At 43.6% G+C, this 513,729-nt stretch overlaps 2 protein-coding genes, 1 long non-coding RNA gene and 2 pseudogenes across 4 annotated transcripts; 2 read left to right on the top strand and 3 right to left on the bottom strand.

The window, feature by feature from the left end:
- Positions 1–26,872: 26,872 nt before the first annotated feature.
- On the top strand, positions 26,873–26,990 carry LOC133365687 (5S ribosomal RNA; annotated as a pseudogene).
- An 18,764-nt stretch (positions 26,991–45,754) lies between these two features.
- On the bottom strand, positions 45,755–73,377 carry EXOG (exo/endonuclease G). Of its 2 annotated transcripts, none has more exons than XM_061587002.1 (6): positions 73,219–73,377; positions 67,523–67,672; positions 65,216–65,355; positions 64,567–64,643; positions 62,844–62,958; positions 45,755–46,910 (listed from the first exon to the last, which is right to left on the bottom strand). In XM_061587002.1, exons 2-6 carry the CDS (start codon positions 67,665–67,667, stop codon positions 46,449–46,451), a joined length of 939 nt encoding a protein of 312 aa, XP_061442986.1. In that variant the 5' UTR covers positions 67,668–67,672; positions 73,219–73,377; the 3' UTR covers positions 45,755–46,448. The 2 variants fall into 2 exon arrangements, with proteins under 2 accessions (XP_061442986.1, XP_061442985.1); XM_061587001.1 differs by lacking the exon at positions 73,219–73,377 and adding an exon at positions 72,829–73,164.
- Positions 73,378–89,434: 16,057 nt separating this feature from the next.
- Positions 89,435–264,809, bottom strand: ACVR2B (activin A receptor type 2B). The gene is made up of 11 exons (XM_061585955.1): positions 263,707–264,809; positions 141,978–142,185; positions 131,944–132,053; positions 125,661–125,812; positions 124,079–124,222; positions 116,066–116,209; positions 114,005–114,153; positions 100,040–100,154; positions 96,018–96,156; positions 92,823–92,953; positions 89,435–91,020 (listed from the first exon to the last, which is right to left on the bottom strand). The coding sequence occupies exons 1-11, from the start codon at positions 263,756–263,758 to the stop codon at positions 90,826–90,828; spliced, it is 1,539 nt and encodes a 512-aa protein (XP_061441939.1). The 5' UTR covers positions 263,759–264,809; the 3' UTR covers positions 89,435–90,825.
- On the bottom strand, positions 95,553–95,672 carry LOC133365681 (5S ribosomal RNA; annotated as a pseudogene).
- LOC133365659 (uncharacterized) lies at positions 210,268–239,136 on the top strand. The gene is made up of 4 exons (XR_009758279.1): positions 210,268–210,348; positions 233,158–233,213; positions 238,255–238,357; positions 238,917–239,136. It is a non-coding gene; the product is annotated as an uncharacterized LOC133365659 (long non-coding RNA).
- Positions 264,810–513,729: the final 248,920 nt, after the last annotated feature.

Below are 513,729 nucleotides of genomic sequence, written 5' to 3'. Positions count from 1 at the left end.
ATATAGCTTCTGTATCCCTCAGGTGCATTTCATTTTAAATGTCTGAGAGAATAAAAATGTCTGAACCTGGCATGTGTCGGCACTAGACAAAGTGCCCTCTGAAGGGATTCCATGGCTGGGATGCCACTGACGAAAAAGCTCCCTCTCTTGTTGGCCCCGGCTTGACTTCTGTTGATGGTGCTACACTGAGAACAGCCTCTGTGGACAGCCTTTACTCCTGTGCAGGCTGATCAGGCTAAGGCATATCAAATCTTCATTTGACAAATGCTGTCTAAGAGGATTTCCCTTTCTCTCCCACACACAGGAAAGAATGCCTTTCCAGGATGGTACTATCTCCTACAACTTATAATCTAAAAGCAAATTTTTCCCCCTTCATACATGCAAATAGATGCCAATTTAACCAATTATGATATTTGATGGATCAACTTAAATTCCTTTCATTGAACAGGAGCCCAAGCAGTTTCATATGGGTGGAATCAAATTTGCAAAGCATGCTTATTCTTATCTGAAAATTTGTGGAGATGGAGCAGGAGAGGGACAGGCGGGGTTTTCTTCTTTCTGGTACTGCTGTAAAAATGATTTCAATCAAGCACACACAGTGTTAGAAGCAACTCATCAACGTGTACAATGCTTCATATGCCAAAGACCCAATAAATCACGTCCTTCAGACATCACTTTTAAAACATAGAGTTATCGGATGTTGTGGGGTTTTTTTGGTGCTCTGATTTTGGCAAAGGAGAGGTCTTCCTGATTCTTCTCTTAATTTGCAACCCAATAAGAAAGGGCATTTCAAATGTCACCTCTTGGCTGATCTGCTTGACTGGCTTGTTAGGTTGAGGGTTCTGTCAATACGAATATTTAATGTGATGGGTGTGCCATCTCTCATCTTCAACCACAAATCCACTGACATATCTCAGGCCACCTAAATGAAGCTCACAGACCACTGGTGGTCCATGGGCCACAATTTGGGAATCCCTGAACTGGGCAATGCTGAATTAATTAACATCTGGTTTTGATGTATAAAGCCTGAGACCAGGATACCTGAAAGATTGTCTCACCCCTTATATACCCAGTCAATCACTGCACTCTGCACGTGAGGGCCTCCTGCAGATACCATCTCATCAGGAGGTCCATTCCTCACGACATAGGAAGCAGACCTTTAGTGTTGTGGCACCTATACTTTGGAATTCCCTCCCCTCAAATACTAGATAGGTTACATCTCTGTTATCTTTTCGGTGTCCATTGAAGACCTTCCTTATTCAACAAGCCTTTCAAGTAGAGACCTTTATCCCAGTCTGCATCTGTACTGGAGGTTTTTTTTAGACATTTTGTTTTTAAGGTGTTTTCAAGTTGTTAAGATGTTTTGTTTTTTAAGTTGTTTTTATTGCTTTATCACTTGTTTGCCACCCTGGGCTCCTTTTGGGAGGAAAGGTGGGATACAAATTTAATAAATAATAATCAATAAATAAACATCTGCAACGGGAAAAGAGACCATTTTCTCTGTTCACACCCAAACAGGGTTGAACTTCTTGATGAATTGTGGTTCAGCAGTTTCAACCTGGAGCCTCCATCTGGGTAGGCTGGGACCAGCGGCCACTTGCCTTCTCCCACCCAGAACTGCAGTATCCTCCAGTTGCTGTGGTACCTGAATGTTGCTTTCCTTTCTCTTCTCATCCCCTTTCCCCTTTTGTACTATGTCTGTTATTCTAAACCATTTTTAAAGCTATGAACCACCTTGATTGCATTGGCAGAAAGATGGAAAAGAAATGTAAGTAAACAAACTCTGGAAGATTTTGGTCTAGGGATGAGTGGCTTGCCCAAGGCTGGCCAGGTCATGGAAGAGACAAGACTCAACTTGGGCAATTCTTGATTCACAGAGCAGCTTCATGGCCAGGAGAGTACAACAGGCACACACACACACGCACCCCTCCTCCTCACCCTTCACCAGCCTAGTGTTCGATCTGTTTGAAACCATCTCCCTATTTTCAGGCTGTCAAATTAACATTTGCATCAAGTTAATTTTCACACGAGTCACTGCTAAATGATTCAGTCTCTATTTAAACAGCCTCAAAATGGAACTGACCTTTCTGTTCAGCTGCAGGCACAGGTAGGGATTTTAAAGTGGGGGGGGGAGAGCTATTTAGACACAGAGGATGAAGATCAAACAGCTTAGGTAGCCAGCATGTAGCACACACATGGAGAATTGCATTCCCAGCCCCCCCCTCATTTGATCCCTCCCAATCCACTTGCTACCTTTGCAAAAGAATTCCTAAAAGCATTTTAGGCAAACACAGTGGCAGGCTTCAAAATAGAAAACTATGCCCCAGACAAGTTCCAGCATGAACACACATACACACACACGCACAAAGAAAAATAAAACCGATGAAACTGGTATAAAAATGACAAAATCTGTTCAGAAATCATAATTTAGTGCTCTTTATTATTATTTTTTGTCTTTTGGTGCTGCTGCCGTTATTGGAGAAGGGGCTTTGGAAACAGATAATATTGCCAGGTTTTCTGAAATACTGAGAGCCAGAAGCTTACTGGTGTTGTTTCTTCAAAACAAGACAGAAAGAGCAAGAGGGAAGGAGAACACTGCTGAAATGACAAGTCGCTGCAACAATAGTAGAACAGAAAAGCACATCATAATTAAATCTCGATGGAGGAGAAAAGCACCTGAGTTCATTCTAATCTGGAGATTGTAATGTGGTACATTCATATTATTTTTCCCAATAGAAATCAATGGCACCTAATCACTTAGGTAGGAGAAAATAGAGCGATGCCCCTGTGGCTGCTAGACAGGATTGCAGGGGGGAGGACAGGCGGGGGCTACACCAGTTTCGTCCTGTTAAAAATCAACCCTGCTCCAGTCTTCAGAGCTCCACACTGGGTTCTGGGTTCCCATCATGCTGGAGGAACATGGGCGGCTGGCTTTTCTTATTTATATAATATGGCATCAATGTATTTGTGTACCAGCAGCTCGTACTTGCCATTGTTTGGGAATTAGGAGCAAAGGAAGCTGCCTTATACTGAGCCAGACTTTTGGTCCATCTAGCTCAGTATTGCCTACACTGATTGGCAGCAGCTCTCCAGGATTTCAGGCAGGAAAGTCCAGTCCTACTTGGAGATGCCAGGGCAGGTCCTTCTGCATGCAAAGCAAATGCTCTACATCTGAGCTATGGCCCTCCTCTGCAAATTCTAAGAAACCAAAAAATCCGTGCAGTTTTGAAATCAGTGGTTAAAATCAGTGCAGTTTTGAATTGTTCAGTCTTGGTTCACAATAGTGTCCAATTGTATCCAAGCATGGATGAAAACCTCCTTGATCTCAGGAACCATCGTGCAAAATTTGGTTACGATAGCTTAAAAGATGTTCAAATGCACAGCAAACACAGAAACAACTTTCCAAAAAATATAGTGGATTAATTAATAATTACATTTTAATCCTGACTTTCCTCCAAGCAGCTCAGGGCAATGACTTTGTCCTCACTCCCTGCTTTATCCATACAACAACCCTGTTAAGGATGTTAGACTGAGAGAGGGAGAGAGAGAGAATGACTGACCTAAGGATACCAGTTAGGCTTCATGGCTGAGTGGGAAGTTGAATTCAGGTTCTCCCTGCTCCTAGTCTAGCACTCTAACCACTATACCGCACTGCCTCTCAAAAGTCTACTTTTGCAAAATGTACATATATAAAAGTAAAACAATTAAGTTTAGGCAAACATGTGAATGTCCAATATGCTATTATTTTTGAGAATGTGTTCACCAGTCCACTAATTACCATCTCAAGATGTCCTAGTTCTGAATTCTTTATAGTGAAATCCCTTCTCTCTCCCCCCCCCCCATCTTTTCTTTATAGGAAAGAAATCCAACTTCTGGTCTAGAGGTGTCCTTCAAGGGCAATCCTAATGTAATCCCCAGGAATATGTGTGTGTCTGTCTGTGTGTGCATGCTTATGTCACTACAACTGCATAAAAGAGATGAAACAAGACCCATGGGGGTTGGACATAAATGTGCAGAATTGGCAAGCGCTCCAGACTGGTTAAAAAAACCTGATACTTGTGCACGGTGAGTCTCTGTCCTCAGAGGGTATTGGGGGCCAAGCAGAACTCAAAGAGACAATGCCAGCCATTTCCTTTTTGTGGGTAAAAAACCTGAAATGCTGCAACAGTAACTGCTGTAAACAGACGACATGCTCAGGTAGTGCACATGAGCTCCAGCTCTGTGGTTCCCACTCACAATTTCCCAGATGTTGTTTTAAATATTTATTTATTATTTGATTTATATCCTGCCCTTCCTCCCAGCAGGAGCCCAGGGTAGCAAACAAAAGTGCTAAAAACACATCAAAAGATCCTAAAAACAGACCTTAAAATACATTAAAACAAAACTACTTTAAAAACATTTTTTTAAAAAAACTTTAAAAACATATTTTAAAAAGAGTTTAAAAATATTGGTTTTTTAATATATATATATATTAAAAGCAATTCCAATACAGACGCAGACTGGGATAGGTCTCAACTTAAAAGGCTTGTTGAAAAAGTCTTCAAAAGGTGTTGAAAAGATAACAGAGATGGAGCCTGCCTAATATTCCACAGGGGATTCCACAGAGTAGGTGCCGCTACACTAAAGGTTCATTGCCTATGTTGTGCTGAACTGACCTCCTGATAAGATGGTATCTGCAGGAGGCCCTCACCTGCAGAGCACAATGTCAGCTGAGTATATAAGGGATAAGACGGTATTTCAGGTATCCTGGTCCCAAGCTGTATAGGGTTTTGTACACCAAAACTAGAACCTTAAACTTGGCCCAGTAGCAAATGGACAGCCAGTGCAATTCTTTCAGCAGGGGGTGACATGTTGGCAATACCCTGCCCCAGTGAGCAGTCTCATCACCGCATTTTGCACCAGTTGCAGCTTCCGGACTAACCTCAAGGGCAGCCCCACATAGAGCACATTACAGTAATCCATCCTGGAGATTACCAGTGCGTGGACAACAGTGGTCAGGCTAGCCCGGTCCAGAAATGGCCGCAGCTGTCTTACCAGCCGAAGCTGGTAAAAGACACTTCTAGCCATGGAGGTCGCCTGGGCCTCTAGCGACAAAGATGGATCTAGGAGCACCCCCAGACTATGAACCTGCTCTTTCAGAGGAAGTATGACCCCATCCAAAGCAGGCAACTGACCAAATATCTGAACTCGGGAAGCACCATCCCACAGTGCCTCCGTCTTGCTAGGATTCAGAGCCTGTTTATTGGCCCTCATCCAGCCCACCACCAAGTCCAGGCAGTAGTCAAGAGCTTGCATAGCCTCTCCCGATAGGGATGTTACGGAGAAATAGAGTTGGGTATTGTCAGCATACTGCTGACACCTCACCCCACATGGCTGCTCCCAAAGACTTCATATAGATGTTAAACAGCATGGGGGACAAGATTGTACCCTGCGGCACCCCACAGCACAACTGCCAGGGGGCCGAAAGACAATCACCCAATGTTATTCTCTGAAAACAACCTTGGAGATAGGATCGGAAACACTGTAAAACAGTGCCTCCAATACCCATCTTACCAAGTCGGCCCAGAAGGATACCATGGTCAATGGTATCAAAAGCTGCTGAGAGATCAAGTAAGAATAACAGGGTCGCACTCCCCCTGTCCTTCTTCCGCTAAAGGTCATCCATTGGGGCGACCAAGGCCAATTCAGTCCCATAACCAGGCCTGAACCCAGACTGGGATGGGTCAAGATAATCTGTTTCATCCAAGAGTACTTGCTGCACCACAACCTTCTCAATCACCTTCCCTAAAAAGGGGGTATTTGCAACCGGTCAGTAGTTGTCACAAACCAATGGGTCCGGGGCGGGCTTTTTCAGGAGTGGTCGGATCACCACCTCTTTCAAGGCAGCTGGAACCACTCCCTCCCACAATGATGCATTGACCACACCCTGGATCAACTCAGTCAACCCCCCTTGGCAAGCTTTAATAAGCCAAGAAGGGCAAGGGTCAAGAGGACACTGTGCTGGACGCATCATCGCAAGCACCTTGTCCACGTCATCAGGCCGCATCAACTGAAACTGTTCCCAAGAAGTTGCAGCAGACGTTGCACTGGAGATCTCATTGGGGACTACAGTAGATGTGGATGGGGCATCAAGACTGCTACGGAGACGAGCAACTTTACCCTCAAAGTGCCTTGTAAACAATTCACAGTGGGCCTCCAAAGGGTCTAAAACTCCATTTCCTGGAGTTGATGTCAACAGATCCCTGACAATACAAAAAAGCTCCACCGGATGGCTACTTGAGGATGTGATGGAGGCAGAGAAGTGGGCCTTCTTCGCCGCCCTCACCCCCACACAGTAGGCACGGTTATGATGTTTTATTCGTGCCCAATCAGCCTCACAGCATGTCTTTTGCCACTTGTGCTCTAGCCGTTGTCCAGCCTGTTTCATTGCCCTTAGCTCACTGGTGTACCAAGGTGCAAACAGGGCTCCACAATGCCAGAGAGGGCGCTCGGGGGCAACTGTGTCAAGAGCCCGATGCTTCTCACTGTTCCATAGCATGACAAGCACTTCAACAGGGTCACCTGCTCTATCTACTGGGAACTCCTCCAGGGCATTCAGGAATCCTGTGGATTCCATTAGGCTCCAGGGGCGGACCATCGTAGTTGTCCACCACCCCTGCAGGGAAGGATCAGAGCCATAAGTATAAACTTCACCAGGAAGTGGTCTGACCATGACAATGGGGTGACATCCACCCCCCATCTCCAGACCACCCCTTTCTCCATCTGGAGCAAAAACCAAGTCAAGGGTGTGCCCTGCCCTATGTGTTGGGTCAGTGCCAACTTGAGACAGCCCCATGGTTGTCATGGAGGCCATGAAGTCCCGAGCCGGAACACTAGAGGCAGCCTCCGCATGGACATTGAAATCACCCAGGACTATCGTTCTGGGTTCCTCCAATGCCACAGCCGAGACAGCCTCCACCAGCTCAGTCAGAGAAGCTGCTGGGCAGCAGTGTGGACGGTACACCAGCAGCAACCCTAGTTTATTGTCTCCTCAGCCCGACACCAGGTGCAGGCCCTCACAGCCAGCTCCAAGACAGAGTGGTTTCCTGGTGACAGAGATGGAAGTTCTGTAGACCACAGCAACTCCTCCCCACCCATCCCTGCAGCCTGTGCTGGTGTTGCACCGAGTATCCAGATGGGCAAAGCTGGGTCAGATCAGCTCCTCCCAGTCCCAGGTCACCCACCCAGGTCTCGGTAATGAACACCAAATCAGCACCTTCATCCACACTCAAACCATAGATGACAGTGGTCTTATTGTGTACCAATCTGGTGTTAAACAATAACACACACAGGCCAGTGGGCACAGCAGATGAGCAACGAGGAACCCATCCATGAGAGGAGTGGCAGCAAGGAACAAGGCACAGATAGCCTTGCCCTCATCTTCTGTGGTAATTCACCACATCCCCATGGCTATATTTCCCTCTACCCGTGATCACTGAAATTGGGGTGACATCACCTATTTTCCTCCATACTAAGACTCCTTCTAACACCTATTATGGACCCAACACAAGCCCACCAACAAAACCTGCCAGAGCCAATTATCCCAGTAGGCCTCTGCAAGGATTGGGAACAGTCACACCCATTCAAACTTCTTCACACAGGGCCCATCTACCTCCCCTCCTGTCACACACCCAGGGAGGGCCAGCCTTCTGCCAGTTACAGACTCTCACTCTGAAGACATCCGGTGACTTTCTCCTATCATTCAGTTCATTGCACAGGCTCTCACCCTGTGCAGGAACTACACACGCACCGCACGCCCTCCCCACCACCAATCTCCTCTAGATTGGTTTAACACAGCCTTTCCCAACCAGTGTGCCTCCAGATGTTGTTGGATCACAACTCCCATCTTTCCTGACCATTGGCAATGCTGGCTGAGGCTGATGGGAGTTGTGATCCAACAACATCTGGAGGCACACTGGTTGGGAATGGCTGGTTTAACAGAAAACAAATTAAAAAGAAAAAGAAAGAAAAGTTAATAGAAAGGGGGTAGCACCCTTGCCCTCGGGACTCCCCAAGGGGTAAGCCCCTTTGGTGTTGCCCCTTCAGTGGCAACCCTGCCGCCCAAGGGTAGCTGGGCTTTTACGACTCCTGCTCCAGCCAGCAGCTGATGCAAGAGGCTGCAAGATTGACTGCAGCCTCTCTCTTGAGCAAGGGTCAGGCAGGGGGGTCCCAGTCCTTGCAGCAGTTACCAGGGACTTCAGCTGTCAAGGAACAGCAACCCAAAGGAGCGAGCAGCAGCACCCAGATGCTCAGATACTCACTCCCAGGGCAGGTCTTCTTCAGTCCCCCACTGCTGCAGCTGTTCCCGTTGTTATTTGTGTGCTCCAAATCCCACCTATATTTATGAGAGGCGGTAGGAGCAAACAAACAAGAGCCAAAGGGTAAGAGCCTAATGGAGACTTTGGAACAAATGTACATCTCTCCTTTTCCTTGTGAGATCTATGGGAGGACTGAGGAAGGGTCTGACTTTCCATCCTGCTGAAGGTCAGTCAGAAGAACATCACAGGCATGTTTAGTCCAGTATCCGGTTTCTTCCAATGGCCAGCCAGATGCCTATGGGAAGCCCACAAGCAGGACATGAGGACAACATTGCTCTCCTGGTATTGCTCCCCAGTGACAGTGACTGATATTCAGAAGCATGCCACCTATAAGCTGGTAGGTAATATTTAGCTAGTCATGACTAGTCGCCACTGGGAGCCTTATTCCCCATGAATGACTAATCCCCCTTGAAAAAGTTGGTGGCCATTTCCAACTTTCTTAGTTGGTGGCTGTCGGAGTAACCCTTCTCCCTCTTCCCAGCCCAGGCTAGAGACAGATTTCACTTTATAGACTTTCCATCTTCTGTTGGCCTTTGAAAACATGAGGCCTCAGTGTTGATTATGTTGAACTAGTAAAAAGAGCCCGTCATTAGGCTGATTGTGGAGGAAGGAGGAGGACTGTGGCACCCTGGATCTCCCCATGGGATCTGTGTCAGGAAGAGCCAAGCCTTTCAGTATCAGGGAGGGTTTCATCACAGCCATGTCCTTAAGTACAGTGCGTTTCTTTTCCCCATAGAAATGAATGGGAGTTATACAATTACAAAGAAGAAAGTAAATGGTGGCACCTGGGGACTGCATTGTGATATGGTGTCTGGGGTCTCGGGAGCAACTGTGGCCTCTCAACTGTGACCCAGGTTGCAGGGTCTGTGCTCATAGAACTGAATGGGGAACCTGGAGAACTGAATATTCTCCTGACGCTCCACACCTTCCTCCTGGATTCAAGTTCACTATCATGTTAGAATGTGATTAATGTGTGCAGATTTCTGATGAAATGAATATTACATACACACACACTCTCATACTTTAAAACTAGGGTTGCCAGGTTCTTGGCCTGAGACTGATCCTGTATGTTTAGGAGAAGAGAAAGTCAGCCAAGTGCAGGTGTTCTTGCAACCCTGTAATGGGAAAAGCCACAAGGTAAAATTCTCCCTTCCCCCTGCGCAGCTTTTAAAGATACGGAAGACTTAAAACACAAATTTTGCAATCTAATTTTATGTCATAACAAAAATAGGTCATCCTTCCAGTTTAGGGTGAGAGCCAGTGTGGTGTAGTGGTTAGAGTGTTGGACTACGACCTGGGAGACTGGTTTGAATCCCCACATAGCCATGAAGCTCACTGGGTGACCTTGGGCCAGTCACTGCCTCTCAGCCTCAGAGAAAGTCAATGGTAAACCACCTCTAAATACCGCTTACCATGAACACTCTATTCATAGGATCGCCTTAAGTCGGAATTGACTTGAAGGCAGTCCATTTCCATTTTTCCAGTTTAGGGAGCTGGGTATGATTTTTTTTTCCTCTCCCAAATTTCAGCTCCACTTCATCACTGTAGCCTTTCAAACCCAGCATCTTAACATTCTACTATTTCACTGATGCAGGGAAATACAATCTCTCAACCCCCACCCCACCCCACCCCACCCCACCCCACCCAAACTTGGCTCATTCAATTATCTAACTGGGAACCATGTTCTTTAAAAGAAAAAGAAAGAAAACAAAGTCTTGTGGGGGGTATTTAAAAGTAATCCTGTTTCCCTGGAAAGCTGTTAATGGGGCTATCTCAGCTTTTCAAACAGCACAGCTGTTAAAAATCCATCTGGGGGAACAGACTCTTAATGCAAGGTAATGAAAGGAAAGGTGATGAATTTCCTTTCCTAATCCCTTGTTTGTTGCCTTAATTGTTTAATGCACTCCAATGGCCAGCAACTCATCACCACCTATCTCCTTCCTTTTGATAGGCAGATCTAGCAAAACTTACAGAGGGGGCACTTGGGAGAAGTTTTCAGTGCAATCCTATGCATGTTTACTCAACAGTAAGAGCTGTTGAGTTCAATGGAGCTTACTCTCTGGTAGGTGAGTAAAGGAATGCAGCCTTTCCAGTCTCCCAGTGTATAATTTGGCATAATATAGCGCTGTGGGGAATATAAACTTGGGTGTATCATATATAGTGTTGTTGTTGTTATGTGCCTCCAAGTCGACTACGACTTATGGCGACCCTATGAATCAGAGACCTCCAAGAGCATCTGTCACGAACCACCCTGTTCAGATCTTGTAAGTTCAGGTCTGTGGCTTCCTTTATGGAATCAATCCATCTCTTGTTTGGCCTTCCTCTTTTTCTTCTTCCTTCTGTTTTTCCAAGCATTATTATCTTTTCTAGTGAATCATGCCTTCTCATTATGTGTCCAAAGTATGAGAACCTCAGTTTCATCATTTTAGCTTCTAGTGATAGTTCTGGTTTAATTTGTTCTAACACCCCATTATTTGTGTTCTTCGCAGTCTATGGTATATAGTGGTGAGGGGCTATTAAAAGCCATCTGGAGTCTACTTCCACTGTCAGAGGCAGTATGCTTCTGAATACCAGTTGCTGGAAACCGCAGGAGAGAAGAGTACTGTTGAACTCAGGTCCTACTTGCGGGCTTCCCATAGTCATCTGGTTGGCCTCTGTGAGATCAGGATGTTGGACTAGATGGGCCATTGACCTAATCTAGCAGGCTCTTCTTATGTTGTTATTTTGCAGATTTGGTGAGGGATTCTTCTTATATTTTTATCATATGCTTTTATTTAAAAATCTGTATCCCCAAAACAAGCCCTCTAATGACTTACCAAAATAATAATTATTATTAAAAAATAGGGCACAGCTATTCCAAAGCTTTGAATTCTCATTCATTTCAATTGGAGAATTAAACATGTGCATAAAATGCCCTCCAGAATAAATCAATTGGACTTCAAACTGGATCATGCCCATAGTATAAAAGCAAGGATGCAAACTCAGCTCATATAGAATGATTACTTAAAATCACACCATTGTTGCAACATGAGTGAAAGTAGTCCAGATTGCCTAATCTTTGTGCCATAAAGGCTTGCCTACGGAAGATTGTTTTATAAAATGAATGCAGATCAATTATTTAAATTGCGATTTGTGTTTTTAAAAGGGCCAGAATTTGAAATTGGTCTGACTACACGTGGAAACTCACACAGAATCAAGGAAGGCCAAAGGGATAGAATTTGTGGAAATGGCTGTTTTTCCATATTTAAAAAAAACAGTGAAAATATAGGATCAAAGGTTACAAATTCTTTAGGCACAAGATACTGGTGTCACAAATTTAAAATTAAACTCTCCTTTGCAACACTGTCATAGCAACAGATAGTTATATATTATTGATAGCACAGTGACTATTTCTATATTTAAGACATTATGCAAACTCTTAATGTTCAAGCTGCTTGTAAAGGTTTTTAGAGAGGATGTGTGAAATGGAAATGAGGGGGATTCTGTTGGGAAATTCTTTTTTCATAGGTCAGAGCTACAGCTTTCTGATTTTGGAATGCTGCTAATTAACACCCTGCTCATTTAAATTACACCCCCCTCACAGGTGTTTTCATACATTTATGCAACACTCTGTCACATTGCATCAGAGGTTTTGTAGCTGTAAGGATTCAAAATACGAGTTCTTCATGCATATTTTGCTCACAGTGGCAAATAATTACAAATATGCAACTCAGGTTCAGTTAATGCAACAGAGCATTCTGGCAAGTTTGTCTGTCTTAGCAGAACCCCACATTTTTGTTCTATAAATTCTGTTATAAATGGGATTTGACAGCAATGCCAGCTTTTGACAGCATGCTGCATGGCCCCAACAGGGAGGGATGAATGAGAGAAAGAAAAGTGATTGTCTTTTGTTTATAGTGTTATACTAGGGCTGGGTAGTCTTGGTCCCAGGCTATGGTCTGAAGTAGGGTTGCCAGGTCCATGGCCTGAGACTGATCCTGTATCTTTAGGAGAAGAGAAGGTCAGCCAAGTGCAGGTGTTCTTGCAACTCTGTAATGGGAAAAACCACAAGGTGGAATTCTCCCTTCCCCCTCCACAACTTTTAAAGATACAGAAGACTTCCTGGAGGCCGGGCCTGGCAACCAAGAGGTCTTCTGTATCTTTAAAAGTTGTGCAGGGCAAAGGGAGAGTTCTACCTTGTGTTTTTTCCCATTACAGAGTTGTAAGAACACCTGCACTTGGCAGACTTTCTCTTCTCCTAAAGATACAGGATCAGTCTCAGGCCAAGACCCTGGCAACCCTAGTCTGAAGGCAGATGAGGCCAGCATCCTGCTGAAGCTAAGCAGGGTCAGGTCTGGTCAGTGTCTGGATGGGAGACCGCCTGGGAACCATATGTAAGCCGCCATGGGTTTCTATCATGAAAAGAAACGCGGGGTATAAATGTAATAAATAATAAAATAAATACTGACTGTTCATTAGCTTTGTGCCATGACCTTGACACTCAGCATTGGACCCAAAAGGTGTGGTGCCAGTGCTGTTGACCAAGGAGGCACACGGCACAAGTCCCACCACTGAGCCTGATTCCAACAACTAGGGATTTTCTCACCCTGGACCCTCAAAGACTGCAGCTTCGCAAGGCTGTTTCCATTGAGGATCCTTACCTCCAAGAGTCTTGCACTCCACCAAGCCAGCTTGCCGATGGAGGCAGTGCTTGGTGTGAGATCCTAGAGATGTGACAAGAGTGGTAAGCTCCAAGTCAGAGGGGTGCCCTTTAAGGCTCTTCACTCCACAGCAAGAGGGGTATTAGTCAGGGAGAGGAAGTCTCATTAATTGGCGACCACTCGTGGCCGAGTAAGATTGTCTTCCAGGGTAAGGTCTTTAACAGTGGGTCCGTAAGTGACTGTGGAGGCCAATTCTGGATCCACACAGCCTCCCACAGTGAGGACATAACAAACCATCCATTCCCGGGCTCTGTCTGTGGTCCTGAAAGCTAGGCCTCTGGCGGCTCATGTTTTTTGGTGGGGATTCCTGATTCTTTCTGATACCTGTCTGCCTGTTTCCTGATTGATTGCTCACTCCCTCCATCCTAGGCTGCTGGCCAAGTCTGCGTCTTTTTTACTCTGCCGTAGGCTCTGCTTCACCAGGACTGGACACCTGGAATGGATTGCTAAGCAGCTGCGTAGGATTGCTCTCCCTTCTTGCCATCTTAGCAAAAGAGCTGGGGCAAGCAGTAGTCTGGGGCAAGTGCTTAGGCTCTGGGACAGTTGACATAAAAGAGTTAAATTGAATGCACCTATATTTTCCAGCACATGCAGGTTCTAAATGAATGTTTCAGAGAACAGCAATACTCTTTAAAACTCATATACAGGGCAGTGTAGTGTTTTCACAATGGGCACAGGGCCAGTTTCCAGATCCAGCATGTTCTTCCTCTCTTCCAGCCTCACCCTCTGTGCTGCTTAACAAATCTTGATTGAATTAGGTAAGCATTTCGTACCAGACACACAAACATGCGGCTAGCCCCATTTCCTCTGCTTTCTGGTAATCCGATTACAGCTGGATAATTAATGTCTTCCGGTTCCCCTTCCTCTTCTGAGTGGGTTGAGCTTCAGGCATATCCTGGTTTGCATAATGGATGCTGGTTCCTCTTAGAGAGTTTGTAGCTGTATCAAGGGCTTGTTAGCGACACCTCTATTGTGATGTCATGTGTCTCTGTGCATATGCATACATGCATGCACATAGTTATTTGTGCGTAGATTCAGCCTTATGGCATCCCCCACCTTCTTTATTAAATCGATCCAAAGATCAACTCATAATGCTAAAGGGGGGAAAAGGACCATGTATCACCAAGCTGGCTTTATGTGTTTCAGATCCGGAAGCTGCAACTACTGCGGAATGCAGGGGCACCAGACTGCTCACAGGAGCAGGCATCTGGCAATGCGTTACTCCACTGCTGAGAGAGCTGCACTGGTTACCAATTTGCTACTGGGCTAGGTTCAAGGTTCTTGTGTCAATTCACCAAGCCCCAAACAATTTGGACCCAAAGTGCCTTAGGGCTGCCTAATTCTTTATACTCTACCTCAGAAGACCTTTTGGAGCCCGGGCCTGGCAACCAAGAGGTCTTTTGTATCTTTAAAAGTTGTGCAGGGGGAAGGGAGAATTCCACCTTGTGGTTTTTCCCATTACAGGGTTGCAAGAACACCTGCACTTGGCTGACTTTCTCTTCTCCTAAAGATACAGGATCAGTCTCAGGCCCTGAACCTGACAATCCTATTCACCAACCTGGTGCCTTCCAGATGTTTTGGACTATAACTCCCACCAGCCGCTGGCAGCTGACTGGGCCTGGTGGGAGTAGTAGTCCAAAATATCTGGAGGGCACATGGTTGGCAAAGACTGCTCTGTTTTGTCTGCTGCACTCATTTATTCTGCAAAGACTTGTCCTGAATTGTTTTAAAAGCAAAGCAAGTGCTTGTTCTTTAGGTTAAAGATAAGCTTGAAAAACACAAACATTCATGAATCTGCAGCCAAAGTGAGACCCTCTGGCATATGAAATGGCAGACTGTGTGCGCACTATATACATCTTTAATGCTCATGCCCTTGAGGGTGCCTGCGCATTAGAGACAAGATGTACCCGCCCATTCAGATATTTTCATTCTAGAGGACCCTGGGGAGGAAACAGAACCCGGAAGAATGACACTTCTCACAGTTTGCACTCACACAAAATTTTAGATGACTTCCCAAAAGACAAAGACTGGGAGAAAAAGAGGAGTGATTTATCTGGGATTCGATCCAGAAAGTAGGACTGTCTCTAGTAAATGGGGATGATGAGTGGAGTGGAGCATCAGTGCAGACAACACACACACACACACACACACAAGTAGTTCATCCCCTCCTTTTTTACTATGGCTAGGGATGGAAGGCTCTATCAATTTTTATTCTCTCAGTTTCTGTTTTTCCAATATTAAATTCAGTTGTTCACATTTCTGCAGCAATTTGCGACTTTTTAAAAAATAAAAGATCCTCATGAATATTCTTCAGCCCTTTAGTGCAAATTTTTCTCTGAACAAACACATTTTTGTATGCAGTTTTGACTAATGTACACATTTTGCAAGCTATTTTTCCTAAGACCGGGGCTTTTTTTTTTTTGTGACTCATCATTACAGAGTATGGGCATTTTTTTTTTTGGTTGCCCATGGCAACCATTGGGTGCTGGCACCCATAGCACTTTTATCAAGGTATGAATACCGGTACCTCATTTATTTACCAAAAAAAGCACTGTCTAAGATAATGCATTTTTGTATGGTTTTTTCATTAATATATTTATTTTAATGACCATTTCCCCCTCCTATAGGCATTTTTGTAAACATTAGTTGCATTGCAAAATTTGGATAAGTGCAAATTTTGTACAATAGCTGTCTTTTGGTTCTCATGCGAATTTGAGATTTGGCTTTAAATGCAACCAGGACTGGATTCCTCCCCCTCCCCTAACTATGGCAAGTGCGTGTGTGATCCAATGGCAAATGCTGCTAATTGTGCAGCTGGGTTGAGTAGCTCCATGGTTACCTGTCCTTTTGGCAGCAATATATATACTTTCCATCCTCCCACCTCTTGGGCAGGTGGTTCCCTGCCCGTGTTGCCTTTTTTAAAAATGTCCATCCTTAATCCCTCCTTTGTTAAGCATGCCAGCAATAAACCTGAACTATTGTGCCTCTTAACATGCTCCAGGGAGAGCTATAATCTGCAGGCTTTTTGCAAGGCTTTTCTCAGCCTTTGCAGACCGTATGTTTTCAGATGTGATTAAGGGGAGGAACATGGCCTTCCTTTCTGCTCAGTTGTGTTTTACTGCTGCGTACCAAGGCAGGGTGTGTGGAGAAGGGAATCTCTCCAGGAAACAATTTAATCAATTTTGTTTATTTAATATGCAATAATAAAGCGCATTATTGTGAAGGCTGAATAGCAAGACCCTGAAACAGCTGAGTCAAGTTGCTGATAGGACTTTACTTAGGCTGAAGTGGATGGCTGGGCAGGTTTCGTGAGCCTGGAGGTGAAGACTTTTTCAACAGCTCCAGTGAGGTTGCCAGTTATTAACCAATGGACATGCTTGCAACAAGTTTAGAAAGAGTACCAGGTTCTTCTTTGGATGCACACCTTAATGTGGTGAGGGGGGTTGAGAGTGTTGAAGAAGCTAAGAGCAATGCCATCAGGAATCTAGACCAAGAGGCTAGACTCCTAGCAGGAGCACCCAAGGCAGAATGGTCAAAGCTGAAACACCAGATTAAGATGCATCCAAACTCAGAGGAAGGCAATGGTAAACACCTCTGAATACCTCTTACCGCAAAAACCCTATGAACAGAGTATCCAAAATGCAACACGAGATAGTGTTGGAAGATGATACCCCCAAGTCAGAAGGCACTCACCGAGCTACTGGGGAAGAACAAAGGACAAGTACGAGTAGCGCTGTGACTAATGACGCAGCTGGGTCACAGCCGAAAGGAAGCCCAGAGGCTGATGCGCACAGATGCGAAAGGAGAGTCCGGAGTTGTATGACGCACACAATAGGAACATGGAATGTGAGAAGCATGAACCAGGGAAAGTTAGAAATTGTCAAGCAAGAAATGGAAAGCATTAATATTACAATACTTGGTGTGAGCAAACTAAAATGGATGGGAATGGGACATTTCCAATCAGGCAACTACAAAATATTTTATGCAGGAAATGAGAAATTAAGAAGAAATGGGGTTGCTTTAATAGTGAGAAGTGATGTAGCAAGAGCAATTAGGAGCTACAATGCAAGGTCTGAGTGAGTGATATCAATGAGATTAAATGGAAACCTATCAACATAACCATCATCCAAGTCTATGCTCCGACAGCAAATGCAGAAGAAGAGGAATTGGAGAGATTTTACGCAGAAGTACAGGAAGAAATTGATCACACACCAAAACAAGATGTGCTGATAATCATGGGGGATTGGAATGCAAAAGTAGGGAACAGAGAAGAATTAGGAATTGTGGGGAAATGGGGCCTAGGAGACAGAAACGAAGCAGGAGACAGACTTATTGAATTCTGTGAAGCCAATAATTTGTTTCTTGCAAACACATTTTATGAACAACCGAAAAGATGACTGTACACATGGACATCACCAAACGGTCAATATAGGAATCACATTGATTATATAATTGGTAGCAGAAGATGGAGAAGTTCCATACTTTCTGCAAAAACAAGACCAGGAGCAGACTGTGGTACAGATAACGAACTGGTCGTATCGAAAATCAGAGTAAAGCTTAAAGAAGAACAACAAAGCAATCATAATGCCAAAATACAATTTAAACATCCCAGAAGCATATAAAGATCAAATAAGGAACAGGTTTGAGGCTTTAAACTTAGTTGACAGAGAACCAGAAGAACTATGGAATGAAGTCAGAGACGTTATCAGAGAAGAATGCAAAAAGACAATACCTCTAGTTAAAAAGAGAGAAAGACCTCAATGGATGACTGAAGAAACTCTTCAAATGGTTAAAGAGAGAAGGAAAGCAAAAGCAAAAGGAGATAGAAACACAGTCAGAACCCTAAATGCAACAATACAGCGACTAGTATGTAGGGACAAAGAGAACTATTATAATAGTTACGGTATAGAAATAGAAGAGGACAACAAAAAGGGTAGAACAAGAGCCCTATTCCAAAAGATTAGAGAAATGAAAGGAAAATTTAAACCAAGAGTAGGGATGTTGAATAATCAACAGGGGAACACACTGACTGACCGAGATGAAATAAAAGGAAGATGGAAGCAATACACTGAAGAACTCTACAAAAGAGATGCCAGGATGACAGATTTTTTCACGGAGGAACCATATGATGAAGAACCAGAAATTTTAGAATGCAAGGTGAAAGCTGCTCTTAAAATACTTGGAAGAAACAAATCACCAGGAATAGATGGCATACCAACAGAGTTGCTACAAGCTGCTGAGACTGAATCAGTCCAAATGTTGACAAAAATCTGTCAAGAAATATGGAAAACTAAACAATGGCCTACAGACTGGAAGAGTTCCATATACATCCCAATTCCAAAGAAAGGGGATCCCAGGGAATGCAGTAATTATCGAACTATTGCCTTAATATCCCATGCAAGTAAAGTAATGCTCAAGATTCTACAACAAAGGCTCTTGCCATATATGGAGCGAGAAATGCCAGATGTCCAAGCTGGGTTTAGAAAGGGAAGAGGTACCAGAGATCGTATCGCAAACATACGTTGGATAATGGAAAGGACCAAGGAATTTCAGAAGAAAATCACCCTGTGCTTTATAGATTACAGCAAAGCCTTTGACTATGTAGATCATGAAAAACTATGGAATGCTTTAAAAGAAATGGGGGTGCCACACCATCTGATTTTCCTGATGCACAACCTATACTTTGGACAAGAGGCTACTGTAAGGACAGAATATGGAGAAACCGATTTGTTCCCCGTCGGAAAGGGTGTGAGACAGGGGTGTATTTTATCACCCTATTTATTTAATCTATAAGCAAACCATATCATACAGAAAGCAGGATTGGACCAAGATGAAGGAGGTGTGAAAATTGAAGGGAGAAATATCAATAATTTAAGATATGCAGACGATACCATACTACTAGCAGAAACCAGTAATTATTTGAAATGAATGCTGGTGAAAGTTCAAGAGGAAAGCACAAAAGCAGGACTACAGTTGAACATCAAAAAGACTAAAGTAATGACAACAGAAGATTTATGCAACTTTACAGTTGACAATGAGGATGTTGAACTTGTCAATACCTTGGCACAATCATTAACCAAAATAGAGACAATAGTCAAGAAATCAGAAGAAGGCTAGGATTGGGGGGGGGGCAGCTATGAGAGAACTAGAAAAGGTCCTCAAATGTAAAGATGTATCACTGAACACTAAAATCAGGATCATTCAGACCATGGTATTTCCGATCTCTTATGGATGTGAAAGTTGGACAGTGAAAAAAGCGGATAAGAGAAAAAGCAACTCATTTGAAATGTGGTGTTGGAGAAGAGCTTTGCGCATACCATGGACTGCAAAAAAGACCAAAAATTGGGTGTTAGAACAAATTAAACCAGAACTATCACTAGAAGCTAAAATGATGAAACTGAGGTTATCATACTTTGGACACATCATGAGAAGACAGGATTCACTGGACAAGACAATAATGCTTGGAAAAACAGAACAGAGTAGAAAAAGAGGAAGGCCAAACAAGAGATGGATTGATTCCATGAAGGAAGCCACAGACCTGAACTTACAGGATCTGAACAGGGTGGTTCATGACAGATGCTCTTGGAGGTTACTGATTCATAGGGTCGCCATAAGTCGTAGTCAACTTGGAGGCACATAACAACACAACCAGGTTCACAGTTCCCCTAAAGTGACTCGATTAATAATCCTTGATTTTTGCCAGACCCCCTCTCCACGAGACCAAGTTTGTTGATTACATGTACTGGAGGTTGGGCCCTAAGGGCAGTTTAGGGATTCTTCTTGTGTACCGCCCACCCCGCTGCGCAGCAGAATCCCTGACCGAGGTGCTGGAGGTTATCTCGGCTGTGCGGGTTCTCTCCCCCAACCTTTTGGTTCTGGGGGATTTTAACCTGCATGCCGAGACGGATCTCATAGGAGCCCCTCAGGACTTCATGGAAACCATGACTTCCTGGGAACTGCACCTTAGTAATTGTGGGCCCACCCATGTAGCTGGTCATGCTCTCGACCTTGTATTTGTCTCTGGAGGGGGTGGTAGTGCTCTGAAAATGGGAGCTACTTCTTCGAACCCTGTGTCATGGTCAGATCACTATCTGGTGAAAATGGACCTCTTATTGCCACACACCCTCCGCAGGGGACAGGGACCAATTCGGATGGTCCGCCCCAGACGCCTGATGGAGCCAATTGGATTCCTGAATGCGCTGGGAGATTTGGAGCTGTCTGAAGGCCGCCCGGTCGAAACCTTGGTGACAGAGTGGAATAGGGAGCTCACCGGGGCAATAGACCGGGTGGCTCCGAAACGTCCTCTCCCCCTGAATAGAACTCAGACCGCACCATGGTATACACCACGGTTGCGGGGTTTGAGGCAGGAGGTGAGACGGCTAGAACGCCGGTGGTGGAAGTCTCGCTCCGAGGACGATCGGACACTGGTTAGAGCAGCAATAGCAGCCTACCAAGTGGCAACAAAGGCAGCAAAGAAGGGCTTCTTTGCTGCCTCTATTGCATCCGCAGAATGTTGTCCCAGGAGGTTGTTCCAAGTGGTCCGAAGCCTGGTCGGTCCAGCTGCCCAGAAACCCATGGAGCACTCTAAAGCCTCCTGTGACGCATTTGCAAAACATTTTGCTGATAAAATTGATCACCTGAAGAGTGTAATTCCGCATGCCGTGGACACAGGAAGCGGGCCAGAGGCGATCAGTTGCGATCCGGTCCGATGGGATCGGTTTCAGCCTCTTCCCTCTGAGGAAGTGGACAAGGTGCTCTCTACTGTGAGACCGACCACTTGTTTGTTTGACCCTTGCCCCACGTGGCTCATTGTGGGCTGCAAAGAGAGACTGAGCGAAGGGATCATGGCGGTGGTAAATGCTTCCTTGGAAGAGGGTGCATTGCCATCCGCCCTCAAGGAGGCGGTAATAAAGCCCATCTTGAAAAAACCCTCCTTGGATCCCCAAGATTTAAACAACTTTCGCCCAGTCTCCAATTTACCATTCTTGGGCAAGGTGATCGAACGTGTGGTGGCCAAACAGCTACAGACACACTTGGAGGAAACAGATTACTTAGATCCATTCCAATCGGGCTTCAGGACTGGATATGGAACTGAAACAGCCTTGGTCGCTCTGGTGGATGATTTAAGGAGGGCGTTGGATAGGGGAGAACACTCCTTCCTCGTCCTCCTGGATCTCTCAGCGGCTTTTGATACCGTTGACCACGGTATCCTCCTGGATCGCCTGGAGGGAATGGGAATTGGGGGCACTGTTTTACGGTGGTTCCGTTCCTATCTCTCTGACAGGCACCAGAAGGTGGCATTGGAAGAGGAGGTTTTAGACCCTTGGCCTCTCAATTGTGGTGTGCCACAGGGTTCTATCCTCTCTCCCATGCTGTTTAACATCTATGTAAAGCCGCTGGGAGCTATCATCAGGAGATTTGGGTTGCAGTGTCACCAATATGCGGATGACACTCAGCTCTATCTCTCATTTAAGTTCTCACCGGAGTTGGCTGTGGAGACTATTTCCAAGTGCCTGGAGTCTGTAAGTGAATGGATGGGAGGAAACAGGCTGAAACTGAACCCTGACAAGACCGAGGTACTGCTTGTGGGAGATAAGAGAAGGATAGGAGATATTGACCTGACGCTGAACGTGGTTAGATTGTCCCTGAAGGACCAGGTTCGCAGCCTCAGGGTCATTCTTGACTCCCAGCTGTCCATGGAGGCTCAGGTGTCAGCGGTGAGCCGCGCAGCTTGGTATCAATTACGTCTGATACAGAGGCTGCGACCCTACCTTCCGGTCCATCTGTTCCCACGGGTGGTGCATGCCCTGGTCTCCTCTCGCTTAGACTACTGTAATGCGCTCTACGTGGGGCTACCCTTGAAGACGGTCCGGAAATTACAACTGGTACAGAATGCGGCGGCACGGTTGATTAAAAACAGCGGCCGCCGGGATCATATCACCCCAGTGCTGGAAGATCTGCACTGGCTACCAGTTGTGTACCGAGCCCAAGTCAAGGTGTTGGTGTTAACCTTTAAAGCCCTATACGGTGTCGGTCCAGTTTATCTAAAGGAGCGCCTCCAGCATCACCAAATATGCTGCCTGACGAGATCTGCCTCACAAGACCTTCTCTCGGTCCCACCAGTTAAGACAGCTAGGCTGGTGCGGACCAGAGAGAGGGCATTCTCAGTTGTGGCCCCCACCCTCTGGAACTCTCTGCCATACGACCTTCGCCATGCCCCCGCCCTGGTAGGTTTCCGCCAAGGATTGAAAACTTGGTTGTTTCAGTGGGCATACAAGTCTCCTAGATAATTTTAGTTTACAGTGTATAGATGTAGGCTGGTGGATTATAATTGTTTTATATGTTAAAACTGTATTATACGTTGTATTTTTAATTATGTACGCCGCCTAGAGTGGCCGTTCATTCGGCCAGATAGGCGGCCTAAAAATAAAATTTTATTATTATTATTATTATTATTATTATTATACATAGAATGGGATTCTAGCCACAGCTGGTCAGTTAAGAGAGCCTTCATTATGAAAGGTCCCTTAGCAAGTCATTAAAATCAGCCTGAACAATTGGTTGTGATGTGCCTTCAAGTAGATTACAACTTATGGTGACCCTATGAATTGGTGACCTCCAAGAGCATCTGTCATGAACCACCCTGTTCATGTCTGTGGCTTCCTTTAACGAAGCCTGAACAACAGACAGATTATTTGTTTGCTTGTTTATTTATTTATTTGACTGGCTAGTCGCTTGTTACCCAAAGGTCTCAAAATGACTTACAGCACATTTTTAAACATAAACATGAATACATTATACCATTAACAGAATTCACACTATATATGTGTGTGTGTGGGTATTAAAGAACACCTTCTTCTGAGGATATCCTCCACATCTTATTGATTGCAACATCCACCAAGCCTCCATTCTGTCCAAAGAAAACCTCCCCCACCATAATGAGGTGTTAAAGTACAAGAACAATTGATTCAATTTGTGGTAGATTTCCATCCAGCATCTCCTAACTATCACCAAGCAATCAGGGAGAGCTATCTATTGCTAGCAAATTCTGAAGGTCTTGCTGGAGCCATCAACAAGCCTCCTGTTGTAGTATTTTGCCAGCCTCCTAATCTATGCAGACTGTTAGTGAGGGCTGTGCTTAAACCACCTATCAGCAATCCTGGGTCTCATCCTTGTCACTCCAAACTCTGTAACCCCATGGAGACAGCTACCTTCAAAAGCACTAGGACAGGCAGGACATATTACATCAAACAGAACATCACCTGCAGGTCCTGCAATATAATTTATGTCATTGAATGCAAAAGACTAGGATGTCATATCCAAAAAATAGGAAAAACTACAACTGACCTATGCACACCCTTCAGAAACCACAAGTCAGCAATCTTGACAAAAAAAGCGGAGCAACCAGTTGCCAAAAATTTCAGCACTGAGGGCCACAGTGTGTGGGACTTTTCTATAACAGCTATAGAGGTGCCAACAGATCCAGCAGCACTGACTGAGAGAGAGAACTTTTGGATATACTGTCTGGACATATTGGCATGACATGGCCTGAACCTGGAGGACACTACCAGCATCACTCAGCTTCTGCAAATGAAGCCCCTCTGAGCATTCCATCCTCAAAGCTCTCTAACTGCCACCTTGGTAACAGCATTTGTATGTTAGCAGCTGATGAAGGCAGAAGCTGAAACATTTTGGTAGAACAATAAAAACCTATGTATTGTCACTAGAAGCCAAAATGATGAAACTGAGGTTATCATACTTTGGACACATCATGAGAAGACATGATTTACTAGAAAAGACAATCATGCTGGGAAAAACAGAAGGGAGTAGAAAAAGAGGAAGGCCAAACAAGAGATGGATTGATTCCATAAAGAAAGCCACAGACCTGAACTTACAAGATCTGAACAGGGTGGTTCATGACAGATGCTCTTGGAGGTCACTGATTCATAGGGTCACCATAAGTCATAATCGACTTGAAGGCACATAACAACAACACATTTTTAATCACAATTACGTATGTGCGTCTTCATACACACATCTACATATGAAAAACTATGTCTGCCTTGGAGGTTGCAGCCTCCAAGAGGTCTTCTGTATCTTTAAAAGTTGTGCAGAGAGAAGGGAGAATCCCACCTTGTGGTTTTTCCCATTACACTGTTGCAAGAACACCTGCACTTGGCTGAATTTTCTCTTCTCTTAAAGATACAGAATCAGGCCCTGAGCCTGGCAACCCTACCAGGCCCCATAAAGACCTCACATACAAGGTGGCTGTGAAGTCTGAGCCACTTGTCTCATTGAATAGCCACACTGCCTCCTTGCCGGACCCGGAACCTGACCCCAGGCTCACCTTATCTGCCTGTGGCCCCGTTGGGCCTCACTAACTATTCCATTATTCTCAGCTGTCCCTGAGATATAATTTTGTTGTTTTTTTAAAAGTGTGTGTGTGGGGGGAGTTCAGCACAAAAATGCCAGCTTAGGATCAATTCCCTGAATCATTGCAGAGTTGTTTCTTTTGAAATAATACCAAGAGAGAAGACTTCATGTATCCAGTCGAGGGTGGGTTTATTTTGAGAAGGGGTAAGAGTCAAATTGGGAAGGGGGGATGTGCATGCGCTCTGAGAGGGGAGTTCCTCATGTGACGTTCCTCAGGGAGCTGTAAATCCAAGCTCCACTCCAGGAAGTGCTTCATTCTCTCCCAAAACCTAATTTGAACTAGAATGAGGCAGGCATTACTAATGTGCACAGTAACTCAAATTGATTAGCTGCTATTAGAGAGAGTTGTCTGGTGGCTGCTGTTTTTCTCTTTCTTTGAGAGCAAGAGCACCTGGCACAGAGGTATATTTATCTCCAAAGGGAAAGGAATCCTCAAGGATGTCAGTCAAGTTTAAAACTATGTTACCATTATGGCAGCGGTCTAAAGTTATAAGGATGTATGTCAGTGGAATTGCCGTGTCCCATTTTCCTTACTCTCTCCCCCCTGAACTCCAGCAGCACTGGGGCAGGAATCTAAACCTCAAATCCTTGCTGTCGTGGGTTCTAAGACTGTGCTTTTCATTTCCTGATTGAAGTCTTCATCATGTTTTGCCATGGAATCATGTTTGCCACAAGTTCCCACCTTTGGCTGCTGTAGGCACCCAAAAAGAGACACTCCCTCTGTAAACACGGGTTCCAGACATGGGCAAGTGCAAGGCCTGCAAATGTGCTTCGAGGCATGCATTTCATATTTATTGGAAGGGGCCTTATACTGAGTCAGACTGCTGGTACACCTTGCTTTGTATTCCAGTGGCAGGCAGAAACTCTCTGGGATTGCAGGCAGACATTGTTCCCATCCCCTATGACTTGATTCTCTCTCTCTTTCTCTCTCAATTAAATAAAAAACCTGGAAATGCCAAGGATTGAACCCGGGACAGTCTGCATGCACTTTACAACTGGACTTTGCCACCTCCTACACATTTACGGCAGCAAAACAATTGTGTAGCCTCCACAAACACTGCAATATCTAATGAAGGTTTTAACTCTTAACAGCCCATTCAAAGGTGAACAGATAGGGATGGCAGGTTGTACAATCCCTCTGAGATCTCTGCAAGCCTATTGGCAACATGTAGCATTAGGGAAATTTCCCAGAGGCACTTTGCGGACTTCCTAAATTTTGCCTAACACACACACACTCACACACACACTAAAATCAAAGTTGGAGGTTTTTCAGATGAAACATAAGAATGTGCAAAGAGCCCTGCTGGATAAAACTAAAGGCCCATCCAGTCCAGAATTGTTTCCCACAGTGCCTTACTGCTGGAATTTCAAGGAAAGCCAAAAGAAAAGGGGGACTGATTAAGACAGATTCGTTTTTTCAGAGGGATTTCACAAAAACCTTGTTGTGCAAGTCATGGCAGGATAGCACATTTTTCCTGCAGTGTGCATGCTCTGTCGGGTGGGGTTTGATCGGAGGGGGAGTTGTCATAGTTGACCTATTGGTCCCATTCCAGTGATAAATAGCGACAGAGGGCTAGACAGATTGATGGAGGATACAGCCGTCGATGGGTACAAGCCATGAAGGCTACACATGCAGGTTCCAGGTTGAGAGGTGGCATACGGCTCAGGTACAGTTGCTGGAGGCAGCAACAGCAGGAGAGATAGCAGTTGCCTTCATTCTCTGTTTGCGGGCTTCCCAGATGCATTTGGCTGCCCCCTGTGGAAGAGGATGCTGCATTAGATAGGCCTTTGTTTTGATCCAGCAGAGCGCTCTCTTGTACTCATATTTCAAAAAGCATGAAAAGTAACACCTAAAAATGTATGCCCCACAACCTCAGTCACTTTCATAAGACCCAGGCAGTTGATGCTGAGAGATGCTGGCCATGGCAATCATGAAATTAATAACAGTTGAAGGTACGTGATTGTTGTAAATAGTTTGAGGCGGAAATGTTTGTTCAGTGGAGCAGAATTCCGGTACAGGAAGGTAATGGAACCAGCCAGTCAACCTGCCTGATCCCCCTGGGGTTTCCCCGGGCTACTAACAGCCTCTCCTCTTTAGTCTCACTCTTCAGATGCATCCATCTGGAGCAAAATGCCATATGAGATCTGACCAGCATCTGCCTGTCTGCTTCCCCCTTTGTCTGCTTAGAGTTAAGCAAGTTGAATCAGTTTCACTCTTACAGGTACAGCAAGACCTTTCCAAAGTTCTAAGCAGTGCTAGGGATTTATAAAAGATGTTCAGGAGGCATAGATTATTTCGCCACTTTATATTGGTCACTGGACCAAGACCATCGGTACAGGCCTTTAAGAAACTGTGTATTTATACCCATATATATAAGAAATGACTACAGCCAAACTACCCTGAATATGCCCAATCTCGTCTGATCTTAGAAACTAAGCAGGGTCAGGCCTGGTTAGTGCTTGGATGGGAGACCACCTGGAATACTGGGTGCCATAAGCTTAGAGGAAGGCAATGGTAAACCACCTCTGATTGATTACCTTTTACGATGAAAACCCTATGAATTTATCCAAAGAAGATTCATAGGGTCGCCATAAGTTGTAATCGACATGAAGACATATAACAACAACAAGTATAAGAAATGAAACAATTAAAAATACAATTAAAAATCATACAGCATCTAACACAGCACATCGCGATTGCTACAAAAGGCAGAAAAACCATTAAGTGGTCTGAGAACACCCTCAGGCATTTTCAGCTGATCTGTGTGGGGAAAGGTTTGGGAACTACAGCTCTAACCACTACACTACACTGTCTCATCTACATCACATCAGTTCACATATCATTTAGCAGAGCTCATCAGGTGAGCCTGGCCCATCTCAGTTGCCTTTCCCCCTTGCTTCATGTCACTAATGGCAGACAGGGAAACTGATTACACAATGGGCAGATTCATGCAATGAATTGTAGTAAACAATACAGTCTGGAATGCCAACCCCCACAGTGCATACAATGGCTGGACCAATCCTACAAGCTCATCTAGGATGCATAGTGGCATGTTATAGCCATTATAAAAGGCTGGGCTTCACACAGCAGATAGAAACATGTGGCGTGCTATTTAGGTATAGTGGCTTGTCACGAAGACCGAGATATATTCTCTGCAATTCAGTAGGTTGTTTGTGGTGGCATGGAGGAAACCAGCACATCTGTGTACCAGCTTTCTTTGTGCAGATGTATTCTTTTTAAAAAGTAGGAGTCTGTTCAAATAGGTACAGTGGAATTGGTTCTTTGCACACCCCAGGTGAAACCTAAGCAAAAATCATGAGCCAGTTATAAACACTCGAGACTTCAGACTTGCTCTTTTTAAAAACTGCAAGATGGGACAAATATAACAATGTGATGGAATGGAAAACTAGGTAAGAATTGACCTCACCATGGCAATGATAAATGAAAGCCTGGAACAATCCATGCCCTTCAGAAATTGTCCTAGTTCAGAGCCAGCAGAAGCTCTTTTCTTGCCTCTTCAACTTTCAAAGGTCCCCACGAGCATAGCAACCAAATAAGCGTGTCCTCCATGCTGTCATTCTGAAGCAGGGCTGGGGAACCTCTGGCACTCCAGATGTTCTTGGGCTCCCAATTCCCATCAGCCACAGCCAGCATGGCCAATGGTTAGGGATGATGGAAGTTGTAGACCAACAACACCTGGAGAGTCAAAGGATCCTCTGCTCTAAAGCAAAGAGGAAACCAGGCATAGTGTTGGTACTAGGAGATTCCAGAGCTGACATCACTCTGGATGTCACACAGTCCTCAGGTGAGCTCCAGTGTGTCTGTTCCATTGAGGAGGTGGTTCCTTTATTCCTGGTTCCACCCCTCCCTTGGTTCCCTGAGTCCAAGCCCAGCTGATGTCATTGAATATTCATACTTGGAACGTGTGGCCTTGGTTCCCTAGTAAAAGGTGGCAGGTCCAAAGTAATCTTAAAAGTTGAAAGTAGATGTGGCCTTATTTATTTATTCGATTTGTATGCTGCTTTTCCACACAAAAGTGCCCAAAGTGGCTCACAACACAAAAGAAAAAAATGCATATCAATATAACATCACAATAACAGTCCAATATCTGTTCAAACACAATATAACAATCCAAAGAAAGAATTCAGGACATTCCTTCAGGAAATGCATCTCCCCTTGGAGGAGAAAGGTAGACTGTGTAAAGAATGACTAGGGCAAGTCTATGCTAGTGGGTCATCTAAGAAGTCCAAGGGGGGTGTCTGTACTATTCCACAAGAAAACCCCTTTCTCAGGGGTTTCTTGTGGAACAATACACCTACCCCCTTGGATTTCTTAGATGACCCACTAGCATAGACTTCCCCAAGCCAGTTCTGCATGTGGTAGCGGACCAGGACGACCGGTATCTCATTCACACTGTAAAAGCACAGGTGGAATTGCATGCCCTGGTGAACATCTACAGACCCAATGCAGATGCCCCAGTGGGCAAAGACACCAAGAAGCATCCCTGAAAGCTGTGGTTCCATGCTGCCCTTGATCTTGTCCAACCATGATTTACCTTGCTGATCCACCCCCCAGCCCAGTCCATGAAAACAACAGGACATGAGTTGTACAAGTTCAGTTCATTTTTATTCATTTATTGTATACATTTTGATTTAGTTTCGAAAAGATACAAAAACTCATAACATAATAACCTCACAAATAAACCCCAGCCCTTGATATCACATGTAAACTGTAACATCAAGGCCATTGCTCACTCTGGTGCTCCTTTATCAGTCTCATTCCAAAAGCCGTAGAAAGGCTGCGGATAGCTCTAGGCCCAACGGGTGCCACTTAGTATACTGTAGAAAACTATACCATGTGGCAGAACACTCTAAGGCAGAGCACATTCCTGGTGGTGCTTGGATGTTAACTTTCCATGAGCAGCTGGTCGGCCACTGTGAGAACTGGATGCTGGATTAGATCCAGCAGATTATTCTGTGCACCCAGGATTTTTGGTTGTGTTGTGCCCTCTGTAGGCCTTCTATGATGAGATCTTCTGGATGGAAAAGAAGAAAAGTGATACTTCAGGGAAGGGAAACGATTGCAGCACTACATCACACTGCAACCAAGCACAAACTGCACCCTATCCTGTTGGCTACTATAGAATGCCTTTCAAACCTGATTTCAGTGGGGGCAGGGGAGCAGGGAGGAGACCATGTGGACACCAGAGGATGCCTCTGTGGGCACATGTGTGCCTATGGGTGGCACACTGGCACCTCCTAATCTAAGTATTGAATCACACTGATGTGATCACACTGAGCTAGGCTTTCACTTCCAAAGCATTGAGGGAAATCGTGGTGGTACCTTCTCTGCAGCCGTCCATATGGCGGAAGACCGCAGGTGATGTTGCCTTTATACGTTTTTCTCTGTAGTCTACATTCACTGATGATGAATCTATGGGAAAGGACAGAAGGAAATCAAAATGAGTATCTCCCTCTTCTTCAAACAAGATACCTCCCAAATCTCCTGGAATCAGAGACCTGCCTCCTCCGTACCCAGTTCCCACTGGCCTCCCAATAATTCCCCTTTGCACAAGACATTTTCCTCATCTGAGCTACTAGAGCCACTCATTCTATCCCATGGTCCTCGGCCCTCTCAAAGATGATGGGTTTTTTTGTTCTCCTTTTCGGAGGCCAGGGGATGGATTCTGTAGTGCCTGCAGCATTTTTGTAACAAGTTGAATATGCTTTTCAATCTAAGACAGAATAGGAAGAATGTAAGAAACTGGGGTTATCAAGTCTTCATGCACTGAATCTGAGGCACCTGACGCATCCAATCTTGACATTCATTTACTGTCACAAGCCTCTTGTGGAGAGCGCAGCAAGGAGTTAGGCCCTCTGAGGGCATCTTGTCAAAAGACCAAAACCTGGAGCTGTCCTCTTTGTACTCAAGCCATTTCACTTGAAGCATTTAAACTGGCTCTGAGCATCATCCTTTGGGAATATTGCAGCCATAACCAGAGAGGGATAGCCCCAAGTCTTCACAGATGGGGAGAGAACCAGATTAAGAAACTACAAAGAAATCCTGCTTACATTTTCAAAGATCCTTTCTCCTCTCTCCATCTCCGTCCCTATCGCCTTACTCCCCACAAAGAGTTGAACTCACCAAAGTTCCCAGGTAAGCCATCCAGCTGGGGGACATGTCACAATGGAGGATATTTCAACCTTACTTTACCAGCCTTGCTCAACAATGGGCATTGTTCCTCTTTATATTAGTTTTTATAGCTTTCAATGTAGTCAGCCATTTTAATATTAATTTTTAAAAAATTCTATACCACCCTACATTCAGTGGATTCCACTGCAGTGTCCAGTCATAAGAATACAATATAAATCCTTTCCACCTCCAACCATTCACTGCAGATGTTACAAAAATCTTCCACTGATGGATTGCATGCTGGTATTATTTATTTAGTACATTTCTATCCCACCTTTCCTCCCAAAAGGAGCCCAGAGCAGCAAACACCAAATGATAAAACACTAAAAACATCTTTTGAAACATCTGCAAATAGTAGGGCTGTGCACTGGATGCAGCCAGGGCCGAAGCCAAATTGGACCTATCTGGAGGATTTGGGGCATCGGCCGATTCAGATTCAGAAAACAACAATCACTACAGATCGGACTGGGAGACCCAGAGTGACCAGGGCTGTCGGGGGGGGCGCATGAGGCAGGTAGAAGAGGCAGCAATCAGAGGGGATAATCAGTGAAAAGGCCAAGACCAAGAAGGTAGCCCTCCCTGATCCAGCTCTCCTTCCTGCCTGAGCGTTGCCCCAGGAAGCAGGGCTGGAGTTGGCAAGGGAGGAGGGAGAGGGAAGGGGAGAAAGGAGGAGTGGGGGGAAGGACAGCGGGGGAGGGGAAAGGCAGGTCTGATCATTTGCATGCTTATTGAACTACTAAACAAATTATGAGACCACTGACAGAAAAAAGTCCAAAAGGGGTCTAGATTTTTTTCATTTTACCCTTGATTTTCTCTGAGCGTTTTGTGTATCACCATGAAAACTTAAGGGGTTGTTAAGCAAGCGTTTCTGAGTTTGGGATTATAAGTTATGTATGGTTTTGTTTTGAAATAAGTTTATGGGAAGTAACAGAATGGCATGGGGGATATTTTCAATTTAACATTGCGGAATGCGAAAAATCCATGCTGGCCATAGTATACAGCCACTCTTGTGGCTGATAATACACAGTATTTTTACCACAGGGGCTGATGACACATCCCCTTGTCCCTGTGTCTGCTCAGGCTCTGAAACTCATAAGCCATGAGGTTCCTTGTGCAAACTCTACAGTTCTGACAGCTAAGTGGCAAGGCTGGCGCCAAAGGGCAGCTAGGTCGGGCCCTGGCTGAGGGCCCTGCAGCGCACAGGGCCCCCTGAAGGGCCCTCCATTAGGGTGGGGGAGTAGCACTCCCCTTCCACAATCTGTGGCAGGCTGCTGTGAATCGCAGGGAGGGAGCTTTCAGGCTGCCCACCTGTTTGCTTGCTCCACCTACCTCTCTCTCCTGTCTTCTGAGGCTGTGTGCACAGGGTTGCGATCAACCAAGATGGTGGCGGAGGCTTTTGTAAGGGGCTGATGCTCCTATCGCCATCTTGGCTGATGGCAGGTATGTGTGCATGTGTGCGCCTGGCATATTGACCATGCATGCCATCAACCAAGATGGTGGCAGTGACATCAGCCCCTTCGAGAAGCCTCCGCTGCCTTCTTGGTTGATGGCAGCCCTGTGCATGCAGCACGTGCAGCAACAGGAGACAAGAGAGAGGTAGGTGAACCAGGCCGGAGCAGCATGCCTGGCGCTGGCCCTGCTAAGTGGCCTGATATGAGCCCTAAGAAGTTAAAAAAGATGATATCTGCATTTGGCATACTTGTATCTCAAAACTTGTTAGATCAGGGCCAAAAGAGAGATTAGATAGAGTTATTTTTCTCTGTATTTTTTTTTAAAACAAAAATCTTAACAGGCTAACAATCTGAATCAGGGGTAGCCAATGTGATGCCCTCCATGTGTTGTTGGATTACCACTGGCAGCATCCCTGCCCATGCTGTCTGGGGCTGATGGGAGTTGTAGTCCAACAACATTGGGGGGGCACCACATTGGCTACCACTGGGCTGAACTGATGGAGGGGCAGAGGAGTTACTTAACCCTTTCCCCTTCCAGCAATTGTCCTCTCAACATGGACATTGTCATGCTGTTCCTATAAGCCTAGGAAGCTGCCTTGTACTGAGTTGGAGCATTGGTCCATCTAGCTCAGTACTGTCTACACTGACTAGCAGCAGAGGCTGTCCAGGGTTTCAGGCAGGAGCTTCTCCCAGCCCTACCCGGAAATGCCAGGAATTGAACTCGTGACCTTCTGCATGCAAGGCAGATGCTCTGAGCTAGTCTTTCCTCGAGCTATAGCCTTTTCTTTGTACAGAAGCAAAGATATGGAGATCTGAAATCTTTTCCTTCATGGATGGAAATGTATGCTTTTGAGTGGACAACCACTCAATCCAAGAAGGAAAAGGGTCAAGCAAGATTCTCCTACACACAAAAAACCTTGTACTTTCATTTTTGATTAAAGCGTCCAAAGCTGCTTTTCAGTTTAAAAAGAAAAAAGATTGTCACAAGCAATCTTGCTCTTCATTGCAGCAAATTTCTTGCTCCTGTTTAACAGTTTTCTGCTCCTCCTTGCTTTCAAAAAGAAATCCTTTGCAATCCAGTTCCTTCTCTTGGATTTGGTTGCAATAGCACAAATGCTGCTTCCAAAATATTTGAGCGTTTAGATTTCCCTTGCTGTGCTCCTTGCCTTGTCGGTCTCCAAGTAAAGACTGACGTTGTGCACTTAGATTACTTGAATGAAAAGCATGTCTAGCTTGACACAATTATTTTGAAACGATGATTGTTCAACAACTGCTAATTTTGCCCTCACCAGGTGGGAAAGCACCATGATGTAGCGCTTTGAAGAGTACCATGGGAGTGCTCCGCAGTGCTGTACGTTGTTTCCCTAAACAGGAGAACAAGAAGACCTACATTATGTCTTATTCGACTGCTTTGACCTAATCCATCCAAGTGGACCCTCAAGGTATTTTTAGGCAAAACCTTAAATCATTGTTCAGTACATCGTTGCAACTTAATGCGAACACCAGGTATCCCATTAATTATGGCAGTAGACTGCTATTAGGAAATGGCACCGCTAGAATGATGTGTAGGTGGGGTTGATTAGACAGACCTGAATCAAAGGAAGGTACATTTCCTCCATCCCCACTGATTACAACTCTTTTGTAGTGTGGTGAGGAAAGCTTTTCCTGTGCACTTACAGGAGGAGCCAATTCAAAAATAGCATGGGGAAAGATTGCTGCTTATCTCCCCAGCAGAGTCAAATCCCCTGCTTTCTCATATGTGTCTGTGTGTACACATATATTTGCGCGCACACATCCTCATGTACACTGTTGGCCCTGGGCTCCTGCTGGGAGGAAGGGCGGGATATAAATCTAATAAATAAAATAATAATAAATAATAACACACTCATTGCTAGGCAACACGCACTGCCACAGCAAGAATGATTAGATCCAGACCAGGCAACATGTTTAAATACAGCAGAACAGCTGGTGATTCTGTTAGCTATGTGATGCCTAAATGAAGTCTCCAAGTTCATCTGCTTAGGTTGGCCACTGCTGGAAACAGGAAGCTGGATCAGATGGACATTTTTCCTGATGTCGCAGGGCTGCTCTTATGCCCTTAGCAATTGAGAGCTGGGGTAACATAGTTGGTGTAACGTAGTTGCAAAAGTTGAAGCTGCACTTCAGGAACTCCGCAGTTTGAATTTCACCTCTGCTTGGAACTCACTTAGTGGTCTTAGCAAAGCCGCTCTCTTTTTCTCAGCCTGTCCCCCTAAACTGCAAAATGAGGGGAAATAATACAGACTTATAGGACTGTGGTAAGGTATGTGAAGGCGCATTGAACCCTTGAAAGTGCGACACAAATGTTTATTATTATTATTATTACCACAAAGGGGACCTTGCAACAGCGTTGTGGTGTGTGGGGAAAACTTCAGAGATCTCTCTTGTCAGGCAGGAGGGTGCCTAGAGTGTGACTAGGGGCAGAGGGAGACTTGAGCAAATGGGCAGGCAGGTGGCTGACCCCCAGCTGGCTTTTCCGCTCTGGTGGGTGGCCACATGGTAAGGCCAGCTCTGTTCCCCTCCAACTGCAAGCAGTCAGATCGGCTGCCTGCACCCTCATAGCTATTTGCAATATGGGATCTTTCTTAGCCTCTGGCCACCCGTGAGGGGGCTTCCTCTGCCTCCACTCCAGCTGTGAGGGGAGGGGGTCTCTTGTTCCTTGTGCTGACCTTTTAGAGGGAGAGGGTAGGAGGGAAGGACCTACTGGGCAGCTGCTGAAGCCTGGCGAAACCATGAGCAAGAGGATGGCAGATAGGTAAATGCATGAAGATTTCACTTCATGTTGACGACAGGCCTCTTTTCCCACAGCCACGCTTCATCAGTCTCAAGGCAAAAATAGTATTGAAGTCATAAAGGGACGAGGTGTAACGAGTTGTGTATGTAAATACCACTCCTAAACAGAGCTGGGGTGGGTGGGTAACCCAGTGACGAAACGTTTGTTCAACCCAAGCACTCTGCCCACTCTGTGTATGGGGGTGTCTGCAAGGTCTCTGACAAGGCTCCAAGCAAACAAAGATCGGTTGCTGGGAATACAAGTGGGAAGGTGCTTTGCCCTCAGTTCCTACTCTCAGGCTTCCCAGAGGCACCTGGTTGGCCACTGTGGAAAACAGAAAGCTGGTCTAGGTGGGCCTTTAGTTCTGATCCAGCAGAGCTCTTCTTGTGTTCTTAAAGGCAGAGGAAATGAATGGTCTTGCTTATCACAAATTCCCTCTGTGTGTGCTTCCAGATGACCTGCTGTTTGAGCATTCATCCTAGTTAGTTTGCAGGGAGATTAGACAACGTTGGCTGTTTATGAACATTCTCTTGGATTTGCTGGCGAGGAAGCTAGACGATGTGACGTCAAACCAAGTGTTAACCCACAGTGCATTTCCCTTTCACTTTCCTTATTGCAAAAAGTCCAACCTTTTAGGGAAGTTGGTTTGTTGCACAAGAGTTCCAAATCTGCTTTAATTACACAACCTGAGTTTGCCGGTAGGTGATTGAATCCCAGTGGAAAATAGTGACAGTCTGGAAGTGCCTGAAGCGTCCAAATGAAAGCAACCAAGGTTGGAAGCCCAGCCAAGTCCATTAGTGTTGCATCTGGAGCCAGGGTAGTAGTGGTTATACAGAGAAGCGCAGAGGAGTCATCCTCCAGGAGGCGGAACACAGAAAAGAGATGATGATGCTGTAACCAAAGAAGCATGGCACATTTCTTCATTCCTGTATTCCACTGCATAACACCCAGCACAAAGGACTCCAGTGGAGGACTCCAGCTGTCACTGTTACAATAGGCAAAGGACTCAATTGGGATTTTAAAAATATGAAAATGAAAGTAATTGTGTGTGTGCAGGGAGAGATTTAACAAAACAAAGATGCACATTGTCTCTTACAGGCAAGCCTCTGGGTATTCCCGTCTGAATAGTGCGGCTGCAGAAATGTGGAATTCCGTACCCAGCACAGAATTAGACAGATGGTGAATTTCAAGATTCCTTGAAGAAAGAAAAAAGAAACTAACTATACAAACCATCCCTTTGTTTATATCTCTAGAGATTACTTTGAAAACATGCAATGAGTCTGCGATGAAAAATCAGAAAGCAAAACAGACTTTTCAACAGTGCTGAGGGCAGGTGGCTGAGGAGGAACTAACAGCCCAACACATTTCCTTGTGTATCGTGCTTTCACTGTTCAAAAGCATTTCCCATACCCATCTCATTGCAGTCCTGACAACAATCCTGTAAGATAGGCAGGCCAGTGTCATTACTCCCATTTCACAGATGCAAGCCTAAAACCACCTAGTGAGCTCATGGCAGAAGCAGGATTTGAATCCAGGATTTCCTGGTTTGTAACTGTCTCCCAGTCACCCTAACTTTCAGTTAATCACTTGGCCTTCCTGTCTTCTTATCCTAATCTCTATTATTGTGTCTCTTCACTCTCAAAGTATTGTTCTCCTAGAAAAAAATGTTCCAACTCTTAAAAAAAACCATTGAAAATCATCTTGCAAACTGAAATATGAAGATATATGCAAATGTGACTGATTTAATATTTTAAAACAAACAAATGCAAACGAATGTAACACCCCTTCTTAAATTTCCACGCTGACTTCCCGTCTCCTCCTACACTCTGCACCAAATTTCTTATCCTGACCTTTAAAGTTCTCTATGTCCTTGTCACATTCTTATGCTTCTGCCCTTGTTTCCCATCACATGACTGCACATGACCTTCCCTTCTCCAACTTTACTGCAATCTGGGTCCCAGATACCTAAAAGACCATCTCTTCTTATATGAGCCTGCCCAATTACTAGGATCGACTAGGGAGGCCGTACTTTGCGTCCCGTCAGTAACTGAGGCAAAGCTGGCTGGGACTCAGGAGAGCACCTTCACCTACAGGCTAGAGCTCCCCTTCTGCTGCCGGATAAAACCTTTCATTCTTCAGCAAGCTTTTGGCCTGTCGAGTTGAAAATATCCGGGATATCACCTGGAAAATTAAATCTCTTTTGTGTTCTGCTGCTGCCTGCTGTACTTCTCTCCTCACCCGGATTTTTCTATTGCTTTTTGGTTTTATTGGTATTATATGTATTTATTGCTTTCATGTGCCTAAAAGCACAAGACATATATACCAGCCATGAGGATCCTCTGGTCCATTGGCCTAATTAGGCCTGGCAGGGTCCTAATTTGGCCCACACGGCTGTTTTCATAGAATCACAGAATAGTAGAGTTGGAAGGGGCCTATAATGCCATGGAGTCCATCCCACTGCTCAATGCAGGAATCCAACTTAAAGCATCCCCAGCAGGTGGCTGTCCAGCTGCCTCTTGAAGGCCTCCAGTGTTGGAGAGACCACCACCTCCCTAGGTCATTGGTTCCATTGTTGTGCTGCTCTAACAGGAAGTTTTTTCTGATGTTCAGCTGAAATCTGGCTTCCTGCAACTTGAGCCCATTATTCTGTGTCCTGCAATCTGGGGGGGATGGAGAAGAGATCCTAGCCCTTCTCTCTGACAACCTTTCAAGTACGTGAAGAGTGCTATCATATATCCCCTCAGTCTTCTCATGTCTAAACATGCCCAGTTCTTTCAATCTCTCCCCATAGGGCTTTGTTTCCAGTCCCCTGATCATCCTTGTTCCAGTTTGTCTGCATCCTTCTTAAAGTGTGGTGTCCAGAACTGGACACAGTACTCAAGATGAGGCCTAACCAGTGTCAAATAGAGGGGAACTAGTACTTCATGTGATCTGGAAACCAAACTTCTGTTAAAGCGGCCTAAAATAGCATTTGCCTTTTTTGCAGCCACATCACACTGCTGACTGATATTCAAACAAAAACAAAGCTTTCTTAAGCCCAGCCCTCCTGCCCTACACCTGACATACACACCTGTTAGGGTGTGGGGAAGACAAAGACCCAGCTCCTTGCTGAAACTAGAGTTTGCAGGCATTGCCAATGAGCTGATTGGTGACATTTGCAAAGCCCTCTTCCTTTCTTTGCCCTCACAGTTGGATTTCAAACTGTACAAGCAAAGGAAAACTCTTAACCTGACATCATGGTGACACCACGTGATTGACAAGTGGGTAACCCCACCCATCTGTCAAAATAGCCCACGAGGGTTGCAGGAGGTCAGGATCCAGTCCACTAGCTGGATTCAGTTTCCCATCCCTACTTTACATGAATACTCAGGAGTTAACCCCATTGAGTTCAGAGGTGCTCTCTCTCAGGTAAGCGGACAAAGGATTTCAACTGTAATGTCATACAATTAGCTGCCTTGTACATTTTCTTTTAACCACAAAGGCAGGATATAAACATTTTAATAAATACTCTCAGCCACCCTAAGGACCTGCTCTCTTTAATGACTCCACCCGTCTCTCTTGATGCCCCTTACGTCCAATGTGGTACCAACTCTTTCCCCTGCCCATCAAATTTCTCCTCAAAACCCCAACTGTTCCAATCAATGACCACATTGTCACTACAAATTTAAACAAAACAAAACAGATACTATCTTTCAGAACACATTTCTCACCATCAGCTGAGAAACTAGAGCTTAGTACTAAAATATTTTGCTGTTTGACACAGTGGCATTACTTTCATGCAGGTTACATTCTACTGCGAGGAAGCAGGGACTAAAAAACTATGAGGTATTTGTATAACCCTGTACTGCTCTGCTGCTCTATGAAATTCATGTGAAGGCAACAGGGGAGAATTTGGTTGGTCATAATAAAGGGGCTTTGGAATGTTTAAAAATAAAAGTGGTAGCTTAACCCTTAGCCAAGCATGCTACCTCTTTCTCTGCTTAGCTTGTTAGGCGAGGTTCTTTTCTTAGAAAAGCGTCATTATTCGGCATTCAGAGGGTTGGCACATAGCACCCTGGAAGATGACATCATCGTCCCTGCTGTGAAGTAAATGGGGACACTCCATCCTGCTCCACTACACCACAGCTGTGGATGGGCTATTCAGAAGTGTAGGATTTGCATAGCTGAATGACGTCAGGGATCAATGGAGATTGGTGGCTCTGATGTCAGTGGGCAGTGAATCCACTCCAGGTTGCAGTCCCAACGTTCAATGAGCTGTCCAAGGTGCTGAATGGTGCTGGGGTGTGTTTATTTATGTATTTATTATTTTATTATTTTATTTGTTTCCTGCCCTTCCTCCCAGCAGGAGCCCAGGGCAGCAAACAAAGCGCTAAAAACACTTTAAAACATCATAAAAACAGATCTTAAAATACATTAAAACAAAACAGCGGTAAAAACATTTAAAAAAACAACTTTAAAAAGGGGTTAAAAACAATATTAAAAAACATATTAAGCAATTCTAACACAGACGCAGACTGGGATAGGTCTCAACCTAAAAGGCTTGTTGAAAGAGGAAAGTCTTCAAAAGATAGCAGAGATGGCGCCTGCCTAATATTCAAAGGGAGGGAATTCCACAAGGTAGGTGCTGCCACACTAAAGGTCCGTCTCCTATATTGTGCAGAACGAACCTCCTGATAAGATGGTATCTGCAGGAGGCCCTCACCTGCAGAGCGCAGTGATCGACTGGGTATATAAGGGGTAAGACGGTCTTTCAGATATCCTGGTCCCGAGCTGTATAGGGCTTTGTACACCGAAACTAGAACCTTGAACTTGGAAACAAGTGTTTGAGGAAACACTGAACATGTCATGTTGTGCTTTGATTAGCATTACTGGGATATACGGGGAAAGATATCAACAGCTGACATGCATTTAAGGTTGTATAGGGCTGCTCAGTGCAAGACGAGAAGGCTATTTGCCTTCATGTCCTACCTTTGGGATTTTCAGATGCATGTGGTTGGCCACTGTGAGCAGTAGTGTAGTGGCGAATTCAGAAGTCCAGGGTCCCTTCAAAATAGTCACAGCCATGCTCTCTTGTAACCACACCCCCTCCTGAGATTATACAACCTTCCAAGATGATAGAATAATCTGGCAAGGCATGAATACTGCTTTCTGCTTCTCTATCACTGTCACTGTTCGACTGCCCTTTCTCACTGCGAGAGATATTGCTTGAATTACTGAATTCAGTGTCTACACATTATCTCATGCTGTTACCAGACTGCTCATATGATGTGGATGGGATGCTATCATCAGGAATCATAATCTCTTCTTCTGCAGTTACAGAATTCTCACTCTCCACAACTTGGCTTTTTGAAGTAGGAAGCAATAGCGACTCCTTTCACTCTGACTGGTTCCAATCAGCAGGAAACAACAAGGAAGCAAGTTAGAAGACTCTTCTCAGTAGCTAACAGACTCCCTTTCATGCTGATTAGCTCATAGCACACTGGAGACATAGGGACACTGCTGGTATATAGCTCTCAAAAAAGTAAGGAGTCTGAGACCCTGGATGACTACACCTCTAATTGTGAGAAAAATAGATGGACACTTTGAATTGACTCAACAAAGCTCTTCTTAGGGAGTTTGGCCCATAAATACCTAGAAAAATTAGTTATGCAGGCTAATTATTGCAATTCTTGAATGTCCTCTAAAGACTTAGTTTGAGCTTCATGTGAAATGTCTGACCAATGTAGAAAAAAATGGCAAAGTCTTTTTCTAACCTTTACAGCCTAAAAAGTAGTACATTAATGAGACGTACAGGCCCTGAATGGGTACCTTGACAAAGAAGTACTGCCTGGCATACACTTATCAGAAAGTTGAGGTATTAGACATGTCAGGAGTACTTTTTCCTGATGGTTATTTTTATTTATTTATTTTATTTCATTTCATTTATAAACCGCCCGTAGCTAATAGCTCTCTGGGCGGTGTACAAGGTTAAAATACAGTATTACAATAAAATCAATAACAAATAGCAGCAAGATTTTAAAACTAGAACATTAAACATGAAACATGAAACGTTAACATTAACAGTAACATTAAACATTAAAATGCCTGGGAGCATAGCCAGGTCTTAACCTGGCGCCTAAAAGAAAGTACCGTAGGCGCCAGGCGTATCTCCTCTGGTAAGCTGTTCCACAATTCGGGGGCCACTACAGAAAAGGCCCTGGATCTAGTAATAATCCTCCGGGCATCTTGATGATTTGGTACCCGGAGGAGGGCCTTAGATACTGAACGAAGTGGACGGGTAGGTTCATAGCGGGAGAGGCGTTCCACAAGATATTGCAGTCCCACACCGTGTAAGGCTTTATAGGTCAAAACCAACACCTTGAATCTGGCTCGGAAACAAATAGGTATTTCCTGCTCTTATATGCAGCTGCCAGTGGCTTCCTATCCAAGGGACTGATCAGGTCCACACCTGCTTAGATTCAACAATGCTGCTGTCATCAGGTGCTACCAGATTATTCATCGGGCCTAAAATGGTATCCTTGTTTTTTTTTAAAAAAAAATGGGAAAGTGCTAAATGCAGAGCCACTATAATTATAATCTGACAGGCATTTCCGTGGCATGCATCAAATCACCCATCCAGGACCTTTGGCTGAAAATCTCTTCCTATCTGTCACTTTACAAGTATTTTCTTTCCCGAAGACTACATTTATTGCTTCATCTGTTTTTTTTGTAATGAAAGGTATTTTGGTTTAACACTAATGACAATTAATTAACTGCCTTTTAATGTAGCAAAAAGGATTTAAAGTTCTCTCCTTGTTGGAAGCTTAGACTCCAGAAGATCAGCCGTGTGATTATGATGTTAAGGAACACTGGCATGATAGACGTGGAAAATCACGTTGCAACCATCATTTAATTATTAGAGCTGATTAAGCACCTCTCTCATGACAAAATTTTCTGCCCATGGAAAACTAGAATGTTAATGAGAAGAGTTCTACCTTTCAATGTGAGGGAAGTTCTTTACACGGGAGGGCATTCAGGCATGAAGTCCTGCACCTGCATTTTTCTGAATGTGAAGATGAGCCATAAAGGACTACATCATCTTTCTTGGAAAAGGGTGAACTCATGCACTCCTTCCTGAGGTCTCCAACCTACTAGTAACAGTGACCTCCAAAAGGAGGAAGAAATGCCTCTGTAGTGTATCTTCTTCCCCATGGCAATGCTGTGATGGGGAGGAAAACCCCCCCCACACTTCTCTGCTGAATGGCAGAAGAGCAGGGGAGAAAGCTGTATGTCTTCCTGTGAGTGTGTGTGCATGCTGAATGCCTACCTGCATTGCAAGTATGGAGAAATGCCCACTTTAGCAACACTCACTTTCACTTTGCTTATGCAACCCGTGGAGGGTTGGCCAATAGTGAATGCACCCCTTGGGCCAAAAAATGTTAGCCACTCCCGTTCCAGTAGAAGCAGTGCCGTTCTATCATGTTTGCTTGTTGGAGATGATATTTCTCAAGGAAACCCAAGTCCTTTATCATTGGAGAGCAAAGTATGTGCTGTGGTTATACATTATTATTATGAACAATACAGGGAAGTGTTATTATTTCTGTGACTTCGGGTCTTTGAAGTTTAATTGTGAAACATTTTCTGTAAATATAAGGCAGTCCCAGCAACCTTTGTTACTTTAAATGAAATGTTCCAGTTTTGAACAGTCTAGCTAGCCTCCTAATGTATCAGGATGAGATGGATGAACTGTATTTTAAGGAAGAAATATTACGCTCTAGTAGTCATGGAACAGCACCATGTTTGACCCTTACTTCTCCTCCTCCTAATTTGAAGTCCCATTTTAGAAAAATCCTTTTTAATTCTCTGTTGCAGTTTTCTGTGAAATGAGGATTACTATTGCATCCTACTTCTGTAAAGTTTCTAATTATATTATATTTTTGTAAGCCATCATGCATGGGGATGGGGCATGGCAGCAGGATGGCAGGCAAGCCAAGGGCAGGAGTGAGGAAAGCAAGGATGGCTGGCAGGGGACATGCAAGTAGGGTGGCGGGTGAGCAGGGCAGTGGCCAAAGGGAGCGAGCGGGGGACAGGCTGGCATGACAATGCAGCAGGCAGGTAAGTGGTTGAGGAAGGAATGCGGTGGCAGCAGCAGCAGCAGCCTAGGCAGATGGGAGGCCAGTAAGCTGCCTAAACAGGGCGTTGGTGGTGAATGCCTGGGGGGTATTTGGAAGATGCCTGGGGGGTGGGGCAGGTTTTGAAGTTACCTGGGTATGAGTATGTTTGGGAGTCCCTGTGAATATGTTGCAGGTGTCTGGTGTGTGTGGTTGGGAGTCTATGTGTGTTTGGAAGCCCCTGGCTCTGTTTGTGTGTTGGCTACCCCGGCTCTGTGTTTGTGAGCCCATGTATGTGTTTGGGGGTCCTGGGGGGGTTGGGAGCAGGGCTGTGGTGTTGGTACGCCAAACCTTCAACTCCGACTCCGCTATTTTTCTACTGTCTGACTCCAACTCCACCCAAAACTGCTTCCAACTCCACAGCCCTGGAAAGGGCTGTAAATGTCTTTTTAAATTGGAAGCTCTCGTAGGAGCATTTTTATCGCTGCCTGAATATGTGCTGATCTTGGCATCACAGCATTTGTCTTCACCTGGGTCCTGTGTCATACATTGACACACAAAATGTTTTCCATCTTGAGTTATGGTGAAATGCTCAACTACAGCTGACTTCATGGGAAGCTTCTTTGACATTTTGAATTTATATTTTAAAAAAATTGTCAATCAAAATTTATTTTGAAGTCGGAGTTGGTACATTTCTACCGACTCCGAATCCACCCAAAATTGCTTCCGACTCCGACTCCACAGCCCTGGTTGGGAGTCCCTTTATGTTTGTCTCTGTGTATGTGGGAGTCCCTGGGGGGGTGGCCCCTAATATTCATATATTTAACATATACTACTTATTGTACAATTCTGGCTATGTCAAAATGTAGTTTCTTGTGGAATACTTGGGCACTCTCTCTTAATATACTAGACAGGGGGGAAATGAATACAAAGATAATTTAGACCTGAAATGTAGGATTTGTAACTGGGTTATATGACCAAATAGTGCTGGCATGTTGGTCAACTGATAGCCAACTATCTGATCACAGTCAAATACTGTTAAAGAAGTCTAGAATCCCACTGTGCTGCAGGCAGCTCACCATTTTTTATTCCACGATGGTGTCATTTGTTAGCAAGGGCGGTAGTGAGGGCAGCTTGCCCTCTCGCCCTATCACAACCTAGCAACATAGGAACACATCTCTTACTGGCAACTTGAAATTACAGCAGGTTATGTCCAAACAGGGACAGAAACAAAGCAGTCATCGGTGGCAAAGGGCACTGCCTGCAACAGCCCAGAATTCTATCTTGCTTGTTGCAGGAATCAGGGAGTAGGACCCTGTCCATGTTTACTGGCTGTCTGTTCTCTAAAATGTCTGCAAGCAATTAGACTTGAATCTCAGCAGCTGAAAGAACCGGAGATACTGGCTGAAGTTAAACACACAATGTTTAAGAAGGTTTTCCTGAGGTGTAGCCCAGTCATTTATGAAATATTAACTGCATATCTGTAGGAATGGACACCTCCACCACCACCATCTGGCCAAGGCAACAACATACTTCAAAGTAACGGTTTAACACATTGTCATTTCTTCATTTGAGCCAGGGCTCAGCCTCCAGAGCCTCTTTTAAATGGCAGCCTTGGAAAATATGAAATAATGATCAAGAAGAGCAGGCCTTTGGGCATGTGCAGTGTGTGCAGGAAGGCAGCACAAGGATGTGCATTTAGGGGTAGGGCAATCGCTCAGTGATAGAGCATCTGTTTTGTATGCAGAAGGTTCCAGGTTCAATCCTAGGCATCTCCAGGCAGGGCTGAGAGAAAACCCTGCCTGAAACTCTGGAGAAGCCACTGCTGGTCAGTCTAGACCAGCCTTTCCCAACTAGTGGGCCATCAGATGTTGTTGGACCACAATTCCCATCTTTCCTGACCATTGGCAATGCTGGCTGAGGCTGATGGGAGCTGTGGTCCAATAACATCTGGTGGCCCACTAGTTGGGAAAGGCTGGTCTAGACAGTACTGAGCTAGATGGACCAATGGTCCAACTCAGTATAAGGCAATTTTCTACGTTCCCATTGTTTTTAGGGTTTGTAAAAAAAGGTTTTAATTGTTTTTAGACTTTGCATTATTTGCATTTTATCTTATTTTATTCTGTTGTACGTTGCTATGATGGCCTCAGCAAAGAAGCGGTTTATAAATTTGTAAAATGAATAAAGTTACTGCTGTGAGTGAGGCGTTAAGGCATGGAGAGCAAAAGCAAATACCATTTTTTTTGTTCTATTTACATTAACGATTAAAAAAATACTGATTTTTACATGGAAAAATTTGACTGGCCAATCACCCAAATCATTTTTGACTTTAAATGCCCAACCTTACTACCAAATCATTTTTTTTTAAAAAGGGAGAAATACTGGGGGGGGGGGTTGTATAAAAACATATTTCAGTGATGAATAGGGTTTCAAAAACTTCTTATTGAAAAGTCCACGGCTGTGACTCAAGGGAAGCAGAGGGATCGAGCTGAACACATCCTTTCACCTTTTTCCAAACTGCAGCCTCTCCCTGCCTCCAGATTTGTTTTACAACCTTCTCAAAGTTTAAATAGCAACACAATGTGGCACTGGTTTGTGGGTTGTAAGGAAGAAAGCCTCTCTCTGAAACTGTATGGAAAGAGAATCACTGCGACAGGGCCTCAGACCTAAACTGAAGCTGATCCTACAAATACTGAAGAATAAAACCAGAGTCAAAACTTAAAATCCTCAGGGAAATGTTTATTAAAAACTCACCTGGAAAAAACCCACAAACAGGTTCTCAAAACATCTCCATATGCAAATAGCCACTTTCAGTGAATTTGTTCTCAAGTAATGAATGTGAACAAAAATTAAAATACTGGTAAGTTGGGACGTTAATGGGCTTTTCTAGTGATGTGCTCACAGTGGTAGGAAGAGGCTTTGCTTGAAGAACCAAGACATTTCTACAAGGGTTCAAGTTGAATGACAACAAAGAGAATGCACCCAGATGTCTTTAAAAAATCAGCTGGAGATATAAAACAATGCCACTTCTAAAGCATCATGTTAGAAAAGGAAAGTTAGATTAAAGCAAGTTCTACTTATATTCTCAGAGTGATCGTATTATATTCCTATCATCTGATGACTGATTCAGAAAAGGGCACAAACAAGTCATTTTAAGTCCCACTGCCAACTTGTACCACAGGGGGTGTTTTAATTTCTTACAGCAAAGTAAGAGGAGCACAATTAATGGAAAGACTTGTTCAGGTTTTCTTAACAGTAGCAGTCTATGAATAGCAGTTCCTTAGGGAAAAAACGCATACACTAAGGCTACAATCCACTACATGTGTACTCAGAAGTAAGCTCCATTGAGTTCAATGGGACTTACTACCTTGTGTGTTTTGGATTGCAACTTTAATTGCTTGCTTTTGAAATATTAGCCAGCTCTTCCTTCTCTACCTTCTGTTGACTTTTGTATTGCTAATTCCTCTGCCTTTTTTTGGTAAACCTTTAAGAGATAGTCATTGGGCTTAATTCCTTTTTCCTGTAACTCGGACATGATCTTTCCCAACCTTTCCAATGTCCTTGCGCTCTGCAGCTTTCGAGTGGTGATGTACAAAGTGAACTCCTCCAAGTCAATCAGCTTACAAGTATCAACCTCGCAAATATTTCTAACATCTTTAGCTTTATTCACTTGTGGGAAGAAAACAAGGCCTGACGTTCTCTCCAGGTCTTCAATACTAACTTGGAATTCCAGCAACTGGTGGTCAAAGCTGATAGGGTCGTTGGGTACCATGAAGGCCCCAAGCACCAAAGGATCTGTGGATGTTTCACTTCGCCTGGCAAGAATCACTTTGTAAAGATGCGAAGGTACAGCTACATCATCTTTTCCAATTACCTATCAGCAGAGCAGAGAGATTATATCATTCTAACTCATCTGAAAGTAGGCCATAATCCTCCCACATCTAAAACTAACATTTCTTACATAATGGGCAACTGCCAAGTGAATTAAAAGGCACACCATACTAAAGACTCCTTTACCCCAGTATCAAACCAGTTGTAACTCTCTCATATAAAGCTGCCAAAATAGACTCAAGCTAATAATTGACAATGTTCCAATTCACAAAATAAACAAAACACGGTAAAAGAAAGATGTGATGACTATCTTTATGGTTTAAAAAACATAAAGTCCATTGCATTTGTAAATGGTACACTAGTACAATCAATGTAATCGATTGATATTACAGGAATAGTACATAGGAACATATGTGAAATGGACTCAAACTATGACATATACAAAGTAGGCTCATATTGTAGCCAAAAAACCACTAACAAAACCAAAAATATAAACTTCCTAATGAAGCCAAATCTAAGAAGACTGTATTATAGAGTTGTTGATTAGATCTCTCTACAGTTTGACTGAGACAAGAATAGATTTTGCAGAAAAGTTGTAAGAGTCATAAATTCTCTATCAAGGTATGTCTACCCTACCCACAATCTGGTTAAAGAGCTGAGCCCCTGCCCTCTTCCATGAAATCCTGAAATCTGATTTGCAATCTCGATTACACATCACAAGAGAGACGTGCAACAAAATGTTGCGGTGTGAAGTTCTTTCTGGTCAGGGTCATCACCTTTTCCAGGATATTCCATTCCCTTTCCCTCTTCCCCATTTCCTCATTCCACCGTCCCCTGGCAACTGTCAGTCAGGATTCTGCAGTTACTGACCATGCTCATTCTACACTGGACTGTTTGGGGGGGGGGGTCTTCCCTCAGATATTTTTTTTATTTCTGCAAAGAGTTCCTTAAGGTTGCCAATACTAACCCCTTGTGCATGGATGGAGTTGTTTGGGCTACAAAAATCAGCTCTCAGAGAATGAGTTCGCTATTAGTATATGTTCTTTTTTTAAAAAACAGACAATTCTCAGGTAGGTTTAAGGGAGCCATGACAATTAAACCAGTTTAAAACTCGCTTATATCAGTACTGTAGAGCTTGGTGAAAATATTTTATCAAGGCAGCTTACCAAACGCTGCATAAATCAACAATGATGTTTGGCTTTTGCCCAAACACTGTTTGAAATGCTGATTGCAAAAATTCCCTCTTGTACTTTATACAACTGAATTACCATTAAATTGATCAAAACTAAGAGGTGCTAAAAGTACTGTGATTGCAGCAAAAGGAAATATTGCCCAAAGACAGATTAATTTCATGACACACACACACACACACAAGGTTGTTTTCCAGATAAGTTATAGCAGATTAGTTAAAAACAAAAATGTTTTAATATTGGTACATCAAAGACTTAGGACCAACACACAAAACTTCATGTGCCATATATTATAGTCACATATATGGTAACAAGTTTTTACCCCATTTATGGAACTTCTTTCTTCACAGTCACTACATGAAGAAGAGCACGTATTTCTACTTTTCTTTGAAAGCCACCATGAAAGCCTTTTCCGCTAAAAATGCTTTAAACAAACACATAAAAACACACTGGGGTATGTATGCACATATTTGAGGGGAGATACAGGCCTGAACATATGTGGTTTCTGCTTTAAAAACCTGCCTCCATGTGGCTGGGGCTCCATGTTGAAAGTATGAGCTACGTATATTTGCACATAGGCATATAGGATGATATATACAAGCGTTGCTGTGGGGTTATATTCCCTTCCTCCCAAGAAGAACCTTGGCAATGGAGGATCAGCCTCAAACTGATCTTCCTCCTCTACTCGTCTTCCATTCCATTCTATGTTGCAAGTCTTGAGACACACACAGAGCTGTGTAGATATACTATAGTAGCTTTCTTGTTCTGTTCAATGTTGCAGAGTGTTCCTTCTGCACAACTGGTAATCTTTGACTTCCATGGACCAGGAGAGAGAATTGGGTAGTCCCTGCATGCACAGAGCTCCAACATCTCCACATGTCCATCAGAGCCTCTGGAGTGGCACAAAGGACTGGTTAAGGACTGGGTACTTTTATATGATCAGCCATGGTGTGGTGTATTTATAAAGGGAGGTAGCAGCATCTTGCCCAGAAGTAGAGAAGCTACCAATCAACTGACAAATACAGAAAGAACAAGAGTCTTACTCCCACGACATGAACTGCATTGCAACAGACTTTTATGATTATAGTGCATTCTTGAGACAGGTAATGTACATTGTTCCACATGATTGCTCAGCCCAAGCAAGCTGAAAATATATCTACATGTTAGTAAGCTATGTCTATATAAATTTAAAAGTACTGTCTTCATTCTGAGCAATTCAAGCATGGGACTCTGGATATTTGATGCCCGAGTGCCACCTAGCGGCTTTTCCACTGTAACTGCACCATTCACAGCTTGCACATCAATTTCCATAATTTAGATCCGACACACTTGCTGCTTGTCTGAGACAGACAGAGAGTATGTGCCCTTATGGTAAGTGAACAGAAAACATTGGAAGACTATTCATGCACGCATGTCTTCTTTGATTTGTGATCATCTATTCATATACAAAGATGATGGAAGAGTCACCATTTGCTGCTGCTGCAGCAGCAGCGACACATTCTGGTTAGAGAACAGCAGTGGCCTTATTATAGAATCAATGACTTGCTGCAAGTTAAAAGCCAACATGAATTATAGGTTGAAGCCTAATGACGGGTAAGTTTGCAAAGCAAATAATTAATATGGAAAACAGCACTGGGCCTGCTTATCACCACCACTTACTGGTAGCATACCAGGAACAATGTTTAAGTGTACAGTAATTGCTTCTCTATGTTTCGTACTGCTGCAGGTATCTGGGCCTCATCACTTTTGAATCATCTGATAATGTGTTTCAGCTAGAATAGTGGTGGAAATTTCCAACTTTACAAGACAAATACCAAAATATTCATAAGATTTCAGCCTCAAGTCCCATATATTTCAACAGAATTGAGGCAGTGACTATAAAGGATAGAGGGTAGGGCTGACAACCAAGTAAATAATTTTAGCTGAATAATCATCTGCCGTTGAACCTATTAATTGACCACATTGAGATGAATCTGCATATTACCCAAACTTCAACTTATGTGAAATACTAAAAGTAAAATAATTCTTAATGCAGTAGAACCTCACTATAACGTAGGGGGTCAGGGGACAAAGGACGCGCCCGCATTATAGGGATTCCACATTATAACAAAATCCACATTCTGTAAACAGTATTTTACTTGGGGACACTGTCAGACCCACAGTATATCCGTATCTGTGGTTCAGTGAGCTGCGTTATAGCAAGGAACTACTGTATTAAATAAACAAAGCTTCTACTAATTGTTAGAAGGAAATATCATCTTTAACATCTTATTGTAGCATAATTCTCCAGAACTAAAATAGTCTTTAAAAAGCTAGTCTCTTCAATTTGTAGCCCTATGAATTAAAAAGGTACCTCTGATTAATCAACTACAGCTTTTGTGGATTAATTTGCCAATTAAATGTTATAATCCTACTAATTTTTCATTTTTTATACTGTTACCAATATCTCTGGGAATTTATGACCAAAAAAGAGAGAAAAACCTAAACAAATGAATGTTGACTTGCATGATGTATTCCAGTTACATAATGTGGGTTTTATGACACAAAACTGGCATAATTTTTTCCATACAGAGAATACACACACCTCTCTAAAAGAAGTTCACTAATATGAAAATCCAGATGGGTGAAAAAAGGCTAGTGGTGCCAACACTTCTAGAAAGTCACAGAGAAGCCTACCACTTGGAACTTAGAAGGAAAATACATTCACACCTAGTATATCCCACACATGAAACATGACAGAAATAGTTTGCCTGCAAATTGCCTTCAGATCAAGTGCTCTTTCAGCAATAGTGCATACTGTTACAATATAACCCTTCTTCAAATCTACAAGAAAAGGTGATCTAAAGAGACAAATAGAGAAACACACCATAAAACAAGAAGATACTTGCTTTGTTGCCAACATAAACAGGGAGAGCGTTAAGAAGAAATTTATCAAGGCCGTAGTGAGTCAGTGCCCTCTAGTGAGTGGACAATGCAATGCCGCAACGGTAAATAAAATTAGTGGAGTTCACTGGGCTTTTGTCACAGTGAGCCTTGCCTCAGAGATGGCAGTTACCTAAGATTTCTGCAGGATTCGGTCAATAGAAATCAAATTATATCAAGACTTAGCTGCCAGCACTTGTTACCCAGCCCTGCACACTTCTTGCATCAGAGACAATGTTGTCAAATGCATTAAAACAGCATCCACAGAAATTCTCCGAGTGCCCCAGTCACCCTTTCCTTCCCAAGCATGCTTCAAAAGCCTTAAGGACTTGATAGAACTCTGTAGGCTCAGAAGAATAACTTTATCCCATCTCATCCTCAAACTACGTTGCTCAGCTCCAGGGAAGCCTGTGCCATAAGAACTGCCATGCCAAATCAGACTACAGAGCCATCTAGTCAAGTGCTCTGCCTCTAATGGCAGCTGGCCAGGTGATTCAGGGAAGCTCACAAGAGTGATGCAGAGAGCAATCCCCTGTACGCCTATCCCCCTATGAATAATCTAATCCTTTTTTAAAGCTGCTGGTGTTAGGGGCCAGCAAAACATTCTGTGGCAGTGATGACTACTATACATATGGACATCCTGCTCCACTGGTCTGCCCTGAATCGAATTCTAGTCAAGTTCATTGGATGATCTTAGAATTCTAGTCTTTTTAGAAGCATGCAAATCAGAGGAATTATCGTAATTTTCAAAGTGAACTATAGAATCACCAAAGCATCCTCCCTGATACTCATTTTTAGCAGCTGTTTAGGACCAGAAATAACGAGGGGATTTAAAAATTCATTTAGCTGAAATATTCTTGTGCAGTGATTTGTAGACATGCTATCTTTCTTGCTTCAGATTAAGCCTATGGCTTCCTTCAGCTCAGCATCTCCAAGAAAATGTTTGGTTTGCCCAAGCTGTTACTTGAGCGATGATAGTGACCTATAGGTAACGTTATTCCAACTGATATCAGGCCTACCTCATTCACTTGAGCCTTATAATTTATTTATTTAATTACATTTTTAAACCGCCCTATAGCAACAAGCTCTCAGGGCGGTGTACAAAAGATAAAAACAGGTTAAAACACAAATAAACATGAAAACAATACAGTATAAAAATATATATAAACAAAATTAAGACAAATTAAAGTAGAATTTAAAATGCCTGGGCAAAGAGGTAGGTCTTTACCTGGCGCCGAAAAGATAACGAAGGAGCCAGGCGTATCTCGTCAGGGAGGGCGTTCCATAACTCGGGGGCCACCACCGAGAAGGCCCTAGCTCTAGTTATTACTCTCCGGGCCTCCATACGTGTTGGAACCCGGAGAAGGGCCTTCAATGTCAGGCGCAGTGAACGGGCTGGTACATAGCGGGAGAGGTGTTCCACCAGGTATTGCAGTCCAATGCCGTTAAGGGCTTTATAGGTAAGAACCAACACTTTGAATCTGGCCCGGAAACATATTGGTAGCCAGTGCAGCTGGGCCAGGACAGGAGTTATATGATCATATTTTTTAGTCCCAGTAAGAACTCTGGCCGCAGCATTCTGCACTAGCTGAAGTTTCCGAACCGTCTTCAGAGGTAACCCTATGTAGAGTGCATTACAGTAGTCCAATCTAGAGGTTACCAGAGCATGGATAACTGTGGCAAGGTTCTCCCTGTCCAGATAGGGTCGTAGTTGGGCTACCAGCCGAAGCTGGTAGAACGCATTCCGTGCCACCGAGGCTACCTGAGCCTCCAGTGACAGGAGCGGATCTAATAAGACCCCCAAACTACGGACTTGCTCCTTTAGGGGGAGTGTAACCCCATCTAGGGCAGGTCGGACATCAACCATCTGGGCAGAGAGCTCCCCCACCAACAGCATCTCAGTCTTATAAGCATCCGTTACAGAAGGGAACCAACATCAGGACTGTGCAGAATTTGTTCATTAGATTTATTTTTCAGGTTACAATTGTCTTAAACCATATGAGGTGTCTACCAAAGCAACACCCATTACTCTGATGCTATTGGGTGCTTTTTGCAGTTTTGGTCCTGTAAACACTCACCCACAGCTCTTCTGTCTGAGAAGGCTCCATCAGAAGAATTTTTCAAGGAGCTTTGAGTTAAAATCCAAGGTGCTTCTACATTCTGCTTGATGTAATCTCAACATTTACTCCTGCTTTGGTCATATGTATTGAAATATGGAAACCAAGAAAGCCGATGAAAAATAGGGCATCTGTCTTGACCTGGATATGAGATATCCTTTTGTGTCCCCCTAAAATGTGTGGACAGTACCACTAAGTAGCAACCAATTTTTTGTTTCCTTGCCTTCATTGTTTAGGGGTAATTTTCCTTGAAATTAATGAGAAAATTGTAAAATATTCTTAGATTTTAATATTTATACTGATTTTTTATTTCTCCTTCATTGTTATTCTTTGGAAAGATGCTTATCACTCCAATCTTATGTGCTAAATAGAGAAGATGCTGTATGTCTATCATACTCACTTGTTTCCAGGTTGTTAATTTTTAAAAAATTAAAAAAATATATTTTTAAAAAAGAGTGCATGTGTATGATTACGGGTTGTAACTTTTAAGTCATATACTTATTTATTCACTCACAATGCTATAAAAGCTAGTAGTAATACAGGATTTTTAAAGAAGTTCCCCCCCCAAATGTTCAGGATATTTGCAGAGAAATACCTGCAAATTCTTGGAAACTCTTTATTTTGCAAATTTATATTAAGTTCTGTTGAAAAACCCTCAATGCAAGAGTTGAGGGTTCATTAAAAACAACTGTTTCTCAAAACTGGGAAGAAGGACATTGTCCCCCAAGTTGGAGAAGCTCCATTTTCCCCCCACATGTGCTATTTACCGACAGAGCATTCCATACTTACAGGAAGCCAGTGTAATTTACGACAACCTAAATTAAGCCAGAGTAAGTTACCTCTATTCCAAACTCCTTTTGAGTCAGCCCCTGAATCTGGCAAAGGGAAGGCAAGCCTTTAAAATAGAGGGTTGCTAGCTCATGTGACTGAGCTGACAGGCTCTGCCCCTGCAACACCTCTGGAATGCCCCTTTCAACCCCACCTCGTCCCGGTGGATCTTGGTTTTAGGAACCAATTACCTAGAGAGGTAGTGGGCTCTCCGACACTGGAGGCATTCAAGAGGCAGCTGGACAGCCATCTGTCGGGAATGCTTTGATTTGGATTCCTGCATTGAGCAGGGGGTTGGAGTCGATGGCCTTATAGGCCCCTTCCAACTCTACTATTCTATGATTCTAAGTCCAAACCAGGAAGCCATTTTTGGTGGCAAACACTTTCGCATACAGTTTGAGCTGGTATTTCTACTCAGAAGTAAGTCTCACTTAGTTCAATAGGGCTTTACTCCCAAGAAAACGTGTATAGGATTGCTGCCTAAAATGGTTTCTCACAGCAGCACTGTATTTATTCCTGTTTGCTAAAGAATTCTTACCTTTGCTAAACATCTTTTTAAAGTCTTAATTCATCTGGTCATTTTTGTTGGTTAAATTAAACATGGTTAGGTTAAAAAGAAAATATGCATGGCTGTCCATATAAACACTTCAGTAATGAAATCCTCTCAAATAAGAGGTTTTCACTGAAATACCAAGCATATATGAGGTGGAGGGAATCCAGATTGTGGGAATTGTAGGTGACGAAGCCCTAAATCATGCATTTCATATGAGTTCAATTTGAGTGGAGCGTAGGAGGAAAAATGATTGCAGAAAGACACATTTAGAAGCAAAAATCTGCTAGCAGACAAAAGTCACTAAACTGATGTTCTCTGGAGAGCAGCAGTATATAAAGTAAGATGCTGTCATTTTGATTTGCTCTGTACAAAGATGGAAAACCTGCTCCTGCCTCTCCAGTGACACAGAACAGATTCTTCTTCTTGTCATTCTCTTTTACATTTCCAGAACATACATTTATATTCTGCGAATGTATCTCTCAAATACCAAGTGTGGTCATCAATCTACATTTGCAACAAATGCCTTCATCAAGGCAGACAAACTGATGGCATAGGCCTTGGGATACACCAGTTCAGCCAACAGACAGAACATCAGCATACATGGAGTTTCCCTGGTAATAAACAGTAACACAGCCTTCGCAAGGATCAATCCATGAGCAATACTTTGGGGTTTCCCCATTTCCTCAAGAGATCTAAAAATAACCACATATCCCTAGGAATAAAACAAAAAAAATTCATCCAAAGTCATTAATTTAATAGTTAACTTTTAACAACGCATAGCCACTGGCTGACAACACTTTAAGTGAGCTTGAAGAAGATGTGATTATAAACCAGAATTAAGTGTATTTTCAAGTCCTGCACAAATAGTAAAATTTATTGGATGTTAAATCAGTCTCATGGGAATCTCAAGTTTCTTTCATTTTATTTTTTAGGGCAGCTCTCTAGTCCTTATGGCTGTGAAGACAGGCTTGAAAGTGTGTAGGTGAATTTGAATGAAATATCTGAAGGGAGAGGAGAGGGTCAAAGCATGGGACTTTTGACACTGCAGACCTCCTCGACCTTCCTCATGACTAGCTAACAAGTTAAACTATGCAAGATTTTAAAAAAAATTAAAATAAAGCATGTTTTAATCTAATCTTTCCAGAATCCACTACACTACTTACATCATTATTTGCATCATTACAGCGTGTCACAGAACTTCACTTTTCTAGATGCATAATTTTGATTTATTAAGCAGACAGTAACCACAACTGTTAAAAACCCACAGCCTGATTTCTAATGTCTACTGCCTGCAAAGAAGGCAAGCAATGCGCTGCTTATTTCTATGCTCAGTTCTTACTGTTTGCTGCCCACAAATTGCCACTACTCCTCTCTCAAAAGACATAACTCAAATTTTGCTACTTAGGCTAGTGTTGTTGTGTTGAACTTTATTGCTCAAAGCCAAAGGCCGTCGCAATGACATACAAAAATGTACAGATACAAAAGTCGAACACCAATATAAAATATACATATATCAATCGTCAATAAAATGGATCAGCCAGGTTAAAATTTTACTATCTTACAGTAAAAAGGGAGGTTAAACAATCCTGTTTAGGGTGAAAAGTACACATATAAGATCTTAAAGGGGCAGAACCAGCCAGATGGAGCCAAGTCTAAAACCCGGTCAAGCCTACTTATATAAATTTAACCAGAAACGGGGGCCATTGCCAAAGACTCTGCTACCTTTTGATGCTTAGCTCTAATTTTTGCTGCAGCAAAGGCAAAATTTGCCACTTGTCGGGTTACAAAAATGTCCGTGCCTGCTAAAAGAACGCAAACTTGTTCTAAAATCGATCTATTCTTAGTCAGATGGCTGATGGGGGAAAAAAACTTCTCCCTAAGGGTTTTATAGAGGGGACAACTCAACAAATAGTGGGCGATGTCCTCCACGTCGCCTGAGTTACATATACAGCAACGTTGGTGGATCAGGATGTTTCCATATCTCCCTTCAAGGAGGGCGGTTGCCATTGTTTGGAAACGTATGGCAGTGAAAGCTCTTCTTAGCCAAGGGGGCTCTAAAAAGGAAAAGTAAGGTTCCCTGATAAAGGAGGTTTTAAACATGGGGAACCAATGAGAGAAGGCCGTCTGTGTGGAGGCGTGAATATCCCATCTTTTGGAATATAGAAATATTCTATCCTTCAGCAGCAGTTTGGCTCGTATGGAAACTTGGGCAGGCAGGGACTCTAGACTTATCCCGTATGGGGCAAGGGTGGATTTAGTCTTATTTAACCAATTATTTTGGCAAGGGGTTTGTGACTGTTCAAGGAAGCATTTTTTTGGCAACCGGGTGTCATTCATAGAGACTAGTCTTAACCAATAGGAGGCAAGGGCTACATGGACAAAGTCTTCTATAGGATAAAGGCCTGGCTCTGACCTCAAAAAGGGAACAGTTGTTCCCTTCGGTGTTGCCAGCACCATACGGATGAAGGCGTTTTGAATTTTCTCTAGCGGCTTCATGTTAACGTGGCCCCAGATCTCTGCACCATAGAGGAGCATAGGTATAATTTTCCTTTGAAACACCTCCAGTGCAGGCGGGACCAGAGAGCCTCCTTTGAATTTAAAGAAGCGCATAAGCAGTTGGATGGCTTGGGAGGTCTTCAATTTGGCTGATTCCACATGAGCTTTCCATGAGAGGGAGGAGGCGAAAGTGAGACCCAAGTATCGAAAAATACGTTGCTGTTGTATAGGTTTTTCATTTATTTTCCAGGTATGGCACTTAGTTTTCCTACCAAACACTACAACTTTAGTTTTAGAATAGTTTATTGTTAGCAGTTCCTTCGAACAGAAGGCACCAAGGCTTCTTAGGAGCCTCCTCATACCAATTTGCGTAAGAGATATCAAAGCTATGTCATCGGCGTAAAGCAACACCGAAGGAGTAGAATCTAAAATTGAAGGGGGAAAAAAGGAAGGGCCCGAGAGTTCATCAACAATGTTGTTAATATAAAAATTAAAAAGAAAAGGGGCCAAAAGACAACCTTGTCGGACTCCTCTCTTTGTTGGAACAACGTCTGATAGGAGGCCATTGGCACCTAACCTAACCTTAAGGAGCGTATTAGTGTGGAGTATTTGTAGAAGGCAAAATAGGTGTCGATCGATGTTTGTGACAGCCAATTTCTGCCAAAGCCTCTCCCTATCAATGAGGTCAAAGGCAGCTGAAAAATCCACAAATGTGACAAATAATTCTTTTCTCCTATGATGAGAATATTTCTGAATTAGGTGGAGCAGTGTGAAACAATGGTCCAGAGTTGACTTGCCCTTAATAATAAATCCTGCCCGTTCTTCCGCAATAACCATATTTTCATCTGCCCAAGATAGCAGTTTCCCCAGCAAGTATTTGGCATACAACTTTGCAGCGACATCTATAAGGCTAATTGGTCTAAAGTTTTTCGGGTCAGACTTAGAACCCCTTTTATGAATTGGAATCACTATACTGACCGCCCATCCCTTCGGAACTGTGCCACTGTAGTTGATAAAAGTGAACAACTTAGCTAGGACCGGGGCCCACCAATCAAGGTTGGCTTTAAATAGTTCCGCCGGTATCATATCCTCTCCCGGTGCTTTTTTAGAGGGGGTCAGAAAGCGTAATTCTTGAGGGTCTACAGGCTCCCACTCTTTGCATGCCTGTAGTCAGGGGTAATAGATTAAATTGAGTGTCTCTAATGGGGGAAACCTTGCCCCAGAAAATAGGTCCGCAAAATAAGAGCACCATTTGGTCGAGGGGATTTGATTTTCTATACAAAAATATTCCCCTCTGAACCCTCTCGAGATCAGGTCCCAGAAATTTGCTGAGTTGGAATCCATTAAGGCTAGGGCCAATTCCTTCCATTGTTGACAGATGAAATTTGCTTTTTTTTTACGTAAAAGGTTTTTATAGGCCCTGCGTAGAGATATATACAAACTAAAATTTTCTGTTGAATCTTCCCTACTTAGGGCTCTTATGGAACAAGCAAGATCCTTTTTGGCATTAGCACGTTGACTATCAAACCACCCATGTTGCCTTCGGGCAGGAGGGTGGGAAGTAGTCAGTATGGGCCTTAAGTCTTGAGTTAGGGTCTTATAACTGTTGAGGGGGTCAGCCTCTGCTAAAAGTAGGTCTCTACGCATAAGAGTGGCCGGGGGGTTTAAGTAAGAGTTCAGGTCATCTTGCAGCCTCGCATTCCATCTAATCCTTCTTGTGCCAGACAGAGACAGGTTTTCCGGGGGGATAGCACTGGAAAATTGAAAAGTCGATGTAATGGACAGAAGCAGATAGATTGGCATACTTTCAGATCTAACCAATACAGTAAAAGCCTCTAGATAGGGCATTAGGGCAGGGGAGAGGATCATAAAATCGATCACACTCATTCCTCTGGGTCCATAATACGTATAAAGGTCCAAAGACGGGTTAGTAGGGGATCCATTACAGATAATAAGGTGGTATTTGTAAAGCAGGGTAAAAAGCGCACAACCCACCACAGTTATTGCTGGGTCTCTCGAACACCTAGGAGGGCAAAAGGACAGGTCATCCCTTGATAGGCCCAGTTTGTCCCCTATAACGAAGTTGTTCACACCTAATCTGGCATTGAAATCCCCAGCCAAAAGTATTAGGGGATCTGCCACTTCCTGGAATATATAATATAAGACCTGATCTAAGTCTGTCCAGACTGGTGAATCGCTTTGCCTACTTTTCGGATTAGGGACATGGATGTTAATGAGGATTATTTTCACATTCGAGGGCCAAACAAATTGGGTGACCAGCATGTTGTTGATGGGCTGGAAAGGGACTTGTGTAATGGTTAGATTTAAATCTGCAGAAATTAGTGTAGCAAGGCTACCAAGCGGTCTGCCAGCTTTTACTGAGTTTAACGCCAGGAGGAAAACTGAGGCAAACCCTGTGAGGGAGGGGAAAGCCGGGGAAGTGACCCAAGTTTCTTGAAGACACAGAATATGAAATTGAGAACAAAATTCTCTGAAAGTATTTTCTAGTTTACTAAGCCAACCCGCCACATTCCACGAGATCACCTTGAGAGGGAACTGCTTTGAAGACGATCGGAGAGTGGACAGTCACAAATATGGGTTTGTAGTCGAGGTGTCCGGGGACGAAGTCGAGTTTTGGTCGACGTTAAGAAGACTAATTATCTCACATGAAGATGCTGGTCTGCTGACACTGGAGTTAGAGAAAGTCAAGAAAGGGGCTGGAGGCACAGGTGGACATTTTGAGGGGCAGGCTAACTCTGAATTCTCCAAGAATCTTAAATCCATCCAGGAGGGAGTAGTGTATGTATTTAGATACTCCCTGCCAGTCGGGGGCAGAGAGGCAGTAGGGTCAGCATGTGAAGGGAGATGATCTGGTATGGATTGTGGCTCCGAAGGAGGCACCTGAGACAAATTACTAGGTGGGGGAAACAGACCCTTCTCACCTGACTCCAAGTGAGATTCTGTGTGTACAGAATGCGGCGGCACGCTTGATAAAGCGGAGCCGTCGCCAGGATCATGTCCCCCAGTGTTGGTAGATCTACACTGGTTGCCAGTTGTTTACTGGGCCCAATTCAAGGTGTTCGTACTAACCTTTAAAACCCTATACGGTTTCGGCCCAGTTTACCTGAAGGAACGCCTCCAATATCACCAAGTATGCCGCCAAACAAGATCAGCCTCACAAAACCTTCTCTCAGTCCCACCGGTGAAAACAGCTAGGCTAGTGCGGACCAGAGAGAGGGCATTCTCGATCGTGGCCCCCACCCTCTGGAACTCACTCCCTTTTGACCTCCGACATGCCTCCTCTCTGATGGCTTTTCGTCGAGCCCTAAAGACCTGGCTATTCAGGCAGGCCTATGGGATATCTGGGGCGGACTAGTTTCTATACTGTATTAATTGAAAGATGGTTTTAGATGAATTGATGTTGATGTTGTGATTTGTTGACTGTATATTGTTTTATATTGTATTTTATATTGTTGTACGTCGCCCAGAGTGTCCGTTAATTCAGACAGATGGGCGACTAACAAATAAAATTTTATTATTATTATTTATTTGTGATGGAACCTCCGTGTGCCTCAACCTGTACTGTAAACAATAAGCGAGGGTCTGTAACCTCACAATGATGTCCCGTTGGTTGGGGGGCGGGAGGGAGCTAAAATTCTTAAAAAGATCCCTCTCTTCTTCTATAAAGAAACTCGAAGAGTCGTCCTGTTGTCCCACCAGCGCGTCGCACTCTGCGTTAAGCTGTATAAATGAGTTTGGGGGTGAGCACTCCATGGCATTTTCTCCTAGTACGTGGAGTAGAGGAGTGGACCCAAGTTGCAGGGCCCGAAATGAAGAATCGACATCAGTCCCTTTAGGAGGTTGTGAAAATGATGTATCTCCCGCTTGGGGGGGGGGGGGCTAACCCACAAAGTCTTGATGTCGGGAGAAGAACCTTTTTCCATTAAGGAGTGGGGTTCATGGTCCCCATCGTGAACAGTACATGGGGATTGTATGAACTTCGATGTTAGAATTAGTGAATGGAGTTCCACATCATCTTTAAAATGCCTTTGGAGGAATATACCCTGAGCGCGCATTATACGTGTGTTTGAGTGTAAAGGTGAGTAGAACCCTGGAGGGCGGATAGTTATTATAAAGATATTCAACTTTACCAACATCCGCCACCGTTATCTGCCTCATAGACATTGCATGTAAGAGGTCGATGATATGAAGTTTACGACTAAGTTGTGATTCTCGAGACTTGAGCCTGGGACAGTTAAGCAGAACGATTTTGTTCCGGCTGTATTTTAAATTCCAGTGCTTCTCTTTGTTTTCATGATGGGAAAACGTAAGACAGACCGGGGCAATCTTAGGTAAGTGAGGCGGTGTTGCTGACACCACCGGAGTCAAAGGCTCATCATGAAGGTTGTTAATTGGAGTTCTCGGTCGATCTAGGGGGAGAGAAGAGTTCTTTTGGGGTTACTTGGCTTTTAATTGGGCTTCCAGTATTTTGAACAGTTTGAAGAAGTTCATTTTCTTAGTCCTCGGCCGCCTAAAGTTCGTAACATTTTTGGATTTTTTTCCAGCTATGGCGGTTTTGAGCTTGGGGCAGTGGGGCAGAACCCCCGACTAGCCTGTTTGGCATTAGAGTGGAATAGATTAGTACTAGATGGTGGAGGTGAGAATCGAATATGTAGTTTCTTGAATTTCTCCATGAGAGTTGTAAGAGTATTACACTCATTTATAAAGTTTTTATTGCCTAAGATGTCTCTCGAGAGGGTTGTCAGGAACGAATCCATCTGGTGGAAATTCCAAAAGTGAGTAGCAAGATGAATATTATCCAATAACTCTTGATCTGAGGACTTGTGCGGCGAGGAGAAGGGCGGGGAGCAAAGTGGGCTCGTGGTTCTATTATGAGCCCCGCTGTAATTTGCGTCCCTGGAGGCGATGCCCTTCTGCACCTCTGTCAGAACTTTGGCCTGCTCAAATTCCTGGGCCAGTTTGTATGCGGGAAAGAATGATGTGTCTGCCGAAAGAATCCGTTTCGTATCGAGAGACCAGTCTAAATTCGTCCTTTTGGATTTTTTCTTGCTCCCATTAAAGAAGGAGGTGATCTTTGGCTGTTTATTTATCCCCAAGGGCGATGTTGTTTCCTGGTTTGAGACAGGACCCAGGTCTTTAAGCATTTTCCTCGTGAGCACCATTTCATCTGGTGTCTGACTTTAAGGGAACGAGACCAGGAAACTGAAAAGATCCAGCAGATTAAAGGCTAAATAACATTTCAGGGTAAGAGGTAATTCCTTATCCGAGGTGCCAAATGCCAAGTGGAGCCAAGAGTGATTTGTAATAGTTCAAGGACGGCATTCAGTAGCAGCCTTTCCTCTCACCTCGAGACAGAGGCTGGAGCCGAAACAGAGATTAGAAGTTGATACAGAAACGGGCTTGTCGGCGTCACAAAATTAACCTTTGGTATGAGGACTTCCACTTTCTTGTAATTTGGGGAGTTAATGAAGGGTCTTGGGGTAGCAGATAAGTTGCTTATGGTGTAGACGCTGAGAAACCAACAGCAAACAAACCGAATGGGGCGGCCATCTTTTCCCCCTCTCCGCTGCTTAGGCTACTGAACATACCCCATGCACGCAACCACTTATTTCCTTCAACAGCTGAGGCCACAAAGCAAAGTAAAAGCACTCCTCCTTCAACAGTATGACAGTAAGCCCTCCAATCATGCAACTTTACCACCTGTGGCTATTTGCCCACCTCATGCACGCAGTTCCAAGTCTCATTCAGTACAACTCCAAAGAGAACCTGCATGGCAGAAAGCTCCCAACAAAATCAAGAAGGGGCTTCTTTCAATTATATGGTTAGGTTCACAGGATGCAAATGCTTACCTGATAAACAACCTTTTTCCTCCCATCATCGTCCACTTGAGATAATGTCAAAGGTCCAGAAACAATCCAGACGTCTTCAAATCTTTCAGTCAGTTCCCGGCAATACATTTCTATTCTGAAACCACGCCAGAACAGTTTGAATGAATAAATAAAAGAACTAGTTGGGGGGAGGATTCCAACTTATACCTGGAACAAAGGAGGGCAACTGGGCATTTTAGGAAGGGTGAGGAGATAACGTTTTCCAAGCTGTATATATTAAGGTAAGCATAATGGGAAAATGTAAGCATTAATCTTCAGTTTATTGCTATGCACAGCTTTAGTGCAGCAACTTTATCATAAGAACATAAGAGCCTGCTGGATCAGGCCAGTGGCCCATCTAGTCCAGCATCCTGTTCTCACAGTGGCCAATCAGGTCTCAGGCATGCTTTCTTCAATTAATGTTGTATTATTGCTCACCCTCAGTAGCTAAAAGCCACATCATTTTCATATATTTGCAAGTGAGTCTTCATGTATATCTGCCTTTGCTTGTCAAGTTTCTGAGAACCCCGAGCCACAAATCATAGGCCAATTGTTTTTTCTCTCCACCGAATCTTGTTGCATTTAAATACTATTTCATTTTTATACATTATGAGGGACAAAATAAAACGTTTTCTTAGAATAAAATGTTGCTTGAATATGTCAGAAACGTAATTTTAAAAACTGAATCATCACAAGCTGAAGAAAAGGTTATGGGATGCACTACTTGTGTACAAGAACTCCAGATCACATTTTTAAGGGGATCATTATGGGATTACAGCCTTATGAAGCAATCCTGAAATACTAATTTTCCCAGTATGATTATTCTCAAATGCTGCATCAAGCACATGAAAATAAGACTTGAAAAAGCACGCTGCAGCATCAGGTAAGTTCAAACAGATTACCTGTGAACAGACAATCACTGAGTAATTCATTCAAAATTGGACCCTCCATTTTACATCTGCTATTTCATTGATTGCTTCATGCTTATTGTTTGGTTTGCATCTTGGGGAAGCTATTAGCAGAGATTCTTTGTTTACAACCTGCTGAGCCAATGAAAAAGCCAACATTTTGTTTGCATCTTTTGAATTTGAAGAGATAGCACTTTGTTTGCATCCTGATGATTAGTAGAAACAGTGCATGTTTCCATCATGCAGTGAGTAGAGGTCAGAGTGTATTCGTTTACAGTGGTAGACACAAGACCATTCATGGACTCACCCACATTAGTAGCTACCAAATTAACAGAAGCCATTATCATACTGCTTTCCCTGCTTGAAGCAAGTTAATTCTATTTCTGTGCCAGTGTGTGTCTAATTAATTGAATTTCATTCCATTTCATTGGATTTGTAGGCATTAAATAGTTGTGCACTGTCAGCCTTCAGGAACAGAAATATTATAAATATCAATAAATAAATATGTGAACCCTGGACTAAGGCTTAACATGCCTGTCACTTGCCCTGGGCAACCTTTCTTTGCATAAACATACTGTAGGAGCTTTTTGGCTACATCACCAGAATACCAATAGTACGTTGCTCTCTCTTTCCCACAGAAAGCTATGCTCATATTTTCCTTGTTTATTTCTTCTCCTTTGCTTTTGGTCCTTCTATTGTTTAAAAAAATTCTCTCCAGGTTAGCCAAACATGAATGAAAAATGTTTAAATATGACTACTCTGAATTTTACATTGAACTTAATCTAGCAACAACGTACCTATTCCAGAATCCAGCATTATTCTCATAGTTCTGAGGAACAATGTTGGACAAATAAAATGTTTCTGCCATGGCTTTCTGTAAGAAAAAAGAATTGTAAACTGAATTTTTGGATGGATGCCTAGGCCTACTTGAACACTGAGAATTAGACAGAATAAAGCAGTCAAATATTAATGTTCAGCATTTTCAGCAATAACCACCAAGAAGAAGATGCTAGTATATTTATGCATAGAACAATGCCCCACCATCATCCAAGTATATAATGTATTACATTTCAAGGCTAGAGTCTTCACATTTAGCCTGCTTTTTAATATTACTTACTTCCTTCATTATGGGCTAGAGCAGCCTTCCCCAAACTGGTGCTCTCCAGATGTTTTGGAGTACACTGTTCATATTGGCTAGGGCTAATGGAAGTTGTAATCCAAAATGTCTGTTGGGCACCAAGCAAGGGAAGGTTGGGCTAGCAAGATTTTCCAATTCTGAGAGAATTCATAGTTCTGTCATAGATTTAGGAATTATGTATTCTATTCCAGTCTCATGTCTGAACCACTACCTAGTTCTACTGAAAACATCATATGCAAATTGTTTTTAATATTCTTTCCCCTCCCCTTCAAAGAAATAAGGAGCCAAACATTAAGTAGCAGTCCTACTGGTGAGTATTTGTTATCCCCTGCTGGGGCCATATGGCCTCGTGACCAGCCACTGCCGATGTAGTCTTCATTCATGGCACTGAACATTGAAGGGATGCTAGGATCTGGCCTAAATTTGCAATGTTGTCTGTCTGCGTTGCCTGAGGAGCAAAAACAAAAAGTCATTTGATAACCTTTCCATAAAAAAGAAAACTATACTGAATGCAACTTACAAAACTGCAGAATACATACAGAACCTGGGGCATATTCTAGGGTACATATGCCATTCACATGGAGAATTGGCCAGGATTGTTGATCCCCATAATTATCCTGTGTGAGCTGAGAGTGTGTATCCAAGATTCCCATGCAACTCTCCATTGCAAGGAAAAATCAGTAGGTAAGCTGTCTTTCATGGAAGATTGGCCTTCATTGCTGATGTGTCTCATTGGGAAACCTGATAAGCTTCAGATGATGCCCAGGGTTCCCTAGAATAGACTTCAGGGCAGGGGGTGGATTTAATAGTTCATCTCAAGCCTCTCAAAATATTTAGACGTCTCAAGGTTTAAAGTATAAATGTACCACCATGCACATACGGCTGGTTACCATTCCATAGCTGGTTGCATTTCAGAATCACACTAGGCTATTGCTGATGCAATAATAATAATAATAATAATAATAATAATAATAATAATAATAATAATAATAATAATAATAATAATAATAATAATTTAATTTGTGGGTCGCCTATCTGGCCAATGGCCACTCTAGGCGACATACAATTTAACAACAATACATTACATCATAATAAAATACATCATAAAATACAATATAACAATAAAACAATAAAACAGTTCCAGTACAGAGTAGTAGGCTATTGGTCATAAAAATTTAACCCTCCCCGTAAGTCCCAAAGGCCTGTCTGAAGAGCCAGGTCTTCAAAGCTTGGCGGAATACATTCAGGGAAGGGGCATGTCGAAGGTCATACGTGTACTGTGCATATGTTTACTGCCTCATATTTTAAGAAATTGGGATTTACAGACTGATCCTAAGGCCTGCTCTGTATGGGCTTCTATGGCACTGCAGTGATGTAGCAGATGTAGCAGTGATGTAGCAGAACACCCAGGTAGCTCCACCAGTAGCAACTACAGATGATGCTGTTACATAGTGCAGGTGAAGTAGTGCAAGGCCATGCACAAGTCAAATGTGGGCAGAAGACATGGCAGGAAGCAGTGGTATGAAGTGCATGATACCCACACCAACACAATCTATCCTCCCTTTTCTGTGTGGTACAGTTTCAGAATCACGTAAGATATTAATAAAACACTAGGAGTTTCAGATGCCAACATCCATAGTATAAACAACTCCCTCAGAAACCAGGACACTCAAGGTACAATGCTATGTTTTAGGGCTAAAGTACATATTATTTGCAAATGTGTTTTAAGTGTAGCCCCAAAATCCCTGTTTTTTTCTTTTTCAAAGAAAAAATTAAAAGCTGCTTTGGTAAGGGATGGTTGAGAGTGAAGAAGCAGTGGGAGGTAAAGTAAGTTACTTACCTCTCTGCTGCTTCTCTGCTTTCAATAACCCCAATCCAGAGCCTACTTTTCAATTTAAAAAGGCTACACTTAGACACATGTAACATGCAATCTACCATTCACCATGATGCCATCAGCCATTGTTACACTGCCCCACAAAGGGACAAGGACCTAGAAAGGACAGGAAGCACATCAAAATAAAAGGCCTCACTGACTTAACAGTAGGATGACACTGTCCATATAAATGATAAATACTAACAGAAAGAAGGGGTTACTTGTATTGACATCCATAGGCATCCACTAAAACTATCCTATGCCTCCTGTACTAATATGGGGCCTCACCCACAGGTGAAAATAAGATTTCTGGACTAGCAAGAAACATCTTCATGCTTACAGGATCTCTAAATTTTGGCTGGGCTTGGTAGCCAACCAGTGCTTCTAGAAGGCAGCGAGGTTCAGCTTTCTCATATCTTGATCGATGGAGGCAATGTATATGTTTCCTGGTCGCCTCTGCCAACTGTATTTGTGGAATCCTGTGCTTTTTACAAGATTTAGACTCTTGTCTATTAAAAGTTTGAGTATGTGGGTAACATAATTTACCTGCCTGACAGAACAGGTTTACTCGTATGCACATTTATTCAGAAGTAAGTTCCACTATGCTCAAGGAGGCTTAGTCTCAGATGGAGTTTACACTCTTTGATGTATGTCTATTACTCATGCACAGCCAGTGAAGTGCCGCTAGCTCACAAGGGAATTAATTAAAGCAATGAACAAATGCACACAAGAGTTCACTTACCTAAAGTCTTGTGTTTGGAAATATGTTCAATCACCCATCTAGGTACTCGTTTTGCCTGATCATAAGATAATGCATGATTGGTGTAATATCTGATCTGTGTTCCAGCTGCAGGAAATCCATACTTTTCCAACACAGACTCTGTCATGAGTTCTAAGAGAGACACAAAGAGATCACCACCCAGAAAAGTCATCAAGACATCATCCAACCACAGAGAATTTGAAAGAGAGGTTGAGGTGAACCTACTTCACTTTTCATACAACATACAGTCTTTTTCACTTTTCAAACATGGGATGTTTTTAAATCCTGTTGTGTGATAAGTGGTGTGGGTTAACTGTGTAGTGTAACCTTTTGCCCACCACTTCAGATTGATTTTTATTATAACAGTTATACAGATATACTTAAAGCCATCATAAAATGAAAAATATGCCATTGCTAGCAATTTACTACTGATGTGATACAGCCAGACAGAACCACTTTCTCAATACAGCACTGATTGATTTCCATTGTATTCAAGGAGAAAAGAGGCGGATGTTATTTTTAATTCAATTTATATTTAACAATTCATGAACAAACCACGGGGTGTTGTTCGATTTTTGTGCAGAGGTAAAAGATTTTGTTTGCCTTTTTTTTAAAAAAAAAGTACTACAACTGTGGAAACAAAGGCAAACAAATGTTAAAAGTAACTTATTTCAACACCAGTTGTTACAGAGAAGGCAATACATAAAAGAAACCCGTATTTTTTCCTCTTGTGCACAGTTATCTCCGAGCAGGTTGTAAAATGTAACTAGCATAACTGTCAAGGGCCCAAAATGTCATATTAATGAAAGGTAAATTTCTACAATGTTTTTTCCTTTAGAAATTGCTAACAGCGTTCTATTGTATGGTCTAGAAGCATCTGTAGCTGCAGCACTGCTGAAGGTGGACCTGATCATCAGCTTGATGGAGACTATCAGGAGCCCCATTTAACAGTGGAATCCAAATAAAATGAGTATCTTTTTTTTAAAAAAAATTAACTGTTGAAGAGGAGTTTGAGGAAATGTTAACATTTTATTTACGACAACTGGCCACTTTAGGAAACGGGACGCTGAGCTAAACGAACCTTCGGCCAGATCCTCTTTGGGCAATGGCCATGATTCAGTGACAGCGTACAAGCTTTGCACGAAAAAGGTCCCAGGCAGGGCTGGGAATGTTCCCTGCCTGAAACCTTGGAGAACCACTGCCAGTTGCTGGTGCAACCGCATTTGGAGTACTGTGTACAGTTCTGGTCGCCTTGCCTCAAAAATATAGTGTAGAGTTGGAAAAGGCAAAAAAGGGTAACCAAAATGATCAAGGGTATGAAGTGACTCCTCTATGAGAACAGGCTACAAAATTTGGGGCTTTTCAGTTTAGAGAAAAGGCAAGTAAGAGGGGACACGATAGTGATGTATAAAATTTTGCATGGCATTGAAAAAGTGGACAGAGAAAAGTTTTTCTCTCTCACAACACTAGAACTCGTGGACATCTAAGGAAGCTGAATGTTGGAAGATTCAGGACAAGCAAAAGAAAAATACTTCTTCATGCAGAGCATGAGCATTGTTAAACTACGGCATCCACTACCACTGGAGGCAGTAATGACCGCCAACTTGGATGGTTTTAAAAGAGGATGAGACAAATACATGGAAGATAAGGCTATTAATAGCTACTAGCCATGATGGCTATGCTCTGCCTTCATGGCTGGAGGCAGTATGCTTCTGAATACAAGTTGCTGGAAACTGCAGGAGGGAAGAGTGCTCTTGCGCTCAGGTCCTGCTTGTGGGCTTCCCATACGCATCTGGTTGGCGACTGTGAGACTAGATGGGTTACTGGCCTGATGCAGCAGGCTCTTATGTTCTTACTGTAGGCAATGCTGATCTAGATGGAGCAATGGTCTGGTTCAGTGCATCTTCCTATGTACTTATTTAAATTACATCTGCATTCGATCAATAATATAGACACCATGAATTCTAACCTACAGCTCTGTTAGCTGGACAGTTTGGATAAGCCAGAAAAGGTGGGAGATAACCCTGGTACATCTGGAGAAAGCTCCACTGGCATAGATCTTGGTGGATCAAAGACATTTCCACCAGCAGTTATATCCCAAATGGGACATTCAGGGGGCGGTCTTGGACCCAAAGCCTTTTCGTTCCAGGAAGAGCCCCCAAGGTTGGGCTAATCAACCACACCAACCTGGAGTTAGGGCAGTTAACACCTCCACTAAATGGTTTCAAAGCAACAAAGATCTATCAGTAACAACTCCCTCACTTTGTTTTGTGGCTCATACCAACAGACAGGGTTCCAGATGCAGCAAGGGCTCCAACTTGGATCTCCCCCTCTACTTAGGACTGCTCTGCCCAGGTGCTCAAAGCTTTTTATATACATTGTTTGGATCATTCTTACCAGAGCTTGGAAAAGTTACTTTTTTGAACTACAACTCCCACCAGCCCAATCCAGTGGCCATGCTGGCTGGGGCTGATGGGAGTTGTAGTTTAAAAAAGTAACTTTTCCAAGCTCTGATTCTTACAACCATCTTGCAAGACAGGCCAGTATTATCATCACATAATGCTGAGGGGGTGTGTGTGCTGAGGCCAATCGATAGCAGTGGACTGCCTAAGGCTCTCTAGCAAGATCATGGCAAGATTTGAACAGGTGCCTAGTTCATTTGTTTGCAGTGTGAATTTATTCCAAATCAAGTCCCATTCAAAGACTTATTTCCAAGTAAGTATACATAGGATTGCAACCTTAGCTATTATACTACACTACTACTAAAAGAAATCGCCAAGTTTAATTACAAAGGAAGAGCTGCTTGCATTTCATTGCTCAAAGGCCCCACTGTATCCTCCTTTTTGGCAATGTGCAATTGGCCACCTGTGAGAGAGTGTGGCATAGTGGTTAAATTGTTTGACTATGACGTGGTAGACCAGGGTTCAAATCCCCACACAGCCATGAAACTCACTGGGTGACCTTGGGCCAGTCACTGCCTCTCAGCCTCATGAAAACCCTATAAGTCGGAATCAACTTGAAGGCAGTACATTTACATTTTTTAATTGGCCACCCTAGGTACTCCATCTTTCACAAACAGATTGGAGTCCTTTCTCCACCTTCCATCCCCAATTACCCTCCAGGGTAACTTACCAACATTACCAACAAATGAGAAGAAAGAAGACACAAATTCACACAAAATGTATTGGTTACCTTTAACCAGGGTTTGCTACTTAGCTTCCAACCCCACTGCAAATTCTGCTTTCAAGCTAACCATAGTTAGTGTTAACCTTTGTGCGTAATTAATGCTATATCATACTGAAAAGGGAAGGGAAAATTCAAGAGAATTTATTATTTTTGTTTATTTATATGCCGCCTTTCAGGTGGACCTTGTGAAGCTGTTTGCACAAGATTATTACGACAAAAAGCACCAATATTTTAAAGTTACAACAAAATGGAAAAGACACTTGTTTGTTTAGAAGAAACTGTTGTACTTCATGCAGGAAAGTGGTGGTCAGAGCATGCGTGTCTATGGGATGCCCTTCATCTTTTACTCATGGTTAAAAGATTGGGAAGTACTACCTTTGCACTGGGCTACTGAGGAACCTACAAGCAACATACCATTTTTGTTCTTTTAGAACACAAAACGCATAAGGGAGAGGGCCTTCTCAGTGGTGGCCCCCAAATTATGGAACAATCTTTTTGACGAGGTGCGCCTGGTGCCATCACTGTTATCTTTTCGGCGCCAGGTCAAGACTTTCCTCTTCTCCCAGGCATTTTAGCATGTGTTTTTAAATTGTTTTAAATGTTTAAATTGTGTTTTAAATTGTTTTTAAAAGATGTGTTTTAAATGTGTGTATTTGTTTTTAATGTTTTTAGGTACTGTAAACCACCCAGAGAGCTTCAGCTATGGGGCGGTATATAAATACAATAAATAAATAAATAAATAAAATAGATGCAAGTTTCAAAATAATGATTCTCTCCATCAATCAGCTGTCTGAGGGAAGAACTGTGTGGCAGGAGCTGCCAAGTTCTCCTGGCCCGGATATTGTCTGCTCTGATGGGGAGGGGGGAAGTGCTTCAGGAGAGGGACTGCTCTTTACCAAGGGCAAGAGAGCCACAACTACCTTTAACAATTATAATTCTTCCTTTTTCCTCTTCCTTCCTATTCTTTTTTCCTCTTGTATCAAATCTTTTTAGATTGGTAGCCTGAGGGCAGGGACTGTCTTAAAACTGATTTTTGTAAGCCACCCTTTTTGGCTAAAGGGCAGGATGTAAATGCTGGAAATAAAATCACAAATAATACTATGATGGCCATAGATGGACACAACACTGCTGAGATTTCACCATTTGATTAACATTTGTTTCCACGAGCTTTTGGAGGCTATGCTTAAACTGTTTTTCAGCCTCGAGTCTGTTTTGTCTTATAGCGCTGATTTTTGGTGGTTTTATTACAGACATCTTACTGTTATTTTAATTGTGTTCCGTGGCTTTTAATGATATGATTTATTCATTTTTATGTAAACCACGTTAAGGTCACTTGGTGGCAAAAAGCGGCATAGAAACCCATTCAATTAAAAAAAATAAGTGGAAATATGAAGCATCTCATTTTAAGGGGGAAAACAGGTGGCCTGTATACCAGCTCAGTCTGTTGTCCAGGTCTTAAGTGTGGATGGGCAACTAAGCACTCTGTGGGACTCTGTGTGTGTATATGGCTATATTTTTTACTCACAGTGCTTTTGTGGTAAAAAGAAAACACCAAGGTGCCAGTAGTATAGTACTACAGCTATAAAAAGGTGCCAGTACTCCACACCAATACTGTCATAAAAAAAAGCCATGTTATGCCAGTTGTGAGGAGATGCCGAGAGGACAGCAAATGGGCATGTAGAAGTAAAAGGTTTCCAGCTGCCGCGCACAGTGTGCATGTATGCACATATATGAATTCTTTGTTTCATTTGTGATATTATGCTTGAATGGACATTTGACTGTTATTGTAATGTTATACTGATGAGCATTTTTTCTTTTGTATTGTGAGCCGCGCTGACGTTATTTGTACGGAAAAGCAGCATACTAATTCAAAAAGTAATTATAATAACAATAACCCTTCAACTAGAAGCCTCCTCTCTGTCAGCCTTTCAAAACAGATGGCTGCCCTCTGTAAAGTGGGGCAAACGGCCCTTCTAGGGAAGCCCCCTTTCCCCCTCACACGCTCAACGTCGCCCTCAGCCTACCCCCACGCCAGCTCCTGTGGCTGAAAAGTTGCGTTCCCGCCTAGTTCGGCCACTACGCCTGCGCAATCGCTTCCTTACCCTCCCGAGACGGCGGCGTCGGCGGCTGTTTTTCCAAGGGCGGGGGGGCGGCGCTCCTTCGGGACCTGGGTGGGAGATGAGGCTCCCTGAGGAGCTTCATGGCGGCCAAACTGGAGAGTGCAGCTCCCAGGGCCGCCCCGCACGCAAAGCCGCCAAAGAAGCGGCTCCGGGCGAAGCGGGCGCCTGATGACTCCGCCATAATAACCCGTCTGAAAGAGAGGCGAGGGAGGCGGGAAAACAAACCCTTCCCCTCCTCCGCCTTCTCTGGCAGTCTTGCAGAGCCTCGTCACTTCGCTCCGCCTTCTGAAGGGAAGATAAAGCGCGCCAAACGAGTCCCGCTCTGCCGGCTGAAGGCCGTTTTGCGCTAGAAATGCACATCTTTGTACCCACCGTCTCCAGCCGTTTCACACTCTGGACTCGCCTTTAATCCGAAATTGCCACTTCGGAACCTCTTTTATTTTTCCTCTACGCGCCCATTTGTTGTCCTCTTTTCTCTCTGTGGGTATCTTCTCACGAGTGGCGTTAAAAATGCGTTTTACAACAACCATTCCCTCTCCACCCCTTGCCTCCAAGAGGTCTTCTGTATCTTTAAAAGTTGTGCAGGGAGAAGGGAGAATTCCACTTTGTGGTTTTTCCCATTACAGTGTTGCAAGAACACCTGCACTTGGCTGCCTTTCTCTTCTCCTAAAGATACAGGATCAGTCTCAGGCCCTGAACCTGGCAACCCTAAATGGGCAGGTTAGTTGAATCTGTCATTATTTCAATAATTCCTGTGTGCATACAGAGGGAATATGAATTATAATAAATAAAGGGGGTCCATAAAAGAAAAGCAACAGCATTAACCAGGGCCTTTTTAAGGGGGGCATAGAGGGCAATTGCCCCAGGCTTCACATATGAGAGCGGCCCTCACACATAGGGTTACCAACCGTACTCTTAAGAGTACATGTGCTCTTTTTGAGATGGTGCAACAGGCAGCATACTCTTACTTTTCACTTATCAAAGCCAAATGTACTCTTTTTGAAATGACAAAATGATGGTAACCCTACTTACATATGGAGGTGCCACATGAACATTGGCATTACTGCATTGTTGCCAACTCTTTTCTTTCATAAGAAAAGACAACCATAAACCTAATGGAAAAAATCACAAAACAAACTACTGATGGTAGTGTCCTTTTGTCATGACAGCAGAAGCAAGATGGTTGCAACCACAGGCAGGGCTAACAGTAGCAACTCAGCCCAACTATAGCCAGGCTTTAAAAAAAAATTATATTTACATCTTGCCCTTTTCCCTCCTAGGAACCCAAGGCAGCTTACATGATCCTCCTCCTTCTCTCCATTTTATCCTCACAGTAGCCTGTGAGGTAAGCTAGGCTGAGAGTCAGTGACTAGCCCAAAGGCACCTAGTGAGCTTCATTGCTAAGCAGGGACTAAAACCTGGGTTTCCCAAGTCCAATAATCTAACCACTACACCACGCTGATCCCACAAACACTACAGGCCCAGGGTCCTCAATGCAGAGGCTAAAGGCACCAGTGTTTTCACAGAGACCTACCAGAGTGACCTACCAGAGGAATGCCACAGATTTATGTCATAAGCTTCAGGCTTTTTCAAGACAACTTAAGAAAAAATCCACTCTTGAAGAAGTAATGAAATTTGTGAAAATAAACTCAGTTTTTAAAACATTTTTAGAGCACTATGGATTCTTTTAACTTTGCTAATTTCCGTAGCTAATGGGGAACGTACCTTCTCAAAGTTAAAATTGATAAAAACATATCTGCATTCAACAATGGTGCAAGACAGACTTGTTAGAATTACTACAATGTCAACAGAACATGAAATAGCTGGAAAACTAGATCTAAAAGAACCAATGACTGAATTTTCAAAACTAAAGCAAGAAAAGTCATGTTTCAAGAGCACAGAATGTTTTTGATTTGGAGTATTTTGTAATTACAGGTTAAAGTTCATTGAAGAGTTTTCTTAGTTTCATCAGTATTGGATGTGGTGGCAATGGCAGTTAAAGCAGAATAGCGTGATTTTGGATTTGTAATAATAAATAATAAAATTATTAATAATAATAATAAATAATTTTGGATTTGTAATAAAAATTGTCATTAACACTTAATGCATTTTATTTAACATCAGACTGAAATATCTCGCTGTTGTATACAAATCTATTCTGAAAATGTTGTGTCTGTTTCATCTGATCTCAGAAACATTGGTTGGAGAGATGGATGGACAAACCAAATAATTATGCCTCTATTTAAATAAGTATGCTTAAAAAACAAACTGAATACAGTAGGGCCCCACTCATATGGTGGGTTATGTTCTGGACCCCCGCTGTAAAGCGGAACTCATTGAATAGAATGGTGCACGATGCCCGAAAACCACCGTAAAAGTGGAACAAGCACCGTATGAGTGGGGCTTTAGTCTAATTGCGTCTAATTAAGATTGCTGCATTAGCGAATTGCCATAAAGCGAATCGCCATAAAGCAGGGCCCTACTGTATAGGCGCAAAATGCTTCCCAGTTTATCAGAAACCTCAGTCTACATCTGCCCTTGGGGTTTGGGGGTGCCTATTGCATGGTTCACCTAGGGTGCCAGTTGCTGGCAGGTAGTCTAGGGCTGCCCCTGCCAAAGGATATAAAATTGCCCAGCAAATCTGGCAGGTCTGTAAGAGATCACTCAGTGGTGTGTGAGCTTGCTATAAAAAAACTAACAGGACTATCCCCAAACCCCTCTGCCAATTGCCTGTTTCCCCTGGAAAGCCTCCAAGAAGCTCAAGGTGGCATTCAGGATCCGCCCCTCTCTCTTTGATCCTCACAACAAGCAGGTGAAGCAAGCAAAGGTGAGAGCAAGTGACAGGCCCAAGATGACCCCCCCCCTTGTGCTTTAGGGCTGAGCAGGAACTTTGTCCCTGCTCTGACTCTGGCCCTCCAACAAGGGCACCACACTGGCTCCAAAAAGGGAATTTTCAATTCCCTCACCAAACCTCCAGCCTTTCTTCCGAACAGTGAAGTTGGGTATATATGGGCCATCAGTGGAGGTATGAAGGGTGCTGCCCCACCAACCTCAGTCCGCCCTTGGCCAGCCCCCACCTGCCTGCCATTTTACTTACATGTTCCACCAGTCCAGGGCGTGGCCCTGCCTGTCAGCTTCCTCAGTGTCAGTGTTGCCCTTGTAGAACTCAGCAGGGAGGACAATGGAGACAAAACTAGGATTAGTTGGCTGTCTTGTCATTAGCCCTGGATCCGCCTACTGTTTTGGGCTGCCTGAATTCCACCCCCCAGTCTTGATGGGCATCAGCTTCCACTATATACTGAAGTTATCCCCTTTTAATTTCACAACAGCCTTGTGAGTTAGGTGAGGTTGAGAGCATATGAGAAGCCCAAAGTTACTCAAGAAGTTTTATAGCAAGCAGGGATTTGAACAGAGGTCTCTCCAGTCTAACCCTGGGTAGCCAATATGTTGCCTTCTAGCTGTTTTGGACTAAAACTTCCATCATCACCTACCATTGGCTATGATGGTTGGGGGGGCTTATGGGACCTGTAGTCAAAATATTTGGATTACATGTTGGCTATTCCTACTCTAACCAGTACATCAGCCTACCCATCCTTTGCTCTGTTTCCATGTGTTTTTTTCCTAAGAAACACAAGGTGTGTGGTGGATCTTTGCAGCCCCATTTTAAGTCTAATTGCTTGCAACCTATTGGCAATAATAAACACTGCAAAGATCAGGAAGAGGAGGGCTTTAACAGTTGTTTAAGGAAATTTGCATTACATTAGCAAGTGTATAATGGCATAAGTTTTGTGGTCCAGAGTCAACTCTATCAGATCCATGAAGTGTTAGCTGACCGGTATAAACAATATTTACATACTGACCAATAACAAAAAGTCTTCAGGGCTCTTTATGGTAGGAATTAAAAACAAAAAGTATACAAATAAAACATAACATCTAAAACAATAAAAACAGCAACAGAATAAAATCAAAGTAAAACTAGTGCCAGGGAATAAAATAAACAGGTTTCAACCTGGGGCTGAAATGGCCACAATATAGGTTCCAGGCAAGCCTTTCTAGGGAGGCCATTCGACAACAGGGGTCTCACTATTGAAAACTGCATGGGTGAAGAGAGAGAGAAAATTGAATTTATTATTATTTATTTATTATTTGATTTATATCCTGCCTGTCCTCCCAGTAGGAGCCCAGGGCAGCAAACAAAAGCACTAAAAACACTTTAAAAATCATAAAAAGAGCCTAAAATGCATTAAAACAAAACATGTTTAAAAACATTTTTAAAAGCTTTAAAAAACATCTTTAAACAAAAAGGTTTAAAACATATTTTTTAAAAAAGAAAGCTAAAAAACCTATTAAAAAGCAATTCCAACACAGATGCAGACTGGGATAAGGTCTCAGCTTAAAAGGCTTGATGAAAAATGCTGGGGGCAATGCAAAAAGTAGTTTGTGACAATTTAATTAAAGTGTAAATATATGCAGTAACAATCACCTGCCGACTAAGGATAACATACCATGCATCTGATGAAATGAACTGCAAGTCATGGTGGGTTATGCCATTCATTATACACTTGTTAGTCTTTAAGGTCCATAAGCCTCTTAGTCTGTTTCAGAAAAAACAACAAATGCAGCTACTCTTCTTGAAAACAGACTAACGCAGCACCCTTCTGGATATTGTTGTTATGGCAAAGTTTGAGAATATATGGTCTAGCACAGCAGTTTTCAAACTGTTGTTCAGGGAATTATGGGGTTCTTTGGGGGACATCACACATTTCCCATGAAGAGATTAGAAAGGTAGATTAAAATATCTGAAAGACTTAGCTTAAAACTCCTGATCTTCCCATGCAATCCAAATTGGGTGTGTTCTTAGGCAACAGTCAGCTGATGCCAGCAGTCATGAGGCCCACTCTGCATGAACAGAATGTGTATACTGTAGAATGTTTAAGAATTGGTGCCAGACTTCGCTTCTTTCCCTTCTCTCCTCATCCTCTTTTCCTTTTGTGCTGTTGTCTTTTAGATGGGGGGGGGACCTGGCACCTACAGGTGCCATGGTGTTCACAAAGTCTTAATTGGCACCTCTGGGTAGAGGCCCACACCTGAGCTTCCATTTTTTTTAAAAAAAGGAAGTCTCTAGCCCTTCTATAAAGAAAGTTAGGAAGCAAAATGTGCACTTACCCTTCCAAGCAATTTCTGTGAAATGAGCCAGTTTGGCCACTCCCGTCTGTCAGCGTCTTTAGTCATTAAATGAAATCAGTGCTGTGGGTTGTTTGGACACCAGGCAATAGAAATCTCTGGGGTCCTAAAAACCTATTTCCCCCTCCCTTTTAGTGCACTTTTCCTGCTTCTGTCTTACTTTCTAACAGTTCTTGGAATCTCCGTATTTTCCCTTCTTTTTTTCCTACCAACTAGAGCAGACTGCAGTACAGATCATGAACTGGTAGTACTGAAAATCAGAGTAAAGTTAAAGAAGAACAAAGTAATCATAATGCCAAAATACAATTTAAATAACATCCCAGAAGAATATAAAGATCAAATAAGAAACAGATTTGAGGCTTTAAACTTAGTTGATAAGAGAGCCAGAAGAACTATGGAGTGAAGTCAGAGACATTATCAGGAAAGAATGCAAAAAGACAATACCTCTAGTTAAAAAGAGAGAAAGACCTCAATGAATGACTGAAGAAACTTAAAATAGTTAGAGAGACGGAAAGCAAAAGGAGATAGAAACACGGTCAGAACCCTAAATGCAACAATACAGCGACTAGTAAGTAGGGACAAAGAGAACTATTACTATAGTTATTGTATAGAAATAGAAGAGGACAACAAAAAGGGTAGAACAAGAGCCCTATTCCAAAAGGTTAGAGAATTTAAAGGGAAATTTAAACCAAGAGTAGGGATGTTGAATAATCAACAGGGGAACACACTGACTGACTGAGGTGAAATAAAAGGAAGATGGAAGCAATACACTGAAGAACTCTATAAAAGAGATGCCAGGATGACAGATTAATTCACAGAGGAACAGTATGATGAAGAACCTCCCAGAGGTCTTCTGTATCTTTAAAAGTTGTGCAGGGGGAAGGGAGAATTCCACCTTGTGGTTTTTCCCATTACAGTGTTGCAAGAACATCTGCACTTGGCTGACTTTTTCTCCTAAAGATACAGGATCAGTCTCAGGCCATGAACCTGGCAACCCTAGGCTGGATGCTAAGCAAAGCATAGGGTGAGCGTAAAGTTGGCATGATGTTAAAGCTACAGAGTCTACAGTTGTAATAGCTTAAGAGAGTCCTGGAGGAGACTTATAAACTCAGTGGGATCCGCTTCTGTTATATTGCAACCTTAACCCCACTTACCTGGGAGTAAGCCCCATTGACTGACTTCTGAGTAGTCATGGTTAGAATTGCTAACAGTCATGGCACATCCCCTGATCTAAAAGATACAGAAGTTGCCCCTACACATCACAACAGAGACAGATTATTTGTAATTTATTGTTTATTTTAATATACAAAAAAGATAAATTTGAAATAGTTCTTTCTAGGTTTCTTCCTCCTATAATGTTGGAGCGGAGCTGCTTCACAGGGCAAAAATACTACATTCATACTGGCTTATTCGGACACCCTGAACTTAGCGGAAGCGGCAATACCCAAACTTGGCAGATCTAATTTCAAACATGAGACTCATTTCTAAAATACCACAGTAAAAAGGAACAAAGATCCATTGCAAATTTATGGATAATGATACAATGTTTCAAAACATTTTCATTTCATAACTGCATACAGTGGATGTCTTCTTTAGGCCATCTTACATATGTATATCTATATTTATATATATATAATATATATAAAAAAATCAGCACAATCCAAAAGGGGGTTACAGCAATGAGCTCAACTCTCTGTATACTTTTTTTTAAAGTGGATACTTTAGTATACATTTTGTTAACTCAGTAGTACAAGCTATCTCTGGTCTACTTTTTTATGCTACAAGAGTGAAATATAACCTACAACATTTACATTTCACATATCTTGGTATACAAACAGTACATTGGAATTTGAGCCAGGATCAATAGTCATTTAAATTATTTTCACCATCTGGTAGAGCTTTCTGCATTTATCAATTTCCTAAACTAGTTAATTCTCATTTCTGAAGTTTGCCAAGAATTCAGAATGGAAATCTTGCAGGAACAGGTTACTGCAAACTCCTGTTTAGACCTTCTATGTACAAGTAACACAGCTTAATAAGACAGCTATTCATCATAAAACTGATACACACATCTCACTATGCTACACTAGTTTTAGGACTTTATTTCCTTGAATAAAGCATACCATTTAGAAGTAGCTGATAAAATGAACAATGATTTTAAAAAATGACAAAATGACTATTTTCTTTTGTGTCTGTTCCCCCCACCCCCGAATTTTGTTCTATCCAGTGAAGTTTACTATGAGCATCTAATGGTATAAACAATGCAGAAAGCTCTTTCCACAAGAACCGACAAACTGTACTTAGGTCAACTTTACAGTAGGAAATTCACCAAACGTAAGGACAAAATGTGACAAATATTCACAGGTGAAAGATTGTAGGCTTCAGTTCCGAATCTATTCAAATGGTGGTAGATTGGCAAGATGAATGCCCTGTCGTTGTGCAAATGTAAAGCACAGGACTGGAGACCGAGAAGCACATTTTTAAATCCGCAGTAACCACCTTTTTGAGGTATCAAGCATCATTAACTAATTTGATTATGACTAACTTCATAGGAGGCTTTGGAGACAGGTATTAAATTCCCCCTCCCCCTGTAACCACTAAATGTTTCACACATATGGGACAGTGATAGTTTTAAAAGGAACTGAGGGTGGGGAAACTGATCTCCATCCTGCCACAAATTTATTTTTTGATAGGAAGATATTGGTAAAACAGTGTATATTATTTTGTTGTTATCAGTGACCAGGAATAAAAGTTATAGGACTGAACAGATTTCTTTATTTTTAAACGTAACCCTCCCCGCCCCCAAGAAAACCAAGATTAGTGAAATAATGCTATAGATTTCCATTCCAGAGAAACTCTTAATTGCTGCATATAGGGTTAAGGGGAAGATTAGGCTGTGTTAAGGGCTCAGTAAGGATAGCCCTGTTCTCTGTTCAAGTCGTACACCTTTGGAAATTATCCTCTATGTGCAGGGTTGTGTTAACCCTTGGCACCTATTTGCCATGTTTGATAACCAGGAAATCTCTCCCAATAAAACACTGAAAACAGTAGAACTCAAGGAAAGGAAGCACTTTTTCATAATGCCTTCTAGCTGTACATACATCCAACACAATTAGAGCTTGACAAAAAAAAAAGCCCTTTTGGTTTAACGGGGGAGGAACCACAAGCTTTTTTTTTAAAGTAAGCTTCAGTGTTTTACAGATCAATTTCCATTTCTCTCTCTGAATAAACTATATATAATTTATATAACCCTCTTGTGTAGCATGGTTCCTTATCTGTGTATGTTATAATCTTGCAGTATGAAGAAGAATCCAGAAAGCAACACTGTTTTAATGTGAAGTTTGAGGTAACTGGTTCTTGAAATACATGGATCACAGATTGCATCCAGAAATAACAATTGGGTAATGAAAAGCAGTTTCTCTTTCCCCACCCTACAACATCTGGATGGGGAAAAAAGTTTAAAAGCTAAGAATTTACAGCAGTTGCTTTGCATGAAAATAAATGAAGGCACAAATAGCAGTGGACTTCAGGCCTAAAAGAATTTCATCTGTTATTATTTATGATTAAAGGGCATTGAACACTGTCCAAATCAGGTTTGCTTGTTTTAAGAAAAAAGTGTAAGAAACAGATCATATTGACCGGAAGGTTTTTAGAAAATGCACTGGGAACCTTTTTTTTTTTTTTAATGATAGATCAATGGAAACTGAAGCTGACTATCAAGTGATGGGCCTATGACCCACTGTTAAAGTCTGGCAGCAGCCTGAGCTGTAAAAGCTGAGCAGCAGCCTGCTGTAAAAGTGTACAAGGAAACTTCTGAAAAAACTGAGAGAATGCATTCACAATTTGTGTTTTAGAAGATGACTGTTGTTAAAGCTCTTTGCTGAGCAGCAGGAGGCCTTCAAGGGGTCAGTTGTCAATAGTCAAAATGGCACATGAAATTCATTTTACATCATGGTAACAGGTGACAGGAAAACTACGTATCACCTCTCCTTGCTTGCCCTTCAACTATCAGATGGAAAAGGTCCATGCGACTAACCTTGCTGTGTGCAGGCTCTTCATTAGCACACTCCTGGCCAGGCACTGGATTGCACTATGGAAGAGCCCAAGATATTGAGAAAGGGCATGCAATTCATCCTGGAATTCCAGGCTTATGGAGAAGTTTCTTGATTTAAGCATGCAAGCCTAAATCAACAATTTCAGCTATTCATAGTCATGAAATCACTGCCCTTGCGGTGAAAAAAAAACAGTGGTATTCTATCACAGGCATGTTGTCTAAGTACACCAAGGCCCACCGAATCTCTTGATTGGAAGCAGCCAGTGTGCTTGAATGCTCTCTTGTCTTTTTTACAGATTTTCCTTCCTTCTCTTTTTAGTGTCAACCATGTTGGAGCATGTCAGTTAATGCTAACCATGGTTAGCATTAACCAGGGTTTGCCAATAAGCTTCAAGCCCTGGTTGCAATTCCGTTTTCAAGCTAACCATTGTTAGTGTTAACAGAACACTGTTCAGTACTAAAACGGGGACGATGGAATTTGTGCAGGAGAGAGGAAGCATGAGTGTCTGTGGGATGCCCTTGATCTCTCACCTATGATTAATAGATTGGAACATATTGCCTTTGCACTAGGCTGCTGAGGAACCTAAAGGTACCATACCATTTTAGAACTTTTAAAGTTGTCTTCAGTTCACCTCACGTTTACATGGGAAACTTGCCAGTGTCCCATTGCTATTGTCAAAAATGAAATAGAAAGGTTCATTACATTGCCCATTAGATTTTTAGTTAAGGAAAGCAAAAGTCTAACATTTGTAACTCAGAGAAATTAGTCAGTGCATTTCAGAAAGAGGGAAAGGGCTATCAGGAACCTATTACCAATGCAATGCTGACAGAACATCTCTTCACAGATCATATTGTCAATACAGCGTACATAATCACTATAAATGAAACTGTTGCCATGTCATGGGACAGAAATCTGGTTTGCTGTGGTCTTCATAAATGCTTAACTGGTAAGGCTACACAGCTTATCACAAAACACACCCAAATATGTGTTTTCCATAAGGAATATGTAAGGTGAAAAAGTTGTGGTGGCGGTGGTTGTAGAATCTTGAGGTCATGCAAAACAGTTAGAAGCGTTTTTTGCTTTTTTTGCAAAAGGGATTATATACAAGACAAATACACACTGCAGTCTCCCAAGTACATTCATGAATTCAGACCACTTTTTAAAAACTTCAGTATAAATTTAAATCTGGCTTCTTTTTCGCTGTGATTACACAGACTTTTTGTTCTGATTCTCTTTCCTTGCAGAAACATTGGGTGATACGCAACATAAGTCATACTCAGAGTACATAATTGAAATCAATGGACTTAAAAGAATTAATTTCAGTGGGTCTACTTTAACATTGGATATCCTCCACCATACTTTGCAAAAATAATTTGTGGTATAAAATCTTTTCTTCAAATGAATTGGACTTTTCATTCTTAAGATGCATTTGTGTGTGTGTTCAAAATGTCATTTCCCCTCTATTTATATAGATAACATTTTAAAATAAACAGCATTTTAAGAGATAATCAATATGTAGAATTGATAGTACTGGTTTTTTCTTTCTTAACTTTATAAATGTTTGATAGACAGATGATATGTCTGTTATTAGTATGCTACCAAAGCTTCACGTGGCTGCATGGGGATGTTGTCTTATTGTTTTGTTTTTAAAGTATAATAATTTGCTTTGTTTTCAGTATTGTTGTAAGTCACCTGGAGACCTTTGGGTGGCAAACAACCAATAAATTTAATAAATAATAAGAGGACAAGACTGCAACATCATTCTGATCATGCATCACATATTGCATGAGCATCCTTTGTAAAATATGAATTTTTCACTTTTATTAATGAAAGAAAATGCAAAGTACCAGGAAATATATATGACTATTCATGTTTTGGGTATTCATTGACAGTAACCACCCCAATCTTAAAGTCTATGCATATATGGACTGCCTTCAAGTCGATTTCGACTTATTGTGACCCTATGAATAGGTTTTTCATGGTAAGCGATATTTAGAGGGGGTTTACCATTGCCTCCCTCTGAGGCTGAGAGGCAGTGACTGGCCCAAGGTCACCCAGTGAGCTTCATGGTTGTGTGGGGATTCGAACCCTGGTCTCCCAGGTCGTAGACCAACACCTTAAGCTCTACACCGCACTGGCTCTCCTATGCATATATACAAGAAGTAAATCCTATACCTCCAGTTTTCCATGATCTAATGCACACAGGAGCTTTAGTGCGCAAATGGCAGTGATGTTCTCATTGTACTCCACATCAGCAGAGGCTTCCCATGGTCATAGGGGAATGCACTTAAGGTTTCCTGACACTGAAAACAACAGGATAGCTCCTGCACACATGAAGTTCCATCAGGTCCACATCAAAGCGGCAAGAGATTTCTATCCATAACCATCACTGTACACAAGCAACACGTTCTTTTCAGTGGGGCGTTTGTGTGGCAGGAACAGCTGATGAAGCCATGTTGAACTTATTCCCACAAGTAAATCTTGTATGTTTTATTTTAGATGTTTACGATATATTCTGATCAAGTATGGGCCGAATCTGCTGCAACATTCTCGGTTTAAGGAAGGATTATTATAAAGCAGAATTTTTAGGTTTTGTTTTATACCTCCCACTTTTTTTATTTAAAAAAGCCCTACTTATGTGTCTTTAACAGCATCCCAACAGGCAGGTGAAGTTTTTCCTGATATCGCAATAAACGGGAACAAGGCTAGTTTAGAAAAAACAACTGGCAATCCTAACTTAGTCCTTCTTTAACATGGAAGCTTATAGGCTTGGATCTAGAGTAACACAAGCACAGGTCCACTCATCCAGCAAGGCTTTCCCACCTTGCTCTTCTCCTGCAGTCTCCTCGTGCCCCCTCAAAGTTGGGGCTCCTCCAGAATGCAGGAGATGCAGCATAGGGGAAGGTAGCAATGGAAATCAAAGACCTCACTCGTACAAGTGGAGGTGTCCTCTACTTCTACAAGGGGCTTCCTTGATCCCAGCCACAGCTCCATTTCAATGAATTCAGGCATTCAATGCCAAATGCATGAGGGGGATCGTAGGCCTGTGCTGTTTGGTCCCACTCCATTGCCCTCCATGCATTGCAGTGAGGTGTACAGCATGGAGCACTGCTGTGGTTACTTTAATGTACTGAGGGGTGATGATGTAATATTAGCGATGCAAAGATCTAGATTAAGGGTACAGTCCTGCACAATTCATATGAGGGACTTTGATATTGATTTTTGAAGAATGAAGGCTGCAGCCAAACTAATTTTATCCCTACAGGATTTCCCTCTGCAAAACATGATTTTATATTTACCCATAAACCTAACAAAATCAAAACAGTGAAACATCTATGGGAAATAGGAAGATACAGGAGACTGAATTAAGATCCAGTCTGCAATCCTATACCTACTTACCAGGGAGTAAGCCCCATTGAACTAAAAAAGGACTTACTTCTCAACAGAGATGTATAGCACTGCACCCTAACAGTAGTCAACATTTCAGGAAGTATTTTAGAACTACCACAAAGGGTTTGATTTAATGTTGGCAGTAGGCTTAAACTTAAACCAAATCATATCTGGGAAGAATTTACTCTCATGCATAGCTTCGCCTGTGCTGAACTACTTTACTGCTACATCAAGAAGCCATTTCATATCACATATACAGAATCAATTTATTTTATTTATTAATTATTTGATTTATATCCTGCCCTTCCTCCCAGCAGGAGCCCAGGGCGGCAAACAAAAGCACTAAAAACTTTAAAACATCATAAAAACATCAGTTGGGAGCCAGGAAGACTTAAAAGTACTGCTGGGGATCATGTGAACTCTTTCAAAGTGAAGGAAAGCTGTGATTATCCAACTGAGAAAGCCGAATCAGATTAACTTTAAAATTTGCTGCAAGTTCATAAAACATACGTATCAGACACAAAAGATATGCAAGCGAGGCAACAGATGTGCCAGAAACAAAGGACATGGAGAGGAAATTTGCTAGCAAGAGGCGTATTTACATCTGACCACAAAGCTTTGCTCAACCAGCCAATGACAAAATGATCTGTAAAGGAACTACAAGCAAGGAGAGATGCCATCAATAGGTATGAAACAGTTAATTTTGGTCAAAAGATTGTGTGTCCCAGTGCCCTGCAGAAAAACAAGTTTAATGCAATCAAGAGTGGTGGGCGTGGATGTGTGTCTCCCCTCTCATAAAAGGATGGTTGAAGACGCTGTCTAGTAAGCTATAAAACTCATATGGCACTTTAAACGAATACTTCAAAGCTTCTTAGAGAAACCAGGATTTTGTGTGTTTGTTTCTAAAGACAAGAAAAGCAACTGCTGTAACAAACCTGTTTTTGCCATTACATAAATAATGCTGCAAGGAAATAAAAAGGATATCCAAAGTAGCACAGTTATTACAATAATTAAAAGACAGGACATCTTTCTCCACCATTAACAACCTGGATTGTTAAATCTCACATTTAAGAAGATACATAGGCTCAAGGTTTATTTCACTTCATCTTCCCCAAAGCTTTGTTGTTCCTCTCTACAACACCAATCACAAAGATAAAGTTACTTTGGGTCTTTACACAAAGTGTTGTGTAGCCTAGATCAAGCCTGTATACCTTGTGACCTACCAAGCCAAATTCTGCCCACCAGCCAAATGTGTGGGTCTACCAAATGCTCGGCTCCATCTCCCAAGCCCTGCCTTCTTTGGGACTGCAAAAAGGAAAGGGTCATTAAAACACTCTGCAAGCTGAAATATATGCTGGGTCACAAATTGTGCAGATCTGTCTTAGTTTCACTCCACACAGCGAAACAAACTTAGGATGTGCCTGCTAGGTCAGTCTCTAGCACATTCTGTGTTCTCCATTCATCTAATCATCCTCTACAGAGTGAATCCAAAGTCAAGTTTGTGCATAAAATAAGTGCAGTTAAATTCAATATGGAAACACAGTGAAAAGAGCGAGGGAAGGTGTTTGCCTGAAAAAGTTACATGCACTTTAACCTCTCATATTTCAGCCAATAAAATGATTATCTATGTTTAACCATTAGAATGCAAAGTTAGGCTCCAACATGATAGTCATTATGAATTATGGATGAGCCCCACCTAAAGATCAAGGAAGATGCCTGCATCTGTCACATACAAACATTTATTTGAAAAATTAAATAGGCTCATATTCCTCAATCCTGAATGCATCCTTAAACATAAACGATTGAACTGGTTTCAATGGAGTTTACTTCCAAGAAACTAGAACTCATAATTGATGTGAAAGATGCACGATAGTGTTACTTGCTGTAAAGCTGCTCTGGATGTTCAAAAGAAGTAGCTGGAGAAGAAGTGCAAGTAGCTGAGGCTTCCTTGCCTCGCTCTTCTGGATTTCATCTTGTTCCCCCCAAGGCAGGGGTGGAATGCATCTCCCTCCCTCACCTTTGGATAGGATCCAGAAACATGGAAAGAGAGAGAAACTTGCTGTTGTTCAAGCAAGGTCAAAAGCAACTCTCTATTATCTTTACAAGGGAGGGGAAGGCCAGTTCTTTGGGGAACATCTGCTTCAACATATCCTCCAGCAATACCCTGTTTTCCTTCCAATATCCTGTTTATTAGAAAATACCCACACTGAGATTCTAGGCTACTACAACCACACCTTTCTTTTTTAGTAGTTCAACTACAGTTAGTTAAGCTGGCATGGCAGGAATGGGCTAGGAATTATAGCCCGTATGCACATACTGAATGACCATTTTCATACTGTTAACTGGGTATCGTTCAGTCAATCAAGTGGCTGATTATGAGTATAAACGAATGAACTTTATTTTGTAGATTGATGTTGTATCCGGAGGAATAGTTAAAATTTCATGAAAAAATCCCCGATGCACTGATCTTTTAGTAAAACAGCTTGTGATCCCCACTGCCTCCCCAAAAGGAAAAGAATGGAAACAGCCTTCACAAAGAACAGTGAATAATGCCCAGAAACCTTACATAGGCAGTTATTCTAAAACTGTTTACATATATTTACAATGGTGCTTTATAAAAAAAAAAAAACACACACAAAACGAAAAATGGTAGCACTTCCTAAAAGATTTTGGAACTTTTTTTCTTCTTTCCCCCCCCTTTTTTAAAAACTCCTTTGTCATAAAAGCCAACTTACATTAAAATATACGTACTACAAGACAACACAACTAACAAAATATATAATAAAACTCATACAAGTAGAAAATTCTGAGGTATTTCTGGTTTGAGGTGATCTGTGGTCGTGAAGTTTTTTCAAAACATTTTTTTTTAGTTTAAACCTCGGAAGCCACGTAATGTGTATGTGTGTTCTAATTTTTTCTTTAAAAAAATCATTGCATGTTTTGCAAGTTAAAAAAATATTTAAATGTTGAATCAGCAGCATTAGGAACATTCACTGATTAGAGCGAGTTTATGGCATAATATAATCAACTGTATTTAAAATATGCACCACTGTTAAGATGAAAGAGTTGGGTGACAAAAGTTCAGAGAATGACGAATCAAGAAGAAACGGTTGCCTCCTGATGTGCCCTGACCTAGAAGTGAGGTCCTATTGAAACAGTGGGACTTACTTCCAAGCGACATATACCAAATCGTTTAGGATCGGATGGAAAAAATACAAATGGTTGACTACACTACACACATCTGAGCTACAAACACAAATAACATGGAAACCCACATTTCAAATTGGCTTAAAGTGCCATCGCTTCCATTAAAGACCTCTGGGAAATGTTCTGTATTGGTCTAAGTACAGGCCACACTTTCTCCTCTATCTGGCTTGTATTAAGCCTATCTGCCCTCATAAGTAGAGAAGCCATGATTTAAGATGAGACCTTGGGAACAACACAGAATTTCAGTGTACTTTAGTAGTTTTAAAAAGATCACCCACCTTTCTCAACCAGTGGTGCTCTTTGCCTGGTGAGTTATTCACGGTGACACAAGTCTAGGGGATGCACATGTTTTTAGATTGTAAAACACTGGATGGTGGGGGAGATTTAAGGTATATTCCTTCCAAAGAGATCTCACTTCAAGGGTGATGCCTATGTTCAGGGGCAGCTTATATTTGGATCAATATGGTAGCTGTCTGAAGAGACTGATGCTTAAAAAAAAAAAGACTCCCCTCCATCCTGCAATTCCATTGGGGATAGTCATAGCAGCCAATAAGGTTTGAAACTGGTTGAAATCTGTCACACAGATATGCCCTAAGACAGCCTTTCCCAACTAGTGGGCCACCAGATGTTGTTGGACCACAACTCCCATCAGCCTCAGCCAGCATTGCCAATGGTCAGGAAAGATGGGAATTGTGGTCCAACAACATCTGGTGGCCCACTAGTTGGGAAAGGCTGCCCTAAGACAAGAGTGAACAACATGGTTTCTTCCAGATGTTGCCCCATCCTCCCTGACCACTGGTGATGCTGGCTGGGGCTGATGGGAACTGCAGTTCAACAACATCTGGAGGGCACGGCCTGCTCTAAGAACATTTCCTAGGAAATATGGGCATCTCAGGATCTAATGGATGAAATCCAGAACCCTTAAAATCAATAGAATTTCACAAGTGATGATCCTTGAACACATTTACTTGGAAGTAAGTCCGACTGTTCTTACTGGGATTTATAAGGAAGTATGCTTCCGATCACCAGAGGGAACTGCCTTCTGTATTATATGCTAAGAACTAGTTGCATGCATTAATAGCCTTTTTGTTTCTGTTTTAGCTTAGGCATTGTGTTTCCTTTCATATTTTTATTATAGTTTTAGAAAACTGAATTTTAGAATTTGAAGACTGCTCTTCAAATTGTGGGAAGTTTGGGCTTTGCAGTAATTCAGTCCCAAGATTTCATTCTCTGAACTTGATAAAATATGAGGGTTTTCTTTTTAACACTACTGAAGCCTGAGATATTAAAGAACCCAATTCTACCAGTGATTCACTGTGACCCAACTTTCTCTCTGTTCCGCAGCAGTTTAAGAATACTTTGCCTCAAAACTTGCCCCGTTCTCTCATTAACTGTTTACCTGAGAAGTAGCTCCATAGCAGATGTTTCTCCAAATGCTGCAAAAGTCCAACGTCTCTTTCTCCCAAGCCCCAAAACTAAACTTTTCCCTTTCAATTCTATTACCAGAGTTAACATTCTCTTCTCAGTTGCTTCCCCCCTCCCCCCCCATTACGGCAACACCCGTTAAACCCGTAAAAGACACGTCTGCTTTTTTTTCTTTTTAAGCTCACTGTCTAAAATAGAAAACAGAAAAGGAAAAGTTGGGGGGGAAGTCTGTTTTGAGGTGTAATCTTATGTAACAGTCTTAAGTTTGCAGCATGTCTTGCAGATGGGTGGGTTGTTTTCTTGATATCACTGATGCTCTGTGTAAAAAGACAAACGAACAAAAGAGAAAACCCAGAAAACAAGATCCAAACAAAAGGGGAAACAAAGCCGAGTCCGTTGAGGTCTTGAGGTACCTGCACCATATCTGCATTCATTAGTCGGCACCCGAATGCTTGCAGAGATGTCCTCTTTTTGTTAATACAGTAGAGCAATGTGCTGGTAAAATTGATCCAATCAAAATAATAACAACAACATCAACAATAATAATAACAATAATAACAACAATAAAAATCAAGATTAAAATAGCAGCTGCATTCATGTGTGTGTGTGTGTGTGCGCGTGTGCATGTGTGTGTTGGATTGTGGTTTTAACTTCTTTCTTTTTAAAAATCCACTGAGTCTGGAAAGACCAAAAAAGAAAAAAAAAAGTGAACCAGGATTTAGATACTTGACTCTTTGGGCAGCAAGTCTATGTTGGTGACAGAAGTCACAATGGAAACGAGGCAGTCCGAGGTAGTGCCATTGACCGATTTGCGTATCTGAGAAATTCGCTCCTCCACGCAACCTGCTGACAGGCGTGCCTCTGCATCGTGGTCCCAGCATTCTTCTATTGTGACACAAAGCTGTGCCAAACCCTAGATACAGAGGGATACAACAGGGGTGTTTAGCTCACAGGACACCAGGAGCGGGGTTGGACACAGGATTAAACATGGTACCCAGTTCCCTTCCAGCCGTTGCTGCCCCGTCCCTTGCTTCCCAAGCTGGGATAAGAGTTGGCAATGATCTCTTGGCCAGGAGAGGCTGGTCACTAGGGCAAGGTGGGGCACAGCCCCACCATTAGTTTTTTCCACAACCTGAAATCCAGTGCTAGACCATAGCACTCCAGTGTTCTGTAGTGTCATATTCATATGTTTCCTATCATTCAGAGACTCCCTAAAGTCTTCTCTCTCTCTCTCTCTCTCTCTCTCTCGATATACACAGAACTGAAAAATCACAGGTATATCTAGGTGTTTGATGCTGGCTCTAACTAGACGGTATCTGTTTTTTCTCTTCAGCCTTAAATATCTGATGTGTGTGTCTGAGAACTGCTTAAATGTCCACTGTATCTTTGCAAGGCAGGAGGATTGGAAGAAAACCAGAATAAATTGAGTCTGCCTCGAGTGACCTGCCTGGCTCTACCTCCTCATAGTTGCCATGTTCACTGCTGCACCACTCCAGGAGTTACCAGGCACCACAGCGCTTGGCGTTTATGAACGGCAAACTAAATCATATCTTTATATTGTACATTTATTTATTAATCAACTAACATTTCTAACCTGCTTTATATTAAAGAAAAATCTCTGAACAGTGTTCATTATCAGGTGCTTTCTTCTTTTACACCTAACTGGAGAACCCAAGATTACCTGCTAAATCTCCCTTTCTTTTCTTCACTCATGCTTTCACTGCATTCCCAACAGCTACTCAGAATCACTGCAAATTAAGGCACTACTAAAGGGTGTAGTGATGGGGGGGAATGATGGCATTGCCCCCCCAAATGAATTTTTCTTTCAGTCCCCAAATTTCTAGCATTAAAACAACTTAAAACTTCAGTTGAGCTTTTACAGTTTAGGCATCCAAAGAGAGGAGCACAGCAAAGTTACCAAGGGAATGCAAACACAGTGTTGTATTCTGTTAATTCTAAATCTGAGTTGAGAAGTTTGTCTTGAGCAAGGCCCAGTAGTTGAGGGGAGGAGCTATGAGGAGAGGGAAAAGGAGCAGGAAGGATTAGGCCAAAAATGGGACTGGATGTGATCAATAAAGTTTTCCACAAGAATCCACACTATCTTTGTCTTATGGATAATAGGGGGTAGATACCAAACACAGCAAATATAAGAGGAGAACAGTTCCTCTGCAAGTTTGCAGAGAAATCACGTCACATCAGACTTTATTAACAGTTCAGATCATGACAATAGGATGACTTGCATGATATACATTTACTTCCTAGTCACTGTTATTTAGTTTACACAACTATTTTACATGTCGAAAATATTGCATTTAAAATCGGTTTGGTTTTTTTGTAAACTTCACAAGTCATAGTTCCTAATTAAAATGCGTAAATGGGGGTGTCATTACCTATTAAAATGTTTTTGCCCAGAAACCTCTTTTATAGTGACCAATGCCCCAACCCTTCTCCCCCCCATTTTTGTTTCTGTGCCCCCAATGAAAATGGTCTCGCTATACGCCTGACACTACTACTGCTGCTGCTGCTGCTGCTACTACTACTACTAATAATAATAATAGCAACAGCAACAAATTTTAATCTATAGAGTTTTTTTTAATGCTGCCAGTTCTTTTCTGCAAAATTGACTTGAAGAGGGCATCTGCTTTTACTATATTGCACTTCTGAGCATAGTTGTTGGAGAAGGAAGTTAAAAAGTATTAAAGAGAGGGGACATACAGGATGTTTAAGCCAATGATCCTTGAATGCAGGGCGCATCTTCTTGTGAACCACCACCTCCTGTAGGTCCTCGAGGGACGGATGCTGTCCTATCTCTTCTTCAAAAGGCAGCATGTACTCATCTACTGGACCTGAGTGGAACAGGGAGGATAACATCACTAAACAGTGGAACTCCAAGGAACAGGCAGACAGGTAACTCTAATTTTGTATGATCTATGTCTCAACAGCAGCACAAGAAAGTGACAAACCTCACACTTCACACAGAATCAACACTGCACATTGAAAAGTCATTTATTTTCTCTTTAAGCTGGTTGTGATAACGCACCCAAGAACTGCATAAGAGGTGGTAAATGGATGGACCAATCTATTTCCTCTAGTGACATTATTGCATGTGTTCATTCATAACTGTTCCATCCTGTTTCAACACTATCTATCTATCTATCTATCTATCTATCTATCTATCTATCTATCTATCTATCTATCTATCTATCTATCTATCTATCTATCTATCTATCTGTCTGTCTGTCTGTCTGTCTGTCTGTCTGTCTGTCTGTCTGTCTGTCTGTCTGTCTGTCTGTCTATAACCTGCACAAAAATATCGCCCCCCACACTTAAATACGTATTTTTGAATATATTTTCTTTCAAGTTATATCTAACATACTTCCTCTCAGAATGTGCATGCTTAAGCCACAAAAATGTGTCATTACATTTAGAAAAAATGCAAAATCCAGTGAATAGCTGCATTCCAAACTGCACAATAGTTGAGGGATGTGGATCAGCTCAGTTCATGTCAGAATTTGCAAAGCCCAACATCTCAGGCATCCTGAATAAGAGGTACTTGCAATAAATCTCAGATTCCTACGTCCCATCACTCAAAGCTTAAATCTTGCTTTTCTACATTCGCGGATCATATTCCAAAACAGGCATGGTAACTTGACATTTTCATACACTTCACTTACAAAGGGCCTATCATACATTCTCTAACCATTTCTATTTACCCACGACATGAGATCAGATACTTTCACTTCCATTTTGTCCAAAGAGGGAACTGTGGTTAAGGTTAACTATCATTTAGTGCAGCCTTCCCCAACTTGCTGCCTTCCAGATGTTGTTGAACTCCAGTACCCATCAGCCCCATCCAGCATGGTCAGGGATGACAGGACAACATCAGGAGTACACCAGGCTGGGAAAGGTTGATTTAGGGAAGCAAGTCTGGATCATTAACTATGGTTTGAAGCTGGCTTGGCTCCCCAAACCATAGTTTTTCCACAATTTGTCTGGGTTTAGCAGAAAATGAAAAGGAAAGCTTTCAGTCTTCTCATTGCCTCATTGGAAGAGAGGAGAGGAGAGAAGTGTGCAATGCAAGCCTGAGATTCAGCCAGGCTCATTCCCAAAGCAGTAAGCCAGATGTGAGGAACCTGTGGCCCTTCAGATGTTGCTGAACTACAACTCCCATCATCCCTGGCCATTGGCCATGCTTGCTGGGGCCAATGGGAGTTGTAGTTCAGCAACATCTGGAAGACCAAATGTTCTCCACACCTGCACTTAACTATGGATGTCATGTACAAATGCAGCCACTGGCTCAAAAGGGTTGGGAGAAGGCACTTTTCTTCCTTCAGCACAGAACAAACTGTTCCTTTACTTATTTATTTAGATTCAGGTCTTATTTTTCAGCCATCAGGCACTCAAAGTGTCTTACAGCAAGTAATTAAAACATAGGTACAGTGCAATAAAATACAATTGAACATATTAAAAATTAAACCAACCATTCAATCCTAATATCATTTCTTAAAATTAACATGGCATAATAGATAGTATTTGAGTAAAATGGGTCAATGAACTTAGAAGGCTCAAAAAAGGTATGTCTGAACTAGTGCTTTCCGCCTGGTTAAAGAAATATTGTCAATTAATCATACAGGCTTTAGGTAATTAATCACCGAATCAATCTATTCATAAGAAATGCCTGCTGGACCAGGCCAGTGGCTCATCTTGTTCAGTATCCTGTTCTTACCATGACCATTCAGATGCCCATGGGAAGCCCACAAGCAGGACCTGAGCGCAACAGCACTCTCCCCTCCTGCGGCTTCCAGCAACTGGTATGCAGAAGCATACTACCTCCGATAGTGGAGGTAGAGCATAGCTGTCAGGGTTAATAGCCGCTGATAGCCTTATCCTCCATGAATTTCTCTAATCATTTGAAGCCATCCAAGTTGGTGGCCTCTTTGCATATCAGTAAAAACAATATTTTTAATTCAAGTTTCAAGTTTAGTACTATTGGCCCCTGGCGATAACAAAAAGAGGAGTGAAAGTTCACAAGGATAAGGCTTTTGATGAAGGAGAGGGAGAAAAAAACCACACTGTGAACTTACAACTACACTATCTGAACTAAAAACCAAGAGTAAAACAACAAACAAAAATGGACTGATGAAATATCTATTCTTCAAAAGACCCAGCAATTTACTTATCATCTCAGGTTGCTAGTGGTCCTTAAATTGACCAGAGTTTAGCTCTAGTAAGTTCTAAAACTATGTCTGTGCAGCAGGCACAGAACGTGTGCAGCTATGTATGGCTGCAGAGAAAGTGAAGAACAATTACTTATTATCTCAGGTTTGTTATATGCCTTCAAGTCGATTGCAACTTATGGCAACCCTATGAATCTTTTTTTGGATATATTCATAGAGTTTTCATGGTAAGAGGTATTCAGAGGTGATTTAGCATTGCCTTCCTCTAAGCTTAAGGCACCTGGTATTCCCAGGCAGGTCTCCCATCCAAGTACTAAGCAGGCCTGATCCTGCTTAGCTTCCAAGATCAGACAAGATCAGGCGTGTTCAAGGTAGTATGGCTGTAGGCATCTCAGATTTCTAGTGGTCCTTATACTGACCTTTTGCACTTGGCAGTGCAAAATTTGGATAGTTCTACCTCTTTGGCTCTCAACAAGAGTGCAATCTTGCCCCTCAACGTAAGAGGTCCTGTATAATCCTATTATATTATAAAGTACACAACCCTATGCAGATTGCTTTGTCTGCCATCTGACTAAACATACATATGGGAATTCTCTCAATGAACTTAGATAAGTAAAGGCCCTATTTTACTAACAACATTTCAACTGGACAAGGACATACCCAACATTTCTTAGAAACCAGACAGTGGAATTTATCCTGAAGCTGTATACACAACAGAGATCTTGATACTCACCATCAGCCGCTCTGCACCTGGAGACCAACTCCCACAATACTAGCCCCATTGCATACATGTCTATTCTTAGGAAGGCGTCTCTCTGGAAGTTTATTGCTCCCTCTAGCACCTCAGGAGCCATGTATCTTCTTGTTCCCACCTAAGTCAGAAAAAGGAATCTGTCACTGAGACCAAAAGGTTGCAAATACAGAACCCCAACTTTAGAAATGATGAGTTATCCCTTTATTGTGTATACTACAGGTCCCGATGCCACGAGGCATCCTCTGTCATATTGTGAAACAATCTGGATAGCTTGTTGTTTTCATTCGTCTTGTTTTGTGGGAAGATGGACTGTAGTTCTCCTTCAAGAGGGCAGGCTCTCTATGCTCTCCCCCTAGACATACCTACAAGGTCTATTGACAGATTTTAAGTTATCACAAGCTGTAATCCCATCTGAGCTATGTGTCCTTCTCTTTGTAAGTTCTGTTTTTGTGTTAACTATCAAGTCTCATGTGTTTTCCTTTTGTATTTAGGAGCTGTAATGTTTTGTTGTTAAGAATAAAATTTGGGGGGAAATGATGAGGGTTTTTTTTCTCCCTAATGATAGAAGCCACTGTTTATATATAAAGAAAAGTTTCATGTTTATACAGGGGCTTTCAACCTGAATGCGATTATGATCATGAATGTGTCCGTACAAGGAGTTCAAGAGAGAAACTCACACTGTGCGTGTTTGCGTGTGGTTATCAAGACAGAGCTAGAAGATGAAGCAGTTCTCTCCATCTATAGATCAAAAGCCAAAAACAGTTGAAGAATCACCCTGCAAAGTAGAGTAGCCAAGCCATTTGGTTGGGAGGAAGCAACAAGCCATAGGAGGAGATGGGCATGGTGTGTGGCTACGAATATAAAATGTTTATACTCTATAATCATTTTTGTTTATAGAATAAAAACACAATGTTTATGTTTGTATACCACCTTGAGCTCCTTGGAGGGAAGACGGAATATAAATGTAATGAATAAATATGAAAGCCAGCATGGTGTAGAGGTCAGAGTGTTGGAGTGGGACCTGGGAGACCAGGGTTCAAATCCCCACTTGGCTATAAAGCTCACTGGGTGGCTTTAGGCCAGTCACTGTCTCTCAGCCTAACTTACCGCACAGGGCTGTTGACAGCGTAAAATCTTGAGGGGGACACTCATGTTTGCACACCTCCTTGAGCTCCTTGGAGGAAAAATGGAATATCAAAAGTAATAAATAAAATAAATAAATAGCAGGGAAATAGTAGGATGGGGAGAGAAATTTAGTTCAGTTTGCATTTTAATATGCAATACCCTAATTCAAACTTCCTGAAACAATAGGCAAACTGAGATGCCATTAGTCTTTGAAATTCGCACTTCTCTGAATTTTGCGATGCAACTCTCCAACCAAATGGAAATGGACTGCCTTCAAGTCGATTCCGACTTACGGCGACCCTATGAATAGGGTGTTCATGGTAAGTGGTATTCAGAGGGGGTTTACCATTGCCTTCCTCTGAGGCTGAGAGACAGGGACTGGCCCAAGGTCACCCAGTGAGCTTTATAGCCAAGTGGGGATTTGAACCCAGTCCACAATAATGTGGACCAAAAAATATCTTTTAGGGGAAAGTGTGCATAAAAAATCATATTTTAGTGAAAATAACAAAAAATTCATTATATTAGGAGTGACTGCTTGCTGAAATGTGTATATTAGGGGAAACTGCATACAAAAACTTCCTGTAACTTGAACCCACTATTCCATGTCCTGCATTCTGGGATGACCGAGAAGACTTTAATAATAACAATAAACGCAAACTTATGTGGAAATGTGGAGAACTGAATTTCAGATTTTAAAAAAATGAGAATCAGAGAAAAACCCAAATGGACAGATTCATCCACTCCTAGGAAATAGCCAGAGGAAAGTTTGGGAGAATTCCTGATGTGTGAGAGAGGGGAATAATTTGGCCACTGAGGACATTCCTGAAGAGAGCTGAGCTGGCGCTTTCTCTCAGGAGGAGGAGCTGGTGATGGTGAAGCTGATACTGGGTGAGTGCCCTCCCCCCTCCTTCTCTTGAGGTCAGAATAATAATCCTCTGAGACCCTTCTCCGTGTGCCCTCTCTGAAGGAGGTGCCTTTTCCCAACACGGGAATAGACCTTTTCAGTGGTGGCTCCTTTCTGTGGAATGCTCTCCCCAGGGAAACACGCCTGGCACCCTCATTCTGTGTTTTTAGGCACCAGACAAAAATATCTTTATTTACCAGCCTTTGGCCCTTAATTTGAAGAGCAATCAGGTTGACTATGGCCTGTTTTGTGCTCATACTCTTAGTGGGTTGGGCTGGATCTATCTTTTAATATAATCATCATCATCATAGAATCATATAATAGTAGAGTTGGAAGGGGCCTATAAGGCCATGGAGTCCAACCCTCTGCTCAGTGCAGGAATCCAAGCTGAAGCATCCCCGACAGGTGGCTGTCCATCTGCCTCTTGAATTCCTCTAGTGCTGGAGAGCCCACCACCTCCCTAGGTCATTGGTTCCATAGTCATACTGCTCTACCAGTTAGGAATTTTTTTCCTGATGTTCAGCCGAAATCTGGCTTCCTGTAACTTGAGCCCATCATTCCATATCCTGCACTCTAGGATGACTGAGAAGAGATCCTGGCCCTCCTCTGTGTGACAAGCTTTCAAATGACATCATTCTCCTTAGGGAGAACCTTCACAAAGTCAAGACAGATTCCAGACACACAGCTCCAAGTTGCACTATAGCACTGCCCAATTTTGCTATCAAGAGACTGACCTGTAAATGCAAGAAACGAAAGGAAAATGGCTGGTAATAGTGTGGTAGTTACACTAGATCAGCCTTTCCCAACCAGTGTGCCTCCAGATGTTGTTGGACCACAATTCCCATCTTTCCTGACCATTGGCAATGCTAGCTGAGGCTGATGGGAGTTGTGGTCCAACAACAACTGGAGGCACACTAGTTGGGAAAGGCTGCACAAGATCAACTAACAGCTGAGCTATCCCATCAGAAGAATCATGACATGCAGTTCTGGCTGGGCTGTACCATTTCAGACTGCTCAGGGAATGGCCTGAAGGCACATAATGCTGGGGAACTGCTGAAGCTGAGCAAGTCTGATCACGTAAAATGTCTGGGTGAGAATCTGCCTGAGGACCATACATAAGCTGCTCCAAGTTCTTTAAAGGAAAGGCAGGCCCTACATGTATTGAATTAACGTTCTCTTTGTGTGGTGGTGGAAATCCTGTGTGTAGAAAACAAGCCTGCCAGCTTCTAATTTGGGAGCATTAAAGTGTGAAGCTTCCTAGCTGTTATTTTGATTGGTACAATCCACCAAGAGGTCTAACACCTGCAGCAGAATGAGGTGGCAGAGTGGTGGATTTCCCTACACCAGGCTGCATGCAGAGAATGTCATTTTTGAATGTTCCACCACATAAAAGAAATAAATACTTGATGCAAGCAAAAAACCCCAAAACCTCTAACACATCTCAGACAAAGGTTCCAGGGTAACCCTCTCACTGCTATGGTAGTATTCTACTCACAGGGAGTTAGATTCTTAAATATATTATATAATTTCATGTGTATATATGTTATACAGACATATACACACACATAACATAATATTACATATATTTGGAAGCATTCAAATGTTTGAAGCTCTAACGGTAGACTAAAGCAGCACAAGTCCATTTTGCCACTTAAGATTTCTGTTACCTCATTTGGCTGCATGCATTTCTCAGGGCAGTGGAATATTGCCTAACTCTGCTGATATCGTACATTAGTTCCAAGAATGACAACGTGATGACATGTAAATGTAGGTGGGAGTTTTTTGTAGCCGAACCATAGTAAATGTAACAATAAAAATATACCCATTTCTCTGAGAATTACATCTGCTCCCCAAAGTAGTACAGTTTCTTAACCTGAGGAAATGCCACCCCCGCTTGTTGTCATATGCTCTGAGGAATGATTGCCAAGTGGAGTAGCACAAGCTCACTCTTTTGCTACGCTCCAGGCGTTACCTGCCCGTGAGTGTCTCCTGGGGGTTTCCCAGGTTCAAACCGCACAGCCAGTCCAAAGTCTGCAAGCACGGCTGTCAAGTCATTCTTCAGCAATACATTTTTGCTCTTGAAGTCCCTGCAAAAAATTAAAATGGGGGTGGCGGTTAGAGGAGTGTTTCACATAGCACAGACACCACCAGTCTGAAATAATTGGCACTGGGTCCAGTCCTGATTCATCCACAGTCAATGGGAATTTTGCTATTGATGTCAGCACAAGGTGGATTTGAACCCTTTTTTTTAAATCACAGGTGAGATTAGCAAACAAAACAAGGCCGACTTAGAGACCTACGTGACAAATTCCTGAAATCTCTTATTATGTCATGCCATTTAGACTCTTCGGCCAAGCCTTTCCTACAAAGCTTAGTTCGGTATTGGAAGGCTAGCTGTAGGCCTGGTTCCCTTTAGAGAGGGTTTACCTTGGGTGCACTCTCATCCTTATCTAACCCCATAAGTAAAGGCCCTGCCCATTAAGTCATTCCGGAACTTTCTAACATTTTCAGCGCAAGGTGGGGGGAGAAGAAGAAGGGATGAGGGTGAAATAGAATTAAATTGCAGACCTTAGGCAGCAGATGGCAAGCCTGTGTGTGCTCAGCATTATAATTCTCCTACCATCAGTTCAATTCACTGTGGTAACGCCGCCAGCCAGATCGTGGGACAACCACAGGGCCGTGTGATATAATTAATGAGGGCAGATACAATTGTTTTCTGAAATGTCCTGTCAGAATATGTTACGAAGAGAGACACCACAGCAGTGTGTGTGTGTGTGTGTGTGTGTTTGAGAGAGAGAGAGAGAGAGAGAGAGAGAGAGGGAGGGAGGGAGGGAGGGAGGGAGGGAGGGAGGGAGAGAGAGAGAGAGAGAGAGAGAGAGAGAGAGAGCAATGGGGTAGGGGAGAGTTCAGTGAGTTCCCAGGGTATAGAATGCCCTGAAGGAGAAAGCATCGTCACAAATCTCTATTCTTCTGAGAGAGAAAGATTTTCCTTACATCCTGAGTTGGGGGTATGTTAAAACTGGCACCACAGATTGGAACTGCTCAGTTGGAAGGCTGGGACAGAAAAGATATGGCCGAGTCTCTGCTCAGCATTTAAACTGTTGGGTAATATTTTGCCAGAATAATATTATATTTTACTTATAAGAGGTGCAGCCATCCAGCTGTTGTTGGGTTGCAACTCCCATCAGCCCCAGCTAGCATGGCCAATGTCAGGGGTGACAGGAGTCACGTTCCAGCATCCCATTGCTTACCCTCTGACTTATATCTGTTGGGTCATGTGATTTAGGGTTAGGATTTACAAGTATCCTTATAAGTCAAATATATCCTTGAGCTATTGTCAGCTGCTGGTCAACATATTACAGTGCCTGTAACTTTAGGTATGTGAAGCATTGAGGAGGACAATGCCAACCAATTCTCTGATGTCTCTATTAAGCATGCTTGAGGAATTTGATCTTCATGAACTGAACTGACCTGCACTGGACTATATGTGTGGATTGGGACTTAGTTATCTACCAGCTTCTGCACTTCCTGAACATTTCTCATTTAACTTCCTAACTGGACTTCATGGCCTCCATGACAACCATGGGGCTGTCTCAAATTGTTACTGGCCCGACACATGTATCAGGACATACTCTTGATCTGATCTTCGCCACTGGTCATGGAGATGGTGATCTGAAGGTGGGGTATTTTTCATCTACTCCATTGTCATGGACAGATCATCGCTTGCTGAGTTTTAGACTCACGACAGCCCTTTCCCTCTGCAGAGGTAGGGGACCTATTAAGTTGGTCCGCTCCCGGAGGCTTATGGATCCTGGAGCTTTCCAGAGGGCTCTGGGAGTTTTTCCGGCTGATAGCACTGGTGCTCCTGTCGAGGCCATGGTTGATCTGTGGAATACGGAGATGACCCGGGCCATCGACATGATCGCTCCCGCGCGCCCCCTTCAGTGCCGAACTCATACAGCACCGTGGTATACCCTGGAGCTGAGAGTGATGAAGCAAGAGAGAAGGAGGCTAGAGTGCAGGTGGAGACGAACTCCTGATGGATGTAATCATTCCTTGGTAAGTGCTTCCAGTAAGTTGTACATAAAAGCGGTTAGGGCGGCAAAAAAGTCTTATTTTGCTACCACCATTAGATCATCCCTTTGCCGCCCAGCGGAGCTTTTTAGGGTGGTACGAGGGCTTCTATATTCTGGCTCTCATGATACTAAGGAAACATCGGAAGCCCACTGCAACGAATTTGCGGAGCACTTCCAGGACAAGATTGCATGTATCCGTCGGGACTTAGACTCTGATGTTATGACAGATGAATCCATTGAAGTGTCCAGAGCGCGGCCTTGTCCTTTATTATTGGATGAATTTCAGTTGGTGCAGCTCGAGGAAGTGGACAAGGTGCTTGGAATGGTGCGGGCGACCACGTCTGCTCTGGACCCTTGCCCATCTTGGCTAGTGAAGACTGGCAGGGCTGTAACCGCCGGCTGGGCCAGGGAGGTAATAAATGCCTCCTTCAGAGAGGGAGAAGTCCCTAGTAGTATCAAGGAGGCAATAATAAGACCTCTTTTAAAGAAACCTTCTTTGGACCCAGATGTTTTGAACAACTACAGACCGGTGGCGAATGTCCCTTTTTTGGGCAAGGTTCTGGAGCGGGTGGTTGCTGGCCAGCTCCAGGCGCTCTTGGATGAAACCGATTATCTGGATCCGTTTCAATCCGGTTTTAGGTCCGGTTTTGGCACTGAAACAGCCTTGGTCGCCCTGTATGATGACCTTTGTCGGGAGAGGGACAGGGGGAGTGTGACTTTGTTGATTCTCCTTGATCTCTCAGCGGCGTTTGATACCATCGACCATGGTATCCTTCTGGGGAGGCTCGCGGAGCTGGGAGTTGGGGGCACTGTTTGGCAGTGGCTCTGCTCCTACTTAGCGGATCGTCGCCAGAAGGTAGTGCTTGGGGAACATTGCTCAACACCCTGGACTCTCCATTGTGGAGTCCCTCAGGGGTCGGTTTTGTCCCCCATGCTTTTTAACATCTACATGCAGCCTCTGGGTGCGGTCATCAGGAGTTTTGGAGTGCGATTGTAACGCCAATCTTCAAAAAGTGATCCAGAGGGGATCCCGGAAATTACAGGCCAGTTAGCTTAACTTCTGTCCCTGGAAAACTGGTAGAAAGTATTATTAAAGCTAGATTAACTAAGCACATAGAAGAACAAGCCTTGCTGAAGCAGAGCCAGCATGGCTTCTGCAAGGGAAAGTCCTGTCTCAGTAACCTATTAGAATTCTTTGAGAGTGTCAGCAAGCATATAGATAGAGGTGATCCAGTGGACATAGTGTACTTAGACTTTCAAAAAGCGTTTGACAAAGGTACCTCACCAAAGGCTTCTGAGGAAGCTTAGCAGTCATGGAATAAGAGGAGAGGTCCTCTTGTGGATAAGGAACTGGTTAAGAAGCAGAAAGCAGAGAGTAGGAATAAATGGACAGTTCTCCCAATGGAGGGCTGTAGAAAGTGGAGTCCCTCAAGGATCGGTATTGGGACCTGTACTTTTCAACTTGTTCATTAATGACCTAGAATTAGGAGTGAGCAGTGAGGTGGCCAAGTTTGCTGACGACACTAAATTGTTCAGGGTTGTTAAAACAAAAAGGGATTGCCAAGAGCTCCAAAAATACCTCTCCAAACTGAGTGAATGGGCGGAAAAATGGCAAATGCAATTCAATATAAACAAGTGTAAAATTATGCATATTGGAGCCAAAAATCTTAATTTCACATATACGCTCATGGGGTCTGAACTGGCGGTGACCGACCAGGAGAGAGACCTCGGGGTTGTAGTGGACAGCACGATGAAAATGTCGACCCAGTGTGCGGCAGCTGTGAAAAAGGCAAATTCCATGCTAGCAATAATTAGGAAAGGTATTGAAAATAAAACAGCCGATATCATAATGCCGTTGTATAAATCTATGGTGCGGCCGCATTTGGAATACTGTGTACAGTTCTGGTCGCCTCATCTCAAAAAGGATATTATAGAGTTGGAAAAGGTTCAGAAGAGGGCAACCAGAATGATCAAGGGGATGGAGCGACTCCCTTACGAGGAAAGGTTGCAGCATTTGGGGCTTTTTAGTTTAGAGAAAAGGCGGGTCAGAGGAGACATGATAGAAGTGTATAAAATTATGCATGGCATTGAGAAAGTGGATAGAGAAAAGTTCTTCTCCCTCTCTCATAATACTAGAACTCGTGGACATTCAAAGAAGCTGAATGTTGGAAGATTCAGGACAGACAAAAGGAAGTACTTCTTTACTCAGCGCATAGTTAAACTATGGAATTTGCTCCCACAAGATGCAGTAATGGCCACCAGCTTGGATGGCTTTAAAAGAAGATTAGACAAATGCATGGAGGACAGGGCTATCAATGGCTACCAGCCATGATGGCTGTGCTCTGCCACCCTAGTCAGAGGCAGCATGCTTCTGAAAACCAGTTGCCGGAAGCCTCAGGAGGGGAGAGTGTTCTTGCACTCGGGTCCTGCTTGCGGGCTTCCCCCAGGCACCTGGTTGGCCACTGTGAGAACAGGATGCTGGACTAGATGGGCCACTGGCCTGATCCAACAGGCTCTTCTTATGTTCTTATGTTGCCATCAGTACGCTGATGACACACAGCTCTACTTCTCCTTTTCACCTTCCACAGGTGAGACTGTTGATGTGCTGAACCGTTGCCTGACCGCGATAATGGACTGGATGAGAGCTAATAAACTGAAACTCAATCCAGACAAGACTGAGACACTGTTGGTGAGCTCTTTCCCTGCTCAGATGGTGGATGCTTATCCTGTTCTAGATGGGGTTACACTCCCCTTGAAGGAACAGGTTCGTAGTTTGGGGATCCTTTTTGACCCTTCCTTGTCGCTCGAGGCTCAAGTGGCCTCGGTGGCACGGAATGCATTTTACCATCTGCGCTTAGTAGCCCAACTACGCCCCTATCTGGACAGTGATGATCTCGCCTCGGTTGTTCACGCTCTGGTAACTTCTAGACTGGATTACTGTAACGCACTCTACGTAGGGCTGCCCTTGAAGACTGTTCGGAAACTTCAGCTAGTGCAAAATGCGGCAGCCAGGCTGTTGACAAGGACCAATCGGTCTGCGCATATAACACCTGTCCTGGCTCGCTTGCACTGGCTACCTATTTGTTTCCGAGCTAGATTCAAGGTGCTGGTGTTGACCTATAAAGCCTTACACGGTGTGGGACCGCAATACCTTGTGGAACGCCTCTCCCGCTATGAACCTACCCGTTCACTTCGTTCAGTATCTAAGGCCCTCCTCCGGGTACCAACTCACCAGGATGCCCGGAGGACTGTTACTAGATCTAGGGCCTTTTCTGTGGTGGCCCCCGAATTATGGAACAGCTTACCGGAGGAAATACGCCTGGCGCCTACGGTTCTTTCTTTTAGGCGCCAGGTTAAGACCTGGCTATACTCCCAGGCATTTTAATGTTTAATGCTTTATGTTTAATGTTTTTAGTTTAATGTGTCCCTTTGTTACTGATTTTATTCTATATTGTATTTTAATCTCGTTTTGTACACCGCCCAGAGAGCTATTAGCTATGGGCAGTCTAGAAATGAAAATAAATAAATAAAAATAAATAAATAAATAGAGCAATACGACAATTGAACCAATCACCTAGGGAGGTGGTGGGCTCTCCAATACTGGAGGCATTAAAGAGGCAGCTGGACAGTCACCTGTCAGGTATGCTTTAACTTGGATTCCTGCATTGAGCAGGGGATTGGACTCGATGGCCTTATAAGCCCCTTCCAACTCTACTATTCTATGATTTAATTTATTTGTATAAGACATTTATATACCATTTAATCATTAGCATTTCTAAGCAGTCTACATAAAAATAAACTATATAGAGAATGGAAATGTACTGCTTTCAAGTCGATCCCAACTTAGGGCAACCCTATGAATAAGGTTTTCATGGTAAGCAGTATTTAGAGGTGGTTTACCCATTGCCTTCCTCTGAGGCTGAGAGGCAGTGATTGGCCCAAGGTCACCCAGTGAGCTTCATGGCTATGTGGGGATTCGAACCCTGGTCTCCCAGGTTGTAGTCCAATACTCTATGCACTACACCACTAAAACAATGAAAATTCATCATAAAACCCAAACCCTACTTCAAAATGCCTGCTGACGTAAGAAAGTCTTTGTCATGCACATGAAGTTCAGAAAGGAGGGTGCCTATCTAATCTCCGTAAGGAGGGAATTCCACAGGCTGGGGCCCACAACACTGAATGTACAGCTTCTAGTACTCAACAACCATGGGGAACCACCAACAGAGATGCCCCCAAAGATCTTGGTAATGGGGCTGCTTGCCCAGTGTGTAATTCACAGTGAGACAAGTCCAGAGGTTGCACATATTTTTCAATTGTAAAAAGCATTGGATGGTGCTGGAGATTAGTGGTATATTCCTTCCAAAGAGATCTCGTTTTAGGGGTGATGCCTATATTTGGGGGTAGCTTATATTTGGTCCAATATGGTAGCTGTCTGAAGGCACTGATGCTTTTTTAAAAAAAAAAAATAAGACTCATCCCACCCCACATTTCCATTGTGGATAGCCATAGCAGCCAATAAGGTTTGAAACTGGTTGAAATCTGTCATACAGATATGCCCTAAGACAAGAGTGTACAACATGTTTTTTCCCCAGATGTTGTCCCATCCTCCCTGACCATTGGTGATGCTGGCTGGGGTTGATGGGGTTGATGTAGTTCAGCAACATCTGGAGGGCCACTCCCTGCTCTAAGAACATTTCCTAGGAAATGTAGGTGTTTCAGGATCTAATGGATGAAATCTGGAACCTTTAAAATCGATAGAATTTCACTAGTGCTGATCCTCGAACACATTTACTTGGAAGTAAGTCCTACTGAACTCAGTTGGGCTTATAAGGAAGTATGCTTCAGATCACACACACAGATATAAGGGATCAGGTGGCCCTTCATATCCTGGACCCAAGTTGTTAAGGGCCTTGTAAATGAATACAAGAGCATTGGATCTTTTCTCAAAAACACACACATAAAATGTGTATTTTCAGAGAAAGTGTGTTTTAAAATACACATTTAAAGTAGCATTTTCATGCATTTTTTTTAAAATGCAGAAATGGCACAGGATGGACTTATGGGTGAACACATAAACAAGGGACACGGACTGGAACTAGACGGCTTTGCCCATCCCTGGTAACCATTTGATGTAAGACACAAAAATTCCCAGCAAGTAGGAAAGATCCCTGCCTGAAAGCCTGAGCAGCAATTGCCAATGTAGCCAATATTGAAGTAAGTGGACCAGTGGTCTGACTTCGGCTGAATACACACAGTATGTTTAAAGCACACGCCCACTGCAAAAAGAAAAAAAAAATTCTAGGATCTGTAGTTTACCCGACAGAGCTACAATTCCCAGCACCTTTCTTGGGGGGGGGGGGGAATATGCTTTAAAGGTATGGTGTGTATGCAGCCCAAGTGTTCGGCAGCTTCCCGTGTTCCTAGAACTGTACTTGAAGCATGTCAACATCTATATAATATATGAAAAGCTATGAATGAGACAAGAGTTAAATGCATGGTAGAATAAGACATCTGGCCTAGCCGGATGGGTCTGCTAGAATTTGTTCTGGGTAACCCTGACAGTCTCCAGAAAACATGATGCCAGAATGAACTTTTTAAGAGATTGCTAATTGTAAAAAGAAGCCACTCAATTTTGGTCAGGGGCAATAGAGAGAGGGGGGTAGCTCCAGCGTACCCCAGTAGTGAATGAAAGAAGGGGGGGCAGTTGTTTATGAAAACTGAAACCATTTCTTGCTTGTGATTCATTCTTAAGTGTCTGCAATTAAGTACCATTAGGGGGCAGTGTAACACCGGAAAAGGTAAGACAATAGTTTTCAGACTTTCTTCCCTCAAGGAACCCTTTCTGCATGGACATCATCCCTGTGCATCTGCCATGGAAACCCTGCATGCTGCAAAGAATTTCTGGAGCACATTCCAGGGCACACATGCATGGACAAGTGCATGCACACACAAAAGTTGGGCCTCACCATCGACCTCATCAGGTGACGGTGCACCCTAGAAAGCACCCAATGCTCCCTTCAGTTGTGGTCTTCATGGGAAAGCTGACAATGATATGGAAGCTGTCTTTCTGTACGGAAGCTCCTCTGGCATTACAGATATTCTGATTAAGTTTCTGCAGATTCCCTGGAACACACCGGGAAAGCCGCTGAGCTAAGACAATGCCAGAGGGCGTAGTGGTGCTCTCTATTTCCAGGGAGGGAGTCATGTTAGTCTGCTGCAGCAATATCAACAGAAGGACTTGTGGCTCTCAAACACTTACCAACTTTATTATAGCGTAAGTTTCCATGGGCCGGAATCAATGTCAGGCCCTGAGACTGAATGTGGCCCCTCCAAGCCTCTGTATCAGGCCCCCAGGCCACACCCTTCACTGACCCTGCTTCACACCCTGAGTATTTTTGCCTGGCTGGACTGTGTCCTTGTACTCTGATAACAGAGGAAGGATAGAGAAGGTATGCAGAAACCAGCCTATTGTCCAAAGATGTAGATTAGTTGCTCTGCCCACTTTTGCCTGTGGCACCCCTCAGTAGTGTCACATGGCCCTCACAAGGCTTCCCAGAAGGGAATGTGGCCCCTGGGTTGAAAAAAATTCCCCATCCCTCATCTACATGATCTGACGAAGGAGACTCTAGGCCACGGAAGCTTATGCACTAATAAAATGTGTTAGTCTTGACTTCCAGGTCAATCCTATGCAAATCCAATTCTGTGGGACTTACTCCTAGTTAAATGTGTACAGAACTGCAGTCCTAATGGAGGCACCACGAGACTTTTCACAAATGTAGCCAGGGCTGTGGAGTCGGAAGCAATTTTGGGTGGAGTCGGAGTCAATAGAAATGTATCGACTCCGACTTCAAAATAAAAACTTTCATAGGAATTTAGGAAAGTTTTCTTGTTCAGAAATTTTAATCAAAAATATATTTTATGTTCTATCGATCTAGCCTGATGATTCACGAGGTGGTTATGAAATGCCTTGTGCTACCATTTTACTACAGTAAATTTGTTATTACTAGTTAATATACATTTGCCATTTATGAAGGAGTTGGAGTTGGACAGTAGAAAAATAGAGGAGTCGGAGTCAAAGGTTTGGCGTACCGACTCCACAGCCCTGAATGTAGCACAGGATTCTAAAACAGCCATTTTAGTCTACCTTTAATGTTGGGTTTTATTATAAGCCTGCAAGCTGGGTGTGTGTGGGGGGGGCTTACTGTGTTCAGGCTATTCCTACTTATGGTCACCCCGCTTCAACATCTGCCAAATGTACTGCAAACCTTGATTAGTATTGTGTAAGGTGTGACTCTTTTAGGGTCTTTAGCCCTATACATTCTCCAGGTAAAAGCAACAATCCTAGGATATAGCTCGAGAACATTTGGGGAATCATAGAATAGGGAAGTTGGAAAGGGCCTATGGGGTCACTGAGTCCAACCGCTTGCTCAGTGCAGGAATCCAACTTAAAACATACCCGACAGATGGCTGTCCACCTGCCTCTTGAATGCCTCCAGGAAGATTTAACCAAAACTGATGGGGAGAGAAGGGTACCTATGAGGCACAAGTAGCTATCATGGTGCTCACTAGATGTTTCTGGACTAGAACTCCCATCAACCATTAATGCTGGCTTTGCTGGCTGGGGCCAATGGAAGTTGTAGCCCAAAAAACATATGTAGGTCAACTGCTTCCCCATCCTTGATGAAACTGGAGCATCTCAATGCTCTGGTTCAATTCAGTTAATTTTGCAGCATAACATCATTCTGAATGAATGAAAGAATGCAGGGTTAGGAGAACTGTGATCCCTCTAATGTTGTTGGACTAAACTCCTATCATCCTTCAACACTGGCCATACTGGTTGCAGCTGACAGGAGTTATTGTCCCACAACATTGGAGGGCACTGTACTGACTACCCATGCTTTAAGGCCTTTTATTATTGTGTTTTAATTCATAATCTGAAGTAATATAGGACAGCCAGGGTGGTGTAGCAAATAGAGTCCTGGTCTTGGACTAGGAGGCCTGGGGTCAAAGCCATGCTCAGCCATGATGCTCTTCGGTTGGAGGAGGGGCAGCTCTCTGCTAACCCACCTCACAGGCTACTGTGAGGATAAAATAAGATAACTCCATATATGCTATTTTTCCTTTTAATTATTTCTTTATTGTTAAAAACAAAACGAAGCACGTCAGTAACATTTCCAGCTCAACCTCTAACCTTCATTTACCCTTTACCTCCCCCATCCCTCACACAGGATTGACTGATAAAAAAAAATCTGGTACAATCTCCAACGTGGTATTATGTTACATCTTATGTATTTACTTCAACTGCCTTTCATAAGTTTCCTTAGGTAAATAATAACACAATTATGCCATTTCATATGCTATTCTGAGCTCCTTGCAGGAAGGAGATACAACGTGATCAAAAAGTACATGTATATTCCAAATCCTCACCATGAACCCCTCTCTCTCCCCCCCCGCCTTCTTTTTCCTCTCTTGTCCATTATATTACGGCATTATTTCACTGTTCTTGGATAGTACAGCAAGCTAGTTCACACTTATGCAAGTAAAATGAAACCATTCTGGGCATACTGCATAGGTGGAGGTGATAGGGAGGAACTCTGGAAAAGCCCATTTGAATCCTCTCAAGGGCAGAGCTTGGAAAAGTTACTTTTTTGAACTACAACTCCCATCAGCCCCAGCCAGCATGGCCACTGGATTGGGCAGATGGGAGTTGTAGTTCAAAAAAAGTAACGTTTCCAAGCTCTGTTTAGAGGAGGTGATAGGGAGGAACTCTGGAAAAGCCCATTTGAATCCTCTCAATGCTGCTCAAAAGCTGAGGGCCAAACACTTAATACATCAGGGGTCTTAGGAACATTCAGAGGCTGCCGATCCCACTGTTTTAATCATTTTATTTTTAGGGATTTCATATGTGTTATTTTAATGTCGATGGTTTTATGTTTAAATGTATGGTATTTTAAATTTTGCATGGTCATTGTGATGGCCTATGGTCTGGCAATAAACTTGATTGATCTGAATCCTCTCAAGGGCAGAGCTTGGAAAAGTTACTTTTTTGAACTACAACTCCCATCAGCCCCAGCCAGCATGGCCACTGGATTGGGCTGATGGGAGTTGTAGTTCAAAAAAGTAACTTTTCCAAGCTCTGGTCACACTTCTGTTTGTAAAGCAGGCCACAGCTTGATGGATAGGAATGGCTCTCTTTCTCCCTCTTTGCTCACCCCCTCACACACTTCCTTTCCTTGCTTCAGTACTGAGACCAAATATCCGGAGTGGCTCCTCCCCACACAAACAAGCTAATAAAACTTAAGGGAAGCATCTTACTTGCGCTGACAGTGTATAATGAGGGCATGCTTTTTATATAAGGCACCACACAACTCTGTCATGATGCCTGAAGTTAATAATAAGAAACAAAAATTAGGTCCTACATTTGCTGAGCAATGAGTGAGGCAGGGGAAGGACTTGAATCCGGGCCTCCTTGAATCCAAGGACAACTATCTAGTCACAGCACTACAATGACTCATTTATTACATCTACAGCTTAAAATTGGGTTGTGTGTGCGCTAGATGGCAACACATTTTCTTCCCATTGCTTCGCCTCTTAGAATGTCTTCCATTATTGCAGTGTATGAAGCAGGCACTAGAGTATAGCTGATATTACTTGGCCCTGAGGAGAAGGACATGGTAGGCAAATTAGTATAAATCAGCCTTCCCAAACCAGCTGTTTTGGAGGGCACCAATTCGGGGTGGCCGTGCCAGCTGGTGCTGATTTGAGTTGTATTCCAAAACAACCGGAGGGCCCTGTTGAGGAAGACTGATCTGAACCTTCAGCTTTAACAACAACAAAAAACCCTCCCAATTTGTGGGGTCCTTGTTTGTACATATCTAGAGGGCTTTACATTTTAGTTTAATGTATATGCTGATTTTCCAATGGAATGTGCCCCAAACAGCTCATGGCCAACACCAACTGATTATAAAAATATATCGCATTTGAGAAACGCAAATACACATACAATTTATTACAAAACGTATCCACAAATTCAAAGACAAAACCAATATATATAGCATGAATTCAATATTACTGTGAAACAATTTAGACTTGGTATGCAACAAGTATAAATCAAATCCAAAACGAGCAGAATAGGACACACACACAAACAAAAGCGAACCCATCCCTTACTGGTAAGATTGGTCTTACTGGGGGCCCGTCGAGATAAGCGTTTTATTGTGGATATACTCTGCAACATGTTATTGACACAGTAATAGTGCATTAGTGGTAGATGTATTCTGCTTTATTAGTTATTCTCCCATGCTTCCCCAGTGCTACCACATTATTGCTATCGGGGGGGGTTATAGAGTAACAAAAGTGGGATAACATACACACACACACTGGACTATAGCTCACTGGTAAAGCATCTACTTTGCATGCAGAGGTCCAAGGTTCAATCCCCAGCACCTCAGGACTATGAGAGAGCTCTGTCTGAAATCCTGGGGAAACGCTGCCCATCAGTGTAGACAATACTGACCTAGATGGACCAATGGTCCAAAATTCAGTATAAAGCACCTTCCTTTGTTCCTATATGCCTGGTATGAAAAGTTATGGGATGTTAGCACCTGTGGCCTTCCAGATGTTGTTGGACTACAACTGCCGTCATCCCGGACCACTGGAGATGCTGGGCTGGGACTGATGGGACTTGGGAGTCTAGTAACATCTGGAGGGCTACAGATGTTTCCCATCACTGCTTTACATGGATAGATCAACCATGGGATCAGCACCAGTCCAGTAAAGGTACAAGACCAAGGGGAGAGGCTCAGCGAGCTACCCTATGGAATCAGAATTGGGGTGCTTTGTAGGCCATTTAGCAGAGTATTCATCAGCCTTGGGTCCCCAGATGTTGTCGGACTACAACTCCCATCAATCCCAGCCAGCTTAGCCAGTGGCCAAGGATGATGGGAGTTGTAGTCCAACAACATCTGGGGACCCAAGGCTGAAGAACAGAGAGGATTCTAGCCCATTTCCTGCTCAATGCAGACAACCCAAGGCTTCCCCAACAAATAGCCTTCTGCTTGAAGACCTTGAGTGTAGCAGAGCTCCCTCTTGCAGGTAATTAACTGCATTATCAAACAGCTCTTATTATTCAGAAGTTTCTCCTAATGTTCAACCAAAGTCTACCCTCCTGTAACTTAAGCCTATCAGATCTGGGGAAGCAGGGTGGGGGGAATCTTTGCCCTATTCCATGTGACAGCTCTTCAGGTATTATTCTGCCATGTTCCCATCCGTTGCAGGCTTCTCTTCCCCAGTCCAAACATATAATCTCTCTCTCTCTCTCTCTCTCTCCTCTGAATACTTAGTGGCTCTCCCAGCACAGGGTAAGACTATCCCAACTGTATGGGGAACTCTCATGTTGCTTATGTATCCTTTGGCCCGAAAGGAACTATCTAAAGGAATTAAGACATTCTTTAGTCCAGAAAGGGTATTGCACAAAAACTGCAGGATTTTTCTTTTATTAAAAAAAAATAGGGCTAGTTCTGACAAAACGTTTTGCGTGCAGAGGTGGACTCCTGAAACAATTCCCCTTGCTTTATGTATATAAAACATCGTTTGTTAGAAGTTATCATCCATTCAAATGATCCTGTGGAATGATCTATCCAGAAATCCAAGATCCACCTCATGGGAGATCTGCTCATGGGATCACAATGACTACCTTACTGGATCAGTCCAAAGTCTACCTAGGGAGCATAGCATGTAGCCCTCATGGCCAATAACCTGACAGAGCTATTCTCCTAATAACTCCCATGGATGCAAAGTGGTATGTTTTGAGCTGGGGTTGTTGTGCAGTCACCCACAAATTAAAAAAAGGCCCATACCTGTGTGCTATAGCGGGTTTGTGTCCTTCTCCTTTACACCAAGGGACATCTTCATGCAGGTAGGAGAGTCCGCGAGCCATTGTTTCTGCCACATGACAGAGTTCATTCCAACTGATGATGTTCCCCTTCAGGTAGTCGGTCAGACAGCCCTGGAGGAAATACAACATGATGTATCAAGCTTTCTCCAAAGGACTTTACTGTAGCTAGTTAGTTATAAAGCACATTAAATTTATAATAGGCGCTATTCAGACAAAGTTAAGCACTTTAAGGCTGCAATCCAATGCACACTTATCTCGGGATAAGCATCACTTAACACAGTGGGAATTGCATCCGTGTCAAACATGTATATGATAGGGATGCACGTAGCATTCATTTCAAGGGGGGGATTAAGAATATGCTTAAATCTTCCCCACTGGGGCCTTAAAGGTGCTTAACTTTTGACTGAATGGTGCCTAGTTTATTGTGTATCGACAGTACAGTACTGTACAGTACAGTAACACTAGAATCAAATAGCCTAAAAAAAGGCATGCCTTCAAATTGTAGCTCCATCACTTAAAATTTGCTCTCATCAATTAATCAGCTAACGTTTTAGTTGATTACTCTACCAATAAAAGCTTTTGTCACTATTTAGAACACTGGGCTGCAACTCTGAAAATAAGTTGCCTGCTCAACTCCCATTTAATCCCATAGAATTTGGGCAGACTGAATGCAGGATTGCAGCCTTGGTTTTCATCTGGTAGGATGCGACTGAATTGGTTACCCCACCAAGGACAGAGAAGAAAGAATGAAGGACAGATCAACATAAGCAAAAGTAACAAAGGCAGAAGTTTTATGTAAAGTAAGAATTTTAAAAGTAGCCTCATGAGATACGCTGGAGTTAAATGTGATTCTGGGGTGCAGAAAGACTGAAGGCAACTAAGCCCAGAGAGGATCTTAAAACTGGAACATACATTACAATGAGAACTTCCAAATTTATTTTGCAAAAATTAGATTGTAATTTGTCTGAATTGTTGTAATTTGCATAATTCTGACATAAATCTTCTTGCATAAATCTTCAGACTGTCAGTGGGAAGGATTCAAGTATATACCGGAAATTTAGGTTTGCACAATTAAAACAGATTAAAGCACTTTGTTGCCCTAGTGCAACAAATCTACTTTTTTTAAAAAAAAACCAGACGTCTTGTGGTTCAGAGAGTAAGAAGAGGAAAGCACTGAAACGTGTGAGATAAATGAATGATTAACCGGAAGATATATAACCACTGTGTAAGCAAGAAATCAGGATGAATGTTCATTGTCGTATACCCTCCCCACAAACAAATCAGAACAAATGCTCAATAAAACCAGACATAGTCTAACCTCCACATAAGTTTTCTTCAAGCAAATCAGGATGAATGCACAATAAGCAGATCATCCGGAAGAGCTCTTACCACCGTTGTTCTTTTACAACAGTTTGGAATAGTAATTAATACAGAAAATGAATGCTTGGAGCACCAAGTGTGGGAACCAGAAGCTATGCAGGGGATGGACATCTGGATCAGCGCTCGAAAAGACTCTACTGATTCCCAGCTCTTCAGGAAGCAACTTGACAGGTTTCTCAAACTTTAGATCATAACCCAAGTAGAAGAAACTCACTTTGTTCACGGGACACAGGAAATTCACAAAACACAGGAAATTCACAAAATTCACAAAACACACAAAAGTAACCTTAATTGTGGCATATAATGGTAAAAACTGATGATTATGTATAAGAACTGTAAATGAGCTCTGCTATGGATCCCATATACAGTTTTGTGGCCGATGAATACATACTAAGCGCCATCCTATACAGGAAAGTCTTCGTGTGAATGATGGAACTAGGTGAAGGATCTGTCACCACACTCTTTCCACATTGTTTATCCCATCTTCTGCCTCTCCCCCCCCCCACTCCCCAGGACAAATGAGCTTTTCCTGCCTTAGCTCTTGGCTTCCCCCACAAAGGAAGACAGGTCTGGGGAAGAGAGCCAATTTGCTTCAGGTCTTCCTGCAGTTTTCAAGATGACAGCAGAGTCACACGTCTGTTACCTTGTCATGGAAAGCTGTGATCAGCCACAGTTCTGCCTCCAAGTTTGTTCCTCGCTTCTCTGCTGCGATAAACTGCAAAAGGTTTTCATGCTTCATGCCTGGGGTGCTGAAAATCTCCCTCTCACTCTGCCAGGATTGTTTATCCTAATGGGGAGGGGAGGGAAAGAGATAAATGTTGGGGGGGGAGAAATAGGAAGTCCCATAACAGGTACATTCATGGTGCTATCCAGTTCCAATTCCTAATGTCCTGGGAATTAAAGTTTAGTATGCTACTGAGAATTCCCTGCTAGAGATCTTTAATGCTCTCCCAAATTCATCACACCTATCCACAGCCTCAAAGAGAAAGGAGGATATCTAAGGAAGTGTAAAGGAAGAGGAAAGTCATTAACAAATAAAGCTTAGCTAAAGGTTTTCAAAAGAAGCACAGAAAAGGACAAAGGCTATACAGACATTAACCAGATTTAAACCTTTTGTGTGTAATCTTAACAGTTACACTTTTCTAATCTGGATTAGGATAAAATATCCAACTAGTTAGACAGAGCTGGCCTGGAACAGATTACATTAAAATCTTATTTAAATGCTCTATGGCAAACAAACTATGGAGGGTTAAAGAGTAAGGCACAGTGTCGAAAAGATTCTTCAGGAAATAACTAAACACAGACTTAAAATTGGTTCAACAATTGTTTCTTCTGTCATCGGGAACTCTGGGCATATTAGTTCTGTATGAAGAAAGGAGTAGGGTTCTCCAACAGAGAATTCTCAGCATCTTCAGTAAACCCCAGCTCCCAGAATTCTTTGGGGAATGCCACAATGATTAAACTGGTGGAAAACCAAGTATAGATATGCTTGCAGCCATCTTTCAGATGTATATATGCTTCTTTGTTCCATAATTCTTGACATAAGAACTCTCAAACAACAGGATGAAAATTCTACACCAAGATAATTAGCAGGCATAGACAATCTGCGTGCATACTCTTAAATTTCCTTCCACACTTCTCCCCTTATTAATCTGTTTTTGTTCTCCAATAAGAGATGGGCAAAAACTGCATGGACTCCTTCAGTATCACTGAACTGGCACTGGTTCACATAATCAAATCCTGGTTTAGGGTTGTATTTAATGCTGTGCAGAGTTCCACCTGTGCACTGGGACTTCCCCTTCCACTCCTCTCCTCATGCCCCAGATGCTCCTCCAATCCTCTGGAGCAGATTTTGAGGGTGCATGGTGGACTGCAGGGGAGAGGAGGGGGAGGTTCTGTTGCACAAGTGGAAGTTTGTTGCGTGACTGGTATGAAATGCTGGCTAGCAACCCTTAATCATCTAGGATGCACACAAGTCTGTGCACCCATATGAAGCCCCTTTGCACATGAGGCGAAACAAACTAGTAAGTCACAGTTAACCATAGTTTCCTATTACATGCAAACTTAGACTATGATTAATGGCTTCTATACAAGCCAGGATTTGTAAGAGAACTTTAAACCATAGCTTCATAGACTCTCGTTTGGAAACAGTTAATCACAGTTTCCTGGTTTGCACATAATGGCAAGCTAAGGTCAACTGCAGGTTTCTGGTTTGTCTCCCTTAGAAGGGAGGAGTGAAGGGACACCAATGACTCAGCACCAAATATTTCCCACTAACGGCTCCTCAGAGTGCAAAAATAGTGCATGGTTATATCCAATTTTCTGCACGTATTTTTTATAAACAGAAAAAAGGCCAAGAATAAGCCTTAAGGAAATATCACGGTGAAGCAACTAAGGAAACAAGTTAATTATGCAGAAAGTCCTGTTCTTAGATAAATGTCAGTGATCTTCTAGGCATAGATAGCCTATTCTAAATTGCTATTTGTTTTCAGCCCTAGCCAAAAAGTTTCAAGACATAAAATATTAGGAAAAAATGTTTCAGTGTCTCCTTAAGTTTCATTAAACTAGAGCCACCTCTATGAATCTTTTCGGCGCCAGGTGAAAACCTTTTTATATTCCCAGGCATTTTAATGTGTACTATTAATATTTATAGTTGTATTTTGCTGCTATTTTGATTATTTTTGTTTGATTCTATTGTATTATTGTATTTATATATTCTCTGATTGTTTTATTATTATGTACACCGCCCAGAGAGCCCTCGGGCTTAGGGCGGTATATAAATTAAATTAAATAAATAAAATAAATAAATAAATGACTGATAATCACATAATACTTGCTTGGCTCAGCTTTTATAATGTACCCAGGTGATGGGATCACTGTGGGCTAAACTAGATGAGATGTCATTTGTGCAATTAACAATTGAGTGAATGGCTTCAGAAAAGTTAATAGCAGGCACAGGAGCCCCAATTAGGATTACGGTCCCTGCATCTGCTGTTTGCATTGGAAGAAAAACTCCCATGGGCACAAATGCACACAGCAGGCGTGGGCCCCCAATCCAGAATGGGACCACGCTGGGAGCAAAAGGGTTTCCCCGCTGCCACCCCCTCCAACCCCACCCCATCAGCAACAGTCCCTATCTGAATTGGGGAGGGGGCCATTTGTTATTTACTTTTTAAAAACCCACTCACCCAATTGCTTATTGAATGAATCAAATCTCATCTAGTTTGCCTCTGTCATGAGAAAAGTCCTTTCAGCAAATACTTCGCGTACTGCAAAGCAGACTCTTTCATACCATTACAAAAAACAAAACAAAACCTAACATTTGAACTAAAGCTAAAGTGCCTTGTAGATGTCAATATGTGATTATCAGCCCGGCTCACGCTGTGGGTGGTGGTGGTTGCTCATGAGATAAATGCAGTGGGAGCTAAAATTCCAAACGTCGGCCACTTTCTCACTGCCTACAACAGAAAGTCATCCCATTCGGGCGCAGGACAGCCCCTGATGCCAAGGACACCCTTCCTTATATGCTCCTTAGCGATTTCTGACTGATTTAAATCTATGGAGCTCAATCAGCATGGTGTGCTTTAAGGGGGTACAGACACTGATTGCGTAATAAAATCCCTCACCAGCAAAGTCTCAAGCAAAGGGCTCCTCAAGCCACGTCCTCCAAATATGAACAGCAAGAGAGTCTTGCCAGAGTCATTATTTATTTGTTCATTAAAAGTATTAGCTTATGAGAGACAGAGAGAGTACATACATTGCGTGCTGTTTCTTGTTTCTTCTTATATTTCCCAGTTGGGAACACTTTATGGCGTTCCGCTGATGCGGCGGCTTTCAATCAGGGGAAATTCCTTGTTTTAAAGCCGATTTTGCCGTTTTGCGACGTTTTCACGTCATTTTCCCGTGACGCGGCCCATTATAGTCTATGGGGCCCCACTTTATGGCAATTTCCGCTTTACGGCGGGGGCCTGGTCCCTAACCCGCCGTATTAGTGGGGCCCTCCTGTAATCAACTAACTTGTGCTAGAGGAAGCCAGCACAATGATTCCCATTAGCAGAATGGGACTTTCTCCCACTCTCTCCCCCACCCTCGGGCCCAAGCAACCCTGGGATAACCCCTAGAACAGCACACTGGGAGAGGAGAGGGGAGATGATTCCATCAGGCAAGCAGAAATGCTCGCGCTGACTGAACAATCTCCTTAGTGCTACGTTGCATGCGACCCATGGGGTTGTAAATGATGCTTGTCCTACTCAGAAAAGTCCTATTGAAGTCAATGGACTTATTTATTATTTATTTATTTTATTCAGCTTATATCCCGCCCGACTAGCAAACAGCTCTCTGGGCGGCAAACATAGAAACATATACAATAATAAAATTACAAGATCAATATAACAAATATAAAAGTACATCATCTAAAATACCAATTACAACATTTACATAAATAACTTAGATTAAAATGCCTCAGAGAAGAGAAAGGTTTTAACCTGGCGCCGAAAAGATAATAGTGTCGGCGCCAGGCGTACCTCCTCGGGGAGACTATTCCACAATTCGGGGGCCACCACTGAGAAGGCCCTAGATCTTGTTACTACCCTCCGGGCCTCCCTATGGGTCGGGACCCGGAGGAGGGCCTTCGTAGTAGACCGTAGTGTACGAGCCGGTTCATAACGGGAGAGGCGTTCCTGCAGGTATCGTGGTCCCACGCCGTATAAGGCTTTATAGGTTAATACCAACACTTTGAATCTGGCCCGGTAGCATATTGGAAGCCAGTGCAGGCGAGCCAGAACAGGTGTTATATGCTCAGACCGCTTAGTTCTTCTTAGCAGTCTGGCCGCCGTATTTTGCACTAGCTGTAGCTTCCGAACCGTCTTCAGAGGTAGCCCTACGTAGAGCGCATTGCAGTAGTCCAAACGTGAGGTTACCAGAGCATGAACCACTGATGTAAGGTCCTCCTTACTCAGATAGGGACGTAGCCGGGCTACCAACCGAAGTTGGTAAAACGCATTCCGTGCCACCGAGGCTACATGGGCCTCGAGTGATAGGGAAGAGTCTAAAACGACTCCCAAACTATGAACCTGATCCTTTAGGGGGAGTGTAACCCCGTCCAGGACAGGGTATGTATCCACCATCTGACCAGAGAAACCATCCACCAGCAGCATCTCAGTCTTATCCGGATTGAGTCTCAGTTTGTTAGTTCTCATCCAGTCCATTGTCGCGTCCAGACAATGGTTCAGCACATCGACCGCCTCACCTGAAGAAGATGAAAAGGAGAAGTAGAGCTGCGTGTCATCAGCGTACTGATGACAACGCACTCCAAAACTCCGGATGACTGCACCCAACGGCTTCATATAGATATTAAAGAGCATGGGAGACAAGACCGAACCCTGCGGGACCCCATATTGGAGAACCCACGGGGTCGAGCAATTTTCCCCAAGTATTATCTTCTGGAGACGGCCCGCCAAGTAGGAGCGGAACCACTGCAAAGCAGTGCCTCCAACACCCAACTCCGCAAGTCTCTCCAGAAGGATACCATGGTCAATGGTATCAAAAGCCGCTGAGAGATCAAGGAGAATCAACAGAGTTACACTCCCTCTGTCTCTCTCCTGATATAGGTCATCACACAGGGCGACCAAGGCCGTCTCAGTGCCAAAACCAGGTCTGAAACCCGACTGAAATGGATCTAGATAATTGGTTTCATCCAATAGCGCCTGGAGCTGGTCAGCAACCACTCATTCCAAGACCTTGCCCAAGAAGGGAACATTTGCCACTGGTCTATAGTTGTTAAAGTCCTCTGGGTCCAAGGAAGTTTTTCTCAGGAGTGGTCTCACCGCCGCTTCTTTCAGACAGCCAGGGACCACTCCCTCTCGTAAAGAGGCATTTATCACTTCCTTGGCCCAGCCAGCTGTTCCATCCTTGCTAGTTTTTATAAGCCAAGAGGGGCAAGGATCAAGTACCGAAGTGGTTGCACGTACCTGTCCAAGTACCTTGTCCACGTCCTCGAACTGAACCGACTGAAACTCATCCAACAAAACATGACTAGACTGTGTTCCAGACACCTCATTAGGACTAACTGTCATAAAATGGGAATCGAGGTCCCGACGAATGCATAAGATCTTATGCTGGAAGTGCTTAGCAAACTCATTACAGCGGGCTACCGATGTATCTACCATGTCCTGTGGGCCAGGGTGGAGTAGCCCTCGGACAACTCTAAAAAGCTCCGCTGGGCGGGAGAGAGATGACTTAATAGTGGTGGCGAAATGTTTCTTCGCCGCCCTCACCGCACCTACATACCGCTTGGTAGAAGCACAAACCAGCGCATAATTGCATTCGTCGGGAGTTCGTCTCCAACTCCGCTCAAGCCGTCTCCTATCTTGCTTCATCGCTCTTAGCTCCGGAGTATACCAAGGAGCTGTATGAGCTCTACAAAGGAGAGGGCGCGCAGGAGCGATCGTGTCCACTGCCCGGGTCATCTCTGCATTCCACAGATTAGCCAGGGCTTCGACAGGAGCGCCAGTCCTATCAGCCGGAAAATCCCCCAGAGCCCTTTGAAAAGCATCAGGATTCATTAGTCTCCGGGGGCGGACCATTTTAATAGGTCCCCCACCCTTGCAGAAGGAAAAGGCCACTGAAAGTCTAAACTTCAGCAAGCAGTGATCTGACCATGACAAAGGGAGAGATGTAAGACTCCCCACATCCAGATTACTATCCCCATGTCCAGTAGTAAAAACAAGGTCGAGAGTATGCCCCGATGTATGTGTTGGGCCACTAACACGTTGAGACAGCCCCATGGTTGTCATGGCGTCCATGAAGTCCTGAGCCGCCCCAGACAAAGAAGCCTCGGCATGGATGTTGACATCCCCCAGTACTAATAGTCTGGGGGATCTCAACAATAACTCCGAGACCACTTCCGTCAGCTCAGTTAGGGAAGCCATTGGGCAGCAAGGTGGGCGGTACACCAAAAGAATTCCCAGACTTGACTAACATCTTCATTCATTTCAATGGGTTTACTGCTCTGAGTAAAACATAGTTAGAGACAACCCATGTTATTTTATATATAGTCATTCAGGGCACTGTTCTTCCACCTTGGGTCCCCAGATGTTGTCGGACTACAACTCCCATCAACCCCAGCCAGCTTAGCCAATGGCCAAGGACGATGGGAGTTGCAGTCTGGGGACCCAAGGTTGAAGAACAGTCACTTAGGCCTATGGCCAATGCTAGTCCTACTCAGAGCAGGCCCAGTGAAGTTAATGACCATGAGTAACTTAGGCCAATTCATTCCAGCGGGTCTACTTTGAGTAGGACCAGCACTGGCTGCAACCCACAGATTCTGCTTTTTACATCTGCTTAAAACAGTGTGGTGTAGTGGTTAAAGTGTTGGACTACGACCTGGGAGACCAGGGTTCGAATCCCCACACAGCCATGAAGCTCACTGGGTGACCTTGGGCCACTATCTGCCTCTCAGTCTCATGAAAAGCCTCTTCATAGCGTCGCCATAAGTCGGAATTGACTTGAAGGCAGTACATTTACATTTTTAAAAACTTTATAAACCAGTAACTTGCTTCTGGCACCAGCTGTTTTCTCTTAAGAGTATTCAATCAACATCTTCCATCTTTATCCCAAAACTGACATATTTCGATTTTTGTTCTCTAAAGCTAATGTAATGGGTCAATTTGGCTATAGGGTCAAATTCCCACAATTTCTCCACCCATGGGCTGACCAATCTCCACATTTTGTGCTAAAAGAATTCTGGCTGTAGACAGCAAGTAAGAGGCTATCTCCCTATATTCTGGTCTCGCTCACCCCGTCCACATGACTCAACAAAAAGGACACTGGATGTAGGGGAATTTCTGAGTGGTATTTCCCCAACTGTGGAATGTTCTCCCCAGAGTGATGTGCCTAGAACCATCATTATCAACCTTTAGGCACCAGGTGAAGACATTCCAATTCACCCAGGCATTTCACTCTCAAGTGGTCTTCATCTTTTAGTAGGGTGGGGTAGGATGTGTCTTTTATATGTTATTGCAGGATGACCGCTTTTAGTTAATAATGTTATCTTATCTTTTAATGTATTTTACATTTGGTATTGTATGCCTTTTAAAAATGGTAAGTCGCGCTGAGACAAATCTTTTTGCAGTAAGCAACACATAAATAAATGAAGTAATAAAGTAATATCCCAAGATCTTTTGAATTTGACTTCCCCCCCCCCAATACTTGCATACTCTGCCTCTCAACTGTAATTTCCTGAGTTGGCTTACAAATAAAGGAATTCAGCAGCATATTTGGACAACTAAACCAACGTCATAGCCTGGGGCTTATGGTAGCTCAGCTGTGTAGCTATAAGCAATAGTTTAGACTGGGGTGGAGAGCCTGTGGTCCTTCCAACTTCCCCGGCCATTGGCCCAGCTGGCTGGGGTTGATGGGAGCTGGAGTCCAATACCATCTGGAGGACCACAGGTTCCCTATCCTTGGCTTTACATCTGAAATCGTCTAAATGGTTCTTGGATGGCACCAATGTTGCTGACCCTACAGTGCATGCTCAATTAAAAATGGGGCTACTGTTAAAAAATAGTTGCTGACCAGAGATCAGGAATATATTTGTGCTCCACACAGCAGTCGGGAAGCCATTATTTTTGAACAGCAGATAAAGTCCTGCACTCACCTGTATGGGGAAGATTTTCACTGCTACATAGTCATTCATCAGCTGAGCCTTCCAGACACAGCCAAAGCGGCCCCTTGCCTTGATCTCCAGCAACTGCAAGGGTTTAAGTCCAACCAATGGAGAAGGGGGGGGTGGACCCGGGTCCTAGGAACAAGATGTGGATGTTAATATACACAAGTTGGAGTTGAGAACTTTGTATCCGGCCCCTACCTAGGCCAGGTTGGCAGTGAGCTGCTGCTGGTGATCTGGCAGATGCCTCTCCCAGGATAAGGTTGGAGAGTGCACCCCATTTTCACTTCAAACTGAGAGAAGCATCTGTTAGATCCTTCAGCCTGGAGGGCCAGACTCTTCCCCCGGCAAAACTGCTTGTTGGCCATGGTGGCATCACTGTTGGCGAGGTACTCCCCCTTCCCAGGAAGTTTGCTTAGGATTCACCTGCCTTTCCTGTTCTCCTGACTGTTGAAATTGGCCAGTGCTGTTTCACTGGTTGCCATCCCTTATATCTGCTACTTAACATCAAGGGTCACTTCACACATTATAGAGAAGCAAATCCAGGTTGCCACAGAGTGTAGATGGGGAAGCTGCAGCCAATCTCACCTCCCTTGTGTGGACATAAATGCAAATACCTGCTTGTTGCAAGTATATTTTACATTTTTAGCTCTAGACCTAAAAAATAGACGCTGTGTTAGGTGCCTCAAGGCTCCCAAGCCTAAGGAGGTACTAATGCAAGGCTTCACCTTGATAATTTAAAAAAAATGTGTTTGAAAATGAAGAAAATGTGTTGCTCTCAATGGCTTTAATGCTATTGTACCCATCTGTACAATGTCAATGCTAAAGACAACTTTTATCAACTGTCATTGTTTACCACAAAGTCTGATGCTGGAAAGACTAAAAAGAAAAGAAAGGGAAGAAATATTTTTTCTCCTGAATTTCAATTAAAGTGGCTTTAATCACATATTATTCTAACTAAAAGCATTATTTCAAAAGGAAAAATCAGGCTAATGCACTTCTCTAAAAACACGCTTTCAAGTGGGAATTCAGCAAATTTAAACAACATTTTTTCTAACATTCACAGAAGTTTTAAATAGTAATATTTTGTACGAAGTGCTCAAGGGTTTTTTTGCTTTGACATTTTCTTTCGGCCATACTTCAACTTTATTTCACCCCTTTATGTTTGCAGGGGAATATAAGGGACCATTTTAAAATAGCAGAACAAACTGGGTAGAAAGCTCCATTTAATTAAATTATTTATTATTATTTAAAGTATTTCTATCCTGCCCTTCTACCCTAAAATAGGGGACTCAGGCCAGCTCACAATAAAATCATATACAGTAAAACACACACACACACACACACACAAAATTAAATGAAGGGGTAATTTCCCCCTGCTGCTCAACAGGTAGACTGCCTCTATATACAGTGGTTTCACTTAGCCATTATGGCTAACAGCTGTAGGTAGACTTCTCGTCAATGAATCTGTCCAGTTCTCTCTTTTTAAATCCTGGTTGCAGAAGCTGCAAATGTTTTGCAATCTAAAACTAAAATTAGTTCCTCCAATACCCCTTCCTTGCCTCCTGCATACCTCACTGATGTCGACGTGCCCGTAGGGAGGCTTGCGATGACGGTACATCCAGAAGGCCAGGAGGATGGCGATGGAGAGGGCAATGATTGGAAGCAGAGAGTAAACCAGAATGTTGAGCAGCGAAGGGGTTGGTGGCGGCGGCTCATATACCACTGGGGAAAAAAAAGAGAGAGTAGCAACATTAAGAATTCATGAGAGTGATAAGAATTGTCTTGATGCTTGAGATGACATGGCCATTTACTCCAATGTTCTGTCCACATGGCATGATGGAGAATGAGATAGCGGTTCCTTGCCATCCATCCCCAGCATCTGCCAAGCAAAGCAGAATTCCATCATGTTGATTGATCAGACTAGGCACAATAGTAGTCAACTTGTTTAGCCATTCAGCTAAGGGGTGGCAAATCTTTTAGCCTATAAAGGGCTACTTACATGGGAAAAGCCAATTAGGGACCATAGCTGATGGGGATGGAGCCACATCCAAAAATGGGTAACGCTTGTAGCACTGCAGAACTATATAGCACCCTCTCTCTGTCTGTGCCATTTTCTGTCTTTCTCTCTATGCTACCATCTGCTTTGCATGCAAAAGGTCTCAGGTTCAATCCCTGGCAATTCCAGGCAGGGCTAGGAGAGTCTGAAACCTTAAAGAACCACTGCCAGACAGTCTAGACCACTGCTCTTCACTCTTGGGTCCCCAGATGTTAATGCACTACAACCTCCAACATCCCCTGGCCATTGACCATGCTGTCTTGAGGATGAAGGAAGTTGTAATCCAACAACAACTGGGGATCCAAGGTTGAAGACCAGTGGTCTAGACAATACTGACCTAGATGGACTACAAGTCTGACTCAGCATAAGGCAGCTTCCTATGTTTCCATGAAATTAGGCTGAGGGCCACACGTGACCCTTAGGCCATAGGCCCACCACTCCAGCATTAAGGGCTGTACACTGCGAGCATACTACAGATGGAAGGACAGCAGCTAGTATTAATATTTAACTGATATGTCATTAATAAATTGTGCAATATGTTTGTGGGACAGGTGGCAAACCACAGGCAGCAAACAAGCACTCATGCTTTAATTTGAAAACTGTAAAACCCAAACTTTTCAAGTCATGAAACTGAGGGTTAGGGGGAGGCAGAACTGAAAGCCAAATGATGGTGGATTATTTTCTATTTGCTCCAATTTGCTCAGTAATCTACACATACCACCAAAACCATGAGGACAAGAATTTGTGTTTTAAAATGAAACCTCGTAGCCTCAAGATTCTTATAGCACCCTACAGGCTATAGGGAATAGTATGTGGGTCATGATGCCGAAACCCCTGATTTCTGGATGTAACCCTAAGCATACAAAAAATGTTCCATCATCCCTTCCAGTCACAACACACCATCAGCTCACTTACAAGTAAGTTAGCAATGACAACAGAAGGACATAAGAGCCCTGCTGGATTAAGCCAGTGACCCATCTATAACTGTCAATTAACTACGGCTGGTCCTGGTGTACAAAGTCCAAAAGATCATCTCATCCCTTACATAACCATCTGCCTCCTGCAGATACAACCTCATCAGGAGGTCTGTTTCACAGGATGTAGGAATCAGGCCTTTAGTGTGGCAGCATCTACCCTTTAAAATGCCTACCAGTTATGTATCAGACAGCTGCTGTCTCTATGATCTTTTTGGCACTTGTCATTTATTTATTTATTTATTTATTTATTTATTATTTGATTTATATCCCGCCCTTCCTCCCAGCAGGAGCCCAGGGTGGCAAACAGAAGGACTAAAAACACTTTAAAACATCATAAAAACAGAGCTTAAAATACATTAAAACAAAACGTTAAAAACAAAAAAAGCTTTAAAAACATCTTTTAAAAAAGGGTTAAAAACATTATTTTAAAAAATGCATATTAACAAGCAATTCTAATACAGACGCAGACTGGGACAGGTCTCAACTTAAATGGCTTATTCAAGGAGGAAAGTCTTCAAAAGGCGCCGAAAAGACAGCAGAGGTGGCGCCTGCCTAATATTCAAAGGGAGGGAACTCCACAGGGTAGGTGCCGCCACACTAAAGGTCCGTTTCCTATATTGTGCAGAACGAACCTCCTGATAAGATGGTATCTGCAGGAGGCCCTCAACTGCAGAGCAGAGTGATCAGCTGGATATATAAGGAGTAAGACGGTCTTTCAGGTATCTTGGTCCCGAGCTGTATAGGGCTTTGTACACCAAAACTAGAACTTTGAACTTGGCCCAGTAGCAAATGGGCAGCTAGTGTAATTCTTTCAGCAGCAGGGTGACATGTTGGCGATACTCTGCTCCAGGGAGCAGTCTCGCTGCCACATTACCGCATTACAGTAATCCAGCCTGGAGGTTACCAGTGCATGGACAACAGTGGTCAGGCTATTCTGGTCCAGAAACGGCTGCTGCTGTCTCACCAGTCAAAGCTGGTAAAAGGCACTCCTAGCCACTGAGGTCACCTGGGCCTCTAGCAACAAAGATGGATCCAGGAGCACCCCCAGACTACAGACCTGCTCTTTCAGAGGCAGTGTGACCCCATCCAAAGCAGGCAATTGACCAATTATCCGAACTCGGAAACCACCAACCCACAGTGCCTCCATCTTGCTAGAATTCAGACTCAGTTTATTGGCCCTCATCCAACCCACCACAGAGTCCAGGCAGCGGTCCAGGGCTTGCACGGCCTCTCTTGATTCAGATGTTATGGAGAAATAGAGCTGGATATCATCAGCATACTGCTGACACCTCGTCCCAAAGCTCCTGATGACTGCTCCCAAGGGCTTCATATAGATGTTAAACAGCATGGGGGACAGTCACCCAATGCTATTCTCTGAGAGCGACCCTGGAGATAGGATCAGAACCACTGTAAAACAGTGCTTCCAATGCCCATCTCACCAAGTCAGCCTAGGATACCATGGTCAATGGTATCAAAAGCCGCTGAGAGATCAAGTAAGAATAACAGGGTCGCACTCTCCCTGTCCTTCTCCCGATAAAGGTCATCCATCAGGGTGACCAAGGCCGATTCAGTCCCATAACCAGGCCTGAACTATTTCATCCAAGAATACTTGCAATTGCTGTGCCACAACCCTCTCAATCACCTTCCCTAAAAAGGGGGTATTTGCAACCAGTCGATAATTGTCACAAACCAATGGGTCCAGGGTGGGCTTTTTCAGGAGCGGTCAGATCACCGCCTCTTTCAAGGCAGCTGGAACCACTCCCTCCCACAATGATGCATTGACCACACCCTGGATCAACTCAGTCAAACCCCCTTGGCAAGCTTTAATAAGCCAAGAAGGGCAAGGGTCGAGAGGACACTGTGCTGGACGCATCATCGCAAGCACCTTGTCCACGTCATCAGGCCGCATCAACTGAAACCGTTCCCAAGAAGTTGCAGCAGACATTGCACTAGAGACCTCATTGGGGACTACAGTAGATGTGGATGGGGCATCAAGACTGCTACGGAGGCGAGCAACTTTACCCTCAAAGTGCCAGAGCTTGGAAAAGTTACTTTTTTGAACTACAGCTCCCATCAGCCCCAGCTAGCATGGCCACTGGATTGGGCTGATGGGAGTTGTAGTTCAAAAAAGTAACTTTTCCAAGCTCTGAAAGTGCCTTGCAAACAATTCACAGTGGGCCTCCAAAGGGTCTAAAACTCCATTTCCTGGAGTTGATGTCAACAGACCCCTGACAACACGGAAAAGCTCCACCGGACGGCTACTTGAGGATGCGATGGAGGCAGAGGAGTGGGCCTTCTTCGCCGCCCTCACCGCCACACAGTAGGCACTGTTATGATGTTTTGCTCGTGCCCGATCAGCTTCACAGCATGTCTTTTTGAAGACCTTTTAAGTGGAAATTTTTATGTCTGTCTCGATATTGGACTTGAAATATATATTATGTTATATCATGCATCATATCATATCATATCATATCATATTGATGCTTTTATTGTTAAACAGCTCTGGGATGTTTTATGGGAAGATATTTATTCTATAAATAAATAGCTTTCAACCTTTTCAGACCAGGGGTTACTTTTTTAAAAAATGTACAGTATTTTTTTTTACAGAAAAAAGATAACAAAATGAAACGGATAAAGTTCTTCCCTCCCTCCACCCCATCCTTCGACAATCACGTTATCAGATTTCTCCCCTGTTCCTCTGTCCCCACTAAATAGCACAACACATCAACACGACAAAGCTTTGTAAAATAAAGGGCTCCTCTCCACAGTTGCATATGGGATGCTGGAGGTTGCGTATTCTGTTCCTGATAATTTACATAAAGAAGAAAACCATACCATGTTTCAATCAGGGATTCTTTTTTAAAAAATCATGGTGGTAGTCCTGCAGGTGCAACCCACCTACGGTCAGGCTGTGACCCACTTGCTCATTGTCTAAGGGTAAAAACACACTTACTGTTGTGCCTGTTCCAGTGTGTCTCCACTTCTTTTCTCAAAATGAGGGCACATGATGCTAGACAAACCCCAGCCCTTTTTACTCTAAAACTCTGGTTAGATCAGCTTGAGTGCCTTTTTGAAAAATTCAGCTTCAGGCAGATGTCACATCTGATTGGTAGATCAACCTGTTTGTCTTCCAGGTGTGGCCAACAGAAACACTTTGCTGCAGGCTCAGGCAGAGACAGTGACTGGCTCAACACTTTGCTGTGGGTGGTCCTGAAAGCAGCAGTGGGGAAGGGAGATGTGGACAGCAGAGGACAGTCCCTTCAAAACACAGCCAGAAAAAACATTCTTGCTGCTTTTGAAGTGACTAGTGTGTCCACAGCCTAAGTTCCCTCTTTGTTATAGCTTCCCCCCCCCCCGATCCACTCATCCAAAATATACGTAGACCTTGCTTCGAGCCCTGCTGCCTTCTTTGACTGACTGGTCCTAGCCTCCCAGGAACCCTGAGCAAGGAACCAAAGGGAAGCTTCTAGGGAGCTGGCCAATAACTGGTCTAGCTTCATGTTCCTTTACATCCCTTGCCTTGCTCACTTCACACTGCTGTGCCTGGATTTGGGCTTAAAACAGGAAGGGTTGCCTGAAACCCCGGAGAACCCCTGCCAAACAGTATGGCTAGATAGATCAATGTGTCTGATTTGACCTAAGGTAGATCCAGACCTTGGAAAAGTTACTTTTTTAAACTGCAACTCCCATCAGTCCCAGCCAGCATGGCCACTGGATTGGGCTGATGGGAGTTGCAGTTCAAAAAAGTAACTTTTCCAAGCTCTGATCCCTCTGTTTCGTAAGCATCCAGAGGCTGCAGCGACTTATCTTCCCCCATATATTATCTTCTCTTTGTTTATTTTAATCTTTACCTTTATTTATTTATTTATTTTAATGATTCCATAAAGGAAGCGAAAGACCTGAACATACAAGATCTGAACAGGGTGGTTCACGACAGATGCTGTCGGAGGTCGCTGATTCATTGGGTCGCCATAAGTAGTAGTCGACTTGAAGGCACATAACAACAACAAGAACTTATTTTAAATAAATAAATAAACAAACAAATAATTATCTTGTTGAGGACCAATCTTGCAAAAAAAAAAACAAAACACCACTGGACATGACCCAGTGCTCAACAGCCTGCCAGGCTTCCTCATCTTTATCCAAAGAAAAACCCAACTTTATTATGTCCATGGTTCACTCTGCCTATGTTCTTGCTGGGATCCTGTAACAGAATTCTAGCAGACAGGAAGGAATGCCTTGACTTACAAGAAGGGACCTGTGCTTAAGCTTTGGGAACATAAAAGGCAAAGAAACAATGAGAATTACATATCCCAACAGTGGCCAGAGGGGGAATGCAACCAATTCACCAAAGTGTTGGTGAACTGGATATTACCTTTTACACTCTTTGCCTCCTTACTAATGCCAAAAGCCCAGATAGCCCCCCCACCCCGCCATGTCAGTTGCCATTTGGATAAGAGCTAATTGAGATATTTAGCTCAATCTGCATAAACCAGACTATGTTATTCTCCTCCCACAAACATTCTGTCGGCAGCAATCCATCCCAAGTGTTCTAGGAGAGCAAGGAATTTATTTCCTTTGCTTGTGGACGAAGAAGCTGTCATGCAACTCATTCACTCTGAAGGCTGGAAAGCAACTAAACTACACTCTGTAAAAACCTAACTTTAAAGAACTTCTCAGCTTCATTGTATAAAATGCCATTGCTCTAATTCGTTTCCTTCTATGTTCTATTACCGAGCCACAAATTCAAGGTTAGCAGAAGCCTACTGAAGTCGACTTCCAATACAAAGAGTTTTGTTCTTGCCAAACAAAAGCCTCACCTTCTGGGCCAGAAACTTCAGGTAAATGAGTGAACTTTTCATTGCAGTAGTTTCCCTCGCAGCAGCAGAAAAACACTTGTGGACTCTCTTCAGTGGCTACACATTCCTGCCTGTATATCAAGACAACACAAAAGGAAATATAGATGAAAGTCAGTGAATTCTAATACTGTCCTCAAAAGAGAGGCAGCTTCACTGTACAAGTGAATTGCCTTTCCGTATTTAATGCCGGCTTTCTATCTCACTGATCTACGCTACCTTTTGTTACAGAGAGATACTAGAGGCAGAAAGATCCCCATGTGAGATCTCAAGAGCCCTTTAAGCACACAGGAACTTTACAGGGGCAAATTATTGACAGTAAAGGTGTAGCTCTAATATACTACTAACTTTAGCTCTAATATTCTTGGGTTTCAAGAACACATGCCCAGTTTCCTTCTTGTATTTTAAAGAAAAGCAGTATAGCAAAGAACTTTTCCGACACCCCATAGAGTCACTGCAGAAATGTAGCTATTGCTAGTCGGGCGGTTTATAAGCTTAATAAATAAATAAATAAATAAATAAAAATATTATAAGCTGAAAAGGCCATGGCTAAACAAGCTGAAATTGTCAAATGTCCCCCACATTTTTCCTCAGGTGTGTGCAGTGGGGTAGGGGATGGCCACGGCTGGTGGACGCACATAACTCCTCCTTCCATGAAGCTATGTTTCATTTTGCGCTCAGGTCCTGCTTGTGAGGTTCCCACAGGCATCTGGTTGGCCACTGTGAGATCAGGATGCTGAACTAGATGAGCCGCTGGCCTGATCCAGCAGGGCAATTCTTGTGTTCTTATGAGCTGTGTAGAGCAATTTCCAAAGTGAGATACTAGAAGCAATAGTTTGTGGATTATTTTTATGTATGGCAGCAATTGTCAGAGGAAGCCTTGTTGGCACAAGCTACATAACTTCAAATTTGAGGCAGATTACACCAAAACCCTCTGTAAATGGGTGCAAAATTAGTGTCAGCACAGTGTTGCTGCAATTAAACTGGGGGTTACTACCCTTCTCTGGTTCAGATTAGTGCACTTCAAAGGATGTTTGTGGAAGATACTCCTATGAATCAGACACCACTATCTGCTGCAGGCAGAGCCAACAATGTCCCTCTGGCCCAAAATTTGGAAAGTTCATTTTAAACAGGAACTGAACTTCAAATACAACATGCCCCCAAAAGGAACTAACCCCAGTTCTCATTTGTCTCTTTACAAAGCGAACTAGTTTGATTCACAATCAGTTCACACTTGAAATTCATCCAAATGATCCTCAGCAAAAAAACAAAAAAACAGTATTCAAAATCTTACAAGCTGCTGTGCTGAAGTATACAATATGCTTAAGAAGACTAAGAAAACATCAAAGCACACACAGCAGAATGTGAATGGTTTGTTTTCTTTTCCCCAGCAACTGTGATCTTTAAGCTTAAAGGCTCAGCTGGTGGGAATTAAAAAAAAATTAGAGAATGAGCCTGAAAATAAACTAAAAATTCTTCAAAGTTCTACCACAAACCAAACTTAATTCATGTTTTTTTTACCTACCCTTATGGGAATTACTTTCAGGTGCAGTTCAGGGATTTGTTTTACTAATTCAGTGAGCTTTGTTAAACTGAACTGATTCATTCCAAGCACTGCTAAGGCCTGCCATATTTATATGTTTGTCTTAGAGTCTTCTCCCATCATGCCCCCCCTTTTAGCATTTGTTATTAACATGACTGTGGTGTGTGCAATACTGCCATCTTTGGCAAACATGCACACTATACCCATTCATGTCATTTTGTAGCTTGTGTTGTCTTCTCATGGAAGGACTATGTCCCATTTAATATCTCCTCCCATACTCAGAAGCATTAACTATAAATTTCTCATGCAAAGTGTCAGCACAGACATGACAAAGTATGTTTTAAAATCAGTGGGTTTTTTTACATTAACCAAATGAATCAAGATGCCTTACAGATTTAAGTAATATTTCCATATTCCTTTGATTTTGCTTAAGTAAGATAAATTTGCATTTGGATACTATGGACTTAAAAGGGTGTTTGCTATTCTCCAGGGAGAAAATGCATGCTCTGCTAAATCTCCTAGTCAAGACATTACGTGGGTGAGTGGATTGTTCCCCACCGCACATCTGAAATTTGTTATTTTGCCAAGATCTGACTCCAATGAAATATATTGCATCAACCCAATGGTGTTTTGCAATGTTTCTCTCATCTCATACACAGAAAATGCATGGCACGTAACGTTTCTGGGGACAATCCTGTGAAGGAAACCCAACACAAAATCTTTGTCGTACTGTGAAGACTACTGCATTACCTATTCTCACATAACCTTCCCCTGCACATGAGTTCTGTGGAGCAAAATTTAGATGACAAATCAGATTTCCTAACCAGTTATTATAAGCATCTTGGCATCAGTTTCAAACTGGAAAACAATTATGAGAATATAAATCTAGTCCAAAAGAATGACAAACACTTCAAACTATGGAACCCATGTTATATTAAGGATATCCCCTACCCAAGGCTGTCTTTTGAAACCAATGAGAGTTTGAAAAGCAGTTTCTAAAATGGCTTGAAGACCAGATGCTCCAAGAAGAAAAGTCAGCAGCCCCACTGAGCATGCCCAAGCCCACTGGATATACCTAAAGTAGATCATCATCATCATCTCCTCTATAGTGTGAAAGTCACTGAGGTGTAGTGGCCAGAGTGCTGGACTATGACCTGGGAGACCAGGGTTCAAATCTCCACTCAGCCATGAAGCTCACTGGGTGACCTTGGGTCAGCCACTGTCTCTTAGCCTAACCTATCTCACAATACACCATCTTAAACTCTTTGGAGGAAAGGTGGAGTATTAATGTAATAACAAGACATAACTATAGTGTCATCAGTGTACATGATGTTTATACAGTAACATAGCAAAAGAGGCAAATTTCTGACCAAGGAGCTAAATGTTCCACATTTCAGCAGCGGAAGAAAAAACTGAAAAGGTGTGAATAATGTGGAATGAATGCAAGCAAATGTAGATTCATACACTTAAGAGTCAGTTATGGTGGTGGTGGCGGTGGTGGTTTTAGTGTTTTAGCAATCCTTCTACCCTACTCCACTAATATCATCATCAACAACCCTAACCTTGATCTGTGGAAATCCTTGCAAGTGCAGGAAACAGAGCGTCCATGGCTCTGGAATAGCCTGCCACTTGTTGATCAACCAGGCCCCCTCTTTGACACCTTTTCATCACCATTTGAAAACTTCTCTTTTCCAATAGGTTTCTAATGTTTAAATTTTACTACTGATGAGTTTTTGTACTGCAATTTAGGTGGCTGCTCTTGTTGGGAAAATTCTTTATATACAAACAATAAGCAAAATATATTATTTTATAAAGCCATAAAGGTTTATAACATTTTAATAGTTTAGTTTAACATTTAATAAGTTTAGTAGCCAGTCAGAACCCTTTTCTTCTTGGAGCTGTCTTCCTTCACTGTTTTGGTTTATATGAAACAGCTAGAACTCTAAACAATTATGATAACACTGAATAGACACTGAACATCTCTGTACTCTCCAAGACGGAAGAAGGATTGCATTAGCTGGAGTGCTAGCTCACTATGAAAATGTACTTTTATGTGAAGTACTAAACATTGCCAAATTCACCAGAACATGATGCAGAAAGTACAGTACCTATGCAATGCCTATGCAATACCTGTGCAAATGCCTGTGTAATACTGTAATGCCTATGTCATACTGATGTGTAACCTCCTGATTGGTGGATGTTACAGTCTTTGTCCTGAAATCTATAAAAACCCCAGGCAACCAGTGGCATGTTGCAGTTCCCCACTCACTCAGAGGGAGACTGACCAAGCAAACGCTTGTCATCCAATAAAGATCTACCTTTCTGCTGCAAGCCTGTGTTCTTTGATTGTACTCAAGGACCCCCAGTCCAACGAACTACAAAATTCCCCGTCACTCTTTATCGCACAATGTTTTAATGTGTTTGCTTGTTTATTGTATTTCCTATACCTGTGAATCTGCCCCCAGAGCTTTGTGAGAAGAGCAGGATGCAAATAATGAAAGGGATGGACTGGTTGATAGCACTCTTGGTAAGTGCTCAGAAAAGTTACACAGGTGAATTGTCTCTGCTTTTTCTTTTTTGGAATCCTGTAAGAGAGCCTTGCAAATAAATCTACCAAAGCTACCAGCCAGCTTTTTTATTTTTTATTTTACTAGTCTGCCCATACCTATTTATTTTAGATACTCTGGCACTATCAACAAAGTAATGGGGGGTGGTAAAACTCCTTTGTTCTATCTCCTGGACATCTTTATTCTCCACCGTCAACTAATGAATAGGCTATTCACAAGCCAGCTGCAAGATAGGCCAATGATCCACATATTACAAAATAGACCAAGGCAGACCAGAGGGAAAGGGCCGTAGCACAGTGGTAAAGCATCTGCCTTGCATGCCAAAGGTCTCAAGTTTAATCCCTGACATTTCCAGGTAGGGCTGGGAAAGACTCCTGCCTGAAGCCATGGAGAACTGCTGCCAGCCAGTGGAGACAGCATGGAGCTAGATACACCAATGGCCTGACTCAGTAAAGGCAGCTTCCTATATTCCAAAGTGGCCTGACTAAGACCAGCTTACTTACTAGCTCAGATCAAATTCTGGATCAGGATTGTCCTAATTTGGACTATTAACTGGAATGCTACATAAACTATCTCCATTTGTCTGTGGTTGCTTCTGATGTTTATAGACTAACCCCTTCAAGAAAGCAAAATTACTTTATGATGTTTCCATGACCACATCTGGTCTTATGTGGCAGTCCGATCCAGCTTCCCTTGATCAGGATAGCAGAGAATGATTTTATTATAACTGCTTGTTGTGTGATGCTATCAAACAATGAGCTGCAGCTTATCATGCAGAGACTTCGAGTTCATTAATAAGTTATACCCACAGATTCATTTGCACAAATAATTGCTCACACTCATGGTCGATGCCTCACCCAGGAATTGCAGGGGTCCCACAAACTCAGCATCGACGTAAAGGGAGAATGAAAACAAACAACAGAGAAATGGGAGCTGTATACCAACTTAATCTATGTACACCATTCCCCCTGCCGGACCTATTAAAAAGTTTTTTTCCTTGTGTAATTTGTTTCTTTCAATTACTTCCAAAGAGGATCGAGTCAACTGCTACTATTTATATTTGCGGGTGGGCTGTAGCACAGTGGCAGAGCATCTGCCTTGAATGCAGAAGGCCCCAGGATCAAACTCTGGCTTCTCCAGGTAGTGCTCCTGTCGGAAGCGTTGGAGAGCTGCCACCAGTCAGTGTAGATAATGCTGAGCTAGATGGACCAATGGTCTGATACTGTATAAGGCAGCTTCCTAGGAACAGTTTTTGCTCTTTTAGTTATAACCCTTCTCTTTCATTTCAATTATTGTTTATTGTTATGGTTACAAATTCATCGTAATACAATACTGGCACAAGGTGCTTTTCAAAACTATTCAGTCTTTTGACAGTAAGCAAATATTGAGTAACCAAGGGACAAGATATCATGTACATGTACGTGTGAACAAGTGCAATGGGAAGGTAAAATGGAAACAGCAGCACTAAAAGCAGGCCCACCATCACCCTGGCTAAGTGTGTTTTTCTTCTCCAGTGGACAACTCTGAATGACTAAGTTTTCCTTCTTGGCAGCACACGGCTCTTGGAAGAACACGCCGCTCTCCACGAAATGGTACAGGACATTTTTTTGAGTGTGCCAGGAATTATTGAGCATTTACTGTGTGAAAACACCCAGAAGCTCCTTCTCCAGCTGGATTCCACAAACACAAGGAAAAGCAGATATTTAATGCTTGCTCTTATGTACACATTCCAAACCGAAGTAGTGGAATTCTTTAACAGAAAAGATGGGATTTACCAGGCCTGTGATTGTGTATAACATGTGTTATTGTTGATCAGATGGAACGTTCTTTTCCTCTACTATCCCACCAACCCCACCTTCGGGTATTCTGAGAACTTTTCACTGGCTCTCAAGCATGGGATACTTTGATTGAAGCATGCAAGCGCAGGTAATCTTATTTCAGTTACTTTAGTGTAAGCAGGGTGTAATATCTATGGCAGACCCATTCCTTGATCCAAACCAGGGTGGTCTGAACAAGGAAGGTACTCTGAAATAAACCTCTACATTTAACAATCATAGTCTTAGTCCAGGTTCTTGTTTCTAAGAGTTTTAGGCCTCTGGAGACACAAGGGTCCCCAGAGCAGCAAGATTAGCCCTCTTCAGCCATATGCTTCATCGCATAATGTAAAGGAACAGCAAACACTAACTGAAGGAAGGGCAGAAGCCAGAAAATAGGAAATGATATCATCAAAGGGAAGGAGTTTGGATCATTTATAAGAGGGGTGAGGAAGTTGAGGTCCTTCAAATGCTGCTTTGAATACAACTCCCATCACCCCTGTTCATTGGCCATGCTGGCTAGGGCTGATGGAAATTAGAGTCCAACACACCTGGAGGGCTGCAGATTCCTCACCCTTTCCATGGGATTCCTTTTAGAGGATGGTATGCCATGCAGAAATGGTAGAAGCTGTTGCTCTACCAGGATAAAATTCACAAGTCACAGCAATCCATAAATTAAAGGGAACAAAGAAAGACACAGCACAAACTTTGAACTGGACGGGGGAGGGAATAATGGCAGGAAGGGGAAAGAAAGGACTTTACACAGGCAAGAAGACGAGGAGAGCTGTGCCGCCACCACGCCCTACAAGACTGGATGGAGGAAGGGTTGGGTGGGAAAAGGTTAATGAGCCATAAGCAGCAGGAGTGGGAATGTCAACTGCAGAAATGCGGTTTCTGTAGGAGCAAGAAGAGAAAAAAAACTCCGAGAGGGAGAGCGTGTACCATGGCTGATTTGCTAACGGCAGAACAGCAATTTAGAAGACCATGCAAGGCAAAGAAATGACAAGGAAAGTAAACTAAATTAGGAAGATTTAAAAAAGGATGCACAGAAGGACTGGGGGTTGAGAACGACATCATCAGCTAACAGAAGTAATATAGAAATAGGAAATAAAAGAACTGCAGAAAAAAAGTAGCCAACCCCCCCTCCCCTTAAAACCTAGGGAGTTAAGAGAAACTGCAGGAACACTGTATCTGTACAGAGTCACAGCATTGGTCCATCTAGCTCAGTGTTGTCTGCACTGACTGGCAGAAGCTCTCCAAGGTTTCAAGCTGGCTTTTTCTCCTAGCCCTCCCTGGAAATGCCGGGGATTGAACTTGGGGCCTTCTGCATGCAAGACAGATGCTCCACCATTGAGCCATGGTCCTTCCCCAGATGTTATCAGGAACAGATTGAGGCTGCAACTCTAAACACACTTATCTAGGAATAAGTCCCATTGAAGTATATGTGGCTTACTTCTGAGTAGACATATATAGGATTGCACTTTATGGCTGGGATGTTATATGTGTGTGTGAAGGGGGAAGACTATGAATGGAATTGTCAAATTGCAGTTGATGTTATAAGGTTGCCATGCATTAATTCTATGAATTCTATGTTTCAGCAGCTCTGTTCATCATCAATAGGCAGATTTTAGTCCTTTGGACATTTGCCTGTATTATACATTTAAATCAGGATTGATGGGATATTTTTATAGTTAATGTCAGCTGGCAATTGTTTTTGTTCAGTTATTTTTTATTATTTGTTTTACTCTTTCTTCCTGCTTTGTTATAGTCACAAGCAAAAAAAAAAGGTTAAAAAAAAGAATTAGCCCATATTTTTTGTAGAAGGCAGAATTTTTATTCAAACGCATTTCCACTGATTCTACCATCACTGTTGCAGCCACCTTTTTAAAAGGCCAAATTGCTGTGGAGGATGGAAGTGGATTTAAATGGCATCAGACATTTGTGAACTGCTTTTTAGTTCTATATTTAATCATTGAAAACAATTGAAAGAATTCTATGGCTGCTTTCAGTCGCTTGACCGCCTCTCTACTCATGGTGCCCCATTGACATGGTGGATAAATCTCAACTGTCCATAATTCGAAAAGTGAAAAGGTGTCAGATATAATTTAGTAGCTAATGTTAGGCATATTAGCAAACTAGCAAATATTCAGCCCTGCAATTTAAATAGACTGCGTACACATGACATTTTATTTTAGAGTCAATAGTGATTGAGTATTTGTGTTTTCTACCTAGTACACACACTAGGTACGCAGTCTAGATCTATTGCATATTTGTTTGCTCCTGGAAGCACTTCTTCAGAAACTGGCTTCACTCTGAAAATAAAAACTCATTACAGCTTGATTCTGCATTAGCACACAGTATGTCCATTTGAAAACAAATGAAAACACATACAGGCAGTCCCAGTAACGCACACACATTGGTGTATCTACACTAAGGAAGGGATCCGTTAGCCAGTTCCAGTTCCAAAGCATTCCGTTGACCTAACAGGCTGGTATTGATTTGAGTTCGTTCTTTGTCCATAAGCCGCTGCTTTTACCGATCAGGTTCTTTTAGCCTCGGGAAAAATTATTGATATCAATATTGTTATTTCAAAAGGAAATATTGATATATTAATATCAATATTTTAGACACAGGGTTTAAAAAAAAAATCCGTTCCTGAAAATAGCTTCAGTAAATCACTAAATAAAAATCCGATCTGCAAAGATAGGGAATAAGCAAACTGATAGAAAATTCAGTACCAAATCTGAATTTGGCAAAGTTCTAGTACATCCCGAATCTACACCCATCTAACTATGTTGTGGGTTGGCATATTGCCAAGACTGCAACCACCACTTTCTTCTTCGTTCACCTGGGGCGCATGCAGGGAGGAAAAAGCATGGATAACCTAATCTAGAGGAGGGTTTTCAAACATGTATCAAGTAATCACACCCATCCTTGTGGACAGCAGGACCTAGAATCAATCTAGATTGAAAGCAGCATGTTGAGGTCACTTCTGGATTGAGGATAAACTCCATTTGTACTCTACAAGCAGGTTAGTGTGCATGCAGCCATAGCCACCAACAGTCCATATGAATTGCAACTGCTCATTGGAAAGAAAACAGAGTAAATACTTGTACTTCTCCATCAACAGAGAAGGGGGAAATTGTGTCTTCCCCCCAAAGAGAGCCCAACGTCAGAGTTCAGCCCTGACCTTAACCTGGAACCTGATGTCTCCTTAAACAGCAGCAGACTTCCCTGCAGATATCCCCACTGCTAGGGACCCTGAAGAACTGTTGGATCGTGATATCACTGCCCCAGAACAGGGGATCATCACACTAGCTGCCTGGATTCCTGGGGAGGCTCTCAGATCCTTTCCCATCTTCCCCGGGGCACAGCAGCAGAGATTTCAAGGTGGCTAGGAGCTTCAGGACTGTCACTAATGTGTCCGCTTGCTGCACTTGAGACTACTTGGGAGAAGAAAGAAAAGCACATGGAAGCACCTCCCTGGATCAGGGCCTGCATCTGGGGCAAGTAGCCTCCAGGCCTCTCTATTTGGCCTCAGAATTCTCTCCCCAGGCCACTTCCCTCTTCCCAAAGCCACAGAATCATAGAATAGTACAGTGGGAAGGGGCCTATAAGGCCATCAAGTCCAACCCCCTGCGCAATGCAGGAATCCAAATCAAAGCATTCCCAACAGATGGCTGTCCCAGCTGCCTCTTGGCCTCACTGGCCCTGCTTGTTTGTTTGTTTTGCTGGGATGTGGCGTTGAGGTCTGACAATGCCTTTTGCTTATCAGGATGGAGGACTGAGAGGGGCACATGAGTGTGCATAGAAACTAGTCTACTGAACACTGGCAAAATTTACATTTGTTGCCCTACCCACTTTTGCCTCTGGCCCTGCCCAGCATGTGGCTCCCCAAAGATTGCCTAGAAGGGAATGTGGCCCTTGGGATGGAGATTCCAGCACCTATATAAAGCTCCCAGCCTGAGCTACTTCATGGATAAAGCTCCAAGCTCCCTCAACTGGGGAATCAGATACCCAAGTAAGAAGAAGCGAAACGTGCGCTGCTCCCTGGTTCTGCCTGTTCCCCGTTACCTGTCATAGCAATTGAAGTCGTCAAGCCAGCACCCTTTCTTCACCAGTTCGATGGAGCCAGAGTTGTTTCTCCAGGAAGCATAGCAATGGAGGCGCTTGTCCTTCTCCCCTTCACAGCGCTCCACCCCGCTCTGGTTAGTCTTTTCCAGTTCCCAGTTGGCATTGTAATAGATGCATTCCCTGGTCTCTGCTTCTCCATGGCCTGGGCCTGGAAGAAGAATCAAAATGGGAGCCTGTTAATGACAACACCCAATATGTACTTCTGTTTCTCTACATGCTTGGCAGGGGAACTTCCAAGAAAGTGTAAGGACACTTGTGTTTACCCACTGATTGCAAGATAGCTCTCTCTCTCACCCATGAAGCAAAATCTTCTCCTACAACATGGAAGATGTATTTTTTAGGGAGGAAAAAGAAAGAAAGAAAATCTTGAGAGAAGTAAGTGAACCCAAGTAGTTCTGGCTTGGGCAGCCTCCATCTTTTATACCCCTGAACATATGATGTTATGATGAGACAGCAGGTACAGCTACTACTGAGAAAAGATAGACAGCTAACATAGCAACCAAGACACTAAACTTGCAATCCTAATCCCACTTACTTTAGAGTAAACCCCATTGCATAGGAGTTACTTGTGAGTAGACATGGTTAGGATTACGCCATAACTTGTATAAGTCCCCAGTTTGAAGCTCACCTCTGCCATGGTCCTAGGCAAGCCATCTCCATCACTATTCAGAGAAAATGCAATGACCTAAACCCTGGTGGCTTAGATCCAGGACCAACTCTCTGCACTGGTTCACACGTCAAAACAAACCATAGTTTCTCATGATGGGGGCAAGTTACAAAGAGCCTCCAGCTTGTGTGCTTCCCCCTCTTCCTCCAGGGTAGCCATGAGGATGAGTTGGGAAGCTTCCACTTCTGTTTTTGATTAACCACAGCTTGTTGTTTAACCCAAACCCAATTAACTGTAGTTAGTCTTAACTATGGTTTGTTTGAATTATGTTGAATTATGACGCTGGCTTATTCCAAACAAACCACAATGATTAGATGATGAAGAAGAAGATGATGAAACTAGAAAAGCAATTGGAATTGCTTTTTAATATATTTTTAAACCTTCTTTATTCCAATTATTTGGAAATCCTTGCACTGACGGAAAGAGCTACTTCATTCAGACCATGGTATTCCCGATCTCTATGTATGGATGTGAAAGTTGGACAGTGAAAAAAGAGGATAAGAGAAAAATCAACTCATTTGAACTGTGGTGTTGAAGGAGAGCTTTGTGCATACCAGGGACTGTGAAAATGACTAATAATTGGGTGTTAGAACAAATTAAACCAGAACTGTCACTAGAAGCTAAAATGATGAAACTGAGGTTATCATACTTTGGACGCATACTGAGAAGACATGATTAATTAGAAAAGACAATAATGCTGGGAAATACAAAAGGGAGTAGAAAAAGAGGAAGGCCAAACAAGAGATGGATTGATTCCATAAAGGAAGCCACAGACCTGAACTTACAAGATCTGAATGGGGTGGTTCATGACAGATGCTCTTGGAGGTCGCTGATTCATAGGGTCATCATATGTCGTGGTTGACTTGGAGGCACATAACAACAACAACATTAAGTAAAACTAATGTTTACTTTGCATTTCAAACCGCAGGCTTGGATTCACAGAATTATTCACATTCATGGAACATGCCTTTCCTTCCTGCACTTTTCCTCTGCAGCCTCCTGTGTCCCACCCCAAAATTCTGCTCTTGGAGGTTGGGGATATGGTACAGGACACTGCAGAAGGGATGCAGATAGGGGGAGTTGGCAGGAATCACACACAAACACCCTTACAGGAACAGAGGAGCCACTTATCCCTTGTCTCCTTAGAGCGGTGTTTCTCAAACTCTGCCCTATGGAACTCTGGGGTTCCAAGAAACAGCCCAAGGGGTTAAACCAGAACTGTCTCTAGAAACTAAAATGATGAAACTGAGGTTATCATACTTTGGACAAATCATGAGAAAACATGATTCACTAGAAAATACAATAATGCTGGGAAAAACAGAAGGGAGTAGAAAAAGAGGAAGGCCAAACAAGAGATGGATTGATTCCATAAAGGAAGCCACAGACCTGAACTTACAAGATCTGAACAGGGTGGTCCATGACAGATGCTCTTGGAGGTCACTGATTCATAGGGTCGCCATAAGTCGTAATCGACTTGAAGGCACATAACAGCAACAATGTATTTTCTTGAAGAAAAAGAAACTCTCAAAAAAGGGTTCAGGGCCATCAAGGGTCTCCAACAATCACTTTGTGACTTCAAACTCTAAGCTTCCACAAGTAAGTGCTGTGGCAAGTTTTGCCGTCCTTAGCAAAACTCCTTCCCCTCCTCCCTTTTCAGCTTAAGTCAATTAAAGATAAGGAAATTATTCAAAAGGAATAAGGCCTTCATTACACTTCATTTCTCAATCTGCTAATAAAATGCAGCCCTTGAAATACAGAGAATTATGTTTTTAAGAAGACACATTACAGCTAGCTCACAGTGGTGGGAGGATAAAGTCAAGATTTTATTCCTTTGAACAATCTCAAGGTTTTTATGGAGGAAAGAGCTTGTTTCTTTTTACAAAGAACTTAAACAAAGAAACACTACATACACAATTTCTGATACTCATTCGTTGAACCTAGCTTAAGTGAAGGAAGAGGCAACATCAAATAGGATTGCAGGGAGGCTTCCATGTGACATTCTGAGGCCCACTGCCGTGATTTTGGACTGCAATGATTTTGGACTCGAAATTCTCATATTTCAGTCTCCATTCTGCTATGAAACTCACTGGGCAGCCTTTGGAAGACCTCTTTCAGCCCCACCTACCTCGCCATCATGTTCTGAGGATCAGAGGTAAACGTATAAAAGTGGCCATCATCAAATGGACAACAGCAAAGGCTGCAAAAGATACTGAGGTCAAATTAATGCAAACTTCTGCTTGAGTTATTTAAAGTGATAAAGCAGGATTTTATGGCTAAGCAAAGGGGGTTGCAATTTATGGTAACAGGTGCATGTGAGAACAAGATGATGGACAGAGGGGCTACGGGTAGGAAGAATGTATACAGGCCATTCCCCTAATGACAGCACTACTAAGCTTTTTACATTTGCAATTTTTGCTCCACTGCAGTGAAGACTCAACAGTGACTTGCTCCCAGCCTTTTTGTAAGAGGCTGAAGCTGCCAATTCCATATTTGAAGGACTCTTAATTCTCAGATTTGCTAGCCCGGTATGAACATCTCCTTCTGTATACGTAGGTATCTCTGTTGGAGCTACTAACCTCTTATAGCAGGTATAGGGAACCTGTGGCCCTCCAGATGTTGCTGAACTACAACTCCCATCATCCCTGGCCATTGGCCATGTTTGCTAAGGCTGATGGGAGTTGGAGTTCAGCAATATTTGGAGGGCCAAAGGTTCCCCACACCTGTCTTACAGCAATAATTCTCAAACTACGAGCCAGGACAGGTTAGTAAGCTACAAGGAATAAAAGCCAATTAATAAATAATTATAAGCACCTGGTAATCCAAATGCTGCCATCCACAGGCACTGTGAATTCCCCACATCTCTGCCTGATGCTGTGTTCTGGATTTTGCTGCAGGCAGGTGCTTCTGCTGCTTATCGGCATTGGGTGCAACATTTGCTCACTCACAATGTATAGATACATTAGAATAAACTGGCTTCAAAGGAGGCTGCACACTGTATCCTGGCATGAGTCACTGTGATAGTTTTACGTCCTTTAAATTACACATATCCCAAGATCAGTGTTTCATGGATAAACATAAGGGATGGGCAACTGTTACTCTAACATGCACTAACAGTAACCCTTTTCAGCAGTGCCTCAACTCTCAGATGTCTGTGAAACATACTCCCTTATACGATGTGAGCAGAAATACTCCAGTTCAGAATACAGTACCCCTCAAGAGATTTATCTTAGAAGATGTTCAAAATCTGCTCTAAAATGTGCTGAGTCTACCAAGATTGACACCCTCCCACCAAGAGCTTTCCTATTGATTCTCCTTGACATTTTCAAATACCGCAATTCCAGATTCAATTCACTGGTATTTGGTTTTTTTTGGGGGGGGGGGGGGAAGGAAGAGACAATGAGTGTAATGTATATAAGCAGATGGGAAGATGCTGCAGTCCAGAAGGTCAGGCACTGGGCAAACCATATCCCTAAGAACTAAACTGTGTTTGTTTTCCCTTCTTGCACCCTCTTCCACCTGAATAATCAAAGCTCAAAAACTGGTAGTTGTCTTGGCAGGGTGAAGCAGGGAAGGGAAATAACACTGGACAACGTATCTCTGGGCTGCCAAGACAGATTGTGTAAAACATTCTTATAAAGTCTTCCATACATCATCAAGATCCAAATATTCCAGAGATACCACGGAAGAAAACTGTTTGGGCCATGCATACACCACATATTTAAAGCACATTTAAGGCACATCCCCCCCCCCAAAAAAATCCTGGGACCTGTAGTTTGTTACGGGTGATGGGAATTATAGCTCTGTGGAAAGTAAACTACAGTTCCCAGTATTTTTTTGTGGGGGGTGCTTTAAATATATGGTGTGTACGCAGCCTTGTTGCAAGGAATCCTATGCCTTGGTGAAGATTTTTTTGTAATGATATAAATGGGAGAAGAATTTCTCTCTAGCTTTAAGTGGAACAGCTGCAGTCTGGTTGTCAGCAAGCAATTTCCTTGTACATTCTCTTTCTGACCTTAATTGTTTTAGGTATTCCAGGTATACTGGACTCCACAACATCTTTATAGGAAGGCACTGTCTAGTTCGGAGAGATGTCGGAGATGCACTGCTGGAAATGCCTCTTTGAGGCATACAGTGTGGGTGTTGGAAGTGGGGCAAGAGCAACTCCTGTTTTGTTCTTTGTTTGTGTTCCAGAAGGGAGATAGAGTGAGGGTCCTCCAGATGGATAGACTTGATTACCTTTACCTATGATGCTCTGACTGACTTCCTTCGGTCTGCTAGACTGATACGTCTTAAGGGAAGCTTATCTGCCCCTCCTCCTTCCGCCCTTTCTTCTCTTCTCTTCTCCAACTGTCCGGGAGAGAGGAGACACCTTTGTCTCTGCTTTCTCTCTCCTAAGCCATGAGGGCAATACCCATGTCTGGGCGTTGTGCCTCCAACTTAGTTAGTTAGAACTAGGTATGCCTTTCTATCTACTATGTATTTCTATAAATAAAATAGCTTTTCTTATTTTACTAAGTCTTAAGTCTCAGTGATCTCAATGCAGGGTAAAAGCCTGCTTTCTAAGGTAAACGCACACACACACTGGCACACACTCATTTCAGACCGCTGTTATTCTCTGCTTAACAAATATACAAATTTACACCACAACAGTGGGGATGTCCAGTTATATTTTCTTTTTGGTCTGAAGTTCTTGTCCATATTAAATTTCCATTGGCAAAATCCTTGAATTTTGCAGATATCCATGCATTTTGAAACTACATTCCTGTTATATGGGGATTAATGTCAGGGCAACAAGAATGGGCTTTACGTGCTCCAATGGTTGCTAAGAGACTCATACTTGGAGCTGAGCACGACAAATATCCAACAACTGTTATGGAATGGTCTGATGACCTAAATGCCCCTGCTACATTTGAGCATACTTTCTATGAACAACTTTGTCTGGATAAATATTTGGACATTTTGATGGCATGTATTGATCTATATGTGTAAACCAAATGGATATATAGATGTTTAAATGTTTTGTTAATGTGAGCTGACAGGTTTTCCCCATTTTCTTCCTTTTCTTTTTATTTCTCTCTTTACCTTTTTTTTCTTAGAAATTGCAATTTTAAAAATCATTTTACAAAAGTATTTGGGAACTTTGGCCCATCTAACTCAGTATTGTCTATACCAGGAATAGCAACCCACCTTCGGCCTCAAGGGCCACATTCTCTTCCTGGCAACCTTCCAAGGGCCACATGCTAGTGGTGGGCAGGGCCAGAGGCAAAAAGGGGCAACCAATGTCAAGCAGGCTAATTTCTACATACAGTCATACATCCTTTCTGTATTCCATCTATTAATTGTTGCTGTTATTCAAGCCAGAAGCATTATCAGATTTCAAGGGCAAATTCCAGCTAAGCAAAATGCCTGCAGAGCCACCTAGCATCACAGGAACATAAGAAGGCATAGTAGGATCTTCTCGGGCATAGTTCAGTGGTAGAGCATCTACTTTGCATGCAGAAGATCCCAGGTTCAGTCCTTGGCATCTCCCGGTAAGGCTGGGAGAGAACCCTGCTAAGCCACTGCCAGTCAGTGTAAGCAGTACTGAGCTGGATGTACCAATGGTCTTGACTCAGTATAAGGCAGCTTCCTATGTTCCTGTCACAAAGGTCAATGTACTCCTGCATCCTTCAGGAAGCACACAAGCTTTTATAAGCACTTGCAAGGAATCAATCCGTCCATATCTGTTCTACTCTTTGGGATTCCCTGGCCATTAATACTGGGCAAGCATCTTTTTCTGTTTCTGACACCTTCTAAAAGCTTTTTTGTTTCAGCAAGCCTACCCAGCATGTAATTTTACAATTGTAACATGTAATTTTATTATTTATAATGGTTTAGGAACATACCAACACAGGAAGCTGCTCTCTACTAAATCATATATTTGGTTCATCTAGCTCAGTATCGGCTACCAGGGCTGTGGAGTTGGTACACCAAAACTTCAACTCCAACTCCCTCTATTTTTCTACTGTCCAACTCCAACTCCACCCAAAACTGCTTCTTGTCAATCAAAATTTATTTGGAAGTCGGAGTCGGTACATTTCTACCGACTCCGACTCCTCCCAAAATTGCTCCCGACTCCGACTCCACGACTTCGACTCCACAGCCCTGTTGGCTACGCTGACTGGCAGCAGCTCTCCAAGGTTTCAGACATGGATTCTCTTCCAGTCCTACCTGGAGATGCTGGGGACTGAACCTGGGACCTTCTGCATGCAAAGCAGATGCCCTACCATTGAGCTACAGCCCCTCCCCTTAAGAATGCTGATATATATATATAAGACCTCTTGGAGGCTGGGCCTGGCAACGAAGAGGTCTTCTGTATCTTTAAAAGTTGTGCAGGGGGAAGGGAGAATTCCACCTTGTGGTTTTTCCCATTACAGGGTTGCAAGAACACCTGGTCTTGGCTGACTTTCTCTTCTCCTAAAAATACAGGATCAGTCTCAGGCCCTGAACCTGGCAACCCTTATATATATATATATATATATATATATATATAGTTAACTTGTTTTCAATGTTTGTTTTTATTGGTATTTTAATAAATATTTAGATTGTCTTTTGTAAACCACTTAGAAGTTTATTGAGTAAGTGATATACAAATGGATCACTCTTGGCAAGCAGAAATGTGGAATGCTGTTGACGAACTCTTGCCTATCTCTAGCGCAAGTGCTGATTAGGGGCTCTTTTTGTAAAGTTTTGTAAAGTTTGTATAGTGTTTTGTACAGTTTATTAGAATTTTCATATTATTACAATAAAACAGTACAATCCCTTATTCCCTGACCCCCACTCCCCTTCCCATCTTCTGTAACTCCCTTTGCCTTGATGCCCCTCTCTTTCTTTATATACATCTTCATTTCTGATGTTCAGTTGTTTGATATGTTATGCAATGTTCAGGTTTGTATGCTCGGGTAAGAGTTAAGATAAATGATTAGGGTCTCTTGACCTTTTTTAAAAAAACAATAGGGAACAAAATGTATGCTCTAGTTTTGGAAATTTACCCTAATCCAAACCACTTGAACCTCCTGGGAATTGTCTAGTAATTTGCAGAGCCAATGGGCATCTTTTCCTCTCTCTGGTCTCCATCTCCTTTTCGGAGGGCAATTTCGCCATCATAAAAATGGGAAAGTGGGCTTAAATCATCCCAGAGGCTTTTTTCTCAACACCCCCTCCCAGACTCTGATGTGAAATCAGCCTTGGACTAACGCAAAGGGGCCATCAAGAGCCAGGAAACATAGCAAGGTCTAGCTTTTGTCAGGACACACTGGTGCCTCAAGGGATCCAAGAGGAAGCTTAGCCAAGGCATTCCTGGAATTCTTCAAGGGGGATAAACAGGCATAAGCACTAAAATAAAGACACTGGAGCCTTCAGCTTTCACACTCCAGTGGAAAATCCTGACATTCCCTCACCCCACCCCAGGCACAGAATATTAAAGAACTAGCTACTCACTCAGTACAAGCCATTGTATTCAAATGATCCCACAAAGGAATGTTAACAAAACCCCCACATTAATAAGGAGCTTCCAGAGAGTGTTCTACAATAGTGCATGTGTGAGAAAAAGGGGAATGACTTAAGACAACTCCCTTTATTTTGCAAAAGTGTGTCCATTCTGTTTTCGTTTCCTGCTGTGACTCTGCCCTTTGCTCACTTAACTCGATTACTCCTTGCTGCCCAAAAGGTTCTGGCTCCCTTAAACAATTCAGCCTCTGTCCTTGTGACTGGAACGCCTCCCCAGGCCAGGTCACGCCCATACCATACATGTAAAGCACATTTAACACACATTTAAAGCACATGGCTTCCCCCAAAGAATCCTGGGAACTGTAATTTGTTAAGTGTGCTGGGAATTTTTGCTCTATGAGGGGTAAATTACAGTTCCCAGAATTCTTTGGGGGAAGCCACACACTTGAAGGTATGGTGCGGATGTGACTCTAGTAGTGCTGGACATCAGGAAAAACTTCCTAACTGCTAGAGCCATATAACAATGGAACAAATTATCTAGAGAAGTAGTGGACTCTCCCTGGAGGCATTCAAGAGGCAGCTGGACAGCCATCTGTCGGGAATGCTTTGATTTGGATTCCTGCATTGAGCAGGGGGTTGGAGTCGATGGCCTTATAGGCCCCTTCCAACTCTACTATTCTATGATTGCTGCCTCTCCCTATTCTCCATAAAACACACCTTCGCCTTGAGGCTTTTGGCGAACAGCCTGTGCCCCTCCCCCAGATGTTGTTGGACTCCAACTCCCATCAGCCAGCATGGCCAGGGGAGTTGTAATCCAACAACATCTGGAGGGCTACAGGCTCCCCACTACCGACTGAAGCCTTCTTTTCTCCTTATGCTAATTCTTGGCGTTTGCCGTAAGGGAAAGCTATCCCTTTGGTAAAGATCGCACTCACATTCTAATAGGTTGCCATTCATTTCTCAGCTTGATTGAAGAGGTTGGTTCTAATCCTTCAAAGCCCAAAGCAGTCTGGGACCTGAAGAATCACCTTCCCCTATTCATTGCTTCTTGAGCACTCAGTTCAGCCTCTGAGATCTTGCTCTTTGTGCCACTGCACAGCTGAAGCTCAGTGGGCATCCTCCTAAAACTTTAGTGCTGGCTCCTAGGATTTTGCAGAATTATTTTTCCCCAAGACTAATTACTAATTATTATGGTGTGTTCTAATAGAGATAAGAAGGCCCAGTTTGGGTGCGCCTTTCTCCTGTGAATGCAGGGTTGAATCCAATGTTAGTTCTATCCAGGGTAGACCCATTGAGATAAATAAACCTAAGGTAGCAGCAATGTTAATTAACTTCAGCAGGTCTAGTCTAGGGTTGCCAGGCTCAGGGCCTGAGACTCATGCTGTATCCTTAGAAGAGACAATTCAGCCAAGAGCAGGTGTTCTTGCAACACTGTAATGGGAAAAACCACAAGGTGAAATTCTCCCTCCCTCCTGCACAACTTTTAAAGATACAGAAGACCTATTGGTTGCCGGGCCCAGCCTACAAGAGGTCTTCTGTATCTTTAAAAGTTGTGCAGGGAGAAGGGAGAATTCCACCTTGTGGCTTTTCCCATTACAGGGTTGCAAGAACACCTGCACTTGGCTGACTTTCTCTTCTCCTAAACATACAGGATCAGTCTCAGGTCCTGAGCCTGGCAACCCTAGTCTAGTCTGAGTAAGAAAGAGAGCCAGTGTGGCATAGTGGTTAAGGTGTTGGACTATGATCTGGGAGACCACGGTTTGAATCCCCACATAGCCATGAAGCTCACTGGGTGACCTTGGGCCAGTCACTGCCTCTCAGCCTCATGAAAACCCTATTCATAGGGTCACCATAAGTCAGCATCGACTTGAAGGCAGTACAGTCTGAGTAAAACTAGCATTCAATGCAACCTGCAGTCCCTTCGCTCCTCTCTTTGCACAAGCTGTGATTAAACTAGGAAGTCTCTAATTTAACCACAGTTTTCCACTTTGTCCAAACCAGGAAACTATAGCTAGCAGCTTTGGGACAAGCCAGGATATTAAACCAAAGGGCTGTGTGCACTGGCAAGAGGTTTAATAAACTGAGAAGGGGCTGTGGGTTGAATCCAATGCTAGCCCCACCAAGAAAACCACTACTAAAACTGTAGCAGTGTGACATACAAGAGCAGTTATGAATTTAGATGAAAGTACAGCACATAGATGTCCTTGCAAACATACATTAGCCTGATTTGCATGCTTAGTTAAGCTAAACCTCAGCTGCAGGCTCTTGGTGAGTGGGGAGAGAGCTTATCTTAACCACAACTTCCAGGGTCAGATGGCATGCTCAACCAAACCTTGGCTTTGTTTAGTGTACCACAGCACCAAAAAGGACTGCGGAGGAGCAAAACAGCTGCAAGCTCCTCTCTGGGAGCCCGCACAGTCATGCAGTCTTGGTAAGACAAGGTCTGGCTTACAACGTTATGCCAACCAGTTCAATGTGTTCTAGAAATTCAGATAAGAATGGAGAACTTATAGCTATGTGTTCCTTGGTGTTCATCTCTCTCTCTGTGAGGGAGGGCTGTGGGTCTGTGGTAGATAGGGTTGCCAGGTTCAGGGCCTGAGATTGATCCTGTATCTTTAGGAGAAGAGAAAGTCAGCCAAGTGCAGGTGTTCTTGCAACCCTGTAATGGGAAAAACCACAAGGTGAAATTCTCCCTTCCTCCTGCACAACTTTTACAGATACAGAAGACCCCTTGGAGGCTGGGCCTGGCAACCAAGAGGTTTTCTGTATCTTTAAAAGTTGTGCAGGGGGAAGAGAGAATTCCACCTTGTGGTTTTTCCCATTACAGCGTTACAAGAACACCTGCACTTGGCTGACTTTCTCTTCTTGTAAAGATACAGGATCAGTCTCAGGCCCTAAACCTGGCAACCCTAGTGGTAGAGCACAAGCTTTGCATGCAAAAGGTCCCAGGTTGAATCATCAGCATCTCTAGCTGGGCTCTAGTGTGAAACTCAGGAGAACCACAGCCAGTCAAGTGTCAACAATACTGAATTAGACAGACCAGTGACCTGGTGTAAGACAGCTGCCTTGTGGCTTACCTGAACCCCTCTGAACATGATGGAAAAATCATGGAGGACAGACCCACAGCTGTGCAACATGGACTCAGCTGCACAAAGTTGTCTCCAAGATACACTAACCAGATATCTCTCAGCAGGAGCACACTTTAAAAATCAAATTCACTCTAATTCCAATGCAGCTTTTGAGTTCACCCAGCAACTTATTGGACCAATATATTTCCCACATATAACACTCCACATTAGCAGCTCAGGCTGTGTGTTTCCCAGCTGGCTTTTGTGAACTTTGATAATGCACTGCAGTTAACTGAGGACAAAAGACAGCAAATCTGTGATAAGATGTCACGCACAAACACACACACACTCACACACACAGACAAAAGCTGAATTGGCCATCTGCTCACAGAGTTCCAGGCACGCATGAACAGGCTAATCCTCTGAGCCATATGTATGGCGGCCCTTCTCCAAATTCCACACACTGAGCAGCATCCCTGGAAAAAAGGGGGGGCGCAGCAGAACTGGCTTCACAATAGGTCAGTCACCCATCATTAACTTGCCTTTTTGAAAAGGGAACACACTAATGGAGATGGATCTCTTATTCAAGCCCCGTCCAAACTGTCTAATACAGAGAGGACAGTCAGGATCAGACATCTCTTTATTCATTTAAATTTATGTCTTGCCCTATTCCAAGGGAACAAGGCAGAGTGCACCTTTTTAACTTTAAAAAAGACTATATATAAATTTGAATAAACCCATCTATATTCTAATGAGAGACTCACCCTCTCTGTCCTGATGTGTTGTTTGTAAATTTGCAAACAGTCTATTAATGTCTTCAGATAAAGATTTGACAATGCAATTTTGTACACAAGGCATATTTTTGCAAAAACCTAACAAATACCACCATAAAGCATCTACACATTGCTCTTCAACTGCTCAAGGCACTTCACTATATCAGTATTTCTTGCATCAATACTTCAATATTATTTGCATATTGAAGTTGGGAAATTCACATCCTTACTTAAGGCCACCTAGTGAGCTCATGGCTGAAGTGAACTCTCAGCCAAGGACTTCCTGGCTTGTTCCTCCCACGCTTAGTCACTACACTAAACCATTCCTCAGACTCTAGAAATAGGATCCTAAGAATCCAGCTGCCCCCACAGGCTTCCAATAGCTATATTTCAAGTGATATAAGCAAGCATTTCACACATGCTATCTGCTGAAAGTTCCAAACTCAAAAAACCTATTTACAGCATTTGCAAAATGGTCACTAGGGTAGGGAAGACCCTGGTGGCCAAGAAATAAAAAATAAAAATGGGCACATCCACCACCATCACCCTTGAAATCCCAGGTGAGACCTATGATGCTCCAGATCAGCCTTTCCCAACCAGTTTGCCTCCAGATGTTGTTGGACCACAATTCCCATCTTTCCTGACCATTGGCAATGCTGGCTGAGGCTGATGGGAGCTGTGGTCCAATAACATCTGGAGGCATACTGGTTGGGAAAGGCTGCTCCAGATGTTGCTGGATTACAGCTTCCATCATCCTTGTCCCATTGGCCATGCAGGATGTGGCTAATGGGAGTTGGGAGTCTAACAACATCTGGAGGGCTGCAGGTTCTCTGCCCCTGCTTTAAAATCAGCTCTTCCCATCTGGCCACACCCAATAGCTATGATATGACCCACAGTTAGGAGGGCAGGACCAGGTAAACAAACGCTCCATTCATGGGAGTTGTTCCTTTCTTGGCCAACAATGAGGTCTCCAATATGAGGTAGAAGAAAGCACTTGATTCTAGCAATCAAGCCCTTTAAGAACATAAGAACATAAGAAGAGCCTGCTGGATCAGGCCAGTGGCCCATCTAGTCCAGCATCCTGTTCTCACAGTGGCCTACCAGGTGCCTGGGGGAAGCCCGCAAGCAGGACCCGAGTGCAAGAACACTCTCCCCTCCTGAGGCTTCCGGCAACTGGTTTTCAGAAGCATGCTGCCTCTGACTAGGGTGGCAGAGCACAGCCATCATGGCTGGTAGCCATTGATAGCCCTGTCCTCCATGCATTTGTCTAATCTTCTTTTAAAGCCATCCAAGCTGGTGGCCATTACTGCATCTTGTGGGAGCAAATTCCATAGTTTAACTATGCGCTGAGTAAAGAAGTACTTCCTTTTGTCTGTCCTGAATCTTCCAACATTCAGCTTCTTTGAATGTCCACGAGTTCTAGTATTATGAGAGAGGGAGAAGAACTTTTCTCTATCCACTTTCTCAATGCCATGCATAATTTTATACACTTCTATCATGTCTCCTCTGACCCGCCTTTTCTCTAAACTAAAAAGCCCCAAATGCTGCAACCTTTCCTCGTAAGGGAGTCGCTCCATCCCCTTGATCATTCTGGTTGCCCTCTTCTGAACCTTTTCCAACTCTATAATATCCTTTCTGAGATGAGGCGACCAGAACCGTACACAGTATTCCAAATGCGGCCGCACCATAGATTTATACAACGGCATTATGATATCGGCTGTTTTATTTTCAATACCTTTCCTAATTATTGCTAGCATGGAATTTGCCTTTTTCACAGCTGCCGCACACTGGGTCGACATTTTCATCGTGCTGTCCACTACAACCCCGAGGTCTCTCTCCTGGTCGGTCACCGCCAGTTCTGACCCCATGAGCGTATATGTGAAATTCAGATATTCAGAAATTCTTGGCTCCTTCTCTACTTCCTCCTAAAGAACCCAATTGCTTCTATTCAAAGGTCCCACCTTTGCTCAGGTCCAAACTGTTTCTCAAATAAAGGTGTTTCCCAAGCACAATGCAAAGCCATATTATTGTAAACCTAAATCATAAACCATCAGGTGAACCTTTTTCAGTCCAAGGGCTGCATTCCCTTCTGAGCAAACCTTGCAAGGGACAAATGCCAGGGGTGGTCAGGGCCAGAGGCAAAAGTGGGTGGAGCAACCACTGTAAATTTGACATTTGTACTGTAGGATAGTTTCTGCACTCAAGACACACACCTCTCTATCCTCCACCAAGGCAAGCAAGAGATGGTATCAAAATTCAAGGGCAACATTCCAGCCAGGCAAAAATACTTGGGGTGCAAAGCAGGGCTAGTTAGGGGCATGGCCTTGGGAGACTCCTGAGGACCACAGAGAGAGGCCTGGAGTGCCCCACTTGGCCCTCAGTCCTGAGGTTCCCCACCACTGTCATAAAGTAACTCCTCCTCACTAGAGCAATAGCAAATAGCAAAACCACATTTCACAGGTGTTACAGACAACAAGGTGATGTGACTTAGGCTTTCCTTGTGCAGATTTTACTTAGTTTGTTGGTAAAATAATGCACAGATATATTGACAGCTCCCCTGTCCTTTGAAATGCACAGAATCTCTGTGTGTGTGTGTGTGTGTGTCCGTACACACACACACAGAGCTTGGAAAATTTTAAAGCATTTTTTCCCTTTTTGATTTCTTGTTTTTTCTTCTTTTATCACTAGCTGTCTAGCTAAGAAATGCAGTTACTTTATAGAGCAGGCACCAGGATTTGGAGCAGTGCCCTGACATAAGATACTGCATTTAACCTTGCTAGTATAGTCATGTCATTAAGTGGAGACTGTCTTCCTCGTACGCTTGGTGTCCCCAGCCAAGGCACTGGCAATTAATCCCCTCATTGCTTCCACCCTGTCATGCTAGACAGTTGCTGGGGCTACGCAGATGCTATGGGCAGGACCAGGCAGAGGTCCCTGGACTCCTTCCACAGCTAAGTAACTGTTTTCCTTCCTAGGAGAAATCTAGGCATTTTCACACTCTGAGGGGGCTGTTCAATTGTCCTGGGAAAATGGCCCCACTGAACTCACTTCAGCCTCTGATTTGTTTAAATATTTAAGAGATCCAAGATTAAAATGAACTAGAAGAGTTCCCTGGGAAGAGCGACTGATTGTGAAACCACTCTGGGAGTTGTAGTTCTGTGAGGGGAATAGGGGTATGACCTGCGGAGAGTCCCAAGGACCAGAGCAGCCGCTTTACTGTCAGCAGACTTAACCAACTACAGTTCCCAGGATTCTTAGGGGGAATCCCTGACTATTTAAAGTGGTACAATACTGCTTTACATGTATAGTGCAGATGGGGCCTCAATTATCCTACCAAAATGGGGGGAGGGCTTGTGAATAATAATGAGGTCCATATCTCTGGTGGCTGGAGTTGACAGTTCTTTAGAGAAGGGGTGAAAGAAGCACACTTTTAAAGTTTTTTCAAGCAACTCAGCCCCAGCGTAAATCCCATAAGGTTACTGATTGTTAAGTACACAGACAGGACAGCATGAATGAAGTGCCCAAAGGGCACGCAATGGCCAGGTTTGGACAATCTTTTCTGGTTTCACAAATCATGGTTTATGAAGCCAGAAACAAGTACCATGGCTGGGAACTCCTCCCTTTTATTCCCCCCCTTCCGGAGATAACACAAGGTCTGGATCAGACCAGAGGCCTATATAGTCCAGCATCCTGTTTTGGCACTTAATTCATAGCTTGTATTAAGCTAGAGCTACCCATTACTACTGAACTTTTCTCAGTTCACTAACCAGGATAATAATCCAGGGCCATCATTTATGAAATCAGGTAAGACAGTGTGCACAAACCACAAGACTGGTTGTATAAAGGGTTAGGGTTAGAGTTGGGATATGGGATCAGATTTTAAAGCTCCACAAGGTCAAACTTTTGGTAGCTGCCATAAAAGGAAGAGCAAACATTCTCTTATGCACTGTGGATTTTTACAGGGGATATTTACTAACACCATTTGCAGGTGCCATAGGAGGTACTGGCAGGTACACTGACACCCATGGTTGCTGGGCTGGCAATCCCTGAACAACCAAACAGAAAAAACATCAGCATCCATAAAACATTACTCACTCAGTATCCACACAAAATCCACCCTCGCTTAAACACCCATATCTTACTCAACCTTACTCAACGCACATTCACCCACACAAAGACACTTTTCCTCACTCTCAACAGTTACTTGTCTTAACAAGCCTTAAGCCCAAAATGATTTAAGCTCCAAATATCGGAAAAACCTCCTCCTTCCCTACGGACTCTCTTGGGTGTTGAGATCATCAGAGGGGGCCCTCTTGGTAGTTCCTCCACCCTCAGAAGCTCGGGGTGGTGGTGGTGGTCTGGGAGTGGCAGCCCCTGGATGGTGGAATTCCCTCCCCGTGCAGAGGAGCTCTGGAACCTTCACTATGCAGCTTTTGTCATGTGCTGATGATGCACTTCTTTACCCTGGCCTGTGACACTAAATATATGTATTTGCTGTATATATACAGACAATGACAACAAAAAAACTGTATCACAATACTGGCAGCCTAACACCATTAAGGCTAAAACCAAATTTAATCTAGGATTCCAACAACTCCTCCCCACAAAAGCTCACATTTATTTATTTTAATAATTTATATACCACTTAATTACAATGGAGACAGCCAGTGTGGTGTAGTGGTTAAGGTGCTGGACTACGACCTGGGAGACCAGGGTTCGAATCCCTGCACAGCCATGAAGCTCACTGGGTGCCTTTGGGCCAGTCACTGCCTCTCAGTCTCAGAGGAAGGCAATGGTAAACCCCCTCTGAATACTGCTTACCACGAAAACCCTCTTCATAGGGTTGCCATAAGTCGGAATTGACTTGAAGGCAGTCTATTTCCATTAATTACAATGGTCTCTAAGTGGTGTATTAGTACTACAGTAGGGCCCCGCTTTACGGCGTTCCGCTTTAAGGCGTTCCGCTGATGAGGTGCCTTTCATTTTCAATTTTAAAGGGTTTTTTTCTCTTTTGCGACATTTTGCGCCGTTTTCACGTCATTTTCGCGCGACGTAGCCCATTAAAATCAATGGGGTTCCGCTTTATGGCGTTTTCCGCTTTACGGCGGGGTCCTACTGTACTGGCGATCACTCATGACAGAATAAGATTGTCTTCAAAAATAAGGTTGGTTGGAAGACACCAGTGCGTGAATTCGTTTTATGTGTGGAGATTATTAATTCATCTTATGCTATGTCATGTTATGTGGTGTATTAGTAACCCATACAATAAAGATTAAAAAACTACAAAATCAGGATTCAGTTTAAAATACCTGCTAAAGTAAAAAGAAATCTTCAGCATTTATTTATTTATTTATTAAAGCACTTAAAAACCCCATTAAAACATCATTAAAACAGACTTAAAAATACATTAAAACAAAGCATCTTTAAAAACATTTTTAAAAAATGCTTTCATCTTTTAAAAAAAGGTTAAATTATTTTGTTTTTTTAAAAAAGGTTTAAAAACATATTAAAAAGCAATTCCAACACAGATGCAGACTGGGATAAGGTCTCTACTTAAAAGGCTTATTGAAAGAGGAAGGTCTTCAGTAGGCGCCAAAAAGATAACAGAGATGGCGCCTGTCTAATATTTAAGGGCAGGGAATTCCACAGGGTAGGTGCCGCTACACTAAAGGTCTGTTTCCTGTGTTGTGTGGAATGGACCTCCTGATAAGATGGTATCTGCAAGAGGCCCTCACCTGCAAAGCGCAGTGATCGACTGGGTATATAAGGGATAAGACAGTCAGGTATCCTGGTCCCAAGCGGTATAGAGCTTTGTACACCAAAACTAGAATCTTGAACTTGGCCCCATAGCAAATGGGTAGACGGCAGTAGGTGCCAGATGTTCAATAGGAGGGTGCCTGCCTGACCTCAACTGGAACAAAGTTTCTTAAAATGTTAAATACTGAACACACAGCTCCTAGTGAATATCAGCCAAGCCGTGAATCTGAGCCATGGGGGACTGCTAAGAGTGACTCCCTCTCCCAAGACCTCAGTGATTAGGCGGGGATATAAGGAATCAGGCAGTCCTTAAGGTATCCTGGATCCAAGTTGTTAAGGGCCTTGTAAATTAATTCAAGAACCTTGAACCTGAATCATGTTCACATAAGGTTATCATCTTCAACTGTGAATCAAGCTCTCACCCTAGTGAGCCACCAATTCCCACCTGAGAACTCCAATCTCTCCAACTGTCCAACACTTTCACCTGGGGAAAGTACCACACCTCCCCACACATAGCCAAGTACAAAGGCCCTCATCCTCATAGTGGCCCAGAAACGCAATTGCTCTTTCTAGTTATTTGGGTAGAAAAGGCCTGCCCCCAGAAAGATTTGGTTGGACCCCAGACTTCTGTTCAAAATTCTTCCAACATCAAATCCTTAGGCAAGTCAGGAATAAGAAATTGTTCAGCTCCACTTATTTATTTATTTATTTGATTGATTTGTTGATTGATATCCCGCCTTCCTCCCAGCAGGAGCCCAGGTGGCACATATAACAGAACTTTCCACAAATCTTCTAGAAAAACAGTTTATAAGCCTTAAGGATGGACCCTTGTCTTTTAAATACTCGAATGGTGCATAGGTATTTAATTTTTAATAATAGTTTAGCATCATCTCAAGCGGGAAAATTCAAAAAGAGATCCCTCTTTGTAGTTATTCACACATTTCTAAGATAAAGCTGATTTAATAAAATAAAATAAAAATCATAGCATGATCCCTGAGGATATCAAAGCGAAAAGTCCTCTTTGGGAGCTGTGCAGCTTTCACTGTGCATTTATATCACCATCAAAATCTTCTTTAAAAGAATATATTATCACTTCCGTCACCCAGGCTGAGAGATCCCAATTGAGCAACTTTCAAAACATATTAACACTGTGCAATGGCATGCATCCCCCTTCCAACCTCAACAATACTCCTTTGCCCCCTTGAGCAAGGGCTAAACTGTATGTTACTAACAGCTATGTATGTATTTTCTCAGATTTTTTCAAACAAAAAACCTGAAAGCAGCCTCTAGGAGCTTGAGTATTTCCACTGAGGAACAGCAATGTTGACAGGAAGAAAAAGCTATTTCCCACCTTTCCCCTTCTAGCCATTTTTGTGCTCAAAATAAACCCCCTAACCTATTTTTCTCCCCACATCAGAAAAAATGGGGGAATCAAATTATTATATTTTTAAAGAGGGGGTACATGTCACACACCTGTATGCACCCAGGCTATAAAATTAAATCAAAACATCAGTCAACTAAAACCTTAGTTGATTAATCAACAGGCACCAGCTTTAATTAGTGATGGCAGATTTTAATTAGTAGGGCAAAGAAAGAAGGGCATCCATCTTTTATTTATTGGTAGCTACTTTTAATTTGTTACTATAGTGGGAAATGAAAAAGAAAATAATATTGCAATAATGCGATAAATATTACCTTTCTTTCAAACACTGAGTGGTGAGGTTTGTTCATTATGTTGTAAGTTATCTCAAAAAGGTACCATCACTGAGGTTTGGCAATATGAAAAGTTGCTTTAAACAGGACAGCTGATCAATTAAAAAAGTTATTTAAGCAGTAAACAGCACTAACACAACCTATTGCGCACGCATGCACGCACACACACACTGTGCCTCCAATTCAGAGCTTCCTGTGAGCTGCAGGCCAGATACGGATCTCCTGAACAAGCAGGCATTCACAATATGGAATAGCACGTGCTATGGAGAGAACCTGGTGCAACATCTCCATCTTACCAGCTCATATATTTGCTTAGTATGTTACTTTCAAGATGGGTCTTCAATGCTTGCTCATGAGTTCAGAAAGGCAAAATCATGAGCGCATGGGGAAGTTATCTGCTTCTGTCACATTGGGGAGAACATAAGCTTTGCTATAAAAAGAGGCAGCTAAACATGCATTTTAAGAAAGGAGAGCACTCCCTCATTCTCTGTGTGTTTCAGTGAAACGTGTGTTTCAGTGAAACGTATGTTTCAGGTAGGGGACGTGGTTCACTTAATCATTAAGTGTTCCTCCAGATGCTGGCCTTGTAAAATGTCATAGTAAATCCAAGCTCTTCACTTCGCTCTGGCTGTGGATAATTTTCTGATAATGAATCAGGTGCAAACTAGAAATTTCATCTAGACAAGGCTGAATTATGAGGGGCCTTGTGTCAAAGGCAGCTTCAAAGTACACTCAACTGCACTCAGAAACAGACGAAGAAAAGGCTTCCGGCATTTACAAAGATTTTTGAAAGCTGCTCAATGATAGGAACAGTTGTCCACAATATCTGGAGGGCACCAAGTTGGGGAAGGCTGCTCTAGGGACATATGCAGGGTCACCTTAACAGGGTCCCACTATTTAATGGGCATCATGCCAAGCGGCTAATCAGGGTTGGGCACTTGTGTGAAAATATGTGGGTAGTATTACACAATCTCCATTCCAGCTTTATGAAATCTATTATAGTGTAGACCAAGGGTGGGGAACCTTTTTGGCTCACCCTGTGGGCCACCTTTGACAGGTGGGCAAGATACCCCACGTGTCAATCAAATGTCATTATGACACCAGGTAAGAACATACAAAGAGCTTGCTGGATCAGACCAACAGTCCATCTAGTCCAGCCTCCTGTTCTCACAGTGGCCAACCAGAAGCCTGCAAGCAGGACCTAAATTCAAAGAGCACTCTCTCCTCCTGCAACTGGATTCAGAAGCATACTGCCTCCAACTATGGAGGCAGAACATAGCCATCATGGCTAGTAGCCATTGATAGTCGTTGTTGTTGTTATATGCCTTCAAGTCAATTATGGCTTATGGCGACCCTATGAATCAGTGACCTCCAATAGCATCTGTTATAAACCACCCTGTTCAGATCTTGTAACTTCAGGTCTGTGGCTTCCTTTATGGAATTATCCTCTACGAATTTGTCTCTTGTGGGACAAGAGAACTATGCACTATGTGAAGAAGTACTTTCTTTTGTCTGTCCTGAATCTTCCAACATGACTGACAGGTGGGTTGCCCTGCCCACTTATAAAAAAAGGCCTTACGTGGGGCTCCCAAGCATGGGAATCACAGTGCAAGGGATGTTCCCAGGCCTCTGCTTTTGAAACCTCCCTGCGCGTCCCCCTTCCATCCCTGATTTTGGGAATTGGAAAGGAGCCACACAGGGCAGCTTCAAAGAGCAGTGCTGGCAGAGAGAAGCTGTTTCCTTTGAATGAAAACCACTTCCCCCTTCTCGAGCACATTGCACGCCTACCACCCATCAACTGATGGATGGTTGGGAGCATGCCTTACTCCAGCAAAGGAACAGTTGAGAGCCTACTTTAAGCTCCTGATTGTTCCTTTGAAGCCCTGCCCTCACCCACCCCAGATCTGACACCATGTATGACATCAGGTGCAAGGCAGGTGGGCGTGGTTTCCCCCAAAATGGCCTGATGGGCCAAGTGGGGAGTTCAGCCTGCAGTCCAGAGGTTCCCCATCCCTGCTACAGAAAAGCCATTGCCTTCCCAATGTGGCCTCATTCAAGAATGGCAGCAGATTCCGAATGTTGCCAAATTGGGGGATGGCCACTAGTTTGCTTGGTTTTAAAGAAGGATGACACTTATCCTCCATGATATTACGGGTTCAGAGAATCAAAGAATCATAGAATGGTAGAGTTGGAAGGGACCTATAAGGCCATCAAGTCCAACCCCCTGCGCAATGCAGGAATCCAAATCAAAGCATTTGCCGAGGGCTGCTCGGTAGTAATAGCAGGAAAAGATGGTCATGCCCCTGGCTTGCTTAAAGGATTCCCAGAGGGGGCAGCCAGCCAATTGAGCTCATAAACCTGAATTGAGGTGGTGGCATGTTAAAAACTTAAAATGTATAATGGAATAAGCTTTCATGGACCACACTGGATGCATCTGATGAAGTGGACTATGGTCCACAAAAGCTTATGCCAAAGTGAATCTGTTAGTCTTTAAGATGCCATAAGAGTCTTGGTTCTGATACAACAAATTAACATGGCTGCCCTTCTGGAAACTGAATAAGCTTGTAAATCAACATTGTCACCAAGAATAGATGCAGATGCAGAAAGACCTGTTGTGCATTCCAAAATCATGGACAGTCCAGCAAGAGATGTTTAATAGTGCAGAAAACAGTACAAGCTATGAATAGGGGACTTTTAGGAAGCAGATGAAAACGTTTTTTTCCCAACTCAGGAAGGTTTTTGAATTAGGGTTTGGTTGTTAGGGTTTTTTAGCTTACTGTTACAATGTTCTGGCATGCAATAAATAAATAATGTATAAATTAGGATTAAATTAAGATTGTAAATTACATCACTAGTTATGGAGAAATGCAAATATGTCCTGTATGTGCAATTTGTTTTCAGAATATAAATATATAGAATAGGGCTTGATTGTGCAAAAGAATCCTTTACAATACTTCCCCCCCCTATAATATGGAATAAACTTTGTGCCACACTACATAGAGATTACATGTAAAGACTGTAAACCTTAGCAGAAGGGCCTTTTGTGAGTTATGTCCATCTTTTCATTTGGGAGGTATTATTGGAAAAGACAGGTCACATCCATGAGAAAAGAATAAGCCAGGAAGGGGGGGGACAACAACCATCTGCTCAGACATACTCCACATATTCTTCAATCAATGTAAAGAAAATCAGTGACCCTCACTCAATCCAAGCAATGCCCTTACTCAATTCAGCAAAGGTTGCCTCCCCCACCACACACTCCTGTGAAAAGACCCTAAGAATCTCTGGAAGAAGAAAAAATGTGAGGATAAAGGTAAAACAAAGGAAAATGATGATTTCTGCAGTTTCAAAAAATGAGTTTTTTTCCAAGAGTGCCAAACACTACCCTTGCCCTCAAGTTTCATTTTAAACCACATTAAGAACAAACTTTGGTGCCAACCTTAAGAAAATAAAATTATCTGAAAAGTTGTCCCCTTGAACCACATTAATCCTCTTTTTCAAACATGGAGAATCACCTTGCAGAAAAAAGGGCTTTACAATGTTAATGTGCCAGAGCGTAATCTGACACATTGACAAATCTTTGTCTTCAACATGCTGATAAAGCTGCTTCTCCTTGTACCCAAAGGGCTGCTCTAAGGAGGTTTCAGCAGTGAATTCACACTGAACGCTTTTCTTGTGAGGAAATAAAATGCGTGAATGTGAGTCAGGGCTTCTCCTGGGTGACCCAGGTGAATGGGTGTTCTCAAAAAAGGAGAGTGAATAGATATGGGAGAGCATAAAGGACTTGAAAAGGAACTACAAGAACACCCTGAAATCCTCCTGCTCCTCAATTATCGCAATCAAAGAGATGGAGCATTTTAAATCCTTTGCTTTTGTATTCTTAGGAAAGTGGTAAGCTGCTCTACACTGACTGCTATTTTATTAATTTTCTTACATTTATGCCCCACCTATAATGGAACCCAAAGCAGCAGACATGTGGTTCTCATGCAATCTTCCATCTGGGCACTGACCGGACCCAGACCTGCTTAGCTTCAGCAAGATGGTAGTCTGATGTGCCTTCAGACTATGCCCTAGGACGCACCTTGTAAGTCTATCTACCTCAGTATTGCCTACTAGTGGCTCTCCTGCATCTCCTTGCCCATAACCAACCCGATCCTTTTTTTTTAACTGGCAATGCTGAGGTTTGAAGCTGGGATTTTCTGAATGCAAGGCATGGGGCCTACCATTAAGCTATGCCCCCTCCCTTGGATAATCTCTTCTTAAATGGGAACATAATGAGGAATTTGAGAAATAGAGTATGATGGCAGCCCATTATACAGACAGCATGCATTTTAATTTATAATGTGTATTTTTGTTAAAGGGCCCTTCCAGACATCCTTTTTATTGCACATTTGTGATGATTTGTACTAATTTCTATCAGGGTGGTCGCATGTGATCCCACTTTCAATACTGTTTGCACCTGCAAAGGCTTTGGGGTGGTCATAATGCTTCACTTCCAATCAGTGCATATCCCGTATCTTCCTGCTGAAATGCTCTAACGTTTTATACCACAAATGTCCCAGCTAATTTTTGTCCCACTTTTGTTGCACTATAGCCCCTATGGAGCAGAGCTTGGAAAAGTTACTTTTTTAAACTATAACTCCCATCAGCCCCAGCCAGCATGGCCACTGGATTGGGCTGATGGGATTTGTAGTTCACAAAAGTAACTTTTCCAAGCTCTGAATATTGTGGCAGCATTGGGGAAGAATCACAGAACAAACTAAAACAGAATAAATCCATCACAAATGCACTATTTGTGTCAAGAAAATGTTGCAGAATACATCTGCATTAAAACATCAGTCTGAAAGTGCCCACAGTCTTAAAACAAGAAATCTAGCAGCTCACATGACTAGTGCATCAAGGTCATTCTCCTACAGTATTCTGCAAACTTGAACAAACATAGGATGGTTGGTTCCCAGTCCCCATTTAACAGAGGAAAAATATATAAGGTCTGATCCAAGATTTGTTTTGAAATCGGTGGGGTGAGGTGGGAGGCTGTGACTAACTTAATTTTCATTTAAATCAATGGGGCTCAAGAGCAACTCACCTTAGTTGGACTGGGTCATAGCCTAAGAATATTCCCTTCTGCCCCAGGACATGCTTCTGCCCCAGGGCATGTGCTTCTGCCCCAGGACATGCAAAAGCTGAAAATCTGGATACAGTTCTAGCAACTTTCATGCCTTTGTAATCTCACTGCTAGACTACTATTGACATGTTCTGCTGGGAACTGTGCTTGTACAACAGTCTACTTATTCAGAACATGTCAACCTCCTTCCAGAGTCCTGACAGGCCTGGGATACTGGGAGAAGGTTACACCAGCAGTCTAACTCCATCGTTTGCATTTCTAAGCGGTGTACATATAAACAAGCCATACAGAAAATGAAACAACAATAAAACAGTAACATGTATATTAAAACCAAACACTAACTCAAAATGCCTACTGGAACATGGAAGTTTTAGTTACGCTCCTGAAGGTCAGCAAAGAACATGCTTGTCTAATCTCAGTTGGGAGGGAGCTGGGCCCACAATGCTGAAAGCACAGCTTCTGGTCTTTACAAGCCATGCACTTGAGCCACAGGGAATGAGATTTGTGGGACTCCCTAAAAGATCTTAGTGATCAGGTTAGGATATAAGGCATCAGGCAGTCCTTAAGACATCCTGGGCCTTGCAAATTAATGCAAGAACCTTGAAAGTTGCCTGGTAACATACTGGCAGGTTTTCAGAGCTGCAGCTATGTGATTTACTAGACACAACTCAAGGTATTGGTTTTACCCTAAAAAGTCTAAATTGCTTTGGTCCTTTATACTTTCAGAGATGTAGCATTTTCTTTCTCTGCAGACTTTCCAAAATCCCAAAGCAAAGCAAGCGTCCTGGAACAAGATTTTTATTTTATTTTTCATTCAGACCAATCACAATGTGGTGATTGATAAGCCATTATTTTTATTGCTTTTTAAAAGATTCTATTAAGAAAATTCACGGTACATAGATCTATCCATAGATAACAGCCATAACATCTAAATGGAGACTTCACGTTGAGGGACTGGAGATGCGCAATAAGGAAGAAGTTTCATACCCTTTTGCTAAGGTCTTCCAGAAGTATCAGGCTGGCCACTTTGGAAACAAAATGCTATACCAGATACGACCTTTGGTATGATCCAGTCTTGGCCTTGTTGGTTTCTGGATTGAATGTGCAGAAATAAATAGCTGAAATTTTGGTAATATTAAACCAATTAGGATATCATTCTGCAATTCCAGCTGAGAATTTTAACACATATGAGCTGTTTGGATATTTCATCTGATACAACAGACTGGGTCAACAGTCTGAATAGGCTCGTTCATCAAAAGCTTTCAAAAACACCAGATATTATTTTCCTTGCTGCTCTCCGTGCTACAAAAATCCACACTCCAGTAATAGCACCTGCTGACTTACTTGAGGGGAAAAGGTTAAGGAAGGAATTCTTCCAACTACATTCTCAGCTGAAAGAGCGAGACATTTGATCAGAAGGATTTTTTTAAAAAAACCAGCTCAGAAGCAGTTCTCAAACTTGTTTTTCCACAGACCACTTGGAAATTGCTGGGGGGTCTCAGCAGCTCACTTAAAAAGCTGCATGCATAACTGATGTTTTCATAAATTTCCCCTCCTTCATTGGCAGCATCATTGTCAAAACCAGTGCTTGTATTATGAAAACCTTAGGCCCCAGGGCAGGGCCTTATTAGCTCATTTCCAGCTCTGGTCAAAACAGCTTCAATCTCCATTGTCAGGAAAAAAATAAATAAAAGTGCAGGGCTAAGGCAGATACATTCTTGACTGTTCTGCATCCTTTCCATGGATCACCTAAATCAGGTGTGGGGAACCTTTGGTCCTCCAGATGTTGCTGAATTATAACTCCCATCAGCCCTAGCAAGCATGGCCAATGAACAGGTATGATGGGTTCACCAACAGCTGGATGGCCAAAGCTTGCTTCACATCAGTTTAAGAACCTTAGCATGAAGCATTGCAAGAGATTAGACATTTGCCAATTTGTACCTACAGCCAATTGTTAACCAACACTGAATGTTGCACATGCACCAACTGAGCCCTGTTTACAAAATAAGCCATCTTAGAGAACCCGCTTGTACAAATTTGTCTCTTCCCATCAATTCCAGAAGTGAAGAAAATCTCTCTTTGTTCTCTATTCCCTCATCTGAAACTTCTGCTGTGATAATATAAATAATTTATCTTATTTATTTACCAAACAATTCACCCTGTCTTTCAGTTGCAAAAGGCATCCAAGGCAGTTGCCAATATAATCATAAAAACAATACAATATAAAAATAATTTAAAAAACAGAATAAAGTGGTAAGAATATTATAGCGGAGGGGTGGGGAAACTATGACTCTCCAGATATTGTTGGACTCCAACTCCCATCATCTCTGACCATTGGCCAGGTTTGCTAGGACTGATGGGAGTTGGGAATCCAGTAACATCCTAAGGATTACAAGTTCCCTATACAGTAGGGCTCCGCTTTGCAGCATTCCACTGATACAGCGGTCGTCAAATGCAGAAAGGCCTCGCCCCTACGGCACTTGTTACACTTTTATGGCATTTTTCAGGCGTCGGGCACCATTTTAGACAATGTTAGTCAATGCGTTCTGCTTTACGACGGCGGTCCAGAACGGAACCTGCCGTATGAGAGGGGCCTACTGTACCTACTACAGAAGACTCAAACAATCAAAAGGCCAAAATAGCAAACACAATGACCCCTGCACCCCCCAAAAATCAATACAGTAGGGCCCCGCTTTACAGCGCTTCGCTCATGTAGCGGTCTCAATTAGACGCAGTTAGACTAAAGCCCCACTCATACGGCACTTGTTCTGCTTTTATGGTGGTTTTAAGGCGTTGCACACCATTCTATTCAATGAGTTCTGCTTTTCAGCTCCAGAATATAACCCGCTGTATGAGTGGGGCCCTACTGTAGCATGAAACATCAGCAATGGCAAGCCTGCATAACAGTCAGCTCAAATTATCTCCAAAACCTTTCCGGAATAGCCTAGTTCTTCCACTCACATAGTGATGGAGCACAACTGTGGTGCCACACCTGAAAAGGCCCTGTTTTGCATACCAACGCACTGTGTTTCAGACAATGTGGGGACATGAAACCAGGCTTCTGCATTCAGAAAGAGGATTCAGAAAGATACATACATACAGAAAGATGTTGCCCTTAAGGCATCTAGACCTCAGACCATTTTGAAGTGTAAAGATCAGAACCAGCACTAGATAACCTCAGTGAGCCATTATGCTCTCATCCTCAGTCATAAGAACACAAGAACAGTCTGCTGGATCAAGCCAATGGCCCATCTAATCCAGCATCCTGTTCTCACAGTGGCCAGATGCCTATGGGAAGCCCGCAAGCAGGACCTGAGTGCAACAGCACTCTCCCCCTCCTGCAGTTACCAGCAACTGGAAACCCATCCACAATATGAAGAATACTGATCTACTTTGCATGGTTGTTTTGTAAGGATTATTCAGATAACAAGTGTGACAGGCTCTGAACACTTAGGCAGAGCAATCTTAAGTATAGGAAGCCAGCAGAAAGTACACCAGCTTAAGTAACGCTGGCGTAAGTTACCCCTATTCTAAACTCTGTTCAGGAGCAGGGCTACTGTTGACTGAGCCCGCCAGTGGAAAAACAAGCCTTTAAAATAGAGTTAAGACTTACACTACCCTTTTTACCAGCATAAGTTTCTCTGGGTTGCTAGGTCACGTGACTGACCTGAAAAAAGCTTAGAGTAGGCGTACGTCTCTCCTTGCCCCATCCTGCCCTTGCCATGCCCCTTTTTTGGACATAGCTCAGTGAAAGGTTCACCAGTTTAAATTCCACCATCGGAGCCGCAGCTGGGCCAGCCTAGCCTTGACTCAGCCAGGTTGAGAGACTTACATCGATGTTCTCCCTGAGTGAGCCGCAATGTGGGAGTTATGCTGGCTGAGCCGGGATAGCCCAAGATTCACCTATTCCAAACTTGCTCATGCCAGTGGATCCTGAATTTGGATTGCGCTATAAAGCACTATGGCAGTCTTTCCCAATCTGGTAACCTCCCCATTCTTTGACCCACAACTCCCATCAGCCCCAACCTGGAGTCTGTATGGCTAATCTTGCCGCCCTGGGCACCTGCTGGGAGGAAGGGCAGGATATAAATCAAATAAATAAATAAATAATCTTAGCAACAAGTTATTCAGACAAGAGCCTTCTGCCAGATTCCCCAGTTCAAACCTGCAGGCACCTTGCAACTATTAAAAAGAATTTTTTTATTGTTATTGTTATTATTTCTGCCATATTGCAAATTATTAAAATTATTTTACAACCTTTCCCTACCCCCATGCTCTCATTGAGGGACAGTTTTAAAAAAAATGCTCCATTGTGACAGCCTCCAAGCTGAAGTCTACCATCACCCTTTTAAACAGATGCATTTGTGTGTGTTTTTAATGGGTCTGCTGCTTCTGTTGAAAGTTCATAGCTGTAGCCGCTGGCAAGGAATGCTTAATTTAAATTATAATAAAAAAGCTTGTCAAATCACACAGAGGGTCTTTGGCTCTTTTGCAAGAAGAGCATCCAGACACACAGCACTTCTTCTTGCATGCCTTCTTCGCTGTGAAGTCTCCGCTGAAGCGAGCCGCAGCCAATTCACTCAAAGGCCAAGAGTGCTGGCTCCTCGTGCTATCCAAACTCCTTCCCTTGTCAAAGCGCCTACAAACTTGAGTGTTTTCCTTGGCTGATAGAGCAGACTAGCTGAACTACTTTTGCGTGCTTTCCAAACACAACAGGAAGAAAGTGATGACAAGCTGAAAGAAGAGTATGATTAAAAGGTGCAAGCATGGAGCAAGGGGATAAGCACAAACATTTAACATTTTCTCTTACTGGAAAGCAGGAAAGGTGTATTAGCCAAGCAGCCAATGAACACAGGCGGATTTGTATGTGAAATATGCAACTTTGTGCAGCCTTTGCTGGACTTAACCAACAGCCTGAACAATTAGTTTTCTTGATGGAAAAATGACACTATGTGACCAGTTGTTGTGTGTATGCATGCAGAATGAATGTACATATATATGCTACTAGATCACAGTGCTTGTGTTTTGCCATTGGATTTTCAAGAAAACTGATTAATTGAAACCTTCCCCCACCCCAAAAAAAGCAAGACCAATTCTTAGGTCAGGGATGGGGAACTTCAGATGTTGCTTGACTCAAACTCCCATAATCCCTGACCACTGGACAGGTTTGCTGGGACTGATGGGAGTTGCAATCCAGCAACATCTGAAGGGCCACAAGTTCCCCATCCCTCCCTTAGGTGAAAAAACAATTATATATTCTTTCTGTGCATGACAGTGAGACAAAAGAAAAGTGTGTGTATATATATATATATTTGGGGGAGAGAGAACATTGAAAGGCAACAATGCCTTTATCATACCATTTTCAAAAATTACCCATTTCTCTCCATCCTCCCAGCCAAAACTCCAGCTCATGCTGTGCTCATCACAAACTTTGACTATTGCAACCTTCTTCTCTTTGGCCTTCACACCTCTCTCATCTCTCCCCAACAATTCACTGCCAGAATTATTCACCTCTCAAGTTTCTTGGGCCAGAGAAAGCTGCCCAAGCTCGGCCTATCTGTCCAGCTACTCTAGTGGTGTCTGCTCTGACTGACAGCAACTCTCCAGGATCTCATGCAGAATCTCTCCCGATGGCAAAACATGTGCTCCACCACTGAACTGCGGCCCCTCCCCTATGACCCTCTGGGGACACCACAAATCCCTTACATACTTCCCATCCCCCTTCCTTTAAAAGTCCCAAGACTTTGCCCCGACCTTTCAACCCTAGTTGCTCTTCATGTTGCTACCCAGTGACTTTTGGTTCTCCCCGAACCTTATACCGAATCAAACCCACTGGTCCATCTAGCTCAGTACTGTCTATACCAACTGGCAGTGGCTCTCTAGGGTTTCAGGCAGGATTCTCTCCCTGCCTTATCTAGAGATGCCAGGGACTGAACCAGGGACCTTCTGCATGCAAGGCAGATGCTCTACTACTCAGCTAAGGCCCTCCCCAAATTCCCTCCACCTTTTCAATGTGGCCTTTTGCTTAGACCTCGTTCACAACTACAAATAAGTTATAAGTAGCTGGATTTTCCCACATGCACCCCATTCCCTCTTCTCTCCCTCCTCTTCTTCCATTTTGGATTTTTTCTGTAAGTCCTTTTGATGTAAGAACCTCTCTGTTTCTGCCTGTGTGATGCCCTGTAGACCATGGATTCCCCATCTGTGGTCTGCAGACCACCAGTAACCCATAAGCTTCATTCAGGTGGTCTGAGGCATGTCTGTGAAGCCCGGCAGGAGGAGAAAGTGTGAATGGCTGGCGCAGCGGCTGCTCCATCATTCTTAGAGCGGTCCTGGAAAAAGGCAACCAGGACAGACCGGAAGTGATGGGCCTGGAGAGGAGGAGGCACTTGTAAGGAATGGAGAAGATTAGCAGCGAAGTTAATGGGAGGCTAGAATTGAGACTGTCTGACTCAGTTAAAAATCATACAGCATCTAGCATAGTCCATTACAATGGCACGAATTAGGCAGAAAAACCATTAAGTTTCCCACCAAGATCTGCAGCAATTTTCAAGTGGTCCACAGTAGGAAAGGTTTGGGAACCACTTCTGTAGACAAATAGCACTGTACACATGCATAATTAATTTCTCACTTTTAACAAACTGTCTCAAAGTGACAACAATAAAATTGATAGTGAAGAGTTCACTCTAATGTAACATTTAAAATCAGTAACACACTAAAAGTTATCATCCATTAATAATAATTAATGAACAATAATGCCTTTTCCCCTTCATAATACCAGGATAGTAACGAAAGATCCCAGCTGCAAGACCTGTGTAACACTATTAGCCATCAAATGCCTGGGAGACAGTGAAGACTGGTGACTCCGATGTCAGTGGGACAGTGAATCCGCTCCAGGTTTTAGTTTGACTTTTAAGGAGTTTTCAGCCCCTTGGACAGCTCCTTGGAAGTTCAGACTAGAACCCAGAGTGGATTTCAATGCCCCACTGACATCAGAGCCACCCATCTCCGCTGCTGGGAGAGTAAGAATGTCTTCACGTTGCTGGTGCGGAAGTGTTGTCAATGTCAGCGCCAGGCAAGCTTCCGTAATTTAAAAAAAAACACCATTTATCTCTACTCTTTGTCTACAAGAGCATTTAAAGTACATGCATATGCATTGCCACATGCTTAAGAGATAACATTTCCTTTAATAAGAACCAAAATAAAGAAATAAATATCACTGGCTTACCCTGAGGGATGGTCCATTTTAGACTGTCATTCTTCCAATCTTAAGTTTAGTCTGCCCCATTTCAGTATTGGTTTGCAGTAAAAAATAGTTGCATGAAAACTTGTATGCATTTTTTGTGCACATTTGTCCTATGCAAGGAATTTTCCCCAATAGAATGGATTTTTGCACATTATTTCCCCTAATATATGCTTGTGTTGTGTGCACTTCCCCATATTATATACATTTTATATGAAGGCTTTGGCTAGAATGCAGCATCATCAAATTCTTAGAAGTGGGAATTTCAAAGGATGGCTGCATTTCGGTTCATGTGTTGGTTTGAGAAGTGTGAACTACATCGGTTTGCATTAAAGTCTAAACCAAACTAATTTTTCCCCACCTATACGCACACTCTTCCTCTTAGCAATGACGTCACAATTCCAAAGATCTCCAATATGCAGTCTACAATGTGCATGTGGGTGCGCTCATGTGGGTGCGCAGTGCACACACATGCACAGATAAAACACAGCAAAGTGCCTCTTCTCTTTGCTTTTGCCTGAAGGCTGTTCTTTCAACTAATTACATTCAGCCAGTTAATGGTTACAATGCCACAGCTGCGTTATGCTTTTAATTCTTTCCTTAAGCTAAATCCAACTGCAAAGGCTCCGCTTGACCTCTGCCTTTGCCCCTGTGCCTAATGGCTGAAAGCTGGCAGGTGGTCCAGCTGTAGCTGGTTCAAGAAAGGTTAAATTCAAGAAATGGAGAGAAGAAATCCATGTCAGGGGTTAATTCTGAAGCAGAACAAAAGACTCTAGTACCCATAAACCACTCCCTGTGTGAACCATCATTTCCTCTCACTTGCACAAAGATCACTGTCAATCTCCTTTGGGGGGAAAAAGTCACTGAATGCCTTAGTTCAGTCGTCTTAAAAAACAATACTGAATGCACATGGCCTTTAAGAACGTTGGGGGGATTAGTTTTTCTTGATGTTTTAATTATTGTTTTTGGTGTTAGATTAAATTGCTGAATGTGTTGATTGTATATTGTATATTTTATTCTATGTAAGTCGCCTAGAGTGTCCGTTAAGTCGGACAGATAGGCGACTAACAAATAAAATTTTATTATTATTATTATTATTATTATTATTATTATTATTATTATTATTATTATTATTATAACTGTATGACAGCAGGTTAACACTGAACTGAGTATTATAACCAGTGAAATGCCCTGACGTAACAATGAGCATGAGAGTGTGAGGAGCAGAACTGTGTAATATAGGCTTCCAGGGAGGATGCAAAGTGTCTCTGCATAATCAAAACGGAGAAGCACACTGCACTCACATTGTGTCAGTGCTGATGGAGGGTTGGTGACCTACCATTAGGTGTGATTAGCAGATCTTGCTCCTGATAAAAGTTGTCCAAGTGCAGTGATTTGTTTTATTCCCATAGAAGAGAACGACAGACTTCCACTTACGTGACTGAAAATATTTGAGCGCCATTGTGGTAGAGGCTAAATGTCACTCCTGTTGGCAGACTCACTTAAAATAACACAGAGTCCAGAGAGAAAAGATCCTGATAACACTTTACTGGAAAGTGTATAATTTGAGGAGAAATAAACAGAGAGGTTTTGTCTTTCTTAGTTCAGGCCTGGTCCAGAGCAGGGAGACATACAAGCATACATACAGGGGGGAAACTCTCTCACAGAACCACACAGTCAATCAAAGCTATGCTACCTCAGCAACGATCATGCCACTATTGACTGGTTGCTAAGCAACACCTCCTCCATTCCCTCTCTTGGTTAGCTAACAGAATTAAACCTTAAGTTCCAAACTGAATGATCCCTGCTGTTGCACTTCCAACACCTTCCCTCTCCACCCATCAGCCAATGACTTCCATACCTGGCTTGACAGTGATATTTTGTGTACCAGATTTCAGAGCATTTAATTCAGGGATGGGGAACCTGTGGCCCTCCAGATATTGTCGGTCTTCAACTCCTATCAGCACCAGCCAGCGAGGCTAACAGTCAGCAATGACAGGAGATACAGTCCAGCAACTTCTGAAGGGGCTCAGGTTCTCCATCCCTGATTTAGTTAGTCCCAGAGAAGTCAATGGCAGCTCATTAAGAACAAAGTCAGTCACCCCATAACTTCATTTGCATACTTTCCTCTCCAAGTGCCACTACAGTGTGATGGATGGATTTCTAGGAACTGGCCATCATCATCATCTGTAGCTTGGGAAAAAAATAATAACCTTATGTTAAAGGGCTGTTGTAACCAGTGCTGTATGGCAGTGGTTCTCAAACTTCAAAGCTGTACAGAATCCTAGTAGGAAAATCATTTACATGACTTTTGTCAAAAGGGGGGCAGGAGAGGAGTTTATTATTGAGCAGAGCTTGGAAAAGTTACTTTTTTGAACTACAACTCCCATCAACCCAATCCAGTGGCCATGCTGGCTGGGGCTGATGGGAGTTGTAGTTCAAAAAAAGTAACTTTTCCAAGCTCTGTTATTGAGAGAGCAACCAAGGGAGAGCCAGAGCAGTAATTTTTGAAAGCAGCAACTTTTGAACCTTTGAAAAAAAGTTGCTGCTGATCTCTTGATCTCTTCTGATGGGAGAAACATGTTTATTATGTTGGTTTGCCATCTTCAGGGCTTCTTATCAGAGGGAGTTCTTATCTCTGCCAGGGGTTACAATGAGCAGCATATTTAACCCTTTCTGCTAAGAAGGGAATTCCACTGACAAGTGCTATGGTCCCAGGCTATGGTCTGAAGGCACATGAGGCCAGCAGCAGGGTCAGCTCTGGTCAGTGCCTGGATGGGAGACCGCCTGGGAACCATATGTAAGCTGCCTTGGGTTTCTATAATGAAAAGAAAGGCAGGGTATAAATGTAAGAAATAACTAAATAAATAAGTGCTTGAACATCACATTTAATCCAGTGGCGGGTGGTGAAGGCAGGGTGGCGTTGGTTACCTGGCTTCCGAATGCTGCATGTCACTGCCGTTTTCTGAGATGGGGAAGGGCAAGGCAGCAGACAGCGTTGGATTGGCTCCACTCCTGTGCCTACAACATGCCAAGCTCTTCACTGCCTGGGCTCTGACACCACCAGCAGCTAACAATTTAACCCTTGGAAAGCAAGGGGGAAGGGAAGGAAAGAAGGGGAATGGATTCCCAGGACAATTGATTGAATAGTGCATTTAGTCCTTGTCACTGCAGCTGAATGGAAATCACACACTGTGCGTCCTTGTTCACCATTACAACTTTTTTTGTTTGCTGAACCCCTTGGGCTGTTTCTTGGAACCCCAGAGTTCCATAGGGCAGAGTTTGAGAAACACCGCTCTAAGGAGACAAGGGATAAGTGGCTCCTCTGTTCCTGTAAGGGTGTTTGTGTGTGATTCCTGCCAACTCCCCCTATCTGCATCCCTTCTGCAGTGTCCTGTACCATATCCCCAACCTCCAAGAGCAGAATTTTGGGGTGGGACACAGGAGGCTGCAGAGGAAAGGTGCAGGAAGGAAAGGCATGTTCCATGAATGTGAATAATTCTGTGAATCCAAGCCTGCGGTTTGAAATGCAAAGTAAACATTAGTTTTACTTAATGTTGTTGTTGTTATGTGCCTCCAAGTCAACCACGACATATGATGACCCTATGAATCAGCGACCTCCAAGAGCATCTGTCATGAACCACCCCATTCAGATCTTGTAAGTTCAGGTCTGTGGCTTCCTTTATGGAATCAATCCATCTCTTGTTTGGCCTTCCTCTTTTTTTACTCCCTTTTGTTTTTCCCAGCATTATTGTCTTTTCTAATTAATCATGTCTTCTCAGTATGCGTCCAAAGTATGATAACCTCAGTTTCATCATTTTAGCTTCTAGTGACAGTTCTGGTTTAATTTGTTCTAACACCCAATTATTAGTCATTTTCGCAGTCCCTGGTATGCACAAAGCTCTCCTTCAACACCACAGTTCAAATGAGTTGATTTTTTTCTTATCCACTTTTTTCACTGTCCAACTTTCACATCCATACGCAGAGATTGGGAATACCAAGGTCTGAATGATCCTGACTTTGGTGTTCACTGATACATCTTTGCATTTGAGGACCTTTTCTAGTTCTCTCATAGCTGCCCTCCCCAGTCCAGTGTTACTTAATAAGGACCGTTAAAATAAGACAGATCGGGGCGCTTCTTCTACAGCCATAAGAACATAAGAACATAAAAAGAGCCTGCTGGATCAGGCCAGTGGCCCATCTAGTCCAGCATCCTGTTCTCACAGTGGCCAACCAGGTGCCTGGGGGAAGCCCGCAAGCAGGACCCGAGCGCAAGAACACTCTCCCCTCCTGAGGCTTCCGGCAACTGGTTTTCAGAAGCATGCTGCCTCTGACTAGGGTGGCACAGCACAGCCATCACGGCTAGTAGCCATTGATAGCCCTGTCCTCCATGAATTTGTCTAATCTTCTTTTAAAGCCATCCAAGCTGGTGGCCATTACTGTGTCTTGTGGGAGCAAATTCCATAGTTTAACTATGCGCTGAGTAAAGAAGTACTTTCTTTTGTCTGTCCTGAATCTTCCAACATTCAGCTTCTTTGAATGTCCACGAGTTCTAGTATTATGAGAGAGGGAGAAAAACTTTTCTCTATCCACTTTCTCAATGCCATGCATAATTTTATACACTTCTATCATGTCTCTTCTGACCCGCCTTTTCTCTAAACTAAAAAGCCCCAAATGCTGCAACCTTTCCTCGTAAGAGAGTTGCTCCATCCCCTTGATCATTCTGGTTGCCCTCTTCTGAACCTTTTCCAACTCTAGAATATCCTTTTTGAGATGAGGCGACCAGAACTGTACACAGTATTACAAATGCGGCCGCACCATAGATTTATACAATGGCATTATGATCTCGGCTGTTTTATTTTCAATACCTTTCCTAAATATCCCTAGCACGGAATTTGCCTTTTTCACAACTGCCGCACACTGGGTCGACATTTTCATCGTGCTGTCCACTACAGCCCCGAGGTCTCTCTCCTGGTCGGTCACCGCCAGTTCAGATCCCATGAGCGTATATGTGAAATTAAGATTTTTTGCTCCAATATGCATAATTTTACACTTGTTTATATTGAATTGCATTTGCCATTTTTCCGCCCATTCACTCAGTTTGGAGAGGTCTTTTTGGAGCTCTTGGCAATCCCTTTTTGTTTTAACAACCCTGAACAATTTAGTGTCGTCAGCAAACTTGGCCACTTCACTGCTCACTCCTAATTCTAGGTCATTAATGAACAAGTTGAAAAGTACAGGTCCCAATACCGATCCTTGAGGGACTCCACTTTCTACAGCCCTCCATTGGGAGAACTGTACATTTATTCCTGCTCTCTGCTTTCTGCTTCTTAACCAATTCCTTATCCACAAGAGGACCTCTGCTCTTGTTCCATGACTGCTAAACTCAAGCCAGGCAACATGAAAGGGTTAAAGTGAACACCGGTCACCAAAAAGTGCAAAAACCTTTGTTTACAAAGAGCAGAAGGGTGACATTTCTCTGTTCCAGTTCCTCTCCCCCTTTAACCTTCTGCCACCGTGTCACACTGGCATTTGATCTTTTGCCTTCATTCATTTATTCTTGTCAAGGCTATCCATCATTGATTTAGTTCTCAGAGGGAAGGGAGGCCGGTCTGCCACTGGCCTCTGAGTTTCCCATGCCCACACTCTGGCTTGCCAACTCTAATCTCCAAACAAGAGCAAGGCCTGCCCTGGATACAAGTCATGACCTTTACTCTGGCTCAAAAAGGGCTCCTATGACCTTTATCACACATGGAATTTCACTGAGGGAATTTCCATTCCAGACCCAAGAGCTGCTTCAGACCAAGTTATCTTATGATCACAGATATAACTCCCATTTTGGAAACAGCGTGTGTCCCACATGAGCTTATTCACACATGGGAAAAGAGCGCATGTATCTGGAAATCTCTTAACAAATAGTTTAATAGAGGGACTTACTCAGTTACTTGATTATTTTGTGTGAGATGTAATTATGTATTTTAATTTCTGTATTTTAGTTTTTTTAAAAAAATGTTGCAAGATCCTAGAAGCTTCACAAATTTTATATAATAATAATAATAATAATAGTACACATACTAATAAGTAGAATAGCAACAAAGACAGGAGGATGCTGGATTTGCATGGCTTGTAACCCACAAAGCTGAATGTTTGGGGATCTTATTAGATCCGCTTCTGTCACTTGAGGCCCAGGTAGCCTCGGTGGCACAAAATGCGTTCTACCAGCTTCGGCTGGTAGCCCAACTACGACCCTATCTGGACAGGGAGAACCTAGCCTCAGTTATTCACGCTCTGGTAACCTCTAGATTGGATTACTGTAATGCTCTCTACGTAGGGTTACCTTTGAAAACGATTCGGAAACTTCAGCTAGTACAGAATGCTGCGGCCAGAGTTCTTACTGGGACGAAGAAATTCGACCACATAACACCTATTCTGGCCCAACTGCACTGGCTTCCAATATGTTTCCGGGCCAGATTCAAAGTGTTGGTCCTTACCTATAAAGCCCTTAACGGCACTGGACCGCAATATCTGATGGAACGCCTCTCCCGCTATGTTCCTACCCGTTCACTCCGCTCGACGTCTAAGGCCCTTCTCCGGGTCCCAACCCATACAGAGGCCTGGAGAACAGTAACAAGATCTAGGGCCTTTTCGGTGGTGGCCCCCGAATTATGGAATGCCCTCCCAGATGAGATACGCCTGGCGCCTTCCCTGTCATCTTTTCGGCGCCAGGTAAAAACCCACCTCTACACCCAGCCATTTTAAAGTATTTAAGCTTTTAATCTTATTTTTTTTAGTTTTCTTTCACTTTGTTTATATAATGTTTATATTGTCTGCGCAATACACACTTGCTGTATTTTAAATATTGTGGTTTTATCATGGGAGCTGCTAGCTATAGGGCGGTTTAGAAATGCAACTAAATAAATAATAATAATAATAAATAAATAAATAATGTAGTCCAACCAACCAGTACAGTAGGGCCTCACTCATACGGCAGGTTCCATTCCAGGCCCCCGCCGAAAAGCAAAAACCGCTGGAAAGTGGGACCCTACTCAGCTGTAACGCGAGAGCTCTCCACCCTACAGCTGATTGTGCGATCAGCTGTAGCTTGGGGAGCTCCAGCCACCATGCTCCAGCTGACAGCAATCAGCGGTAGCACGCAATCAGCTGGAGCACACAAGCTCCCCAAGCTACAGCTGAGAGGGATCAGCTGTAGCTTGGGGAGCTCACATGCTCCAGCTGATCCCTGTCAACTGTAGCGTGCCATCAGCTGGAGCGCAGGGAGCTCACACACTACAGCTGATAGCTGTCAGCTGGAGCGCGGTGGGTGGAGCTCCCCGTGCGACAGCTGATTGCCTTGCTAGCGCTGCCGTATTAGCAGAATGCCGACAAGCAGGGCCCTACTGTACTTCAGGAAGCAACCTCACAATCTTGAGTCTGGATCCTCTCTTTGTGAGCTACCAGGAGGCAGCATCATGCTGCTCCTGACTGGAATAAATTCTGCCTTTGCATATCCAACAGAGCAGGAGTGGGGCAACCTCCGGTCCGGGGGCCAAATGCAGCCCTCCAGGCCTCTCTGTCTGGCCCTCAGAACTCTCCCTGGGTCACACCCCTCACTGAGTCCTGCTTCACCATCAACACCTGGCTGGAATGTATCTTTGAACTCTGATAATGCCTTTTACTTCCCTGTATGAAAGATGCGAGAAGAATTTGTGAGCGTGTGTAGAAACTAGCCTACATTTGTTGCTCTGCCCACTTTCACATCTGGGCCTGCCCACCACTGGTATGCGGCCCTCTGAAGGTTGCCTGGGAGGGGATATGGCCATTTGGCTGAAAAAGGTTCCCCACCCCTGTGACAAGAGCATGCCTTTTTTTTGCTTGCTAGTATTCAGGGGCCAGCTTTTCCAGTTCAAGACACTACCCTAAACTGGATGTGCACCTTTCAAAGTCTTCCTTCAGACACAGTTGGCCCTGACAGCTATTTGATAACCTCCCTGTTTTCTGCAGTCCTGGCAAAACCAGGGTTTTTGTCGTGTCTCTGATGAGCCTGCCATACGTGGCCAGTGGGGGCTGCAGAAGTTATTCAGGCCTGTCCCAGATGGAACTGGTGCATGCGTGCGGAAAATATGTTTTTGGGTAAAAGGGCATTCACTCCTAGTCTCTTCATTTTGTATTCTCATTATTATTGATGTATTTATTTTTGGCCAAAAGGGAATGCTTAACCAAAAATATTTTTACTTCCCATCTATTTCTAAAATAAATAAATAAATGCTACTTCTTTTATTCCCCAGCACTGCTTTTGTTGTATGAAAGATCAAAGCCACATTAGGCATTAACATAGCTGGAAAGAATTGTCACAAGGTTCATGTTTCACAGGTTTTGTACCTAGAACACGTCAGAAGACTGTTAGTCTTAAAAACAAAACATTAAAGAGAAAATTCAGATGATAAAAGTAGCAAGTCTTAAAACAAAACATTAAAGAGAAAATTCAGATGATAAAAGTAGCATTTCTAAACTTGGTGGAAACCTGACAAAGCTTGAGAGAGAGAGAGAGAGAGAGAGAGAGTCAAAAAGGGTCTGGGGTGGAAAACACATTTACAAGGTGTAGTGCGGAAAGTATAATTAGGAACTTAAAAGTTTAATTAGGAACTATGACCCTCAGAAATATAGGGCATAGGCTTTTACAGAGTGCAACTCCCTTGCTGGTGAAAAACCTCTGTATTTAATAAGATGATTACACAATACAACATTTTCCTCTTTCAACAAGCCTTTTAAGTAGAGACCTTATCCTAGTCTGCATTTCAGTTGGAATTACTTTTTAAAATTTTTTAAAGCTTTTCTTAAAAAAGATGTTTTTAAAGATATTTTGTTTTAATATGCTTCTAAAAATGACTTGTTTTAATATAATTTAAAGTATGTTTTTAAGATATTTTAAAGTATTTTTAGTGTTTTTGTTTGCTGTCCTGGGCTCCTACTGGGAGGAAGGGCAGGATATAACTGTAATAGATAAACAAACAAACATTTTTCTTGACTATTTCATTGAAATTCGTAAGAATTTAGGTTGAAGTTGATGACAACTTTATAAGCTCATCAAGGAGTCAATGAACTCAGGCGTTTGGAAAACCCTGCACTGAACATATAGTTACAAGATATCAGAAGGTTCACGGCCAGGGCTGGCGTCAGAGGACAGCCAGGTCAGGCCCTGGCCAAAGGGCCCTTAAGGGGCTCTCGTTAGGGTGGGTAGGTAGTGCTCCAATCCATGATCTGCGGCAGCATCAGCTCCCAACCCTGCCACAGATCACGAGATGGAGCTCCCAGACACCCCCCTACTGTCGCACAGGCCCACAACAATCGCCTGCATGCTCCACCTATGTCTCCCTTGACATACATGCTGGTTGCACTGTAGGCGCAAGCCTGCAATCAACCAAGATGGCGGCCGAGGTTTCCCTAAGTGGCTGATTTCCCTTCTGCCATCTTGGTTGGTGGCAGGGATGCGCACACGCATGTGTGCCATCAACCAAGATGACGGCAGAGATATCAGCCCCTTGGGGAAGGGAAGCCATATTAAAAAGCAATTCCAACACACTCAGACTGGGATAGGTCTCAACTTAAAAGGCTTGTTGAAAGAGGAAAGTCTTCAATAGGTGCCAAAAAGATAACGGAGATGGCACCTGTCTAATATTTAAGGGGAGGGAATTTCACAGGGTAGGTGCCGCCACACTAAAGGTCCATTTCCTAAGTTGTGCAGAACAGATCTCCTGGTAAGATGGTATCTGCAGGAGGCCCTCACCTGCACAGTGCAGTGATCTACTGGGTATATAAGGGGTAAGATGGTCTTCAGGTGTCCTGGTCCCAAGCTGTATAGGGCTTTGTACACCAAAACCAGAACTTTGAACTTGGCCTGGTAGCAAATGGGCAGCCAGTGCAATTCTTTCAGCAGCAGGGTGACATGTTGACGATACCCTGCCCCAGTGAGCAGTCTTGCCACCATATTTTGCACCAGCTGCAGCTTCTGGACTAACCTCAAGGGCAGCCCCACATACAGCACATTACAGTAATCCAGCATGGAGGTTACCAGTGCATGGACAACAGTGGTCAGGCTATCCCGGTCCAGAAATGGCCTCAGCTGTCTTACCAGCTGAAGCTGGTAAAAGGTACTCCTAGCCACGGAGGTCACCTGGGTCTCTAGCAACAAAGATGGATCCAGGAGCACTCCCAGACTATGGACCTGCTCTTTCAGAGGGAGTATGACCCCGTCCAAAGCAGGCAACTGACCAATTATCCAAACTCGGGAACCACCAACCCACAGCACCTCCGTCTTGCTAGGATTCAGACTCAGTTTATTGGCCTCATCCAGCCCACCACCGAAGCCATGTAGCAGTCCAGGGCTTGCACAGTCTCTCCCAATCAGATGTTATGGAGAAATAGAGCTGGATATCTGGAGAAATAGAGCACCTCACCCCAAATCTCCTGATGACCGCTCCCAAGGGCTTCATATAGATGTTAAACAGCATGGGGGACAAGATAAGTACGCTGCAATGAAAGACCGTCACCCAGTGCTATTCTCTGAAAACAACCTTGGAGATAGGATCATAAAACAGTGCCTCTAATGCCCATCTCACCAAGTCGGCCCAGAAAGATACCATGGTCAATGGTATCAAAAGCCGCTGAGAGATCAAGTAAGAATAACAGGGTCGCACTCTCCCTGTCCTTCTCCCGATAAAGGTCATCCATCAGGGCGACCAAGGCCAATTCAGTCCCATAACCAGGCCTGAACCGAGACTGGAACACGTCAACATAATCTGGAATTGCTGCACCACAAACCCTCTCAATCACCTTCCGCAAGAAGGGGGTATTTGCAACTGGTCGGTAGTTGTCACAAACCAATCAGTCCAGGGTGGGCTTTTTCAGGAGTGGTCAGATCACCGCCTCTTTCAGGGTGGCTGGAACCACTCCCTCCCGCAATGATGTCTTGACCACAGCCTGGATCCACTCAGTCAAACCCCCTCGGCAAGCTTTAATAAGCCAAGAAGGGCAAGAGTCAAGACGACATGTTGCTGGCCACATCATCGCAAGCACCTTGTCTACGTCATCAGGCCGCATCAACCAAAACCGTTCGCAAGAAGTTGCAGCAGACGTTGCACTGGACACTGGGGACTACAGTAGATGTGGACAGAGCATCAAGATTGCTATGGAGGCGAGCAACTTTACCCTCAAAGTGCCTTGCATACAATTCACAGTGGGCCTCCAAAGGGTCTAAAACTCCATTTCCTGGAGTTTATTTATTTATTAGACATTTTTATTTATTAGACATTTACCCTTGCACTTTACCTGTCCGAGCAGATTTCTATTCATAAATCACACTGTAAAGTTTACTTTACTTTCTTTTTGCTGTTACTTTGAATGTGATTTGTAATGTATTTTTGCAAATTTGTGACTTTTATGTTTATTTGTAATAGTTAATGAAAATAAATTAAAAAATATTTTTAGGAAGGAAGGAAGGAAGATCCATGGCCCTGAAACTCCTGACTCTAACATTGTTTCTCCTCTGCAACTGTGGCTCGGGGCGGGGGGGCTCTGAGATTTTGGTCAGAACTCAGGCAGCTAGTGTGGAGTCCCCTAGTCTTGGGGCAGGGATAACAGGAACCATTGGCTCTTCAGGGTCACTGAAAGTGTGGAGATCCACTGGAGGATCCCCTTATTCCGCCTCTAAGGAGACCTTGGGTTTGAGAACTGTACAGAGCTGAATCCTGGCACTTCCCTTCCAGTAAATCTGCCCACCTGCATAAAGACTTTTTAAACAACCATTTTGTATTCACAATAAGGGCAGTCGAAGAGTGGTTGGATCTTTTTCAATGTATATATATGTTTGATGCATAATTCTAACTGGTGCATATTCTAATTTTTTGATAGCCTTGAGTGCAGAACCAGCAGACAGAGAAAGGTTTTCCTCCCTTTCTCATAATAGCTTAGAAATTTGCCACTTAGAAATGCTAATGATTGAGTGGTATATAAATGCACAGTGCATAGTTAAACTATGTAATTCACTCCCATGGGAGCCAGTGATGGCCACCAACTTGGATGGCTTTAAAAGAGGAATAGACAAATTCATTCTTGGGGAGAATAACCACCATAGCTCAGTGGTAAAGCATCTGATTTGCATGCAGAAGGTCCCAGGTTCAATCCCCAGCATCTCCAGGTAGGGCTGGTAGAGAATCCTGCCTGAAACCCTAGAGAACCATTGCCAGTCAGGACAGGCAATACTGAGCTGGATGGGCCAACAGTCTGACTGGGTATAAGGCAACTTTCCATGTTCCTAACAACCTGCAGAAGCCAGGAAGGATCAACAGCTCTGAAACCAGGATAAAGCATATTCAAGTTCTCGAGTTCTAGGAGGCTCCAGATTTAATGTGAAGACATCAAGATCCAGATCATAACAACGTAAGAAGAACTGTGCTGAATCAGGCCAATGGCCCATCTAATCCAGCATCCTGTTCTCATAGATCAGCCTTTCCCAACCAGTGGGCCACCAGATGTTGGACCACAACTCCCATCAGCCTCAGCCAGCATTGCCAATGGTCAGGAAAGATGGGAATTGTGGTCCAACAACATCTGGTGACCCACTAGTTGGGAAACACTGTCATAGATGCCCATGGGAAGTCTGCAAGCAGACCCTAAGCGCAACAGCACCCTCTCCACCTACAGTTTCCAGCAACTGGCATTCAGAGACATACTTCCTCTGACTGTGGAGACAGAAAATAGCTATCAACGCAAGTAGCCACTGATAGCCTTATCCTCCATATATTTGTCTAATCCTCTTTGACAGCCATCCAAGTTGGTGGCCATTGATGCCTCTTGTGGGAGCCAATTCCATAGTTTAACTATGGGCTGCATGAAGAACTCTTTTTTTTGGTCTGTCCTGAATCTTCCAGCATTCAGCTTTGCTGGATGTCCACGAGTCCTAGTGTTATGAGGGAGAAAAAACTTTTCTCTGTCCACTTTCTCCATGCCATGTGTAGTTTTATACACTTCCTATCATGTCATATCAGTGTGGTATAGTGGTTAAGGTGTTGGACTATGACCTGGGAGACCAGGGTTCGAATCCCCTCACAACCACAAAGCTCCCTGGGTGACCTTGGGCCAGTCACTGCCTCTCAGCCTCAGAGGAAGGCAATGGTAAACCCCTCTGAATACCGCTTACCATGAAAACCCTGTTCGTAGGGTCGCCATATGTAGGAATCGACTTGAAGGCAGTCCATTTTTTCATCATGTCACTTCATACTCGCCTTTTCTCTAAACTAAAAAGCCCCAAATGTTTCAACCTTTCCTCATAGGGAAGTCACTCCGTCCCCTTGATCATTTTGTGTTGCCCTTTCCTGCAATAGCACAAACAATTTCGCAAGGAAAAAAGAAAACAATGGCAGACCAGCTCAGAGATGGGAAAACACAGTAAGGGCAGCAGCATGGGCTCCTCCCATCTGGCCTGGAGCTTCTCATGTTGTTCAAACATTGTGGGAAGCAGCCAGCATGCCCCCACTCCACTTATGTCATGCAAGGCCTAGTAAACATCCACACAATATATTTAAAGCACATCCAACACACATTTTAAACACATGGATTTCCCCCAAAGAAATCTGGGAAGTGTGGTTTCCCCTTCACAGAGCCCTTAAACTACAGTCCTCATGATTCTCTGGGCGAAGTCACATGCTTTAAATGGGCACTGGATGTGTTTTAAATAAACAGCTGGGCCTGACTGAGGCCAGACCTTCAGCTCCCCACAGAGCTTTTTCTTCCTGCCCCAGCATGAACAGTTCCTCATCTCTGTCCTTAGATGCCCCTCACCATCCCTGGAAAGGCTTTCCATATCTTACTAAGACATGCCGTATGTCAACCTTACAAAAAATAAAAATAAAATAAAGACTTACTAGCCAGACTGCTCACACATATTTGGTGCTTTTCTTCTCCAGCATATCAATAGCCTTAAAACAAAAATAGAACTCTTTTTTTCTAGTGTTTGTAAATCTTCTCTGCCTGTTCGCCAGAAGGCAATTTTTACTTGGCTATTTACAGCATGCGCTGAGTTAGTCCGACCATAAAACTGCAAAGATCAGGCACTGCTCTCAGGATTTGGGGTCTATTTACAGTACTTTAGCATAGACAATTGCTTTGCTTTCCAGCTCCCTATTTGTTGCAAGCACTTGAGTACAGCAAATCACACAGCTATTATGTTAAGGCCATCATTATGAAAAGGGGGGGGAACCCACAGAGAACAAAAAGACATACACACACAAACACACCTCTGATGTTATCTAACGAACCAAAGAAAGGCCATCTTACTCACTCCTCGCCTTCCCACGCTACCTCAAAAACACTCATCTGCAGAAGCAACCCGCTGCTTGGCAGTCAGCCAGCTGGAAACCAAAAGGGGTTTTCCTTTCCTGCCGCTCACCCTCATTCAAGAGCTTTTTCTCCATACACAAGGCTATTTATAGCTTCTGGCAAGGAACCAGCCGCAGTTCAACCACAGAACCACAGATTTAACTAACGCACGCGCGAGCGCGCACACACAGTTATTCTGTTTATGTTATTGCCTTGTATGAACAGCTTGACACATGTAAATGAGATTCAAGCAGCACAAACCTCCACAGAGGATGCCCCACATTAAATAGAGGGGGGGTGGAGGGGAAGAGGAGGCTTGGGGACGTATTAGCAAGCACACTTGTAGGCGTTTGTAGCTCAGGAATGCAAGAATGGATATGGCTGTGTGCAATGTCATATCCAGACATTTGCTTTCCCACAGCATCCCAGCCTTGGATTCTTTTTAAGGGCTCCTCCAGAACTGTGGGTTTTTTGGGGGGGGGGGTTGTTATTCTGCAGCAAGTCAATGAGACAATAATAGTGCGCTGGGGTGGATTTATACTGGACCATCAACACATCATTCTACTTTAATTATTCTGCAATGCTTCCCCAATGTGACCACATTATTGCCATTGGGAGGGGCACACTTGTGTTATAATGCAAAATAGGAGGACCCCCCCCCCAAAAAAAGCCCCAGAACATTTGTGGTATAAAAAGACACAGGATTTCATCAGGAAGCTACGGGACAGGCACTGATTTAAATTAAAGCACAATACCCGCCCCAAAACTTTTGCAGGCACCAACAGTGTTGAAAGTGTAAGCACATATGCGCACCCCAATACCATCATATGCACAAATCATCATGAATGTACAGTAAAAAGGATGGCTGGAGGGGCTATATGTGAGACAAAAGCCCTCTAAATGTGGGCTTCTAGATCAGAGACTGAGTGAGGGGCATTAGACTTTCTATAAAGCTCTAATTTATGGAGAGGCTTTTATAACCCTGACAGGTGAAAAACTTATCAAATTGGAGCACTTGCCTACTGAGTTGTCAGCTTTCATTCAGAATGCAGGAAGGATGTTAAATTGTGTGTCTGAATGCTTTGTCCCCATGTAAAAAAATAAATTGCCGCCCTGCATGCAGAAAGTTCGCAGGGAAGAGAGAAAGCGAATGTAGATGTCTTCTACCTGATGTGCTAGCTTTCAATATGCAAGGGGTTCAAAAATGAAATCTTTTCCATCCTGGGACTACACCACAAAAATTTTCAAAGCACACAACTTGGCATTGAGTTTCTATATCTTTCTATTAAAGGTACAGCATCCTGCAGTGTTTCATAATTCATGTGAAAGTGCTACTCTGTACCATAACAAATTTATGCAAGATAAGCACAACTTCTCTTGCATAATTTTAGAGGCAACAAATTAGTACTGCTTAGTGAAAAACTTTGAGTTACCTTTGTATATCCAGAAGCCCTGAATATAACTAAGACTGCTTAGCCAACAGAGAGCTTCTGTTTTGTAATTCATACCCCCTCTCCACCCATTTCCTATAAAGTGTGAATGCTTTCAAAAGAACACCTTACAAGTCATTTCCTACTGTGCATTGTAATTATCTGTTATAATAGGGAATAAAGGCTTAATTAGCTTTCAAGCTGCAGATATGATTTAATTAGCTTTCAAGCAGTACATGGAACACCTGTCTAGGTGAAACCAAAGCTTGCTCATTCCGTTTGGAAGGGAAGGTCAGGTTTACAGATTTGCAGCCAAAAAGGTCTGTAAGCAATTGCATTTTAAGAGCTGGGGATACTTTCTTCACTGAGTCAGTTAGCAGCAGCTTAACTAACTATAATACCAGGAGTTACATTCCTCCTCCCCCCGCCCCCATGGATGCTCAATAAAAGGTGACTGAGATACCTGTGGGGTATTCTATGGACAGTGAGTGAGGCTACACCCTTGAGATGTCACAAAGGGAAGCAGTGGGCTGATTTAGCACTGATAGCTGAAGCTGCCCCATTCAATTCCTGTTCTATAGGGGTGTGGAACTGGATCTGACCAGTGGGCTCAATCTTTATGTCTCTCCCACATCACCCCTGTGAGCTACATTTGACAGGCAGGTGGGCATTTTTGCCATGCGGATAATCAGCTGATTGTTGCGCCTTGCATAGCACTCCCAGGAGTGTAGTTGTGCAGGATCTCGGGGGTCTTAGACCCTTTACTTTTTTGGGAGCCTGGTTCCAGGAGGGTCCCTATGTCTCCAGCATCCTACAAGCCAATCAGCATGAAAGGGGGAGTGTGTTAGCCACTGAGAAGAATCTTCTAACACGTTTCCTTGTCTTTTCCTGCAAATTGGAGCCAATCAGAGTGAAAGGTGAGTCAGCCACCGAGAAGACTCTTCTCAGTAGCCACACTCTCCTCTTTCATGCTTATTGGTTCCTAGGCATTATCAAGGACCTCATTCTCAACCCCACAGCAAAAAAAAAACTGGGGAGGGGGCATGGCTGTGATTAACATGAAGGGACCCTGCATTTCTGAATCTGCCACTACACTACTAAGCACTCCACATCGGTTGTTAGCTGACTGTAAGTGCTTGCAGAGTACTGTGTACAGGGTTTTGCAGGTGCTGCTGATCAGCTGATTGGTGGTGCTTGTAAACCCCCTCTGGCCCCACACTTGATATCATATATGAGGGAAGTGCGTTGTACTTGTGCTTCTCTGCCTCTCTTGCATATGACTATGAGTTCGCATTCTAAGGGCTAACTGGGGTTTATGAGCACATATGTTTGGCTGCAGTTTCAGGAATAGGGTGGCCCAGCTCCTGTGTGCTTTAACAGTACCCTGACAACACAGAAATATCAGAAGTATAGCTTTTCCCAAACAGTTATTTCCATGTCACAGAACATTTCACTTACTAAGGCTGCTCTCCAAACCCCTCTTATGCCGGGTTGTGGAGGCATCTCTCCACTCGCTTCTGCCAGCTCAGTCACCCTCCTCATCCCTGCCAGTAATGCAGCGATGCAAGCACCACTCCGTCTGCGCATACACTTCCCTGTTCCACCCTCCGAATGTGCAAGAGGGCAAAAGGCTCACCAGTGGTATCCCTGCAAGTAGAGTTTGGCAGAAATCCCTGAAATAGGACATTCCAATGACTGGACTGAGCCGGCCCAGAAATGCAACATCCCAAGCTGTTCTCATAGCTTCACACTGGCCAGCATCTGGCCCAATTTGCCTGCCCTGCCACCTTCCACCATTGTGAGTAGCCAGGCTCTGGAAGCGGCAGTGGCTCTGCTGCTCTGCAGAGCCTTGATGGTGGCAGCAAGAAATTTTGATTGCTCTGCAAATTTCTGGATGCCGTTAAAAGCACAGGAGCAAGGTTGGTGGTGGCGATGTGTGTAGATGCGGGGGGGGGGATGCTAATCCATATCTTAGAGCTAGGGCCCTGCAGGGCCTTTGGGGGGGAAGGAGGAAATCTTGATGCCAGTGATCAAGTTTTAGGAGCCCAGCAAATAAGGCATCCTCCTGTTTTTCAGATGCAGGGCCCAACAAACCACTTCCCCAAACAAACACACTCTTTTAATTTTGCCTTTTTGCAACTGGGGAGGTTTGGATATTATACCCCCCCCCCCGACTTAAGGAAATTCTCTATAATAAAACTGCCGAAGGTTCCCTTGCTTGTATTCAAAAGCATCTCTTTGCAAAGTTTTAAAAAGGAAAGGCATTCATACCGTTGGCTGGAGACTCCTTTTGCTCCGCCCTTCCGTGTCAAAGTGCTTTGCAGAATTTAAAGCAGTTTGTTTTTAAAAACAAAACAGCCGCAGCATAATGAAATCGGGGCACACATCACCTACTTACTAAACATTTATTTGAAAAAGCCTCCTGCTATCCAGTCATGTAAATGGCTGCTTGTGAAACTTTGTCAGCCTCTTTGGACCCATCTCTATCTCCATTGTATCTGCGATCGAACCCCCTTGTGTGTCCATTAATTCGCCAGTGTCCATATGACGGTCCCCCACCATTTCGGACTTTCTCTAAAGAAATCCACGATTCCCTTACCCTGCTATAAACCCATTATTATTTCTGCCCTGATTATTAACCCTCTAAACTCTATAGTGAGGACATCTTTCCCCATATTTTTTTAATTATGGGTAGATGACTAGGTTAGATCCCACCCTCTACCCACACCTCCTCCTCCTTTACAGTTCATTCCTGCTTCCAGTACTGAACTGGGTTCTTCCTCCTTCTGGCTTCTCTATCTGTATCACATTGCTTTTTTAAAAAAACTACTATTTTACAATCAAACGTAAAATCAAATGTTTGATGAATAATATTCCCACTTAAAAGCTATTTTGCGATATTATGCAAGCAATTAATGGAAAACATGGAATGCACCTTTGTATTAGTAAATTTTAAGTAGTATGTGCTATGTTATATGTAACAGCCCAGACAAGGGTATTTCATTTTTAAAACGTTTCAATAAAGTTTGTTAAAAAAAGTTTGTTAAAAAAAGTTTGCCTTTTGCAGTTGAATTTCTATTTAAATACAAACCTGCACATGCATGTTAATTTTTTTTGTGCGCGCGCACACTCTTCCGGAAAAGCGTGTGAAAAGCAACCTACCATTATAGACCAATCACCATAAAGGGGTGGACTTTGGGGTGTGACAAAATGCAGAAGCAAATTATACCCAAAAAAAAGACCACATGTATGGATGCTTGAAAATCGAGTTTTAACAAAGAAATCCGACCACAAACAGGATACGGTATGAATCTCGAGGCCACCAACCAAATATGGAAAATGTGGATTTTGAGCTTAGATATAGATGGGCCTTTTGATTGTTGGAAGGCCAGTTTCTATCTGACTACCTACACACACACAGAAAGCAAACAGCTGGCACGAGCTACAAAAACTTGCCCTCGTACCACTTTCAAACTTAAAATATCGACAGAATTGGTGGTTTCCTCTATAACCAGTGTGCATAAAAAACATACTTAACTATGAAGAAACGGGAAAGAAGCATAATGACTGAGGATAGGCAGAGGATCCAGGAATTAGAACTATCGAGGAGGAGAGTTCCAAGCCACAATGCAGCTTGAATGGCACCTCCAGGTTCCATTTGGCTAATGCAAAGCAATGTGTGATTTCCACCATAGGTATTCAGGGAAATCTGCATTGTAACCTGACCATCAAAATGGCAGCTTTTCTCTTCTGTACTGGAAATGAAAAGATCTGAGTCATTCTTGTTTAAGCTACCTTTGCTTCCCTCTGGAGTCAGTCACTTTTGAAGATTTCCCTGAAGCCACATGGACTAGAAACTTGTTTTACACATTTCCGATGACAAACTTCACCCTTTACTTTCCCATCTAAAAGATGCTTGATGCTATTTACATCAGTATAAAAACCATAAGAACATACTGTATTAAAACAATTTCAAATATAAAAAAGAATCAACATTGCATTTCACAAAAAAGCCAAGCAAAACACACATTTTCACTAAATGAAAAGATTTGCATGACAATCCTGCTAACCAGACCTGAAGGTCCCTCCACAACACCTTAAATATTAGACCTCTTCAAATCAGTTCACAAAACCTATACCTTCCATGAGGCCCTTGCTTAAATCCACTCATTTTCACCCATAACCACAACAAAATGTACTCATTGCTCATGCATCCCTGATCAATCACCCTTACTCCTCCCCTTTCCTTTGGTTTCTTTCAGTTATCAAGCTTCTGACTGTAAGATCCTCGGGGCCATCATTCACCACCATTACATTACAGTGGCGCCACAACAAACAAGAGCGAGGTGGTGGTAGTAAGCGGTTGTATCCAGTGCTGCTATTCCGCTTGTGCAACAGCCTTCTGCTTGGAAAACAGAACTTACCCCTCCTCTCTTCACTGCTGCAGACCCCCTCCGCACTCTCAACATCTGCTCCAGAGGGTTGGAAGACCCTCTGGAGCAGATTATGGGGGTGCAGGGAGAGAGGGGAGGAAGGAGATGTCCCACTGTGTAAGTGAAATGCCCTTTACCCATCACTGGATACAAACCAATGCTTCTTTTTATGCAGAACCATCAGTATACAATGTACACAAAGGGCGGCGGGGGGGGGGAGAGAGGAAACAGTTTATAGAGCATGCACATTTACAAAGTACAAGTGGTTTCTTTGACCTGAAGCCCTTTCCCAACTGCTGTTTAAGGCACAGCACTGCATAACTGAAATCCACGCTTCCCTTGCTTGCTCAGATATGTAAGCACTGGGTATATGAATATTATAAAGGCAGCAAGCTAAGTTAACCTAATTTGCTGCCTTTATAATATTCAAATACCCAGTGCTTTTTTGGTTAAAAAATGGAGTGCTGGTACTCATATCTTGATAAAAGCAGCATGGGTGCCAGCACTAAATGCCTGCAAAAAAAGGGGGGTGATAGTGCTCCATACCAATGAGTACCATATCACACACACACACACACACACACACACACACACACAGAGTGTATACTACGTAATTGTCAAAACCTTACACCTTCACAAAGCCAGCTTTATGTATGCTTGCTTGTTCTGCCTTTATTACTCTGTTGTGGTCAGGGCAGGAAAAACACCCAAGCAGCAGATTGTTCTCCTGCACTGAGGAGAAGGAAGAGATGATGATGCCAGGATTTACCTATTCAGTGCTTGAAAATGTAAATGCTGATGTTGCGATGTATATCAAACACACAGGGCTGGACAAATCCCAAGTGAAGGACCAACATTAAAAAAAAAAGTTACCAGGATCACCTAGGTAATTAAAAAAAAAAATTCTATTCAGGATTGACTTTGCAATTACTCTGTGTTTTCACCTACCTTGTCGTCAACAGAGCAATAAAGGCTGAATACGCAATTGCAATATATGGCTGTGCCTATGAAGGTGTTAAGACATCAAGCTATGATACAACAGATCCCAAAAGATATCTGAACAAGAGAAATGTGGATTTCAGTGCTCCATAAACACCAGTCAAGCAAGGGCTTCGGATTTATATATCCACTGGGAAAGCTCAGCAGGAGGAAGGCAGTGTTAAGTTCTTTAAAAAAAAAATATGGTTGAGAGTAGGCTAGCTGCTTGATGAAGTTAAACAGGTGATTCATGAAGAATATACAGGGGAGAGGGGGAAGGAAGGAAGGGGCTGCAAAACCCAGGATGCAACATTTCTGAAACTACAGCTCTATCTCTGCTTCTGCTGGTAGGCTGCACTTAAATTAAAATGTCTATTTTTAGAAACGTGGCGCACATGCAAGACATAAATAGAATGAATGAAATCTAAAAGCAGAGGCACGCTCTGCCACTCTTCAAAGTGGCACCAATACAGCCTTCCAGAATGCCCAGAGCTGCATTAAAGGACACAAAGTCCCTATAAAGGAGCATAATACGGAATTTCTACCATCGCTTCACACTTGCACACGCGCACACACACACCTGAGATGGCTCTAAGAAGCTGAAGGTACGACCCTAGTCAGCAGCTAGTTCTACTGGAAGGGAAGGCCACTTTTGAGATGAGAGAGGTGGTGGTCCAGGGCCTCAACACACTTTTTTTTTCAAAGAACAAGTTCTCTTGCCAGAAATGCCCTGTTCTTCAGACCTCTTTTGTCTCTAGGTTGGAGGCAATGCAATACTCCAGTGAAGTGTGTGCGTGTATGGAAGCAGGGCTGGTTTTAAAGGGCAGCCAGGTGGGGTACTGGCTTGAGGGCCCCTGGAACTACAGGGGCCCCTCCACTCGCTGGACAGGAGGTTCCGAGCCGCCCACCATCCACCCGGTTCACCTACCTTTCTCTTCGCTGTTTTTTGCGGTTTGCCATCAATCAAGATGGTGGCCAAGTTTTCCCTAAGTGGCTGAAGCCTCTGCCGCCATCTTGGTTGATGGCACACATGCATACTACACATGTGCATTGCTGCCATCAACCAAGATGGTGGCAGAGGCTTCAGCCCCTTAGGGAAACCTCGGCCGCCATCTTCATTGATGGCAAATCTCAGTGCACAATGCGCACAGCTGCAAAAAACAGTAGAGAGAAAGGTAGGTGAAGCGGGGGATGGCGGGCAGCTCGGAGGCTCCTGTCCGGCAAGCCGCGGCTACTTCCGCGGATCGCAGAAGGGGAGCAGAGGGCCCCAGGGCAGGCTGGTGTCCAAGGGCCCCGGCATGCCTGGGGCTGGCCCTGTATGGAAGGGTGGGGAGGGTTATTAGGCCCAATGCTCTCCCACTGCTCATCCTTAATATAAAGACAAACTTCACCTTGGCATTTTAGTAGTGATATGTGTAAAGAAAAATATGATTGAATGTACAGAAATAACTTAAAGAGTAGCATTTTCTCTATAAACACATCACAGAATATTATCTATCTATGTGTGGCGTAGCGGTTAAGGTGTTGGACTACAACCTGGGAGACCAGGATTCGAATCCCTACACAGCCATGAAACTCACTGGGTGACCTTGGGCCAGTCACTGCCTCTCAGCCTCAGAGGAAGGCAATGGTAAACCCCCTCTGAATACCGCTTTCCATGAAAACCCTATTCATAGGGTCGCCATGAGTTGGAATCGACTTGAAGGCAGTACACACACACATGTACACATCAGAACAAAGTGATGTCTAAGACAGGGACTTGTCAGTTGTGGCACCCAAGATATATTGAATAGCATCGTAAAAGAGAGTCCACCTGGCCCTTTTGTTTGGGAGAAGGGCCACAGTGGTAGGGCATTTGCTTTACATGCTGAAAGTCCCAGGTTCAGTCCAGGCAGGGAGAGAGCTGTGTCTGAAACCCTGGAGAACCTTTGCTAGTTAGTTTAGACAATAGTGAACTAGAAGGATCAAAGATCTGGCTCAGTACAAGGAAGCTTTCTATGGTTTATAATAAACACCTCACTCTGCAAAGAATGACATGGTCCAAGTAATCATGTGAAGATATTCACACATTATTTTTTCGCATCTGGTAATCAGACCAAAGTGAATTAAAAAAGGCCCTGATATCTTAATGATGTTTCTTGTTATTGATAATTCCTATAGCATAATTCCTCCTCATTTATCTTCACAGGAGCCATATGAAAGGGATTAGATTCAGAAACCAACATGTTGTATTTTGCACAACGTAATCTGCTTCCAAAGCACTACTACAAATAAGTCAAAGGGTGGGAGATTTCCGCTAGAGACTCTCCCGCTGCCCATTTTTCTCCTCACCTCCATCCCTTAAAGAAGGTAGAGAATGTGCAGTCACCATTACCAGTGCTATGTAAACACGCCATAGCACAGGGCTGGGATGGCTGCACCAGTCTGAAAGCCAAAAGTACAACTCCTTCACCCTCAAGGCTAGGAGACCGAAGTGGTCATGTGTGCTCTGTCTTTGCTCATTTGGAAGAACTTTGATTCCAAGTGGCTAAATTAGTCTTTTTGTAAGATACAGGTTTTCAAGGCAAGAGAGACTGAACCACACATTACGGGGGACATGTGGCCACCACATTCCGTAATCCCGCCACATTCAGCATCTGCCCACCCCCTGAAAGCAGCAGCCAATGAACTGGGAGTAGGAGGGGAGGAAAGATGTGTGGAAGAGGCGCAAGTTGGTGGCAGCCCACACATCCCCGGTAGCATTAGCTCAGCAGCAGAGCATCTGCCTTGCATGCAGTGTGTCCCAGGTTCAACCCCTGGTATCTCCAGGTAGGGATGGCGAGGAGCCTGCCTAAGAACCTGGAAAGCTGCTGCCAGTCAGTGTAGGCAGTACTGAGCTAGATGGACCAATGGTCAGGCTCAGGATATATTAGCTTCCTACATTCCAGTGAAACGTGTAGTTCAGTCCTTAGAATGGATAGGCAAGGACCAGGATAGTGGATCCAGGCTGGGCAACAGGAGCAGGGGTTAAAGACTAGCAGCTACACGAAAGGGGGGGAGGATGCTTTACTACTCAGCTCCTCACCCTGGAATCCTGCAAGCTCCATTTACTTCCAAAGACTTCATTCATTCATTGGCGATCACTCGTGGCCAAGTAGGATTGTCTTCCAGGGTAAGGTCTTTAACGGTGGGTCCGTAAGTGACTGTGGAGGCCAATTCTGGATCCACACAGCCTCCCACAGTGAGGACGTAGGTTTCCAGGTGGAAGATGGTCACAATGAGGATTTGTTTGACGTGCCTTCCGCTTAGCTCATTTGTCCCTTTTGCCCTGTACTCGTGCTCCTTCAAAGTCCATAGCACCTTTGATAATGGCCGACCTCCAATTGGGACGCTCATGGGCCAAGGCTTCCCAGTTCTCGATGCTTATGTTACATTTTTTTAGATTAGCTTTGAGAACATCTTTAAACCTCTTTTGCTGTCCACCGACGTTCCGTTTTCCATCCTTAAGTTGGGAGTAAAGTAGCTGCTTTGGAAGACGGTAATCAGGCATTTGAACAACATGGCCGGTCCAGCGAAGTTGATGTTGGAAGATCATTGTTTCAACACTGGTGGTCTTTGCTTCTTCCAATACGCTAACATTAGTCCACCTATCTTCCCAAGACTTACCAGGCACTATGCTCTTTCAAGCTCTGAAGTTATACATTATGGCATGGATGTCCATTTGCCTCAAAGCAGGGATGGAGAACCTCTGTAGCCAGATAGAGAACTGGCCCTCAGGGCTCTCCATAGCCACCCCACACACACACCAGACACACCCTTTCTCTCCAGGGCACACACATCACTCTCATTGAGTGCTTTTGCCTGGCCCAAATGTGTCTTTGAACTCTGATAATGCCTTTTGCTTGCCGGGGTGGGGAACAGAGAGAGACGTGAGAGTAAATTAATATTTGCACCTCCACATAGTTCTGCTGTGGGCCTCTCCCACCGTCACGCAGCCCTCAGAAGGTTGCCCTGAAGGGAATGCGGCCCTCAGGCAAAAATAAAAAAGGCTCCCCACCCATGCCTCGAAGGTAGTGGCCAACGAAAGGTTGCTTTAGATTCGGGGAGGGTCCATAGCTCAGTGACACAGCAGAGGCTTTGCATGCAGAGTCCCAGGTTCAACCCTTGGCATCTCCAGTTGAAAAAAGTTCAGGCAGAAGGTGATGGAAAAGACTCTTCTCTGCCTGAGATCCTGGAGAGCTGTTTGCGCTAGGAAACAGAGCAAGCCTCCAAGAAAAGAAGCTGCAAAGACAAGTTTGCTGACTTCCCTTCTGCTGGCAAGCAGATTGCTTTCATGACACCCTGTTGGCCTACCACTAGCAAGGGAACAAAATGAGGCCTCCGCAGTCAATGCAGCCCCTGTGGCTCTGTGTAAACTCTGCTTACATTGTTTTTGAGGAGCCTGATCTATTGACATGGCAACTGTGAAAACTCCAACCCAATTTGAAATTTAAATTGCATTTCTTCCCCCCCCTCCACTCCTCTATAAATGCCAGCAGCAAATTGTCCCCACCCTGCCTTGGTTTCGAAAATGCTTTTCACCATACAGCTTCTTTTCCTCTCCCCCTTTCTCTCCCCACAGAATGCCTCCATACACAGCTGTTCTTCTCAAAGGGTGGCAGCAGAACTGAAAGGGGCAAGCGGGCGAGGGGGAGTGAAGCACCTCCATTTTAATGCAAATGTATATTATCCTGTTGTAGAGCAGCAGGTGTTTTTGGCCATGCCCTCTGACCCCCCCCCCATTTTCTTTTTAAAGAAAGTCTGGGCCACAGCTATTTCTGTCTGCAAGTTCCCAGCTAACGCATTCCCAATTTAAAACCTGAACACGCTTTAAAAAAAAAAAAGTGACATGCAGATTGGCACAAAGCAAGAATGTTTGCTGTGTAAATATAACTCTCCAGTGCAAACACTGGAAGCTACAAGGCAAAACTTGGCTGACACATTGACTGTAGGGGATTTTTCACTACAGAAAGCTTGCAAGAAGATAGACAGCTGGTTCTGTTTCAGCCAGTCTTTCTTCTGTACCCAAATCCAAATCCCCAAACCCAGAAGTCCTTTTTTTAGTCCTCTTCCATACACCAATACCTTCTAACTTTTCACAACCTGCTGCAAGGAGCCATGAAACAACAACGGGGTGCTGAGATAGTCTGAAGGTCGCTTATCCAGATATATGTGGAATGTGTATGCAAAGCCAACCAGCAGGGGGAGCACAAGGCACTCTCGGAACAGGAGCCGTCAATGTAATCAATGATACTATTAAACAAAGGAAATTAACAATACATCTCCAGATGGAAAGCAATACATTATTCATTAGCTGCGTAAAAGCAATGCCCACAGGCCACATTCCGGATCAGGTCCCACATGCTATGCCATTCAGATCCGCACAAACACACACAAGGCACGTCCTGTTAGGAAATAAAAGTGTGAACAGCCCAGCAGAAAGAGCGGCACAAAGAGCAGATGTCTTAATGTTGGGAAATAAGTATCTTGCAAGCAGAGAATAAGCAAGTAAGCAAGCTCAGATCCATGGCACGCTTTGAATTATACACACAGCACCTGGCTGCATCTGAAGGTGAGGCAGGACAGTGAAGCCGTCTCCTTGGGTCTGGCTGTGACCAAGGACCTTTTGGTTCCTCCCCTCCCAGTCCCAGAACAGAACTGGCTCCTGCAATGGCCAATTCACCAGGGGAATGACTGTAACTTAAAGACACAGCATTATGAAAAGAGCTGGCACTTGAATTTGCTTACCTTTCCTCTTCCCTCTCTGTACCTTTTACCTTTAGCATCATTTTGGTTAAGATCGCAAGCCCTTATTTTAAAACTATACACTGCCTTGAGTGCATTCACAGAAACGTAGTATATAAATGCGGAAAAGGAAAACAAGTAAGAATCCAGGATTTTATTCGATAACATAAACATGACCTTTAAAAAAAAAAAGCTAAGAACCTAAGCTATCATTCTAATCAAAGTTCTTCAGTGGTATTGGTGGTAAGAAGGTTGAACTCTTGCAGCGAAGTATTTAAATTTGCTTTGACGGATAAAGGGGAAGAGCATCTGCCTAGCATGCAGAAGGTCCCAGCCAGGTTCAATCCCTGGCATCTCCAGGTACAGATGGAAGAGACTCCTGCCTAGAGAGTATCTGCCAGTCAGTGTAGACAGTACTGAGCTAGATGGGCCAATGGTCTGAGTATAAGGCAGCTTCCTATGCGCCTATACAGTACAAGCAAACTTCACCACAGCTGCTGCTTATAATTTTCTGGCTGTTGTGGGTACACAACAAGCCTCTGCTTTAGAGAGGCATGGCGTGAAATGAACACATGAGAACCAAAGTCTGCAGTCGTGTCAGATTTTGGCACCTCCCTGCCTCTCCTCTGATGACCTGACTGCCAGGAAGCCCCTCAAGAGGGATGGGGCTTTTCCCTCTCTTGTGCGAGAGGGCTATCGATTCATGCCCTGCTTGTGAGCTTCACTGAGGCATCTGGTTGGCCGCTGCAGAAACAGAATGCTGGATGATACCGGCCTTTGGTCCAATTCAGCACGGCTCTTTGTATGTCCCCGGCCTCTTCTATGGATAAAGTAAAGGACTGAACCATCTGTACTCAAGTTTCTACTTCCTACATGGGGGGGGGGAATCTGCAAGTCAGTACAAGCAAGGAAAACTCTTTCTGGCTTTTTCTGTAATCTGGAGGGTGGACATTCACTCCACATACATGTTCCAGAGGTTACCAGCCTCTTCCCTCCCTAACGTTTTACTTATTTATTACGTTTACACCCCTCCTTTCCTCCTTCAAGATGGCATACATGGTATCCCCCCCTCCTTATCCTCACAACAACCCTGTGAGGTAGATTAGGCTGAGAGATAATGACTGGCCCAAGGTCACTCAGTGAGCTTCATGGCTGAGTGGAATTTGAACCCTGGTCCTAGTCCAGCACTCTAACCGCTACATTACACTGGATCTCTTGGTGCTAGCTTCACCTAGTCTAGCATACCACAGCACAACACTGCCTCTCTGTGGACCGCAACACTTTCCCCCCCAACTGGATTATTAAAAAATTGAAAAGAAAAATTACAAGTTCTACAAGCTGTATAACACATGCATATATGAAATTATAGCTATGAAAACCTGCACCGTTTTATCCTGTTTGGTACAGGATTTTCAGTATGCATGCACACCTACTATTTACTTATGCGTTTTCAATTATTCTCTCATATGTATGAGAGTCTGAGGAATGACTGGCCTAAATGAAGTAATTCAATAATTCCATATATAATCACAATAATTCCCATTTACAAGTTCATTTACAAGCTCATCTGCAAGTTCGCTTTATCTTTATTTTTTTGAGCTAAACTGTTTCTTTTCTTTTTTTAAACTTCTGACACATCTTGGCCTAAAAACCCAACTTGAGCACAGAAAATGAAACTCTAGAGCTCCTTAGTACAGATGGATTAATGCACATGGGAATTAATGGCTTGAGCAGCAGTATAATGGAAATAGAGGCTGGGGTCAAACTTTGTTTTTCGCCGACTTGAAAAAAAACTACCAACAATCCACATCGCCATATGTTTACAAACCAGAATGTCAAACACTGGTGAAGATTGGCCACATAGTTCTTTAAGGGGGAGGGGTGGGAAGGCAAAGAGATTTACTAAGGTTTTTCTGACTAAGGCTGCAATCCTATACATGTCTATTCAAAAGTAAGCTCCAATGGGCTCAAAGGGGCTTTCTCCTGGGTAAGTGTGCATTGGATTGCAGCCTTACTCATATCCAGAGTATTACAATAACTTCACTTGTCTTTTTATTTCATTTACTTATACTGAGGTCTAGAATCCAAAGATAACACAGTTCCCAAAATAAGACAGAGACTGACAAGAGACCAATGTTGGAAAAAAGCAAACTACAAACCTACTTCATATTACCATATACATTCTCATAATAATCTTTCCAGCTTTATTGCAGGTAGAGTTTCACAGCTGCACTAAAACTGGTGTACTTGGCATACAAGCAAAGGCTACGAGCAGAGGCAGCCAGCATTGTTGTGGGGCTACAACCCCCACCAGCCACAGCCAGCATGGTCAATTCTCAGGGATGATGGGAGTTGCAGTCCATCTGGATCTGGAGAGTTATAGGTTCCCCACCCCGTTCTATAATGCTTTTACTGCTTTATTCTCATTTATTTATTCCATTTATATCCCACCTCTCCTCCAAGGAGCTCAAGGTGGTGTACATGGTTCTCCCCTTCCCATTTTATCCTCACAACCTGCGACTGGCCCAAGGAGGCATCATGGCTGAGTAGGGATTAAAACCCTGGTCTCCCAGGTCCTAGTCCAACACCTTAACCTTTACACCATATTATTGACTCTTCTTCCAATTCCATACAAATGTAAAGGGAGCAGGGAAATCTAATGGTTGGGGCCTGGTAGCACTATTCACAGTGCGAGATTTGTGGTTTCTGTCCATTTGACTCTGGCCCAGTTTTCACAGAACACTAAACCATGGTTTACAGCAGTAGTGCCCCAACTTTTTTTCCTCATGGACCGCTTGGAAACTGCTGAGGGTTTTGGTGGACCACTTACTGCTTCTTCTGCCTGTCGTAGCAATTGTAATGGACTATGCTAGACATTACATGGTTTTGAACTGAATCAAGATTAAACTTCTTAATTCTAGCTTCCTGTTTACTTTGCTGCTAAACCTTTCTCCATGCCTTACAAGTTCCTCCTCCTCTGCCCCTCGCTCCCCATCACTTCTGGTTCATCCCACTCATCTTCCATATGGACTGCCGGTTTCTAAGAACAGCTGCTCCTCCTGCCGTTCTCCACAGACATGATGCTGCAGATCACCTGAATGAAGCTGGTGGGCCACAGTTTGGGAATCCCTCATTTAGAATTACAAGGATGAGCCTAATGAGTATAAGGGCCAGGGTTGGGAGGGGACACACGGAAAAATGGAAAGAGGGATCTTTCTTTCAGTTTTCTCCTAGCCTGAAATGGATAATCAGAAATGTTGGGTATTTTATTTTATTTTTTAAAAAAGCCTACAAAGTATTTTCTTTCAGAACAAGCGGAACACTTTTTAAAGCAGTGTTTGAAAATAATATTGTTGCAGCCAAATCATACAGCTACAAATCTCTTAAGAGATTCAAGATTTAGACTGAGATGGTGGTATTATTGATAATACTGGCATCGCTACTACATTTGACTGGATTACTAGTGACATGTTTACGACTCGGTGTTGGAAATGTGCTTTAAAGTGTTGCAGAATATGGAATTTAGTCCAAGAATACAAGCTGGGAATCTGCCAAGCAGATTGCTACTGCAACATGGTGACAAGGTCTTTGTACAGCACAGCCTCTTGCTTCTCAGCTGCCTCAGATTTCTCTATCTTCTGCCTCAACTGCTGAATGTTTAAAGACATGCCTATATGCTCTCCAGCACATGAAAGCTCTTGTCTGGCAGTCATTATTATGTAAATTACTATGTGATCAGGTCCTGTCTGATCACAACATATATAATATCCACTGCATTATATTCAGGGAAATAGTTTGCTATGGTTTAAGTATTCCATTTTTCCAACAGTCAATTCATCTTCGAGGAGGGGGGGGGGACTTTTCAAAAGTATAGCCAGCCACCTTGCAATAACTGCTTTTCAATCAGCCAATGAATGAATACTTCATTATTCATTAGTAATTAATGCATCTGTTAAGAAAACAAAACTGCACTTTTTATGATGTAACCATAAAAACGGCCCCATCCAAAAACAAGCAAGCACAAAATTAAGTGATTGCTCTATAAGTAAAAGCAGACATAATCTCTCTAAGGATTAATGATCAATCAGTGCTCTGCCTCTCAGTCGGTTCATTCGTTAACAGAAAATGTTAGAGCGGAAGCTTTCAGTGCTAATATACTACAAGCAACTTGTATATGATGATTCTGGAGGTTCACAGATTCTTGATTAAGGCGTTTAATGATAAAACACTTTTCCTTTCATCACCTTCATGACACACATACACACACACCTCACACTACTTATGCACTGATACAGATTTGAATCTTCTCCAGCTTATGTATTGTTGTAATTAATGTGATTTTATTACTCACCCTAAGGTCCCATTATAAAATAGTAACCGAAACCACACCGCTAACGCACAATGCAGAAGTACTAGTAGATGTGAGTTAACCCCAAGGTGTGCACAAAAAATCTGCAAGGGTGGGGGAGAAATGTAACGGGAGGGTTAAAACCCCAAAACAGCCCCATACTCAATGGCACAGAACAGTGGTTCCCCCCCAAAATTTTCCCCATGGACCACTTGAAAATCCTGATGGTCTTCCCAGGCCACTTAAATGATTTTTCTGCCTGTTGTAGCGATTGTACTGTGCTGTGCTAGATGCTGCACGATTTTTAATTGCATTTTTATTGCTTCTTTTATTTCTTATATTGTATTTTATGGCATTAGAATTTGCATTCCACACAATTCAAATTGTGATACAATAAAATGCAATATAAGAAATAAAAGAAACAATAAAAATGCAATTAAAATCAATATGAATATTTAATGCAGGCATGCTGCAGACCACCTGAATGAAACTCACAGACCACAGTCTGGGAACCTCTGGCATAGAACGCTGAGGGCCTGAAAAGGGGGGGGGACACCCCTGAAAACTGGGTGTGGGGGGAAATAGGATGGGATGTCTGGAACGGGAGGACAGAGAAGCACCGTCACATGTTCTGGATAAGTCCTTTCCAGGTTCACAATGGGAAGCTATTTTCCAGGGAAGAAAGGAAGAGCCGCCCATGCCTATCATTGTAGAAATTAAAAGAATCAAAGCTACATGGGACTGGGCATAAGTGTGTCCACACATCCCTCCCCAAAACCTCAAATGAAGGGGAGGGAAAAAACCCACTAAGCAGCCCAGTGCCAACCAAACATGTTTAAGTGGGCAGGCACAGAATGCTGACTGACTGAAGTGTGTGGGATGGAGTGGCTAACCAGGGAACCACTGCATACTGCAACATTTTGTTGCAGGCCCCACTTGGTTGGTTGGTTGGTTGGCTGGCTGGCTGGCTGGTTGATGTCACCAAGTCTGTAACCTCTTTACCTCCCCAAAAACAAACCATGGAGGTAGAGGTCACTGTCTGGAGAACGATGCCTGAAACATAATAATTTGCCCAAAGCCACCCACTGAGTCCACAGCCAATTTAGGATTTGAACTCAACCTCTCCCCATAAATTAATTTCCATCCCTGCCCCTTTGCTAGTCTCTTAACACATGGTAACACAGGAGTGATCTCACCCAAGGTCTGATGCAGTATTAACCAGGAAATGATTTCTTTTTCTTAAAAAACAGTTGAGAAACATCTTAAAAGCACGCACACACACAGCATGCAAAACATCTAAGGCTGCATGCACACTATACATTTAAAGCACATGGCTTCCACCAAAGAATACTGGGAACTCTAGTCCTCACAGAGCTGTAATTCCCAGCAACAACCTATAGTTCCCAGGATTCTTTGGGGAAAATAATGTGCTTTACATGTATGGTGTGTATGGAGCCAGTCTCTTTGAAATGTTGTTTCAGTGTTCCACAGGTAGAGAAACTGTGGGGTGGAGGGAGGGAAGCAGCATGTGTGGTTAATGTGCATGTGGGGGTGATCTGCATGTGAGCTCTGTGTGTGTATGGTTAATGCAACCAAGGTGTTCTTCCCTCAAAGAATCCTGGGAACTGTAGTTTACCCCTCACAGAGCTACTGCAAGTATACATTGGCCACACCCATCACTGGCATCAGGCCCCGTGGAGAGGTAGTTGACAGCAGCCCCTCTAGCCAAAAAAGAAAAAGGTTAGCCACCCCAGAATGAAAGCTTGCAAACACACACTCCATCTGATTTTAATGTCTAACTAGACATGTTACGTAAGCATTCTTTAACATCAGAAGTTGCATTAGACCATTAGTTCATCTAGCTCAGTACTGCCTACACTGAATAGCAGCTCCCCAGGGTTTAAGCAGAGCTGGGGGGGGAAGTACTATCGGTAGATGCCGGCAACTGAACCTGAAACATATATGGAAAGCATGTGCTCTACCACATATTAATGTATAATTTCAACAGCATTTTGGGACACTAAGGTGTTATTGCAGCTATCTTGTCGGATGGTTGTTCATTATGCCCATGGAAGAATGATGGCTGAGAAACAGCAGCTTGTTCAATATTGGCATCCAACATCGATGGTCAAGAAGAGATTTGAATCCTGGCCTCTGAAAATCCAAGTAACAACATTCTAACCACTGAATGCTATATTAGTATCTAAGGCTGCACACACATGACATTTTATTCTAGAAATTGATGGAGACTGAGTACTTTTTTTCCTACAAAGTCCACATGCACTCTAGATTTATGGCATATTTTTTGCCCCTTGAGAAATTGGTTTCACCCTGAAAATAAAAGCTTATCGCAGATTGATTCTGCATTATCCCGCAGTGTGTCCATTAGCAAACAGATGTAAGCAGTCCCGGCAATTGAGGGGGTTGACATGGCTGGGCGTATACCAAGATCACAATCAGCATTTCCTTCTTCATTCACCTGGGGCATGTGAAGGGAGGAAAGGTGTGGATCACCTAAACAAGGGGAGAGTTTTCAAATGTGTATCAAATAACCACACCCACCCTTGTAGACAGCAAGGTGTAGAATCAATCTAGATTGAAAGCAGCCTTTGGGGACGAGCATGAACAATTCTGGATTGAGAAAAACTACATTTATCTGCTACAAACAGATTAGCATGAAGGCCCAAACCTGCATACGCAGCATACATTGAAAGCACATGACATCCGACAAAGAATCCTGGAAATGATTGTTTGTTAAGGATGCTGGGAATTGTAGCTCTGTGAGGGGTAAACCACAGAGTAATGGCAGAGCCATTACATTTTTAGGGTGTGAGCCACCAAAGATGTTTTAAGGGCCTGGCTAAAAACATAAAGTGTGAATGCACTAAACGTGTGTTTATGTATGCATACATTATACAGGCATGCTTACTAGGGAGTTGCAATTAGCTGCAGAAGCTCACTGGTGAGTCTGCATCATGTGTGAAATGGCCCACCATATCCCATGCTTTGAAGCAATCCATGGAAGCATCGGAAACAGTACTGTATGCTGCTGAGTGTTCATGCCCACTTTAAAAGAATGCCATTGGGAGAAAAATAAATCATTCCCAATACAGCCAAAGCTTTATATGGGGATGGGGAGAAAGAGTGTTATAATCTTCTACAGAAGACCTGGCTCGGTTTGTGGTCTGTTTTCCAGGGCATGTGAGAGAGGGAGAAGGAATAGTGGGTATGTGGTGGTGGTGGAAACAAGCCATGTAGCTTCTTTCAGTGTGTGGTATTTTGTGCAGCCAGAGTTGGTAAAGCATGCAAAACAGCTGCAGCCAGAAGAGGACTGATCTATCATTTTGTGTCGTTTTGCTTCCCTGGTTCACAGATCTTGCCGGGCAGATTGTTTGCAGCAGAACTACAGCAAACAAGCGCGACACTGATTTGTTGCATTAATCTCACCACAAGATTCTAAAGGTCTTGCATAAGACTTTTCCTGGGGTTTATTTTAAACAAGAGGCTCAGCGTGTGGAGCACAAAACCTTGCAGACTGCAAAGGAAAAAAAAGAAGTGCTACAATGCATTCCACAACATTAGCTGAACCAATGCTAAAATCACTGCATGCAGTTTGAGGTTGAAGCAGCTGGGTGTTCGATTACAAAGTTTAAAACAACAACAGTAAAAAAGCCCAACACCAAATGCCAACACTTGATATGTGCATTATGCTGAGTGCCTGGTAGACACAGTCCCATCATGCCCAACAGACAAGAGACTTGCACTGGAAATAAGAGAACTCAGCCATTTGTGGACGCAATGCGAAAAAGTTTGGCTCCCTCCCAGATTCAGAGATATACAAGATGCAAAGTGCTAAGCTTTGATTGTGCAGGAGTGTGCAAGCTGTGCGAGCTACACAGAGCTCTTCATTAAAAGAATCCTGCAGAAGTTCAACAGCACAACCTTATGCATGTCACTCAGTTAGAAGACCCATCATATTCAAAAGCGCAGGGATGGGGAGCCTTCAGCCCATCAATCCGGTCCTCAAGACTTTCCCAATGTCACACCCCCAGGCTACAAACACACCCAGCTGTGCTCTGTGCCCCCTCAAGAGATTGCCTGGCTGTAATGTGTCCTTCAGCCGTGATAATGCTTCTTGCTTGTCTGGGTGGACAGGCGTGTGTGTGTGTGTTGAAACTTCTGATTTTTGTGTGGCTGAAATGTAGTCTACCATACAAGCTAAGAGTCACAGCCATTTTGCATTGGGCTCTACTCACCACTGGCGAATGGCCCCTGGAAGGTTGCCCAGGCAGAAATGTGGCCCCCGGTTCCCCTCCACTCATTGCAGTGGAGTTCACTCCCATGTAAAATGTACACAGGACTGTGCTGTAAACCACTGTTTTTCAGCCCCCAGGCCAGCACTTGTGAACAGGTCTTGAACTTGTGAATTCTATTCCCCAAGGAGAGAACTAACCATTGATCAGAAATACGTGGGATTCCCAAGCTGCTTTTCTCCCATCTAGCTTTGAAGGTGGTTTTTCTGGTACAGAAAAACAGTTGCGGGTGGTGGGGGTGGAGGGGAAAGTTTACAGATGAAAAAAGTTTGGGGAAATGTTAAGCACCCCCTTACAAATGCTGCTCCAGTCCCATTTTGCATGTCTGAGACAAAGCGCAGGGTTGGAGATTCTGTGTTTGTGGCCCAGAGCTCTGTCCTTCAGACAGAGAAGAGGGCGTGCATTTTTCTTTTGATATTCTGACGTGGCAATTCCAGCCATACCAGGTCGCCTGCCCTTCTACTCTCTTAACTGGAGAAGACTGTTTTGCAAAGAAATTGAGAACCGCAACCAGAGGCTGTTGTTGAGCCAGTGATTAATTTACAATTCTCAAAGAGCTTTGCATAGATTTTCACAGTAAACCTTACATAGGAGTGGGGAACATTTTTCAGACCGAGAGCCATATTCCCATCTGGGAAACCTTCCAGGGTCTGCATGCCAGTGGTGGGTAGGACTAGACGCAAAACGTAAGTGAAAACAACAAATGGGAACTTTACTCTTGTACAGTAGGCCAGTTTCTACACACACACCCCTCTCTTCTCCATCCAGGCAACAAGAAGCAATGGACTGCCTTCAAGTCGATCCTGACTTATGGCGACCCTATGAATAGGGTGTTCACGGTAAGCAGTATTCAGAGGGGGTTTACCATTGTCTCCCTCTGAGGCTAGTCCTCCCCAGCAGGCTAGGGCATGCTCAGCTTGCCACAGCTGCACAAGCCAGCCCCTTCCTTGTCCACTTTCCACTGGGGGGCAACTGGGCTCCTTGGGACTATGCAGCTTGCCCACGGCTGCACAGGTGGCGGGACACATAACCCCTGAGCTACTCACTGTGGGGTGATCTTTAGCTGGCCCTTGACACCCAGGAGACACGAGCAGGGATTTGAGCTCACAGACTCTGGACTCCCAGCCAGGCTCTCCTCCCCACTGTGCTATACCAGCTGTGTCAAGAAGCAGTATCAGAGTTCAAGGGCACGTTCCAGCCTGGCAAAGACACTTGGGGTGTAAAGCAGGGCCACCCAAAAGGTGTGTCCTGGGGACTCAAGGAGGGTGTGAAGCAGAGCTGGTGAGGGGTGTGACCTGGGGAAACGGAGTGTGGCTAAGGAGAGGGTGTGGCCAGGAGAGTGCCAAACAGAGAGGCCTGGAGGGCCACATTGAGGTAAAACTGCAGACAGGAAACAGGCTGAGAAAATAGTCTGCTTTGAGGCTTATTCATGAGACTACTAGTCATGCTGGCACTATATTGCCTCCAGTAATGGAGGCAGGATGCTGGAGAACACGAGTGGGGTGAGTGCTATTGCGTTCAAGTCCTGCTCAGCTGCGGTGCAGCAGGTGGAGTGGAACTGCTGCACCGCCCTCCCGACTGTGGCGCCATTGCCACTCGCTGGGACCGGGATGGGGAAGGCCGACAGTGAGTTGGGGGCACTGGGTTGACAGGGGAGCAGATGTGCACATACGTGCGCCCACCACCAACCCAGTGCTTCCACTGCCGCCACCACCTTGGGAGGGCAGCACAGTGGCAGTGAGCGGGACACTCTCTCACTGAGCTAAAATTCTAAGAGTGTTTTAACAGTCCATCCCTCTTCCCGGGGAACTGTAGCTCTTTGAAAGGAGTAGGGGTCTCCTAACAACTCTCAGCACCCTTAACAAACTAGAGTTCCCAGGATTCTTTGGGGAAAGCCATGTTTGGGATCATAGTGCTTTCAACATATAGTGCAAATGTGACCTTTAAAGAAGAAAAGCTGTATAGAAATGTTTCATAAATTAGGGATAATAATTTATCATAGAATTTAGGTAAAATTTAGTGTATATTCCTCCCCCCCCCCCTTTCAAGCACAGTATTGCTCTCTCTGTGCTTCCTGAAACATGGCTTATCCTATATGCAAGGAATCTATGCTATTCTGAGAGACCAAGCTGGCAAACGCTTGCCACCAGCTCTTTCTCCTGCAATCCCCTCACCTCCAAGACACCGCAGCTGTATCCCATCAGGACCACCTAACTGTCAGCCGTCTGGCACAATAATGACGGCAGCTTGACGGGCAGGGAGTTCAGACCTGCTTTCTGCAGGGATCGGCTGCACAAGCCACTTCTTTTCCTGCATATGACACCAGGTGGGTGTCACGGGTCAAATGGGGAGGCCAAATTTCGCTACCTCTGTCTTATGGGAATGAATTTCATAGTTTAACTATGCACTGCATGCATAGTTGGTCTGCCTTGAATTTTCCAGCAATCAGCATCATTGGGTGGCCCTGAGCTGTGGAGGCTGGTCTTTTAAGGCAAGTGTGGCACTGCCCCACCCACCTCAAGTTGGCCCTCAGCCAGCTCCTGCCTTCTAACTTAAACAGCCAGCCCAGCGAGGTGGCCCTAGCTGTCAGCTTCCTCCTCCTTTGATCTCAGCATTGCCGTTGTAGATCGAAGCCGGGAGGAAGATGGGAATAAACCAAGAATTAGCAGGCTCTGCCTGTCATCAGGTCTGGCTCCACCTACTGTTGGGCTCCCGGCTTTCTGCCCAACCAGTCCCAATGGGTGCTAGCTGCCACAGGCCCCACATTATAGTATTGTGAGGAAGGGAGAAAAACCTTTCTCTATCCATTTTCTCTACACCAGTGGTTCCCAACCTGGGGGCTGGGACTCCCAGGGGGGCCGCGAAGTAATCCAGAGGGGGCCGTGAACAGTAAAGAAATGAATTATTTATTAATTTTTTAAAAAAGTCTTCACTCCCTCGACACTGTCTGCTTTCCACTGCCGCTGCAGATGACACCTCCCCCTTGCTCCAAACAAGAGGGGAGGCCTTTTGCTGAAGCTCCAGAGCGTCTTTCAGGCGCACTAAGGGCAGGCATCTGCCTATAAAATACATGGCAGATGCCAAAGGAGGCTGAGGGTGGAGCTACCAGGAAGAAGAGGGGATTACTATCACTGATTCCCATCTCCTTGCACTGCCACTACTGGCAACGCCCTTACTTAGAATGAGAGGAGAGGGCTTCTTGTGAAGCAAAAAGAAGCAAGCCTGCAAAGAAAGGCTGCTTTCCCCCTTCCTTCCTGGCAGCCAGTCTGCCTCCCTGGGGGGAGGGGGTCACAATTTTTTTCCAGCTTATAAAGGGGGTCCCGTGCTCATAAAGGTTGGGAACCACTGCTCTACAACATGCATAATTCTATGCACCTCTATCATGTTCCCCTCCCCTTTACTCATCTTTTTTCTAAACTAAAAAAACCCCAAATATTGCAACCTTTCCTCATAGGGGAGTTGCTCCAATCTATGCATTAAAGTCTCCACTTACACTTAGGATATTCCTGTTTGGGTTGTCTTACATGATCTTGGCCTGTCTACCTGGCACTGTTATTTATTTTAATTTTTGCTGGCATTAGGACTAATGTTTGAAACAACTGCATCCCAATGTTTGAACAATCCAAAGTGTTTTTAATCTTTTGGGAGAGAACTGTGGTAAGTTGAATCAAAACAGAAATGTGCTTGTTGGCTTGCAGGGGAATGCATATTCTGAAGTTAGTGTTCTAAAAGTTCTTTGCCAAACCACAAGGAAAAGGGTTGGCTTGATATCACATGATGAACTCCTTAGTGGTTTAATGCAAAACAAGTGTTGTCATTTCCCTACTGTCAAAGCTTCATGGGTAAGATTCATTCACAGATGTATGTAATTCTGTTCTGTACGAGAAAAATACCCTCACTAAACTAATAAATCTCATGACTCAGCCGGAGCCAAAGGGTGACCAGGTCAGGCTCTGGCCAAGAGCCCTGCAGGCTACAGGGCCCCCGGAAGGGCCCCTCGTTAGGGTGGGGGAGTAGCGCTCCCTTTCTGCAATCCGCGGCAGTCTCTGCCGCGGATTGCAGGGAGGGAGCTTCCAGGCCGCCTGCCCGTTCACTTTCTCCACCCACCTTTCTCTCCTGTCTGCTGCTGCGAGCACAGGGCTACCATCAACCAAGATGGCGGCAGAGGCTTCTTTTAAGGGGCTGATGCACCTACCATCATCTTGGTTGATGGCAGGCATGCACGTGTGCATGCGTGTAGCATACCGTGCATGTGTGCCATCAACCAAGATGGCAGCGGGGGTATTGGCCCCATCCTTCGCTGCCATCTTGGTTGATGGCAGCCCTGAGCATGTAGCACACGCAGCAGCAGGACAGAGGTAGGTGGAACAGACAGGAGCTGCATGCCCAGTCATGCCTTGCTGCATGCGTTTGTGCGTGCATGCGTGCGGGTGGGTGGGTGCTGGGGCCAAGGGAAATTCTCCTCCTACCCCCCAACTCTCCCAAGGAAAGCCCATTTCAGAACTCTCTTGTCTCCAGTTGTTACAGTTAAAAGCTGCCCTAAATGCCTTTCTACTTGTTGAACTGCCTTCCCCACCCACCCCTTGTTGGCACAAAGGCTTCCTGGCTTGTAGGCTATCCTGGGCCAGTGCCTGGAATACAGTATACAGCAGGGTAGCTTGGAAATAAATACTAGGTCAATTATTTTTAAAAATGGAATGCTGGAAAGGATGCAACTGTGTAATGTCATATACTGCATAATGTAGAAAGGAATCAGAGGCTGCTGTATTAAACGCAGTGTTTTGCAACAACAATCCCGACTAGAGTATTGCAGAACAAGGAAAGGACAACTGTTCCCACTCACCATGGCTTCCATTTTGCTTATTTGCTCTCCTAGATTTTTCCTTATGACCTAAGACTCTTGGGAATTCAACTCTTGAGGTTCAGGGTTCACAATAGATAATAAAGCATTTTAGATACCTCTTACTTTGCTGTGCAGAGGCCCTCATATGAGAGCTGGTGAACCATATCCTGCTTCAAATCTTTTTTGGCCTGAAGCCCCCATCTGTAACATGGGGCTAATATTATTGACCTACTTATAGGATTGCTGTAAGGGTTACAACAAGAAACTGTATGTTAAGTCACTGGAATGCTATATAAATGCAAAATATTAGGCATCATGTCCCTTGGACAGGCATACACGTATGCGCAGCAGGCTCTAGGATTGCATTCTTATCTTTCCCTTCCTCCAAAGATCTTGGAGTAAACCTTTAGCCTCACAACTATCTTGTGAGGTAGCAGAGAGTGGGAGAAAGAACACAGAACATAAGCAGAGCCCCTGCTGGATCAAGCCAATGGTCCATCTAGTTCAGCATCCTGTTGTCACACTGGCCAACCAGATAGCCACTGAGAGAGAGACTTGCCCAAGATCACTTAATAAGCTTTACAGCCGAGCAAACATTTGAATGTGAGTGTCTCATCTCCAAGCCCAATACTCCTCAGCAGCACACCATTAACATTGCTTTGTCGTGTGAAAACAGGCACACATTTTATTTAAGAGCAGCTCAAATACATTTTCAAAAACTCAGAGCATACGTTCCCCCCAAAAGCAAGAATTTTGCCCTCTGAAATCTGATATTTTTCCAGTGTGTCCCAGAAATCCAGTATCTAGATACAATTTTAGACTGCAATTCTCTGCACATTTGCTTGGGACTAAATTCCACTCTACACAGTGGCACAGCACTCACTTCTGAATAAATATAGGTTTATTCTGTTATTATACATGCTCAGTCATCTAAATCCAAAACAATGAAAAAAGGAAAAGGCTGGCACTGTATGCACCAAATTAAATTCCATGAGACTGTGTTCCAGTATTAAGTACAAACCATCAACTAGAATCCATCATGGGGAAATAGATAATTGTGCTGATTGCACAGATGCCTGTGGAGGATAATGCTATTAAAATAGTAGTATGTTGAAGGACTGGACTCATCCTTGAGGGCAGAATGGGATGTGGAATTACACAGCAGACTTAAGACACTGTTATTTCCTTAAAAATTAAAGAGCTGTCTGAGTTTTATTGCACCCCCTCCCGTCTCCTGAAAGGAGCTTCCCACATGTACCGTTCAGCACTTGGGCACTATCAGCAAGTATTTTCCTTCCCATGCTCACATCGCAAACTCCATGGCCCCTTAGTCTTGTCACCAGCCTTCACATCTGACCCAATGTCCTCTATGGGACAAAGACCCAACATGCAGAGAAAGGTGAAACAGGATGCAGCAGTGCTGATGGGCATTCAAATCGAGCCCTCAGATCAAGCTCAGAGAAGCTGTCTTCCTGACACCCCTTCCATCAAAAAGGTGGCTGTGCTTTGCCTGCCGGAAGCAGACATGTCAGGAAACACCACTTCGCACAATGTAGCATAAGGGTCCCAGGCTATGGTCTGAAGGCACATGAGGCCACCACCTTGCTGAAGCTAAGCAGGGCTGGGTTTGGTCAGTGACTGGATGGGAGACCGCCTGCGAACCATATGTGTGCTGCCTTGGGTTCCATGGTGAAAGAAAGGTGGGGTATAAATGTAATAAATAAATAAGTAAGAACCCAAACAGTGCTGGCTCAGATTTTCTCAGGATGCACCACCTCCAAAGAGATCCCACACACACACCAGACCTAGACACTCCCACATGCAACTCCTTAATACCAGCAGATTTACATTTTTACAAAAAAAAACCCTTTGTTTAATTCCAAAAAGAATATTATAAAAGGGAGGGACTAATTTTAATGTGAGATTATTTTATATAATGTTGGGCTGCTGCTTTTCTTGGTTTTTAACTGTTAAACCTGATGTTTTGTACTTGTTTTATGGTATGGTGGGATTCCCCCCAGAGTTCTGTGAGACAATGCAGTTGGATACTTTTAACTAACACAAGAACTGCCTATAACACAGCCTACTGAGTCCAGCACTTTCTGTCCTAAGGATTAGCCAACCAGCTGAATGCAGAAAGTCACCTTACACCAAGTCACACCCTTAGTACTGTCTACCATGTGCAGGGCCGGCACCAGGCATGACTGGGCCCTTGGGCACCAGCCTGCTCCAGGCCCACAGCGCTCAGCCGCATGCCCCACCTATCTCTCCCATCTCTTCATGTTAATGCCCTGTGCGCTGCATGTGCACAGCTGCTATCAACCAAGATGGTTGCAGGGGCTTCCCTAAGGGGCTGATTCCCCCACCATCATCTTGGTTGATGGCACGCATGTACGCTACACTACATGTGCACATGTCTGCCTTCAACCAAGATGGCGGCAGGGGCACCAGCCCCTCAGGGAAGCCTCCACTGCCATCTTGGTTGATGGCAGGTATGCAAGCACAGTGCACACAGCACACAACAATGGGAAAAGTAGGTGGGGCGTGCAGACAGACATCGCGGGCCCGTGCGGTCTGTATTGGGGGGGCTGAGAGCTCCCTCTCTGCGATCTGTGGCAGGGTCGGAGTCAATGCTGCCTCAGATCGCAGAATAGGAGCGCTACCCTCCTACCCTAAGGAGGGCCCCTTCAGGGCCCCTCAGCCAGGGCCCAATCTGGCTGCCCTCTGGCACCGGCCCTGACCATGTGACTAGCAGCAGCCCTGCAGGATTTAATACAGGAGTCTTTCTCATCTCTGCCTGGAGGTGCCAGTGACTGAACCTGGGTCATTGCACATGCAAAGAATGTCCACTGCTACGGAGCTACGGCCCTTCCCCTGAACTCGTGTGTTTCTACACTGTGTTGACCACATATTTTCTATACCATTTCAAGGGCATTTGTATGTCTGATAACATGAATCAATTTTATTTGGTACAGTTTTTATGTTGTTTTATTTCTGTATATCAGCCTATAACAGAAGGTGAAAGGTGGTATATTTGTATACTTAAACATTTGGTCCTCCAGAAGACTTGACTCATTGCAACTTACGGGCAGGGTTCACTGTCTGTTTTCAGACATGCAGACACCCTTCAAATGTTATAAGAAAAAAATTCAGCCAGCCCACAGTGGAAGTACGACGACTTTCTTTTGCTTAATGTGTAAAGCAGACGTAAAGAATCTAGTCCACATTCCCTCCTGAGCAATCTTCCTTGGGGGGTGGGTATTTTCCAGCCATGCAAAAGTTAGGGGCTTTCTTAGAGAGAGAGAGAGAGAGAGAGAGAGAGAGAGAGGTAATCAAGAGGCATTATCACAGCTCAAGAACACATTGCAGTCAGCCAAAAGCAGGGCTTGGGGCAGGTCCATTGATTGGTGTAGCCCTGGAAGAAAGGGTGTCACCTGGGGATGAGGTATGGCGTAGGGAGAGACTCAAGGTCAGACAGAGAGAGAGACCTGAATGGTTGCATTCACCCCACATCACTAGTGTAAAGAGAACTGAAGTTACTTTTCTTCAGTGTTTTTGGTAAAAAATGAGGTGCCGGTACTCATACCTTGACAAATGTGCTGTGAGGACCAGCACAAAATGGTTCCCATGGGCAGCAAAAAGAGTGGTGTCAATACTCCGTACCAGTGACCTCCATCACAAAAAAAAGCACTGCTTTTATTTAAAAGCAAAAAAGAGAGAGAAGGGTATCCAATGCTCTGATAGCCAGCATATAAGCTAGCGTTCTATGAAACTGAGGACTTATCTTTCCTGTGTAAGAAATGGTAAAGAACAAATAAAACAAGAGGAAAGAACAGCAACAACAGATTTATAAGAGGATCATAGAGAAGGAATTGTTATAAGATTAAATATTTTAGAAGGAACATGTATTGGAACAGATCACAATCCTCCTGCAACTTTACCCCAAGACAGCCTGGCTGATTTCACTATGTCTCCTTGAGAGTATGTTGCTGCAGTCAAAATGAATAAATCTTATCATCACCAGCAACTTTTTTGGTGAAGTGTTGGGGCAAGCAGATCAGACTTCCATCACCTACAACTGCTAGATGGGCCTGTAAATGAGAACATTCAAAATAGCCCAGAGGTTTTAATAACTACATTAAATGCATATAATTAAATCATAACATTTGATAGCAAACATCTCTGCAGACAGACGCTGCAGCTGCTCAGCTCTGTCAAGTTCTGCCCGTTAAGAGTGGGAGGGAAGGCATGTCTGATGCATTCCAAAGCAGTGCAAGAGAATCATTCCCCGCAATTTGATGGCATGACCAAAAGCATGCTTGGAACTGAGTGTAAACAGAAGCCTTGATTCCCAACAACTTTGGACTCTAAACTATGAAAGCAGTACAAATCAGAAGTACTAGGCCTTCAGGAGAAAAATACTGCCATGTTTACAGGTTCCAACCACAAAAGTTTCACTATTTGCTGTATGCAGCCTTCCCCAACCTTGTGCCCTCGAGATATTTTGGACTACAATTCCCATCAGATCTGGCTGGAGCTGATGGGAGTTGTAGTCCAAACCAACTGGAAGGAATTTTGACTTGATATGTTTCAATAGTTTTTAATGTTGCATTTTAGATTTTGTAACCCACCCTGGGACCTACTGGTGAAGGGCAGGCAATAAATATAATTTAATTAATTAAGTAAGTAAGTAATTGATTGATTGATTAATATTGCACCCTGTAAAATAGTCTTACCAGGGAAGCCTGCCCAATCAACTTTTGTGGTGGTGGTGGGGCAAAAGATTTTTCTAGCCTAGACATTGCTGATTCTTCTTTAAAATCGTTTATAGTTTTAATAATGTTAAAGGCTGTAACCCTACATATAGTTATCTAAAAATAAGTTCCATTAGACTCAATGGGGCTTACTTCTGAAAGGAGGAAAATTTAACCATTACCTCCCCATTAACTTCTTAAGGTGATGTATAACAAAATATAATACATATCGTAATCCCATTCAAAACAACCTGACAATAAAAACCACAAAGTTCAAAAGTTAAACCACTATAAATCCCTAAAGAAATCAAACAGCCGCAACTCTAATTTCATCCCAAAGTCCAAACTGATAAGATTCCAAAGCCAGGTAATTGAATTCTGCTAGCAAGTCCTTTTAGTAAGAAGTCCTGGAATCTCCAAGATGAAAGTCCTGGAATCTCCAAGATATTATATTCAATATTGTACTGTACAGCTGCTGTGCTAGAATCAATCTTTTGAAACAAATACAATTAACTTCTGCTACTTAAATAAAGCATGCAATTAAGACATGTATGTTACTGTGTTACACTTACAGCAAGTGGTTTGTTGTTTAAAAGACAACATATACATGGAGAAATGGCCAATGAAATGCCTCCTTGTTACTACCCAATCCTTGCCTGGTATTCCTTGAGGTGAGAGGAATTTATGTAGGTTTTAAGTACAGGGCCCAGTAAAACACCCCTGAGCCACATAATACCCAATTTAAGAACCAAAGGCCCTCAGTAATTTGTTGTTAACCTCCAAAGCCCTCCTTGATGCAGGAACACCAGTGGGACGGTGTAAAAGCCGGAACGGAACGCAACAGGCCGGAACGGGCCCTTTATAAAAGAAATTGATGCCAAAAACACTGGGATGTGTTAGCGACACTTGAGAACAACATTTAGGAACAAAAACCATTCCGATAGGATTTTCTATTAACCCTTTAACAACCAAAATGCCCTCCGGAACAGAATGAAACAGCCCAGAACGGCAACTTCCTAGTGAGCCAGACCTCCGAAATTCACCAGTCCCACATGACTATATGGGATGCATGCAATAAGACACAAAACTTCCATGCAAACCACGTTCCGATACCAGTTCTGGGCCATAATACGCTTTTACGTAAAACAGCCCGGAACAGCAACTTCCCAATGAGCCAGACCCACCAAATTCACCAGTCCAACATGACTCGATGGGATTCATGCAAAAAGTCACAAAACTTCCACATAAGCCACGTTCCATGCAATAATACACCTTTCTGAACAGAGCCCAGAACAACATCTGAACCAGCCAAGTCAATCAAAAGCACCAGTCATGCATAACTGTATGAGTCAATGCTCTGGGCCACAAGCTTTCACAGCAACCACATTACACGGCCCATTTTCGTTGGGAAAATGGCCCAGAATGGCAACTTTCTAGCTAGGCAGGTCAACTAAATTCACAGAAGAATTTGAGATAGCCAACGCAACAAAATACTTCTGTTACAATATGGCACAAAATGTCTGCAAAAACCATGCTCCAGCATCTATTTCAAGCAAGAAACTGTATTTTTGAAAAATGGACTGGAATGCCCATTTCCCAAGAAGGAAAAACTAATGAAATTCACACATTGGACTAGGCTGAAAAGAATGTTGTTGTTTTTTAATGAAGTTGTACTGGGCAATAGGCATGTGGCAGGTCAGAATGCCTGTTTCCTATGGAAACTAGTCCTGAAAATGGACATCCCATATCGGATCTGAATAATGATGATGATGTATTTACCTCTCACTATCAAAATGTAGATAAAACAGAACATAGTATAAAAGTATCATAAAAACACTAGATTGAAATAAAAACTGGAAATATCCAGTTTAAAGCACCCAGTCCCAAAGCATCCCTGGAAATAGCCAGTTCAAAAGCATCCCAAACAATCAAACTTGCCAGTAGACTGCTAACCCACTTGAATACACACAAGCAAAGATTTGTGCTTCAGTTAATTTGGCTTATGTGGAAGTTTTGTGACTTTTTGCATGAATCCCATCGAGTTAGAACATAAGAACATAAGAAGAGCCTGCTGGATCAGGCCAGTGCCCCATCTAGTCCAGCATCCTGTTCTCACAGTGGCCAACCAGGTGCCTGGGGGAAGCCCGCAAGCAGGACCCGAGTGCAAGAACACTCTCCCCTCCTGAGGCTTCCGGCAACTGGTTTTCAGAAGCATGCTGCCTCTGACTAGGGTGGCACAGCACAGCCATCATGGCTAGTAGCCATTGATAGCCCTGTCCTCCATGAATTTGTCTAATCTTCTTTTAAAGCCATCCAAGCTGGTGGCCATTACTGCATCTTGTGGGAGCAAATTCCATAGTTTAACTATGCGCTGAGTAAAGAAGTACTTCCTTTTGTCTGTCCTGAATCTTCCAACATTCAGCTTCTTTGAATGTCCACGAGTTCTAGTATTATGAGAGAGGAACTTTTCTCTATCCACTTTCTCAATGCCATGCATAATTTTATACACTTCTATCATGTCTCCTCTGACCCGCCTTTTCTCTAAACTAAAAAGCCCCAAATGCTGCAACCTTTCCTCGTAAGGGAGTCGCTCCATCCCCTTGATCATTCTGGTTGCCCTCTTCTGAACCTTTTCCAACTCTATAATATCCTTTTTGAGATGAGACGACCAGAACTGTACACAGTATTCCAAATGCGGCCACACCATAGATTTATACAACGGCATTATGATATCGGCTGTTTTATTTTCAATACCTTTCCTAATTATCGCTAGCATGGAATTTGCCTTTTTCACAGCTGCCGCACACTGGGTCGACATTTTCATCGTGCTGTCCACTACAACCCCGAGGTCTCTCTCCTGGTCGGTCACTGCCAGTTCAGACCCCATGAGCGTATATGTGAAATTAAGATTTTTTTTATTATTTTTTTTTTGTTTTATGTTTTTTATGAGTTATGTTGGACTGGTGAATTTGGTGGGTCTGGCTTATTGGGAAGTCGCCGTTCCGGGCTGTTTTACATAAAAGTGTATTATGGCCCGGAATGGCTATCGGAACGTGGTTTGCGTGGAAGTTTTGTGTCTTATTGCATGCATCCCATGTAGTCATGTGGGACTGGTAAATTTCAGAAGTCTGGCTCTCTGGGAAGTCAACATTCCGGGCTGTTTCATTCTGTTCCGGAGGGCATTTTGGTTGTTAAAGGGTTAATAGAAAATCCTATCGGAATGGTTTTTGTTCCTAAATGTTGTTCTCAAGTGTCTCTAACACATCCCAGTGTTTTTGGCATCAATTTCTTTTATAAAGGGCCTGTTCCATTCCGTTCCGGCTTTTACACTGTCCCTCAAAAAGTCTGTGATTCCTGGCTTGGAACCAAAGTAAATCAGAGGAATGACTGACAACAACTTTTTTTTTCAGGTAAGGAATAATTTTCTCTCCAAGACACAAAGGTCATTTCATGTGTGTGCAAAGTTTTTCACTGCACAAAGAAAATGACCTTTGTCCTTTTCAGTCTGCTCCTTATTTGATCCACAACTGTGTATCTTGTAATGTAAAGCAATGTAAGCAGCTAGTAATCAAAAGTAAAGGGAGGGGGGAACAGGAACACCAGTTAGAGACTGACATAGAAGCTGCGCAATTAATTTTAAGCTTCTAAAATCTACATCCAACAGGGAGGCCAAATTTCATCTCACAAGACTATTCACACCCACTCCTAATGCGGCTGACTAGGGCAATTAAAGTGCAGTTCCTGCACAAAGATTTATACATATGAGCCACTGGAGAAAACATAGGTGTTATGAGCATGCACTTGTGTTCAGAACCATTGCACAACTGGAATCATGAATGCACATGTTTGTCAGAGTAGCCACATTTAAATTTCATTTCAAAATACTGATAGATTACAGAGAGACATATGTGATGGTAACGTTTCTGACACCAACTGGCTGAGTTGGTGTGATGGCACAGAATATTGTTCACAAACATTCCAACTATTCAGGGAGCAAAGCAGAATGTTTGCAGTCCAGCTTCCATGAAGGAAGGAAAAGTTGTCAGTCTGAAGTTGTAATCCGAATCACACAGGCTTTAAGAGATAAAGGTCCCTTTGCAGGGCTGCCTGAGGGCTGGGAAGAGGTCCCAGAAGGTAGGGAAGGAAAGAGATAAGAAGCCCAAGTGAAAGGATGCCAAAGGATGAGTGGAAAATATGCAATAGACTGAAAAAATAGGATCCTGAGGAAAGGACAGAAGACAGGACAGAAGAGACAGAGGCAAGAGCAGGTTGTGTGCTAGATAAGGGAGGCAGGAGTGCTACAAGAGAGAATGAAAAAAAATGAGATGAACATTAGAGGCATGAGGAACCTAGTAAAGAGGAGCCAGTATGAAGGTACGGTTGATCCAAAACCTCAGTTGGGTTTGGGGAGAAAAGGGACAGGAAGGAAATTTGAAGAGGTTGGAGACTGTGACCCACGGAACCAAGGGGGTACAAAGCATGTTTTTTTCGTGACTGAACTCACTGGTATGGAGTACCAATACCTCTTTTTGCCGTCCAGGGCAACCATTTTGTGCCGGCACCCACAGCATTTTTATCAAGGTATGAGTATAGGCACCTCGTTTTTTTACCAAAAAAACACTGGGTAAGATTGCTACGTCTAGAACAGCCTTCCCCAAGCCGTCCAGATGATTTGTATTACAACTCCCACCTGCTCTGGCCAGCACAGCCATGTGACACTGGTGCTGATGGGAGCTGTAATCCAAATATCTACAGGGCATCAGGTTGGGGGAAGCTGCTCTAGACTCAGACAGGACTGCTGTATCTTTGACGCTGGGTAGAAGGGGGATCTTGCCAACTGTGGCTTCTGGTATCACTGTAGTTTAGTGACCTGGCAACCCTACAGGGCCAAAAAACTGAAGCATGGGGGGCTTTTTTCACATATTGATTTGAATTAGCCAGCCAGTTCTGTGGCTACATGCTTCTAGAAGGATTTGTATTTCCCCAAAAGCAACTAAATTGTTTTTAGCTCACTCGCTAGAAGCACACTTAGCCTGAAGTTTAAATCCTGCACATTTATCCTAATTTAGCAGGCTTTTGATGTGGTGTAAAGTGAAGTATCTGGGGCAGAACTATAAATTAGAAGTAGCAGAGGCAGGCCATGGAAAATGGTGGTACCCAGTTAAATTATCCCCCCCCCCCAGTAAGGAGGAGAACATAACATAACCTATTTCCTGACAGTAATATGCAGTGTGACTTTAGCTCAGTTGTAGAGCACATCTTTTGAATGCAGACATTTCTGGGTTAAATCCCCGGCATCTCCAGTTAAAAGATTCAGGAAGCAAGTGATGGGAAATATTTATTTTATTTATTTAAGAAAATTTATGTAAGTCTTGATTGTTAAAAAAGGACACCCTCTTAAGCAGTTTACAAAAAATATTAAAAATTATAAAGGAAACAAAAACATTTTAAGACAATTAAAACAGCAACTAACTGATTAAAACACATCAATATCTATGTGTCTGGACAGGCTTCCCTAAACAAAAATGTTTTAAGCAGGCACCGAAAGTAATATAGTGTAGGTGCCTGCCTTATGTCAATAGGCAGGGAGTTCCCAAGAACAGGTGCTCCACACTAAAAGAACAATTTCTTGCACTTGTAGAATGAGTAGTATGTGGCACCTGCAACAGTGCCTGTTCCACAGGTCAAAGCAGTAAAGTGGGCATATATGGGGTAAAGCGGTCCCACAAGTATACTGGGTTTGGATTCCTGCATTGCACAGAGGGTTGGACCTGAGGTCTTATAGGCCCCTTCCAACTCTACTATTCTATGATTCTATGGTCCCAAGCTGTGGTATCCTCTGAATACTACTTCACCCAGTGCATAGTTAAACTATGGAATTCACTCCCACAAGAAGCAGTGATAGCCACCAGCTTGGATGGGTTTAAAAAAGGATTGGACAAATTCATAGACACTAAGGCTTTCATCGGCTGCTAGCCATGACGGCTGTGCTCTACCTCCACAGTTGGAGGCAGTATATGCTTCTGAGTACCTGTTACTGGACAGCGCAGGAGGGGAGAGTGTTCTTGTGCCCAGGTCCTTCTTGCGGGCATCCCATGGGCATCTAGTTGGCCACTGTGAGGATAGGCTGCTGGATTAGATGGCCCACTAGCCTGATCCAACAGGCTGTTCTTATGTCCTTATGACTGAGGGTGAGAGCTTGTTCTTATGTTCTCTGCTTGAGATCTTGAAGAGTCGCTGCAGTTAGAGAAGACAGCATTGGGCAAGATGGACCAATGGGAGGATCCAGCATTTGCTCTCTTCACACATAAGCCAGGGCAAGTGTGGTGTTGCCTCCCTCTAGTGAAAGTGATGAAGCTGCAGAGGTGGGTAGGGACTGCCGCCACCAGCAGCTCTACAGCAATCCTCAACACCTTCTGGGCTCCAAAGTTGGAAGGCAGTCTGGCTGCATGGGATGCATCCAAAGCAGAGCTCTCCAAAACTGGCAAAACAACAATCCAACCACCATAGTCATTCCTTACAGCAGTGGCACCCATCCAGACAACCTACCTGCCAGCCCTTCCGTCAGAGGAAGGTTGCATACCACTGCCTTAAGGTGCTTTGAGCTAGCATGTTGCTTGCCCGCTCTTCCCTCAGGACAGGTTAAGTAGGAGGGGGGGTGGCTGGGAGTTGCATTAGAGCAAGTAGATTATTGGCCCACCAACCGCAGCCTGCCTTCCACCAGCCCGAGCCTTCCACCCACCTTCTTACATTCTTGGTGATCACTCGTGACCGAGTAAGATTGTCTTCCAAAATATAGTCTTTAACAATGGATCCGTCTGAATCTGTATCCACCACCAATGTACCAGACCATGACTAAGGGCTTCTGGATTTCACAGTCCTGCCCCCATAGCCATTTGCCAATCGCCATGGGACTTTTGTTATGGAAGACGCCTGTGCGTGAATTTGTTTTATGTGGGGAGATCGGTGCACCACGATCAACACATAATCTTGACAGAAAAGGCTTTGATCCAATGGCATGGGTACCATGATGACTGGAAGTCCTTTATCTGCTGCAGCCTTCATCCGCCTTCACAGCCGTTGTAACATACACATTGTTATCCTCCGCCTGTTCTGCCGTTGAGGACTTTCTTGGACCTTCTTACATACAACCATTCTAGTTGTTAGTCTCAGTGTTGCCCTTGTAGAACTCTAGTTCTTGGGACAAAACTAGGATTAAATGACTCTGCCTGAATCAGCCCTGACTACTACCTACTGTTAATCTTCCTGCCTTCTACTCTGTAAGTCCCAATTCAGCAGGAATCCTCACTTCTGACTTTCAGGCAACTCTTGAAGACTTGTGTGTGTGTGTGTGCGTGCGTGCGTGCGCACATAGGCCTATACTAAAAATTAGTAGCCAATCATTTTAATGATTGTTTTGTATTGTATTTCAATGTTTTTATGTTGCTGCACAATGTCCTGATGTGTTGCAAGAAGGTAGTATCTAAATACTTTTATAAAATAAATTGCTACCAGCCACCACTGGGGGGGAGGCATTGGGACACTGCTACCTGAATGTTCTCAATGTGTTCAAGGAGTGGCACTCACATTGGGAGGCCTTGACATGCAAGAGGCTGGTGACTGCAAAGTTTGGCTTAGCCAGCAATGCAGTGATAGACCCTGACCAACAGCCTAACTCAAAGTAGCATCCTATGTTGTTCCTATGCTGGCACCAGCTGCAGCCAGTGATGTGGAAGGCGACAGAGGAACGCACAGAGTAAGTTTGTCAAAACACAGACTTGTTCTATGTGTGACAGGAAGGGAGTGGCAGCACTCTATTGTGGGGCTGCCATTTAGAGTGGGAGCCTTGTGTTTCTTGTAATGTGGGAGTTTTGCTTTGATATATAAATAGGCGAGATTTCAGGGACTGCTGTTTCTTGGCTTATAAACACTGTATCTTATTAATCTGCAAAGAGCAGTTCAAACCACATTTGCACGGGAAAAGCACTGTTAATGTCAGTGATATGCTTTGCATTTTCTTCTGTTGGAACACTGGGTTTTGCATATGCCTGTAAAATGGCTACATCTGGACAAATACAGACCTCCGTTATGACCTAATGAAGGCTGCAATCTTACACAAGCTTAATTTTATTAATTTATTTTTATATTTATATTCCACCTCTCTTCCAAGGAGCTCAAGGTGGCATATAAACATGGTTCTTCCCCTCCTGATTTTATCCATGCAACAACCCTGTCAGTTAGATTAGGCTCATAGACAGTGACTGACGCAAGGTTACCCAATGAGGTTCATAGCTGAGCGAGGATTTGAACCCTGGTCTCCCAAGATCCCAGTTCAACACTCTAACTACTATACCACTCTGGCTCTCAATGGCTCTCTAAAATGGTAGTAGTGGAACTTATTTCAGAGTAACCATACATAGGATCAAGTGTTTTCTTTTGGAGGATGCAAACTACAATACTGGTGGGCTTCCAAAGCTTCATTAAAAACATGCAAGTTTTGGTGTTAGAATGATGGCTTTCTAATCTTGGAAACCTATAAAATAATTCTCAATAGCACCAACTTGAGCCAAGTCCAATATTTTCCCAACTCAGAAAGCAGTCCCCTGAGAGTGATTTAGGTGGAAAGGAGATCAGTTTTGTAACAGGCTAATGCTTTAATTTTTAAGATTTCTATATACTACAAAAATAATGTGTGGTCTAGCAAGCAAACTACATTTGACAAAATTCTGCCCTACCGCTGAAAGCAAAGGAGCTCATGCTGGGCTGATTACAACACAAGTTTATTAAGAATGGGTGGGAGGTGTGGGAAGGGGAGCCTATTGTCAGAATATCTTCCACCAGCACTCTATATATTATGCAGAACTGCCCAATTATGGGGGGGGGGGAACAGGCTCTCAAAAAGTTTCCTGGAGGAAGAGATGGGAAGTTGCAAAGAAGAGACTGCAGTACTGGATGGTGTAAATGAGCATTGCCTTCAAAATATCTAAAGCAGGGGTTGGGTTTTTTTCTGTTGACGGCTGCATACTACAAAAACATAAGGAGAGTCCTGCTGAATCAAGCCCATTTAATCCAGCATCCTGCTCTCACAGTGGCCAACCAGATGCCTGTGGGAAGCCTATAAGTAAGACCTGAGTGCAACAACACTCTCCCAACTTTCTCTCCCCAGCAACTAGCATTCAGAGGCATAGTACGGCCAATGGGGGAAGTAGAACATAGCCCACATGTCTAGTTACCACTGACAGTCTTTTGTTCCATGAATTTGTCTAATCCTCTTTTAAAGCCATTGTAGCTGGTGGCCATCACTACATCCTCCGGGAGGGGGGGGGAGGAGAGTGCATGTTACCAGTGGTAGTTGACAAAAGTGGACAGAGTTTGCAGGGCAGCTTTGTTCTCTCATGCACACATGTGTGCACACTGTTTTCAGAGCTTGGAAAAGTTGCTTTTTTTGAACTACAACTCCCATCAGCCCAATCCAGTGGCCATGCTGGCTGGGGTTGATGGGAGTTGTAGTTTTAAAAAGTAACTTTCCCAAGCTCTATTTCAGAGTCATCCCATCTCTCACTCTCTGTGTATGCACTTCCTCCCTCCATCTCTATGTCTATTCTGGCTTCCTCCCTTCACCCCTGTCTCCATTAACACAGATCGGAAGGGGCTCCCCATCCCTTCCATCACTCAGTCTGACTCGCATCTATTTGCATTATTTCTTGCCTCCTTCTCTCCCCCACCCAGGCCCTCTCCACCCCTTTCACACACACACCCTTATTCTCACAATGTAGCACAGCACAGCAGCTGCGTCTCTTTTCCTTGCATGGTAAACAGATAGCATCAACTGTCCCAAGTCAAAATACCTGTACAAAAACTATCTGAGTATGAGGAGGCAGTGGTTTTCAAACATCTACCCTCAGGTTAACCCTCTCCCAAATGGTGCCTGAAGAGCTGCCAAGTTTCGTATGCAACTCATCCATCCAATGTATGTTTCAGAGGGCAGTAGATATCTGGCTCCTGAGCCACCCTTTTGCACTTCCCAGCAACTATTTTGCATTATCTAGTTGGTGGACTTTTAAGAGGGGAGGAGAGTAGGTTTCACAAGCCTGAAATTTACTCATTCCAGCTTTAGGAGCATCCTACATAACTTTCTTCAGTTTGATCTTATAATAACCTCTGCAGCTGTAGCTCTCTGGCAGAGTTCAATCCCCAGCATCTCCAGATACGGCTGGGAGAACCCTGGGGAGCCTCCACCAGTCAGTGTAGACAATATTGAGCAAGATGGACTAATGGTCTAACTTGGTGTAAGGCAGCCTCACAATGTGAGGAAGGTCTGTGGCTCAGTGGTAGAACATCTGCTTTGCACACAGAAGGTCCCAGGTTCAATCCCCAGCATCTCCAGGTAGGGCTGCAAATGTTCCCTGCCTGAAACCCTGGAGGGCTGCTACCAGTCAGTGTAGACAATACTCAGCAAGATGGACCAACAGTCTGACTTGGTATAAGGCAGCTTCCTATGTTCCTTACAGAATAGTCTCTCAAACTTCTAAAGAGGAATGGCTTAATAATGGTCTGCAGAACTCAGCACTGAACACACCCACTACTGCCTACTGCCCTCTTCCTCTTCCCCTTGCCCACTTCACTCAGATCCAGCCTTATTGCATCTCTGCCCTCTGCATGGTTGTTTCCCCAACTTTTTCCCGCATGGGCCACTTGAACACTGAAAACTGCTGAGGGTTTTGGTGGACCACTTAATGATTTTTCCGCCTGTTGTAGCAATTGTGGTCCATAAACCAGAGTTTGGGAATTCCTCAAATAGAACCTATGATGTACTATGTTCTACCAACCTCCCTCTCTCTCTCTCTCTCTCTCTCCCTCTCTCTCTCTCACACACACACACACAGAGAGAGAGAGAGAGAGAGAGGGAGAGGGAGAGGGAGAGGGAGAGGGAGAGGGAGAGGGAGAGGGAGAGGGAGAGAGAGAGGGAGAGAGAGAGCTCACATGATGTACACGGCTCTCCTCCCTCTCCAGTTTATCCTCACAACAACCCTATGTGGTAGGTTAGGCTGAGAGACTGTGACTAGCCCAAGGTTACCCAGCAAGCTTCAGCACTCCAGCACTCTAATCACTACACTGGCATCACACTGAGTGGTTTGCCTTCCCCACATAAAGGACAAACCTTGGGGGGAGGGAGGGGGCTGTCGTCTAGCACTCCACGTTGCCAATTTAGGATTGCCACAGTTCGTGTCTGTAACCATAACAAGGTTTCAGTGTCTGTAACAGTGGCAGTGAAGAATTTTAGCAAGTGCAATTTCTCTCATCTTAATGACACAGTTGGCAGGAAACAGCACATTGCCAAACTCTTTAAAAAAAACTGGGAACTTTTTCCCTGTTGAAATCCAGCACCTTATCCATGAACTGGGTTGTGTATTTCCCTTTCTATTGGGGGAAGGGGAGGAGGAGAGGGAGGGGACCTACAGAAAGCCATTTGGCCTGTTATGCTTAAAAACAAGGTCCAGCCTATGAAAACCTTGTGCTAGCAAGGAACTGAATATTTTCTCCAGCTTAGTTGCAGAGCAGAAGCATAGAATATCAAAGGTCATCTTTGTTAGCAAACTCCAATCTTTTCCTGTGACATTGAAATCTGTATCTGGAACATATCTCTGGGTGCCTTGCCTTGCACACAGTTTAGCGTACCTAAGATTTCAACTTCACTAAGCTTTTTCCAAACTAACTAAATAAATAAACAGCCAAACTGTCTGATGCTATGCCTTAAAATGTGTATACAGACCTATTTACTTTTAGGAATTCTATAGGATGATGGAAGGTTAGAATAACATGCCCTGGTTTCATTTTTCAGCCTGGTTCACACATTAACGCAATCAAGAGTAAACCTCTTGTGATGCAGCTCTGGGGAAACTGCTCCATGCAGACTGTTCACATCAATCAGCCCACAGTGCAGTACCAACAGTTCTCCCCATACCACTGCAACCAGTTTGTTTGCAGCTGGTAGCAGCATGATGAAAAATTGCCAGAATTGTGCAGCAAGCTCTGTTTGCATAGGTCAGGGGTAGCCAATGTGGTGTTTTCCACTTCTTGCTGGACTACAACTCCCATATCCATGACCACTGGCCATACAGGCTGAGCTTAATCAGACTTGAGAGTCCAATAACATTTGGAGGGCACCACGTTGGTAACCTTTGGCACAGGTGACTCAGGCCTCAGTGATTCAAGGAGGAAAGGTGAGTCATTAGATGCCTTTCTGTCCATAGTGTGCATGTGCAGCCTCTATAGTGCTCCACTATGTTAACAGCACTATGAGAACTGCACACGTGGCATTTAAGTTGCAAAGTGAAGGGGACACACAGAGAAAGCAAGCAGGTATCAGAGGCAGGGACTACTGAGATGTCCAAATCATACTGTCGAGAGCAATTATTTATTGGATTTCTTACCTGCTCTTCACCATAAGGTTTCAGGACAGGTTGCAACATTATAACAATATTATATTAGAATCAGTTAAAATATTTTTTTCTAGTCTGAAGTTTTGGGGAGTAGACCCAGGATTCATAGCCTACTTAGCGCTGCACCACAATCCAACCGTGCAAGGTGCATGCACACACTCTCTCTCTCTCTAATCATAATCAAGAGCCAGCAGCCTTTTAAAGTTTGCAGAGAGCAACAACTTCATGTACAGAGACCACCGAAGCGGTTGTGGGTGAGGTGAAATGAAAGAGGCGAGATAGCACAGATAAACAAAGCCATTAAGTCCCAATTCCCATTTCTGCAACTGGACAGCTAGCAGGTTGCAGGAATTTAAACACACATCAGCCAAATTTTACACCTCTCAGATGATTACTTGAGAGCTGTTGTCACATAGCAAAGGGGAAAGAAATAAGAGTGACACTCCATCAGAGCAAAGGATTCCCCACCCCCTTAACTGAGTATCTTCTCTACAGAAAGACAGAGAAGGCTGCAATTACCCCTGACAGTGTTTCTAAAGCTTGCAGGAATTTGAGGGCTAAAATAAATGGTTTCTTTTCTCCTTCAGAAATATTCCTGTATCTAGTTTTAGAGTCTGAGCAATGAACATATTTGAGATAAGGCATTTTGATTTTTTTGATTTTTTCTGCATCTGCACTCTTTGCTGCCGCCAACCAGAGATAGGCAAAACGAGGACAGATGCTGACAGAGCTCGGCCAGCAGAATGTGGATACATAGGGAGAGGCAGCACATTTTATTCTGAGCATTTACAATCACAGGCCAGAACTCTGTTGTGTGAAGCACTGTAAAAATCCACACTTGTGATGATAGTCTGAAAATGCAAATCACAGCATCATCAACATCATCATTTATATACCACCTTTCCTCCAAGGAGCTCATAACAGCCCTGTGAGGGAGATTAGACTGAGAGACAGTGACTGGCCCAAAGTCATCCAGTGAGCTGGGTGGATGCCAGATCCTAGTCCCACACCCTAACTATTACTCCACACTGCCTCTCAAATGAAGGAAGTTTCTGTTGTCTTTTTTTACAACATGTGAAGAGTTCTGCATATCACCCCCATTTCTGAAAGGCAAGTAGAAAGGTGTGTGGTGGCGATGTTTGTTTTACACATGATTACCGTTCAAATGCTGACAGACCACCTGGGAATACCAGGTGCTGTAGGCTTAGAGGAAGGCAATGGTAAACCACCTCTGAATACCACTTACCATGAAAACCCTATGAATATATTTATAAAAAAGGATTCATACAGTCACCATAAGTCGCAATTGACTTGGAGGCATATAACAACAACAAACCATTCAAATGCAGTTTCCAAGATGTTCCCACATCCTTGTCAGTACCCATCTCTTTCCAGAGCAGCCTCCCCCAAACCTGAGGCCCTCACAATGTTTTGGACTATAACTCCCATCAGCCCTGACCATTGGCCAGGCAGGCCGGGAACGGCTGGACTTGTAGTCCAAAACATTTAGAAAGCATCAGGTTGGGGAAGGATGTTCATCAGACAGAGCAAAATGCTGGCATTTTCCACAATACTGACAGTTCTTGAACTTGTTTGTTTTGAACAAAGCTAGAGGGAGCCCCCAGCTGATGAAGCGTCAAGGTCCCAGCTGACAAAGCATCAAGGTGAGTTAAGCAGCAGAGCAAGAAGAGGGTAAGCAGCACCCATTTATTTAATTATTTAATTGAATTAAAACAGCTCAGAGTAATAAGTAATAAGGGCAGCCTAGGATCACCCTGAGCTAGGAGCCAAGTCCTGAAAAAAACTATATCTTAGGACAGCCTTTCACAACCTTTGGGTCCCCATCAGCCCCTATCAGCATGGCCAGTGGTCAGGAATGATGGGAATTGTAGTCCAGCAACATCTGGGAACCCAAAGTTTAGGAAAGACTGTCTTAGGAGACACATCTTAGGGGTAGGAAGCCTATAGAAAGCTAGTTTTCAACACAATCCTAGCAGGAAAGCTTCAGGGGACACTGTAAACAAGGCTAAATTCCAGTCAGAGAGAAGGGGAAAAAGGAAACTCCACCAATACATATAGGGAGAGAGTCAGCTCAGTCTTTGCTAAAAAGGGCAGCTTTAGCCTTCCTTAAATACAACCACAAGCTCTGTTCCCCTAGGTTAAAGGAAGGTCAGGCTGTTCTAGGTGGGAAAACAAAAAACAAAAGAAGACTCGCCTGGAAGTCGCAACCCCTTGCTTAGATTAAAAGCAGCCAAAAGCTAGTCTAGTCTGTCCAGGCCAGAGTGCAAGGCACCACTTAAAACTACAGGGGTACTTGCACTGATAAAAGTGGTTGTTGTCAGCAAATAAAATAAAAATAGAGTAAAAGCTAGTTAACCTTTCTTAGAACCACTAGTCAAAGTCCTTCAACAGCCCCACCTCGCTAAGGAAGGAAGCCTGCCTTCAAAGGAAGGAAGCCTGAGATAATCCTAAAGAGTTAAGCCCCACCTGATAGTTGAGCCATCAGCCTCAATTAACACATCATTGGCTGGCAGCAGTAGCTGGGAGGGACCAGCCACACATATAAATTCAGAGCACCCTAGCGAGGGAGCCTGCTCCACAAGGTAGAGGGAGCCCCCAGCTGACAAAGCGTCAAGATGAGTTCAGCAGCAGGGCGAGTTCAGCAGCAGGGCGAGTTCAGCAGCAGGGCGAGTTCAGCAGCAGGGCGAGTTCAGCAGCAGGGCGAGTTCAGCAGCAGGGCGAGTTCAGCAGCAGGGCAAGGAGGCCAGGGCTCCCCACTCTGCCCTTCTGTTCCCTGACCTCAACTAAACCGCAGTCCCCAACCCATTGACATAATAAACCTTAAACAAAACTATGCAGGTGAGAAGCCAGCAGGGGTGTGGGGGCTTTCCAGTGTTTTGCACTGCCTGCAGCATGTACTACTATCCGCCTGTTGGACAGAAGTCGTGGGTGTGCTCTCGGTGCAATGAGCTCCTGGCTCTTCGGGAACGACTTCATTTCCTTGAGGCCAAGGTGGTGGACCTGCAAAAGCTGAGAGAGGCAGATAGATGTGTGGAGGAGGCCTTCAGGGACGTTATAGCTGTGTCCCACTCCAACGATGATAGCTCTCCTGCTATCATGGAGAACGATGGTCTCGGGGAAGGAGAGCATCCAGCTGAGGAAGAGGGAAATGATCCCTTAGAAGGGACCCATTCCTTGGGGGATGAGCAGCTATCCTCTCGTGCAGAGGATATATCTCCGGGGGGTGGAGGGATCCTTGCAGTGGGTGATTCGATCATTAGGAACATAGACAGTGGGGGGTGTGATGGGCATGCAGACCGCAAGGTGATTTGCCTGCCTGGTGCACAGGTTGCAGATATCGCCCATCGTTTAGATAGTTTGGTAGACAGTGCTGGGGAGGAGTCAGTGGTCATGGTACATGTTGGCACCAACGACATGGGGAAATGCAGCTGTGAGGTCCTGGAAGCAAAATTTAAGTTGCTAGGTAGGATGCTGAAAGCCAGGACCTCCAAGGTGGCTTTCTCTGAAATGCTACCAGTTCCACGCGCAGGACCAGCCAGCCAGCTTTGCAGTCTCAATGCGTGGATAAGACGATGGTGTCGGGAGGAGGGGTTAGGATTTGTTAGGCATGGGGGAACATTTTGGGACAAGCCGGGCCTGTACAAAAGGGACGGGCTCCACTTGAACCAGAATGGAACCAAACTGCTGGCACTTAAAATTAAAAAGGTGGCAGAGCAGTTTTTAAACTGACTGAGGGGGGAATGACACACATCTAATGACACACAAAATGTTTTCCATCTTGAGTTATGGTGAAATGCTCAACTACAGCTGATTTCATGGGAAGCTTCTTTGACATTTTGAATTTATATTTTAAAAAAATTGTCAATCAAAATTTATTTTGAAGCCGGAGTCGGTACATTTCTACCGACTCAGACTCTACCCAAAATTGCTTCCGACTCCGACTCCATGACTCCAACTCCACAGCCCTGGTAGAAAGTATTATTAAAGATAGATTAACTAAGCACATAGAAGAACAGGCCTTGCTGAAGCAGAGCCAGCATGGCTTCTGCAAGGGAAAGTCCTGTCTCAGTAACCTATTAGAATTCTTTGAGAGTGTCAACAAACATATAGATAGAGGTGATCCAGTGGACATAGTGTACTTAGATTTTCAAAAAGTGTTTAACAAGGTACCTCACCAAAGGCTTCTGAGGAAGCTTAGCAGTCATGGAATAAGAGGAGAGGTCCTCTTGTGGATAAGGAATTGGTTAAGAAGCAGAAAGCAGAGAGTAGGAATAAATGTACAGTTCTCCCAGTGGAGGGCTGTAGAAAGTGGAGTCCCTCAAGGATCGGTATTGGGACCTGTACTTTTCAACTTGTTCATTAATGACCTAGAATTAGGAGTGAGCAGTGAAGTGGCCAAGTTTGCTGACGACACTAAATTGTTCAGGGTTGTTAAAACAAAAAGGGATTGCAAAGAGCTCCAAAAAGACCTCTCCAAACTGAGTGAATGGGCAGAAAAATGGCAAATGCAATTAAATATAAACAAGTGTAAAATAATGCATATTGGAGCAAAAAATCTGAATTTCACATATACGCTCATGGGGTCTGAACTGGCAGTGACCGACCAGGAGAGAGACCTCGGGGTTGTAGTGGACAGCACGATGAAAATGTCGACCCAGTGTGCGGCAGTTGTGAAAAAGGCAAATTCCATCCTAGGGATAATTAGGAAAGGTACTGAAAATAAAACAGCGGAAATCATAATGTCGCTGTATAAATCTATGGTGCGGCCACATTTGGAATACTGTGTACAGTTCTGGTTGCCTCATCTCAAAAAGGATATTATAGAGTTGGAAAAGGTTCAGAAGAGGGCACCAGAATGATCAAGGGGATGGAGCGACTCCCTTACGAGGAAAGGTTGCAGCATTTGGGGCTTTTTAGTTTAGAGAAAAGGCGGGTCAGAGGAGACATGATAGAAGTGTATAAAATTATGCATCGCATTGAGAAAGTGGATAGATATGACTATGGCTATGACAGCAAGATTATTATGGGATATTGATAATGGAAGAACGGCTACTGAAATTACTGGACTTAACAGGATTATTGAAGATGGAAGATGGAATTAACATTGATAATGGAAGAATGGCTACTGAAATTATTGGACCTAACAGATTTGATGAGATGGATTAATCGACATGTTTATTTGGAGAAAAATTGATAGATATATTTCTCAAGGAATTGAAACCTCTCTTTGATGTTTTGTGGAAAGAATAAAGTAATGTTTATGAGATTTGATGATTAATTAAGGTAACTACTGGAGGAAAGTGATTTTGTAATATAATTTAAGAGACAGGTTTGTTATATATTGTAGACCTATAACTGATCTGCGACAAATCGGAAGTCAACATTTTATTTTATTGTTTAATTATTTTTGTTTTGTTTTGTTTTTGAAAATTTGAATAAAAATTAATGATAAAAAAAAGAGAAAGTGGATAGAGAAAAGTTCTTCTCCCTCTTCATAATACTAGAACTCGTGGACGTTCAAAGAAGCTGAATGTTGGAAGATTCAGGACAGACAAAAGGAAGTACTTCTTTACTCAGCGCATAGTTAAACTATGGAATTTGCTCCCACAAGATGCAGTAATGGCCACCAGCTTGGATGGCTTTAAAAGAAGATTAGACAAATTCATGGAGGACAGGGCTATCAATGGCTACTAGCCATGATGGCTGTGCTGTGCCACCCTAGTCAGAGGCAGCATGCTTCTGAAAACCAGTTGCCGGAAGCCTCAGGAGGGGAGAGTGTTCCTGCACTCGGGTCCTGCTTGCGGGCTTCCCCCAGGCACCTGGCTGGCCACTGTGAGAACAGGATGGTGGACTAGATGGGCCACTGGCCTGATCCAGCAAGCTCTTCTTATGTTCTTATGAAACCATTTTTCTGTGTTAGTATAATAGGAAATATTTCTATAAATATAAAAGGCATTTCCTTCTACCAATGAATGTTAACATACTGAACAGAAGCTGACACGCTTAGAAAAATAGCCTCTTTTGTTCAGAAGCATCCTAATTCTACTTTGCAATGTGTAATTGATTTGAATTTACAATTTGTTAATCAATGAATTAGCTAAAAGCCAGAGTTAACAAAGTTATTAAAAAGCCCTTTTAACTGTTTGACAGACCAATTAAATTAATCTCCCTACATGTTTAACTACAGCTACTGAATACATGCCCTAGTCTTGAAATTCTTCAAGCACTGCTAGTGAGCCCCCTGTGGAAGGAAACCTCACAAAGGTGAAGCTAGCACCAAGAGAGCCTCTGTGATGTAGTGGTTAGAGTGCTGGACTAGGACCTGGGAAACCAGGGTTCAAATTCCCACTCAGCCATGAAGCTCACTGAGTGACCTTGGGCCAGTCAGTATCTCTCAGCCTAATCTACCTCACAGGGTCGTTGTGAGGATAAGGAGGGGGAATACCATGTATTCCATCTTGAAGGAGGAAAGGAGGGGTGTAAATGTAATAAATAAGTAAAACATTAGGGAGGGAAGAGGCTGGTAACCTCTGGAACATGTATGTGGAGTGAATGTCCACCCTCCAGATTACAGAAAAAGCCAGAAAGAGTTTTCCTTGCTTGTACTGACTTGCAGATTTCCCCCCCCCATGCAGGAAGTAGAAACTTGAGTACAGATGGTTCAGTCCTTTACTTTATCCATAGAAGAGGCCGGAGACATACAAAGAGCCCTGACAAATTGGACCAAAGGCCTATAACACAGAGCTTGGCAGTAACTACTTGAAGGAGGCGGCAGCAGAATGGAGAGGTGAGAGATGACATGTGTGCATGCATGAATACTGTGTTTGCACTTGGCATGCAAAACAGCCTCCGCCGCCCTCCCTGGCTACTTTGCTGCATTTGCGGTGTTTTAACTTTAGTTGCACCCCAGGGGAAAATGTTTGCTTGGGTGGGTGTGCCTTATTTGGTGGCAGGGCAGGGCCTGGGAGGTGGTTGAAAGAGAGGGGGAGAGAGAGGGTTACATTTGGTTTCACACACAAAAATCTGAGAGGTGGCCTCCCTCCCTGCCTCCCTTACCAGCAGAGAGACCACCACTGCTATCTTATGGATAAGTAGTATTACTCTACTACCTCTGTGGTGTCATTTTAATTTTTAATGTTGTTCTAGGCTATTAAGGTGTGCAGCAGCCAAGGTGAGCAACCTTGTAGGCACTCTAGTTTTTTTTAAGTAACAACTGTAATTGTAGTGATTACTTTTGAGTAACAGTAATTAATTCCTTTCAGAACAATTGTAATGGTAATTTATTCCTTTCTGGGGCCATGTAACAGTAATTGTAATTTATTCCTTTTTCAAAATAATTTTCCAAGTTCTAGGTCCAGCATTCTGTTTCTGCAGCGGCCAACCAGATGCCTCAGTGAAGCTCACAAGCAGGGCATGAATCGATAGCCCTCTCGCACAAGAGAGGGAAAAGCCCCATCCCTCTTGAGGGGCTTCCTGGCAGTCGGGTCATCAGAGGAGAGGCAGGGAGGTGCCAAAATCTGACACGACTGCAGACTTTGGTTCTCATGTGTTCATTTCAACCCTACCTCACAGGCTTGTTGTAAGGGGGGACACAGTATACATCACCTTGAGCTCCATGCAGGAAAGGTGAGATATAAATGTAATAATAAAATAAAAATAAATATCCTACATTCTCTGACTGAGGACACATGCAGCATGCATGGGCTTTTGGCTAAGTACTCATTTCACAACTTCACTTACGCCTGACCCGTGGGATACGGGGAACAAGATCAAATTTTCCATGTTAGGTTATGGTATGATCATATGGTCACAGAGTGATCATTAAACTAAAGGCCTGAGAATGAGACTGTGCAGAAAGGAAGACGAGCCTGTAATGTTAGCCTCTGCAACTGGCAGGCATCTGAAGCCTATGAATTGGCCATGCATATGAAGTTGGTCTCAGGTTTTGTTAGACCCATTGAGATCAGTGGTCATGACTAAGTCCCATTGATCTCAGTGGGTTTACTTGCAATATGACTAAGTTTGGACCCAAACCACTGGAGCCTGGCCTTCCACCAGTGGCTGGTCAACAGAGTAGTTACCTTCTGCCTCCTTGAACTGCAGGCTCTAACTCCCACCCCTTATCTCAAGGACTTTGAGCCAAATAATGTGCCCTCTGTCTGTTAGATTTGGGTACATCTGCCTACAAAACCTCACCTGGACAGGAAGGCAATTCTATTGGCCATGGCTGTAGCATCTGGCACTACTAACTAAATGACTTCCCATTTTAGGTTCTATTAGTAGAGGGGGATGCCCTTAGCTTACAGCATGATCCTATGTATATCTAGAGTTGTTTAGGATCCCAATCTTAATGAACATCACATGGCAAAGTGTTAGAAGACCTTGCTTTGTGTTCCACTACCAGAAGAGGTTCAGATGATGTGAGCAAAGGCAGGGCCTTCTCTGTAGCCACTCAGGTCTGATGGCATTTAGGTGGACAGTAAAAAAAATATTCTTATTCCATGCAGCTTTTAATGGTTTTTAATATATCAATGAAGGAGGGGTGTTTTTTTCAGGGGGGGGGGATAACTTTGCTCCTTTTTATTATTAGTTTTAAATTTTGGTACTTGACGGTATTTTGCGTGGTTTTGTTATTTAGGTCCGAAAAGCAGTGTCAGAACATTTTTATAAATATATTACAAGTGTGAAAACCCCAAATAAGACTGGTTTGCTCCTATGTAAAAGGTTCCAAGAAATTATTAAAATCTAGCTATGAGCGAACTAGAAAAGGTCCTCAAATGCAAACAGGTATCACTGAACACTAAACTCAGGATCATTCAGACCATGGTATTTCCAATCTCTATGTATGGATGTGAAAGTTGGACAGTGAAAAAAGCGGGTAAGAGAAAATCAACTCATTTGAAATGTGGTGTTGGAGAAGAGCTTTGAGCATACCATGGACTGTGAAAAAGACAAATAATTAAACCAGAACTATCACTAGAAGCTAAAATGATGAAACTGAGGTTATCATCCTTTGGACACATAATGAGAAGACAAGATTCACTAGAAAATAATGCTGGGAAAACCAGAAGGGAGTAGAAAAAGAGGAAGGCCAAAGAAGAGATGGATTGACTCCATAAAGGAAGCCACAGACCTGAACTTACAAGATCTGAACAGGGTGGTTTATAACAGATGCTACTGGAGGTCGCTGATTCATAGGGTTGCCATAAGTAGCAATTGACTTGAAGGCACATCACAACAACAACAAAGCTTGCTAACTCTTCTACAATGCAAGAGGCTTAGGCTACAATCCTGTGCATGCTTATTTCCTACTAAGATCCACCAAATTAATTGGGACTTCCAAATAAATGTGTTTTAGCATCAGGCTGTTAGAAGCTGAAATACCTAGATAGGAAATAAAGAGAGTACAATCCTCAACAGGAGTTGCTGTGAAATAAAGCTTTTGTTTAATTACTGAGAGTTGGGTAGGCAAACAGCAGATCCAGATGGGCAGAGAACAGCTGCTAGCTCTAACAGAAAGACATTCACATTCCAATCTTGGAACTCTGAAATTCTACCAACAATAACTGTAAAATGACTCTGGTGTAGCTCAGAGTTTTCAACTAGCTTTCAAATTTAGAAGAGCTATTTTTAGCTAACTTTGGTTTGTCAAACACTAGCTTTGAAGAGTTTTACACTTCAGTAATGCTGGAAGCCATCTGCAAATAAATAAGCAAAGGGGTCTCGCTTTTTTAAGGAACAAAAATTTTGTGTGAAACACTCCATCCATCCCTTTCCCCGCCACCGTGTTTTTTCTTTTCATCACCATTTGTTTCAGATGAGGTTTGTCTTGTCTTGTCTATTGCCAATCAGAAAGGGCAGATGAGCCCATGAGAACTGCAATCCTATGCACACTTACCTGGCAGTAAGCCCCGTTAAACACAGTGGTACTTATAGACACACGGAGAATTTTGCAGCCTCTACCTTATCAGGCTTACCTTTGCCTTTTACAGAGGATAACCAAAGCAAAGACATACATCGCCAATCCATAATTTGCATTGAAACTGGATATTTTGCTCCCTAATAATAAAAGTTCCTTTTATTTGACTCAGCAAGTATTCCATTTAGTTACATATTTATTCTTCCACATTCCACAGTCTCATGACATACATACATTCCTAACATGTAAAACAAATGCTTTGTAACAGTCAGTTGATTCTAAAGAGCCTTGTAACAAAAAATCCACCAACTTCAGTGAATCAAACAGTGCACCCTGTAACCACAGAACATGCACAATGCTTTAATATTCTCACACTATGACCTGGTGTGCCTCCCTGAGCCAGGAAGATGCCTATTTAAGCACATAAACAGATTAAAGGCCACTTCATACACAACACAGCAGCAATCTAGATACACCATCACACGTACAGAGCAAGAAGCCAGATATTGTCCTGAGTATCTGATGAGTGGACCTGTATGATAAATGCATTTCGAAACACCTGTCTGTCACATTCATATTTATCAGGTTTAAGTGTACACTTAAGATATAAAGCTCCCTCATACTGAAGGGGTATTCAATGCTAGCCCTACTCAGAGTAGACCAGTTGAAGTTAATGGGCATGCCTAACTTGGGTTCATTGATGTCAATGGGTTAACCAATCCGAATAGGAATACAACCCAATAAGACCATCAGACCGCATTCTTATCAATTCCAGCTCACCAAGCTCTTTCCCAGAACAGTGTTCTTGTGAAAAAAAATGCCCTTCCTGATGTTTGCTCTTGTGGACCTTATGTGGATTTGTTCCATCTCATCTCCAGACCAGTGATTAGAGATGAAGATGGTTTTTGTTTTGCCTAAGAGCTTCTTCAAACCAGACTTTTGGCCATGGTTCAATGGTACAGGACATTCTCTCTCGACAAAGGGTCAAAGGTTGCAACCATGGGCTCGCTCTCTGGTTAAAAAGTCTTAGGTGGCAGAACTGGAAAAAGGCTTGGCCAATTAAGAGTTGGCAAGATTGGGCTACACAGACCAATGGTAAACTCCCTTATACTGAGCCACAGTTAACCAAAAAGGAAAATGTGTGCGGAAAATGTACAGTTAAGATATAGCAGATTATTGTTATTACCAACCAACCGCGAAAGGTTTTTGGGAAGTTTCAAGAATTATTGGATGCTGCCAAACAGATGTGTGAGCAATCACAAATACCAGCATACTGACTTGGGAATATGTGTTGTCTCAACTATAAGATTCATGGTTTGGGAAAAGGAGGCATTCCAACCCATGCCCTCCGCTCCTCCACCCCTATCCCCAAAAGCCAGGTTTCTGATATTTACTGCTCTGTGTGAGACAGAGCAAATCCATTTCAGGCACAGACTTTACTAAAGCAAAAGGGTATCCAGTGCCTGAAATTAACTGTAACTTGAAATTTTTGCGTTTTCCCCCCTCCAAAAGAAACCTGAACAACTGAATTTCTCAGTCTGCACATATTGTAAAAATAGGCATTCTTAACTCCTTTGGATTTTCTTCGCAGAGCTTTTCAAAAACAAATTGATTTGATGGATGTTAAGAGTCAGCTGTGGTTTTCACCTTAGTGAAAGGCACAGAGCAGGTAACACAGACATGGCTAGAAACTTGTTTGAAATTCTTGAGAAACCACAGCAGTGTTTCAAATGCCAGAGCAACATGGTGCCTGGGATTTTCTGGTTCTGTCCAAGACTAATGATGGCTGAAGCCCATTGGCAGCAAGGGCAGGTAGACCAAGTGGAGCCCAAGCCAATGAGAGACAGAGCCAACTAAATCTAGTTTTGCCCCATCTGCCCCCCTGCTACTATAAGGGGCAATACTGAGACGAAGGGGGAGAAGAAGCTGACAGGCAGGGCCACCCCCTGGACTAACTATAAGAAAGAAGGCAGGCTAGGTGGAAACTAGGTGAGGGCACATTGAGGTTGGCGGGGCACTGCCCTGTTTGCCCAAATGGACCAGCCTCCAATGACCAAAACTACACCAACTCATACTTCTGGGTTTGCTGCATCTACACAGATGGAACTTAAAGACAAAAGAAATGGGGGGGGGAGACAAAAGATGTGACACCAGCTTTGTTTTGAATGTTGTTTTGTGCTGCCCCGATGTTTTAAACATGCTTTCATTGCCCTTTTATATTTTGGGGTGTGCTTCCCTTTTGGTGGGTTGAACTGCAGGATGCAACTATTCAAAATAAATAAACAAACAATGCCCCACAATCCATATGCCAGAACGAATGGAACATCTGTGGGCCTCTTGTCATTGCCCGCCCTTCCTGCTGACAGAGTAAGGGAGAAAGAAAATAAAACAATAATGCGGTCACCAACTGAGAAGTGACATCAGCAGGAGGCGAAGCTGTCCACGGAGTGGAGGGAGGAAGAACATCTACTTATCTCTATGAACTGAATCTTCACATACATCACAGGAAACTACTACCTTTGAAATAGGGTCTGACTGGATAGGGGTTCAACCCTTTAAACAGACTTGGGACAGGCAAGGCATGGCTACTCTTCTGGTTATAGCAGGGGTGGACAAGATTTCAGGCGTACCAGATCTCCTTTGTATTTTTATTTAATTTATTTATTATTTGAAATATTTCTATCCCACCCTTCTGCCCTATAATAGGGCACTCAGGGCAGCTTATGAAAATAAAATCAAACACATACATAATAAAATTTTAAACAATAAAATCACAAAAACATTAAAATAAATTAAAATACATAAAATACAATTAAAATACATAAAATACTATATATACATATATACACATATATAGGGAGTGGTACTAAAGGAGACTACAAGGGTAAAATTTAACATAGAGGGCATAAAATCATATGTTCATTTTTGCAAAATAAAATTTAAAAATCCACCAACCAGACCCAAGTGAAAAATACTGTAGCGGCTTAGAGGTCAGACACACACTTAAACCAAAGGAACAGGGTACTTATGAGCACATACTCAGTCCAGGAATTCATTTTTAGTGCCAGCACTGAGTTCATAGTCCTTACACCCCAAATTTTCCCCCACTCCCTAAACTTTCTTTGTTTCAGTAGTCTAATTTGGGGAAAGAGAAAGTATTATTTGTTAATGCTACTGTCAGTGGTGGGTGGTGCCTCCATAGCAGTGATGCAGTAGAATCCACTTCAGATTTCAGCCCAAACTTTAAGGTTCCAAACTCCAAACTAAAATCCAGACCAGATTACACTACCCCACTGACATAATGTCACCAGCTGCCACTGGTTATTGTTAAACAATTGGGAATCAGATCACACAGTGATCTACTAGTAGATCCCAATCTATCTACTATCCACCCTGGGTTTATAACATACTGAGCAAGGTCATAATTCTACAACGAATGTGGTCAAGCAGCCAAAGTTTGGGGAAATGCTGCAGTCACATAACAGGGAGATGTTACAGTGAATTTACTACATGTTTGAGCTAGGAAATCCATAATTCATATCTTACCTCAGCTACAAACACCCTATTTTTAATAGCAAATTTGTATTCCTTTTTATTTTACTGTTGCCATTTTGAGAATTTCTGTGATTACTTAGCACACTTTGGTTATGAAGAAAGTGTATGTTTGATAAAGAAACAAACAGATGTGCTTAGGCAAGCCATTATCTCTCAGCTTCAGTCCCAGCATTTGCGATATAGAAATAACAACACTGACCTTTAAAGCCCTAGATGGTTTGGGAGTAGGTTACCTGAAGGACCGTCTGAACTTATATCAACCTGGACAGTCCCTGAAATTGGCCTCTGACGCTCTACACTCTGGCCTACCAATAAGAATCATTTCAAAGTAGTTCCCCCAAAACTTGGTATTTGACTGACAGGTTTATGCTGCCTTTCATATTGTAATTGCTGCTTTATTCGTTGTCAATTTACTGGTCTTGTTTTAATGCCATGCTATGTGAAATTCCATTTTAACTTCAAACCCTAATAGATCCCAGCACAGAATTTGGCATTTTCACTGCCTCTACACAGGGAGTTAACATTTCCTAACCTAAACCTCAGAAATCTTTCCTTGGTAGCGATAGTCCCAACAAAATTGGACAGGATTAGAGTGGATTAGATTAAGATAGATAGATAAAATAGATTAGATAGCGGTAGTGGTAGTTAACAGAGGAGTACTGTGGAGACTTTGGCTCAAATCCCCACTCAGCCATGAAATCCAGTGGGTAACCCTGGAACAGTCTCAATTCCTTGGTCTAATAATCTACCTCACAAGCTGTTTTGAAGATAAAAGGGAGAGGGGAGGAAGGAAGAACCAGGTTTGCTGCCTTGAGCTCCTTGGTAGAAAGGCGGGACCTAAATGTAATAAACATAAAAATATTACTTTTGGGGTCAGGTTATTGAATCACTGTGATTTTGGGAATAAAACTTTTACTTTCTTAAAAGAGCTTTACTGAACTCTTATTTCTTTTTTTTTACATGTAAACCAACAACCTTGGCCGTTTATCTCCAAGGATCACCATCAGTCAGAATACTGAAGAACATTGCTCCTAGGTCAGACTGGCTGGTGAGCCTACCAATCTTGTGCAACTTGTGTGATGGCTTGTTCAAATTTTGGTGGCTGTATTTGTGGCTTGGCACTTCCTAACAAATGCTCAGCAATTTTTATAACTGCTTTGAAAGGCAGGCCACTATTGCTGTCTCCAAAACCAGGGGGAGAGGTAAGAAATACAGGAAAACAGATGCAGAAAATGCTTTGCATATTTGATCACAGGACATCCAAAGGTGGCAACATGTATATGACACCAACACCGTGGCATCTTTGAAACTTTAATAATGCCGTATTTAGTTTCTCCATTCGAGAAGAGCCTTGAGATCCTCCATGCAGGGCTCCACTGTCCTAATTATCAAAATGACAACAGTAGCAAGCGGAGCTGAGAGTGAAAAGCAATGATGGAGCTCCTATCGCCAGAAGCTGTGCAATACTCCTTCTCCATCTCCAATCAGAAGGCATGTATTATTATTTCATAACATCCGTGCGTATTACAGAAAGGGTATGGTGTTGCAAACACCATGTTGCGCTCTAGGAAGAAAGTTCTACAATGACACAATTTATGCTACAATTTACACAGTTTTATAAGTGAGGCAAACCTTCCAAAAAACAGCCTTTTAAACAGAACATTAAAAAGACATCAAGGAAATTATTATCCTTTTACATTTTCAGAGTTCAGTACAGTCAGTGTAAAGCCTGACAGAACACATTCTATGCATGCAGAAGGTTCCCAGCTTCAACCTCCTGCCACACTAGTTAATGGGATTCCAGATAACAAGACTGGGGAAAACTTTGCAAAGCTGCTGCCAGTTAAGACAATACTGGCCTAAATGGACTAATGGTCTGCCTCAGTTTAAGCCACCTTCATATGTTATGTTCTAGCAAATCAATTCTCACCCACAGCAGGAGAGCAAGCTACCATTGTCAAGCCAGGCAGTGATTAAGTATTACTTTGCACAGAGGCGCAAAGATACATTCTTCCTTAGTAGCCATTTCTGAATGTTAGAAGTAATGTCATTAATAAATAATATCTGTACTTGAGACAAAGATGCAGTGGCATAGCTCCAGCGGAAGAACACATGCTTTGCATGTAAAGGTACTAGGTTCAGTCCCTGACACCCTCCGTTAAAAGAAGAACTACAGGGCTGAGAAAAAATCTTTCCCTAAGTCCTTGCTAAGCTGCTGCAAGTCAAGTTGTCAAAGTAAGCAGTGTTTAGATGCACCTTTGGTCTGACCCAGAACAAGGCAGTTCCATAAATAGTACCCTTTATCTTTATGCAATTTTAATACAAGACTTGACCTAGAACCCATGGAGGAAGCCGAAACAAACAAAACTGCAAACAACCTCATACAAAAATTAAGTTTAAAAACACCATGAATACGGCCAAAAATGCAACTTATACTTGGTTAGTTGCTTTCTGCTTCATACACATTTGACAGTGGGATCAGAGAGGCCCAGGATAAAGATAAACACTTTCATAAGCGCATGGGTTGTTCCTGAAACCAACACAAGGGTGCATAACCCAGCATTGGTCCAGAAGCTGCAGCTGGTGCAAAATGCGGCTGCAGAACTGCTAACCAGGGCAGGGTATCACCAACATGTCACCCCACTGCTGAAAGAATTGCACTAGCTGCCCATTAGATATGGGGCCAAGTTCAAGGTTCTGGTCTTGGTCTACAAAGCCCTATACAGCTTGGGACCAGAACACCTGAAATATCACCTTACCCCTTATATACCCAATTGATCACTGAGCTCTACAGGTGAGGGCCTCCTGCAGATACCATCTTATCAGGAGGTCCGTTCCACACAACATAGGAAGTGGACCTTTAGTGTACTGGTGCCTACCTTTTGGAACTCCCTCCCCTTAAATATTACACAGGTGCCATCTCTGTTAGCTTTTTGGCGCCTACTTAAGACCTTCCTCTTTCAACAAACCTTTTAAGTAGAGGCCTTATCCCAGTCTGCATCTGTGTTGGAATTGCTTTTTAAGATGTTTTTAAAGCTTTTTTTAAAAAGATGATTTTAAAGATGTTTTGTTTTAAGATGTTTTAAAGTCTGTTTTTAATATGTTTTAGAGTGTTTTTGTTTGCTGCCCTGGGCTCCTTCTGTGAGGAAGTGTGGGATATAAATGTAATAAATAAATAAGTAATAAAATCAGGTCCCAGGTTCAATCCCTGGCATCCGCAGCTAGGCCTGGGAGACAGTCCTGCCTGAAGCCCCAGAGAGACACTGCCAGTCAAATTTAGTAAATAAAATAAATAAGAAGAATCTCCAATTCATGGACACACTGCCACCATCCTCCCTCTACCTAGGAAAGCAAAATTTAATATAGCTGAACACTCTTGATCTGTATCTCTGATTCAAGGACTAAATAGCAGGTTCAGGGAGGTCCCAGGAAAGGACCATGTGAGCACATGCGAGTAACAGTGCAATCTTATGCTCGTCTGAGCCTATTGAATTTCATGGGACTTACTGACAGGTCAGTACATAGAGGACTGCAGCCTAAGATTCTCTCCCCCTCACACTAGATTCATGGCATCTGACCAGAATCACTGCCTTGTGGAAACAAGACATGGACCGCATAATGAATTTCCTACTTGTTAGTAAATATCACGCTTATTCACAAATTGTCTGACCTAACTGGATCAGGATTACAACCACTGTGAGCCTTCAACTGTTGCTGCAAGAACAGTTATTATATAGGATTACGGTTTATAACAAATCTGAATGTTATTACAGCATTCACCGCCAGCATTTGCCAAGCAGGAACACAACACATATGTTTTCAATCTTCTCTCCTCTTCCTGCCATTCCTCACCAGAAAGCCAACATCACACACATGGGCGCACACAGACACAAAGAGGTGGGATTTGTATAAATGGTAATTGGGAATATCTTAAAAAAACCTTGCTATACACATAACCGTATGCTGTTGTTGTCTGAGGTGGCATAATGAATTATTCTAGCATCGCTCAAAGGGAGACAGGGACATTATTATTATTATTATTATTATTATTATTATCTTTATTTTTACCCTGTCCTATTTTCCAAATTGGAACTCAAAGCGGCTTCCAGATAAAAGTACATATAATTAAGAACATACAATAGTCTAAATTAAATAGAATAAACTATTTGCAACATTAAAACCTTTCAAGCATACACTTAATAGATCACCTCAGTTTAAAATAGTACAATTAAACAATAACAGTGCAGCACCCTCTTCGAGCTCTGACCTTAGCAACCTTCAGCTCCAAAGGCCTGTTGGAATAAAAAAGTCCTTACCTGCCGACGGAAGGATTGCAAGAAGGGGGCCATTCTTGCCTCCCTAGGAAGGGAATTCCAGAGCCTAGGGGCAGCCACCGAAAAGGCCCTATCTCGCGTCCCCACTAAATGTACTTGTGTAGATGTGGGGATTGAGAGAAGGGCCTCTCCTGAAGATCTCAGGGCCCGGGCAGGCTCATACAGGGAGATATGGTCTGCCAGATAGCCTGGACCTAAGCCGTATAGGGCTTTATAGGTCATAACCAGCACTTTGAATTGTGTCCAGAAACAGACTGGCAGCCAGTGTAGCTGTTGTAACAGGGGAGTTGTATGATCCCTGTATCCAGCCCCAGTTAGCATTCTGGCCACAGCTCGTTGCACCAGCTGAAGTTTCCAAACAGTCTTCAGAGGCAGCCCAGTGTAGAACACATTAAAGTAATCTAAACGGGATGTAACCAAGGCATGTGTCACCATGGCCAGATCAGATGGCTCAAGGAATTGGCGCAGTTGGCGCACTAATCTTAACTGTGCAAAGGCACTCCTGGCTACCGTAGAAACCTGGGCCTCCAAGTTTAAAGCTGAGTCCAGGAGCACACCCAAACTGCGAACCTGCGTCTTCAGGGGGAGTGTAACCCCATCTAGCACAGGCTGAATCTCTATTCCCTGGTTCGCCTTTCGACTGACCAGGAGCACCTCTGTCTTGTCTGGATTAAGCTTCAATTTGTTCACCCTCATCCAATCCACCACTGATGCCAGACACCGGTTTAGAACCAAGACAGCTTCCTTGGAGTTAGGTGAAAGGGAAGATAGAGTTGGGTGTCATCAGCATACTGATGGCACCAAACCCCAAATCCCCAGACAACCTCTCCCAGCGGTTTCATGTAGATGTTAAATAGCATGGGGGACAAAACTGAGCCGTGGGGGACCCCACAGGCCAGCGGTCAAGGAGTCAAACAGGAATCCCCCAGCACCACCTTCTGGGTTTGCCCCTCTAGGAAGGAGCAGAGCCACTGTAAAACAGTGCCCCCAAGACTCATCTCAGCAAGGCGGCCCAGGAGGATACCATGGTTGATGGTATCGAAAGCCACTGAGAGGTCCAGCAGAACCAGCAGGGACACACTCCCGCTGTCCAGTTCTCTGTGTAGGTCATCCACCAAGGCGATCAAAGCCATCTCCGTCCCATAACCAGGCCTGAAACCAGACTGAAATGGATCAAGATACTCCGTTTCATCCAGGAATCCCTGGAGCTGGGAGGCCACCACACGCTCTATTACCTTGCCCAAAAATGGAATATTGGACACTGGCCGATAGTTATCCATTATAGAGGGGTCCAGGGAGGGCTTTTCAACAAAGGCCTTACAACTGCCTCCTTGAGGCACACTGGAACTCTGCCTTGTTGTAACGAGGCATTGACCACTCCCTTCACCCACTCAGCCAGTCCCTCTCTGGCACTTTTAATGAGCCAGGAGGGGCAAGGGTCTAGCAGACATGTGGTGGCTCTCACCTCTCCAAGGATGCTGTCCACATTCTCGGGCTGTACAAACAGAAAAGAATCCATTATTATTGGACAGGCAGGAGCCAAGGTTACATCCGCTGAGACTGTATCAACTGTAGCATCCAAGTCGGAATGAATCTGAGTGATTTCATCTGCAAAGTGCCGTGCAAATTATTGACAGCGGGCTGTTGAGTGGTCTATGTTACCCCCTCAAGGGCCAAGATGTAAAAGACCTCTGACCACTCGAAACAGCTCTGCTGGACATCTCCCCGCAGACACAATGGTGGCAGAAAAGAATAATTTCTTTGCTGCCCGCACTGCCACAGAGTAGTCCTTCAAATAGGCTCTAGCCCATGTTCGGTCAGACTCACTCCGAGTCTTCCACCAATGTCGCTGTAGTCTCCGTCTCATACGTTTCATCACCGCTAGCTCCCTGATAAACCAGGGGGCTGGTTTGGCTCCACTCTGTGAGAGGGGCCGCTCAGGAGCGATCGTGTCCACCACCCTGGTCATTTCTCTATTCCAGAGGTCAACCAGGGCTTCAACAGAATCGCCTGCCGAGGTGGCAGGAAAATCCCCAAAAGCCATCAGGAAACCATCCAAATCAATCAGCCTCCTGGGGCAGACCAACTTAATCGGTCCCCCACCCCTGCAGAGGTTTTGAGTCCCAGTGAGTCTAAACCCAACCAGGTAGTGATCTGTCCATGACAATGGAACTACAGAGAGTTCCTACACACCAAGATCACCATCATCCCACTCAGCGCAGAAAACAAGATCCAGAGTGTGGCCAGAAGCATGAGTGGGACCAGATACTACTTGGGACAGACCCATGGAGGCCATGAAATCCTAAGCCACTCCCGACAGGGCGGTCTCGGCATGGATGTTGAAGTCCCCCAGTACCACAAGCCGAGGGGACTCCAACACCAACCCCAAAACCACCCCGGCTAGCTCAGGAAGGGAGACTGTTGAGCAGCAGGGTGGGCAGTACACCAACAGAATCCCTATTCTGTCCCAGCCACCCAACTTCAAATATACACACTCGAACCCTGAAGACTGCGGGATAGGACACCTGGTCAGAGAGATGGTATCACAATAGACCACTGCAACTCCACCTCCCCACCCCCCAGGTCTCGCCTGCTGCTGCACAGAGAAACCTGGCGGGCAAAGCTGAGAGAGATTAACCCCCATCATGCTACATTCCACAAGTATGGAGGAACCACAAATGTAGCAAGGTAAATGCCCCCATTAAAAGAACCCAAATAGCAAGATAACAGGCTGAGTTAACAGTGCACGCATCCTTAAAGACAATTACAGACAGGGGGTGATAGTCAATGCTAGTCCTACTCAGAGTAGACCCATTGAAGTTAATAGACATGCCTAACTTAGGGTTCATTAATGGGTCTATCTGGACTTCCGGGAAGGGTGACTTCGCTTGTGCCTGCTTTTGAGACGGGCTCCCGCCTCAAAAGAAGCTTATTCAGATATAAATCAGTCAGAACATTTTTTTTTTGACTGATGAAATTTCTCCCGGGCAGGGAGAAACGTAGAGATCAACCTCAAAAGCCTGTTTTTGTTGGGAGGACTGGATTTCATTAATTTATGAGAAAAGGTCCAGCCAGCAATGCCGGACGGACTTCCGAACAAGCTCTATCTGATTAATGCGATACGTTTATCTTTTCTTCAAAGAGAAAACGGACTAACAGGCAAGCACCCTTCTTTCTATTATTTTTTTTACTTGGTTTAAATTGTTGCAGCAAAAAGAGATTTGTCAAATGAATCAGCTTTAAAGAACTTCCGGGTGAGCTATAACTCTTCTCTGTTATTCACAAAATTAACAGCTTATCTCTGTTTCTATTGCAAAAAGCTGTCCTGGAAGTGCATTCTAAAGATATAAACAGAAGAGGGATTTCTATTCCGAGGAACATTATATTGTCTGGGACTATTCTCTTTTTGGTCTATTTTATTTTGACGAATCTGCTTCTTCACGACGCCACTAACTGTTTTGATGCTGGGAACTAAATTTGTTTTGTATTCTTGAACATAGAGAGATAAGGCAGGCTGCTCTGTTTATACTGTGATGTCATCAAGCCTGGAATATTAACCCAATTGTTGCTGAAATAAGAAGTGGTTCTTCTTTATTTTTGTTTTGTTTTGTTTTCGTGGTTTTAAAAATGGCAATCAAGAAAGTGGCTGAGAATCTGGAAGTAATTATGTTTCAGAAAATAATGGATGAGATTGAGATAACGAAACAAACCCTGCGACAGGGCAGTAAGGAGCTGAAAATGGAACTGAGCAAAATGACGCAGGAGCTTAAAGAAATAGGGGATCCTGTGAGAGAGGAGAATGAGATCAGAGATGAGAAAAGAAAAAATAAAGGGAAGATACAAGCCTTGGAGATTGGAACAAATGTGGAATTGGAAAAAGATCTGGAGTTTATGGATATTAGAAATAAAATCTACTGTTTGGAATTTAACGTTATCTCTGAAGAAATTAATGAAGATATTAGAGATAAAGTTATCAATGGCTTGGATAATCTTCTGGACTGGAATGACGTGATGGAGCTTGATATAGAGAAAATCTATGGAATTAACTGCAGCCATGTGACAATGGAAAAACTCTCAAGAGATGAGCCAGTGCATTTTGTAAAAAAGAAGAACACAGATATGACTTTACAACAATATTTCAGCAACTTAGTCAGAATTGATGGCAAGAAAATATTTGGGATAGAGGAAATTCCCATCAGACTCTTATTATATGACTATGGCTATGACAGCAAGATTATTATGGAATACTGATAATGGAAGATTGGACACTGAAATTACTGGACTTAACAGGACTATTGAAGATGGAAGATGGAATTAATATGGATAATGGAATAATGGCTATTGAAATTATTGGACTTAACAGATTTTGATGAGATGGATTAATCGATATGTTTATTTGGATTATGGTTATGACAATAAGATTATTATTATTATTAATGAGATGGATTAATCGACATGTTTATTTGGAGAAAAAATGATAGATATATTTCTTAAAGAATTGAAACCTCTCTTTGACTTTTTGTGGACAGAATAAAGTAATGTTTATGAGATTTGATGATTAATTAAGATAACTACTGGAGGAAAGTGATTTTATAATATAATTTAAGAGACAGGATTGTTATATATTGTAGACCTATAACTGATTTGATCTGCGACAAATGGGAAGTCAACATTTTATTTTTTTGTTTAATCATTTTTGTTTTGTTTTGTTTTTTGTCTTTGAATGTTTTATGATTTTGTTTTGTATGTTTTATGAAAATTTGAATAAAAATTATTGTAAAAAAAATATATTAATGGGTCTATCTGAGTAGGACTTAGTTGAATATAATTGCTACAATTTAATTCCAATTATACAGCAGGTCTGAATTTTGCAAAGAAGCTCCTTGTGCAACTGGTCTACTCCATGTGAGCAGAGTAACACAAGAGCAACTACTCACCACATCTTTTCTTCTGTGGTGGATGGGGAATCAGCTTATAATTTTCTAGCTCATGGAAGAGAGATGGAGATCTAACAAGTCACACAGTTCATGGAAGTAGACAATTGGATGAGCAGAGGGTTTGGCGAAGCCGGATATAGAGATGCAGCGTGGAGTAGTAGTTAGAGTGTTGGGCTAGAAATGGGGAGACCCAGCTTCAAATCCCCACTCAAGCATGACCCTCACTGAGTAATCCTGGCCCATTCACTATCTGTCAGCCTAACCTACCTAACAGGGCTGTTGTGAAGATAAAATTGTGTGGGTGAATGCATGCACATGTGCACACATGCATGTGTGACAGAGAGAGCACGGTAGTGAACCATGAACACTACACTGAACTCTTTGGAAGAAAGCAAGGATATAAATGTAATAAACAAATTCAGCCAGCTCTTAGTTACTGAGTTCAAACAGCTCTTGGTGGCTAACTTCTGAGTTTGTTACTTCTAACAACAATCAAGGACAGTAACAGATCATTCTCCATGGCCAATTATCACCAGCTTGTGTGAGGAACTTAGGATGGGGGGAGCCCATGAAAATAGGAGCTTGTCAACCAAACACAGGAATACAGTACCAAGAAGCTTGTGGACTTCTTTCATCCAGTCGACAAACACTTTGACTGCATTCACAGCATACATTTAAAGCACATGATTCCCCCCCAAGAGTAATGGCAACTGTTGTTTACCCCTCACAGAACTATAATTCCCAGCACCCTTAAACTACAGTTCCCAAGATTTTTTTCTTTTGGGAGGATGTGATTTAAATGTATGGTGTATATGCAATCACACAAAAATACTGGGTGGGAGTGTAATCAAGGCAGCTGCCAATGCCTCCTTAGGATACTTTGAGGACCATCAGCAACATTGGAAGGGCTCCAGGCTTGAGCAGCACGCAGCAGGTCCCAGATGCAATCTGGTTTTAAAAAGGTTCTCAAAAAGTAGTGGTTAGAAAGACCTCTGGACTAAAGCCTTTCAGCAGCCACTGTCTGTCACAGTAGACAAGAATGGGATAGATAGGCCAATGACTTGATATAAAGCAGGTACATGCATGTTCAACCATTAAGTTAAAACTACTACTAATAATAAATTGCATCGCATAAATCATTTAATTCAGTAAAATTGGACTAGATCATGCACGAAGTTACAGCTTCTAGCATCAGATAAGGAGAGGGGATTTAAAAGGAAATGCAGCAGCTTTTAAACGCAGATATTACGTTCTCTCCCCCTCCCCATCTTTTCCCCCAAGGTTTTGTTAAACAGCAGCGGGAGGGATAACTACTGATACAAGACTGCAGCAACAACTCCAAAATGCTCACACTGCTCTGTGAAGCTGAGCAAGAACTTAAAACACTATTCAGCTAAATGAGCAAATACAAGAACAGGCTTTGAAGCAGGCTCCCCCAAACAAAATCCACTTCACAATGAGGATTTTAAACACACACACACACAACCAACAGCAGTCTCTTTGCCAATGTGTAAATTGTTGTTGAGTTCTAAGAAGGGTGTTTTTTGAAGATAAATGAACTGAAAGATCAAAGAATTTGTTTAAATAAATGTCACTAACACCCAAAAGTCCAGCAAGAGCTTTGTCTTCTACAAGTTTTAAGATATCCAGTGTGGGCTGTCAAAGGCCTACAAGTGCACAGACCCTACAAATATAATGTCCTGAACAAGCCATAGAAGAGGGCACTCACTTCCCCAGCCATAGAAGAGGGCACTCACTTCCCCAGCCATAGACTATACACTTGTAAGTCTTTAATGTGTCCCAGGACTCTTTGTTATACCTACCTTGACATGCTTCTGTAGAACTTTTAATCTGATTTTGGTAATCTGCACTAATCAAAGCACAAAGGGCACTTGGGGAGGCTACACATCTCCTTCATCCCATCAGTGCAAGGATTTCTGCTTGCGCAACTGGATTTTCTCCCTCTCCCCCCCCCCGCCCCGTGTACACCCGGTGCCCTCTCCAAATCTGTTCTGGAGGCTTGGGGAAAACCTTAGAACACAGTTAGGTGGTAAGGGGCGGGGAGGAGAAGGAAGTAAGTCCCACTGCGCAAACAGAATTCCTTGTGTTGACGGGAGTTGTTTCATGCTACACGATACAAGCCATTGACTGTAATACTCTACCCACATACCTGAGAGTAAATCTCAGTGAGCTCAATGGGATTTACACCTGAATAGACTGATACAGGTTTGTACCATAAGATTGTCTGAAATGTTGTTCTGTAGAACTCCCTGCTGCTGCAGAAATGATGTGGGGTCTGCTTTTCACATAATGTTTTTTTAAAAATTTGTTTGAACATCTCAACCCAGCATAATAGATGAACCATAGTTTGTTTTCTGGCAAGAAACCACGACGTGAAGCTATGATTTGTTGTTGGCTTACAAACCATGGTTTGCTTTAACTATGGCTTGGTGTTATTTCCAAACCCAATAGCCTTGCTTAACCATGGTTTATTTCGCCACTACACCTCAAATGCTTGCCAAACTGCAGAGGTGCAAGGCAAGAGCAGGTGGAAATCATATTAAGCTTTTTGGAGAAACAAGTCATTGCTTGCTTGATCGTCTGTGAGACAACTCATGGTTTGTTGAACAAACCTTGGCCTGGTGTTAGGTGTGAATGCAACCTGTGTGCATTAATGTATATGCTTCTAGACCTGACCCTTTAGGATGGAGCAAAATAAGAGCGCTAAATATAACACAGCAATAGAGTAAATGTCTATTCAGTGTTTATCTGGGGGGAATGAGAGGGCATGTATTTTGTGTTTCATGGTGCAACCCACCTACCAATGTAAAACTGGCAATAGAGTTTCCTTCTTGCTACCACTTATTCCACACTAGGGAGTGGGAAAGCAGGGGAAACAGAGAGAGAGAATTGGGATTTACAGTGCATCAATGTAGCAGAGGGAAACAGATTTCCATAACAAGAGAGAGCTTCCCGACTACGCACCAACTTCTTCAGGATGTACTCTGTAGTGTAGCCACATGGAATGTTAAAGATAAATATTAAAAAACCCTACATAGCTTAGGACCCAGATCTTTGTTGAGCCACCTTCTCTCATGTCAATCCATCTGTCCACTGAGGCCTTTCTCTGGCTGTTTATATTGTCTGAGGAACATCAGGTGGTGACTGGACAGACAAGCCTTTTCCATGGTGGCCCCTCCCCTATGGAAGGCCCTCCCCAGGAAGGTCCACCTGGAGACCTCATTACTATCATAGGTGCCTGGCAAAAATATTTCTGTTTTCCCAGGTTTTTAAGAACAAGCATGAGTATTTTTTAAAAAACTTAAGGCAGTTTGATTTCACTAACTATTTGAATGGGCTTCTGTTGCTTTTTTGTTGCATTAATTTACTGCATTAATTTGGGTGCTTTGAATCATCATCATATGTTACTACTCAGCTGCTCTGAGAACATACATATAAATATGAATACAAATTGTGACAATGAATAAAATAAACTAGAATGGCTTTCTCACAGTTAAGAGAGGGGTGGGGGGCAAAGCAATTAATTGCAGATTTTTATATCAGTGTTTGAAAATTGCTAAACTTATTTATGGCCTGCCTTCAGACTAATCTCAAATCTCCCGGCTTCAGTTTCCCCTAGCTGCAGACTGTGAGTTACTTTTCTAAAAAATAAATAAACGTAAAGACAAATTAAACACAGAAACACTAACATAAGAACTCTCTGGCTGGATCAGACCACAGTATTCTGTTTCCAACAGCGGCCAGCTATACACACCTCTGGCAGCTCACAAGCAGGGCATTAGGGTGACAGCTGCCGCCACCACCATCCCACACCCTGGTGCTTTCCCCTAGCATCTGACAGCCAGGGGTGTGCTGTTTTTAATAGGTGGAGGTTTCGTTTAGGTGAACATTCCAGCTGAGGTGGTTTCTCTCTCCCCCATTTGCTATCACAGGGCAACTCAGGAACCTAATGTGCCCTGAAGGGAGGAGAGAGAAAGAAGACAGAACAGTCTGAAGAGCTGCCCACCATCTAGATTCTAGACCCTGGTGTTCCAGCTCAGGTGGCCTCTCCCTCCCACAACTCCTGCACCTCCAGGGCTGTCATAGGACCCTCTTGCCACGATGGATAGCAAGAGAATTCCAGCTTCAAAAAGCAGTTTTTCTTCTAGCTTGCCTTTGCTGTTTCATTATCTAGTTTTAATTTAGGATTATTGTTCTAAATATTTTTTTGCGGCGTTCACCTGAAAAGCAGTATATAAATATATAAACCGTGATGGCTGACATTGATAGACCTCCCTCCATGTATGTCCAATTCTTTTCAAAAGCCATCTCAGTTGGTGGTCATCAACATAGCTTGTTACATGTCCTAAAGATTAGGTGTAGAAACATGCTCTAAATCATCCCAAATGATTTTTCCCAAACTTTTTCCCCCCATGGACCACTTGAAAATTGTTGATGGTCTTCGCAGACCACTTAATGATTTTTGTGTCTGTTGTAGCAATTGTAATGCACTGTGCTAGATGCTGCATGGTTGTTAATTGTATTTTCACAGACATGCTGCGGACCACCTGAATGAAGCTTGTGGACCACTGGTGGTCCATAGAACACAATTTGCAAACCCCTGCTCTAAATGCAAGTTACAACATGACTCTACGCATGTCCACTCACTTCAAATTCCATGAAAGTTACTTCCTAGCAAACATGCTCAGGACTGCCACCTTAATGTTATGTGTGCATAACACACCCTTCTAACATAAACAGTGTGAGCAGTCAAGAGTCCTGGTATTAGAGTGGCATAATCTATATCTAACAATAGATTTTTTGTTAATAGGATCCTGGACATCAGTTCAAGAGTTTTGTGTTTTTTAAAGACCAGCACCATTAACCTTGGCACAGCACTTCATTGTGTTTAATTAGCAAGCTAATGAAGCTGCTCTCATGCCTTTCCTCAACCACAAGAGGATAAATGCAGGGCTCTGGGAAAAAAGCAGACATATCTGTTTGGAATTCAATTCATTGCTGTGTAATGAAGTACTTAACAAATACACACTGTAAAGTTTTTCAGTGATTCACCAAGATGTGCTCTATACAACAGAACTTTTCATATAAGCCATATTATCACAGGGAGCTTGGTGGGGGTGGGAATGGAGGGAGAAATTAAACATTTGGGCTGCAGGAAAATTTGCAAACAAAACACTGCACATGAACATAATATTTTCATCAACAAATCTTCAGATGCTCCAGAAAATTAAAGTCTACAACAGTATTTTAGCTGCTTCTTTTTTTAAAAAAAAGCGTGAGACTGTTTTGCTTCACTATGATTAGCAAGTTATTATTAGAAATCATCCACACACATGCAGTTGAGATGAAGCTGTTTTCAAATAGCCCATTCTTTCTCACAATACAAAAAATTCCCACTCTCCTCTGACCACCACAAAAGAACTATGACTTTCCATCAGTACCTAATCACTTTTCGTGCATTTTATTAGCTGAGCCTTTCTAGAAAGCTACATAGAAGTGGTGTTCCAAAACAAAAACACATATACCACATTTTTAAATATGTGTGGTGTAGTGGTTAGACAGGTGTTGGGACTATGACCTGGGAGACCAGGGTTCAAATCCCCACACAGCCATGAAGCTCAATGGGTGACCTTGGGCCAGTCACTGCCTCTCAGCCTCAGAGGAAGGCAATGGTAAGCCACCTCTGAATACCTTTTACCATGAAAAACCCTATTTATAGGGTCGCCATAAGTCGGGATCGACTTGAAGGCAGTCCATTTTCCATTAAAAAAAAAAGACAATTGAGGCCATTCATACAAGATGTACAGCACTGTTCGCTTGCTCTTCAATGCGACTGTCCACACAATTCACTGTTCTCACAATTCGCATGCTTTTCTTTCTTTCCCTTTTAAATTACCTTTCCAAAAAGTCAATACTGTATAAACATTTGACTCTAAGCAACCTGCCAAGTGATTTCTAACAGTGTCATCCTATGAATCCCTACTCAGAAATAAGCCCCACTGAGTTCAATGGGACTCACTCCCAACCTAAGCATGTATATGATTGCAGCCCAAAATACAACTTGTAATTTGATTCCACTATAACTGCAAGTGTAGTGTACTGATCCTGGTTGTTGTAAACCACAAAACAGAAGAGCCACAGCCTTTTTTATCTGTGAATAAGCATACAGGCTAAAAGCAAAGGGAACAGAAAGAAAAATATATAGAGAAGAATACATTTCCCTCTTACACAAATCCTACTTCCAACAAGCAGAACAGTGTATGATTATAGCACACTGAATTTCATGAATAGAAGCACACACACACACACCAAGCTATCTTCCTCCTTCCAGATATGTCTGATGTTGGTACAGAGAGCTCCCATGGAAATAGGAACATTCACAAACCCTTCATAAGAGACAAAGATCTATGCAAATTGCACCATCCCTTAGACAATTGCTGGGTGGCTTTGATCACTACCACATATCAGGGTGGCTGTTTTGCTTTTGTTTTTAAAGGCATCCTCCCTTTCCACCTTCAGCTTGATTGAAGGGGGGGCAGGGAGCATAGAGGAGAATCAGGAGGGGGAAATAGGAGATAGCATTGTTTACATCACAAAAAAGGGGAGAAAAAGAGAAGGCAATGACAGTGAATATATAATAGGTACCCTGAACAAAGAAACCCAGCTAACCAGCACCGCCACTTTGCTGGTTTTAACCCCTCCCCAGGATGTCAGGGCACATTCCAAAACAAACCTGCCAAGACAAGGAATCATTGTCTTTAGAAAAATAAGAGAAGGGACAAATGGTTAAATGGAAACGAGGAGAGGTGGTATGATTCCAATGGAAAAGGAGCATAAAGAAAGAGCCCCCCAGCTCCCAGCTTCTCCCTCCCACCCATGTTTATATATCGTTTAAACACAACCCCCAAGAAAGGAGTTTCCCCTTCATCTCAAGCTACAGGCGGTGTGTAAACAACGGGGGAAGGGTGGAACAGCTGCAGCACCCCATTTAAAACCAGCAGCATCTGCTGGCTGTGATCTTATTATAAAACACACACACACACACGATAGATAGACAGATACACACAAATAAGGCAAAAATATTTCCTAATCTTCTCCATGCTTTAGTGTACAGCATGACAAGTTACTACACATAAAAACCTCAGAGGGCAAAGAAGAGGTGGATGAACTATGGAAAGGAGGTACTGAAGGAAAATAAGTTAGGGGGCAGAGCTAAGATTCCCCATGTGGGATATGAAAATACTAAAGATCACCCCTATGGGAGGGGCGGGGAGGGGAAGGCTTCCTAGTGTGGGAGAGTGGAATTGGAGAGGCGAATCTTGCTGCTGCTGTTACTAGTACTTTAAAAGATACAACTCCATCCACCCGCGCCATGCAACCTATGGGGCCGGGCCGTTACGTCAGCGCCTGTTTTTATTATTCCGTGGCCACGAGATGTGTGTGGTGTGCTCTGCGTGCGTGCCGTGTGTGTGTGTGTGCTTTGTGCGCGCTGTGTTTTCGTATTCTATGCGGACGGCAATCGTCATCCGCGTTTCTCCAGCCCCCCCCCCCCAAGGAGCGAGATTCCCTCCCTCCTTCTCTCCAGACCCCTCCCCCCTTCTCCTCAAGTCATCAAAACAAGGAGGCGCAACAAAAGCAAAGCGGGCAGCTCGCCTCCCAGCGATGGCTCTGGCTAGCAGATCGAGAGAAAGGAAAGCAAGAAAGGGCGCAACCCCCCCCCTCCAAACCCACCACCACCATCATCACCACCACCTCTTCCCCCTCCTCCTCAAGGATAGGGGGGAAGAGGAGGACGGGGCGGGAAGAGAAAAGATTTACAGCGGATCAATGTGGTGGCACAATAAGGCAACATTTCCATAACAAGAGCGAGGATCTGGCACAAAAGTTCCAACCCGGGGCTGCGAAACATCCATTGCAAGGTACTACAATACACAGCAACAGCAGCAGCAGCCCTCCTCCCTCGTTTATACCCAGCTCTCTCCCCACCCACCTCCCATCCCTACGGGCCCTGCGAGAGAGAAACAGTTAAAACAAAATTAAGAAGCCAGACAGCGTTCAGGCTGGCACGAATGTAAATGAAGTTGCACCCCCACCCCGAACAAAAGCAAGAGGATTTTAAAAAGCCAGGAGCCCAAACACAACACAAAGCAATAAATTCCTCTGGGAAAGTCACTTGGAGCAAGGCCTTGCCAAGCCTGCCCGATTTACGCTTCATCCAGTTGTTTACATTCGTAACTTGCATCGTGACATACTAGTAGGTAGGGCTTTAAATAAGAGAAAGAGACTCGGGCGATAGTTTATAGTATAACGGGAGGTGGGACATAAAATCAGAAGAAATCACACCGAAAACTCACAAGGGAAGGGGAATAATCCGTTTCCTCTCTCCAAAATTCAATAACTTAACCCTTGGTGTTTTGCAATAAGATACACAATCAGATAACAATATCTGATAATAATACTAATAAGAGCCAGGTTTGTAAAAAGGCAGCCCACAAAACCTCGCGGAATCCATAGTATTTTATAAAGAGGAAGATGAGAAAAGGGGTCGGATTTAAACGTGGAGAGCCTTTCAACCCCGTTAAGCACACCATCTCCAAACACGTTTTTAAAAAGAAAGAAAAGTTATGTGCAGAATCTACCCCAAGGGAACTTCCAAAACAAGAGAAAAGCTAATGGGGAGTGGGAGAGGCGGCTTTCAAGGGCTCACGTTTAAAATCAAAAGGAAAAACACAAGACTTCAGAGGAGTAAGTCAAAATTCAAGGCCTGAAATGCCATGCGTATGGAGGGCTATTTTTCCCCCTCCACCCTGGGCAAAGATGGTTATCTTTATCCAGGGTGAAAACACACACATGGCATCGAGGCGAAGGAGAAAAAAACTCAGCACGTTTTTACTACTCTCCGCCCCAAATGCCTCCTTTTCCAACTGATGTCAACGATTATCTTTGTTTCCAAACGCACGCCACTAGACACCGAGCATTTCGTCGAACACCCTTTTCGGAGGAAAAACAAAAAACACCAACCACCTCTCTGATCAAAACCAATTCGAGGAACAAGCACCATCCTGAGCGACTGGCAATTAAAACGGGCGGTGAGAGGAAGGAAGGAGAGGCGAGATGGGGGGGAAAACACACAAATACGATCGCCCCCCAAATGCAAAGTTGTGTTGTTCTCCCCCCTTTTTTAAAACTCTTAACAGAATTAACTCTTATGCTTCCCCGCTTGGCGTGTTTCTAAAGATTTTTTTAAATCCTGTCAATTCATTCTTTCTAACGCCATTAATATTCCCAAGCCTTTTCTTTTCTTTTAATTGTGTTGGGGGGTGGGGGACAGAGAAATGAAGTGACCATTGCAAACTTTTTCGTTACTTACGTGTACAGAAAGTCCCCCAAAGGAAGGCGAAAGTTAACCACGGCACCATCATATTCCTTTTTTTCCTCGTGGCTATTGTTTACTCCTCCTCGCTGAGGAGGAGGTGGAGGGGGGAGAAATGAACGGGATATCGAGGAGAGGGCAAGATGGGGCCGTTTTAAAAAAATAGACTTTTAAAAAAATAGAAAAGGCTCCTTCTCAATGATAACAATTTTTTTAAAAAAAATCGGAGATTAAATCCTTCACAGTTTGCCACAATGTTATCCAAGTCCAAGAGAGATGATTTCAAAAAGAATAAAGAGGGAAGGGTCAAAATCCTCAGGACAGGTGGATCTGCTATTGTCCGGTTCCGGGGGCGCAGGGACGCAGTCCTTCCCCACACGCACCCCCAAATAAAGCTGCCCAAGAGTTTCCTCGCCGGGGCTATGGTGGGAGTGAGAAAGAGAGGCGCGGAAGCCCTCACCGAGCGACCCTCGAAGCCCTCCCTCTGCCTTTTTTTTTCAGCAGCAGCAGGAGGAGGGGAGCAGAAGACGACGACGAAGAGGGAGGAGGCACCACATTTTAACCAAACACCGACACCATCCTCGCAGAATTATTCTTTCTTTAAAAAAATAAAAACAATTACAATCTCCCTCACGCACGCGCGCACACGCGGACTCCAGCAGCCTCCCAGCAGCAGCAGCCGCCGAGCAAACTTTCCAACGCGAACCAACCGAGCATCCAGAGCAGCAGCACTGCTACCGAGCAAGGAGGAGGCGGAGGGGAGAGCTGAGCGGCCGCCGGCGACACCGGCTGTGGTGGTGCTGGTGGTGCTGAGAGGAGAGAGAGAAAGGAGAGCCGCTTCTGCTTCTGCTAGGGGCGCTGAGGACTGGCGGGTAGCGAGGTCCGCTCTGAGGCATCGCTGGTTGGCTTTGGCGCTCGGGGGAAGGGGCAGGCAGCGCGCGCGCCGCAGCCGAAGCAGGAGGAGGAGAGGCTGGCGTTGCCATGTACATAGACGCACACGCGCGCCCCCGTCCGTATGTGTGTACACACACGCTCACAACACACACGAATATATACATTACCCCCCGCCTCCTCTCCCCCGCCCCTTCAAAAAAACCTGAGCTGAGTCCAAAATGGCTTCTAAAATGGGAAACTGGGGACGAGCGAGGGGTGAAGTGTGTGCATGTATGAAATACACACGCACATATATCTGAAAAATATGTGATACGTGTGTGTGCATATATATCTATACATCCATACATGAGAGCCTCAGAGCTCGTAAGGGAAACCCGGATGTTCGATGCAAAGAGAGAGAAGGGAGGGGGGAGAGACGGGGCCAAGGGAGGGGCTGAGAGGGGATGCTGACCAGATGACTGGAGGAAGGCGGCTGTTCGTCAAGGCGCGCGAAGGGGCCCGGCTCGGCAGGGAAAGCCGGAGGGAGAAAGAGTAGGCAGAGCTGGCTGGCAGCGCGGGAAGCTCGGGCGAGTGTTTGTCTTTCGCACCTTCAGGTTTGCCTCGTTTGTCAGAGGCGAACCCGGGATTTGCCCGCTCGCGAAAGCGAACGCCGGCGGTTAACAGCTCCCCGAGTAGTTTGCGGCATGCGCGCCTTCCCTTTGCGTTGGGCGCTTAAAACCATTTGGGATTGACTTTATAAGAGGCTGCCTTTGTGTGAACCAAAATCCTGAACATTCCCTGGTGCCCTCCTTGTCAGGGCCCCAGAACTATCCACGGACTGAAAGCTGAACTAACTGGTGCAGGATGAGTGGTCTTATCAAGGGGGGCTTTGCCGACGATAAGGCAGGATGTGGATTGTATGAATGAACACCGGGAGTGTTAGTTGAGGGAGAGAGATGCCCTGAGGCTTTTGGTGATGCATTCTGGGAAACCTAGAAAGGCAGCCTTTCCAATGGTGCATGCTCAAGCATGCTACCCAATGGCAACTATTTCCTCACTACTAAGCGGGGTGTGGAAATTTAGCAGATTCTCGCTGATTTGCCCCTCAGTGAGCTCTCCTATTCATTGGAAAGAATGCCGCCCTGGGCGCCTTCTGGGAGGAAGGGCAGAATATAAATCTAATAATAAATAAATGGGAAATGCCATTTCCACCACTGCACTTAAACTGGGGTACTGTGTCATTTTAGTTACATATTCACTAATAAGCAAAAAACCTTGCGGTTTAAGAACGTACTTATAGCCAATCCATATTTCTATCAGACTTTAAAAAGCAAGGAAATTGGGCAGCTATAGTGAATGCGCCAGGGGAGCAGGAGACCTGACCTCCTTTCTGAGATACTGTACTGCCCTACACATTTATCCAAATGCAAACACAATTTGGGTTGGTGTTTCACAGTCCACTCCACTTACTGTGTAGCTTGGAAGAATTTGTTAACGTGCCTCTGAGCATATGGTGAGTGGTGGCAACGCCTGCCATCTCCAAAGATGGAGAATTACATTTTTGTATGTTTGTTGGTGTTCTTCTTACTTTCCTTCTTTTCTGTGTTACTATTGTTTCTACAGAGAATCTAACCTAGAAAATTATATTTCATTATTCATCCCAGAAATCTGTGTCAAATTTATTTTTATTAATTTCAAAGCCTTTTTATTGGTCAATGTCATGATGGCGAAGAAGCCTTTTGTGTTTCAAACTGGAGGTTATGCTCTATTTCTATTTTGGGTGCATTAACAGTTGAATCTGAAACTGCAGTTTAATGTAAAATCAGACTGATTACAATATGTTGCTATTTAAGCAATGACTAAGCTGTTGGAAAAAACAAACTTAGCCTGTCCAAGATGCATGTTTTCAGCCTGCTATGCTTAAACTACTCCACTTAAGGAAAGGTGAGCATGGTCAATTAAAAACATAGAGCACACCTAGAATTTTGCTAGTATATATTTCACCTCCCACTGTTTTATCTTGTGCAAACTCCTCATGTTCATTGGAAACAATTCTGCAGAACAGTCAATGGCATTATTCCACAATTGTTCTTGGAGCTTTTTTTTTAGTGTTGCAAAGTGTTTCTGTATTTCACATATTCACAGAAACAGAAGCAAAAAAGAATTATTTACTATAGGAAACTTCACTAAAATTGCAAAATAAATCAAACATATTTAAAGTGACTATCTGAACTCTATCAACTGTCTTAATATTTTTTGCTTCCTCCCTGCTAAAACAAGATCAGCCCAGCACATGTCTTGTTTCTGTTATTTGGGCTGATCGCAGGTGTTGCCACCACTCATCATATGCTCAGAGGCGCATGTTACCAAATTCTTCCAAGCTACACAGGAAGTGGATTGGACTGTGAAAGACCAACCCAAATTGTGTTTGCATTTTGACAAATGTGTGGGGCAGTACAATATCTCAGAGAGGAGGTCAGGTCTCCTGCTCCCCTGGTGCATTCACTATAGCTGCCCAATTTCCCTGCTGCTTTTTAAAGTTTGATAGAAATATCTGTTGGTTATAGGTAGGTTCTTAAACTGCAAGGTTTTTTGCCTATTAGTGAATTTCTCTGCTGTTTAATCAGGGAGGTAAGAAATGGGATCCTGTGCAAGTTTACTGAGAATGGATTGATCATTTGCATGCTTATTGAGTTCAGTGGGATTTACTCCCCTGCAATCATGCTTATGATAGGTGAAACTGACCACGGGATGGGGAGGGGAGGAAGGGGAGGGGAGCACGCAGGAGGAGGAGGGCAGGTTTGATCATTTGCATGTTTATTGTTCAGTGGGATTAACTCCTGTGCAATCATGCTTAGGACAGGTAAAACTGAACATGCGGAGGGAAGCCTGGAGTGGGCAGGGGAAGAGGAAGAGGGGATGAGAGAAGGAAGGGAGAGGAGAGGGGAAGGAGGGGAAAGGCAGGTCTGATCATTTGCATGCTTATTGAGTTCAGTAGGATTTACTCCTGTGCAATCATGGCTAGGATAGGTAAAACTGACCATGGGGGAGGGGAGAGGAGAGGGAAGGATGAAGGGGGAGACGGGAGCAGAAGGAGTGGGAGGGGGATGGAGAGGATTGGAAGGGGACGGGTGAAGGAAGGGGGAGGGAACGGGCAAAAGTACCACTCCCTATATATATATATATATATATATATATATATATATATATATATATATATATCCACTTTCTCAATGCCATGCATAATTTTATACACTTCTATCATGTCTCCTCTGACCCGCCTTTTCTCTAAACTAAAAAGCCCCAAATGCTGCAACCTTTCCTCGTAAGGGAGTCGCTCCATCCCCTTGATCATTCTGGTTGCCCTCTTCTGAACCTTTTCCAACTCTATAATATCCTTTCTGAGATGAGGCGACCAGAACTGTACACAGTATTCCAAATGCGGCCACACCATAGATTTATACAACGGCATTATGATATCGGCTGTTTTATTTTCAATACCTTTCCTAATTATTGCTAGCATGGAATTTGCCTTTTTCACAGCTGCCGCACACTGGGTCGACATTTTCATCGTGCTGTCCACTACAACCCCGAGGTCTCTCTCCTGGTCGGTCACCGCCAGTTCAGACCCCATGAGCGTATATGTGAAATTCAGCTAGGCTTTTTTTAACTTTTAAACTGCAGAGGATGAAGGTCAGAGTATGGGGCAAGATCAGTAATAGGATTACAGGTACTCTGTGAACATGGCTGATTTTTAATTAATTTCAACAGATTATGAGAACTCTGACAAAAAAGTCCAGAAGGGCTGTGGTTTTTTTCTCTGTCTTTTTATGCTTTGAACTCTTGTTTCTCTCTTGTTTTGTGTATCGCCATGAAAATTGAGAGGGTTATTCAGCAAGCGTTTCTGAGATCAGGACTATAAGTTTTGTAAGGTTTTGTTTTGAAATGAGTTTATGGGAAGCATCAGAATGGCATGGGGGGTATTTTCATTTTAACATTGCGGAATGCAAAAAATCCATGCTGTCTAGTATACAGCCACTCTTGTGGCTATATAAAAAACTACATAATTTTATTTATGTATTACATTTATGTATGTATGTATGTATGTATGTATGTACTATTATTATTTATTAAATTTATATCCTGCCCTTCCTCCCAGTAGGAGCCCAAGAGCATTTATATATTTATTACATTTGAACATCACCTTTCCTCCTTTCAAGGAGCTCAGAGTGGTGTAAATGGTTCTCCCTCCATTTTATCCTCACAAGAGCCCTGTTAGGTAAACTAGGCTGAGAGACAGCAACTGGCCCAAGGTTCCCAGGGAGCTTTGTGGCTGAGTGGGGATTTGAAACCTGGTCTCTCAGGTCCTAGTCCAACCCTCTAACCATCACACATAAGATGTGCAATGCATCTAGTGAAGCCCCAGCTTTAAAGCAAAATAAAACATAGACCGTCGGGGAGGCAGTTTTGAGTAGATGTGCAGCCAGGTACTTAACCCTTCCCCGTCAGACATTTTCCCACTCAAAATTGCCTGTCCCAACTCCTTTTCATCTCAGGGGTTCCTGATGCATGTTTATCCTCAGAAATAGGTATCTGGAACCCAATGAAAGAAAAAACTGATGGTTCAACAGAGAAGGTTACAACATTGGAGACTTTTTCATTCAGAGAAAAGACAAGTAGGAGGAGACATGACAGAGGTGTGTAAAATTATGCATGGCATGGAGAAAGTAGATAGATATTTTCTCTCTCATAACGATAGTACTCAGTGACATCTAATGAAGCTGAATGCTGGAAGATTCAGGACAGACAAAAGAACGTGCTTCTTCACACAGTGCAGAGTTAAACTATGGAATTCACGCCCACAAGTGGCGGTGATGGCCACCAACTTTTAAAAGAGGATTAGACAAATTCATGGAGGATATGACTATCATTGTCTACTAGCGTCGATAACTATTGTCTATCTCCACTTTCAGAGGCAGTATGTCTCTGTATACCAGTTGCTGGAAACCGCAGGTTGGGAGAGCGCTGTTTCACTCGGGTCCTGCTTGCAGGGTTCCCATGCGCATCTGGTTGTCTGTTGTGTGAACAAGACGCTGAACTAGATGGGTCTGTGGCCTGATCCAGCAGGGCTCTTATGTTCTCAACCTCTTGAGACTGTTTTTCATTTTAAAATATTGCACCTTCTGTGTTACTGCGCATTTGCATATAACATACCGCATGACCGTTAGTACATTCTGTACCTCCTCCCTTTGCTCATGGTTGGTAACAGCGAGAAAACACACACACGGAATAAAAATAAAGTGCCCAACTGAATGACAATGGTCTCATGTTTGCTTGCTTCACTCTGGCTGTTGAATGCTACTCAGCTAAAATTAAAAAGTTTGAAGGGTCTTCTAGAAAGCATCCAGGTTCAGAATGTGATTACTTCCTGGGAAGAAGAGAGTTCCACAGTTGCAGAGCAGCCACTGAGAACATCTGTTAGAAATGGGAGAATGCTTGGTTGATCTTAATGCAGTGGTGCTGGTGTAAAAAGAAGAGGAATTGAGGGCTGATAGAGTGAGGCATTCAGCTCAAGCAGCTGTCGTTGGCAAACTATTATAATTTCACAGCCTCAGAGAGGAAAAGGTGTTAGTGAGATTTTTCTGGCTCACGTGCCAAAATAACATAGCTGGACTTGGATATTATGCACCTTGAAATAAGTATCTGCCTTACACTGAATCCAGATGACCTGCTTATTGAGCATTCATTGTAATTTGGTCCTGTGATGGGGCCACACTGGTCTGAAGGCATGTGAGGCCACCACCTTGCTGAAGCTAAGCAGGTCTGGGTCTGGTCAGTGCCTGTATGGGAGACTGCTTGAGAACCACATGTAGCCGCCTTGGTTTCCATGGTAAAAGAAAGGTGGGGTGTAAATGTAAGTGGGGGGGGATTGCTTGCACAAAGCTTTCACAGAAGTTAGGTTGTATCAGGCCTTTGTTGAGCATTTGTTCTTATTTATTTGGTGGTGGTTATACAACAATGAAAATTTGGCCTGAATTCATCCTAATTTGCTTGTGGGGCATTTCTACATCTTTCTGTTAGTAATTCATTCACCCCACACTTTTCAGTGCATTTCCCCATCACTTCCCAAACTGCAGAAAGTCCAATGGTTTTTACAATGGTTGTCCTAGGGTGACAGTGCCCTATAATCCACTTTAGCTTTACAAACCTAAATTTACAGGTATGCACTTGAATCCCTCCTGCAAAATACTGACAGTCTGTATTGACCAATACAGCTTGGTCCATCTAGTTCAGTATTGTCTACACCAACTGGCAGAGGCTCAGTCTAGAGGGTCCTTTCCTAGCCTTACCTGGAGATGCTGGGGCTTAAACTTGCGGTCTTCTGCACTCAAAGCAGATGTTCTACCACTGAGCTATGGCCCTTCCAGATTGACCAAGGGGGTAGTATTTTCTGCTGTGCCTCAGGCTGCAGGATATTTTTGCATGGCTGTGCAAACTGGTAAGGGTTGGTTGGGGAAGCATTGGGTGATCTGATGATGGGTCTCTGGCCTATATCATGTCCGTTTCACATGGGTGCTCAGACTTCTGGTCACGTACAGGAAAGAAAAAGTGTTGAGTTATCACCACCTGTGTTTAGAAGGCAGTATGAAGTCTTGGGATTGGCCACATTTGGTATCAATACTAGAAACTTGATCAACAAGTGAAATACCTTCTGTCTGCTGCACATCCAGGTCCAGGTATCAGTGTGCCAGCTCAAATACCCTGGTTCCAGTATCAGATAATGGAGTAAGGACTATAGCTCAGTGGCAGAGCATCTGCCTTGTATGCAGAAGGTCCCAGGTTCAATCCCCAAGTAGGGCTGGGATATGCTTCTGGTCTGAGACCCCGAGGAGCCATGCCAGTCAGTATGGACAGTACTAAGCTTGGTGGACCAATGGCCTGACTCAGTATAAGGCAACTTCCTAAGTTCCTTAGGTTGGAAAAAAATTACCTGACTATAAGGGCTACCAATTACCCTTCCATCATTATGGACAAATCAAGACTTGATCCCAGCTCTGCTTTAACTCGCCATAGAATGCATTGCCTTATGTCAGGGATGGCAAACCTATGGCCCTCCAGATGTTGCTGGACTGCAACACCCACCACCCCTGACCATTGGCCACGTTGGATGGGGCAGATGGGAGCTGGAGTCCAACGGCAGAGTCACAGTTTCCCTATCCCTGCCTTACATCCTGTGGAAAGGCCCTCTGTGACCTGTGGCTGGCATGGCATGTGCTCCAACTATGTACCTTCAGAACTTTTGCTGCAGTCGTAAATGGTGCTGTTTTGCAAACAAGCGGATTTTGTAGCATCCCAGGTTTCCTCTAATATCTACCTGAATCTTTTAAGAGAAAGACTAAACATGATGTGTTTGGGAGATTTGTGATCAGATAACCCAAGGTCTTTTTCTTTGATTAAAAGAAGGGGTGGAGGTGGGAGGTCATTTTGGATTGGGGTTACAGCCCAGGAGAAGAAGGTTTAATCCTTTCTCCAGTGGAAATTGCTCTCCCCCAAAAATCTACTGTTTGTTTATATTTTAATCTAAATTATATGTATAGGTCACCTTTCTGGACAAAGTCCTCTCAAGGCATCAAGCCTTGTTATATCTTACAGTAATGTAACATATATATATTTAAAACATTAAAATTCAGAAAGTTTCCCAAGATATGGTCTGAAGGCCCATGAGGTCACTACTACCTCGCTAAAGCTAAGCACGTCTGGGTGTGGCCAGTGCTTGGATGAGAGACCTCTTAGGAGCCACATGTATACTGCCTTAGGTTCCAGATGGAAGAAAAGCAGGATAAAAATGTAATGTAATAAATACATAAAAATAAACAGCAATAAGTAAATGCAAAACAATTTTGAATTTTCTGTTGGAATGTATGAGGTTCAACTCCAACTTGGTGGGTTGAGGCTGCATGGGGTTAAAAAGGGTAGCTAGGGAGGAGACCTCCTTGTTGCCAGGCTATACCTATCCCTTTGATACTGCCCTCTCTCCCCTTCCTGCTAGGCTGATAAGCAAAGGAATGTTGATCCCAGTTCCTTCCCGCCTTTCTCAGTGTTCCTTCTTTACCTCGAGAGGGGAGCAGACATCTTTCCTTTGTCTCTCCCTCTCAACCAGCATGGGAGCTGCACTGGGACCAATGCAGACTGCTCCAACATAGTTAGCTAGATGTAAGGACTCTTTCCTATCAAGCATGTACTTCCAGAATAAAGTAGTTGTTTCTTATTTTACAGCTTAAAGTCTCTGTCTGACTAATTTGCAGGGAAGGTAGAATCTTAGCAAAGATTCAAACACACACACGTAAGCTCGCTCAATACTCTCCGTTCTGCTATGCAACTCAATAGAATTCCAACATTTTCAAAAGCAGCAAGTAATGAGGAGCATGTCCACTATGAACACATCAATTAAAAATCACTTAGATATGTTTTTAAGCTGTTAAAAAACTTACTGTACCTCCCTTTCTCCCTGGAAAAAATGGACTGCCTTCAAGTTGATACTGACTTATGGCAAGAGCTTGGAAAAGTTACTTTTTTGAATTACAACTCCCATCAACCCAATCCAGTGGCCATGCTGGCTGGGGCTGATGGGAGTTATAGTTCAAAAAAATAACTTTTCCAAGCTCTGTTTATGGTGACCCTATGAATAGGGTTTTCATGGTAAGCAGTATTCACAGGGGGTTTACCATTGCCTTCCTCTGACACTGAGAGGCAGTGACTGGCCTAAGGTCACCCAGTGAGCTTCATGGCTGTGTGGGGATTCGAACCCTGGTCTCCCAGGTTGTAGTCCAACAGTAACCACTACACCACACTGTGGCTAAAACAGCTTAGGAAAGAATAGGGATTTCTATCAGGGAAATGGCATAAGGGGGAAGGGTTAAAGAGGCTCCCTGGCACTATTGCTCCAATCCAAATCCTCTGCCCAAATCTACTTTTAATCAAAGTAAAAGATGTGACGAGACCCAGTCAAGGATCTCTCTCATCACATTTTGTTTAGTCTAAAGCCCTGTGAACAACACAAACCGTGCTTGGTCCTGCTGCTGTGGATCTGGCAGTTCCCACCCACTTTTGTTATGCTGGCAAGAGGACTTTGGGCATTCTTGCTTTGAAACAATATGAAATCTAAACACTTTGCCAGGTCATATTAAATTTGAATTCGGGGGGGGGATTACAGTATTCAAAAGCTAATATTTATATGAGGGCATATTGAGGGAAATTTTATTTATTTGTTTGTTAAAAACTGTACCTTGCTTTTTCCCTTCCACAAAGGAGTTGCTCAAAGCAGCTTGCAAAGATAAAAGCAACAATGACCCAACCATTAAAGTACAAATTATCAAACTAAAACTGGCAGCAAAGCACACACACAGAGAGCAGCCTTTTCAATACATTAGGCAATATTTTTCATTTATTTATTCATTCATTTACAGGTTTCATTTTTAAAAATTCAAAGCAGTTTACAACAATTATATGTGTGTGTGTACATATATACACACTAAAAACACACACAAAAATTAAAACCAATCATTAGCTAACTATTGCAGAAATTATTTTACTCAGTTGTGTGCATAAGCCTGGCGGCATAAATCTGCAGAATTCTGATATTTCAATGAACAAGAACATGAGGTTGTAGATTACCACCCACCCTGCCCCCAAGTGGTGGTTGGGAAATGGAACCCCGGTTTTTGGAATCCATGGCCCATCAGGCTGCTTGAGTGGCAGGTGCACAAACAAAGGTTTACTTGAAAGAGAGTGCAAAAGGTTCCCATCACTTTCAGAAAGGCCTGAAAAATTTCACACTTGAGGACCCTTAAAGAGCATAAAAACAGCACAGAAAAAAACCACACCAGACAATCCCCCTTTAACACTTGAGTCCTCTGTTCAATCAGAGTCACAGTGACTGCACAAGTCACTAAAGGAGGCCTTCGTCTGGTCTCACACCTTTCTGAGGATGACTTTTGATCACATGCCCCTGCCCCCTCTTCTCAGCAGGATCTTGGAGGGGGGGATAACTGCTCTCCCCACACATTCCATCCCCCAGGGTATTTGTAGATGAAAGGATAACTGGTGAGATTATATGTTTGACTGGACACTTTCTGTAGCTGCAAGAAAAAATGTGGATCAGGGAACTGAAAGGTGTGAGCCTACTTGTGACCTTTATGTATGCGTAAGCAGGTCAGGATGGCGACCAAGTGAAATGCTATAATTATCCTGGCATCATTCAGAAGAATCTCCTCTGGTTTATTTCTCTCTCCCTTTTGCATCTGATGGGGGGGGAAGGAAGACTGGCTAATTAATGTGTACTTAAAAGATTTTAATAATGAGATCTGGCAGTTGGAGCTGCTATTTTATGAAGAGCGAATGTTTACCTAAGGAGGGAAAGGAAACAATCATTAAGGACTGTAAAAAGGATGCCTGGATTGTACTTAACTTCTTAGGGGAAGGGATTCTCTTAGTGGAGAAAAAGGTTTCTTTGAGCACAAGGACCTACAGCCATCCAGCCTGAGATAAGAGAGAGAAAGATGCAAGGGGAATAAGGAGAGAAAACGATGCTGTGCAAAATGTAAGGAGAAAGGTGGAAGTCACCAATGCATTCAGATGGATAAATGTGGGCAGAGGGGCCTGAGAGCTAAGTGGAAAGTGCCCCTCAACAATGGGCAAGCTTAGAGATAGATGAAAGGTATGTACTACACCAAAACACCCTACGTTCCAGAGGACATCTTCATTCCAAGGAGTCCTCTGTTTGAAGGGCCGTCTGGTCCAAGTCCAGTTTAATGATGAAGAACCAAAAGAGAGATTTTTAAATGGAGATAGTTATCCCAGTCTGTACCTGTACTGGATATGAAATTGTTTTTACACATGGAATTGTTTTAATTGTTTTTACATATGGGATTGTTTTTCATTGTTTGTGCATATGGAATTGTTTTTCATTGTTATTACTGTCGATGTTTTTATTGCAAAGTTGCTTTAGGATATTTTATGGGAAGTGATTCATAAATGGAATCAAATAAATAAATAAGAAAGGCAAACAGGAGCCTTGGTTGCCCATCAATAGTTAGTAGCAGGACAGCAGACGGAACATGCACCCAGGCCACTTGCTCACATTCTTCCCTAGTATGGTGAGGTGTACTGTAGTTCTTTTTAAAATTTAGTGATAACTTCTGAATTTGCATCTATACATATAAATTAGCATGTGCCGATTCTATGCAAATCTGTGTCCTCTTTCTGCAGTTTGCATTCTTGGTATTATGTAAGCGGACAACCTATGTAAAAATATCAGACCCCAACTCCACATCCACAATCTCACCTCACTTTTTAGATGGAGAGTGAAGACACACGAACCACAAATATGGCTGGCCCAGTCACATCTAGTTTGGCACTGACTTTATTGGTCCTTTGACGTTTGCATAAACTTTAAAATGTAAATGTACTGCCTTCAAGTCGATTCCGGCTGAGAGGCAGTGACTGGCCCAAGGTCACCCAGTGAGCTTCATGGCTATGTGGGGATTCAAACCCTGGTCTCCCAGGTCGTAGCCCAACACCTTAACCACTACACCACACTGGCTTTAAGTGTGGCTATTTAGATGTAGTAAACATACAATTAGTAGACATCCTGGAAGGATCATAGCTCAGTGGTAGAACATCTGCTTTGCATGCAGAAGGTCCCATGTTCAATCCCCAGCATCTTCAGTTAGGGCTGGGAGAGAACCCTGTCTGAAGTTCTGGAGAGCCACTGCCAGTCAGGGTAGACAATACTAAGCTAGATCGGTCAATGGTCTATCTCACTTTGAGGTCGCTTCCTGTGTTCTTACAGGAAAAGGCCCATACTTAGCTCAGTGATAGAGTATCGGCTTTGCATGCAGAGGTTCAGTCCATGGCACCTCCAGGTAGGGATGGGAACATCTGAAACCCTGGAAAGCTGCTGCCAGTCAGTGTAGATGACACTATTCTAGGTGGACCAGTGGTCTGACTCAATATAAGGCTGCTTCCTATGTTCCCACATGCCATATCTGAGAGGCTGCAATAGCTTCTCATGTGTTGTGCTTCATTTTCTCATTAACATATGAGATGTGGTGCCCTTTCCTGATTGCTTGGATGTCTCTTTGCATCCTAGCCAAGCTAGCACATGCATGCACACATTTCACCTCTGGAAAGCAAAGGGAAGATCCCAGTGGTTGTCAGAAAAGGCTGGCAAGGACTGCAGTGGGTCAGATGTGAGGTGAGCAGCCTGACAAGATTTGGGAAGGATGGCAACGGTGAGGACTCAGGAGAGGTGAAATTGGTGTGGGTTTGTAATTGGTTGGCTGTTTAGGATGAACGTGAAGGAACCCTTCTGAGGAATTTCAAGCCACAGAGCCTGGAACAGTGAGGGAGAAGAGAGGGCCCACCCCAGTGAGCATCAGGCATGGATGGGGTGGGATGGGGTACCATTTTCATGTCTCATCTGGGAAGCTGTGAACTGCCTATTTCTGATCCTGCAATGTATTTCAAGTCTAGACGCTATTTGAAGTTGCATGTTTTTATGGCACAATCTGCTTTTCACTGTTTCTCATTTTTCCCCTTCTTAGTTAGATTCTTTGTACAAAAAAAGGGGAGAAAGATTTCCCACAGTAATTTATGCATTTTTCTTTACCTCTGTAGCCCATTACAGCAGTTAAAATATTAAGCCATGTTCATTGCTACACACTGAATGGCAGGCAAACAGGAGTTGCCATTTTCTGCCTCCCCCCCTCCGCCTAATATCCACTTTATCTTCATCTCTCAAATTACTGTTTGCAGTCGCTGCTTTGTATTTCTAGGGTAACAAACAAGATTTGCTCATTTGTATGAAGACTCTGCAAAACAAACATCATTGTGCTTTATAATCCAATATTTTAAATTTTCCCAGTGGCACTTGTAGTTCTCGTACAGTTGAGTTTATATTTCTGTGTACTTTAATGTGCTGTTTTTATGAACCGAAAATGAATTTGGGGAGGGGAGGTTGTATTTTGGCCCACCTTCACAAGGAAGAGAAACTGAGCTTTGCAAGAAGAGACTCAACCCAAAGGCTGTGTACTGTAACTTGGGTTGCCAACCAACCAGCCAGGGAAAAAACCAGCTTAGCTGGTTTTTATGTTTGCAAGCCAGTGGCTGGAAAGGCAAAAGTCAAAGCTGGTTTTTCTGCCTTTGATTCCCCCCCCCCAGCTATACACCTCTACACAGTGGTGGGCAACCTTTCTGTACTTGAGGGCCACAGTAGTGGATAAGGCTGGAGCCAAACTTTTGTCTTTTTAACTTTATTTAATTATTTATCCAATATTTAAAACACTACATATAGATCCATATATATGATGTACGAGGAGATATTTCCCATGTCCAGTTAGAGACACATTAATTATTAAGCAATAAATACAAAATATATTGAATTCAAGCACAAAACTTACTAATATTCTATACATCATATTTATATTCAAAACATTATAAACCAATAACTGGTAATAGCCTTCATCTTTTACTATTTTCAATAAAAAGTATTCCACCTTGTCACAAAAACTCATCATACCTCTGTTTTTGTTCTTTACCCCATCAGCAATATGCATTTAAAGCGGTACCATACCACTCTAAGAAGTCATGGCTTCCCCCCAAAGAGTCCTGGGAAATGTAGTGCTCGGGTGCTGCTTGGGCTTCCTATAGGCATATGGTTGGCCATTGTGAGAACAGGACGCTGGACAAGATGGGCCATTTATTTATTTATTTATTATTTTATATCCCACTGTTTTCGCAATGCTGGGATTCAAGATGGCTTACAAAAATTAATACAGAAAACAACATAGATATAAACATACAAAAGGTTATTGTTAAAATGTAATTAAACTATAGAATTAAAATCATTTAAAATATATCCATTAAAAAAGGCAAAGTTAAAGATAAGTAAAACTGCACACTATTAAAAGCCTTTGCAGTCAGTTCCCAAAAGCCTGTTGGAATGAAAAGGTTTTCGCCTGCTGGTGGAAGGACAGCAAGGAGGGAGCGAATCTAACCTCCTTAAGAAGGGAGTTCCAGAGCCTGGGGGGACCTCACCAAGAAGGCCCTCTTCCGTGACATGCCTGTGAGGGTGGTGGGACCATTGGCCTGATCCAGCAGGCTCTTTGTAGAGAACTACAACTCTCTAAGAACTACAATTCTCAGAGTTTACTGGTAAGAGGGATGGACTATTAAACCACTCTGTAACTTTGGGAGGGGGATAGAGGTCTCTTAACAACTCTTACCATCCTTAACAAACTACAGTTCCTGGATTCTTGGGGGGGAAGCCATGGCTGTTAAAGTGATATTACAGGGGGGAGGGAATTCACAAGGTATGTATAGTGCAGATGGGGCCATAGTGAGTTGATCTGGCCATTACAACAAATTCATACAGTTTTTCTACCCATCCTTTAATAATTGGCATAGAGGTCAATCTCCAGATTTTTGCAAAAACCATTCTTGCTGTGGCCAACATATAGGAAACCATCTCTTTATGTTCTGGCTTCACTGACCACCAATTCACATGCTTAAACCTCTCCAGCATTCCTGACAGAACCAAGTCACTGTATCTGCACTGCTTGGCTATTAACAGTGCAGGGACAGCAATCGTGGCTGCATCAGGATTGCTGGGTGTGTGGGGGCAGCTTAATGCCAGTGATCTGCTTCCACAATGGTTGTCCCTCTGCTGCTTTGCAGTGTGAGAACAGCACTCTTTTCCTCATCCAAGCTGATGGCTGATCAGCTGGGCAAGGGAGGAGCATGGGCAGGGCTTTCTGGAGCTTGAAAGGCCACAAGGAGAGTCGTCAGAAGCCACATGCAGCCTGTCGAGTGCCCACATGTGTCTTAACCGGTAGTGCAGAATGTGGCTGCTAGGCTGGTAAGTGGGGCAGCCCAATGGGATCATGTGTTGCCGGTCCTGAAAGCACTACTTTGGGTGCCAGTGAGCTTCTGAGCCCAAGTCAAGGTATTAATACTAGCATATAGAGCCCCAAATAGCTTGGGACACAAGCACCTAAACGAGTGCCTTCCCCAGCCATCTCAGACCCTACGATCAGCAGGTGGGGCCTTGTTGTTGTTGGTGCCACTAGCAGTTGCCTGGTTGGCGTTGACCTGTGACAGGGCCTCTTCCGTGGAGGCTCCCCATTTGTGGAATGCCCATGCCAGCAAAGGTGCATTTATCTCCAACATTAATGACTTTTAGGAGGAATTTGAAAAACATTCCTGTTTACCCAGGAATTTGATGGCTGAAAGAGACTGTTCCTGGCAATCTGGATATAGCTGGAGAGAAGAATATTTTTAAGTGCAATTGTTTTTTTAAAATGTTTTATCAATTTTTTTTTAAAAAAAGCATGTTTTAACTGTAACTGTTTTCAGAAGGCATTTTTGTTGTTGTTAAATTGTTTTGTCACCCTGGGCTCCTTCGGGACAAAGGGCAGGATATAAATTTAACAAATAAATAAAGAGATGAATAGACAGACCTACCAAAAACTGCTACACTTCTGGCTTCACTGTGCTCTTCCCCGTTGGGCTCTGCAGGGACTGAATATAAAACTACCAATATAATCTTCTCTACTTGGAATACCGTGTACAGTTCTGGGTTGTCACTGTACCTCTAAAGATATTGTGGAGCTGGATGATCAAGGGGTGGGAGCAAGAGAACCCCTTCCACAAGGAAAGGTTACAACATTTGGGGCTCTGTAGTCTAAAAATAGGAGAATAGGGTATGATAGAGATGTAAAAATTGTGCATGGTATAGAGCAGGTGGATACAGGTCAGGGTTGCCAGGTTCATGGCCTGAGACTGATACTGTATCTTTAGGAGAAGAGAAAGTCAGTCAAGTACAGGTGTTCTTGCAACTCTGTAATGAGAAAAACCGCAAGGTGGAATTCTTCCCTTCCCCCTGCACAACTTCAGAAGACCTCTTGGAGGCCAGGCCCAGCTTCCAAGAAGTCTTCTGTATCTTTAAAAGTTGTGCAGGGGGAATAGATAATTCCACCTTGTGGTTTTTCCCATTACAATGTTGCAAGAACACTTGTACTTGGCTGACTTTCTCTTCTCCTAAAGATACAGGATCAGTCTCAGGCCATGAACCTGGCAACCCTAATACAGGTACAGCAAAGTTTTTCTCCCATCTCAGAAAACTAGAACCCAATGGGGTCATTTAGTAAAACTGAATGTTGGAAGATTTGGAACAGACAAAAGAAAGTACTTCTTCACACAACACAAAATTAAACAATGGAATTCGCGGCCATAAAATGGAGCGATGGCTTGAATGGCTTTTAAGAGGATTAGACAAATTCATAGAGGATAAGGCTACCAATAGCTTCCAGACATTATGTCTGTAAATTACCTCCAATATCAGAGACAGTATATCTCCGAATATTAGTTATTGGGGACACGAATGGGGATTGTGCTGATGTGCTCAGGTCCTTCTTGCAGGCTTTGCATGGGCATCTGGTTGGCCACTGTGAGAACAGGACACTGGATTAGATGGGTTTTGGCCTGATCCTGCAAGGCTTTTCTTATTTTTTTTTAAATTCAGCCCACCAATTTATAGTTTGAACCTTATATGCTTCATGTCGGGAAGCCAGAACTAACAGAGGAAGATATAAAAACACTTCCTCCATTTTCAGCAGAGGAGGGCTGGTGGTGGTAATATAATAAATATATATATGTTGACCCTCCACCTCCCCTGATCCCAAAGGGGAGTGAATGCTTCTTTAGGATTTATTATGCTGCAATCCATTTTCGATTAAAAATGATGAATCAGCCTCCATTTGATGTCATCCATCGCACTACACGGCACATGTCAAACAGAGCACAGAGCATATTAAGCAACAGTGAATAGGGGTGTGAATCAAAGATTGTGTGTGTGAGAGAGAGAGGGGGGGCTGATGGTGAAGGACAAAGGCAAAGACTCAAAATGCCATACCTTGGATTTATCATCCATTCTTGAATCCCCTTGAAAACATAACTATGACTTGAGAGCCTGCTCTTTATATGTTGTTTTCTCATCCAAATGAAATATGGGGATGATGCCATTCCGTTATTTAGTTTTCCCTGCAGGATTTTATTTTATTTTATTGCATTTTGTTTACAAGACTTATATAATGTCACAAGTAAGTGGGAGTAAGGCACTGGGGATCTTGGATGAAGGCCCAGGCACATTTTTCTCTGCACCCTCACAGCAGTTCTCCAGCAGAAGGAGCTTCTAGCCTAACCTCTGCTGTGCTACAGTGCCACCACAGTAGTGGGCAGAGATGGTACTGCAGCATTGCCAGCCCAACCAGATCAGATGACCTGAAGAACGAATAGGGGCCTGGCTGGGCATATCTAGCTATTGAACCAGGCTTGGTTCCTTAGTCTGAACAACTGGCCTTCAAGAAAAAGGGCAAAAGTGACTCAGCACCCCCTTCTACACCACCCTGACTTGAGGACGTAGCTGTCCCATCCATGGATGAGTCCCCTTCAGTTTTTCTTACTCCACAGCCATGCAGGAACATGTAACTGTGCAGAATTAGTTACAGACCTTTTACCCTAAAATGGAGCCCCATTCATTTTCACTGGGATGATTCAGGAAGGGGTTTGCCTCTCCATTTTAGCAGCACCTTGCAAGGTGCTTTGAAGTCCAAACAGGTGGGTGGCCCCACCCATCTGTCAAATTTGGCTTGCAAAGCTGATTCTGATTAAGGTTCTGGCCCACGGAGCCAAAATGTTCCTCGTCCTTGCCCTATACCACACCAGCCTTCTGACCAAGATATGTTCAGGATAATTTTCAGTTTCTTTAAAAAATCCCCAGTGGAATTAAATTGGCAATAGATCTGCACTGCAAGAGCTTCAATAGATTCTAATGGATTATAGATTGGTATCATGGAATGGAATGTATACACTTCATATCCATTGCTGTGCTTTAAACACTGGCATTTAAAAGCGGACACTTGCTTAAATACCAAAGTGTGTGCCTGCTTCTCTGATATCGTAGATAATTTGCAAACACCAGAGCCTCTTTGATCTCTCTGAATGCCCAGCTAGAACTTAAAAAGGAAATTAAATGCAGAGCTCAATTTTTCATTAAGTTGTCGCCCACTGTTTTACAGTTATGACTCTTCAGATCAGCCACTTCTAACAGGTGGGCAAACAGAATGTTAATACGCCATTATCTGTGGAACTATAAAAGCTGCACAGAAAACAAAACTCTTCTATTCTTCTGACAGTGTCACTCTTTTTAATCCGCTGCTGTAACCCTGCAATCCATAAACAATTTTAGCCAGCAGATTTAACAATGGGGACTACTTTGGATGTTCTACATGAGAGTGAGAGAATTTATTTATTTATTTAAAATATTTCTATCCCACCCTTTCTACTTGACAATAGGGCACTCAGGGCGGTTTACAATAAAATCACACACATGCATAATAAAAGAATACACAATAAAAACACAAGACATTACAGTAAATTAAAATGCATAAAGTACAATTAAAATGTAAATGTACTGCCTTCAAGTCAATTCCGACTTATGGCGACGCTATGAAGAGGCTGTTCATGAGGCTGAGAGGCAGTGACTGGCGCAAGGTTACTCAGTGAGCTTCATGGCTATGTGGGGATTCGAACCCTGGTCTCCCAGGTCATAATCCAACACCTTAACCACTACACCACACTTGCATATATATATATTCATATAGACAGACAGACATGTATATATATATGCATACATATATGGGGAAGTGATAGTAAAAATACAAAAAGATAAAGATTAAAAATGAAGAGCATAAGAACAGTAATGGATATATGGATAAGTACCAGTGTTCTCGCTGGGCCCATCCATACCTAACCGCAAAATCTGCATTTTCGATATACAGTTGGTGGCCTGAAGATCCATATATGTCCTGTTTGTGATCATATTATTTTGAAAACCCAATTATCAAGCATCCGTACATGTGAGCTTTTTTTGGGTCTAAATTGCTTTAGCATTGGCCACTCCCCTAGGTCCACCCCTTTTCAGTGATTGGTTCATAATGGTCATTTGATTCTTCAGAAAAGTGCAGAAATGTATATATATATATTTTAATTCCCACACATGCTCAGGTTTGTGGATGTGCTGTTGGGTGGGATTGGACAAATTCACGGAGCCTAAGACTATCAGTGGCTACTATTCAAGACAACTGTATGTTATGCCCAGCATCAGAAGCAGTATGCTATGGTGAAAGAGTGGAGGAGAGTCTGTGTGCCTATCCTGCTTGCAGGCTTCCCATAGACATCTGGTTGTCCACTGTGAGAGCAGGATCCTGGAGTAGTCATGAGCCTCAGGTCTGATCCATTAGAGGGTCTGATCCATTTCTTACGTTCACACAGCATGGATGGGCCCTTCCTCACCCTTGGTCTAATTCTGAGCACCATTGCAGAGTGGTGGCAAGTTACTTGCCATTAAATTCCCCAGAATGCCCTGCAGGAGTATTGCTCTAGCCAGCATTGCCAGGGAGGATGGGAGCTGTAGTTCAGCAACACCTGGAGGGCCAAAGATTCCCCACACCTGAGCTAGTGTGACAGAGCACTTTAATCTATGCTAATTGTGCAAGCCAAATTTCCAAGCATGAGCTTGAATCCCTCATGTAAGGTAATGATAGTCTAGAGGCACCGTTTGTTTATAAGGCTATTCGAGACTCTTTGTTTCTGAAAAATCTTCTTCCTCCCCAATAATGCAGTCAAATTCTGAGATGGGGATGTAAAATCATCCCTGTCCTCAATCAGCATGCAATTGCAGAGGCGGGGGGGGGGGTAAGGTTACAAGGTGAACAGGAACAACAAGCATTGCAATGCTGTCTGTGAGTGTTCTTGTGTGTATGTACATATGCTTGTTTTGCCCATTTTTCTTCCCAGTGCAATTCTCCATTTGTAGTCTGCGGAAGTTCGTCATTGTGGAATTATCGCTGTGAAAATGCATTCATGTTAATAGCAATGGTTGGAAATTATTGTTAGCTGAGCAGAAGGCCTTATTGATTTGAAGTGACATATGGCAAGGATGTATAATGACTCACTTTTTTGGCTGCTGATTTGAGATCTTAGAAGGGAGGGGTGACCTTCTATAAGTGCCCCAAAAGTGATCCTTTGTATTCTCATGCACCCTTCAAGTGTTGAAAAATGGCTCTTATCAGCTTCACGAGGGCACGTCACCCTAACAGAAGGAATACTATCCAGAGAGCTGTTATTCTCTATCCCACAATAACAACAAATTCAAATCCTTCACTACACTATTTCCCAATATTAAGGCTGCAATCCTGTACGTGCTTTCTTTGGAGCAACCATTGCATACAATAGACCTTCCTTCTCAGTCAACATGCATAGGATTGCATAGCACGGGAAGCAAACAAGTATACAGGGCTGGCAGCGGACCGTAGAAGGCCCTTGGGAACCAGACTGCAGTGGGCCCTCAGCAGTGGTGGCACAGCATGCTGACACGCTAATGCGGTAATACGGGAAGTGGCACAGCCGGACCTTTTTTAAGCCCATGCTGGTGGGGGGAGGGGTGTTAGCTGGAAGCAGTGGCATCACTAGCGGGAGTGCGGTGGGGTGCGGACCTCCAGTGCACGCCCTCCCAGGGGCATGGATGATGTGGCTGGGCTTGTGTGCAAGACCAGCCACCCCGTCCATGTCCCTGGGAGGGCGCGTGCCGGAGGGGCACCCAGCCGGAGAAGGCCTGGGAACACCGGCGCGCCTCCCTTGCCCCACCGTTGCTGCTCCCGGTCTCGCCCGCCCACCCGCCTCTGAGGAGGAGTTGGAGCAGCCTTGCCGGGCAACAGCACGGGGCGGGGCAGCTCTGGGTGTCACCCCCCTCATGGTGACACCCGGGTGCGGGCCACACCCTCCACACCCCGGTAGTGATGCCCCTGGCTGGAAGGGTAGCTCCCATTTCGCAATCCATGCCAGCATCGTGTTGCAGGGTACATGGTCCATGACCTGATGCTAGCATGGATCGTGGAATGGGAGCTGCATATACCCATCCCCAGCAGCAAGGGCCCCTCTCAGCCACAGGAGCCCTTGGCCAGTGTCCAACCTGGCCACCCTCTGGTGCCGGGCCTGCACGTATATATTAGATTACCTCAACGTGCCATCCCATCCTGTTTCAAGTCCAGTCTGTTCAATGGAACATATTCCCAAGTAAGTGTGCATAGAACTGCAGCCTTAATTCTGTTTGTAAAACCCATGCCTCACATGATTTCAATGCCACAAACATCCTATAACAGAATTAAGCATCCTGAGAACCACAACTGCAATCTAAAAAGGTAAGCTTCTAGCTCTTATAGCGGGGTGGGGCACATCAGGCCCAGGGGCTCAATGTGGCCCTCCAAGCCTCTCTATGTGGCCCTCATGATTCTCTCTGGGACATGCCTCCCCCCAGCTATGCACCACACCTAGCTGGAATACGCCCTTGAATTGTAATACAGCTTTTTGCTTCCCTGGATAGAGTTGTGTGCATCAAAACCTCTGATGTTTCTTTGTCTAGAAAGCAGCCATTGTACAAGGTAAGACTCATGTCTGATGCTTCACCCACTTTTGCCTCTGGCCCTGCCCACCACTGCCCAGGATGGAATGTGGCCCTCAGACTGAAGAAAGGTTCCCCACCCCGCCATGTGGTAGCACAGGGCTTGCCAGCCTTTGAAGACTGCCTTGGGTTCATTATCACTTGGATATCTAAAATGACTGGGGATTCCCTTGCCTAGGCTAAGGGCATTGGGATTATCCCAGAGGGTGGGGATGGACCAGGAGAACTGTCAACTGTCTCATTTACCATGAGATAATCACAACTCCCTAACAGAGGGATGCACGCTTCTTCACTGGAACCTCTTCAGCTGAGGTTTCAGATACAATGAATCTCAGCATCCTGAGAACTGAGCTTGCTAGATCGAACCAAAGATGCGTAACAAATTCCTCTGTCATTGCTGATTCAACCAAAGTAATGGAAATAATGCTTGATTAACTAAGATACAGTAAGTTTTGGGTTATAGTATACCCAAACGGTTTGATCAAGGCAAACTTTTGATTTGCTTGTAGGGTGTTTATACGTCTTCCCACTAATCATGTGTTCATCCCACTCTTTTCAATCCATTTCCCCATCACTTTCATAACCATAAAGAGTTCATTTCTCTTTCAGAGTGGATTTTTGCTAGAGCAACAGAGTGCTTTCATTCTTTTAAAGTGTACAAACCTAAATTGCCCGGTATGCACTTGAATCCCGCCTGCAAAATGCTGACAGTCTGGAAGTGCCCCTCCCCTCCAGCCATTGCTAAAAGATAATCGGTGGAGACCAGTGGCTCCAATATCATTGGGGCGGTGAATCACCTTAGGCAGCTCCTTGAAATTTCGGACTAAAACCCAGAGTGGATTCACTTCCCCACTGACATTGGAGCCACCAGTCTCCCCTGTCCACCAGGCAATTCTTCCACGAGAGCCTCATTGGATGGATGGGGACGTGTGCAGAAGTTAAAAGTAAATCCTCCCTGCCCAGCCATTATGTCCTTGCCCTGCTTCCATTTGTTGTGCATGGTTAACTGTGCCCAAAGCAATTATTTGGAACAGCCATTTTTGCTTTATTGTACTGCCAAATAGATTGCTCATCTGAAACAACCATCGCTGCAAAAAAGTGGTAGTGCACAGATCTGAGTAGGAAACTAAAATGGGAAACTCAAGAGCCAAGGTTTACATTTATTTTGATGCACTCTCTGTTTTAAAATGCTGTTGTCAAAAATTGGGTCATCACTTGTAGTGTAAATATGGATAATTAGTCTTTTGATCATTAGTACTGTTTTCTTGCTGGGATAAGCTACTCTGACTTGTAGTTAATTTTCAGATAAATATGCTCTTAATAATCATGGCACTCTGGTTTAATGTATGACAACTGTCATAAGTTTGGTTTAATTTAGCTCTTCATGGGAGAAGGTTTCCTTTCCTATCTGAAGGGGAAGAACATCTCATTGGATATCATAGCTTTGTTCTTTTCCTGCAACATATGAAAGGGAAGATAATCATTTTGGAGAGAGGCACAGTCTTGGGATTTCCACACTTCAAAGTGTACCTTCTGCACAGTGAATTAGATTACAACTCTAAACAACAGGTAAGAAGGGGGCTCCTCTTACCTGTTTATTAAGCATTCATTCTGATTTCCTTGCACCAAGCTTATGTGCAGGGGTGTAGTCATACAGGGTCTCAGGGGGTCTTAAACCCCTTATGTTTTGGGGGAGCAGGGTCCCCAAAGAGTCCCTATGTCAGTATGAAAGGGAGTGTGTGCTTCCTTGTCCTTTCCTGCTGATTGAAGCTAATCAGAGTGAAAGGAGGTGAGTCAGCTACTGAGAAGACTCTTCTCAGCAGCTAACAATCTCCCCTTTCATGCTTATTGGCTCCTAGGCATATATGTATTTGTTGTGGGAGATGGAATTAACAAGGATCTTATTCTCAACACAGCAGCAAAAAAGGGTCACATGAAGGGTCACAAAAAAGGGTCACACTTCCGAATTTGCCACTACACTACTGCTTATGTGGAGGTTCGACTATGTCTGGTCTTTACAGACCATTCATTCTGATTGTTTGTGGGGTGTTTCCACATCTTCCCGTTGATCATTTATTTCCCCCATACTTTTAAGTGCATCTCTCCATCACTTTTCCAAGTGCAAAAAAGTCTGATTTTAAAAAGAAAGTGTGGCAGTATTGGGGAGACGACAGAGATTTTAATCCACTTTGATTTCACAATCCGGTATGCACTTAAATCGCTCCCGCAAAACAGTGACAGTGTGGAGGCACCCACGCTTGTGCTTGTACTGGGACTTCAGCTAGGTGACAGAGCACAAAAGGCACCATGTTCAGGCCTCTGCCTGAGATGCCGGACAGCAGCCTTTGTTAGTGGAGCAGCTGAAGAGTGGGGGACTTCAGGCCTGGGCCCCAAATGTGCCCCTCTAGCCCTCCATTTCTGGCCCTCAGAACTCTCCGCAAGCCACAGCTCCCACTGACTCTGCTTTGCGTCCCAAGTGTTTTTGCCTGCCTGAAATGCATCCCTGAACTCTGAGAATGCCTCTTCTTGCCTGGATGGAGAGGGGTTGTGAGAGGGTGCAGAAACTAGGCCTACTGTTACTTAGGTAAAACTGACATTCATTGCTCTCCCATTTCTGCCTCTGGCCCTGCTCACCACCAGCATGTGGCCCTCAGAAGGTTGTCCAGAAAGGAATGTGGTCCTTGGGCTGAACCCCCTTCCCCTTCCCAGGGGAAATAGATAAATAATCTGACCTGGCATAATGCAGCTGATGTTCCATTAGCAGTTATAATTTATGGCCACAATAAACAGGACACAATCAGATGTGCCCAGTGGAAGGGCTGGAGCCAGAGGGTGGCCCGGTAGGGCCTTGGCTGAGGGCCCCTTCTTAGGATGAGAAGGTAGTGCTCCCATTCCGCGATCCACGGCGGCATCAGCTCCTGACCCTGATGCGTCTAATCTTCTTATAAGAACATAAGAAGAGCCTGCTGGATCAGGCCAGTGGCCCATCTAGTCCAGCATCCTGTTCTCACAGTGGCCAACCAGGTGCCTGGGGGAAGCCCGCAAGCAGGACCCGAGTGCAAGAACACTCTCCCCTCCTGAGGCTTCCGGCAACTGGTTTTCAGAAGCATGCTGCCTCTGACTAGGGTGGCACAGCACAGCCATCACGGCTAGTAGCCATTGATAGCCCTGTCCTCCATGAATTTGTCTAATCTTCTTATAAGAACATAAGAAGAGCCGTGTGGATTGCGGAGAGAGAGCTCCCAGGGCCCCCCTCCAATACAGTCAGTGCAGGCTTCAATAAGCCCTCACGCATGCCCCACCTACCTCTCCTGTCCCTGTGAATGACACTCACACTGCACACACATGCCTGCCATCAACCAAGATGATAGTGGGGGCTTCCCTGCCTACATAGGTGTGTGTGTGTTGGGCTACAGTGTCATGGGCCCAGGGCAGGCTGGTGCCCAAGTGTCCAGTCATGCCTGGTGCCGACCCTGCAAAGTGGAATTCTGGGGATCCACCATTCATCCCCACACACACTTTGAATTGGACCCCCTGTGCACCAACCTCATGCCAAATTGCTTTGCACAGGCTAAGCCATGCGGATCTCTGGATTGCAGCCAGCAAGAAGATAGTATTGCCGCTGAACAATTAAGTAAACATCAACTAGACATATGGAATTGATTTTAAACAACAGTCAATATGACATTTATATGCATTAAGGGAGATATTGTCAATTTTATGCTCTGCAACATAAATCTATATATAGGCATGAACATAACCATACATCTGTATTGTATTTTTGTTGTTAATGTAAAGCCCAAGATCCAATGGACAGGTGGATGGGCACCAGTTCAATAAATCATCATCATTACTATTACTTCTATCTGTGTTCAGCTTCCTACTTTAATTTAACTCCCCGATTAGGGAGGCGGGGAGCACTTTTATTGTTATAATTAATAATGTATGCTTTACTTACTTCACCCTCACATTCCTACTATTTCTATATTACAACTGCAAATCAAGGCTAAGATATGGTGATACAACTGATCCAAAGGGAGGGTTTGCTAGGTTTTCAGCCCAGAGACTCTTTGTTTGTATATCAAAGGCACTTTTTTACCATTTTATTTATGTATTTTAAATCCCAAAACAGGGCACAGATAAAACAGTAATAAAATACATAATAAACTATAAAAGCACAAAGAAGCAATGTAAAACCCAAATTATAACAGTATCAGCATTAATCAACACCCAGTTAATGGTCAGAAAATGCCTGTGTAAAGAAGTTGGCAAGGTTGCAGCATTTGGGGCTCTTGAGTTTAGAGAAAAGGCCAGTTTGATTGATTGATTGATTGTTTGATGCATTTGATTTGATGATTTATATCCTGTCATTCCTTCCAATAGGAGTTAGATGTGACATGACAGAAGTATATAAAATTATGCATGGCTTGGAGAAAGGGATACAGAAAAGTTTTTCTCCCTCTCTCATAACCCCTCTCTCTCTTTCATATTACTAGAACCTGGGGCAATCCAAAGATGCTGAATACTGGAAGATCCAGGGCAGACAAAAAGAAATAACCTCTTCGCACACCGCATAGTTAAACTGTGGAATTTGCTCCCAGAGGAGTCAGTGATGGCCACCAACTTGGATAGCTTAAAGGATTAGACCAATTCGTGGAGGATAAGGCTATCAAAGGCTACTAGCCGTGATGGCTATGCTCTGCCTCCATGGCCCAAGGCGGTATGCTTCTGAATATTAGTTGCTGGAAAGGGCAGGAGGGGAGGGGCTTGTAGCCCAGTGACGGACTCCTAAGATGTTTCAGCACTCTCAACAGACTACAATTCCCAGGATTCTTGGGGAAAGCCATGTAGTATAAGATAGTATAAAAGTTCTTTAAATGTATGGTGTGGTTGTGACCTATATCTATATAATGTATGGTACGACTGTGACCTATTGTTTATTGAGCCTTCATTCTGCTATTTGCAGGGAGGTTACATGACACTGAGAATTCAACCTGATATGCTTGTGGAAAGTGTACAAGCCTTCCCATCAATCATTCATTCATCCCACACTTTTCAGTGCTTTCTCCTATCTTTCCTAACTGCACAATGTGAGTTCTTTTTTTTTTTTTTAAGTGGACTTGTATTTGAGAGAGCCAGTGTGGTGTAGTGGTTAAGGTGTTGGACTGTGACCTGGGAGAAGAGGATTTGAATCCCCACATAGCCATGAAGCTCACTGGGTGACCTTGGGCCAGTCACTGCCTCTCAGCCTCATGAAAATCCTATTCATAGGGTCGCCATAAGTCAGAATTGACTTGAAGGCAGTACATTTACATTTTTATTTTGTTGTATTCGGGCAACACAGTCCTTTAATCCACTCAGCAGGGCTCGTTACTGAAGGTGAATACTGAAGGTGATGCTATGGCAACTGCACCAGCTCCCAGTCCGTTTACAGGACCAGTTCCAAATGCTGGTGTTGACTTTTGAAGCCTTTTATAAGAACATAAGAAGAGCGTAGCCGCTGCGTCAGGCCAATGGCCCATCTAGTCCCACATCCTGTTCTCACATTGACCAACCAGATGCTTATGAGAAGCCGGCAAGCAGGACCTGAGCACAATAGTCCTCTCTCCACTTGTGATTCCCAGCAACTGGTACTCAGAGGGATTCTGTCTTTGACGGTGGAGGCGAAACACAGACATCATGGCTACTAGCCACTGATAGCCTTATCTTCCATGACTTTGTGTTAATTCTTTTTAAAGCCATCCAAGTTGGTGGCCAAGTTTCATGGCTTGGGACCAGAGTGCTAGAAAGGTCGCTTGACTTCACATGTGCCTGTCTAGCATATCTTAAGGTCTTCATCAGAGGCCCTCTCTGAGTTCCCTTTCATCAGCCTTCCCCAACCTGCTACCCTCCAGGTGTCATTGGACTCCATCTCCCCTTGTCCCCAGCCAGCATGACAAATGGTCAGGAATGAAGGGAATTATAGTCCAAAACATCTGGAGGGCAGATGTTTTGGGGGAAGGCTCCCCACAGGCTAAGTTATGATTGGTGGCTACTAGGGAAAGGACCTTCTTGGTAGTGGTACCTTGACTGTGGACTGGTCTCTCCAGGGAGGCTCACCTGGCCCAGGACTGGCTCTGCCATTTGGCAGAATGAGGCAACCACCTCAGGCAGCTGATATGGGGCATTAGGAAAGAGCAGCAAATTGTTATTCACGATTGTTGATTTTTTAATTAATTAATTTTTTAACTGTCAAGAAGGGGCAGAGATCCTAGTGGGATTCTCTGTTTCAGGTGGCAAAAGAACCTGACTGGCCTTCGGAATGATTTATTTTAAGTATAGGGGACCTGTGGTCCTTCAGACATTGCTTCACCACAGCTCCCATAATCCCTGACCATTGGCCATGCTGGCAGGGGCCAATGGGAGTTGGAAGGCACCAGGTTCCTCATGCCTGATGTATTTTTGATTTTGAGAGGGCACCATTAGCTGCTTTACCGCAAACAGCAAAATGTCCTGGGCATTGCCCCTGATTCCTGGTACCTAGTTTAATGCCAATATGGTGTCTGGCAAAGGCTGCCCCCCATTCTTTAACAAGGCCTTTTTAATATCTGTTTTTACCTTTGCTGAAAATTTTATGCTGCTCCTTTTAGATTTTTAGAGTTTGCCACTTATAGTGTGTTTTCTTTTAATAAAAAAAATGATGTCATTGTGCCTTTTGAATCTGTGTTGGATGCCACTAGGGATGGGTGGTGGTGGTTTCAATTCTCATTTAAAGGTGAACATCTCTAATTTGCACTTTCCAAACCAATATGCAAACTGAAACACAGCCATCCTTTGAAATTCACATTTTTCCAAATTTTGCACTGCAGTTCTCCAGCCAAATCATGTATACAAAACCGCATATGCTGGAGTAAAGTGTGCAGAAAAATTCATATATTAGTGAAAGTAAGGGGAAATTGCTTTGCAAAGCGATGCACGTCAGGCAAAATTGCATGCAAAATGTGCATGTTAGGAGAAATTCACAATAAAATGCTGATGAATTTTCAAGAGGACTTTTTTTTTTCTAATGCAAACTGATGTGGAAAAGTGGAAAACTGAACTTAAGATTGGAAACATGAGAAAGGGAGACAAGATGAAATGGACAGATTCACCCTTCCCGGAAGCCACCCCAGGAATTATTTGAAAGAAAGTGCTATAATAAAACAAACAAACCCAAGTCTCTCCAGTATGAATCTACTTCTCAGAGTACTTTTATGCTAATCTGGGGCTCACTGAACTAGCTGGATGCATCTTTTGAATCCGACAGAGATGCTCAAATACTATGCAGGGCCACCAGTCGTTGTGCATGACCAATTGTATGAGGGCAGAGCTTGATTGAGGTAAGTGCGTGGCTTGACACTGAGCCATGTAGCAGCTTAAAGCTAATAAAACTAGATATAATATTGCAACATTGTTGCATCCCTTCAGATCACATCCCAGGAGCTGCATGTTAAGAGGGAAAGCTTTGATGTTTCAAAGCTCTGTTTTGTCACTTCTAGTATCAATTAACTTGTGCCTGACCTTTTGCAAAATTCATCACGCTTATCATTAACAAACTTGCAGGGTGAGCAACATGAAAGCAAGTGAGGGCCATTTCACACTAGCAGTGCCTTGTAGGAATTAGCACATAACCTGCATGTAGATTGTCACATGCAGTGGAGGCTGGTGGCTCCATCTCAGTGGGGCAGTGGAATCTGCTCTGGGTTTGAGTCCAGACTTTAAAGGAGCAGTCACAGGTGCTGAAATCTATTCCCAAAATAGGTTCAGAACCTTGGACAATTCCTTGAAAGTTTGGGCTAAAACGCAGAGCGGATTCTACTGCCCCATTGACATGGAGTCACCAGCCGCTACTGGTCACGTGTGATGACTGCACACAAATACAGTTTGCTGCACTTAGATATTTATGTGTACTCCATGTGAACATGTAGTAAGATCACACACACAGGGCCGGTGCTATCATTAGGCCAACTAGGCAACGGCCTAGGGCACAGACCTCAGAGGGGCGCAGTACTGACCTTTGAGGGGCACAGTTTTATACAGATTAGGTTTTTTAACCCTGGGAAAAAATGCAACTAAAATAAATTTAGCAGTTTCAAGTTTTGTGCTTTTCATTTTTTCTGCAAGACATCTGTTTTTGAAAATTGAAGTTAGCAATTTTTTGGGGGGGTGCAAGTAGTCAGCCTTGTGTAGGGCGCAAAATAGCCTGGCACCAGCACTGCACATCATCATCACTTTATTTGCTCGCTGCCTTTCCACAAAAAACTATGCTCAGATTTGCTCACAACAATGAGAACAACAATCTATCACAAAATCAAATGTCACAAAGACATGAGAACGTAAGAAAAGCCTTCAGAGGCCCACCCAGCCCATCATCCTGTTCTTGCAATGGTCAACCAGATGCCCATGGGAAACCTGGAAGCAGGACCTGAGCACAAGAGCACTCTCCCCACTTGTGTCTCCCAGCGACTGGCATTCAGAGGCAGACCACCTCCAAGAATGGATTGTATTAGTAGCCATGAATGTGTCTAATCCTCTTTTAAAGCCATCAGATATCATAGTACAGCAATAATAATAATAAAACACAACAGGAAATGCACTAACATACAAAAATATACTTTAAATGTAATAACATTACACCTCTGGAAGCAACAGTAAAAATAATAAGGGAGTTTGAACAGTTTCACCCTGGTCACTGCTCCACACACGTGTACTCATCGCACATGCACCATGTATCAACCATGCACTAATTTTTACATGGTCATCTTTTCCATGTAGGATTTGATTAATGCTTAGAGTTGTGCCAAAAAATCCCATTTAAATTTTTAGGTAAAAACTATATTATTAAAAAAAATAAATAAGACACTGATTTTCAAATATGTTAGGCTTTCCCCCATCCCCCTGCCTGCTGTTTCTTTCTCCTGGCTGGATTAGTCACACAAGTGATATACGCTGTCAGGAATCTCCTAGTGCACTGGATGGCGGTCACAATACAATGCAGCCAATCAGATTTGGCTTTGTGATTGCATCATTTGTGACAATTGAGGGAAACCGAGGGCAATATAAATAAATAAATGAACATTTTCACAGGTGCTGAAAAATTGCAAAAAAAAAAAAAATTAGAAATGGTTTTTGGCACTGGGAAAATGCTGATGAAACATTTTTGGATAGCCAGCAGACAACTTTATAGTGGCCTTCAGATGATGTCTTTTATTGGAACAAAGGCTGATTCACACAGAAATTTTTTTTTGATGATGATGATGCTCTTCACCCAATGGTCCCAACAATCTTGAAAGGTCCCAACAATCTTAAAATACAGCACTAAAAAGAATTAAAAACAACATAAAAACAACCCCAAATCATAAAATAGGGCAGGTTCTAAAAATACAGGTCTCAGGTGTCAAAGGCCAAGGCAAAGAGGTGCATCTTCTTCATTCACCTCAAACTGTACGGCGAAGTTACCAGATACATCATGGTGGGGAGGGGGTGCCCCAGAGAATGTTCTCTCCCAGGCCACTTCCCAACTACCAAAAGGGCCCCCTCTGCTGCTCTCAACACCCAAGACGGTCGGAAGGGAAAGAGGTGGTCTTTCAGATATTTGGGACCTAAATCATTTCAGGTGTTAAACACTCATATGAGCACCTTGAATTTGGCCCGGAAACAAACTGGCAACCACTGCAGCTGTTTTAAAACAGGAGTTATATGAGATCTAAAGGGCGTCCCAGCCGGTAATCTGGCTGCTGCATTTTGGACTAGTTGAAGTTTCTAAGTCATCTTCAAGGGCAGCCCCACGTAGAGCACATTGCAATAATCCAGTGTGGAAGTTACCAGAGGATGGAGTACTGTGGCCAAGTCATCTCTGCCCAACGGGTGCCAAAGCTGGCGAATCATCTGGAGCTGGAAAAAGGCATATGAGGAGATGCAACCCATCCTCTTCCACCCATTTGCTTCCCCTAGTGGAGAGATACTCTGTCAACCGGTGGCACACAAGTACAGCTGGTAGCAATTTCCAAGAATGTTACAATACTCATTACAGCCACTGCAAGTACAGGAATTGCTGCCAGCTGTATCCCTCTACCCCCGGTTCACACAATTCATTTCACCACGTGAGTTTGAAATGAAGATGGTCAGACTGCTCACGTCACGAAGGGGAGGAAAAACAGTGTGCACCAGCTTCTGATGTCTGCCGTACTGCAGCAAGATTTTCTGAACTACACGCAAACATTCATCTTCAGGCTTTTGACAGTATGGGTGAGCCTGCAAACCAAAGCCCAGTAATCCATAGCTCATGGCAGAACTGTAATAATGAACCCCAAGCCTCTTACTCTTTAAAAGTAGGGGAGGAGAGCACATTAAATCAGAGACTGAGGGCCTTCCTGTTCAAGTTTTTAAAAAGAGGCTGCCCAACTGTCATGGAAAAGAGAGAGAGAGAAAATTGTGTATGAGCTTATGGCGGCAGGTTGAGCTTCTGTGCTGAGCTTAGATTGTGAGCTGCTTGGGGCAGAGACCAGTACTCTTGCCCTAGGTAAAGTGTCATGTAAATGTATTGTACAAGCATGTAAATGCTTGTATTGCATTACAACATAAGAAGAGCCTAGCTTGATCAAACCAAAGCCCTGTTCTCTCAGTAGCCAACCTTGCCTATGGGAAGCCTACAAGCAGGATATGAGTGCATCCACATTGTCATCTTTTCAGTGCCAAGTTAAGCCTTTTCTGTTCTCCCACACCTTTTAACATGCCTCCATGGTAAAGTACATGCTTTAAATGTAAACGGTTTCAGATGCAAAAGTGCATGACATATTGTTCTGGGATGCTACCCCCCCCCATGGTCATGCTTCCACACTCAGAGGTGGCTAACATCCAGATGTTGCTGGTCTTCAACTCCCACCAGCCCCAGCCAGCATGGCCAATGGTCATAGATCACGGGAGTTGGAGTCGAGCAACAGGTTAGCCACCCCGGCTATTGCAGTAAGATCTGCAGCTGACAACCATGAGGTCAAATGGTCGGCTTCTATGCCAGTTTTCTACCTTACAGAGACTAGCTACAGAAGTATAGGGTCTGGCCACTTCATCTACCCAGCCTCCATCATCAGCACCACTGCAGGGTGGACAAATGGCTATATGGAAGCAACAGCCATGGGGCTTTATGTATGAACTGAACTTCATGGTTTGGGTCATCATGAAAGGCCAGCAAATTGTGTTGCTCAACAGCTGGTATTCAGAGATAAACTCCTTCTGAATATGGAGCTTTCATTTACCTATCATGGCTTATAGCCATCGATACACTGATCCCCCATTCATTTATCTAATCCTATTTTCAAGGGCCCTCTGAAGCCAGAGTGTGAAGAAGTGCTTGCTTTTGGTCTGTCCTGAATTTGCTCTCAACCAAATTCATGGGGTGTGGCTCTAAGTTCAACTATTATGAGAGAGGGGAGAAAAGCTCTCCGGCTTCATATTTTCCATACTATATATATATATATATATATATATATATATATATATATATATATATATATATTTAAAACCCTGTCTTGTCCACCCAGCAATTGTTTTGTAATTTTGGCACTGATATTGACTATCAGTGTTCCTTCTGTGAGGGAAGAGGAAAATCATTTTGGCTGGGGAGGAAACCCCACTTAAAATGTAGGGATGGTAAGGGCAGTGTGGTGTCAGTGATGGGATAGGCACAGAGACAGAAGGAAGAGTTTGACTGTCAGAGAACTGGAAACTAGCTGATGGGAGGGAGGGATTTTACAGAGTGAAATTACAGCCAAATCTTTAGCCACCCAAAGGTCTTTAGCAGGTATAGATCTATGGTATTTGACTGTAAAAGTCTGAGAGTCTGGAACGGGAGGAAAAATAATTTCTCTGAGTGCTCCTGTTTGTGTGTGTGTGTGTGTATGATCAGTTTGTGTGAAAAAGGCTTCTCCTGGAACATTTGTGAGATAAGATAATTGTGCAGTTGTGGTTGCTGGTACCAGAATCTCAGCATTTTCTCTAATGAATGTTATTACCTTGTGCTCTCTAACTGCAATAAACTTGTCACTCGAAAGATTACAAGCATGCAGCATTTAATGATATTAATACTAAAACGTGATGCCCAGTTTATTGGGCCAGCGTGAAAGAGCAATCAATGAATTTCGTGATAACTATGGATGTGTGAACTGGTCTGTAATTAAGATTTGATTAATCTCTAAAACTCAGTTTAACTTAGATTAGACCGGCATCGATTTGTATTTCTTCACAATTACAGTCTTGGTATAGCAAACTTCCCAGGTCATTATGGAGCTGATTATCACCCTAGGAAAGAAGGGGGGGGAAGTAAATGGATTGAAAGAGAGTGCCACTACACCTTTCAAAGTAGGCAATTGCACATGAAGGATAGAGTAACTACAGTCAAAGACAGACTTAACATAAAAGCAGTTTACAGCAAATTCCTATATTGCTGTGTCAACCTGACTTGGCAACTGAAATAACAGACATGCATAGCAGCAGCAGCAGTGGTAGCAGTGCATAGCAGTGGTAAATTTGGACACACAGGAGCTCATCATGGTGGTCTCCATAGTCATGCCCCCAAGGAAAGCCCCAAAATGCAGACAGCTGTGCTGATCCATTAAAACACATACATACACCCTCTCGTTTTGTACACCGCCCAGAGAGCTATTAGCTATGGGCGGTCTAGAAATGAAAATAAATAAATAAAATAAATAAAATAAAAGAGCACCGGTACATAGCATAATTTCTTAGGATCAGCTGACATCCTAGCAAAAGATCTTCAGCTGCCTGATGTGCCACCTTTAGGTTTTAATTAAAAATGCAAACAAGTTTACAAGGAAGGCTGTGACCATTTAAACTGTTAGCATGAAGTAGGAACCCCATCAAAGGAAAGGCAAGGTGTATCCGGGCTCTTCTCTTGCACACTCAGCCATTCCACTAATTTCTTACTTGAAATATAAGGTGTGGCTAACAATTGCTTTGTTCTTGTTGTTTTAAACCCTTAAAGGAAAGGTCTTGTGCCACTCACAGCAATGAGTGATTCCCCCAGCAGAGCTGTGAGCGGGCAGTGAGTTGCACAAGCTTCTTCCTTTTAAAGTTTTAAAAAACCAGCAAAAACAACCACCTTGTATATTTAAGGTAAGATGTAGCACTTGTTCCTCCCCTTTCCAAGGAGGGTCAAGCCCCCTTAGCCCACTTGGGATGTCCTTAGTCTGCAAGGGCTTCTCTAGATGGTAGGGAGCCCCAGATCTATGCCCACTCATCTGGCCTTACTAGTGCCACTGGTCTTCACCCAAATTCTCCAGCTATTCAGAATTGCAAAATATTTTCAGGTGCTACATAGTAGTTGGGAGGCTGGAGGCAGAAATAGCCTTAGAATTAAATATGAGGGTGCCAGTCAGTTTAGATGAGGGGTACACAATACTTTTTTCTGTTGAGGGCAATATTCCTTGGGGGGAATCTGCCAGGAGCCACAAGTGATGAGTGGAGCCAGAGACAGATGTTCTTGATTAATCCAGAATAAAGACTAACCCAAATGTAGCTAATCCAGGATAAATAAAAAAATCAATGTAGTCTTATCAAACGAAACACTGGCCCTTCCAGTTTGTTCTGAAATGATGTAGAAAGTGGGGGAAATATACTTTTAAAATCCCGAAGAAATAAGGTAGAAATGAACAGGAAGGAAGGAACTCTGATGGGATGGAGAAGAAGCTTCAGCAGTTCTGGGTGTTGCCCACTGGTGGTCTACATCACTGTACTTCAACTTTAGGTCCCCAGATGTTGTTGGACTACAACTCCCTTTTTCCTTGGCTGTTGGCTAAACTAGTTGGGGTTGATGGGAGTTGTAGTCTGAGAACATCTGGGGACCCAAAGTTGAAGAACAGTGGTCTAGATCAAGGGTGGGGAGCCTCAGAGCCCAGCGTAGCCCTCCAGACCTTTTGCCTGGCCTTTGGAACTCCTCAAGGCCACACCCCTTGCTGTCTCTTGGCTTGCACCTCCAGTGGTTTTGCTTTCCTGGAATGTGCCCTTGAAGCCCAATAATGACTTTTGCTTGCCTGGATGGAGGACAGAGAGGGGTCTTCGTGTGGAGAAGCAAGTCTACTGTAAAGTAAAATTTATATTTGTTGCTCCACCCAGTAGCATGTGGCCATCAGAAAGTTGCCCAAAAGAGAATGTGGCCCTTGGGCTGATAAAGGTTCCCCATCCCTGGTGTGGATAACATTGCACTTGATGGACCAGTGGTCCAACCTAGCATAAGACAGCATTGAGTGTGCGTATGTGTGTGTCCAGTCTAGACAGGGAAGCTCAGTTTGGGAGTTGATAGAAAGATAGACAGACAAAATTGCAGTGTCAAAAGGAAGAGCCAATTGGCCGGCAATGTAGAATTGCTTTTCTATCTAGAGAGCCACTGGAGACTTTAAGAACAGGAGTCCCCTCGCTTTTCAATGGTCAGTCATTCCAAGGCTCATATTGCAAACTGCAGCATTTTGCACTGTTTACAGTCTATTGCTGGAAGAAGATGAAAGCTCATCAAAAGCCCAGGAATTACAGCAGTTTGACAGGAGATGCAATACTACACAAATGGTTCCATGTGGGCTGCGGAAAGTTCTCACGAGCCAGAGGCTGTTAATAAAACAGCACTGTGAAAAGGGAGTTGTTCAAAAAACGAAAAGAAAACTAGAAGACCCAACCGATTATAACCTCTCTCTCTTTTTTAATTCATCTTCTGCATATTAGCCAATGGGTTGATTCATTCATCAGTTAAATTCAAATAAGGTGCTTGTGACCAAAAAGCCTTTTAAAGACAGCTTTGGGTTATTAAATTGCAAGTTACTACTCAGAAGAAAAGGCCACTTTTTAAATCTTTTCTTTTTCATCCTACGCATTAATCGCACTCATCCTCTACGTGATGATCTTTTTGTAGCTTTTGTAGGAGTTTGGAAGCCCACGCAAACACCTTTTTTAAAACAACGCTCGTTATCAGTGAGGGAAGGAATAACTTTTCTCCAGCGTATAAGATTCTTACAAAGCTGTATCCTTTCTGGTAAAACAGGGGGTGCGGAACCTTTGACCCTTCTCTGGATATTGCTGAACTACATCTCCCATCAGCCCCAGCAAGTATGGCCAGTGGCCAAGGAAGATGGGAGTTCTAGTTCAACAACATCTGGAGGGCCAAAGGTTCCCCCACCTGTGGCAAAATGAACCAACACTGCAAAATGAACCAACACTGATGCTGCGGTGTCGTCCGGGTGTTCCTGTGAGGTGATGCTCTCATGCTGCATTGTAGGCTGCCAAATCCTCCTTACACCCCACACCTGACCTGGCCCCCATTGCTGTTTTATTTATTTATTTATTTATTTATTTATTACATTTATACTGCCCCATAGCCCAAGCTCTCTGGGCGGTTTACAGCAATTAAATCTCTGTCTGACACAGCTACTCTCAGAGCTTGATCGCGGTCTCTCCTCACCAGATGTACTTCACAAACTCAGTGTCTTCTTCCTGGCTTCCCCTTCCCCTCCCCTCTGGCCTAACTGCCCCAACTGTCACTTTCCTCACGTTCTGATTCCCTTGGCAACAGTTGCCGAGACTGCCCAGGAACTGCTTCATTCCCAACTAGTGGAGCTTTTGCCGATTCCCTGTTTTCCCTCCATATATGAACTATATGAAAACCACAACAGAAACATGAAACAAACGTCGCATCACAAAAGCACATGAATGTACGAAAACATTGTCTGCCACGCTGGTCAGGAAGGAGGATAAAAGGACTTCCTGGTTCAGCTGAGTTTTGCTTGCGCAACAAGGTCTTCTTAAGCTCCGGGATCATTCAGGGCTGGTTCAGTCCTATTTGCTGCCTGAAGGACATGATGGCCCTCCTCATTTCATATACAGGTGTCGATTGGACAAGCAATTGGGTCTGATTTCGACACGGGCAATAGGACAGTGTGTCTTCCTAAAGGGTGGCAGGGTAGCTTACGGGGTCCAGGGCAGGCTGCCTGCCAGTGCTGTGCTACCACTTCAGGCCTAGCCACCACCTCTGCCACTTGAGGCATCCCGCCCCCTCACTTCGCCTAATGGCAGGGCCAGCCCTGGTATCCTTTTGAACCTGTGTTGCTCCTCAGTTTTGCCTCCTGAGTTGTCGTCCAGTCCTGACGTGCTGTTCAGCCCCGATGACTCCTGGATTGCTGCAACAGTTGCTTATGGATCAGGCTGAGAACGGCTGTTCGAGAGCACCCTCATAGAAGGATTTATTCTGAGATGTGTTGGGTCTAAATAAATGTTTTCATGTACACTCAAAAGTCTCCTTTGCTCAGTCGGGGGCAGCGGCTCCAATGTCAGTGGGGCAACGAATCTGCTCCAGGGTTTAGTCGAAGGTGCTCAGCACTTGGGGTAGCTCCTTGAAAGTTTGGACTAAAACCCGGAGAGGATTCACTGCCCCACTGACATGGGAGCCACCAGCCTCCATTGCCTCTGCTTTTCCTGGTTTGCTCTGACTTGTCCCATGGCTCCTGATTCTTGAGAGAAGGGCCATAGCTCAGTGGTAGAGCATCTGCTTTGCATGCAGAAGGACCCTGCTTCCATCCCTGCTGTCTCCAGGTAGGGCTGGGGAAGATGGCCCCTGTCCGAAATCCTGGAGAGCCACTGCTAGCGAGGTGTAGAAAATACTGAGGTAGAGGGACCAATGCTCTGAGGCAGTGTAAGGCCCCTTCCTTTCTTCCTCAGTCTTGGCTCGCCTCAGGCTGCTGCCCACTGTTCTCCTGATGGAACTGCAGCCGCCTTCTTATTTATTTAAGATATCTGGGTCAAACCCCTCTCAAGGTGGGGTTTAAACGTAAAGCGGGCCGATTTCTCCCTCTCTCATGACCCTCATATATCTTCAAGCATGTCTGGCTATGTTCTACCTCTGCCGTTGGAGGCCCTATGCCTCCAAATGCCAGCTGCTGAGAATCACATGTGGGGAGAGTGCTCTTGCACTCGGTTCCAGCTTGAGGTAATCATGCAGCTAAATGGGCATCTGGCTGGCCGCTGTGAGAACAGGATGCTGGACTAGACAGGCCTGTGCCCTGGTCCAGGAGGACTCATCTTACGTTCTCATGTTATGTTCTTATATCGCACTTCTTGGGCATTCAGGTTAGGGTGTGAAAACCTAAATAGGGAGCAATGAACTAATAACAATAATAACAACAGCAGCAATAATGATGATGATGATGATGATGTTCTATCCCTCCCTTCCTCTCAATGGAGCCCAGGGTGGCAAACAACAAAATAGCTAAAAAATTACAATTAACCATAAAATAAAAACATATTTAGACATTTTAAAACATATTTAAAAGCCTGTAAACCTTTGTGTGTGTTAAGTGCTTGAACGCATTTTAAGTACACTTCCTACTACAGAGCAAATTCTTCCATGGGCAGCCTCTCACTCTCTCACAGAAGTCGGGGTGCTCTTCAGTCAGGCTGGAATTCAGCTCTGATTTTCACTGAATGGCGGTTTCTAAGCTGTATCGCAAGCGCAGATCATTAGAATATAAAGCACCACCTCTACCAGGCCACCCTTTTTGAAATGAAATCATAAATTGCTTTTGGAGCGTTAGAAGATTTTACACAAATCCAAAGGATGCAGGCCATTCGTTTTGACATCTCTGTAAAAGGCTGCCTATGTTTTAAAAGAGAGAGAAAAGGATAAATAACTCCTCCAGGGAACTCGTGCATGGTATTCCCTTTGTGGAGAACTCTGTTAAATAATATTATGTATTCCCAAAAACTAGCTTTTTGCATCTGACTCTGTGTGACTGTGAGAAGCCCACCTGGGTCTATGTGTGATCCTTGGAAGGACAGACAATCCCATATCTGATAAATATTTATGTAGAAGTGCAGAGACAATACAAGGGTTGAGGTCACGCCATACATTAATAGCACTCTTATACCACTTTAATAGTCACGTCTTCCCTCAAGGAATCCTGGGAACTATAATTTGTTAAAGATGCTGACCTCATAGATCTACAGTTCCCAGCACCCTTAACAAAATACAATTCCCAGGATTCTCCATGACTGTTCAACGTGATATAAGAGTGCTTTCAATGCATGGTGTGGATGTGACCCAAATCTCTTTGCATGGCTGTCTTCTTCCTCTGACTGGCTGAGGCCTAAAGACAGACGAGGCCTGATTTGGCTCAGGATTATACCCAGGCAGGCCCAGAGTGGTTTATCAATCAATTCCCTCTGGGAACTGTAGCTCTCTGAGGAGAAGAGGGGTCTCCTAACAACTCCCAGAACCAGGGGTGTGGTCGCGGTGTAGTCATCCAGACAAGTTACTTTTTTGGGAGCAGGGTCTCAGCCAGGTCCCTAAGTACAAGCCAATCATCATGAAAGAAGTGTGTAGCCACTAAGAAGAGTCCTTGTCCTTTCATGCTGATTGGAGCCAAGCTAGTGAAAAGAGGTTAGACAGCCACTGAGAAGACTCTTCTTAGTAGTTAACACAAAGACTCACCTTTCATGCCGATTGGCTCCTAGGGACGTCTGTTATAGTGGAGTGTGGACTTGAAGACGATACAAAGAGCAAGGGAGATGAGGGCAAGTGGAAAGGGGGCATGGCTGTGAGGGGTTGTGGTGCAACTATCATGAGGGGGGCCTGCACTTCTGAGTTTGCCACTATGCTACTGCTCAGCAACCATAGCAAACTGTACTTCCCAGGATTCATTGGGGGCAGACATGACTGTTTAAAAGTGGCCTCGTACAGCTTTAACTTTGTGATGCGGATGTGCCTGCAGTCTGAGCCCAATGAGGTAGTAGGGCCAAGAGCGCACTAGAGGGCACTTTACTGAGAGCCCCCTCAAACTTGGGGGCGGCCTTGGCTCTATCGCAGCATTTAGCTGCATGATTAGATCAGACCTTTGTGAAGCTTTACAGAGCTCGGGCTTTGAAGAGCAGTCAAGGCCCCCCCCCACCTGCACACACACACACACACTCCAAGAAGGCGGGCCACATTCCTTGGCCTGTGCCTCTCTTGTGCCACCCCATTGTCTCTCCTGAGCAGTCCGGTAAGCCTCCGTTTCAGCGCTTTGTCAGGTCCTATTCATAAGGAAATCTTTTTTACACAATGGGATCACGTTGGCTCAGGGAGCATGTCATGGGGGTTGATCTGTGAAGAAAACAGGCCATTTTTTTTTTGTCTGTGGAAACAAAAAGGAAGCAATTTATATGATGATGATGACATGTCAGCAGCAGAAACAAAATTTTGTCATAGTTCACAAGTTCACAGGATGGCTTCTGGAATAAGGCTGGGTGGGGAACAGGAATTCAACACAGTTTTACTGTGGCGGGGGAGGGTATGAAGACTGACAAAGGAATACATTTCTCTTTTTTTCACCAATTAACTATCTTGTTTGTAATAGATGAATACTCTAATATGCTGAAATCCTTGCCCGACATCAAGATTTCATGATGGGAAGCAGCACTCAATTGAAGCCGGGGCACTGATGATTTTTGTTTTAGTCTTAAGGGGCATTTGCACTTGGTCCCAGTGCAAAATGCGGAAGGGCCGCAGCTCTGTGGTAGAGCTTTGCATGCAGAAGGTCCCAGGTTCAGTCCCCGATGGCATCTCCAGGGAGGGCTGAGAGAAACCCTGGTATGAAACCCTGGAGAGCAGCTGCCAGTCAGTGTAATAATAATAATAAACAACTTTATTTCTATCCCGCCCTTTTTCCAATAGGACGCAGAGCGGCTCACAACTAAAAACAACACCATTAAAACATACAGAAATATACAATTAAAAAAGAATTAAACTATGAGAAAAATTAAAACCATAAAACATACGGTAAAAACCGCGGACAATTTAAAATAATAAAATATTAACATATTTAAAATAATAAAATCATATAATATAGTCACCAATCCTATGACACTTAATCCTGGTCGTTCTCTATCCCAAATGCCCGTTGAAATAAAACAGTCTTTACTTGTCACCGGAAGGACGGCAAGGAGGGAGCTAATCGCACCTCACTCGGAAGGGAGTTCCACAACCTAGGGGCGGCCGCTGAAAAGGCCCTATCTCGTGTCCACATCATATGTACTTGCGAAGGTGTGGGGAGCACAAGAAGGGCCTCACCTGAAGATCTCAAATCCTGGACAGATTCATGTAGGGAGATACGATCTGTCAAATAACCTGGACCTGAGTCATATAGGGCTTTGTAGGTCAAAACCAGCATTTTGAATTGTGACTGGAAACAAACTGGCAGCCAGTGGAGCTGTTGTAACAGGGGGGTTGTATGGTCCCTGTAACCAGCCCCAGTTAGCACTCTGGCTGCAGCTCTTTGTACCAATTTAAGTTTCCGAACAGTCTTCAAAGGCAGCCCCACGTAGAGCGCATTACAGTAGCCTAAGCGGGATGTAACCAAGGTATGCATCACCCTAGTCAGATCAGGCAGCTCCAGGAACAGGCACAGCTGACAGTACTGACCTAGATGGACTAATAGTCTCATTCAATATAAGGCAGCTTCCTATGTTCCTTTATCAGGAACAGGGAACCTACGGCCCTCCTGCTGTTGTTGGACTCCAACTCCCATCAGCCCCAGCCAGCATGGCCAAAGGTCAGGGATCATGAGAGCTGGAGTCTAGCGTGTCTGTTAAGGCTACATTTTCCCTGTCCCTGCACAAGGTTGGTCTTTTCCCGGATGGGGGCAGGGAAGAGAAGCTGCATTTCCTTGTTCTAGAATTCCCTGCTGCTGCTCTTTTTGAGTGCCTAGCCTGTGTTGCCACAAAAAAAGCACCAACAGTTGCCACACTCTCCTGCCATGTGAAGGTCAGATTGCCAGCTAGCCCCAGAAAGCCTGCTCTTGTGCTTTTAACATAAGGCTGATGTGCTGCAACCAGCCGGCAGAACTGCAAACTGCAGAGATACATATCACCGGCTCATGAGGTGCTGTTAAAAGACACCACTGCAGGGGCCAGTTGGAAAGTGGGCAACCCTCAATGGAAGAGCTGTGCGACATCCTAGATTCATGCAACACTTGTGCACCTCCTTGCGTCTTGAAATAAATACGGAGTGTCGCTTCTGTAGTGCTGGAGGGAGGACTTGAGTTCAAGAGGCAGCGTCCCCCGCATGGGAGAGAGTTGGCATCCAGCTCTCCCCTTCTCTCCCTCTCTCTGCAGTCACTTTTCTGAAATGTATACTGTCCTTTTAACTGAATCCTTAATATTTAATATCATGCTCGGATGAAGACTGATTTTTATGGTGGAAAATGTCAATTTCCACAGTTGATTGAACTTGTTTAAATGGCAAGCCGTTTAGTTGTATTGAAAACCATATAAACAGATCAACCTATTTACTAACAATTTTTAAAAGAGAGAATTTTTACGTTTAAACGTTTTTCTTCTTTATATATATATATATATATTATATATATAAACAACCCTGAAGATAGCTCAGATGGCAGTGCTCTTTTTATGTTTCTCCCTGAGGGCAGATTTATTGAAGTCCATAAAATGAGCCTCTGGATCTAGCAGCGAAAAAGAATTTAAAAGTCAGCTGAGCCAAGCTCCCACAAGTTTTCCATAATTAACTATCAGCTACTCATTGTCTGTTCTGTTTGGTGCTTTCTGCATGTCACATTTTAATATAATGCATATAAGTGTAATATCATGAGCCCAGAAGCATCTTGTAAACATACAAATGAATCCTGAGGCGTAAGCTAGTTTAGATTGCTTTGGTACATAGAATGCACCCACCCACCCACACAAGTGGAGACCCCTATAAATTCACATGTGGCTTTCTGTGATAACTATTCCCTCGTCACTCTCACACACTCCTCCATCCATGCTGCTCAGCCATTATACACATTCTACTCACCCATCATTCATATACCATACTCACAACATTCACACTTACACAATGAGAGAGAGAGAGAGAGAGAGAGAGAGAGAGAGACGACCAACACTTCAGTAATGCCTGCTTTTCTGTTGAACCCATTTTCACTAACAGAATACATTCTTGCCTGTCCCTAGGTTTTGCATGCTGGTAGTGTTTTCAACAAAGGCCTGGGAGCACTTGGGATGTTCATAAACATTCCTCAACACCTCAGCATCTGAACCAATGGCTAGAGAAGTCTCATTTCAGGCTGCATATACACCATATGTTTAAAGCACATGGCTTCCCCCAAAGAATCTTTGGAACTGTAGTTTGTTAAGGGTGCTGGGAATTGTAGTTCTGTGAGGGGTAAACTATAGTTCCCAGGATTCCTTGAAGGAATTCATATACTTTAAATGTATGGTGTGTACACAGCCTCAGTCAACCGGAGAGACTTTACAATCAAAAGCTATGGAGGTTTCAAAGACTGCAGCTTTTGTTCACATCTGAGTTTGGGATCATCCCTTTCTTTTGTTGAATGTTTGCTTTTGGAAGTACATTAGCAAGAAACAAACAAACACCCACTATTTGAACATTCTGTGCTTTAATTTGATACTTCCTTCATCTCCCTCTCATCATAGAAAGGCCTGGAATAAATTATGCTGACTTTGACACACAGTCCAGATGCCTGTATTAGGAAATGAGCTTTATTAACTCTTTTCTAAGTGTGGAACCAATAAGGTATGCATGGGCACAAAGCAAAATAAATAAATAAATTATGACCCTATTCTTCTTCCTTGGCTACTGTTTAAAGATAGCTGGATCCCATTTAAAATAAACACATAAACATCTGTGCATTTTTTTAAAAGAGAGAAAATCATAATTTGAGCCAGGGGTTGCAAAATAGACACAAGACAGATGATGGCGTGTTATCATGTTGTGTTTTTTAAAGGAAGCTGCCTTACACTGTCAGACATGTGGCTCTCTAGCCAGGGCTGTGGAGTCGGTATGTCAAACCTTCAACTCCGACTCCTCTATTTTTCTACTGTCCGACTCCGACTCCTTCATAAATGGCAAATATATATTTATTTATTTCATTTATTTATTATTTGATTTATATCCCGCCCTTCCTCCCAACAGGAGCCCAGGGCGGCAAACGGAAACGCTAAAAACATCATAAAAATACCTTAAAATACATTAAAACAAAAAAATTACATTATTATTTTTATTTTGAAGCCAGAGTTGGAGTTGGTACATTTCTACCGACTCCGACTACACCCAAAATTGCTTCCGACTCCGACTCTGATGCCACAGCCCTGTCTCTAGCTCAGCACTGCCAACTCTGACTAGCAGTGGCCTTTCAAGGCCTTCCACAGCCTTGCCATTTGGGTTCCGTTTTAACGGGAGACGCCAGGGATTGAACCTGCATGCAAGGCATGTGCTGTAGCTGTGAGTTATAGCCCTCCCCTAAGGATATTGCTATTAGTTATTTTTTCTACGGCCTCACCAGTGTAAACGGGGCTTTACAGCACAATATCACCAAAGCTCAGCTCTGTGCCCCAAGAAGCTTACAATGTATGTTTTAGACCGAGGGGGGGGAGGGGAGAAACAATTATTGGAAGGGGGAGAGAAGGAAAGATATTTTAGGAAGGGGGAGCTAAATATCACTCTCCTCTCAATCCCAGCAAGGTAGGAAGAGATGGACCATTGATATCAATAAAAATCCTGCCAGTTTACACACTGCTGCAAGCAAAAAGAGCAAAGGGGTGTGTGTTTGACAGCCAAAAACATTCTACTTTTGCATATATTCCAGAGCTTGGAAAAGTTACTTTTTTGAACTACAACTCCCATCAGCCCAATCCAGTGGTCCAAGCTTTGTCCAGATCCACCATTGGCACTTCCATGTCAGTATTTACAATGATTCCTTCCAGCTTTCCTTCTTGCACAGGCCAGTATCTGCCTTGTGTTCTATTTGTTATCCCAGGGAGTTGCTAAATGCATAGTAAAGACACCCTCAGACTGGACCCATTTCCACAAAGTTCTCAGTTGTGCTAAGTGAAAAAGTGCTGCCCTTTGTTCTGGAGGCTCGCAGGTGTCTCTGGAATTTCACAGGAGAAAGGTATTTGCACCATGCTGAAAATGTGTCCAAAGCCACCAGTCACTCTGACTGTGTCAGAAACACAGCAGCTCTACAATATGAACTCACCTTCCATTATGCTGTTTTTGTATACCTGTACTTCAAAATCACTCCAGATCCAGATGAAGGATGCACACACTTCATATAGGTATATCAGCCCTGCAGTTAAGTCTTTCAAGGTTTCCAGTCCACAGTGTTTTCCTAAGCACGCATAACTGTGTGAAACATTTGTGACACAATTATGGCTTGAAACTGCACGTGGACCAGCTTTCTTCTGTCTTACAGCAGCGTCGTTGCTTGAACATCTGAGATGATTCTTACTCATCACATGCAGTAGTAGAAGCAATAATAAAAGTGAATGGCATTTTACAAAGAATACTACACAGTTGTTTTAAGTAAAGTAAGAATAAAAGGAATCCAAGGAAGGAATCTGATCACAGATCTTTCTTTCTTTCTTTCTTTTCTTTCTTTCTTTCTTTCTTTCTTTCTTTCTTTCTTTCTTTCTTTCTTTCTTTCTTTCTTTCTTTCTTTCTTTCTTTCTTTCTTTCACCAGCTGGTCCCAGAGCAGGTCACAACAGTATAAAATACAATAGTAAAAAGCAGTCTAAAAGAAAGGGCACAGCTAGAGTGGGACCTATGTCTCAATTGTCAATGGCCAAGGTGAAGGAACATTTCAGGGTATGACAAAAGGTGTATAGTGCCAGTATTCCACCACACAGGGGATGCCGCAGAGAACATTGTGTCCCAGACCATCGCCATCCCTGAGCTTCTGAGGGCAGAGAAACAACCAAGAGTGCCCCCTTTGATGATACTCAGCCCCTGAGAGGGTCTGTAGGGAAGGAGGCGGTCTTTCAGATATTTGGGGCCTAAGTCATTTAGGGTATTAACCACATGGGAATGCCTTGAATTGGTCCCAGAAACAAGCTGGCAACCAATGCAGCTGTTTTAAAACAGGGGTTACAATGGCGGCTGCAGTTTCCCTAAGGGGACGATGGCTCCGCCGCCATCTTTGTTGATGGCACGCGTGTGTGCTATGTGCATGCATCTCTGCCATCAACTAAGATGGCAGCAGGGGCTTCAGTACCTTAGGGAAACTGTGGCCACCATCTTTGTTAAGGGCAATGGTAAAAGACAGGAGACAGGTAGGTGGGGGGGCACGGATCGCAGAAGGGGAACAGAGGGGCAGCTGAGGGGCCCCCTGTAGCTCCAGGGCCTGTCAGGCCAGTGCCCCACCTGGCCACCCTTTAGAACCGGCCCTGGTTACATGCAATCTAAATGGAACCCCGGCCAATAATCTGGCTGCTGATGTTTCCGAGTCATCTTTTCTTTTTTTTTAATTTAACAGCGCATTTTATATGCAGTTTAGCATATCGATATGCAGTTTAGTATATCGCTGCTGTAAAATAGCAGGGCACAGCCCTGTTCAGAAGTCCCCATTTGTTTCGTATGGGCATTTAAAAACCAAACTTAAATATTCTTTGAGGTGACTTCTCATTTAGTTCCATTATACAAGCATGTGAGAAAGCATGTGACCCAAAAGGCAAAAAGCAATTTTATGCCTAGAACACTCTTCTGACCAAATACGGCATTTCTAACTAAATCTCCCCATGCAAACTAACTGCCTGTCTCTTGTTTTGAGACTAATTGATATCAAAGCTATCCATACAAATCAATATTTTTCTGCCAAAAGGAGAGAGAGAGAGAGAATGAAAACATCTAATTGTACCAGCCATATTCTATAAGTAATTGTATTGGACCTGATTTTAATTTTTTTTATTATATTGGGTGAGGTGGAGGGAAAGTGGGCAGAATACACAATCAAAACGTGGGGACACTCACTAGCTTCCCAGTTGCGTTTCATAGTAAGTTTTCTCTGAGAGAAGCACTCACACTGTGATCCCTATTTATGTTTACATCAATTTGATGGGCATAATCAAGAGACCTAGAAACTTTGCAAGGCCACAATAGTGTGAAATGAGGGAGAAATCTTTGCGGCAAGAGAAAAAGGCAAAGTATGAAAATCTAACCATACTGCAAGAAATTTAGATCCAGAATGTTCTCACACTCTGTGCAAATGACTAAAAAGTTGAGATAATGAGCATGTAGAAGAGGACTGGCAAGGGTGATCCTGCTCCTCTCCTGTGTTGATTATCCCCATGTTTTAGTTGTCTGCACAGGGCTAATTCTATTTCTTTGCAGTCAAACGCAACAGCAGCTGGTGCTCTTGGGGAGGGATTGGGCAGAAGGCAGGGAGGCCAACAGTAGGTGGAGCCCCAGAGCCAATGACAGACAGAGCCAAGTAATTTTAGTTCCCCCCATCCTCCTCCCTGCTGAGTTCTACAAGGGCAACAGTGAGATTAAGGGGAGGAAGACCACCCCTGGGGCTGGATGTTGGTAAGAAAGCAGGCTAGTGGGGGATGGCTGAGGTTGGTAATATCTGCCCTAATGGAGCAGCCTCCACTGGTCATTCTCACATTGCCCTGTCTACTTCTAGCACTTCAAGATTCCTAATTTTCCTCCTAAAGAAACTGTGGAAAGAATAGGAGAGATCTCATGCCACCTTTTTACAGACTCAAGCACTCAGCAGGTTTACTGGGAAGCAAGTTCCATTCATTTCAGTCGAACTTGCTTCAAATGAGGAGTGGAACTCACACTAAATGGCAACCAAAATGATAAAGGGAATGAAGGAAAGGCAAGAGCAGTTGTTTTGAAGGGGGGGTTCATTTAGAAAAAGGACAACTAGCAGCGATATGAGACAGAGGACTGTAAAATTAGAAAAAGTGACAGAGTGGATTGTGAGATTCCCTACCCCCAATGATACCACTGGAACTCAAGGTCTCCCAGCATGGATGTAACACTAAACCATAGTTTAATATTATAGAGATAAGTCTGCTCAAACCTTGGGCATACAATCCCTTCCTTTCCCCTCTGGTGTGGCTGTGAGGAGATTGGAAGTATTCCATTTCCTGTTTTAAACTAACCAGTGTCATGGACGAACTGTGTGGCGGGGGAAACCCTTGGTCTTAAACTATGTTTACTGAAAGAAGCCAGGATCAAACTGTGCTTTATGATCCGGGCTTGTTAACCAACCCTAATTTAAAGTAACAAGAGTCCTATCCCCCCATACTGTAGAAGGGGAATATAGCCCCAGGACGATTTTCAGAGCATTTTAATGGTGATGACATCTGCCAGAAAGATGTGGTATTTGATAGACCCTCATTGCTCTGAAAGTGAATGAATTAGTAAGGTGTCTTTCAAGTTTATGGTTTGTGACAGATTAATGTAGAAGAAGGTTGTGTACAAACTATTCCTTTAAAACACATTCACAGTACATCCCCCCCAAGAATCCTGGGAACTGTAGGTTGTTAAGGAATTGTAGCTCTCTGAGGGGTAAACTACATTAAAAGGGAAATGTGGAGAGACTTGGAAAATGTTTTTGTAAGTCTCCCCCATTCCCTCTTTAACTCCCCAATTGTGGAGACTTCAGGGAAGAGCAAAAGATTTTGACACGCAGGTATCCAGGTAGGTATCCCCCCTGCCTGATCATGATGCATGATCATGTGGCATGATCATGATGCCATCTGATTGACAAGTCAGTGACCTTGCCTACCTGTCAAATTTGGTCCACAAGGCAGATCCTGATAAGGATCTGGCCCGTGAAGCCAAAAAGGTTCCTCATCCCTGATTTAAAGGTATGGTGCATACATACCTTAGTCCATGTCTAGCCTTGGTAGGAGCAAGTTGCTCATTCCATGGTGCTATATCTGTGTATCCATATCTGTTGATCTATCTGATCATGGATCAACACACCTGCTCTCTGCATTGTGGACTATCCTTGAGAGTGTGGCTGTAGGCGCTGTCATAATAAACTCCTTCACTTCAAAATTTATCACTATACAACTGGTTTCCCTCACTTTGGGCATGATAAGAAACTCTGGTTAGCTTTTAGAACAGGAAGCAAATGCTTCCAATCTCCTCCTGACCCCCCGAGAAGAGGAGGAAGGTGTGGAAGAGCATATTATGGTTTAATGTTAATGTCTGAACCAGGACAATGAAATTGACTGGCTGTAGATTAAGGATAGACAGTGCACAATTAACATATGGAATTCACTTGCACAAGATATGGTGATAACTGCTAGGTTATATGGTTTAAAAGGGGAATTAGACACGTTCATGGAGGAGAAGTCTACATATGGCTACTAGCCATGATCAGTAAGTGGAAGCTCCTGTTTTAATGCTTGCTTTTGTGCTTCTCACAGACATCTGGCTGGATCCTACTGGATGCTGGGCTGGCTGGATCTTTGGTCTCATCCACGAGAGCTCTGCTTATATGCTCAGCAGTAGTGTAGTGGCAAATTCAGAAGTGCATGGTCCCTTCATGAGAGTCACAGCCATGCCCCTCCCATCCTTCCCCCCCCCCTGCTGTGTTGAAAATGAGATTCTTGTTAATGCCTTCTCCCGTAATAACAGACGTCCCGAGGAGCCAGTCAGCATGAAAGGGGAGAGTATTAACTACTAAGAAGAATCTTCTCAGTGGCTGACTAATCTCCTTTCACATTGTTGGCTCCAATCAGCAGGGAAGGACAAGGAAGCATGTTAGAAGACTCTTCTCAGTGGTTAACACACTCTCCGTTCATGCAGATTGCCTCGTATGCTGGAGACAAAGGGACCCTACTGGGACCCTGCTCCCAAAGAAGTAAAGGTTCTAAGTCCCTGTGACACCCTGGACAACTATACCCCTGGTGCTTAGACTGTACCACGAGGCATATCTGTATATCTGGCAGACTGCTGTACCAAAGTTCATTTGAAGTCACTTGGTGGTTCTTCTTGACTGATCTTACTCATCCTGGCTGTACTAGTAGACCTCAAAATACCCATCTGCCTTTTTGGTCTAATCAGCTTCCAAGATACTGATATGAAACTGTAGTCTTATATTTCTATTTAGATTCATGATCCTTTCTTGCTTTTGAGTACAATTTTTTATGATCCCTGCATATGGATTTTTGAAACTGGCTTTTGAAACAGATTGTACGTGAGACCCTATGTGTGTATTTTTTTAAAATAAATAAAGTACATGTTAATTTTTTTTAAAAAACATGCTTTTTATCATATGACGGTGACAGTCAACTTGAACCATGACATCTGTCAGTACACACAGGTGCAAACACCTGAGTCTCATCTACGCCTAGCTGAGTTTCATCTATTTCTTAGGAGAAGAAAAAAGGAGGAAGAAGGGAAAGCGTACCGCATTTCAAACCGAAGCGTGGGCTCAAGGTTCTGAGACGTGCAGGCTTTTACTGCAAAACCCTTAAAAGTGGGGAACTACTTCAAAGTTAAAATAAATAATTTACAGAGAGTCAAACTTTTCTGAGGAGCTCTTGAAGAACTTGCAGATTTGCTAGATATTCCTCCCGCCCTTTGGGGCAGTCGAAGTCCAGTAGAAGACCAGTCCAAGCATCTCTCTCTCTCTCTTTCATAAGGCATGCTGTACTATATTATTTAGCAGCCCCTCACTCATTATAGGAAGCTTGAAAAGGAGTGGAGGCACGAGTGGCTCTTGCATATTTTTTGTTGTTGTTAAATTGCACTTCATGCACAATGTATGGGCACTTAATCCGTCTCAGCTGGTGGTGCAGCTGGGTAATTTTAGACCAGCTGTGGGGAACCATTGGCTCTTCAGATGTTGCTGAACTACAATTCCCGTCAGCCCCAGTTAGCATAGCCAATAGCCAGGGATAATAGGAAATGTAATTCAGCAACATCTGGTGACTCTCATAGGCTCTCATTCTGGCTGTCACTGGATCTGGCTCCACCTATCCTTGGCCTCCTTGCTTTCCATCCTACCAGTCCCAAATCGTACAGAAATTCACTGGTGCGGCCATGCTGTAGATTCCCTTGGATGTATCATATCTGCTTTGTCCTCTCAATTCAGCAGAATGCTAAGAGGAAAGTGTTTAATTTTTGGACCAGGTAGCATCTCTATGCATCCTCTAAATGGCCCCCCAGGCTTGACTATTCCCTCCCCCACATTCTCTTTCATGCTATTAAAGTCGGTGATGGGTAATAAAGGCAGCAATTATTTTTGCATTGCTGCCTGCCCACCGCCAAGGCTCTGCCCCCAGCTTCTATCCAAAGCAGCATTCAATATTTATTCATTTATGTAAATTCCACCGGTCAGAATCTTGACACATTCACGGTGTAACATATTTCATTCAGTTTATCCCCTGTAATTGTTCCCAACTGCTCAGCAGCTCTGAATGATGAGCTCCATTGAGAGCAGGAGGCGCAATAAGTGTAGTGCCTGCTCTTTTCATAAATAATCTCGCCAGTTCGGAAGACTCTAAATGACCTTGCTTCATTTGGTTTTGGCATTGGGAGGCCACCTCTGAAATGTACTTCTGCATTTCATCCTTGATGGGATTTCCCTCCTCTTTAGTTTGATTAAAGGAGAAAAAAGGAAACGGGACATCACTATGTAACTGATTCTATGGACTCACTACCACCAGTGCCACTGACGATGCCAATAGTAATAATAATTAATAATGAATATTCAATATTTATGGAGCGCCACCAGAATGTACCACTGTGCACTAAACTATATGCTGCTTCTGTTCTGGCCAGGGTTAGGGATGCGCAAATCTGTCAGTTTTGGTTCCTTAAGTTTCTCCTTCTCCCAATCTTAAATCCACCTTCCAACCTTTCTCCAACAAGTTGTGATTTTAAAATATTTCTCCTGGTAAACATATTCTTATATGCAGTTTTGCCTCGTACACCTATTTTTGTAAGCAGTTTTGTCTAATATAATGCATTTTTGCATGTTATTTTCACTAATATACGCATTCATATGTACACTTTACGCTAGTATATGCATTTTTGTATTACGTGGCTGGAGAACTGCACCGCAAAATTCAGAGAAGAGAATTTCAAACTATGGCTGTGTTTTAGTTTGCATATTGTTTCGAAAAAGTATGGATTTCATAGGTTCACTTTAAATATGAACTGAATCAAATTTATCCCCCATCCTTTACTTGGGGTCAATTCAAACATTAGCTTGGCACTCCGGGAGCCAATTTGGCATGGGTCCGGTCCTGTGATGCTCAAGTAAAATACGTCAATGGGCTATCAGATCTGGCCTCCTCTGGCATTTGAAGTACTAGGGTTAGCAGACTGCTGTGTGAGGATCCTTCACAATAATACTTTTTAAATCACTGAATCTTATTAGCAGATGAATCCCTTGTGTGTACTGCCTTTGAGTCGATTCCGACTTATGGCGACCCCACGAATATGGTTTTCATGAGGCTGAGAGGCAGTGACTGGCCCAAGGTCACCCAGTGCGCTTCATGGCTGTGTGGATTCGAACCCTGGTCTCCCAGGTCGTAGTCCAACACCTTAACCACTACACCACACTGGCTCTCTGAACCCCTTGTAATTATAAGTGATGGTGCAGTTCTATTTCTTACTGAAGGGAAAGTCACCTTCCATGGGCCCCTGCCCCTAACAGGGCTGCCTCCTCCTTGCAGCAGGTTCTTGTCGATGTGCCCCATGCTGCTGTGTGCACCTTCAACCAATGCCCGACCATACCGGTCATTTCTGCTAGCGCTGGGCCCTACCACTGAGCCTTGGCCTTCTTGAAGAACAGGGTAGGTGTGGCTAAGAATTAGGAAGCCGCCGTTCTGATTCTCAGTAGGCGACCTTAAGCATGCCACTCTCCCTCAGTCTCCATCCTGCCATTTGCTATATGTGGGGGAGGGGTGGTAATACCGATTTTTACCTTGCAAGTCTGTTTTAAGGATTGCAATCAGAAGCACCTATGAAGCACTTTGATCACTTCTAAATGTTGATCGCTATGCAAATATTAAGTATTGCTATTTAAATTAGAGCTCAGGTGAAACTGGCCTGCTCACTTCTAGAGAGGTAGCCGTGATAGTCTTTTTCATCCAAAACAGCAGACTTCGGTGGCATCTTGAAGGTCAACATATTCATTTTTCCTGGATCACAACAGGGATGGGAAACCTCAGGCCCTGGGGCCAAACTGGCTCTCCAAGCCTTTCTGCCTGGCCCTCAGGACACTCCTGGGCCCCACATCTTCCCTAGGCTACCCAGCATGCAGCAGCTGTGAAAAAGGCAAATTCCATGCTAGGGATCATTAGGAAAAGTACTGAAAACTAAATTGCTGATATCACAATGCTGTTATACAAATCTATGGTCCGACTGCATTTGGAATACTATGTACAGTTCTCATTGCCTCACACGCCTCCCAAAGGATATAACAGAGTTGGAAAAGGTTCAGCAAAGGACAACTAAAATGATCAAGGGGGAGGAGAGACTGCCCTATGAGTAGAGGTTGCAGCATTGGGGGTTTGTTTTAGTTTAGAGAAAAGACGAGCAAGAGGTGACATGATGGAAATGTGTAAAATTATGCATGGCGCATGGAGAAAGTGGATAGAGAAAAGTTTTTCTCCCTCTCTCATAACACTAGAACTTGGGGACATCCAGTGTCTTTACCCTGGCCTTTGACACCTGAGATGTGCATTTTCAGGAGCCACTGTTCCTGTGAATGTTCGAAGCTTCAGGACAGACAAAAGAAAGTACTTCTTCACACAGCACATAGTTAAACTATGGAATTCACTCCCATGGGAGGAAGTTACAGCCACCAACTTTTCAGATGTCTTCAGGCCTTAGCCGAGTCGGGTTCTGACAGCCACAGATCACAATGGGTCAGATTGGATGACCCAGAGCAACCTGGGGCTGTCAGGGGCAGGGCATTAAGGCAGGAAGAAGAGGCAGCCACGGCTCCCCTGCTTGCCTGATGAGGAGTGGCAGCAATCCTCCAGGGGTGTGGGGGCTGTTTTGTAAGGAGCTTTTTGCAGGAAAGCCCTTTGAAAAACAGCATCATGCAGGATTGGTCCCTCCTCCGTGATGCTGTTTTGCAAGGGGGGAGGGAAACAATCCTGGAGATCCTTTGCAAAACAGCATAAAGAACGATAAATGATAAACAAGACACAATGTCTCTTTCCCCCCTTCCCTCCCTGTTGTATGTTTAATTTGGTATTTTAAAACCCTAATTAAACATAAGCCATGCTCCCCAAACTTATTCAGGAGTGGCTCTGAGCCAGGGTGGGTGGTCACTGGGTCCACCCAGGGTGGGTCGGCCTGATGCTTCCCCTTTGGATTGGAGCCATGGGGCGGATGGGGGGGGTCTGTGCACAGCCCTAATGACTATGCTCTGCCTCCACATTCGGAGGCAGCATGCTTCTGAATACCAGTTGCTGGAAAACGCAGGAGGGGAGAGTGCTCTTGTGCGCAGGTCCTGCTTGAGGGCTTCCCATTGGGACATCTGGTTGGCCTCTGTGAGAACAGGATGCTGGACTAGATGGACCATTGGACTGACCTAGCAGGCTGTTCTTATGTTCTTGTGTTCTATAAAGGGCCATTGACCCATCGGAAAAGTCAGTCTCAGGCCACTAATTTGAGGATGGGAGGGCTTTCAAGGGGATTTGGCACCTCTAAAAACCTCAATTTTGCCCCCCAGTTTCCTGTTGCACCTCTTTACCCTGGCCTTTGACACCTGAGATGTGCATTTTCAGGAGCCACTCTGTTCCTGTGACTGTAATCTGTTTTAGCTGTTTTTTAATATTGAATTTTAAGTTGTTGTAACCCACCCTGGGACCTGATGGTGAAGGGTGGGGAATACAAACTACTACTGATGCTACTACTAGTTTCATTTCCACCTTAATTTGCATCTGCTTTCCCAACAATACAAGAGGAAGGAGAGTTCAATGTTACTAAGCCACTGCACCACAACAGACAACACAGAGTGATGATCTGGCTCACTATAAGACAGTTTGATACGGTTATCCTTCCAGTTTGACTCTCACAATGCCAATCTCTCTCTCTCTCTCTCTCTCTCTCTGTGCAGTTCACTTTGTCTTTCACAGTGCCAAGATAATATTTGAAGTATATCTATTTCCCCTACAGTGTGTCTACTTCTTTTCATCCATCATGGTTTCTCCGCTCTCAATATTTCCAAGGGTATTAATAAAATGTATCCCCCAAAAACATGCTGTTTGGGCTTTCCCACCTAATCGATTTGACCCACAGATGATGGCACATTAATATATTCATTGGACCACTTAAGCCAGGGGGGGTTGGAAGGCCAGTGGAGGCTGAGCCTGTTCCAATCTGCCAATATGCAGGGCAGTTTCAGGTGATACCAAATGTGACTGATACAATCAACCCAACAGAAAAGTGAATAATTTCATAATGCAAACAAAAATGGGGGGGGCAATCTGGTGTTTTTGTTTTGCTTTTCCCATTTTGACTTTGTCACTATAAGTGAGATAGAGTATTGAGATACAAGCCCAAAGTGGAGACAACAGACCTGAACGTGATTAAACAATGGGGGTGGCGAAACAAGCTATACGTAAACATGAAATATGGACTTGCCCTGGGAAGCTATAAGGAGAGTGATTAGAGAAGCAAAAACAAAAGACTTTCATGCAGTCAGTAGGAGAAGCTTGTCTAGCGAATCATGGTATGAGAAGCCTTTTTAACAAATCTTTTAAAGTATGAGTTTTTTACACACACACACACACAAGTGATTCCTTCTGTGAATGCCAAACACCAAGATCATGGAACATTCTGCCTAGCACTGGCTGGTGGCTCCATGTCAGTGGGGCAGTGGAATCCACTCCAGGTTTTAGTCCGAACTTTCAAGGAGCTTCTGCACTTTGGACATTTCCTTGAAAGTTCAGACTAAAACCTGGAGTGGATTCCACTGCCCCACTGACACGGAGCCACCAGCTGTGACTGGTTTTGCCACTAAATCTGGAGATTGTGTTTACGATAAGCACTGTGCATTTGTTCATATACTTGAACGTCAAAGGTGCAAACAAACCAGCATAAACATAAGGTAAATAGACGTGATAATCTATTTACACATGGGGTGAAGGATGCAATGGTGCTGCCGCCACCCCCCAAAAAAACAGTTCCATGTGCAGAAGCTGCTTGAGCAGCTGAATCTTACTTCAACAATAGCAATGGGCTAGCATCCTCCACTGCAGCAGTGGGGTTGTTTGGTCCACATTTTAATGCGAGCCTACCTTATTTGCACTTTTTGAACCAATAAAGGAACAGCCATCCTTCAAAACTTGCACTTCCCTGAACTTTGCGATGCAGTTATCCAACCAAGAAGTGTGCACAAAAAAAGCATGTATTAATGGAAATATTTCACCAAACTACACCATGGGAAAAAATGCTTGCAAAAATGTATCCATTTGGAGCTATGCAAACGAAAAGGTATTTGGATTTTCATGCGGACTTTTTTTAAAAGGAAAAACAAACTGCAAATTGATGCTGAAAAGAAGTGAACTGAGTGCAAGCTTGGAAAAATGAGAAATGGAGAGAAACCGAAGTGGACAGATTTGTCTATCCCTAAATGCAGCTGAATGCAACAGGCTAGCTTTGGGGGTGCAGGGGAGGCCATGTGGCACACACAGCTCTCTTCTCCAATAGAGAGGAATGGCCAAGGGGCTCAGGAGACAATTGCCCCATTCTGTCTAATGGAAAGGCTGGCCCCAGTGGGAATTTAAGGCTGCTTGAACCTGAAAGTAGCCCAAAGGCCCCAAAACTAGATTGGGGATATGAGGAGTCCCCAGTAGTGGCTCATCAGGCAAAGTGGTGCTGCTACATGTGGACACATGGGTTGCTGCTGCTTACCGGGAGAAGCGAGGTGATGGGGAGGCCAATGCTGTGCAAATGCATTGGCAGGGGCACCAGATTGGATCCATCAGTGCTTTTGCACCATGCCAACCGCCCTGCCACCTCACCTCCCCACCCTAGGCATAAATAATGGGGTGGGGGTGCACCTAGTAAAAATTAGGACCTGTGGCCTTTAGTGGATGAATCAATTCCATTAACATGGCAGTGCAATTCTATGCATAGATGCTTACTCACAGGTAAATGTATACAGGATTGAAACCTTACTATCTTTTGACTGATTAAAATGATGCCGTCAATGAACTGAGGAAGCAGATATTTTTAAACCCTGAATTTTAAAAACACAAGTACTTAACAAAAATGGCATTAGACCTCTTCTATCACACAAACAGGAGGGAAAGCCTCTCCTACGATGGCACCTACTGCTATAAACTTGAGGACTAGAAACACATGCTTTAAAAAAAATAAAAATTTTGAAAGATGGCATTGCTGCCCTGGGCCCCTACTGGGAGGATGGGTGGGAAATAAACAAATAAATGAATAAATTTTCCTGAGGATGCTAAGTACGCTGGGAAGAATAAGGAAGCCACATACTGGAAGACTTGAGTCAAAACCTGTAAGTTCCAGCTCTCTGCTCCCTCCCTGCCTCAAGCCTTATAGAAGAAAAATTTTCTACACTTGTTTACATGATAGCATGGAAGATTCAACAATTGCTTTGGGGAAGCAATTAACTTTTTATAGGTTTCCACTAAGATTTTACACTTTTTAATGGTTTCTAGTGTTTGTGTATGTGTGTGTGTTTTCAAGAGATGCCAGGGAAAAAAGTTAAAATGTTGATAATGTGACAAAGGTCTGTCATTCCTCAAAGTTACGAGGAGCATACTGTTCCTTATAAGATGGGTGAAAGGAGGGAGAAGGAAATAAATTAATGCAAGCAATGGGAGTACTTTCAACCTTCATTTTAATTTCTGGGCTTCAGCCAGTTTGTGTCATCATTTGTTGTCTTTTTTAAAAAATAAAAAATAAAAAAGAATAACATTTAAATGTCATTGGCCTATAATTCCTCCTTGCATCCTTTAGGTCAGCCTTTCCCAACCAGTGTGCCTCCAGATGTTGCTGGACCACAATTCCCATCTTTCCTGACCATTGGCAATGCTGGCTGAGGCTGATGGGAATTGTGGTCCAACACCATCTGGAGGCACACTGGTTGGGAAAGGCTACTTTAGGTATATGTTCAGTCCAGCAATTCCCTGTGGCTGCAGGAGTCCTACTACACATGGAGCTTCCCTGTCTGTTCAAAGGCTTCCCCACTATCTTCAAAGGAAGCCCTAATGCATATGGGGCTCCTCTGTCTTTGCAAGGACTATCTTCATAAGAAGCCCTAGCAAATAAGGAGCTCACCTGTCTTTGCAAAGGCTTCCCCGCTACATTCAAAGGAAGCCCTAGTGCATATGGAGCTCCTCTGTGTTTGCAAGGGCTTCCCCACTATCTTCAAAGGAAGCCCTAGTGCATACAGAGCTCCTCGGTCTTTGCAAGGCCTTCCCTACTCACTTCAGTGGAAGCCCTAGCGCATATTGATCTCCCCTGTCTTTGCAAAGGCTTCCCCACTAACTTCAAAGGAAGCCCCAGTGCATGCTCCTGTGTCTTTGCAAGGGCTCACTTCAATAGAAGCCTTAGTTGAGAAACCTTTTCCAGCCTGTGGGCTGGATCCGCACCTTCCCCCAAACCCAATGGCCCATTCTGACAGGCGGGCAGAGCACTCTCGTAGATACATGGGTCCCAAGCTGTTTAGGGCTCTGAACACTAGTGCTAACACCTTGAATTGGGCTTGGTAGCTCACTGGCAACCAGTGCAGCGCTTTCAGGACTAGTAACACAATATATCATACATTTGCCTCTGTCCCTTGAAAATGGCTGTGGTAACTAGAAGTTTGCATCAATTTTTGTCCAGATATCTCAGTGATCAAGGGAGAGAACACATTGCCAACAAGCACAGAATGCCAAACAGCCATTTCGCAACAGCATTAAACCAAAAGCCTCACTTTGCTCAGTCAACACTTTATGTGCATATTATCTTATTTTCTTTTTAAAAAAGTATTCTCCTATATTGTAAAAGAATAATTGTATAAACAACAGCAGCTTCAACTAATGCTTTCCTCCTTTCTCATTTAATCTAATTGCTTCTTACCTATGAACTGAAACTTTTTTCCCACCTTTGCAATGCCTAAGAGATATAAACAAAGAGAGATTGAGAGACCCAGCCGATAAAAAAAGGACAATGTGTGAATTAAAATAAGTGAGTCAAGAGCACAGTATGAACTAAATAATGTTCTGCTACCATTAATATTTCAATTGCTCCTTAAGATGAGGAAGAGGGAACTGTGTGCTCTCGGGAGCTGTAAAGACACCCTCTTCTCTCTCTCACCTATTAGTTCTTCTGGCACGCAGAGAAGGATAACTGGGTGGCTGAAGAAGTCAACCAAGCACATTCATTCAAGGCCAATGAGTGCTTTGGGAACTTATCCAAGTCTCATCTTTTCTTTCTGGGACATCCACTTAGCAGCAGGACCATCTTCGCAGCAGACAAAAGAGAGCACTTCTTCACATAGTGCATGACTCAAGAACGGGATTCATTGCTACAAGATAAGCAGTGGCAGCTGGTGGCTCTGATGTCTTTGAGGCGGTGAATCCACTCTGGGCTTTAGTCTCAGCGTTCAAGGACCTGTCCAAGGTGTGGAAAGGTTTCAGCACCCTGGACAGCTCCTTGAAAGTTCAAATGAAAATGTGGAGCTGATCTGCTGCCCCACTGACATCAGAGCCACTAGCCTCAACCGAAGATAACTTGGAAAGGAATTAGGGGGTGCCCTCCAAATGTTGCTGACTGCCACCTCCCGTCTGCCCCAGTCAGCATGATCAGCAGTTAGAAATGATGGGAGTTCTAGTCCAACAACATCTGAAGGGCACCATGTTGGGTCCACGAATTCAGCGGCAATATACGTTCCAGTGCCATTGAATGGGTGTGTCATTGCAGATAGCTATAATAGGCGGCGGCAGTCTGTGCAGGGGTGTGCATTGTGATTTCTGCCTGGTCTGCTGAGTAGAGGGCCTGCACACCTGTAAGCAAAGGGGGGATGGGTCTGGTAAGCTGTCATGACCAGCTAACTCCGAACCTGGTCCCCTGGTTGAGTCCCTGAGGAAGACTCAAATGAGGAACAGGGGAACCTTCTGCATCTCCTCCATGCTCTTCCACCCCTTCCACCAACCTTGGATTCCAAGGACAGGTCCCCAGTAGCATCTCTTTCCTGCCTTGTAGAAGCCAGTAGTTACCGGACCAGACGCGATCCCTTGAAAATACACAGCCCGTTCCTCTGGGGAGGTGGAGACAATGGAAGAGAAGGCTTTCAGTGACATCGGCTCTTTTGTTATTTATTTAGTTATTAAAAATATTTCCATCCCGCTCTTCTGCCCTACAATAGGACCCCCAGGGTGGGTCACAATACAATCATACACAATAAAAACACCAAAAAAATTAAAATGGATAAAAACATATAAAATACAATGAAGGGGGGTGATATTAAAAGGGACCAAAGTGGTAAAAACTAAAAAAGGGGGGGTTTAAATCAGTTACAGGCAATATCTTCAGTTCCTCCCAAAGGCTCTCTGGAACAAGATGGTTTTCAGAAGTCTCTGGAAAACCATCAGGGAGGGAGCAGAGCGGACTTCCTGGGGTAGGGTATTCCAAAGCTTGGGGCCACAACTGAAAAGGCTCTCTCCCGCGTACCTGCCAGTCTGACATCTTTCATTGGAGGCACGCAGCGGAGACCAGAGGCAGCTGATCTTAAATCACAGGCAGGTACATATGGGTGTAAGGGGTCCCTCAGGTACATTGGTCCAAGGCTGTTTAGGGCTTTAATGGTCAAAACCAGCCCAGAAACAAATTGGGAGCCAGTGGAGTCGATAAAGCAAAGGGGTGATATGATCCCTGCACCATGATCCAGTTAACATTCTGGCTGCCATATTTTTAACCAAGTGCAATTTCCAAACCGTTTTCAAAGGCAGCCCCACATAGAGTGCGTTACAGTAACCAAGCCTCGATGTCACATATGTATGTGTCACTGTGGCCAAGTCAACTGCTTCCAGGAATGGGTGCAGCTGGTAGACCAGTTTGACTTGGCCAAAAGTACTCCTGGCCACCACAGCCACCTGTTATTCAAGCAGCAGGGCAGGATCCAGGAGTGCTCCCAAACTACAGACCTGCATCTTCAAAGGGAGTGCAACCCCATCCAGAACAGGTTGCAGCCCTATCCCTGGAGCAGTTTTCCCTTTGACCAGCAACACATATGTCTTGTCTGGATTAAGTTTCAGTTTGTTAGCCCACATCCAGCCCTTCACAGACTCCAGGCCCCGGTTTAAGATGAGCACTCCCTCCCTGCAGTCAGGTGGCAGGGAGAGAGTGCGTTGTGTGTCATCAGCATATTGATGACATTGTACTCTAAAGCTCTCTCCCAGCAGCTTCATATAGATGTTAAAGAACTTAGGAGACAGAATGGAACCCTGTGGGACCCCATAGGCCAGAGGCCAGGGGTTGAGCAGTAGTCTCCCAGCACCACTTTCTGGCACCTGTCCATCAGGTAGGACTGGAGCAACTGTAGAACGGTGCCTCCCAATCCCATCCCAGCTAGACAGCCAGACAGCACCAACAGGAATGCATTCCCCCATCTGATGTCCAGCAGAGGTCATCAAGCAGGGTGACCAAAGCAGTCTCTGTCCCTTGACCAGGCCTGAAGCCTAATTGGAAAGGGTTTAGATAATCCAATTCATCCAGGAAAATTTAGAGCTGAGTAGCCACTACTTTCTCAATCAGTTTGCCCAAAAAGGGGAGATTAAAGACTGGGCAGAAGTTGTTAAGATCTGCAGGGTCTAACGAAGGCTTCTTTAACAGAGGTCTTACCACAGCCTCTTTCAACAATGTTGGCATAGAACCTTCCCTTAGGGAGGTATTAATTAAATATGCCAACCAGCCAGCCACCCCCCTCTGGCAGATTTGATTAACAAGGATGGGCAAGGGTCAAGGATGCTGAGACAAGGACTTCCGGGAAGGGTGACTTAGCCTGTGCCTGCTTTTGAGACGGGCTCCTGCCTCAAAAGAAGCTTATTCAGATATATCAGTCAGTTTTTTCTTTTTTTTTTGACTGATTAAACTTCTCCCGGGTAGGGAGAAACGAAGAGATTAACCTCAAAGCCTATTTTTGTTGGGACGACCAGATCTCATTAATTTATGGGACGAGGTCCAGCCGACGAAGGTGGGACGGATTTTTAACAGCAAGCTCTATCTGATAAAGCGAACGTTCACCTTATCTTCTAAGAGAGAACGCATTAACAGGCAAGCACCCTTCTTTCTATATTTTTCTTTTACTTGACTTAAATTGTTGCTGTTTAAAAGAGATTTGCCAGATTGATCAGTTTTTGACATCTCACTGGGGAGCCATAACTTCTCTCTGCTACGCACTAATTAATAGCTTATCTCTGTTTTTGTTGCAAAAAGCTGTCCTGGATTTGCATTCTAAAGATATACACAGAAGAGGGATTTCTATTCCAGATTTTTATTTTGAAAAATATTATACTGTTTTGAGACTACTCTCTTTTTGGTCTATTTTATTTTGACGAATCTGTTTCTTGACGATTGCCATTAATTGTTTCGATCCTGGGAACTGCATTTTGTTTACTTAACTATTGGAGAGATAAGGCTGTCTGCTCTGTTTATACTGTGATGTCACCAAGTTTGGAGTATTAACCCAATTGTTGCTGAAATAAGAAGTGGTTTTCCTATATTTTTCTTTTAAAATGGCAATTAAGAAAGTGGCTGAAAATCTGGAAATAACTATGTTTCATAAAATAATGGATGAGATTGAGATAATGAAAATTGAATTGAGTAAAATGAAGCAGGAGATTAAAGATATAAGGGTCCCTGTGAGAGAGGTGACCCTGGAAGGGGTCCCTGTGAGAGAGGAGACCCCGGAGATTGGAACAGGGGTCCCTGTGAGAGAGGCGACCCTGGAGACTGGAATAGGGGTCCCTGTGAGAGAGGAGATCCCGGAGATTGGAACCAACGTGGAACAGGAACAAGATTTGGAGTCTATGGACTTTAGAAATAAAATCTATTGTTTGGAACTCAATGTTATCTCTGAAGAAATGAATGAAGATTCTAGAGATAAAGTTATCAATGGCATGGATAATCTTCTGGACTGGAATGATGTGATGGAGCCCAATATAGAGAAAATCTATGGAATTATCTGCAGCCATGTGACAATGGAAAAACTTTTAAGAGATGACCCAGTGTATTTTGAAAAAAAGAACAGAGATATGATTTTACAGCAGTATTTCAGCAACCTATTCAGAATGGATGGCAAGAAAATATTTGGGATAGAGGTAATCCCCATCAGACTCTTACTATATGACTATGGCTTTGACAGCAAGATTATTATGGAATACTGATAATGGAAGATTGGATATTGAAATTACTGGACTTAACAAGACTACTGAAGATGGAAGATGGAAAATGGAACTAATAGAGATAATAGAACAATGGCTACTGAAATTATTGAACCTAACAGATTCTGATGTGATGGATTAATTGAAATGTTTATTTTGACTATGGTTATGACAATAAGATTATCATAATTAGTAATGAGATGGATTAATCGATATGCTTATCTGGAAAAAAAAATTGATAGATATATTTCTTAAAGAATTGAAACCTCTCTTTGACTTTTTGTGGAAAGAATAAAGTAATGTTTATGAGATTTGATGATTAAGTAAGATAACTACTGGAGGAAAGTGATTTTATAATATGACTTAAGAGACAGGAGTGTTATATATTATAGACTTATAACTGATTTGATCTTTGACAAATGGGAAGTCAATATTTTACTCTTTATTTTTTATTTTTGTTTTTTTTTTCTTTTTTTCTTTTTGTTTAACTATTTTTGATTTTGTTTTTTGTCTTTGAATGTTTTATGATTTTGTCTTGTATGTTTTATGAAAATCTGAATAAAAATTATTGAAAAAAAAAAAAAAAAAAAAAGGATGCTGAGACAACATCCTATATGCTGATGTTTTAATTTATGTTTTTAATATTGCATATTGTATTCATTTAAAAATAAAAATAAACATGATAAGCCACTGTGGTGAACAACGGGGTAAAATATTTAAAAATAAATAAATAAACCTCTCCATTGCCTGCAGTCCCTCCACCAGCTCTGCTGAAGAGCTACAGTCAGCAAAGCTCAAGGGGCCCCTTTTGTGGTCCTGATAAGGCCTGCTTGTGTTTGGTGGATAGATCTTGCCTAGTCAAGCCGTATTCTCCTGAAGTTGAGTTGACTTGACCTTACTGGAAGAGACTGATCTGGTATGACCTTGCCAGAAGAGACATTACCTAAGTGGTCTGCTACCACTTCCCCTATGATCCCCAAATCCCAGTAGAAGGAGGGGAACCTTTTTCTAATAAAGGACTATTGACTAAGGGAAGAAATCAATCTCAAGTTACCTCTGACGGTGAATGCAGCCAGATCCAGCAGTGAGTGTGGCCAGAGCCAAACAATCCTTCATAGATTGTGCCACTCTATCCTTTCATTATCTTTATCTTGGATGTATGCACATGCACACAAAGCAAAAGAGGAAGTAATTTCCAGAAAGGTGGTCTGGAGAGCAGGAGTGGACCCACAGTGTCCAGAGAATCTGATGATATTGTGTGCCAAATGTGGCCATCAGTCTGCAGGCTCACCGCCCCAGCTCAAGTGACTCATGCTAATGATGTCATCAGCCAATGCAGGCTGCTAGAGGCTTGGGTGCGGCATAACTTTACCTACCCCCAAAGACCTAGTTCACCTTCTTCACATGTAACACTAAAGCCAAACCATGGCTAACCGTGAACTTCTCCCCTGCTCCTTCTGCTGCTATCAGGAGCAAAGTTATGATTTGGCTTAGCATTGCATGCGAACCAAGGGTCACAGTTTGTCTTGCTCCAAATGAACCACAAGCTGTTGCCAAGGTTTGTTCTTGGTTTACCACTGGTGGTTTGTTTGGAGGAGACAAACCACAAGCTTATAATGTGGAACCAAATGATGGCTTAGCTCCCAATAGTGCAGCAAGCAGGAAGAGAGGAGGACTGAAGCAGCCATGATTTTTGCTGTGTACCTCTTTAAAGAGGCACTAACTCTTCATGCTTGCTTGTTCATGCTTAGCGATGATTCAGCTTAGCATTAATGTGAACACAGCTATTCAGCTGGTAGATTTCAGATTACCAAACACTGATGGGAAACTATTTGAGCTCACTGAAATGCAACTGCTTATGTTTACTGAGTCAGGCCATTGGCCCATCTAGCTTACCACTGACTGGTCCAGGGTTTTAGGTAAGGGTCACTAGATGCCAGTGATTGAACCTGGGGCCTTCTGAACAAAAAGCATGCACCCTATCACTGAGCTATTGCCTCTTCACCCAAAGTTATGCTGATACTGAGAGCAACAACCCAGAACCATTTCTCATCAGAATTTGATGGACACCCAAGAATATAATGCATGCATTGGCCACCATGAAGGAAGGAGATGGATGTGCATTTTATCACCGTACTAGACACCCACAAATATGTATCTTGAAAGGAAATGCATCTAAAAAAAATATCCTTGTATTCCTTATAGGCAGCATGTTTCTTTGATCATTATGTTAACACAGAGGTGGGCTTTTTCATTGGTGGCACCAGTGTTGTGAAATGCTTTCCCTGCTGAAATGTGAGAAGCCCCATCAGTACTGGCATCCCGTCGGCTCTTGAAGACACACCTCTTTAGACAAGCATTCCCCTAATCCCCTGACCTGAACCATGTCTGAATAGCTGCATTAACTATTTGATTGTTGTGCTGTTTTTAATGGGCTTGTTTTATTGCACATTTTAATTGTGACGGTTTATTTTAATGTTTAATAATATGTTATTGTGTATTTTAATTATGGGTAATTGGTTTTATTCTTGTAAACCACTTAGAAGCCATCTTGGCAATTAAGTGGCATATTAAGTGATGGTGATGGTGATGATGATGTTTAACTCAAGTACAGAAATATCCTGTGGGAAGCGGTCCCCAGAATAAATTTGTGGTGGAACTTGGCATTTAGCTGTACGTCCATCAATATGAGTGCTTTGGTCCTTCTTAAGCCAAAATAGTTCAACATGGCCTGTTGTCTGCATAAGACATACTAATGTATTAAGTTGTTAGTGCAGAAGTGGAAAACCTTTTTCAGCATGAGGGCCAGATTCATACCTGGCCAACTTTCCAAGGGCCAGAGAGGGTAGGGCAGGGGGAAAAGCAAAAATTAGAAATTATATTAATTTCCACCCCTTTCTTTCATTGCACCTCATTCCATTCATTCCATTATTTCTTCCCATTTGGCCAATGGCCAGGGAAGATGAGAGCTGTAGTGTAAAATATCTGGAAGGCACCAGCCTGGGGAAGGCTGACTAAAGCCGCTACAGTTTGAAAGCATGAATTTCTCAGGGACACAAAGAAGAAACACCAAGGAAAGGGGCGGGAGAGTTCAAAGCACATTTGCACCGACAAAGGAAGGCTCTCACAATGACTCACTGCAATATATTATCTCCTTGGAATTAATACCCATTCATGGGTGAGGATAAATGATATCCTGTCACTGAAAAATTTTGCTGGAAAAAACACGCATTGTGCTCTTGCCATGTGGCAAAGCTATGCCAAAATCGACGGACGGGGATTCCGCTGGAGAGAATATGGATCTTAGCAAAGTGTGAGTCGAAACCTTGATGCCTGATGTTGACGGAGGTTGCTGAGCTTCCCACACTCACAGTCCTGGAGATTGTACAAAGCAGCAAAAAAAGAGAGAGGTGTGATATGGCAAAATCAGACCAGGCTTTATGTGCACGTGGAATGACGCTAGCGGATTAGCTGTCCATTGCTTTTAATGGAAACTACAAACCTTTGAAAGAAATGATAACAACACACAGAAGTTGGGAGCCTGAGAGGAATCACGGGGTGGGGTAAATGTTGCTTGGTGCTCAAGTTCAGGGCTCAAGCAGGCATTCCTAAACCCTCTGGCACAGCATGGGGGGGGTGTTTGTTAAATCCCTCCCCATGTTGTTGAGAAGACTGAGGGGAGATGGGGGTCAAGACAAGACTGGCTCTAGGTTTGTGTTGACCCTTTTCATGCCCCCCATGTCTGTGGGCTTTCCCACCATGATAGTTGTCTTCCCCAATTGCAATAGGTGATGGGCAATGCCAGTTCTCCTCTTCTATTATTATTATTATTATTATTATTATTATTATTATTATTATTATTATTATTATTATTATTATTATTATTATTATTATTATTATTATTATTATTGGTGGCATTCATGGTTCTTCCCTTCTCCATCTTATCCTCCCAACAACCCTGCAAGGTAGGTTAGGCTGAGAGATTGTGATTGGCCTGTGGTCAGCCAGTGAGCTCCACGGCTGGCTGGTAAACCCTGGTCTCCCAGGTCCTAGTCCAAGATGCTGACCGCTACACAACACTGGCTTTCTGCCCTCCATCCTCTGTCATATAGATGTCTTGTATGGGCGGATAGGGCAGGTTGCCACAAATTATGAATACTGGGGAGTGAGCATCAGTGGCACCATTTAAAGAAACAGCTCGGTGGCAGCAATGTTTCTTGTGTAACTGCTGTCCAGAGACTGCGAAGAAGAGTTAGTGCCTCTTTAAAGAGGTACATCATTGCAGTAACTACTGCGGACACAGAGCTCTTATCAGAGACACTACCCTTTCTCAAGATGTGGTGCAGCATGACCCAGGTCTTCCTGGGAAGTAGTGTAGGAAAGCAGGTGAGGCAAAAAAAACCCCTCTGAAATATGTGGATTACTGGAGCTCAGCAGAAGAGTGCTGAACTAGCTCTCCCTGTCTCCAGTGGATTTAGCTTGTATGTGTCCCCAGATAGAGATAGATGTGTAGCTTGTTAGGTTTTGTATACTGTCCTTGGAAAAACTGCAGCTTAGTGCTAAATCAACTGTTGTCCTGTCCAATGGAAGCATTTCAAAAAGATCTGCTAGAATTCACAAGCAAAGCAAATTTCCCCCTGGGATACAGCGTTCCTAGGGAAATACATGGATGCATCAGGATGTGTCTATACAGTTATATAAAATGGGCAGTGTAATTTTTGCTTCACATGATAAGGGAGAATTTCATAAGAACACTAACTCCCCTACACACACACACACACACACCCAAATGGGCCCTTCTTCTTACTATAGCAATGGCAGTTATTGTCTTTGCATTTCTTCAGAACCACAGCAAAGGGAGCAGAACCAGCCCTTGTTTGGTTGTTTGGCCTTCGCTAACCCTGGCACAGCACAGACGTTTTGGATTGCAACTCCCAGCATGCTGGATGGGGCTGATGGGCGTTGTAGTCCAAAACATCTGGACTGTGCCAGGTTGGTGAAAGATAATTTATTACAAGCAATTGTACCCCAGCCTTTCTGTCAAGCTATTCCACACAGCTACCGACAACTTTATAAAAATGAGAACATAAGAAAAGCCCTACCGGATCAGGCCAAAGACCCATCTAATCCAGTATCTTGTTCTCACAGTAGCCAACCGTGGGATGACTATGGAGAGTTTAAAAGCAGGACCTAAGTGCAACAGCACTCTCCCGATATCTGGATTGACGAAGGCTAAATAAATAAATGAATGAAATGTGCAACAAAATGAGTAAATGAATGAAAATGCATAAAATGCTGAACAAAAACAATAAGAACATAAGAAGAGCCTGCCGGATCAGGCCAGTGGCTAGTTCAGCATCCTGTTCTCACAGTGGCCAACCAGATGCCCATGGGAAGCCGACAAGCAGGACCTGAGCGCAAGAGCACTCTCCCCTCCTGCGGTTTCCAGCAAGTGGTGTTCAGAAGCATAATGCCTCCGACAGTGTAAGAACATAAGCACCTTGGCTAGCAGCCATTGATAGCCTTATCCTCCATGAATTTGCCTAATCCTCTTTTAAAGCCACCCAAGTTAGTGGTCATCACTGCCTCCCGTGACAGTGAATTCCATAGTTTAACTATTCAGTGTGTGAAGCATTTTCTTTTGTCTGTCTTGAATCTTCCAGCATTCTGCTTCATTGGATGTCCATGAGTTCTAGTGCTATGAGAGAGGGAGAAAAACATTTCTGTATCCACTTTCTCTATGCCATGCATAATTTTATACACCTCTATCATGTCCCCTCTTACTTGCCTTTTCTCTAAACAACCTGAAAGATCATCTTACCTCCCATATACCAAGGTGATCACTGTACTGTTCAGGTGAGAGACTCCTGCAGGTACCATCTTACCAGGAGGTCTGTTCTGCACAACATAGGAAGTGGACCTTTAGTGTTGTGGCACCCACCCTCTCCTTAAATATTAGACAGGCACCATCTCTGTTATCTTTTTGGCGCCTACTGAAGACTTTTCTCTTTCAATAAGCCTTTCCAGTAGAGACTTTATCCAACTCTGCGCCTTGCTTTTAAAGCTGTTTTAAAGCTGTTTGGTTTTAATATGTTTTAATATATTTTAAAGACTTTTATTTTTAAGATGTTTTAGAGTGCTTTTAGTGTTTTTGTTTGCCGCCTTGGGCTCCTTTTGGGAGGAAGGGTGAGATATAAAATAAATAAATAAATAAGCCCCAAATGCTGCAACCTTTCTTCATAGAGGACTCGCTCCATTCCCTTGATCATTTTGGTTGGCCAGAAGTTTGTTTTTAAAGGAAGCGTTAAACAATAAAACTATTCAAAAGAACAGGAAAGTCTCCAATTGTGCTGTAACTGAAACCTTAACAGTGATGATTCCTTGGGAGGCTATTCCAAACTCCAGATGTCACACCGGAAAAGCGCCTTGTCTCTCCTATGCCCAATGGTCATAAGGCAGAGCCCTAGGGCTAAACTACAACTGACACATAACACATTGTAAAGATGGCATGCTTAGGACCCACCACACCCATTTCTTGATGAAAAGGAGGCTCCATCTAGATCAGGACTGTGGCACAGAAAGATTAAAGATCTGTATTCTGAATCAGGATTTATGAACTTCAGAGATATCACTAATTATTTTGTAACAGCTCACAGTAGGAGCTGTACCAATATGTGACCCAGATTCTCTCCAAGCAGCTTCACTAGGCTGCTTTTTTTTAAAAGCAATTGTTTCAGATGCCATCTACACATGCACCAATTCAAATAAATATTTAAAGCCAGCAAGATAAAAGGAAATAATTTTTAACATATCAAAAGCAAAACAGTTGTAAGTTTTAATCAGTGGAGACGGGTGGCTCTGATGCCAGTAGAGTGGTGAATCCGTTCCAGGTTTTAGTCTGAACTTTCAGCATCTTGGACAACACCTTCAGACTAATACATGGAGTGAATTCACTGCCCCCACTGACATCAGAGCCACCAGTCTCCACTGGCTTTAATATGATGAGAAGGCAGACCTTTTTTATTCAAGAGTCCTGCCACAGAGTTCCAGACATTGCTTAGCACCCACAATAATTTTAACAATGAAAACAAAGCAATGAAAAAATGAAAGACATGCTTCAGCTCAGATCTATAACAGCGGAAAATGTGTTTGGATTCTTCAGCAAAGAAAAAGTCTCCAGGTTTGGCTTGGCTTGTTAATTTCTCTGTGGGCACAGAAGGTTATGAGTCTAGACTAAAGCACTGAAGTTCTGGCTGGGAGAAGCTATAACACACTAAAACCAACAGCAAACTCCCACTGATTTTATTAAATGGGATTGTAACTGAAATATGACTGGAAGACATATTAGCCAAGCTTAGCTCTATGTGAACAGTATGCTATTGTAATATTCAGGATATTCTGACGGTGCCCTGAATATTATTGCCCTGAAGATTAAATGGTTTCCTGTTTCCAGGTAGACATTTTAACCACAGGTTCATTCCTATTAACCAGTGGCAGCACGTTGCTGGTGCATGGCTCAAGCAATTTTTACCATTACATCTGAGCTTCTGTGTGTTCTTTGCATGTTCCCATAATTTTTTTTAAAAGCTGAGCTCAATCCAGAGGGTAATAAAATGTATGGAGAGATGTGCTGTCTAGCAATGGACTTTGTGCTTCATCCTTTGTGTGTAAACTCCTTTGAAATGAATGGGGTCCCAAGAGCACGCTTGCTCCCCTTGATCTCTTTTGAGTTGTTTCCATGGAGCCTGTGCAAGAGACTGCCCTGGTGGGTTTGTGTCCAGTGGGAGCTGTAGCAACCTTAGATACAAATAACTGCTTCACACAGGACATGCCCATCACTTCATTCTTCAAGGGTTTCCAGGATATGGTCTGAATGCCCGTGAAGCCACCACCTTGCTGACGCTAAGCAGGTCTGGGTCTGGTCAGTGCCTGGATGGGAGACTGCATGGGGGCTGCATGCATGCTGCCATAGGTTCTAAGATGAAAGAAAGGCAGGGTATAAATGTAATAAATAAATAAATAAAGGTTGATAACAAATCACAGAATGTGTGAACCAACACAATAGCAGAGCGTTGTGTCAGTGGTGAATGTTCTGTCTATGATGTTTGATCTGGTATGGTCCATTCACAAATGCAAGTGACCACCTGAAGCTGTAGTGATCAAGTGATAAACACATGTGTGAATCAAGGGAAGGGCCATAGGTCAGTCAGTGGTAGAGTATCCACCTTGCACGTGGAGGGTCTCAGGTTTGATCCTTGCCTTTCCTGGAAGGGCTGGGAATGTCCCCTGCCTGAAATCTTGGAGAGCTACTGCCACTCACTGTAGACAATACTAAGCTAGATGGGCCAATGGTTTGATTCTGTATAAGGCAGCTTCCTATGTTAGGAACATAGTGTCTATACCAGCTCATCTGAACTGAATCTGTCTTTGAATATGGAGGCGGTGGTACAGCCTGTACCTCACTCTCTGTTGTGATACTCCCTTATGACCCCCCTATGCTATGTATTGTCCTGTGTCTCAGGATCCCAGTGTTGGCCCAAGGATACACTGCTCTGGCCCAAGGACATGCCTCTCCCATCATCCTCAGACTCTGTGGAAGAGTTGCCTGCAACGTCTTCTGCTCCACAGCTGCACAGGAGCATTCAGCTGCAGAATCATCTGCAGAACCGTTGAAGATTGCATGCAGCTCTCTCAAGGGTGCTCAGCCACTGACAACCTCCTTAAGCCCTCAGATAAGTCCAACTGAACTTGAGAAAGCACTTCCCACATCCGGTAAGCAATGTTCCCTGGGAGCTGCCTGGGGTCCTGATTTGCTATGCCATGCCCTGTCTTTTTTATTTATTTACCAAAATATTTATAATCCACACTTTCATAAAAGTATAGCGAGGTGGTATACAACATACAACATAAAATAAAATAAGTAAAAGCATCCATAAAAAATAATTAAAACATCAGTGAATACTGGTCTGTTAAAAAGAGAAATTCATATTGTGAAGGCTTGTCTAAGCAATATAGATTGCATTTTCTTTCCTTGCTAAGCCTCAGCTGAAGAGGATGCTATATGGATTTTCACACAAAGTCAGTCCTTTAAACAGGCATTAACCTCTCTCTGCGTCCCCTCCTTGTTATATAAACAGCAACAATCCTGGAAGGAACACATGGAAGTAAATGGAAGCTAGTAATGGGACAAAGAGGGATATCCAGAAATGGTGCATATGTATCCCTAACCAATTTTTTATGACATAAGCAATAGCCATTCTCATTGTAGGTATATGAAATAGATTAAGGCAGTGGTAGACACCCCATCTGGAACAGACAATTTACTTCTTGCATTAAGAGAACTATACACAATCCTTATCCAAGCCACAAGAAATGGAATGAAATTTATAAGTCAATCCTAATTCTGAACATTTCTATTCCAATTGTCCTTTAAAATTCTTCTGGTCTTGTGTCAAGAGACATCCCCCTCCCCATTTATGTACAGTGGCAGACATAGGAGGAAATGGAATCAACTACCTTGCTTCAGCTGTCCTGTTTACACTCCTGGACCCACCAGAAAGGGACCCATTTCTGAGGAAAGGTGGTTGATTCCAGTCTTTCTTCTTCAGTGTCTTCCACAGTGGATAAATTATCATCAGAAGATATTTTGGAAGGGAACCTCCACTTTCCATCATATCAGATCTAGAATTATCAGATCTAGAATTAATGGCCCAACACAGCTTCCTCTGGCCTTTGACTATTTCAGTTGGGAGGAATTTCTGAAACAGGAGAAAATCTGTTGTTGTTATTCGTTTGTATAGTATGTTTGAGTGTTCATATTCTTGCATGCATTATTTTGTGGCAATCCTGTAAGGTCGGTCTCCAAAATATAACCCCCATGTTGTAAATGTATTTATTTCCATTTAGGAGTCACTTCCTATGAAACATCTCAAAGCGATTTAACAATACAAATATCAACAAGAAAAACACATATAAAACAATTTCATGTATATAAAAAAAATTAAAGCAATTTCAAAAACAATTTTTGACTCTTCAAAACACCTTGGACAGCTCCTTGAAAATTTGTACTAAAACCCAGAGTGGATTCACTGCCCCCCTAACATTGGAGCCACCAGTCTCTACTGGAGATGCTACTTGTCTGATATGTTATGGGAGGGAGTTCCAAAGGATAGGTGCCACCACTCTGAATGCCAAATTCCTTCATCAGGGCCTCCTGATGAAATGGTATCTACAGGAGACTCTCTCTTACAGAGTACAGTGATAGGCTGGGTATCTTTTAGAGCCAAGGCTGAGACAATATGAACATGAGGGTGTTCCCACCCTTGCCAAAGCCCAGGAATGCCAATACTAGGTGTGGCTGAGGCAATTGCAGCATTCTTCTTTGGCCTGATGTGTGAAGCAGCAGTAAACTCAATTACATATAATTGCATTTCACTGAAATAACTACAGTGGCAGAGGGTGAAATGAGTCCATGACCATCCTGCACAAAAAGCTTGAGAGGGGACTTAAAATGAATATCTTGACACAGAAGATGAATCTACTGTCAAGGGTTTCCCCAAAAAAAAATTATTTTAAAATTGACTAGCAAAATGCAGCCTTGGGGAGCATATGAGTGTGTTTGCTCTGGGGGCACTGACACTGCTTTGGATCTAGAACGAGTGATGTGGCTGTATGACTGAAGTTGTTGTTTATTAAACTTGTATCCCACCTTTCCTCCCCAAAGGAACCCAGGGTGGCAATCACACTAGAGGCATTTTGCAGAAGTAAAGAAACAAGTTATTGGGAAACGATTAACTGATATCTTCTGGAAAGGAGGTTAAAAAAAAAAGCTCTTCCTAACCAAGAGCACATGTCAAGGGACAAGGACATAGCCTAGTGACAGAGCACATGCGTAGCATGCAGAATGTCCCAGCTGACATCTATAGGTGGGGCTGAGAAAGACTTACTGCTTGATACCATGGAGAATGGCTGCCGGTCAGTGTAGACAATACTGAGCTAGCTGGACCAATGGTCTCACTCAGCATAAGGCAGCTTCCTGTCCTGCTGTGTCTCCCACTCATGTCTTTACTGTGAAATTGTGCTTCTCCCATGTGAATTCAGGTGCTTTAACTGGTAAAAGGCTAAAAATGGTACAGTGAGTTTTGAGTCATTTGCTTTTGACTGTCAATATAGAGCCAGCATTACCATCCCACAATATCATTATACAATCAATAGCAATTAGTGTCTAGTCAAGCCCAGGATTTTAATCATTCACATCAAAATACTCCATCATTTCATTGTTGTATGTAAAGATCTGAAGATGATGCTGGTAGGTTTACAAAATGAATGAAATCCTTCACTCCCCGTAAGAGATCTAGAAAGTTTTTTTATAATTAAATTTATATCCTCCCCTTCCTCCTGGAAGGAGCTCAGGACAGCAAATAAGCAATAAATATATATATAAGACATCTTTTTAAAAAATCTAAAAAATTGTTTAATTTTTTTTAAGAACATCTTTAAAAACAACTCCAACACAGATGCAGTCTGAGATAAGGTCTCTGCTTAAAAGGCTTGTTGAAAGAGGAAGGTCTTCACTAGAAAAGGTCCTCAGATGCAAAGATGTATCACTGAACATTAAAGTCAGGATCATTCATACCATGGTATTCCCAATCTCTATGTACGGATGTGAAAGTTGGACAGTGAAAAAGAGGATAAGAGAAAAATCAACTCATTTGAAATGTGGTGTTGGAGGAGAGCTTTTTTGCATACCATGGACTGCAAAAAAGACAAATAATTGGGTGTTACAACAAATTAAACTAGAACTATCACTAGAAGCTAAAATGATGAAACTGAGGTTATCATACTTTGGGCACAACATGAGAAGACAGGATTCACTAGAAAAGACAACAATGCTTGGAAAAACAGAAGGGAGTAGAAAAAGAGGAAGGCCAAACAAGAGATGGATTGATTCCATAAAGGAAGCCACAGATCTGAACTTACAAGATATGAACAGGGTGGTTCATGACAGATGCTGCTGAAGGTCACTGATTCATAGGGTCACCATAAGTCGTAATCGACTTGAAGGCACATAACAATAACAACAAACAGGGCAACGAAGGCCAATTCAGTCCCATAACCAGGTCTGAACCCAGCAATTGCTGAGCCACTACCCTCTTGTTCACCTTCCCTAAAAGGGGGCATTTGGGCCAGGCGGTAGTTGTCACAAACCAATGGGTTCAGGGTGGGCTTTTCCAGGAGCAGTCAGATCACTCCTTACTGCAAAGACGTGTTGACCACACCCTGGATCCACTCAGACATACCTCCTCAGCAAGCTTTAATAAACCCAGAAGGACAAGGGTCACATTGCTGGCTGCACTGTCACAAGCACCTTCTGCATCAACTGCAACTGATCCCAAGGATTTGCAGCAGATGTTGCAATGGACACCTTACTGGGGACTACAGTAGTTGTGGATGGGGCATCAAGATTGCTACAGAGTTGAGCAACTTTATTCTTGAAATCCCTTGCAAACAATTCACAGTGGGCTTTCGAAGGGTCCTACAAGGGTTAACCCTATGAGCAGTTCAGCATGATGACATAGGCAGCTGGCCTATTCTGAGCAAGACTGTGCCAGGGAAAGAGCCTGGATCTTTCTGCTTTTCCCACTCGGCTATTGTCTTTCCACAAGATGCAGTGACGGCTACCAAGTTGTATGGCATCAAAAGAGGATTAGACAAATTCCTAGAGGATAAGGCTGTCAGTGGCTACTAGCCACGATGACTATGTTTTACCCCCACTGTTGGAGGCCATGTGCTTCTGAATACCAGTTGCTGAGAATTACATGTGGTGAGGGTGTTGTTGCCCTCAAATTCTCCTCGCAGGCTTCCCATGGGCATCTGTTTGGCCACTGTGAGAACAGGATGCTGGACTAGATAGGTCTCTGGCCTGATCCAGCAGAGATATCATTGTGTTCTAATGAGCACTCCATTACACAGATGGTGAGTTTTGTGCCAATACTGAAGGCCAGTGAAGGACAATCTGGCCTAGTATCCTATCCCAGCAATTGTGGCAAGTGATGGCACACAAAGCCAAGGGTGGAGAGGGAACAGAGATGTATATCTCTGCAGAAGTGCCTCTTCCAATACCAGCTAATCCAATCCTTAAACTCAGCCAAGCGTGGGTGAGTGGGACTCTTCTTGTAGTCCCCATGAGGATTCATGATGGGGGGGGGAGGATTGTGACCAGACCTCCCTGGTGACACCCTGATTTTGGAATGCCTTCCCTTGAAGATATGTCTACCTTGTTTTTTACATTTAGACATCAGCTGAAGACATTTCCATTTGCACAGGCTTTTACAAATTGAGGTATGTTGTTTTAATAACTAATCACTGCAGGTGAGGGGTTTTTTTGTGTGTTTTAACGGCTCAGATATTATGGATATTTCAGTTGTGTTTTATTTATGGCAGGGATCACAAATATCTTAGGCTTGTTGGCACATTTGGATTTTTGAGTGTTCTTTGGGCACCAATCCTTCTGGTCACATCTCTCCACACTCCCCCAAATCAGCCCCAGAGAGAGAGAGAGAGAGAGAGAGAGAGAGAGAGAGAGAGAGAGAGAGAGAGAGAGAGAGAGCATGTACACTTCACTTTCCCAAACAATCTAGATAAAAGTTGAATTCAACAGAATTAATCTGAGCTGTTAAAAGCCCATAGAGCTGAAAGAAATTATTATTATGTAATTGTTTCCATAATCCCTGGTGAACCCTGGACAAAAGAGCCAGTGTACTGGTTAGAGCATTGGACTAGGACTTGGAAGACCAGGACTCAAATCCCCACTCAGCCATGAAGCTCACTGAGTGACCTTGGTCCAGTCACAGTCCCTGAGCCTAACCTACATACATGTGGGATATGCATGTAATAAATAAAGAAATAAAGTTTGGGGTGAAACTCCCTAATGTTCTGCCATTAACTGTGTCAGGCACCCTCTTAGGATTTCTCAAACCACCATTGCCATGATGCATTCCCATCAATGCTCCCCAAACAGAACATTTAGTTGGGAAAAAAATGAGTTCTTACTCACGCTAGTAGGCAAGTTGGCTTTGGGGAGGAAACAGAAAAAGAATAAGAAAAAGAAAAGGGGAAAGAAAAACGCAATTAATTGGTCCAGTAGTTCTTGTTGTGGGTCCTAGCTTTTGAGTGCAAACCTGTAGAGGTGAAAGGGAAGATATCTAATGGATTCTTCTGGACGAGCATCTAATGAGCCACAAATTATGAATCTTGTAATTGTATTTTAACAGTAGATTTTTATTACTGGAAGAGATGAGCAACATGCATTTCCTACTTATCTCTCAAGGAACACACAAGTCTGAGCAAATGTTATGGCTGCGCTCAATTGTTTTCAGTGGAAAACCTGGTTCAAACTGTGGAGACAGGGGTGGCAAGATGCTAGAGCAAGGATCAGAGCCACAGCACTGCACTGACTCTGTCATCAAGGGATGGCACAGGACAGTTGACGGCAGCTATTGCATTGGACAATGGTGAGTGGTGACTGCATGTCAGTGGGGCAGTGGAATCCTCTCCGGGGTTTAGTCAGAAATTTCAAGTAGATGTCCAAAGTGCTTCAGCATGTGTGTGGGGAGTGAGCACGGGGGTGGGCAAGTGGGCAGGTGGCAACAACAACATGGGAAGCTGGTAAATGGTTGAGGCAGGGGCTTGGGAAGATAGGCAGACTAATGTTAGCATATTGGAAGAAGCAAAGACCACCAGTGTTGAAACAATGATCCTCCAACATCAACTTCGCTGGGCCGGCCATGTTGTTCAAATGCCTGATCACTGTCTTCCAAAGCAGCTACTTTACTCCCAACTTAAGGATGGAAAACGGAATATCGATGGACAACAAAAGAGGTTTAAAGATGTTCTCAAAGCTAATCTAAAAAAATGTAACATAAGCATTGAGAACTGGGAAGCCTTGGCCCATGAGCGTCTCAATTGGAGGTCGGCCATTATCAAAGGTGCTATGGACTTTGAAGAAGCACAAGTACAGGGCGAAAGGGACAAACGAGATAAGTGGAAGGCACATCAAGCAAATCCTCATTGTGACCATCTTCCACCTGGAAACCTATGTCCTCATTGTGGGAGGCTGTGTGGATCCAGAATTTGCCTCCACAGGCACTTACGGACCCATTGTTAAAGACCTTACCCTGGAAGACAATCTTACTTGGCCATGAGTGATCGCCAATGAATGAATGGGAGTGTTTTAGGAGTTGCCTGGGAGTGGGGAGCCTTTGGGAGTTGCCCAGGGGGAAGGTTTGGGAGTCCCGGGAGGATTGGGAGTTCCTTTGTGTGTGTGTGTGTGTATTTGGAAGTTCCTGTGGGGCAGGGAGTTGGCATGCAAAGCATGCAGGGGCAAAGCCCCTAATAAATTTAATAATAATGTAACAACAACAACTTTAGTCCTTTTCAGTGTTCAGAGCAATTCACATGCATTATCTAGTTCAGGAGTTCCCAAACTGTGGCCTGTGGACCACCAGCGATCCGTGAGCTTCATTCAGGTGGTCTGCAGCATGTCTGCATTAAATAATCACATCGATTTTAATTCTTTTTAATTGCTTCCTTCATTTCTCAGATTGTATTTTATTGTATTACAGTTTGAACTCTACAGAATGCGAATTATAATACAATAGAAGACAATCTATGAAATCAAAGAAGCAATAGAAATACAATTAAAAACATACAGCATCTAGCACATTACAATAGCTACGACAGGTGGAAAAATCTTAAGTGGTCTGCCAAGACCATCAGCAATTTTCCAGAGATCCACAAAGCAAAAAAAAAAAGGGGGGGGGAACCACTGATCTACTTGATGGAAGATTTGAGGATTCTTGAAAATCCAGAAGGAGGAAAAAAACAGAAGGATGGATCCTTGGCATATTGTTTGCTTATATAAAAGAACTCAATAAAAAAGAGGTATCTTTTGCAGAGGGAAGCAGCTAGGATATCTTCTCTTCCCCCATCTGAAGTGAGCGTTGAATGGTGGAGGATTTGGCCAGGGTCCTTCATTCTGCAGGGTCAGTGTGTTGTTCCTGCTCTTCAGCGCTCTTCTTGTGCAGAGTGTGGCTCTGATCCATTTAGAAATGCATCCGGCAGACAGTGGAAGGTTTGAGGGAGAGAGGAAATGTATCAGGAAAGCAGAGCCACAGTCAGGGATGGGATCTCAGGGTCTGGGTCCTCATAATCTGTCCCATGTTCCGGTCCTCAACACACCCACAGGTATGTGGGACGTCCTATCAGCCAGCTCTCTGATCTCCGGATGCTGCTTTTTAATGCCAGATCGGTACATAATAAGACCGCCCTCATCCATGATTTAATTGTGGATGAGGCAGCCGATCTGGCATGCATAACTGAGACCAGGGTGGGGGAGCAAGGAGGAGTTGGTCTCTCTTAGCTATGCCCACCAGGATACTCAGTGCAGCATCATGGTAGATCTGAGGGCCGGGGAGGGGGGGTTGCTGTGGTCTATAGGAGTTCCATCCCCCTCACCAAGCACCATGTCCATGTAACTACGGGCCTTGAGTGTTTGTACCTCGAGCTGGGCCAGCGGGACAGATTGGGGATTCTGTTAGTGTACCGCCCACCCCGCTGCCTAACAGACTCCCTGACTGAGCTGATGGAGGTGGTCTCGGAGGTTTTGTTGAGATCCCCTAGACTATTGGTACTGGGTGATGTCAACATTCATGCTGAGGCCATCTTATCTGGGGCGGCTCAGGACTTCATGGTCTCCATGACGACCATGGGGCTGTCCCAATACACCACCGGCCCAACTCATGTGGCAGGTCACACTCTGGACCTGATTTTTGCTACGGGACATGATGATAGTGATCTGTGTATAGGAAGCCTTACATCAGCTCCTTTGTCATGGACAGATCACTGCTTGTTGAGGTTTAGACTCACAACGACTCTTCCCCTCTGCAAGGGTGGGGGACCTATTAAGATGGTCCGCCCCCGGAGGCTGCTGGATCCTGATGGTTTTCAAAAAGCTCTGGGGAGTTTTCCGGCTGATAAGGCTGGCGCTCATGTCGACACCCTGGTCGATCTGTGGAATGCGGAAATGACCCGGGCAGCTGACATGATCGCACCTGTGCGCCCTCTCCTTTGTAGAGCTCATACAGCTCCATGGTATACTCCGGAGCTGAGGGCGATGAAACAATATAGGAGACGGCTTGAGTGCAGATGGAGACGGACTCCTGACGAATGCAACTTTGCACTGGTGAGTGCTTATAATAAGACGTATTTTGGGGCGGTGCGGGCAGCAAAGAAACAACATATCACTGCCTCTATTCAATCTTCTATCTCCCATCCGGCAGAGCTGTTTCAAACTGTTAGAGGGCTCTTACATTCTGGCCCTAAGGACGTGATGGAATCTTCTAAAGTTTGATGTGATGAATTTGCCAAGCACTTCCAGAATAAAATCTCTTGCATTCGTCAGGACTTAGACTCCAGTGTTATAGCAGTGGAATCAAATGAGGTCTCCGGAGCACAGTCTGGCCATATTTTGTTGGATGAGTTTCAATTGGTGCAGCTTGAGGACGTTGACAAGGTGCTTGGACAGGTGCGATGTTCTACCTGTTCTGGATGAGGTTACACTCCCCCTGAAGGAGCAGGTGCGCAGCTTGGGAGTCCTTTTGGACCCGTCCTTGTCACTTGAGGCACAGGTGGCCTCGGTGGCACGGAGTGCTTTTTACCAACTTAGGCTGGTAGCCCAGCTACACCCGTATCTGGACAGGGAACATCTTGCTTCAGTTGTCCATGCTCTGGTGACCTCAAGATTGGACTACTGCAATGCACTTTACGTGGGGCTGCCCTTGAAGACGGTTCGGAAACTGCAGCTTGTGCAGAATGCAGCAGCCAGATTAATAACCGGGACCAAACGGTCGGAACATGTGACACTGATTCTGGCCCGCTTGCACTGGCTGCCTATATGTTTCCGGGCCCGATTCAAGGTGCTGGTTTTAACCTATAAAGCCTTACACGGCACGGGCCCACAATACCTGATGGAACGTCTCTCCCGATATGAACCTACCCGTACACTACGCTCAACATCGAAGGCCCTCCTCCGGGTGCCTACTCAGAAAGACGCCCGGAAGGCGACTACAAGAAAGAGGGCCTTCTCGGTAGCGGCCCCCAAACTATGGAACACCCTTCCTGACGAGGTACGCCTGGCGCCTACTTTACTATCTTTTTGGCGCCAGGTGAAAACCTTCCTCTTTGCCCAGGCATTTTAATATTTTATTATTTTAATATCTTTTTAATAATTTTTAATAATTTTAGCTTTTGTATTTAATGTTGTAAAGATAGTTATATGTTCCATCTCTTTCTTTGAATTACTTTTGATTTGTATTTAATATGGGTTTATTGTGTTGATCTTGCTTTTGTTGTATGTTTGAATTGTTGATTTGGTGATTAGGTGGTTTTAAATTGAATGTAAATATATTTTTATTTGATGTACACCGCCCAGAGAGCCTTGCTATGGGTGGTATAGAAATTGAATTAAATAAATAAATAAATAATGTGCGTGGCAGCTTGAGAAGGCCTGCAGCCCCATCTGACACCTGTCAACATTAACTGATTGATTGATTCAATTTGTTAATCACTTACCATGTAAAGAGTCTCCAAAAGACTTATAAAATTTTAAGGGCATACAGCATAACAGAAAAAGAAAACACAGTACAATAAAAAGCCATACAACGACCCATAAAACAGATGCAATAAACAGCAGAAAATATAATCAATAAACCAGAGCTTGGAAAAGTTACTTTTTTGAACTATAACTCCCATCAGCCCCAGCCAGCATGGCCACTGGATTGGGCTGATGGGAGTTGTAGTTCAAAAAAGTAACTTTTCCAAGCTCTGCAATAAACCCTAACGTTAATATTAATTAAAAGAATGCAAGATCTTTGTATCTTGCCTTTCTTTTGCTCAAGATGGCAACTGAAAAAATAAAACACAAAAGAAACAGCAGCAGAAGTTTCTCATAGAAATCTCCAGCACACTAACTCTCAAATGTTTTCCTCGAGAGGCAAGTCTTAAACCTCCCTGCTAAAAGCCGTTGTAGGTATGTTCTGCTAAATTTTCTCCAGGAGATGTTTTCATAATTCAGAGGGCCATCCACCCAAAATGCACCTGTTCTTGCTGAAGTCAGCCAGACCTCTTCCAAAAATGGACCAGAAAGCAGTGCAAGCCCAGCGTCAGCAAGTGGTCTCTAGAGCTTGGAAAAGTTACTTTTTTGGACTACAACTCCCATCAGCCCACTCCAGTGGCCATGCTGGCTGGGGCTGATGGGAGTTGTAGTTTAAAAAAGTAACTTTTCCAAGCTCAGATTTTAGATAGGGCCCCAGTAGCGGTGGCGGCAGCTGCCAGCCCTGCCTTCCCCTTAGTTTTCTTCCTGCTGCTCCTCCAGTCAGCAATAGGTGGCTGAGTCAGAAAGTCACCGTTTACATTTTCCCAGTGCTGACTCTGGGGCTCAGCCACTAGACCACTGATCAGTCCACTGCTGCCTGTCACTCCTGTCACTGGCTGGGACTGAGGCTAAGAAGTAAAGCCAACTTCAGGAAAAACAGATTGGACCACAAACTGGATCCAGGAAGAGCAGGTCAGGGAGGCAGGCCCACAAGTACAGCTGGAAGGAGTTATGTGGGTGGGGAGGAAGGTTCAAGGGAAGGCGCAGAAAGAGCAGAGGGCAAAGGGAGGCAGGCGGCTGTGTACAGATGGAAGAGAAGCTTGTCTGAGTCACGGAGAGTTTGTGGACAAACCTAGCACCAGTCTCTCCCTACTTCCTTTTAGCAGGGGTTTCTGGGAGCCTGGGCTAAGAAGGCCATATTAGAATCATTCTATGCAGGACAGAGGTAATTGCTGTTTGGAAAAAAGTATGTATTTCTGGTTTTTAGCTGTTGTTTGTGGGGTGGCCACTTACATGCCACCACAAAAAGAGAACAAAAGAGGACACCGATTTAAATAGGACCACTCACCATAGTAGGGAAGATAGTGACCTGCTGTCTAGGTGCTAAAATTGATGGGCAGCTCCAAGGCCCTTGCTCTGCCTTCTTAGGGTTCTTTATTTCTAAACTAGATTTGGGCAGGACAGGCTTTCAGATAGGGGATGCCTTCAGATTAGGGGTGGAAGGACCTGTCACTTTTGGTTCTCTCAGTTTCTCATTTTTCCAATCTTAAATTCCGTTCTCTACATGTCTGCGGCAATTCATGAATTTTTTATTTAAAAAATCCTCATGAAAATTCTTCAGCATTTTAGTGCAAATTTCTCATAATAAACATATTTTTGTATAAAATGTTGACTCGCATGCATTTTTGCAAGCAATTTCTTCTAATATCATGTATTTTTGTTTGTTATTTTCACAAATATATTCATTTCCCTTAATAATTGCATTTTGGCAAACATTGTGTAGTTGGAGAACTGCATCGCAAAGTTCGGATAAGTGCAAATTTTGAAAGATGGCTGTGTTTCAGTTTGAGAATTGTTTCAGAAAGTGCAAATTTGATCAATTTGGCTTAAATGCGAACTGAATCAAATTTCTCTCCCATTCCTATTTCAACTAACTTTTACTCAGAGCAGACCCATTGAAATTAATGGCCATTACTAACTCAGATCCCTTCATTTTAATGGGTCTATTCTGAGCAAAAGTTTGTTGAATGCAACTTTCTGCTAACTTCATGTGAACAGGATAACATCAAATGATTGTACTGATAGCGATATGCCTTTCATGCTGTAATGCAATAAAAACCCCTTTTGACATCCTTAGAAAGAGGAGCCTGTCAATGATGTTGAACTTACAGTCAAACTCATGAGGAGACTGGTTTAAAATCTCATAAAACAATCTGACACTATAGTGTTCCATCCCTCTTTCCTGTACTGATCAGTAGAGACAAAAGAGAAAAACATGACTTCAGAAATGCAAGGTGGCTCCAAAGTGTGTTGCATTGTGATGACCGGCAAAGTGAACAGTTTGGTTTCTTTCCTTCTTTCTACCAATGTCTCCAACACAGCCTTGCTTGTTGGCTGCCTGCTGCAGAAGCTGAGTTCAAACTAGGTGCATTTGGGTGGTGCTCAGGGATGAGTGAGGAGATGAAACCACCTCCTTTTGCATTTCAAGGGGTGATAGTCTCCTTTTTGGGGGGAAAGTGTTGTGACTTATCAAGAGATCCCCAGTAGGCTGACTATTGGGCTGGCAAGTTGACCCTTCCCAGACCATTACACAAAGGGAAACCCATGTGAAATATGTCCTAAACTGCATCTCTCCTGGACTCTAAAGGTATACAGTGAGTATGCAGAGAAGGGAGGGAGTGCTGCACCAGCTTGCTCCACCTCCAACACCACCCTGGGATCCCTTTGGTGAATTAGAAATATAATACCTAAATAAATATTTATTATTTGATTTATATCCCGCCCTTCCTCCCAGCAGGAGCCCAGGGTGGCAAACAAAAGTACTAAAAACACTTAAAAACATCATAAAAACAGACTTTAAAATACATTAAAACAAAGCATCATTAAAAATATTTTTAAAAGCTTTAAAAACATCTTTTAAAAAAAAGGAAAAAAGAAAGCATTTAAAAACATATTAAAAAGCAGTTCCAACACAGACTGGGATAATGTCTCTGCTTAAAAGGCTTGTTGAAAGAGAAAGGTCTTCAGTAGGCACCGAAAAGATAACAGAGATGGCATCTGTCTAATATTTAAAAGGAGGGAATTCCAAAGGGCAGGTACCACTACACTAAAGGCCTGATTCTTATGTTGTGCAGAATAGACTTCCTGATGAGATGGTATCTGCAGGAGGCCCTCACCTGCAGAGTGCAGTGATCAACTGCGTATATAAGGGGTAAGACAATCTTTCAGGTATCCTGGTCCCAAGCTGTAAAGGGCTTTGCACACCAAAACTAGAACCTTAGACTTAACCAGGCAGCTAATAGGTAGCCAGTGCTGGCTCTGCTACCCAGCCGCTGGTGTAAAGCCAAAAATATGAAAAGGACAGCCTACATTATTTATTTATTTATTTATATCCCGCCCTTCCTCCCAGAAGGAGCCCATTTAGCTGTTGAGTGTAGCTGCTCCACATGATCAGGAGCATTGAGCAATCTAGGTTCCTGGCTGCATGGAGCACTTAACACACATACTGCTATGTACTCATGCACAGAGAAGCATTGGGAGCTGCCTTATACTGAGTCAGACCACTGGTCCATGTAGCCAGACCATTGGTCCACACACTGACTGGCAGCTCTTCAAGTTTTCAGGTGGGGGACCTTCCCAGCCCTACCTGGAAATGCTGGGGAGTGAACTTGGGACCTTCTGCATGCCAAGAAAATGACTGAGCGATGGCCCTTTCCCTTTTAAGACTTTTGGCCATACATGCAAAGGATGGGGGGTGATCCAGCAAGGCACACAATATGGGGATCAGGACCATCCGGCATGGCTCCATTCCCCCCTCCCTCCACCCATTCTCTGTATGCACAGAGAAAGTCTGAAAGGGGCTAGTCCAGCACAAATCACTTCAGCTATCTGATGATCAAGCTGTTTGGCACAGCTGGCTTGCCCTACACCAGGGCGAGGGAATCTCAGGACTGGCCCTCCCAGACTCTCTGTGTGGCCTCCTCCTCAGCCACACACCACCCCCGCAGGCCACACCCCTTGCCAGCTCTACTTTGTGCCTTCCTAGAGTGTTTTGGCAGGCTGCAGTGTGTGGGCCTTGGTTGGCCTCCAACAGGTCTTCTGTATCTTTAAAAGTTATGCAGGGGGAAGGGAGAATTCCACCTTGTGGTTTTTCCCATTACAGGGTTGCAAGAACACCTGCACTCGGCTGACTTTCCCTTCTCCTAAAGATACAGGATCAGTCTCAGGCCCTGAGCCTGGCAACCCTAGCTCTGATAATGTCTCTTCCTTGCCTGGATGGAGGATAGACAGGGGTGTGTGAGAGTGTAAAAGTAGTTTACTGTACAAAGGAAAAATTAACATTTCTTGCTCCACCCAGATTTGCCAGTGGCCCTGCCCACCACTGGCATGTGGCCCCCGGAAGGTTCTCCACAATGGAATGTGGACCTTGGTCTGAAAAAGTGTCATCACTCCTGCCCTAGACTAAGGACCAGTAGGCATCTGAAATAAAGGAGCATTAATGATGTCTAATGAAGTTAAGGCTCTGGCTCCATCCAGCTGTGGCCCCCAACAGATTGCCCCCAGGGGAATGTGGCCCTCAACAACAAGTTTCCCAGACTTGCCCTAGAGTGGCATATTTGATGTAGTGACATATGCAAAGAAAAAAGTTGGAAACCATACTGAGTTCTGTGGAAAAAAAAGGAACTAAAACAAGCCACCTCATTTCCCAAAATATCAAGCCTCTCCCAAGCTCTCTTCTTCACACAGTATCTCCTCCCATGTGTTTCAGCAGATGACCCAGCTCGCCTGTTAGCTAATTGATCCAGCAGCAGCACTAAATTCATGTTCCAAATACATCCCGCAGGGCGACAGCTGAATTATCAAACCAACAACTGTGTGCATTAATGCTACGCTTGCTTCTGCCATGCTGAATATACAAGGAGTCTCTTGGAGTTAAGATGTATCCTTAGAAAACCTTTGCATAACAGTGACATTTCTTGGAAAGTAGAGCATTTACCATTTATTCTCAAGACCCGAAATGTTCTAATGAGGGCTCTGTACAATCGCTAGTGCTATAATTGTGCTTCTAGTATTTGTTTTTGTCTCAAGTAAAACTAGAGAGGGGAATGCTGGAGTGCTGGCCTAATGTGCCTGTGGAAATAACAAACTGCTGCTTTTAGAGCTGCTGCTAAAGCTGCAATCAATTTCTAATGGCATGATGTAGATAACGTATTTAGAGGATCAGATATTTCCCACATAATGTAGACTGTTGTCCAATTAATGTGTGATTTGTATGAAGGGGCTCCATGAATTAAAAGGGGCAGGACAGCCACATGACTAGTCCTGAAATGATGTTGTGGGGCTTCCCCAGCTCCACCCCTAACATCCATGTGGTAGGTGTGGACACCTGAGCTAATGAAGCCTACGCATACAAATACATCATGTATAGGGAACTTGTGGCCCTTCAGATGTTGTTGGACTCCAACTCCCATAATCCCTGACCATTGGCCATGCTGGATGGGGCTGATGGGAGTTGGAGTCCAACAACATAGATTCTACATCCCTGCTATGCATTCAGCAGAGCTCAGGGGATGCATGCGACAATCAGGGCAGAGCCAGCAGTGCATCTCCACTGCCTCTTTCAATGCATGGACCCATTTCAAGTGAGCAGGGGTGCCAACAGGATTTCCTGAGCCTGGTACACTGTATGTAGATTGAGGGCCCTACATTCCCCCCATCCCCCCTGTCTCTTGTTAAGCTATTGGCAAGAACTGCTGCTTAGGTACACATATTACCAACAGGAACATTTATTTTGGATCCCTGATAACAAAAACAGACAAAAAATATGCAGGGTATTTGCAGCTTCACAACACTGGTGACAGGACCAACTCTCAACCTGACCTACCTCACAGGATTGTTGCAAAGAGAAAAGGGAGAGGGAGGACCCAGGAAGAAAAGTGAGATGCAAATATATCATGTCATATTCACATATCATGCAGTGAGGGGGGGAACATGCTCAAAACAGCCCCCTCCAATGCTTTAATGGCAACATTCCACAGCAAATAACAAAAAACCACTTGCCAACTCTCTCTCTCTCTCTGTCTCTGTGCATGTGCAGCTTGACTGAAACAACTCTCAACCTAATCTACCTCACGGGATTGTTGGCACACACACACGGGAGATGTAAAAATACATACACCCCATATTAGAGTTTATTGTCAAAACAGAACATTGCAGAATATTTTTTTTAAAAAAATGGTATTAGTTTCCGGCTAAATTACAGCAGTGACACCTAAGTAAGCCCTGCCTAATTGCTTTTTTAAGAAAAGGATTGGAGGGGTGGGCCATTGGAGGGGGAGAGATTAACACACACACATTCAACATGCCAAATCAAATCAAAATGTAACCCAATGAAGCTTGTTTTAATTCCTTGACGTCCCCCAGATTCAATATATTTCTCCATCTTCTTCTCAAAGGCTGTAGGTTGTTATTTATCAGTCTTACTAAAAAAAAAAAAACTAATTAACTGAGGCAGATTAACAATCTCCCATACTTTCAACGTCTAATCCTGAGCCGAAGGCATTTTTTCACACTTCCAGAATTTAACCCTAAACATTAATGCTTCCAACAAAAATTCTAAAACCATTTCCTGGAGGATTTCCCCCCCCCCCGCATTATTCCCTACATATAAACTAGTGTGGGTGAATCTAGAGAAAGCAAGTGCAGTTAAATCCCATTGAAATCCATAGGAAGTTAAATACATTATTAACCATGTTGCTACGGGTGATTTCAGTCAGACTCAACTTTTTCTGAAGAGTTTTTAAAAAAGCATTAAGAGTATTTTAACCGAACTATCTGTGTGATTTTTAGCAAAGTGTTTGCCAGACGCTGGAATTTGTAGGCTTTATCGATCAGAAGTAATTTTTTAAAGAATACAAACATGATCCACAGAGCATACAGGTTAGAATCATAGTGTTGGAAAGTATCTCAAAGGTCATCTAGGCCTACCACTGCTGGTGCAGAAAATCCACTACAGCAGCAGTAAGCTAACCTCTGCTTAAAATCCTCTAATGGAGAAGAGTCCACAAACATTTTGGTCCATGGAGGTTGCAATTTTTTTTTCAACCTAGAATTTTACAAGTTGCTCTGCTAAAGCATAAAATATACTTAAGAAGCCTAAGAAAACATCAAAACACACACAGAGAGTAATCTGAAAAAATGTTTTTATTTATTTTTCCCAACAATTATTATTATTAAGTTTATTCATATACCGCATTTTCCACAAATATACATGTGCTGAAGCGGTTCACACAAATAATCAATGCAATAGCACAACACATAATAAAGAGTATAATCGCTAAATTAAGAAAATATATCTATATATAGTACATCAACACATAAATGAGCATAAAGCTCAACAACATAACCAAAGCAAAAATAGTTAAAAACTAATCCCCAAGCTGATACAAAAATCTCCCCCAACCCAAAGGGCCAGAAAGTCCTCTGGAAAAAACTGTGTTTGAAGGCCTCCAGGACTGGAGGGTGGGGCAAGGCAGGTGGAAACAGCCTCCCCTGATGGCAAACCGCGTCTCTCTCCCCTCAATTATGAACGTTAAGCTTAAACAGCTGCATTCCTTTTTGGACAGGGGAAAATGGCATATGGAGGGGGCCACAATCAAACAAGGGTTAAGTGCAATGAAACCCCTATATGTATAAATTATTGAGTTGAAGTTAAAATGAAATGAAATGAAAAATCCCCCCAAGTTCCACTGCAAAAGGGAACTTAATTCACATTTAATTCACCCAGAAATTATAGGAATTACTTTCAGATATAAGTCAGAGATTTTTTAATTTAGTGAAAATTGCCCAGAAAGTTCAGTTTGCTCAGAATATGACTGCAAGATTGCTCGCTTTGATATCGCATTATAGACATCAGTCTCACACTAGTACTTTGCCATTTTTACTGGCTCCTGTCTGTTCCTGGATCCAATTCAAGGTGCTGGCCTTGACTTTTAATGCCCTTCACAGCTTGGGATCACAGCGCCTGAAGGATACCTCTTCCCACATGTACTTACCTGAACCATGTGATCATTGTCAGAGGCCCTTCTGTGGGTCCTCCTGCTTGGTGAGATGGAATGAGTGACTTCAAGTGAAAGGGCCTTTTCTGCAGCACCTTGGTTATGGAATGCCCTCTCAGAGAGGCCTTTTGGCACCTGGCAAATGCCTCTTTATTTGCACAGGCGTTTTAAATCTTTCTGTGGCTTATAAAATCAGTTTTAGCTCTTGCATTTGATTTGTTTTATTTTCATGTTCAGCCTTTCACACAAGGATCGAGGTGGTGTACAGCAGAAGATCAAATACATTAACATAACATTCTATGAAAAATACAATAAAAATGTCAGACAGGGGATCACTAAGCAGGAAAAACAACCCAATAAACACTTGGGCGAACAAAAATGCTTTTAATTCCTGGAGAAAACATGCTGCTGAGGTAGGTCGGCAGATCTTTGCAGGGGAAGGGAGACTATTCCATAATGTGGGTAGGTGCCACCACTAAAAGTACCCTCTTCCTGGCTGCCACTTAGTCCTCTTCCTGGCTGCCACTTAGTCCTTAGATGGACTAAGGCAGGCCGTGGCACCACCAAGAGGGACTCCTTCAAAGATCTTAGTGAATTGGCACATTCGTATGGGAGATAGCACCTTCTCATGTCACACTTTGATTTTTACCCTAACTTGGTTTGATTTTAACACTCTAAAATGTAGACAGCATAATTACAACAACCCTAACAACAATTCTCTACATACATTTCTCTGTCGCTCCTCCTACAAATGCCGCATATATCATCTCCTGGTTGAGTCTTGTCCAGCAGGTTGAATGAGGCATTGCCCCACCAACATAGCCAATGGTTTGGGAGGGTGGCAGTTGTAGTCCTGAAACACCTGGAGGGACTCAGGACCCCCACCCCTGCCTTTCGACTTACATTCAAGTCCAGGGGCATTGCCCTGCCTGTCAGCTTCCTCTTCCTTTGTCTCACTTTTGTCCTTATAGAACTCAGGAGGAAGGACGTATGGGACAAAAGTGGAATTAGCTGGCTCTGCCTCTCATTGGCCCTGCCTTCACCTACTGTTGGTCTACCTGCCTTCTGCCCTACCCAGGCCCAATAGGCACCAGCCACCACTGTTACCTCCCAAAGCTCATTCTACTATCTGTCTGTGTGTCTATCCCTGGAAAAGAGACTCAAAGTAACAGTGGCATTGTGGGCACAACATCCATGTGTGAAGGAGCACACAGAACATGTGCTGGACAGAGATGGGCAACTGGACCTGACAAGAGAGAGCATGCAGGGAGGCCCTTTCTCCTAATAGCCAGCAACACTGCCTGCACATGAGCCTGTGCTGCACACACATAGGCAGTGTGTACGTGGGAGGATGACATTCTCTCTGGGAATCCTTCATGCACAGACACTGCACCCAGGCTGCAAGGCTTTCAAGCCCCAGAATAATGCAAATCCTGTTACGTTTCTCTGCAAATGAATATGTTGAAGTTCTTCCACTGACACTCAATGTATATATTTCATCCTTTTCTCCTTGCAAAAAACCCCCCAACAGCCCTCCCCATAGCCAGATGCTGACATTGAATTTTTTGCAAGTGGTATATATTAGGGAAATCAGGCGACACATATAGAAGCCTATCTTATTCCAATAAAGTTTTCTTGGTCACACAATAGGAGTGTGTGCGTGTGTTAGGTTCAGAAGCCGAAGAGCAGAATTAAACACTCTTGCCTATTCATTACCCCTCTTTCTAATCCCTCCAGATGGTGCTGAACTCCCTTCAGCCCTAGGCAGCACAGCCAATGGCCATGGATGGTGGAAGTTGTAGTCCGACTCTATATGGAGGGCACCATGATGGCTACTGCCGCTCTAATCTCTAGCTATAACCCATTAGTAGGGGTGGGGGAGAAATCTGATCCAGTTCACATTCAAAGCCGAATCTATCAAATCTGCACATTCCGAAACAACATGAGATTCAAAACATAGCCGTTCCTCAAAATCTGAATTTTGCAAAACAGTTCTCCAACCAAGCAAAGGTTACACAAATGCATATATTAGGGAGAAATGAATATGCTGGTGAAAAGTAACATACAAACATTCATTATATAAGGAGAAATTGCTTGCAAAAATTGCATACATTAGTCAAACCTGCATACACAAATTTTTTATTGGGAGAAATTGACACTAAAATCCTGAAGAATTTTCATGAGGATTTTTTTAAAAAAAAAATGCAAATTGCTGCAGAAATGTGGAGAACTGGATTTAAGATGTGAGAGATCTGACAGATCCTTCTATCCCTAGTTTGAAGGCATCCCCTATTGGAAGGCCTGTCCTGCTTGAATCTAGTTTAGAGGTAAGGAACCCTAAGGAGGCAGAGCAAGGACCTAGACAGCAGACTGAACAGGCCCACAGGTCCTCTTATGTTCTCCTTTTTGGTGAAATATAAGTGAGATAAAATGGCATATCCTTCTATCCCTACTCATTAGCAAGATAAGCAGATACAGGTGGGCGTGAAACAATCCCTCTCCATAAAAGGGGCAATCCATTTTCTAAAGCTGAGGAGGATGAGCATAACATTTTTGGAGAGTCTAGTTTTGGAACCTGATTGAAATGTGCCCATTGGGAATGCAGTGTGAGCACATATGGATATAGCTGTCCAAGGCATGAGGTTCTTTCAATGCGCCATGATCGCTAAGATGGCACAGACCACTACAACAGGAAAGGCAGAGGTGGCCAGAGAAGAAGAGCATCCAGGCACAGCAGGAAGAGATGAAAACAGCAATATTTGAATAAGATGGGCTGCTTTCAGAGAGGCGGTCATGCTGATACAATGTCACAAATGAGAGGGAGATCGTAAGAAGATTGCATGGTAAATTGGGCACTGAGACACTTAAAGGTCTAGTTATTTTCTGGCTAGTTGCCTTCTGATTGTTCTTAGAAAAAAGAAAGAAAGAGGGGAAAATGAACCTGAGAGATCTGCTAGGAGAAAGAGCCGCTAACATACATTCATTTACAGCTTGAGATACACAAAAACCCATGCACACATGCATGCACATGCACACTGTTTTGTGCCTTGCTGTTATTGCCCAGGTCTCTACGCATATATCATAATGGCATCGCTTGTGATAATGTCAGTGGTACCCAGGTGGCAGTGCTCACAGGGTGTCAATTTTACTTATTTATGAACTTATTTACATTTAGTATAATCCTCCTCTTTATGCCTAGCAGAGCCTGGAGATGAGTAATGCTTGCACCCACTGAGAAGCTACACCATTAAAAAAAAAAAAGGAAATGGACTGTCTTCAAGTCGATAGGGTGTTCATGGTAAGCGGTATTCAGAGGTGGTTGACCATTGCCTCCCTCTGAGGCTAGTGAAGTCCTCCCCAGCTGGCTAGGGCCTGCTCAGCTTGCCACAGCTGCACAAGCCAGCCCCTTCCTTGTCCACAACTGCCAGCTGGGGGACAACTGGGCTCCTTGGGACTACGCAGCTTGCCCTCGGCTGCACAGGTGGGAGGGCACATAGCCCCTGAGCCACTCACTGTGGGGGTGATCTTTAGCTGGCCCTTTATACCCAGGAGACACGAGCGGGGATTTGAACTCACAGACTCTGGACTAAACCACTTTTTAAAAAATAAGAAACATTAAAACAATGGTGGTGGTGTTTTTTTTAAAAAAAGCCTGGATGTAACAATGCCAAAGTGGTACAGCTGTAATCAATATCCATTGGAATCTGTTGCTCCCTCCCCTTGCCTCCCCCTGTTATTCATATGCAGAGTAACTCAGCATTCTGAGTTGCATGTGCCAGTGTGTGTATTTACTTAAGAAGCAGGCTTTTCCCCTGCATTTAGATCACTGAGACTTAAGACTCAGTAAAATCAGAAAAACTACTTTAATAATAATAATAATAAATTTTATTTGTTAGTCGCCCATCTGTCCGAGTTAACGGACACTCTGGGCGACGTACAACAATGTAAAATACAAGCCATAATAAAAACATATAAAATCAACAATCACAGTATTAAGATCACATTATCTAAGACCATCCCTTCAATAATACAATATAAAAACCTAACCCACCCCAGAAATCCCATAGGCCTACCTGAATAGCCAGGTCTTTAAGGCTCGGCGAAAAACCATCAGGGAGGAGACATGTCGGAGGTCAAATGGAAGTAAATTCCAGAGGGTGGGGGCCACGATCGAAAAAGCCCTCTCTCTGGTCCGCACCAACCTAGCTGTTTTCATCGGTGGGACCGAGAGAAGGTCTTGTGAAGCAGATCTTGTTTGGCGGTATATTTGGTGATACTGGAGGCGCTCCTTCAGATAGACTGGGCTGAGACCGTATAGGGTTTTAAAGGTAAGTACCAACACCTTGAATTGGTCCCAGTACACAACTGGCAGCCAGTGTAATTCCATCAACACTGGGGTGACATGGTCCCGGCGACGGCTCTGCTTTATCAAGCGAGCTGCCGCATTCTGTACCAGTTGTAATTTCCGGACCGTCTTCAAGGGTAACCCCACGTAGAGTGCATTACAATAGTCTAATCGAGAGGCGACCAGGGCATGTATCACTCGTGGGAGCAGATGTATAGGAAGGTAGGGTCGCAGCCTCTGTACCAGATGAAGTTGGTACCAAGCTGCCTGGCTCACTGCCGAAACCTGAGCCTCCATAGACAGCTGGGAGTCCAATATGACCCCTAGGCTGCACACTTGGTCCTTTAGGGGTAATCTCACCCCATTAAGTACCAAGTCTAAATTTCCCAACCTTCTCTTATCCCCCACTAGTAACACCTCAGTCTTGTCGGGATTCAGCTTCAGCCTGTTCTCTCCCATCCATCCACTTACGGACTCCAGGCAATTGGACAAGGTATCCACAGCCAACTCTGGTGAAGATTTAAATGAGAGGTAGAGCTGCGTGTCATCCGCATATTGGTGACACTGCAGCCCAAAACTCCTGATGATGGCTCCCAGCGGTTTCATATAAATATTGAATAGCATGGGGGAGAGGATAGAACCCTGTGGCACACCATAGTTGAGTGGCCAAGGGTCTGAAACCTCATCCCCCAACGCTACCCGTTGGTATCTGCCGGAGAGATAGGAGCGGAACCACTGTAAAACAGTGCCTCCTATTCCCAATCCCTCCAGGCGATGTAAAAGGATACCGTGGTCAACGGTATTGAAAGCCGCTGAGAGATCCAGGAGGACGAGGAAAGTGTGTTCTCCTCTATCCAACGCCCTCCTCATATCATCTACCAGAGCGACCAAGGCTGTTTCAGTTCCATGTCCAGTCCTGAAGCCCGATTGGTAAGGATCTAAATAATAATAGAAATACATAGTAGATAGGAAGGGCATACCTAGTTCTCACTAACTAAGGTGGAGGCGCAACACCCAGGCGTGGGTATTGCCCTCACGGCTCAGGAGAGACAGCAAAGACAAAGGTGTCTCCTCTCTCCTCGGACAGTCAAAGAAGAAGACAAAGGAAGGAGGGGCAGATAAGCTTCCCTGAGCATATCAGTCTACAACGGAAGGAAGTGGCAGAGAACAGCACAGGTAAAGGTAGTCAAGATTAGCCAGCTGGAGGACCCTAACTCTATCTCCCTTCTGGAACACAAACAAAAGAACCCAAACAGGAGTTGCTCTTGCCCCACTTCCAACACCCCCCCCATCTCATCTGGCTTTCTGAAATATTTTATTCAGGAGAAGGGCCATAGCTCAGTGGCAGAGCATCTGGTTTGCATGCAGAAGGTCGCAGATTCAATCCCCAGCGTCTCCAGGTAGGGCTGAGAGAGTTTTGAGCATGAAATCCTGGAGGCCACTGCTTGTCAGAGTAGACAGTATTATTTATTTATTTATTTATTATTTGATTTATATCCCACCCTTCCTCCCAGCAGGAGCCCAGGGTGGCAAACAAAAGTACTAAAAACACTTAAAAACACAATAAAAACAGACTTTAAAATACATTAAAACAAAACATCTTTAAAAACATTTTTTTAAAAAGCTTTGAAGCCATTTAAAAAAAAGGTTAAAAACATTTTTTTAAAGGTTTAAAAACATGTTAAAAAGCAATTCCAACACAGACTCAGACTGGGATAAAGTTTCAACTTACAAGGCTTGTTGAAAGAGGAAGGTCTTCAGTAGGCACCAAAAAGATAGCAGAGATGGCACCTGCCTAATATTTAAGGGGAGGGAATTCCACAGGGTAGGTGCCGCCACACTAAAGGTCCACTTCCTATGTTGTGCAGAACGGACCTCCTGATGAGATGGTATCTGCAGGAGGCCCTCACCTGCAGAGTGCAGTGATCGACTGGGTATATAAGGGGTAAGACGGTCTTTCAGATATCCTCGTCCCGAGCTGTATAGGGCTTTGTAGACCAAAACTAGAACCTTGAACTTGGCCTGGTAGCAAATGGGCAGCCAGTGCATTTCTTTCAGCAGCGGGGTGACATGTTGGTGATACCCTGCCCCAGTGAGCAGTGTCGCTGCCGCATTTTGCACCAGCTGCAGCTTCCGGACCAACCTGAAGGGCAGCCCCACATAGAGCACATTACAGTAATCCAGCATAGAGGTTAAAATAGTGGTCAGGCTATCCCAGTCCAGAAACAGCTACAGCTATCTTACCAGCCAAAGCTGGTAAAAGGCACTCCTAGCCACTGAGGTCACCTGGACCTCTAGCGACAATGATGGATCTAGGAGCACCCCCAGACTACAGACCTGCTCTTTCAGAAGGAGTACAACCCCATCCAAAGCAGGCAACTGACCAATTATCCAAACTCGGGAACCACCAACCAACCCACAGTGCCTCCATGTTTCTAGTATTCAGACTCAGTTTATTGCCCCTCATCCAGCCCACCACCAAATTCAGGCAGCGGTCCAGGGCTTGCACGGCCTCTCCTGATTCAGATGTTACAGAGAAATAGAGCTGGGTATCATCAGCGTACTGCTGACACCTCTGATATTTAGTACTGAGCTAGATGGCCCAATGATATGATTCAGGATAAGGCAGCTTTTTTGGTTTTTAGGTAACTATCTTTCTTAGAATTCCAAAGATTTGATGTTTCCATTTTTTCAAAATATTAAATTGAAACATTACTTTCAGAGCCAAGGTTCGACATGCACTAAGTAACACACACACAAAAATCGATCCCCTTCCAGTTTTATGCCACCCGGACCCATAGACCCAGCTATTCAACTTTACAAATGAAAAATTCTGCAACAATTGAGACTTTGGAATCAGTTGAGCAGAAACCATGGTACAACACTAACAAAATGGAAACGCATGTGGTAAAATCATTGTCCAAAAAGTCTGGGGGGAAAAAATAATTTTTATGAATACTTTACCCAATATGTGTTTTTGTACACATTAGCTGGCTGGAGAATTGCATTTCAAAATTGGGGTCTTTTTTTTTGGTTTGTGTATTATTTCTGAAAGTGTGGAATAGGTAAGTTTGCCTTTAAATGTGGACTATATCACATTTCTCCCTAATCCTTAGTTGCAAGCTTGTGAGTCATACTCCGAAACAGTCCTGATTGAGCAAGCCAGCCCAATTGAGGAGATGGAGCTACTCATGAGTAAATTGCAGGGTTGTCTTTTTATGGCAAGAGACCCATCAGATTGAGGATGGCTGAATGCATCTTGACAAAGAAGTCAACACCTGCATTCAATCTGCAGGATTTGTAGGAGGATTCAAACAAAGCACCCTCACTGCTCCCCCGCCCCGCCAGACTAGATGAAATTGAGCATGTAAACTGAGAACACTCTTGGGCTCTCTATGAGCATGCCACGCAAAGTGGTAATGGCAGTTCTGATGGGGACCCCAGAAAATAAGCGACCCCTTCAGTCTCTGGAGCCAGGTTTCTGCAATTTAAAAGACAAATGGGGCGGGGAGGAAATCCACAAAGGCAAGTACAGTATTTGGAGTGGGAAAAGACCATAGCCCAGAGGTAGCGCACATGTTTTGCACACAGAAGGTCCCAGGTTCAATGTCTGGCACTTCCAATTACAAGTAATAGGGTTGCCAGGTTCCTGGCCTGATTCTGATCCTGTATATTTAGGAGAAGAGAAAGTCAGCCAAGTGCAGGTGTTCTTGCGATGCTGTAATGAGAAAAACCACAAGGTGGAATTCTCCCTTCCCCCTGCACAACTTTTAAAGATACAGAAGACCTCTTGGTTGCCAGGCCCAGCCTCCAAGAGGTCTTCTGTATCTTTAAAAGTTGTGCAGGGGGAAGGGAGAATTCCACCTTGTGGTTTTTCCCATTACAGGGTTGCAAAAACACCTGCACTTGGCTGACTTTCTCTTCTCCTAAAGATGCAGGATCAGGATCAGGCTAGGAACCTGGCAACCCTAATTAGAGGTGTGTTCCTATCTTCTTAAAGGACTCTGGTTCCAGGCCCATGGCCCAATTTTGCATAAATGTACAGAGTCCCTCTGGGCAAATGAAGATGGTGGGTGGCTCTGAGCTTTGCTGCGTGCCCAGCTACCCTGGGCAAGTAATTAAAAAAAAAGTTTAAAAGGGGGAGGCAGGAGATCTGGAGCCTGGCACAAAAGATCTGGGACTTGGGTCCCCTGGACCAGCCCCTAATACCATCCCTGAGGACCGGGTAAGGAAAGCTGAGAAATTTGATTCGGTTCGCACATAAAGGTGAGCCTACCTAATCTGCACTGTTAGAAATAATAAGTGAACTGAAGCAGAGCCATCCTTTGAAAGTCACCCTTATCTGAATTTTGCAATGTACTTCTCTAAGTAATGGCTACAAAAATGCATGAGCTGGGGTAAAGTGTGCATAAAAATTCATATAATAGCAAAAATAATCAGTAGTTCAGTGACAAATTCAGAAATGTAGAGTCCCTTCATGATAGTCACAGCCATGCCCCCTCCCATCTTTTTTTTTCTTTTCCTTTTCCTTTTTGGCTGCTGGGTTGAGAATGAGATTCTTATCAAAGCCTTCTCCCACAACAACAGACTTCCCTAGGAGCCAATAAGCATGAAAAGGGAAAGTGTTAGAGTCTTCTCAGTGGCTAACTCACCTCCTTTCACTCTGATGGGCTCCAATCAGCAGGAAAGGACAAAGAAACATGTTAGGACATTCTTCTCAGTAGCTAACGCACTCCCCTTTCATGCTGATTGGCTCATAGGATGCTGGAGACATGGAGACTGTGCTGGGAGCCTGCTCCCAAAAACGTAAAGAGTCTAAGACCCTGGACGACTACACCCTGGAAAATAACATACAAAATGCATTATATAAGGCAATATTGTTTGCAAAAAATGTGTGTATTGGGCAAAGTTGCATGCAAAATGTGAATATTAGGAGAAATTTGCAATAAAATGCTGATGAATTCTCATGAGGACTTTTAAAAAATGCAAACTAATGTGGAAATGCGGAGAACTGAACTTATGATTGAAAAAAGAAGAGAGAAACTGAGAGAAATGGAAATAGACAGACTCGCCCATCCCGGAGGACCAGGGGCCAGGTGATGGGAAGGACCTCTCTCTTCCTGACACACTGGGGAGCTGCTGCTAGTTGAGTAGACGATGCTGAGCAAAAGTTCTGACTGGGTCAACATCAGCTGTTCCCCAGCCTCATTCAGCCCAACCAAAACACAGTGAGGACTGGCCTGGCTCCTGACAGAGGTGTCTGTCTGCTCAGTTAGGCCAGAGAAGGAACTATGGAGAGGGATAGGAGCAGCTCAGCAATGTTCACCCATCACTGGCTTTCAGTGGATGACCTTTTGTAGCCTCCACGCTGGGCTTGATTGGGAAGCAACGTGCCTTGAAAAGGGGCTTTGCCTGTAAATTTCTCATCTTACGGGAATCGTGAGCCATTCAGAGAACCGGCGCTCAAAGGTGAGATGCTGTAAAAGGAAAGGGATGATTTGCACAGCCCAGGTTTTTTCCCATGACTGCCCACTTGCACCATAAACATTATGAATGCATTCTGAAAGTGGAATAAGGTCAGCCTACCTTGCTCCTTTTCAAAGTGCATGTTTGTTCTAGTGTTAGTTTAGAAGGATTCACTCAAGGCTCTTAGCATTTATTATTATTATTATTATTATTATTGTTATTATTATTATTATTATTATTATTATTTGCTTGTTACCTAAAAGGTCTCCAAGCGACTTACATTTAAAAACATAAACACAAATACATTATACCATGGGGGAGAGAGAAAGAAAATTCATATAACCATTAACATTTCATACAACACACAAACCCCCCCAAATAGCCCCCCCATAACAGCCATAGGAAACCACCAGCAGAGGATGGGATCCACCAGTGGGGATTTTGACCCAGGTCCCCTGAAGCCCAATCCTAGCTAGGGATGAAAGAGGAATCTGTTTTAAATAGATTTATAATGGGATTTGGCATTTCTAATCTAATCAACCTTTGCTTGCTCTGGATTGCCTCTTATATCAAGCACCCACTTAGGTTTAAGCTGCTTGCACATCGCCAATTTTTTTAAAAAAGGCTTGCCTAATTATATGCAAAATCACAAGCAAAAATACATATATTGTACATATAACAATTTATAAAAAAAAGAGTCATACTCCACGTGGTACTAAATTTCCATAGCATAATTTAATATTACTACATAGGTTTTATACAGTTACTATTATATGCATTAGTATGTGTCTGTTTATATGTTGATTACTTTTTAGGAAACCTAAAGTATGCTTGCATCTAACAGGCATCTAATATGATACATATGATATTTATTTCTTTAATTAATTTATATCCCACCCTTCCTACCCAGGGTGGCATGTTATATGTGAGAATTGTTAGTATTTTTAGCAGAATCGTTAAAAAAGATAACTTGCTTCTCATCAAGATCAAGGAGGAAAACGGGGATTAGAAAAAATTCATCCAGATAAACTTGACATTGAGATTTTACAGAAAATCCCATCCCTTGTCCAGCCCCATGTGATATATATGTTGGCAGACATGTGCTTGCCAGTTGCATTCTTAGGCACGCATCCTAGAAAAGCAAATGTGTGAAGTGACCCTTAAAGTCTGTCTTCAAACTAGACAAACATCTGCTAAGCAACCTCTCATTTGAGGCTGGGATGATGGGGGAAGAAAGCGCTGAAATCCCTAAACCCAGAACGTCTGTCAAGCAGGGGCCTTCCTTTTGAAGAAACTTGGCCTAAATCATTTTGGGGGGCAAAATTGCCCCCCTTCCCCTCCTTGGAAAGATCTCTGTCTGTCAATGGCTCATAAATGGATGAACAGCTCCGCTCTTTTTAATAGAGAGAGGCACGGGGCCGTAATAGACTGGCCTGCTTTTTTCTTCCCTGCTTAATTCATCTTTTTACAAATCATTAACATTGTTGGAATAACTGCTATCATTATGTGGGGTTCCTTCTCTCAGAAGCCTACTGGCAGCATTTTAATAGACAGTTGCAAGAGGCCCGGGGAAGGTGAAACAAGGGGGACAGAATGAGAGTGTGTGAGCAGCATAGCTCTGGCTCCAAATGGGATAGGAGGTATGTGCACACACACAATTGTTTAAATGAGAATAAAAAGTCTCAAGAAATCAAATGACTCTGAGGAGACTGAATAAATTTTATTCCCACCCACCCCCACCTCTCGGTCTGTGCCATATTTGCAGGGAGAGAGGAACTGTTCATCAGGCAGAAGAGAAAGAGGCCAATGCTTCTAGAGCAGGGTTTGCCAATGTGGATGTTGCTGGACTACAACTCCCATCATCCCTGATCGTTGGCCATGCTGGCCGGGACTGATGGGAATTGGAGTCCAACAACATCCAGAGGACAGCACATTTGCTATCCTTGTTCTAGAAAAGGGATGGGGAACCTCAGGGCCGGGGGCTGAATGCAGATCTCCATGTGCCTCTGTTTGGCCCTTGGGACTCTCTCAGACCTTCTCTGTAGACCCCTCACTGGTCCAGCTCCATGCCCTCCTCATGTGCTTTTGGCTGGCTGGAAGATGCCCACAAACTATGATCATGTCTCTGCTCAGATGGAGGATGGGGAGGTGTGTGTGTGTGTGGAAAGAGAGAGAGAGACTTCTCCCTTTTGTGTTGCTGGAGGTACAGGTAACCTCATTTCTCCACCACTTTTTGCCTCTGGCCCACCCACTCCTGGCATGGGCCCCCAGAAGCCTGCCTATGAGAGAATGTGGCCCTTATGCTGAAAACAAAATCCCCCACCCAGTTCTACAACAATGTCCTCTCTATGAGTCCATCTTGTTGATCTCCATCTTCTCCTGGACCTCTTTGCCAGGTGTCTGGAACCGCAGACCACAGCCCCATGTGGTGAAGTTCATAATTGCAGATGTTCAGTAATGTAATGTAGGTTTTGCTGTTTATTAAATTTGTTCATTGCTTCTCTCCCACACACAAACGTCTCGAAGTGATTTAAAACCATATAAAATAATAATACTAAAATCACATTAGCATGATTCAAAACAGAATTTACAGGACAATAATATGTCGCTGGTGCTGCCCAAATGCCTGGGGGGGGGGAATCTTTTCCTTATAGCAAAACAATGAGAAGGGTTGCCTCGTTGTGGGCCTCGCTGGGAAGAGCATTTCATAAATGAGAGGCTACTACAGAGAAGGAATCTGACCTTCCGGACCTCCCTCTGTACAGAGAAAGGGCTCTGATCTCAGGGTCTGGGCAGGTTCATATGGGGAAAGGTGGTAAAGAGAGGCACTGCTCCTCAGGGCTGCCACCAGCACGTAGCATCCTCTGGCTGGGGCTCTGGTAGGGTCAATCTCTGATACTTATACTAGCACCCCCCACCCTGAAACATTTCTCCCCACAATTCCAGCTGGTTCTAGGCACCACAATTTCCTGTTCCCACAACACCCCTGATGTAGGATCACTCCAGTTTCAATTGTGGCCACACACACAGACACGCACTGGGGGTCTGAAACCTGCCTTTGAAATTTCCCACAGTGCTCCAGAGCAAAACGATGTTGCGGGCAATATGTGAAATTGACATGATGGCTCCAAGGCTCCCACTGGACATTGTCTGGTACTCACTGGAGCGCTGCTGTTGCCCAGCTGCTGCCAGGTAAGCCCACCAGGTGGAGCAATGACGTAGGGGCCCTACTAGGGGACAGTATGCCAAAAAACCCCACAAAACCCCTCATACTTGTAGCCAGCCTGCCTCTCCCTGGATGTCTTTCGCTCTTGGCATGGGCATCTGTGTTGAACATGTTACAACCTGCCCAAAGGGCTGAACCCATGTCACAATGCCCCCTTTGTCTTCAATGCTGTCTTAAGGACTAGAAACTTGTTTTTGTTAAAAGAAAGATGTTGCTCAGGAAATGCTGAATAGTGTAATTGCTATGACTTTCTGCCTGCTCTCTCCTATGTATAAGCATTTGCCTATATATATATTCTCTTTCCCACTTTCCGCTTAGCAGATTTATCCACGGGGACAATTTTGAATGGTATTTCTAGGTCAAAAAGAAAGCTGTTAAACTTGCTATGATGCAGCATGTTTTCAACACAGACTTTGTAAACGGGAAGTATTGGCTTCCGCCAGCCCATTAACACAGACAACTACTTCTTGCATTTTGGTGGTAGGAATAAGAGCAAAGCTTTTACTTATTGGCTCCCTTGTGTGATATAAGCCATCATTACGAGATACATTTTTTTTCCATTATACCATAAGAAAAACCTTCCACCTTGCGATCTAAATATACATTTCCTCGGGGGCATCCTATTTGGTAAAGAACATGGTGGAAATCTAATCTCCTTTTAATCAATAAAACACCAAATGATGTTTCTATTTAATGCAAACTTTGCTCCTTGCCATGTAATGAACCTGTTTCTATTAAGGATACAACCATTAATGGAATAAGTAATGTGTTCCTGCTTAGCTCTCTGCTGCTGCACAATCCTGGTTTCCCTTTGCAGTTCAGTTATAAAGCATAATGCTTAAAGGTCTGTAATTCAGCAGTAAGGATGCAGTTTTGTTCATGAAACCTCCATTTCCTACTTCTGTTTTTAAAAAAATAATTATTATGATTATCATTATTATTTTAAATGTGTGGTAATAACTAATTTGTGATAAATGTCAGATTCTTCACTTGACTCACATAATGTTGCCAACGAGGCCCGGACAATTTCACTGGAAAACTGAGGCTAAACCACTCAGGACCAGAAAGTGCAAAATGTCGCACTTTCAATTCATTTAGTCAGGGGCACTGGGTGACCGGCACTGGAGACTGATAATGGATTTGGGGAGCTTTTGGCATGCAACTTTTATCTCCCTTTATTATTATTTTTAAAGAAAAAGAACACAGAGCAGGCAATATAGAGTGACTTCATGCCTTTCCATTTCTGGAACCGCTTTGTGGAAGCAGTGGCATTGTCAGGGTAGGACTTTGGGGCAGATGTCAGGGGCCCTTCTCAGCAGAATGAGCAGAAGGGTTCCACAGAGTAAAGGCTGGCTTTCCACATTTTAAAGTAAGCCCCCCAAAAGACCATTTAAGTTTTGAGTTTAAAATCATGTAATTGCACCATTGTGTGGTAGATGAAAAGGGGGAGGGAAGAGTCTGTTTCTCCTTCTTGGGGCATCAGGGATCTTTCCAACTAGGAGAAGGGCCATAGTTCAGCAGCAGTACATCTGCTGTCATACAGAAGGTGCCAGATTCAATCACTGCTATCTCCAGGTAGGGCTGGGAACAGTGGAGACTGGTGGCTCCAATATCAGTGGGGTAATGAATCCGCTCCAGGTTTTAGTCTGGGCATTGAAAGTCCAGGCTAAAACCTGGAGTGGATTCACTTCCCCACTGACACCAGAACCATCAGTCTCTACTGGCTGGGAACATCCCCTGTCTGAAACCCCGGCGAGCTCCTCCCACTCAGTGTGCAGAGCAGGTGTGGGGAACCTTTGGCTCTTCAGATGTTGCTGAACTACACTTCCCATCAGCCACAGCAAGCCAGGCCAATGGCCAGGAAGAATGGGAGTTGTGCTTCAGCAATATCTGGAGGGTCAAGGTTCCCTACGCCTGGTGGACCAATGGTCTGACTCCATATAAGGCAGCCTCTTCTGTTCCTATGTACATCACTTACAGCAATCTTCCCCAGCCTGATGCCCTCCAGATGTTTTGGACTACAACTCCCATCAACCCTAGCCAGCATGGGAGTGGGACATTTAGCCCCAAACAGCTGGAGGGCACCAGATTTGGGAAGGCTGACTTATAGCATGGAGAGGCGCCATCACTCAGTGGGAGAGCACACGCTTTGCATGCAAAAGGTCCCAGGCTCAGCCCTTGGCATCTGCAAGTAGGGTCGGCAAAGACCCCGCCTAACACTCTGGAAAGCTCCTGCCCGTCACTTAGCACCACGGACCTAGATCAAGGATGGGAAACCTCCATCCTGCAGGCTAGTCTTGGCCCACCAGGGAGTCTAATTTGGCCCATGAGGCCATTCCCCCAAACCCACACCCATCTGTCAATCAGATGACATCACTGAGTGACCTCAGCTGATGGGTGGGGTTCAATCCTGCTGGGTGCATTCGCCACAGGGAACATACCTGCAAGGCAGAACCCTACAGAGAGCAGGATCGACCCCTCCACTCATGGGGGCTCTGCCCACTTATCCCACTTGGACCATGAAGTGGCGAAAGATAAAGATCTGGCCTGCCAGGCCGAAAAGGTCCCCACCCTTGAGCTAGATGAATCGATGGCCTGACTCCATATAAGGCTTTTCCTGAGATTCCTAACTTTCATTCCATCAAGCAAAATGCAACCTACCAGCCAGGTGTTGTGGCCTGCAAGATACCAGACAACTCTCTTGGTTACACAAACTGGCAGCAGCAATACCAGGAAGTGGCACAGCTTGCCTGTGGCTCTGCGCACATTCCTCTCTGGGTCTCCAGTTGCCATTGCAATGATACCCATGTAGTCTGAGAAGCGCCCTAGAGAATTCATCATCATTTTTCCTTTTGACAAGTCTTGTCATCCCTGTCCCGTAAATAAGGAAGTGATGGCAATATGATGAACCAGGGTCATAGAACCAGGGAAGAGAAAGTAGGAAACGGTGTAGTATAAATGATATTTGAAGTTTGTGATGCAAATTGATTCCCCCTTCAAAAAAGAGCCGAGAAGTGTTGGGGAGGGTGGGATATTGTGGGGTGAGGGGGAAAAAATGAAAAATGCCTTTCTGATTTGCAATCTGACAATCTTTCTCCATTTTAAGTCCCTTTTAAAAATGTATAGGTGCTGTTTCAACGTTAATAAATGACCCTTTGGGGCAATAAAGCATGTAAATTGGGCTGCCAGGTATTTCTGAAGCAAGAAATTTCCCTGTTCAAATATCATAAATATCACCATGTAGATGCTATGCTAACACAGAGAGAGGCTATCTTGGCTTCAACTAATTCCCACAGAAGTACCTCTTATCCGGCAAAGAGTTTGTTCATATGTCATCTATCAGATCTTCTTTTTAAAGAAGTACGGCTATGGGGACAGATTGTTACCTGATATAAATTAAGGGCCATGCTGACACAAGCAATTGACGCTAGGGAAGGCATCAGCCTCTGCTTATACTTTCTATGTATCATGTGATGAAGCAACTGTACTAGATAAAATGGATGATATTGGCCACCAGTTTTGGAATGGAGAAAAAAAGTGGGCAAAATGTAGAGGTGTGATTCTTTGTTTTAAAAAGCAAATGAAAAATGAAACAAATCAAGCCCTTTCATTTCATTTGTTTTGCCAGTACAAATGAACGGGGATCCCAGCAAATGAGTTACGAATGATTTTCCTATTTTTAACTCATTTGCTGAGTTCATAACTCATTTGTTTGAACAGGAGCCCCAGAACAGCTTATAGGTCATTAAAAGGTTACAGGAAATGGAGCGGTTGGGAGGAAAGAGAGTAACAATTGGATTGGTTGTTCAATCTGTAGCAAAAGATCAGCCAGGTCTGCTGGAAGGGGTGGAAGGATCTGTCAATCTTGGTTCTCTCATTTTTCCAATCTTAAATTCAGTTCTCCACATTTCTTCAGCCATCTACTTTAAAAAAAAAATCTGCTTGAAAATTCTTCTGCATTTTAGTGTGAATTTCATCTAACACACACTTTTTGTATGTAGTTTTGATTAATGTACACATTTTTGCAAGCAGTTTCTCCTAATATAATGCATTTTTGTATGTTATTTTCACTAATATATTCATTTTTACAAACACTTTTTTGCTAATACATGCATTTTTGTAAACATTTTTCGTTGGAGAACTGCTTCGCAAAATTTGGATTAAGTGTGAATTTTGAAGGATGCCTGTGTTTCGGCTCTCATATTATTTTGGAAACTGCAAATTTGATAGTTTCGGCTTGAAATGTGAATTGGATCAAATTTCTCCCTATCCTTCCATAAAGTCTCTTCAACAAGTCAGTATATCTTCACCGGACATCACTCCATCCAGAACCCTCAAGGGGCCAATGGCAAACAAGGGGAGGGATTCTAAAATCCAATGCCGCCAATGGTGAACAAGGGGAGGGATTGGGCTTCTTTGGGAAGAAGGAGAGCAGGATACAAATAACAACAACAACAATAACCACAATGTGGGTGTCACGTGCTTTGTTTTGCCTGTGCAAGTGCTTTCTCTATCCCTCTTTGCTGTTTTATTGTGTGCAAAACCAGATCACTTTCACTGCCGTTGCTGCTGCTTCTGCTTAAGACTGGCTGGTACTCAAAGCTGCTGCACAGTTTCTCCAGCTGTATAGAGTGCTGGCACAGAGCTTAGAAAAGTTACTTTTTTGAACTACAGCTAGCATCAGCCCAATCCAGTGGCCATCCTGGCTGGGGCTGATGGGAATTGTAGTTCAAAAAAGTAACTTTTCCAAGCTCTGCTGGCACCCTAGTTGGTCACACATCTGCTGTGCCACTTTGCAATTCTCTTCTTTTTATATAGCAGGTAGACTGTGTCAGTGTGCCTTTTAAATTTGCCTATAAAATGAAACCTTTTGCCCTATCTATCCAAAATTTGACAGGTCTTGAATGCTGAAACATTTCATGGCAATAGTTTGGAAAACAGAGAAGTTACTGGCAGGAGAATAGCAGGTGTCTCCCATGAAAGCAATGTGAATTTTACAGGATGTGTGCCTTTTTCATTGCCTCTGACAGGGGACTTGGTCCAATCTGTTTGAAATGTGGCAGGTCTGATATCTGGAAGGAGTAGCAAAATTCCTGAACATTCTTGCCATTTGGATGTTGAACACCAAATGTTACAGGCAGAAGACTTGTTCCAGAATTTTCCCATGGATCGATGTCAGGCTGACTGGTCTGTAGTTCCAGGTTCCTCCTTTTTGCCATTTTTGAAGATAGGGACGTTAGCCCTCATCCAGTCATCTTCAACCAACCTCCACGATTTTGCAAAGATATTAGACTGTGGTTCTGAGAGTTCTTCAGCCAGTTCCTTCAATACTCTAGGATGCAGTTCATCAGGCCCTGCAGATTTGAACTCATTCAAAGTGATTAGGTATTGTAGAAGGACACACTTTTGGCTCTTGAAAAAAGAAAACATGCCTTCTACAAGCACAGGAACTTTTATTTTACAATGGCTAGGAATTGTAAACCCCTTTCTTTGCTCAAGCTCCCCCAACCCCAGTCCAATGTTCTGGGAAAAGTAGCCCTCCCCATTTTTATGCCAATTTAGCTGGCAAAGCAGACTGGAGGCAGACCTGCTGGTGAAGAGCAGAAACCAGACACCATCACATCACAAACACAAATAAAGATGGAGTGGATACTCTGTGCCATCTATGCAGATACTAGACATGCAAGTGTAAGGTTAACAGGTGGCCAATGGTGCTTTTCTTCAACATGCTTGATGTTGCTGCCATTGGTACCTTTGTGCTATGGGTACAGAATTTTCTGAACTGGAAGCTTACATCTAAATGAGTTAGAAGGCGCCTAGTGCTGGCAACTCTGGAGAAAGAGCTAAATGACTTGGAGATACATGGAAGGATACAACTTGTGCCTCCTCCAAACCCAACCATCCAGGCAGCAGCATCTGCTCTTGGCCATGCGATCCCATCGCACTCTCCACCTGCAGAATGCAGGCAATGTGCATGGTGCCACCATTGCTCTAGGGAACAGGATTAAAAAACCCAGAATACAGTGCAACAGATGTGGGAAGTTCTGTTGCAAGATCCACAGCACGACAGAAATGTTGGGGGGTGGGTATCAAGGGGCTGGCACAAACTATATGGTGTTTTTGGGGGGGTTCTTAATCTAAACAAGAACAATTTTCTTGTAGGTTTATTAATGGGGTCAGAAAATACCCCACAAAACCATCAATTATAGTTTTCTGTGGTAATAAGTTGTTTCTAAACAGTGTACAGTGTTTTCATGACATTTAAACTTTTTAAAAAATTTAAAAGATCGTTTTCATTGTTTGTAATTGAAAATAAAAATCATAGCTTTTTACAGGAGCAGGAATTTTATTGTTTACTCAATATGCATAAGGAAGAGGCTAGCATTTACTGCTCAGAAAAAATCTACCTGCTCTAAATAAGTGTTTTCTGGTTCTGGGTGTTTGGATATTGCCAAGCACACTTGTGCTGACACCCCCCCCCCAAAAAAAAAGGTTTCTGGGAGTAAAAAATAACCTCACCTTACAATTGGAAATCTCATTGGGGTCAAAAAGTACCCTCCAAACAGTGTGATTTCCCCCCCCCAAGTCAGGAAGAAGGGTAAATCTCTCCCACTGCAGTAAATGGCCATTTAACACATGTGACACTTCAGCTGCATCATGCTAAAAAAATTAACAACAGGAGCCACAAAATCAGAGACTGTCAAACCACATTGGATTCCGTTGTAGTTGTTATGTGCCTCCAAGTCGACTGCGACTTATGGCAACCCTATGAATCAGCAACCTCCAAGAGCATCTGTCATGAACCACCCTGTTCAGATCTTGTAAGTTCAGATCTGTGGCTTCCTTTATGGAATCAATCCATCTCTTGTTTGGTCTTCCTCTTTGTCTACTCCCTTCTGTTTTTCCAAGCATTATTGTCTTTTCTAGTGAATCATGTCTTCTTGTGATGTGTCCAAAGTAGGATAACCTCAGTTTAATCATTTTAGCTTCTAGTGACAGTCCTGGTTTAATTTGTTCTAACACCCAATCATTGGTCTTTTTTGCAGTCCATGGTATCCGCAAAGCTCTCCTCCAACACCACATTTCAAATGAGTTGATTTTTCTCTTGTCTGCTTTTCACTGTCCAACTTTCACATCCATACATAGAGATCGGGAATACCATGGTCTGAATGATCCTGACTTTAGTGTTCAGTGATACATCTTTGCATTTGAGGACCTTTTCTAGTTCTCTCACAGGAAATACTGACCATGTGCTTAACTGCTTCACTGAAGTCATGGAGGCTTACAAGTGCTTTACTTTGGCTGGACCATGGCTTAGATTTTGGATTGCCAGGAAGGAAAAAAAAGACAAAAAACCCCCCCAACAACCCAGGCACAATGTTTGAAGGTATGGAAGCAACAGCCAGTATGACCTGTTTCTAAATATTCAGAAACCCATATCCTCTGCCCCTAGTTTCTAAGCATCTGACCACAGCACATCTTGTCATCTACAAACATTGCTTGGCCACAGCCGGGCTCTTCGGAGCCGATCCATTACTGTATCAGAAACAACGAGATTAAATTTGATCCTAGCAAAATTGCATTATGTACCCCAAATAGTTCTTTCATTTCAAATTAGATGTGGCAGTTTCCTGTGGTACTTTCAATTCTCCAACACACATACAACCCTGATTCCAAACTGTGCAAAACACACCCAAGTGACCTCCTTCTATAGGTCTACAACTTCCATCAGCCCCAGCCAGTGTGTGTAGACAATACTAAACTTTTTTATTACTTATTTAATAACATTTATATACCACTTGATTGTGTAAAAAAAAAAACTGTTTTGCAAAAAAGCACTAAAATTATGAATAAAAACAGTTTAAGCAAGTAATTAAAAACATGCTGCCCTGGGCTTCTACTGGGAGGAAGGGCAGGATATAAATCTAATAAATAAATAAATAAATAAAATTTTAAAAGACAATTAAAACAGCAATAAACAAAAAAGGGATTAAAACACATCAACATCTGTGTGTCTGGACTGGCTTGCCTAAACAAAAATGTTTTAAGCAGGTGCCAAAAATAGCACAGCAAAGGAGCCTGCCTGATGTCAATAGGCAAGGAGTTCCAAAGCGTAGGTGTTGCCACACTAAAAGTTTAATTTCTTTTGAGTACAGAACAAGTAATATGTGGCACCTGTAACAGTGCCACTTCTGCAGATCAAAGCAGTCATATGGGTAAGGCGATCTTGCTAGTAAACTGGTCCTAAGCTGTTCAAGGGCAGCCTGTGAAGATCTCAAAGCAGAGATGGGCCCATGATCTGACTCGCTATAAGGCAGCTACCTATGGTCTTATGTTCCGTGCAGCACAGAGGAAGCCAAGCTTTGGTGAACGGGAATGTTGGGACGTCTGCAGAGTCCCGCTGCCTCTTCAGACGTGGATCTGGAGGAGGAGGCTCTTCTGTGTATCCATGTTTGCAGGATGCAAGCTTCATTTACTAGTAAAGCTAGATATATCCTCGTCCTCAGCATCAGTATCTGATATACTGAGTTCAGACATCTTAGGGCCAGCATGTACACACCAATATTTATATCATACTATAATAAAATCTGTGACTAATATTGGCTAGCTCCCTCTCACCCAACCAAAAAATCCCCAAGCACTGTTTTCAAGATAAATCAAACCAATCCCATTAAAATTTCCTGTCCTTTCCATAGCAAGGGATATCAGTTCTGATTGTAACATGATCATTTTGGATACTGCAAGAGTTGGCTGGTAAGAAAAATTGTAAGAAAACCAGTGATCACATTCTGTCCTTGCGCCACCCTACTCCCGACCCTGGCAAGGCCAGTTTGGTTGTAAAAATTGTCTAAAGAGTCACAGATACTGCATGAAGCTTCCGCCACCCATCACCTCCTTGCCCACAATATGCTGCATTCCAGGAACATAGCTAGATTCGTCTAGCTCAGTATTGTCCACACTGAGTGGCAGTGGCTCTCCAGGGTTTCAGGCTGGGTTGTCTCCCAGCCCTACCTGAGATGACACTGGGGACTGAACGTGGGTAGCCTTCCGCATGCAGGCCAGATGCTCTACCACTGAACTACAGCCCTTTTGCAAGGCCTGGCAACCAAGAGGTTTTCTGTATCTTTAAAAGTTGTGAAGGGGGAAGGGAGAAGTCCACCTTGTGGTTTTTCCCATTACAGTGTTGCAAGAACACCTGCACTTGGCTGACTTTCTCTTCTCCTAAAGATACAGGATCAGTCTCAGGCCCTGAACCTGGCAACCCTAATCCACACATCATTCTCCTGTATTAGTTATTTATTAATTATTAGTTATTAGATGCTTCCCCAATGTTACCACATTACTGACGTCTGGAGTTTCGAAGGCCGGATCATGTATAGCTGCACCGATATCATCACAAGCACAATTCATGATGAATGCACAATCGAAAGGGCATCTGGAGGGGCCCTAAATTTAAACTCAACTTTAAACGCCGGGTCTGTTTTTTTTATTTCTGTCTCTTCCCTTTCTCTCTACTTCCATCTTCATGCCACTAAGGCTGCAGTCTTAAATCCACTTACCTGCACAGAGCTACAGTTCTCAGAGTGGTTTAACAATCAATCTCTCTTCCCAGGGAACTCTGAAAATTATAGTTCTGTGGAATGGGGGGGCTCCTAACAACTCTCAGCACCCTTCACAAACTACACTTCCCAAGAGTCTTTTGGAGAAGACATGACTCTTCAAAGTGGTATGATGCCGCTTGAAATGCAGAGTGCCCATGGGCCCCTGTCCCTGCCCAGAGCAGGTGTTCTCACACGGAGCTATGGCATTTCCTCAAACACTCACGGGGGGCTTGGACCAGGGCCAGTGAGGGGGTGTGGACTAATGAGAGTTTGGAGGGCTGGGTGGAGAGGCCTGGAGGGCCCCATTCAGACCACCGTGCCTGAGGTACTCTACCTCTGCTCTTCATGAAAATAAAACATCACAATTGCAATTCCTGACCAAGGGACTCCATCATTTGCTCCACCATTTTACCCATTCAAGACCAGCATTGTGGGGGGACTGGACAGTTAATGTCATTGTGCAGGCTGTGGAAGCCGCCTACCTGAAGAGCAATTATTTTACTCTGGCTGCTGTTAGAGGGAAGTATGACATCTCTCCTCTCCTGCTGTGATTTGTCATCTCACAACTGTGCTTAATCAGACGGTGCTGAAAAGCAAACTGAAGAAATAAGCATGTGTTGTTTTCCTGACTTGACACAACGATAAACTATAATAAACAAACATGCAAAGTGCTAGTCAAATGCCCTCTGGACATCATTACTTGTTGGGTTGTCGCGAGTTGGCAGAATAAATAAGTATATATCAAAATCTGGAGGAAAGAAAAAATCTGGATCTTGAGTAAGGGATGCCATGAAATCTTCCTAAGAGAGATTTGTAGAATCCCCAGTCCAGAGCCAAGTGAGGATCTGAAGTGTGTTTCACAGATAGTGAGTGTAAGCCAGCAAAAGGAAGAGTACAAACTAGAAGCAATGTTATTTCTGTGTTTAACATTTGCCGGAATGTTTTTTAAAATAAATAGCAGCCCCAACAAGAGAGGTGGGGAAATTCAGACTGGGATCAGGGAAAGCGAGCTTTAACATTTGCCTCTGCCATGGTCCCGATCCACACAGGCATTTGCAATTAATTGCAATGATGGACAGCAATCCAAACTGAGGCCAAGCTGAGGTTAACTGAGGGTTAATTCCTTCCTACCATCACCACCACAATCCCACTGTGGCTGCTACTTTTTCTTTTAAAAAAAAAGAGTAACATGGGCTGCGTACACGCCATGTATTTAAAGAACATGGTTTCCCCAAAAGAATCCTGGGAACTATAGCTTGTTAAGGGTGCTGGGAACTGTAGCTCTGTGAGAGATATGCTGGGAATCATTTTCCGCTGGAGAGAAAGTAGCGGAATAAGCTTTGGCAGAAGACTCTCAGAGAAACACACACCGCACAATGAAGAAAAAGACTGTGGTTTTTCCCCCCAGACTGATCCATCTGACATGCTGCAGCCGGTGGCACTTCCCTTCAGCAAGGATCCATCCAGTGGCAACTGGCGGCTCCATGTCAGTGCGACATTGGAATCTGCTCCGGGTTTTATTTCAGACTCTAAAGGAGCTGTCCGAGATGCTGAAGCAAGATTCGACTGCCCCACTGACATGGAGCTCCCAGCTCCCACTGGATCCATCAGAACTAAAAATGTATCATATCTTGAGTAGAGTTGGCCTGACTAATTAGATATATGCAAAAAGAGATTAATTTCCTTCCTTAGCTCTCCACTCATTGCTAACATATTGAAGGAGCTGACAGTGGCCTGCTGTAGAGATCAAGAGAAGAAATCAGCATTCAAATCTAGGGTTTCAATTATTTAACTCTTCCCCCCTTCATGTTTACTGGAGGTGACAAGTGATCAAAGGACGTGTCTGAATTCCTTCATTTTGTGAACAATCTAAGCAATTATTTTAATGTGTTTGGTTGTGTGAGATGGCATCAGAAGCATTATTAATAAAGGCATGCATAAGAGAAATAAGGTGGGGAGCATGAGAGAGAAATAATTTCCTTTCTAGGAATCTCCCCCCCCCCCAATCAGAGCAAAATATTTCTCCGAAGTGCCCCAGGATCATCTGGAGACCAATGGCCTTTCCCTATTTTTCCATAGCGTCATTTGGGATTGTCAAAGAAAAGGTAAGAGGCGACATGATAATAAACCAGCATAACCTACCAGTACCCAGCACAAAGTGACCATACCAAAAACCAAGTCAAAGACCAGCTGTTAAAATCAGGCTTTAAAGACTTACCTTTGAAAAGTTCTGTTCAAAGGTTTTGGAGCCTGCCTGACTTCACACAGAATTGTGTTCTGTAATTGTGGGGCCACCTGAAGAAAGGCCCTGTTTCATGTGCCTGCCAACCTAACTGTCTTGGATGAGAGGTTTATGAGGGAATGGGGTATGGATGGCATGAGAGCCATCCCTTGGTTCCCCTTTTATCTCCCTCACTTCAGCATTTTACTTTTGACTTCTTAGGCCTGATTATCCTGTCAGGTGTTCTTTCATCCCACACGTCACTCTTTGACACGGTTAACAGAAAATCCTGTTATGGATGCTATCACACAGTTTTGTGCGGTGTTTATTTCATTTGAACGCATTTCCCTTGGTGACAACTTTCTTCCACTACTGCCAAGTAGGGTGGTCATGAGCCCTACTTTAGGGAGGGCAGTCTTCTAATGGATGGGCTAACAGTCTTCTATTTGAAGATGTCCTCTCTTTGAAGGGCTGCCTGGACCAAGTCCGGTTTGAAGATGAAGAACCTTAAGAATTATTCCTGCATTGAGCAGGAGGTTGGACTTGATGGCCTTATGGGCCCTTTAAACTCTACTATTCTATGATTCTATGATTCTATAAGGGAGACCCATAGGTGCCTTGAAGTTGCCCATCAACAATGAGCACCTGGACAGCAGACAGAGCAGTTGCATGGGGCACTGGGTAGGGAAGACTATGGGGCGATGCATTGGGTTGTAGTCAACAAAGCTCTACTCAGAGCAGACCCATTGAAATCAATGGAGCTAAGTCAGTTGTGTCCATTTCTTTCAATGGGGCTACTCTGAGTAGAATTAACATTGGATACAAACCGTTGTATTTCTAGTAGAGTAGCTAAGTCTGCATTTGCATCAATTCTGAATATTCTTCTGAAGTTTTTTTTAATGTAAATTCTTTTGACAGATTTTAATACTATATTATATTACTGGGTTGTAACTAGCCCTGGAACTTTGTGCTGAAGGGTAGGTAAGAAATCTCTTAAATAAATAAATATCAGTACATATGCAAATGTTGTCCAAAGCTGGACTCACTTTGTCCTCTTCTTTGGTGACGCATTTTCTCCCTTTTTTCGGCGATGTGCAAGTGGTCACCCTGCCACCAAGCAAAGCAACAAACAGGCATCTGGCTGGCCGCTATGAGAACAGGATACTGGGCTAGCTGGGCCACTGGCCTGATCCAGCTGCCAGGCTCTTCTAATGTTCTTATGCTATGTTGAATTTTGTGCTGTGAAGAGTAAGGATGGAAGGATCTGTCAGTTTCGGTTCTCTCAGTTTCTCATTTCCCCAACAAATTCAGTTTTCCACATTTCTACAGCAATTTGCGGATTTTCGCTTTGTTGTTATTCTTGTGTGCCTTCAAGTCGATTACGACTTATGGTGACCCTATGAATTGGCGACCTCCAAGAGCATCTGTCATGAATCACCCTGTTCAGATCTTGTAAGATCAAGTCTATGGCTTCCTTTATGGAATCAATACATCTCTTGTTTGGCCTTCCTCTTTTTCTACTTCCTTCTGTTTTTCCCAGCATGATTCTCTTTTCTAATGAATCATGTCTTCTCATGATGTGTCCAAAGTATGATAACCTCAGTCTCATCATTTTAGCTTCTAGTGATAGTTCTGGTTTAATTTGTTCTGATACCAAATTATTTGTCTTTTTCGTGGTCAATGGCAGAGCTTGGAAAAGTTCCTTTTTTGAACTACAACTCCCATCAGCCCAATCCAGTGGTCATGCTGGCTGGGGCTGATGGGAGTTGTAGTTCAAAAAAAGTAACTTTTCCAAGCTCTGGTCAATGGTATCCACAAAGCTCTCCTCCAGCACCACATTTCAAATGAGTTGATTTTTCTCTTATCAGCTTTTTTCACTGTCCAACTTTCACATCCATACATCGAGATTGGGAATACCATGGTCTGAACCCATTTAGCATGAATTTCTCCTAATAAACACATTTTGTATGCAGTTTTGACTAATGTATGAATTTTTGCAAGCTTAATTTCCTAATATAATGCTTTTTTGTATGCTGTTTTCACAGATATATTCACTTTGTTTCCCCCTAATATATATGCATTCTTGTAAACATTGTTTGGTTGGAGAACTGCATTGCAGAATCTGAATAAGTGTGGATTTCAAAGGATGGCTGTGTTTTGGTTCTCATAGTGTTTTAGAAAATGTGAATTTGATACATTGGACTATATTTAAATGTGAACTGAATCGAATTTCTCCCCCATCCCTAGTGAACGGTTTGCTTGATGGAGCTACTCACAAATTATGGGATGCAGCAAAAGCAAAATAAAAATCCTCCTGAAGGGAACTTCCTTGCGTGCCAAAGTACCCTGGCAATCCGGACAAATGGGTCCCCCCCCTTTTCTTCAGACAGAGCATGTCTTAGGAGGCATTCTGTGGCATACAAACCACATTGTGACCAGCCAATAGCACATAATCCGACGACGTGGAGATAAAGAGCTTAGAATGCATTTCCCCTCCTACTCCACATTCAAGGATAATAAGTTCTTTTGAAAGCATATCATATAATATAGGGTTTTGTCCTCTGCACTGTTTCTGGGAGCGATCAGATCAGAACTCAGCTGCCTTTCTTTATAACCAAGGCCGCAGGTATTAATAAACCCGAACACTAGTTTGTCAATTGCTCTCCCGGTCACTTAAAGTTGCTGACTTTTAGTATGGGGGTAGCTGGCAAAGAGTGGGAGTCATTTTATTAAACAAAGCCTCCGCTGTGTTCTATAGCATGGTTTGGGCTGTAACATGGGGAGCCGAGAGGCCTCTCTTAAAGCAAAAGATAAATGATTTGTGTTGGGTTTTTCTGAGAAGTAGTGACCAAACTCATTTTTCTCAGGGTGACCTCAGCAACAGTGATATCCACATCTCATAAACTGAAGTGGAACGGTTATTATTGTGAAGCCCTGAACTGAGCTGACACAACTTGCCAGCGCCAATGAAGCTGTCACAGCCTGAGAGGATTTGAACGCACCATGGCAATGGGCCAGCCACCTCTCTCCTGGACAGGAGGAGAGTGTGTAAACAAAGGGTAACTGCAGCTCAGTGGTAGAACATTTGCTTGGCATAGAGAAGGTCCCAGCTTCAATTCTCGGCATCTCCAGCTAGATTTGGAAACATCCCCTGCCTGAAGCCCTGGAAAGCCACTGCCAGTTAGTGTAGGCCACTGTTCTTCAACCTTGGGTCCCCAGACGTTGTTGGACTACAACTCCCATCAACCCCAGCCAGCTTAGCCAATGGCCAAGGATGATGGGAACAGCAGTCCAACAACATCCAGGGACCCAAGGCTGAAGAACAGTGGTGTATTATTTATTTATTTATTTATTACATTTATACCCCGCCTTTCTTTTCATGATAGAAACCCAAGGCGGCTTACATATGGTTCTCAGCCGGTCTCCCATCCAGGCACTGACCAGAGCTGACCCTGCTTAGCTTTAGCAGGGTGCTGGCCTCATGTGCCTTCAGACCATAGCCTGAGACAATACTGAGCTAGATGGGCCTGATTAAAAAACACCTTCACGTGTTCCTAAAACTAGCCAATTTTCTTGTGATAAAGGCATGGCAATGTGACAAAGCAACACATGTTTGCTGGTTTGCTTAGTTATTTATCTCCTTCCTTCAAAAGCTTTGAGATGACTTGCAACATTAAAATAAGAAACTGAGTTGTGGGGGGACATACACCAAGGGCTGTAAGCTTTAGGACAGAGATAGTGAACCTCTGGCCCCTCTGATGTTATTGGGCTCCAACTCCCATCAGCCCCAGCCGGCATGGCCACTGAAGTGGAATGATGGAAGTTGGAAGGTCATGGGTTCCCCATCTCTGCTGTAGACCATAATAAGATTCTGTGATGGCTTGTATTTGTTAAATTGTAACATTACTGGGTTGAGTTCAAGGTGTTACCAGGCCAGGTTCAAGGTATTACTATTGGTATATAAAGCCCTTAACAGCTTGAGACTAGTTTATTTGCAGGATCGTCTCCCTCCATATGTGGCCACTGGACTGCTTCAGTCTGTGGAACTGGCACTGCTACAGGTGCCACATTGTACTTGTTCCACACTTATAAGAAATGGTTTAGTGTGGTATTGTCTACACTTTGGAACTCCCTGCCTATTGACATCAAGCAGGCACTTTTGCTGTATTCTTTTCGGCACAGGCTTAAAACATTTTGGTTTAGGCAAGCCAATTCAGACACATAGAAGTGATGTGGGGCTGCCCTTGAGTTTGGTCCAGAAGTTCCAGCAGGTGCAAACTGTGGCAGCGCAACAGCTCACTGTGGCAGGGATTGCTAACATGTTATGCCGCTGCTAAAAGAATTTGCACTGGCTGCCCATTAGCTACTGGGCCAAGATCAAGGTTGTGGCTTTGGAGTACAAAGCCCTACATAATGTGGGCCCAGAATACCTGAAAGATCATCTTACCCCTTATGTACCAAGTCGATCACTGCACTCTGCAGGTGAGGGCCTCCTGCAGATACTGTCTTATCAGGAGGTCTGTTCTGAACAACATAGGAAGTGGACCATTAGTGTTGTGGCACCTGCCCTTTGGGATTCCCTCTTCTTAAATACTAGATAATGCCTACTGAAGACCTTCCTCTTTCAACAAGCCTTTTAAGTAGAGATCTTATCCCAGCCAAATGCTCTTGGAGGTCACTGATTCATAGGGTTGCCATAAGTCATAATCGACTTGAAGGCACATAACAACAACAAATTATCCCAGCCTGCATCTGTGTTGGAATTGCTTTTTAAGATGTTTCTGAAGCTTTTTTTAAAAAGACGTTCTGAAGATGTTTTGTGTTCATATGTTTTTAAAGACGTTTTGTTTTAATGTGTTTTAAAGTCTTGTTTTTAAGATGTTTTATTTATTATTTATTTATTATTTATTGCACTTTTAGACCGCCCTTTAGCGACAAGCTGTCAGGGCGGTGTACAACAGGATAAAAACAGATTAAAATACAGGTGTGGGTACAATACACTATGAAAACATATTTAAAAACAAAATTAAGACAAACAATTAAAATTAAAATAGATTAAATTTAAAATTTAAAATGCCTGGGCAAAGAGGTAGGTCTTTACCTGGCACCGAAAAGATAATAAGGAAGGCGCCAGGCGTATCTCGTCAGGGAGGGCGTTCCATAATTCGGAGGCCACCACTGAGAAGGCCCTAGCTCTAGTTATTGCTCTCCGGGCCTCCCTATGCGTTGGAACCCGGAGAAGGGCCTTCGACGTCGAGCGCAGTGACCGGGTAGGTACATAGCGGGAGAGGCATTCCGTCAGGTATTGTGGTCCGATGCCGTTAAGGGCTTTATAGGTAAGAACCAACACTTTGAATCTGGCCCGGAAACATATTGGTAGCCAATGCAGCTGGGCCAGGACAGGTGTTATATGGTCAGATTTTTTAGACCAAGTAAGAACTCTGGCCGCAGCATTCTGCACCAGCTGAAGTTTCCGAACCGTCTTCAAAGGTAGCTGTGATGTTCCTATATTAATGTATATATGGTAAGTGTTGGTTGTTCAGAAGATACATGGTAAGTGGAGTGAAAGAGGAGGGGGAGTGAATGGGCAGTAGAATGCTAGATGATTGGCTGAGTGTTTAAAATGGCTGAACGTATAAAAGGAAGAGTGAGAGTGGTGGTGGATGAGGTGAACTGAGTGGGTTGCTTGGTGGGGTTTAGAGTGTTGTTTGCCAGGAGAGCGTGGAGAAGGAGGGGGGTGGAGTTCGGATTAGTATTGAGTAAAACCATATGCTTATGTGCCTTAAGAAGAAATCTTGTTAATCTTGTTAGCTTTGTTATTTTTAATAAATACTTAATTTGGTTTACCAAAGGCCTGATCCTTGGCTGGGGTTTCACAGACCAGAAGGGAGGGTAAGGTAATGACCAAGGCTGAAGGGAAACTGTAACAAATGGTGGCAGCGGTGAAGAGAATAACAATACCAGTATTCAGAGTCTCTGGGAATACTAGTATTAGGACGTGACTGGTGGTTGCCTAGCAGGGGGATCTGTTGAGATCTGTGCTAGAGCGGGGAGAGAAACAATAAAAAAGGACAGTCCAGACTGGTGGAGTCCCTGGTGGTGCCTAGTGACAGGCAGTAGCCACGCGCAGGTAGGAACCTGACAGGGAGAGCCAGGGAAGGACGCCTCACAGTAGCCCTACGTAGAGTGCATTACAGTAGTCCAATCTAGAGGTTACCAGAGCATGGATAACTGTGGCGAGGTTTTCCCTGTCCAGATAGGGTCATAGTTGGGCTACCAGCCAAAGCTGGTAGAACGCATTCCGTGCTACCGAGGCTACTTGCGCCTCCAGTGACAGGAGCGGATCTAATAAGACCCCCAAACTATGGACCTGCTCCTTTAGGGGGAGTGTAACCCTATCTAGGGCAGGTCGGACATCAACCATCTGGGCAGAGGGCCCCTCCACCAACAGCATCTCAGTCTTGTCAGGATTGAGTCTCAGTTTATTAACTCTCATCCAGTCCATTATCGCGGCTAGGCAGCAGTTTAGTACATTAACAGCCTCACCTGAAGAAGATGAAAAGGAGAAGTAGAGCTGCGTATCATCAGCATATTGCTGGAAACGCACTCCAAATCTCCTAATGACCTCACCCAGCGGCTTCATATAGATATTAAAGAGCATGGGGGACAGAACTGAACCCTGCGGGACCCCATATTGGAGTACCCAGGGACTCGAGTAGTGCTCCCCAAGCATCAACTTCTGGAGACAATTCTCGAGGTAGGAGCACAGCCACTGCCAAGCAGTGCCTCCAACTCCTAAATCCGCAGGTCGCCCCAGAAGGATACCATGGTCGATGGTATCAAAAGCCGCTGAGAGATCAAGGAGAACCAACAGAGTTACACTCCCTCTGTCTTTCTCCCGACAGAGGTCATCATACAGGGCGACCAAAGCTGTTTCTGTACCAAACCCCGGCCGAAAGCCCGATTGAAATGGATCCAGATAATCAGTTTCATCCAAGAGCGCCTGGAGCTGGCTAGCGACCACACGCTCTAGAACCTTGCCCAGGAATGGAACATTTGCTACCGGTCTATAGTTGTCAAGGTTTTCAGGGTCCAAGGAGGGTTTTTTTAGGAGCGGTCTCACCACCGCCTGTTTCAGGCAGAGTGGTACCACTCCCTCTCGTAAAGAGGCATTGATCACCTCCTTGGCCCATCCGGCTGTTCCATTCCTGCTAGCTTTTATTAGCCACGAGGGGCAAGGATCCAGAGCAGAAGTGGTCGCTGCACCTGTCCAAGCACCCTGTCCACATCCTCGAGCTGTACTAACTGAAATTCATCCAATAAAACAGGACAGGACTGTGCTCCGGACACCTCATTAGGTTCAACTGCTACAAAGTTGGAGTCAAGGTCCCGGCGGATGTTCGTGATCTTATCTTGGAAGTGTCTCGCAAACTCATTACAGCGGGCTGTTGATGGTATTATTGCGTTCTGAGGACCAGAGTGTAAAAGTCAATTAGAAGATGACCGAATAGAGGCAGCAAAGTACTGCTTCTTTGCTGCCCTCACCGCCTTCACATAGAGCTTGGTAGAGACCTTCACAAGTGCAAGATTACAGCCGTCGGGAGTTCGCCTCCATTTGCACTCAAGCCGTCTCCTTTCTTGCTTCATCACTCTTAGCTCCGGGGTAAACCACGGAGCCAATTGAGCTCTGCACAGGAGAGGGCGCACCGGGGCGATCGTGTCAACTGCCCGGGTCATTTCCATATTCCACAGATTGGCCAGGGTTTCGACAGGAGCGTCAGTTTTATCAGCCGGAAAACTCCCCAGAGCCTTCTGAAAACCCTCAGGATTCATTAGTCTCCGGGGGCGGACCAGAGTGTTTTTAGTGTTTTTGTTTGCCATGCTGGGCTGCTTCTGGGAGGAAGGGTTGATTAATAATAATAATAATAATAATAATAATAATAATAATAATAGCAGCTTTAATCTCTTTTTAGTTTACTGCTGATTTTAATGGTCTTTTAAATGTTTTTCATTATTTGTTTTTAAATATTCTTATTGATAATTTTTCTATTTCTTGTAAACTGCTCAGAGGTTCTGTTACAATCAAGTGGTATATAAATTTGTTCAATAAACAAATAAAAATACATTATCCTTCTCCAAAGGGTACCTCGGGTGTGGTTTACGTAGTACGTACATTTATTTTAATTGAAGCTGCTGATCAATTGATTAACCAATTAAAAGATATTATAATTAATCAACTTTCTTTCCTCAGTTGACTGATTTTCCCAGGGGATCGCAGTGTACTATTTTCCCCCAAGTGCAGTTCCACAGATTCTGATTGCCACAGAGAGATGCCATGTGGACAATGAGGAAAGTACCTTCACATCTTGTTCTCTTTCTTGTCCATTCAGCCTCCCTTTGAAAACAATCAGTTTTCAGTGCCTTGCAGAAACAATTAATTAGTCAGTGTTTGCTTAACCTTCTGAAGGTGTGAAGTACTTAAGAGAGGTATTGCTAATTATGTTTTATTAATTATTACTGGCTGTAACAAAGAAGCCAAGTAAATAAGCAGGCCTACCTCTCCGTGGCACAGAGTGGTAAGCGGCGGTAATGCAGCCAAAGTTCTGCTCATGGCCGGAGTTCGATTCCAACGGAAGGAGGAAGTCGAATCTCCGGTAAAAGGGGTTGAGGTCCACTCAGCCTTCCATCCATCCGTGGTCGGTAAAATGAGTACCCGGTATATGCTGGGGGGTAAAGAAAGGCCAGGGATGGAACTGGCAATCCCACCCCATATATACGGTCTGCCTTGTAAACGTCGGAAGACGTCACCCTAAGAGTCGAAAATGACTTGCAGTACAAGTGCGGGGACACCTTTACCTTTTACCTGTGTACGGAGGAACTTCTTATACTATCCCAGTTAATTGTGTCTGAAGGTACACTGGCTAATTAAAGGCAGACATAGAAATCTAAATGGAACATCAGCAAGTGTCAATCTGATTCGAACTTGGCTGTGGAGATGCAGTAACTCAAAGAGCAAACTTTGCGGGTTAAAGGTATGTGGCGCTAAGTCACCTGCTATGCTCTGGCAGGATGGCAATAGTTGTCAGTCACATGACTTGCTTGACTTGTGGTAGGACAAATAATACAAATAAAATTATGAATGATGAATGAATGATGAATAGAACAGCATGGGAAGGTGCCACAAGTTCAAATGGTTATGGCTGCACACACACTAAACCATTTGTAGAGCAAAAATGTAGGGTTTTTTTCTCAGTCCAGAATTGTTTATTCTTGTCTTCAACATGTCACTTTCAGTCTAGAATGATTCGAGATTCTACCATCCACAAGGCTGGGTGTGGTTACTTGATACATGTTTAAAAACCCTCCTCTAGCTAGGTTATCCATGCCTTTTCCTCCCTGTACTTGCCTCAGGTGGATGAAGAAGGAAGTGGGGATTGTATTCTTGGAATAGGCTCGCCCACAATGTCACAGGGTAAGTGTGGATACAATCTCTCCCCCTCCATTGCCAGGACTGCCTACATCTGTTTTCAGAAGGACACTCTGGGGAGGATGTAATACAGAATCAATCTGCAAAAAGCTTTTATTTTTGGAATGAAACCAGTTTCTCAAGAAGGACTTTTCAGGGGCAAAAAATATGCAGTAGATCTAGATTATATGCAGATTACGTAGACAAAAACAAGTTGACTTCCACTGATTCTAGACTAAAATGTCATGGGTAAGCAGCCTGTGTCTTTGTGCCCTAATGCTCCAAACCAGTCCAGCTGCACATATACTTCAGTGCCACTGATTTCAATGTTCCTTAAGGCCAAACTCCATATGTAGTACATGGAATCCCCTACAACATTCCCACAGCTTTTTTTTTTTTGTTAGTGAAAAGCAGGTACTAGAGGTTGCCTTCAGGGGTGGAGGATGGATAAATGGCAAAGTGGACACTTCACTTCTCCCTGATGACCATTTCCCTTCCTTTAATCACCCCCTTGAGCTGCTTTTCTGCTTGTGGGGAAAAGATCCAGGGACCTGTTTGGGAGAGGAATAATTTGTCACTGATAAGGTGGCCATTTAATGCACCACCCAAAAAGTAAGAATGCATCACCAAAAAAGGTGACAAGAAAGGGCACAGGGTTGCCTACAAATTGCATATGCTAATGCATATATATAGATGCTAATTTAGAAATAAGTACTATAATTTAAATGGAGATACAATGCATCTCACCGTAGTGGGGAAGACTGTGACCAGATTTATGGGCAATTTCAAGGCTTTTGTGGGTCTTTCTGCTTAGCCTTCTTTATCTGTAAACTGGATTTGGTCCAGATATTCAGATCATCTTTATTAATAAAGGATGCCTTCAAAAAGAGGGCTGTAAAGCAGGACACAAGGCCACCCTGGTCAGTTCAAAACCTTGCATCTCCAATTAAAGGAGCCCAAATAACAAGACTGGGAAAGATGGATATTGGCTAGAAATGCTGACGAGCCACTTCCAGTCAGAATCAACAGTTCTGGGCCAGGTAGATCAATGATCCAACTCAATCTGAGGCCACTTCATAAATTTGCTCTGGATTTTGGCTGTACATTTTCAGAACATTGCATTTCTGGGCATGCTAGCAAAGTCCACAATGAAGGGGTGCCAACCAACCAAAGATAGCTGGTAAGGAAGTTCCAGTTACATACATGTCTTGCTACACAGCAGGGAACACTTTCCACATTGACTTTAGCCCTATTCATGCATTCAAAATGAATGTATATGGGCTTAAAGTGGAAGAGAGAGCGCATGCAAAATTCCAGCACTTAATGTCCTACTGCGTGCTGGCTCCACTACAAAGACTATTGCACATTTAGCATGAAGATCTGAAGGGAAATTGTAAGTTCTTTCATGTTTAGATCAGCTGAATGTGGTTAGAATTGCCACTCAACAGCCTGCAGCTGAGCCAGCACATGGGATGGGGATTGCATCATGCACACCCGCCTCACTTTAAGCCCACAAGCATTCACCCAAATGCATCTCTGCCTATTGTAGAAGAAGCTAGGATGCATGCCAAGCACACAAGAGTGGCCATGTGTCCTACTTGATGTCAGCAGCCTTCTATCTTGAAGGGCCATCAGAGGACAGTCCTCCATTTGAAGCTATCCTCGGTCTGAGGACTGTCCAGTCTAAGTCTGCTGTAAAGATAAGGAGCCATAAAAAGGGTCAGCAGGAGCCTTGAAGTTGCCAGTCCACAGTTTAGCAGCACCTGGTCAGCAAACTGAGCAGGCACCACATGTCACCTGGCTTCTTCTCCGCTATGGTGAGATGTGTTGCATTTCTGTTTAAGTTACAGCAATTATTGCTCAATCTGCACCTGTACATATAAATGATGCAATGTTTATGCAAATTAGTGCCTGGTCATTTCCTGATGTAAATCCCCCTTTTTGGCAATGCATAACTGGTCACAATAAGGCAGTGGAGGCTGACCCATTTTTGGGTCAGTAGTTTTGAATGGGGGAGTAGAGGGAGACAAGAACAGATACATTCCTATCTGGTATGAGTACATCCACAATTGATTATTTTATAGTTTCTTATAATGTGCTGAATACTGTGAATAGTTGCACAGTGGGTAACTGTTCTGAGCGTGACCATCCTCCCCGATTTTATTTTTCAATCTTGGAAAGCAGATTATGTATGTTAACTATAAACCTATGCTGAACTCAGAGGCCGAAGTGAGAGCCACACGTATCAGGTGGTCTATTCAAATGGATAATGCCTTAGCTGAGATGTTGCACTCAGAAAGGAGAATTTGTCTCCGTGATGCTATGTTAGTTGTGGATTCTCCTAAAATAGTTGTAACTTTATTCCAAGAACTGATTCTTTCTTTCCAAAATTGTTTGAAGCATAAACAGACAGTAAGACAACATTCTTTTCGAAATAAATCTAAAAGCTGGTTTGACCAAGTATGCATTATACTGAAAAATTCCTTAGCTGAAAAATATAGGCTTTATAGGGAAATGAAGTATCCAAAATGCAACATGAGATAGTGCTGGAAGATGAGACCCCCAGGTCAGAAGGCACTCACCGAGCTACTGGAGAGGAACAAAGGACAAGCGCTGTGACTAATGACGCAGCTGGGTCAAAGTTGAAAGGAAGCGCAGAGGCTGATGCGCACAGATGCGAAAGGAGAGTCTGGAGTTGTACAACGCACACAATAGGAGCATGGAATGTGAGAGGCATGAACTAGGGAAAGTTAGAAATTGTCAAGCAAGAAATGGAACGTATCAACATTACAATACTTGGTGTGAGTGAATTAAAATGGATGGGAATGGGACGTTTTCAATCAGGCAACTATAAAATATTTTATGCAGGAAATGAGAAATGTGAGGTAAAAGCTGCTCTTAAAATACCTGGAAGAAACAAATCACCAGGAACAGATGGCATACCAATAGAGTTGCTGTAAGCTACTGAGACTGAATCTGTCTGAACTTTGACTAAAATTTGTCAAGAAATATGGAAAACTAAACAATGGCCCACAGACTGCAAGCGTTCAATATATATATCCCAATTCGAAAGAAAGGGGATCCCAGGGAATGCAGTAATTATCAAACTATTGCCTTAATACCCCATGCAAGTAAAGTAATGCTCAAGATTCTACAACAAAGGCTCTTACCATATATGGAGCGAGAAATGCCAGATGTCCAAGCTGGATTTAGAAAGGGAAGAGGCACTAGATATCATATTGCAAACTTATGTTTAATAATGGAATGGAGCAAGGAATTTCAGAAGAAAATCACCCTGTGCTTTATAGATTACAGCGAAGCCTTTGACTGTGTAGATCATGAAAAACTATGGAATTCTTTAAAAGAAATGGGGGTGCCACAGCATCTGATTGTCCTGATGCGCAACCTATACTTTGGACAAGAGGCTACTGTAAGGGCAGAATATGGAGAAACCAATTAGTTCCCAATCAGAAAGGGTGTGAGACAGGGATGTATTTTATCACCCTATTTGTTTAATCTGTACGCAGAACATATCATACGGAAAGCAGGATTGGACCAGGATGAAGGAGGTGTGAAAATTGGAGGGAGAAATATCAATAATTTAAGATATGCAGACAATACCATACTACTAGCAGAAACCAGTGATGATTTGAAACGAATGCTGAGGAAAGTTGAAGAGGAAAGCACAAAAGCAGGACTACAGCTGAACGTCAAGAAGGCTAAAGTAATGACAACAGAAGATTTAAGTAACCTTAAAGTTGACAATGAGGACATTGAACTTGTCAAGGATTATCAATACCTCGGCACAGTCATTAACCAAAATGGAGACAATAGTCAAGAAATCAGAAGAAGGCTAGGACTGGGGAGGGCAGCTATGAGAGAACTAGAAAAGGTCCTCAAATGCAAAGATGTATCACTCAACACCAAAGTCAGGATCATTCAGATCATGGTATTCCCGATTTCTGTGTATGGATGTGAAGGTTGGACAGTGAAAAAAGTGGATAAGAGAAAAATCAACTCATTTGAAATGTGGTGTTGGTTTGCGCATACCATGGACTGGGAAAAAGACAAATAATTGGGTGTTAGAACAAATTAAACCAGAACTATCACTAGAAGCTAAAATGATGAAACTGAGGTTATCATTCTTTGGACACATAATGAGAAGACATGATTCATTAGAAAAGATAATAATGCTGGGAAAAACAGAAGGAAGTAGAAAAAGAGGAAGGCCAAACAAGAGATGGATTGATTCCATAAAGGAAACCACAGACCTGAACTTACAAGATCTGAACAGGGTGGTTCATGACAGATGCTCTTGGAGGTTGCTGATTCATAGGGTCGCCATAAGTCATAGTCAACTTGAAGGCACATAACAATAACAACCAGGGAAATGAATCTGACAGCTTCATTTGTGGTTTGTGCAAAAAAGGAGGTATAAGGTCCTGAATAAGGAAAAAAGAAACAAGCCCAAAGAGAATCATGGCTATGCCTAATAGAGGCATCAAGGACAAATGATTCAGCAATGTTTTGGAGAGTGAGTTCGAGGGGCTGGGAAAATACAACAGTTTCTTGGAGTACCCAGAGCTTGGAAAAGTTACTTTTTTGAACTACAACTCCCATCAGCCCAATCCAGTGGCTAAGCTCTGGGAGTACCATATCCCTGTTAACGCTTGGGAGTCTCTCATCCATGCTATGTATGTGAAGGGACAGGCCTCTCAACAAACATCACTGACTACTTTTAACTGCTTACCAGAGTGGCTCCCTGTTTCTATATCTGACGTCACCAACCTTATCTCTAGCCTTAAACCTGGCAAAGCTCCTGGAGGGGATAATATTCCACCTGAGCTGCTTAAAGCCAATAGAAAGTGGTGGGCTCCAGTTCTAATGGCCCTGTTCACTTGCATCGTGCATCCCCGAGGATTGGGGGCTTGCTATTATCCTCCCAATACACAAAAAATGGAGAAGATCGGACCCTGGAAACTACAGACCCATCAGCCTGTAAAGTGTTAACAGCAAACTATATGCTAGCCATTTATATGAGAAGTTATTAAATTGGCAGGAACAAGAAAATATACTAGAAGATGACCAAGCTGGTTTCAAGTCAGGGCGATCTACTATAGAACAGGGTCCTGTCCTCCAGCAGCTTGTTGGAAAATATGCATCACCCAGAGAGGGAGCTCTCTATGCAGCTTTCATTGGTTTCAAATCAGCTTTCAATTTAATTCAGAGGGATAGACTATGGGAAAAACTTGAGGACACCAACATTGATAGACGCTTGTTAACACATCTGCAAACTATATGAAAACATTTGTCTGCGGATTAGGTGCAATCGTCCTGGTCAGTTATCTGATTCTATCCCAACTTTTAATGGAGTTAAACAAGGGCGTATACTTGCCCCCATCTTATTTAATGTTTACATTAACTCCTTAGTCAAAAGTTTTGCGGAAGTTAACTCCCATCCACCAAGATTGGCAAATAGATCCTTGTCAATCCTCCTGTATGCTGATGATGCGGTGCTTCTCCCACTGACTATAGGTCTAAGACAAGCTCTGGACTCCTATTGCAATAAGGCAGCCTTTCCCAACCAGTGTGCCTCCAGATGTTGTTGGACCACAACTCCCATCTTTCCTGACCATTGGCAATGCTGGCTGAGGCTGATGGGAGTTGTGGTCCAACAACATCTGGAGGCACACTGGTTGTGAAAGGCTGCAATAAGGAATGCCTGCTGATTAATTACGGTAAGTCCAAGGTATTAGCCTTCACCAGGAAGAGGACAAAGCCCAAATGGCAGATTAACACCATCCCATTGAACATGTTACATCTTACACTTCTCTCGGCATAACCTTCCATGCATTGGGCTCCTGGACAGCACAATTAGAAATGCTACTGGGAATGCTGAGAGGAGCATAAAGGCTGTGCTTCTTTTCTTTCTTTGACACAAAGGGGGCCCAACATGCTCTTTCAGCCTTCCGGGTATTGATAGGGAAGGCTATATCAAAGGCGCTATATGGCGCCCGGTTATGAGCATATGATAATTTTGCTCCTTTTGAAGCCACACAGACTAAGTTTCTGAGAGCTGTGCTTGGAGTTCCAAGCTGTGTGTCCAACGTGTAGCTTCATTTAGAAGCAGAGCTGGTTTCTATTGAAGCCCGCGCATGGATTCTCAGGCTTCACTATTGGTTGAAGCTGATTTTTTCCCCTGTGGATCTGGCCCCACTGACATTAACTGACACATACTAGTCAAGATGGAAAAGTTCGCTGTTTGAGAAATGGCAAAATCTGGGATTTACTCCCTGTGCTCTTCTTGGTCTTGGATATGTAAAAGCAAAAACTACCAGCCAACAGCGAATCTGGGTTGTAGAATTACAAAATCATTTGAGTCTTCCTGTCAGGCACCCTGAGTTCAGGGACAATGGGAGAGCACTGGTAAAAATGTAAATGTACTGCCTTCAAGTCGATTCCGACTTTTGGCGACCCTATGAATAGGGTTTTCATGGAAAGCGGTATTCAGAGGGGGTTTACCATTGCCTTCCTCTGAGGCTGAGAGGCAGTGACTGGCCCAAGGTCACCCAGGGAGCTTTATGGCTGTGTGGGGATTCAAACCCTGGTCGCCCAGGTCGTAGTCCAACACCTTAACCACTACACGACACTGGCTCTGGGAGAGCACTGGTACCCATGCATTACTTGACAAATCTGAATATCACTAAATACAGAAGAGCTTTCACAGCAGCTGGGTTCAATGTTCTGCCATCTGCCCTCCTGGAGGGAAAGCATAGAAGGGTGCCCTACCATGAACAGGTGGAATGGAAGAAGTGGAAACCATGGGTCATGTTTTATTGGATTGTACCTTATAAGGATCTTCATTATTCTTTTATTACTCCAATTTTACAATGCATTCTGGATAAATCCAATGGGTTTTATCTAATCATTATTGGCAGACATGAATCCACAGGTTACAGCAAGAGTTGCTAGTTTCTGTGTTGCTGCCATTGCATGTCGGAAAACAATTATAAATTATTTTATATAGGAAACCTGTACTGATTGTAATCTTTTATTCAACCGTGATTTTATGTATTTTATATGGTTCTGATTATTTATGATGTCTATATATTGGTCTGCGACCAAAATAAAATTTTACTTACATCAGGGCGCATGGGGTACTGCCCCACCAATCTCCATCTGTCCCCATCCAGCCCTTAGCTGCCTGCCGTCTCACTTACAACCAGTTAGGCAGTGGCTCTGCTTTGTCATTGGCTCTGGCTCCAGCTACCCTTGGTCTCCCTGCCTTCCACCCTACCATCCCCAATGGGCACCAGCCAACACTGACCTAAAGTGCACTAGCCAGGCCTGTTGAGGCTTCACTATCACCCCAGGTGAATGAAGCGTGTTCAATGGGCAAACAGTCTTTCAGGGACGCTTGCCCACCATTCCTGGATCTTCCCATTCACAAACACCTGATAAGTCTACAAAGAGCTCCAGGGCATCTCTGAACACAACCCCGTGGTGCTTTCAGGGCAGGATTTTGGAGCAGCAAAATGAACAGGAGGTGCCCCCTGCCCCCAAAACACAGCAGGGCTGGCAGACCACATGTTGATGTAAGTGAAGTAACACACATCACTATCTAAAGAATCCCCCTGCCAGCTCTGGTAAGACCATTTGAAGTAAAAACACATTATTGATTACTGTAACACATGATGCATGGGGTTGCCTTTGAAGATGATTTGGAAGCTTTGATTGATTCAGAGCGTTGCAGCCAGACTTCCTCTGGGGGGTGGGATATGGAGCCTGTGTTACTTCCCCATACACACACATTTTTGTGCCAACTGCATTGACTGCCTTTTCATGTTTGAGCACAATTCAGAGTGCTGGTTTTGGCCTATAAAGCCCTAAATGGTTTGGGACCAGGTTATCTGAAGGACCATCTTCCTCCATATAAGAACTGCCTGAGAACGAAGATCTTCAAAAGACGCTCTTATCGCTCACCCCTTGGAAATTTATAAAGTACCAATGAATAAATGGGTCTTTGCTGTGGTGGCTCCTTGGCCTCTGGAACTCCCCCTTCCCAGGAGATTTGTATGGCTCCTGTATGGCTTGTAGTTAGGAGTCCAGTAAAACTCGTCTTTATAATTAGGTCTTTGAGCTCTCCTAGATATTTTGGTTTGGTTCTTACTTGTTCATATTATTATACTATTTTTAATGCTGGTTACTCTGATCTCTTTATTTTCTTTCTTTATTATTTGATTTATATCCTTCCCTTCCTCCCAGCCGGAGCCCAGGAGGAAGAGTAGCATATAAATAATTTTAAACAATTAAATGACTGTCAGGAGGGGTGCAATAAGACCATTAAATGTAGAATTACCTAAGTGCACCATTGAATGCAGCTCACTAGTTTACATGATGAAAAATAGGTATGTGCTCTATGTATCTGACAAGCATTGTTTCATTGTTCTGGTCACATGCACACCATACATTCAAAGCACATGGCTTCCCCCAAAGAATCTAGGGAACTGTTGTGTATTCCTTGCAGAAGTACCATTTCCAGCACCTTACAGCTCCCAGGACTCTCTGTGGGAAGCACGTGTTTTAAATTTGCATTTAATGTGTTTTGAATGTAGGGGGTGGGTGTGACTTTATTATAATAATAAATAATAAATTTTATTTGTTAGTCGCCTATCTGTCCGAGTTAACGGACACTCTAGGCGACTTACAACAACCAGGATAAAATACAATATACAATCAAAAAGTACAAAAATAATCTAAACATCAATTAATACATTATAAAAGCTCATCCACCCCGAGGATTCTGTAGGCCTGCCTGAATAGCCAGGTTTTTAAGGCTCGGCGAAAACCCGTCAGGGAGGAGGCATGTCGGAGATCGAAAGGGAGAGAGTTCCAGAGAGTGGGGGCCACAACCGAGAATGCCCTCTCTCTGGTCCGCACCAGCCTAGCTGTTCTGACTGGTGGGACCGAGAGAAGGTCCTGTGTGGCTGATCTTGTTAGGCGGCATAATTGGTGATGCTGGAGGCGTTCCTTCAGATAAACTGGGCCGGAACCGTATAGGGTTTTAAAGGTCAAGACCAACACCTTGAATTGGGCCCGGTAGACAACTGGTAACCAGTGCAGATCTCTTAGCACCGGGGTAATATGCTCCTGGCGGCGACAATGTGTAATTGTGCACACTACAAAAAGCTTGTATCTTTAATTCTTCATGGGAGGCAGTGCAGGGGAGTGTGGACCTCTTTATCCTGGCTAGCCCTTCAGACATGTGAACCAGCCTTCTACCATTTCTCTTTCCAAAGTATACTAGTGCACTGCAAGCCTCTTCCTTTACAAAATGTGTTTTGTTGCTCTCTCTCTCTCCAATCCCAGACTTAATGCAATCAGTTTATCAGCAAAGAGGGCCTTTGGAGGCAGGCCTTGGTATAGTTTAGCACAAGGGGCCTCCTTAATCTAATACAGCAGAATGGAAGAAAAAGAGGCAAGGACAGATGTTCAAATACTTTCACCTTGGCAACAGGGAGCACAAGCATGCCAAGGAGGTCGAAAGGGCAGAGGTCAGAGAGAGAAGAAAATCCGTGTAAGCGACAAGCGTAGCTTAAGGACAATGCAGGCCCAAGGCTGAGAAAACAAAACAAAATCTGCCTTTAAACAAAATAATGAAGTCAAGGACCTTCTGCACTCTCTCACAAGTGCTTAGGTCTTCAGCAATCACAGCAAAGTCTGTCACAATAATGCTATATGTTTCTGGGTGATTGATTTCTAACACCAGGTGCTGGTTTTTTATTTTCCCTTGTAGCAAATTACAAAAATCCCACACACCACCCGGATTTGGTGTTTGCTTGTTTTTTAAAAAGATCATTTTCCTTCATTCTCTTTGCGGCAAGAAGGTCCCTGTAACATTTCGCTGAGAAGAGAATTTTTAACGCTCAGAAGGGTGGGGGAAGATGCCCAACTGCCTTTTCCACGCCGCCTGTTTTGACGGACTGAGCCAACACGTCATTTGGGTGACAGGCAATTTTCATACTGATTAATTCCAAAAGACGGGGAACAATGGGCTCCTTGGGCTGCTGAATAATGCATGGCAGGCAACGCAAGCTGCTGTCAGTGGGGTTCCCGGCTAGTGAGAGAAATTCACACTTGAGGGCTATTTTAAGAAGTCGTCACTGCCAAAATGATTTGCGTTCTCCATCTCCGGCATGCGTGGCGCAAACATGTCAAGAACAGGGAATGTTGTCGGAGTAAAAACCTTGTTGACTATGGTGTCAATTACACAAATCTGATATGAACAAAGGTTGAGGGGCGGGGCGGGGCGGGGCAGGGTGGGGCGAGTTAGGGGTTAGCCTGCCTTTCTTTCTCCTACCTTCTTCTGACCAGCAACCCTGATATTCTGCATCGATGGGTTTCACTGGGCAGGGGCTTTTGGGCAAGGGGATCCACACTAGAGAAGGCAGGTCATCTCATGCATTTTTTTATTATTTATATCCTGTTTTTCCCAAGCATATGTTCAAAGCAGCCCCAAATGTGAGAGCAATAGAATGCAATTGAAAATAGAAAGAACAAAACAGAAGAATGCATCAGCATAAAAAGCCAGAGAAGGACCAATTTAAAACAGTGACAATCAATCATAAAATGCCTCTTGACTTTTAAAAAAAAGTTTTCAATGGCTCCAGGTTTCTGTGTGGGACATGCTCCCCATTTCAATCAGCAATAGGCAGCCTTTGTCTCCCGTGTCCCTCCATCCTGTACAGTTGATGGAAGGTGAGTGGATGGGACCTCCCCATACACAGCCAGAAAGGAGATGAGAGGGGGGAGGCAGCGGTGGCACAGCTGGAGGCAGTGTAAGCAGCAGCCCAGGCAGGGAAGTGGAGGGGCATTGGTGAGGTGGTGCTGCCGAGCGATCAGCAGCTGCCCAGCCATGGCCCCCGGCACCGCCAGGCAGAGCTTGGAAAAGTTACTTTTTTGAACTACAACTCCCGTCAGCTCCAGCCAGCAAGGCCACTGGATTGGGCTGATCGGACTTGTAGTTCAAAAAAGTAACTTTTCCAAGCTCTGGGTTTGATGCCTATCTAAAAACAGAATGAGATCAGAATGAGACTGGGTTTAGGATGTGATGGTCTAATCTCTGATAAAGATGGGAAGGGTTCTTGTTCAGTGGTAGGACATCCGCCCCACATACAGAAGGTCCAGGGTTCAGTCCTCAGCATCTTTAAGCAGGGCTAGGAATGTCCCATGTCTGAAAATGGACAGTTGCTGCCAATCAGTGTTGACAATGCTGCAGTAGATTAACCAAGGGCCTGACTTGGTATATGGCTGCTACTGACCTTTTGCTGTGCTTCGTAAATACTAAGCGTTGGTGCTGCTCTGACTTTAATATTATAGTTCAGTGTTAGTTTATTATTATTTTAACCTTCAGAATATGATTATATTATTGTTATGTGGCTTGTGATTGTAAACTACCATGTATGGGTAGGTACCCTGAAAGGCAAGATGAAAACAAAAACAAACACCGGTGGACCAGACAGCAGTGCCTTTGGAATATCACAGCAACTTATTATTTATATAAAAAAATTCTTACTTTCGTTATAAAATAATATCAAAACGGGATACAGTAATGAAAACAGAATAAAATCATATAATAAATCAATAAACAACAAAACAGTAAAGACAGGTGAAAGCATATACGCAGGCAAATGGCTATTTACAATGTGGAGCAATGGCACAGATTCCACCCAAAGCCTGGGACAGGAATGGAGGGATCTGTCCATTTCAGTTTTTCCAGTTTTCCTTTCCTCCAATCGTAACTACAGTTCTCCACATTTATTGCAGCAATTTGCGGGGTTCTTTTTTTGAAAAATCCTCATGAAAATTCTTCAGCTTTAAGGTGTTGGACTACAACCTGGGAGACCACGGTTCGTATCCCCACACAGCCATGAAGCTCACTGGGTGACCTTGGGACAGTCACTGCCTCTCAGCCTCATGAAAACCCTATTCGTGGGGTCGCCATAAGTCGGAATCGACTTGAAGGCAGTACACGCACATGTTCTCCTAATAAACACTTTTTTGCATGCGGTTTTGACTAATGTACAGATTTTTGCAAGCAATTAACCTAATATAGTGCATTTTTGTATGTTATTTTCACTAATACTATACATTAATGTTCATGCACATTTCCCCCTAATATATGCACTTTTGTAAACCTTGATTGGTTAGAGAAATTCATTGCAAAATTTGGATCAGTGCAAATTTCAAAGGATGGCCGTGTTTCTGTTCGCATATCATTTCAGAAAGTGTGACTTTGATAGATTTGGCTTTAAATGCAAACTGAAAGAACACTCCTAGCCTGGGTGTATCAGCAGGTCTTCAGTTGGCATTGTAAGCTTATGAGACTTGGTGCCAACCATATCTAAGTGGGAAGAGAGTTATGCAGTCAGGGTGCTTGTATCGAGAACACCCTTTCTTCGATTGTTTGGGATCTGATTCACATTGCTGCTCAGGCCTTTTAAAAAAACATAAAATCAATAATAACAGCATTTATGTGGTGTTTCAGCCTCTTCAAAGTGCTTCACTTATCGTTTTCTCAGTAAACCTTACAATCAACTCTGCAAATTACATCAGCAGAATTACCTCTATTTTGCTGGTTGCGGAAGGCAGGCTGAAGTTGAGAGACTCCCATCTGTTATTGTTATTATTATTTAATACATTTATATCTCACTTTTCTTCTGTCACAGAACTGAAGGCCTCGTGTTTGGAATTCTATGGCAGTCTCCCATCCAGGCACTAACCAGAGCCAGACCTGCTTAGCTTCAGCAACATGGGTCCCTCATTTGCCTTCAGACCATACCCTGGCCAAGGTTAGTCAGAGAGTTTATGGGTGAAGAAAGATTTTGACCAGTGATTCCCCAAATCGCAGCTCAGTTTAGGGGCAGCCCAAGACATTTTGATGCCTGAGGCAAAGGACAAACTTGCACCTTCTCTCCATTCCAGAAACTGACAGCTGAATTGTCAGCACTATGATAGGATAGCTTCCTCCACCTCACCTGAGACTGTAAGCTAGTTTAAGGGGAGCCATGGTAGCCAAGAATGGAACATCTACATTCGGGGGCAGAATATTTCTGATAGCCTGAAATAGGGGACAAATAATAAGGGATCCTTGTCTCATTCTCTGGCATGCAGGTGAGACAGTTCATGTACATTTGTATACTAATCACCTTTAAGGAAATCTGAAGTGCCAAACCGCTTAAGATGATATCCAGACCCACGTGTGCTGATGCTATGAGTGGCTGTGCTTGGGAACCAGTATAGAATTGACAACTGGACCAGGAGAGCTGGTTCAATTTACACTTACCTGGGTGCAGCGGTGGCATGTGAAGTGGCGTGGAGCCACAGAGCTACCCTCCTGACATTGGCATCACTGCTGTTTACCTGGATGGGGCCAGGCCAGGTGGTGACAAAGTTTGGGCTGTGCAGGTGCACCAGCGGAGCCAATCTGGTGCTCCTGCCAGGGCCCCTGTCTAGCCCCAACATTGCCACCACCCCAGCCCTGTCCAGCGATGCAACCCTACTGCACACACCATCACTGCTGGGTGGCTTTGGACAAGTCACTCTCTTTCCTCAGTTGCCACCTGTATATTGGGAAGAAGAGGTTCTTGGCATAATGCTTAAGAAGATTGAGAAAATGAGGAGAGCCCTGATGGATCAGGCCAAAGGCCCACTGGGCTCATTGTTCCAAATCGCTTCAACAACATTTATATCTCACACCATGCTCTGGGTGCCATTGATGATTAAGTCCAGAGTTGCCAACCCTCCAGTTAGTTCCATGACCCACTGTTCCAGGGCACAGTCATTTAGGGTATCTAGAAATATTACCTTTTTGTCATGACTGGAACACATAGAGGGGAACACACATGTACCCAGGCTAGAGGAGGATAACCGAAGTCACATATTACTACAGCAGTTTGTCCTTTGATTTCATTCTCCATGTCAAGATCACCCTTCACCTTTGGTTATGGGGGTGATAGTATGCCCCCAGTACTCAATGACTCTTGAGGCCCAGTAGGATCACCCACAGCAATTCTGTGGAGTCTACCAATTTTGGGATTTCTAGATTCTTGGACTCTGTTCATTAGGAAGATATACATGCTCCAAACATTAAATGAACCAGCTTGCCCATATTCCTCATGCAGTTCTTTTTAAAGTATGGGCTTATCCACACGAGAGCATTACTTCGTACTAAAGATGCTGTTTTTACCTCTGTTTTCTATTTGGACCATCCACAGTAAGGGCTCAATGCCAGCTGCAAACATGGTGTTTTCTATTTACACTGAGGGGAAGGATTAATCACGCAGTTCCCTAAGAACCACACTGTCTAATTTAACATTTCGACTCCCTCTGGTCGCTTGGCAACTGAACATGCTGCAGTGGGTTCCTTTAAAAAAAACCCTGGAAGTGTGAATATCTGTGTTTCCCTGGTAGGATACAGCTGAAATACAAATCTTTCTTTGAGTAATGTTATGCTTTTGTGTACAAGTTAAGGGGGGAAAGAAAATAAAGGCCCCGTTTGCAGCAACATAAAAAAGGCCAGCAGAATGGGGGAGAGCAGCCGGAAGTTGCTTGCCAGCCTACAGGAAATAAAATGAACAAAGGGAGGAGGAGTGAGTGGGCATGGAGAGGGGAACAATTGATACATCCACCTAAAAGCATCGGAGCAAAGCATCTGGAAGCACTACAGATACGGAGTAAAGATGTTTTTTCCTTCCCTTTTTGTATTATTAGAAAATTAAGTTAGCATGGATTTACAGGGGGAAAAATGTGTGATAGGTTTTGTTTGCCAGCAACGTCATGTGAACCATGCAAATTAAAACGAGATGTGAGTAGCACCAAACACACACTAAACCATCATGTAGATGAGCCCCATGTCTCACCAGCCCCATGGCATCTGAAAACACAACTCCTCTGTGCTTGCTGGCTCCACCTCAACCAGTTAACATCCAAAACCACTTTTAAATATGCACACAAATAAGCTGTTTATTTTTTCAAGGCAGAGTAAAACTATTCTGCTCAACCAGGACCTTGAGAGGAGGCATTTAAAACAATGTGGATTTCTTTTAGTTGCAGCGAGTTGGTGAGCAGGAAAATGTTGATAGTAGATTAGTTTAAGTTCTTTTTATATTGGTTTCATTATGTATTTTAATTTTATGTGTACCACTTTGAGAACCTTGTATACTGCTAAAGAAGCAGGCTATACATTTAAAAAATAAATTACAGTGCAATCTTGTATGTGTCTCCTCAGAAGTAAGTTCCACTGAGTTAAATGGTGCTTTCTCCAGAGTGTAGGATGGTGGCTTTAATTAAATGTCTGGGATAATAGCTTCCCTAGAAAATTACTTTTCCTTTTATAGGTCTTCTTCATGGCACTCACTCTTTCTTATCCTCAACTCCCCATCTGTGAAATGGGAATAATTATGACCTCCCAAGCACACAAGACTGTTGTTGAAGCAAACACAGTAAAGAAGACTGCACAGTGGTTGGATATGCCACAGCCCTTTGCATATTTAAAGAGCTATCACATTATTACACAGTGGTGGCTATTATTCTGCATTTGTGCTAACATGTGTCATTCTGTTTCCTTGGTCGGGGACATTTGTAATGGATATACGCTGCAGAAAACAACTTAAGGAAAATAACAAATGCTGTAACGATCCTTGAAGACGCTTGATTGATACAACATTAGGATCCAATTTTCTGCTCACCTTCAAGAAAACCTTCATCTCTGGTCTGGGAAGATGTGTGAGAAATTGCACTCTGATATTTCTTGGGAAAGAGAGAAGAGGGAGTTGACAAGGTGAACAGAATTTCAGTCCAAACTCTTCCCTCTTTCTTCCACCCCCTCCCACCTGAATTACGGTTCTTTTCCTATTGGCCAAAGGTTAGGAATGTGCATTCTGGATCAAGATTGGGATTATGCATTGTGCAAACAGAGAGAAGAGAAAGGCCCCGAGGCTGGAATCCTACACCCGTTTACCTGGGAGCAAATCCCACTGAACATGTACAGGATTGCATAGTCAGTCAGCTAAAAAGCCAGCATCGTTTCCTCCCCACCTCCAGGTTTGGTGACCTTTACAAAGTGATATGTATGTTGTACACCGCCCAGGGAGCCATTGGCTATGGGCGGTTTATAAATAAAATAAAATAAATAAATAAATAAATAAATGCCAATAAAGGGAGGTAGATTCAGTGAAATTTCGCCTTCATGGGAACTTTATAGATATTATTCCTGTAGGCCAATACACGTGGAAAATGTTACTCAAAGGGGCAAATGCATTATTTGGATTGTGCAGGAGAGCCCTTCTAATTCATATGCTATGTCATGTCACTCTCAGTCACGGATCCTTCCTGCAAAATTCATGTGGATTTTCTTTTCCAGCATAATGTTATGCACACCTCCATTCTCTGAGTAGTGAGAACTCCAGGGATGCAGTGTGTCCTTAGAACTGGTATGAACTCACTGGAGGTTTGCTAGCACTATGTGATACATGGTTTTTTTATACACGTGGCAATCGTTGGAGCAGCGCAGACAAGGTGTTGCTTACCTGCCCTCCCAATGCCGAGCATCGCTGCCAGTTCCTGAGAGGGAGGTGTGGGCATGGCAGGGCAGCAAATCTGATGCTCCTGCCACTGTACCATACTGAGCCCCTCACACCTTGCCTCCCCCTCTCAGGAACCAGGGGCAATGCTCGGCGTGGGGAAAGGAGGTGACCAACGCCACCCTGCCTGCGCCAACCCACCAACCACTACTGATGTACACATATATACAGGTTGAGCATAGGTGGAGATACAGCTTAATTGCAACTACTGTGACAAATAGGGGGACATAGCCAGCCTTCAAAATAATGTTAGCTTCCAAACTCTAAAGCTCAGCTTCTCTCTCTCCCTCACTGACTGTACGTTACTCCAAACCTGCCAGGCTATTGTTCAGTTCTGCACACCGAAGACACTTGAATGACATCAGCCAGGGGAGGGAGAAGAAAAACATGCCCTCTTTTACCATTTTGGCTCTTGCTTCCAAGTGTATCTCCAGGTTTTTAGCTTGCATAGCAACATATTGCCCTCGCCATACATAACAAAGGGGATACTTAACAGACCTGCTAAGGCAAGATACTTAAGTAAAGAAACTGGCTTGACTATTTTAGCTGTTGTCCTCTTTTCTAGACTCCAACCTCACAACCCATAGCCCACAAGAGATATCCAGCCCGACCCCAATCCTATAACATTAATATTTTCCACACATTTTTATGGGAACTATTTCAGAACCAGCCACATGTCATAGAGGAAAGCATCACATTATTATCACCTGAAATGATCAGATTTATATGTTCCCCTTGCTTTCGTGATGGCTCCCTCAGCTACTGCTTTTAGAAGCATAGAGGGGGCATGATATGGCTCAAATTGGATGGAGTCAGGGGTTAAGACTTCTGGATTTCATAAACAAGGACCCCTGACCTCTCCCCCCCTCCATGATTCAAACATCCTTCTCTACTGTTATTTCCTCAACCATGAAGTTTAGAAACATTTCAGAATGTGAAAACTGCTCCCCAGGCCTACAGACTCCCTTCCAATTCCATCTCCAGTTCTATCTGTGGTTCCACATGTGTGGAAATTGAAGGAGTGGAGGAGAGGGGACCTGGCCCTTCTCTTTCGGGCTGATTTCAGTCACTTGAAAGTACCCTGTAAATTAATCTTTCCCTAAGTCCCTAAACCCCCTCAAGGATGCACACCTTGACGTGGTGAGGGGGTTTGAGAATGTTGAAGAAGCTGAGAGCAATGCCGTCAGGAGTCTAGACCAAGAGGCTAGACTCCTAGCAGGGGCACCCAAGGCTGAGTGGTCAAAGCTGAGACACCAGACTAAGATGCATCCAAACTCAGAGGAAGGGAGTGGTAAACCACCTCTGAATACTTCTTACCATGAAAACCCTATGAACAGAGTAAGGGTCGCCATAAATCGTAACCAACTCGAAGGCACCTAACAACAACGACGACAAAGTCCCTAATGGGAAAGGATCTTAGGCAGTGTCTCCAGTCCTTTTCTTGGAGCACTCTCTGCTGATTGCAAATAGACTTTAGGAGTTGAAATGGAAACAGCAAGCAGCTATTCTGAGCACCGGGTCCCCCTAGGCAAGCTTAGGCTGTTGAACCCTCTCAACTCTAATTTATTGGAGCAGATCAATACTAATTATTTTAGCATTAAAGCCTTATGATGGTCCCTCTCAGAGCCGTAATGATGATCCTTTACTACCTGTTTTGGAGCTTTACTGTATCATCCTTCATTATGGGGCACAGGGTGCCAAACAAACAGCAGGACAAGCTGCTTTAGGCAGGGCAACATTATACACCAGACTCTATAGAACCATGTTTTTGTAGCTCTTTAATAAGGCGACACCCTTGAGTGTCCAGTCGGCAAACAGAAAACAAAAACAAAACAGAAGGGAGGAGAAAGGCACTGGAAAATTAGAGTCTCCTGTCAGTCAAAAAAATCACAGCTGGTTTCAGGCACTACAAAAATTGGAGAGTTAGTATTACAAGGCAGAGAGCAACTCTGCATGCTGTCAGCAACCCCCCAATGAAGTGTTTTGTGTTCTTCACATCTCTGGCTGGTAGGGAGCTCACCAACAGTATCCTTACAAAGAAAAGGCTGCAAATATAGGAGGTTTCTGCATCTGCTTATTTACAGATACATGGCTTGAACCTCGGGGAAGCAGGCTAGCACCCAGGCTGGCAATGCTGGCCTTTTAATACATCACCAGTTCTCCAAAAGGAAGCAGCTCTCTGTCCCGACACCCCATGTGCCCACTTGATACAGCTCCCCTCCTTCTTTCCAGCCAACTGCAGAAACCGAAATTTGCTTCTCCTGTGCCTGCTGCATTCCAGTTGCCACTTCAGCTTTCTCCCTGGCCCAAATACCCACCAATTTGAGCTCCTGCCCGCGTCAATAGGTCATAGCCACTAGCCATCAAGACTATTAAGCAAGCTATGCAAAAGCCTTGAAAAGATATTTTTGAGCCACACTGCTCTCTGCGTACAATGCAGCAGCCACCCTGTTATCTCCATTTCTTCCTGTGTCCCCCCCCTCACTGTCCCTGTTCAAGGCCCTTTTCTTTGGCACAGATATCACAGCAGATGACTGGCTATTAGGCCAGGAGGATGCATCCAGCCTGTGGGTATTTCGGGGTGGGATTTGGTCACATCCTGGCAAATTCAGGTTCTGCCATTATAGTTGACTGGGAGATCTTGCATGACAAACCCACTTCATCAAAAGAGCGGCCTTTTTTTGCAGTAAGGAAAGTGGCAGGGAAATGCACTAGAAAGCATGGGCTAGCACTTGCTTTGACGCACTGTCATCTAACTTCTCCACAAACAAATCTTTGCTCATTAAATAGCCAACAGTGTCTCATCTCCCTGCAAACAAATCAGGATGAATGCTCAATAATCAGGACATCTGGAAGTGCCCTTTGTCTACCCAGGAAGAAAGAAAGAGTAGGACAAGTATGAGGTATCTCCTGACCTTTTGGTGGAGGAGGCAGACCTCTGGCATTACATACAGAGGCTGTTTTCGTAGAGCTGACTGAGAAGGAGGGCCAGGCCAAGCCTCATCTGTGGCCCTTGGAGATGTTAGCCCATTTGCAGAGCCAACACCAGAATGCCGGGGGCCTTCAGGCACCAGCCTGCCATGGCCCCTGCTGCCCCATGTCTGCGTGTGTGCACACATGCACTTAAATACGCCCAGTTTCAAGTTGAAGTGACAGGGTGTATTTAAGTGCCTGCCAGCTGTGCACACTTGCAGGGGTGATGTCAGCTGGGAAAGCAGAGCTCCTGCTCTGCAATCCATGCTGCCATCCAGTTGTGGCCCGTGAGCTCATGCTGGCAGGAATCGCAGAGTGGGAGCTCTACCCTCCCAGCCTCAAGGGTCATTGGCTAGTGGCAGGGGCCCTTGGCCAGCCACAGGGCCCTTGGCCAGTGCCCAGCCTGGCCATCTGCTGGTGCTGGGCCTGCCCGCTTGCCCTGCATCTTTGACTTCTTGTTTAATATAGATGAGAGCCTTCCGCAGTACCTACTGTTGGAAGTACAACAGCAAGAATCACAGAGCAGCACTTTGTGCAAAGCATCACTTGCATGTGTCACCTGCATTTAACCTTCACAAAAATGTATGGTTACTGGAATATCATCCTGCTCTCTCCTAGACCTTGGGTGGCATGATACATGCTGCAAGTGAAGCAGAATTTTATCCCATAACAATCTTTTCCCCAGAAAAGCTGGCTTTCAGGATTTTCTATCCCTCCACCTTTTGTAGACCTGGCCCTGAGAGGTGAAGTGATGCCAAAGTGTTCTAAATTCAAATTGTGGTGACCCCAGGAGGTCTCGCCAATTTGGAAGCAGCTGACACCAATGCTATGATTCAGCAGATTGAGTCTATATTAACACACACACACACACAAAAGCGGATTATTTTCAGCCAGGCACATTTCTTGCTATCAAAGCACTTGTTCAATTTGAGGGTGAAGCGAAAGAGTTCTAGCCAGCTTGCATAAACAGGAGGATCTCAGAAATGAAGGCCTGCTGGATTTATATAACCTTTATAGAGGAAATAGATTATTGACGGCGAGGGTGATGGAGAGGCATAAAATTACTCAGCAGTGCTTTAAAAAGAAAACTGTCAGAGAATTCCCATGTGCCGTTGGAAATCCTTTGTGCATGGCTCAGAATATCTGATTCCTTTGTGATGGTAGGGTTTTCTGAACTGCGAGGAAGTGCAGCAATCTTTTATCAGACCCAGAGCCTCAATTTGCTAGCACTCCAGCACCCCACACACCTCACTGCCATGGGTTAGCCCATCCATGTTCACTACCAGCTTGCTTTAGGTCACAGGAAAGTCAGCTGGGAACCAAAAATGCAGGCTACGTGGGTTGGATTGAGAAAAGGGTTGCAGTCTTATACTCCAGGGCTGGGGAACCTCAGGCCTGGGGGCCAAATGCTTTGGAGTCGACATGTATAGGATTGTACTGTAAGTCCATTGAATTTCATTCCCATTGAAATCAATGGGATGAGTTGCAGAGTGAAATAGCAGTGGAAGATCTGCCACTTCCTAAGCCCTGCCAACTAATGCTGCCGAGGACAGGAGTTGGGGGCATTTTTCTTCCTTCTTCCAGTGGTTTTTGTTACTTTTAATCCCCCATCTACGGAAAAGAGATGCTTTGGATCCAGCAAATCAAAGTTTTAGCCTAGGTGACCTCGGGAGTATCCGCCTGAGATTAGAATTATTTATGGATACATGATAGGAAGAAGAACAATTTGTTATTCTTTAGATCTCTTTAATCCAGAATCTGTCAGAGTGAAGGATCTGAGTGTTTTTGTAGCTCCTGATGAAGGAGAGTTCTCTGAAATGCACTGAGCTGAATAAACAGCCCCTCACCAGTAGCACCAGAGTGTGTCTTCTTTTTATTTCCTGATCTTGGTGCGTCCCTCCTTTTTTCTGATTTAGTTAACTATAGCACCCCAATCCTGGGGCATGTCAGGGGAAAAGCGATGTTTTGGATCCAGAAAATCCAGGTTTTGACCCAGGTGACCTCAGTGGCTAGGAGTGCCTTTTACCAGCTTTGGCTGGTAAGACAGCTGCGGCCATTTCTGGACTGGGATAGCCTGACCACTGTTGTCCACGCACTGGTATCCTCCAGGCTGGATTACTGTAATGTGGGGCTGTTCTTGAGGTTGGTCCAGAAGCTGTAGCTGGTGCAAAACATGTAGCACAACTGCTCACTGGGGCAGAATATCACCAACATGTTACCCTGAGGGTGAAAGAATTGCATTGGCTGCCAATTGCCTAGCAAGCTAAGTTCAAGGTTCTGGTTTTGGTCTATAAAGCCTTATACAGCCTGGGACCAGGATACCTGAAAGATCATCTCACCCTTATATACTCAGTTGATCACTGAGCTCTGCAGGTGAGGGCCTCCTGCAGACACCCTCTTGTCAGGAGGTCCATTCCACACAGCATAGGAAGCGGACCTTTAGTGTGGTGGTACATACCCTATGGAATTCCCTCCCCTTAAATATTACACAGGTGCCATCTCTTTTTGGTGCCTGCTAAAACCTCCCTCTTTCTACATGCCTTTTAAGTAGAGATCTTTCTCAGTCTGCATCCATATTGGAATTGTTTTTAAATATGCTTTGTGTTGTTGTTTTTTCTTGGCATTTTATCACTTGTTTGCTGCCCTGGGGTCCCCTTGGCAGGATGGGCAGGAAATAAATTTAATAATAAATAAATAAGTTAGTCTCCACCCCTCTCACCCACCCCAAAAAACACACACTTCATTTTGGAGTATACTGTTGGCAGAGTCAGACATGCTACTGCTGGTAGACTCACACTCACAGAGCTTTCTAATCCCTTGCTAACTCCCTCCAGAGAGTGGATCTGGGGGTCAGGATTGCTCTACTAGTTACGACCAAAATTCTTTTGCTTACAGGGATGGGGGAGAAATTCAGTTAAGTTCGTGCTGCCTAACTTGCACTTCCCAAAACAACATATAAAACAGAAACTCCTCTCTTTGCCCTTCTCTGAATTTTGAGATTTAGTTTGCCAACCACAAAATGTGCCCATAAAATTGTGTATCAGAGGAAAATGCGGACAAAAATGCATATATTAGTGAATGTGACATACAAAAATGCATTATATTTGGGGAAGCTGCTTGCAAAAATGTGTATATTAGACAAATTGCATGCAAAAATGTGGTATATTAGGAGAAATGTGCAGCAATACACTGATAAACTTTCATGAGGACTGGAAAAATCAGAGCTTGGAAGTAACTAGTTACAAGTAACAAATTACTTGTAATTCATTACTTTTTTGAGTAACGAGTGGGTAATTCCTTTACATTTTGTTTGTAATAGAACTAGGAGTAATTTTATTACTTTTGTGGAGTAATTGTAATGTTTCCAGAATTACTTTTGGGGATTACTTGGGGGGGGAGCAGGGGAAGTCTTCTGCTCCTCTGATTTGTGGATGAAAATCATGTGCCTCAAACTAGGCTTCCGTGCAGTGTCGCTCTTTCCTCATGCTCTGTGGATGGGCAGGAGGTGACGAGGGAGGAGGCGGAGAGTGAGACGGGGTGGAGTGGAGAAAACAATTATTTAAAAAAACGGATAGTGGTGGTGAATAATGGAGTGGAGGGGAAAAGGATCTGGAGGTCAAGAACATGGATAAAGGAGGAGAAGGAGGCAGCAGCAGAATGGAGATAAAGAACTGTGGAGATGAAAGATGACAACGTGTGTGTGTGTGTGTGTGTGTGTGTGTGTGTGTGTGTGTGTGTGAATACTGTGTTTGCACTTGGCACACAAAGTGGCCTCCACCACCCTCTCTGGCTACTGTGCTGCATTTGCAGTATTTTAACTTTTTTGCATCTCAGGGGAAAATGTTTGCTTGAGTGAGTGTCCCTTAGTTGGTGGCAGGGCAGGGTCCAGGAGGTGGTTAAGTGAGAGAGATTATGCTTGCTGGCTGAGTGGGGGGGTTGCACTTGGTTTGATGTGCAAAGATCTGCGTAGTGGCCTCTGCCTCCCTCCCCACCACCCTTACTAGTGGAGAGACCACCATTGCTATCTTATGAATAAAAATGATTATTCTACTACCTCTGTATGTGTGTGTTTATTTTTAATGTTGTTTTAGGCTACTTAGATGTGCAGCAGCCAAGGCCAGCACCTTGTAGGCTTTTTTTTAAAGTAACTGAAATGTAATTGTAGTGATTACTTTGGAGGAAAAGTAAAGTAATCAGTTACTTTCAGAGCAATTGTAATTGTAACGGTAATTACTACTTTTTTGGGCCATGTAAATGTAACTGTAATTTATTACTTTTTAAAAGTAATCTTCCAAGCTCTGGGAAAAATATTGTAAACGAGCGCAGAAATGTGGTAAATTACGTTTGAATTTGAAAATATGAGAAACTGAAGTTGTCACATTCGTCCATCCCGTTCTAGTAAGGCAGGCTAATGTAAACAATCTGGCAGACATGAACTGCCATGAACAGCAATGGTCTTAACAACCTGCATTATCAATCAGCATCCATCATTTGTCTCCCATCATAAAGGGGAGCTCTCCTATTGGAAGCTGAGCTTCCTCCCACCCCCCTCGACAATATCACTTTAATTATTATATAGCAACATTAAGGTAGGTGGTGCTATGGATGGGCAAATCTGTCAATTTCAATTCCCCTCAGTTTCTCATTTTCCTGCTTTAAGTTCAGTTCTCAATATTTGCACATCAGCTTGCGATTATTTTAACAAAAAATGTCCTCATGAAACATCTTCAGGATTTTAGTGCACCTAATATGCACATGTTTGTGTCTACTTTTGCCCAATATACACATTTTTGCCGAGTCATTTCCCCTCTAATGCATTTTTGTGTTAGTTTCAGTAACATTTGTGTTTTTATGCACACTTTACCCCAACATATGCAACTTTGTAGATGTTACTTGGCAGGAGAACTTCACTGCAAAATTCAGGGCAGTGCGAATTTGGAAGGATGGCTGTGTTTCAGCTTGCTTGTTATTTTTGAAAGTGTAAATCTGGTAGATTCGCTTTTAAATGCAAACTGAATTTAATTTCTCCTCCATCTATAGCTGGTGTTTTATCTGAGTGCCTCCCATCCCCCATGCACTCTGCATGCAACAAGCTTATAATCTAAATTTTGACAGCAAGGATGCAAAAAAAGGAAGGGGGAATATAAGGTAAGTAGATCAATGTCAGTGACTGCAGTTGCATATATTTATTACATTTATGTCCCAAATTTATTCCTCCTAAAAGGAGCCCAAGGCAGCCTTGCATCTAACTTGGGCTCAAGTTGCAGGAAGCCAGATTTCAACTGAACATCAGGAAAAATGTCCTAACTGTTAGAGCCATACGACAATGGAACCAATTACCTAGAGAGGTGGTGGGCTCTCCAACACTGGAGGCATTCAAGAGGCAGCTGGCCGGCCATCTGCTGGGAATGCTTTGATTTGGATTCCTGCCTTGAGCAGGGGGTTGGAGTCGATGGCCTTATAGCTCCCTTCCAACTGTACTATTCTATGATTCTATGAAGGAAAGAGATGTGTAGGAGATCTATGCCAATGACTAGGTGCCCCAAAGAAGGCATTATGGGCAGGAAGGGGAAATGTCTGGAGTCATTCAAGAGAGAAAGAGATTTGGGATGGGGACCTACACGTAGAAAAGGGTGAATCTGGCAATTTGGGTTCCTCTCAGTTCCACATTATTCCAGTCTTAAGCTCAGTTCTCCATATCAGCTTGCCATTTTTTAAAAAAAAAAATCCTCATAAAAACTCATCAGTGTTTTAGAGAAATGTTTGCCTAATCTTTATACTTTTCCTAACGTAATGCATTTTTTGCACGTTACTTTCAATAATACAGTATGTGCATTTTAATGCACCCGGGCTTTACCTTAGCAGATGCATTCTCGAAAACATTACATGGCTGGAGAACTGCAGTGCAGAATACCGAGGAGAGTGAAATTTGAAGGATGCTGTGTTTCAGTTTGTGTATTGTTTTGGAAAGTGCAGATCAGATTGATTCACCTTTAAATATGAATCAAACTTCTCCCTCTATCCCTACTTACGCCATTTTTAGATGTTATAAAGATCTGTGGCTGATGTCACTTTCCAGGTTCGGGAGGGTCCTTGGGCAAGGCATCCTCCATGGGGCTTAAACAGTGAGTTTAAGTCCATATTGCCTTTATCACCAGTTGCTACTCCTGCTCTTACTTATCTTTGGTACCATCTGCTTGCTTACCAGGCAGAGCACCAGCGAGCAAGCAGGCAGCGGCATCTCCTGCTCCTCCCTCTCATCACGTGTTGTCTGGTCCAGAGGGAGAGGCAAGTGAACAAGCTGAAGAGGAGGAGAAAGGTCCAGAGGGCTCTTGCCAGTGGACCCCTACTGGAGTGTGGGCCCTGAGCAGATGCCTGATGCCTACTGGAGTGTGGGCCCTGACCTTTGATGCCAGCCCTGGGAGCAGCCCTGTATCACCTCCTCTTCTCTCCCTCGCTCCCAATAACTGATCACAAAGTGTCTGATGTGCTCTCAATACATTCTGGCCCTGCAAGCAGCAGCCAATGAAGTGAAAGCAGAGGAAGTAAAACACTATGGTGGACAGAGGAGATATGTTGCAGCAGCAGCCTCATATCCCCCATAACATTCCCTTGAGGGCAAAGATCATGGACAGGGATACAATGGGGAACGTTTGCAAGGAGCAAATCTGTTAGTGTGGCAGCACCTCTGCTTTGGAACTCCCTGCCTATTGACATTATGCAGCCACCCTCACTATACTATTTTAGACACCTGCTGAAAACATTTTAAATTTCAGCATAAGAACATAAGAAGAGCCCTGCTGGATCAAGCCAAAGGACCATCTAGTCTAGTGGCCAACTAGACGTCCCACGGAAGCCCACAAGCAGGACCTGAGCAGTAAACATTCTCCCCTACCTGCGATTCCCAGTAACTGATGTTCAGAAGCATAGTGCCTCTGACAGAGGAGGGAGAACGCAGTCATCATGGCTAATAGCCACTGATAGTCGTAACCGCCATGGATCCATCTAATCCTGTTTCAAAGCCGTCCAAGCTGCTGGCCATCACTACATCTCGTGGGTAGCATGCCTACCCAGACATAGAATTTAATTATCTTTGTTTTAAAAGTTTCACTGATTTTATTGATAATGATATTATGTATACTTGTGTTTTTAAACAGGTCTGTGGATTTTAGCTGTGGATTTTAAACTGCTTAGAGAGTTTTAGCATTAAGTGGTAAATAAAGCTTTCCTAAATAAATAAACCGTGTCCTAACGCTACATATGTTCGTGGTGCTGATGCAGCAAGATCAGCACCTTCTGTTCACAGTACCCCACGTGACCCACATATTATGAATGTAGATTGACCATGGCAGTACGAGAAAATCTGCCATGGATCTAACAATTGCATAAATTAGTCATGGTACACACTAGTGGCTGGCTTCCAGGGGGTTAGCCTATTTATTTGGAGGCTGCCACAGCTAGTGGGGTAGCCCCAAAGTGAGTCTCTCCTTTGGGGTATATAAATAAACCATAACATGTATGGTGAGAAAATCAGAAGTGTGTTTATAGGTACAGAAGGAGGGTGTGGAATACCAGTAATAAATTGATTGCATCTATGACCCTTCAAGTGAGGTTTCCAAACAGGGATTTATTTGAACTGACGTTTCTGCAGCTTTGATATCCTCTGCTGTCTTTTGGGAGCATGCTGCACTCCAAAGAGATGACACTTGCAGTGCTCCTCCTGAGCCCTCTAATTGCATTAGCCCTTGATTTCCATTCCTTTGTTTGTTTCAACCCTTAAAAAAACAGAAGGGGGTCCCTCCTGCCAGAAATATTTGCCCTTTTGAATTTTTATGAGAGCAGAGGAGGAGTCAATTATAGGAGAGCAAAACAGCTCGGTGAATATGCGAGCCACTGATACGTGTAGGAGCAGCCTGGGCCAACAGGAACTACTGGGGGAATATTCTTATTAAATAAGGCAGAATTCTGTCACTTTCTAAATCATGAAATATTGATGAAGCTGTAAGCAGCCCTTCCAAAGTGTTTGCCTTTGCCCTCTTCTCCATATGGGTGTGTGTATATGTGCGTGTGTGCAAGGGCTGAGGAAATGGAAGAATGATTATGATGATGATTAGTCCCATAGAACATTCCCAAAATGGAAACTGAGGCTGCAAACCTACTCACATTTACCTGGGAGTAAGCTCCATTGCACACAGTGAAGCTTATGTCTGAGTTAAAATGCATAGGAATGTACTGCATAAGTACTGGCTACTTCTGAAGACCATCAAGTTGTCTGGACGTACATTTTGAAGATTTTTTTAAAAAAATCAAATGTTTATGCTGCTGTTCAGTAAAAATATTCTCAGGGCAGCTTTATACAGAGAGAGAGAGAGAGAGAGAGATTATAACATAATGTGACACAATTTAAAAGCATCAAAAAGAGGATTAAAAAACCACAGCAGCACTAAAAGCATCACTGTTTAACAGTTAAGGTTGCTGTGAGTAAGTCTCATTCACTACTTTTCAAATGGGCTATAAGTGTTTAGAGACAAAATGACACTGAATGCCAGTTGCTGGGAATCACAAGTGGGCAGGGTGCTGCTGCCTTCGGGTCCTGCTTGTGGGCTTCCCAGAGGCGTCTGGCTTGCCATTGTGAGAACAGGGTGGTGGCCTAGAGGGGCCATTGGCCGGATCCAGCAGGGCTCTTCTTATCAGCTTCAGCATGCCTCTTAGATCGCAACTTTTAGCTTTAACCACAAGGTGCTGTTGGTGTTGCTTTTCCATTCTCAAAACCAGGGGTGTAGTAGTCTGGAGTCCCGGAGTGGTCTTAGTCCCCTTACATTTTGGGGAGCAGGGTCCCAGCAGCATCCCTATATCTCCAGCATCCTACAAGCCAATCAGCATGAGAGTGTGGTGGCCACTAATAAGAGTCTTGTAACATGTTTCCTTGTCCTTTCAGAGCTAAACAAAGGAGGTGAGTCAGCCACTGAGAAGAGTCTTCTCAGTAGCTAACACTCTCATCTTTCATGCTTATTAATTCCTAGGGCTGTCTGTTGTTGTGGAAGAAGGCATTAACAAGGATCTCATTCTCAACCACACAGCAAAGAAAGACAGGGAGTGCGGCTGGGGCTAACATCAAGGGATGCCGCACTTCTGAATTTGCCAGTATACTACTGCTCGAAACATAACATCTTAACATACTATTGTATTAAATTCTGATGTCAAACATAGATGCTGTTTGGGAAGAAAAATAAATACTGATATTAAATGGCTAATTGGATGAACAGGATAGATAGATAGACAGACAGACAGACAGACAGACAGATAGATAGATAGATAGATAGACAGACAGACAGACAGACAGACAGACAGACAGACAGACAGACAATCATATTTGCAAAAAACTGTTCTGGGCAGCCTACAAATAACTTGAAATAATTGTACCCACCAATGAGGATTGGCTTAGAACGGGGTGCTTGTGTGTAGCCCTTTGATTAATTCCATGCTGGCAGCAATGAGGGGAAAAGACGGGAAAGGGGATGACAGAAAGAGAGAGAAAAAGGCACCCACTTTGGCCCTAGCCCCACCCCCTCTGGCTCTGGTCCCTCCTACTGCTGGGATGCAGCCCGAATGGATGATCTCCAAGGGACTGCAGCCCTTGACAGAAAAAAGTTTCCTCACCCCAGCCTAGAAGCTAATTGGTAGCCAAATAGCATGAACTGACAGGTGAAAGAGAGCATATATCACAGGATATCAGAGAACCTGGTTCCTATATCCTGTAATAATCTTTTAGGGACATTCAGATTCTGCTCCTCAGAAAGAAGAGCAAAAATGGAGAACAAATATCCCTGCACGATGCTAGAGGTCTTGTGACTAGGGCTGTGCAAACGTGTCAATTTTGGTTCTTCTCAGGTTATTTCTTTCCCGATCTTAAATTCATTTCTCTGCATTTCCATATCAGTTTGCAGTTTTTTTTAAAAAAGCTCCATGAATATTCATCAGCACTTTAGTGTGAATTCCCCTAATATATACATGCAGGTATGCAATTTTACCTAATACACAAAATTTTGCAAAGCACTTTCCCCTATTTTTTTGTATGCTATTTTCACAGATTTATGCATTTTTATGTACACTTTGCCCTAGTGTATAATTTTTGTGTACATTATTTGGATGGATAACTGAATCACAAAATTCGGAAAAGTGTGAATTTTGAAGGCTGGCTTTGTTTCAGTTCATGAATTGCTTAGAATTTGCCTTTAAGCACAAACCTAATCAAGCGTCTTCCCATCCCTACTTGTAACATTCTGTTTGTGAATTACTGGTATTAAGGGGTCCCCACTTGGCATCCTTTCTGACACAGGTAGAAACCACAGAAGAAACACAACCTGATCTTAAGCATTAAAATGCCTTATTTTATACTAGACAACTTTGTTACTATTGAAGACAAACAGGTAATTCTTTTTACATAGATCAGTTTTCTTTTCCCTAGGCTCCTCTTTCCAGTTTCTCTCCAAAGGCTCTGTGGCCTCAGAAAGCCTTCCAGAAAAGGGGCCAGCTGGGGAAAAATGTGTGCATTCTCCTTTAAATGTTAACCACAGGGTTAGGGCCAATTATGTTGCCCTTTGATCAGCTAATGCACTGACAAAGACCACCTGATGTGATGTAATGCAGCACGACAGGACAGAACCAACTTTGACTGACCTAATGCCCTGTCCTGTAGTCGGTGTCCTTGCAACAGAGATGCCCAGGTACAAAATGGGGGTTTGATTGCTATGCCAAGACACACACACACACACACTCACACACACACACACACACACACACACACACACACACACACACACACACACACACACACCAGCCCTAGCTAAAAACTCCTTCTGCATGTTATGATTATGTCACAGGGAAATCATTATAAAAGAAAAAAAAACACCAAGCACCTTGGACAGCTCTTTGACATTTCAGACTATAACCCAGAGGCAATTCCACTGCCTCACAGACATGGAGCCCCAGCAGCCACTATGGTAGGGCCAGCATGATGGAAGTCTCTCCCTCTCTTTTTCTCCCATAGCTGGCCTATATAATGTGCCTGTCCTTGTAGCAGGGAGGCAATAGGTTCCCTTCTTTCTTATCTTCACTTCATGTTGCTCTCTGCCTTTACCTCCGAGTCCTTCTGACTCGTTTTATTATTTTATTTTATTTTATTTTATTTTAATATCACATTATCCCATGTTGCAATTGTAAAAGCGCATTATAAAAGCAACCAATATTGAACTATTTTTATCACAGGGCCAGTAATAAAGTTTAACACCAACTATAATGTTGTTGCACACTGGAAATATTGCAAGAGAGTTGTAATATCCTGTTAAAGTCTTTTTTTTCAGACAACACCGTGAGATTTGCCAAGAGATGTTCTAATATATATATATATATATATATATATATATATATATATATATATATATATATATATATAAACATTTAAACTGGTTTGGTAAGTTTGACTGTGATGTGTCTGATTTGCTTGTAGCTTTGTTGGTCCACAACAACTGGAGAAAGAGAGGAGAAGAAATCAATAGAGCAAACTGATACAGAGGAATAAATAATGGGGGGGAGAGGGAGAGAGAGCAAAGAGTGATGGATTAATCTTTTCCATTATGCTGAGCCCAGATGAAGACTACTGCGAAAGGGCAAAAAAAAAAAATCGATCAATATTCAGCCTCAGGAAGCACGAGTAGGCCTTACATACTTACAGAGTTGGAGCTGATGGAAAACCAAGCTGGACTTTAAGTTAGCTTTGCCACGACCCTTGATTACAAATACATCTATATATATATATGTATATTGAGAGAGAGAGAGAGAGAGAGAGGTAGATAATGCGTATGGATAGGATGAACAGCCAGTGGTCTCCCATTCAGATTACCAATCAATTTTCCATAATGCTACAGCAGGAGTGGGGAACCTTTGACCCTCCAGATGTGGCTGAACTACAACTCCCATCAGCCCCAGCGAGCATGGCCAATGGCCAGGGATGATGGGAATTGTCGACCAGCCACCTATGGAGTGCCAACAGTCCCCCCCTGTGCTACAGCATCTAGTGTTGCTAGAGAATTCATTGGGTTCCAGAGACTTAGAGCAGGCTGGCGGAACCTCAGGCCTGGGGGGCAAATGCAGCCCTTGGGACTCAACGTTCTGGAGTGTAGGCCAATTAATAGGTCCTCTAGCTCAGTGCTGTCTACACTGACTGGCAGTGACTCTCTGGGGTTTCAGAAAGGGAGTCTCTCCCCACCCTACCTGGAGATGTTGGGGATTGAACTTGGGTTTTTCTACATGAAAAGCAGGTGCTCTACCACTGAGCTGCGCCCCTTCCCCAATTTAACGACAAAAAACAGCCAAAATCCTGCTATGCCTTCTTAATGGCCTGGAGGTTCTTTTTACATTTCCCCTCTCCGTGTCTGCTTTTTAGTGGGGCTGCGTTGAACTCTGCACCTGCAGCTACAATGTATATGCATCTTGAGTATGGTGTGCATTTGCTGATCAAGGAAGACTTGTCCTTTGTTTTGCTTGTTCTCATATTTTCCATGCATCAAAGACTAATTGTGAATAGCTTTAGAGATAAATGCAGGTCACAGGTCCAAATTTTGTCACCTGTCATGGGACCCAACAGCAAAACACACACACACACAACACAGGGTTACCTAGCATGTTTCCTTTATTTATTTAATATACCATTATAACAAAAATCTCTACACATACATATCCTAAGAAAAAGGAATCTGTATAAGAAATGCAATACAAAAATCCGCATTCAAATCATCATTGCATTTATCATCCCACGTTGCAGGCATCAATAAATATCTCTAAATAAATTACATAAGTAAAAGAACTAAGAACCGCAAAACCAAATCATATGCATCAAAATGTAACATCAGCATGTGACACAGCAACAGCATAAATTCATCGTGAAATCTCCGTTACAAAAAAGAAGCATGTATAATAATACACAAAGCAATCCAAGTCATGGGAAGCCAGCGGGAGGGGAGTACGGTGGAGGAGAAGCCGGCAGAAAGCTCTGCGGTATCCACTTGCCTTTTGGGAAGCGCCAGGCCAGATGAATGCTGGCTCAGTTGGGAGCTGCGCACAGGAACTGGGAGGTACAAGCCGGCTCCAATTAATACTCCTATTGGGGAGTAAGCACTCTGCTATTGTAATTATTTACCTACACCGAACTTTTTGCTGGTGGAGATTTTGCATGGATCGGGACCCACGGAAGTGCTCCGCAGGTGAGTTGGATATCATGGAAGTCCACCTCTGCCACGCCCCCAGAACACCCCATTTTTGGGTCTTCCTCTGGCTTCTGCCAGCTCTCCATCTCCCAGGCTGGACTTCCCGGCAGACCCCTGGCTATGTCGGCAGGGTCTCAACAGTGCCACAGCTACACTGGCACAAGGGGCTTTTGCCGGCAGAGCCCAATGCCTACCAGCTGAGCCGGGGGTCCACCACATCCAACTCCCCCAAACCCAGAGCAAATACTAGTTGGATTGCACCCACAGTCACCCAAACTATTCACATGCACATTCACATTACACAACACTAATCTAACCTCACAACCCCATCACACGCTCCTTCCACCCCCCACATCACTCCATCCACTCAATTCTCACTTCAATAAAACACTCAAACATTCAGCTAACCAATAGCCATGTACAAAAAAATAGGTCCATTGATTAAAAATAACCCAATAGTGGCAAGGGAAAACACACCCACGTGACTCATTCTCACCCCATCTCTCACCTAGAGCAATGCGGACAATCTCTCACCTATTTGCATCTGGTTTCAGCTTTATAAAGAAGGCCCACCAAAGCCAACTGAGTGACGTCTGTTGGGGTAGGGCCAGGTGAACTGTAGCCCGGCAGTCATACTTACCTACCATGGAAGGTTTCCACAGCACATCTGTGAGGAAGTTAGACAAGAACTTTACTGTTTCTCTTAAAGAACAGAACAGACACAGGAAATGCTTGACTCCACCTGTTTATTTATTTATTTATTCAATTTATATCCTGCCCTTCCTCCCAGAAAGAGCCCAGAGCTTTTCCAGTGTCACCCGCGATTAAATTATATAATGACATTATGTGTTGTGAGCCCTGCTGGGAGCAGGTGGACAGATGAAAACGAAGTGGAGGAGAAGGACTTAGAGTGGGATGTTTGAGCCGGTGAAGGGCCGAGCAGGGAGTGGGACTCAGAAGGCACCCCAGCTCTGGACTTGGACAGTTCAAACCCAGCAGCTCCAGATACCACTGTGGAGAGTCAACCTGGCCAGCTGGTTGTTTCTCAGGCTGATGCTTCCCCTCTTCCTGCGCCCACATCACCAGCAGGCAGCCCCCTATCTCAGAGGGGGAAGACGGAACAATGACGGATGCTCCACCCTCACCTCATGCCAGGAGGCAAAGGCGGCAGGAGATTCAGCAGACATAGTTGAGACAGAGGCTTCACTTGCGCGCATGCTCCCACCAGTGACAGTTGGCACACGCAAGCAGGGTGCCCACCCAGCCTTACTTAAGCCGAATGAGGGGAGGAAGTAGTTGCTGAGTCAACATCTTAATGCCACGAAGTAATGCCCAGTTAGTCCTAGAGAGATGCTGAGTTCTGAGCAGAGCTTGGAAAAGTTACTTTTTTTGAACTACAACTCCCATCAGCCCAATCCATTGGCCATGCTGGCTGGGGTGATGGGAGTTGTAGTTTAAAAAAGTAACTTTTTCAAGCTCTGGTTCTGAGTAAGCTGTAGGTAAAGTCATGAGCGCACTGAATTGAAATGGTCTCTTACTGCAATAAAAGAAAAAACCACAGGCGTGTCTGACTTCTTCGAGTTCAGGCAGGACATTATCTGTACAACTTCTACCTTTTATTTGAATGAATGAAGTCTTTATTGTTCAAAGCCATAGGCTACCACAATTAAACAGATATAAAAGGAAGATACAAAATACATATTAAAAAAATAATATTACAATAAAACATAGTTCAACAACATAGAGTGGAAAAACAGCGGTACAGTTCAAATAAAAGTTTCCTCTCATGAGAGGGAGATACCCTGACCCTGACTCCATGTCTTAGTGCAGTGGTTCCCAACCTGGGGGCCGGGATCCCCAGGGGGGCTATGAAGTAATCCAGAGGGGGCCGTGAACAGTAAAGAAATGAATTATTTATTAATTTTTTTAAAAAGTCTTCACTCCCTCGACACTGTCTGCTTTCCACTGCCACTGCAGATGACACCTCCCCCTTGCTCCAAACGAGAGGGGAGGCCTTTTGCTGAAGCGCCAGAGCTTCTTTCAGGCGCACTTAGGGCAGGTATCTGCCTATAAAATATGTGGCAGATGCCAAAGGAGGCTGAGGGTGGAGCTACCAGGAAGAAGAGGGGATTACTATCACTGATTCCCATCTCCTTGCACTGCCGCTACTGACAACACCCTTACTTAGAATGAGAGGAGAGGGCTTTTTGTGAAGCAAAAAGAAGCAAGCCTGCAAAGAAAGGCTGCTTTCCCCCTTCATTCTTGGCAGCCAGCCTGCCTCCCTGGGGGAAGGGGGTCACAAAAAAATTTCAGCTTATAAAGGGGGTCCCATGCTCATAAAGGTTGGGAACCACTGTCTTAGTGTGTTGATACTACAGTCAGACTAGCGCAGGGGCACATCTTTTATTTAAACAATGCAACAATTAAATAAATAAATTGTTGAAACATCTGATCATTCAGGTAACCAGTGACTCCTCTCTAAATCTCAAAGGCTTCTAAATAAATCAGGTGGAGAGAAGGACTCTCTGAGGAATAGGGCTAAGGTATAGGGCTCACAAGGAGAGAGTCTACCTCCTCCCCATTGTATTACCTGGGCTTCAAAGCTACCACAGATGACAACTCCCACCTCATCACGAGGGGGAAACACCTGCAACCTGTGAGCCACTGACTCAGCACCACCACCAGTGCCAATGCATGGTGAACCAGAGAGATCTGGGGTGATAACGAGAGCACCAGGCATGGGGGCATGGTACCCCAACATGGCACCCCCAGAGGGGCTTGCCACTTTGACAAACCACTTTGGCAATCCGCGTGGTCACAAGGAAACTCTTCAAAAGTGAACTTGAATGTGGAGGACCAAATGAATTGCTCTCTAGGAGCTATAGTTAAGAAGAGATAAACATATTGTTGGAAATGGAACTTGACATTTAAAAGGATATAACTCAATGAACTGATTACTGTGATTTGAAAAGAAAAAGGGAGAAAAAGAGATAAAGGAAAAAGGGATAAGATGAAGGGGAGAGAGAGGAAAGAAGGGATTTGTTTAAGACTTAATATTTGGCATTGCTTGTAACTGAATTTATATTTTGACTTTAACAAATGCATTGCTTGTTAATTGATTTAATGTTGTATTTTAGATGTTGGAACCTGCCTGGGACCTATTGGTGAAGAGCAGACAATAAATAAATAAATAAATAATCCTGCTGTTAGTACTGAGTAGTAATGTGGTTCAGGCAGCAGCTCAGTAGATTAACTTCATTTTTCAGGTTCTGCTTGTACTTTTGATGATCATAACCTTCTTAGCAGCAGGACAATGTCACTGGTTTCCGTTAAGCATCCCATACTCTGTCTCAGCAGAATACAGTGTGGGTGTTCCATTTTTCCTTGACCAGTAGCAGGCATCTGCCATTCAGTTTCTCCATCAAGTTTGATATCAACTGTCTCACCTAACTCAAATCTGTCACAGTGAATTGTGTCCATTTATAAATGTTAATAAATTCTCTTAAATTGGTAATCTGAAGTGGCAATTTCTTCCTGTTCATTTTGGAATGAGATTCTTTTCTAGGGTTGGAAAGAGCATTCTAATTTGTCATTCCATTAGCAACTATGCTGGGTCATATCAAGTAGCTATCAGGGGTGTTGACCTATAGCTTAACAAAACAAAACGTAGGTCATTTTGTCCCAAGATCACAAGGTATGCAGGCTTGCTGCAAGAGAACTAGGAGGGAGCAGACTGTAAAGATTATCCAGGAGAACTCCATTGCAAAGCCAATCTTGAGCTGGTCTCGTGCCAGGTGATTTTTATTTTTTTTAAAAACACAGTTCCTCCAACCACCTACTCGGATTAACAACACACAGTCCATCAGTTCTTTTGACAGGCTTCTTATCTTCATGTTTTGGTGGGAGGGTGGAATGTACAGGGCGGGGGAGAATCTGGTTATTGTACTGCATTTTTCCTGAGCTAAGATCCTGTCAGATGCAGCCTAGAACTTAATATATTGTCTATGTTTACCAAACTGTCACTGGGAATGTCCATAATGATTCTGTTTTTTATCAGGCAACAAAAGAGGACAAGGTGCAGTGATGCAAAGAAAGATACATTAGCTGTCAACACACAGGTAACATATCACACTAACACCCTTCAGTCTCTTTTCACCCATTCCTTGGCACAGTGTTTTCCTTTAAGAATCTCCCAACAGCCCTGACAGATGGATTAAACCTGAAAGGCATCAATCCCACTGGAAAACAGGTACCTACTCAAGAGCTGGATACAACTTTGTCATTCAAGAGGTTTTTGTTTTGTTTTATTTTTTAAAAATCCTAGCAGTGGAGATGGGTGGCCCTGATATGGGTGGACAGTGAATCCAGTCAGGGTTTTAGTCTGAACTTTCAAGAAACTGAATAGGTCCTCTTCTCAAGAAACACCAACAGTTATTTTTTCAATTCCTTTTACAAAAAAAAGTCTACCAGCATTTTGCAGTGAGATATATTATCTGCCAGTTGCAAATTGATTGTGAGAGCATTTGATAGCAATGCTGCTTAAAGTCAGGTTAAGGGATTGCCATGATATGTGAAGTTCTCCTGAAGTGCCTGGAACTAGAGGAATACTATGTGGTAACCTTTGTTTGCAACGAAAAGAGTTCACACTGTTTATGATTAAAAAAACAACTCAAACATGCCAAGTGAGGGCAGACATAGCCATGGCATAACTGTCTCTAAGAAAGTTCATAATGGCATCTTGTTGCCTGAGAAAAGGACAAGATGGCAACTCCCTATTCCACATACAGAACCCAACTGGATGGGCAACTGAATCAGACTAGCTTAAGGGGCTCAGGTGGGATCCCCCCCAACTGGCAGCTGCTACCTGTGGCACCTGCCTCACTCTTCCTAATGTTAGGGCTGGCCCTGAGCCTAGCAGTACCAAAACATTTAACTCCAAAGAAATCCTAGCAAATGAAATTCTGCAAGGAGGGGGAGATTTCTCTGACATTTCTGAGCATCTTCACATTCCCAGGATTCATTGCAGAGATGCCATGGCAGTTATGTTAATATGTTTGTAGTGCATGTAACCTCCAACTTCTTCATTAACCTCTGTTGAAAGAGGAAATACGGGACGCGGCGGGTCCTTGAAGAATGTGAGTGGGTCAAGAGGATAGTACCAGGGCCCCCAAAACAGCACACACAACCTCCTGTCCATCATCTTCCATATTTCCTGCTAGACTGTGGGAAAGTCCATAGGCAAATAGTCTCAGTAAAGAGATTAGAGAGTCTAGCTCCAAAGCTATTAGACAAATTCATGGAGGACAGTAATTACAAGGGGGCTGTATGTGTGTATATAGATATGTACACACACACACACACACACACACACACACAGTAGTTAAGGTGTTGGACTGCGACCTGGGAGACCAGGGTTCGAATCCCCACACAGCCATGAAGCTCACTGGGTGACCTTGGTCCAGTCACTGCCTCTCAGCCTCAGAGGAAGGCAATGGTAAACCCCCTTTGAATACCACTTACCATGAAAACCCTATTCATAGGGTCGCCATAAGTCGGGATCGACTTGAAGGCAGTCCACTTCTTCAAAGATACAACAGCATTCAATGAAATTGGTTAACAACCAGATAAAAATGGCACAACAATGACACAGAGGCAAGAGAAGGACTTGCCCCCATCCTCAACAACTGACCACTCCTCCTTACAAGTATTTGCCAATGAACTGTTATACTAGAGCAGGGATGGGAAACCAATGAGTGGCACATGGACCAGATCTGACCCACGAGTGGTGCCTTTGCTGCAACCTGCAGCCTGCTGTCCTCAGTCACACAGCAATTAAGCTTAGAAAAAAGTCCCCTTGGTGCCACTGACATGTCGAAGGTAATTTTCCTTAGGATGACTGCTGGGACGGAAGAGTTAAACTTTCCATCCATGTGTGCCTTGATGGGAACAGAAACTCTCCTAATCAATGGGAGCTTTTTTCTAATTTATTTATTTAGCAAGATATATATGCCCTTTACTTTAAAAAAATCTGACCATTTTTCACGAAACGATATAAAATATTCATTAGAAAAGCAATAAAAATAGACTTTAAAGACAGTAGTCATAACAAAATTATTGAAATTTCAAAAAAAAGGTACAAAACAAAATTCGTACAAAACGTACGAAACACAACAAAATGTCTGGGTAGGCTTTAAATATACGGGTATCAAAAACAGTGCAATGAAGGTGCCTGCCGAATATCAGGGCAGGAGTTCCAGAGAATAGGTGCAGCCACGCTAAAAGGTGGATTTCGCACTAGTGCAGAATGAACATCATGTAGCACTTGTAAAATGTTCTCTGGAGAGGGGGTGAGATGATGGGATGAGAAATGGGGAAGGAAGGAGAGAGAGACAGGGAGAAAGAGGAAGGAGGAAAGAGAAGATAAGTGGAGTGTTGGCAAGAGAGAAAGGGGGCACTCCGCCCACTGCTAGCTCTGATGGAAGGAAATTGCCTTCAAGTCAATCCCGACTGAAGGCAACCCTACGAATAGGGTTTTCATGGTAAGCGGTATTCACAGGGGGTTTACCATTGCCTTCCTCTGAGGCTGAGAGGTAGTGACTGGCCCAAGGTCACCCAGTGAGCTTCATGGCTGTGTGGGGATTCGAACCCTGGTCTCCCAGGTCATAGTCCAACACCTTAACCACTACACCACACTGGCTCTCACTGCTAGCTCTAGCCCCGCCCAGTTTTGGCTTCAGCCCCACCCATACCCAGTGCCCAGCCCCCATGAGATTACCCCTCAAGGATGGACAAGAAAATGTATGGGTTTGAAATAAGTAAATCTGATTTTGAAATAGGACTGTGTACAAATGATGAAAATATAATTGCGAAAATGTATAAACTCTTATTGAAAATGGATATGGAGGAAGAACAAGTAAAAGACTGTATGGTAAAGTGGGCAAAAAATTTTGGTTATAATATACAAATGGATCAATGGGAAAATATGTGGAAAAAAGGTTTGAAATTTACACTATGCTATAATCTTAAAGAAAATTTTTATAAAATGATGTACCGTTGGTACATGACTCCAGAAAAGTTGTCAAAAATGTATAGTAATGTTTCTAATGTTTGTTGGAAATGTAAACAACAAGAAGGATCATTTTATCATATGTGGTGGTTATGTAAAAAGGCAAAATCATTTTCGGCACAGATAGGTAGGAAGATGCAAAAAATTCTAAAGATAAATATTCAGTCAAAACCAGAATTTTTTTTATTGGGTTTTATGGATAAACAAATAGAAAAGAAATATGGAAGAATAATATTATATATGATTACGGCAGCAAGATTATTATATGCACAAAAGTGGAAAATGGAATCAACACCAACAATGGAAGAATGGCTATTGAAATTAATGGACTTAGTAGAAATGGATAAATTGACATGTTTACTTAGAGAAAAATCGACAGATACATTTCTTAAGGAATGGAAGCCTCTCTTAGACTTTTTGTTGAAAGATCAAAATAAAATGATGATACTGGGATTTGACGATTAATTAAGACAGCCTATGGAGAAAAGGGATTCTGTATGTATATATTAAGAGACAGGTTTGATGTATATTATATACTTATAGCTGATCTGTGACAAATCGGAAGTCAACTATTTTATTTTCATTTTTGTTGTTGTATTGTTATGTTTTTTTGACTTTGTTTTGTTTGTTTTTGGAAAAATTTGAATAAAAATTATATATAAAAAAAAAAGATTACCCCTCAAGGGAATGCAGCCCTCGACACATAAAGGGTTTCGTCAAGTAGAGGAACCTGACATCAGAGTACCGTGCTGTGTGACCCTTTGCACTTGGCCTCATATGAGCATCAGAGAACGTGGTGACAATAGCAAAGCCAGTCCCCTCTGACAATTTACTCAGCTTGTGGCCAGTGGTAACCATGCTATGTACTACACACCTCGCGTTCTGGTCTACCAAACATAGCATGGAGAAAGTCACTTTGAAAGAGGAGCCGCGTGCCTAAAAAGGATCATTTACTCATAATCAATTTATGCCCATATAAAGATTTTATAAGGGGCTTGGCCATGTTTTATGGGAATAGGTTGTGCTATCGCTTCAAGGCACTGTAGTTCTTGCTCCAGCAATGCAGTATGAGCACTACTGTAATGTGCTGGCTAAGACAGCCTTCCCCTACTTGGGGCCCTCCAGATGCTTTGGACTGCAACTCCCATCAGCCCCAGCCAGCACAAGTTGCATTCCCAAACACCCAGAGGGCCCCAGAAGGAGTGTCGTGATGAATTCAGAAGAGCAGGGGCCCTTCATGTTAGTCACAGCCATGCCACACCCTTTTTTGCTGCTGAGTTGAGAAAGAGATCCTTGTTAATGCCTTCTCCCACAACAGACGTCCCTCGGAGGTCTCAATAAGCATGAAAGAGGAGAGTGTTAGCTACTGAGAAGAGTCTTCTCTGTAGCTGACTCACATCCTTTCACTCTGATTCACTCCAATCTGCAGGAAAGGACAAGGCAGCAAGTTAGAAGAGTCTTCTCAGTGGCTAACACATCCCCTTTCATGATGTTTGGCTCGTAGGATGCTGGAGACATAGGGACCCAGCTCCCAAAAAAAGTAACGGGACTAAGACTCCCCAAGACCCTGGACAACTACACACTGGGCCCCAGGCTGGGGAAGGCTGGGCTCAGAGACTGAGCTGTAAACCAGTTAGTCTAATGTAGCTTCTACCCTGAACTTACGAGATGGTATTAGGCAAGCGAGTACTTAAGAACATAAGAGCCCTGCTGGATCAGCCCAAAGGCCTAGCTAGTCCAGCATCCTGTCCTCACAGTGGCCAACCAGACGCCTGTGTGAAGCCCTCAAGCAAGATACAAGTGCTCATGATTTCAAAGAACTGGTACTCAAAGGCATTCTGACTCTCATCTCCTAGCTTTCAACTATGGTAGTGGTGATAGCATAAAAAGCAAAATCTGGACAGCTAAATAAAAACAATATGTATGATAACAAAATCATAAAACAGATATATACACTGTTGATTGACAAAACCTTGACAATACAAGCAGCTATCGAAGAATATTACCAATTGCCTTTTGACAGGGAGTCTTCTTCAGCGGTCAAACAATATAGATTAAATGTGGTTCATGCTCTGGTAACCTCACGTTTGGACTACTGCAACGCGCTCTACGTAGGGCTACCTCTGAAGACGGTTCGGAAGCTACAGCTAGTGCAAAATATGGCGGCCAGACTGCTAACAAGAGCTAAGCGGTCTGAGCATATAACACCTGTTCTGGCTCGCCTGCACTGGCTTCCAGTATGCTACCGGGCCAGATTCAAAGTGTTGGTATTAACCTATAAAGCCTTATACGGTGCGGGACCACGATACCTGCAGGAACGCCTCTCCCGTTATGAACCGGCTCGTACACTACGGTCTACTACGAAGGCCCTCCTCCGGGTCCCGACCCATAGGGAGGCCCGGTGGGTAGTAACAAGATCTAGGGCCTTCTCAGTGGTGGCCCCCGAATTGTGGAATAGTCTCCCTGAGGAGGTACGCCTGGCGCCGACACTATTATCTTTTCGGCGCCAGGTTAAAACCTTTCTCTTCTCTGAGGCATTTTAATCTAAGTTATTTATGTAAATGTTGTAATTGGTATTTTAGATGATGTACTTTTATATTTGTTATATTGATCTTGTAATTTTATTATTGTATATGTTTCTATGTTTGCCGCCCAGAGAGCTGTTTGCTAGTCGGGTGGGATATAAGCTGAATAAAATAAATAAATAAATAAATGTGAATACACTCCAGCAAGCATATAAACAACTGAATAATATGTATGATCTTTATGATTTTGTTATCATACACATTGTTTTTATTCAGCCTTCCAGGTTTGTTGCCAGCTACTACACACATTTTGTTCTGCTTAGTCTTCCAAGATTTTGTTAGTAGTATCTGCAGTGTTTGTTTTTAACTCATCTCACTATTTCCCATAAAGTGCATATTATTCAAGGTAGTCAGGAAGAGTTCTTTTGGCTCCCTATTTTTTAAAAAATGTTTTTGGTTTCTTGGGACTTATTACCTTGTTTGTCCATTTTGATGATGATGATAGCAGCCAGTATAGTAATTACAATATTGGACTTTACCTCTGAAGCTTTCGGGATCATCTGGGGCCACACACTATCTATCAGCTTAACCATCTCATCTCACAGGGTTGTTGTGAGGAGAAAATCTGGGGAGGAGGCATGTAGGACAAACTGAACTCCTTGGAGGAAAGGTGGGATATAAATATTTAAAATATTTATTTAAAATATTTTAAAATATTTTTTAATATTTAAATTAACTATTAAGACAGGTGCCTTAAATATTAGACAGGCGCCACCTCTGTTATCTTTTCGGCACCTACTGAAGACCTTCCTCTTTCAACAAGCCTTTTGAGTAGAGACCTTATCCCAGTCTGTGTCTGTGTTGGAATTGCTTTTTAATATGTTCTTAAACCTCTTTTTAAAAAAACAATATAACCTTTTTTTAAGATGTCTTGAAAGCTTTTAAAAATGTTTTTAAAGACGTTTTGTTTTAATGTATTTTAAAGTCTGTTTTTATGATGTTTTAAAGTGTTTGTAGTGTTTTTGTTTGCCACCCTTAGGCTCCTGCTGGGAGGAAGGCTGGAATATAAATCTAATAACAATAACAACAATAACAACAATGATATAAAAAGCAATCGATAAATGACAATACTGACTTATTTGCAAGGTTGTTGTAAGGACTGGTGGGATGATGTGCATGAAGCTTCAACTACTCTGCAGCGCTGTGTATGCTAAGTATTATCAATTTAACACATCTTTTGCTAATCTTTTTCAAATGTCCTCCTTTATAAGTAGTGACAACAGATGTCCCACTCCTAACTTTGCACAGTTGAAAGGAAGCTAGAAGAAGGGTTGCATTTTCAATCTTTCCTCGTGGCACTATTTTTCAGGTGAAGTGACATGTTTATTCCACTTGGCATATCAACTTTTACAAGGTCAGCCTGGACATCGAGTTCCACTTTGATTGATCGTGAAGTGCAAAGTGGTGTGACTGAGCCGTGCATTCTCCCCTCCGGCCATGATCCACCAGGTATAGCAGCTGCACAACTCCAGTTAGGGACGTGGGAAGCTGCCTTATGCCAAGTCAGGCTATTGGTCCATCTAGCCCAGTACTCTACACTGGCTGGCAGCAACTCTCCAGGGTTTCAGTCAGGAGCTTTTCCCAGCCTTGGAAATCCTGGGGATTGAACCTGTGACCTTCTGCATGCAAGGCAGATGCTCTACCAGTGGGCTACAGCCTTCCCCCAAATCATTAAGAACTCAGGCAGCTGCTTTAGACAGAGTCACACCATTGGTCCCAGTATTGTCTCCACTGACTGATAGTGGCTCTGCAGGGTTTCAGACACAGGTCTCTCCCAGTCCTACCTGGAAATGCTAGGGACTGAACCTGGAACCTTTTCCAAGTAAAGCAGATGTTCTGCCACTGAGCTATGGCTTTTCATTTCAGTGGGGCTGGAATGGGAGACCCACACCAGTCCTACTGCCACTAATTGGCACCACAGCAGTGCTTGGAGGGTCACTCTTCTTGAATTGCTAAGAGGTGGACAGCAGCAAAGCAGGAAGGCCCTTTCTGCAATGAAAAGTGGCTGAGCACATCACATTTAGCAGTATTGCCTCCTGTGTTACATATACATAACCCATTATGCTAGAGTAGCTCTCGCAAACCTGGTGCCCTCCAGATGTTTTGGATTACAACTTCCATCAGGCCAAGCCAGGATAGCTCAGTGATGCTCAGGCTGGAAGAGGTTGTAGTCTGACATATCTGATTCGCCCTCAGCCATCATTAATGCCAGTGTGAATGCAATATACATTCATAGTTAAGCAGCAGCAGCTGGTGGCTCCATGTCAGTGGGGCAGTGGAATCCACTCTGGGATTGAGCCCAGACTTTCAAGGAGCTGTCCAAGGTGCTGAAGCACAGCAGATTCCACTGCCCTGTTGACAAGGAGCCATCAGCCACCACTGCGGTCGAGGTGGCTGGAATCAGAGAGATGGCGCTCATTAGTCAACGGCATAGTCCCAATCCCCAAATCTGCTCAACACTCCACTTGCTCCCAAAAGGCTGACTTAAAACTCCTTACCTATGGACACTTGTTTCTAATTTACAGTGCAATTCTGCACATGCTTCCCTAGCAGTAAGACTGCAACCCTATACCTACGTATGTGGGAGTCACCACCATTGAACTTGGCAGGACTTACTTCTGAGACAACATGTATAGAATTGCACCGAATCCAACGGGACTTACTCCCACTGAAGGGGGACAGGGAGGTCAACCTGAACCCCTCAGCTTAATCTCACATGAGCTCAAGTCCCACCTTGGCCTAATTTTACGTAGGTGGAAGGAGAGGGAAACTGGGGGAAAGGGGTGGCAGAGAGAGGGGGAGGGAGGGAGGGAGAGAGAGAGGAAGAAGGGGGTGGGAAAAGGCCGACATATAGCAGAGGTGGGAAATCTCTTTTAGCTAGAGGGCCATGTTCCCTTCTGAGCTGTTGGAAGTGGGGCAAGAGCAACTCCTGTTTGGGTTTTTTTGTTTGTATTCCAGAAGGGAGATAGAGTTAGGGTCCTCCAGCTAGCTAGGCTTGCCTATCTTTACCTGTGCTCTTCTCTACCTAGCTTCCTTCCATTGTAAACTGATATGCTCAGGAAAGCTGACCTGCCCCTTCCTTCCTTTGTCTTCTTCTTTGACCGTCCAAGAGAGAGGAAACATTTTTGTCTTTGCTCTCTCCTGAGGCATGAGGGCAATACCCAAGTCTGGGCATTGCGCCTCCAACTTAGCTAGTTAGTTAGACCTAGGTATGCCTTTCCTATCTATTAAATATTTCTATAAATAAAGTAGCCTTTCTTATTTTACGAAGTCTTAAGTCTCAGTGATCTCAATGCAGGGTAAACACCTGCTTCTTAGGTAAATACACACACTGGCACACATGCAGCGCAGACTGCTGAGTAACTCTGCATATATATACATATTTCCATAACATGGGCAACCTCCAAAAGGCCACATGTCAGTGGTGGACAGAGCCATAGCACAAAAGTTTGCAGAGCAGCACACCCACTTTTTCACTCTGGACCTGCCCACCTTTGACCCTGGCCCTGGACTCCACTGATATGCACCCCCTGATAGGTTATGCCCACGGGAATGAGGCTCTTTTATTAATTTTAACAACAACAATAATATTTATATCCCACCCTTCCTCCCAGTAGCAGCCCAGGGTGGCAAACAAAAGTACTAAAAACACTCTAAAACATCACAAAAACAAACTTTAAAATATATTGAAACAAAACATCCTTATGAACATATTAAAACACAACATCTTAAAAGCATCTTTTTTTAAAAAAAAGCTTTAAAAACATCTTAAAAAGCAATTCCAACACAGACACAGACTAGGATAAGGTCTCTACTTAAAAGGCTTGTTGAAAGAGAAAAGTCTTCAATAGGCGCCAAAAAGATAACAGAGATGGCACCTAATATTTAAGATGAGGGACTTCCAAAGGGTAGGTGCCACTACACTAAAGGTCTGTTTCTTATGTTGTGCGGAATGGACCTCCTGACAAGATGGTATCTGCAGGAGGCCCTCGCCTGTAGAGCACAGTGATGACTGGGTATATAAGGGATAAGACAGTCTTGCAGGTGTCCTGGTCCCAAGCTGTATAGGGCTTTGTACACCAAAACCAGCACCTTGAACTTAGCCCGGAAGCTAATGGGCAGCCAGAAAAAAGGAAGCCATTTTTACAGGGCGAGGAAACCATTTTCAGCCGAGGGCTATGTTCCCTTGCGGACAACATCCTGGGGGCCACAGGTCACTGCTGTGCGTGACCAGAGGCAAAAGGGAGTAGAGCCATGCATGACAATTTTATCTTTTTACAGTAGACCAGTTTCTACACACACTCATGCACCCCTCTCTATCCTCTATCCAGGGAAGCCAGAAGCATTATCAGAGTTCAAACATGCATTTCAGCGAAGCAAAAACACTCCGGGGGGGGATGTGCTTTGAATGGGCTTTGAAAGTATAGTGAGTACACAACCTTGAACTTGATGCCTTGAGGGTACAGAGGCCATTTATGCATCCTCCTCCCAAAAGAGGAAATTTACCACCAAAAGAACGAAAGAGCACTTCTAGACTGTCACTATTTGGGGCTGGGATTCACCCACATACCAGCAAATTCGTGTTGTGTAATTAAGTTGTTTTGGAGCTCTTGCACAACAAAACTGCCCCCCCCACACACACACACTGGCTCTCCGAAATAATTGCTACAAATTAAATATAAGCGCAATAAATCTACCCACAGAGGGAAAACCAGGATCAGGTGGCTGGTATGCCTGCTCAGTGTGCTGCCCATGTTCTATCATTGTTGTGCAACTTCGGGTCCATTCGTAGAGTTCTTTGTCTTTATACTGGATTTGGATAGCCCTTCAAACCAAGATTGTCCTCTGTAAAGCAGGACACCAGGGTCACCGTGCCTGAGAATGGATCCCAAAACCTGAGTCTCAGGGCCAAAGCTTGCCAATGTTGCATGCTCCCGTTTCCCTCGGTAACAACCTCAAGGGGCAGGGTTGGCCCTGCCATTAGGCAAAGTGAGGCGGCTACCTCAGGTGGCAGATACCAGGGGGTGGCAGAGTTCTCCCACCATTCCCCTTGAGTCCCTTAAGCTATCCTCCTTTGCACTTCCTAACCTAGCCTGCTGCCCTTGGGTATGGTGGAGGATGTTGCCTCAGCATCAGTGTTTAAGGAACATTCATCTGCCAGTCCAGTTGGATACTGTAGAGGGAAACTGGGCTGCCATCTTGTTCTTCACCTCAGGCAGCAAAATGCCTTGGGCCAGCTCTGAAACACATCAGCCCGAGTACCTCATCAGAGGGGGCCCCAAACCCTCGCAATGAAGTTCTTCCCGACTTGTCAATGTGTGACTGAAATAAAAAACAGCCTCAAGTCCATAAAAATGGCTTTATTTCTACTGTAGGCCTCAAAATTCAAAGACTGGGCCCGATGTCCGCCCTGGGCCGCTGTAGCCATGAATGATGATTTTTCCACAGTTTCTATTTCCTCAGCAGTACAGAAAAGAAAGCTGAACATGGATTTGTAAATGAATCCCACCGCAGAGTAATTATGCATCCCCGCAGACTACTCAGTGCTGTAATTGCACCGCACTCTTTGGTAGGTGACTAAGGGGGGAGAAAATCATATATTTACTTCATATTGTAATGTACCATATACAGTAATTACTCTACCTTTCCGTGGCACTTAACATATCAATGAATGTTCCACAATTATCCCATTTTATAAAGAGCCCTCATGGAGGTGATCCATGGCCAGTAATTTAAAGCTTTATAAGCGCCTGCCTGTTAATGTTTTTACCGCAATCCTGTGAAAACCTATATTTATTGACAACTGTGCTTTGTACAAGGAACGAGACCTGAAGATATCTGTGTATATGTGTGTGCTTTTTTGTAAAAAATGAGAGGCCAGTACTCATATCTTCATAAAAGTGCCATGGGTGCCAGCACAAAATGGCTGCCATGGGCACAGAATCATAGAATGGTAGAGTTGGAAGGGGCCTGTGTGGTCATCGAGTCCAACCCCCTGCTCAGTGCAGGAATCCAACTTAAAGCATACTCGACAGGAAGAAAAGAAATAGGCTGATTTAAATGCACAAGAGCCCCGCCCACCCAAAGCCTTCACAGGACTTTGACTATCCACACCGAACAGGCTAGTTCTGCAACTGCATTTTATCACACACAAAAACACCACTGCAAATCAGTTCTAAACAGAAGGTGGGAGGTTTTCTCAGAAAAAGGTGGAATGCAGCTGGGCTAGCATGAACATCATGTGGACACTTCTTAAAAAAGTGAGTGCTCAGCTCTTCAGATCTCATCCTGTTCCGAGTAATTGTTTCCACTTGCATGCAAAGCATGTAACAGCATTTCATTGTCCTCGCCCATAAGTACATAACCCTTCCCCTCAAAATGCAACACAGAGCAGCCAGGGACAGAGCAACACAGCCACCCTCCCAACACCAACTTTGCTGCAGTTTATCTGGACGGGGGGCTGGGGGGTGGGGGTGGCTGGTGCTGAGGTCAGGGCTCCATGGCTGCACCGGTGGAAACAATCCAGCACTCCTGCCAGTGTGTCTGCCCAACCCTGAACACACTGCCACCTGCCCCACCCCCTCCAGGTAACCTGCAGCAATTGCCAGTGTCTGGAAATTGGCTGTCTCTCCTCACCAGCCGCTGCTGATGACTTCTCAATAACCTCTAAATCAGAACCGCACGTTCAGTGGCCGTGGCGCATCTGAGATGCCTAGTTGCTGCACTTCCCAAATCAACACACACATTCTCTGAAATGTGCATTTCTCACATTTTGCAATACTGTTTTCCAATCAAAAAATGTGTATGGGGGGGAGCATTTATTAGGGGAAAGTGTACATAAAATGTATATGGGTGAAAATAACATATAAAATGCATTATATCGGGAAATTGCTTGCAGGAATGTGTATATTAGGAGGAATGTGCACTAAAATGCAGAGACATTTTTGAGGACTTCCCCCCCCTCAAAAAAATTGCAAACTGATGTGGAAATGTGGTGAACCAAACTTAAGGCTGGAAAAATGAGAAAGCAAGAGAAGGCAAAATTTGACAGATTTCTCCACCACGAAACCCACAGAACCGACTTCTTTAAAAACAAAAAACATCCTGACTTCCGGGAAGGGTGACTTAGCCTGTGCCTGCTTTTGAGACGGGCTCCTGCCTCAAAAGAAGCTTATTCAGATATATCAGTCAGATTTTTTCTTTTTTTGACTGATTAAACTTCTCCCGGGTAGGGAGAAACGAAGAGATTAACCTCAAAGCCTATTTTTGTTGGGACGACCAGATCTCATTAATTTATGGGACGAGGTCCAGCCGACGAAGGTGGGACGGATTTTTAACAACAAGCTCTATCTGGAAAAGCGAACGTTCATCTTATCTTCTAAGAGAGAACGCACTAACAGGCAAGCACCCTTCTTTCTATATTTTTCTTTTACTTGACTTAAATTGTTGCTGTTTAAAAGAGATTTGCCAGATTGATCGGTTTTTGACATCTCACTGGGGAGCCATAACTTCTCTCTGCTACTCACTAATTAATAGCTTATCTCTGTTTTTGTTGCAAAAAGCTGTCCTGGATTTGCATTCTAAAGATATACACAGAAGAGGGATTTCTATTCCAGATTTTTATTTTGAAGAATATTATATTGTCTGAGACTACTCTCTTTTTGGTCTATTTTATTTTGACGAATCTGTTTTCTGACGACCGCCATTAATTGTTTCGATCCTGGGAACTGCATTTTGTTTACTTAAGCATGGAGAGATAAGGCTGTCTGCTCTGTTTATACTGTGATGTCACCAAGTTTGGAGTATTAACCCAATTGTTGCTGAAATAAGAAGTGGTTTTCCTATATTTTTCTTTTAAAATGGCAATTAAGAAAGTGGCTGAGAAGCTGGAAATAACTATGTTTCAGAAAATAATGGATGAGATTGAGATAACGAAACAAAACCTGCGACAGGGTTGTAAGGAGCTGAAAATTGAATTGAGTAAAATGAAGCAGGAGATTAAAGATATAGGGGTCCCTGTGAGAGAGGTGACCCTGGAAGGGGTCCCTGTGAGAGAGGAGACCCCGGAGATTGGAACAAACGTGGAACAGGAAAAAGATTTGGAGTCTATGGACTTTAGAAACAAAATTTATTGTTTGGAGACACAGGAGATTAAAGACATAGGGGTCCTTGTGAGAGAGGAGACCCTGGAGACTGGAACAGGGGTCCCTGTGAGAGAGGAGACCCTGGAGACTGGAACAGGGGTCCCTGTGAGAGAGGAGATCCCGGAGATTGGAACAAACGTGGAACAGGAACAAGATTTGGAGTCTATGGACTTTAGAAATAAAATCTATTGTTTGGAACTCAATGTTATCTCTGAAGAAATTAATGAAGATTCTAGAGATAAAGTTATCAATGGCATGGATAATCTTCTGGACTGGAATGATGTGATGGAGCCCAATATAGAGAAAATCTATGGAATTAACTGCAGCCATGTGACAATGGAAAAACTTTCAAGAGATGACCCAGTGTATTTTGAAAAAAAGAACAGAGATATGATTTTACAGCAGTATTTCAGCAACCTATTCAGAATGGATGGCAAGAAAATATTTGGGATAGAGGTAATTCCCATCAGACTCTTACTATATGACTATGGCTTTGACAGCAAGATTATTATGGAATACTGATAATGGAAGATTGGATACTGAAATTACTGGACTTAACAAGACTACTGAAGATGGAAGATGGAAAATGGAACTAATAGGGATAATAGAACAATGGCTACTGAAATTACTGAACCTAACAGATTCTGATGTGATGGATTAATTGAAATGTTTATTTTGACTATGGTTATGACAACAAGATTATCATAATTAGTAATGAGATGGATTAATCGATATGCTTATCTGGAAAAAAAAATTGATAGATATATTTCTTAAAGAATTGAAACCTCTCTTTGACTTTTTGTGGAAAGAATAAAGTAATGTTTATGAGATTTGATGATTAAGTAAGATAACTACTGGAGGAAAGTGATTTTATAATATGACTTAAGAGACAGGATTGTTATATATTATAGACTTATAACTGATTTGATCTTTGACAAATGGGAAGTCAATATTTTACTCTTTATTTTTTATTTTTGTTTTTTTTTCTTTTTTTCTTTTTGTTTAACTATTTTTGATTTTGTTTTTTGTCTTTGAATGTTTTATGATTTTGTCTTGTATGTTTTATGAAAATCTGAATAAAAATTATTGAAAAAAAAAAAAAAACAAAAAACATCCATGCCAGAACAGTGATTTGCAAAGGAAAAAAAAGCTGGAGCAATAAATATGTTGAAGGGAATGGGAGCTATCAAGTAGAATGCAAATTGCCCTGCCTATCAAATGTCTAAGGGAAGAAATTGGCATTAAAAGGTTGGTTTGGAATACAAAGCAAACTCACGCACTGATAATTAATGTAATAAGGATGGGTCTTAATGCAGGGAGCAGGGCTGAAGGTCACACCGTCCAACGAGAAGGGAAGCAAAAGCAATTATTCAAAGTAATTTGAGGCTGGATATAAGCTCAGGGGGACTAAGATGCTGCCCGAGGAGGATTTAAAATTTGGATAAAAGTTTGGACAGAAAAAACAACAGCACTTCACTTTTGTTCATTGAAAAGAGCGCATGTGGGGAGACTTCCCGGAAGGAGTGCTGGCTGGTGGTTGTCTCTGAGGGAGCTCTGCCTCAGAGGAAGCTTTTTTCAGGTTAAAAGCCAGCCAAGAGGAATCTTGGACTGGCTTAAATGTTCTCCAAGGTATAGGAGAACCAATCAGATTTTCCACAAGACTTCGTTGAGCTGTCGGCGGCTGGAATTGATCAGGAAATCCCTGAGATAAGAAGGCATGCCGATCGGCTGAAGACGGAGTCAGGATTTCCACGCAAGCTGTACTGGAAAAAAGCGAAGCGTTCTTTTTTTCTTCTTAAAAAAAAACGTTCTTAACCAGCGAGCCTACTTCTGTCTAAATCTTATCATTCGGCTTAAATTACTACAATAAAAGGGATTTGTTTACGAATCAGCAACTGAGAAACCTGGGTGAGTCATACTTTTTCTCTTTTAAATATAATTAAGGAAGAAAGAAAATCTAAACAACTTATATACTTTTTTTACGACAAAAAGCTGGCCTGAATTTGGAGTTTTAAAGTTTAAAAACGGATGAGAGGTAATTATTATATTTTGGACTATTTTTCTCTTTGGACTATTTCTTTTTGGATGAATCTGCTGCTCGTATATGTTACTAATTGTTTGGTGTTGGGAACCAGAATTGTTTTGCATTCTTGGATGTAGATAAGAACTGTGCTGTGCTGGCTGGACTTCAATAACAGGCCTGGAATATTAACTCTTTTGTTGGTGGAGGGGGAAAAAAAAGAAATAGACTGCCTCTAGGTTTTGGAACAGTGATTAATATCAGAAATTAAAGGCTTCTCTTGAAAATGACAACTAAAAAAGCAACTAAGGCCCAGGAGCGAAGAGGTTCTACTGATCCACAGGAAGGGGCTATACCCCCAGATATATTTCAAAAAATAATGGAAGGGATTAATGATATAAAACAGGAAATGAAAACTGAATTGACAGATATAAAAGACTATATTAAAACACAAGTGGATGAGATTAAAGGGACAATTGGGCAAATAAAGGAGGATGCAAAAAACACTAAAGAAAAGGTACAAATCTTGGAGAATAGAACAGATATATTAAATCTGGAATTAGAAAAAAATTTGGACTACATGGCTGTGACTGAAATGAGAAATAAAGAACATTGTTTGAGATTCCGTGCAATTCCTGAGGAAACAGGTGAAGACATCAGAGATAAAATTGTTAATGCTCTAGTAAAATTTCTGGATTTGAATGAAGATCGGATGGAATTTGAAATAGACAAAGTGTATAGAATTAATTCCAGATATGCAACAATGAATACAATTCCAAGAGATGTGCTTGTTCATTTTATAAAGAAGATGACCAGAGATATGGTATTACAGCAACACTTTAAAAATACCTTTAAAATTGATGGTAAGGAAATACTGGTGATGAAAGAAATTCCTATTAGACTTTTACGTAAGAGAAAAGAATATGCTTTCCTTACAGAGAAACTTAAGCAACGCAAAATTCAATTTAGATGGGATGTTCCAGAAGGAGTGATCTTTACATTCAGACAACAGAAATATAGATTGAATACTGTTCAAAAAGCAAGGGACTTCTTGAGAAAAGCTTCAAAAGATATGGATGAAGATAAACTCAAAGATATGGATATAATTCCTGGGGAACAAAGTCAACAAAGATATGCAGAGGAAGGGAAGGAAGATGATGGATTAAAAGGAGCATCAGGCACATTTTAAAATACACGCTTAAAGATGGATTACAAATATCTAACTTGGAATATAAATGGAGCCAATACGGCGCAGAAGAGAAAGAAAGTGTTTCATTATTTGAAAAAATTAAAATTGGATATAATTTGTTTACAAGAAACTCATATTAAGAAGAAAGATTCCAAATATTTGATTTGTAAAAATTTGGGTGAAGAATTTATTTCGGCTGGACCAAAAAAAAAAAATGGAGTTGTTCTCTACATTAACCCACAATTGCTTCCTAAATTGGTATTACTGGATGATAGTGGTAGATTTGTGGGGGTTGAAATTACTCTACAGGGTACAAACATTTTGATAGTGGGTATCTATGCCCCCAATGAAGATAAAACAAGGTTTTACACAGGACTTCTGGAAAAATTGTCAGAGTTTTCATATGACCATTGGTGCGTTATGGGTGATTGGAATGGGGTAATCTCACCAAAAATTGATAGGCTTTCTGAAAAAAATATCAAAGAGACACAGGGTAAATTACTGAAGATTTGCTTTGAACTGATGGAACATTTAGAATTGGTGGATACCTGGAGATATATAAATGATAATGCAAAGGAATTTACTTATTTTTCAGAAAGACACAAAACATTCTCGAGGATTGATATGATTTGGATGTCTAAAATTTTAGCGAAGGACACTTTTAAAATGGATATATTACCAAAAACTTTTTCGGATCATAACCCTGTGATATTAACTTTAAAAAAGAAAAATCTTGGATTTAGATGGAGACTAAATGAATTTTTATTACAGAATGACAAAGTAGTACAAGAATGTAAGAAGAAATTAAAAGAGTTTTTTGAACATAATTTACATAAAGGAACAAGTGAAAATATTGTTTGGGATACAAGTAAGGCATTTATGAGGGGATATCTTATTAAATGTAACTCTGAATTAAAAAAAAAAAAACAACAGAAAATGCAATTAATTTTGGAAGAAATAAAACAAAAAGAGGAAGAATTGAAAAAGAATCCAACTAAAGTTTCTATTGTAAATCAAATCAAAATGTTACAGAAGCAAGTATCAATGCTGACAGTTAGAGAAATTGAAAGAAAACTAAATTTTGCTAAACAAAGGACTTTTGAATTTGCAAATAAACCTGGGAAATGGTTAGCATATAAATTAAGAAAAGAACGTCAAAAAAATATCATTTTAAAGATACAAGAAGGAGATGAGACGTTGACAGATAATGTAAAAATTAAAAAGATTTTTCATCAATATTATTCAACATTGTACAAATGTCAGGAAATTCCATCTGAAAAAATAGAAGAGTATATATCTAAACAGAATTTGCCTAAAATTACAGACTTTCAGAGACAAGCTATTAATAGCCCTATTACGTCAAGAGAGATATCTGAAGCTATAAACAAAATTAAATTAGGAAAGGCACCAGGACCAGATGGGTTATCTGCAATGTATTATAAATGTTTGGAGGAAGAACTCTTACTACCTTTACAGTCTACAATGAATCTTATTTTGCAAGAGGGAAAGATACCGGATAGTTGGAAAAATGCTAATATAACATTAATACCTAAAGAGGAGCAAGATTTAACTAAAACAAAAGATTATCGACCAATATCTCTATTGAATAATGACTATAAAATTTTTACAATGATCTTGGCAGAAAGATTGAAAATAATATTGCAACAATTTATTCAGGAAGATCAATCAGGGTTTTTACCTAAAAGACAATTACGTGACAACGTCAGGAATGTCTTGAATGTCTTGGAATATTTAGAACAACGAAATGATAAACAAGCAGCTTTGATTTTTTTAGATGCTGAAAAAGCATTTGATAATTTGAATTGGAAATTTATGTTTCAGGTTTTGGAGCAAATGGATTTTGGAGACAATTTTATAAAATGGATTAGATCGATTTATACATCTCAGAAGGCTCAGATAATTGTTAACGGAGATTTAACGGATTCATGTGAAATACAAAAGGGTACAAGACAGGGATGTCCTTTATCTCCCCTTTTATTTATTCTGGTCTTAGAAGTGCTGCTTAGAGATATAAGGCAAGATAAAAGAATTTCGGGATTAAAGATAAAAAAAGAAGAATATAAATTGAGAGCATTTGCTGATGATTTGATAATTGTACTAGAAAATCCTTTGGAAAGAATTAATGTATTGATGGACAAATTAAAAGAATTTGGACCGTTAGCAGGATTTAAGATCAACAATTAAAAAACAAAGATGTTGGTGAAAAATTTAACTTTAAGGGAACAGAAAGAGTTAATGGACAAGACAGATTTTACAATAGAGAAAAAGTTGAAATATTTAGGTATTATTATGACAAATAAAAATTCAAAGTTGTTTCATAATAATTATGAAAAATTATGGACAGAGATTAAGAAAGACTTGTTAAAATGGGATAAACTACAACTGTCATTAATGGGTAGAATATCTGTGATAAAAATGAATGTATTACCGAGAATGATGTTTTTGTTTCAAACAATACCTGTAATATCCTCTGATTTACCTTTTAAACAATGGCAAAAAGATATCTCTAAATTTGTATGGCAAGGAAAAAAACCAAGAGTTAAATTTAAACTACTACAAGATGCCAAAGAAAGAGGAGGACTGGGATTACCAAATCTGAGACTTTATTTTGCTGCCTGCTGTCTAGTCTGGATAAAGGAATGGATCTTATTGAGGAATAAAAGACTATTGGATTTGGAGGGCCATAATTTGAAGTGGGGATGGCATGGATATCTATGGTATGACAAAGTAAAAGTAAATGTAGACTTTAACAATCATTTTCTAAGACGTCCTCTGTTGAAAATATGGAATAGATAGAAACCAAGGTTTTATTCGAAAATACCATTATGTGTCTCAAGTCAAGAAGCGTTTTATAGAAGAGAAATGGCTGGAAAAGAGAAATGGTTAACTTATCAAGAACTATTAGAAAATGTACATGGAGAATATACAATGAAAGAGAGAGAACAACTGACAAAGGAAGGATATAGTTTTCAATAGTTTGCCTATTTACAATTGTTAGAAAGATATAAAATGGACAAGAAAATGTAAGTAAATCTGATTTTGAAATAGGATTGTGTACAAATGATGAAAATATAATTGCGAAAATGTATAAACTCTTATTGAAAATGGATATGGAGGAAGAACAAGTAAAAGACTGTATGGTAAAGTGGGCAAAAAATTTTGGTTATAATATACAAATGGATCAATGGGAAAATATGTGGAAAAAAGGTTTGAAATTTACACTATGCTATAATCTTAAAGAAATTTTTTATAAAATGATGTACCGATGGTACATGACTCCAGAAAAGTTGTCAAAAATGTATAGTAATGTTTCTAATGTTTGTTGGAAATGTAAACAACAAGAAGGATCATTTTATCATATGTGGTGGTTATGTAAAAAGGCAAAATCATTTTGGGCACAGATAGGTAGGAAGATGCAAAAAATTCTAAAGATAAATATTCAGTCAAAACCAGATTTTTTTTTATTGGGTTTTATGGATAAACAAATAGAAAAGAAATATGGAAGAATAATATTATATATGATTACGGCAGCAAGATTATTATATGCACAAAAGTGGAAAATGGAATCAACACCAACAATGGAAGAATGGCTATTGAAATTAATGGACTTAGTAGAAATGGATAAATTGACGTGTTTACTTAGAGAAAAATCGACAGATACATTTCTTAAGGAATGGAAGCCTCTCTTAGACTTTTTGTTGAAAGATCAAAATAAAATGATGATACTGGGATTTGACAATTAATTAAGACAGCCTATGGAGAAAAGGGATTCTGTATGTATACATTAAGAGACAGGTTTGATGTATATTATATACTTATAGCTGATCTGCGACAAATCGGAAGTCAACTATTTTATTTTCATTTTTGTTGTTGTATTGTTATGTTTTTTTGACTTTGTTTTGTTTGTTTTTGGAAAAATTTGAATAAAAATTATTAAAAAAAAAAAAAAAGAGCGCATGTGGGAATTAGATGCGTGGCAGGAGGGGAATGTGTGTCTGCGGGCCGTGTCCATGATGCAGTCACATGTGCCAGACACCCCCGCTCCACCTCTGACGTTGCTGAATTGAGTGGGAACCTCTGAAGGGAGCTTCTATGCGCAGTTGGATAAATGCATGTAGAAGGTTCCTTGTGATCCAGAAGCCTTCTAATGCAGAATTCCTGATCACGGGGAGGTTTCTAGGCTCATCTGAAGGCACTTAGAAGGCCCCTTTAGAAACAGAGGACGCTGCCCCATACCAGGCCAGACCATTGGTCCACCTAGCTCAGTATTGTCTACACTGACTGGCAGCAGCTCTCCAAGGTTTCAGGCAGGGAACATGCACAGCCCTACCTGGAGATGCCGGGGATTGAACTTGAGACCTTCTGTATGCTAAGGAGATGCTCTACTGGGGGCGTAGTCATCTGGGGTCTCAGGGGGTCTTAGACCCTTTACTTTTTTGGGAGCAGGGTCCCAGCAGGACCCCTATGTCTCCAGTATACTATGAGCCAGCATGAAAGAGGAGTCTGTTAGCCACTGAGAAAAGTCTTCTGACATGCTTTCTTGTTCTTTCCTGTGAACTGGAGCCCATCAGAGTAAAAGTAGGTGAGCCAGCCATGGAGAAGACTCTTGTCAGTAGCTAACACTATCCCGTTTCATGCTTACCAGCTCCTAGGGACATCTGGTTTTGTGAGAGAAGGCATTAACAAGGATGTCATTCTCAACGAAGCAGCAAAAGAAAAAATGGAGGGAGGGTGTGTGGCTGTGACTAACATGAAGGGACCCTCCCCTTCTGATTTTGCCACTACACTGCTGTGCTCTACCACTGAGCGATGGCTCTTCCTTTTGGTCCTTCCCACTCAGCATGGGAAAATGGGGGGGGTACAGAGTTGGCCATGGATGTTGGGGGGTGGACTTTCTCTACAAGCTTTATGCCCACACACATTCAAAGAACGAATGTATAGTTCTGGTGTCTCAAGGCAAGGGCGTTACGTGTTTTCTTTATTTTGCCTATAGACGTTGGACACAATCCACCAGAAACCAGAGCTTGGAAAAGTTACTTTTTTTGAACTACAACTCCCATCAGCCCCAGCCAGCATGGCCACTAGATTGGGCTGATGGGAGTTGTAGTTCAAAAAAGTAACTTTTCCAACCTCTGCCAGAAACATCCATGGCCTTGCACAACTCCCATTTTTACTTACTGCATATTGCACAAGAGGGCATATGCTCCAGTCATCCCTGTTCAGCACAAAATGTCTTGGTTCTCTCACATATCCCCTTAGAAACATTGCCCTAAATAGTTCAGGACCAGGATACTGGGAAGACCACCTTCCCCCACCTATACTAGCCTCTCCATGTCCACTGCATGTGTTATTGGAGGCCTTCCTCCAAGGCCCATTGACACTGGAGGCCCAATTAGCTGGGCCACAGGACAGGGACTTCTCTGTAGCAGTGGCCAGGTTGTGGAATTCCCCGTCTGGACCCTCATTAATGGCATTCGGATGGGCTGGTAATTAAAAATATATAAATAATGGCTGCAGATGGTTGTATGCAAACACCTTTGCTCACAGACTTAATGCATTATGGTGTGGTTTGTTTGTTTACTCTCGTGTCTTGCATGTATGTATTGCACTCTGAGTTGTGCTGCATGGTGGGTTTTGTAGTCTTTAGGCTGCGTCAACATTTCGCTTTTCCCATGGATGTGGATTTGGGTCTTGGTCAGGAATAGCCAACCTAGTATCCTCCAGATGTTTGTAGGACTCCAGCCCCAGGAAGCATGGCCAATGGTGAAGGATGATAGGAGCTGTAGTCAAATATTGGGAGCAGACTACTTGGCTACCCCTCTCCACGCTCTAGGTCTTACCCCCACATACACACACACACACACTAGGTGTTCCCTGATAGGATGGCCCTGGGCTCCTGCTGGGAGGAAGGGCGGTATATAAATCAAATAATAGATAGATAGATAGATAGATAGATAGATAGATAGATAGATAGATAGATAGATAGATAGATAGATAGATAGATAGATAGATAGATAGATAGATAGATAGATAGATAGATAGATAGATAGATAGATAGATAGATAAAACAAAACAAAACATAAGAAGCTTCCTTAACACTGAATCAGGCCATCAGTCTAACTAGCTCAAAACTGTCTACACCACCTGGCAGTGGCTGTCCAGGTTTCAGGCAGGGACATTCCCTCCCCTTCCTAGAGATGCCAGAGACTGAACCTGGGACCTTCTGCATGCAAGGCAGATGTTCTACCACTCATCTGCAGCCCTTCCCCAATTGCAAGAGTGGGTGAGATTGCAGTAGCAGATACAGACATTACAGGCAGCCTGCATTAATGCTCCTCCCCGCTTTATTTTGCCACAATTATTCACTTGGGTGATACCTTCCCCTGGGAGCTCTCCGGTGGGAAACCAGACCTCACCAAAAGTATTTCTGGGCTCACAGAAATTTGGAATATTTGCGCACGTACAAAATTCCAGACTCTGTTTTCATGCCTCGACTCTCCCTGATCCTATCAGGCTTGGCAACAGAGAAGGATGTGGCAGAGGGAAAAATTGGTCTTGTAAATGGTTGCACTGCAGCCTTTCCCTTTAAGCCACACTTTACACCTATAGAATAAACAGCTTGGACGGGGTTGGGGGGTTGGGGTGAGGAAGGAGTGAGCACACACCGGAGATCAATACAAAGCATTTAGCAGGCAAGGTGACAGAGACAAAGTGCATTTAAATCAGAGAGGGTCTTTACTTCAGAGTTTTGAGAGCAGGGCTGTGTGTGCATTCAGGCCATATCGCACTGCTTAACAATTCTCTGATTAGCAGTTTGCCATCCTCGGCTGAGTTATAAGGTCTTGGGTGGCAGCTACTGCCAGAGTCATTTGATTAGTCTAAAGTCATGGCATTTCCCACACGGCCAAGTTCACGAACAGATTTACTGGCCTCATGGATTTCACGTTGCTAAACCATTTAGCAGAGCTTTCTCTCTCTTCGGCCACATGCCAAAAAACCCAAAAAGCTGCCATGGGAGGGGAAGTTACTGATAAACATCAAGACTCTGATCCGTAAGAGACCACCTTCCACAGCCCTGGCCTACACAAATCCCGCATCCCTCATCTAAGATTCTTTCCAGGTCCCATCAGCACCTGGAGCTAGGGCGGATGGTGAAGGTCTTCCAACATAGGGAGTTCCCTTATTCTGAATCAAACCATTGGTCCACTTAGCTCAGTATTGTCTACACTGACTGGCAACGACTCTCTCTGATTTCAGATAGGGGACATTCCCATCCCTACCTGGAGATAACACAGATTGACCCTAGCTGCATCAGAAGTGCAACAGCAGTGATAATTCAGTGTGCAATTTAAAGATGATCTTACCCCTTAAATGCCCAGTCGATCGCTGTGCTCTGCAGGCGAGGACCTCCTGAGGATATCTCATGAGGAGCTCTGTTCTGCACAACATAGAAACAGGCCCTTTAGTGTTGTGGCACCTACCCTTCGGAATCCCCTCCCCTTAATTATTAGATGGGCGCCGTCTCTATTGTCTTTTTGGCATCTAATGTACATTTCTTGTACAGAAGCCAACTGAACTGGCAGCTGACCTTTACTTGAAGAGTAGCAATGGGAGAGGATCTTCCAGTGCACCTGCAGGCAACAGGCTAGTTTGGGGAGTGTATGAGAGGCCTGTGGAACACATAGCTCTGCTCTCTAACAGAGGGCGAATGGCTGCTGCCCCCAGCATCTGCCACCTGAGGTGATTGTCTCACTCTGCCTAATGGTAGGAATGGCTGTGCCAAGCCCTTTAAAGCAGGAGTGAGAAACCTCAGGCTGAGAGACCAAATGTGCCCCCTGCAGCCTTTCTACCTGCCCCTTTGGACTTTCCCCAGGCTATGTCCCCTCTCCCCAAACCACACCCCACGTTAGTCCTTCTCCACCCACTCCTGCTTGCCTGGAACGTGTCCTTGAATTGTGATAATGCGTCTTGCTTGGAGAAGAGTGTTTGTCAAAACTTCTGATCATTGCATGGCTTGGATGTTGCCTACTGTACAATGGCAAGAGGCACATCTGATGCTCCACCCACTTTTCCCTCTGGCCACTCCCACCAGTGGTACATGCTTCCCAGAAGGCTGTCCGTGAGGGAATATGGCGCTCAGGCTCAGAGGTTCTCCACCTCTGCTTTAAAGGTACACTCTGTCTTGCTGTGGAGAGATCAGCTATAGAGGCCCTGCTGCCTTCCCTTATACACACATACAAAACGTAGTAGTCTTTTGAACTTGATTTTGCACCTGCTTTGGATCATGGTGACATCCACACCATACATTTAAAGCACATAGCTTCCCCCAAAGAATCCTGGGAGCTGTAGTTTACCGCTCACAGGGCTATAATGTCCAGTGCCTTTCATAAAGTCCAGTTCCCAGGATTCTTTGGGGGAAGCCATGTGCTTTAAATGTATGGTGTGGATGTGAATCATGTTATGTGCTTGTGGTCCTTGTGGCTTGTGGTTGCTTTTTTTTTTGAAGCTTAATATTTGCCTGTCTTACACTACTAGTCCTGCTGGGCTGACAGCCAGTCCCTCAGGAGCCACAAAGCCTACACAGGAAAAATAGTGAGTATTTGCGGCTTAGGTATACCTTTGAAGTAGTTCCAATATGCCTTTTATTTTATTTTAAATCTTCTTTTAATCCTGGTTCACGTTAGACAACTCTATAGCTTCATGGCCAGACTGAGAATGTTTTTAAAGGATGCATCACTGGAGATTAGAAGCCCTCGACTTTTCCAATCACGCTTTATCCACAAGAAAAGAGCAGTTGCAACAGCTTCCCAAACCTGGCCCATTTTTCATGCTGACTTCCTTTTTTAATGCACAAAATTGCAAATATGAAGCTTTTCCAGTAACAGCTCCAGATCCTTTGCTGTACAGTTTAACCTCTCAAAATTGCATGAAGCCACCCTCTATCAAGTGGTCATTACAGAGGGGCAAAAGTGCAAACGATAGAGTGTTTGCAAACTATAAAGTGTTCAGCTTAACAAAGTGTTCATGACATAATCAGGTGGTTTTCACCATCATAGGAATGAGTTGTGATGGCCACAAAGTTGTCCCTAGAGTGCCGGACGGGCAAAGACTTTTTGCTATTCCCCATAGTTTTAGAATATTTTTTAACAAAGGAACCTTTGAATTGGTCTGGGGAGGGACTGTACTGAGTGGACGTCTCCCTCTGTCTAGCCCCACTGGCCTCAGCCTCCCACCAGACACCACCTGAGGAGTGACACCAGTGTTACTCCATCAGCACAGATCTCCACATCCCACCCACAAACGGGTGAACAGGAGTGCTGTTGGCAGGATCCCACTCCACAGCAGCCAATGGAATTAGGGATGGAGGAGAAATTAGATTCAGTTTGCGTTTAAAGCCAAATCTATCAAATTTGCACTTTCCAAAACAGCCATTCTTTGAAATGCACACATATCCGAATTTTGCAATGCAGTTCTCCCAACAAAGAATGTTTAGAAAAATGCATTGCATGGGCAGGGGAACAGCAAAAGGCCCAGTATCCATGGCCCTGGTCCTCCTCTTTCAGCACACAGAAAAACCACAAACAAAAACACTTTCAGAGCTTGGAAGTACAGTAGGGCCCTGCTTCTTGGCACCCCACTTTTTGGCGTTCCACTAATACAGCGCCAGTGGGGCGATCAGCTGGAGAGTGGGCTGGAGCTCCCTGCACTTCAGATGATCGCGCCGGAGGTGGGGAAGAATAGCTGTAGCGTGCTACAGCTGATATTCTCCTCTTCTGGCGCAATCAGACTCCCGCTCGAGCTGATCGCGCCCGAGGAGGGGAAGATCTGATCTTCTCCTACTCTGGTGCTATCAGCGGGTTAGGTTCCAGACCCCCGCACTACAGCTGATCCGCTTTTCGGCGGTTTTCACTTTTCGGCGGGGGTCTGGAACCTAACCTGCCGTATGAGTGGGGCCCTACTGTAATTAGTTAGAAAACATGAATTACTTGTAATTCATTACTTTTTTGAGGAACGAGTGAGTAATTCTTTTACATTTTGATTGCAATAGGAGTAATTTTATTACTTTTGTGGAGTAATTGTAACGTTTCCAGCATTACATTTGGACATTACTTGGGGGGAGCAGGGGAAGTCTTCTGCTCCTTTGATTTGTGGATCAAAATCATGTGTCTCAAACTGGGCTTCTGTGCAGCGTCGCTCTTCCCTCATGCTCTGTGGGTGGGTAGGAGGCGATGAGGGAGGAGGTGGAGAGTGAGACAGGGTGGAGTGGAGAAAACAATTGTTTAAAAAAATGGACGGTGATGGAGAAGAATTGGGTGGAAGGAGAAAGGAGCCGGAGGGCAAGAACATGGATCAAGGAGAACGAGGCAGCAGCAGAATGGAGATAAAGAACTGTGGAGGTGAAAAATGACAACTTGTGTGTGTGTGTGTGTGTGTGTGAATACTGTTTTTGCACTTAGCACACAAAATGCCATCCACCGCCCTCCCTGGCTACTGTGCTGCATTTGCATCTCAGGGGAAAATGTTGGCTTGGGTGAGTATCTCTTAGTTGGTGTCAGGGCAGGGTCTGGGTGGTGGTTAAATGAGAGAGATTATGCTTGCTGAGAGTGTGTGTGGGGGGGGTTGCACTTGATTTGATGTGCAAAGGTCTGAGTGGTGGCCTCTGTCTCCCTTACCAGCAGAGAGAACACCACTGTTAACGTATGGATAAAAAGAATTATTCTACTACCCCCTGTGTGTGTGTGTTTATTATTAATGTTGTTGCTGCAAATTGCTGGAGAAATATGGAGAAGTGAATTGAAGTTTGGAAAAACTGAGAAACTGAGAGAATCGAAATGGGCAGATCCTTCCATCTCTACCTGACACAGGGCTTTCTGAGAGTGGGGAGATGTTGAGTCATCCCAGGATCCACTGGATCCCGACCTGGATCTGCTGCCAATAGGTGACAGCAGCAGCTCCACCAGGCCAGATTGCTGTGCCTGTCCCAGGGTGGCGCAGCTCTATGCCTGTCCCCCACCCCGTTTTGTTCCAGCTGCCCTGCACAGCAGTACTGCAGATACAGTGGCAGCCGCCCCCATGGCATTCAGCCCCACCAGGCAGAGGCCAGGGTTAGGATTGCCCCCTACATTGATCGAATGTTGCTAGTATAATATTATTGTATTATGGCTTTTGTGCATTTTTAATGTTACTCTGTGCTTGTAAGCTACCCTTAAAATTTTTGTTCGAGGCTGGTATAGAAAGAAATGCCATAAAGAAACAACCAAGTAATTAAAATAATGATTTATTTCAGCCACATCTTCAACTCCAAGGAGCCATCCATTATTTATTATTTATTTATTAAATTTACATCCTGCTCTTCCTCCCAGAAGGAGCCCAGGGCAGCAAACAAAAACACTAAAAACACTCTAAAAGATCTTAAAAGCAAAAGACTTCAAAACATTTTAAAAACAAAAGACTTTAACACATATTAAAACTAAACATCTTTTAAAACATATTAAAACATAACACCTTTGTTGTTGTTGTTATGTGCCTTCAAGTCGATTACGACTTATGGCAACCATATGAATCAGCGACCTCCAAAAGCATCTGTCATGAACCACTCTGCTCAGATCTTGTACGTTCAGGTCTGTGGCTTCCTTTATGGAATCAATCCATCTCTTGTTTGGTCTTCCTCTTTTTCTACTCCCTTCTGTTTTTCCCACCATTATTGTCTTTTCTAGTGAATCATGTCTTCTCATGATGTGTCCAAAGTATGATAACCTCAGTTTCATCATTTTGGCTTCTAGTGACAGTTCTGGTTTAATTTGTTCTAACACCCAATTATTTGTCTTTTTCGCAGTCCATGGTGTGCGCAAAGCTCTCCTCCAACACCACATTTCAAATGAGTTGATTTTTCTCTTATCCGCCTTTTTCACTGTCCAATTTTCACATCCATACATAGAGAACGGGAATACCATGGTCTGAATAATCCTGACTTTGGTGTTCAGTGATAAATCTTTGCATTTGAGGACCTTTTCTAGTTCTCTCACAGCTACCCTACCCAGTCCTAGCCTTCTTCTGATTTCTTGACTATTGTCTCCATTTTGGTTAATGACTGTGCCAAGGTATTGATAATCCTTAACAAGTTCAATGTCCTCATTGTCAACTGTAAAGTTACACAAATCTTCTGTTGTCATTACTTTAGTCTTCTTGACATTCAGCTGTAGTCCTGCTTTTGTGCTTTCCTCTCTAACTTTCCTCATTCAAATCATTACTGGTTTCTGCTAAGAGTTGGTATCGTCTGCATATCTTAAATTATTGATGTTTCTCCCTACAATTTTCACACCTCCTTCACCTCACATTCTAACATTTCTGGTTCTTCATCATATGGTTCCTCCGTGAGTGAATCTGTCATCCTTGCATCTCTTTTGTAGAGTTCTTCAGTGTATTGCTTCCATCTTCCTTTTATTTCATCTCAGTCAGTCAATGTGTTCCCCTGTTGATTATTCAACATCCCTACTTGTGGTTTCTCTAATCTTTTGGAATAGGGCTCTTGTTCTTCCCATTTTGTTGTCCTTTTCTATTTCTATACAATAACTATTGTAATAGTTTTCTTTGTCCCTACGTACTAGTCATTGTATAGTTGTATTTAGGGTTCTGACTGTGTTTCTATCTCCTTTTGCTTTTGCTTTCCTTCTCTCTTTAACCATTTGAAGAGTTTCTTCAGTCATCCATTGAGGTCTTTCTCTCTTTTTAACAAGAGATATTGTCTTTTTGCATTCTTCCCTGATAACGTCCCTGACTTCAGTCCATAGTTCTTCTGGTTCTCTGTCAACTAAGTTTAAAGCCTCAAATCTGTTCATTATTTGATCTTTATATTCTTCTGAGATGTTATTTAAATTGTATTTTGGCATTATGAGTGCTTTGTTCTTCTTTAGCTTTACTCTAATTTTCGATACGATCAGTTCATGATCTGTACCGCAGTCTGCTCCTGGTCTTGTTTTTGCAGAAAGTATGGAACTTCTCCATCTTCTGTTTCCAATTATATAATCAATTTTATTCCTATATTGACCATCTGGTGATGTCCATGTGTACAGTCGTCTTTTTGGTTGCTCAAAAAATGTGTTGGCAAGAAACAAATCATTGGCTTCACAGAATTCAATAATTCTTTCTCCTGCTTCATTTCTGTCACCTAAGCCCCATTTCCCCACAATTCCTAGTTCTTCTCTGTTCCCTACATTTACATTCCAGTCCCCCATGATTATCATCATATCTTGTTTTGGTGTGTGATCAATTTCCTCCTGTACTTCTGCATAAAATCTCTCCAATTCTTCTTCTTCTGCGTTTGATGTTGGAGCATAGACTTGGATGATGGTTATGTTAATAGGTTTCACGTTTAATCTCATTGATATTATTTATTTATTTTATTAAATTTCTATACCGCCCCATAGCCGAAGCTCTCTGGGCGGTGCACAACAGTCAATATCACTCGCTCAGACCTTGTGTTGTAGCTCCTAATTGCTTTTGCTACATCATTTCTCACTATTAAAGCAACCCCATTTGTTCTTGATTTCTCATTTCCTGCATAAAATATTTTATAGTTGCCTGATTGAAAATGTCCCATTCCAGTCCATTTTAATTCACTCACGCCAATTATTGTAATGTTGATATGCTCCATTTCTTGCTTGACAATTTCTAACTTTCCCTGGTTCATGCTTCTCACATTCCATGTTCCTATTGTGTGCGTCGTACAACTCCGGACTCTCCTTTTGCATCTGTGCGCATCAGCCTCTGGGCTTCCTTTCAGCTTTGACCCAGCTGCGTCATTAGTCACAGCACTACTCATACTTGTCCTTTGTTCTTCCCAAGTAGCTCGGTGAGTGCCTTCTGACCTGGGGGTCTCATCTTCCAACACTATCTCATTTTGGATACTCTGTTCATAGGGTTTTTGTGGTAAGAGGTATTCAGAGGTGGTTTACCATTGCCTTCCTCTGAGTTTGGATGCATCTTAGTCTGGTGTGTCAGCTTTGACCATTCCGCCATGGGTGCCCCTGCTAGGAGTCTAGCCTCTTGGTCTAGACTCCTGACGGCATTGCTCTCAGCTTCTTCAGCACTCTCAACCCCCCTCACCACGTTAAGGTGTGCATCCTAAAGGGATGCACCTTTAATAACATCTTTTTAAAGAACAACTTTGAAAACATCTTAAAAAGCACTTCCAACACAGACGCAGACTGGGATAAGGTCTCTTCTTAAAAGGCTTGTTGAAAGAGGAAAGTCTTCAATAGGCGCGAAAAATATAACAGAGATGACACCTGTCTAATATTTAAGGGGAGGGAATTCCAAACGGTAGGTTTCACTACACTGAAATTCTGCTTCCTATGTTGTGCTGAATGGACCTCCTGATAATATGGTATCTGTAGGAGGTCCTCACATACAGAGTGCAGTGACTGACTGGGTATATAAAGGGTAAGACGATCTTTCAGCTATCTAGAGTAACGTATTTGCTAATATTAGCCAGGGCAGCTTTTATAATCTTCCTGAGTAGAGGCATTTTGCGGGGTACTTGAAGGACTCATAGCAGAGGCCCATGACACAAATCTGCCTAAAATGTGCATATACTAATTAACATGAAGAGATGTCTCTGGGCAAATTAAGAGGGTTGGTGGCTGCAATTTCAGCAGCCACCCTGAAAATAAAGTGTTGGTTTTGTTATTGTTTTCTGACTATGGAAAGGAAGGGGAACAGGGGTGGAGATCCTGTGCCTGGTGTAAAAGACCCAGAGCTTGGGACCCTTGGGATACCCCTTCACAATGCCTGTGCTCCTGAAACAATGTGAGATGGGGGTGGAAGAGAAGTAGCAGGGAGAGTTCCTGTAAATGCTGCATGAAGCCTTCCAGATCAAGTCTGGAGTTCTGATTAATTTTTGGACTTCTGGGGTAGGGTTACTAATAATCTACGATTTGATTTATTTATTCATTTTACAAAAAGCCCCTGCTTCAAAACTAGCAGAAGCAAGGAGTTTTAATGTGACACACTTTTCTCTTCAATTTTTGGTCAGTTTAACTATATGCTGCCTTCCAGGATCAACCTTCTGCATTAAAACAAATGTTTGACACCTCTGTCTCTTACACTGTATATTATTAAATACAGTGGAGACAGGTGGCAGTACAGCCATTCCAGGTTTTAGTCCAAACCTTCAAAGAACTGTCCAAGGTGCTGAAACCCAGAGCAGTTTCACTGCCCCACTGGCATCGGAGTCACCAGCCTCCACTGGGAGCAGCAGTAGTCTATTTGAGTGGTGAGGACTTGGAATTTCAGGAGCGGTCCCCTTAAAAGGCCAGTTTGGGTGATGTTGGGGGACACAGAACTGGGAGCTTGCCCTGAGTGTAGAAACTGCTTGTTGTGACTCTGTATTGACAGGATACTTAAATCAAGCTAATTTTTACCAAACAAGGACTGGGTCCTTTGGGCTGTCATAGGAACATTAACCTGATGGCTTCAGGTCAAAGACAGAAACAGAGTGGGTCTTGTTGAAACAAGCGGCTATATTATAGAGATGAAAAGGTCACTGTCTGGGCAATCTGAGGAGCCCAGAGAGCAAAAGAAAGTCACAGAGACAACAGGAACATCTGAGGCTCATTTCACATCAGCGAACGATAGCTGGTATGGCCTTGACTGCAGCTGGGGCACCATTGTTTTCCACCCCCATCCCACCCCCTGATTCTGCATGGTTTTAAAAATAATTGCTTAAGGAGCTCTGGGCTCAGAAGCTCTACCAAGAGGACAAATATATAAATAACTCCTGCTGGAAAGCACCATGTGCAGATTTCCAGAGGGGTCACCATTTTAAATTTGTTGCTGCAAAACAGGAACAGAGAAAGCTGCCATACACTGAGTCAGACCTCTGCTCCATCAAGCTCAGTGCTGCCAACAGTGCCTGACAATGGCCAGCAGCAGATAGCGTGGTGGGGCTGTGCTGCTCACTGGGCCAGCTGAGTGGTTGCAGCATACCAGGACAGAGGAGGGGGAGGAGGTGGTGACAAGGTCGCAGTGCAGCGCAAAATGCGCCAGAAGGAATACCGGGTTGGCTCTGCTGGGACGTTTGCTCCATGCCAACCTCACCACCACAACACACCTCCTCTTCTCGACTCAGCTGGATGGAGGTCAGGCGAGGAGCATAGCCCCACCACCACCACCACCATGCTGTACACTGCATGCTGCCAGCAGTGGCTCTTCAGGATTCCAGGCAGGATCTTTCCCCCAGTCCTACCTGGGACCTTCTGCATGGATTAGGTGGACCAGTCATCTGATTCAATACTCGAGTTGCGTATCTTTATATTCAAAGCCTAGGCAGTGGGCAAAATAGTAAATATGCAGCCTTCCTCGCCCCTGTGGTTCTGCCTCTGAGGTAGGGACAGGCCGTGGCACCCTCGGGCAGCTGCTGGGGCACCAGTAGTCCACCAGGAGCCACTGCTGATGTCCACCTTCAGCCATGAGTGTAGTTGTCTGGGATCGCAGGGGGTCATAGACCCCTTGCTTTTTTGGGAGCAGGCTCCCAACCAGGTACCTATGTACGAGCCACTGCTTGTTAGCCACTGAGAAGAGTTCTTGTCCTGTAATGCTGATTGGAGCTCACCAAAGTGAAAGCAGGTGAGTCAGCCCTTGAGAAGACTCATCTCAGTAGCTAACCCCAGCCTCCCCTTTCATGCTTATTGGCTCCTAGGGATGTCTGTTGTAGCAGAGGAAATCAAGGGAGACAAGGGAAAGTAGAAAATGGGTGTGACTGTGAAAGTGTATGGCCTAACTATCGTGAAGGGACCCTACACTTCTGAATTTGTAACTACACTACTGCTCTTAGCCCTCCTTTAGGCAATGTTCCCCAGAAGTCCAAACAACACTGAGAGGCTGGATCTGAGAGTTACCGCCTTATTCTTTTGACAATGCTCCCAGCAAATTGTTGTTTAAAGGGCAGCCCTCCAGGAGGATTCTGGGAAACCTAGCTAGCCTGAGTGCTGCTATCTTCTGTAGTACTATTACTATTACTATTGGGAAAACTTTGCTATTACTCTAGAATTCTACGTTGGCAGGTGCTATTGTATGGAAACCTGAGGTCAGTTGGAGACATTGGCTTCTGGTTTTAGACAACTGCATGTGAAAAGTGAATATAATTTGGAGGAACTTGTGTAAAAAGAATGCTGCAAAACATAATAGGCTATTGAAGAAGGCGCATCTTCCGAAATACGTTTGGCAATCACAGTCATTCAGAGATCTGTACCACAACAAGAACATTTTATATGACATTTCGATCGTTTTCAACAAAATCTGTTTGAACAAATTTATGAACCTGCCATGTGCTACACAGAAATTTCACTCTGGTTAGATTTTCATTAGGCTTTTCATATGTTGCTGTTATATTCATGTGATATGGTTACTTTACGAATTTATTTGCCTCAGTTGTATTACAGAGTTGTTGTTTTTTTATTTGTGGTAACTTGCTTTTTACATCAATATATAGAACTCCATTCTTAGGTAATAAATTTTTGCAACACTGCTAATGGTATTCTATGTAAGCTGATTATATTTATCTAAGTGTGTTACCCTTGACTTTTCTGGTTTATATTATTGTTTCATCAGTCATGGATATTTTTCTCTTTGTGGTTTGCTTTGAGTCTTCTGCGCCTGCCATAAACACCTACTGGTGGGCCCACTGATCTATAGGAGGGGCCCAAAAGAGGACACTTCGCTGAAAACCCCCTCAAACCTGGAGCCTCGACTGGGCTGAGAGAATTGATATAGCCATTAAAACCTCCCACTTAGGTTCAGGAATAGAGTAATACCTCAGTTAACAAATCCTCCAGGAAAGAGGCTCCTTTTAACAAAGTCTATTTTGGGTGCAGGGGACGTGAGATGGGCAGACTCCCTGACATAGTCAGAGGCCACAATCACACTGTACATTTATTCCACTATTATACCACTTTAAACAGTCATGGTTTCCCCCAAAGAATCCTGGGAAATGTAGTTTGTGAAGGGTGCTAAGAGTTGCTAGGAGACCCCTAACTTCATCACAGAGCTACAGTTCCCTGAGTGGTTTAACAGTCAGTCCCTCTTCCCAGTGAACTCTGGGAATTGCAGGACTGTAAGGGGAATATGGCTTTCCTAACAACTTCCAGCACCCTTCACATACTACACACCCCAGGATTCTTTGGGGGAAACCATGACTGCTTTAAAGTGGAATAACAGTGGAATAAATGTACAGTGTGAATGTGGCCAGAATGTGGCTTCTCATCTACTGGATTGTGGCTGCTGCAGGCAGCTTTCTCACATGAGGCTGGAATGATGCTCCTTGGCAGGTGGTGCAGGTGCCTCCACAGTAAACAGTGGTTTGATCAATGGTGTCAAATGCCATTGAGAGATTAAGTAACAAAAGCAGGGTCACATTCCCCCTGTCCTTCTCCTGGTAAAGGTCATCCATCAGGGCAACCAAGGCCAATTCAGCTCCATAACCAGGGCTGAACCCAGATTGCTATCATTTCAAATTTGAACACCTCCAAATTCTGTGATGCAGTTTTGCAATCATCATATGTGTACAAAAAATGTGTATATTAGGGGGGAAATGCCCATAATGATGAAAAGAACATATAAAAATACAGTAAGGGAGAATTTCCTGCAAAAATGTGTGTATTAGGCAAAAATATATATTAAAATGTCTGTATCTGGAGACACACACATTCAAATGCTAATGCATTTTCATGAGAGAAAAACCTCACAAACTGGTGAGGAAATATGGCAAATTGAACTTACGTCTGGGGGAAAATGTGAAATTGAAAGAAATTGAAATTGATGGAGTCGTCCCTCCCTCCCTGGCAGTTTATTTGGCAGTTGGCATAACAAGGGCAAAGGGCAGCACCTTCCCTCTTCACTATCCCTCGTGCATAGTGGGGGAAAGAAAGGGCTTTATTGATAAACCCTTCAAGTTCTTAATAACAAAACAAAACAAAAAGAATTAGCTGCCTTCTTTGCAAAGGTAGAGTCCCACTGAGTGTTCTTTCTCAGATTAATGACTTCTTTGAAAAGAAAATGACTTGTGGCTTTATTGATGAATCCCAATGATTATTACAGATGGACGGATGGACGGACGGACTGATATCAAGGACGTGACTTCACAGAGACTGATCACTGGGAACAGAGAGAAAATTGCTCATTCTGTGAGATGCTATTATTTTTAAAAAATAGAGAGAAGAAGAATTCAGGAAAGATTAATGGCCTTTGTCATAACCTCTCCTGATGACAAACAAGGTTGTCTAGCAAGGTCTTTGGCCTGGATCACTCACAGTTTAGCCAACTGGATTAGATGGTATCTGAAAAAAGAAATGAGTACTCTAGGAATATGAGTGGTGTCCTTTCATCTGGATGATTCCAACTACCTTTGACCTAGGTGCAGTGGAAACATATACTCTGGAAGGTACAATGATCAGTAGTAAATGTAAAGTCCCACTCTTCCCTAGGTTTGGCCGACAATATACACCTCACATGCAACAGGTTCTCCAGTGCTGGCAATTTTTGCAAATCTACCTGGAAGGTGAACTATTCACTGGCAAGTTTGTTTGTTTATGGCATTTATTTATTTATTGCTCAATTAGCCATGTCCTCTGGGCAGTTCACAATTTAAAAATCAATAAAACATAAATACAATCAAAGCTAGAAACAATCAAGCTAATTAATAAAAAAAATACAGTAACGACACAAAGATCACATAAAACCAGGATAAAACCATCATGAGGCAGCATAAGATTGTAAAACAATAAAAAACCCCACTAAGCTCAGCAAAGGGGGAGGAGATAAAATAGCTCTAAGAGTTAAAAAGCACTGAAACCTAGGCTGCAAGTCTAACTCCACTTCCCTGGGAGTAAGTGCCATTGGATTCAATAGAACCTACTTAAGAGTAGACATGGTTAGAATTGCACTGTTAGTTGTTTAACGGCCTGGGAGAACAAAAAAAAAAAATCTTCACCTGGTGCTAAAATGATCCTAATGTACATTATATGTGGATTGGGCCCTTCACCACACTTGCAACATTTGCATAAAAATTTGCACCCACTTTGTCTTATCTGCCAATTTGTATCCTCTTGTGCAAGTGGGTGGAGAACCAAAAATAAATTAGGGGCCATGCACAAGATGTATGACAGACAGTAAGTCAGCATAGGAATTATATAATTGTATTTCCATACGGTTTAACCTGTTGGATTTCTACCTACCTTAAAGGCACATGAGCCCTGTGTTCCCCCTAATTGATCTTAAAGTGGCAATACTACATTCAGTGCAAGACCAGGTACTGTATTTAGATAGCAGGGAGGGGGTCAAAGAGAGAGGTAAGATTTACAGTGACTAAGGTTCAGATGTCCATGCCTAGATACATTCAAGATTAAACAGTTAAAAAGAAATTCTAAGAGTATTTGTTGTGGTTATATATTTATACCTCATAATAACTACAGCGGTACTATCAGAACAGGTCAAACAGTCATCACCCTTTACTATGAGCAAAAAGAATGTTATTCTTTGATGTATATGCACTGACCCAGGTAAGTGCTTATACCGGCAGCAACAAGCCACCCCCAAGAATCCCCCTGTTTCCTGCCCCTTGGGTGGGAAAGCAATGAATCATCCCTCCCCTCCCATCTTCCTGCTATAATCAGCTTAACAGCTCCCACAACTGCATTTTCCTTAAAAAAAAGAAAACCACCAAGAGAATGGATAACAACACTGGACTGCACAGCAGGGTTATCGTACACTACTCACTCTCAGCCTCCACCCTTGTAATATTACTACAGAAACACTGGGCTACTTTGCAGGGCTGATGTACGCTATGATTTCTCAAACGTAATAATCTCCTCTCTACAGTACGGATATAGTAATAATGAATTTAATCTGCATTTGCATTAACAAGGTGTTTTAAAAAAACTGGAGTCACATAATCAGGAAAAAAAGGTTTTGCATGAAATTAAATCTGAGTTAGGAAAGAGCATGAACTATCTTTTCTACTTCCTTCTGTTTTCAGGGAGATTGCCCAGTCACAGCCCTGCTAATATCCTGGATTTCTCCATTATTTTCTCTGGTCAGCAGTCACTAGTCTACCAGGGATGACAAGAAGACGAAGAAGACTGGGCAGCCTGTTCTCCATTGTCTGAGTATAGAGAAAAAATATTGAGTCACACCTGCACCAAAGGCCAAAACTCCAGCTTCAAAATGAACCTGGCAGTCCCTTACTTACCTTTTATACTGTCTGGAGATCGGACTTCTTGGCTCATTTTGAATTCATTTTTGGGGGCTTCCCTGATGTCAGTGTTATTCTGATTTCTCCATAGTGCTTGCTAGTCGCCACTGGGGCTTCACATGTTGGCCCCAACAGAGCTTGGAAGTAACTCGTTATTTTTAACGAGTTACTTGTAATTCGTTACAATTTTAAATAACGAGTGGGTAATTCCATTACATTTGGCAAGTAACGGAACGACTAGTAATTTCCCTACTTTTCAGCTGCAACTTTAACGTTTCCACGTTAGGTTGGACGTTACTTGGGGGAGGGGAACAAGGGGAAGTCAGCTCCTGGCTGTGATTGGTTAACACAAGACATGTGCCTCACACTGATTGGACCTCTGCGCAGACTGTCTCTTCCCTCGTGATCTGTGTTAGGAGGCACGAGGGAAGAGGTGAATAGGCAGGGCCTGCTAGCATCTGAGAGGAAAAAATGGACGCCGAAGGAAAAAGCCAGGGCAAGGACAACGGAGGAGAAGGCAGCAGCAGAATGGCGAAGAGCTGTGGAGGTGAGTGATGATGATTTGTGTGTGTGTGTGTGTGTGTGCGCCCCCGAGGCCCCTTCCGCCCCCTGCAGCATTTTTGCCACCCCCACCCCCCACGGCCCCTTCTCCCCCCCCACTGCCTCTCCTTGCCTCGTTGCTGCCCCCTCCATCAATCACAAGGCACTTCTGAAACTTCAGCCTATCAGAGCTTGGAAAAGTTACTTTTTTGAACTACAACTCCCATCAGCCCTAGGCAACATGGCCACTGGATTAGGCTGATAGGAGCTGTAGTTCAAAAAAGTAACTTTTCCAAGCTCTGGCCTACTTCTCTTCCTTCCCCCCCTTTTTGAACTCTCCCCCTTGTTCCCATGCATAGCTGTGTGCTGTATTTATCCAGACAGAGCACTCCTGCCTTTTAAAATGCCGGCTAGCTTTTTATTGTATATTTATTTGAACTCCATCTTTCTTTTTATTTGTATTTTTGTCCTGTTTAATCACAAGACTGAATTGTATGTGGTACAAAAACTGTCTCAGTAATAAGAATAATAATAATAAAAATAAAAAATCATTAGGTGTATAATAAATGGCTTAAGGCTGATTTTTTTGTTCTTGGCAGAGATGAGGTGAGAAGTAGGGTCCTTGCAGCTCCTCCTCTCAGTCCCCCAGCTCTCAAACTCATGTTTTGTGAGAAAGAGAGAGATTCCCAGTCCCAGAGAGAGACAGACTGTTGACAATCTCTGCTAATACCTATACAAATGTACATAACATGCATCACCTGAACTCACATGATCTAGAGTTACCTTAGATCTTCAAGATTTGCAAATGAGAAGCAATAGGGTTTTATATTAGTTCTGATTGTCTATTGGGCTATCATAGGTTATATGTTTTTTTCATTTTCTATGGCAAAAACTCCAACTTCAGTGGAATTTATGTGATGTGTTCCAATCATTTGAATTTGGCTAATGAATGCTTTATTCTTTCATCAGAACTTTAGCAGTAGTACTAAAATATTAATAAAAAAGAAAAGGAAAAGAAAAAATACTTTACATACATCATTCAGCTGTATTGCTAATTATAGATATAAAAGATAAACGGCATTTTGTCAAAAGTATTTTTGTCTACAATTTATACCTCATCCTTGGTTTTCCAAGCTTGGCATGGAATGCTTCTCATACAGAATTAATTTGAAATGCTGCATATTTATTATCATAATCATCATATTCAAAATAAAAAATATATGTACCACCTTCAAGTTGATTCCAACTTATGGTGACCCTATGAATAGGGTTTTCATGAGGCTGAGAGGCAGTGACTGGCCCAAGGTCACCCAGTGAGCTTCATGGCTATGTGGGGATTTGAACCCTAGTCTCATTTTGTTCTCACAACAACCCTGTGAGATAGTAGGTTAGACTGGCCCAGGCAGGGTTATTCAGTGAGCAAAAATGATGCAAATAGGATCTCTTTTAATTGTGCTATCGACCTGCTTACTTCCACTCTGACTGGGGGATCTTGAAGCATGGGGAAGAGATGGGGGCACATCACAGCTGAAGTTCACCCATATAGGAGCATTATCTCTTGTTTATTACAGAGACGCCTGTTGCAGGTTTTGCTGCTGAGAGCAGCAGTCAGTTAGTGCGGCCACTTGAGTCACAGCTTGTTGATCCTGAGGAGGCAAAACTAGAAAGTGAGGTTCAGAAAGGAGGCCCTGTGCATGAGGAGGAGGAGGGCATGAAGCAGTGCCAGTTGCCCACAGCCACATCTGCAGAACAGCAAGTACCATGGTTTGGCTTTGAGAAAGCTTGTACATTTGTGAGCCAGAGTGGGAAAAATGTTGTTGTACGATGCAATTACTGCCTTCCAAGGATCAAAAATCTGAGATCAGCTGTTTCCTCCTCATCCAATGTGAAGAAACATTTTGAGGTAAGCCTTTGTCATGCTGGTCCTCAAAGAGTGTCCATTGTCTATGTTTAAATTGTGAAGTTCCTCTTCCATTTTTTCTTGGATTCATGCTTTGTTCTTCTTCCTCAGAGGGCACACCCTGAGAAGCTGAGAGCAATTGAAGAAGCAATAAAGGCAAGGAGACGTGGCCTTCCTGAACCGATGCATGACACCCCTCCTCCCAAAATGCTGAAGCAGCAGCAGACAACCCTTGAGAGGTGGGGATCTGGCAGGGAGCCTGTCACCCAGAGCAATCTCGACAGGAGAATCATTGATTTCATTGTAGAGGAGACATTACCACTTCAGACTGTGGACAAACCATCATTCATTAATCTGGTTCGCATTGGACTCCCCAAAGATCTCACCATCATATGTGCCAAGACTCTGAGAGACATAATTGAGAAGAGAGCATGCCACATGAGAGAAACTCTTGCAAACCGAATGGGTGCTGTGGCATATATAGCAACCACTGCAGATTGTTGGACCAATGGCAAGAAGAGTTACTTTGGGGTAACAGCCCACTGGATCAACCCAACTACCCTGAAACGTGAGGTCGGGGCCTTGGCTTGTAAGCGTCTGAAGGGGCGCCATACATACGATGCCCTTTCAAAAGCACTGCATGATGTACATGTGCAGTACAGGATCCACAACAAAGTTATGTGCACTACTACAGACAATGGCTCCAACTTTGTGAAAGCGTTCAGAGTTTTCATGGCCAAAGAACCAGTGGAAGCTGCAGGCACCAGTGACGATGATGGTGATAACCAGGAGGAGGAGGAGGCTGAGGTGGAGTTTGTGCCTATCTGTGAGATCCTGGACACAGGACCTGAGGCAGAGGAAGAAGCTGCAGACTCAGGAGAGGATTTTGTTTTACCACCACACCAGAGATGTGCTAGCCACACCCTCAAACTTGTAGCAACACAAGACATAGAGGCCATGCTTTCTGACTCCTCCAAAAGTAGTCTTCTTGGTCCTTTCAAGAAACAGTTTCGTTCCTTGATGGGAAAGTGCAGCAAGTTGTGGTCCAAGCAGAACCAGTCAGCCCAGATTGCTGAGTATATCCGTGCGCAATGTGGTGTGTATCTGAAGGTACCGAATAAGACCAGGTGGAATTCCACCTTTGATGTGTTGAAGCAACTACATGAGCTCCTTTCAACTGTGCCACTAAAAATGCATGCCATAATGGACCGCTGCTCCTTGTCCAGGATCACAGCTGCTGAGATTGAAGTGGTACAGGAATACACAGAGATTATGGAGCCACTAGCCCAGTCCCTAGATATCCTGCAACGGGAGAACGGCATGTTCATGGGGTATTTGCTACCAACGCTCTGCAATCTGGACCGCAAGTTAGAAGGACTGGAAAACAAACCTGAGAGGTACACATACTGTTTTCAGCTGCTGAGAGGTGTGCGCGAAGCCCTAAGAAAGCGGTTTGCAGCTATCTGGGAGGACAAGAGGCTTCTTCTGGCAGCCTGCCTACACCCTCGCTTCAAACTAGATTGGCTGGAATCGTGTCAGGCCACCACCCATACCAACAAGTAAGAACATTAGGGAAGCCCTTTGGGTGGATTACTCCAAGGGAAATGTTGTCTCAAGGGAGGCATCAGAGGGCTTAAGGTGGTAGGCAGGGGCTGGGCCTTTTCTTCCTGGGGCTCCTCATCACAACCTTGGGTCGCTGCAGGTAATCCTTAAGGGTCTGCTGTGCTGCCCCATGAGTGTGGTGACTTGGTCATCTTCCTACCTTCCATGTCATCATCCACAGGTTCAGGCTGGACCCTGAACCAGGGGACATGACAAGCATCAGGAAATGAAGAGCAGATGATGGTTTCCTAACATATATGTGTTAACATATCCTCTCTCTTTCTTAGATACACAATGGAAGCCTTGTTGAAAGCTGAAATAAAGATGGGTGTACTTAATGAGGACAGTGATCAGTCTTCAGATAAAGACCAGGAAGGAGATGACTTAGAAGATGACTTCTTTAACTTTCTGCCCCAGGGCAAGAAGTCAGCAGTGGACACTGCTGAGGAGGAACTGGTGAGGTACCTGAGGTCTCCCAGCAGGGAAGTGCCATCACTCCATGGCTTTCCACGTGTGCTGCGGTGTTTTTTGCAGCACAACACAGGCATGCCTTCAAGCACCGCGGTAGAATGCCTGTTCAGTACTGGTGGCAACGTAATGACTGTAAAAAGACATTCCTTGTCTGACATGCTCTTTGAGCATCTTGTTCTTTTGAGACATAACAGAAACATATTATAAAAGCATTTCAAGTGTAAAATTTGATTTCAAGAGTTGGGGTATCTTCATTGCTTGGGGGGATGTGAGATTCTGTTATGCCATTATGTTAATCTTATGGATAAAATTTTTTATTCTACTACCCCCTGTGTGTGTGTGTTTATTTTTAATATTGTTTTAGGCTTCTTAGATGTGCAGCAGCCAAGGCCAGCACCTTGTAGGCATTTTTTTAATAAAGTAACTGAAATGTAATTGTAGTGATTACTTTTGAGAAAAAGTAAAGTAATCAGTTACTTTCAGAGCAATTGTAATTGTAACGGTAATTACTACTTTTTTGGGCCAAGTAATTGTAACTGTAATTTATTACTTTTTAAAAATAATCTTCCAAGCTCTGGGCCCCAAACCCTGAAAGGCAGGAGCAGGCTTTTATCTCACAATGCAATTACTTTGAATGAAGCCACCACATTTTGCTTTATACCTTTTGTTCTGCAAAAATAAAATAAAGGAAAGCCTAGTGTCACCCTCTGGACCCCTGCTGGACCTGGGCCCAGTATAGGAGGACCCCCTGCCTTGCAAGCCCAAATGGGCACCAGGTGAGACTCTCTTGCACCAGCCCCACAAGAGCGTCAGGAGAGCAGATTTGTAACATTGGATGCATGTGGATTTACAATATTTAGATGTAGCAATCTAAATATCAGGCCACTGCTTTTGAGTATTTTAAAGAGATGTGCCCTGGATTTTACACATGTGCTCCCTTCATATGTGACAAAAGGCTTGCATATCTCATACGAGTGCACACCAGAGCAGGATGAGAGCCTGTGAGGCTCAGATTCCCTATCTACTGGTGGGCTTGGGTGCAGCCCTGCCATTAGGTGGGGTGAGACTGCCTGCTGGGTGTGGGATACAGCCGTGTGCCACATGGCCTGCCACGTGGCTCCTGCATAGCCTTACTGCCCTTTGGAGAAGGGCTGTAGCTCAGTGGTAGAGCATCCGCCTTGCAAGCAGAAGGTCCCAGGTTCAATCCCCGGCATCTCCAGGTAAGGTTGGGAGAGACTCACTGTCTGAAACCCTAGAGAGCGGCTGCCAGTCAGTGTAGGCAATGCTGAGCTAGATGGACCGATGGTCTGACTTGGTACAAGGCAGCCCCTATGTTCCTAAGTGTGGTGAAGATGCTGTCCCGTCACCAAAGCCACATCTGGTTTATGTACATTTATGTATATATTTGATTTAACGTTATATACCACTTGATTGTGAAAAATCTCTAAGCAGTTTACGAAAAGCATTGAAATTATCAATAAAAACAGTTGAAAACAAATAATTAAAAACATTTCTAAAAATTGATTTAAAACAGCTGTATAAAAAGAGATTAAAACACACCATACTGTAACAGTCATGGCTTCCCCCAAGGCATCATGGGTAGTGTAGTTTGTGAAGGGTGCTGAGTACCCAGGGAAGAGGGACTTACTGTTAAACCACCCTGGGAGCTATAGCTCTATGAGAGGAAGAGAGGTCTCCTAATAACTCTCAGCACCCTTCACAAACTACACTTCCTAGGATGCTTTGGGGGAAGCCATTAAAGTGGTATAATAGTGCTTTAAATGTAAGGTGCGGATGGGGTCCAAGATTCAACTACCCGTCCAGCTCACTTTGGTACATGAAATGGGAGGGGGCTCCATCTTGATTTTTGTCTTGGGCTGGCCCCAGGTGGGCTGTCCAGCAGGGCAAGGAACAAATTTCAGAATAAGGTTGCAGAGAGAACAGGGAAGCCACAGCAGGACCTTCACACCAAGGAGCTGGTCCAAAGAGGTATGTTCAGACATATTAATCATATTTTATATGCTTTTTGTGCCAAGAATTTGAATAAGTGCAAAATCTGACAGATAACTCTGACCCAATCCACATGTTTATCTGGAGCTGCAAATCAGGTCAGTTTGTATCAGAATGTGCAGCAACTGAATTCCTTGTGCATCCCTACCTCTCAGGAGATCTCATCTAGTTTTGGTCCTGGCCTGATGATGGAGCATGATAGAAAGGAAGATGGGCCAGGTGCATCCCCACCCACTCAGGTACAGAAACTTTCTGGCCACTCTTCCACTATCTCATGGGCCATCTGTGCTGACATCATGGCTTCTAGTCATGATGTCATAGGTATCTCCAGGACAAGAGACAGCATGCCACAGAATAACAGTCCGTAAGATCATAAGATGAGTCCAGCTGTATCAGGTCAGTGGCTCATCTAGTCCACCAGCCTGTTCTCATAGTGGCCAATCAGAAGCCTATGGGAAGCCAAAAAGCATGACCTGAGCGCAACAGCACTCTGCTCTCCTACAGTTTTCAGCAACAGGTATTTAGAGGTATTTAGAGCTATACTGCCTCCGAACTTTGAGGATCCATTTACTTATCACGGCAATAAACAACTAAATTTTTCAAAGGTGAGTTTGTGGAGCTGTCTCAGAGTAAATTTTGAACTAAAAGTCCTCACCAGATTATTTTTGGCTCAGCCTTAAAACTAAACTGCAAATGCATTAGTCTTTTCACTTAAAAGAGGTGTTTCAGCCAACCACTTGATTACTTGCGTTGACCTAAGGCAGGTAGAGCATTTGGGATTATTGGAAAAGAAGCACAAGATGATGTTGAGGAAATGAACTTAAGAACATAACAACATAACAAGAGCTCTGCTACCTCAGGCCAAAGATGCAAATAGTCCAGCATCCTGTTCTCACAGTGGCCAACCAGATGCCTACGGGAAGCCCATAACCAGGATCTGAGTGCGATAGCACTCTCCCCTCCTGTGGTTCCCATCAACTGGTATTCACAAACATACTGCCTCCAGCTGCAGAGGTAGGAAATGACAGCAGAAGAGAACTCTGTGGGAATGCTGTGGACATAATATATCTCGACTTCAGCAAAGCTTTTGACAAAGTGCCCCATGTTATTCTGATTAGCAAGCTAGCTAAATGTGGGCTGGATGGAACAACTATCAGGTGGATCCACAGTTGGCTCCAGAATCGTACTCAAAGAGTGCTTATCAATGGTTCCTTCTCAAACTTGGCATAAGTAACGAGTGGGGTACCACAGGGCTTGGTCCTGGGCCCAGTGCTCTTCGACATTTTTATTAACGACTTGGATGAGGAGGTACAGAGCATGCTTATCAAATTTGCAGATGATACAAAATTGGAGGGCACAGCTAATACCGTGGAAGACAGAAACAAAATTCAAAGGGACCTTGATAGGCTGGAGCATTGGGCTGAAAACAACAGAATGAAATTCAACAGGGATAAATGCAAAGTTCTGCACTTAGGAAAAAGAAACCAAATGCACAGTTATAAGATGGGGGATACTTGGCTCAGCAGTATGACATGTGAGAAGGATCTTGGAATTGTCGTTGATCACAAGCTGAATATGAGTCAACAGTGTGATGTGACTGCAAAAAAGGCAAATGCTATATTAGGCTGCATTAACAGAAATATAGTTTCCAAATCGCGTGAAGTATTAGTTCCCCTCTAATCAGCACTGGTTAGGCCTCATCTTGAGTACTATGTCCAGTTCTGGTCTCCGCACTTCAAGAAGGATGCAGACAAACTGGAACAGGTTCAGAGGAGGGCAACAAGGATGATCAGGGGACTAGAAACCAAGCCCTATGAGGAGAGACTGAAAGAACTGGGCACGTTTAGCCTGGAGAAGAGAAGACTGAGGGGTGATATGATAGCACTCTTCAAGTACATGAAATGTTGTCACATAGAGGAGGGCCGGGATCTCTTCTCCATTGTCCCAGAGTGCTGGGCACAGAATAATGGGCTCAAGTTGCAGGAAGCCAGATTTCGACTGGACATCAGGAAACACATCCTAACGGTTAGAGCCATAATACAATGGAACCAATTACCTAGAGAGGTAGTGGGCTCTCTGACACTGGAGGCATTCAAGAGGCAGCTGGACAGCCATCTGTCGGGAATGCTTTGATTTGGATACCTGCCTTGAGCAGGGGGTTGGGCTTGATGGCCTTATAGGCCCCTTCCAACTCTACTATTCTATTATTCTGTTCTATGGTTCTATTGCCCACATGTCCTGCTTATGGCTTCATATACACCTGGTTGGTCATTGTGGGAAACATTATGCTGCAGGAGATATCTTATCTAGCAGGGATCTTATGTTCTTCTGCTTTGTTCACAGTGATGCACAGTTCCCTGGGGATGGTGCAGCCGTAGCTGCACGCAGCTCCACTTCTTTTAGGCCAAGCCGTGCTTCAGACTACCAGTGGTGCGTGAGCTTCTTTCAAGTGGTCCACAGTGTTTTGTGGAGGCAGCACATCCATCACCTTAAATGTTCACATTGATTTTAAAATTGTATGTTTATTGCTTATTTTATTTCCTATTCTGTATTACAATTTGCATTCTATGAAATTCAAATTGTAAAACAATGAAATACAATATATAAGAGATAAAAGCAGCAATAACAATACAATTAAAATCCATACAGCATCTAGCACAGCACACTGCAATTGCTACAGCAGGCAGGAAAAAACATTAAGTGGTTTGCCCAGACCTTCAGCAGATTTCAAATGGCCCTTGGGCAGGGGGAGTTTGGGAACCATATCCTTTATTTAGGCCATTTATCTTACATGAAAGTCAAATCAAGCAATCCGCTCTGTGTTATATAGTCACATTGCCCCAAACTTCTTGATGTCACGGTGGCAACTGAAGCAGACAGCATATGTTGCCAAGTCACCAACCAATGAATTTCTGTAGCCAAGCCCATAAAAACTTTGCTTTTTATACTTGGGTATCTTACAAAGATCCTCCGTGACGCAGAGTGGTAAGCGGCGGTAATGCAGCCGAAAGTTCTGCTCACGGCTGGAGTTCGATTCCAACGGAAGGAGGAAGTCGAATCTCCGGTAAAAGGGGTTGAGGTCCACACAGCCTTCCATCCATCCATGGTCGGTAAAATGAGTACCCGGCATATGCTGGGGGGTAAAGAAAGGTCGGGGAAGGAACTGGCAATCCCACCCCATATATACGGTCTGCCTAGTAAATGTCGCAAGATGTCACCCTAAGAGTCGGAAACGACTCGCACTACAGGTGCGGGGACACCTTTACCTTTTATCTTAATTGACACCAAAATACATTTTCAGAGGCAAGGGGAGCTCGATGAGGTCAGCTTAAATCCATGGTATAATTACCAAGTCCATTGAATACAAAACTGAAATCATTTATGTTAATAGCATATATGTTAAAAAAAAAAAGACACATTGCATTTTAGAGAGCTTAGTTCTCCGGCGTTGCTAAAGGGACTTGACTTCTCATAACACATTGTCTGGCATGTATTTTATCTATTAAAGTTCCATTTACGAGTGTAGCTTTCAAGAAACACCATGAATGTATAGTGTGTTTGAATCAGTCTGAACTTTCAGATTCAGTATCCAATAACATCTGGACTTATTTCTACAAAAATACTGCAAAAACAGCCCAAATGCTGTTTATATTTATTTATTTATTTATTATATATTTACTCTATTTGGAATGGAAAAAGAAAAAAGAGCTATTTTCAAATCTCTGTAAAGCATCTGGGATAGCCCATCACTCACAGCATACAGTTGACAATTGCCCTGGGCACTAGACACCATGTGGCCAATTTCCACTCTTGCCATCCTCATCTTCCAAGTAGCTAGGCTTCAGCCCGCAGTCGATTGCTTTGTTGCTTCTGGAAGAGAACGTTTTTGTATCTACTCCTTCATCCATAAGAAATAGATTTTAATGATTTTCAGAGAGAGCTTTTATTTATAACCTCCAACTGCATTCTCAGCATATTTTGAGCAGATGAGTATTAGGGTTGCCAGGCTCAGGGCCTGAGACTGATCCTGTATCTTTAGGAGAAAAGAAAGTCAGCCAAGTGCAGATGTTCTTGCAACACTGTAATGGGAAAAACCACAAGGTGGAATTCTCCTTTCCCCCTGCACAACTTTTAAAGATACAGAAGACCTCTTGGAGGCTTGACCTTGCTTGCAAAAATTTAGTCAAAACTTCTGGTATTGTTGTTGTATTTATTGCCTGCCTTCACCATGAGGTCCCTGGGCAGATTACAGAAAATCAACACAGAGTATTAAAAACCATTAAAACACATTACATTTACAGGAGTGAGGTGGATCCTGAAAACATACATCACGGGTGCCGAGGGCCAGGGTAAAGAGAGTAACTTAGTCAAAACTGCACACAAAAATGTGTTTATTAAAAGACTTTTGCACTACAATGCAGATGAATTTTCCGGAGGATTTTTTAAAAAATCAAATTTAAGATTGGAAAAATGAGAACCTGAGAGAACTGAAACTGACAGACCCTTCTGTTTAACAGAATACAACAAGCCTTTTGCAATTGCTTTGCAACAAAAGGTCGTTCTAGCCACCCACTTCACTCTCAACCAGAACCAGTCAAGAGGTGGTCAGGAACCCAGATGTTCTTCCCAACAGCTTCTGTCAACCCAGTTCTTTTATATCCGGTGGAGGCTGGCCCATTAGGGCAAGTGGGGCACTGCCCCACCAACTGCAGCCCTCCCTCAGCCTGCCCATCCCTTTCTTATTACAACCAATCGGGGTGTGGCTCTACCTCTCATTGGCTCTGGGTCCACCTATTGTTGGGCTCTCTGCCTTCCGCCCTCCCAATCTCAATGGACACCAGCCATCACTGGGTATATGACATACAAGCCCTCTGCTCACCATCCCACAAGCAAAGGCTTGGTGGTCCTCTGATCCAATGAGGTCTCAAGGAGAGAAGGATTGCACCTCAACAGTAGAGCACATGTTTTGCATGCTAGGGTTCAGTCCCCAGCATCTCCAGGTAGGGCTGGGAGATAATCCTACCTGAAACCTTGGAGAGTCACTGTCAATCAGTGCAGGCAATACTGAGCTAAATGGATTAAAGGTCTGATTCAGACTACTGTATAAGACAGATTCCTGTGTTCATTGATCAGGAGTACTATTTCGGATGTTGGGGGAAGCAGGGATTTTGATGTCTGAAAACACTCCCATTTGAAATTTCTCTCCATAAATTGAAAGCTTATTAATTTTTCAATTTGTTTATTAAATTTATATCCTGTATCTCAATTAGTACATGCAAGGTGACTAATTAAAACCAAAGGGCATAAATGAATTACCCTAAATCATCAATACAATACAGAACATTGAGTGTAGGACACACACCATCTTATCCCCCGTTCTACCTCAGTGCCTTTCCATGAAATTATGTTGTGCCAGTTTGCAACAATTTAATCCATATTTACATCATTTGCATGGAGGTAATTTGAATTAAATATTCCATATGAAATTCACACACATAGCTATCCTGGGTTAAGGTGGCCTCATTTTCCCATGCAACCAAGTCCTACACTACTGGAAAATAGTAGGCGGGAAAGCCTAAAGGAAGTTTTTAATCAAGAACTTGGCTGCAATCCTGCACAAATTTGATGGCTGTTGTAAATCGCATTGACTTCAATGAGATTTAGATATGTGTAAACTTGCAAAGGACTGTGGTCTTTGTCATCAAGAAATTCATTTATTTGGATTAAATTAAGGCCATAAAGATTATATCCTGGGCAGACTGTCATTTCATGCTAAGAGCAGTTGATTTCAGCATATGAAGATGGAAAAAATAATCAAAAAGGGGCAAAGTATAACCTAAAAGTTATGCTGGAAACTGTGTTTATACTAGGGGTGCACAGAGTCTCCATGATTTTGCTTTGTATCATTATCTATGCAATTGTTGATTCCAATCTGTTTCTGAATCATTCTGTGTGCTCTCTGCTTTAATATGTGTTTCTGGTTCTGAGCCATGCTGTATAATCAAAACTCTAGGATCCCCATTTACTAGAATTTAAAAACAGCTGTAACTCCCCACACACACCTTTGGCCAAAGCAGATGAAATTTACAAGCACAGGAGCCCATCCAGAATGGATTAAGCCTGCCAAATTGCAGACAAATAGTGGGCTTTTGGTGGAGGAATTACAAAGCAGAGCTTGGAAAGTTACTTTTTTTAAACTACAACTCCCATCAGCTCCAGCCAGTATGACCGCTAGATTGGGCTGATGGGAGTTGTAGTTCAAAAAAAAAATAACTTTTCCAAGCTCTGGCTTCACTTTCTTCCATAATACTTTATGGGGGGGGGGAAGGGATTGCCTCTTATTCTTTCATACCTTAAAATAATTAAGAGGTGGCTGAACAGTGTGTATCCTTGCTTGTACATTTTTAAAAACGTTGCAGCTTTGCACTGGCCTTTCCATTCTGGTGGTTGTTTGGATCTTCCGATAGGCTGGCCCAGAACTTTACAGGCCTTTGATAGGTCTTACAATGTGGGGCTGTCTAGAATGCTGCCTCTGGAGTTCTGAAGAGTTCTGGTTAGTTTGTTAAAGCAGAGCAATAAAGCTTTTAATTTTTTTTAAAAAAAATCCTCCACTTCTGTATTTTAATCAGAAACAATCCAGAGCTCTTCAGTGTTCTGAAAACAACATTTTGAACAGCCTCACTGTCTTCAGAGTCAATTCCCTCGATATTTGGCCCCAGCACAGAGCAGTTGCACTTCCTGAACGTATACATTAAATTGGGCTATAAACTTATGTGGAATAAAGACTGTTTACATGGCTTTAATGTCAGGTCTATAATATCTTCTCATATGATGGCAGCATTTAAACTAGAGTTGAGCTGACATTTTTGAGATCTTTTTTCTCCCCCTCCTCCTCCTGCCCGGAAAAAGGGTACGTTATGGAATTTTCTCCAACTGTCTACCATTTTTGTTGTGTGTGGGCCGCAATTTCCCCCTCCCACCACAGTGTCCCAGAATGATACTAGATCTGGGGCATGGTGGAAGATGCAAAATGGTGGCCAAGCTATCAACACGTTATCTTTTGGGGTGACAAGTTGAAATAATTTTATTCCCAGGGGTGCGCTGGCTCCACTGTATTCTCCTACCAACCTAGTCATCCATCACATGAGTGGCCTGGGCTAGAACAACAATCCCATCTTGCCAACTCCATCTCATCTTCCTTGGCCTCAAACAAAAAAGGGAGAACCTTTCACCACCACTCATGATCCTCCTTCCCTCTTCTGTTCTCATCCTCAGTCTTTCTAGGTGCCAGGAGAGGTGTGGGGGATCCTCACTGCTGGTTTGATTCTTCACAGCCTTAGCAAGGGCTCCACCCACTTGCTGACCCATGTAAGACACCTGGGGACTGATCCACAGGAGGCAGCCTCCCCATTGCCCTGGGATCATGTCTCCCTCCCCATAACCTCTCTCCACTGCATCTATGTGAGATGCTAGTGCCATGATGGCTGGGGCCACCATGTTGCCCAACCACAGAAGCAGCTTGTCAACAGTTGTCTCGTGGCCTTCCCCAACCCTTGGCAGAATAGACTCCCTGGCCATTGGCCATGCTTGCTGGGGCTGATGGGAGTTGTAGTTCAGCAACATCTGGAGGGCCAACAGTTCCCTATGCCTGCTGTAGAAGAATGGCAGCTGTGAACTCCAGACATTCACTCAGCATTTGATTGATATTTTTGTTTCTTCCTGTTTGCTTGGATTTTTAATTTTTATTTTATTGTATGGCTGCTTTTTATTAGTGGCTTATTTTATTGGATGATGGGTTGCATCCAGAAGAAATTTTAATTAATTAAAATAATAAAAAAGATTCAGATAGCTCGCTGCAATGCTTTCTGAAGAGTAGCAATGAAAACTCTCAGTAGCTTTTGGATGTCAGGAAGCCTTGTGGTTCACCCATGCGTTTGTTAATTAATAGGAAATGCCACCTGTAAGATAAATGCCTTTTCTTCTTTAACCTTTCCAGAAAGAGATCCCTTTCTGAGCAGGGGTGTAGATCCCCCAGGATCTTGGGGAGTCGTAGACCCCTTATTTTTTTCAGAGCAGGGTCTCTATGTGTTCAGCGTCCTATGAGACAATCAGCATGAAAGGGGAGTGTGTTAGCCATTGAGAAGAGTCTTTTAATATGCTTCCTTGTCCTTTACTGCTGATTGGAGCGAATCAGAGTGAAAGGAAGTGAGTCAGCCACTGAGAAGACTCTTCTCAGCAGCTAACACTCTATTTCATGCTTATCGACTCTTAGGGATGTCTGTTGTTGTGGGAGAAGGTTTTTAAAATATCTCATTCTTACCCCAGCAGCAAAAAAGTGGGGGTATGGCTGTGACTGACATGAAGGGACCCTGCACTTCTGAATTTGCCACTACAGTACTGTTTCCAAGTCAGAAGAAAGTTTCTGTGTTCTTGTCCCCCATCCTTTGGCTAGAAATGTATGGCAGTATCCAATGAGCATGTTGCATCAGTGCACGGATTTCCACTTGCACAAAGGAACTTCCCCCCTCCTCTTCCTGCACCCACACCACACCCTTTGCAAATATCCTCTGGAAGGTTGAGGGAACCCCTAGAACAGATTTAAGGGGGACGTGGTGATGGGGGAAAATTCCATTGTGCAAGCAGCAATCTTTGTGCTGACTGAACAACACATCAGTTGAATACTGTCTCCAGAAAGCTGCCTTATACTGAGTCAGGTCATTGATCCACCTAGCTCAGTGTTGTCTACACCAGAGGCTCCCAGACTGTGGCCTGAGGACCGCTGGTGGTCTGCAAGCTTAATTCAGATGATCTGCAGTGTCTGCAAAAATGCAGTTTAAAAAACCATACAGCTTCTTGCACAGTGCATTACAATTGCAACCACAGGCAGAAAAATCATTAAGCTGTCCGCCAAGACTCTCAGCAGTTTTCAAGTGATCCAAGAGAAAAAAGGTTTGGGAACCACTGGTCTACCAGGACTAGCAGCGCCTCTCCAGGGTTTCAAGCAAGAGTCTTGCCCAGCTCTGCTTGGAGATGGCAGGGATTGAACCTGGGATCTTCTGCATGCAAAGCAGGTGTTCTGCCACTGAGCTATGGCCCTTCCACCCTGATTTAGCCCTGACCAGTCTTTCCCAGAGCAGTCTCTCCCAGCCTAGTGTCCTCCAGACAGTGGAGGTTAGTGCCTCTATGTCAATGGGGCAATGGAATCCACTCAAGGTTTTAGTCTGAACTTTCAAGGAACTGTCCGAGGTGCTGAAGCAGTTTGGACAGTTCCTTGAAAGTAAGTTCAGACTAAAACCCAGAGCAGATTTCACTGCCCCACTGACCTGGAGCCACCAGCCACCACCTGGATTACAACTCCCATCAACCCCCATCAGCATGGCTCTGCTGGATGGGACTGATGGGAGTTGAAGTCCAAAAGATCTGGAGGGCACCAGGTTGCTGAAGGCCATCATAGTGTATTTGAGCAATGTGAAAAGATAAGCAAGTGGCTTGTGCAGGGAACTGAACCAGCCACTTCCTTTGCAACCCATGCGACAGCCAAAGAAATACATGCCACGTGTGGCCTGAATCAAACCAATTCAGCATCTTTGTTTCCTGTCCATATATTTTAAACAGCTTTAGGCTGATGTTTCCACCCAGGGCCAGCACCAGGCATGACTGGGCCCTTGGGCACCAGCTTGCCTCGGTTGTGCAGCTCCTGCCTGTTTCCCCTACCTCTCTCTTGTTTCCTGTTGCTGTGAGTGCTGCGCGCACAGGGCTGCCATCAACCAAGATGGCAGCAGAGGCTTCTCTAAGTATGCTATGCACACGTGTGTGCGCATGCCTGCCATCAACCAAGTTGGCGGCAGGAGCTTCAGCCCCTTAAAAAAGCCTCCGTCACCCATCTTGGTTGATGGCAACCCTGCGAGGGCAGCACACGCAGCCTCAGAAGACAAGAGAGAGAGAGAGATGCAGCAAGCGAATGAGTGGGTGGCCTGAAAGCTCCCTCCCTGCGATCCACGGCAGGGAGCCTGCTGCGGATCGCAGAAGGGGAGTGCTACTCCCCCACTCTAACGAGGGGCCTTTCTGGAGCCCCTGTGGGCTGCGGGGCCCTTGGCCAGGGCCCAACCTGGCCACCCTTTGGTGCCGTCCCTGTAATTCCACCTGTTGCATGCTTTTATTGAATTAAAAATTTGGAGGCACTGTTTACTCTTACACCCCAAAAGATGTAGTTTTAGAATTTGAAATGGGGGGAGGAATACATTGTCTCAGAATATGTTGTTGCATGAGTGGCTGTTCTGAGCACGCCTTCTGATTGGAAGGAAGGAAGCCCAGAAGAGTGACTTATGCAGATACCCAACAGGTATCTGGCAGCTTTCTATGAGGATGGATAATTCTGCTGAATCTCTGCACCACATGTGATTGAATGATCCATTCATATCTGATGCCAGCATATTATCCACCCCCAGTGGGCTGAATGGAAACAGACAGGCCTGAGCAGTAATTCATTCTGGGTTGCAGTGGGAAGCCTCCTTTTCAGTGTAGGTAACTGTGTTTCATCATTAGAAGTGACTGGTCGAATCTCACATGATGCAAAGATTTAGCCACATTACATGCCACTGGCAGAGGAAGGAAGCCCAGAATAGGAACTCATACAGATATCCTGTGGGCAGGCTCCTTCTCAGTGGCTTGGTGTTTTAGGCTCAAAGAAGTTTTTAATTGTTCCTTTTATTCCTCGCTGCACCCTGGTATACCCAGGACATGCTGTGGGAATTGCGCATCCAAATAATGACTGTTTCACATAAATGCCTTTCATCATCCTCATCTTCATCATGGTTTATTTGTATGCCAACATTCCATATTGATTTATACTCAAGGCAGCTTACAGCATGAAAAAAGTTACACAATTCACCCAGTTACAAAACCACTTTAAATAATCAACCAATAAGTTAATGAAAACATCTCATTAGGAAACATAGATCAAAATGAAACAATTTCCTTATAATTCATAATGAAATCCAACAATAAAATACAAAACATAATCCCACTCACAGCAAAAATAATTGACCTCCAGAATTAAGGTTGGGCCCCAATAAAAGCCTCTAACCAGCACCCCACAATCAATATGGTCTCTGGTACCTTCAGGCATCCACAGCTTTTTGGCATCCATAGCTTGATCTTTCTGATCCCTAAGCTGTAATTCTTTCTGGATCACCAGAGGAAGAGGAGTATATGTGTGTGTGAAAATTACATTCCTGGAAGCGAAAATTGTCAGAGGATCTCAGAAATGGTCTGGCATGTTTAGCAAGCCATGGCTAACTTTAGCAGAGTCATTTCAAACACAACAAAATAGAACTGTATCAGGGCTTTGTACAATGCTGGCGACGTAAATTTCCCACGTCAAATGTATGACATTCTATTCCCCCACTCCATCCTTTTTTAAGGGAAATAACAAATTGTTTCAATGCTGTGTAGAGTGAAACCAAACATTGAACTTGGATGTTTTCTTTAAATAGAAGAGTTTGGCAACTCCTGGCCTAAGTGAATTCTGAACTAAGGGAATTGAAGACTGAATGGTAGGGCCAGCTCTGAATGGTAACTGAATAGGAGGGCTGGTCTTACCATTAGGCAGAGTGAGGTGGCTGTCCCAGGCAGCTGATTTGGGGTGTCATGGAAGGGCAGCAAATTGTTACTTATTACATTTGAAAGTGGAAATGGACTGCCTTCAAGTTGATCCCGATTTATGGCGACCCTATGAATAGGTTTTTCATGGTAAGCAGTATTCAGAGGGGTTTACCATTGCCTTCCTCTGAGGCTGAGAGGCAGTGACTGGCCCAAGGTCATCCAGTGAGCTTCATGCCTGTGCGAGGATTCGAACCCTGGTCTCCCAGGTTGTACACCACACTGGCTCTCACTTATTACATTCATGACTACTTTATTTTTACTCTCACTAGAGGTGCTTATGAGATTTTTTTTGTCTCAGGTGCCAAAATAACTTGATCAGCCTTGGGTACTCAGACTTGGGATGGGGTGGGGTGAAGGACAAATCCATCCTACTCAGATTTCATAGAATCATAGAAGGGGCCTATATGGCCATTGAGTCCAAACCCCTGCTCAATGCAGGAAACATAAAATAAAATAAAACCATTCCCTTATAAATTCATAAAAAAGGATTTCATTGTGGACTCACCAGATCCAATCCAAGTAGATCAGGAAGGGTCGGATCAATGGTCCACTTAAGAATCCACAACCCGACAGATTCCATGAAAAGGACCTGAAGATTTAAAAACATAGTTTAAAGGCACAAGGTGGCAAGAAATCCCCCATGCTAACCACTTGGGCTGTGGGTGGCTGGACGGCACACTTTCAAATGGGTTAAAGGAAAATGGAGGGGGTGAAGACAGCATGCAACCCTCAGACCACCTTCTAAGTACCGCTTTTAACTATATTGTTTCCATTTTTTTTAAGGATTTCTCATTAAAAATATAGCTGGAAATGGGACTTAGGCCCATGTAAAGCAGTATTATACCACTTTTAAACAGACACGGATTTCCCAAAGCACACTGGGAAGTGTTAATGGTGTTTAGAGTTGTTAGGAGATCCACTATTCCCTTCACAGAGCCATTATTTCCAGAGTGGTTTAACAATCAATCCCTCTTCCCAGGGTGCTCTGTGAAGGGAGCATGGGTCTGCTAACAACTCTCAGCACCCTTAACAAACTACAGTTCCCAGGATGCTTTGGGGGGAGCCATGACTGGTATTGTGGTATAATACTGATTTAAATGTATAGATCCTTGCTCCTGCCCCATCTGAGAACTGGGACGTACCACACTTTAAATAGCCTGTCCATCCCTAACTGGGGGTGAGGGGTGGGGATGAGGAAGAAGCACCATTTGACATTCTTTCTTGGGCAGCAAAATGCCTCGGGCTGGCCCTCCTCAAGGACTTTCTGTGGACACACTAAGATATACTCCAATGCACTAACTCATCCTCTGTTGTAATGCAGTAAGCTCTTCTGATTCAGAATCTTGAGAACTCTTGGTACAAGATTCCTCCCTCACTGCCCCTGGGTACCTATTTGGACAACTGTGGAATTCGCTCCCCCAAGAGGCAGCGATGGCCACCAACTTGGATGGCTTTAAAAGAAGATTAGACAAATTCATGGACGAGAAGGCTATCAGTGGCTGCTAGCCCAGGTGGCTGTACTCTGCTCCCACAGCAAGAGGCAGTATGCTTCTGAAAACCAGTTGCCAGGAGCCACAGGAGGGGAGAGTGCTGTTGCACTCAGGTCCTGCTTGCGGGCATCACATGGGCATCTGGATGGCCACTGTGAGATCAGGATGCTGGACTGGATGGGCCACTGGCCTGATCCAACAGGCTGTTCTTATGTTCTTATTTCTACAAAGGCCTGTGTGATGCATGCTGTAGGCAGCAAACAGCAGAACTGTAGGCAGCAAACACAGGTGACAGATGCCAGGCTGCTGCATCATCACATGTTCAGTCGCTCAGAGAGTTTAAAATGGGTGTGGTGTGAAAATCCTCATATTGAGCAAGCATCCCAGGCTGCCTTTTATAGATCTCTCTGGAATTCCATTTATAGCTTGTATGACACAATGAAACAAAATGCTGAAAGGGAATGAAAAGTGATCCATTCCTTAGTAGACATGTGGTCATAAAACTAGCAGTCTCTCTCTCTCACACGCTCAACTTCTGTTTAGGAGTTGCTTTCTTGCAATGTCACCAAGTATTTTAACATAAGAATATAAGGAGAGGCCTGCTGTTTTCACATGGGGCCAGCCAGATGCTGATGGGAGGCACATAATACTTCTGACAGCGGAGGTCAATCACAGCTATCGTGACTAGTTAATGACAGCCTGATCTTCCATGAATTTCTCTAATCCTCCTTTAAAGCCATCCAGGTTGGTGTCCGTTTTGAGAAGCATTGTTCCATCAAGTCTTATATTATCCTTCCATCTCTGTATACTCTCATAGGCTAACAAAGCACCGCTACAATCCTAAACATATTTAGCTGAGTATAATTTCCATTGAAGTCAGTGGGACTTGCATCTGCATAAATATGGATAGGATTGCACTCTCTCTCCGGACAAGTAAGCTCAGGTCCCACTTTCTCAACATTTTGTACTTCTTTTCCATTAATCGCAAATGCTCCACTTGCCATGTACCTGAGATTACCAGGTAAACCCAAGTGAAAGGACAAGTGCATTTGGGGTTTAGTTTTAAGGCTGAGCCAAAAGCACTGTTCTGTCATTCTTTCATGCTTGTAACCTTCTCAGCAGCTTCCCTTGAGAAATGTGGCAGTGCTATCCTCAGTTTTGCAGTTTCCAAATCACGTGAAGAAGACCCTATGTGCATATACTGGTACATGAAGAGGCACCTGTCCAGACCTTCTGCTGAATGCATAGAGCATAATATTGTGTATGTCTTGTATGTTATTTTCACTAATACGTTCATTTTTTTAATTCACACTTTCCTCTAATATATGCATTTTTTGTAAACATTCCTTGGTCGGAGAACTCCATTGCAAAATTCAGGTAAGTTCCAGAGCTTGGAAAAGTTACTTTTTTGAACTACAACTCCCATCAGCCCCAGCCAGCGCCATGCTGATGGGAGTTGTAGTTCAAAAAAGTAACTTTTCCAAGCTCGAATTCCAAATGACGGCTGTGTTTCAGTTTGCATATTGTTTCAGGAAGTGTAGATTTGATAGATTCACTGTGAACTGAATCAATTTCTCCCCATTCCTAGCTGGAATATGTCATTGAACTTGTGTCCACTCCAAGTTTTAGTCCGAACTTCCCAGCTGAGCCACCTTGGGCAGCTCCTTGAAAGTTTGGATTAAAACCCAGAGCAGATTCCACTGGCCCACTGACATGGAGCCATGAGGTGCCACTGTTTACATGCATTCTTTGGCCCCAACCTTTGCAGCTTTGGTCCTGCCCACTGCTGGCATGCAGTCCCTGGCCACTTTTCCCCAAGGGAATGATTTGGTGAGCACTATTTACTTTGGCTACTACTTTGCCTTTAATGCCACCCAGATCATGTTCCCTGATCGCATATTGTACAGCTCCACACAGCTCCTGTTAGTGAAATCGTAGTCATTCGTGTTCACAAATGATTGCTGTGTTAAATTGTTGGGGGTGAGGTGGGGCTCATAGATGATCCTTCTTGAGTTAATCGACTTAAGCTCCATGACTGTCAGCTCTCCTGAAATACATGCCAGTCTGAAATGTGGTAAACAACACCAGGAGGACGGCCTGTTGATGTTTCCTCAGCACTTTGGTGGAAGCAAACAAACAGAAATACAAAAGGAAGGAAGGGCTGCCCTGGCACAGATGGGGCTCTTTTGCATATTGCTTTCCCACCCACACCCACACACAACAATTTACTCTCTTGAATCAGCACAGCTTAGCAATAGCGCAGCAGGTTGTCGGAATTACAAACTGTTGCCGAAATATCCCTATTTGTGCGTCTGTTATTTGTGGGTTTTGTATTGTTGCTGGCGGCTCCTAATGCTGCTTGGACAAGTGTTTAATGTCACCATGTTGATGTAAATAACATCTGGATCACCAGCAGAGAGAGCGACAGCGTGGAAAAATGGCTCCAATAATGATTTGGTGCCACCCAAGAGATGATTCTTCACACACACACACACACACACACACAGAGAGAGAGAGAGAGAGAGAGAGAGAGAGAGTTATTTACACAAGGCCTGTATGAGCAGAATGAGGGCCCCAGTCAGGCACCAGCCTGCCCTGGGCCCTGGCACCCACACGCATGCACACACGCCTTACCTACCTATCTACTGAGCAGGTGGGGCAGAGCAGAGTAGGCCGGCAGGGAGTGGGGGGCAAGTGAGCGAGTGAGCAGGAAGGACGGGGCAGGCAAGCAGGGGGTGGAAGGGCAAGTGAGCAGGTGGGTAAGCAAGTGGGAGGGCGGGTGAGTGAACGAGCGAGCAAGTGAGCAAGCAGGCAGAGGATCCGGAGGGCGAGCAGGCTAGTGAGCAAGTGGGCAGGGGGGCAGGAAGGTGGGTGAGTGAGAGGGAGGGCAGAGGAGCAAGTAGGGTGCGGGAGGCTGAGCAGGAGGGCCAGCAAGTGAGCGAGTTAGCAAGCAGGTGTGGGTGGGTCAGCGAGCGAGAGGGCAGGCAGACAGCTCCCTTGCTGCGATCTGCAGCAGGGGAGTGCTACTCCCCCACCCTAATGAGGGGCCCTTCAGGGCCCCTTGTGGACCATGGAGCCCTCAGCGAGGGCCCGACCTAGCCACCATTTGGCGCCTGCCCTGGCCCCAGTCCACACACCCATCTGCTGATATGCTCATTGGGAGAAATACTAGGGCAACCTTCACCAATCTAGTGGTGCCCTCCGCATGTTTTAGACTACAACTCCCATCAGCCCCAACCAGCACGGCCATCTTCAGAAACTGCAAAGAAGGGAACAGGGGCATGGAAATGTCATGAGGAATTGGATAGGGGCACTGACCAAAGAAAACACAAGGCGCCTGCTTGAAGCCTCTCTCCCCAATGGAAATAGCAAATAGCATCATTCTCCTGCAGGGGATGCTGGAATCTGTGTTCCCAGTCCCTTCACCACACAGGAAATCCATCCACAACACCACTGCTGCTGCCATCTCCCTTTCTCCTATTTGTGAGCGCCGGGATGGGTGGAAGTGCTAGGTGCTTTGAGCACCCAACAGTGTTTGACGTGCAATCACTTCAAGTGTGTGACAGAACATCTATCCTTCATGGGCTGTCATGTGGAGCACGCACAAAGGATTGAGTCCTTTGGCGGGTAAATGAAGGGGCCACCTGCGATTAGCAGGTAACTTGAAGCATCTGGATTTCCCAGGCCTGGTGTATAAATATGAGTCTTCTGATAAACAGCACTATACATTCTGCCTGCTGTACTTTCCTGCCTGCTGTAGGAATTTGTGTAGAAACTAGCCTGCTATACAAAGCTAATATTTACATTCATTGCTCCACCCACTTTTAACTCTGGCCCCACCCACCACTAGCACGGGGCCCTTAGAAGGTTGCCCAGAAGGGAATCTGGCTGAAAATTTCACCACCCATGAGGATGGGCAACCATCTAGGCACATCACTTCTAGCCCTGAAAATCCTGCAGAGATCCTATCTGTGTTTCCTGAGATTCTGCACATACATTCAGAGTCTAACTTCACCTAAGAGCCTCAGTGGCTAGAAACATCTTTCCCTTTAAAAATAATGAAAAGGGAAGCTACGATTGTCAGGCATACTACTCAGCATGGTTGCAACTAAATGGAATATACACAGCCTGGTATGGAGCACTTTGCACACTTGAAAAGTGGAAATGCTAGCTCATAATATGGAGCAATCTGCAAGGACAGGCCTTTCTGACTTGGTGCTGGAGATGGGGGAAGAAATTCAGTTCAATTTCAGTTTAAAGGTGAACCTATCAAATTCACATTTTTCGAAACGCTATGTGAACTGAACCACAGCCATCCTTCAAAATTCCCACTTCTCCTAATTTTGCAGTTCAGTTCTCCAGCCAAGAATATGTACAAAAATGTATATACTGCTTGCAAATAAAAATGTGTTTTAGTCAAAATTGCATACAAAAATGTGTATATTTGGAGAAAATTGCACTAAAATGATGACAAATTTTCATAAGGATTTTTTTAAAAAACAATTGTTGCAGAAATGTGGAAAACTGAATTTAAGACTGAAAAGAAATGAGAAATTTGGGGAACCAAAATTGACAGATTTGTCCATCCCTACTTGCTCAGCCCCGCTATATTGCAACCAACCCAGCTGGGGCTTCAGACCCCATCTCGCCCTTTTGTTTTTACCGACCCAGGATCAAGCCCTGCTGGGCTGCCACACATGGCCGAGAGGCTGTGTTAGGGCTGGTGGATCACAAGTTGATCAGGCAAGGGGTAACCCGCTTCTGCATCTACAGCAACAAGATGGGATGTGCAAATTTGTTTTGGGAGCAAAAATGCAAGGCTGCCTTAAGATCCCATTCTTCTAATGGAAAGGGAATTGTTTGCTACATTCCTTCCTCGTGGAAGAAAAGACAGTGTCAACTGACCCTAAATTGCATAGCACAGCTTAGTCTGCCCTTGTGAAGTGGAGGTTCAGTTGCTCTGTTCAGGTCAGATTAGATTGAAGAAAGCAGTTTTGTTTTTACTTGTTTTGATGGATCCCCCAGTGCCAGCATCGGTTGAGTAAATAATCAGAGTTGACGCTGTCCAAGTTGTCCTATTCCAAACTTAGCACAAAAAAGGTATATAGTTGAAGCTCCTGTGTAAGACTGGGATGCTGGTGCAAAGAAGAGAGAGAGGAGAGATTCAGAAGGAACCACAACAGAAGCTTCCCCATGCCATGATTTCAGCTGTAAATTAAAACAAGGTAGGCCTCCAGCTAAGTGAAATAATTTCTGCACATGCTAAGCCATTCTTCACAACCAAGCACTGGCTACCTTGCAAAAGACAACAAGCAAGCTCAAACAAATTAGCATTCACAAAAGCTGCTCCTGAATCTGTAGGGGCAGGTGACCAGGCTGGATGAAGAAGGTCCAGGGCCTGCCAAAATGTCAGTGGGCAGATACTAATTTCAGGAATGGCATAAGCCAACAGTTGGATTTTGGCACCTGAATACCCAGTGCATTTAAAATTCCCCAAGACTTCTATGCGTCATGCCTTTTGGATACTTGCTAAATAACAGAGAATTTGACAGACTGCATTTCAATGACATCCAGAGATTGTGAGCATTGATGGGATGAGTTCAGAATTACCATTTTTGAAATGCCATCAAATTCAAAGGTATAGCTGCACCTTATGCAATAATGCCCATGAGCTATACATAAGCAGATTGGCACATTGATACATTCCTGAGGGTCAATAACATGCTCAAGCAGCTATATTGAGTGGCCTCCATGTGGAGGTTGCCTCCATGTGGAGCAGCCCACCGCATGAAACATCCAGTCACTGTGTCCCCCCTACCTTACAGGCTTTCATTGCTTGGTCTATTCATCTTAATGTTGATTTAAAGAAGACAGAAGAAGTATCTACCTTTTAACAGCATCTCACTCAGCTCCTGCCACCTCCAAGGTGAATTGTCCTTAGCATCATGTTTGGTCCTTCTAGAACATGTGGAGGAAGGTCTAATGGCTACAGGCTTACTATATGGATACTCCTTTGCCTTTTAGATATTTAGACATGATAGACAAAACATGACAAGTTTAATCTCTCCTAATGAAACGAACAAGACTTAAAAATGCTTAACTTTAGCTAGATCAGGGATGGAGAATCTTTGACCCTCCAGATGTTACTGAACTACAGCTTCCATCATCCCTAGCTATTAGCTATGCTTGCTGGGGATGATGGGAGTTGTAGTTCAGCAACATCTGGAGGGCCAAAGCTTTCCAACCCCTGGACTAGATTGTATACCAAGTAAAAGAAAGGAATCAATAATAGATTCCCTGATGATATCAACATACTTGGGGTTTACTGTTCCAATGGTCTGAGCAAGCCTGGTAATTGGTTGGCAAGTTGGGGTCTAAGCCTGATAGATTTGGGAAGGACAGGAGGGGGACCCTGGCAATGGGGAACTTATCAGGGGGCTGAGCCTAGAAGATCAGGTTATGGGGATATAGAATTTTTTTAAAAAAATTATCTCCCATCTTAAAATAGCTGATGTAGTAAACAAAGCACCAGATGGCAAATCCAAAGCAAAACTACAGAATGAGCAGTCTTGTCTGCATTTGATGGACTTGGATGTTACTAAGGAGGGATTAATCTATTCATGTCAGGTTCTGTCATTTTCTCATTTTCCCAGTCTTAAATTCAGTTCTCCACTTTTCCACAGCAGTTTTCAATTTTTTTAAAAAAAAATCCTCATGAAAATTCCTCCCAATAGTCACAGTTTTGCATGTACTTTCCCCTAATATACACATTTTTGTACACATCTTCTGGTTGGAAAACTGCATCATAAAATTCATAGAACTGCACATTTCAAAGGATAATTGTGTTGTGGTTTGCATATTGGTTTGAAAAAGTGCAAATTAGGTAGCTGCTCATTAAAACACAACCAAACTTTTCCCCATCCTTAGTTGTCACCCTGTGGGTCTTCACTGAGCACTAGAAAAGCACTTCAAATGAAGTCTATGTGTTTTCCTGTCATCTGAACATGTACATAGAATTCTGGATTGCACAATGTTATGTGCTTAGGAAGATTAAAGCTCTATCCCTTTCTTTTCGTGATTTCTAGTCTGCTGGCTTACTCACCGTCTTCCAAAGCAGTTACTTTACTCCCAACTTAAGGATGGAAAATTGAATATCGGTGGACAGCAAAAGAGGTTTAACAATGTTCTTAAAGTGAATATAAAAAAATGTAACATGAGCATCGAGAACTAGGAAGTCTTGGCCCATGAACATCCCAAATGGAGGTCGGCTATTATCAAAGGTGCTATGGACTTCGAAGAAGCATGAATACAGGATGAACGGAACAAATGAGCAAAGCGGAAGGAACCTCAAACAAATCTTCATCACAACCATCTTCCATCTGGAAACCTGTCCTCACTGTGGGAGGCTGTGGGGATCCAGAATTGGCCTCCACAGTCACGGACCCACTGAAAGATTTTATCTTGGAAGACAATCTTACTTGGCCACGAGTGATCACCAATGATAATTATGGATGACATTGTCTACACAGTATCAGTGAGAGTCATTCAGAAGTTTAATCTACACCTTCTTTCAAATGCTTTCACATATTACATTTGTTAAGTGTACAGTCAGTGTCAATGTGACAAATAATGTTTTACAATCATGTGTTTTATGCATATACTTTTGTCAAGGTTTGATTAGCTGAAGGTATGATTAGCTGAAGCTTTATGTTGAGTTCAGAGTTGGTGATAAATCTGGGTCTGTGGCTGCATCATGTGTGAAATGGCCTTTTGCTGGCCAAAGAAGTCAACTCATGTCCTATGGAACCACCAGCTAAATATACGGTAGTATGACGTGATCCTGGGTTAATTGGTTCATCGAGAAATCCAGTGTCCAATCAATCAGATAAGAATAGATCAATGAATCAAAGCTAGTATCCAGCCTGAAGAATAAAACAAGAATGCCCCAAGCTCACTTACAGTTGCTTTAGAGGGAAGAATGGGCAGGAACAACCTTGCTGGGTTGTTAAGGGAAACCTATTACCATAACTCTAAAATTAAATCCCATTGGATACCATTTACAATATTAAATCAGCCCCTTACTTAATTGGACAAAACATGAAAGGAAACTCCATGTAATAATGAGATCCACCTTCAAGATTCTGGTTTTTTGTTTTTTTTGTTGTTAGTGGGAACATCAAGGAGACTTGTCAGCAAGGCTCTTTCTCAGAGATTAGGTGAGCCTCGCGTCAGCCAATGGGTCCACGCCAGTGTATATGACCACTGAATCACCTATTAAGGCAGCTATTGTGAGGTGCTGGGAACTCTTGAAATTCACCGAGGCTTAAGTAATTCCTCCTGAATGCTGGCCCCAAAGGCAATTGTGCAACTTGGAATAAAGATATCAACATGGGCCTTTCATCGCTGGGTGGCAGAGCTGGTACTGCGCATGGAGAACCCCTTGACCATTTAATTAATGAAGAAGGCCAAGCTGCCAGAATGAATGCGCTCCTGAAAACATCAAAAAGCCCAAGCAAAGGATCAAGCTGATATTTTCATTTATATGTTAGCGTCTTCTGAGGCCTCATTGTGTCCCTTCCTTCACACGGCAGAAGGGGGCCGTCCTTTGCTCTCTTTTCACCTGTTAAATTCCTTGTCAATTTCCCTCCATGGCATTTCTGTGGGATGAAGGCTCACTCACCCCAATTAACAGCCGACAATTGGAGCGGAGGGGAATTTTAGCCAGCTCGGCAGGAATGCTTTTCTGTACCAAATTCTTCAGTGGGAGGGAGGGTAAGGCGATTATCTGAAACTGGTGGGATGCACCCCTTCTTTTCCATAGCCCCTCTCTTCATATGCAACAACAAATTGTACCATTTGTGCCGCACCTTACAATTCATCGCTACAAAGTTCGGTACAGGCAACTGTTGTTATTGTAGGCCCTGGTTTGCTTTTAGATGAGCAGAACTACAGTAGTAACTTATATTGGGATTGTGCCACTTTAATGGCCAAGGCATTCCTCAAAGAATCCTGGGAAATGCAGTTTGGGGGAGGGTGGTAAGAATTCGCTATTAAAGATCCTCCACTTTCTCACACCCATGCAGTTCTGCTTTGCATATACAAGTTCTTCCCATCATCTCCCAACAGAAATATCCCAAGTAGCAGTGCAATGAACGAGACTTGCCTGAGACCGAGAGAGTGTCTGTTGTCAAGATAGGCAACCCTGGGCAGGCTTGACAAGCAGACTGGCCTGGTATAAGCCAGTGTTATATACTTAAAGCAGGGATGGGGAACCTGCAGCCCTCCAAATGTTGCTAGACTACAGCTCCCATCATCCTCAACAGCTGGCCATACCTGGTGGGGCTGCTGGGAACTGGAGTCCAACACCATCTGGAGGGCAAAAGGTTAGCAACTCCTGGTTTATAGCTGGGTGAGCCCATAGTGGGTTTCCTGAATCACATCTGTTTTAGCTTTCATTCTGCACAATTTACAGAACAGACATACATTTCAATTATTCCTACCAAGTGATAACAATATCCCCCAGCATTGCCATATAACCAAAGTGGAAGCTGTCCAATGGATTTTAAAAAGCCCTTTGCAAGAGTGATCTGTTCCTCTCCAACAGCCTGTTGGGTGGAGAGGGAGAGAGAGAGAGAGAGAGAGATTAGGGGTGGCCTGTTCACTTGCCCACAGTTGGGATCTGGCCCTTGACAGATTGCCTGTGAGGGAATGTAACCCTCAATAGCAAAAACTTTGCCCAGCCCTACGGATGAACAAATCTATCCATTTCAGTTTCCTTGAGTTCCTCATTTTTTCCAGTCTTAAGTTCAGATCTTCACATTTCCACACCAGTGTGTGATTTTTTTTTTAAAAAAAAGAAAAAGTCCTCATGACAATTCATCAGTATTTTAGTGCAAATTTCTCCTAATATACATATTTTGTATGCAATTTTGCCAATTGTGCCCATTTTGCCAAAACAATTTCCCCTGATATAATGCAATGGTAAACCCCCTCTGAATACCCCTTACCATGAAAACCCTGTTCATAGGGGCACGATAAATCGCAATCGACTTGAAGGCAGTCCATTTCCATTTTTCATGCATTTTCCTACACATTACTTTCCCTGAGAATTGCGCTGCAAAATTTGGGGAAGTGCACATTTCGATGGATTGCTATGTATCGATTCATATATTGTTTCAGAAATTGTGTATTCACTAGGACTGCCTTTAAATGCAAACTGGATCAAATATCTTCCCACCTATATAGCTTTCCCACCTATGCCTTATACACATATAGTTGTTTTCTGCTACAAATCCTTGGGAAAATTCCTTTGTGTGAAAAGAGCACCTGTCTGTCTATGCATACCAAACAATCAAACAGGTTTATTGGATTTCAGGACAAAGAAAGCTCACCCCTCTTTGTGAGTGTGTGTGTTTGTGTGTGTATTACGTACATGGAGCAAAACACCGCCTCAAATTTTACGTGAATATCAATACCAAGCTCTGCTTAATCAATACACCCCTGAGGTTTTTTCAGCTTAGATCTCTTTTAAAATACTCCATCACTTTCAAAATAACACTCCCCTAGGAAATGTCTAGGGCACAAATGCCAGGTGTTTCTTGTTAACCTTTTACTGGGTGTGGGGAGGGGGAGGGAGAGGAGGAGGAGATGAGAGAAGAAGCAACTTCAAAGGATTCATCAAGTTGTGTTACACGGCACAAGGGAAGGTATAGATTTTGTTGATTTGTTGAGAATATAAACAAAACTAAGAAAATCGGGGCACAATCTAGTCACTTCTTTCAGCTGAAGAGGTGCAGCACTATCTTAAAATCTTACCTGGCAACTGGGTTTAGGATTGCAACCTTAAGAACATGTTTAATTTTCCTACTAAAATCAGAAGGGCTTGACAGCACAATCTTATGCATATTTACTCAGAAGTAAGTCCCACTGAGTTCTACAGCTCCTGTCACCCACTACCCACTCCTTGGGAGACATGTCTACAGAAGTGCAGCCTAGAAGTGATTAACTTGGACTGGATACACACCCTTAACAAACTACAATTCCCAGGATTCTTGGGGAGGAATGCACTTTAAATGTATGGTGTGTATGCAGCATCTGTCTAAGGAGATTCCCTAGGCATTGCTCACACACTTTCAAAGCCACCTTCACATCCTTGAGGGCTAAAAAATTACTTTCTTTAAAAAAAAACAAAAAGCCCTCTCTCAAATGAAAGTGGAGATTCTCAGGATCTTGCACCTATTTTCAAGCCCCATGCTTGAACAGTCCAATCAAGGAGTCTGTGAATATCCAGCATTATAACGAAGCAGAAGAATGGCGGGGGGGGGAGGGCAGGATCAAATTATACGTGACGTAGGAGATTTTCTCAACAGGATGCTATAAAAAGTGTTCATAGCAGCCAGAGGAGGGGGGTGCCATCTGGTTGAGGATTATGATTCTGGAGGGGCTATTAACCCTTTCTCTAATGCTGCTCTCTTGATTAAAAACCTACCTCCCCCTGCACCCCAAAACTACTATTTGCATTGCAGGGCAAAACAGGCACACACCTTAGATGATATCTCTATTGGAGGGAGGATGAGGAGAAGGTTTAACATCCTCTTCCCTAGTGTCATGGTCCTGATCCAAAGGGCCCCTCTCACACAAAGCTGCTATTAACACTGTTTTAGAAAAAATGCCGGAGATCTTATGAGCAGTTCAACCCCTCATTTGCATGTTCTGTCCCAATCTTTTGCCTCTGCAGATCCTCATCATAGCCATTCATAAACCTGCTCCCAATCAGGGAGGCATCGTGAAGGTGAAGCATTTAGAAGATGCTGTAAGATGTGGAAAAGGCACTGCATGATTCATGACTTGCTTGAAAACAAACCTTTCTCTGAGATCTTTATGCAACCTGCATTGTCAGCCACAGAAGATGAAGGGGAAAGCAATGCGTGTAATAGGTGCAGGCGTCAGGCAGCCTGGAAGAGAGTGTTTTGTGTTTTTTAAAAACACAGTCCGGAGTGGTGTAAGGTGGGTTTTTTTGCCAGCTTTTGTCTCATCCAAAAAATCAATAAGGGAACCCTTTTTAAATTACTGTTAATGCAAGCTGGTCCATTTGTTCTGTCTCCATGCACCTCAGGCACTGGAACATAAGGAGAACAGAGAGTCCCCAATAGCACCCGGATGAAAGGAAGCTCAAAGACATGGATCTCAATAAAGCATCCAAAGGCCAGCTCTAATGTTGCCTTTAAAACACACACAGATGAGCACACACACACACACAAACCAATTGCAACAAAAAGACCCCCGTCCAATCTAGAGAGCCCTCCAGATATCTTTTTAATTGCACATTCATGATGATTTGTGCTCATGATGCTATCAGGATAGTCACATGCAATCCCCCTTTTAATACTGTTTGTGCCTGCAATAATTTTGGGATGGTCACACTGTTTTCTTGCCCATCAGTGCATATCCAGTAACTTCCTGCTGAAATACTGTAACCTTTTATACCGTAAATGTTCCGGTTTATTTTTGTCCCATTTTTGTTGCACTAAAGCCCCTCCAGACAGCGATAATGTGGCAGCACTGGAGAACCATCACAGAACAAACCAAAGCAGGACGAATGTACCACTAATGCACTATTATCATTCAAGACTATGTAGCAGGATATGCCCCCAATAAAACACCAGTGCGCAGGGCCCCTAAGCTGCACACAGTCAGACTCTCAGATCACCTGAGAATAAAGGTAATCCAGCCATTCTAAACTGGTTGCCTCTGTAAACCAGCCTTTGCCAACCTGTGCGCTCCAGATGTGGGGTTGATGGGAGTAGTAATCCAAAACATCTGGAGGGCATCTGGTTGGTGATGACTGCTGTAAAAATTCCTTCCTTCTTCACCCCTCCTGCTAAGGGTTTCCCATTTTTCACTGAATGGGGTTTTGCTATCCTTACAAATAGGGTCAACGTGCATTGGGTGAGACAGACTATTATGCAATGACCTTCCCACCTCTACCCCCGAGCTGGATTGTGCCACTTTATGCAGAGGGTCAGGTTCCTGGAGACAGATAAGAGAGGTATTATGGAGAGGATGGCAAGGCAGGCCATATGACTGTGAGAAACATTGAAGATATGGAAATAGGGATAGGTAATCTATAGCCTTCCAGATGTGCTGCTGGATGACACCTCCCATCATCTGTGACTCCTCTTTACTGCTCATGCTGGCTGGAGCTGATGGGAACTGGATTTCAACCAGTGCAGGGGAGCCCACAGGTTCCCCATCCCAGGCAAACACAGAAAATCTCCAATCACATTCAGAGCCTGGCTTATATCAAGTTGGAGCATTGTGCATCGAGCCTGGTATCATCTGCTCTGGCTCACTAAGGCCGAGGTGGTCAACATGGTGCCCTCCCGATGGTGCTGGACTATGATTTCCATCATCGCTGACTAGGGATGGGGGAGGAATTCAATTCAGCTCATATTCCAAGCCAAATGTATCAAGTTCTCACTTTCGGAAACAATGTGAGAACTGAAACACAGCCATCCTTCGAAAGACTTATCCAAATTTTGCAATGGAGTTCTCCAAAGAATGTTTACAGAGACGCCGACGCCTGTGCGTGAATTTGTTTTATGTGGGGAGATCAGTGCACGACGATCAACACACAATCTTGACAGAAAAAGGCTTTGATCCAATGGCAGGGATACCATGACAATTGGAAGTCCTTTATCTGCTGCAGCCTTCATCCACCTTCACCGCCATGTACACACTGTTATCCTCCGTCTGTTCTGCCGTTGAGGACTTTCTTGGATCGTTCTTTGTCTGGTTCCTCTCCCTTGACCTTACCGCCATGGGTGACCCTGCTGGGAGTACATGACTCCTGACGGCATTGCTCACAGGGTTCAATGGAACACTCAAGCCCACTCACCACTACAAGGTGACGATCCAGCGAGGGGGAATGTTTACAAAGACATTAAAGTGTGCATAAAAATGAATGTAGTGAAAACAGCATATAAAATACATTACATTAGGAGCAATTGCTTGCAAAAAAATGTGTACATTAGTTAAAACTACATGCAAAGATGTGTTCATTAGGAGAAATTTGCACTAAAATGCTGATGAATTTTCATGAGGGTTGCCTTTTTTAAAAAAAAATTGCAAATTGCTGCAGAAATGTGGAGAAATGAATTCAAGATTGAAAAAAATAGAAACAGAGAGAACTGAAATTTATCCATTTCAGATCCATCCATCCCTACTTGGGTGTAAGTCCTACCGAGTTCAGTAAGTTTGCAATCCTAACCCCACTTACCTAGGAGCAAGGCTTGTTCAAGTCAATAGGACTTACTTCTGAGGAGACACGGTTAGGATTGCAACCTTACTCCTAAGTGTGCACCGGATTTTGTGACATGAATTCCACAAGCTATATTGGGGCTGAGCTCATTCAGTGGGAGGTCAGTGGGAGAGAAAGAAAAGGGGACAGAGGAGCCTAGATGTTTTAGGTAAGGGGCTCCCATACTGTGGAAACTTCATTCCAGTGGTCTGCAGTGTGTCTGCAGAGAGCAAAAGGAAATGAGCGATTGTCATCCACCCGGGTGTTCATTCAGAGTGACAACCCGATGGTTTTTGCTGCATGAAGTGTAACATTGCAGAGAGAAATCCTTTGGCACCTTTTTGCTTGGCAAGACAGAGACTCACTTGAATGCAGTCCTGAGACTCTTCTGCACTCTTCCTCGGAAGTAAATCCCAGGGAGGTCAGTTAGTCATAGACTTGCATAGGATAGGACTGCAATAGAAGCCTTATTTCCCCACATACAATAAGAATCATGTGGGGCAGAGTGGGGAAGTGCTGGCTGGCCTACCCCCTCCATCCACTGGAGGGGCAGAGTCTGCCGCGTTGTAAATTGGGCCTTCGCAAGAACAAGTTCCCCACTGCAGACCTCCTCCTCCTCGGATGCATGTGGGATGACAGGACCGGGCAAAGCGGAAAGGCCGTAGCCCAATGGCAAGGCACCTGCTTTGCATTAGGAAGATCCCAGGTTCAATTCCAGCACCTCCAGGTTGGACAGCCAGAGATGCCTGCCTGAAATTCTGGGGAGACGCCTTCAGTCACTGTAGATGTTATGGAGCTAGATGGAGCAATGGTTTGACTCAGCCCAAGGCAGCTTCTTCTGCTCCCGGGGCACAGAGATGGCAGGGCTGGTAGCGAGTCTAGCTCGGCTCCTCCTCAGCGTCTGGCAATCACAATCCTGCAGGGGACTGATCCTGGCAACCCCAAGATCACTGATGAAAGAATGTTTTTAAACTCTAATTGTGCTTTAGACTGTTTTTAGCTATAATTGTGCTTTAGAATGTTTTAAACTGTTTTAGAATGCTTTCCTTTTGTGGGGGCAGTAGTGTAGTGGCAAATTCAGAAGTGCAAGGGTCCCTTCAAGATAGTTACAGCCACACCATTTCTCTCTGTTTGTGTGTCTCTCTCTCTCTCTCCTTTGTCTGCTGCTGGGTTGAGAATGAAATCCTTGTTAATGCCTTCTCCCACAACAAACATCCCTAGGAGCCAATAAGCATGAATGGGGAGAGTGTTAGCTAATGAGAAGAGTCTTCTCAGCGGCTCACTCACCTCCTTTCACTCTGATTGGCTCCAATCAGCAGGAAAGGACAAGGAAATGTTAGAAGACACTTTCTTTATTTTGAAAAAGATGGCGACCGCGGCGGATGCTCGGCAGGGAGCTCCGCGTCTTATCTTTTAAAATACTACTTACCATCATTCCATCTGCCTGCCTGCCTGCCTATCTGTCAGCTACGGGTTGGTTGCTGCTGTGTACCTGCGTACCTGGGGTTCCATTGTCATCCGCTGTCGCCCGTTTGCTGTCGTTGTGGACCGCTGCTGCCTTGTTTGCTGCTCGGGTCGTTGTGGCTGGGTCATTCTCTCCTTTGCCTGTCTGCCTCGGGCTGCGTCGTCGCCCGTCGTTGTGGCTGGTGTCGTTGGCTCGTTCGTTTTTGCTGCGGCCAGGGTGTCATCGTTGCTGTGCTGCCACCGCCGCCGCCGCTACGCGCTGTTGGAGTTCTGGGTGCCGGGCCTGCTGGCCTGGGAAGAGCGCCGGCCTGTCGTCAGCGGTGAGAGCGCTGACGAGCCGGCTGGGCTTGGCGCGTGGCACGCGGAGCTTGTGGCGCCGCGGTGAGCCTGGCCCCTGTGATGGTGAGAGCATCACGGAAGGGGTCCAGGCTCACAGCACAGAGACATCGCGTGGAGCGGCTGGGGAGACGGGGAGAGACTCGGCTGGGGAGTGGAGAACGCTGCGTGGAGTGACGTCGGTGGAGCGAGATGGTCGGGGTGTGGAGAACGCCGTGGAGGCTCGAACGAATGCCCAGGGGCCATGTAGCAGCCCGTCGGTGGTGAGAGCACTGACGGGGCTGGTTGGGCTCTGGGTGCGTTTTGGGACAGCCCGGAGTGGAGTGACGACTATGAGAGACCGCCGCACGGAACAGTTCTATCATAGACATCCTGGCCTGGCGGTGGTGAGAGCAACGCAGGAGAAGGCCAGGTTGTCGGCGTGGTCCGGCTGGCGGCGGCGGCGGCAGGAGAATGTATGAGGGACATTTCCAGCACTGCTGACAATATCTCCTGTAGTCAAGGCTTGCTATGGAGGAGGGTTTTTAATGTTGTTGTTTATTGTTGTTTTTTGGTTGTATTTAATTGCTGCTGTTCGTCTGTTGGTTGTTGTGTGAATGAGATTGAGTGGATGTGTGTGAGTATTTGTGTTGTTTGCTATTTTTAGTGTTTGTCATATAAGATTCATTTTAAGATGTGCCTGGGAGAACATACTCCGGCCCTAGTAAGGGGATTTTCGGGGGGCCCAATTAACGTAGTGACGGGTAATGGGAGGTATGGTGTTGGGAGGAGAACATGCCAGGTAAGGGGAACTCGTCCCAGACAAGTTGTGTCTGTGCCTTGTTCCGGTTCTCCTCATATCCACAGGATTGTTGGTTGTACTGTCAGCCAGCCATCGGATCTCCAGGTGCTGCTCTTAAATGCTAGATCGGTTGCTAATAAAAACCCCCTTATCCACAATTTGATCATGGAGAAAGGTGCTGATCTTGCATGTATTACCGAAACCTGGGTGGGCGAGCAGGGAGGAGTTGCTCTCTCCCAGCTTTGCCCACCTGGGTACTTGGTGCAGCACTGTGGTAGATCTGAGGGCCGGGGAGGTGGGGTTGCTGTGGTCTATAGGAGTTCTTTCTCCCTCACCAAGCACCCTGTCCAGACGGTGACTGGTCTGGAATGTCTTCATCTTGTGCTGGGCCAAGGAGACAGACTGGGAATACTGTTGGTGTACCGCCCACCTTGCTGCCCAACAGCTTCCCTAGCTGAGCTGACAGAGATAGTCTCGGAGGTGTTGTTGGGGTCCCCCAGACTCGTGGTACTGGGGGATTTCAACATCCATGCCGAGGCTGTCTTGCTCGGGGCGGCTCAGGACTTCATGGCCTCCATGACAACCATGGGGCTGTCTCAAATTGTTACTGGCCCGACACATGTATCAGGACATACTCTTGATCTGATCTTCGCCACTGGTCATGGAGATGGTGATCTGAAGGTGGGGTATTTTTCATCTACTCCATTGTCATGGACAGATCATCGCTTGCTGAGTTTTAGACTCATGACAGCCCTTTCCCTCTGCAGAGGTGGGGGACCTATTAAGTTGGTCCGCTCCCGGAGGCTTATGGATCCTGTAGCTTTCCAGAGGGCTCTGGGAGTTTTTCCGGCTGATAGCACTGGTGCTCCTGTCGAGGCCATGGTTGATCTGTGGAATACGGAGATGACCCGGGCCATCAACATGATCGCTCCCGCGCGCCCCCTTCAGTGCTGAACTCATACAGCACCGTGGTATACCCCGGAGCTGAGAGTGATGAAGCAAGAGAGAAGGAGGCTAGAGTGCAGGTGGAGGTGAACTCCTGACGGATGTAATCATTCCTTGGTAAGTGCTTCCAGTAAGTTGTACATAAAAGTGGTTAGGGCGGCAAAAAGTCTTATTTTGCTACCACCATTAGATCATCCCTTTGCCGCCCAGCGGAGCTTTTTAGGGTGGTACGAGGGCTTCTACATTCTGGCTCTCATGATACTAAGTAAACATCGGAAGCCTGCTGCAACGAATTTGCGGAGCACTTCCAGGACAAGATTGCATGCATCCGTCGGGACTTAGACTCTGATGTTATGACAGATGAATCCATTGAAGTGTCCAGAGCGCGGCCTTGTCCTTTATTATTGGATGAATTTCAGTTGGTGCAGCTCGAGGAAGTGGACAAGGTGCTTGGAATGGTGCGGGCGACCACGTCTGCTCTGGACCCTTGCCCATCTTGGCTAGTGAAGACTGGCAGGGCTGTAACCGCCGGCTGGGCCAGGGAGGTAATAAATGCCTCCTTGAGAGAGGGAGTAGTCCCTGGTAGTCTCAAGGAGGCAATAATAAGACCTCTTTTAAAGAAACCCTCTTTGGACCCAGATGTTTTGAACAACTACAGACCGGTGGCGAATGTCCCTTTTTTGGGCAAGGTTCTGGAGCGGGTGGTTGCCGGCCAGCTCCAGGCGCTCTTGGATGAAACCGATTATCTGGATCCATTTCAATCCAGTTTTAGGTCCAGTTTTGGCACTGAAACAGCCTTGGTCACCCTGTATGATGACCTTTGTCGGGAGAGGGACAGGGGGAGTGTGACTCTGTTGATTCTCCTTGATCTCTCAGCGGCGTTTGATACCATCGACCATGGTATCCTTCTGGGGAGGCTCGCGGAGCTGGGAGTTGGGGGCACTGCTTGGCGACACGCAGCTCTACTTCTCCTTTTCACCTTCCACAGGTGAGACTGTTGATGTGCTGAACCGTTGCCTGACCGCGATAATGGACTGGATGAGAGCTAATAAACTGAAACTCAATCCAGACAAGACTGAGACACTGTTGGTGAGCTCTTTCCCTGCTCAGATGGTGGATGCTTATCCTGTTCTAGATGGGGTTACACTCCCCTTGAAGGAACAGGTTCGTAGTTTGGGGGTCCTTTTTGACCCTTCCTTGTCGCTCGAGGCTCAAGTGGCCTCGGTGGCACGGAATGCATTTTACCATCTGTGCTTAGTAGCCCAACTACGCCCCTATCTGGACAGTGATGATCTCGCCTCGGTTGTTCACGCTCTGGTAACTTCTAGACTGGATTACTGTAACGCGCTCTACGTAGGGGTGCCCTTGAAGACTGTTCGGAAACTTCAGCTAGTGCAAAATGCGGCAGCCAGGCTGTTGACAAGGACCAATCGGTCTGCACATATAACACCTGTCCTGGCTCGCTTGCACTGGCTACCTATTTGTTTCCGAGCTAGATTCAAGGTGCTGGTGTTGACCTATAAAGCCTTACACAGTGTGGGACCGCAATACCTTGTGGAATGCCTCTCCCGCTATGAACCTACCCGTTCACTTCGTTCAGTATCTAAGGCCCTCCTCCGGGTACCAACTCACCAGGATGCCCGGAGGACTGTTACTAGATCTAGGGCCTTTTCTGTGGTGGCCCCCGAATTATGGAACAGCTTACCGGAGGAAATACGCCTGGCGCCTACGGTTCTTTCTTTTAGGCGCCAGGTTAAGACCTGGCTATACTCCCAGGCATTTTAATGTTTAATGCTTTATGTTTAATGTTTTTAGTTTAATGTGTTCCTTTGTTACTGATTTTATTCTATATTGTATTTTAATCTTGTTTTGTACACCGCCCAGAGAGCTATTAGCTATGGGCGGTCTAGAAATGAAAATAAATAAATAAATAAACAAACAAATAAATAAATAAATAATAACACTCCTCTTTCATGCTGATTGGCTCATAGGATGCTGAAGACATTGGGTCCCTAGTGGGACCCTGCTCCCAAAAATGTAAAAAGTCAAAGACCCTCCCAAGACCCAAGACACCTACGCCCTCTGTGTGTGTGTGTGTTAAACTGCTTTGTTAATATGTTTGCTACCCTGGGCTCCTTTGGCAGGAAGGGCGGGGGTCCCAGAGCTTGGAAAAGTTACTTTTTTGAACTACAACTCCCATCAGCCCCAGCCAGCATGGCCACTGGTTTGGGCTGATGGGAGTTGTAGTTCAAAAAAGTAACTTTTCCAAGCTCTGCCATCATCATCATCATCATCATATCATTATCATCATCATCAATCATCATCATCCTTTTTTCTAAAGGGGCCAACTGAAGCTACTCAGTTGAAATCTGCATTTATACAGAGGCATTCTCCTATTATTTCAGATGCTCCTGTGTTCCCAGGTCAGGAGCTGCTGGAGTAGAACCAGGAACCTTCTGTTATGTGCAAGGTTGCCCCTGTATGGTGAGTTATTGTTACTGCAGCTTGGCACAATGAAAGTTCTTTCTGAGTTGTGGGATCTGTGGTGGCTCTTCCACAAGCAGGTTATCCCGCCTTGATGTTGTAGTCATGAACACAGATGTGCAAACCAGCCCTGATGGATCTTCCTTGCTCTGGCAAGTAAATGTGGTGATGATGAGACTTTCACCTTTGCTGGTGACAGATTAGCAAAGAGGAAGTCCAGAGAATGGGGATAATAATTAAAACAGAGGTTGGATGCCTCTTTTCTTTTCTTTAATGGGGTTCCTACTGTATACTATCAGTCTGAATGATAGCACTTTACAACATTGGCTGCATTTCTAATAAAACAGCTAAAAGCTGCATTTCAGTTGGCTGGAGATTTTTTGTTAAAGCTCCATGTGTTGAACCGATGCAGCAAGCAAGCACTTCTGAGTTCAACGGAGATTTCTTCTGGGTAAAATATGCCCCAGACTGCAGTCAAGCCACATGGCTGATCAGAGATATGAACCCAGGTCTCCCCGGCCAAATTCCCACATGTTAACCATTACACCACCCTTTGCCAGGTCACTATTCTACACCTGTTAGCCAATCCCAACAAAGTGGGCATGATGCTATGAATTGCTGCTCTTTGTGGGGTGTGTGTGTTATTTTCATAGATTAAAAACAGATCAACACAGATGCCTGCAATTTTGGAGTTTTCCGAGGGGGGATGTTCCTGTGGGGATGACTTCTTGCACTTCAAAGTTTGCCACCTCACTACTGAATATTTACCACCTCTCCTTCAGGACTCCATTGCTGTCTCTCTTAACGACACTTACTCAAAGGGAGCACCCTTTTGAGCATGTTAACCGGTGTGGCTGAAGCACCCAGGGGTTGATCATTAAAATTTTGTTCCCATTGGACTGAACAGCCTCAAACCTGTTTGGTCAAACTTCTTACCAAGCTGTCCAAGAGTGTAGCTAGGTAATCTTTTTCTTCTCCTTCTTTCCAAAGAGCCTCCATGAATTGTAGGGTACAGTCAATTAACTTGAATATTAATTATCTATAATGAATGTACCCTTCCTGAGGGCTTGAAAAGAAGCAAATTACTTGGAGAGGGACTAATTAAGATGATGTAATCTTGACCACAAAGAATAATTCCTTCCCAGTGACAAAGATGATCTAATTGAAGTATCTCATTAATTAACGTCTCATGAAATTGACTGGGGGGGAGATGCTTAAATGAATGCCATCTGAACTCTGGGCCAGCTGAGCATTGTAACACACACAATCCCCTTCCAGACCCCTCTTGCTGACAATATAATTAGCCCCAAGAAGCAAGCTGGCCTCAGAAGGATTTACGGCCCTGCAATGTGTCTGTAAGCCCCTAAATACAAAACTGAAGCAAGGCTGTCCTCGGTTTCCAAACAGAGTGAATACTTTGAAGCCATAAAAAGTAAATAGATGGCCATAAACAATCTTCTGCCTTGGGATAATTACCAACTTCTCCCCCCTATGATTGAGCTCTGGACTGCTCCCCCCCTTTTAAGAGATTGCTGTCTCCCATTGGTCAGTGGGTTGGGCAGGCTCCAGTCTAAAGGAGGGTTGTGCCAGTATCATTGTTTTCCTTTTCCTTTAAAATATAAATATATTTTAGAGAAAACGGTAAGAAATGCTCCTTTCAGGCTGCAATCTAATACAGGTTTGCTCCTGAATAGACATGGAAAAAAAGCAGACAGACAGACAGTGTGACATATGAGAGGTGTGAGTCCTAGTCTCCAAATAGGCTCCAAAAGCCCCCAAACCTGTTTCTTGCCACTCAGGTGCAAAAGCTGGATTGTTTTCCTCTGGCCAATTTTTTAAAAAAGCTTCTCCTCCACTCTCTCCCCCAGTATGCACACTCATAGAAAGAAGGAGGTTCATGCAACTCCCCTCCCCGCACTGAAAGAATGTATGAGGAGTGGTACAAGATAGCCATCACACATACAGAGAAACACACCCTGCATCTACATGTTTGGATAGCATCAGAAAGGGCTCTAGTAACATGATGATATACACGTGTACAACTCCACATGCAGCGGCATAGTTGTCCAGGGTCTCAGGGGGAAGGGTCTTAGACCCCTTACTTTTTTGGGAGCCAGGTCCCAGCAAGGTCCCTATGTCTCCAGGATCCTATGAGCCAATCAGCATAAAAGGGAAGTGTGTTAGCCACTGAGAAGAGTCTTCTAACTTGCTTCCTTGTCCTTTCCTGCTGATTGGAGCCAATCAGAGTGAAAGGTGGTAAGTCAGCCATTCAGAAGACTCTAACAGCAGGTAGATAAACATGTAGAATTCAGCAATCAATATGTCTTGACAGTGAGAAAGGATAGTCAAGCGGTGACAGTGACAGAGAAGCAGAAAGCAGTATTCAAGACTGGCCAAATTATTCTATAATTTTAGAAGGGCTGTGACTATCATGATGGGACCCTGCACTTCTGAATTTCCACTAAGTTACTCTCCACATGAGGGGGCACATTTGACATACAGCAAATGTGTCTACAATGGTATGCACATGAAGCCTCTTCCAATGTGCTTCAAACACGTGGGCAGCCATTGTGCATGGCTGGTAGGTGTGTCAGCGGGGGGGGGGATACTAGCCTGCATGTGCGTATGGTCCCCTCACATGGTCTTTCAGTGTGTGTGTGGACAGGGATGTGGGTTTCTCCTTATTGATAGCAGGCAAGCTGCTATGCAAGACGGCAGGGCTCATCATCGTAAAAACTGCCCCCATGTTGTAGGCAGAGGTTTGAGGGTAGGTCCCCCTAGCTTTGAAAAGGTTGAAGACTCCTGCATTATAGGAAGTCATACCTAAAGAAACATCAGACCCTGAACGGCTGATCTATCCCAGCAGTGCATCTCTGACAGAGACCTTTCCCAACCTAGGGATGACAGTTTTTCAGCTGGTCTCTGCAGTTGTGCTTTGAACACCAGCCCGATATGCCGGAATGAGCAGGTGAATCTTTTACAGCAGAGAGGCAAGTGTTACCACCTGGTCATCCTTGCAAGCAAGTTAAAAGCAGAGCTGCAGAGGCAACTGTACTCTCACCTGAGAGCTCAACTCCATCTTACCTTAAAAGCATTTGGAACATATGTGTTCCAAACATATGCCACCCTGGGCTCCTGCTGGGAGGAAAAGCAGGATATAAATCAAATAATAAATAAATAAATAAATGTGTTAGCCTGTCTTTAGAAGAGAGCCACAGCCCCCCTTCAGTCTGGATTAGGACCACTGGGAGGCTGGGGAAGCTGCTATTTGTCCCTGAAAGTGGGAATTGCAAATGGCACTGCCACTGTCAAGGGTAAATAATGGCTCAAGGGGCCATTTTTTGGAGGGTTATATCCCCTGCTCTGAACTTACAAGATCTGAACAGGGTGGTTTATAACAGATGCCCTCTGCTTTTCTGGATGGGAGGTTTTCTAACATTCCGACCCAACAAAGACTTTGTATCTGTCAATCTGGTGAAGTTGAAGACATTATACATTACCTACTAAGATGTCCCCTATATAAGTCCCCAAGATTAAAATTTCTTTCCTGAATCCTTTGCTCCTTGTCAAATAGACCTCCTCTGGAGCAGATATGAGTCCTGTTAGCAGGCAATGACATATTTATAACCACTCAGGTGGCAAACTTTGCTCTAGCTGCAGGAAAAGCAAGAGTTAGTTACCTAGAACACCTTGTGGGATGAGTAGGATGTGCCCCTGTGCTAGTCTGACCGTAGTATCTACACATTAAGACATGGGGTGGGTTAGGGTATCTCCCTCTCAGGAGAGGAAATTTTTATTTGAACTGCACCACTGCTTTTCCACTCTGTGTTGTTGAACTGTGTTTTATTGTAATATGATCTGTTTTTAATATGTATTTTGTATCTTCTTTTTATATCTGTTTGATTGTGGTAGCCTATGGCTCTGAACAATAAATACTTCATTCATTCATTCATTCATTCAACAAATGCTGTTGGAGGTCGCTGATTCATAGGGTCTCCATAAGTTGAAATCAACTTGAAGACACATAACAACAACAACCCTGCATCTCACAGCCAGGGCCAGAACCAGAGGGTGGTGGGGCCTGGACAGTGAGGCTGGGCACCTACCTAGGCCCCAAGAGCAGCAGAAGACCATTGTCCCAAGACTGCTACCCTTTCCACTTTGCACTAATGGTGACAGGTGCCCATTTCATCTGGCAGGACAGAAGGGAGACCAAGGGTAGATGAAGCCCTAGCAAATGGCAGGCACAGCCGCTCGCTGAATGGTTGTAAGTAAGAAGGCAGGTGGGGAGGGAGTTGGCTGACAGCAGGCTGAGGTTGGTGGGGCAGTGTCCCATTTGCCTGAATGAGTCAGATTCCACTGTTTTGCACTGAGTCTAAGTCTTGAACTGTGATAAGGAGCATGCGTCTGACTTTTGTGAGTCTGAACAGCAGCCTCCTGTACAAAGGCAAGTGGTGTCTGGTGGCTCCAATGTCAGTGGGGCAGTGAATCTGCTCTGCGTTTTAGTCCGAACTTTCAAGGAGCTGTCCAAGGTGCTTTTCCGTTCTGGGTTTTAGTCCGAACTTTCAAGGAGCTGTCCAAGGTGCTTTTCCGTTCTGGGTTTTAGTCCGAACTTTCAAGGAGCTGTCCAAGGTGCTTTTCCGTTCTGGGTTTTAGTCCGAACTTTCAAGGAGCTGTCCAAGGTGCTTTTCCATTCAGGGTTTTAGTCCGAACTTTCAAGGAGCTGTCCAAGGTGCTTTTCCATTCTGGGTTTTAGTCTGAACTTTCAAGGAGCTGTCCAAGGTGCTTTTCCATTCTGGGTTTTAGTCTGAACTTTCAAGGAGCTGTCCAAGGTGCTTTTCCATTCTGGGTTTTAGTCTGAACTTTCAAGGAGCTGTCCAAGGTGCTTTTCCATTCTGGGTTTTAGTCTGAACTTTCAAGGAGCTGTCCAAGGTGCTTTTCCATTCTGGGTTTTAGTCTGAACTTTCAAGGAGCTGTCCAAGGTGCTTTTCCATTCTGGGTTTTAGTCCGAACTTTCAAGGAGCTGTCCAAGGTGCTTTTCCATTCTGGGTTTTAGTCCGAACTTTCAAGGAGCTGTCCAAGGTGCTTTTCCATTCTGGGTTTTAGTCCGAACTTTCAAGGAGCTGTCCAAGGTGCTTTTCCATTCTGGGTTTTAGTCTGAACTTTCAAGGAGCTGTCCAAGGTGCTTTTCCATTCTGGGTTTTAGTCTGAACTTTCAAGGAGCTGTCCAAGGTGCTTTTCTGTTTCGGATTTTAGTCCAGTCTTTCAAGGTACTGAAAGCACCTTGGACAGCCCCTTGAAACTTTGGACTAAAACCTGGAGCAGATTTGCTGGCCTACTGACATGAGAGCCACCAGTCTCCACTGCATCCATTGCACCATCCACTTTTGCCTCTGGCAGGTGGCCGCTGAAAGTTCCCTATGAGGGGATGTGACCCATGGGATGAAAAATATTCCTCACCTCTGCTCTAAGAAGATGCAGGGAACACTCCAGGTATATGCCCCACCCCTTCCAGGTTAGGGGGGCACTGAGGATGTCTTGCCTGAGAACCCCCACATCCTGGAACCAGCACTGGCTGCAGCCGCATCCAGATTGAATGATCCTGCGGCTGCTTTTGCTAAAGAAAGGGACCTCAACAACCTTTCATATGAGTCTAGTTCTTCTCCTTCACAGGAATTGACATTACATATCTGCAAATTCGGTTTAGAGTTGAAATTGGAATCCATTAGCCGATCTAATGCTGTATCTCAAGGGTTAGATAAGCATTGTATTGGTTGTTTGCTCACAGTTGGTGGTGGTCAGGGGAATGATTTCATCTTTGCATGTACTTTGGCTCTGCTAAGACTGAAGATGGCAGGGACTGAACCTGGAACCTGAGACGTACAAGATCTATTTAGCATCCTTTAAGGCACCAGATATTGCTGAAACGTAAGTCCCATCATCCCTAACCATTGGCCTTGCCGGCTGGTGCTAGTGACTTCCAACAGCATCTGGAGGGCCATGCAGGCTTCCCACCCCTGCTTTAAGCTATGGGGTCAGCAACTAGGAACATAGGAGGCTGCCTCACATTTAGTCAGACCATCAGTCCATTCAGCTCAGTATTGTCTACCCTACTGTTCTTCAACCTTGGGTCCCCAGACTACAACTCCCATCAACCCCACCTAGCTTAGCAAATGGCCAAGGATGATGGGAGTTGTAGTCCAACAACATCTGGGGACCCATGGATGAAGAACAATAGTCTACACTAACTAGCAGCAGCTCTCCAGGATTTCAAGAAACTGACATGCCCAGCCCTACCTGGAGATGCCAGGGATTGAACCCGGGACCTTCTGCATGCAAGGCAGATGCTCTGCCACTGAACTACAGCCCTTCCTTAGGACCATATCAAACCCAGAGACAAAACAATAGTGAAAAAGTGGTGTTGCAACTTGTAGCCAGGACACTCTAAGGCAGCGGAGGCTGATCCAGTAGGGCAAGTGGAGCAGTGCCCCACGTACCTCAGTCTGCCCTCAAATCAGCCCCCACGTGCCTTCCTACCTTCTTACTTCCAACACATCCAGGGAATGGCAGCACCATCTGTGAGCTTTCTCCTCCTTAGTCTCAGTATTGCCCTTATAGAATTCAGCAGGGAGGAGATAAAGATAAAATTAGAATTAGTTGGCTCTGCCTGTCATTGGCTCTGACTCCACCATCCGTTGGCCTCTCCGCCTTCCGCCCCACCAATCCTAATGGGCATCAGCCACCACTGCTTTAAAGGGGTGAATCTTGGGGTGCTGGCCTGCCTGCTCTCTTCCTCTTTTGCATTGGCCTCCAGGGGAAAATGGCCAAGGGTTCATTCTGGAACCTGTTTTCAGGCTCCCATGATGGTGACTACAAAAGGATGGCCAGGATGCAAATGATCCGTATTCAACTGTTTTGCGTATGCATTATAAGCTCGGTTCTCTCAAGACCCATGATGATGCATATGGCATTCACTATGAATGTAATATGTTGTTTTTATTTGTTTATGCTAGTGTTAAACCTTTTATCAAGTATGGGCATTTAATTGACTTTATCTACTGCAGCTAGAACTCTAGCATTCAAACACTAATTACATTTCAGGCAGCTACCAAATATACCATAACTAACATTTATTGGGCAATGAAATGTTGCACAGTTAATAATTACAGATTCATGCAGATAATAAAATCTGAAGCATCGAAAGGGTGATGACCGATTTACTGTGGATGTGGCATTTTGCAAAGCTGCTCAGTGTCAGGCTGGAGCTTACAGCAGTTTCACCATCTGGGATTTGGTGGGCTTTTATCTGGATGTTTACTCATTCCAGATTTGGGGTTTGGTATAGCTGGGTTTGAATTGCCTTGAGGGGGGAAGGGCCATAACTCAGCAGCAGAGCATCTGCTTGGCATGCAGAAGGTCCCAGGTTTAATCCCCAGCATCTCCAGGTAGGGCTGGGAACATCCCCAGTCAGAAACCTGGAGAGCTGCTGCCAGTCAGTGTAGACAATAATGAGTTAGATGAATGAATGGTCTGACTAAGTATTAGGCAGCTTCCTATGTTCCTGTGATCCAGAAAAAGGAAGGTAAATGTCTCACATTTTCCTGGAGGTGAGGCAAAGCTTGACTGAGCTGACATTATTCACCAGTTTTTTGGTGCACCATTTTCCAGTTATTTTTCAGGACTCATTTAAATTGCCCTCACTTACCCTCAGTGACCTTATCCTATAGCCAAATTCCACGTCAGAATTAGTGTCATGATGTCATCTCATTCACTACGTGATCTCCAACTTGGTAGGATCACCCATGTGACTGATTCAGGAAGGGTAAGAACCAATCATTGGGAAGGGGAGGGGACAGGATTTTAAAGTGTTCAGAGTTGCACCATCCATAGACATGACCCTGGCAAAATTAAACACTTTCAAGTTCCACTGATTGCAACTGGGGCAGATTAAAGCACGTACCAAATTTACCCACTGAAATCAATGGGGCTAAGGTTTGCTAACTTTTGATTTCAAAAATACTGTTTTGTAGACAGCGAAATGGGCTGGAGCCAAGACAGGCAAAGTTAGGGAAGGGCCCAAAGGGACAGAGTTAGAGCCTGGGAGAATATGGAACAGGGCAATCTCTGGAGGATGTAGCTGGGCTGATACCATCCAGAGTTTTCTACTAGCCATGATGGCTGTGCTCTGCCACCATAGTCAGATGCAGTATGCTTCTGAAAACCAGATTCCAGTAACCCCAGTAGGGGAGAGTGCTCTTGCACTCAGGTCCTGCTTGTGGGCTCCCTGTGGGCATCTGGTTGGTGAGAACAGGATGCTGGACTAGATGGGCCACTGACCTGATCCAGCAGGCTCTTCTTCTGTTCTTATTAATTTTTTTCAAAGACACAACACTGGTTGCACCAGTAACATATGGGTTTCTTGACAACCTTCATTGACCGAGTGATGACATTGTGGGGTCCTCCAACACTATGACTTTGAATCTGCCAAGGGCAGAGGTGCCTACAGATTTGGACAAGGCAAAGACCGCAACAGGTCTTTTCATGGACATTTTATCTACTGGCAGCAGAAGAAATATACAGAGCACAAAGCAAAGTAAAAGACAGACAACTTACATCCCTTCAGTCTCCGGGAACCCCTGATAATGAGGGATGGACTCCTGTAACAGCCAGCATGTAGCACCCTCAGCAGTCTCAGTCTATGCTGAGGCTCTCAGAGAAGAGTTCCCAGTGCTCGTTCATATCTTGAAAACATAAACATTCTTAGAGACTACATGACTAGACACCAGCACTCCTTCAGACAGCTAACCTAACAGGGGGCTTACCTTGAAGCCCTGCCAAGAGCTGTCTGGACTAAGCAATAGATGAGCAGTTAGCCAACATTATCAGCAGGTGTCCAAACACAAGATAAGAATGTGGCCAGCTAGTTAAAGGGTCCAGACCCCAAAAAGAAGGTCTGGGCACAAAAGGCGGCATGGCTTATAAACCAGTGCCTCCCAAGCTCATTCCTCTGGGTGAGGAGTGCTCCATGGATGAAGCTGAGTAAAAGATAAATCTAATAAAAGTTGTGTGAAGCTAGTTTTCTAGCTAGCTTCAAAGGGGGGAGATGATGTGGAATTTTTATAATAAACTAAAAAAGGTAAAGGTGTCCCCGCACTTGTAGGGTGAGTCGTTTTCGACTCTTAGGGTGACCT

This window comes from Rhineura floridana, chromosome 10, assembly GCF_030035675.1.
Source record: "Rhineura floridana isolate rRhiFlo1 chromosome 10, rRhiFlo1.hap2, whole genome shotgun sequence".
Lineage (NCBI taxonomy): Eukaryota > Metazoa > Chordata > Lepidosauria > Squamata > Rhineuridae > Rhineura > Rhineura floridana.
Note: the sequence above shows the minus strand (reverse complement) of the source record. Positions and strands in the feature narration are given on the sequence as shown.

What these genes read in the sequence shown, in the direction of transcription:
- ACVR2B (XM_061585955.1), bottom strand. Translation starts at nt 263,758, where the DNA reads ATGATGGTGCCGTGGTTAACTTTCGCCTTCCTTTGGGGGACTTTCTGT. An exon ending in GGCACGTCGACATCAGTGAG is followed by an intron (nt 124,223 to 125,660) that starts GTATGCAGGAGG and finishes TCTTGTTCCTAG; the next exon opens with GACCCGGGTCCACCCCCCCC. An exon ending in CAGGAGACACTCACGGGCAG is followed by an intron (nt 96,157 to 100,039) that starts GTAACGCCTGGA and finishes TTTCTGACTTAG; the next exon opens with GTGGGAACAAGAAGATACAT.
- EXOG (XM_061587001.1), bottom strand. Translation starts at nt 73,027, where the DNA reads ATGGCGGAGTCATCAGGCGCCCGCTTCGCCCGGAGCCGCTTCTTTGGC. An exon ending in GACGCCGCCGTCTCGGGAGG is followed by an intron (nt 67,673 to 72,828) that starts GTAAGGAAGCGA and finishes TGTCTCTCTTAG; the next exon opens with AACTCATGACAGAGTCTGTG. An exon ending in TTCCAAACACAAGACTTTAG is followed by an intron (nt 65,356 to 67,522) that starts GTAAGTGAACTC and finishes TTTGCTCCTCAG; the next exon opens with GCAACGCAGACAGACAACAT.